The sequence below is a fragment of the Aquila chrysaetos genome, chromosome 1 (genome assembly GCF_900496995.4).
Source record: "Aquila chrysaetos chrysaetos chromosome 1, bAquChr1.4, whole genome shotgun sequence".
Taxonomy (NCBI): Eukaryota; Metazoa; Chordata; class Aves; order Accipitriformes; family Accipitridae; genus Aquila; species Aquila chrysaetos.
The window spans coordinates 42,765,438-43,179,827 of record NC_044004.1 but is presented as its reverse complement, the minus strand read 5'-3'; the positions used below and the strand labels follow the sequence as shown (position 1 = coordinate 43,179,827).

The 414,390-nt window shown below is 38.9% G+C and overlaps 6 protein-coding genes and 3 long non-coding RNA genes across 31 annotated transcripts; 4 read left to right on the top strand and 5 right to left on the bottom strand.

Annotated features, from left to right (window-relative positions):
- Positions 1-16,351: 16,351 nt before the first annotated feature.
- On the bottom strand, positions 16,352-107,394 carry SH3RF1 (SH3 domain containing ring finger 1). Of its 2 annotated transcripts, none has more exons than XM_030023163.2 (12): positions 107,266-107,394; positions 105,210-105,698; positions 53,337-53,612; positions 51,865-51,960; positions 44,248-44,550; positions 43,213-43,323; positions 34,915-35,069; positions 32,338-32,508; positions 31,916-32,175; positions 28,020-28,378; positions 25,601-25,935; positions 16,352-19,012 (listed from the first exon to the last, which is right to left on the bottom strand). In XM_030023163.2, exons 2-12 carry the CDS (start codon positions 105,594-105,596, stop codon positions 18,844-18,846), a joined length of 2,622 nt encoding a protein of 873 aa, XP_029879023.1. In that variant the 5' UTR covers positions 105,597-105,698; positions 107,266-107,394; the 3' UTR covers positions 16,352-18,843. The 2 variants fall into 2 exon arrangements, with proteins under 2 accessions (XP_029879023.1, XP_029879031.1); XM_030023171.2 differs by lacking the exon at positions 107,266-107,394 and adding an exon at positions 106,883-107,042.
- A 10,007-nt stretch (positions 107,395-117,401) lies between these two features.
- On the bottom strand, positions 117,402-174,195 carry NEK1 (NIMA related kinase 1). Of its 2 annotated transcripts, XM_030018094.2 has the most exons (36): positions 174,077-174,195; positions 171,739-171,887; positions 171,560-171,656; positions 169,428-169,525; positions 167,812-167,895; positions 167,292-167,359; positions 167,093-167,179; positions 165,939-165,993; positions 164,468-164,668; positions 161,208-161,268; positions 159,912-160,069; positions 157,791-157,850; positions 157,472-157,531; positions 157,283-157,330; positions 157,116-157,190; positions 153,883-154,061; positions 153,669-153,800; positions 150,229-150,331; positions 147,129-147,212; positions 146,488-146,571; positions 142,832-142,909; positions 140,518-140,613; positions 139,830-139,991; positions 138,313-138,378; positions 137,994-138,228; positions 136,749-136,901; positions 135,938-136,123; positions 135,237-135,348; positions 134,943-135,025; positions 133,762-133,979; positions 130,942-131,096; positions 129,826-130,037; positions 127,544-127,677; positions 127,130-127,262; positions 122,096-125,037; positions 117,402-118,984 (listed from the first exon to the last, which is right to left on the bottom strand). In XM_030018094.2, exons 2-35 carry the CDS (start codon positions 171,853-171,855, stop codon positions 125,024-125,026), a joined length of 3,888 nt encoding a protein of 1,295 aa, XP_029873954.1. In that variant the 5' UTR covers positions 171,856-171,887; positions 174,077-174,195; the 3' UTR covers positions 117,402-118,984; positions 122,096-125,023. The 2 variants fall into 2 exon arrangements, with proteins under 2 accessions (XP_029873954.1, XP_029873877.1); XM_030018017.2 differs by lacking the exon at positions 157,791-157,850.
- Positions 124,933-129,808, top strand: LOC115342926. The gene is made up of 2 exons (XR_003923954.1): positions 124,933-125,032; positions 127,125-129,808. It is a non-coding gene; the product is annotated as an uncharacterized LOC115342926 (long non-coding RNA).
- Positions 174,196-175,422: 1,227 nt separating the features above from the next.
- CLCN3 (chloride voltage-gated channel 3) lies at positions 175,423-260,453 on the top strand. Of its 8 annotated transcripts, none has more exons than XM_041125764.1 (16): positions 175,423-175,586; positions 200,767-200,942; positions 222,135-222,172; positions 225,074-225,173; positions 229,617-229,774; positions 231,992-232,091; positions 234,345-234,532; positions 235,975-236,097; positions 237,467-237,673; positions 242,675-242,755; positions 244,008-244,553; positions 249,281-249,467; positions 250,858-250,956; positions 252,975-253,191; positions 255,561-255,636; positions 257,333-260,453. In XM_041125764.1, the coding sequence occupies exons 2-16, from the start codon at positions 200,783-200,785 to the stop codon at positions 257,489-257,491; spliced, it is 2,439 nt and encodes an 812-aa protein (XP_040981698.1). In that variant the 5' UTR covers positions 175,423-175,586; positions 200,767-200,782; the 3' UTR covers positions 257,492-260,453. The 8 variants fall into 8 exon arrangements, with proteins under 8 accessions (XP_040981698.1, XP_029873968.1, XP_029873984.1 ...); XM_030018108.2 differs by having other exon boundaries at positions 175,424-175,586; positions 250,858-251,256; XM_030018124.2 differs by lacking the exon at positions 255,561-255,636 and having other exon boundaries at positions 175,425-175,586; positions 250,858-251,256.
- Positions 260,454-262,714: 2,261 nt separating this feature from the next.
- On the bottom strand, positions 262,715-271,880 carry LOC115342919 (histone PARylation factor 1). Of its 2 annotated transcripts, none has more exons than XM_030018171.2 (8): positions 271,466-271,880; positions 270,139-270,301; positions 268,343-268,529; positions 267,728-267,826; positions 266,524-266,674; positions 265,711-265,798; positions 264,926-265,098; positions 262,715-263,000 (listed from the first exon to the last, which is right to left on the bottom strand). In XM_030018171.2, exons 1-8 carry the CDS (start codon positions 271,520-271,522, stop codon positions 262,869-262,871), a joined length of 1,050 nt encoding a protein of 349 aa, XP_029874031.1. In that variant the 5' UTR covers positions 271,523-271,880; the 3' UTR covers positions 262,715-262,868. The 2 variants fall into 2 exon arrangements, with proteins under 2 accessions (XP_029874031.1, XP_029874023.1); XM_030018163.2 differs by having other exon boundaries at positions 270,139-270,298; positions 271,466-271,556.
- Positions 271,881-284,017: 12,137 nt separating this feature from the next.
- Positions 284,018-286,681, top strand: LOC115344043. Its single transcript, XR_003924393.1, has 3 exons — positions 284,018-284,107; positions 285,856-285,956; positions 286,057-286,681. It is a non-coding gene; the product is annotated as an uncharacterized LOC115344043 (long non-coding RNA).
- A 47,555-nt stretch (positions 286,682-334,236) lies between these two features.
- MFAP3L (microfibril associated protein 3 like) lies at positions 334,237-377,691 on the bottom strand. 13 transcript variants are annotated; one of them, XM_041118866.1, is made up of 4 exons: positions 377,608-377,691; positions 375,960-376,066; positions 347,112-347,519; positions 334,237-343,446 (listed from the first exon to the last, which is right to left on the bottom strand). In XM_041118866.1, exons 3-4 carry the CDS (start codon positions 347,392-347,394, stop codon positions 342,581-342,583), a joined length of 1,149 nt encoding a protein of 382 aa, XP_040974800.1. In that variant the 5' UTR covers positions 347,395-347,519; positions 375,960-376,066; positions 377,608-377,691; the 3' UTR covers positions 334,237-342,580. The 13 variants fall into 13 exon arrangements, with proteins under 13 accessions (XP_040974800.1, XP_029876120.1, XP_029876028.1 ...); XM_030020260.2 differs by lacking the exons at positions 375,960-376,066; positions 377,608-377,691 and adding exons at positions 358,526-358,859; positions 360,230-360,248; XM_030020168.2 differs by lacking the exons at positions 375,960-376,066; positions 377,608-377,691 and adding exons at positions 358,526-358,859; positions 359,593-359,614.
- On the top strand, positions 359,991-363,790 carry LOC121232499. Its single transcript, XR_005931057.1, has 2 exons — positions 359,991-360,387; positions 360,858-363,790. It is a non-coding gene; the product is annotated as an uncharacterized LOC121232499 (long non-coding RNA).
- Positions 377,692-395,969: 18,278 nt separating the features above from the next.
- On the bottom strand, positions 395,970-414,093 carry AADAT (aminoadipate aminotransferase). Its single transcript, XM_030019864.2, has 14 exons — positions 413,621-414,093; positions 412,201-412,269; positions 410,371-410,539; positions 409,177-409,309; positions 408,469-408,543; positions 406,956-407,165; positions 406,371-406,436; positions 405,072-405,154; positions 403,699-403,795; positions 402,791-402,852; positions 400,420-400,484; positions 398,832-398,938; positions 398,080-398,181; positions 395,970-396,920 (listed from the first exon to the last, which is right to left on the bottom strand). Exons 1-14 carry the CDS (start codon positions 413,967-413,969, stop codon positions 396,879-396,881), a joined length of 1,629 nt encoding a protein of 542 aa, XP_029875724.1. The 5' UTR covers positions 413,970-414,093; the 3' UTR covers positions 395,970-396,878.
- Positions 414,094-414,390: the final 297 nt, after the last annotated feature.

The window sequence follows — 414,390 nt, the reverse complement described above, 5'->3', positions numbered from 1 at the left end:
AACAAAAGCCTGCTGGCTGGAGCACTTGGCTAAAAGAAAACCTATTTTCAAATCTTCTATCTTACTGAAAACATGGCCACGAACTACAGTTTCTCACAATCGAACAAGACTGTCACAACCATCAATCTGAAGCAGTTTCAGTTTATAGGAACAACAACAAAAGATTGAAGTGAGCCACAGGTTTGACACTACAGACAGATTACTACTGTCTGGAGATGTAAGAGCTTGGGGATTAAGCATCTATTGAAATCAACAGTTCATTCAAGAAACTATTTTGCTTTTCAACTGGCATATTAAAAATGACCTCTCTAGGTTAAGCGTGATGATGAAGGCATGTATCTGAGATACAGGAGTCATGGTCTTAGAAGAGAATTAAGCCAGTCAGCTTAAGAGTTTAAGAGGTTTCCTTCTTTCCGTGCCAAATGATAACTGGGTGGCAGGTCACACAGTCAGTACACTGCTATGCATTTCTTCCTATAAAAAAAGGGTGTAACTGGACTAAGCGCCTCGTTCTAGGCGAGCTGTCCTCTAGACCATAGAGGAACACCATCGTCAGGGCTCCTCATAATTTTCTACTTTGCCTGGGCAGCTCAGCACTGAGGTTGCTGAATCTTTCTGTTCCTATCAAGCCTAAATCACCCCTTTCTTCAGATGCGCACTTGTGATTTGCACTGGGGAAAATCAGATCTAGTTACTAATTATACATACATACCTATTATATATACACACATATATATGGAATACTGTCCTGGTTTTGGCTGGGATAGAGTTAATTTTCTTCCTAGTAGCTGGTATAGTGTTATGTCTTGGATTTAGTATGAGAAGAGTGTTGATAACACACTGATGTTTTCAGTTGTTGCCAAGTAGTGTTTACACTAAGTCAAGGACTTTTCAGCTTCTCATGCCCAGCCAGCAACAAGGCTGGAGGGGCACAAGAAGTTGGGAGGGGACACAACCAGGACAGCTGACCCAAACTCACCAAAGGGGTATTCCATACCATGTGATGTCATGCCCAGTATATAAACTGGGGGGAGTTGGCCTGGGGGGATCACTGCTCGGGAACTGACTGGGCATCGGTCGGCAAGTGGTGAGCAATTACACTGTGCATCACTTGTTTTGTATATTCTAATCCTTTTATAATTATTATTGTCATTTTATTATTATCATTATTAGTTTCTTCCTTTCTGTTCTATTAAACTGTTCTTATCTCAACCCATGAGTTTTACCTTTTTCTTTCCAATTCTCTCCCTCGTCCCACTGGGTGGGGAGAGTGAAAGAGCAGCTGCGTGGTGGTTAGTTGCTGGCTGGGGTTAAACCACGACAAATACATAAATTATGTAACTAACAAGTTATACACTGCAATTCCCGAATCTGTTTGATATGGCCTCAGCCTTCTAGGCAAGTGGTACAAAGCCTGAGATGAACCGTTGGGGGAAAACCCAACCACCTAGTTGTATGACAGAAAAACACTCCCCTCTTCTCCCAGTATTTTGCAACTTGGCAAACTTTTCCCAACCATGCCAGTTCAGATGTTTAAGTGGCCGAATTACCATGCTTTTGCTCTTAAGTGATCTTTTTTTTATAATGCTGCAGACTGTTTTGTTTTTCTAGACTATCCAAAATCTCCCCAGTATTTGTTCTTGTGTTGTAAGAGTGAACTTTTATCATGCTAACAGGAAATGTTTTTGTACAATTTAGATGTACTTTTTCAACAAATATGCAGGCAAACTTTTTCCTCTTAAGGAACTTATTCCTGGTACCCCTGTGAAACGTCTTTCTTCTAAAAAAAACCCCCAAAACCCAGAACAAAACAAAGCCATGAGAGGCTTTGGCAAATTACCTCATGTTTTCATATCCTCCTGGCTAAACAGGTTTCCCCACTATGACTGGCATTATTTCACACTTCAGGGTGAGGCCCATGTTTAAGTTAGCACAGTCACTGAACTGCTGCTGCTTCTAGCGAGAAGCCAGGCGCACCATGGAGGCCACAGAGAGAAGCTTGTATTATTGCTGCTTAATCTGTTGCTAAAATTGAACACTTCACATCCAGTGCTGCCATGCAGCACCTTACACATTAAAAGAACACCACCATCACCCACCCCTGTAAAAGTATATTCCAGAAACATTTGTCGTACATTCAGCCTCTGTCCACGACTCTGGTGTGGCCACAGGCACTGGTCACTCCTAGTGTGTATCAGCGGACTTTGGATCTCAGCATCTCTCGAAATCTCTTGCTTCCCTCGGTACGTCCGACTCCTCATTTAAGGACTGCACTGCCACGGACTGTATCAGTGTTTAGCTCAGAAGCCCCAAGCCAGCGAGGACTGGGAACAAGGAGGAAATAAACAGCTCAGCCAGCCAGGGACTAGATTCACTGCATTCTGTACAGCACCTCTTAGACAGACACCTTTTCAAAACTGCAAAAAGCATCACACAGGACAGTCAGCATCTCCCAGCAAGGTAATTTGGAAAACAAACAAAACTGACACCACCACAGAAGGACATGTCTCACTCCCAGCAGTCTCCACTGACCATTTTGTATAGAAAGGATATTTTTTGTGTATTGCACATTTTGTGAGCGCTAAGAATATCCCCTAGAAGTCTGGTACAATAACATCCAAGCATTTTACAGAAGTGTTTGAATACTCATGATTGAATAACTCTCCTCCTGTTCTCTTAGAGGCAATTTATTTTTAATTGTATCTAATATACTCAATACAGAAAATAAGTAGTCTCAGGAACAGCACTTAAAAATAGCTAAATGCCATTTATAAAAGTCCGCCTTGCATAATTAGTTCTTATTTCATGTATCAATGTAATCTTAACTTCCCCATTCTGCCTTTCATAGTTTCATCCCTACTCCCATTCACTACATATTTATATAAGCTGCAAAGTAAGATCCATGGCCAATCATTTCAAGAATTAATTTATCCTGTAAAAATCTGTTTAGCTATTACTGCAATTGCTGGTGGAAAAAGAGTATTTTTGAGAAGTATTCATCAGCAAAGATAACAGTGTTTTAACTCCTAAACATACAGAAAACTGCTCTCAGCATTAAGACTAACAGAAGAAAGTTCTAAACAGCCAAAATTTCCTTCATGTTATGATGGAGCAAGGGTCAAGGTTTTCCTGCCCTAATACATCACTAATCAGAGTCACAGGGTTTTGAATCTCCACAAACATTATGGACAAGTCCAAATTGTTGCCCACTTTAGTCCTGTGATGCAGTCTTCTGAAAATTTACTGCATCCACTCATATTTACATTTAGTACCCTGTATGCACTATGTCTTAAAGTTTGCTTTGTTGGGGAAAGGGAAGAAAGCAGGATGTTGGGAGAAGATGACAAAGAGAAGGAGGCAAAGTCAGAAAGAAGAGCAGGGGAGAATAAAGATAGAAAGATTCTACCTAATGATTTGGACTGAACTCATTAGGGTAAGAAAATTCAGCTAAAGGTCTATACTGTAGGAACAGTAAAACAGTTAATAAGCAACAAGAGTTGGTCCTTCACCTCCCTTCTCCTGAGCAGCTCTAAGAACTTATACAAGCAAAGTCCTTGTTTTATAAACACAGTAATTAGCCCCCAGGAAGCAGCACACCTGAGACACATGGAAGTGCAATACTTTCATGATTCCTCCCAATATCTACTTTGAAATTCATAACATTTATGAAGAGACCAAAAGCTGTTTGAAGCAGGAAACTGAAGGCATATCCACAGGCACTACACCGTTTTTATAGCCTCACCTATTTTAGCATATGTTCATTATGTGAACGTGACTATGTTTTCAAGGTTAGCCCTAATAAGGCATAAATTTAATGAGTACAGGAATACCAACTTAATGTAGCACATCTACTTACTGACAGAGAGCAGCAAGTCAAAGGACCGTGTAGTCATCCCCCCATAACTGCAAATAGCTATGATCCTAAACATAAGGACTTACACTGGCAAAACTTCAGTTGATGATTTGCCAGCAGTGAGTGTTGAACACAGTCCACAATAAATGGCAACTGTGATAGTGATAGTGACAATCACTCATATCTCATAGACTGCTCACCTCCTTTATCTTCACCAGTATTACAGGAAATGTCAAAACCAATATTCTTTACAGCTGTTACTCATTTTGCAGCCTGAAACACATATAGTAATACTTGGAGAGCTTTCAAGGAACTCAATTCCTAACATTCAATTTTCTCTATCAGATTGTCCTAAATAGATCTAGTTTTTTATCGCATTTCCTTGCAGAAATACTTTGCTGTCATTTCATCCTGCTTGTGTACTTAACTGAGCAGCTGAAGACTTCATCTCCTTGTGACATACAGAAGCCCTTACTGTTGTATGTCCTTCCAACAAAGTAGTAAATCATAATAATACCCAATCATCTGGCTTAATGAGTTAGGAATTAGGTTATTAAAGATGACAAGAGGTATTTTTAGATGATTGCTTACACCATTTTTTAATTTATCTATCACAGTGAATAATTTCCTTCAAAAATTATCAGAAGCGATTAGCATCCTTGGAAAGAATTAACTATTGCTCATGCCAGACTATGTCAGATCAAGCAATGTTTGATTATATAAAATGCATACCTTATTTCAACGGTTTTATTTTTGAATCATTCCTCATGGGTTTTGATTTTCAAGAGCACAGTTTATGATGAGATTCTACTAGAAGTCAAACATTTTTCTAGCTCCTCGTAAGAGGTCTGGTAACTGCCCCTGCCTGACCACACACAGTTAATAGTGTGGCTTACAGAAACCCAGGATGGCACAAGCTACTGTCTCTAAACTCAAGAACGGAATTTTGTTATGGATCCTATATATTTACTTTACAGAAAACACAATTAAATATTTACTGCTAAGGGCGAAAAAAAGAGCAATTTAGAAGATCAGTCTAGAAGCTGTGAATTTTACCAAACTACGACTATATTGGCTATGAAAATGCAAAAGTGATGAACAAATCTCCTGATTCAAAGCCATGTGATGCAGGTTGATACAGCTGTAGGGTGCTACAGGAGCCTGTTTTGAGTTTTTTTTTCCCAGAACAGGAAAAATTCACATATATTTTTTAAGTGCACTTTTTTGGGTTTATCCTCACTTGCCTGAATCTTCTCTATAAGGTTATGTATCGTTTCTATACTGAACATAGAGAATATACTGTATTCAGCACATTGCAGTGGTAGATTAACCCCAGCCCACTGTGGACCAGCTCCCCTTTCTGTCAGAGTTCAGTCTCTCTTTACCCAGTTTCTACACATCACATTCTTTTTTCTTGACAAAAGAAACACTCTCTCCCTCTCCCCATCCAAGTTCTTTCAACAGACATAAAACTCATATACCATTGCTTGAACAGGGTCCTTTTTTTTTTTTTTTTTTTAGGGAACTATACATTTGCCAAAAATATCAGTTCTGAAGAGCACTGAAAACTACACATTAACAAAAAAGAATAAAATTTAGGAACGAAGTACATTTTGCCATGTTTGAAATTTTTTTAAAGAAAAGCTAGAAGTTAACTTTTCAGAGAGTTATTTAACTGAAACACTGAATATTCTGAGAAGATTCAAGCTAGTATTTCCCTCCCAATTTTCACAGTTTAGCTACTAAACCGGAGAAGATGTGTAAGTACAGACCAAGCATTTATCAAAGACCCTGCTATCTTCCCAAAACCAGATAGCCGGATTCTTCTCCCAGCTGAGTCCCTGCAGCAAGAGGTTCATTAGGCATGACTTTTTAAGCTGTACCCGCAGCTCCAACAAATCTTAACTAGAATAGTAGAGTCCATTGCTTTCCTATCTTTTCCTTCTTCCACAGGGTTATTTTCTTCATGTTTTTCTCTCTTCCTGGTAGACAAAAGGAGAAAGAATGCTTCTCTCTTCCCATCTTACAGGAAAAAGAGTCATCTTTATTGTCTCCAGCCATAGCCTTTTCCATAATACTGCCCACAGACTGAAGATTTTCAAGCAAAATTGCCTGAATCTGGACTTCAGTGACTATCATTGAGTAATACCACACTGCATCATGCATTTCCACTCAGATCATAATTATTTTAGGCAACCTATACAAGTCGGCAACATTTCTGCAGTGTGTGCAGTGTTTACATAGCAGAATTCATTTCTGTTTACTTCATCAAATCATTGTTGAATTTGAGGATGCCTTTCATAAACAATTATTCTGCTCTAATAGTAACAAGTAACACATTTGCTTTACAGACACCTCAGTGAAGCATTCCTGTCAACATGAATTGTCTGTCATGTGCTTTAAAATGTTTTGAAAAAAAATATGGTATGCCATCTGGCTCCCAAATGCTCATTAAATCCATTGGAATATGAGTGTTTAAGGAAGCTAACATCACATGATGCCCACCACTTTAAAAAAAGAAAGAAAGAATGTATTTATAGATGCTACAAACAAGAAAAAAAGGAAGTGGTTAAATTTTGTTTATAATTTAATTTCCTACAACTAAGAACATGCCAGCCATTTCAAAGAATAAAGACAGTTGACAGCTCCTGTTCCCAGGAGTTTATGGTCCAAGTTTATTTTCTGAGTGACATGAAGAAGTGAAAAAATCTAGCAGGGGAATGGGATGCTAAAGCCATAGACTATTTAGATTTCTCAGGGGAATGACGTCCCTATGAACTGAGATTCAGAGGGCATGCTCCAAGTTTCTTTTAAGACTTGCCAAGTCACTTAGTTTCTCCCCTCTGAATGTCAGTTCTCCCATCTTTAATTGAGCCTAATGGCTGTCAGCTTCCCGTACTGACACAGCCCCAGGGAAAGATCTACTCTGTAGTTAACTTTTTCTGTGGAAGCACTTTTAGGCCTTAATGTAGAAAGAGGACTGCACCTGCAAAAACTGAATTACCGGATAAAGGCCTTAAACCCCATTTGAAAATGCATCGTCTTTCATTACGGGAATTGCTCAATTCATTTTTCATGGGAAACTTAAAAATAAATAGATTAGGGAAGGTTGCGGGAGTTTCCAAAAAACCCCAAGTGTATAATTTAAAAAAAACAGGTTTGACATTAACTCTGTATTTCCTGTAATTTTTCAAATAAGATTTATCCTATTTACTAAAAACTGCCAGACTTTCATTTGCTGGAATAAGCAAGTGCTTTACAAAAACAGGTTTTTTGTGGCAATGTGCATTTATATTCAAAAGCTGTTAAGTTTATGTAAATAAACAACCTGATAAATACATGTTAAGCAATTCTACTTGTGACACATTGGTCCATTGCCTGATGACAATGACGCAAGAGAAAAGAACAAGCTGCAATCCTGCAAAAAATAGCCCAGAGAGTAAAGTGAAGGAGAACAACACATAACCTAATGGGATAAGAAGGTAAAAACCAGTAAGGCCTCATCCAGTAGACGGCAGGACACCATCTCCTGAATAACATGTGGACTAATGGTGGGTAAATTTTCTCCATTATAAGAACTGGGTAATGTGCTGACTGACCTCATCCAGCCTCTGCATTTTCTCAACTCAATGCATCGCTATTTTTAGCAGCAGAACTCTGCAAAGTGTTTTATAACCCATTTTGGCTGTAATGCTGCATCCAGCTGCAACATCCTCCATAGCTTTTACTAATCTAGGCTTGCTATTTTATTAAGCATTTGAGGAAAAAAAATACACTGGGAAATAAATAAGGCACTGAACTCCGCTATTTGGCTGTAAATGGAAGCCTTTTGCTCTAAGACTTCTGTACCTGCCACACTCAGAAATTATGATGGCAAAGACAAGTCAGTCAATGAAGGGTGGAGTGGGGAGGCTGTAAACAAATACACTTGCTGCCACGCTCTTGTGTTCTGCCATCTGGAACTTGACAACACAGCAGGAGGTTTCAAAACACGATTCTTGTAAGTTAATAAATCTGTTATGCTGACAAAAGGGTCATTCTGGTTTTGATAAGACAGACTGCTCCCTGAGGGATGAGAAAACTTATGTACATGGAATTAGTGTGCACTGTGTGCTGGCAAATTTACGTGAATGCGAGACAAGCCATGGCTGGGTAGCCATTCCTAATGAGCCTCCCTTGGCATGCGCAGAGCAGCCATGCAGAGATTCATTTGATGATAAAATGGATGTGCTATGAAGGGCAGGATGCAGTAGGTATTCCACTCATGGTAACTCAAAAAGCAGCACACATTCGAAGATCTTTATACCAGCTGAGAAATCACAGCTGCCACTAATACTAACAATTTCTGTGTATTTTATCAGTCTAGCAAGTAAATTAGTAGTTCATTTCTTCTGTCAAAAGTAAAAAACATACAGGACAGCATGCTACCTAACGGTACCAACATTCCAAGTATTTCCAAACTTGGGAGAGTTACACTTGTGTGTAAGTGAAAAATGCAAAACAAAGCCCAGTTCTACCATCTGACTAAAGCTCTCTCACAGTAACATTGGTGTTTGCATCTCTCATGCCTCTAAATATAATTGTTTCATAAGTAAGAATTTTCTGGGTTTATCTGTAACGTATATATACGCATTATGCACAAGTTGATAGAAGAATTTCTAGGTAAAACAAAGATATCCTTGGCCTGGACCACAGCTCCATCTATAGCTCTGTTTTCTATAATAAAATCCATTTATTCTGGTACAGAATGTTTCAGTTCTTTCAGAAGAACACCCACATTAACACATAAATGGCAACTACAGCCATACAAATACTAACGGCATAGTATTCATCCATGTATCTTCCTTTGGAGGACAAAGCGTTGTAATGCTACAGGTCCTAATTACTTTTTACAGCATCATTTGAAAGGCCCATCTTTTTTGCAGACATTAACAAACACAGATTACACGTTTGCCTTCATTTTCATACCTTTACCGCAGCCTGTCATGACAAATCTTTTACTTAATGGTCTGCAGCCATTCAATTCCTACGCACAGGAATGTTAGATTATTGCAGTCCTCCTGCAGCTGATTTCTAGCATTGCTACCAGTACCAATCCCAGAACTAGCGCTCCCCCTCACTGATACGCTTCCAGTTCTAGTTTGCTTGTAAGGTGAGGAATCAGAGTTATCTTACTCTTTCTTTTCCCCAAAGCAAATGCTTTCCTTTTTAAAAGGGAGCAAAGAAAGGAAGAAAGAAAAGCATATGCACTAGCGTCACACCCTCCAACCCTTTGGATATATTACCCTGAAGTAAAGAGCTTCCCACAGCGGTTTTAGAAAAAGACCTCCCTCTCCCACCTCCCGCCTCCCACTTTTGACCGTTCATTGTTCAAATTGTCAGCACAGATAACATTTAACTTACTTTTCCTTCACAGCCTGGGTAAGTAGTTCTCCCAGGTACCACAGATGTTGCCTTCCTGCCACCAAAACCAAACTTTTGCACCTATACCACAGATGTCTGATCCAATGCCTAGCTTACACCTAGCATTTTATTTCCTTTCCTCAAAGAGAAAGCATTTGCTCTCTTAATTTCTAAGTCTGCATCTGTAAATTTCTCATCCTAGACTTCAGCAGTTTTCCAGCAGTATTGAGAGGAGACTCCACATGACTAACGTTGGACATGCATACGCAGATCAAATTTTTTGTTAGCATTGCCAGGATTTCTTAGAACAAGTCTCGATCCATGTGCTGAGCTGCCCGATTACAGCAACTGAAGGTCTTTGCTTTGTACTTGCTTTCAATGGAGACATGCGCTGCTCTCAGTGTCTGTGTCAGCAGACTTGTTTAAAATACCCAGTTGGTGAAGTCTCTGGGATTATTTGCTTAAGCACGGTCCAAGGCATAATTTAAGTCCCTGATTCAGCAAAAGTCACAAGCACCTGAAACTCCCACTGAGGCAGTATAGCTGTAGTGCAGACACCAAAGGACTATACCAAATCACAGCCATGGTGACTAATGCACAATGCGGAAAGAAGGGAGAGAGTATTCTAGGCCAGTTCAGTGAACCATGACCATTACATCTCAAACTAGAAAACAGAAAACATTGCCAGAGCTCTCCAAAGTGCTGTACTTTCCCCTCATATCTAAGTGTTACAACACCCAATAAATCAATTTCAGGTTTGAAATGTCAATTTATTTAATTTTTGCTGGATTAGAAATGTATAAATAACTTCTATTTGTAAGTAAAATTGCTTTTTTTTTTTTATTCCCCTAGAACCACCCTACTTTATTTCCAGGATGGTCCAGAGGGGTCAAAAAAATTATGATTCAGCAAAACACCTCATCACACATTTAACTTTTATGATCATGTTTAAATCCATTCCTGTTCTGTAAAGTGCTTTTTTGTTTAGTAGGAGTCCAATGCACTTAATCCTTTAGGAAATGAAGGCCTAGGAAGTTAAGTGGAGCATGTGAGAAAGACAGAGAAGGAGGTTGGGCATACCATCAGGCTACATTATAATTAGCCACTAGACATGCTAGTTCTAGCTATAAAAAAGTAATTTAAAGTTATAAGCAAGACATTACATTCATGCCTTAGGGACCTCTTTTATATTTGGAATCACTATTTTAGCATTTAATATCTCTTCCAAAAGCATTCTATTGTGTTACTAAACATAGCAGGAGATAACATAAGCCAGCTATAAGCTATTGTAGATTTGTCAATAGTGCTTTTACTTATAAGAACATGGGCTTTCTACTTGTGTCTTTTCCAATGCCAGACAGAGATAAGCTTTTAATAAAAAACATTAACCAGAAGTTGACCAGAATCTAGTATTTGCCCTTTGCCCTTTTTATTTCCTTAAAAATGTTACTTTTGACAGGATTGTAACAGAGAAATCATGCAGATACATGCAGCCAGATCTTCAGACACACACAAATAACTAGAAAGAGTTCCAGCCTCTGCTGGCATTATCTGATGATAAAGTCCAAAGAGCTCAAAAGTACAGTTTTGCTAATTTTTCTCCAAACTAGCTCCTGTACTTGACAGAAGATACTTCTTGTACTGTGGATTTAGCCATGACTCAATGAGACCAGGGCTGTAGGCTAATTAAATCACAGCTGTGTGAGTACGCCCTATTACTGTCAGCTATGAGTGTGATACTTCACAGTCAAAACCGAACCTGTTGTACAGATTGGCGAAAGTACTAAGAGAGCAGATGGAAAAATTCCCATGTCATCTTGCTCATCAGTAACACACTTACGCGGAGTCCACACAACAAAGGTTTGCCAACGTAAATATATTACAGTGCAAAGACAGACGCATCCTACTGATTGATCGTTTTCCACCAGCCTGACCTCTGAAGAGATGCAACTGCTCTGGGAGCAGACAGCTTTCACAGCTTGGTTTAGCTGTCTGAGGCTGCTGAGCAGCTCCGAAAGCAGTTCCTGCCATCAGCCTACACTGCGCCTGCACTTGGGAACGGTGGCAACGTAGCCATCGCCGCAGAGGCCCCACAGCCATCTAACTAGCTAAGTTCTGTCGTGGTCCTCATCTCCCAGACATCCAAACACTTGGTCACATCCAGTAACAAACGTCACCAACCTTCCGTGGGAAAGGAGCATCAGCATCATTTACTAAGGGATAGCTTAGTGTCAAAAAAAGAAATAGCTGTGGTTGGACCAGACAATGTTTCACTGATCGCTTTAATTACAGGGCTGTTTCTCCTCCCACCCGTTCCCCACTGGCACATTCACTGCTGACATGTCAATCTTTACTAAGAGAACTGCAGCAACTTTCCCAGACTCAGAAACTGATGTTCAAGCATGGCTGATCCTGGGCTGTGGAGAACGTTTGAGAAATGTTACCCATAGAACTTTATATTTTAGTCTTCAATTTTTCTTGGATCATCTAAGTGTTCACTAACACTGCCAAATCAGAGAAACCAAATTACAAGGGCATTGTTGTGTTTTGCAGTTATGGCCAAATTTTATCTGCATTTGATGCCAGGTTAACGTGGATTTTCTTATCAAGGAGTATTCTAGGTAAGAAAAAGAACAAATGAGAAATATTCTCAACCATTTTCTTGAGCGCAGCTGTAGCAGACCTCCAAATAGCAATATGGTTGTGGCATGCACAACTGGGCCACTTAAAGTTGGTCCTGAACCAGTCTCTGGTTCTTCGGACAGAATTCAAAGGTCATCTCATTCTCGCTCTCTTTCTTTTATTTACTGGAGACATTCTGAACAGAAACACTCCAGCTTTCTGAGAATTATGACTAGCAGTCTGTGGCAGAAATCACAAATTCAGTATTAAGGAATATGCATTAGGTGCAAGTAATCAAGAATACTGAATGCCTAGGCAGGATGAGTACCCATCTTGATAAGAATTTTAAAACATTTATCCCTTTGCATGTGTTCTTATCCTTCATGAAAAGGTTGATCTTTACAAAGCCCAATATTATTTTATTTTCAAAAGCTATTATATTTCGTCCTTGTAAAAAAGCTATGTTGTGTATCAGAGATCTTAAATTACTGAATGCAAAGAATTTCAGTGATACGCAGAGGAAAAGAGTTACTTGTGTACTATAACCTGAGAAGTTGGACAGAGGCACACAGTAAACCTTTGATAAGGAGCAAAAAATAAGCAGATTTTCCTGATCTGTGTGTATTCAAAAGACACACTAAGATTGCCTACCAAAGGAGTGGAGAAAAATTCTTCGAACTGTAAACTTTTTAGAGCTAGCATTCTCCAGCTTACTGAGAAGTTCAACCAGCTGAAATAAGAAATTTGACCTAGGGCATGTCCCTTGTTGTGGAGAACAAAGTCAATGACCACTTTAAAGTCATTCTGCTGCTGACTCATCTTCTCTCCCAAGCATCCACAGATATACCATGAGAAAATACAGCATCAACTAACCACAAAAGATTTTGGGGCTAGCAGCCGTTAGCAAACCAAAGCCTACTCTGCAATTGTGGATCTGAAAATTTATAGTTTGATTGAAAAGTGAACAAGTCTTCCATGCTTTACAGTGCTGCTAAACGGCATCATCTTTGATCCACTGCCTTAGCTGTACCGGTGGGACAACCATTTTTTGAGAAAAGCAAACCCAGCCCAAATAGCTCTGTATTTTCCAAGTATGAAAATCCTCCAGCTACGTTTCTTTCAGACATATTCATTCCTCTAGGGCGGATGAGATATTTTCTTTCACTATTTAACAGTAGGGGGCATATTCAGTGTATGCCAGTAAAGTTTAATGAAATCAATGAAGTAGCACTGATTTGCAGTAATTGAGAGTCCAACCATGTGTTCCAATGCCAAAGAATGTGAGTATTTTAAAAGCTTATATTGCTTTCCTTTCTGGAAAGGGAGTTGGGGGGGAAGGAAATGACAGTCCATTTGCTTTGTGGAATGGGGTTCTATATCTAAGATAGCAGGGACAAGAAAACACCTGTACAGATATTTAAAAATCCTGACATTTTTCTTTCTGCCTTTGTAATTAAAGTGTATATTTTTCTTGCTGTGCTAGCCAAATTTCCACTCTCTACACTCTTGTACAGGCTGTTCCCACCACTCTGAAATTAGAATGTAGCTAGTGTTTGGACACATCTTGTGAATTGGTTTTGATCTAAATGACTACTAGATGGAAACATCAGAAGGCCTTTGGGTTCTGCATGCCATGTAAACTGAACCATAATATGGGCACTAGAGTTGGCTGCAGAGTGCTATTCATTTACACGTGCTAAGAGGAATTTTTACAAGCTAGTTATAACTGTGAATAATTGAAATCTGGGGCTAACATTACTGTGTTTAAATTGTCTTTATTCCACTGAGTAGGCACGGCAGAGAAGTTAAGAACTGATTTTGCCACTTCTCTTTTCAGCAAAATAATAGAGCTGACAGGAAAGAGTATAGTAGAAGGAATGGATAAATAGTAATTTCTGACATCTACTAATATCATATTCAGTGTAACTGCTATGATTTGATAGGCATGCATGAAATGCTCATTATGTTACATTTTGAATGGCTTTTGCACATTGCAGATTGGATATAGCAAATTCATTTTTGTTTTGTTCCTTGTATCAGGCTGATTCTGATCAAAGTGCTCTTCAGCTGTTAAAATGGATCAGCTAAGTGTCTCACCCACAGAAACCAGTCTCTAGGAGACTTCTCTAGTGGAAGGGTTTAGATGTTGCAGCTGTTGATTGTATTTGGAGGCAGGTCTAATCCATCAGAATCTATTTGCAAATTCACAAAAACCAGTCAGCCTTTACTTTCAAAACAAGTCTTAAATCACATACCTCACAAGAACAGGAATCGTCAGTTTGGCAAATGAGGAAACTGAGGCTCAAAAGGTGAAACCTCAGGTTTTCAAGAGCAGGTGCTAACTTCAAGGCTCTCAACAAGCTTGACTCCTAGAAAGTAAGAGCAATTTGGGTGACACTGTGGAAGGAGAATGCATTGCATGCATACCATTTCCCAAGAGAGCCCTCTAATATTAGTGTTACTACACAGACTACATAGAAAATGGACACTACCCCTGTTTATTAATGCAAACCTGCAACTCCTGTTGTGTTTTTTTTATTTAACTCAGTACTCGGTGTGATATATATATATTCTCAAAGCACACCCATCATATCAAGCCTTTCAGGTAATTCAGGAATACAGATGCCTAGTTTTGGATTTCAGATGTGTTTTGACACAAGAACAACGATGCAGCTCAGGCCTACCACAACAGCAGTTGTTCTAAACGCAAGCAGCAAACAAATACAAGCTTGAGAGACTAGGTAAAGACTGAGAGCTGCATTTTCAGCCTTAGATGTCCAAGTTCCTCTTAGGTCCTTTCACAGAGATGGATTCTGGTAACTGAGGTGAGATCACAAATAAGTTAGCTAAGATTCAGGTCCCATTTACAGGTCTTCCAAATCCTTTTCTCTTTCCCATTTTTTCCCCACATTTGATGTCCATGTCCTCACCATCCACCATCACCATTCTCAGCTCTTTTGTTTCTATATACAAATATTTCAAGTATGCCATCTTATGAATGATTAAATCATTCAAAAGAATTATGACACTGGTTTTGCTCAAGTCAAACTTCAAATCTGCTTAAGATTTACCATTAACCATTTATCAAAGTGCAGGGGAAGAGCGCTTGAGAGTGATTTGAGAAGTATACATATTGCAGATTCACGATAAGAATCCAAAGAAGATGGGTGCGTTGGCATGTCGTACAGAAACCAGTGGCATCGCTATTTATTGTGCACATATATGAAAGACTATACCATAGGAGTTTTAGTAATGCCAGACACAAATCTTTTTAACTAGACAAGTAGATTATTGTGTTTCATTAAAGTCAATATACACCTTTAAACACATTGTATTGGAAAGAACAAGCCAGTTAAAACATTCTGCCAGCCCTGTGAAAAAAGCCAGAATGCTCAGAAGCCATGGTTTTAAGCCTATGCAAAACTACCATAACTGTCATTACTGCTATAAGGCAGAGGTAATGAAGTGAGAGTGAACAGGATTGCAGGCACCTTTGGCAAGCCAAATGTTAAAACACATATTAGAATTACTCAAAAATTACAATACCATAAAAACCCCAACCCAAAGAAATAGTCTTACTTCTACTGCACAGCCATGATGTTTGCATGTACTTTTCTCCTGTGGACGCACTGATGTCAGATCACAATTCTGAAAAACAAATAAGGCTGCTTTTCTATATTCTCTATTCTGCATTTCTACAAATCATGTTGCCTCCCCCCCTTAATTAAGGAAAGTAAGACTAGATGCTCCTTCTTTACAGAGAGGACTTAATGCTGCATCACTCACTGCTAGCAAAATCTGGTCAGTCTTAACTAGCACAGAGTCTATCGCAGTAGCTGAAACATTTACAGAGTCTAAACATTTTTGCAAGCACTTTTAGGATTAACTTTCTACCATTTTCCCAGCAGCCACATGTATATAGTAGACATGCAACCGCATTCAAATCAAGAAGATCTCCTAGTTAGGCAGTTACCGTCTGACTGCTGTGCACAGCAAACTTCTTCAGGGCAAACGAGTGTCTTACCACCAAACGCTTTTGCCCTCAGTTAAAGTTTGGGTAGATGCTTCACCCTCAGGGCTAGGGACTATCCCTCAATATACACACAGCAGATCCACTACACTAGACACTTCTTCCTCTAGGGAAAGCACTTTATAACTATTATGCACCTGATATGCTGCTGACAAGACCAAAGTAGTCAGTCATGATCAGACCGAGATGGAAGTTACCTACCTCTTCTGAAGTTACTTGCAGAAATAAGGAGGCAGAAAAGATCAGCCAGATCCTCAGTTCTCTCTACAATTTTTGCATTATATTCACCATTCCAAACTTCCAACATTATGGAATCTGAAGACTTTTTCTCTATTAGCAGAAATATCCTCCTATGAATGCTGAAATTAAGTTCTGGTAATTTTATTGTCGAATTCTTTACAAGTAATTTATGTTTAATGTTTGCATACACATTTTGATTTAGCTGTTTGCTAAGAAAATATTTATTAGGATTGGAAGTTTAACATAGTAAATCAAACACTTAACATTCACTGGACTTCAAACATAGATATAAAATACCTTACAAAATTTTTTATGGAATTACACAAAGCAAATGCACAGGGTTTGTCTGTTTCTACACTGAATTAATCCCAAGCCAAAACCAAAAAATAACCCCTAAAACATCACAAAAAAGGCATGATAAACTGCATTTTTGTCATTGTTGCACTGCTATGTAATAAGCCCTTTTTACAAACATTTACTTAATGTTAAAAAAATCAATTAAAAATGTATTCCATCTAAAAGAACTATTGGATTAACAGCTGATTTTTTAACTGACCTTACACCATGAAATTCTATTAATAGAGGTACCTTAGTCACTTAGTTTAAAATAGGGAGAGTAGAGATAGAAAAAAATTAACCTTTAGTAGTCTTTAATATAAAATGCACTAAATTTTCCAAAATAAGAATATTATGACACACTAGTGCCAATTTATGCTGACAAAAGCTGATATCAGCTTCTTTCTAACTAAAATTCATTTCACAAAACCTTTATATATTACATGAATATTCAAGTAAACTATTTAAAAATATTTAAAAATGCAAAAACTGAATTATACAGTGTTTCAGAGAGATGGTTAATTTGGGAATGCTGTCATGTCCAACTAAATATATTTATAGATATACTTTTTCTTATTTTTAAGACCATCATGATACTACCTGATATTGCAAGAACTCCTTGTCATTAACATTTGATATTTTTCAATGTATAACTTCAAAAAAAATGATAAGGGTTTAACACATCACTCTGTACTTTTTCATCACTGTTTCTGTGTACTGTGCGACACTGAATCACACTACTGGCTTCCCTTTGTAAAGTGCTGAGTAACAGCCAAATTACATCAGATTTAACTGGAGATGACAGTGCTCAGTGTCTTGCAAAAAATCACCATTAAACTGCTACAATCAAACAATAAAATAAAAAGTTCAGCTGAGTAGCGTGTGTTCACCAGTGTCAAATCTCTAACAAAACCCTGAAAGACTAACAACACTTTTCTTGCTGGCTGCATTCTTTATGTCCATTAGCTGCAAGGACATTAAAATATTTTATTAATGATTCAAACACTGGACACCTTCTCTGGTTGAAGGCGAGTTGCTCACTAGTTTTGGTCAAGTGGCTTTTGGGAAACTTTCAGAGCAAAATAACCCAGCAACAGGAAACTGGAATGAAAAATGCCAACCATGCACAGTTATATTACTGCAGGAATTGAGTAACACATGCAAGACAAAGAAAAGGTCAGAACATACCAAAGTAGCAATGGTTAAGAAGTTAGTAAAGTTTTCACAGTGTTTCATACAGCCTTTTACTTTAACACAAGTGCATCACTTACCACCACTATTGCTCAGACATTTTAAAACATCTCTTGGCCATGCAGATCAGTTTGAGAAGAAAACAGCAAATTACACTTCTTAGGCATTTTTAGACATTAAGTACAACTTATAATTTTATTTTTATATTCAGTCTTATCAAACAGATGTTTTCAAGATATAAGCATTTTAAGTGTTGGGCTTTAACATTCCTTCCAATTTTGTTGGATCCTGAGCGCTAAATGCCCAAAGAACTGGCCAAATATACAAAGCTAAGCTTTGTTCAAATAGCCAAGTTATTACATAAACAGAAGGTATAGGGAATTTCTTATTGGCACTCCTAAATGTCTTCCTTCCTAACCTTGAGATGATCCTAACCTTGAGATGGTTGAATTTTATTCTGTTGTTCACATACATCTTTGCCTCCTGGAAACATTACTCTGCTTGGGTGATTTATGAAGAAGTAGAACTAGACTCAAGAACACCACTGACTTTTTTTTTTTTCTCTCTGTCCAAAGAACAAAATACATATTTTTCCCCCACTTGGCAAATTCTATTTGACGCCACATCACCACCACTCAACATTAACTCGTAAAACAGACTTACTCCACTGTCAGACACAGCAGGGGAAAAATGTCCAGAGGATAAACGGGAGGCTCTTTATCAGATATAATTGCTTGCTCCTAAGGAGAGAATCCAGCTTCCCCTTAGTTATTCTTTCATAAATTAATAATTTGTTAAAATCATAGTCACAAGAACTTTAGCTATTACACAAAATTCAAGTTTAAAAAAACCAAGAATAAATTAGTTACAGCCTTGTAAACAATTGTTCATTTATGTAACATACTTGGGGGAAAAAAAAGTTCCTCTACATAATAAATCAGACAGTACAAGGCACACATCACACTTAAGAATCCAAAGTGATAAAACCAGCAGATGCCTTCATCTTCTTTGTTCGCTGGTGTAATTGTGCTATAGACACTGTAAAAATATGTAGATTTTTGTTTACGTTACAGTCATTTGAAAATATTCCATGACTGTGCTTTTTCTGGTAAAATATTTGTGCTATTTTACAGTACAGTATGATTTGAAGCTCTTGGAATGAATCTTCTCAAATGTTCTCTACAAAGCTGCCGGGGAAAAGGCCAGTTTTTCCATTTCGTTGCAGAGTACCTTTGAACCAGCCATCCTCACGTTTTTTGTGTACAAAAACAATGTCACCTTCTTTAAGTTCAAGTTCTGCTTCACTCTGAGGAGGATAGGATACCACAACCCTGTACCTGTGTAATTAGAAAAAAAACCCTTCATTTAGGTTTTTTTTTCCTTAAACCAATGCTGTAAAAAATATTCCTGTCCATGTCAAAACTTATGAAAACAGGAAACTGCCTAGAAGTGTTTGCTGAGTACATAACAACTTATAAATTAAGTACAACTTGAACAGAAAATAACAATAGCAACGTAATGAATTTAAGTCAAATATATGCATCTCCTATCAAGTTTTTTTCACCAAGATTCCTGTAAAAATACATACAATGGTTAAATAGCAGGAGAAAATTGTGAACATATTTTTGGATATAAATTTGCAGACTCTTCCACTCAGCATGACTCAGCAATAATCGAAGCATTACAGCAGTAACTGGGCATAATTTTACAACTGTATGTTTAATATGATATTATCCCAAGGAAGGCTCTTACGGAAAGGCACAGAACAAAAAGCAGCAACCAACAAAACCTACTAATTTGCATTGCTGTTTTAAATTATTTTTGTTTATCTTAGAAACTTTTCAGGATATAATGCATACCATCTTATTTGGACACAGTTGCACAATTTGTGTACTACTATATTAAAAAGAAACATTTTTAGAAGTGTTCAACTCAACAATTTTCTTAAGCACCTGATACAAAGAAGTATATTTTTTCAGTTTTTCAAATATGAGCGCATTAAAAAGAGGCTACACTCTTCTATCTCTATTTTTAAACGTGCATAACACCACTCAATCTCTTCTACCATGGTTTGAGTTCACATCAACCTAAAATTTAAGTGTTACAGCTCTGTAGACAATTGCATCAACTTCTTGATCAAGTTTTCTGATAGACATTATAACTCAGTTTCTAGTTACACAACCAATAATGCCTGCATGTTGAAATCAAGTAGAATCCATGGCTGAATGTAGAATTCAAAAGTTTCTAAGGTTAAGAGCCTTAAATGCAGTGCTAGGAGATCTGTTAGACAAAATCTAATTTCCTGTTAAAATCAGAACACTTTGCACTCATGAAGATTACATATTACTTAATAGATTAAGATAATTATTATCTCAGTAATCTTAAGATAATTTATGATCCTAATAGATTAAGATAAATTAACAATCTGATGAAAACACAAAATAACAGGATACTTCTAGTAAAGGATGGAATACCAACTATAGCTCAATACACACGTAATAATACAAGTTAATTCTGTAGTACTGAAACGGAGAAAGATACTGTATTATAGTAGTACATTCTGCTTAAGAACATATAAACCAAAAATGAAGTATGTTTATATAGTTAAAAGTATTCAGAAAAGAGTAGCAGCACTGTGTAAATAATTAAAGTCTCTTGGGAAATCTATGTATAGCAAATCATATTAGGACTTAATCAGTTGTCAAGTTTTATTTATTAGTGATTTATAAACTATGACTTTGTTTCAGTTATGACAATCCCCAGATTTCAGAGCACTGGAATTATTAGATTCATGCTTCATGGAAGTTACCAAGCCAATTACAAGATTTATTAGTGTACAGCTTCAGAATGCTCCTCATTTAACCCAGGCAGCATGGCAGATGCCTGCACTAACTTCTGCTGTGGGAAATATGGGTTTTAATGCAGACTTAGAACATAAGAAGCAAACATTTTTAATAGACTAAGTTTAATTAAGACTGTAAACTACTTGAGATAGAACAATAGCCTCTACTCAGGCAGGACAAAATAGTAAAGGATAAAGAACTGCAATAAAGCTATGAAGGACTTCTACTATTGCAATAAACCGGTTGCTTTCAGGCTGAAAATTAACCAGCGCACTACATAAGACACCCATAGCACTAGTTTTATCCAAAAGAAAGCCATTAAAAAAATGGGTTTCAAGAAAGAATACCTTACTTACCTTGCATTCTGTCAAATCCTGCTCTGTAAACATTTGACTTGAAATATGCTTGGTTTCAGTTTCTAATGCTGTTCGTCAGTAACCTCTACGCTCTCCTGAATTGATAGACTAGTTCTGTTCTTTCCCTAGCTTCTGTTGCTGCCTCCCGAGTGTTAAAACCAACAGCTTTGGAAGAACCCATCTTCTCTTTGCCCTCCCTAGAGGATCACCAACTTGCGCAGAAGTACAGTTCTCCTGAGCTTTCCATACAGTTTTGAACTCCCTCAACCCTGCAGTAATTTAGTGCTTCTTGTTAACTTTTAGCTTCCCGAATACTTTGATATCCATCTTGTAATCTAATGTCTAAAAGCACAACAGCCCTCATGTTAAAATGCTGGTTTACTATATTTTTCAATGTTTAATGAGAAGAAACCCAAAGGCTTTACACCTTTAAATCACATCTCCTTCTTCTTTTGTTATGACAAGCCATCAATTTTTTTTTTTTGCCACATTTTACAAATTCTATTTGCCCAAATAGAGGTGATCAGATCCAGACTCATCACACATTCACACAGCTGTCTACTCAGATCACCTTTGATCAGCTATGGAACAAAACCTATTTTTCCATTACCTATTTCATCATCTACAACATACTGCCAAAAGTACCAATTTCATGCAGAGTAAAAAGCTTATGCTTCAGCTCAAAAGTTCATTGCCAGGTCCCAGGAGAAAAATAATCACATTTACTAAGCATGACCTATGTTTTGGAAAAACTCGTTCGTTCCCACATGTTTGAATCTTCTAAAACACTTCCTTGTTTATCTCCCTATTCAGAATTTGCAAATGTTTTTGAAGGTCAAATCTGCACATCTTTTGTGGTCACCTAATCTACAATATTTTATATGCACCTAAGCTGCACAGTATACATTTTCTTCCTTCTATTTCTTTGACTGTCTTACAGTATTTTTCATTAATTTTCAAAATATTATCCTAATTCTTTTTAATCAGCTAGTGATAAAATATTAATATTATAAGAATAAAAGTACTTTATCTTCCCAGAAGCAGCCCCTACATTTGCCATCAGTTCTTTTGTGATATTCCTAATGTGTCTGGCTGTATCCCACAGTGCTTTTGCACTTTGTATTTGCAATTTTTTTTTTTTTTTTTGAGGAGGGGGGTGGTGGCAGCGGTGGTCTGTCTTCACGTTTCTCCATTCTACTTTTCATTTTTAATATTGGCATTTCTCACACTTTTCAGTAACATGAAAAAGATAATATCTTTCATGTGTTTCACCCTCTCTTCATTGCTTCTGTTTCACTAGACACAAAATACCGCTTTTCTTCCCAGCTATTTGTAGTTGATTTTTGGACAATTATCTGTGATTTTCCTGATCACCAAGTGGATAAAAATATTTTCTCACATGCAGATAATTTTAGCTGAGGAAAACACAGAAAGTTGGAATTACTATTATTATACAAGTTAAATTCATACTTATTATTCAACTTCTTGCTTTAGTTTCTTTTTCTTGCACTGAATTTTCACTTTTCAGCTCACTTATGCCCTGCTGCTGTGCAGCTCTCTCCTGTCTGCTGAGTAGGTGCCTTGACTCCTACAGATGATCAATGCCCATCTAGGGCAGACTGATTCTCAGCATTTAATTAACAGCATTAAATGCTGCCAGATGTGATAAAACCTGCTGCCCTCTAAAGCCTCTGGCCTGCTGACTACAAGCAGATGTTACACCAGTCATTTTGTGGTGGATAAAATCACAGAACAAAATTACTGCTGTCTTTCACTGTAACTGGATGAAGGATTCATATTATAGTTCAGGATATGCAGTGATATGTATTTAGGTTTAACTTCAGGTTTTTAACACCCTTGTGGGGTGCTGGGAAATTTACTATTATAGTGCTGTATATTTACTGTAAAACTTAAGGCTATTTAATCAATGTTCCCCTCTAAAAGAGAAAGCTCATAAAAAGAGCTTGAAATATTCTTTTACCCCTTGTCATGGAAAAAACTATACCCCTCAGATAAACAAATTACTGTGTATTCATAGCATAATATGGCTCCCTCTGGGAATTGCAGAGTTGGGTCTATCTTTATAATGAAAAGACAGTGATCCTTGGCTTTGTCAGTGCTGCATCAACACAAAAAAATCACACAACTTGTGTCTTGGCTAGAGAATAAGAAGAAATGACCAAACACCACTGCAAAATCTCAGGTGACAAGAATTCTCCAAACCGCTACAAACTGGAAGCAAGGCTTGGCTGAAATTTACGTTTAACTTCTCTGCTCCTTCTACACAAGGAACATATGAAAGACCATGGACCACAGTGAGCAAACAACCCAGTTCACAGAAGAGTGAATATAGGAATGGGAACTACAGAGAAGACCTGCAACAGTAAGATGGAAGGGAGTGTCATCACCTTCCCTTCCTTTAGCGAAATCGCCACTGGTATTAAGTATCCATCTGTAAATCCGTGTCACAAAGAGCTTGTTTGCTATCCAACAAATCAAATGCCCATCCATTTATTCTGTATGATAGGAAACAAGTTCACAATTTTTATTTCCAATTTTCTGTAGAACATACAGGAAAAACATACTCTAGGACAACTTGCAATTCTAGTGAATGAAGAAACAGTGGGATTAGAGTAAAAATGTGATATTGCATATCTTAAGGGAAGCAAAGGGTTTGGGGAAAACTCCATATCCAAAACAGGAACATTTCAAAGCATTTTCAAGTGCTTTCCAGAGTTGAGCAAGCTACTTTTGCTCCTAATTCATGCAGAATAATCAGCAGAACCTGACTCCTAAATCCTCTAGTCACCTTTGAAAATAAAACTTGAACACTAACAATTACACTGCAAAGCCAGAGCCAGAATAGAAAGAGTACTGCTTCTTTTTCCAGTCGGATTATAGCCTGTGATTGGAATTGCGATATGTAAGAGCAGAATAATCTTAGCAGGAGATTTCTCTGTTATTCAGCTTTTTGTTGAGCTTATCCTCAAGAGTATTTTCCTCCTCAACCCCAAATTTTCACTGAAGATACTGTTGCATCATCAGTATGTTTCTTACCCACCCCTTCTTCCAGACTCATGAAGATTAATCAACGCTTATAAATTACTTTGAAAATACTGAGTACAATGTAAGTAGCAAGTATTATTAAGCAACATACTTTAAGCAATTTGGCCTAAGGAAATGGAAACGTGACAAGAGAACATCAGCAGGAAAAACATTAACCCTGCCCTGAAAAGGACTAAGGGAACCCAGATGAAATTCTGTCTAGCTACACTGACCAAAATGGAACAATTCTGCAGGACTACCAGGGAGAATGATCTTGTGGTAGCACTTCTTTGGTAGCAATTATCACTTAAATAATAGTAAGGATACAGAGATATAGTAAAAAGAATGTTTGAGTGTATGTTATTATAAGATCAATAAAAATATACAGCATCATTTTCTGTAAGTAGTTCTGAGAAAAAAATTTCCATCATGGAAGTGAAAAAACTACTTTTTGTGAGGATGCAAATAGCTTTACACAGATAGCCACTGGTCATGCCAGAATGAATTTGATATTATTTTCACATTCAAAGTATAAAAACATATTACAGTGCCAAACAGACTTACGATAATGTGAAAATAAATGATGTTATTCTTACAGAAAAGTCTTTCAGATTTTATTTTCCATCTGTAAGTGTAAAACTACTTCAGAAATCCAGTATGAAACAGAAATTTCCTGCAAGGAAACTGCATAGAAACAGTAATAACCTTTTAGAAAATATTAAAGGTATGACAGAAGTAAAATAAAAGACAAAGTAGAAACTTACATACTGTCTGGCTCTTACTACAGGAATATAGCTTAAGATCAATGGGCCTCTGGAAGTAACAACGGTATGCCCACACACCATGAGTTAATAGTATCAGAACAAAGTCTACAATAGTCGGCACGAATCAGTTCAGTCCTACAGCTGTTAACATTGCAACTCCACATTTTTTTTCTGTACACCACAATCCTGCAGCTACTGCAAAAGAAATCCTATGACACTCCTCATACTGCTTGTCTACTACCAGGAATAATGAAAAGAGACAGGAGTTAGAAACTGCCACTTTCTTCACAGTCCATGCAATCTACTGAGGACTTGGAAATTTGAAAATAGTAGGTGGACACAAAAGAAGTGATGGAACTTTAAAGCAACTGCCTGGCAGTTTCAGAGTCCAGACAACTATGTGTTTTTCAGGCTCACTTGCCAGGACACAGAGGCTGCCCTAGAGCTTGCTATGTACAGTGCACAGTAATGGGGCATTTGGGTAGTAAAAGTATCTTTACAGCAGCTCAAGAAATCACATATTAAGCTTACTCATCGATAAGGATCTCATTCACCATATATTTAGGTTGGCAGTTATGCACTTCTAATAATCTTAAAGGACTAACCTGATATTCATAAATCCAAGAATATAACGTGTTCAAGTTTTGCCAAATAGGAGGCCTATTTTATCTACCTCAGTTCTCATATCAAACCTGTGATCACCGTATTTGAGTGTCTATTCATTCCAAAACCTCAAAGTAACACAAAAAGTAAACAAACATGAGTGTTGGTTGATAAGCATATAAAGCATTTTTTAAAAGTTTCATCTTGCTACAAAATCTCAGCATTTTAAAGCAGTTCTAATATACACTGCAAGTGTCAGAAAGTAGATTTTTTTTTCTTGGTTTGCCTGAGTCTAGCTGTGTAGGATAATTTACCTTTCACAGACAAGAGGCCTGGATTCATTCAGGACCGGACCCAGGGATGAGCAAGGCTGCCGAGGCGGTGGTGCTATTGGAATAGAGGAATCCAGGGAACTTGTTTTCCGATGCAGTGTCTCCTGTGCCAGCCCAGAGACCTCACTGTCGGTGGGACAGGATCCAGCTTTGCTGTGACCACCTGTTGATGGAAGCTCTGGCCCGACTGCACCTTGCAGGGCTAACTCTGCAGCTGCCTGCTCAGCCTCCAGTGTTGGTGATGCTGGAGGTGACAATCGGGGCTTGCGTTTAGTTGATGCTCCAGAAAGCAGTTTCAGCAAACCTTTTTTTTCTTTCTGTAAACCAAAAGCAGTGCCTCATTTTAGAGCATTTTAGAACAAAAGCCTCCTGTGAAGACTTGAACACTGTCTTCTGACAGATGGCATCATGATCAGAGAGGACTTGGTAAATTATGAGGAGATATTTGAGATTGTACAAATTACAAAATATAATTATGAAAATTATAAAAGAGGAAGATAATTATTAGAATTCTAAAGAGAAAAACAGTAAGTAATTTAGACCATAAACCGGCTAAGTCCTTTCGCTTAGTTAAGGCTTACCTTAAAAGCCAATGGCACTGGCCCAAAAGGTTGTCTAGAAAAAGGAGTGAGGAGTTAAGATTCCCACAATGGGAATCTAAGTAGTAAAACATTTCGTTAATGTGGAAGTTTCTAGGAAGGCATAAAGAGTCATTTTAAACCAAGGAGGGAGAAAAGTCTGCCCTGGAGGCTGCTGTTTAGATAAGTGTCTTTTATTTATCCTCCCTCAGTAAAGGGAAGACCTTCATGATTTAACAGAAATTTGCCAAAAGGGGAATGTATTGTGTTTTGCTGCTCTGCTAGAGGGGAGAATTGTAAACATTCTTTTTGCTTGTCCAGACAGGAATCCCTGAAGACTATTACTTACCCTGAAGAGAATTATTTAAGTAGCTTTTGTATTTCTTGTCTGTTTTTTAAAGGGGTGTGGCAGTGATCTTCTTACCAACCCTTTGACTGAGTGAATTTAGTGCTTATGAGAGGTGCCAGATTGTAAGCCCTGGAGACAAAAATAAGCTATTTAACCACAGAAAGAGAAAAGCATGAGCAATCTGAGATTTTTAGTATAGTTTGGGATGCAGTGGAATTGGTGAACTGTGAATGAAAAATCCTCGGTCCTTCTTCCAAGTCTCCAATAACTTAAAGCTAGTTCAGCAAAGAACTGCTGTCTAGCAAGTGGGAAAGAAAAAGAGAAGCTCAAAAAAACTAACAGTCCAAATATGTTAGCATCTTTAACCTTAAACTATAAGTTTTCTAAAAGCCCTGCCTAAGGGCACCTCAGTCTGATTTCAGTGGCTATGGCTAAAGCAATTTTAAAACAAAGTTCTAAGTACCCCCATTCAACAATAATCAACAAAAGTAATTAAAAAGTGGGTGAGATTAGTGTACAGCCTATGATTAAAACTTTCATAAACTTCATTAAGGAGTGCATGTGGCTGAAGAGTGGTAAGGTAAAGTCTAAAACATTTGAGATGTAAAGAAAGTTGTCAAAAGGAGGAAAAAAAATTATAACTACACCCCAACTGTAAAACAAAACCAGTTAGAAAGTTGGAGGAATGTTTCTGCCTACAATATATATAACATAATCACATGGCTTGTTGGACAGTGAGAATGAGTTTAGACACAGAGGAAAACACTTCAAATAGAAGGAAGGAAAGCAGAATCACTACAGACTCTACTGGTCGACAGTTAGAAAAGACAGTTACGTGCTTTTTTATTTTTGTCCAATAAACACTGCTGGTAATATGTTTTTCTTAATCTCTCAGTGTGTCTGCTTAAAAGGAAGGCAACCTAAAAGAAAACTGATTTTCACTAAATATTAGGTTTATTTTATTAGACTGAACTTTTTATGTTCCCACAAGTTCATGGTGGTTTTTTTTCTTTTTTTTTTTTTTTTTTTTCCATTACAGGCTTTTTAGTTTACAGATACTTACTGATAACATTTGCTAAACATACAACTTTCTAAAGTATTCAGGAAACTGACTGCAGGTAAAGAAAACCAAAATACTTAAAATTCCAAAAATTCCAACAGTCAATCTAATAGTTCTTCTGAACTTCATCCATTCACCTTTTGTTTTTCCTGCTTAAGGCATGAACCTGCTACCCTGTATTAGCCCTTCTCCAAGGTCTGCTCTGTATTTTACCCATCCTAAATTACTCTTGTATGGCCCAGAATAAATTTGCCCATAGCTGTAGTCACAAAACAGCTGCCTGAGTTTCAGGCTCAGTCTTAAAAACCTTACAATGCTGCTACTCAGCAAATTTAAGAGATCCATATTTTTTTCTTACAAGTCTGCATGATGAAAATGGGAGAATTCAAGGGAATGATTTTATTCTCTACCCACCTTGCCATCCTTGTCTGCTTTACTGGCAGCAGCATTTCCACCAGCTGCTAAAGCACTCTCTGGAGATGCAGGAGCTCCAGGGTGAGTGTTTACAGTTCTTCCACTAACATCTCCCTCCAAAGATGAAGCAGCAATGTTGGGAGAATTCAAAGAAGCTGCTGCACATGCCAGTGGGATGGTTGAGCGGTTCACATTCACAGCCGTAACATATGCAGCAGTATTTGGAAGCTGGGGCTGGAGCTGCTGGGAGGCAACAGAGTGGTGGGGAATGATCACAGCTGCAGGAATAAGGCATGTTGGACTCTGTGCTTGTATGGGTGTGACTGCTGCCGTAGGTCTTTCTTGACTGTGTGCAGCAACTAGAACAAAAGCATAAAATGTAGGAGATTTCATGTTTTCACAAGACACACAAAGTGAGGTAGGTACAGTCACTGTGTTACAGCGGATCAGGCATAAGAAGCTTCCTTCCTACCTTTGTAACTTCCATTTATATTACTGTAAGGACATCTTACACAGCATCAAATTTATCTCACAAGAATAAAGAAGTAGCATATGCTACCATACTTGCACCAGTTTGCAACAGAAGAATAACAGCACTGCAACTATTGTGGAGAAATTCAAGCTGCTAAGCAAAATGCTTCACATACAGACAGAGATGCAAAGTGAAGATTACATTTTAGTTCATAAGAGCTAGCTAAATACTGCCTGGGACTTGTTCGTTCCTTTTAATATGCTGTGTAGTTGTCAGGGCACATAAAACAAAGTTGGAAGAAACACTCCTTATAGAAGCTGCTAAAAATATAATTGGAATGTTTTCCCTAAACTATTCACAAAATCCACAACAGATTTAGTGGGTCTTTTAAACAATAAGTACAGTGGCAATTACTGCTATGAGTGGTTTCTCTGAAAATGTAAGCTATTGTCTCTTGGGATGTTTAAATATGGAAGGGGATTTACTCATACCCCTGTGAAATAAAAGGAACATCTACACTGGAAGCTGGAGAATAGCACAGGGCTGAATACACTAACCTGGGCTCCAGCCTAGCTGCAAAGCACAGAGCTCTGCATAAACTAATTTACCCTTTCCAAGAAGCAAAATTGCTATGATAGTTATATGGTCAACCATACATGCTTTTGGATCATTTCAACAGCTTGGGTATCTCTGTACCACTGGGTGGTATGAAGTGCAGACATCTTAACTGAATAATGAGGCAAAATGCAGCATTCCAGTGCTGCCCAGCCTCTTTCCTTCAAATACTCTGAAACTTAGTATCTAAGGAGGGGTCATCCCTCTAGCTTGGTGCATGTAGGTCTCAAACATATCAATTCACTCTGATTTTTCAGATACTAATTAGAGTTTGGGGCTTGTTATAAGTGATATCCTGGAATCAAGCCTCCAGCACTTGCTCTCTTTATCCTGCTCTCCACAAATTCCCCTGGTAATTTGGTTAGATTGCATCAACAGTGTATTAGAGAAGACCGACAAAGTTCACAAATTTGACATAACAATCCAACAGTATTATAACCAATTACAATCTCTATGATAAGAAACACAAATTCTTTCTTAAAAAAAAGCACCACTAAATGCTATGTCTATTTTTTGGTACATAACCTCTTCCCCTGTAGCAGACCCTTCCTATGTCTGAGTACCATGAACACTTCAAAAATGAAGATAGAGAGAGTGCAGCAAGATTTTTTGTAACAAACAATTATTAACGCTGCCTTCTGTTCATGAGACAAAGTCAGTTTTCTTACAAGTAGCTGCTATTCTTCGAGATATGACTATACTTACATGCAATCAGTGGAGTACAAACATGGAATAGCTTTCTGGTTTTGTTTTCTTATCCCTGATGGAATCCATAGGAAAAATGCTTCAAGTCACCCTATTTTCACATAGTTCATCCTTTAATGAAATAGGCAGAATATACATTTTCTTCTCAGTTCCTTTCCGTCAAAGAATGCATACACCCTCAGGGAGGGTGATGTCAAGCAATGTCTCACTAAGATCATTTGAATAAGTGTCCTCGAAGTTCTGAGCTAAACTGAAACTGAAGTACAGCCCTGCAAAATGCAGCATCGATCTGTGAAGCCTCACCAAGAGAGTAAGACTCAGCAAAGGTGCTAGGGAAAGCTCAAGATGATCACATTTCAGATGCTGACTACAAAGTTCTCTGTACCATTTGAACATAAGCCATTATTGCTTTAGTTCTCAGGCCCTTAGATGGGACAGATCTGTACTTGTGACCAAACTGTACACCTTTACACCACAATCCAATGCTAAGTTCTCTGTGAAGAGAGTGCAGCCCCTTTGATTTTTCCATTTTGGACCTGAAAAGTTGGTGGGAAGTATGTTGTCATGTCTTCCAGCTGAATGAAACTGCAAGAGCTTATTCATCTTGACAGCGGTGCAGAGATGCGGGGACAGAAAGGCCTCCGGAGCCCACATGAGCCTTCTCCTCTGTGCTGTCACTTGCAAACTTCTAGGCAGCTCAAAAGAATGATTTAGAGTAGAAACCACCTATGTCTGAGAGGCAGGAAAGTACAGATGCTTTGCTTAGTTTCTCTTACCAGCTGCCAATAGCACCTGGTTATTTTTATTTAAAGGTAGAGAATAAAGTTGTTACAGAGGACTATCACATCTGTTCCAGCGTAAAATCAGACTGCAGGAATATGGGGCCAATTAAGAAAATAAAATATCTAAAGACATATGTACATATCCTACCTCCAAAAGCAAACCTGGTGCTGACATCTGAACATGCTCAGGGTCTTTTAGGAGATGCATGACTCTGAACAGGGAGTGCGCTAATTCATGGATCTTGAGATCATAAGAAACAGTCATCCTTAAGGGGATAACAGAGAATACCATTTGCATCTTTTGCTTTCTCTTCTACTCTGCCAGTAAGAATTTCGTGATTAAAAAAAGCCTTTGTCATGACTCTCTCAGCCAAGAGATCTTAGGCCCCAAATTCAAGGCTGAAAGAGGGAACACTGGGATAGTTTGAAATGGAGGGTTTGTTTTTTTTTTTCTTTTTTTTTTCTTTTCTTTTGATGCTCTAGGAGCAACTGGAACAGATTAGGCTCCAGTTGTGTGGTATTTTCCTAGCCTGGCAAATCCACAGAGGAGTGCATGGATTTGGTAAACAAAAACTCCTAAAAACACCACTATCAATCTTTTTGGATCTGGGTTTAAATAACAAGGAGGCATGTTTCACTATGATGTGGCCTGCCCCAGACAGTAAAGGCAGAGTTATACTTGTCAGAAATATAGAATTTTATGACATAGATTGTATGGATCTTGAAGCCAGTATAGCCTTAGTGTTTCAGAGTCAAAGCTGAAAGAAGTTGCAGTCAAGGTTAGAGAACAAACTGGAATGCCTAAAGGACCAACCCTGAGTCAGAGACCTGAAAAAGAAGAAGGAATGAATGCTAAAGGTCTTCAAAGATATTAGGAAATAATTTAAAAGTGAATGCTAAATCAGAGCAATCTGTAGCTGTTATGCAGTTAACACGAAAAAATAAGCTATGACTCAGATATTCTTATCACTTTTATTACTATAAGAATTGCATATGAGTGGGGAAGCTCAAAGAATGTCCCCATCCCAGATACTGCTGGAATAAAAAAAATTCCACCTAAAGTACTTGTATATAAATTCCTAACAGTAGGAGTACGTACATACACACAGTTGCTTGAGGAGAATAATAAAAGATTCAACTATTCAGAGAGATATATTGTCATTCCAGAAAGCGTTCAACTCTAAAAAATGACATAAAAAATACCTTAAAAAAACCCCAACACATATTTACACATACCTTGACTCCAGCCACTTGCCCAGACAGATCCTACAGTTTGTCTACCACACATAAAAAGCTTTATTTTATTTTATTTTATTTTTTACCTGTTCTAACTGCATTGCGAGCCTGGTTGACTGTCATTTGTCCTGTCACGTGCATAAGGACCTTGGTTTGCGGACTAGTTTGGATATGTGCTGCAGAAACCACAGCTGTGGGTACTGTGCTGGAGTTCACTGCCACACCATTCCCCTGGAGCTTCTGAGATGTTCCACTAGCAGTGGAAGGGCTGACCATAGTTACCACTCGTCCAGTTTGGCCAGCGGTAGACATGGGAACTTTTGTTTGTGATGCACTTGTCACTGTCCTGCCAAAATTAAAAGCAAAACACTAAAACACAACTGAAAAAAGAGCTAGTTACTAAAACCTGCAGGTCTTCTATTATCCAATTTTAGCATTACATACAAGAACAGAATCATTTTGGACTTGAAACTAGATAAACTATTTAGACACTTGTATAAAAATATACCTTGTAACTGGAGCCACATAATTTCCAGGAAAAACACCAATCTTGCTTGTATGCATGGAAGTTCCCTTGAACCAGCCATCTTGACAGCGTTCAAACACTAAGAACATTTCTCCCTTCCGCAGTTCCAGTTCATCTTCTTTTCGAGGAGTGTAAGGGTATATAGCAATATACCTAAAAAACAGGAAAGTAGATGCAATTGATAAACCTAAAACAATTGAAAACATCACTTGTGTTTTCTGGCAGAGAGAGTTCAGTCAGAGATGAGAAGGCATGGCAGAAAGCGTTATGCATTGGTCGATCCATCATACTGCTACAATATTAAAACAAGTTATGGCAATATTAAGGGAAACAATGACCTTTAAGACTATCCCCCTAACTGTACTTTAATGTAATGTACAATACTTCTAATAATACTATCCATTTTCTTAATTTAGTGAACTTAATTAAATAGGTGTTTATCAACTACAGATCCCAGCATATCCCACCTTTCTCTCCCTACACCTGCTTCTAGTATCACTTACACTTTGTAACATGCCAACTTCTTTTTTTTTTTTTTTTTTTTTTTTTTTTTTGGAAGGATGGGGAGCATGGAGAAGTTCTGTTAGTTGAGAGTGAAAGATCAGTATCAGAACTACTTTTCAAATTGCAAAATTGGAATCTCCCTGTGCAACTGCAGTGCCAAAAAAAGGTATGTTACTAGAACTTGAAGGCTATGGGTAAGGTAGGTAGCAGTTACTCACTTGTAAAGTTTATTTCCCCTTTTTCCTTCTAAGCAACATTAATGTATAATACAGCGCATCTGAAATGATAGCAAGAGTTCAGAAACATTTTGCGTTTTTCTTTTTAAAAACACAGTCTTAGAAAAAAAAAAAAGTAAAAATAAAACTGAAGCTCCTGCAGTTGCATGCTGGAATATTCCTAGGGAAGTCTTCAAATAAGATTGCACAGTTTCCTATTATCACATTAAAAAGCGATAGTGTTTTAACCATCACAGTGTTCTATTTTCTGCCACAGTTTGAATGTAAGAAAACTGTTTTAACAGTTTATATAAAAATGTTTATATAATTATGGACCCAGACCTATGGGAAATAGCATTCTAATAAATCACTTTTTCTCAAAAAGAATATAATTTTCACAAGAGGTAGCCAATTAGGGTAGATGGGTAGAATATCTCCTTTTTTGAAAAAGGATCCACAACTACTTGCAATGCTAGTCTTTCCCACTCCCCTTGTAACCCCAAGGATAAAAAAGCAGCTTTACAAAACATTCTTTCGCCAAAATTGTCTCTTGTGCATAGTAAGGATAGCATTATCTGTATGCTTCTCCTTTTTGCTTTCTATTTTTGTTCCTTGCTGTCCACCCAGGAAACTTTGCATTACCTGCAAAAATGCTTTAAAAGCAATATAGGTACCTGGTAAAGCAAGTCCAAAATATGCTTTAAAGGCAACATATGACACACTGGCAACAAAAGGCTTCACTGGCATGTGATTTAGGGGTGATCTACAAAGCCACATACTCTATGGGAAAGCAACTGATGTGCTTTAATTGGTGTTCATTAACTTCCCTTTTAGTTAAATCATTCCAAATTTCATTAGTATCCTCGTATAGAGCAACCCTTTGAAGATGGAGGATGGAAATAAACGAGATGGGAACTTGATTAACTGCACTAAGCCCAATAATCCATAAGAAGCAGTGTTAAAATGCTTGACACGAAAGAAACAGCCCAAATCCAGATGCACCTGCTATACAAGAAGGGTGCTCTTTTGGAGTGGGAGGAAACCTGGTGGGAAGATAAAAATAAAGACACAGAACAAAAGCGGTCCTTGCATTATTCAAATATGTCCTGTTAGATGGTTCAGCCACTCCTGATTTTTATTTTTTCTTTTATCGTTCTTATTCTCCAAGCTGCACACAAAGAAGTTTCCAAGAACAAAAATGTCGTCAGCAGCAAGTTAATATACAAAATATTTTCACCCAGAAGGATGACACACGTTTGCTTGCGTTACAAGTACGAAGACATAATGCTAACTAGCAGCTTTCTGCCTTCATTCCAAATTGCTATCCACTAATTAAGTGAACTGTAGAATCTTCAGTCAAATTTCAATTGCAACTTACACAAGCAGTCTGACAATGACATGCTAATATAACTGTCTAAATGAAATACAGCACTTTCTGTGTTTTGGCATAGGTTATTCCATATGAGAATAGCCTTTTCATACCTTACGTAACAGAAAACGTTGAATAAATTCACTCCAGTATTTGCCACTTGCAAGTTACGCAGTCTTCATCACTAACTCAAGGATTCATTCATTTTCTGCATGATAAATACTTCATATTTTGATGTGAGTCCTTTCTATACACAGCAACAGCTGATTATATTTATCTCAGACATAAATAACCCTCAGTATGAAGGCTATTTGGGGAGGTCACCTTTATGTATGTTTTGTTGCTTTTGTTCTTAGTCATATGCTTGACTTTCTGGGAATTGTAGCAGAACATAGCCAACTGGCATGATATAAGTATATGTGAAATTATTGATCTTGTTCCATATTTCTGACTGGTTTCAATTTTACTTACACACTTGGACGAGTTTGTGGTCGTAAATGTGCCATTTGGTCAGTTGATCCTGATGTAGGCCTTTGTATTACACCTGCAGACTGAGGTCCAGAAGAGGCCGATGCAATGATTGCGGCAGACAAGAGAGGTGGTGGCGGAAGTGGGGGATTCATATTCTGATTTTATGAGAACAAAAAAAAATAGCAACAGATGATCAATAGTGTTTGATTAATTGAATCAGCTGCAAAAAAAAGTACGATATTCTAAGGAAATGGGAAAAAACCAGCTGAGTTCAGTATTCCTTTACCTACTGGTACAATATAACTGGAGAGTTAGGTTTGTCTGTGTTTCTCTTTTTCCAGTTTAAAATCTCGAAGTCTTGGCAGCTAATTAAGCAAATGACAAGCAATTTCTCAGCACAGGAAAAATGGAAAGCATTGTTTGTAATTATAACATCTTTAGGATAGGATTCCACAAAAATTCAGAAGCCTTCCAGGAGGTAGATTTTGCATCCTACTGCTGACTGTACTTCAAAACATGATTGTTTTTGTAACCTGAAGCTGAGACATAATATACAATTCAGCAGCAGTACACCCAAACCTACCTCTTCTGGGGGAAATTTTCTTTTGATGTATGGGTTACAAAAATGAGCACAATATGAGACCATAGTCACTGAGCTATTGTTACCCCTTTCTCTTATGCTTCTAGTTTAAAGAGTTAGGTTTTGAAATTCAGTATTATCAGATTGGTAATCTTTAACAAACACCCCAGTAAAAAGGCACAGTTCCTTTACAGGGAGATCGTAACGGGGGTCCTGCCTACAGGCTTCTATGCCTTTTGAGAATCAATGGAGCAATTGTTACCTTATGCGCTGTAAAACCTCAGACAATTCTTTAGGACCTTGTGTACTGACACTCCTGGGAAAAGTCTCTCACAAAAGGAGAACTTTTCCTTCCCTGCTTCCAAAAGTAATTATTTGTGTTACAACGCACACAAAAAGATTAATAAAAAACCTCCAACATTTGAAAATGCAAAAATTAATTTCAAACATGATCTTCAACTTAACACAATCCTTTAATACTGAAACAAAACTCTAAACCACCGCATTTCAGGTTTAAAACCCACATAACAAAACCATAAATTAACAAAATGTCCTGAAGTACCGCCTGGCTGTTCCAGTACATCAGCATATGAACACACAGCATTACATTATCAGTTTGGAAAATATATAATTGAAAGTCATTTTAATTCCCCTCAAACAGCCTACTTCTAAAGGTTGTTTTTTTTTGTTTTTCTAAACAAAAACCTATAAGGAAAATAAGTTTTACTTCTACACTGTGTGATTATTACCTTGCTGCATTTGGTGAAAGTGTTAATAAAAAGACAGCTCTCTGAACTAGTCTTAAAGTCAAGACACAGTGAAGAACTGCATGATTAAAAGCTTTCAAATCTAGAGAAAACTGATTAACTCTTATAATTTTCAGTCAAAATTCTCATGCTTAGTTATGATATAAATTGCATGGTATATTGTGAAATATTGCTGGTTTATTTAAAGCTTTTTTCCTGATTGTACATTAAGAATTTCTTAAGACCAAATAGGTGTCCTGTATCCAACACAAAGCAGACATGACCTGCTGGAGAAACATCATTGTGTGCTTTGATACTAATAGTTGAGTTATTTACAAGAATGCCAATCACATTTGCTTTACATTCTAGATCCCCATCCATCCAACAATCTTTTAAAATAAGTTGCTAATTCATACTGAAATACCAACATTTCTCCTTCAGTTGCTTTACAGCAGAAGTTATCTCCCCCTTCCAGTCAGCTTCAACCAATGTCTTAGCTGAATCCAAGCTGAATGTGAGCATCTAACTTTTAGGCAACCTGTCTATAGAATATAAATTCAAATCTTTTTTTAGCCATCTAGATTCCTTTATACATGGTAGAACCTGTAAATCCACATGAGGAGATGATTAGCTGGAAATCTTTAAAATTAAACCTATTCATACACAACATCAAGGTTGTCATGATTGCACACTTCCTGCATCTCTAAAGATATAAATGCTGGGTGTTGTATTTTTTTCTTTTGAACATACAATATACATTTAATTTTTAGCTGCAATAAAGGCACCTTCCCAGCTCTATTTTATTCTTCTGTATTCAGGTTCTGCTCCCCTCCCCGTGTCTATTACTATGGTAATAGTAATAGAAACCTGCAGTAGAGCCACAGCCCAATTAAACTCCTAAAGACTTGGCAAGTACTTAGAAATCTAAATAGACTACCTGATAGTCTTTAGAGGACTAACGTTCCTCAGCTTGCACTGCTGCAACTTGATAAAATAGATCCAAATGCTCTAGCCAAGTTTTCAAGAAGTCTTCTGGCATGTAATCATTTTTCTAGCTCTTGAGAAACATACCTACCTCCAGAGCACAAGCTAGTTTTGATGGTTCCCATATTCAACATTCTGTGAAAGAATATATGCAAACCTCATGTGATTTAATACAATATGCTTATCAAATCAATTAAGAGTATTTTTATTTTAGGTAGTTGAGGGGGAAAAATTGAAAGTTTCTGCAACTACTTTTCAGGCAAGTGTACTTTCAAGCATATAAAACAGCAAATAAGTGATAATTTATTTTTTTTAATTGGAAGATGAAACATTACCTAATTTGATACTTAATTTATGTAAAAACTTCAAATAGTACCTATACTTATGCCCTAGAAACACATATGTATTACTAAGTTTAAATATCATTAGGCTGCATTCCTGTATCAGTCAACGGAAGATCAATAATCAGTTCATCCAAAGAATAACAAAAGGCACAGCAGTGAAAAAAACCCCATTCGTTAACTGTCTTCACTCCCACAAGGTCTAGGACAAAATATATGACTTGCAAAACCCCCTGAAGGCTAACAAATTAAGGGTCATATTTAACAAAATTCCTGAACTATAAATATATGTTATCAAAACAGGCCTCATACAAAACCTCATTTCTTTCATCTGCTTCCTCTTCCCAATAAAAGTTGAATTTTTGTTGGTTAAAACTCAGACAGTTCTCATTTAAACCTCCTCCTGACTTACTTATGCTATTGAATCAGCTGCAACTACATGAAAGAGAGCTAAATGTCATCAGTATACTATAACCCTCACAGCTTGTGCCTCATTAATAATAATTCAGACTACCTTGTATATTTTAACATAGGGGAGCAATTTTTTTTATGTGTGTGGGCAAGAGAACAGGACCAGAAAAAACAGGGATTTTTAAATTTTTGAAACCTTCAGCACGTAAGTGAATGTAAACCACCCAAATATAGACCACCTATCTCTGCTAGTTAAGTCCACATACCAAGACAACTTTTCAAAGTCAACATATTCAATCTGCAGAAGTAGCAATATGGATATCTAGGTCAACTGCAGTCCAATATACTTTTAACTTCTCAAGAGACTGTAAAGACAGAATGAAAGGAAGGTAAGTTATCTGTCGTTGCTACATTCCCTTTTTCTTCTGCTGCTTTTGAACGTAACTCTAACTTCGCTGTGGTGTATTTTGTCTCTGTTTTTCCCATATCATGGTTCAAATCACATACTTCCCTTAAGAGTTTTTTCAGCAAGATCTATGGCAACTAGATCTCCTCCATTAGATAACTACCTTATAAATTACACCCAAGAATTTCCTCCCAAGTAAATGAGCCTTACATAATTGTACGTGCATACTTTCACCCAACAACTACTGAACCTGACATCTGCTATTTATATTTTATAAAGAACTTCAAATATACTAAGCACCTATAAGGTTCAAAAATGCCAGTGGCCAAGAAGAGCAGACCGATTAATGCCCCCATTAAGGGCAAAGTTGTGGTTTGAAGTCCCAGAGAACAGTGCAAGTGATAATATCACAGTCAAAAGCCTCAGCTGTGAGAAGTTTGTCTCAGTTCATAGCTTCTTCAATTTCAAAGAATCGAACCTTAAAACACAAAACAAGAATTAATGCTGCCAGCTAAAGAACTAGGCTAAAGAACTGCTGCCGTAAAATAAAACTTTAAAATAAATTATCACAGCTTTTCTGAATGCAAATTAAAATTTGCTTAAGTGATACAAGCAGCAGATAGCATATATGGTTACTCGACAAAAGTACTCTCATTCCTAAGTCTTATTTGTGTCAATTTTGGCTGCAAATTTGGAAATTACTTACTTCATACAACATTTGGTGCCAAACAGCATCTACAAAAGATTATTATGGACAAAATAAAATTAATGCAATTGGCATTTTTTGAACCACCATAATATATCCCAAAATAACAATGTAACAAACTAAAATGTGATCCTATACATGTACACAGATAAAAGACTCACAGGCTCCTTTGGGCTAGGAATTAATTTCAACTGTCTTAGAGAAACTTGCTACCCAACAAGACAGCTCAAAATATCTCCTCTTAACAATAAAAAAAGCCATCTTTCTCACAGAAGATAAGACACTAGCTTTTCTTTGCTTCTAGAGTCAGGACAGATAAACGTAGCAAAGATGCATAAATTCAGGATTACTGTAAATGACTATGTCCTTCTCTTCTTCACTGATGGGGAATCATGCTCATCTTCTCTGATATCTTCCTTCTCCCTCAATCTGAGTTTGGCATGAAGTAAAACTAGTTGTATAAATGGCTTGCTCTCAAAGAACGATCAATTACTTTAAATAGTATTATAAACACCAAAACGACTGACAGGAAGAAGATCCAATTAAACCATCTTCATGCTAAAGAGAAACTCTCCCTGTTCAATCCAACTCCCTTGTCATTTGCTTAGTATTCAGAAATGAAGAAAAAGCTAAAGGGAGAAGCTGAGAGAAATGCAGGACTTTATACTTACAAAAGCAAAAAATACAAAAGCAAAAGACTTAAGCCAGCCACTTCTGATGTATTAAATAATACGATCACAATTGTTCCATAGCTTAAAATTAATGCTCAGAACGTTAGGGAGGGTATTTCCAGAAGGGAAACGTCTAGAGAAACAAGAACACCACTTTGTCTCTTGACCTGTCAGAACCATTTTGCACATTTCTAAAATTAAGACAAGAGTTTATGAAGCAAGAGGAAGAGTGGACGTAAAAGACACACTTCACAGTCTGTGACTATAAACTGCATCATCATCTAATATAATCTATAATAAAAGAGCACAGGAACGACCTGACTGTAGCCTGAGCTGCCAGCTTGTATTTTAGTCATGCTGAAAACAAGTCAAGAAGAAACAGAACATTATGTACAGAAGGTTATTGACTTTTAAAGAGGGTGGCAGAGAATAATTCAGATTCTCAATGGGAATTATATGCCTAATTGGAAACATAACCAGGAACATGGTTATCACAAAGAGAAAGTAGCACTCCAGGATACAGGACGATCATGTGGCAGGAGTTTCACTCCATGCTGCACTTAGCACTGTAATTTAATTCCTGTGGGTGCCAATGGTGAGATTGCTTTTGAACAAGCTTATGCAGCTAAAGCACCCGAGGTGGTTTAATGACTGCACCAGCACCAAAATAAAGTATTTTTCCGTGTTGGCATCAAAGAAAGAACTACTGATTCTTAATAACTAACAGAAGTGTTTGTTACTGAGAGGAAAAAAAAAAAAGAACTTCTGACAGACCTTTTGAAATTATGCTTTGAATCCTGCCTACCCCATCCTCTCCAAAACATATCTCAGCCACAAATCAAATCAATCACTCAATATTTGCAGCATATATGTTAGCTAGACTTGTATTCTGACCAACAGCACAAACGATACCAAAAGTGGTTTTGGTTGCTCAGTTCTCACAGGTATTTTCTGAAGGACAGGATGAAAGAAGTATAAATGATGACATGGATTAGTATATAAGCAGCTAATTGTTTCTAGTATTAGATGTATACCTCATATGCAAAAAAAGGACCTGGGGAGCCTTCCTGGTGGACACCAAGTTGAACATGAGCCAACAATGTGCCCTACCGGCAAAGAAGGGTAATGGTATCCTGGGCTCCATTAGGAGGAGTCTTGCTAGCAGGTCAAGCGACATGATAGTTCCCTTCTCTTCAGCACTGATGAGGCCAAACCTGGAGTGTCCAGTTCTGGGCTCCCCAGTACAAGAAAGACATGGGCATACTGGAGAGTCCAGCAAAGGGTCACAAAGATAGTTAAGGGACTGGAGCATCACTCCTATGAGGAAAGGCTTAGAGTGCTGGGACTGTTCAGCCTAGAGAAGGTTCAGGGGGATCTCATCAACGTATATAAGTACCTGAAGGGAAGGTACAAAGATGACGGAGCCATGCTCTTTTCAGTGGTGTCCAGTGAAACAAACTGAAACACAGGACATTTAGTCTGAATATCAGGAAACAGTTTTTCACCGTGAGGGTGACTCAACACTGGCACAGGTTGCCCAGAGAGGTTGTAGAGTCTCCATCCTTGGAGATATTAAAAAGCTGTCTGGACACCGTCCTGGGCAACTGGCTCTAGGTGGACCTGCTCGAGCAGGTGAGGTAGACTAGATGACCTCCAAAGGTCCCTTCCAACCTCAACTGCTCTGTGACATTAAAATATGAATCTAAATATAAGGAGATTATTAATTGGTTCCAGATGAGCATACATTTAACAGTAGGATTGCACAGATGACGCACAGATTTAATGAGTTGTTAACAACAAAAGGACACAGCATTGCTACAGCACAACCTGCATTACTTAGTAAGGCAGGGCAAAAGCATACCATCTGTATAATTGTCAATAATAAGGTCATCTGTCTGAAGAACAAAGAATACAAAATACATTTACTTGGATGAGAGCAACTACTACATCACTAATGATGATGAAAATTTGTGGGATCATGGTGGATATTTAGCTGAACAAAAACTTCGTGCTGCACTCAGGCCAAATGAATGGATGCAAATTCTCAAGATATAAACGTCAGACTAACAGGATAAAAGTAAAATGGTCATACAATCAATATTTTCATCACTGAAAAAGACCACGCAGTACTGTACCCAGTTCTGGAATGTGCTTACAATGTGCTTATCATGCCAGAAGAAACTACTGCAGATAATTCAGAAAATAACAGCATCATAATTTTAAGGACTGAAAAACATAATTTAGAGTCCCAAAGAAAGCTATCAAAATGCAAACTCTCAGCTGCAACCAAGCCACACCTAAGCATTTACTTAAAAAACAAAAAGTTGATAATAGAAGACAGACAATTCTGCCTTCGATTTTGCAGACAAATTTGTAAAATGATCCAAGTGCTGAAAGTTGAAAAAAAAACCCAGACACATTTAGCAGCAAGGCTATTCATCATGTTTTACTTGCTTTAAAGACTTCAAGGATAATTAGACACCTAAACAAGATCAAGCCTCGGGGTTTTTTGTTTGGGTTGTTTGGTTTTGGGTTTTTTTTGTTTGTTTGTTTGTTTTAAACTAAGTGGAGATTTATTATTTGACTGTGCCCCCCCCTGCCCCAAGGTTAGGGGCACAATTTTTGGACTCGAAACAAGAATTAAATTTTGAGAATTCCTATGATCAGAATAAAGGCTCATTAAGTTTGCTTGAAGATCTCTGAAAACTGGTATCCATAATCTTTACTGCAGTTAAGGTCAGGCTCTGATAAGTGAGGTATGATATAGGGCATTCCAGAGCTTCTCTACCACAAGCATAGCAAAATAAAGAGTTTCAGTTGGTTTTGGAATGAAATCCTACACTTTTTGAAGACAAATGTAATTTTCTTTGTCCAAAGGAAACAACATGGCAATGTATTCCTTCCTTTAAAAGATGGCCATTTGCAACAGTTTTTCATACCTATCTCCAAGATCTCATATGTTCTTCATCTGCCACAGGCGTACACACAACTAAAATCATCTTATCCAATTAGGAGAAAGCAGAGTTTTGAAACTTATTTCAGAGAATCTTGATAATATTGAGTTAAGTAAGACAGAAATATCTGGCAGGTGTGGTCTCAGGTGATGTTTTTTGCAAGATCTTGCTTGTTTCCCCTAACCTCCTTCCCAGCATAATCTCTTTCCTACTCATGCTGAAAAGAACCACTGTTCTGGAAGGAAGTGTGCTTCTTGTGTTTACTACAGAGAAATGACAGAGGAAAGCTGGAGAAACGGATACGCATTACAGGATGCAAATATTATTGTATCAATAATGCTTTTGCTATAGTTCAATTTATACCATCGTCTATCACATAGATAATAATCATAAAATCATAATTTCAAATCAGTGTATCAGAACTCGAGAAAAAAAAAAAAAAAGGACTGTACAGACCAAAGATAAATGGGAAGGCTGAGTTTTCTTAAATGGTACTTACACCAAGAGCAGCTTGGTAGGTAACTTCTGATGGGAAGGTAAATGAAGGCCCTGTTGTGACTGGGCTGCTAGGAGGTGGAGTCACAATTAACCCTGTAGTACCGATATGAACCTGTAAAAAAAAAACCCCAAAACCAGCAGGGTCAGTTCTGAGTAGTTTAATAACAGCTGGTTTTGACACAGCTGCAAGCTTCACAGTCAAAATCACCAGTACTCTACTATCTGTAACTTTAGACTAGAACTGATTTTTTGTTAGATACTTACACAAACAATATTGGATCACACTGCTCACTTTTTTTTTTTCCTGACGTTTCAGAAACTTTGGAGATGTATTGAACTAGCAATGTGAAACGCACTTTTACCCATGTCAGTTTTCTTTCTTTTCCAAAAAAAGCTGTCAGATCCCAAAGACATGCAAATAAAACATATTTACTAGCTCATGTAAAATGACACCAACGCTTCTTAGTCTCCATTAATATCTCTTCTCGCAAAGTGTAATCTCTATGTGAAACAGACAATTGTTCACTAACCAATGTAGCTTGTAACTAAAAGCTTTGAAGAAACAGGAGATTAAAAAATAAATAAAGCTAGATAAATATTTCTGCTTATCACAATCTGATTAATATGGTACATTTCTGGAATTCATGCAATTTTCAAGTTGAATTTACCTTCTACTTGCAGGCAATTTATTAATATCCAATATTATATTCAATTTAGAAAAAACCCAAGAAATTAAATCACTCCAGTTTCTAGTTTCCACAGTTTAATAAAATTTTTTGTGGCACTTAAGAAATTAACAACTGTGAAAAAAATTAGCTTACAAGACCAAAAATATTTGCTAGCATTGTATAAGAAGTGTTATAAAATGTTTGCCTTAAATGCTCTCATGTTGGAAGATAAACTTTTTGAAAGCGTACATTAATATTAATTACATATAATTAATAATTTGAAGTAAGTACTCTGACAAGATCAGAAGCCTTATAGTAATTTTAAAAAAAATACACACATGATTTATATTTTATTTCATGTAAATTACCTGAGAAGGGGCACTACAGGAAAGTCCCGTCAGCTCGCTTATGCGGGCTGCTGCAGTTGGGTTGCTGGAGCTGATGAGGACAGGAGGACTAATTTCCATTGAGTGGCGATTCTGAGAAGACTGTGAAGACTTGTTGGACATAGTGAGGGAGGTAAAAGAGTGCCGTTTTTTGGTGTTTTTCTTAGTATCGGTGTGCTTTTGGGTTGAATTGTTGTGGGCTGCCCCAGAGGTACCTTCTCCAGAGTCAATAGCAGAACCTGAGGGCTTATCCAATTCTATCAGCTGTTTGGCTGCTGTGTTAAACTACAAAAGATAGTCACACGTTAGTAATTTTTTATTTATAAAAATCACCTGAATATAAAAAAAAAAAATCTATTTTCCTTTTATTCATAATATAATAGAATTTAAACCATGCAACTTAAAACTGTGACATACTGACCTACTCTACAAATTAGTCATTACAGAGTGACAAGCCTTTCGCTACAAACTCAACACACCTACTGTTGGGCTGGTGTGGACTACCCATCAGAGGTAAAATTTCAATCAAGGAAAGACACTATGCTCTAGTCCAGACATGGCTTAATTCAGCAATTTCCGCTGCCTGTGTTATCTAGAAGTCAGACTAAATCACAGCGATCCCCTTTGACCTTATAATATAAAAATCTCTATTATAAAACTTCTTGAATGTTCATTTCATTTTAAGCCTTTTTTGTTTTGTTTGTATGACATAAGCCCACACCTTTGCATGTGGGCTCTTGAAGACATTCCTCCTACTATACCTTGGTATGTATGCACATATCTTTAACACTACCAGTAGTAAAAAACAGGCTTCCTAAATGCAGATTTAAGAACATAGTAGGATAGACTAAATATCCAGCTATACCAGTATACTGCCTGACAACACATAGCTACACAAGCATAGGACAGTAAAGGGAGAAAAGAAACATATATTGGCAATTCTGTGGAAATACCTTCTCAGCTTCTGAATTTTCTAATGCACAGGCAGCATCTCTATACCTAGGAACCCTCAAATGGATTTTTCTTTTTTTAAGCTTATCTAATGAATTTTTGTTCACAATGAAATTTTCTATTTGTTAATTTGTTACAACAATAAAATGCAAACAAATGTTTCCTTTCCAATGAAGAAATACAGACTCCCACACATTTTCTTCTTACAACAAAATGTAAGCTATGTAGGGGAGGGGGCGCAAAACAAAATACAAAACCCCCTACATTTTTCACAAACCCTTTATTTCCAGAAGATCTTATTTATATTTTAGAGCTATTGGAAATAATAATAATGTCAGAACTCTCATTTATTCATGAGCCGAAGTAACACCAGCACCAGTTTTCTGAACAAGTTAACTAATGTCAGTATGTACCACTAAATATGAATACTGTTACTTGGGTAAGTGTAGCAAATTATGAAGAAGGGAAAAATCTTTTCTGAAGAACATCAGGATGAAAGAATGAAATTAATTACTGTGGAAGTACGATTTCTATTTCTTCAGCATATTATTTCTTCTATTTATTTCACCCATTTTTCCACAAGTCTTGAGATACGTACTATGCTCATGAAGAGTTTTAAAGCAGTGTTTTACCCCATCAAAACTTTGCTAGACAAAAACCACGTCATTAATCATGACAGCATCAACACTGATTTAAACGCAGCTCCCACAAACAACAAGAGCTTATACCCTGAACACTTTCCTATATCTGAGGACAAGTGGATATATATAAAGTCATACAAAAGAATGAAGAATATTTTTTTTTTAATATAGAAAAGGTTTTCAAGTGGTATTTGAAAGATGAGATCTGGAAGGAAATTCCATGCACATACAGAAAAAATAAGACTGCAAAAGTTCAAAACTAGAACTACTGGAACAATGAGGAGTTGACATAAAAACCTACTAGGATGCAACAGCAGGAAAATTAAAATTACAAAATGCTCAAAGAGGAAGAACTACCTAGAACATACTGCAGTTGAAGAGGGGCATAATGGGGGATTTGAAAAAGGATATGATGATGAGAATGTAGAATTTTTTCCTAAATGTTGTTACTGTTGGTCCTTTAGAAGGCAGCTGAAGAGAACAGGAAGGATAGGGGAAGACAATGTCACAGTAGTAAACATTCCTAAGAAAAGGGTGGACACAAGATTTTCCTTCCTGCTAATACTGGAGATGGAGCATACGGACAAAATAATTTTGTACCACTTGTGTAGTACAGAAGACATAACCATACAGCCTTCTCCAATTAACTTGCAAGCCTGTTATCTAGATAATTTGGGGGTTTATTTATTAAATTTTAAAATTGGAGTGAACATACTTCTAAAAGACCAGTGAAAATGTTATTTTATCACAGAACACTGTTATGAGGCTGAAGGATAAAAAACAAGTAGAAAATAAGACCAAAAAAGCCTGCTCTGCTACTCATCCTGTCAGGGTCCTATCCTTCATCACAGAAGAACATGCAGGCTTTTCAAAGACTAATAATTTTATGTATTTTGCACATTTATTTTTTTCAACTCAGATTGAAATTCTTCATGTCCTTCCTGAGAATCTGTGTCTTCCATATCGTCTCATACAATGGCTGCAACCACTTCTATTCTTACTTAATCTACTCCCTTATTTAGCAAATAGCCTGTTCACAAATAACACAGATCAGAGAATGAAAAGCAGTACTCATTTCTAAAACAAGAACTACCTAATCGGAAAAGTTAAGGGATCACTCAGGAATAAAAAACAAAAACAAAAACAAAAGCCACTCTGCTAAAAAGCACCCTGAGGTACCTGTTACACCTAATTATGTTTGTTTACCTCCTGAAGCTATTAATGCCTGCAGAATCTGGTTATTCTATACAGTGAACAACCTATTAGAGAAAAGTTAAGGCTTGCCCATGGGACTGATTCAAGACTGATTCAAATATAAGCAACATACCGAGCTTTCTTATGTAGAGAAGCAAGCACAGGACAGTAGCATGAACCTAAACATGGAAGTGAACCGATTACTGGGCTTTTCTTAGAAGCAACCTGAGGACAGCAATAGTTGCAGGATATTTTGCAGAGCACAGTTTCCTTCTTCCTTGAGAAGAGAAACGAAGAACTTGCATGCATTCTCCAATGAAATGGCTAGCAACCATTCAAGGTCACCATGGGAATGCATCCCACTCATGGTATTAAGTGTTTCAATACAGCATTCCCTTCTGCAACAAATACCCCGGTATCTATTGCCACATGTTCTACGTCATTTTCCTGAACAGACGTGTCTGAACTGAAGCTTCTTTAACTTTTACATTTATTCGGTTTTTCCACTCAACAAAAGCTTTGCTGTAACAGGTAGCCTGAAATCCAATTCCCCTTCCTGTCAAAACCGAGAAAACAGAACAACTTCCCAAATGGGGGCAAGGCAGAGGGGCTGCCTGAGCCGCATCTCAGTGCTGCAGTAGGGGATGAGGCTAGCACATAGGTTTCCGCCTGCTTGCAGCCATCTAGAGAAATTACCAAGTAGACTACCATGCAAGACCTATTTCAAGTCTCTTATAACTGTGCTTTACTGTACTTATTTTACAAATGAATTCAGGTGTTCTTCACTCACATATAGATAGTTGGAATTCAAATATCATCACTTTCTGAAATTAAGTGAAAACACCATCTTCTCCCTCAAACGATCTTTCTATTCACTTTCATCCAAAGTTTTTATTTATGCAATTTTACTACATCACCATACGTCAAGGAGGTATTTTTCCACGTTACCAACACTATTGTTAGCCAAATTCCAATTTCTAGACATTTCACTTTCACATATATTTGGAAACAAAGGAGTAAAGTGTAAGTAGAACTAAAGCAAACGTTGTCCTTATCTGATATTATTATTTTTGCTAAATATCATCCTGGTGGATAGGTAATAGCTTAGAAACCTAAATGCAGCTTTGCAATTAAAGTTTTGGAACAAATATGTTTTGTCCAAACCAACGGAAGAATCATTTTGCAAATCTTAAACAGATCACAATCATGAGCAAAACTGCATTTATATTAATTTTTTAAACAAATGAAATAGTTCTATATTGCAGATTTTGTTAGGGAAATTAATCAAAACTATGATGCTCAGAAGTTGTCACTGGAATGATAGCATTGAGATTATCACATTCAAATATAGTGGGGATTAGACTATTATTTTCTACTCAGAATTAACAATTCTACTCAATGTGGCATAATATTCAACATTCACTTTTTGCATAAATTTTCTGTTTTAAGTTCTGGGCAGGCAAAACAGTCAAAAAGTAGAGGAAAGTTTCCATAAAAGGTTTTATCTTATTCGTCTTGAGTTAGTATTGTTACAAAAGTCTGATTTGTTTTTTTTTCCTAAGCAGGTTAAATCAGATCAAATCATCTACCAGTGACAGACAACATTTAGCCTAGTAAGTACAATGTTAAAAAGACCATGCTAGAAATCCAGCCAAAAATCCGATCTAAAATGTATAGACACAATAAAAAATAAGTATGTTTTGAAACACTCCTGTTTGGTACAGGAGGAGATGCTAATAAAAAAACCCAACCTGACACACTAGGTACATAAAATCTTATGTTCCCATTGATTAAAATTGTGTTAACTGATGGATGTAGTCATATAAAATGACAATGAACTTAAAATTCTACTACAGTGAACATTTTAGATAATTTGGGAGGTTTTTTCCCTACATTTCTGTGAGATTGTTTATAAATAAAGCTAGAGGAGCTAGATTAATACAAAGGTGTTTCCCAGTTGTTCATGTTAACTTGGGAAAACAAAAGCTGTCATTATTTTCTACTGACATTTTGATTGAAAAGTGATTCATTTTCCCTGATTTTTCTTTTTCTATTCTGGGCATTTATATTTTTCTAGTTGTTCTGTATGAGTGCTGAATAACCTGTAAAAATTTAAATACTTTTTAGATTTGGAGTGTGTTTACTAAGTGTTAAACCACATCAAAATGTCAAATTTGAGGTCTTTCTAAGAAATTTATACTGTAGCCAGAACTGTACTCTATGTAGAAAAATTCTAATAATATCTGTTTAGTTCTGATTAATCATTTTTTTTGGAACAGAGATAAACATAAGTGTAACAAACTTAATCATACAGTTTCTAGACTCACTGCATTTTATTTTGTCACTGTGCAAGAACCTGGTTGACCTGCTTTTAATGCAAGCACATTGAAATTCCATCAGTCAGAAGTCTAGTAATTTAGGTATGTTAATCAGGTCTTACTCTAGTAAAACTAAAGGGTTGGTTTGGTTTTAGCACTTCTTAGAAAATAGAATTTCATTTTTTGCAATGTTTGCATTACTGATTTTTCATTTGCAGATAGAAGTAATTATTTCATAGTGCTATGTGTCTACAGATAAAGATGTAATGTTTTGTGAGTCAGTTAACAAACTATATTTTTAATGGAATCACTATTAAAATTCTTCTCAAAATGTTTTCAGTCTTAGCTTTTATTACTACCACAAATTTAATAAGTGAAAGTTATATAAAATAATAGAGCAGACTAGCAAACATTGAATCATAAAATGTTCCTCCAGGTAAAAAGTTGTCCTCAAATATAATCAGTTTTTCATGGACTTCAACATATCTAAAATTTTATCCTGTGACCTCATCATACAAGAAATATCGCAAGTATCAGACTTACACTACATAATAAACATCACAGACTACACTCATTTTAAAGTTAACGACTTCAGAAAATCTCCAGTAAATGCAGCTACTAATTCACATTTTTGAAAAAAAGGGAAAAAAAGGATGTGGACTAATATACACAAGGCAAAGGTATGTCTGTCATTACAACAAAAATAGGCAATGATTACAGGATTGGGAAATATAACTAATAATACCATATAAAAATACCTCAAAAAATATGAATTACTTCTCATCTTTGGTGTCTTTAATAGTGACATAGGTAAGAACGGTTTGATATACTTGTTTGTATTAACTGTCTGTATATTTTCCAGAACAATAGTTATACAATCTCAGAAAACAGGTATTTAAAAATTCAAATTGGTAAGTTTTCTGCATATCTCACTGCTCTTCACCACAGCACATCTTTTGGTTTAGTATATACTGAAAAAAACCACCTATCTGATCTGAAGTATCTCTTTGGGTATTATTTATCATTCTAGATTTCCCATATCATTTTAGTGGGGATTTGCGACTGTGTACACAAGTGCTTGTGCCTGTTCCTAAAGGGTTAATTGAAGATACATTTTCTTAGTTGACGGAATTTGTCTGAAAACATCAACCGTGAAATATATTTTGTGACTGAGTATCATTTTTACATAATTTTTTTCAAGAGTATATCTCCATTTTGCCAACTTTGTAGAGGTGGAAAGGGAGTTGTTAGCTAAATAGTTAGCCCAAGTGGCAGCCCTAGGAAAGGGCTTTTTCTAACTTGGCTAAGTTCAGTGATTTAGTTTTAAAAAGCACCACAAAAAGCTTTACTGGCTGAACTGAAGGGGCAGTTAATTGCAAGGAGCTAGGAATGAATAGCCAGGGGCAAGAACTTCTTAAATTGGCTTTTAAAAACTTCTTAAACTGAAGCCAGATTTGCACTAAGCATGTTGAAACCCTTTTGGTTTTGTTGTTGTTTTTCAGTCATGTGAAATTTTCTATCCCCAGATATACAGATCCTTACATCAACATATAAAAAAGAATATACATATTTTCCCTTTTAAAAAGAATAAATTCTATGTTGGCTGAACACAGTAGTCTTTTAAAAAGTTCCCATCTCATCAGGGCATTGAGAAATTGAATTAATAAAACCTGACTTGATTATTAGTACGGTTACACGTTTCTTCTGTGACCTGAGGTACATATTTCTCATCCCACAGGTAATGTGAAAATACTTTTTTCTTTCATCATTCTGCCGCATTTATTTAAATAAAATCTTGTCAATGCAAGAAGCGTATCTTACCAAGTATCCATAGCATACCTATCAGAAAAAGACAAACACTGTTCCAAACCTCTATATATTTCTGTAATAAAAATTTTAATAATCATTGTTGCAGCTGTACACACTGTTCTTAATCACCGGTTGGGGAAACTTTCTCAACTGCTACCTCTCACTGTATATTGTTGCATCATATATGAGAAATGCAGGAAGATACAGAAGATTTTATATAAGGGTCTGTTGGATGTAAAAGTCAATGCTTTACCTGCTTAACAACAGCCTTTATTCTTTGACTTTCTAGTTATCCTAATTTGGTTTTGGGAAGCAGATATTAGGGACAGTGCAAAGCTTACTATTCCTCTGACTTGCTGATTGCTTACATTTTGCGGTTAAGTGTGGTTTGTGATTGACTGCATGACTCCAGTATTAACAAGAAAACACAGTGACTGCCTCCAAGTACTCTCATTCCAATTCCATTCAATGAAAATAGGTATCAAACAGCTAAGTAAAAATCACTGGTTCAACTGCTGAGGTCATTAACTTTCCCAAACTAAGCACGCAGATCTTAGATTATTTTAGGTCTAAGGCTATTTGTATCTCAGGCGATTTTAGAATCATCACCTGTACTGATTATTTTTCTGTTTAGAAAATGAAATTCACAGTGGACACAACCCTGCTGAGGGCCCAACTTTACTCACCTCAACATATGAAATTGGAAATATTCCTATCTTGTCAGCCAGCATTCCTTCTGCCCAGTTTTCATCCACACGGCGAATTACAGTCAGAACATCATCCTGTGTGAACATGCAGTGATTATGTCTCCCAGCTCTAATTAAACTAATTTAATTTCCCTCCATAATGCACGGGTAATCAGAGAAGGCGGTACATGGACAAGAACCACAGAGTAGGCACTCTGTAACAGGAACATGCTGCTTTGGGGGTTGAAGTCGGTTCCAGCCATTCCTCTTCCTATTTTGTCAGAGTTCAGCTAACTGTCCACAGCTAATCTCAGCTATCTGACTTTGTCCTTAGCGCCAGATTTCCTGCCATGTTCGGTCCATGGTATTCATCAGCCCCCCTTTAAGTCATTGGCATTAATCAACAGAACTGCAATCTTTTTCCTTCTCAACTGACTCATTACCTAATCTTCCCTAGATGTTGCTTTTCTGCTTAAGTACTTAAGAACACTGGTAAGTGATATGATTCTTTCACACCTACATGGAGCATTTGGATTAGATATGGTTTTGAGAAGGTCACATAAAACCAGGATTTACATGGACATTAAACATTGCTCTCACTTATACTGAGATATGTAATTGTTTCATATGCAAGTTAAAATATTTAGAAACATATATGCTTACTCAAGCGAGACCAGATTTAAAAAAAAAAAGAAGTCTGCCAACAAGTTAATCAAAATATGCAAGCTAGTGCCAATCATCCTCAACAGTATTGCTGTTCTGTGTTGTAATAACTGTTGTCTGTCCAGATGTTAATATCTTTCCTTTTTACAATTTTAGCCATCCTTTCCGTTTTTAATAGGCAAGGGTAGAAAAGTGATTAGCTCACATTTGATCTTGCAACATTTTTGTGCAATTTGATAAACTAAAGAATCAGAAACTGAAAAAAAGGAACAGCTGATTCCTGTTAAAACTCTGTATCATTATATGCCTTGCAAGGCAGAAAATTAATTACAATAGAAACAATATAAGAAGAAACGTCATATTTCCCAGAAGGCAAGTAGTAATATGAGAGAATGACACAGTTTAGTAGTACTTTGTGTCTAGTATCTAGATCCTAAAAATGTTGCTTACTGAATGCAAAGCTGAAAATAGTACCAACTTCAATAATTTAAAATGAGTGTTTCTTTAGAAGATGGAACACTTTTAATTCATAACATAGGTTATTTCTCATAAATTAAGAACATTACTGCTGCAATTATGAAAAACTGTGTTCTCAAAAATAAAACCTCAGAGAAATTATATGTAATTTAGGAAGAGGAGGAAGGCAAAACTAATCAACATAGGAGAAATACCTGCAGAATTACTTGCTCTTTTCATATTTGTGCAGCTCCATTAAAAAAATGCAGGAAAGACTACAGAACAGTCTTATTATTTCTTATTCAAGTGAATGAAATCATTAAAAGAAAATAATAATTATATTCTGTTTTTACCTTTGCAAATGGTAAACAGTCTTTATCTGCTTCCTTGTCTTTTACTTCAAAGTCATAAAGTGCTTTGCACTGAGGCGGAGGTTGAGGTAAAGGTTTAATAATCTGAACAAAATTGGTAGGAAAAAAGCCATGGATGCCATTGACTTCTCCATGATACCAATTTTCATCCACCTGTCGACGCAAAATGATGATGTCCCCTTTACTGAATTTAAGATCTCCAGGTTCTTTTCCCTCGTAGTTATACAATGCTTTGGCACATGGTAACTGAGGTACACCCTAAAAAAGAAGAAAAGAAAGCACTAGAATTAGATGAGTAGTAGTAAATACAATTTGTATTACATTCTTTGGGAGACTATGAATGAAAGTATATAAAACTGCAAAGCAAAATTATACACAATAGAATTATTTTATTGCAGTGATTCTACTGATTTTAGCCAAACACATAGGAAGAGCTTCAGTTCTATATAGTCTTAACATCCCCCTAAATTTCATGATGATTTTCAATAATGGTACAATGTGGATAGACACAAGACAGGCAAAAAACTGTAATACCTTAACCCTCATGTACTAATTCACTAAGTTTAAACATTAAAAAACCAAAACAAACCAAACTGGAAAGTATCCTGACCACCTGAGATTGAACAGAAAAAAGCTGCAAGAAAATATAGCACTAGAATAACAAATTTACTATAAGACCTTTAAGGCATGTTTTCTGCCTTTCTTATTATTTTCCTCAACTTATTTATTTCATGGGTGCAGAATGCTAAGGATGAGGATGTAAGGGAGGTGTTTTCCAGCTTTAAAAACAAGTGTCACTTCATTAAAGGTGAGATATTTCATCCTGGAACAACCCTTCTAATTTAATTATTTATTTTAAAACCCAGATAAAAAGAGTTCCTGGGAAAAAAAAAAAATCTGTTGAAGGTGTGTATCGTTGGGTTTCTACACTTGATTCCTCCATAATATCTGAAAACTACGGGTCATTGGTGCTGCTCTTGAACGTATGTCAGAAGGATTACAATATAATACTGTATCATCCTCCCTTATATAGACCGCAGGTATTATTTTTTAATTGCTCAGTCTGTGCCTCCACATTTTGCAAGAGTGAGCCATAAAACTCTACAACTTTAGTATTAGGGCTGCTGCCTTCAAAACTCTCTTTTCTCTCCAACTTTAGATTCCTAGAGGGGAGCTCACCCCCTTAATGATGCAAACAGCAGTAACCTGCATTAGTAAGACAGTCTTTCCATAGCAAAGACAGCATTTATAGTCAACTAGAGCACAGTATTTCACAACTTTAATGCTATCCCTTACAGAAAAGGCAAATTTTAATGAAATTCAATGCTGGCAATATTATTCGCCACATCTACCCCATGGTATGTCTCTCCTCTCAAGTATTCTATCAGTTCAGATTGTAAATCGGAGTGGACTTGCAATAACATCTTAAGAGGTACACACAAAATGAAAGGAAATTCTCAGAAGTCTTCAAGTCTGTCTCATTGGTCAGAAGACAGTGTGTTTGATAATTTATTTCACATTTAACACTTCAAATTCTGTCTTTCAATATAATCCAATTTGTTTGGACATCTTTAATTTTTGTGTATGATTTTATAAAGAGATTAATGATTTCATGATTAATTTATTCATGAATGGATAAATAATATCTTAAAGATTAGCTTATTTAATAATTTTCTTTCCATACCAAAGTAAAAGCATATGTATATACATAGGTACAGATGAGTATGATTTACATATGAATACAAGAAAATCACAGTTCATTCTATTGCATCTGGGATGGGTACTAAAACTATTATATTAGCAGGATCCATGCAACTGGTCACAAAACCCAGTGATCTTCAAACAGAAGCAAACAGTATTTTTCTTCATGATCTCACTTAACTGCATCAGTGCAGAATGTAAACACTACTGGCATACTCTGTATAAACCTGGATAGGGAAAAAGACTAAGACGACATCAGCTAGAGAATTTGTAGGCCCCAACTGATTGACGGGGAAATTCATGGCCACAATAGAAGAATTAAAAAATATTGTATGTATGTATTTTTAGTCCTGTGTGCTCTCTGCAGAGTAAACAGGCAGAATGAAGGAAGGAGTCAGTGTAGATGTAGCAAGGACAAGTGCAGAGAGAGAACTGGGGGGGGACAGGGCAGGTTGGAAGCAAAAAGAAACACACCTCTACACAAGAGAGGAAACACTGCTTGCTTATCCATTTCCATCCCACTAACAAACCAACCAACCAAAAAACTTACAGCCCTTCAGTGATTACGAGCCAAAGAATTACTTGGTAGAAAAAGGGCCCCAAGCAATTATGGCTACTACAAGACACACGCATCTCTCTTGCACTGGAGGGAATAGCTGGAGCTCGCCCAGGAATCACCCCGTTGTCCCGGGAGAAAGCTTTCTATGGCCCTGTACTGAGGAAGAACTTTAAGATTGCTGTGTGTATGAAATACAGTTGGAAAAAAAAAATCTTTTTAAAAACAAAAAAACCCAAAACAAACCAGGAGTGCCAGCACAGCAGATCATGTCAAAGCGATCAAATTCATCAATTAGTCATCATTTAATTGTTAGGAACTCGGTATCGCATTTATAGAGTTTATCACAAAGCCTCCCACGAACAAACCTTCTTCACTCAAACGTACAAACATCTGTTTATATTTTATAGGAAGTTCCTTTCCCAGTGTATAGGTTGAGTTTCTGCAAAGCTGGTTTCCCACGTTAAATAAAAACGGTTCCAGTCCATAATTTCAAACAGAACAAAGTACAACAAAACACACTTAGTTCTCAGTCAGACTGCCAGGGATTAAAGAGAAATGGTTAAACGACTGGGAAGAGAAGTGAAGCAAATGCCTTTTCCTTCTGTCCCAGGGGGAGGACGAAGCGAGAAGGAGCGGGTGCGATGGGGAGCGCCGTTCAGTTCTCAGGGGTCTGGTACCAAGGGCCCTAGAGCACCTTCTTCGCATTCCTCCTCCGAGAAACCTGGCAACCTGGGAGCCGCGGCTCACGGCCGGAGCCTTCCGGGCCACTGCGGTTAGCAGCCTTGGGCAGCTTCGGCCCCCCTTCCGCCTCTACCCGCTGTTCACCAGGAGAGAAGGCCATGAGGATACGCCGAGCCGGAGTTTACATTTCACTCCCTGTCTCTCACTTGGCTAAACATGAAAGGCAGGCTTTGGAAGAAAAACTTTGCAGCCTACCCTTAGGTTCACAGCTGCCATTTACCCTGCCAGCTCTTTGAGAAAGCAACAACAGCCAAAAAAAAAAACCCAAAACCAAACCCCCAGACAAAAACCATTTTAGGAAATTAAAATATGAAACTCAGAAAGACTCCACACAAAATAGGTTTCTCAGAATTATTTCCTCAGTCCTTATGCAAAATCCTTGCGCAAAAATATTTGAACATCTCATGCTACTGCTGACATACAAACTGTTTAAAATCACGTTTAGCTAAGGCATGGATATACACACATGTCACACGCCAGATTCCTTTAAAGAAAATAAAATTAATAATATATGATGACATCAAAACAAACGGCTTAACAAGAATATGAAAAAATGCGTATGCATTCATATATATTTGAGGCTCAGGTCCCTCAGATTTCTTCTCCCAACCCAGATATTTTGTCTTAGAAACCTACAGAATTCGCTTACAATTTTCCTCTTTGGATTTATACTTTGTCTTCAGTCACCTTATTTCAAACTTCACTCTTATTTTTTTAATGGACAATATGCAACTGTATGTATTTTTCATGAGCTTAAGCCAAGACAAACTTATGCCTGCACAGAAACATGAGATCTGATTTCCTTTTAAAAAGGAGTTTCTGTGGCAGAAGCCCAAATGTAAATATGCTTACACTGGCATAAAACAGCGTTCACTGTGTAACTTACTGCACTTGGAGAACCAGCATAAGCTAAAGTAGCAAAAATAGTAAATCCCCTCCCAAGGAAATGAATGGAACAAATAATGGGTCATCTGCACCTCTGTTTCCTTCCAAGCCTCCCCAGCTGCGGTGCTGCTCGTTATCACTTTTCCAAGCAAGCAAGGCATTCCCTGTTCTCCGGCTGTGAGACTGGGATGTGGCCTGGGCTTCCCTGTGAACCAGTTGAACTTAGCCCGAGTATCTATGCCGTTTTCACCTGTTTGAGGTTCTCAGACACTGAGTGTCTTCAAGAGGCCAGGAAGTCTTCTTTTTACAGAAGTACTGTTTATGTTAGTAGTGGGACAGACAAAAAAGATTCCTGAAACTGTCTACATGCACAACCAAAGCACTATCAGCCTCCTAAAAAGCTGGCCTGCTCAGACACCTCAGCAGCAGTTTTTATGCCTAGCTTTCCTAAATAACTTCTGCCTTTCTTTAAAGAAAATCTAAAAACTGGAAGTTACTATCATTTTGATCCATGTTATAAGAGGATCTTTAATAATCATCAATTATGTGCAATTTTCTTACAAGTGAAGACAGAAAAATTATTTTTCTTCATGTATCTTTTTATTTTCTTTCCATGCAGTTCCTAAATCAAACCAAGTCACATTAATAACCAGACAAGATGAGAAACTATTACAAAATATCTCCAACTACACAGCAATTTTAAGTACAGTAACTCTGGTGCTACAGAGGCGCTTTTACCAGTCTTTTTTTTCCCAAAGAACCAGTACTGTAAGACATACTTGGTTGCCAGTAAAAGTTGCCCTTACATAAGGAAAGGAGCTTGTTAATATGCTGCAGCCAACTTGTTTGCAAGGCAGATTTGGGTCAAGTGGGTTCTTCATGTGTACATTCTCCAGCAGATACACGTACACCCAAGATTTCCTCTTCAGACTCCTAGTCATTCAAACCTTTTGAATGACGATATTGCTTCTTTTAATCTTCTAGTCCATTCTCTTTCATATTGCTGCCTTCTTGACTCAAATCTTTCAAATGCATCCTTTTTATTACATTTATTAATGTGTATTTTAGCTTTCTTGCCTTCTTTGGCCTTTACCAAGCTGTCCAGTCCCACATGCAAGAACATCCCATTTTGCACCTATACTTTTTTCATGTCTGGCTCCAATGCTCATTTTCATCTTGCTGGCTCCAATGCTCATTTTCAAGTCTTAATTTAAAGCCATCTGATATGTCTAGTTCCATTTTCTTTGTTTCAGCCTCCTTTGTTCCTTCTGTACCTGCATTTAAATTTTCACGTATTTTGAGACACACAGTTTATAAGAATACTTCACTGAGGACCTTCTTAAACTGCTTATATTAAAAGATGTGTTTCCTTCAGTAGGATTGCCTTCTAAAGGAAGGAAACATGCTCCCTGTGTTAAGCTATAGATACACTGCTTTCACCTGAACAAATTAAATACTCAGTTTTGCAGAACACACCAACCTAGAGGCAATAACATTTGAAACTAAGTCTCCCCGTTTCTTTTTGAGTTCCAGAACACAAAATGTCTCCATAATCCAAGAAGAATGTTAAAAGCTGGCTCCCAGCGTTTATTTTTCTCATCTAAGGAACAATACAAACGTGGTCAGATTTGCTCAAAGAAAGGCTAACTCAAGTGTTATTAATCTGTATCTGACACCAAATTATTAGTGGAATCAATTTTACATACTTCTACCATAAGAACTATCTTGGAAGACTGCAGAGATCATCAGTGCAAATGAAATTATTTCTAGTTAAAGCACCTCTGAGGTTCCTGCTATCTGAATGATAAAAATGTGAGATATTTTAAGTCAGGAGACTGTTATCAAGTTGCCAGTATGCTGTAATAACCATAAAACCAAACCTTTGGTATCATCTGATATGAATTACTATTGCTCTACTGAATACAGTAAAACAGTATTTTTTATATGACAGTTCACTAGATTAAGGAAGTAAGCGTTGTTAATGTTGGCACGTACATTAATTTCTACCAGTTTCTAATGATATAGTTGTACTAAATCTCATTCTTCTCAGCACACAAAATAAATAACCAAATATTTGACTTAAAACAGTAAAAAAATTGCAGTTCTTTTGAAGTGCCATATTCAAATATGGTTAGTCACAGCTTGGTACAGTTTTTTATTTTAATAGAAGTTGTGCATTGAGAGGAAACTAGCTAGCCAGGTTACTCTGATTAAAGAGACCAGGCTTGAAAACCCATCTGTGTGTAACTTAACTGTGACCTGCATAACAATAATAATTTTGAACAAAGATTACTTTAGGAAAAAAATAGGATGCAGGATAAAAAACACAATCAAGCCAACATATTTGTTACACTTTTGGAAAAGCTGAACAACTGCAATCAGTAAAAATTTTAGGTTCTTGATAAATGAAGAAATGGGATGATATTTTTACAATTATTTAATTCAACCATCAAGTTAAAATTTATTTACTAGACATGCAAAGCTTCTCTGCTACTAGCTAACTACTACAGAATATGGTAAATTTTCTCCAATGCTTATACATAACACCAGTACTAGCTCTAGATGTAATAGTGTGTGACATATCAGAATACTCTTTATTAATTTCCAGGTTTCAGCCATCTAACGCAGGTTGAAATGCCAAGCACTCGTAGAGCCCTTTGCCCGATCTTTTGAGGACTTTATCAGTTAACTTTGCTCTTGGTAACTTGCAGAAGAACCTCATAGCACAGGCTCAGAGAAACCCTGTGTTTTGTAATAGAAGGGTAGCTCCTCTCCTCATGCAAACAATTTTTGTGCGTTCTTTTGAGGTAAACTATCAATGACCTACTTAAAGTGGCCAGTTCATGAAAGTCCTGTTTGCTTCCTCTGTCTTAACAGCTTTTAGAAGAAAACATTTTGGCATTTTTTCTTGTCTGATGTCAAGGAATACATTTAAGGTTGTTTAATATAAGTATGAGCAACTCTCACCCACAAAGTTGTTTTGAAATTAAAAGCTGGAATACAGGAGAATGAAAGGAATTTAAAAATGCTGCCTTAAGGCCTAAGCAATCAGACTAATAATATGGAAGGTTAGAAAGGGACATTTACAAAGCTTTCCAAAGGCACTTAGCCCAGTCTCTTTCTGTGCAATACCTGTGGTTTTGAAAACTTTTTCTCAAATCAAAAAATTAGTGTCTTCAGAATGCTGCCTTCTTTCCTTTGCCTATCTGAAATGCAAAGTTCCCAGCTACTTACTTTTCCGAGGTTTGTTAAAGAATATTTTGAACACTTTCCACTAAACTAAGCTCTCAAAATAACCAAACAAGTAAGTAAAAAATAGGAAAAAGTGGAAAGGAGAAAATAATTATATCCTGCATGTCCCCAAATATTTTAACTGTATGCACTTTGACAGGTTAAAGATTGCTTCTTTCCATGGGCAAAAAAACGAAGAAGTGTGAGAAAACTGCTCTGCACAGGAAAAACTGAGAAGGTAACTTTCAAGATGCAGAAGAGAATTTGGGTCTGTATTCCCATTGATTCTGAAAAGGAAAGCCAATCCACATCAAACAATTTCACTCCAAGTCTTTAAAAACCTTTTGATTAATTGTTTACTACAGAACCCTTTTGCTTTGAAAAGAATAGATCCTTGTAAGAATCTATACAAAACTTTAAAGTGTGCATTATGTAGAGCTAAGATGTTCACATAAAATAGTTCTTTCCAAAAGCAATGATTTGCTTTAAAGATCTGCCCTTATAAGCTGTTATACCAACCTCAATGGTCAGTCTGAAAATGCTACTTATCCCCCTAGGTTTTCTCTTGGTATGTTACGACTCACTGGCGTTTGATGTCTCCATCAAACTGTTAATTCTTCCTGTCCCAGTGCCGTTGTACAGCAATGTGGATCTCCTAATCTCTTTGAGCACGTCAAGTTGATATGCAGCACAAGTTCATTCCATTCCATTTAAACTCTTCTACCAGTGTATTCTATTTTCATGTAATATCACCTATGGCTTCTAAGACCAGAATACTGCATACTCCAAGAAGGAAAAAGAAAGACACCTACCCCTCTTGGCAAGCATATGTCTAGAGGAGCAGTACAATTGTGAGACTGAGTAGTGGGACTTACTAGTCCTACTCCAAACTGCCACTATATCCCTGAAGAAGTCTCAGTGTGGAGTAGGATGTTAAAATGTATCTAGTATTGCCCAATCACATCCACTTTGTCAACATTAAAAACCCTATGAACACCTAAACCTACAAAGGCAGGTCAACACTAAGTGCTTTGGAAAGTTTTGCTGTTTCCACTTTCTCTACATACACCTATAAAAGTACAAGAAACTTTACCTCACAGGTATTAACTTTATCTTTTCAAAGAACACTTTGGAAAATGGAAAATAGATGCAGTAGATTACTGATCCACTGCTACACTTTCATTTTTCCAGCCAGCTTGAGAAAAGTGACTTACCTTTATTGTCATAAGGCAGAGATTTTTTTGGGGGGGTTGGGGGAGAAGAAGAAAAGTGAATCGGAAAAGTGTAGCAAGAAAAGAAGCAAACAAATGAAACAAAAAACCACATAGGATGAAGTATATGAACGTCAAAAGCCTGTCAAAGACCTGGTAAAAGACTTAGAAATAATATGTCTCAAGTAGTTTTCTAAGATATATATCACTGAAGCTGAAAATACAGAACTATTTGACTGTTCAAAATACATAATTGCCAGACAGTACTTATGTGTTTAGCAAGAAGCCTCATTTTGCCTAGTCACCCAGTAAATGCCTTTCGTAACTATTCGCTCCCCATCCAAAATCTGTTATGGGAAGCGTGACAACTTTCCTGTGCCGATACAGATTCTGAAATATCACTTGCTTTTTTTGCTTATTTGTTATATGAACATAAAATCACAAAACAGTAACTACAGAAGAGGCAAAAAAACTCCCCCTGAAAACCACCAGAATACAGACCACATCTGAGTGTTAAACTCTTTCCCGAAATTCATTCTTACCTGGCTATTGTGAATCCTTCCCTTTTCACTCTTTGTTTTAGTTTCCTCATAAACTGGAAATTGGACATCTTTGGCATCTTTTTGCTGCTGCCTAAATTCATACTTACCCTTCTAATACAGTTATCTGGAATGTACTCTCCCTGTCAAAAGCCATATATGCAATTGCTTAAACAGCCAAATAATTAAATTCCCAAGCAAGATGTGTGCCAGTCTGAGCTCCAAGTCCAGACTAAATAGAAATTTTCATGTAAACTCAGAATACTCTTCTTTCCCATTGGCTTCATGGGAGACAGCTAGAGATGCCACAGACCTTCGTATACCCTTCCACAAACAAATAAAGCATCAATAACTGCAACTGTTACCATTTGAAATCTGCCCTACTAACTGAACCACCATCTAACCTTATAACAACTTTTATCAGTCACCAGAAAGAAAAAAAAAATGTTAATTCAACAAAACATTCCCAGAATAAAATCTTGCTGTAATCTATATAATCAGTATGGCAGACATACTGTACATGACAGCTGGTGAGAATTTCTGGAGCATATGTAGTAGTTAAAGATATAGGGATACAGTCAGCAGCAATCTCAGACAAAGGCACCATCTTGCAATGCTAAGAAACATCTCCCTTCTTTTGTTTAATACAGTCTCTTCTTTTTTTTTTTTTTTTTTTTTAATGCACTAACACAAAACCTCACTGCATTAGAAAGAAATAAAAGTGAGTCTACATAACCCCATAGGGTATCGCTAACACCTAGAGAAGATTCCATTATTAACATGATACCACTAGGTTGTGCTATGCTGGAGTAGTGGTAAGAAACAAATAGAAGTATCTATGTCGTCTACCAGTCTTAACATGGCTAATCAGAACACATATCTTCTCTTTCATTTTTGCATTAAACATAAGCCATCAATACTGGAAAAGCAGATCTATTTTAAAAATTCTCTCACAAATCTACACTTTGTAATGCCACTTTACAAATCACTTTACAAAACACATTCTGTTTGCTCACTTTAAAAAAAAGTTAATCTACGTAGTGCAGAAGACTGGAACATTTGGCTTATCAATGAAGCACTGGAACACAGGAGGCCCTGTGCCTACTTCAGGGAGCTGATATTTTAACACAAGTATCAAAAGCTCCAGAGGGTTTATCAACAATGTAAAAATTTAAGAGTAATGCTCTGTATTGTTCTAAAGGTTTTTATACTTTGAAAATGAACGTAAACAAGCTTCCCTCACTGTGATGTGAAAATGAGTATGTTTACTTGTTGCACCAAAAAAAGGAGAGGGAATTCCAGGTGAGAAGACAGATTGAAAAAAATTGAAAGGAATAAATGAGAAATGAGATTGCCAAGAGCAAACTCCTACTGCGCTTTGAAGGTGAGGAGTTTGAACATGATACAGAAGGAGCAAAGCCAGCAAATGACTCTGAACAAGGGAGTGACTTGGTAAGATTACTCTTGGTGAGATCAGCATGAAGAAACGTTCCTTTAATCTCTCAAATACTTTGCTGCCAAAAATTGGGCAATGGGAAAACACAGAGTTGCAAATGAAGAGGTTGCTACATTTTTTGATGAAACCTATCAAGGTTGACAGGCGCGACTTTTTATCTGAGCATGGTTTGCTTTCCATTATGATCAAGTGTTAATGTATTCCCCGCCAAAACAGTGTAAGGTCTAAAATTAAAACAACCCTGTCAATGATATTTAAAAAAGAGAGTAACCACACACAGCTCTCCTATTTAAATTTGATTTTAAAAATCTGAGATAGCATCTGACATTCCACTACCTGCTGAGAAAGTGCTTTTAGGTTTATTTTCTGTCACTTTCACTATTTTGTTAATGTTCAAGTGCTTGTCCAACCTTCTGGATGAACACATCACTGTCACACATCCTTCTCAGGTATTCTCTGCATACTCTTGTTGCCAGGATCTGGAGGGCCTTTCGCTAAGCTTGATTTGGGACCGGTACTGTGTCCTCCTTCTCCCGAAACCCCCTCACTCCCTTGAAATTCTTTCAGAACCAATTTAATTCCTTTAACATCTTGACGTCAAACAGCCCCTTGCCTATTGCGGAAAAGAAAAGGTGCTAATTTTAGCTGTCACTGTAGTATACACAAATATCCGTCCGCTGCACGCACAGAGTAAATGACAAACTCCATTTGCTATTTATTTTTACTTATTCTTTAAATTTTTCATGCCTCAAAGCTTCCTGGAATATATATTTTTCTTCCAAAACATTTTTATGGTACTCTACTTGAAGCAGCTGGTCGGCCTTTTGAAAAGGCAACTAATCCGAGCCGAAATTATGCATTTTTTTTCCAAGATAAATGTTCCTGTATGCTCTTTACTATAACAAAAGAGCTGAGTGAGCCAGAAGAATGCTACGTTAACATTTATCTCTTGTCCGGTGACAAGCTGGAGTTTGCAACTCCGGTTATTTCAGCCAGACTGTAAAAGTAGACAAACAGCCTGGCGCAAATCAGCTTTCTGCTCAGTGGAGTACTGCTAGAAGTGGCTGGAATCCATAATGCCTACAGAGAGTACTATGCTTCACATTTCATATTGCTCAAATGAATACATTTTAGCGTAAAAGTATTAGTGTAGAAAACAAAACCGATCCGCATGTCTTTATCGGGTCTGAATTGGTACGTAGCCATACCGTGCATCACCACGCTCCCCTCTGCTGTCACTGTACCTTTACGAGTCCTTCCCGCCGGCCTCCATAACCTCCCGGCCTCCGTTCTGCCTGAGCTTCGCCTTTCTTAATCCCATACCGACATGCTCAGTGTTTCTAAGTTCCTCCAGCGTCACCCATCCCCGCATCCACATTCCCTAAGCCTCCTTTCTGCAAGGGAGCTCAGTGGGGAGCTCCCCACTCGGCCGGCCCGGCCTTCCCACGCCAGCACCCCCCACCTCCAGCCGTCCCTGCCCCTGAAGATGAATTGGCTCTCCTGGGGCCTGACGTTACTCTGCCGCCGAACCGGCAAACAGATTTCCAGCAATATGTGACTACCTCTCTGTAAGTAGTGCAGAAATCCATATTCCACCCATTTATGTTAGTTAATTAGCCCCTCATTCCATTAAGAGTTACCACCGGTTTTAGGTGGGAGCTAATATTTAAGGTGTCAAAACTCAGTTACTCCAGCAGATCTTGGCCAAGTTTTCTCCCAAGTTGCCCAGCCCTAGACTGTCCTTCACTGTACAGGAGTGCTTTAATTTTTACAAAAAACTATCAGATCGAATACAGCAAAATCTATCATTACTGTAATTCCACCATCAGAGGCAGGGAGAGTTGCTTAAGGAGTACACAAAGTAGAACTAGGTATTTCAGGATAGACAGGAAATGGAAAGGATTTTCCATTTTGCTTTCAAATGCAGTTGTTTATCCAAGAGGTTTGTTTTGTTTCAAGCATGACAGGTGAACAAGGGTTAGAAATGCTAGGCAATATGAGGCTTACATTGAAAGGATAACCTGTTCACCTCTCAGTATTTTACTACAGAAAAACTACCAGAACTTAGGTCCAGGGAGGTCTCGTTGGTCTGCGTTTCCTCACAGCAGTTCTACTCCTCTAGTCCATTTGCACTGCTGACATTATATTACTAGTTGGTTACAACAAACCAAACAGATTTCACCGTCCCACAGAAACTAGAAGCATTTAAACTACCTAAATGAATGGTCTTTCAGCAACTGTGTTTGCATTCACCTTGGAAAGAACAGGAAATTTGAAAGTAACAAGTTGATCATTACTATGCTGTCGTAACTCAGATTAAATCTCTCTGTTTACAGATTATTTCATCAAGTAATCTTCCCCCATCTTTTTTGTATTTGGTAGACAGTGCCTCAAAATGGTAAGCTTTGAGTATTATATACCGACAACTGCTTCTTTAGAGTAGTCCTTCAAAATACACATCCTTTCTACTTCAAACAACAATTTAATAGCAATTCTATCCTGTTGTCATACGCGTTTTCCTAAAAGCCCTTTGCCTCTCCAAATGTTATGAGAATTTTGTAGTCATTTTGTAAAACAACATCTGAAGTATCTCTTGGACTTGTACCACAATTTACCAGTCTCCCTATTTATGAAAAACAAGTTTATACAAGGTTTGGGTTTTTTTTTTACTCTCAAGTATTTGGAAAAGTTAAGGAAGGTAATTTTTTCCATTTGTCTATGATATAAACACAAAAGAAACAATGCATTCTTTTATCCAGTTCAATGAAAATGACCATTTTCCTTCCCCAACAAAGGGAGGTTATTTATATTTTATACTATTAACTGTCTCAGATCTGCTCATAGTTTTCATTTATGTGTTCATGCCATAAATTAAAATACATACTTCTATATAATGATTATAATCAAGTAGCTATATGTATGACAAAGTTTAATAAGTAGTATATTCTCATACATATTTTTTTCATTTTGGAGCAGTCTTGAAGTATATGAACTGCACTACTCTTTCATGAAACTAAAATGGAAGATGTGCTCCAACAGTGATTTGCTGTTCCAACATTCCCTGGAATCAGAGTAGAGTCCACTCAAAGTATTACCTCTGAAAAAATACGGGCTGTGGGCACCAGGTCCTCAGCACCCACTGTTTTCCTTCTGTGGATCCATTCCCACTGCCAATTACTTGCTAATATAGATATAGCCAAAGTTTTCCCAACCTGAAGTAGTTTTTAGTCCTCTGGTTGTGAAATGTGATACATACCATGATCTCAATGTTTTCTTTGAAATAATTAAAACAGTTCTCATTCCAGCCAGGTTAATCCCACTAAAAGTTTATTCCATGAAAATTAATTTCATGATACCCAGAGAGATTTTTTCCAAAACCTGCCTCCTATGGATAGTAAAACTGCTCAGATAAAATCACTAACAAGAAGAAGGGACTAGATATCAGAAACTCTTTTGTAGGAGACAGTAAGCTCTTCCATGGGGCTGAGACCATGCACTTCTTAAGCAACTTTAACTTCTAAAACTTTAAGAAGCCTGTAACCTCCTACTGCATAAGGACCTCCTGACTTTGAGACTCCATAGTAAGCAAATTAATAATCACCTACTTACATTAACAGGGAATGCACAGAATAATTACGTTCCACAAATAAATTCTCAAGAACAACTTACAAGAAGTACAACTTTCTCATTTAGATAAAAAGTATTTTAATTATGCGGTTCAATCGTAATGCATTATTATGGGAAAGCACTGCTTTGGAGCCAAGAGTTAAGAATCAGATAGGATAATGAAAGGCTGACGGCTCTTTAATTCTCTCTCTTAACTATTCATGCTACTAAACTGGTTAGGATATATTTGGAAAGCAGAATTCAGTCATCCTGCTTCAGAACTCTCTGATTCAGACTGCTGCAAGGCCTGATGGAAGACAACTCCTTGAGCAGGTTATTCAAATAAACTGAAACTCCACCGCTTTTTGTCACCTTGGTAGCACAGCTTGTACCTTAAGGCCCACCACCAATGGAGCTGGTTTTTCTCAGCTCTTGTATGAGATTGTACCTCATTTATATAGAATCAAACTCATGCAGTTAAAAGAAACACAAAGTTATAGTAAAACCCCTGCGAACTGCAACTGCATTAACACAGCCCTCAGCTTTGTAATTGTTCCACTCAGCGCATTTGTGTGAATTGGTGCTGACACAGAAATACTGTCCTGAATAAAAAGCCCTGAATATATATTCATGTAGGTACAAAACTTGCACATGGTACGACAATGCTGATATTAGGCCAATGTACATGCCATTGTCACATGCATTCAACTTTCCTGCAGGGTAAACACTCTTCAACCCACTGACTTTAGCTCAAAGTGAAACAAATTATCTTGTAAGCAACAAACCCCACCATGTTTCTCCTAGCTGTCCTTCCCGTCAAGTTTTGCTGACATTCCAATTTTTCTCTTTATTCACTCAACTCTGTTCTCTCTTTGTAGGATGGCTGAAGTTTAGGATTTGATGCAACCCCAGACACAGTTTTGGAAAGTATAGAAACACTGATGTACACCATGACACATTCTGTCCAAAATTTGCTGCCTTCAACAAAGCTGGCTTGTAAGTCTGTCCCTGCGCTGCCCAAAAGCCTGCATTTAAGGTTGCTCCTAAAGAGCTCATTAAGCCTGCAATGCAGAAAATCACTTTTTCCAGAAAGGCACCAAGTCTTAAACTGAAACATTGACAGATGAACAATTTATCCCTTCCATTAGGAGGTTTCCAGTGGCTTACCATGCTACATAGATTTAGATACTTCTTAAAGTACTTGTGTAACTCACGGTAACTTTAGCCCATTATTTACCATCACTCTTCTGATTACGCAAAGCTGTAATTTGTATTAATTGATATTCCTTCTTTCTGCCACTTGTTACATGAGACTATTTTTGCCAAATTTGTTGTTTTTTTCATCTTTGGGAAAGTAACCCTTTTGAATCACCAAACATAAACATCAGGGGTTGCTTATACTGAACATAATTTTCTATGCAACCAATACTTTGTCTTGAACTTCATTATGACAGCTCAAAGTGACTGAATACCTGGACTAGGAAATCATACTTTAATCATATTTTATAAGTTTCAATACATTCTGTAAAGTAAAATAATTATCTATACATGTATGTTTTTAGAAACTAACATTATGTTAATACAAGATACATAAGATCTTCAGAATAAGACTACTGTACATTTCAGTTTGAGACACTTCTTCCTTTATATTACATTAAGTGCTTAAGGAGTAAATAATTCTCTTCTTTTTTAAGTTTTTAAAAAAAATTTATTTAGGGTTGACAGCTAATTACACATAATCTCTCTTTGCTCTCTTCTTCCTTCCAATACTATTTAAGGTCTTCTTACGTTTCCCAACAGATTAACTTTTCTCAAGTACAAAGTCACACTGATCCTATTTCATCATCTATATCAATTATGACTCCTGGAGGAGACAGAATCCAGACTGTAAGAACAAATACAGAGAGCCTATGAAGGTCTGCTCCTAAATGCATTAAAAATCCTTCCAATACAACAAGCTGTTGTTGACAGCTATCTGCAGGTAACTTCAGTTAAAGAAGTATATTTCCAGTATCCTCTATATTGGAAGCAAACTCTGAGAAGGTATTTTGAAATCTGGGATTTGCCAAATCAGAATGGTTACATTAATGTTACCGTTAACGTTGCTGCACTGCAGCAAAGTAAGATCTCCTCAATATCAAAGAAGGATCGAGTCACATGAGCACAAATTCCGCAGCTCTGTAATATTTACAGAGAACTGGCATATGAATACTTACACGTGTGCCAATTTTCATGTGCTTCCATAATTCAGTCACATTATTCCAGTTTCTGTGACTTTCAGTCTTCTGATTTTAGTATTTATTTCAAAACTCTAGGCTTTACAGTTACTTAAATATACACTCTGATGTATTCACAAATAAATTTAAAACTCTTCTAGCTACGAAAAAAGGCCAAAAAGGTAATGCTGCAGTTTCAAAATCTGAAAGTTAAATTAAAGTTACCTCCAAACCTGACTTTTTGCTTTTCTTTAAACATGAATTTGGAAGGCGCCCCCTCCTCCCTGCCCCCATCCTGAATGCTTTGAGTGGCTGGTAACAAAGACTAAGTAGGTTTAACATTATTTATGAGACCTGGAGTACAAGAAAGAAACAAGCAAACCACAAACTGCCATGTACCTTTCAAAGCATGCTTTGTCTCCTCTACAGGCAACTCAAATCTTCCCTATTAATAAACTTCACTGAAGTTTTCTCTGGATCCCTTAACAGTCTTTATATAATTTAGGAAGGAAAGGCCAAAGGAATAACCTTCTGTGATAATGATCGTAACAGGAATCCTTATTTACTAAAATTGTAAGACTTTCCACATGAAACTACTTTTTTCAGTTCTCTGGATTCAATTCACAAACTTTGCAGACTGAGGAGGAAATCTAAATGCAGAAAAAGAAGCCATGGATTTTCTATTTAAACACAGCTTAAGATGCAAAAGCAAGGTTACTACAGCTCTTTTTCCAAAGTATCAAATAAAATGGAAAGGAACAAAAGAATTTTTTTTAATAGTATGTTATCTATCATAAATTCTTGACAATGTTAAAAAAATTAAGAATATATAAGGTCTGCATAGAATAAAACTAAAATAATTTCTAAAACATGTCTTCATTTTATATTTACAGTTTTTTGGGAACCCCAAGAAAAGTCTCTCGTGGTACATATCAGAGCACTTTCCTTGTAACATGTCTCCATTTTGGGTAGGCATTAGTGTGATCATCTTGCAGTACAAACAAAATTCTGCCCTTCAGAAAAAATGCATATGACACCACACTGCTTCTAAGTATTCTGCTGTGTTGCACGCACACTTCTGCAAACCTCATTTATCATCCACGTACCAGACAAAATATGTTGCAGATTTATTACATTGCCTAAAGGAAATCAAACCTATTATCTCATTATTCAAGTGTTCAAATTTAATTTTCTTACAGTTTTAAGTCTACATTAGCAGCTTATATTTAGTTTAAACTTCCAGATGAACAGAAAATAATTAGTTCTACATAAAAATGGCCGACCTTGTCAAGATGGTGTCTCCAGTGCTCCTTGCATCATGCTATTTTTGTACTTCCCAAACTTTCAGTTAGGAGTGCTAAATACGTGTTCCTATTTGTTTTTGCAGAGCCATACTGCTCAATAGTTTAGTAGCATAAAGTTTGACAGCTGGCTTTTCCAATTAAATTATTTAGATGTTACGACAGGTCAGACATTGCCTCTCCTCTCCCCTGCTAAAAAAAAAAAAAAGGACATTTGTAGGAATGTACTTAAATTGTTTTGTGTGGGTAAACACAGCACTGGCTTAAATGGCCTCTGCAAATATACCACTAACTAGTTACAAGTAAAAGCTTCTCCAGATGTATAAAATGTAGTACAGTTCGGTTTCCTAAATTCTCTTTGCAGCTGATGAAAGCTTCTGTGTGAAATGCTATTTAAATACAAAAAGCAATTTAAAAAAATTCTTTAGCAATTCAATCTACAGCTGTAACATTGCCCCTAAAATTAACTATACACAAAAATCTTCTGTTTAAATTCAACATGAGTCTTTGAACATTGTACAGAGGAGCTTAACATAAAAACATATCAGAAGAAACTATTTTGCAAATCAGCATTGTGATCAGCATTGTCATCATTACAAATCAGCATGTATTTTAAAAGCATGTCATTCATTTTTTTTAAGATATTAGAGACAACAATAATAAAAGCCACACATACTTTGGAAGCTTGTTCTAAACAATAACTGTTATTGTTAACATCTGCTCTAAACACAAGCTAGAATGTAAACCTTAATAATGTAGATGAAAATTCCAAGATCCAATCACGACTTTACAAAAAAAATCCAATTTGTATGAAATGTTCCATGTCTGCTATGGAGCCAAAGGCAATTTTTAGCTTGGCTACATTTGAAAAGGAATCCCTACGGTCTTGGCCAGCTCCAGTCCCTTCTCTATCAAGCTGCATTAAAACAAGCAGGCACATAAAAAGGCACAGTGCCACATTAGTGCCATCCTCCACTTGGTTCTCTGTGGCTACTGGCTGCTCGCTGAGGATATGTATAATTTGACACCAGCTACAGGCATCCCTCTTCCAGCTGGCTCGTAGGGGACATGAGAGCAATAGGGGACACCAACAAACCCCCAATACTGTGGGACCAGTTAACATAGGGGACATGAAGAGGCATCACAGGTCACTGCAGTGTTGGTACAGGCCTAAATCTTAGTCTAATGAAAATAAGCAACTTTCTTAACCAGAGGAGACTTCAAGTTGAAATGCCTTTCAAGAAAGTTACGTGTGCACAAATTGGAGAAATAATGTAAATGGTCTTCTACTCTCCCCTAGCCAAAGGAGCAAAGGAACAAAACCAGTTCTTTCTTTCGCTTGGGTTCAGTGGTTTGACTGTTGCAGCTTATCATTAGCTAATATTCAACATAATCAACAAAGACCAATCAGCCAGTAAAGGGAAAATTGCTAGAAAGCAAACATTCAGGAAGGGTACCAAACCAGTAATTACAGCATAACCACAGCATGAGTAATGCACAAACTGAGGCAATGGGATTCACCTGGTCTCTCTAGGAAAAGAAGAGACCCATACTTCCAGATTACCCTAGCACAAACTGACCACTTCGCTTCATTCACTGATGAATGTCCATTACCTTATACCTGCTTTGTTAAATAAAATTATCTACCCTGATAGGGAGTTACAAATCCAGCCTCCCTAAAAAAAAGCTCCTAGCTGAGAGGGGAACAGGACAGTGACAGGCAAACCCAACCGCACAAGACAACCATCAAAATCTAGACTGAAGCAGCCCTCTGGCTACCCAAGCAATGACTGCTTCACCTCCCTACAAAGGGAATAAAACACACATCTCCTATCTTAACGCACAACTCACTTGTCACACAAAAATAAAGCAAGTCTCAATTTGTGAAATGTGCAACAGGGTGACCATTGACCATAAGGACTTCTGGCAGGCTGCTCAGATTAGGAGACCTGCCTAGCTTTCAAACCCCATGCTGCACAGTGCCAGGAAGCCTCAACACTCCTGCAGGTCAGAAAAATTAGGAGCAACTCATTATTTAGCTAGCTCTTAGTAAGGACCAGGACTACCCACATACTGCCATGTAAAAGCTCACCTTACAGTTTCTGGTACAAACCACATCGTATTGACTTTAGCTTGGTATGTGTTCTCAAGCTGTATCAAAAGACTTTAAATTTAGTCAGTCATCCACCTGAAATCATTTACTGCTTCTTCTGTTACCTTCCGTTACGCCAACATGGCTTCACAGCCAATGAAGCAGGCTTATGTCCTAAAAATACCAGACAGACTGTAATGGCCACGTCTAGAATCCTTCCAAACGGCCTAAATCCTTCCAATCCAAACTATTCTATGATTCCACGTCTTATCATGCCAATGAACTTCAACAACAAGCGCACAAAAGCCTATACTTAAAATCTTATATATAAGATATACTTACAGTCTTCTACAAGAATTAACTGTTTTCTCCCACTCAAAATCCCCCTTTAGAGAAAAATCTCACATCAAGGGGAGGAGGGCAAAGGATCCCAGTCTAGTTTGTCTTCGAAGAGGTCATCATCTATCAGGTCATCCACAACACAAAGTTTAGGTTTTCCAAAAATGCAGCTGATATTTTGGAACACATAATGTATTAAACTACTTGATTTACATAACCATAGACAGATTATTCTCCCATTACATCACCCCTGAAAGGTCATTTTAGTGATACTTCTTTATGCTTCATATTGCATTAACAAAGGTTCAACTAAAAAGCCTACTGAAAGTTAGCTTTTTTCTCCTTAGACGAGATTTTGACACCCAAGTTAGCCCAGTAAGAACTCAAAGTTGAATTATTGAGCCTTGTTTTACTGCATACACTAATTAAATTGTGCCAATATATATATATAATGCTAATATATTTTCTCAACTTTAATCCTCTGAGATTATATCAGTAAAATATAAAGTCAAAAGAAAAATGAGTCAGAAGAACTTTGAATATATTTGGACTGTATAAAATAAAACAGAACAAAGTTCTACCTCTCTCCAGCCAGTTTACCAACATGTTAATTTTTAAAATTTTTTTATATTTACACATAGACAGAGGTCATAATACAAAAAGATTTGCTTGTAAATCTGAACGTAGCAGTTGAGAAATGAAGTTTTGTCTTTTAACACTAGAAATTGAAGAAATCTGCACTTTTTCAATATTTTTAAAACTCTACAAATTATTTCAAGCAACAAGATCCTTGTCATATGGCTGTTTCATGCTTAGTAGATGAAAAATTATATCTATCTGTAACTCCATTTAAGTACCTGTACTATCACTGTGACTGCAAGTGCAAGCCAAACTCTCTCCCTGTCACGTCCTTGCTACAAGTGGTTAATCCTGGCATAGTTAATTACTTTGCAGGTTAAGAGTTTTCTACCTCTCCAGTCTCCAATTTTATCTTTTACTCTCCATAAAATTAATAGGTCTTTCCAAAGTCTTCCAGTAAGAATAACTTTTCTTTATACCCCATCCTGATGAAACTTCCAAAAAATGCAATGCAATAAAAAAGGAAACTATTAAACTTCTAAAACTGTTAGTCTAACCATCTACATTTTAAGGTGTGGATTAACCCCCCAATTTCTTTTTTTTTTCTTTTTTTTTTTTTTTTTTTTAACATTTCCCAAACAAATTCTTAAAGTGATGTTTTGGTGGTTTTTTTTTTTTTTACTATACCCAGCAATTAGTTTATTCCTGCAAAGACAATATATCTGCATCATTAACTCTCCAAACATTAGCTGATCCCTATTGCCTTGCATTTATTACTACCTACAAGTATTATTTATTTAAATCCCTTGAAACCTCATTTGTTTCCACATACGTAGGTAGATCAAACTAAGTGGAGCAGGGAAAGGCTTTGGACAAGTAGTCTACCTGAGACTAGAACGAGGCCTCTGAAGAGGCTTCCATAGCACAAGCACTCCATACCCAGACCGACACCTCCCACATCAACTGAGGATCTCCTCAGGGAGTTCAGCAATTCCTCTGATAAAGTAAGTGACAGATTCTAGTCTGTTCAACTGGTCCCTTCCAGAAGCATCAAAAGCTCGATTTTGCTGTGTTTTGTCCAAAGATGAAGGAGTAGTGATGCCACAGAGCCACATAAACCTGCACTATGAACAGAGAAAGCTTTATGCCAAACAGCATTTTAATTTATTTTATTACAATATTTACCAAATAAGGAACTTAATCCAGCACTTGAGTAAAGAAATGAAGGATGGGAAAGGAATTATGGAAAATGAGAAGGTGAAGACAGGAAAGGCACGTGCCATGCAAGTTAGGAGATCCCTCCACAAAGTTATTACACTGGTTTTATATTTAAGAGGAAGGGTATCGATAAGACACACTGCAACACAAATTAGGATTTGAATCTAAAGACAACTTTTCTCATTAGCTTCAGAAAGTGTTAGTATTTTGCCTTGGTTACAGACTGAAATACAAATCATGCAAAGGTTTAATAATTTTCATAAACTGGACTGATATGATCCCAGACTTCTGACAGCCAAGTAACTGGCTCAACAAGTGTCATCCCATGGAGGATCTCAGTAGCTCTCCTCCCCCCACCCCCTTGTTACCAAAGGGATAAAAAAACCCCAGCTGAAATCTGTAAGATATCATGCTTAACTTCATCGGTCCAGGCAAGAATGGAAAACTAATAATCAAAAAAAGCCCTCTGGAGACAGAGAAAAAGCAGGTAGTGCAGAGATTGTACATTAGCTACTGGTGTCATACTGGGATCTGAAGATGAAAGGCATTTTAGTCAAACAACAAAGCAACCCCTCCAACAATACAGAAAAGCTAGTCTCATTAGTTCATTACTGGAACCAACTTACCTTTAGACACAAGGTAGTTCTTCTACTGTCTCTCCCTTTCAAATACAACTTATGTTAAAAGCCAGTAACATTACACATTCAAGTCCTCCAAGTTAGTAAACGCTGAGCTGAAATTACCTGCAAAACTTTACATTATGCCTCTATATATGCACCATAATACAGCCTCTAATTACATGATCACTGTTTTAACTTTCTAGAGATGAGACTGTGTTATATTGTTTTCTTATCATTAATCAGTGATCATAAGTCTCTGTGTCTTACTCACTGGACCAACCCAGAATACTAAATTTTCAGTTTCCCTTACCAAGGTTTTAATTATGTTAAGCACGATAAAGTTATTAATAAATATTCAAAATTGCTTCAGTGAGATGAGGGAGTGGTGTAACTTTCATTTTACAGATAGAGGCAAAAAGTTAACAACAAAAAGTCCTCGTTCCCTTTAGCTGACTTGTTTTGCTCCCTTCTCTCTAGCCCTCCTCTCCAGAATACAGGACACTTAGCTTTGTACTTCAGAGATTCACACAATAGGTACCAGTGATGACAAACATCAACATGCCAAAACACACTCACTTTTCCATAGAGGGAACTACTGCATACTTATGAACGGATACTGTGTAACAGGTTAATATTGAAATTTGTTTAATTACGAAGTCTGCGGAAAAGAAAGACATCACGCAACACTACTTTAGATGGAATACCTGAAGTACTCAGCTAGCCACCAAGAGACCAAATGATGCTATATCCACAGGTGAACAGAAGGAATGCTTTTCCTTTCCAAATATTCAAGTGCAAAAAAGGTGAGGAGAGCAGTTTTTATCTAGAATGCTCGAGACAGTATTTTGATGGGACCCACCCTAAGTAGTATTGCCATATCAACCTTTGTGTTGTGGTTGTCCAAGGTGAACCAGCTATTAGATTCAATCTTTTTTGACAACAGAGAGAGGGGCAAGCATTGGCCTTTGCAGGAAAACAACATGGTCCCTTCCTTGCATTTCTGGTTTGCAGCATTTTCCTGGCCCTGCCTGTCTGAGTGGACCAGCTAAATAACCACTTAAATACCTTGGAGAAGAAGGAAAGAAGGCTTCCAAGCAATTGCATGATTGAAGTAACGCAAACACAAGTTTTTAGAAAAAAGCATCATTTATATCCCATAGGCACATACCATATTATAGAATTTGTCCCTTGCTTTAAGACCTACAACATCTATTCTCTCCTGACTTAGATTTTATTTTTAGTTAGCTATAGATGATCTCATATAAATACATCTGGCCCAGGAGAAACCAGCTGCAATATGCAACTTTTACTGACTTAAATTTTTTTTGTTCTTATTCTCTACCCTCCCCTTCCCCAGCAATCTCACTCTTTCCTACCTCAAAATGGACTGAGCTCCACTCCCTCATGTGGGCAACTGAGACTCGATTCAAATATCATGACTGGGCTTACATGCCATCATTACCTGTACTTTCATCAGTACAAACTCAGGTGTAACCTAAACTTTAAAGTCTGAGCACAAAAAGTTGAAAACTTTATAACTGTGGTACACTTCCTAGTTGTTAAAAATAATAACAGTAAAAAAAAGTGAATGTACACATTTCTCCCCTCATCCTCCACATCCTACCTGAAGGCAAATATCAGTGAAAAACTTTCCTCTGCAAATGTATTCTCCAGTGTTGAATAATCAACAAACTCCAGAAAACTACTGCAGTTAACATTATTAAAAAAAAAAAAAGTTCTATTAAACGAACCATTTAAATTCATTGTGTTAAATACTTTCCCATTCTGACAGAGTATTTTGAAGTCTGACTCATAGTTAGGATTGCAGTATTTGAGGCAGGCAACTGAAAATGGAAAAGCTAATGCCCATCAGCCTAGCTATTTTCTCTATATACCGTTTGTCTATTAGCATTTCAAAGGATCTATGAATTAGAAATCAGCCGTCTCCAGATGTACAGTGGGACTCCGGTTACTCCAAAAAAAAAGACAAATTATGTCAGGAAGTCCAAGAAAAACTCATCAGTATTTCAAAAGTTTATTTAATGCAATAGTTAATGACTATGTTATTATAGCTTGCAAAATACTTTTTAAAATCACAAGTGATTTAAAAATGCTCACACACATTTACACTTATGGCAACGCATACAGACTCATCTTAGAAACTGCTTGTTACTACATGGGTAGTCAGCATCCCTACTACAGCAGATTTTGTGTGTTTTACTATACCCGTTAAAAAAAAAAAAACAAAACCAAACCAAACTCTCATACTTCTGTTTCTCTAAAAAAATAAGCAATGTAAGGTTACAGTTTAGAAGTTAGACGGTGTTACCAGAAGCCAGACAGAACATTCATTTCTAGGTGAGCAAGTGCTAGTCCTCATTCATATTTTGGCACAAGCTGGTTCATTAGCAGCTTGACAGTAAAAGCAGAACAGCAGCTTTCTGCAATAAAGACCTACTATGCTATCTGAACACAAAGCATGTTTTGGACACAGCAGAAAAAGGGAATATTTTAACACATGAGTTAGAAAATACACAATTTTCCATTCTGATCCCTCAAAACTTGTAGTTGAATACATTAGAGAAACAAATTTACACAGTTAAAATATAACTAACTTCCTTGGGAATAGGCTTCCGTTCTGCAGATGCATTAGGGGCTTTGAGGCTTAGAAGGAAGCACTTGGAGAATGCTGAAGGTTAGAGTTTGTTTTGTTTTCCCTGAATATTTGTTGCAGGGAATATAGGCTCTTGAGAAGAAATATGCTTTTTTGTTGGCCCTCATTTTTCCCAGCAGACAATAGCTGCTACTGTCCAGCGTTTAAATGACCTTTGCCCTGCCCTCCTACTTTGTTTCCCTTAGGAATGTCATTCATCCTTTTGTAACACATTGCAACTCATTATTGCCTTATTTTTTCCTGCCACTTTTGTTCTGGTCTTTAAAAGAGAACATATACACTCTTTCAGTCTAAGGAAAAAAAAAAAAATGAAAAGGAAATCGTTAGGACTTGGGAGAATGCTCAGAGACGAACACTCATGTTGTACTCCAACATAATCTGAAGGAGTTTTTACCCATAAACTTACCAAAACTAGTTAGTGACTTAGTGAACTAACCATAGATACAATGAAATACCACATTAAAATAAAAAATTTAAGGATATTTCTATTTTCTCTCATTATTTTTTCTTTCTCGTTGCTCCCTTATCTTTATCAACATTTCATGATACGTTTGTAAGGCAAAAGGGGTTGCTCCCCCCCCATCTCAGACCAACCTATATGTGATCTTCATATACTCACACCTTTCCTTAGGAACTCTGAATTTATTTAGTAGAGACATAACCCTTATCTACACTAATAGAGTTTTCACAACATATTCGCATTGTTGCTATCGCTACTGATACACTGGTACTGAAGAACAAAGGCAGACCTCCCGCTCTCGTAACACACTGATGCAGCCGAGTCAGTATTAGCAGAGACTGAACTTTCTTTAATAACCACTCCTCATGTATACAGAGGTACAGTAAGTTTCTTTTGAAAATGTCTTTGAAAAGTACCTGAAAATAATAATTTTAACTTAATAGTCTAAAATACGAATGACTTTCAATTTCCTCAACTACTATACAAGAATGGTGTTTTCACAGCCAGTAATACAGACTAATAAAGTCTTCCTTGAGCACAGTTCTTTGCCCAAGAGTAGTAAAGAACCATCCAAAGTTTACAGGGGAATGGCACCTGCAAAAGCTCAAAATGTTAAATTACCCCAGAACTTCTACATATTAAAATATACTTTGGTAATCAAACCTAACTCAGAAATATATAGAGTGGGGATACAAAGATTAAAATAAGTGTTTTGAATAATCCTTTTTAAAAATAAACATTACATGCAAACACTTATGAAAAACTTACTGTTAACAAAAATGATACAAAACATTATTAACAACACTGTTCAAACACTGACAGTTTAGTCAACCCAGTGAGAAAGGCACAATTTAAATCACTGGGGAAAAAAAAAAAAAAAAAAGTTTCTAGAGGATGTGGATGAGGAGACACAGAAAAGATACAAGATTACAACCATCTACTGTGAACCAGCAGCCCTGGAGGGAAAAATGTTTCTTCTCTTTTTCTTTTAGTTCACCAGATACTTCTCCCTGTGCCTGTGCTACACGCTAGCAAGAAAAATGAAGTCTTTGTTTCCCCTCTTCCTTTTACTTATAGTTCTGTGGCTCCAAAAGCTTGCAACCTCATGCGATGAAAACTGCCACTGGAAACATTACAACATCATGTCAAATCACACAACGAGGTACTTCCATATCATGTCAAATTGCTCGCTGTGGAAAACCAGAGGCCTCTCTTTATAAAAGGATAGCTGATAAGTTGAACATGGTATTTTATTCTTTATCCTTTTTCTTTTCTGCTTTTTTCAATCCCACTTAATAACCCAGCTGCCAGTCACCGTACCAGCCACCAGTAAGAGGGTTTCACATAACTGTGTTAGCTGGTTCTTGCTGCTGAAGATAACATCGGGATTTAAAACGGGCCTTCCTGCAATCCATCCCTCAATTCAGAAATTCTCAACTTTTGCAAACAAATAGGTGCAAAGATCAGCCCAAATCATTTACAGCTTTGCCAACTGGCTCCTCATTCCTCAGGCTGAAACCCTGTCTAGCAGAGTTGCTCTTCTTGTCGGCCTTCCAGCTGCCTGCTGGGATGAGCAATATTTACCATCTTACTCTTCAATCAGAGGGCAACAAATAACAGCACGAGTTAAAAGGGGACTGATTCCCATTTCGACGGGAGTATTTGAACTACTGTCTTCAGGGGGAAAATTCAAATAGCCTCCTACATACTCACCAAAACTCGACATAAGAATAGCTTTCATCTTCTAGATGCAACAGTGAAAAGCTCCAGCCACTTCAGAGGAGAAGCAGTCAACAGCCTAACAGCGTGCGTCTTCTCTATAGCCCAGCTGCTAGTAGCACAGAAACCTGCTCTGCCATGAGTTTTCTTTCTGGAAAACTGTTCGGCATTTTAATGCTGTAACACAACAACGTGTGAGTCACTCTCTTTGAGGGTATCGTTTCATTTCAGATTAATAGGAACGAAGGAAAAATTACATTTTACAGTTACAGCCTTAAATTTCATGTTTATACGTGAACATTTGGGATTAGATGCACACAGGCCTAAGTGCTTGGAGAACAGTGTAAAGGATATGTAGGACGATGGTTCGGGGGTGATTATACCCAGTCCTACAACTAAAGACATCTCTGCCTAGCTGGTGAAAATTAACGTTGTAGTCCTTTTTCCAGCATGGAGATGAGGGAGGACTAAATTCCTTTTAAACAATACTGCTTTTACAAGTTGATATTGCTTGCACATTGTGATAGCCTTCAATCAAAAATGATTTTAAAAAAAAAAAAAAATTCTTTTCCGCACAACCCCATGTGTAAGGTCACATATGCACAATCTGTCAGACAAATAGTAATTCTAATCATATTTAGTGTGATTTGAACTGCACTCAATTTTTAGATTGCAAGAACTATAGACAATTAATACAGTTTTCTCATTAAAGTATCACATCTATTCTAACTACCTCTAACAAAAGGCTTTTGGCTACCACCAGATGACAAATAATGTAAACTAAAACCACAAGAATGTCTAATTAAGAAGAACTAGAAAACAATGGAACTTGCTTCAGTTTGCTTTATTCCTTTACTAAAATGGGTACTTTTTTGAAGCAAAATGCTGGGCAGAAGTAAAAATAAAGTGTATTGTGTCAGGCCATTTTACAATAATTAACAAACTGAAACTTAAAAAAAGAACCAAAAAAAGTCAACCTACTTTAGACTTGCCTGCTGGAAGTCCCCAGTACTTAGGAAACAAGTCTGCTTTTGAAGGACAAGATGACAGTATGAGGCACACAGCTGATAGACCGTACACTTTTCCCATGTTTCAATGAAGAATAAATTTGAAGAAAAAAATGTTAATTTTTAAATTTCTTAATTCAAAAGTGAAATGTACCTAAAAAAAAGTAGTCAAATGTGGGGGTCACTGAAAAGGTTTTCACAGAATACAGAAATTTCTGATTTTGGTGATTTAGGGGCTTTACTTCAAGCAGCAAATGAGCTTAAAAAATAAATGCACTCAGTTTAAACAAAAATATTGGATGCCACAGCTCATGTTTTACATTTTCTGTAACAAAATTTGCATACAGCAACCCAAAACATTTGGTCCTATTCCTATGTTAGATATTTGTAGTTACTCGTAATAGCATGAGATGCTAATAGTTCGACTTCAAATAAGTAGAGCAAAACCTCTGAATTTTATCAGTTGCGATTATTAGTAGTGACAGGTCATAATGCTTCTTGTGCTTTCTCTGATCGCTTAAGTGAAATTTGATAGCATCTTTAACACCATACTTTGAAACAATGCATACATACAGACTTTTAGGAAAGATTATACTATAGAATTTTTACAACTAATGTGGTAATGTACACAATTGGTTATTTCAACTCTTTCTGTTCCATAGGATAAAACTTTCTGTATTTAACCTCCAGACTGCATTAACTAGCCCACAATAAAGCATCAAGCTCTGTGGGTAAATCATGCTTATTACTGATTAATTTAAGAAAATCTGGCCTTCAAAAAAGCACCATGCCAAGGAAAAAAAATCCTATTTGTATGAATGGTAGTAAACCAGTTAGAAGAAACCTGTATATCTACAACATATCTCAGGAAACACCCATTATAAAGTTGAAGTCATACAGCCAAATTCTCAAAAAGATCAAGAAATTAACAGGCAGAGAATTTTGATTATCTTCTATTATGTATTATAACATGTAGAAAACTTAACATTGAAACTTGGGTAATCTGTTTTCAAATTTTTACTGCTACTGTAAGGTTCTATACTTAACGCACCGCATGCTCTGCAGTTACTATGTACTTCTCATGTGACTGATTAAAGTTTTATCAATCTAAGCACAGTAAATCAAAACACATGTGTATCCAAATTTTTAAAAACTGTATTATAAGATGACATAATGCAAGTAATTAAGGATTGCACATGAAACAGGCTAAAGACAAGACTGTATTCCAATTTAATTACAACTTTCTGAGGTGAATACTCAACCGCATATTAGTAAAGCTGTACACATACAGCTAGAATAAGAAAAAGACCATTTTTCTGTTTACTGAATATATAATAGAAATGCTTAAACATTAATAAAAAAAAAAACATTCACAAACACAGCACCCTACACAGTTAATCTAATTTATGCTAAAAAAATCTGATTTATATTGCTATAATCTACAGGGGTTTTGTAACTAATTTTGCCAAGACTTGCCTATGTTCTTTTAATATTCTGCTTGCCATTGGGAAATTTCTCTTCATTCCGTTTCATCAGTACAATGATTTCCATTTCAACAAGTGTGTAGATACAATCTTTAAAAACTCATTTATGAGTAAGCAACCTTAATTTCTTGTGTTACAGAGTTCAAGAGCAACATATATCATCTGAAAAATACCACACAATATTCTAGCATAAACACCATCAATATGCAGTACTTCCATGTTTGAGATTTCTTATCTATTACACCCACAAAGGAGATCTAAATGTGTTAGAAACTAAATGTTTTCTAAGCATACAAATTATATGTGCTCATTTCATTAAAAAACAGAAGGATATGCAGGGTTTTTTGAATGACAAATATCAAATAGAAAACACATCTGCTCCACTTACTACTTGAAAAAATATATTTTAAAAAGGCTAATTAGGCCTCAAAAAACAAGTAGAAAAATCATGTCAAAAAACCAGTTCTACTTCTGTTTGCTACTACTAGTTATCTCATTCACTGCTTTAGCATGCAAGCCCACTATTGCAATCAGTAATTTACAATTACAGTAACAAATACCTGCTTATGTAAAACTGTACTACTTTTAAGAATTGTTTTGGGTGTAATAATTTTTTGGTTAAAAGTTTATCATAAAAGAAAGCACTTTTCATGTATTTAATAAATGAAAAATAATTTACTTCAGCAAGCTTTCTGTAAATTACAACAATTGAGAGATTTAATTGCATAAGCTAGAGAAATGCCTTATTTCTCTTTTAGGGCAGCTGGATGTTCCCTCATTCCAATATCTAAATGCAGTACAACATGATTTCTGACGCCCCTCAATCTTAGGTACAAAGTAACTAAGCAGTGGATAAAGTTTTGAGAAAAAGAAAAAAGGAAAAAAAAAAAGAAAAAAGGTATTATATTTATTTCACAGATCAAGAACTAAAGACTAATTCATCCTCTCTGGAAGACATTACTACAGCATCTAAAATGTTATTGCCTCTATTTTCTACTCCACTTTCCTGCTGAAGATTATTGTCCATTTGGCAAGGACAACAGGAAAAAAAACCCATGTGCTAGCTCATCAGCAGGCATAGTTCATAACCTGCCGATTAGCCTAAACTGACTTTGTCAGTAACCTTCAGCAGAAGACAGGAGTGATAACAGTTTAAACTGCCACAGATAAAACTGTCAAAGATCATGATTCAGCTCACAGAGAGACTAGGTGATATGCCCAATGTCATATATTCAACTTAAGAGCTGGAACTTAACAGTTACTACAAGATAGCATTCATTAATGTATTATTGAGGGCAGAAAATGAAGTTTCTGAATTCATCCTGTAATTCTCAGATTTTTATAAGTGCTTCTGGTCTTTCATTCTTTTCCATAATGTACAACTCCACTAAAGCCTACAAAAAGCTATAAAAACTCCACAGCTTACCTAGAATACTCTCTCTTGCAAGATACAAATTTTACCAAATTCATGCACCACCATATTTTCATATGGCTGGGCTAGGGAGCAACCCTGACCACATGAACCTGAGCTGAAAGAATACTGGTAGATTAATTCTAGAGCTGTGATAAAGTCATGTCATTCAGCAAATTCAGCTGGAGTTGATTTCCCCCCCCCCATTGTACATTTATTTTGCCTTTCTTTTCAAAAGTACAAGTCCGTCAGCAAAGAAAAAACCAAACCTGATAAATAGTAACCAAAAAAGAAGCAAAACCTTAGCTGTGAATAAACAGAACTAAGTTATACAACCACCATGAAAGAGTTTGTTGGATACAGCACTAGACAAAGATTAACTTTGCTCAATATTTCTCTTTTCACCTGCCCATGAAATAAAAAATGTATTTTTTTCAATAAACAGATCAAACTACCTAATTTTGTGACATATTTCATCATTTGCTCCAAAAATAAACCACATTTATTCAATACATGTACTTGAGCTTACCACAGCAAAAAGTATACTGGAAATGGTGATTCATCTATATTTGTTTCTCAAACAGTAAAAGAACACAAGAAAAAAGCACCATATAACAATCCTGACCACAATGTGTAGCACTACAGAGGTCCCTAGATGTATGTAAAACCAAAGCATGGGGGGAAATTGCCGATATTGTAGGAAATAGAAGAGTATAGGACAGATAATGTATTAAGAGGTACCTTGAATATGTAACATTGACTGAACACATAAATACACCAGTATTTATGAATGTATGACTACATTGACTACTAAATATAGGAGTATACTGAAGTGTTGCTGTGCCTCCACCTTCACACACACACAGAAGTGAAAACAACTTCCTAGTACAACCTATTATTTGTTTGAAAGGAAATAATGGGCTTCGATCATACCTCTGAAAACAACATGTTATTTTCACAGCTTGCTATACTTACTGCAATGGACAGTAAGATAAACCACTCTGATAAGAAAGTTTAGCAGAGAAGGAAAGTTAAAAACCAAACAAGTGGTACGTAAAATGCATCTTGACTATGGAAGACAGTCTTCTGAATCAGATTCAATCTAAGTCTCTTTGTTCCATGCAAATGTACTTGTTGAGAATTACGGGCCTCATCTCCCCATCTGCTGGAAACAGGATCTAAATGGCAATTCAATTCATTAAAGATATTTTATAAAGTATTTTGGTATCATATAACCTTTCTACTAAGGGCTCAGACTTAAATAGAGAATCCAACAGCAAGAAAAAAAAAACAACAGGAAAAAATGGTGATTGTTAAAATGCAGATGCAGTCTTAGGTGAAACTAATAAAAGATTATTTCTTGTCCCTCTTCCCCACAAAAACCTAGGAATACTTGCATCACCTCTTTTATGAAGAAATATAACTTGCCATAAGTTTATCCACCAAGTGAATCGCTAATAAAAAAATAAAAATTCTTTTATTTGATAATACCCAACTGTGCCTTTTCAACAGTTCTGTACAGAACATGTACACTGAAACTAATTTTCAGTATCTTCATTTCACTTACACACTTACTGAAAACAAGAAATATTTATTTTGCCACTGCATAAATTAATACTTCCCTACTATTACTCAAGTCATGCATTTTTAAGAGCCATGTTTAGGTTATGTATTAAGATGTAACATAACCCTGAAATCTTGATGGCTCTTTCCTTATTTATGCCACTTAAGGCTACAATTTAACCTATTGTTCCAGGCTCCTTCATCTACGTATTAATTTATAAATGAGACCATTCCATTCAAGATGAAGACAGCAGTATAAAATGGTCAATCACTGCCACGCCCCAGAATAATTTAGGGGCAGGAACTACAGAATTGCTCATAGCTCGTGTCCCAGTAATTTCCAAAATAATTCCTGAGTCAGAAATATTACTAAAAGAAGCAATTTCTACAGTAGCTTGGAATCCTAAGCTCTATAGGCGTCTGACACATCAGGTTTTCTTTTACGAGGGATTTCTCCCCCACAAAATTTGTAAGGAAGCTGAACAGTAGCATAGAACATCTTCTTTGTCAATGAATATTTAATCTCACATTATTTTATATTATCCAGTATTGATTTTTAAAATGTTTATAGTAAAACAGGCTTTAAGTCAATTTTGCATATTGAAACTAAAAATTACTGTTGAATACAAACATAGTATCTGAAAGCAAATATAAGTTATCTTAAAAAACTGAGATGGTAAGGTGACTAGAGGTGACTCTTGTTCACCCAGTCAGCATGCTGACACCTCGTTCCCTTCCACCTTCTATTTGAGTTAATCAAATAGATTGATTTTCATTTGGGAAATCCAGATTAATCAAAGTACCATCAGGCATTCATTTAAAATTTGTTTCCCTAAAACTGTGCCCTCTAAAGTCACTGAGGTGTTTTTTAAGAAGCAAAAAAGATAAAACAACCAAAGTTTTAAAAAACCAACAAAAACACTTCTCTCACTGTGAGTGAGGACCTGCTTAACATACAAGTGATTTGATAACATTTGACCTACAATACAGTACTCAGTCTACAGACGATCCTTAGTTATGGCTGTTTCATGCTTTTGTTCCTGATTTAAAATTTTATTTTTTACTACCTTATATCTATTTCAACTGTATTATATCAGAATTTTAGCATATTGCCACCAGTGGCACTTACTAAGCTCACCACATTAAGCAGTAAAGCAAACTTCAATTTTACCGTCAAGAAACTAAGGAGAGAATACCATCCCTCATGCTGATTTGAAGGAATTTGTTATCAAGTAATACTGAATGTATAAGATCTTCTCGAATCAGAGATGCCTGTCAGCCCTGGTAGCTGCCTTACTCCCTGTTCATTTTCTGCTGACCTTTTGCAATTGAGTCAATCAATATTTTTTTTTCTGGCATGACCTGAACAAGAGGGTGGAGGTGCCTTACAGCAATTCAGCCTGTAGGTGGGTGGATAGTGCCCACCGTCTGGAAGCAGGAGCAGAAGAGTCTACAGCTCCAGCAACTGAGAATAAAAGATCAATGTATTTTGGGAAGTACTCAAGTCACTGAAATACTGGGTAGGTTTTTTGCTGTTGTTCTTTTAAGTGACTGCTGTATTTTGGGGGGAGTTTTCTGTTTTTAAAGAAAAAATGATTTTTGAAGGAATCATCAACATAACCATTTAACTCTAGGAGAGGATTTCAGACTGTGAATACCGGTGAAATAGTCCTCTACAATTCAGAATTAGCTCCCTCAGCTCTGGAGAGGCAGGATTTCAGACACATGCTGCTTTTCAGTGCTGCCTATGAGCTACCTGCAGTAGGTCCCTTTTGGAATACCGGTCATTGGGAAACCTAAATCAAAGCTCAGCTATGTGATCAAAGCTGCAGTATCTAGCATCTTAACTGCCAAGTTTTTGTCAGTCTAGCAAAAGACCGTAAGAATATAAACACAATTGGGTCAGACAGCCAAATTTGATGTCACCCACGTGACTGCAACAACAAGTTTCTGCAGAACAGTGTGTGGGATAAACATCTGCCTGCTGCAAAAAACATGCCTAAAATTAGTTTCAGAAAATAGCATTTAAATTAAGATCTCTCACCAATAATTGTCATGGAAAGCACACTGAATTTCAACAGGAGCAAGTGTGGGGGGCAAGGCTTTGATTAATAAACTTTATCATTAAATCTACTACTGTTAAGTCTATAGTCACAAAGATTCTACAGCTTATTAACAGTTCTTTCTCATGTCAGCAACATATTAGATTAAGAGACAGATGAACAGCTTACTTTTACTGTTAAAGTGCTAGAGGCTACATTTAGGATTTGACAGTCACAGCAGTTTCGATATGCCTTGGTGGCACATTTCATTGCAGTGTTATCGTTACAAACTGAAAAATCCAAACACTAAAAGCACACACAGGAAAACACTGGTGGATAGGCTTAGCATTTAATGGTCTTGTCCATTCGAGGATGATTCACTTCAGAGAAGCTTCCAGCACAACTTCACTTACAGTAAGAATTCATCCTAATTTTGCCACCCTTGGGCTAAGCAACATCTAAAGCAGAGTACTGATGCAAGTTTTGGGTTCCAACCCCAGTCAAGAACAGCCTGGGTCATACACTGGTAATAACCTTGGCAGCACACTCCTCTGCTTCTATCACTGCCAATACTAATGAAACAAAACTAGACGCAAGAGGTTTCTTAGAAACTTGGTGTTAATGCTGCCTGGCTGAACTATCTGTAATGCTTGTACTAATTATTCCTGAGTAGATTAGACCAGAGAGTGCCAAGCAAGCCCAGCAGCCTTTTCTGTGCACAGTCTGCTGGGTGACCAAATTCAAAATTATATTAAATGGTTGACACCAACATAAATTGCAACAAAGCTACAAGTTTAAGAATCATTATAGCTATGTTAAGACAATCATTGAAAAAAAAAAACCTCAAGTAATAGATAAAAGTAACTTACATAAATAAAAAAATAAGCAAGCGATACATAAAAAGTAGTTTTATTTAAAAAAGGCAAACAGTAAAATACACCCATAAAAATCCAAGTTTTGCTTTTTATTTGAAACATTGCACAGAGTAAATAAAGAACGTGGAAAGAGAACAAAGGGATGATTTCTACACACCAGCAGTTCAGCTTCCTAGTGCCAACATTTTATGTAGCACATTACAGTCACTTTTATACCTTCATCTGCATGCATCAAGTAGAACAGTTAGTCTTCATCTAGAGCCATAATATAAGTACGTACTTGTACTTCTCAATAATAATATATCTGTACAGCCTCAGTTGTTCTCTCTCCTTGGAGGTAGAAGATTGTGGTTCTATTTTGCTTTTTTAGAAAAGGAAACAAAGAAACATTACACTGCTTAGTGATTCTTTTTAAATACAGATTCACTACTGAGGCTTTCAAACACTTTGTGCTGTAACATAAAGCACACAAAATCTAATCATTTTTTCTACCACCTAGAAAGAACATACCTGACACTCATTTCTTATTAAGAGAAGAACATTGAATTGGTAAAAGTGAAAGTCTAGATACAACGTGCAAGGTCATCTGAAAAACTGAAGTCCACATATCTCTCAATGCAATTTGCTGTTATTATTTTTAAGGGAATAACATTACACTGAAATTACTATTTTTGTTATTTTTCCTTCAAATTCAATAGCAGACATATAAGATCATAAAGATATAGCTAACCTGAAATGTAATATTCAAAGTTATGTATGCTATTAAAGCTGTCTTTTTAAAAGTGATTTAACTTGTGAAAAAAACTTAATTTATGCTTTGATAAATATTAGTTTCTTTCACAACAATAATGCTCCAACATCTGAAAGTTTATCCCAAGAGATACTATTTTCTCATTAAAAACGGAAGTCAGAAATGAAGTATTTTCTCCTAAATTAATCTCATCTTTACATTACAGAGGAAAATGAGAAAAGAAATATCACAGCTAAGCCAACACAAACAACAAATGTTATGTTCCCCATCTGATAGTCAAAAAATAGAGGAAAACCACACTTCAAGCCATACTTAATTTTGTGCTTTCTAGACAAAATATACAGTTGGAATTATTTTATCTCATCAAATCATTCATTGGGGACACAAACAAGGAGATTAAGAAAAAAGAAAAAGGTGCTATTTCCATAAAAAGTGTCATTAGTACCTGCAATACATGATCCAATGTGACATGAGACCCAACCACCAAACCACATACGCCTTGGCAGGGATTCCCCTTAACCTCTATTACAGCACTGAAAGGGACAGCAAAACAATTCTCTGGCCCAATGACCCAAGGACTCACCTGGGATGTGGGCAGTTGGATTTTAATCCTTTTTCCAGTGGATATTTTATTTCCATAGAGCAGAACAACTTCGATTTTAGAAAGGGGGCCAAAAGTCTACATGATCAAGCCACTACGATCACCAGTACCAATCTTCACAGTATGTTAAATACTGAAGCAAAGGCTGAATTCCCTTAATTAAGGTGATTCACTTAAGGCAGATTTAATGCATACTGGCGAAATGACAAAACAGAAAAAACATGGGACTTCTCTATCCAATGCTATTTTTCCAGTGTCTTTTGAAAACGTTGTGTGCAAAGACAAACAAAAACCATAGAGATAAAATACAAAGTATTTGTTAGCCCTTGATCTCAACAGCTAGCCAACATTCATAGGGCCTTGCTGGCTTACCTCCATTAGAAAGACAAAATGATAATTCAAAATAGTATTTACCAAGAACATTCATAAAATCATGATTCTCTGAAAATAACATCACCAAGAAACAGCACCCACATACTTTGCAATTTTTAGTGCTACCAACAAGTCCTGTCCTCTCTAGAGTGCTGCCTGTTGCCTTGATGGTTCATGCACAGCTCTGGTTCCTTTTTTCCTTCTTTTTAACCCTCTCTCAGAAAATCCATTTTTCTTCAGGCACTAATGAATGACCCAGCTCTGGTATTTATGGTCAGTTTTATCAGTCCTCATACAGTAGTCTCCCCTGTTCCAGATTTATTATGCTGATGAGCGCCTTTAGCAGCAGCTTCTATCACTTCAGCTACCACAGGAACGGTAAGACCACTGTCCCTCTAATGAAGGATAACTACTGCACTTACTGATTTTTACCAGATCTGTTTTCATGGAAGCCATTAACACTCTTCTGTATTCCAACAGAATATTTTCCAATGTATATTTTAATAGCAAAGTTCAAAACTGCAATTTTATTTCTATAGCTACAAGACCTTGAAAAGTATAAACACAGTGAGTGTTTATGTAAGACCACTTTGGACAGATTTCTTCCATTAAACTTAATATGCTGAATAGAAGAAAGAAATCTGCAAAAAGTATTCTTTTTGCAGAACACAGCACAAATCAAATGCTATTTCATCCACTGAGTACCGCTACTAAGACATACAGATTTATTTATCCTAATAAAAATCAACTACCTTCTCTGAAAACAAAGCACAGTTTGGCATCTAACGGTATGTTCAGCCTAGACTTCAGTAATTGGAGTCCGCACCCAAAACCAGAACTCTGCGGTGCTGACAAAGCCCTGCCATTTGACTTCTGTTTGGTGCTGAGTTTGGTGTGTCTTTGCCAAAGCAAGGGGTTTTTCCCATAGGTCAGAAAGCCACACTCTACAAAAGTTTCATTGACTCTACCTCTTTCCCCAAAATGAAACACAGGGAAAGAGTGTGAATCCGAGTTTTTAAACACATTCATGCATTCAAACCTAGAAAATCAGTCCATAACTTCATTTCGGCTTATCTAGAATCTTAAAAATTCTTACTAATGTTCTAGGTTTGAGCACCAGAGGTATTTGACTTCCCAAGAATTAGATACTGTTCCTACGATGATGTGGGGTCCTAACCTTACATTGTAAATAGCAGTTAGAAGAGAGCGTGCCATGATTTCCTAAACGAGACTGCAGCCAACATCCAGATCTGAGAGTGCGGTTATCTGTTTAAGCATGAAAAGGATTTCTCCAATATCATAAGGTACCTTACACAAACAAAACTTATGAATTCCTGGAGGCAACTATTGAACATTTGCTTGAAACACATGATTTGGAACACTTTGCTTTCCATTTACTATAGGCGAGACTAACCAAGCCCAGCCATCAAATATGGTGTGGTTACTGCATACTGGGCTACAAGATTTTTCGAGCTATAAGACATGTCTAATTACAATGACCACGTCAGAGCTTCTGTTTGATTCAGATAAACTACCTTGAACTTCAATCTTGCTATGGGCGACTGGGCTTCAATCTGACTATATCTAAGTGAAGCTGCACTGAAATCCCCTTGTAAGCAGATAAAAAATTTCACACACATGGATTTCTTCTGAGAACTGTGCCTCTGAATATTATAAATCCATACCCTTCCATTACTGCAAGGACAAAACTGGATCTAAAATAATTTTATTCCTTCTTTTTTAACCATTTCTGATCTTAAATCTATTTGTGAACTGAGCAGTACACTCCAGACAAAAATATACACCCACTTATTTGACAACCACAGCCTGCAAAAAACAACAAACAAGGGCATGAACTTCATCAACCAATCTATCTCATTAACTCTCATAACTCCCATCAACATAAAAAAATAAGGAATCATGTGGTAAGGATGCCATGTTACATAAAATTTTACTCAGGAGAATATTTTGAAAATGGCATCCGAGTTTGCATGTAAAATTCTGTAATTGCTGCAGGAAAAAAGGGCACAAACACTTCCTGACAGTTGTGCTGTTTTAAATCATACCCCTTTTTTTCTTGGATTCCTTTAGTGCCAACTCAGAAAATTTGAAACAAGAGTATTACACTAAAAAAAAGTCTCCCTTTCAATCACTAGGTAGTCAATTATGAATATTTCCTATTTAACTGCATCGGAAGTAGTATTTAATATTTTATTATTTTTAAAGAAATAAAGCCACAGAACCTTTGTATGGAGTATGTAGAATAACCAGTTACCCTCTTCTATGCCATTTAGAATAAATTTTGACCTCTTTTACGCTGTTCCTTTTAAAGGTAGGGAGCTGGTAAAATAACAAATAGGAAAGTATAAATGACATCAGCTCCCTGTTGCAAGCAACAGAATTCTGAATTGAATATACGAAGAAGTATGATTTCCTGAGAAAAGAGCATATACCCACAACATGAGCTGAAGTTAGAAATAAGCTTTCATTGACCCTTATGTTTCTTTCTGGGTTTGGAGGTTTCAGTATGAGAAGATAAATATTTCTTGAAACTGTAAACTGCTTTGGGAATCTGTTTCCAGAAACAGCCCACTAGCTATTCTATTTCTCCACTGAAAAACCAATTCTACTTATTAGTGAAAGATAAACACAAATCTCCCTTACTGAACAAAAAACCTGTATTTTGAAAACATAATTCTAGAAAGATAGTTCTCCTTTTAACCATATTACAGAAAGGTGAGCTGCTCCATGGACTGAAAACATACTGAAAATATTCTGTTATTTTGCTTGGAGAACCTGCCTCACAAAATTCATTCTTCTTATCTGTCATGACTAAATTCAAAAGAATAGTATGTGAGATCGTAGCCATGCTCTGTAATGCCAGTAGGATGTTTACATCCTTATTTTCAGCTATTACTAACTGAAGGACTACACAAAAGACTGAGGAAACATGGAAGCAAGGTGAAATAAAATGCTACCAAATCAGAATAGTCACAAATACTCTTTTTTTTTTTTCTTCTTCCTTCTTTGAGAGTCTTTTCCAATTTCTAAGCAATTCCTAGGATACTAGCCCACCTCTTCCTATATTCTTTCTGAGTTCATTAAATGGAAGATTTAAATTTGTAGCTTTATTGGTTCTATAAGAACTATGAGAATAGTTTATTAGTAATAAAATTTACAGTTTTAGAATCCCGTGAAGAACCTCAAAGTGCTTGAGAGATATGCCAGAAATAATCCTCACAGTCCTGAACAGGAAGTTCTTCAACCATTTTGGAACTGAAATATTCTAAATGTCACATAGTACGTGACACACTATTTCAAAATAAACAATGAAAAATAAAATATACAGTATATTAAAATTAAAATACACACACACTGGAGGAGAATAGATGGCATGTGAGTCAACACACTTAATTCTTGTTCTCAACTCTTGTCCACCCAACTCCTCCAGATCAAATTTTCTATTTTGATGCTCTCCAAAGCCTTCCTCAAACAACACACTAACTCTTCAACTTGTTCCTCCACCACCTCCTCCTCCTCACCAGGTCTCTAATTCAATTCTAGTGAGCAGAGAGTCATTTGCTCGATCGGATTTCCTCCTCCATCATTTTTTATCCAATCTGTCTGTTGCTATGTTCCAAATCTACTACCACAGTTTGTTTTCTTTCAACATAACCCACTATCCCTCCACTACCCTTATTGCTTGACCTTTCGGGTCTTTATCATCCATGAGTATTGAAGTTTCTCTGCTTTTCAGTCATCTCCTCCCAGAAGCCTTCTCCCATCCTTTCAATGAGATGAGAGATTGTTTTCATGCCTCATACTCGCTGTGTGCTCAGCTCTTCTGCCACCCTCTCCAAACGCAAGGTCACCCTTAGCATCTCCTGGACGTGGCTTCCACCCCACATCCACTTCCCCCCTGCTTGTACTCTGGTGCTGCGTGAATATGTCTGGCAGGGATCCTCATGTTAGGCTCAATTCTTCCACTATAAACTTTTTTTTTTCCTTCCTCCAGCTCCACCACCCCAGGAGATGGACACAGCTTAAGTTCAATAGGGCTAAAAGAGCCAAGACTGAACAGAAGTAATATGCAGACTGCAGTGGTGACCAATACAACATTATCTGCATTAATGTTTTTTTAAATTCTGGTCCACAGACTACTGATCACCTGAAAGATTTTTAAAGATAGCTTGTGAAACAACCACAAACATGCTTTCAATCTGCATATGCATAATGGCAGGGAAACAGTTATTTTTATTTACCTCATTCTATATTTAAGATTTAACCTTATTTTCTTAGACTATAAACTAGGCATTAATGCATTAAAAAAAGAAAATATCCTTTATTCCTTCCCATCCCCACCACCAACAAAACAAAGTACCAGTCCTTTCAACTTTTTCCTCAAATTGTAGGTACTGTGGTAGTGTGTCTTATACTCAATGGAAGTTTAGATCAGCATTTCTCAACCTTTCAAAAGTCAGTGTAGATATCAACACTTATTTGTGGAAGACCTATATATCTTCTGAAAGATTATCCATTCATCTACTTATTGACTATCCCTGCCCTGCTTAGACCGAAGATCTAAGAGGATTACAGAACTTGGTGGCAAGGCTGAAGGCTTGTTAACTTAATAAGGCTGTGGATTTAAAACTGTGTTAAATTAAACAGGTTTTGAAAATGGCTTAACTCTGCTAGTGTGGATAAGATTTAAGAGTCTCCTCTCAGATCTGTATCTATCTCATGAAAAAGACGACCATGTGAGATAGTAGGACACTTACATACATGAACAAGTGAAGGTCCACAAGACGTTGATTTTTCTTTTAGCAAGCACTCAGCTTCAGAATAAAAGCTTCATCTTTACTCAGAGGCACATTACCACAGCACACTGAATTCACCTTTACTGGATTCATTTAAAATAAGCTTCTAGAACAGCTATGCCCTATATATGCCAACTCAGATCGTCATCTGATTATCTTTGAATACTTTTCATCTTAACACTTTTTAATCAGTCAGAAGTGCCTCATTCTTCCCCAATTTTTGTATATAAATAAAATGCAGACTATAACCTAAAGAATTAAGATAGCATGCTAATAAAGAATAATCGAAGAGACTTGCTTCAAATTATTCAGTATTGATCCTCTCACTCCTCTGTGCAAGTAAGACTACATTCCTTTTCTTGAGTTCAGCAGCTTGAACATCTGGTAGGAGTGACTACTTTTGTCTTTAACCAGAGCTTTTCAAAAGCTTGTCTTGTAAAATTGTGGTTCACACAAGATAAAACAGTGCTTCAGTTCTTTAAAAAGCTTTTAATGTACATGTATATTTTGAAAGTTTAGGTGCTGAGAAGAGGAAGTCAAGAGAAGTAATACACACATCCTTCCTTTATAAAAAGGAGAGCAGAGTTACCTCACGTTACTGCAACTCTGATGCCATGAAACAAAATCAGTTTTATTAACAAGGGAACACTAAAGACTGAGGAGTGCTTCAGGTTATGAAGTCCAACAGGACACTCTCTGATGCCTGGCTTATCTTCTGTGCAGCACTTCTTCACTTCAGAGAGGAAGAAAATGATATCTGTATTAATTTTTAAGCAACACTGAAATGCTTACCTTTGATCAAAATGCATTTATGATTAATATCATACTTCCCAGCTAGAAACCACAAAATTATACTTTGCACATTTACAGAAAATAGAAACAGTCTATATTCAACTCTGAAGAATCATGCCAACTTGAAAGATAGAAAGAACAGTTAGGCACTAGACCAGACCTTTTAATTCAATTTAAAAAAAACAAACAAAAAACCCCACAAATTTACACCATGTTTTAAAAATTATATGCAGAAGGCTGAGCATATCAGCACCATTTCAAACAAAATTACTGTGTGAGAAAGACAGCGCACATACATGCACACAAGAGACTCTTGTTCTCATTTTTAGATCAGACACGTTCTTGCAGGTTCTATTTTTTTTATACTTGAGAGTTTAAGTGCTTATACTATAGGTGATGGTGGTGGGGAATTAATCAAGGGCCAAATATGATAGGAGCAAAGACCTAGACAAGAAATTAAATTACTTAAAATTCTGAAGTGTTCATACTCCTACGCTACAAAAACTTAACTTTGGATAACAAATCACACGCTTGAGTGCCACAAGTGTCAAATGAGCATCACAGTCCTAAGCTTCTAAGGGTACAGGGATAAATGATTTCCGTGGTGGATTGCTCATAGGTGCCACAGTTAATTTTCATGTACCTAGGAGGCTCAGATTCTGAGACACTTTGGCAACAGTGTCTGTAAATGAAATGTGAAGAATTAAGTTTGACTTCTGTGTTTCATTTTCCCCTCAACTGGAGAATCCAAACCTGTATGTTTCCAGGAAACACTGAATGACACTTTAAAGATATGCATATAAGCATCACATGTCAAATAATTCCAAATAGTGGACTCGGTTTCTCTCTTTGGAGTGATTGTCCTTATCTCCAGAGGATCTTCCTGAGTCCCAACGATTTCCTGACTTTAAGAGCATGCAGAAGAGAAAACAGACTTAACTGTTTGCCTCTGTGCTGACCAAGACAAGCTAGGGGCTTTGTGCCCAAACTGCATGGCAGCCCTGGCAATATCTATGGGATGAGAAGATATGAAAGCAGTTATTCAGACGCTCTCAGTGCAGCAAGGCTCTAACTAGGACTAGCCCCGCTGTTTAGTCTGATGATCAGAGAACAGTGCTGCCATCTGCCCCTCTCTACTCAGGAAAGATAAGTGTAGAAAAGAGCACTTGGATGGGCAATTCTCCAACCTCCGGGCTGCTCACTTCCTAAAACTAATCCAGCTCACCTCAAAGCAGCCATCCTTCATCCAAAAAACCCTGCTCTCTGAAAAGATTCTGACTTGGTGATGTGAAAAGAAATGCGAAGAAACTGATCTAGTGCACCTGACCCAAGAATTCACTGCTTATTTTCTGAGATGAGCTTTTCTGTCTACTAGCAAAGAGGCACCTGACAGGAATTGAGACATAACAGATGCACACTTTTCCTTCATGCACTAAGTAACAAGGTGTATGTATGAACAGGGCTGACCAGGTGATATTTCATCTTTAATTACTGAGACACATTCTTGCCCACACTAGGATGTGCAGTGATTTAAAGGAGAAGGAAAAAAAAAAAAAAAAAGGAAACTCTTACACCAAAGGAGGCTAAGCAATACCGTAATATTAACCTAGACTTTATGCTCTTAATTCATTTAGCAGATTTAGTCATAAATACCACAAGAGTGTCTGTAATCCAGATACTTCAACAGAACATTTTATTTCTTATTGTTTACTTTATGTTCCCTATGTTTGACACAGTCAAGGACAAATTGGACACAAGAGGGAAGAAAAATATATGTTTTCTTTTTCTTGGAAGTACTACACTAAGATCAGAAGCGAGAGAACGTTTGAATAAAGGACAGTGATGGAGCCAAAGAAAAGACCAAGGAAGGTGCTAAGCATACCACAAGGAGAAGGCCAAATGCACTGCAAGGGGAAGTCCACCAAAAGAAAGACAAACAATTGAACATAACAAGTTTCCAGTTTTATTATCACAGCTGCAGTTTCAGGCTTGCTGTTTTCCACAGTTTCTATCTATGCACTAAACACAGGGGTAAGAAGAGGAAGTACCATGTGAAAAAACATTTCACTCAGGTAAAGGAGAGGAGAGGAGAAGGATTTTGAGCTGACCCCATCCCAATCAGCCCCTTCAGCTCTTCCTACCATACAGGATGTCTATTAAGCCACCAAACAAGAGGTACCCCTTGCAGAAAGCCAGACACTATGCATACAGAAACACAGCAATAGCACTACCAACTGACTTTTCTAACCAGACCCTGGACCACCTATGTAAAGCAATTTTACGGGTATCTGATTTCTGTGGTAATAAGACAAAAATTCAAAGATTTTAATTCTCTTAAAAAACAAACAAACAAACCCAACCTGCTCCCCTTCACAAGCCCATCAAAAGTAAGGGCTTTAGACTTCCTTTTTGTGCAGAAGTTTAAATTTTCTGAACGATCAAAGCTTTTTGAGTAGAGCAGTAACCTGTAACTCACTGGCCAAAATAAAGTGGAGAAAAAAAGACACCATTTTATTTCAGGTAGGTGGTTTTAAACAAATCTACAGAAACGGAGGAATATTACTTTGGAAAGTGAAGGGAAATAAAGACAGCCCTCTCTTTCACCTGAAAACAAAGCAATCATACAACAGTATCTTCCACTAATACACAAAAAAAATGTGTTTCAGAAACAAAATAAAAAGGCATTTAAGTATCACACTTAAATACTGTGGATTTGTTTTTTAGTTTATAAATCAACTTACTTCAAAACCCAATTATTTTCTAAATAAAGGGATTACACCAGTTTTACAGCTATTTTATCAAGCAGATCAATGTTAGCTGGCAGGTTAAAGATTGCTATCATGGTTCAAAGTATGGAATTAAATATTTCTGTACTACCAACAGCATTCATATTAGATATTCTCTTTTTATTCTTTTCAAAACACACTCAAATCTACACACCAATGTGCCAGTGAGATGCAGATTACTTACTCTAGCTGAAGAACGGAACATCAGCTTCCGCAGATTTTTTTCAGTGTCTGGCTTTTCCTCACTGAGGTACTTATGTGATTCCCTATTAAACATCCAAACAAAATGAAGTCCTTTTAACAATGTAACACCAGGCACTGGACCATCTTTGGTACAGGAAATGGATTATGAACAACTCTCCAGTAATGTGGAAGTCAATGATTTAAAGAGTGAACAGCAGTATCTACTGACCTCAACTGAGACTGTAGACCCATTGTAAAACACCCTATAGATACATCCAAAATAAAAAGCCAATCTCTACCCTAGAGAGTATACAGTTTAAATAGCAAGTCAAACAAAGGAAGTACTATCAGTCATATCTGCAGATGGGAAACAGAGGCACAAAGAGCTTTGAATGACTCTGTGCAAGGTTATAAAGGATGTCTGTGGCAGAGCCAGGAACTGAGCCCGGAAGCTCTCAATCCTAGCCCCTTTGGATACGGAGACAATTCTTCCTTTTGCTTATCCTCCATCTCTTTACTTAATTACTTATCTCTGAGAGGAAACATATTAACAACATGAGAGACAGTCTATTTTCCTTTTATATTTATAATCTCCATTACATTTTCTCTAGCTTAACATAGCATACAGAAGCGTTACAGAGAAGTAATTAAAATTGTACAACCAATTGTAAATGTAAAAGCACAATCTGGTATTTCAGAAAGCATTAGAGGAAACAAAAGCACACATACATGATTTAGAGAGGCTTCCCAAAATGTTTTCTAATGATCACAGTGGAATATGAATAGCCACCTATCTCCACATTCACAAATCAAGGTATTTCACATGTCAAAGTTGCACCTCTACACTCCTTACATTTTTATACGATGGAATACATGCAGGAATGCATAATTAAAACTACACAGACAACAATAAGATACGCTTTTGTTTGTTTGTTTTAATAGGAGGGAAAGCAGATTTTGTACAAATTTGTACACAAACATCAAAAATGAGGTATCATCACGTAATGATTCTCCAGCCTACCATCACAAATACCAATCATTCAACTAACTGCATTAGCCACTGTTTCTTGCATATCTCTACAACCGCTTTTTCCCCCACGGTGGCATACTTTACAATCTGATCTATTATCACAACGTGAGCCTCTTCTAAGGGTACCTGACCACCAGGTGTTTACTGACATGACATTTCTGTGTACTGTTTTATTCTGATAACTCTTGTTCAGAGACGATTTAAACATCTGTTCCAATCTACATCTGCTGCCATTCTTGGCAATCCCCAAATTTATTGCCAATCCTGTAATAAAGTTACTGATATATGAATGCAGATTTTCAGTACTGTTGTTGTTTTCTAATCTAGGAAGTTTCCCTTGACAACTAAGTTCTCCCAGGATCTCAGTAGGCCAACAAGTGCCGTGGCTACAACAGCAGCACTTGTTTCAGCTCCTGTCAGGTTTTTGAATCCTGCTAAGTAGTCAAACTGTGCGAACTGCCACCCTGAGCTCTCTTCTCCAGGGTGGTTAGGATAAAAGAAAACCGATTGCTAGCATCATGCATTGAGTCCAACAGAGAAGCCTGACCTGCTTAAGTCCTCACAGACGAGAAGGTGGCCCGTCATCCCTACTGCCCCAAGTTGTGTGCTGAGTTGAAAGACCACGGTGGGGGGGAAAGAACCTGGCTCCATTTATTTTCCTTTTTGGCATTAAAGCTGCTTCAGCAGTTCCCAGGCAAGCCTAGTGGAACACAAATGACCACTGCTGCAGCAGTATGGATGTGGGAATTTAAAATTTTACTGTTGCTTTCCTGTGATACGCAAGCATGAGAATGGATCTGTGGGTTTACACTACAATGCAACACAGCTGAGCATTAGCAGAAACTCACAGACCCACCTCCAGTTTAAAGGTTTTTCTGTCCTCTTCAGTTTAAAAGAATTTATGACAAACATCTCAGATGTTGGCGGTTCTCAATAAAAAACCCAAAGTTTTAGGAATGCACAGAGCAAGAATTTATTGATGCAGCTAGAAGGCCCCCTTTACACACCTAAACGAGCATCTTCTCATAGCCTGTAATGTTCCTTTACCCTCTCATTTCGAGAAGACTTCAGCACAAGTGATATCACTAGAGGCCTCTAACTGCTTTCCAGAAAAAAACCAAGAAAAAAGGGAAAAGCTTTAGGACTTACCCATTGTCTGCACTGTAACATTTCTTGATAAGATGTCCCACTGACATACAGCATAATACACTCAAATTACACCATCAATACTTAGCATAAGCATCAACTCTATTAGGCATGGCCAACTCTTGTGCTATTCATGCTTTTCTTTTGAAAAGGGAGATCATCTGAATCCTTTGTTTATCTCTTCCTGCCTACACGTGGTCCAGAGAACAGCTGAAAACATAATTAAAAAATATTTTCAACAGTGATGAGATTTCAGACTATCTAGACAACTCCACTCTAGGTTCTGCTGAGAAGACAGCCCTAACTTCAGAAACTTGGACTATAAAGAAACTAACAGGAGAATTGGTATGTCTTAGGCACATACAAATTCAAGGGAAAAGTTAAATGTGTATCACCTTAAGTCTATCCTCTAGTAGAGAAATCAGAACAGCTCTCCAACATCTATCAACTTAAGCACACAGCTACATTTAAGACTCCTGCAGTAAGCACATCCTTGTAAAACTACTATAAGAAACTTAAGATAATACCTGTTTGACATATTTTGTGAAAATGACAAGATGAATAACATGAGCATAAGTTTGAAAGTAAGTACCCTACAATTTTCATATGCTCTTTTGAAGCAAACAAGGCTCATGTGATCATGCAGTCCCTCAACAGCCCTCAGTAACTTGCTCCTGCTGACCAGTCCCAAGCAGATTTGACAGCAGGCTGCGGTTCGTAAAGCTCTTCCAAGCTGTCAACCTAGCTGAAGGTTTTCACTTAAAAACAAAACCAAAAACACAAAACCCAACAAAACAGCAAAAGCATTAAATTAGCATCCATACCAGAGAGGAAGCTGCAGCATGAACATAACTACTATTTGTTCTCCCAGGCGAGCTGGCTGCTTAGAACAGAAGAGCTGGGCAGCCAGCAAACAGTTTTCCATCAGGTACAGCAGTATGCTGCCTTTGTCCAACTGGTACCCGCAGAAAGGCGCAGAAGGCTTTATGCGTCAAATAGCAGGGAATAGAAAGAGGTTAAGAACTTGCAGGGAGAAATTGCAGCTGTTACAGCAGTGAAATATTACAGAGGTTACAGAAAGAAACAGGGTTATTGCAGTGGGGGAGATACAAGGCACAAGATTTGTTAATCCCCACCACCCACCCAGGTTCATTAGTTTTAAGACTCAAGGAACCATTTGTTTGTTTATTGCCATGTGTCACCACATACATACAGAGAATGCAATATACATAGTACTGTGCAATAACAGGGCTGGCAGCTCCTTAGTCATTGATACAGTTCAGGAAATCATGCTGCAGTACATGCTGTATTAACCTTTTCTGAAAATTATGGCATGCTCTGAAAGGGCATTTATGAGCTTAGTATTACTTCAGGGTATAAGCAGAATGTTTATGACTTGACAGCCTTCATCCACGTTCACTTCATTTAACATAACAGCAACTTTCATTTACTAGCTCCCCTTCAGCAAAATTAGTTCAGGAAATCTGACTCTGCCACTCATCTAGAAACAGATTTTCCTCTCTAATTCCCAGAGAGGAACTGTATTTGCTACCATCTTTATGTTACAGTTAGCAAAACTAAATCGGGCATTTGCTTCAACCCTGTCCATTAAATTGGCATTTTGCTTTCTGGATTTTTTAAAAAAACAAACAAACAAAAGAACCAAACCAAAAAAACCCCACTTTTCACACAGAAAAAGGAAAAAAACCCCACTTTTCACACAGAAAAAGGAAAAGTTCTTCTTATCTTCCCCTTCTTATCCCTCAGAGTCAGCTTGGGTTCTTAATAGTACTGCCTTCCTAGTAAAAAAGGCTCTGGACAAAGTGGACAAAAGATGAGAAGATGACCTCTCCCTGTCTCCCAAAGGAAAGAAGACACAAGAACGCCTGTGAAACCCCAGAAACAAAGATGTATTCAGACTCACTGTAAAATGTTGAAATATATCACTAATATACACTGAGTATCAGTTAATTGCATGAGGAATGCACATGGTCACAATTTTAATGGCACACAGTACAGCACAACTAATAAATTGAACCAACATTCCACATGTTATCACTTTCTACTCTGTGCAACATCTGGAAATGCAAATGTTGCACAACAGGGTATTATAGAACATTTTAAAAAGAGAGAATATTCCATATTCAAGTTTTTTTTTTCTAATAGGGCTTTAAGAAACTCTGAAGCACAGTCATTCACATATGCAGTACACTGCTGCACCAGAAGCCTTTTTGGACGAGTAGCAGTCTCTGAAAATACACAGTTATTTACAAAGGTTGACAAGAAAATATATAAACAAGTTATATGGGTATTTTGCTTTGTTTTAAGTTGAAAAGCTTTTGCAAATGCAAGGTATCATGGTAAACACCTTAAGGTTCTGGAGACCACCAGACTGGTTTTGATACTGCTGAAGCTTCTTTGCAGTATTTTTTTTTTTTTTTTTTTTAAGGTCTACCTTCTGAAAGAAAAAAAAAAAAACAAACCAAAACAAACCACAACACATCATCTTCTCTCCTCCCTTACCAATTAATCTATATACAGAACAAAACTAATTAACAGGAAGTGGCATGATAATTATTATTTTTATATTCTAAAGTAAAGAACCTAATGGGAGTCTCTGCCAAGCAGAGAAAAAAATACAATCTAATGGAAGAACACCTGTGTTTTAAATCTCCTTGCAATCTTAAAAGGTATATCTAAGATGTTTTAGATAGATTCCAGTTACGTAAGTACAGCTGAGGACAAATCAGTGTAAGGCTTCCTTCATCAGGTAAGGAAAATAAATCATTCAGCTATACTTTAAAATAAAGACTAGTCCTGCCAAATACACATTTAAGCCCTCTCCTTAGATCTCCTTGAGACATTTCTTAAAAATAAAATAGACTTCACAACAAGGAAACCATGTAAACCATTCAGAAACTCCACTTCAAACACAGGAACTCTGAATACGGAAGCATCACAAAGTGGGCAGCAAGACCTTTCAGAGAAGCTGTTCTGCCTTGTCATTAGAAAAAACAGAGCAAGGTCAGATATCTCATAAAACTATATTTCCCGATACAGGCTCTAGAATGGATAGTCATAAATAAGACTACTGAGTCTTGATTATAAAGGTATGACAGAGTCTACAAGTTGCATAGATCCTGGGAAGGAACAGGAGTACAGGCAATGTCTTCCCATCACAGTACACAGATTTTCCGCATCACTTGGAAAAAATACTTTGAGGAAAAACTAATTAAAGAAGGGGTGAGGACTGACAGTACAAATAACTTATCAGACCACAGTAATTCAAAGATTTCTTTTTAAAGGAAGAGAAGTAAAAATGTAGCTCCTTAGAAGCCAAAGGCAAAACCTTCATCGACTTCAACAAGAACATAACTTCCCTGCTCATGTTTAACGTTCATTGTATCTAACTCAAAGGAAATTTACTGATAGCCAGAATCATTACAGAAAGCGCAAGAACCAAAATAAAATCTCTAATCTTGCAGTTGACAAACCAAGAACAATTTCAAGTGCTCTTCACAAGATGTTTATCCTTAACAATTACTTAAGCTTTCCACATAAATTATCTTGTTCTTCCTTTTTAATACGACAGTTAAGGTATTGAGATGCTTTTCTGCTCCTTACCTCAACAACTGAGATTTTTAATAAGGAAGTATTAGTACTGGTATTTACATAACAGTAAACCAATACTGATAAGAACACCGATGTGTTTTGCTAGAAAACTACAACAATTCTCAAAAATGCTTTGTTTTGCCGTATTTACCATCTGACTGCCCTTATCCTGAAGCAGAGGCCATCAACCATTTTGAAATGGTGCAGGAAAAATACCGTCATCACATAGTACTTACCCTAACAGGAGGGCTTCGTGCTTGCACCCTTTGCTGCTGTCCAACTTGAGAGCTCTGCAGGTCCTTTGATCCGCAATTAGCTACAGTGTTGATCGGGACCCTTAAAGCATTTGTGCTACCAGTCCCACCACCAGCGCCCGGTTTTCGAGGCCTTTGTTTGATGCCATCCAGTAGTCTGACAAGCAGAATATTACTGGGAAGTTCATCAACACTGCAGTCCACTAAAGTCCTGCACTCTGGGCATCGAAGCTCGTTTCGAGAGCTCACAATGCCCAGCAGACAGCGTTTACAAAACGTGTGTTGGCAAGGCAAGACTTTCGCAGAAGCATCAAGGCGTTCTAAGCAAACAGGACACTCCAACAGATCCAGCAAAGCTGATTCATCCATTTTCTTTGTATTACTTAACCAAAAAACAAATCTTTGCAGAATTTGTGTGTTTTGAGCGCTCCAAGGATATCATGTTACATCCATTCCTCTTCTGACTGTGCTCTGAAATTTTTTGAGGGAAAAAGGCATTAATAAGCTGGAAAGAGAGTCAGTAAGACTATGTTATATGAAAATGCTCATACAAAGAGCAAAATAAAAGATCTCTAGATTAACTCAGTAGGTATTTTCAATAAATGAAGGAAACATCAAAATAGCAACAAATAATAATAGCAATCTACATTAATATATCTATTTACGTGAACTATTATAAACAAATGCTAACAGCAACGGTTTTTAAATTCAAGTCCCCATAAATTTTAATCTTGAGTGATTCTATCTTCTTAAATTTTTCCAGAATGATGAGCTATCCCCGGTACAGCTTTATAACAAAGCTCGCTTTTCATAGTTCTTGCTTAATACACCTGTATCTCTGAACATTTATTTGAAACCAGCTTTTTTTACAACAAGACGGCGGCGAAGGTAACTACAGCTGGGTCCAAAACAACAGAGCGTACACCAGTAGGGCGTAGCAAAGGGAATTACATTTATGCCGAGACCAAGCCAACAGTGGACTACATATCTACCGTTTCTATGAAAAGTAACGGCAGCACGTTACACACCCCAGTCTTGAAAACGGGCTCTAGCTCACCGGGTTTTAAGCTTACTGCAGGAACTGACAAGAGGGTTCATTGCAGTGCCACCTTTAAGAAGCGCTTCAAAAAACTATCGCGAAGTGATTTACAGCAGGAAGTGCTACTGCCATATCGTTAGGACAACACGAGCGCTGCGTATGCAGCCGCAGAGGCAAGCCTTCAGCCAGCTTGAGTGTAGGCAGCGAGGGGCTGGAAAAAGGGAAGGAGGGGGGGAAAAAAAAAAAAAAAAAATCCCACCACCGAAGAAGCCCCCTAAAAGATATCATTCTGCGGGAAGTCGCACCAGGCTGCTCCCCAGGAGAGAAAATGGCTTGTTGAGCTCGGCAGTCCCCACCGCTACGCGCCCGCGTACTTGGCGCGGCAAGGCAGCCCCAGCCCGGGGCCGGGCCGCTGCCCCTGCGCTTCCCGCGGCGGGGGGCCCGGCGGCGGGCCCGGCCGGCCGCGCAGCCCCGTCCCACCCGCCGGGGGGTGCCGGGGCCAGGCTCCGGGCGAAGTTGAGCGCCTCCACCCAGCCCCCGCCGCCGGCCTGCGGAAGCGGCTCCCGCGGCTCCCCGGGCGCCGCACGCGTGCCCAGGCGCTCGTCCCCGCACCTACCTGCTTTCGGGCTCCGCGTCCACCCCGCCTCCTTTATTTATTTATATTGCCCCACTCCTCCCTTTAAAAGCGATTCGCAGGCAGGCAGACCCCGCGGCGGGCGGTACGCGCCCCTCCGGGGAGAGGGGTGAGCGGCGACGGCAGCCCCAAGAGGCGCATCCCGCGGCCGGCGGGAGGAGGCGGGCCGGCGGGCGGGGGGCAGGCCCGGGGCGGAGGGCTGTCACCCCGCCCCGCGGCGGGGAGGGTGAAGGCGGGGGGGGGGGGGGGGAGGGTCGGGCCTGCGGCCCCTGCCGCGCCGAGCCGAGCCGCCCCTCAGGGGGCGCGGGAGGGTCCCCGGGGAGGCCGAGCACCGCCCCCCTCCCCGTCCCTCGCCCGACTCTCACCGTGTGGCGCCGCAGCGGGCCGGAGGGGCTGCGCCGCCCCCGCTTTGTTCCCGTGAGGAGGAGCCGCCGCCGGCCCCACCGGTGCCGCTCCCGCCGCGGCAGCGCCGAGGCTCCCGTCCCCTCCCCGCCCCGCCGCGCAGGGCTGACGCGAGGGGCGGCACCGCCCCGCCCGGCACCGCCCCGCCGAGGGGGCCGCCCTCCCCGCGGCCCCCGGCCCGGCCCGGCCCGGGCCGCCTCCCCTCGGCGGCAGCGCCTCCCCTCACGGGAGGGGGCGGGGCGGGGCCGGGCCGTGGCCGCCGCCCCCTCTTCCCCCCTTTCCCCCCCGCCAGGTGCCGCGGGGTGACGGGTGGGGCTTTCCCGGGACGGGGGATCCGCTGCCGCCCCGCGGGGTGGGCGCTCCCCGCCCGGTTTGTGAGCTGGGGGGGCCCGGCCCGGCCAGGCAGGCAGGCACCTGGGGCTGGCGCCGACAGGGTGGGAGCCGGCGGTGGGGAAAGCGGGCGGGTGGTCGGAGGGTTCCTCCCGCTCTCTGTGGTAAATCAGGCGCGGAGCTGCCGGCCCAGGGCTGCGAGGCCCTGCGGAAGAAGGAGCCGGGGTGCCCGGAGCCCGCGGCGGCCCGGCCGAGGAAACGTTCCTCAGGCGTATCGGGCTTGTGTGGGGCGGAGGGGCCCTCCCTCTCCCGGCGGGGGCTCCCGGGCCTCTTCCCCCGGCCGTACGGCCTCTGCTCCCGGCGCGAAGGGCGCAGCGTCTCGGTGGTGGGAAGGGGTGAGGAGGCCGGGGCGGGGGGCAGTCGCGGCGCTTCCCGCCTCTGGGCGGTGGTCGGACGCCGCGGTGGTGGGGGCGGGCGGGGCGGGGGTCAGGTGGGTGCCCTGTTGCATCAGGTGCTGCCCTCGGGGGCAGCGGTGCTCTCGCGCAGCCTCGCAGGTCGCTCTGTGGCGAGGTCGAGTGCGGCGTAACGCGTTAACCTCGGGTGTGCGTGGCCCTGTCAGGGCGGCACAGTTGCTTGTTGGCGTTGCTCGGTTAAATTACCAAGTGAGGAGGTCAGAAACTGCCCCCGAAGTGGTGCGGTGTCGCTCGTGACACGGGCACCTGCGTTCAGGAGACGAAGCGCTTGCGTTGTGAGAGACTTCTCTACGAGGCTGTGGGAATGAAGGAGGAAGCAAACCCTAAGGTAGAGGCAAATTACCATTAAAAAAAAAATTTAAAATGAATTTTAAAAAATTCCTTTTTTTTAAATCAGATGAGGCACCTTGTCTATGGATGGTGAAAAAAATCTAGAGAAACGTGTACCTTTCAGTTAAACACCTCATCAGCTGCAACTCAAAAAGGAAGCAATCCTGAAAGCTTCCTTCTTGTGTGTAGTTCTGAGCTATCCAAGTTTCTTGTCATTCTTAGACAATTTTGTGTGCATATAAAAGGGTTTTTGATTTTTGTTGGGGTTTTTTTTTGGTTTTTTCATGGGTTGTGTAGGTTTGTGTAAGTTGATACCATGACAGGCTTTTCTGTCTTGCTTTCTGGATTTGTTAGCTTGGTTGTTTCCTACGGTGTTCTCTGTTCTGTGGTTATTAGGATTTCCAAATAAGTGCTCACACTGAATGCATCTCTGTTGGTTTTATTTTTTTTTTAGTAGTAGTAGTAGTAGTAGTAGAAATATTGGAAGCCCTAAATATCTACAGTTCATTAAGAAACAAAGTTTCCTCCCCCATGAATTCTGGAGTTTAGGAAAACTGATACAGATGGGGTTCTGGTCTGTGTCTGCGCTTTCCAGGGAGTATCGTAATATAAATAGAAGAGAAGGGTATAAACATTTGATACTTGAGAATATTCCCATGTCTCATAGGATTCCTCTATCTTGCCATGTCAGCACTGCCGCTACAGAAAGAAGGGTAATGAGGACGTTTCAAATAGGGACTTGTTGAATCTAAACAAAAGTTCATCTCACAATTGAATTTCCCTTTTGGCCATAGCTTAGCTTTTCCAAAAGATCTCATCAAGGTTGCATGGTAATAATTTGCCAGCCTTTCCGGTATAGTTTTGTAAGCAACGCAGTTATTGTTGTCTAAACTTAGTTTGCTGTCTAAGGAATGTAAAATATCTATTAAAACAGTAGAGGAATCTACAATACAGGTGGTGCACCAGGGAAGCAAGATGAAAGTTCAGGGAAGCAGGATAAAAAGATTAGCCCTTTATCAGGGCTGGTCTTTGATAATGTTTTATGTAAAGTCTGCAAGATACTAAATATATTGTGGGATACTAGCCAAAGCAGTAAACATTCTGAAGAGTATCAGATAAATATGTTACTTCCTGAGCAGCAGCAGTAGTTAATTTTCAAACAAATATAATCTGTGTAAAAAAACTGTGGGTGTGCGTGCTGGTGTACACCACTGCCCTCTTACGGATGAAGTGTTTGTCTCGGAGCGGTTGCAATTGTCTGATGCCAGGACTGAAAGCAACAGAATTGCTGTTACACTGAAGCATTTATTCATTCTCATTTCCAGCCACAAGCAGGGAACTGTACACTTTGCACATTTTTACACGAGGAGACCTCCCTTCTTGAAACCATTCCGTTCTTATGTACAGTTCGTTAGTTCCTTGCACAACTTTTACTAAGTAATTGATGCAAAGGAGAGATTGCACAGGGCAGAGAACCATTAAAAACACAGACTTGAAGGAAGAGAGGCCCTCCAGTTACTCAAATCCCTGTATTTCTATGATTATAATGTCTATTAATATTTGTTTGTATTTGTGAAAACACATTTTACACGTTTTTGGTGTAATAAATCATACTTCTGAAGTTGGTTTTCAGGCACAAACTTTTTTTTTTCTCCAGCATTGTTTTTTTTTTTTTCCTTTCTTTCTTTCTATGTTGTTTCTCTTCATCTGGAAGCCATTGGGTAAAGGAAGAAGCAAAGGGCGATAGGCAGTACAGCAAAAGACACAATGTCAGTAGCAGAACTGGTAACGCCTGGTTTCTTTCTTTTTTCTGCGTTCTGTGCCCAGCATCCTTGGTGCAATAAACCCACTGTGTCCTCTGTGCTCCTCCTTCCCTTTTGCCGATGCCTTCTTTTTCTTCTGTGGGCCAACTGGCCTGCAAGCCTCCTCCCATGTCTTCAGCCCTCTCTGCCAAAACAATCATACTTTATATTCCTCCCTAAACCCTACTGCAGTAATTCCTGTTTCTATCACGTTTCCAAGTATCCTTAGTTTTTCCTCTGCCCTTAAAATGCAAGGCAGTGTATACTGTGCCTGGCTTTGGGCAACACCGGCTAATTGATAAGTTGGCAAGCTAACAAGAAGAGAGAACTTGACCTTTGCTGCACGCTTTTCTGTAGGCGGGACAGTAAATTTTAGATCTTTTCTGGATATGACCACTGTTTTCCATAAAACCTATAGAATCTTAATATCTTTACAAATATTCTGTCAGGTTTTGCCAACGAATTATAAATGATTGGGAAGAGGGGCTGACAGATGCACTCTATGCTCATTTACATCTAGTTCCTTAGGAAATTTAACTAAGAAGTAGTATGAGACATTTTAGAGTAGGATTCCACTTGTTAGCATGCAAATCCTTTGAAACACACAGACGTTTGTAAACTAATGCAGGAAGGCATTAAATGCACTAAAATACACTAATGCACTGAAAAACAAAACAAGGTCCAGTCTCCTTTCTAATGCTGCAAAATGTTCCTGAAGATTGTGACCCTGATGGCAGGATAACCTGTGTGCCTGAAAAAGTCAAGTTAGGAGTCTGTATATTTGGATTCAGAAAACAAAACTGAGTGCAATGTAGAGAAACCCTGGCCTGTGAGAATAAACGTATGAAGGTATATTTAATTTATTTGTGAATTCCATCCTTAAAATCTTGAGATGACTACAAAAGACTCAAAGGCAAAAGGAATCATGGAACAAGAGGTGTTATGTCCTATCAGAAAGAAAATACAGCAGAAGATAGTGTCTTGTGGCAGTCATAGACCAATTTTTTTTTTTTATTTGTAGGTTCAAGAACGAATTTTAACATTCAGATTATTTCTAATGAGAAGAATAAGCATGTTTTTGTTTTAAGATACATTCTTTGTACTAAACTATTTTTATATCTTTTTTTTTTTTTTTTGTCAGAAAGGATGCTCTTTCCCCATTGGTAATATCCACATTAGCCCATCTTTCCCATGCAATATAGATCTCAAGCACAGACCAAAAAGGTTGATCTTATTTCCTTGTAAAATGACCCCTGGAGCTGCAGTGGCACTTTTCTTTCAAAGGCCACACAAAATTCCCACTGACATCAATTTAGTAAGAGTTTACCACTGATGGCCATGCTGATATTGCTGGCTTTTTATTGGCAAGTACAGCACATAGCGAAGCGTGGCCAACTTTCTTCAGTCTCTGATGGAAATGAGCAAGGATGGTCTTCAATGACTTTGTTCCTTTTTCATGAAAGAGTTGGGGATTTTTTTGTGGTTTTGTTTTTTGGGGGGTTGAGGGGATTGTGGTTTGGTTTAGGTTTGGGGGTTTTTTGGTTTGGTTTGGTTTTTTACAACGAGATGTCTATGCTGCAGTTAGCTCTAGCTTTAAATTGTCTAGCACGGTTACTAGTAGCGGAATTCTAGCAGCATTGAGCTCAGCATGGTTGATATTGATCCAGTCAGTTTGCTGGCAAACCGAGTTTTGTGCTGCCCCTGCTGCACTTTTTGTGTTGTGAACTAGTCGTAACTAAATCAATGAGTGTAATACAAAGGTACTTCTAAGGCTTCTGCATCCTGCCAGAAGGATCTCTGCTGTTCTTTTATTTGTGAGGAGGCAGGAGAAATGGGTTGTGCTTTCAGTACATTTTGGCTTCTAGTTTTACATCTTTATTCTGTATTCTAGGCATTTAGCTTGGGCTATAGACAAAAGTTGCCTGGTTGCATCTCAAACCTGACAAGACAGAGATGACATTTGATTTTTGATTACTTCTTAGTTTCCTGTTTTCTTGAGGAGAGTATCATTTGTGTATTAATGTCATGAACTAGCTCGCTCTGACAACGTGAAGCTGGGATCGTACCTTTGCAAATATTGATGCTTTTGTAATAATTTACGTCACGATGAGGGAATATGCAACAGAAAAAGTGGCTGTGGCATTAAAGGGCAAACATGTTACAAATTCTCAGTGTTTAGGTGAGGTCTTTGTTGCCTTAAGACATTTCTACCAGGCTGGTCACTGGGCTTATGGGTGCTTATGATCCAGATAGCCTAGCTGCAGTGTCCACAGCTGTATCTTGTAGAAATGCAGTAAGGTGTTGGTGTGTTTAGGTGGTCAAGAACTTGATTTAAATGATCATTACACTGATGGGAACATAGTGCCTGCATCTCATTAACCAGCAAGCTTGAAATTTCCTGTACTACAAACAAGGTTAAAGAAAAACCGAAGGAGAATGTTTATTTAAAGAAATCAAGCTAGGTGGCACAGCTGTGAAGATTTTAGAAGAGGTACAGAAATGTTAGAATCCATTCTTAATAAGTTTATTCTAAAATCAAATTGTCTTTTTTCATCCTTGTATGCAGCTGATAAGCCGCAGACCTCATCTGTGCGGCTGAAGAGTACATCCCAATGCTCCTTTGCCTCTCTAGAGTTAGTGCTGTTCCCACAGGGGAGATTCCTGTGGGGATGGAGCATGCCAGATTCTCTGTTCAGTCCTTTCCTAGGTATCTCTCAGTCTGATCTAGATCTGCTCTCCCAAAGATTCCCAAGTGATTCAGGATGTAGTTTTAGAATTACTGACTGCCCTAGACTTTTTGGAATACTTCCATGCTGTTTTAATAGTTTGCTATATTGTTAGCAAATTTTAAGTTATTAAAAAGCTATTGATATTTTCCCCACTTGCAAAGGCTACATACAAGACACAGGGTAAAGCTGTTTCATACGAACAGTAAACCAATAATTATATAAATGTTTAAGTAGAATTATTGTGTTACTGACTCTAGACTGAGATCAGGCAGAACTGTAATCAACCACTTTGAGTGATAGTGGGCTGGAGTGACTAAACTCCAGTTTTATCTTTGGTGAACGTTGTGACAAATGTTTGGAGCTTTCAAAACCCAAACAGATGAGATGAGTCGTGGGGCCCAAACAATTTTTTTTCTTTTTAAATACGTGAAAACATCATAAAGGATGTTCAACATTCATAAAAGTTTACTTAAGTCTTCATTACCACACCTCATTACCAAAGTATCTGAAAGAAGCTGAACGTCTGGAGACTGGATACTTGGCATGTATACTATTTGAACAAAAAAATTCAGTATTAGATAGGAGGAGGTGGAACTGCTGAGGAGAGTCAGAGACGCTTTTGCATGTAGACTGTGCAGAGGGAGGGAGGTTGTGCACATTGGGAGAAGTCTGTATCCATCATGTCAGATGTACAATTCCTAGTTTCTGTCTTTTGTTGTATTTTGTATTTCTAGAAATGCACTACAGCTTCACTCTCTAAAATCTTGTGAGACAGACAAAGCTAGTCAATAAGTTTCATGAATAGGGAAGAATTCACAGCACTGTGCTATTTTATCTAGATGGGTCCTGCATTCACATTAACCCTCCTAGAGCAAACATCCTTGGCCAAAGCCTCGGGGTCCTATCTTCAGAAAAGCATCCTCCAAAAAGTAGCAGGCTGGAATCTCAGACCTCTTCACTTTTTCACACCAAATATCTTCAGAACATACTAAGCACCCCTCAGTCTTTCTAGATGAGAATTTTTCAAGTCCACTCTGAGCATAGGCTCTATGACAGGTGATGTAAGGGATGTTATTTCTCTTTTGGGCAACTGCACAACAACATAATGAAAACTCAGAAATTTCTGCATGTTTTAACAAACACCTTATGTGTGTCTTAGAATAAGAGCAGTTACTGGAAGTGCATTTACAGAGGAGCAACTCTTAGAAAATGCTTGTGCTTTTGTGGTCATTAAAGCATGAGAAATGTACAGTAACGGCAAAGATATGTCTGTACTGTGGTTTGTGTGTGTTTTATGGTGAGTCCTGCAGTTCCTCCTACTGTCCAAATTGGGAAGTCTGCTGAAAAGCATCATACTCCCCTCACTTACATCTCCTCTGCAGTGAGAGTTGGTTTGGATTTTGTCCCAGAACAGAGTCTGCATGTAGCTGTGCCACACTTCCAGGCTTAGGAGCAGGGATTGGTAAGATGCTCCAGGGTAAAGATGTGACATCTTTCCACATGAAACTCATGTTTTTAGAGCAAAATCTACATGAAGAATTTGCTAGCTTGTTTGAATTCTAAACCAAGCCATTTTAGAATTTTGAGTGCTGCAACAATTTGATAGTTTGCCAAAAACAACAACAAAAAAAGAGTTGTTATGTTAGTTCTTAAAACCATTCTCAGCTAGTTTTTTGAAAGAGATTTATTTCTTTAAAATAGCATTTTCCTACTAAAACTGTCTGCTGGACTGAGCTATCTGACAGGCAAGTAGAATTATCAGTATGTTTACTTTTCAAACATCTCTGCCACACTTAAACAGTTTTGCTGTGGTATCAAACATACATGAGTGATGAGGTAGGTTTTGTAAGAGTTTGTGTACTAGGATATAAAAAGATTAAAATGTGTTACAGCATTTAAAGTGCATTAACATTTCCATTCCAATCTAGTCAAAGCAGTGTCCTTATACCAAGGTAAAGCATTTTCTTTGACTGAAGCATCCCTTTGTGGAATGTAGCCTCAGCTACAAGGAAAGTTGCATTCCCATTAGCACAAATTATACTTTTTGTGTTGTCTCAAGGGTACAGAAGCTCCTTTAAAGCTTCAGTTATCTGCAATTTCTGGTACGCTTATGAAAGGAGGTAGGCAGAGGTTTGGATGTGATCGGTGTACAATCCATGTACCATTGTTTTTGTCTGTGATATCTTAGAAGCAAAAAACAAGGATTTCCAATGTAGCTTGACTCCGAAGGAAAGTTTTGAATTACATTGGGATGAAAAGTAAGGGAATAAAGGGACAAGTTCCCCAGTGATTTTTTGCAGAATCTCTCCTATCATTCTGCTACCACAGCTCTTTACAAACGAGGAACGTAGAAAAAAAAAAAAACCCAAACTTTCCTTGTTAAAAATAAGATTAAGGAAGTGAGATAAATTTATGGAGTATTCATGGCACAACTTTGGATTTCTTTTATAAAGCTTGGGACTTAGCTTTTAAGTTGACGAAGACATTGAGACGCAAAATGAATTCTCTGAGGCTGCTAGCGCTACAAGGCTATATAATCACTCTGGGATTGCCAAAGATTTTTTTTTTTCTTTTTGTACATTTGTGTCACTCTCACTCCCACACATCTGGCAAGGGAGCTCTCTGCACAGGCTTAGTTGAAAATCTTATCTCATAGATCATTACTAGCAATAAATTCCAGCCTTTGTGCTTACTTACATTGTCCCACAGCCTGGAGTCACTAATTTTGTGGAACTAGGAATTTGGGCTGTAAAATATTTACTCACTAACACACACCAAACAAAAAAAAAAAAAAAGCCTCAAAACCAACCCGCTAGCTGTTTCTTTGTGAAGCCAGCTCTGAAAGTTTAAATCATATCAAACTTGACTCTCAGGGCCAAAGAAAGCAGGCAGCTGGATTCCATCCCTTTAGCTAAGAATCAGCCCTTAAATACCTCTTAAATACACGCTTTATATGAGCTATAGTCAAACTCACTTTCAAGCAATGTTTTCCCACATGTCCCCAAAAATGCCAACAGCAGCTCTCTGCATGTGGATGTGACTAGGGCACTGACAATGGTTAAGTGTGCCAAAAACCTGTTTGCAAGCATCACTGTGAACTGCTAATGCAGTTCTACCACCATTCTTCTCTAAGGTCATACCTACACTAAAAAAAGGATGTATTTTTAATCCATGTCATAGTCCTTAAATATAGCTAAGGCAGCTATGCTCAAAACAGCTGTTGGCAAATGGTCTGTGCTAGGTATTTTCTTATGTGCTAGTTGCCATTAGTCAGTGAGGGTTTTTCTGGTACTGCATTCTGGAAGCATTCTTATTTATGGTATTTACTGTGCTGTTCCTTTTCTGTATGACAGGGATGGGGAGCGCAAAGGCAGGGTTACCTCATACATTGAAGACTTCGCAACTAATAAAGAAAAAGACTGGAAAGATAAGAGAAGGCAAGACAAATGAGGGGAGGTAATGACTGGCATAGATGCAGTTATCTCTGCAGGATAAATTAAATAATTTGCTGGGGAGGAAGCAAAGGGACAATTCCCAGAACTAAACCACAGATCTCCAGTCTAGTGACCGGGCTCCTGCAATACTGTTAACGAGCAGGATCAGAGTTAGTAATGACCAGGAAGTGTTGCTGGGTAGCTGATGCATTCTCTAGGTGTGGTGAGAAATGGTATGGAGATGCTTGAGATGCAGTGTACCCTAATATCCCTCCATTCCTGATCATCAGATAACAGAAGAAAAATTGGCAGCTGGCAGATAATAAAGCCAGAGTATTTACCAGGAGTCCCAACAATCATTCTTGAGTAACTTACCCCAGCGAAAACATGGCAGAGTAAACAATCAGGGTATAAAGAACTTGAAATGTCTTCCCCTTTTGTTTTCATAGGACAAATGAACAACATTTTGACTATAGGTAGTGTTCCATAACATGAAATGTAGTACTTTTAACCAAAATACCAGGATAATCCAGGAACAAGCTGTAACTTAATTTTTGGCATGTTTATTTTCAGTTTCCCAAGGGAATACTAGTCAGTTCCTGGAAGTGTTTTTTAATCAATCCTGATACATATCCACATATACTGCCATCTAGAATGGAGTTACTGCATTATAGCTGCTGCGGGAACCTTAACTCACTTTCATTGACTTTAGGAGGATTAAGTCAGAAACTATACCATTCTAATGCCATTTTTTGTATTTACTTGGCAAATACTCTTGTCAATTTAAAGTTTCCCATGGGAGGTGTCAAGAGGTCACCGAAATTTTCCTGGGCAAGGGAGGGAGAGTGGTTGAAACCTTGGCCTCCCTGCTGCTTCCTTCAGTGTTTTTCTTCATGTCATTAGTGCTGTACTTGGCACTTTTCCCCCAGCTTCCATTAGAAGAGGGAGGGAGGGAGTGAATGTAAAAATGTTAGTGAGAAATGGAGGCAAGAAACACAGACAAGGCTTCCCTGCTGTTTTATTTGGCTAATTCTAGGCCTCGGTAACAGTAAACTTAGTCACAGAAAGTGAGTATAGAATATATTGTCTAGTATGCACAAAAAACTCCCAGATGCATTCAGCACATTTTTTTTCCCCAGTTCATTCTATTATTCTACACAGTCTTCTGTCCAAGGATCGCAAAGCCTTCTGACCTCTCTGTTATCCTATGGCAAGGAAATACAGTTCCCTGAGGCTGAAAAAGCACCAGGGTTTGATTTCCAGAAATGAGGTACCTGCAATTTCCATGAACATCAGTGTAACTGTACATGAGCAGCATATTTTTCAGACCCCACTAAGACAGAAATGCAGAATGGAGGGGCAGGAAAGACACCCCACATCTTACAGGCTTTGTATGCAAGGCTTCTGCATTTAAGCTGAAAATACCTGAGCTGAGGTATCAAAGACAGCTTTGTTAAAGCTAGTGACTGTAGGAAGGGATCTGACCTGTTTCACACTATGGATTAGTGTGATCCCTCTGACAAGCCCCCATGGTTTATTATATGATAAACCAGGCAATTTCACAATTAATAGATCTTTTTTAAACAATTTTTATACATTTCTCACATTTTTAACTGCTGTAAGGCAGAATAAAACACCTGTGGGGAGTTTTGCCAGCAAGTGAAAACAAATACAGTGTTAAGTACATTATGACTTGATTAACGCAAGATAAACATTATACACTATGCAGCTTTTGCTCCTCAGCAGGCCTATTTCACATTGTATGTTCATACATAAATTTCTCTTACTAATACCGCACAAGCAGTCTTGCACCATCCTTGACCCATGAGCTTTAGGAACTGTTGCAAAGTGGTATAAGTTATAGCTCCATCTGTTATACCCCATCCTTCTGATAGAGATTGCTTTCACTGTGGCAGAATAAGCAGAATGGAAGATGTGTTCCTATCCTCACCAACTGCAGCTCAGAGTCTGGTGACTTGGCTCAAACCCGTCGTCCCAGCAGTTTAATCAAGCGACGCTATGCTTTGTGCCAAAGCATGAGGGTGGGCGCATGTTTCATTCTGCTGGTCCTGATAATCATCAGCAGAGGGAAAGAATAGACAGCTGAGAACAGGAGCATCTTAACAGATCACAGTGGGATTTGACTCAAGCTTTTTTCTAGTGGGAGGAGGGAGGCCTTATGACTGTGCTCATCCATGCTCCGCTGTTGTATGTATGGCTACAAACTGGTATTTATGGTGGAAAATCCGTCCATTACTGATCTGAGCAGACTAGTTACTGTAGTATCACTGCATGGTTAACAAAGGTGGCAGGTCGCAGGATTGAAACTGTGCTCCCTTTCCCAGCTGGCAGAGCTTAACCCCACTGTCTGTTAGAGTCAGAATTTCCTGGAGTCTCTTCCTGAACAAACAAGATTGCCCAATGTAGAGAAAGCAACAGTGGTCATCTGAGGAAAGGAGGCACTGCAGTGAATTAAGTGAATACAGTGAGTTAAGTTTTTCAGGACGCTGTGATCATTAACTGATGTGCTGAAGTCCATGGTGGAACCGGATATACAATTTAGTGCAATCAGGCTTTTCAACAGCTGAAAAAAAATGCTATATTATTTGTAGCTAAAAATCACATTAGAGATGTTTTACTGCTGTGGAAATAATTCTCCATATATGTTTACTAACAGTAAAATACAGATCTACTAAATAAGGCTTTAAAACTATTAAGCATGAAAAAATAAAATATACTAATATCTCTTAGAATTAAAAAGTCATGAAAGTATGTTCAGTGTTAAGTCCAAATTTACTCTATTGAGAAGCTCAACTGCCATAATCTTCACCTTTTGATTTCCTCTTACAAAGTTTGAAGAACAAGATTAAAACACTTCAAACTGCCATGTAACTTATCAAAACTAACGTCAGTGGCAAAGGATCAACTAAGTGTGCTACAATAATGGCAAATTAGATGCATTTTACTACTGTCTTTTAGACGTCTTTATCAAGAGTTGTTACAACTCAATACAGAGGAAGAAACGGAATTTAGAGGAAGTACAACAGCTACAGCAGTTTATAAAAAGGAGCCTGACGGACCCTGTAACCAGTGGTCACATTGGTATAGCTCCACAGTAGACAGACCTCTAGCTCATCATCAACGGCATCTCAGGTTTTCTGTCTTTTCTATATCCCCACCAAATCAATCACTTCTTCAGAAAAAGGCTGCATACCTCACTTTTGCAAAACTAGTCTGATAGCATTTAAAATAGTTCTAGCAGCAATAAAGCAAAACAGCAATGTGAACTCCTGACGGGGAAGGTGGTGGAAGGAAAAAATAGCATCCCTGAAGTATTGCTTGAGATTTAAGATTTTATTAAGAGAGCTGGAACTGCAGAGTTTTTGCCTAAAATTTGAATGTGGGGAAGTTTTATCCTACATTGAGCATACAGCAAAAATGCGTACTTCATCCCTTCCCCTTGAGAAGAGATTACTGTCAGGACTGTCTGCAGGATACAGCAAAAATTAGGGTATCTCAAGGACCTGATTATGGTTCCATTATCCGCAGAGCATGTCTGTATCAGCTGGAGCCACAGCGCTATTTAAAACTGAACTGTATTTTGTCCTGGCTGACTATAGTTCCTACAGCAACATCCATCAGCCAAGCAGAAGTGACTCATGCAACACCCCAGCCTCACACTTGATACAATCAACCTCGGGGATGACTTGTGAAAGAACTGTCACAGCCATCCTGAAACTAAGCAAATGCTACCTGGCTGGAGTTTTCCCTGCTGTGCAACCCACCTGGTTTTGGCTTTTGTTGTGCAGCTAATCTGAAAAAACTCTCCAAATCTCTGGCTCTGTGAGTTTTTTAAACTGTGTTGTAAAAAAGAGAGTTAATGGAATTAGCAAAATCCTATCTTGGTTTAAAAATGTCTTGGAAATAAAATCTGGAAGAACGCAGATCAGAGGTGCTCAAGGCAAGCAATTTAGTAGAAGCAGCTGAACTCCTATATATGTGGCTCACAAGTAACTACAAATTAATATATCTTTATGGAAGCAGTTCAATTAAGGTTTTAGTTGCTAAAGAAATGTTTTTAAGACTATTGCACAAGCCAACTGTTCAAAGTGCTACTACTTGAATTGATGAACTCGTCAGCTCAGCTGGAAAACATACCAACTTGGAAATGCATTCGAAGTCTGTGTTGCATTAACACACAGATTTAATTTAAAGGAAGAAGTTCTTTATGGATTTTAAAACTAGTACTTAAACTCTGCAAATTGCTCCATCTAAACTGCAATGATAAAAATGGCAAAAAGAAACGTTCTAGGAAAGGTAACCATTGGTTTCTATTTTATGGTAAATGTTAGTCTACATGGCTCATGAATGAACAAGTGTTAAAGTAAGGTTTAGAGAAAGCACACAATTATTTAGGAAGAAAAATGTTTAAAAGGATTGAAAAATCAAATTTCTGTATTTGTGTTTGGTTTATCACAGTTAATAAAATGAAGCTGAGCCTAACTTCATTTGAGCCTTGATGAGGCGCTTTTAGTGGAGAGATAAAAGTCAAATCAGTAATTTTAATTCAAATCAGGGGCACGCTTCTACCCCACCCTCTGGCCGAGGGGAAGGTCGATACAGAGTCCAACCATGCACAACACCGTAACTGTGCTACAAGTGTCATATTTTGTTTTATTTAAATTTGCACCTAGGCATTTGCGGAAACGGGACGTACCCTGCCATCCCCCCCATCCCCCAGGAAAAGGAGCGCAAGGATTGCACGACTGATACAAGCTGAGAAACTGTGCTCTGCCTAAAAGCTTGTTAACTAGCTGAGTAAGTTCTATGTATTTCTCTGTATCTTTGCTTTGTAAATTATTTGTGAATAACGTTTCGTAAACGTACGAAGATTTGTGTTTGCGTGTAGGGTTTCAGAACGTGGCCTTGTACAAGGAAATACTTGTAAATCATGGGAACTTAAGAATTTCTGCGCTGGTTCAGACTCACCGTCGACTAGCTTCGGGACCCTACCTAGAGCACCGGGTAGCCCCGCCCCTGCCCGGGGCGGGCCCCGCCCCCCGGCCGCGCCCGCCGTTATGCCGCCACCTGGCGGTCGCAGGGCGGCACCGCCGCCCCGTGACAAACGCCCGCGGGCGTGGGCCGTCTATTGTAACCGCCATCTTGGGAAGGCGCCGGTCAACTCCGAGTGGGGGACAGTCAGAGTTGTGAAAGGGCGTAGTTTCCCGTGCAAACAGACGTGAGAAAAACTATCTTACAAAAATATTTTTGTAAGTTTTCAACAGATTTAGGCAAGCTCGTAAAGCTTCAGAAGAAAAGGGTTAGTAGAGAACACACATTTGAATAAACATGCAGCGTTTATGCACAAATCAGAGCGCAAGGGAGACAGAAGCACTAAAAGCTGAAATAAGAATTATTGATAAATGATGTAGATGTCTCAAGAGCACAGAGAACCTTGTCAGCAATACGGTACGCTGGAATTTTGTTTCAATCAGCCATTCGCTTACAAGACCGCAGAAATGTTCGTGATCTGCTTTGGTTCACGTTGCCCAGCCAGGCAATACATTTTTCTGGCACACCTTCTAGTAGTAACCCCAAATACACTAAGTTCAGCAAACTGAAGAGAAAAGCCTCTTCAGGCTCTGTTCTTTGAAAAAGATTTAAGGCACCGATGCTCAGGGTAGGATGACTGTACCTGTTCGGCTCAAAACGAAGCCAGTTAGCAGTCGAGACTCCATCTTCCCGCCGCAGGCCCCGAGGACACATTCTCTGTAGTCCTGCCGCCTCACGGCTGGGGCTCTCCTCCGTTCTGCTGGAGGTCGGAAAACCCCAGGCGGACACACAGCTACAGATAGCAGTTAGCCAGGAGAGTCCAGTGTCGGGGACTACAATCACGTCTGCAGGGCAGCACAATAGAGGCATTACGGGTTTGGCTTTTGGGAGGGGTGGAGGCGTGGTTTTTTGTTTGTTTGCGTTTTGTTTTGGGTTTGTTTGTTTTTTTTAAAGATTCCTCATCTGAACTGCGGTAGGCTGCGGGGGTCAAGAAGAAGGACTGAGGACAGGGACATAAGGTGAAATAGTTTACAGAGTATGTTTTGTGCCAAAAATACCATTACATACTTCAATTTACTGCTAGAATGCAACAGAAGATTCTTTATAATAAATGTAATATAAAGACAGGTCAAATACTCAACTAATTTCAGTAAGTTATTACATACAGACGAATAAATCATCCTGAAGTCACACTGTCCTTGATGTCATTACAGTATACATTAAATAGAGATTTACAAGTTCAGATAAGAGTATTTCTTTAGCAAACTTATTTACTGTGTCATTTTTAAATTAGCTCTTGAGGGATTTCAAGGATATCCAGTATTGGTTGGCAGGTTTGAAGATTATTCTTGAAAAGCTGTGCACAATCTACGCATATTATTCAAATCATTAATTGATAAAAAGCTCTACGTCTGTAAAGCTTGAAGGCTGCAGATTATGTCCATTTTTCTTACCAGAAGCAAGCCAGCACACTGCATAAGAAATGAATGTCAATAATGGTATGATTTCAATTTAAAAAGAACTAAACACCCCCCAACCCGTAACTTCAGTAAGACTGTATCACCTTGAGAAAATTCAAAACCATAGAGTGCAGAATATACCACTTGGTATATTTTCTTCTTTCCATATGGCTAATCTATATTCTTCTAAATCTAAAGGTTTTGGGTCCTCCCTTCCCACACAAGGTGGGCAAGGTATGACTTGAAAAGCAAACCTGAAAAGGGAAAATAATGCAGACTCATTCTTTATTCAAGTCTTTGGAGTGTATTTGCTAAATGTCATCCATGATGTAACTCATGAGGATCATCTCTCTGAATAGATTAGTCAGCAGTGAAAAGCAGAATGGAAGAGAAGCCTAGTGAAAAGCCCCCAAATTTACTGTGGGAATTCTAAAACAAAACCAAAACAAAACAAAACAAAAGGATAAGAGAAGCAGCATAGGACAGAACCACCAGAACATTGTTTCCAACAATGACCATACTTTCTCATCAGATGAAGCAAGAGGTGTTTATCAAGTAAGGAAGGATATAAAAAATTAGTATCTTAAAGGCATTTATGATCATTAATTTTATTCTCATGGCAGGTTCCCAGGATACAGCTGAAATAGATTAAATTTGGTCTACCTTTAAGAATTGGATGTGTTTAAAAAAATTAACACTTTTCAGTGGGCAAAACTTTAATAACAACATCATAAAACAATTATACAAAAATCATGTACATATTTTGACAGTTCTAAATAAAATATATATATATATATACTTGATTTTACTTTGTGGAAAAGTAACTTTTGACAGCTTTAGACTGTGACTAGCTGTAGCTGGAAAAAAAAAAAAAAATCTATTTTTTTTCCTCCAATAGGGCAGTTGGAAGTTTGACAGTTCATCAGATTTGTAACAAGAGACTTATTGTATGGGTAAGCCAATAAAGCTGGTCCAGAGGCGATGACTGGAAAACAACAGCATCCCTGATGTCTGCCCTGTATAGTACTGCTTTTACAGGAGGAACAAGGAAATGTGGGTCAGAAGAAACCTGTTTTTTCTTTCGGGGTGGTGGAAATTAAGATACAAAACATGAGCCAAAAGATGAGAAGTATTACATAGCACTTGTGCCTGCAATATTTCATTTTCTCCCATTTCTGCTAGAGCCATGAGTGCAACAGTAAGAATTTAAAAACAAACTGGAAAAAACCCACTCCTTTCAATTCAACAGCAGACTATATTATCATTGACCAGATTACAAAATTCAAAAGAGCTAAATACTTGGGATTTTGGGAAGGGGGTGGGGATGGGGAAGGGGAAGAGGAAGAGGAAGAAAAATATTGGGAAAAAAGTATTCCAGGTCCAACTGAATTTTACCATCTCAAAAAACCCCAGACTTTTCAATGATGGCTGAAGTACCAGTTTGCCTTGATTTAGAAACACCATTAAGATGTTTCAGGTGACTGGTTAAAAAGTGACAGAACCTTTCAGCTTCAAAATACAGTAATTTTTTTATTAAGAAAAAAAGTGAAATACTCAAACTGGACCACTAGATTAAGATGCTCTTAAAATACAACCATGAGGGTCAATAAAAATGAAGTAATTTCTTTATATAGCTGTAAAGAGAGGCTATTTTAAGTATGTAAGTGACTAGCTAGGTGTGGGTACTTCCACAACACAGTAATGCTTCCAATTGCTTAACCGTACCAGCCAACTGTTGATATGGCAGAAATTCTGTTTTACATTATAGGTCTCAGTTTTGTATCAGAATATCTACAGGTATTCCTTTCTGTATTTCTTTTGGACTTTGAGAGATTATGGGTTTGGGGATTTTTTGTTTTGTTTTGTTGGTTTTTGTTTTGCTTTTTAAATTTTGAGCATCTAATATTTAATGAACACATTTAATGAACATTTAATATGGAAGTACACACAAGAGAAGTGTATCGGTATCCCAGTTTTAAAAGGCATGTTTTTCTGCTTTTTCGTACAATGAACATTCTTTTTTTGAAGTCTTGCTTCTCCTGCCCCACGTTACATTCTAATTTGTTATTCAGCTGTGCAGACTTCAAACACCGATATGTAGTGAGTCAGGTTTATTCATCGTTATCTGTAAAAAGCAGGAGAGGGAGAGAGACGGGGTGAAAAGGAGTGACAAACACACAATCAAGCTGGGCTTACAAAACGAACTAGAAACCACAATTTAGTAAGCAATGCTACAAGAATTCATTAAATCGGTCACCAATGAGATAATTGTTACCAAAACTGCCTTGAAAGCACTATGTGTACAAATACTGAAGCAACATGTCATCTTTCTTGGATTAGTGAATTTAAGATAGTTTCATCTCAAGTGGCCTGCTTCAGTTAGAACAATCCTCTTGGTAAAGAGCAATATAGATTTTTTTTTTTTCTAACTTTTCTTATTTCAAGGGTATAAAACTTTTGAGACAGAAGCTCATGAACATGCTTCTGACTGTCACTTGTCCTCTATTCACCTTTATTAGCATAGGATTTTTCCTTTAAATATCTGAAATTTAAAGAACTGCTTTAAATGTAGTTCTTCATGTACTTTAGTAGTAAAGTACTACGTATACTTTAAATGTCTGAAATATAAAGAACGTTTTCTTTACATTTTCGTATGCTACCACAGATTTGTAAAATACAGAATTAGAACTGAAGCTATTAAAAATAACCACTTGTTAATCAGCATTTTGCAAGATGAAAGTCAGCTTATTTTAATAGGATTCACTCAGACAACAGCTTACAATTTGTATGCCAACATTTCAGCAAATTGTCATTTAAGCCTTTCAGGACTAGTTTTAAAATATCCTTAAGGCAAAGTGGCAAGGAAAAGAAACTAGTAACACTATAGTTACCATTTTCTTCTCGTTCTATATTGCCAGTCCTTTGGACACTTGAAAAATGAACTACTAGAATATATCTTTCTAATTCTATCATTAAATCAATAAATTGTGGTTGAAAAAATATTTTTCAGACACTTTTCTGTCATAGTTCTGTAACACAGCATGAAAACAACATGGTACTGCTTATTCTTGCTGAGTGGTTCTACTGTATCGGTAGCAAAAAAAACCTGGGAAAATATGATTTGTATTAGAAGGTTTTTTAATTATTATGTTTTAAAAACTTTTTTTCAGACTTCCCCCCCCCCAAGCATTTACATGTAAAAAACATAGAAAGCCGTAATCTTATCTGACGCTTTATTCACTGCTGTTGCAACACATTTGTTTAATTTAAACAAATTTAATTTGTTTAATTTAAAAGATGCAGAAAGTAGATGTTGGTTAACATCCATTAGAATATTTTTTCAAAATTGAAATACATTAAATAGTGATCATTGCATGCATTTCTAAAACCAATATATAATGCTTCTGATTTCCGTAAAAATAATTGTAATTTTAAGATTTCTTTTTTTCTCTCTCTCCAGTAAAAACCTTCATCAGTAGAAATCTAAAATTACATAACTGCACTTAAATTTTTTACATGAGAGAAAAAAACCCAAACAAAACCATTTCTTATTAATTGTGGCCTGTGTGCTATTTCATAGAGTGACTCTGAAAGATCTAGGAACTATTAGTCTGCCCAGTAATCTGTGCTAAGCTAGGCAGGGCTCCCAAGCAAGATAAATTCTTTTCATGTATTACTGAGCCACCTGAAAACTAAGATGGATGGTACCTCCACATCAAGTTCTTCTGAAAAATGACAATTATAGGATAAAGAGCCACATGAAATTTTCTTTTCAGAAAAGTAGTGATACTGCAACCCATTAAAAGCAGAGTTTTGGAAAGAAAATATTATTTTAGCTAAAAATCCATTAACTCTTAAGATTGTTGATTAGATTGTTTTTAATTCTGAAAGCTTTATTCTAGACTTCCATCTTCCCAATCTGTATAACTGTTTTACAGAAATTAAATAATTATACTGCACCTTTCATAAGACAACTATTGTTACAATTGACTATATATACATACATACTGTTAATCAGAGTGGCCAGCATGCTTCATCAGTTTGCCACGTTTTGTTGCAGGAATAAAAATACCCTTTGTGAAAAAGATTAATTTTATCAATTTAGCTAATCAATATAACAAAGCACAGATATGTTTTAAAAGTATATTAGAACCTATTGTATATCACCAAGAAAGAACGTAAGACAAGCCATAGTTGCCAGGATACAGTAAGATTACCTTCTTGATAGGCTCCGTCTGCCATTACTAGGTGAAGTATTTTGGCATACAGGTGTTTGTGTTCATTTCCAAGAATAGTCTGAACAATGGTTGAACAAATATCAATATTTTCATCTTCATCTTCATGTATAGCCTGGGAGAAAGGACAATCCATGTTGCCAAAATTAAAATGGGTATAGAATTAAATAGTTCATATTTATTAAATGCAATTCATGGTTAAATCAAAAAAGTTTTCCTGTTTAATCCACTGGTATGGCATTTTCTCTGTTAATATTTTAGTGTGTTGAAACAGAGTAGAAGACTAAAGAAATAAGCATTGATTCTAGTCACACAATGCAATTAGTTACTGGCACAGTAAACAGCCCTAGGTACTTGTTTCTTAAAATAATTTCCACTTGAGGTTATTCCACAAACCTTTATTTTCTCATAAACCTCAATGAATTTATCAAAGCCTATTTCCCGCTCAAGGTTGTATCTCAACTCCTCCAAATGGCTGAAAATACTATCACATTCTTCACATTCACTGGCAATCTCTCCATCACTATTATCTGTAAAGAAAGAAAACAACAGTAAAAACCCCTCAGTTTTCCTACATTCTTAATGTTTCCATGTCCCTAAACTTGATATCCACACAGACCTCTAAATGTAATGAAAGCAAGTAAGCTCAGGAGCACTAGGCGGTTTTGGCAGATGTTCTGAACAACCTGCAAGGAAATAGGAACAGTCCCTTTCTTGACAGCAGAGAAATTCTGAATCCCAAATGGGAAGCATCTAGCGGTCTCCTCTAAAACTCCACTCTGTCAGTTAGCCATAAGGGTATTCATACTGAAGGAAAGCAAGGTATGGTCTTAAAGCAGACTTCTATTTAGCAAAGCAACGTTAGTAGGTCAAGTTCCATATAACCATTCCACATATGTTGGGGATGGAACTGATGCAGGGTTCAGTGGCTGTGCCACGTCAGGGAGAAGAGCTCCCTAATGAAGCAGCTGTCTTCTAGCAGAAGATACGGACATGTATATTAAGAATAAATTATTTAATTTCTGCACTGAGATGCATCTTGTTCCATGGAGCAAGTCTAAAAACCCAGTACGAATTTAGCTACAAAGTTCCTCATTCTTTTATGAGTGCACCTCCTTTGTGTAGCAAATTCAGTATGCCATCTGGTGCAATAAGATATGCGAGAGAAATCAAGATGATTTTGCTTATAGGCTACAGAAACCTTACAAATAGGTTTGTAATTGTCAAACGTTAGGTGAGTTTAACAAAAAAAGGATCTATTTAAAAATACACGATAGAATCCCTGTGTAAAATCCTATTATAAAATGCAAACTGCTTTTGCCCAAGAAAAATACTTCCTTAAATAAGTATTTGAATTATGAAAGGACTTATCTACCCAGGGAAAAATATACAACTTTTTAGATTTCAGATCTTATATTACCAAATCTTTAAAAAAATACATAGTATTTCCTGGTAGGTCACAGACTTTCTGAGTTAGTATTAAGCCTCTACTAGTTTCCATTCCTATATATGACTAGTGTAAGTTATAATCCTGACCAAATCATATCCCTGATTCAAGTATCAACACTCACATCAACAAGAAATTATCATTGAAATGAAAAGTTGTATATGGGTTAAAAACTCATTAGATATAACTTCTAATCTTGTATTTAACTTCTGGATCTTGAACAGATTTGGTTTCAAGTTCTGTCTGTTCCTCTGAGTTTTGAAAGTCTTCCTCCCACCCCCAACAATGAAACCTGCAATTCTTATGAAACATCATGAATCTAGAAGGTGGGACACTGACACCAAATACCATAACGCTTGCAACAACAGAATCACAGAAACAGATAGTATTGTATGTTATCGGTGTGTAACATCAGCACTGTCAAAAAATGATGATGGTATTACCCAAGTTTATTTTACCTTAAAATACTTATTGGAATGTATTATATCAATAATATCTAACAGGTATATTCACAGGTTTTAAATTTGTTTGAAATGGTCTTCAACAAAGCAAAGTTACACAAAAGCTACATTTTAGATTAGTTATTGATTTTGTACATCTTTATATATCTATACTTCTAAGTGTACTTTGTTCTACAGGAGTAGTAAAATACTTATATTTCAACCAGTATTTAAAAAACAGAACTGAGACTTCAGGACACCATGGTGTATAATAGCTAATTTAAAATGCTTAAAAGCAGTAATAAATTTTTCTGTCTCATTTTTAGTTTGACTGCATTAATAGCTATTTTGGGCTAAGGACAAGTTTAATAATTCCACGTTCCTTTTGACTGCCTGTTAAATTAATTGTAATGTAAGCTGGATCCCAGATACTCCAGTCATGTCAGTTGCTATTTCTTTTTCACTCTTATATTGCAGTCATGATTTATTCAAAACATACGATGTGCACAGTCTTTGATCTTCCTTGAAGACAAGTTTTAGACAAATAGAGAAAAAGTGATTTATAATCACTGCCTAACAAATAGCCAACATTTGTAACACTGAATGTTGCTTAGATGTTGACCATAACATTCAGAAAGTCTAAATATTATCTGATTTTTTTAAAACTTCTGTAAAAAACTATTAATTAGAACTTTATTTCATTGTAAGTATACAATGTAAAAACATTATTCTGTGTTTGAATTGTTAACAACAATAAATAACTTATAAAACAAATATAATAGAAATTATACCTGACTGCCATTCTTCATTAAGTGCACTTTCACTGCTGGGGTTATTTTCGTCTCCTTCATCCAGCTCTGTACCATTTGTTATGCATTCGATGACATTAGCCTTTAAAGTAGACTCCTCCTCTTCACTGAATTCCTCACTAGGCTGCTCACTAAGCAATTGTTCCATTGAGGCCCGGAGCTCCTGCAAATCTGTATCTGCCTCCCCAAACATACTAAAAGAAAGTGATATAAAGTTTATATAATTAATACTTTACAAGACAAACTCTGTAAGAAGAGCTCATTCCTTTTGTTAAGCCAACAAACTGGAAAGCCAATGTAGATGGAGGGAAAAGAGGGGAAAAAAAAACCCAAAAAACCAACAACAAAAAAAGAGGCAAATATTTGTGTCCTCCATCCAACATGATTACAGCACTGATACCATGATATCATGCAAGGCACAGGGAATAAAAATTAGCTGAACAGATAACAGACCATTTTGTAAAAAGATGATGCTAGGTCCTCAATTCAACTTTATTAGTAAGATAATTTCAAAATCTTTGTATTCATGCACTATTATAGACCCCTGGCAACTATAACATTCCCAATCCAGATAAAAATGTGTCTGGAGCAAAAGAGATCTAGATCTCATCAGATGATTTTATCCCTCAGACTACCCAAGCTGCAGGCAATAATCAAGAACCAGGGTCAGATTTTGAAGCCCCTGAAAGAATTTGGGGGACTTAAAGGACATCCCAATACAACAGTAGAGAATATAGATGAGTAAGATTCCCAGAACATATGAAGAAAGGAAATATTCAAGAAATCTTTATTTCTAGAAGAGCAATAGCCATCAACTTTGATCTGCTTCAGCAGAATGCAAGGTGCAGAAGCCAGACAGAATAGCATCTTGGATGGCATTTGGAAAGGAAATTCAGACAGCTATTGTAAGCAGTACATCCCATTATCTTCTCAATTCTCTGGAACAAGACTCAAAGTAAATGGTGATTCAATACAGGATTTTTAAAACTTGGGTAAAAAACCCATGCTGGTATACTGTGTATAATTGTTAGTGTCTAACCAAAAATATTCTTGATCTAAGATGCCTATTGAAATACTTGATAAACTTGATACACTCACATATCCTCAGAATCAGAGGGTCCTTCTTTGGCTTGCTCATCTTCTGTATCATCTATTTCAAGATTATGTTGATGCTGCACATCTGCTACACTGGGGACATCAACTAAAGTTCTGTACAGTTTGTAAAGATCTGGGAGCGAACAAGTTCTCAACATCTGCAAAGGTAATAGAAAGCCTGTTTGGTAACAATACTAAGGACAGTCTGAGGTTACAAAATACTTTAAAATGAGATTTTTTTTGTCCTTTTTCATTTGAAGGTCAATTTCAAAATAACTGTGTCCAGCACAGATACTCTAATTGTTGAAAATTTGACATCTTGAATTTTGCCTCTCAGCTAAAAGGAAAGCATTCCTTCTGCCTTTACAGCTTACAGTGATTGAAAAGCTTTAAGAACATCAACTGACATATAGATCCTGGTTTTGTGCAGATTTGTTCATTACCTTGATGGCTATCTAAAGAAAAGGAACATTGCAGTAGAGAAATAAAATATACCTATATATATGTAATTGTTTACAATGTATGTATGTCAATCACACCTTAGAACCATTTTAAGTAGCTGACAAAGGAATATTTTTTAAAATTACATTTTATTATTTCTCTAGGTTGGTCACTGAAAACAGTAACTTCTGTTTATGGTCTATTTCAAGGCAGTTCCATAGTATTAGAAAGAAGTTCATTACAAGAAGTATTAGAAAGAAGTTAAAATTACAACAGTAATTTGTTGCAATGGAAATAAAGCAACGTGGAAACAAAGTAACGGTTTGCTCAGCCATCTACCAGATCTCCCTTTAAGAAGTCTAAGAACCCCCCAAAATTACGAAATATTCACCATAGTATTAATAAAAAAAAGAAACAAGACCTAATCTGCACTAAGAAGTTTTACCAATAAACCTCACCTTCCTTCAGCGTAACTCTGAATACATGCATGTTCAGTGTTTGCTCCTAATGAAAACCTCTGAATTTTAATAAAAAAAAAAAAAGTTCCTCAGCTGCAATTTATACCAGCACAGTGTATTCATATGCATGCTCAAGTATCAAATCTCTGTCAGCACATGGCCAGAATATTATTGCCATCAAAGGAATAAACGCACCCTTTTTGACCACTACTACCAAAGTGAAGGAACAATTAGAAGACCGAGTACCCCATATTTTGAAAAATGCTTCTTTTCCTATTAGCCTACTTCTGTTAGCATACAGACCTGCATACAGATAGGTCACTAACTCTGGCTGCCCTGCTGCCTGCTAAAGGTTTCCTTAGTTTCTAGGTAAGACCTGCAGTAGAGGTATATGGGAAATTCCAGAAAGTTATATTTGGGAAATTCCAGAAAGTTACATTTGCAGATGCTGCAAAGAAGTACTGAACATCCTCTGATTGCAACCAAATGAGGAAAGGGAATTTGTTGTTACTGCTGCAGCAGACTTAATGAAAGAGAGCAACAACACATCTGTTGCTTTTCTGCAAGCTCTCTGCTATTATGCAGAGCTCATCCGATACTGCATTAACAATTCTGTGACAAACACTTATGGCCAAAATGCACGCCAAATATGCAGTAACATGTGACATACTGAAGCCGTTCATATTGATACACTGAAGAACTTCATTATAAAGCAAATCCATTTCTTTCTAAATCTGATAAGGGTACAAAGAATGTTCATCTTGCCCCTACTCACAAGTTAGCTTTTCTGTAATCATTGTCCAACTGCCAGATAAACAGCTTCATAAACTAGGGAAGTTAGTGATAGACTAACTCTTGAGGAATCAAAATTAGAGTCATAAATCCATTTATGTGAATATATGGATCTGTGAAAACAGATGCAAGCTTGTCAAGAAGCCTTATTTTCCCACAGATGCAAACAGCACTATCCCTGACACTATGCTTCCTAGCAATGCATCAACCAATAGATATTATTCAATATTCAATTATTCATCAATACTGCAACTTCTTTCATGAACTCACAAAAAAAGGCTGGGAGTCAAAAGAAGAAACATTCTTCTTTATCTGGCATTCCACTACCTAGGAAATCCTTTACTACACATTGACTGAATGCAGTGCAGCTGTGCAAGTTTCCAGGGAACCCTTGCCACCATTGTTTCTCCAAAAAGCAGCTACTCTTTTACACACTTTCCACTTTAGAACCCAGGCAAGTGTTGCACGTAATTTAAGAAGTCTGTTTCATCTACTAGTTCCATAACTATTATTAAAATATTTTAAATTCATATCAAAACAAAGTTCCACCATCCTATGCTCATTTCACAGACTGTAAGCTGCCACTCAACCCTATGCAGCTGGTCAGGAAATGCCTTCAAGCAAGCAGTTAGTTCCATTCACTCTTCTTTAGTCTTCCTGCTTCACAGCCAGAACCTGTGCTAGCTGGTTAAATCCTACAGGAAAAAAACCCGGTCACTTGGTTGCCAGAAATGGCAAGATACCTTTTGCTGATCTGTTCAGTATTTATGTTTATGATGGCAAGGTAGTGGTAAGTCTGAAAAACTGCAGAAAAGGGAGAAAGCAGATAGGGGAAGTTAGGAATTTCCTTATGAACTCCCTCAGTTATGTCTCAGAGAAGTGGTGGCATTCCTCCACAAACATCCAGACATAGAATGCTGAATGGTGAAACCAGAGACTCTCACTGCTGCGCAAGTCCTGCTGATACAGTGAACACAGTGCAGTCATACTGCAGGGCATACACGGCTAGACAAATACAAACACCTGCTGAAACAGTTGTGCCATCTGTTCTGGCCTCATTCAGCCTCAGTAAGAAAACAGAATAATATTACTATAGAAAAACAAGTATTCCTTTTTAGTTTTTTAAACTTGCCTTTGGGTCGTTTGCATCAAAAAGCCCTGTAGAAAGTCCAATCAACAATGAACTTTTGCCTTTATTTTTTGCTGGTGATATGGAACGTGAACGAGGTACAAAAGGCTCTTCCTGTGAAGACTGAGCTGACAGAGCTGGTGAGGCTGTTGGTACAGCTGTGGGCTGTATTACCCTCTGGAATAAGGGTTCAGGTTGCAGAGAGTCACTGGAACAAGTTTCTGATGTGGTAAAAGAAAGTCTGTTACAAATCTAAAGAGATTAAAAACCCCAAGCTCTTAAGCAAAAGGTAACTAAAGTGAATAACTAATTTCTGTTGTAAAATTAAAGGGGAAAATAGATAGCACTGTAAAAGTATTAAAATCTCTTTGGATTATTTTAGTAAATACATTATAATGAGAAATTCTCTCATTTTAACTTTTGAGAACATACAGCCCTCAGCTATTGCCTGTTCTCTTCTCATGCCTTCTAGTTCCTCATTATCTAGTCCATGCCTGAAATTATGGTGTCATCCATTTTCATCTGTTGCTTCTTCCCTTATACTAGCTTTCTTCAAAGCTACCTCAACATAATTCACCCAAACACTGGAAAACCCCCCCACTTTGCATAAGCCACCCATAAATAGATGCGATAGTATCACCAATGATACTTGACAGTATTGACAATGTATTTTATATTCCACTGTAAAACATGCAGACCTTCTGAAGTTACTTCAAAGACTTCCAAGAGCAAGAAACTCTTCTATGCAATAAAGATAAAAGATTATCATTAGCAGCTGCTTAAAACATTTTATTATCGAAGCTGCAGCTCAATATTAGAGATGTCTATAAACAAAGCAACACTTTATTAAGTAAATAATCAGATTTTATAACGTTTTAAATAGTTGTTTTAAAAGGTTGTAACATTCAGAAACTTGATATTCACTTTTAAGTATCAGTGTGGGCCACTGCCCTGTTCACCTCTACATAGCATAGCCTTGTTGTTAAATGTTTTCTTCCAAAGTGGCAAAAGTAACACCCACAATTTGTCTTCCTAATCCATCAGAAATTTGCTTTTTAGAAGTATGAACTAAAACATAAAATGAAAATAGAAAACCTGCTCTTTTGGGGTTAGTGAAGAAGTAAGAAGGGATGGTTCAAGTACTCCATACGGCCAGCTACAACAAACAAGAGACTTCGACTGACCTTCTGGAGCTTCCTTTTGTGGTGGCACCTTGTCAAGCACTAGTTTCTCAGAAGCTGCCTCGTTTCTCCTGTCATGTTGTGCCCTATTATAGAATACCACATCCAGGGGAAACACCATGCAAAAATAGTCATTAGTCTACTGAAAAAGTCACTAAGTGCAGTAAAACTAACATGGCAGACCAGGAATGAAGCTTTAGCTAAGCTTAACATTTTAACTGATGTATCTAAATCCTACTCAGTTAAAGCTAGTTGTTTGAACTGGAGAGAGAGGGATCAGAAGAAGAGAGTACTTACTTATCCTCCTTCTCTTTTACCCACACTTCATTAACAGTGATGGGAAATTCCTTACTCTGGTGCTTTTTATCTTCTGTTTCTTCCAACATCTCTGCTTCCAAATCATCAGGTTCTAAAATTAATAAAGTCATATACCTCATTAAAAATGAATCCCAACCAAACAAAAAGACAGGACAGTCTATACATCTTAAGATTACACTTAAATCCTTCAGCTTTAGTAATTTTCTGCATTTTGCAGAACCAACTGAAGTTTTGTAACCCCAGCACTAAAAGTTTTCTTCTGATACAAAAAAAGTATCTTAAAGTTCCAACAAACTGTGTGTTCTAAAAACCTCAGTAATATTCCCCCACATGTCAGCAGGGTGCTGGCATCATATAGGAGAAAAGATTCCAGCACAATTTATGGAGAGAAACAAATAAAAAAACCCCAACAACAGCAGCAAAAAGTCTGAAGCACTTTGGAATTCCATTTGTATTCTAGAGTTTTCCATAAGCAAACAAAAAAGGATTCTGGAGATTTACAAAATACATTAGTGATTCAAATTACAACACAGGCATAGAAAGCACTTGGTCCTACCTAAAAGGTGTTAATAAAAAACTGCACATTACTTATGGGAAGATATAAAAGTATACAGGATTGTTACTTCCCTCATTGAATTGGAAAACAGATTGTAATTGGAATTACTATTGAAATGACTTACCATTCAGCATAGTAGGCTTGCTCTGCACCTGGGTAGGTCCAGCTCTTTGAGATTCTTCTGGTACAGTCATGTCAGACTCTGTGACACCAACTGGTACTGAAGACTGAGCTCCAACAGTAGGAAAAGCTTTCTCTTCCTTCTCCTCTGATGAGGACCGATGATCTCCTTCAAGAAGTTCTGCAGTACCTAACACAAAATTATTCTATTATTTAAACAGTGCTTTAACACAGTTTGATAATAAACTACAATGTGACTATAAGGTAAGTCTAGAATTTTTGTTTCTTTAAAGGAAAACAGAATAGAAAAGTTTGCATGCTTTTATTGTAACTATTATGAAGAGGAAAGCTAGAAATATTAAAATTTGAATTTGACTTGCTACATTATTATTAGTACAAGTTTATACTTGGAATAAATGTAAGTTCTTTTGTCCTTGGAAAGGACAAAAAGCAGGAGTTGACCAGAAAAAAAAAATCCACTGCGAACAAGAAGATTATAGGACCTATCTAATACAATATTCAGTTGATGACATCCTTTTAAAAACCAGACTTGTTTCTATCAATAAGCTAAGTCCAGGACTTCTCAACAAAATGAAGATCCTTCCCTTTCAGCACATCCTTCTTACTTTCTTACCACTTCACTGCGTTTGAAAAATTTTGGTGTCTTCCAGTACCAGCTTGTGCTGACATTTAGAACTGAGGCAACACCCAGAAGTAGAAAATAAGAGTGAAGATAAAATATGCTTCTATAGCTTCAAACTTGTTCCAAATAGACAAACTGGTAATCTGGCACTTCCTACACCAGCTGTGCTTACCATTTATTACATCTAGTTCCTCAAGTAAGTCGGTTTGCAGCTGCAACTCTGCTTCTCCTAGGATCTTCAGGACTGAATCAGTAGGGCTTTTGCCCCAGACTTTCCTGTGGGGTTCACCAATATCTAACCTAATTACTTCCCCCAGAGTTTGACCTGTTGGGACACAAACATAAATATAGAAACTTTCAGAAATTAGAAACTTTTGTTCACTTTATCTATAATAAACAAACAACCTCCACAAAACTAAAAACTACAAAGTCAGAACTCATGTCACCTCACCCCAAGTCAGACAACCTAAAGACTGTGCTCAAAAGCCTAGCGTTTTTCTTCTGCCAGTTCCATTTGATGACAGGAGTTACTCAATGCCAGTTAGCATCTGCAACTTAATAGCAGCAGCAGATCTTTTCAGCAATTCAGGCACTCCAAAAGAAAACAATATGAGAAATGTTTAAAACTGGCATGAGACGGTCTTAGCTTTACCTGAAATGGGAAACTATAAAGTCTCTTGTCCTGCGATCCTTTGACATATGTTTCTGTTATTTCTCCCTCCAAGGAAAACAGAGGATAAAAGCAACAAGGAAGAATAGAGCAAAAGAAGTTTCTTGATCTTCTAACTTCCTAGCCATGTAAAACTACTAAGCTATGAAGTAAGTCTGTCACATTCTCAACGATTATTTACTTCTACAGTGTGAAACAGACCCTTAATAAGACACTGAAACCAGGAAAAAGGTCTTCCGCCCAGAAGACCAGAGAAGGCAGATAGAAAATTTGCAAAGACAGGCTTGATTTAAAAAAAGAAGAAAAGTTAAGAAGAGCACAATAAAAGTAACAGATCTGAGTTTTTATTGTTCAGTTTTTCTTGTTCTACTTATAACTTAAAAGGGTTTTGATGTTAAATAAGAAACTTTCATGTATCTTAAGTGCTTTTTATTCCTTCTGTCAAATTAGTGCCTTTTTAAAAGACACAAAGGAAGCTCAAAGAAAGTAACTATGCATTTAATTAGGTAACTATTTGTTGAAATTAGGAAATTATTTGTTGAATCTTCTGCAGGCCATTTAATTACTCAGCCTGTGCCTTAATCCTTATCCAAGGGAGTACATAACCACCTGTTTTTTTAGAAGCACATGACATGCAACTGATAACAAGACAGTAATAATAATAAAGAGTACTTGCTTTAAAAAAAACCAGACACTACACATGGTAAACTGATTTACTAATATCATGGTGACAAAAAAAGTACTTACGGTCTGTTCCAGAGAGAGAATCTTCCATTGATAACTGAGCTAGAGGAACTACCAACTCAGATGCCCCAGATTCCCATTTTTTGCGATCTCCTAGAAGTGGATGGTCACCTTCGTGCTGTTCCTTACCATCTTCAGAGCCAGCCAATTCAGAGATGTTTTTACACTCCTTTTTCCCTTTCTCATCTTCTTGAGCTTTAAGATTTTGATTTAATCTTCTCAGTATTTCTCGTTTGTTCTGAAATAAGGGCCAAGATATATCACTTAAAATAGTACCTTTCTTAAAAGAAAACTAAATGAAACTGAATACAATTTGACATACTTGCATTGCAAAATCTGGCTTTTTTATTTCCTCCTCAGCTTCCTGGATAGCAGTTACATTTTCATCCTTTAAGTCGGAGAAGTATGAAATACAATGTAGAAGAAAAAAAAACCTTGAGAATATTAACAGATGTAATAGCGAAAAGTCACCTCTAAAACCTTTTCATTGACAACTGCAGATAGACTGAAACAGAACATACGATGCTTCTGGTTTTATGGGGCTTCCCAAAGACAGAATTTCAAGGGCAGCTTCTGTCTTTGAACTGTTCACTATCTGAAAGTGGTGAGCAAATGAATCAGACTCAGTTTAAGCAGACAAGTGAAAATTCAGAGCATGAAACATGTAGAGATAAAGCTAGATATGACCTCTACAGCAAAACGCCACCAAATTCCAATGCTAGAAATGAGTAATTCTATAAAAGAACAAAAAAAGTGGCAAGGACAGAGTCAAGGAGAGCCCATAAAGAAGAGTAGAATAGAGAAGAGACAGCTTTAGTGATATGTAAAATAATCAAACTAAAAATTGAAGGCAAAAATGTAGAACTTATAACCTTTGTGTACAAGGCTTGTCTTCTCCGATTCCAATTGCTCTGTGTACTAATTTTTAGTCAGTTATAGTCACCATCCTGCATTACTATAAGACAAACTATCCACATGGAAAAAGTGTGCTAATGATTTAAGTATTTGTCAAAACACGATTTGTTTATTTTCCCAGCTATCAACTGACATCTTGCAATGTATTACATTTTATATACACTATTTAGCCCCAAGTTTCACTATATTCCCATAGTCATAGCCTTCAGGGCTGTATACAGTATGTAATCCCACACTAGACTGAAATCTAGAAATTGCTTAGGTAAAACCACAGAAGTTAGCATTCAAATTAACACAGATTGTGTTAAAAACTCAAATTGTACAACGATACACTTGTATGCTCAGTTTCACAGTTGTTACTTAAATCAAATGGTGGTAGTTGAGGTAAATGTGTAAGCATTTACAATATCAGGACCCAAGATCACAGAAAATAGAAATTAGGAAGCCTCTAATACTGTTTTAGACAAGAAGAGACAAAACTACCAGATTGAAGTCTCTTAAACTTTATACTCTTTTTTATATTCAGCACATACTTTCAAACTCACTAAAAACAAGAATTAATATAAAATAGTCCTATCATTCAAAATTTATATTCTCACTTCCACCAGGTTACAAGCTCCACCTTGATCAAAACTGAAATTGCAGCCTAGAGTTCATCATAAGCCATTTTGTTCAAAACTGACTGAATTTGAGTTTCAGTGTACAGATGTATTTCAACAGCTTCCAAGTTTTGGTTTCTTCTTACATTTTTATTTCTTTTTTATTTTCCCTTCCCTAATTAGAAGCAACAAGTATCCTTAATGATTTTTTTCTACCTAATCTACACATTCTTCTAAAAATTCTTTTTCAAATCAGTTTGGTTTTGGTTGGGGGGGGGGGGGGGGGGTGTCCCATTAATTTTACCTTTTTAGCAAAAGTACCTACCACACCCACTTCCTTCAAAGCAGAAGTCATGGAGATGACTGGTGTACCAGGTTTCACTGGAACTTGTGGCTTAGGAAGAGCTGCTCCAAGCTCTTCTAGCCCATGCACAGGACTCTGTTCTGTAGCTCCCACATTAGGATCCTTTACCCCTTTCGCTATCAGCTGTATAGATTGAATTAAAAAAATGAAAATCAACAAATTAACTTTGAGACTTTGCACACTAAACACAGTATTATCAAATAGGCTCATGTAAACCTTAGAAAAGGACAATAACACCACACATTTTCATACAAAAGACAACTACACCAACTGCACATGTGAACTATTTTCAGTTTACCGGCTTCACAACATCCTGATTTTTGTAGCAAACTATTACTAGTTGGACTTGTCACTCCACAGCACACAGAAGCAAAAGAAGATTAAGTACACTTTGGTAAGTTACAGATCTTTAATAAAATATTGAGGTGATCCTAATGATTCTTGGGTTTGATGTTCTTAAATTCTTGAACTAAATTCTTCATTCAAGTATACCTAAGATGAGGCTTCTAATGAGGGAATTCTGACTGACAGATGCCCTCCTCAGTTTCAGAAAACTAATTAAGCTTGAAAAATCACAGTATAGAATTTTAGTTATACAAAGATACGGCACTACATTCTTTGACTGTGTGTAACAGATTTATTTGCTTACATGTTCTTCCCAGGCTCTTTTCTCTCTTTCATATGCTTCCTTTCTCTTTCGCTCTAACTGTTCTTTCAGAACTGCAGCTCGAGCATTTGCTTGGGCCTATAGTAAACAAACAAAGCAAAAAAAGACCAACTTAAAAATCATAAAAAGCATTAGTACCCCATTCCATTGAACATTTTAAAAAGAAACACGCCTGAATTACTTCATTGTCCCTTCTCTCACTTATTACTGTATAGACTGTGAAGGGAGGACTCCACTGACAATCAAAATCACCACACAAGTATAATAACTTGTCTTCTATGTTGAAAATAATGGCAACTCCTCAAAATTTAATTACAGTTCTTGATTTGCATGGTTATATTTTTAGTGTACATAGTAACCTTAAACAGCGTAATGTAAAATTAGAATCTCTACTTAAAATTAGTTTTGAAGCCAAATGCATTAATCACAAAATATTAAATATTTGGTTTAAACTTTACAAACTTACTCAACATAAACACAAAAAGTTTCAGTTGCTGTTTTACCTCTAGTTTTAAGGCTAGGCATAAGGTTAGCTTGTTTTTACGTTGCTCTTTGCAGATGATGGGGAAAAAAAAAATCATAGAATAGATAGAGTAATACTTTCTATGTATCGTATGGTAGAGATAGTTATTGATACAAGAACACTGCATGGAATAAAGTTCCAATCAAACATTGGATTTCTGTGAAACACATTTGCTTTAAATGTACTTCATCACAGGGGTATATAGCTCACCTTCCAATCCACATGTAGCCCCTGTCAGCACGTGTAAGGAGTTTTGCCTTCCTTTGTTCTTTTAACTAAAATAAAGCTGCTGTTATTTAAGGTACATCTTCCTTTCCCTTCCAGTATCAAGATGCTATTTTAGTTATACCAAATTGCCTTTAGGACTAAAGCTAACGTAGAGATAAATCTGAAAGGCAGGGATAGGAAAAATGCTTGACTTGCCACGCTATGCCAGAGCATATTTTAAAATTACTTGTATAAAACAGTCGAACAGAGTTGTTACCTCAATACAGTTAAAATAAAAACCTCTGTATTGGGTTTGTGTGGCAAGGTTTTGGTAGCGGGGCAGGGTTACAGGCGTGGCTTCAGTGAGAAGCTGCTGGAAGCTTCCCCTGTGTCTGACAGAGCCAATACTGGCTGGTTGTAAGATGGACCCACCCCCAGCCAAGGCAGAGCCCATCAGTGATAGTGGTAGTGCCTCTGTGATAACATATTTAAGAAGGAAAAAAGTTGTGCGGCACACAGAAACGGCAGCCATAGAGAGGAGTGAGAACATGTAAGAGAAACAACCCTGCAGACAGGAAGGTCAGTGAAGAAGGAGGGGGAGGAGGTGCTCCAGGCGCCAGAGCAGAGATTCCCCTGCAGCCCGTGGTGAAGACCATGGTGAGGCAGGCTGTCCCCCTGCAGCCCATGGAGGTCCACGGTGGAGCAGATATCCACCTGCAGCCTGGGGAGGACCCCACGCCAGAGCAGATGGGTGCCTGAAGGAGGCTGTGACCCCGTGGGAAGCCCACGCTGGAGCAGGTTCCTGGCAGGACCTGTGGATCTGTGGAGAGAGGAGCCCATGGAGCAGGTTTTCTGGGAGGACTTGTGACCCCGTGGGGGACCCTCACTGGAGCAGTGTGCTCCTGAAGGACTGCACACCGTGGAAGGGACCCACGCTGGAGCAGTTCGTGAAGAACTGCAGCCCGTGGGAAAGACCCACATTGGAGAAGTTCATGGAGGACTATCTCCCGTGGGAGGGACCCCACGCTGGAGCAGGGGAAGAGTATGATGAGTCCTGCTCCTGAAGAGTATGAAGCAGCAGAGATAATGTGTGATTAACTGACTGTAAACCCCATTCCCCGTCCCCCTGTGCCGCTGGGGGGGATAGGTAGAGAATCCACAGTGAAGTTGTGCCTGGGAAGAAAGGAGGGGGAAGAAAAGAGGCGTGGAGGGAAGGTGTTTTGAGATTTGGTTTTATTTCTCATTACCCTGCTCTGGTTGATTGGTAATAAATTGAGTTAATTTTCCCCAAGTTGAGCCTGTTTTGCCTGTGACGGTAATTGGTGAATGATCTCTCCTGTCCTTATCTCGACCCGTGAGCCCTTTGTTGTATTTTCTCTCCCCTGTCCAGCTGAGGAGGGGGAGTGATAGAACAGCTTTGGTGGGCACCTGGCATCCACCCGCCACAACCTCTTGTAGTGGATGTATGAACAAACTACTGATAACAAAACAAAACATAAGAAACTTCATGAGATATGAAACAAATCTGAAAACAAGAAGTTACATCTCCTCCCTCCCCACAATTACCTTCTGTGCTTCTATCTTTTTGCGTTTCAGTTCTGCTTCCTCACTTGATTCTTGTCGATCAGAACTGGCAGCTTCATTCTGCAAAGTAAGAGTCCTTAGAGAATTATCACTAATTCACGTATGTAAAAGCAGAGTGATGTAGGTGACTACTTGGATCATTTAGACTGACTGTATGACTAACATGGGTCATAATTTCACTAGGTAGCTCCCCACTCAAATGTAATGTCTACTTGGATGGAACTTAATCTTTGAGATTTGTGGGGGTTTTTGTTTGATTTTGGGGAGATTTTTCAGTTTTAAAAGATATGAAGCTTTTACAAGCCAGGAACAAAGTAATGTGCTTACTGTTGCAAGGGAAGTGACCTAATGATGCTGAGCTCTCACCTGCCACCCCTTATCACTGTTGCATGCTCTGCAGGTAAAGTATACAAGAAAGGGTCGATGCTCTAGAATTCCAGTCTCTCCCACTGTATGTGCTCCAAAGAACGTGGAATGGGTGAGGGGGGAAACGATAACAAGAAAGAATATATAAGGTCTACCTCTGAAATCTCTGTTTTCAATCTCTCTTACTTCTTTCCATGGCCTCTGTATATTCCTGTTTAGGGAAGAGACTGAGAGCTATGCAAAAAGGTTCTGACAGGAACCTTTTACTGTTTATGACCAACTTGTGCACACCTTTTATTTAAAATAAATGATTTAGAAGGCTTGTTTAGTAGGCTTCTTACAGTATAAGAAAAAGACTATTATTACAAATAATTTGGCAAAACACAATCAAGAATTTTATGTAATCTTTTAAAGTGAAAATAAAAAAAATAAGGTCATGCCCACCTTGGCTTCAGTCAACTAACAGGAAAAAAAGATGACTGGAAAGAACACTGGAGATAGAAAAACTTCAGAAAAATAATTTGGCACTCTTCATAGGCAAAGGAATGAATACATATATTCATCTATTGTATATAAAATAGGATACTATGCAGTAGTGACAGATATAAAATTGTTAATCAACATAAGGAAATAAGACATATCTGTGAGAAGATTTGGTCTGAGATGGTGTTCCTCTCGAAGTGAACCTCCATATGAAAGTTTGCATCCGCAGGTCACCAAGAAAAAAAACCTCTTAAACGTGGTCTCTGAATTCTGAAAATTAGTTTAAGCCTACTTCCTGGAAAGATATTAATCTCTTCTCTGTTCCTTTGTAGGTGGCATACCTTCTGGGACATACAACACTACCCCAGGTAAAGCACAGCCACTGGGAAAGGAAGGTAGTTTCCTGATATGCCTAATAACCTATACAGAGAGTTAATGTCATGGTCACAGTAACAGTACTTTTGTTTGATTTTACTAGCACAAGCAGCCTTGGCCTCCAGAGAAAAGGTTTCTGGAGAGTAACTTTATTTCTGCAGTTAACCATACTGCAGGTAGAGTGTGGGTCATCCTAATTTTGAGAAGTGTTGCAGCTGCTCAGTGAAAAAACTGAAAGAAATGGCACAGTACAGCAATGGCTCTATACTGGTAACATTTTAGCACTGTCCTCAGTGTTCTAAGGGTACTCAGGAGACACAGTGAGATTTCATAGGGCTGTATATGGAGATGACTAGTCCCACTGTAGCAGTTTTGAAACTTGTCCAAAACAGCAGAGGAGACAGAGTTATGAGTGAAATTAGCACCAAATGCAATTAAGATAGAACGGGCTTATGGTGCATCAGTTTAGCATTTTATGTGTCAGTGCTAGTGATAAACTTCACTGACCAGCCTCTACAGTAACTTCATACAAGACCTTGATTTTCCTCATGCTCTTTAAGACAAACTTAAAAGGACAGCCCATGTTGGTCCTATGCCAGACTTAGCCACTAGCACATCTTATAAAGTTTGCATAGTCTTCTCAGGTAGAAACATACATAACTTTTGCCCTGGATCATTCATTTTAGATTTAAAGGGCATGGGTTCCTCTTCAATGCACTAAAGAAGTTTTGCACCTGAATCAAAGGATTGAATTTGGCTCTGCTGCGTCTCGCCAGTGAGATGCAATCAATGTTAAAGAAAATAAAAACAATTCAAAAGAAGTCACTAATACAGAGAAAAAAATAGAATATTTAGCATTAAAAAAACCAACAACCCAAACCTACAGCAATATGGAATACTTTACCTGGGACAGTGGTCCAAAGAAACTGAATGGTACTGGGCATACTCTTGCCTTTATGTCCACTCACTATACATAATATGCATGAAAGCACTTAATATGGGTGCTTAAAGGGAAGCGTGGGACAGGAACTTTTCTATAGTTTTAAATCACAAAGTACAATGTGAATACATAAGCAGGTAATCACTTGAGGAAACCCAAACACTCTATTAAGACAAGTGGACAGGAAGGGAAAGAACAAACAAGAGTACAAGATCACACAGGAGGTTAATGAAAAAATGGAAACAAACTCCAGACCATATTTACTACATAGATTGCCTCTCAAATGAAACTTTTTTTAAGCAAGTAAATGGATTGCTTCCAAGGGTGCCTTGGACTATTCATTTGACACCTTAAGATGTCTTCGTTCTGAATCTACTTTATGAACATATTATTTTGGTTGTGTTGTATTACGAACATATTTTGGTGTTCTGGTTTCAGCTGGGATAGAGTTAATTTTCTTTCTAGTAGCTGGTATAGTGTTATGTTTTGGATTTAGTATGAGAAGAATGTTGATACCACTGATGTTTTCAGTTGTTGCTGAGTAGTGTTTAGACTAAGTCAAGGACTTTTCAGCTTCTCATTCATGCCCAGCCAGCAAGAAGGCTGGAGGGGCACAAGAAGTTCGGAGTGGACACAGCCAGGGCAGCTGACCCATATCGTGGGACATCGTGCCCAATATATAAACTGGGGGGAGTTGGCCAGGGGGGTGGATCGCTGCTTGGGAACTAACTGGGCATCGGTCAGCAAGTGGTGAGCAATTGCACTGTGCATCACTTGTTTTTTATATTCCAACTCTTTCAGTATTATTATTGTAATATTATTATCATCATCATTATCATTATTATTTTCTTCCTTTCTGTCCTATTAAACGGTCTTTATCTCAACCCATGAGCTTTACATTTTTTTCCCTAATTCTCTCGCCCATCGCACTGGGTGGGGAGCAAGTGGCTGCATGGTGCTTAGTTGCTGGCTAGGCTTAAACCACAACATTTGGAAAAGTGATGTTTGAAAAAAGTGTATTGATTACATTGAGCTAATGCCAGGAATTTCTAACTTTCATACGCACCTACAGAATGTATGAAAATAATCGCTTCGCACGTATTGTATGTGAGTCATATTTGTTATTGTCAAAAAGTGACTTCTGGAGAAGTTTCTATTAACTAAAGCAAATAAACATGCTAGTGCTTGATGAGAAATTTACATGTCAAGTTCAGATGTGACTTTAAGTTGTCTTGTTTTTAAAAGATTGTTAGTTTACAGGCACTGAAGCTGCACCCCCAGCACTGAAACAACAAACAGATTTTGCATATTCTGGAAGAAGAGATGGAAGTACACTAACTGCGGAACAGAGTTAAATGTCAAAAATATATGTCTATATATAAAACTGCCTATGAGAAAAGTCTTCCTGCAGGGATAAAAGAATACATTCCACAGCCAACTTCCGTAAGTATTTAAGATTATTTTTCAAACCAACCTTCTCTCCACGAAGTTTTGCTCTAATCTGTTGACGTTCATTAAAGTTTTGTAGCCGGATCTGTCTTAATCTTGCCAAATATTCCTAAGGCAAAGAAAGGAAATACGTTTCAGTTATACTGAAACTGTCTCTAGTATGGTTAATTTAAAATACGTAAGATTCCACAAAAAAATAAGATGGGTGAAAAAAACCCTCCACACTATTACTATCACCATATTAGCATTTACTAATCTCCAGAAAAACTCTCATCTAATGAAAATAAAGACAACTGGAACGCATGTTTCCCAGTATTAACCTATCATTACATTTTATATCATTGAAGGCTAGGAGTGGTTATATTCATCACCACAGAATTAAGATATAGAGTCATATATATATGTATGCACATTCAAGAACCTCTCTGAGACAGACTGATGTAGACAACTATTATTTTGATTATTAAAAAAACCAAACCAAAACAAACAAATCACAACAAACACACCCAAACTCTAGAACTTTGTACAGTAAATTATTTCCTAGGAATTTATAAAGTCCTTTTATTTTGTTCCACAGATGAACCATGCAGGGAAACTAGGCACAATCAAGGTCAAAATAGTGCTATTTGTGTGATGAGCAAAGTGGCAAACATGCGGCAAGCATACCTCTTCCTCCTTGTTTCTGGATTTCCTTCCTCTTGCAGAAATGGGCCTGCTTCCATAGGTATCTGCCACGTTTTGCAGTGTACCCTGTTTGCCATTTAATGGTATCAAATTTAAGGTGGCTGGGGCAGTAAAATTATCTGCTTTATCCAATAAGTGTTCACTTATAAGAAACTAAATCCATCAATGATCTGCAGTTGTTCTGAAGTTAACTGATAACCCCTTTTCACTTATACAAAACATAACGACAGTAGTAACTAAAGATCCTGAGTAGCCAAAGAGCGACACTAGAATTTTAGGAATATAGTTGCATTCTCCCTGAAATTCTTATCTTCTCCTGCTATGTTAGAAAGCCTAAATTCTGATGCGCATGAGTTTTTTCTACATCTGGATTATATACAAATTGTGGCACAGAGTTGGCATTTCTGCCATTGTTGAGCCAAGACTAAAATAAAAGTGGAATCTTTATGTTCTTAGATTAAGCTTTTTCCACAATGACAACTTTTTAAAAAATAAACAAGTAGCAAACTCAAAAACCTAATAAAATACTTAAATATACATATTACATCTAACAAGCTGTGTTAAATGCCTAATGCATTTGCATTCACAGCATATACTCTTGGTTAGTGTGATGTACTCAGTGTCCTGTCACAAAAAGGATTCAACCTTTAAGGAAGTCCAATACAAAACAGTACAAGAATCATTTAACTCCAGGTTTCCTGCTTGGATCAAAATGCAAAATATTTAAATTATTTTGTTCATGATATACGATAAGCCTCTGCTGAACAGGTTAAAAATAAACAGGTTAAAAGTATCTTGATTTGTTAACTCAACATATAATAACATGGACCTTCTGCTGTATAAATACTAGGGCTTTAACTTTCTCAAGCTTAAGTGTAGAGAACCATCGGTAAAGTAAATACTCCAGTTAAAGTTCTTGATAGGGACGACTGAATCCAAATATTCTGGCTAAATCTCTCAGATTGAGCAAAAAATCAGTAACTCAAGGAAACAGCACATTTCTGCACTTCTGTGGTTTAGTGACTGAGGGATCAGAGAACAAATTAGAAGAACCATCCTGCAGATCAGTACACGTACATTCATGAGGACTGCATGAATGCTCAAGCCGAAGCCAGAATTAATTCATACAAAATGGAAAGGAGTATTTTCCATATTCACCTTTTCAGAAAATTGGTTTTATTTTCAACTTTTTTATGCATGTTCCAGAGCTTTACAAAAGCTAACTGGCACTATTCAAGTCATCTCACTGTTATTCATTCTAGCATTTAAGTTAGTTTACATATTTTCATCAAACTGATGGAGATTTATATCACTGCTCTTAAACAAGAAAGAAACTGGAAGCAAGATTTTTGAGAACTGATTTTCTTTCTGTAGATTGTTAACTTTTACTCATCTGGCTCCATTAAAATTTTCAAAGACCAGGACTCAATGTTTTGCAATGCCACACAGCTATAGTGAAGTAGCAAATAGGTCAGCAGCTGTCTTAAAGAAGAGATGACTGAAAGTATCATCAACTCAACTACCGAGTCAAACTTTAGACCATCACCTGAAAATTAAAATGACAGCAACTATATTTAACAGGAGCTGGGTAAATTAGTGTGAGTCATTTGACTTACAAGTCTTTACATGACAAAGAGCTGCAAATTAGATGATGATTCCTACTGATTTCTCCTCTCAGATCATCATGGTCTGGACAATAGTCCCATCCCTATATGAGCACTCCTGCCAGCTAGTCAAATTATTTTCCTGCACGAATAGAAGGAAGCTGCTGAGAACTGAGAAGGAGCTGCTATCAATGGCAAATGATAGTACATGAATTTGGAACCCTGGCTTCAAGTTATAAGTCTTAAACATCTGGAGGTTACTTTTACAACTGTTCAGTAACCTCCTTGTTTTATTAAGGCAGCCAGTTAAGAATAAAACATTTGGGCTCAGTTGAATACATTAGAGAAACACTAACCTGAATACTTGGGTATCTTGCATTACTTGATCTCATAACTTTATAGTAATACCAACAAAGTCAAAACCAAAATGGAAGCAGGTACTACTGAGGACTTGTCTAAGAAAAGGCAGTCTTAACAAGAATTGTTTTGAAAAACAGAACCGTAATTTTAAAGTGGAAGACTCATGCTTTAAAACATATACACTAATCTAAGGATACTTCACCATCAAAGCAGTGAATCAAAGTATCTAAGAATTGCTTACTGTAAGTGAAATAATCCCTGAAACAAAGACCTGGCTGCAAATCAGGATCTGATAATCAGATATAACTCAGGAGATGCTTCTGTAAATCTGCGGTTGGTCTCATCTCACTGCAATGCCAGCACGGTCAGTTTAATTTCAGCAGCTGACAGTGATATGGGGACTTGGTTGTGTATGAATAGTGTGGAGAAGCACTCAAAAAGCAAAACTCTCCACATTATGAAAACACATAGTTCAATCACACAAAGTCCTAGTGCAATTGAATAATTTCCAAGATATCTTTATTGTAAAACAAACTTCCTAAAGGAATACTGAATTTAGAACTGCAAGCATAAAAAACAAAGAACATTTTGTGAACTGTCCACTAGTTGATCTCTAGAGAGTAAAGGTTTTAGAAACATTAAACTTGACAGAGATAGACGACTTCATAATACCTTCTCAATAAGCAGAATGTGGTTTTGTAGAACACACTACTGTATCTGATCATTAGCTGTATCTGTTTAATCAAACTTCATTTCAGGTTCAAGCTACTGAATAATACATAAAGTTTAATTTTAACCAAAACTTTAAAGCTATGAACAGAAAAAAGTGTCAATGAATGTTCTAAAATTCATAATACCAAGTTAGACACATGCAAAAAAAGCTATTTTCCTTTGTTAATAAATTTACAGTAATGAGAAACGTATTGCACAATTCTGTTACATTTGAATATAAACAGTAACAAAATGCAAAAAACCTACCTCCCATTCTTTTTTTTTTTTTTTTTTTTTTAAATAGTTAAGGAAAATATTTAGCCAGCATTTCATGGTTATGATGCTACTTCAAAGATTCATAAAGCATGCTGAAACAGTAATATACATAGGAAGACCAGATTCCATACCATGTGTCCCTCAGCTCGGGCCTTGTTTTCCATGGCTTCTCTCTTTCGTTGCCAGAATTCTTCAACTTGCTTTGCTCTATCTGCAGCTATCCATCCTTTTTGCCTGAGTAATTGCAACACATAGCAAGATGAAAGTCTCTGAAATATGACACTCAGAACCCCCCCCGCATTTATTCTAACTAGGACACACACAAAAAAAGTAACTTTCTATGAGCAAGGCATCTTCAAAAAAATGCCTTCCATCAGCCAAAATACAAGTCAGACTTCCACAAAACGAAGGAAAACAGGCTTAACTAAGTTAAAAGAACAATTTAAAAAAAAAAACACCACCCAACAAAAACAAAACACCATGTTGTCCTTCCAGATCCTGGTCATCAAAACAAAAATGAATGTCAAAGCACAATCTTAATGTGATTATTTCTGAAAATGTCTCAACTTGTTTCATTATTGCCATCATTTGTGAAAAAGAAGACTCCTTCAAGGTTTCCCTTCAGAGGTGAGCAAGAAGTCATCACATGAGCCAGTCAGTAAAGTCAATACTGCAGCAGTCTTTCAAGACTATGTTTGGAGTAAGAGCTTCTACCACTTAGATAATTAGTACAGTGTTAGTATTCTCAGACTGTTCTGGCAACTCCTTTTGGGGGATCTTGGGGGATTTTTGTTTGTTTTTTAAAGGGACTGTGAAGGAATTTTCCTACCTTAGACTTAGCCAGAACAAGATGGTTTTTTCACATGTTCCACCCCAGGTCAGGGACCTGCTTGGGTAGACAAGAAGGCTATGTTCAAGTTACCATAACTCAGTATCTGGCAAGTCTCCTAGTACATACATATGATCACTTTGTAGAGGAACCAGTTTCTGACAAACTGGTTAGAAGTGGACTCAGAAGCAGCTCTCTATTAAAAAAAAAACAAACCAAAACGCTGAGAAATGGTGTAATATATTCTAACAAATGGCAGAATGATGAGGCAATCCCCTTTCCAGGGTTCCCCTAGCCTCATTTGACTGAGGACTGTTGGGGGTCCAGCAACAGGCAGGAAGAAATTGGAATAAGCTGACAGCAGTAACTCAACAGGCTGCGACAGTTAAAGAAAGAATCATTTCACAATACAAGAGCTATTGCTAGTAATTCATAAATGAATTAGCACACCAAACATCCTTGCATCTTGTTTTTTCTCTCCCCTCATCCCCCACCCCCAAGCAACAAGAAAATGAAATATTTCCATATGCTACAATTCATTAAGAGGAAGACTGAGATAAAACTACTGTGATACAATAAAACAAACGCTGTAGCTGCTCTGAAAAGGCAAGACGATCCATGTAGGTGTTACTGGTAAAGAAACAAACACTTGATAATCTTTGTATACACATATTTGACTCACTACAAGATTTTTACTGTAACTGTTCATTACAAATGAACTCAACTGGTAGATAATGAAATATGTCCAAACCTGTGTCATATAGCTGAAGTTTAGCTTACAGCGTTGGAGGAGAGGTGCTTCCCAAGAAAAAAAAGCCAAACCTGTTTGTCTCAAACCAAATTCACAGGAAAAACCTCTTTCAACTAAATTTTATGAAAATGGTTTTCCCTACTCTAAAGCCGAGTGACTCATTTTGCTAAAACATTTCAACTAGATTGCTTCTGAGCTGCATTTCTGTCCAAGAGACAATTTTTAAGGATTGTTGAAGTTGAATATACTTAGCTTTATGTTAGTTGTGGTAGTGTAATCAAAAAGATTGCAACTTGAGGATTTCTCAACTTCTTTAATATACATTCTAAATTACCTATCCTTAAGAAAGTTGCCATTATTTAAATTCTTTGTTTGAGCTAAACATCTGAACACTTATCTTTATATTTCACCTCCAGCTGAAAGAATAAAGTGCCCGAGAGAAATACTGCTAGGCTAGCTATGATAATAAAATTGCTTCTAGATAATGAAGTACAAATACTTACTACATTTTAAATGCTAAGAAACAGCACCTCAATTTAAGGCTAAAGGTAATCCAGTTTATAAATAGAAAAAAAAGTCTCTACCTATTTTGAAACTTCTGCACAGTATTTTCACTGAATGCTTCCAAGTTCAGGTATTTGAGAAATACTGAACCAGCTTCTCTTCATGATCTCCATGTTATTCATAATTTGCAGCCCTCTACTATAGTTCCTTTCAATTTTAACACATTTAAAACAGTTTATGCAGGTGTAGCCTAGTATCATTTAATATCGTCAAATGTGCAAGGCAGTGTTTCCTAATCTAGGCAAGATTTGGGGATTGTGGAACTTTGTACAATGCATTGAGAATAAATAGAGGAGGATGGAAGTACACACATACATCTGCTGGGAGAATACACTTTCCACTACTTGGTTGTACCAGGAGAAGTTTTAATTAGCTCACAACAGCCCAAATTACTATAAAGAAAATAAAATATACCTTGTAGCTTGCAAAATTGTAACATCAGTGTTAAAGGTGTTATGTTATTGCTGCAAATTTTAAAATAGAAAAAAATCTACAAAGGCAAAATATATCATATTAAAACATAAAACTGAAAAAAATTAGTTTAGACAATGTTTTCTTTGGCCACTTCCTTTTTCTCACATTAGCTCCATTTATTTCTTCCTCCATGGGACACATCATTGGATCTGCAGAAGTTTAAGTAATACATGAGAAAATTTGTCCCTCTATGAAAGTTAGTTAGCAACGCTCACATACTAAACTTCTAGGAAAAAAGCTATTTTCCCATTTACTGCTCACAAGTGTGGGCACAGTTCTTTGGGCAATACTAACAGATCTGAAGGACAGCAAAGTAGCTTTGAAGAAGCTACTTGAAAGAGTAAACCAAAACAAAACAGAAAAATCAGTACTTGTTTACAATCCTTTTACATATAAAATACTTTGTTTATATTAATTGAAAAGAATAAGCATCACTGAATTAGAAGTTGCACACCATTATAACACCTGACACTCACATCTCGACAAAGAAAGCTCCTACAAGTTTTCCACTGATCAATAAACAGGAGCTAACAATTCTGGGAGCATTCTAGACACTCTCCTGTGCTAGAGAGTCAAACACTTAGATGTAGAGAAGGCAGTCAGAATGACGACAGGAGAAGTAAGCATCTTCGGAGGTAACACAAAAAGTGGAACTATGAAAAAAGCAAAGGAGGAGGCTTATAGTGTTATCTGCAACTGCATTAAGCCAAGAATTTTGGGTGAAATCTAGTTTAGTTACAGTTGTTAGTAATCCATTTTTTCCACTATTGGGGAAGCCAAGGTTTCCATTGGTTCTAAAAGAATTGTGGTCTGCGAAGGACTAACGCACAAACAGATGGCACAGTACCAATGGATAAAAGTGGTTTTGAGACATATCCAACTACTAAATAAAACAAGACACAGAACAAGAATCTAACATGTAGGGACAGATTTACGGATTATCATAGTCCAACCTGTTTGCATTGGCTTGTTTAGACACCTCCTTCAATCTTTTCATTTTTTTCCTAACTGCACCAGCATCAGGTAAATGGTGATGACCTGCAGGCCCCTTAGGAACTCCTGGACGTATTCCAGGTGGAATTCCTCTGTAGATAAATATGTACAGCAACTTTCATTACTTTCATCTAAAGCAGACCACATGCAACTTCTAATGGAAGGTAGCCATACCTTTCAACAACTTCTCGGCCTTGTACTTTCGCCCTCAATTTGGCTTCCCTCTCTTCAGCTACTCTAATGTTTTCCTTTTGCTGTTGCATCTGGTCAAAAATAGCATGATAGTGTTCATATTGTCCTCTGGAAGACACAGGAAAAGGACCAACACCACCTCCACCGCCATAATATGGTGCCTGGAAATCAGAAGGGTAGGGTGGAAATCTCAAATACTGATTTTAACAAGCCCTTCCAATTTTCACCTCTTCAGTAGAATAAAAGCATTAATATCTCCTGCAACAATTCTGAATTGGTCCTAGTTTTATTCCTGGCACGCCCCTATTTTAATGAACTACAAGATAGATAAATTAAAAACTTATTTTTCTGTTAGCACTTCAGAATAACACACCATTTTACCTGCCTCTGACAATAATCTAGTTATACATGAGGCATCTGTCACACATTTTGGAAGTTATTGGTAACAAATCCATTGAAGCGTAATTGGAGATAGTTGTTCTACACAGCAAAAATCAAAGTTTTAGCACAAAAACTAGAAGTGATACACTACTAGCTGAAGTACTAATGAGTGTTTTGTAGCCAAACACCCATTTTTTCATGAAGCTGGAAACAGTTAAGCACACTGCTAAGGTTACTGAATGGTATTAAGTGCAGATTTATCTGAGATTCCCCATTGTTACCAATCTATAGTTTGGTTTCATCACAAGAATTGAGATGCTTCCCTACTAAAGCTCAGATCAGGGGAACATCTACCACAAGCTACTGCTTTATGCGAATTATCTCCGTCATTCTCAAAGAATTAGAATTCCAACACAACTTCCATGTGAAAATAATAAAAAAAAATGTTGCAAGCAGCTGTGTACAGTAGTAGCCAAGGATGGATGCAGAAAATGTGAAACTGGCAAAATAAGGTTAAGGTTGTCAGCACATGCATACACATTCCCGTTACACCTGGGGGAAGCAGTCAAATAGCCCGTGGTAGTGCATCTATGGAATTTGTTTTTACAATAGTGTCAATGGTCCTTTCAGAGTGGTCTTAAGTATTTTAAACAAATTCAAATAGGTGAGTGCAGATGTGGCAGGTTTAACATTGCCTCCCTAGAAGTTCTTGAACAGATTGTATTTGACAATGGAATTTATCTCACATTCTGAGTTTCAGTTGCTCAACACCCATCAATAGCTCCCCATAATCCATATGATAAAATACTGAAAGATTTCAAATAAATATGCAGGTATGCTGTTCATCCAAATAAAAATAATTTACTATACAAGACTATAGTTTCTACAAATAGAAGGAAAAGTCTTGCTTTAGACACTATTCAAGGTTTCACCTACAGAGCTCAGTTTTCATAAGGATTATCTAGAGAAATAGTATGAACAATCACTAGGCAAATACTACAAAGCAGGTGCTCATCAACAGTCTGCAGAACAGTTACAGCCCCTGCTGGAACCACAAACCCAAAGCCAAATCCTTGCCACCTCTTTCCCTACTTTCCCTCAGAAACAGGTGCCAGCAACCAACCCAAAAAGACAACAAGAGGACAAAATCATGCAGTGCATGACCCTGCCGTGCCTTCATAAGAGGCTATATGGCTTGCATTACTGGAAAGCTTGAACAATGCTATTCGACAGCATTGTCAGGGAGTTGCTGGATACACTGTTTTCATGTTGGAGAAAGCAAAAGGATAATTAAGTCAAGAATACTATAAAAGCATATGGAAACCTGGAGCGATGATAACCTAGCAGCCAGCAGTAAGATCTCTACTAAACTATCCAATTTGGAGAAGACATTTCAATGAATTTTAGAGCATGTCTGCCATTGACATTTTACACCAGTGACACTTAGTGAAAAGATACACAGCCACTGAACCTCAGTTTCCCTAGATGACTGAGAATACTGATAATGATGCAGCTGTAGCTACAACGGAACACTTTACACATTTGCAGTGTCTAAGGACCTTGCAATAAAACTCTTAAAGTTAATCAGAAACATGATAGTTTTCAGGAACATACATAGCTCTCATCTAAATGTGATGATACTGATATATTGTGTTGTATGGAAGCTTGTATTGGTGTCTGCCAGTTTCATCTTAGAGAGAGAAGAACAGCATAGGAACCAAATGATGTTTTTTGACCTTTCCATTAAATCAGCACCTAGTAGTTTTTAAAGTCTGGTATGCTTAAGTTTGCTTTTATATTTAAGCTTTACTTATATGATGTGTGGCACATATCCAAAGATGATGTCTAATTTTGAAATAATACATATTTAATAAGGAGCTACTGAAACCTGGTCAAGTGCTTGTGTATTCCTCATATTCTTGTACAAGGAACAGAAAATAAAACCTTTATTCATTTTGACTCTACTGCTCCGTCAGAGCTTGTTTACAAAAACCCTACTAAACATGTTTAGGCCAAGTATTTTTGTAAGACTCACTACCACCACAACGAATAGCTGTGTTTTAATCCATTTTCTACTATGAGACAGATTTACACCACAGCAATACTTAAATTCCTGCACTGGCTCTGTCTGATGAAAGTACCCAGACCTTTATATTCAACTAACTTTATGAGACTACTTCCCAGAACAGTTGTTTCCATGAAACTATGACACACACAAACAGGCGAAAAGAAACTGTCATAGGAATCAGATTAAATTATGTAATTAAATTATGTAAGACATGAATGGCTAAAGAGTTTACTGCTTTCAGGAAAAAAAAAAAAAAATTAGATTTACTCAAGATTTTTTACCCCCCTCCTGAACAACTTATCAGTATATATAAACATTTATGTTGCTGAGTAACAAAAAAAAACTTAGAAGCAGGTGTTTAATACTGGGGAAGAAGACCATTATGATGAGAACCTGGAAAAAGATTTCAACAAAAGAGTTCAAGAACAAACTTGAATGTAAAAGAAGCTGTCCATGCATAGATTCAGCACAGGAAAAGTAGCAAAAGCAGGAGTGGAAAAAAGAAAGTGGCACATGAAAACCATTACTGGCAGAAAGAGAAGAGATTCAGCAATTTAGGAAGTTTTAAAAATGAAAATTGCACATGATCGCCAAAAAGCCAGGGAAGAGTCTGTTATACAGTTTCTCTTAAATTATCCATAGATTAATAACGGGCAGCCCTAAGAGTTGACCTCCAAGAGCAGATCTTTCTGAAAAGAGAAGACCATGCCAGATAACCAAAGGTGGGGGGAACAGACTACACCACATTTCTGCATCTGCTGCCAACCTTAACATCACCACTTCCACCTGAACCAAGCACATTCCTCCATCCTTGTTCCCTGGCTCTGTTTATTCGTTCCATCTGAAGGAGAAAACAATACAGGAAAACATAATTCAAGGAATCACTAAGTAAAAATTGAACTTCACTATTAACACATTTTAAACATATTTTACCCTTTCTTTTTCCAATCTTCTCATTTCATCTGCCTTCAGTAAACTGATCTGCAATGTGTAAGGATTAAATATATTTAGTAACGGGGAAATCGAACTCCTCCATATTCTTATGCAACATGTAACACAGCACAAAATATTTCATTAAAATTACTAAAGGTGAAAAAAGAAAGTCTCAAGAATCTTGTCTACCTGATCTCTCTGGCGTTTTTCTTTTTCAGGCAATTCTAACCTTTTCTTTTTTGAAGGTTCCTGAAACATAAACATATAATTTGACATTTATTATTGAGCCATTATTCTGTCAAGTCTCTGTCAAGATAGGTTAGTGCTCCAATTGCTGGTGTCTGTCCACGAAGATTAAAAAAAAAAAAAAAAAATTTAAGAAAATCACTGTTACACAATGTCATGAAAAAAAACATAAGGAGGAAAGGTTTGAAGGTTTTACTTTGTCATTCTTGCTCTGGACTTAGTTTTTGCTTAGTTTGAAAATTAACAGATGATTTTATGATACCTCAAACATTTTCCTCCTTTCTTCTCCTGGATTCATTTTCTTCATTGGAGTTGGAAAGGCCTAGATAAAAGGTGACACTTCAAATTAGATAGCATGATGCCAGAATGAGAGAAAATTTCTAATCAGAGGGGGAAAAAAAAAAAATCTTAAACCCACAACTTAGTATGTGCAAAATGGGGTTTAAATTAATTAATTACTCAGGAGGTTTTAAATGAAAAGCACTGCTAGGATCTAGGATTAAATGCTACTGTACTTGCTCATCCTCTACTAAAAGCTCTGTCTTGAAAGCTGAAGGCAGTAATTTTTAAATCTCTTTTGTCTAATTTTTCTTCTCTGGCAATATCATTCTGCATAACAATCTTTTCCTATTATAAGTCTTTGAGGGTTCCTAGATATTAAGATTCTCTTTTATTTGGAGAACAGATTTATTAGGTTATCTTTAGGCTCTTTTGCTTGGGTAACTCTAACCAAGGTTCTTGTTTCCTATGGAAGAGGAGAATGCAGACATGATTGAATGCCTGGTAAAGAAGCAGCTATACATGATAAATGATGCTGCCTACTCTAATCTTCTCAAAAAAGTTATAGTTACTTTTAAAGCATTTTTTTTTCTGACCGTACTAGAACACAGAGCGCTTCATAATATTTTGACAACCTAAAATCCTATCAAATGAGTACTTTAAATTCAAGTATTTCAGAAGATGGAAGCCTTTAGAGACTTAAGTCAATGTAGTTCAACTACAGTGAGTTAACATAATATCACTAAACAAAGGAGATGATTGTTAAATGCTCCTCTGAAAAGCCAGTTGAGAGCTGCAAGCTCAAACTACCCTGAAAAAACAGCAAAGAGAAGAAAATGTCTATTACTGTAGCCATTTTCTATCCTACATCTTACCCCTTACCACTAGGTACAATCCACACAAAGAATGTCTTAAAATTGCAGCATTACTGACTCCTTACATGCAGCGAGAATATATTTCCTCAGTCTCTACCCTGCTGCTTTGAGTCTCTATGCAAGTTGGATCGGTGCTAGCTGGTGAAACTCAATCATAGAGAGCAGCAGATCAGCAGATGGTTGCACAATCAAGCCTTAAAACATAAAAACCTCACGGTCTCATAAGGACACACAAGAAGTCTGTGCATTCCCTTCTTGCTCTCTTTTTCAAACTGTATATCACAAGCCAACAAGGCTTGTGTGATCCATGAGCTTTTCCCTAAACCTCCGATAACTTTTGAACCGCAAGGATAATTTATATCTCAAGTATAATTTTCTAATCACGTATCAAATTTAACAGATGGATAGGGATCTCAGTATTATGTTCCCCAAAGTGCCACGGGGAGAAGTAAAGAAAGAAAACACAAACCCCACAAAAAACCCACAACAACAACAAAAATATTACTTATTCAGAAGAAAATTTGAATTAGTTCTCTTGATGAAGTGGGAGCTTCTTGGTTGCTAGCTGTCTGGCACATGCATACAGCTCAAAACTAGCTGTATCATAAACATCTCCTGGCCATGCAGTAATTAAAGGAATAAAGAGAGAGAAAAAAAGAATTTTATGTAATAAGGAGTACAGAGAAGATGACTGGAAGATCAAAAGTACTGTATGAAAGTATACAGAAGACTATTTCTCAATAGCTCGTGGAATTAAGTCTGGAAAACTCCTCTTCCAATTACACAATTTCTCTCGCTGACAACACATTAGAAAATGACTAAAAAACTTTTCTATGTTTTGAAAATTTGCGATTATTTTTGAACAAGGAAGAAAGATGCAAAGATTCTTATCCAGTGTCAATGATATTGGTATACCTGACAAGACTTCCAATATTTCTAAGAGTGGCAACACCAACAAAGGAACTGAAAACATGCTAAGCACATCTAATTCAGCAGTGGAATTAAAACCCAAACTTAAGGAGCAGCCTCCAAAAATCATTATATTAAAACAACCTAAAAAAAAAAAAAAATCAATAATGAAGCAAGCCAAGCATTTAAACTACTACTACTTTCTCTGCAGATGCATGTGTCCACATAAAAGACATTTTCAAAAGGAATGCATAGTATTTTCATAGGATTTAAATAAGGTATGAGCAAAACAGTTCAATTTGAGTAATTTAGCTTCTTACCTGTCTAGATTTAGCCAATGGTTTCTTCTCATTAGGCTTCTTAGGTGCATCACAAGACTTCCTGATTACTAAAGGCACTCCATATTTTGCAGCAGGTTTGGTAATTTTCTGAGCTGGTGCAACTGAAGTCATTATTTGTTCTTGAGCTGGTCTTTTAGCTAAAAAAGAAAAGACGTGTTTTACAGCTATCCAGTCTGGCCAGTGTACCATATTTCCCATTCCCAAGGTCTTGGAACAGCAAAGCTGGAGGAAAAATGAGTGACCTGCTAACATTTCATTCACATGAGCTGATGCCTAAGTGCAATATACCCAGTTGTCCAAAACTGTGTGTCTAAATTTCATGCTTGATAAGAAACAGCAAAACACAATCCCTGAGCTTTTCACTCTCAACACTTAAAACCGGAGAACTGAAGCTTATTTCAGCTGCCATGCTTTTATTATCCAGTTGTCATGGTCACAGGGAAGTTTTCCTAGTGGAACAGAGAGACAGGCCTCCCTCCACTAACGACATTGGATTACAACCTGCAACACTAATGTCAGCAGAAGATGAGTTCTGGAAGAACTTCAATGGCCTTCAGGGATATTGTTTTCACTGCAGAGTTCCTGAAAATATGCCAATATTGTGGATTTGATTCTGTGTTAGCAGGGCTCTCTTACTACAGCAGGACAGCTGTGAAACACTTACACAACACTATCAAAAGACGCAGAAGTACTTGCCACAGCTTCAAGTAATTTACAAGGAAATAAAATAAAGGGGAATAAAATCTAGGGAAAAAAGGGTAAACTAATGCAGGAAAATGAAGTAAGGTAAGACCATCTTGACAAAATGAACCATGATCTAATTTGCTACCAGTAGTAGAAATTCTGCTGCTTTGGGCTGAAGTCAGGGCTTAATCCTGGAATCTGTAATGACACCTCCCACATTTTTACAGAAAATGGTATTTCTCATTACCTGTTTGTCATTAGCAAGGGGAAAAAAAAAATATCGTACAATAACTACATATAAATTATTGCCAGTATTTGTAGTCTTCACTGTCTCCTTAAATTTTGGAAGCGTAGCATACTGCAAGACGAAAAAGTACACCTAAAATATTACAGGACCACAGTTTGTATTTGCATCACTTGTATCCTACATACATCCAGCTCCCCAGGGGAAGGGGGAAAATAGCTCCCCTCTCGTTTTTCCTAAAACTTCTAGAATCAGGTATAAGAACACACCAAAACCAATAAAAGAACAAAGTTACATACACTGTCTTGCCAGAGCTGAAAGCAAAAGCAATTTACATGCTTACTTACCCGGTGCAGCATGTGGTCCAAACTTATGGAAGATTTTGTGATTGAATTCTTCTGCAATAAGCTAAACAAAAAGTTGAACAGTTAGCCAACAGTATTTATGACTGAAGCTAGAAAAAACTTTTCAGAGAAGTGTGCCACTCCCAGTAAGCATCTAATTAAAAGTATTTACTGGAACTTAAATTTAAATGAATATTCAACTTCATGTATTCAATTTAGTATTACTAACATGAATATGAGGCTGGATTCAGTATTTTCAAACATTTTTTCCATAATTGCTCCAAGAATTTTAAAAAAGCAATTTAGTGTGGCTTCTGGGTGGCACATGTTACCTCATTTATGAGCTAACTAAGAATATAGTAGAAAGTTAATGTGAGCATCAGCATAGTTTATGCATAGTTTATTTCAGATTTCTGTATAGTTGCCAAATTTCACTTCAATTTCTCAGACAGCTTGTGTCAAAAAAACAGTCCTTTAAAAATGTTTGTAGTTTTTAAGTTTCTCTGTGCTTTTCAAGATGGGAAGATTACTACATATGTGGATATCTAGGAACAATGTATACAGTGTGCTGTCAGGCATATCAAATCAGCATAAAATGTGGAAAACAGCCTTACTGGAGTAAGAAAATTGGAGTCGAGACAAAGAACATTCAAACATCAATAGGCTATCATCTCGAATACTGTATGTAGTTCTGAACCCAACACCTCAAAAAACATGTAGTAGAAATGAAAAAGCTTCAAAGAAGAGCAGCAAGGATAATTAAAAGTGTTGAAAAGATTCAGTACAAAGAACAAATAAGCTTGCTCTTCAGCCTATAAAGAGACAACCGAGATGTAATATGACAGGTCTAGAACACCACATGTGATTTTGCAGAGAAACACACAAGGGCAGCAAATGATAACACCAATATAAGAAGCGGGGTACAACTGAATATAAGGAGGAAGGTTTAGAATAAACAAAGTTGATGCTTTCTGCAACAAGTAGCAGACCTGTGAAATTTCTTACTGATTATAAAATCTTACACAGGTTCAAGGAGAAATCAGATAAGCTCATGGACAAGAAATCTATTGAGGATGACTAAATACCAAAGAAGATGCTTCCTGAACTGATGCAATTGAGACAGAAAAAGATGAAGGCTGGGAGAGTATTATAGGGTAATGCCACATACGCTTGCCTTGTTCTTATACGTCTCACCAGGCACTGTTCATGGCCAGTGTTCACTGCCCACAGGATACGGAGTGAGACTAACTTTTAGCTGAGCCAGCACCATGTTGTTGTTTTCTAACATCCTGCTCTCAAACTTCTTGCTGAATCTGAGTGCCACAACTGGTGCTACCAATACAGAATATTAAAGGATGGGAACTAAAAAGGAGTTTTTTTACAACAGTAGAGCTACTTGCAGACAGATAATGGCCATACTACAGACCACCTTTCTAGAGATGGAGCATGCCAGGAAGGCATTACTTAACGTTCTGACAACAACAGACAGCAACGTTAACTGAATAGTTGCTAAACCCCAAGGTTTTAAAGAATAGTCTTTATAGAATCTTGAACTATCCAGATTATTTTGATTTGCTTAGAGGCTACCAGTCAGTTACAATGATGCTGAGGAGTTAAAAAAAAAAAAACCAAGAACCAAAGTGCAGAACTTATGACTCTGCACATGATGGCAGGGAAAGGTTTTAACCTGTACGGTCTGTCATCAAAAGATTCTGTAAGCAAGAAGTCACACATAAGAATGGTCTCCTACTAATGGTATTTCAGTGATCTTGAAGCTTTTATTTGGGTAGTAAGCAGTAACAACTGAAGTGTGATGTTTCCATGATAACAGAAAGGAAAAATAACTCTTCAGCATCTTTCAAAAAGCCCTTTTTTTGTTGTTTTTAAATTGATGATAATTTAGATCCACTCTTTACTGTAACTTCCACTCTTTACTGTAACTTAGTAACTATAAAAATTGAGACAGCATTTATATACAAATGGAAGACTGATTTCCTGTCATTTAAGAGCAGGATTTCAGCAATAGTTGCAACATGTTGAAGATGTCAACTATGGAAGATCTCTTAAACTTAGACTAAGTAAAGCAGAGGACAACAGCATCAGCCATGGATGAAACTGAAATAAAATAGGCGTTACAGCTATGTCACAGAATGACCACCTCTGGCACCATTTAGTAAAAGGTGCTTTCTGGCTGTGGGGGTTTTTTGTTGTTCTTAGGATTAGGTAGCATCTCTAAATCAAACGTGTTAGTGATTCAGTTGGAAAAATTGTGTGCAAGTATTCATACTTAATCTAGGAGCAATTAGTATTATCAACTGGTTGTAGTCTATTACTAATTATACTTTGCCTGACTAACTCCAAATAAAAATTCCATATCCATTCCAGCTACTGGAAATAAAAATCAGATCAAACTATTGCTGTTGTCAAAGTTAGAACAAACTTATCTTAAGACTTCTGAATCTTACCTTTCACTGTGACTTTAATCTGAACTATTATTAGTTGAAAATCTATTTCATATACAATTGAAATTCCAATTATATATGGCCTTCTCATGAAATTTCGTTAGTTGCGAGTTAGAATCCATTAGAATTCTTTATACTTAGTGAGGTCTCCTTTTGCATTCATTTCCTCCCTCTCCTTTCTCTGTCTACATTTATTTACCTCGTATCAGTACTATTATTCTCTTGTTAATCTTGATCTCTTTTGATTAGATTTACATTAAAAGGACCTGAATAGAGGTCAAATGATATCAACAGATTCTAAACAGAATAGCGAGAAACTTCTTCGAGGTTATATGTGCATGATACATTTAAACATCAAGAAATTTTAAGATTAGTTTACTTAGCAATATTTCATAGAACATGCTTTCAGGCCATTCCAAATTCCAAACAAAAAATGGACTGAAGAAATTTCAATAAAGCAGCGATGCTGAAGTCATTGACAGCACCATTTTATGAAAAAAAGCGTATCTAAATAAATCAACATCTCACTCATAATTCCTCACTACATAGAAAAACACACAAAACAATGCACTTAAGAAAATGCCAATTTAAATTGTTTGTGGAAACTAACAAATACTTAAGTAATTTGAGATTTTTCTTTACAGTTCATAATAAAACTCTTTTTTCCTCAACTGAAAGTGTCTCTATAAAAGCTCTAGGGAATACCATTACGCAAATTTCTCATGTTGTACATTAACATTAGAATAAAGAAAAAGTCCTGTGGTGTTTTTAGCAGAACTAGAATTAAAACTAACGCCATACCTGTGGTGTGAGAAATTTTTCAACCCGTTTGGCTATAAAGTTTTTCTCCAATATGGAGTTTACTGATGGTCTATTCCTAGGATTCCTTTTAAATAACTGTGACAGCAGATTACGTAGGTCATAGGAGTAATGCACAGAAACAGGAGGAAAAGGTCCAGAGATTATCTTCAGTACCAAGTTCTTCATGTTGCCAGCTTCAAACTACAACACACAAGAAAAAAACCAGTTACTACGTACTACTTACTGTCTGTCCACCTGCAAGGCTGCATATAAAGATGAAGAGGAAAACAAAAAAACAACACATCTTCCCTTGCCTCAACACACCAAAACAAATTTTCAAGGCCATCAATAGTTTACATCAGCAGTTTAAAAAAATCTGCTGCCAAGTGTTCTGATTATAAATACATCACAATACCAGTATTTCATACTACAGGTATAAATTTTGCTAACAAATAATTATTTCCCTCCAGATCTAGACTGACAATGAAATATAACTAAAGATAAAATAATTACATAATTATCTGCTTGATCTCTCTCCCAAACACTTTCAACCATCACATCTTCTGCCCTTTTTAGCAAAGCCACATTTCAAATGAAAGAATGTAAAGCATTCACACTCCTTCAGTGTTAAATCCAAAGGAATGCTTGAACTTCAGCTTAAGGTCAGAAAACCAAGTGCACCATTTCAACTCCTTTGCACAATAAAAAGAAAACAGTACATATCACCCAGCTCACAGAAAACAACCTATTGCCATCAACTCTCAGAAAGGCAACATTGTCAGCATTGATGCCACAGACAAGACTAAGCAATAAGAAATTACAAAAGCTTGAAATGAAATTAAATCTTTTTTTTTTTTATTTTCATGTTATAATCTTTTTCTTTTAATAAAAATAGCTATTAAAAACAAAAACAAGACAGAAAAAAATGGTTTTTCTTCCCTTCCTAACTGGAAAATCAGTGATAAAGATGTATTTTTCAAAACAACACACAAACATAGGGGGGAAAAAAAAGAGCGGGGGGGGGGACAAGACACAACTCTTTCACCTTGGAATTTTTTTTCTAAGAACTCTTCCTGTTCTAAACAGAAATGCATTAATCCACCTGCACAACAGCTGACAGTCCAAATTCAGGCTTTCAATGAAAATGTCAAGTTTTTTTGAAAGAAAGGAACACTATTCACAGTATCGTTTGTTACAACACCTAACAATTTTTTTTCAGCTAACACAGTTCATTAAAAACCTATACTGAAAATAAAATATACAGTGCTAAGATTTCTGGAGGGATTGGCATGAACCAAAATACAGATGGAAAATGTTGGTCAGTATAGGAAAAGGAGATGAAAATGCTGAAGGCAATTTTAAACAGTCACCATGAAAGCCTTTCATCAACTGAAATCCATTTGTGTAACATCAGGAAAAATTCCTGTTTGAAACCACTATTCTTTTAAAGAAAAAAGAATTTTCTACTCACCGCATGTTTAAGTGTGCACATTTCATAAAGAACACAACCAAGGGCCCAGATATCGCTAAATCAAAGAGAACATATCTTAAGAATTAGTTCTAGATGTAACATTGCCAAGTAACTTATATCTGTGAAGTCTATCTTTGAAAAGCAAAAGGTTGTATTCTGAGTATGTACAAGCTCCCTTGTATGTATATCTTCCACTCCCCAAACCACAAAATTCCAACAAAAAAAGAATTCAACAACCAAAAGTAGGACCAACCTGAAAACCAGATGAGGTTATTTTGGGTCCAGATTTTATTTAGACCTTTTCATCTGAACCACCTCAATCACAGAAACTAGACAAAATATGGACAAAGGCGCTTTTTTTTTTAAATACATATTTGCCTGAGGTCTTAGAATTAAACAAACAAAACCCCAAACAAAACTCACCACCTAATTCAGCAAATACAATTCTTAAAGTCAATGTACTCTCTTTAACATTGACTTACCTTCCCTCACTCATTACACAACTACAGAATTTGGTTAGAATACCATTGGATAATAAACTCCATGTAGAAGAAATTGAGAGACAAGGAACTGCAACAATTTTTATCTTTTAAGAAACCAACTGAAATTAGTATAAGGCACTCACAGCAATGGATGCAGCAGCTTAGTGCAGTATAAGACTAACTTGATAATGACCATTTTAATTACATTAGGGACGCTGTTACCAGATAACAGCCTACTGCCAGGACAGCAAACATATAAGCAAAGTATCTGTATGACTTTGTTATCTGAAGCAAGCTGAGCCACCTATCTAGGCATATACTTAAAGAATCCAATTACTGTGTTTGTGATTTCATCCTTAACACAGTTTCACATTCATACTGCATAAATTAAGGCAGTACAACGAGTGTGCAGCTAGACAAAGGCAGAGCCATAACTAAGAACACTGCTAGATCTAGAACTCAGAGCATTAAGCTAAGTCATCTCTGCATCACAGTGCTTTGTACTGCACAGACCTACTAAGGTCCCACCTGTACAGTGAGACTTAGTAGCTTCTTGGGTAAGATATGAACTAACAGCTGTTCACCATCATATGAATAGAATAGCTTTAGATTTCAAAAAGAACTCACTTTCTTCTCCTTACCAAAAACATTTCATAAAATGCTTATTACTACCTTTTATTGTTGTAAGGCTTGTTCTGACATATTTCAGGTGACAAGTAGTATGGCGTTCCTATGCAAGTGCGAGCCAACTCCGCAGTACTAAGAAAAACAGAACGAATGTTAACAACTCACATGAAGTGCGTAGATTGCATTTTCCTAGATCAAAGCAATTTAAATTAAGTCAGAGAAAACAGCATCAAAAAGGAGTTACCTGTTAAGAACTCTGGCGATCCCAAAATCTCCCAGCTGTATTGTTCCATCTTTGGTTAAAAATATGTTCTTGATATAGAAATTTTAAGAAGTCTGTTAATTAAAACATTCATACAATTGCACACTTTTTGTTCTCAACATGTTTTGGGAAGAATAAAGTTTTCTACCATTCAATCACTCTGAAGTCGCTAGCAACAGTGTTATTGACTACTATGAAACACCCAACTTATTCTAGTCCTACTTCATCAAAATTAAACACTATAATACATTCTAAAACATAACCTTTTCTGTCCCCACACATAAACGTATGAGTAACACTCAAGTAGCTTCATCAGATAGTCTCATCTCTTTGTACAAATATCATCTAAAACTCTTCCAGACAATTCTAAAGAAAAGTGTTTCCAGTATTAGAAGCGTTTATGTAAAAAGACCATTTTCTCTAATTTGCCAATTAACACTAGCAAGATATGAATTTAATCACTTTGGAAGTAAATTCAATTAAAAAATAGTTACCTACATACCTGTGACTTTATGTCCCGATGCAAGATTTTTCTATCGTGTATGTGTTTTAGTGCTAAACAGATTTGTACAAACCAATCCAGAATCTATGTGTAAAAGAAAATGCAACGTCAGCATCTTTATCTGAAAGCTTCCCCAGTTACATAACTGAAGATTATAAAATCAGTTTTAAAATTATAACTCAAGATTTTACCCTCTTCCCACAAACCTGTCTTCATTTATACCATAGAAGAATTAAAAATGTTAACAGTACTGTCACTATAATGCAGACTTTTCAATGAAATATGCTTATTACCCAAATTAGATATTAAGCCTGAGACTACTAGTTTCATTACATATTATAAACCTAACAAAAGTATGCAATATGAATTTGATTGGCTAAAATGTTTAAGATATGGAACTTGCATCTTAAAGATTGTACTTTTGCTGTAACCAATACGATAAGTCCTCTTGCAGTCAACCAAGAGTCCTAGAGCACGATACCGATGTTTACAGAAACACTTATTTATCATACCGTAATTTTATGTATTTTACACTAAAAAGAAAAATAGTACAAAGCAGATTTCAATGAGAAAAGCAACAAACAACATATAACTAGACCATAAACAAGCCAACAAACCCCATTTTTTTCTGTGAATTTGTAAAAATCACAATATAAAAAGTGACTAACAGCAAGAACTTTTCTGTGTGAAAAGTGGTTTCACATTCCCAACTTAGAAGTACACACACGTCAAAATTACAGTATAATGCAAGGTGTAATTTTAACTTTTCCACCTTAAGTTCTTCCTGTAAAAGTGAGCCCAAATTAGAAAAATGAAAAGTTTTACAGATTATATCCAAAATATTTAATGATTACCCTATTCTAAATACCATCAACAGACCCAATATACTAAGCCTTTCCAACCACAGGTAAATTGAGATCTTACTGGATGCAGACACAAAAGCATAGAAAAAATTTATAAACAAGGAAACATATGTCAGTTGTAACCAAAAAATTGAATCCTACATAATCTATTTTCACTTAATTTAATCAAATCTGTACATTAAATCCTCTCATTTATTCCAAATTCTCCCACAGTACAAATGACTTTATAACCAGTATCACAGAAAAAGAAAATCTGCTGGTATACTTCCAATACAATATTAATTTTTTTTCTAATTGAAAAATACACTTTTGAATTATGTCAACTTCATATTGCTGTATTTTGTATTATTATACTTACAAAGTATGTTATTTTATACTTCTGATAAATGAAAATCAGTATTACAAAACAAAAATCCTGCGCCATTATATCTTTTAAAAAAAATAAGGTCAAAGGCTTAAAAATATTCATGTTGTCCTTCAGTATTTTTCATTTCTCAGATTTGGTTTACTTTGCAAGAGATCCAACTTTTTTTTAAAGCATCTTACACAGACAGACAAAACCCCAATAAAACACCCAGGATTTCTAGCTACATTTTCTTTTAAGATACTACTGTGACTGATGGCAACGAGAATCACAATTTGAGAACCTCCCCTTACATTAAGCAACCACATCTACCAAACTGAACCAAAATAATTTAAAACTCATGAAGAAGTATCATGCAACAAAACACTATAGCAGCAGTTTGTTCTCACCTGATCTTCAGAGAACAAGATTCCTTTCTGGGCATTTATTTTTTTAAATAGGTCTCCTCCTTCACAGTAATCCATCACTATGTAAAGACAGCCATTTTCTGTAAAATAAAACATAAAGTTTTTCAAAAAGGAAAAAAACCACCCATCTTTAACATAACTTTCTGAATATCTTCACTGCAGTCACAGAAAAAGTAAAAAAAGTAACCTTTTCACATGCAGCTTCAGATATCATTTATTAGTCCTTTTTTCAAACTTCAAGAAAAATGCTTTTATTATTTTGAGTTCCACAACATAAGTTTCCCATTTCTGGTAACATTGGACTATTTTGATATGGAGAGAAAGAAATGACATCTGCTGAACCAATGCCCCAAAATGGGGTTCAAAACCACTATGAAACTAAAGGTGACACTTCATAAATGCAATATAAAACCACTCTTCAACCTGCTTTCAAACATCCTGTAGATCCCCTACCCTAAAAATAGAGATCTTAAGTTCTAATTTAGGTAGTTGCCTCTATTTGCCTAATTCTTTCTTGGAGGTTTACCTGGACAAGGTATTACTCACACGAAATGCAAGAATGTGACAATCATCAGCTCTCATACCAGACATACAGTTCATTTCAGTGACAAATGGAAACAATTATTTTCTCATTTTTTAATGAAATTTGAGGAGACTTCCAAAAATCCTATGTAAGTTTCCACTAGGAGGTATGAACATATATAATACATTTCATACAGAGATACAGTTTTGTTCCCCAATGCAACCTTTTCCAGTTACTGATGAAAAAAGAGATTAGGCAGAGGCAAACTGCAGGTTACCAAAACCACGGGAACTACACTACTCGCATATTAAGCATGATTTTGAGAAGAGCTGAATAAATGCATAAAATCAATCACATGCTGCTCAAAAGAAAAACTCTTATGAGTTAGTCATAGCACTTAAACTCTAAGTAGAGTCAAATTTAATTAAATCATCTAAGTCGTTTAAATTTCACTCCTGCAGAACGCTTCTGAAATCTGTCTTTCAAAATATCAAACCCAGGATTTTTCTTTTGTGCTTACAGCTGTTTGTATCTTGGTTAAGCTTTATAATCAGTATTATTTTAAAAGCTGATTCTGGGAGTCTGGACTTCTTGCAGACCTGCTGCTGAAATAATTCTCTTTTATAAACCAAATCAGTATGTTCAAAACTCCATGTGCTTTAGCAATAAAGATGCAACGTGAAGTCTTGTGAAGTACAGATTACAGAATTTACAGAAGAATTTGTAAGAAGAAAAAAAGAAAAAAGCAGTCTTACAGAACAGGTCTCTATTGCAGAGAAGACAGAAGAGTGGATTTACAAATCAGACAACCACGGCTGTGCAATATGACTATAGCACAAAATTCTAATTTAATGAACAGGAAAAAATAAAAGCCGCCAATCAAAAGTCAACAGAAAGGAAGGAAAGGAGAAAAGAGCAGTGTCCCTAAACAGTATCTCAAATATTAATTTAGGTTTTTTTTAATAGTATTTTAAGCTATATGATAGGCTCTTGGAATCTTTTATCTGTTCTGCTCGTTTCCCAAGACATGCACTGTGAAAACAAGGTGGAATTATATTCTCCTTCCTTCATACCTTGATGAAGTAAACAGTCCCATCTATTTTTCCAGCTCTGAAAGCAGTGATACAATTGCAATTACTGAAGACTGCATTCTAAGACAACAGACTTTGAGATAAAATTGCTCTTGCTAGGTTACCAATACCCAAATTTAGACCATACCCATATTTAACATACACAAGCATTCAAGTCGTTAGGGTATACACAAGTATTCAAGGAGACTTACACTCTGGAGAAACAAGAGAACATAACCCTTTCATTTAAGCATCAACCAAAATTGATGCATGTAAGGAAGACACAGGAACATTTCTGTTTAATTGTTGCACTTTTTAAAAAAATTACTATTATTTTTAAATGTGCAGGGGAATTGTGGAAAAAAAACACAACCAAAAAGAACTGAAATAAGTAACAAGAGTATGAAAAAGACTGATTAAAGAGACAAAACACACAGACTTTTAAACTAAATGCAGTAAGTAGCGCACAGACCGTCACTTACTATCATTACTTCAGGTCCTACTGTACTAATTAATCTTACCTTCAAATGACTCCCTATACAGGACAATATTTGGATGTTTCATGTTAGCCAATACAGCAACTTCTCTCCTTGATTCTTCTCTCTCCTTATTTGACATCTTCAGAAGGAAAATAATGATTGTTGAGAACAGAAATACAAAGATCCAAAGAATGGATCACTAATTATTAATAATCACTCACCTTAGAGATGTTTATTTCTTTAATAACATACTGTTGGCCATTTTCTTTAGCTTTGACAAGAATTGCTTTCCCAAAGGATCCTTCTCCAATCTTTCGCACTTTAATATATTTATCCATAGTTATCTTCTTAAGGCATCCTTACTCAAGTACTAGGCAAAAAAACACATAACAGATTTAGTTAGCTGTACTTAGTCATCTAGTCTGCCAGGTCACATTACATTATTTTTTACTCAAAACATCAATCCATTTGTCTCTTCAGTTGCATCACATGCTTTGTAGCTTTTCAGTAAATCATCTACTCTTAGTCTCAATTCTATATTGGTACAGTTGGCTCACTTGGTGCAGAAAAAGGGCTGCATCGCTAAAACTGGTTTAATCCTTCATCTTGACAGATAGTATAAAAAAAAAAGGATGTGTTTTATCTTTAAAAAAGATAAGCAGTCACAGTGCCATAACTTCTGATTCAGCTAGCACACAAACATCATATGGAGCTATAGCACCTGGTTAGCAATCTTTCATTCATCTTTACTTGGAAGAACTATAATAGTAGGGGGGAGAAAAATCCCTACATGTTGTTTCTTAAGCAGCACTAAATCCAGTATTTTGGAAGTTAGTCACTATAATGAAGCCAGAAATGGACTGAATTTTGGATCCCCATCAAGTTTAGAATCATTAGTCAATATAGTAAGGTGTGACATTAATTCTGACTGAAAACTTAGGTAATTTATTTTTCCATGTTGCATATAAAATAAATTCATTACAAATGACCACTTAGACTACCTTTTGAGATTAAACAGATTACTCAGCTGAATGTTGATTGTGTTGAAGGTTCTATATTAAAAAACTTTGAGGAAAAATAATGTGTGTGAAAGGTACGGCAATATAGAGAAGTGTCAGAACAGCAAAGAAAATTGGCAAAACAAAGACCAAAGTGACAAACGTCAAAACAAATTCATGGTGGACTAACAGGCCATCTTTTCTACAGTAGAAAGAACTTCCATACCCTGAAGAAGTTTCCATAAGCTGAAAAAGACAAAAGGTTCCTAAGCTTTTCTGCATCCAAGCCTCATTTGAGAGCACAGGCAGCATTTGTGCTTTCCTGTACCCAGCTTCCTTCCAACAGGAGACCCTAGTAGCTTAGATCCATACTTCACACACTTCTCAGGTGAGGCTCTTCTCCCTCATTTGGGGTCATATTTTTGTCACAGAATTATCATGCACCAGACACAGACGCTGCTAAAGAGTCTCAGGAAGATGAAGGACCCCTACCAAGAAAGCACACTAAAATGAATAAGCTTGATCAGTATAGCAAGTCAAAACACAAGAGAACCAAAGTAATCTTTTCTGCAAAATAGGAGATGGGAAAACAACCAGGACTAAGAATAACTACCAGGAAAGAAAAAAGTGAAAATGACAGGCCTGCAATGTCTTAGTGGTTTGGTTGGGTTTTTTGCCTTGAAGTACAGAAAAATAGTTTCGCATAAAGTTGCACTTCTAAAAGAAGAAAGACTCAGTATTAACTTCAATATTGTCTTTTGGGCAATAGCAAAACATAGCAGTTGGGACACAATTTCAACTTCATATGGCTTTAAGTTCTCTTCCTACTCCTGCTTTGTTTATGAAACAACCTATGCCGTACTACCACTAAACCAGCTGCATTAGGCATAGCTTAGGGCTCCTACTGCACACTGTTCTGTGCAAATATAAACGATCAATAAGCAGCCTGTGGGCGAGAAGGGACAGTTCGGTCAAAGAGGGGAGATAATTTTGTAGGAGTTAGATGGCTTATTTTTACCCGTGGCATAGGAAATACAAGTCTTGAGAAATTACATCAGCGCTGACAGGGCGTTGGCTTTTCAAGCCCTGGGCAAGAAGTCATTTTATCCATCACGGACAGGCACAAAAGCGGCTTGTGCGGCAGGGCAAAAGTCACACCCCAAGACAACCCAACCGACCGCTGGGCGCGGAGAAAGCGAGGCGACAAACCTGAACCGCACGGCCAGGCCACGACCAGGCGGACGGAAAGAGGCAGCAACGCAGTGCCCGCCAGCCCCAGCCCAACGGCAGTGGAGGCCCCCAGGCCAGGCGCCCGGCTAGGCGAAGCGCCGGGCCGGGCCGCACTCCTCAGCCAGGCCCCACCAAGCCACCGCCCCCACACAGCCGGGGCGAGACCGGCGCCAGGGCGAGAAGCGCGGCCGGGGACCCCCTCCCCCGCCCCAGGGCGACTGAGGCGGCCCGGCCCGGCCCCGCCAGCTGTTGCTGCTGCGGCTGCCGCCACCGCCAGCCCCGCAGAGGGGCGGCCCCGCGCCCCGCCCGCCTCATCCCCACCCCGGCATACCTCCCCGCTGCGCCTGCCACGGCCGCGGCCCCTCCACCGAGCCTCACGCCCGCCGCGGATCCGCCCCCTCAGCCCCTATTGGCAGGCCCGCCCCGCAGCTCGGCTCCCATTGGGCGGCCTGTGGCAAGGCGGGGCAGCAGACGCGCTTGACCGCCCTTTCCCGCGTTAGCGGTGCTTCACCGTGGTAACCGCACGGCCGGGAGTCACGTGACGGGCGGGCCGGGCAGGCGGGCGGGGCGCGTTTGCGTTTAAGGGAGGGGGAAATAAAAAAAAAAAACCGCGGCTATCAGTCTTCCACGAACCAACGACAACCCGCGAGAGCGCGCAGTCTGGCACCGGCACCTCCTCAGGGACTGCCCCGGGGCGGGGTTTGTCGGGTCCCAGCGGGGCAGTGCTCAAACCTTCGCGGGGAGAGCGGGGCTGCCCAGGGCGGCTGGCTCCCAGGTGGCTTCTGTGGTTCCTCTGCTCCCCAGCCGAAAGGGCGAGCCAACGGCACGTACGAGGGAAGGCTTGGGACTCGCAGCGCTCGCTCTCTCTCGGTCTTAAGTGTCTCGATCCGCCACCCCGCACGCCCGCTACAAAGCGCCGCTCAGACTTGTCAGCCTTTAACATAAACGAACCTGCGGGTATTTTATCGTTTTTTCCTTGGGGAAAAAAAAACCAAAACAAAACACCTAACCTGCCGCAGTATTTTGCGGGAACCTCCATCCTGTCGAGGAACGCTAAGCAAACTCTTTACCGGCCCCAGTACCTCGGCAGGCACCGAGATGCCTGGTGCCCGCCTCGGGCTGAGCGACCGCAGGAGCTACGCGCTCAGCCCGCGATCTGCGTTTCATCTGCGGACCAACAACGTTTTCAAGCTCTCGGGACTCTACGTAAGGTGGAGCGCGCCGTGCCCCTGACACTTCAGGCGCGCCGTCGTTTCGCCAGAAGCCAAACGATGCTGCGATGTACCGAGCCACCTCCCGTCCCTGGGAAACCGCCTTCCGCCCCTGCCGAAGCACGGCGGCTTCCCGCTGCCCCCTTGCCGCCCGCCCCGCGGCCAGCTGTAACCCGGGCCCGTAACCCGCCCCTCACAGAAAGGGCCGCCTCCGGCGTGGAAGGGAGCCCGGCGACCGAGCGCGGGCCGGGCCGGCGGCACCGCAGCGGAGCAGAGAAACGGCTGCAGCACTGACCCCACCGCCCCTCACCGGGCACGCGACTAACGGCCGCTCCCCTCAGCGGCCGCCGAGAGGCCACGCCCCTCCGCGCGTGCGGGCGGGAGAGGTGGAGGGACGGACCCGTGTCGGCGGCGGACGGCGGGAACCGGAAGTAGCGGCGGTGACGGCGGCGCGCGTGCGTGGCAGGAAGCCCCGCCCCCCCAGGCCGAGGGGGCGGGGCTGGCTGGCGGAGCGACCGTTGGGCCGGGGGCCGAGCCGGTGTCCGCGGCGTCTCGGCGACCCCGCCCCGCCGCCGCAGGAGGATGAGCCAGCGCCTCCCCGGGGAGCAGCAGGCGGCGCCACCCGGACAGGTAGGGGCGGGGTTCGGCTCCCCTCGGCTCGGCTCGGCTCGGCTCCCCTCCCCTCCCCTCGGCTGAGGGCCACGGCGCGGGACAGGCACCGCGGCACCGCGACGTGACAGGAGGGGCCGCGGGCGGGCCGCTCGGTCCTGCCCGCTGGCGTCGGAGCGAGCGAGCGAGCGGGGCCGAAGTGGCGGCTCCGGCCTGAGCGCGGCGCGGCGGGGGAGGAGAGAGAAGAAGAGAAGAGATGGCAGCCCCCGCTGCAGGGCCCGCCCGCGGAGCGGCTGCTGCGCTCTCGTCAGCGAGACCGCTTCGTCCTGCGGCCGGGAGGCGGGAAGGGGCAGAAATGGCGGTTCTTCGCCGACCCCTCAACTTACCTGTCCTCCTCCCCCGAAAGGGGAAAGGCCGGGGTGAGGGGGCGTGCCCTGCCCGCTTACACAGCCTGTGATCTCTTGTCACCCGATGTCGGTGTTCTTCTGTGGCAGCTCCCGTTCGCGTACGGAAAACCGAGGGACTCTGCGACTGGGAAGATCCAGAGTCTCCTCCCCACGTAAACGGCGTTAGAAGTGTTGTTCTGCCCGAGTTGCTCGCCTTATGTCGGCTCACAGGTTTGGTTAGTAAGGCTGCTGTTACACAAGAGAGGGAGATAATGGGCTTTTCTTGGAGCCTCCTAATTAAATGAGGAGGGTGCGGGTCAGCGAGGTTAAAACCGAACATTGACTGCATTCTTTCACACCGTCTTCCCTACTTGTTCAAAATCCTTCCCTTCCCTATCCAAAACCGTGGAGCTGACTGTAAAACAAGTATGTATCAATTCTCACGTAAAATGAACAGTGGCAAGCGTGACCAGTGGAAAACCGTGTGCTGATTGTGAAATATGTTCGTTGTTGAATAGTAAATTTGCTGTGTCACACTTTAAAGTACTGAACTAGGTAGAACAAGGCCTTAAAAGCAAATTAAAAATATTTCTGGTGCTAAACTGTGTTAGAATAGGCCCTGAAAAATATTTTTGGAAAGATGTCCCAAAATGGTAATCATTTGGGTTTCAGGAGTTGCACCTCCTTTTTGAGGTTGTTGGACCTCTGAAGTTTATGGTGCAGAGTTTGTGCAAGAAATTAAGTTCATTGATTATTTAAGGGTCGGATGTATTGGTACTTTTTGCTTTCAGGCGCCTTTCTTCTTGGTGTACCTGTGAAGGGTTTTATGTTCTGTATCTCCTGGCAACATAGGTGCTTCTTTGCAAAAACAGCTCTTTGAATGAAAGAGGTGTTGGCATGACAGATTTGAAAGCAGATAGTTATCAATACTGTTTCCCTAGTTAAGGAAACGTCAATATGCTGTAATGTAAAATTAAAAAAAAAATCATTCATGCATTATAGGAAACATACCTTTGTGAAGTAAAATAAGGCCCTAGATAATGCCCCAACTGTCACTATCATTTTTTCTAAGATAAAAGTTTAACTAACTGCTTTAAATTTGATGTCTTGTCTCTTTGGTTGGCAGGCAGATGTAAACTTGCTACTCTGAGTTGTCAAAATGGGGAGCAGTTCTACTGTGGGAAAAATGCAGCTAGCTTAAAACAAAATGTCTGCATCTGCCTGCAACACCTGTGAAAATAAAAGGTATATAGTGCCCAGAAAAATGGAGCTTGTTTCTTGTTTGCTTCTGTTAATATTGGTATTCCAGTCCTAAAAATTCTTTGCCTGACAATAGTAGATGTCATACACAATGTGTATTGCAAGATTTCTAGAAATGTGTTTTCCTTGTTCTATGATTCCCAAGGCTGTCCTTGCCCAAATCTTTATGGCATCCTCTCTGTGGGTGGTTTACAATACTGCTGTTTTCTCTGTGGTGCATACTTGCAAATTGAAGTAATCCTGGGGTAAATCTCTTCTCTCTCTCTCTCTCTCTCTCTCTCTCTCCCCCCCCCCCCCCCCCGTAATAAGAACAAGCCTATCCAAATCCTCAACTGGGAAAGACGTTTGAAGCTGTTGGTCTTTGCGCTTCGTGACTGCATTGCTCTGAGCCACTTTATTTTATGAGTTTGCCTGCATTTTTCTCTCGCAACTATGTTGGTACTTCCTCTTGTGCTCTCTTCCACACTTAATGTTTGTCACAAACTGATTTTTCAGTAACCTGCAAGTGAGAACCCACTGTGCGCTGGTTATTCTATGAACAGCTGGGTCTAGCTGTGTAATACATGTTCTCCCGTTCATTGAATATACACTTTAGCTTCCCCCCTCCCCCAGTTTGCTTTGGGCCTTTGGGGGCTCTGTGTGTGTGTGTCTTACCTTGGTATTTGAACAGCAGAGTTGCATTCTTTAAATGTAAGCACTAAAGCTGGGACAACTGTTCCAAGTTCACAACCGTTGCCAAAAGGCATTCTAAGAACATTCAGAATTTTTTTTCCCTCCCCTTATTTAAGTGACTTCGTATGGACGTGGATAGGTGTTACTGTGCAGATAAAGTTTTCAGGGTAAAGTCATATAATGAGTTGGTAGTGGGGATATTTTTAACAGTAACCCGGGGTAATCTCTGAAGGCGGTCAGCAGTGGCAGTGGTCAAGCGCATGAAACTGCTTATACACGCTCCCTCCTCATTTTCCCCAAACTAAGATTTCAACTTTATACCTGCGTGCTTCGAGAGCAAGTTCCCAATTCTGTGCTCCCCGCGTCAGTCTTTCCCTTATGTCATAACCTGAAAGTGCAGGTTTTCTGTTGGCTGGCTTCCTAAAGCTGTTCAGGCCATCTTTTTATCTCTGCTCCTGAATGAGGTATGCAGCTCCAGGCTCTGCTACATAGTACTTCATGCTTGTTTATATGCCAGGCTTTGCAAACTGAAGATGCTTGGAATATTAGAAAGTTGACAATTACAAATTTTTATAGCTGTTTAACTTGAAACTTGTTTTCTACGTTTGGAAGCCTTTATAAAATCATCTGTGAGAATAACATTTAGACAAAACAATGCTCATTTAAATTAATTCTGAGAGGTTTGTAAACGGACTGTAAAAATAGCATTTGCTGGGACCTGTTGTGCTTTAAAAAGACAGAAACTGAAAAATCAACATAAAACGTTGAGATGGTGGTTACACTTAATGAGCTGATAATACCTGTTATTATCAGAGAGTTGACAAAGTAGTTCTTGGGTTTCATGCATAATAGAAAGAATTCTAGACAAAGCCGTTAAAATAGTTGTAAATCTGTTTAAATCCGGAGTATCCTTGTTTGTTTGTGTTGCCTAGTAAGTAGTCTTGGATATGTACTCCTGCAAATGAATTGAAAGAAGAGAATTTATAACTTCATAGGGGGTACCAGTAGTTTTTTTAAATGACTTGCAGGGAGTGTTGAACTTTCCCCTTGAGCTTTCTAGACATTCAGCTTTTTTGTTTGTTAAGCATTTTGCTTAGGCTTTCTAGTTACAGGAGTAGACTCTGTGCTTACTTTGGGAGGATAAGAAGGAATAGTAAATGAAAAAGTGAATTAAGTTCAGTCCTCAAGCACTGACCCTTTGATAAAAATAACCTTTGCTGTTATTTTTTTTTTCTTATTTTTGGTATATTTTGATACATTTCTCTAAAAAGCACAAAAAAGAGGAAGTACTCAAATATGCATTTTGCATGTTCATACTGCAATACAGTATGATGAAGAAACGTTTCCTAATTGAAATAGTAAAAATGTAATTTCAATTCAGTAATATGTTGAACTTATAGATAGAGCTCCTGAGGTGACTTAATATTTTGACATCCTGCCAGTTAAAATTCAAGTACTTGTTTTCCTGAAAGATAAGATTGTGTTTGAGTTCCTTCTAATCTCCAAATTAGCGTTCTCTGCCAGATTTGTTGGTTTTGATGTGTTATCTGCAGTTCTTGATCTACTGCAGCTTTTCCCCTAAGGTCTCTGTTATTAATTTGTTTCTTGTGTATGTGTTGGGGGGAAAAAAATGCAGTTCTCCATATGTTTCCAAACACGCTCATTTTCTGATTCTGAAAAGTGAATCTACAAATTTCCAAAGGGGGTATCTCTAGGAAAGAAAACTAAAGATTTTTTTAATTATTTTTGCTGCTTGTCTTGCAGAAAACTTTTATTCTCATATGGAACACTACAAGAAAGAACAAGTAAAAACTCAAAATTATTATCAGTCTTGCAGACTTACCAGTTTTCTTCTGCTTTGTGCTGAGATGAATATTCTTTTAAATTACCCAACAAGGCTTATAAGAGTGCAGAACACTTGAGGACACCTAACAACCTGTGCACTGAGTATTCATGTTATTACCACAATTACAAAAATCTCAATGTTTATTCCTCTCTAACAAATTAAAAACCAAACCAAACCAAAAAAAACCAAAACAAAAAACCCATAAAAACAAACACAAACCCTTTTGGTTCTTTGGATAGGGGTGGGTTATTTTTAATAAATTTGATTTATGAAGCCCGTGAAATGACCTCATCTCTGTGGTTATGTAACACATTTAAGACCTTCTTGTGTACTCTATTAGCTAGAAGCCTTTTAGTAAAGTATTGCTGAATCTTTTTTCTGTGATTTTTCAAAATTAAAAATCTCCCATGAAGTCGCTTTCTTTTTTTCGTCATAAAATATCCACCTTGATTCTTGCTTTCAACTTGATACCACTATTTAACAGTAATAATTTCCCTCTAGACTTTCCTGCCAGAAAATTGTCTACCATCTGTAGATCCTGACAAAGTACGCATAGTTGGCTGGTTGGCAAGTACAACTTCTAAAATTAAGTTTTACAGCTGGAGAGAAGAATATTCAAGTGAGGGGAACTTGCTGTGCATTCAGAACTGCTAACCATTTGATTTAGTGAATACTTTTGGTGGTGTTTGTGCATATAGGGCTTCACTGCCTTTTGGGTTTTTTGTTTGGGGGTTTTTTTTTGTTTTGTTTTTTTTTACCTCCTTTGATTAGCATATATGGTTTTATTAAAAAGCAGAAACAAGGCACTAACAATCTTATTTATTAACATCAGAGATTCACAGATATTTCTTGACAGATTTATTTATTTGTTTCATCCTTTGAAGAAGACCAGAATGGCAATCAGTAATGGTTGGATATGCTGTATTTACAAAACCAAGGTGGCTTCTGTCTAGTTAGAGCCAAGAAGGTCAGCCATGAGCCAGATCCTGGCATTGATTGCAGATCGCTTCATTCTTTCCTCACCTTGTAACCCTAACACTGCTGCTTGAGAGGATCTAGAGCAAGAAAAAGAGCAAGCCTATTATCAGGGCTCGTAGCTTTGAAGTTTGAACAGCTCTACACAGTGCATCTGTCAGTTTATCTGTCTGTTAGACATACCAAGAAGAGTCCCTAGCTTTTCTGATCTCGTGACGACCAAAGACTTGTCATTTCTAACCAGAGTACAGTGAATGGGTTCCTCATTAGCTGCTATTTTCTTCACTTTGAAGTTTGAAAATCGGGAGTGGGGAGAGTAAGTGAAGAGGAACCACCAGGGGTCCCCACAAGATTTCATAAGCAGTGGTCGTGTGCCTGTGCTGTACTTTGGAGAACTCGGTAGGACTTTTTTTTCTTGACTTCATGGGCTTTTGTGTGTTTATGAAGAAGTTGGACTTCAGAACAAAGACCTTAAAAATCTATGGAAGCTGTTGTTATCAAGAAGATGTGTAGAGGTAAAATGGGGATAATGGTGCTTTTTCAGATTCCAGTTTGACAACCCTGAATTATAATTTTGCCTGTCAAGAATGAATACTTTTCATGTGCTTCTCTTTCTGCTGGAGTCAGTGCTGTCATATGCCCTTGGTCCTGGCTCACAGAGCCTCTTTTCTGTGATGGTCTCCTTACTTCCTTTATATTAAAGGGTTTTTTTTTTTTCCTTGAGTACTTTCAGATACAAATGCATGAAAACTTGAATGAAATTATCTGAAAGGCACGTAACTCAGGTGTGACCCTGAACTTACGGATCTGTGCACATAGCGAAGGACTGTTCAGTGCATTTCTCCAAAAAGATAAAGAACTGTAGTATAAATAACAAGACTTCTGGTCATTCTGGTGGTATGTAAAAGCTATACTCCATTGTTTGTGTATCCCTCAGATGACTGCAACACAAGTCCACGTTCAAAAGGAGCAAAATCCTTTAAAAACTGTAAAGATAAGGTTGCACGCTGTTGCTGTGTCTTTTCATCAAACAGAAAGTGAGCATGTTGTGGTTTAACCCCAGCCAGCAACTAAGCACCACGCAGCTGCTCACTCACTTCCCTGCCACCCAGTGGGATGGGGGAGAAAATCAGGAAAAAAAGAGTAAAACTCATGGGTTGAGATAAAGACAGTTTAATAGGGCAGAAAGAAAGAAAATAATAATAATAATAATTGGAATGTGCAAGACAAGTGATGCACAATGCAATTGCTTACCAATCACTGACTGATGCCCAGTTCGTTCCTGAGCAGCGATCCACTCCTCCCCAGCCAACTCCCCTCAGTTTGTATACTGGGCGTGATGTCACATGGTATGGAATATTTTTTTGGCCAGTTTGGGTCAGCTGTCCTGGCTGTGTTCCCTCCCAACTTCTTGTGCCCCTCCAACCTTCTTGCTGACTGGGCATGAATGAGAGGCTGAAAAGTCCTTGACTTAGTCTAAACGCTACTTAACACCAACTGAAAACATCAGTGTGTCATCAACATTCTTTTCATACTAAATCTAAAACATAACACTACCAGCTACTCTATCCCAGCTAAAACAAGGACAGAGCATCATGGCCAAAGACTCAACAGACAAAAGTTACGTTGTCTACACTGGAACCTACAGTCATATTTCCTGCCCTTCAAAAGAGGAGTATGGGTTTTACCTTTCAGTTGTCCTAACTAATTTCAGTGTTAGTCTCATCTGAATACGAACACAAAGGGAACACCAGAGGGTTTTTTTGCTAAGGGGACTCTCCATCTTTTCCTTCCTGGATGGGATATTTGCAGCTATAGGTACTGACCCATTAGTTTAGAAACTGTATCTTGCAGGTATTTTAGGCTTGCACTGAAGTAGCAGCCGTGGACACAGTTTTTTACCATGACTTGGCTAAGGATCAGTACTTGCCTGTGAAGCTTAGGCTTTTGAGTTATATTTGCTTTTTTTATATCTAGTTCAGGTTCATGCTAAGGGATTATGTTCTTAATAATTAGAAAAAAACAAACACCCAACCCCAAAAAAACCCTAACTAAAAAACCCCAAACCCGTTAAAGACCTTACCACTCATGTAGCTGCTTATTACTGGGCCTGTGTGGGAGACTACTCTTCAACTCTGATAGCAGAGTTGTTTCTAATGTATCAATAAATGAGGTTAGGTGAGTAAATTTAAATCTTTGTTTTTAGCTAATTCAGCCAGTTTGGGTTGAAAGAAATTAAAGAGTATTCACATTAGTAACTTGGTGAATGGGAAAGAAACAATCCCTTCAATCATGTAGGCTAATATCTTTGTGCCAGGTGGTACAAGTCTTCAGCTGTCACAACTATGGCTATAGCCTTAGTTGTTAAGAGATTTTAGAGAGTGGACATGAAGTAGTTTTTAATACTTTCTACAAACTAAAGTCAATGCCTTTAATGTTTGAAATCATATGACTAGAAGCATGAGTTCAGTATTCATCCTGTAATTAGGGTGACAGTTTTCCATTGGTTTTTTTGTTTTTTTTTTAAAGCTGAGAAGATTAAAAAGTGCTATAAAAAATCAGTATTTATTATTGATTTTGCTTTTGTGAACATCAGATATAGTGGTGATATTCTGTACTGGTATGTATCATAAAAGTGAAAAAACTTTTCAGGCTGTTATGTTATATTAAGCTTTTGTAACTAAGAGTGGTAAGATTCAGTAGAATCTAGAAAGTAGATTTGAGTCTTGTTGTAGTTTTAAAGCTAAGATTGTCTTCATGCTTTACAAGTATTATCTTTTCATGTAGTTTAGTCTATGTGTTTCTGTGCTTGTCCTTGTTTTCTTTCTTGTTTAAAGAATACTTGAGTATGTGTCTCCTCCTTGGACATTAATTTTATTTTGGAAGTAGCTGTGAATGGAACTAGACTAAATTTTATATATGTATATTTTTGGAAATTGACTTTTAATCTTATATTCCAAGAGTATCTACTGCATAAACTCAAATAGTGGTTTTTTTAGTTTTGTTTGGGGTTTTTTTGTTGTTTTTTTAAAACTCAAGTAGCTTCAGTTAACTGGCAGTGCTCCCTCGTTTTTCTAAATATGACCTAAAAATTGACCAAGAACCTTTCTCACTAAATGGCTGCAATAGGAGCAGTACTATTCTGGACATCAATTAAGTTAGTTTCAGATGGGGTTTTTTGAATGCTACAGAGAATGATCTTCTGTGTATTTGTCTTTATAAGGCATATATGCATTCGCTAATTTTTAACAATTTGGGTTCTTGAGTATCCTTAAGAATTTTTGTGGTCTAGGATGACTTGAGAAAGTTCACGAAAGCTGCTATTTCACTTATTTTCCCTTCTGTATTGTATTTGAAGTGTAAGGGGTTTTGAGCCTTTTTATGAAGAAATAAGTCTGCTAGTGATCTAAGCATTACATTGAGAAATTCCTCGCAATTCATTCACCCCTTTTCCAAACCTGAAGTTTGGAAGATGAGTGATGTTCTCATCTTGTTTAACAATCTTCACGTCACGGGCAAAATAAATAAATGGAGCCTAGATATGCTGGGGCTGCGATGAAAATGGGAATGTAATTTTGACACTGGTGAGGCTAAGGATGGAAGAATGGGCACAACATGGCTTTTGTTTTAAAACGCCTGTAAAAGGCTTATCATCTGTGAGCTCAAAATTTCTTTCTGAAGGGCAGGCTCATTTAAAAAAAAAACCTGGCAGTGTACTATTTTGAATTAGTGTACTATGGGAGGTTTGAAATTAAGTGTTCAAAGCTGGTCTTGGCTGCTTCCATTTTTTGGGCAGTTGTTCTGACATATATATTTGGGATATATGTTGAAATTTTAATTTAACTGTGGGTGTGGGGAATGTTTTTACCTGTTCTTGAAGTGTATGGTAGTTGCTTAAGAAGATGATATGTATAGAACTCCTGACTATAATAAATAATCATGTTTGAAGGTTACCAGTTAAAAACTTTAAAATCCTATAATTTTTTCAAAAATTTTCAGCAAATGACTACTCACTTATTGCTATCACTATATTTCCTCTACTGTAGAACACATTTTTATGTGTAAAGATTTTATTCTTAATTTTAATTTTATCTGCTTTTGTTTTATGTCTGCATAGCATTTCTCACTAGGTACTGTCCTTTCGTAGGTTTTGCAGGAAGGTATGTGTGAGTTAGGGGACAGATGACAGCCTTTTAGTTCTTAGTACTGAACAGAAAAATTGAACATTACACTTGTTATAGACGCTCGTGACAAATTGGAGGAGCCAATTTGTATTAAATAAAAGATCGAATTTATTAGCAAGCGATAAAAGAGCAAAACAGCGCTGGGCGGCCGGGGAGACAGTGCTCCGCCACAAGCTCGCACCCAAACAGGGGAAGAGCCTCTTTATTTATACAGTCTTTTTAGTCCCTGATACGTGACGGCTGGCTGGTATCTTCGGTATCTTGTGCCATCAGGTGTTAAGTGGTCGTAATTTGCCTTTAGGTGGTTGTTGGGATGAAGGCCGAAGTCTTCCTCAGCTGTTCTTTAGGTGACTCAAGTCCCATTCATGCTCTGTAAACGTCTCTCTACATATGCTAATCATCGGTACTCATGGTCTTAGATAAGTGAAGAATATTCCTTCCTCCATATGCGATTTCATGAACAAAGTTAACCCGTTCATTACAATCCCCCCTTTTCTATTTTATCCTGATTTTGTTCATTAAATCGATCTAATACTTCTTTTGCCCGCCCGAGGATAGGATTAATTCCTTCATCCTCTATTTGTTCATATTGTTTTCGCAACAGCATTAAGTGTGCAGCTTCTAAGCGCCCTTTAACAACAGCGATCAACTTATTAAAAATGCATGGCCCGAAAGTCAAAAATAAGATCAACAAGATAAGGGGTCCTGTAATAGTTGACAATAGGGTGGTTAACCAGGGTGAATAATTAAACATAGACTCATACCAGCTCTGTTGTGCTTCCCTGTCTTTCTTTCGTTTTTCTAACCCCTCCCGTAGCTTGGCCATTGTATCTCTAACTACTCCAGTATGGTCAACATATACACAACACTCCTCCCGTAGGGCTGCACATAACCCCCCCTGCTGCATGAACATTAGGTCTAAGCCCCGTCTGTTTTGTAATACTACTTCTGATAAAGACCTAACAGACTGTTCTAGGGCCGTCATGGCTTTTTCTATCCTAGCCAAATCCTCGTCGACTGCTATTCTTAAGGATTGAAATTTTTGATTTTGTTGTACGAGGGAGGTTATTCCTGTACCAGCTCCAGCAGCTCCGACTGCTATGAGGGTTGCTACCGTGAGGGCTGTCAAGGGCTCACGTTTTTGTATGTGATGGGCCTGAGTAGTTTGATAGTCATAAACAAAATCTTCGGGATGGTAAATAAGCCTAGGTATTACAGCTACTTGTATACAATATTCAGTTATCCAATTAAAAACCTTTAGGGATATACAAGGTGTAACCCCAGTTTGGGAACAGATCCACTTAGTATTATCTGCAGGAATTAACCACTCAGCTGTTATTTCTCTTGATTTGTGAATTGTGTTACACAGGTGTCGTTTGTCTTTTGGGACATTCCCTATACATCTTCCTTTTCCTGATACTTGGGACATTGTTATCCCTTGCTTACGTCCAGATTCTTTATTCCATAAGCACTGAGCTGGGTTTGTTCCGTTGGCCTTTTTAAATCTAATGTCCACCCCAATAGCTTCATAAAAGGGTGGACGAATGCTGTAACATAACCAACAATGCTCAGTTATATTAGGGTAGGTGGCATTCAGTACCTGATAACTGGCTTGGAGCATATCCCACAATGGGCTGACTTCGGGTGTAAGAGTCGAGGGTTTGATTTTTGTTGATACGCCTGGGGTGTTATTTTCAGTGATGTTTATATTAGGAGAGATTGTAACATTATGTACAATACTGTTACTATCATCTTCCTTTGCTATGACTGGATTTGGTCCTACACCAGAGGGTTCATTGGGCACCGGCTCCTTTTTTATTAAAATTATTCCCCCTGTATCAGTGCCTGGTTCCCAAAACCTGATTCCCCAAGTTCTCCCTATAGTCCATCCTAGATCTTCAGGTTTCGAAACGTTAAGATAAATATGCCAACATGTGCCTCCTCGAACCGTACCCTGAGGTCCATAGGTGGGTTTTTGACATCCTGGCGGTCCCCATCCTACAGTTAAAAATTGGTCTTTCCCTCCCCCTGGTGTCCATTCTGATGCTATTGTTTCACAGCCCCAATATGCACAGTAATATTCAGTTGGGTGATTGCAATATCCTTTTCCTGGATTGTTAGCTGGACACATATAAAAGGCTTTACGCTGAACTGTATACTTGCGAGTATTCTCATCAATGGGAGCCCATCCATGGTATGACCTTACTAGGGAACTTAAGTGGGCCGTGAAAGAGGGAGCGCCTGGGGTAATTCTGTTTTGTATGATAACTGAGTGTTCTAGTTGTATTAGTGACCACTTGAAGGGTTGATGGCTGACATTACCAGATACCATAGGCCCAACAAGTAAATACCACAGTAACATCATCCAAACACGGATTGCTGGTGGGGTTTCCCAAGGAACACCAATGGGTGTTGATGTCAATTCCCGATTATCTCTTTGCCAGGGCATACCTGGTCGGGCTCCCAGAGTCCATTCCTCCTCTCGAAGTGTCTGTTTTTCGCCATTACCCGCCGATGATCTCATGGTGTACTTACACTCCCTTTTCCGTACGCCTCTGCCTACTTCGCCTACTCCGGTGCCTGGAGCAGCGAGGTTTCTCATCTTCTCGGCAGCAGTCGTACTTCTTAAGGGCGTGTTTTCCACTTGCAAAGCCCTTACGGGACTTAGCTCCTCCCCGGGAACTGTGTAGAATATTTTATATTACCTGGGAAATGACAAGACACTCGCAGGATTCAGGGTTATAGGAGCTTCGGGTTGGTTAGGGATTTCCTGTAGCTACCCCGTCCCCCGTAAGGCGGATGCGTTTAGTCCCCTTCTCCTTTGGGTACACTGTGTACAGCCGTCCCTAAATGGGTGGCTGTTCCTGCAGTGTGTCCACCAGCATTCCTTATACAAATTTTATTTAAGAGTAGACGCTATTCTAGTGATAACGTCTAGCTCGCTTCCACGTGAATCTGATAGTACACCGCCTTATAGTTTCAGGTACTAATAATTCCTACCCACAAATTAGTCTATTAATTTCCACTCTATTCAATTGGTCTCCATGGGAATTGGTACTCTCGACACTTCATACAGTAATAATGTCCCCTTCTAGAACTACAATACCATTTCTGACCGTACAGTTACAAAACACTCAACTCCAATAGTTATGGTTACGATGCTTTAAACACGGAATCCCACTAAATATTCCGGTGGTCTAGGGACCTTAGTCCCCTCTTCACAATAAAAAAGTAAGTACATAAAAAGGTGAGTCCTGCTAATTTATGTATATATACCAGCTCCGCTGGTTTGATGAGGTATCTGTTCTGTAAGCCAAGGAGTAAAGTTTACCATCTGTAAATTCTCTCCAGGTGACACCTGGAACCACTGGTATTAACTAGGTTTTACCGTTCTTCCAAAAGGATTTATTCATTCATGCAGTTCCTTTTTCTTCCTTATCACTAGTTTTAAGTCCTCTGAAGTCTTTGTTACTTCCCACTGATCTCTGGGTAAAGGTCCTTTAATTCGCGAGGCGTGCGTCCATCCTCGTTCTGTAGTCCGGACAGCAGTTTCTGTGGTAAGTAAAACAAGAAAGGGCCCCTCCCACCTAGGAGTGAGAGAGGATTCTTTCCAGGCTCTGATTAATACCATATCACCTGGCTTTACTGAATGTATGGATATATCCAGGGGCGGCCTCTGTACTACTATTCCTTTCTTTCGCAATTTCTCTCTCCTTTTCATCAGCTGAACAATATAAGGGTTAATACTATCTTCATCTAAAGTAGGGTAATTGGCTGGGCATTCCATATCATAGGGCATGCCATATAACATTTCAAATGGGGAAATTCCAGTATCTGTTCGGGGCTGAGTCCGAATATTTAATAAAGCAATTGGCAAACATTTTACCCATGACATTTTGGTTTCTATCATTAACTTAGTTAATTGTTTCTTTATTTCTCCATTCATCCGTTCTACTTTCCCGGAGCTTTGGGGGTGCCAAGGTGTATGGAACTCCCATTTAGTTCCAAAGGGGGCTAGAGCTTCTTTTATTACTTTGGAAATGAAATGTGGGCCTCTATCTGAATCAATAGTTTCAATATTTCCATATCGCGGTATGATATGTTCCAAAAGTATTTTTACCACTGTATTGGCAGTTGTCCTAGCAGTAGGGAACGCTTCAATATAATGAGTGAGGTGGTCCACCAATACAAGTAAGTGTTTATATCGCCCTACTTTAGGGAGATCAGTAAAATCAATCTGTATTTTGGCGAATGGTCGGTGTGCCAATTCCCGTCCCCCTTGTACTTTTTCTCTAAGATGATGCTTATTGATCCTCTGACACGTTAGGCACCCCTGTACGATTCCCTTGGCTACATTATAAACCCCAATACACATGTATTTTATTGCGAATTGATCAACCAGCGCTTGGACACCCCAATGAGTCTTTGAGTGCATACCTCTCATTATTTTCCATGTTAGTGCTTTTGGTAATACTTGTCTCCCATCGGGTAGTTCCCAATTACCCTCTTTTTCCACTACTCCCATTTCCTTCAATTTATCCATTTCTGGTTTACTAAACTGTGGGCTAAGGATTTTTGCTGGCGTTTCACCTGCCAGCGGGGCGATGGTCACAGCAAGTAGTGCTGCCGCCTTGGCTTCCTGGTCAGCAAGATTATTCCCTCGAATTTCGGGGGTTGTTCCTCTTTGGTGTCCCTTAACATGTATTACAGCTATTCGCTTGGGCCCTCTTATTGCTTGTAGAATTTTGACAATGAGTTTCTCATGAACCAAACCCCTTCCTTGAGAATTAATAAGTCCCCGTTCCTCCCAAATTTTTCCAAAAGTGTGTACCACTCCATACGCATATTTGGAATCAGTGTACACGGTTCCCTCTTTGTCCTTCAAAAGTTCCAATGCCCTAAGTACTGCATATAACTCACATGCCTGCGCCGACCAACTAGGACTGAGGGGTCCAGATTCCTTTACTTTTAGGCTCCCCCCGTCCACAATTGCATATCCTGACTTCCTTTTCCCTGCTATTACTCGAGATGATCCATCAGCAAATAGCTTTTCTCCCTCCCCTAATTCTACCTCCTCTAGATCTGGCCTAATTTTTGTTTGTTGTTCTATGGTTTGGAGGCAATTATGTGTTAACTCTTCTTCAGGACCTCCATACAAAAATTGCGCCGGGTTCTGTAAGCTCGTTGTTCCGATCTCTAATTTAGGGGAATGGATCAGGATCTCCTCATATTTTAAAAGCCTAGCATCGGTGATCCATTTTTCAGCCTTTTGTTGGAGAACCCCTCGAATATTATGGGGGGAGAACACTTTTAATTCACTTCCAAATGTTATCTTATTTGCTTCTTCCACTATCAGGGCTACAGCAACAACTGCCTGTAAACAGGTGGGCCACCCTCTGCTGACGGGGTCTAATAATTTGGAAATATACCCTACAGGTTTCTTTTTCCCTGCCCACTCCTGGGTTAAAACTCCATATGCTGTCCCCTCTTCAGTGGCCACAAATAAATAAAAGGGTCTCCTCACATCAGGCAGACTCAAGACAGGAGCGTTAACTAGATCAGCCTTGAGACTCTCTAATCTCTCTTCATCCTCCGGGGTCCATTTAAGCAACCCATCCATAGTTAATTTTTGATACAAAAATCGTGCTTTCGCACTAAAGTTTTCAATCCACTGCCTACAATACCCAAATAGTCCCAACAATTGTCTAATCTGTCGTTTACTCCTCGGGGCTTTTAGTGATAAAATTCCATTTACTCGTTCGGGGTCCAACTTTTTAGTCCCCTTGCTTATCCAGTGTCCTAAATATTTCACCTCCTTTTCCACAAACTGTAGTTTTGGCCGTGATACCTTGAGGCCTTGAAGGCCCAAGAAATTTAACAACCGTATGCTTTCTTTTCTGACTGTTTCTTGATTTTCTCCTGCTAACAATAAGTCATCCACATACTGTATTAGTATGACCCCATCCTGCAGTTGGTATTCCCGTAGAACCCGTTCTAGGGCTTGTCCAAATAAGTTTGGGGATTCTGTAAACCCCTGGGGGAGTACAGTCCACCTTAACTGCTGTCTCCTATGAGTGTCTGGGTCTTCCCACTCGAAGGCAAAATAATCTCTACATTCCTCCTTTAGAGGGCATGACCAGAATGCATCCTTAAGATCTATTACGCTATACCATTGGTTCTCGGGTCCCAACTGACTCAGCAGGGTGTGTGGGTTTGCCACTACCGGGAACCGGCTGACAGTCCGTTTATTGATTTCCCTTAGGTCATGCACCAACCGATAGCTACCATCGGATTTTTTTACTGGTAGAATCGGGGTATTAAAAGGGGACATGCAGGGTTCGAGTACCCCCTTTTCTATTAGTCTCTCGATCTCAGGTTTTAGTCCCCCTTTCCCTTCATTAGATATGGGATATTGTTTAATTCTCACTGGAATCTCGGGGTTCTTAATAACCACCTCAAATGGTTCAATATCCAGTTTTCCAACCGTTTCGGGAGTATACCACACTTCGGGGTTAATTTGTTTCTCGTCTACCTCTGTAAGAGGACAAAGCCTAATTTTTAACTCTTCCTCTTCCACGTCTACTCGAATCCCCATTCCTATGATTAAATCCCTACCTAATAGGTTATATTCCGCTTCAGGTACTAACAAGAGCGTTCCGATTCCGCATCTGCAACTTGATTCCACCGCCACATCTTTTATCACGGGGACCCTGAAAGGTTCCCCTTTTGCTCCAATTACATTAACTTTATCCCCGGATATTTTACATCCCGGAGGTAATGATTGTACGGTAGACCTTTCGGCTCCGGTATCTACAAGAAAGGTCACCTCCTGGCGCTGAGGACCCACTTTTAAAGTTATCAAGGGCTCCTTTTTACCGGGGGTCCTCAGCACATAGAGCCCCTGACCCCGCTAATCCTCCTGGAACATTTTTTCATCCTGAATCCTTTTTCTACATTCTCTCTTCATGTGCCCTTTTTTCCCACAATAGAAACATTCCACGGCTTTATCTCCTCTCCTCTCCATTCTTCCCTTATCTCCCCCATCGGGCCTACAAGGTCTCTTTATCACACCCTTTTGTCCTTCCCTTACTGCTGCAACCAGCAGTCTAGTCTGCCGCTTTTCAGTTTCTTCTTCTCGCCTCACATACACTTTCTGAGCTTCTCTAAGTAATTCATCCAACCCCCGCTCCTGCCAGTCCTCAATTTTCTCCAACTTCTTCCTAATATCTTCCCATGATTTGGCCACGAACTGAGTTTTCAGCAACGCTTGTCCCACAGGAGTGGCAGGATCTACCCCAGAGTATAACTGGAAGCTTTTCCTTAACCTTTCAAGCCATTCTGTCGGGGTCTCATCTTTTTTCTGCCTTTCACTAAAGGCTTTATTAATATTCTGTCCTCGGGGAACAGATTCCCGTATCCCCTGTATTATAATTGTTCTCACGTCTGACATATTATTCCTGTGAGCCGGATCCTGATTATTCCAGTTTGGCCGATTTAAGGGCCATTTTTGATCCGCCGCCGGGCCAGCCTGATGTTGCTGGTCCCACAGCCTTATCCCAGCCCCTCTAATCATGTCCCTTTCTTCTACGGTAAATAATATGCCCAGGATAGACTGTAATTCATCCCACGTGTACAAATTTGGTCCCAAGAATTGATCTAACCTCTCGGCTACCCCCAGGGGATCATCTAACAAACTCCCCATTTCTTTCTTAAATTCCCTTACATCCCCTGTATTAAGGGGAACTGCCACATACCCCGTTCCCGGTCCCCCCTGTCCATCCCCGCCAGGTACTAACATTTCTCGAAGAGGAAACAATCTTTCCTCTTCTCTCCTTATTTTATTGCGTGCAGACCTTCTGGGAGGGGGTGTCGGGGTCGAGGAATTACGTTCCGAATCTGACCCTTCCTGGGCCTGGACTATTTCCTGGCCTTGGAGTGGGTCCTGAGGAGGAGGAGCATAGGGAGGGGGCCAAAGGGGGTCCTCAGCATCTTTTCGAGGTTTATCTGGTCTGTTTTCCCTTAAGGCAAAGAGGAATGACAGTTCCCGGGATTGGGAAATCCATAAGGCAGCATATTCACTTTCCTCTGGGCTGGCTGGTGGTCTCTTATTGTTTACCCATATATTTAATTGTTGACACACCCAATCCTCAGAGGACCCGAACACAGGCCAGAGTACATGAGGATTGCTGAGAGGTTTTCCACCCCAAACCTCAATACAATAACTAATCATCTTTTCCTTAGACCTATCCTTTCTCCTTGGTGAACTGTCCCAATATCTTAACATCAGGCCTAGGGGACTATCTGGGGGTATGTCTGGTAACTTATTTCCCTTCCCCATCCCCATGGGTCCAGAGGGCTTGCTTTTCCTCTGTCCCATCTTCCGAGGTGCCTTTATCCACACACACACTCACTTCCCCTCGGTCGTGACTCGCTCCCTCGCGGGCTACGAGAACTGCACTACTGGAGGGTCCGCACTCGTGCGATCTCAGAGAGACCTCACACACAATCACACCTCGGGATAACCACCCCAACCAAACGGCTCACGCTTTATATACTCACCCGCTCCCGGGGTCTTCGTTTGGTCTTCGTGCACAAAATTTAAGGGGTCCTGCAGGTTCTTTTGCTCAGTTATCGTAATTTTAGAGGGGTTCGTGGATCCAGGGTGTGGTGACGACACCTCCTCAAGACGGGGCTATCCGGGGATAGGGCGCCTCCCCGCTTGAAAGGGTCTGCACCAAAGAACCTGGATCCGAGTCACGGCACCAAGTTTGTTATAGACGCTCGTGACAAATTGGAGGAGCCAATTTGTATTAAATAAAAGATCGAATTTATTAGCAAGCGATAAAAGAGCAAAACAGCGCTGGGCGGCCGGGGAGACAGTGCTCCGCCACAAGCTCGCACCCAAACAGGGGAAGAGCCTCTTTATTTATACAGTCTTTTTAGTCCCTGATACGTGACGGCTGGCTGGTATCTTCGGTATCTTGTGCCATCAGGTGTTAAGTGGTCGTAATTTGCCTTTAGGTGGTTGTTGGGATGAAGGCCGAAGTCTTCCTCAGCTGTTCTTTAGGTGACTCAAGTCCCATTCATGCTCTGTAAACGTCTCTCTACATATGCTAATCATCGGTACTCATGGTCTTAGATAAGTGAAGAATATTCCTTCCTCCATATGCGATTTCATGAACAAAGTTAACCCGTTCATTACAACACTGATTTTGGGGGTTTATTAAGATTCTTCTGTTAACAACATCAATTTTCAACATTGTGCGCTGTCTTTTTTTTTTTTTTTTTTCCCTTTCAGCTATTTAACGCAGATTTGTAATCTGGAATCTGGAAGAGTACTTTTAAATTTTCGCTCCCCTCCCCTCCTGGGGAAATAACAAACTTACGATGCCTTTGTTTCCTTGCCACCCCTTTGAGATATGTAAGAATGTTTCTACTTGCTTTTACGGGACAAAAGAGCACATACCAGAGATTTACAGATTGCTCAGATTGCCTGACAACAAATGTCCTGTAAATCAGACTTCTTACTGTCCTATTCTGTCTTCTCCAGAGACACTTCACCTCATTGGAAGTGGTTTCCTCAGCTGACTCGCTTCTCTGCTTGACCTTTTATTTGTAGAGCTTGAAAGATAAAGCAGGATGTCACATCCCAGAGCAGAAAAGTGCCTGAGGTACTAGACTGTGCAGAAAACTGCAATAGCCTTATATGCTTTTTCCACTACAAATGTAGCTGTTTCTGTGCTGTTCTCCTTTACCAATGTAGTTCCCGCCTGCACTGTATTTAAATAGCTCTTTCACGGTTCAATATACCTGTATGCTTATTACTTTCTTCCCTCTCCCTAGTCATAACAAGTAGGACATCCTGCTTTAGCTGTGTCATCTTTGGTTTTGTTCGGGTTTTTTGGTTTTGGGTTTTTGTTGTTGTTTAATTTTTTTAGTGTCAGAGGCTTCTCTGTTAACCTGCTTTGTAGAAGAGTTTTGATGGGTCAGGGCATTCTGGAAATACCTTAGTAATGGAAGTGTGATGGTTTAGTTGCAACCTTTTTTGTGAGTTGCGTCAAATTTCTTTCCTGTTCCAAGAACTCCCTGAATGTTGCTTAGATTTTCTTTTCTTTATTCTTACAGTGCATTACTTCACTATTTTTGTTTTTTTCAAAGATGATCTGAAATGGTTTTGAGTCTGCTTTCTGCGGTATCTGGACTGGACTCTGGATCAAAACTATGATACTTAACAGAAATAAGTTACATGTAATATCTTTAGTGTTCTCATTAATCCTTTGTAATGTCTCTTGTATTTTTACAGTAGTCTAGGTTGAAAAAAAGGTTTATTACTTAAATGTTTTTACTGTAAATAGTGGTTGTTGGGAATCTGGTATAGGTTTTTTTGTTTGCTTTTTCAGGATATTGGGTTTCGCTAGCATTCAAGCAGTGCCTTTTTTCCCCGTTTGCAATTTCTTGAGTAACTTTCATCTTTTCCCACTTGCCTTTTAGTGCCTGTTTGGATAGGGCAGGGAATCTGTGGAATGAATCTGACATTATAAAATGGCAAGTTGGCTGGTTAGTTCTGTCTTCACAACTCTGTAAGCATTTGTGCAGGCTCTCTTCTATGAATGTGCTCTTCCAGTATCCGCAAAGGTTAATCTGCACCGGACTGGGTTAGGCACAATACTGGTTCTCTTCTGGCTGTTGTAGCCATAGAAAAAACATTTTCCTGGCTCTTCCTTTTCTTTATTATTACTGGGAACAGCAATCTCTTTCTGAGGAGGAGTCTACTCTCTGTGTCTATGTCACTCAGTTTCCTTCACTCAAGTGAGGCAGATCTCTTACCTGCTAACAGTGTTTTAAAGTCACATGAGCATACACTTTTAAGTTGTGTGGATCGTTTAACACAGCTCAAGATAGTGTGTCCCTAACTTTGTATCCTAGTTTGTTAAACAAACCATTTTGTTAAAGGCATACAAGGAAATCTGTTGTATGTTGACCTAAGCTGTCCTCCCCCCCATTAATTGCAGGTAGTGGTGGACAAATTAGCGACTGACATGCTCTCAAGAAGTAAAGTTTTAGTCCTATGTGAAGCTTTTTGAACAGTTACCTTTCTCATTATCTTAGTTTCCTGCATTCCTGCCATTACTGCATGCAGCTGTAAAGCAGTATCTGTAATAGTATCAGATACAAAGCAGTTGGGGTACTTGAGTCTCTGGGAATGTGGAGAATTAATGTACAGTTCTTAAGAATCTTGGTTCGGGTCCTCAAAATGAATGGTTTTGGTGTTACAGGTTTTGCTTGATTGTTGGAGAGGTCTGTCAGCAGCAACGCTTCTGCAGCAGGAGACACATAGTGTTTCAAAACAAGAAGAGAAGGCCTGTAGTTTCATGCCTATCGTGTAACTGTAGGCACATATGTGCCAGAGGAGTTGGCATGTGGAATCACGTTTGTGCAGCGATGATGCAGGGATTCTTCCCAGTATGCTTGGTCTGGCTCTGGAGAGTCTGTGGTTTTGTTTGTCAGTTACTGACTAATTGATGAAACTTTCCTTTCTATTGTAGCCCAGGCTGAAAGCATTTTTGCAGTTATTGGAAGATTTAATATCTGTAATCCACTGCCCTGACATTTATCTGAAGTGATTTAAAAGACATCCAAAGGGAGAGTTATTTCTCTTCACAGAAGTGGTAGTACTTTTGGGGTCTAGATTTGCTACCTCTTTGTTGTTTTGATACATTTACAAACAACTTTTTGTGATTGCTAACTCAACAGTGGTCTTTCTCTTGCTTGTTAATTGTTAATTACAATTACGTTATTGTACACAATACGTACGTTATTGTACGTTATTGTAACAATTATGTTATTGTAATAACGTTTACTACATAAATGAAAAAATTAACTATTAAAAATGTCACATATACAACAGGAAGAGGACACAATAGACTAAAACTTACAATGTGCTTGAGGGAGGGGTTTGTGTCTTGTGCTTTTCGTATTCTAGTGCTACTTTTATGGACAAGGCAGGAGAGTTTTCTGTCTCATTGCAAACCTCATCAGAATGTAGGAAAAATCAGATGAATGTAAAAGTAACAAAGATTTCACTCTGGCAGGAGGCCAATTGGCAGATGAGAGTCTAGAATATAATTTTTGGTGCATGGAGCAGGTGGAAGAAGGTGACGAATGATGCAGTGAGTGGAAACACTTCTAGGAAGTCCCAGAGTCATTTCAGCTGAGCTGTGTGGTTTCCATTTATGATAGTACCCAACTGGTACAGGCAGAGTGATGTTAACAGGACTTTCTGTGAGCATGATAATGAAATAGTCAGACTATTTGTGATCTGACTTTTTCTTGGGCATGTTCTTTGTAGGTACTGTTTTATTGGGAATGCCAAAAATTACCGTGTGTGAAAAGTTAGTATCTGTTGAACAGTTTCAAGTATAGCTTCTCAATAAATTATAAATTGTGTTCTGATCTATTTGGGGAAAAAAATGGACATGCATTGTTTCCAGGTGTAAGCAACTGTATTTTCAGATAGGATATGCTTCATTGTATGACTGAATTTTTTTTGGCTGTTCATTCAGAAGCTTTTCTCAGTGCCTGTAAAATGGTAGAATATTAAGACTTTTCACATAAAGATGAATGGAAGAAATTTATTTGAAGAAAGAGTATGTTTTAAATTGTAAGTATTCTAAATAATTTTTTTAAAGGAAATAAGAATGGGTAAAGCCAAAGGGATCTGTCTTGCCCAATAACAGATCTCTAGGGAAGACTATAAGAACAGAATAAGCATATGCACATCTGCAGAACGCTCTCCTAGCCTCCAGCATTTCCACCAGAGGTGTCATCTTTAATAGCTTTTGATGTTTTGTTTTTTTTTTCTTCTGTGAATTTGTCAGGCTGCTTTATGAACCATTGCATATTTCTGAAAAGTGGCAAAGAATTACACCCCTTCCCTACATGCTGTGTGAAGAATCAGCCCTTTTTTCTGTTTGTCACCTCATCACTTTCATTACAACGCATAGGGACTACGTAAAAGCAACTGAGGCTTTTCACTTTCTTCATGCCACTTGTGATTCTGCTGACATCTATTGTGTTGTCATCTACATTACATCTTTTTCAGACTGAAAAGTCCTGATCCATTTTGTTGCCCTGTAGAAGGAAAGCTAATTTGTACTCCGTCATCATTGTGCTCTTTTGTAAACCGTTTCAGCTCTTCTGTAATCTTTTTGGACTTTTGGCATTATGTAAAGTATTTCAGGTGTGGACAAGCTGTGGATTTATACAGAGTTTTAATGAAGTTCTCTCTCTTAACTGGTAATTCTTCTATCACGTTAATTTGGGGACTGCTAGTGCATGCTGAGCTCTTTCTTGTAACTTTATTACTACATTTGTGAATGGTAGTAGTCAGGTCAGAGCCCATTGCTTATAAGATAAGTTGGGACTGGTTGTGCTGCCCCCTCGCCAAGTGACATGATTTGTATTTATCTGTACAGAATTTTATCTTGTGTTATCACCCAGCTGCACAGCAAACCTTGTTGCTTCATTTTTCAATCCTTTTTCTAGGTAACTTACTTAGAAGGCTGATCCATTTGCCAATATGGGAAAGCTGTCTGTCTGACCTCCGCTAGTAACTCTTGATATTGGCCAACCAGTTTGGCTATACTTCACTGTGGTGGGTTGACCCTGGGTGGACCCCAGGTGCCCACCAAAGCCGCTCTATCATCCCCTTCCCAGCTGGATGGGGGAGAGAAAATATAACAAAAGGCTCGTGGGTTGAGATAAGAACAGGGAGAGATCACTCACCAATTAACATCAGGGGCAAAACAGACTTGACTTGGGGAAAATTAACTTAATTTATTGCCAATCAAACTGGAGTAGAGTAATGAGAAATAAAATAAAATCTTAAAACACCTTTCCCCCACTCCTCCCTTCTTCCCGGGCACAGCTTCACTGTGGATTCTCTACCGCCTCCCCTCCCCTCCCAGTGGTGCAGGGGGACAGGGATGGGGGTTGCGGTCAGTTCATGACATGGTGTCTCTGCCGCTCCTTCCTCCTCAGTGGAGGACTCCTCACACTCTTTCCCTGCTCCAGCGTGGGGTCCCTCCCATGGGAGACAGTCCTCCATGAACTGCTCCAACGTGAGTCCTTCCCATGGGCTGCAGTTCTTCACGAACTGCTCTAGCGTGGGTCCCTTCCACGGGCTGCAGTCCTTCAGGCACAGACTGCTCCAGCGTGGGTCCCCGTGGGGTCACAAGTCCTGCCAGAAAACCTGCTGTGTGGCCTCTTCTCTCCACAAATCCGCAGGTCCTGCCAGGAGCCTGCTCCAGCGCAGGCTTTCCACGGGGTCACAGCCTCCTTCGGGAACCCACCTGCTCTGGTGTGGGGTCCTCCACGGGCTGCAGGTGGATATCTGCTCCACCGTGGACCTCCATGGGCTGCAGGGGGACAGCCTGCCTCACCATGGTCTTCACCATGGGCTGCAGGGGAATCTCTGCTCCGGCGCCTGGAGCACCTCCTCCCCCTCCTTCTTCACTGACCTTGGTGTCTACAGGGTTGTTTCTCTCACATGTTCTCACTCCTCTCTCCAGCTGCAATTACTGTTGCACAGTTTTTTCCTTCCCCTTCTTAAATCTGTGATCCCAGAGGCACTACCACCATCGCTGACAGGCTTGGCTTTGGCCAGCAGCGGGGCCATCTTGGAGCTGGCTGGCATTGGCTGTATTGGATATGGGGGAAGCTTCTAGCAGCTTCTCACAGAAACCACCCCTGTAGCAGCCCCTGCTACCAAAAACTTCCTAGGCAAACCTGATATGTTCACAAGGCTCAACAGCTGGGTAGAGGAGAGGGATCTGAACTGGAAGTCCTGTTACCTGTTTTTATTGCTGCCAGCTGTCTGGATGTTTACAGTGCATATAGCTTTGCAGCAGTTACGGTGAATGGTTACAGAATTTGCAGATAAGTAGAGGAAAAAGGGTATAAGGAAAAGATTCAGACATGGGTTGGGGGGGGTCATCTACTTTGCTTGGAGGGAATGAGAGGTTTCTTATTACTGAAAAAACTTATGTTGGGTTGTATGTTAATAAGGAGTGATGATGTTTGAGAAATGACAAACACAAGACTTCCTTTGGATGAAGGAGAGCATGGAATCAAGGTGTGATCACACCTTGTCCTCCCTTCCACCTCAATCACGAAGTTATTTCTGTGGTTTTACCTCTACAAGGGAAAGGAGGACTTGGTCTGAGTCTGAAAACCTAATGTGTTAGTGTTATACTGAATGTGCAAAAGAATACGTTGCTGACACCTCATTGTGTTTAAAAATAAAACAACCACCAAACAAAAGGCGTATAGGTAAGGGATTTGGAAGTTTTATGTGGACATGAAGGTTTTGAGCTGTTTTCCACTTTTATATTTGCACTCTTCTGGGCAAAAGACTGTGAAGAGTTTTGTTCAGGGGGACTACAGCTTTAGCCTGCCATCTGTTTCACTCCGAGCAAACACAGTACAAAGATGCCACTGCTAAAGAAGCTCCTTTTTTAACCTTAACATTGGCTGAATTTTGTACCAGCTCCATGGTGCAATGCACATTCATGGGGCATGCACATTCCAACCACCTGTACTGAAAGTGAAATACTTTCATGGTGATAACATCAAACTAAGGAGAGCCAAAGAAAGGGGGTGAGGAAGCATCATCCAGTTAAAAATCACTACAAATTTGTGAAAAATGTTCTATATATATAATGTTCTGTATTACTGCTATGTTTTTTTTAACTTGTAGTATTGTGACCTTAATATTTTTTCCCCAAAGCATGAAATACACTAGTTTTGTTTTATTTGATATAAGCTTCTCAATCTTTTGTGCATATTCAAATAGAAAATAACTCATTTTCTTTATATAGGTTATAAAACAGCTAAATGGAGTCTGAGCAGCTGTTTCATAGAGGCTACTATCGAAACAGTTACAACAGTATAACTAGTGCAAGCAGCGATGAGGAGCTTTTAGATGGAGCAGGTGTAATTATGGACTTTCAGACCTCTGAAGATGACAATCTCTTGGATGGTGATGCATCAATTGGTAAGTTAATGTTAATTTCAGCTTAGAAATTTCTTTGGGTTTTATTTTTGTGGTTTTGTGTGGTTTGGTTTGTTTTGTTGGGTTTTTTTTGGTTGTTTTTTTAATAAACAAAATTGACCCTTTTTCATGACTCATTAATGCTTCTTTTTAGCTAATCTGTCCTTCAGAGACATGCTTTAAACCTAAAAGTGGCTGAACATTTTTCTCTGTGCATGTCTTAAGTTGCATTGTATGGGATGACTTCTGATACAAGGCAGATATTAACTTACTTCTGGCAAATGACAAACTTCTTGTCAAGTAGGGGAAGGATGACTATTCTGCAGCTACCTGGTCTTTCTTCATTGCAGCAGGATTTTGGAAGTCCCACTGTCTTCAGTATTTCTTTGGGGCAGAAAGTAACAGTCTCTTTTAATTGTTACTTGTGGAGATAAATCTGTTTTCTGCTTGATTCAGCTTCAGATCCGTAAAACAGGCAAAAACCTTAGAACTAGCTAAGGTTATTAGAAGCAACAGAAAACACCACACGAGTTGAACTTTTGACTAAGTGAAAAGTTACAAAAAAAACTTTCTACTGTGAGCACTGATAAAAGCACTGAAGTAATACAAAGAAGAAAGAACTGGGAGGCTCTTCCTTTTTTTTTTTTTTTTTCTCAATTAACAAAGCAGTTAATGGAGTTTCTCTTAGCAATGGTCAAAGAGGAGACAGGAGAGAAAGAAAGAAATTTCTGTTTAAGATGGTAAACTTAGTTAAATATATATTCTTATCACTTCCACTTGTTTTGTTTAAAATCAAACTCAGCCTCTTGAGTTTTCTTTTTTATCAGCCTTTCCTTCCCCATTAACATTCAGTTGTCTTCTTTCCCTGCAGAGTCTCTTCCTTCACGCATTTTCCCTTTGCCACACTTGGCAGTTGGGTGTTGGCATTGTACTAGATAGTTGTGTCCTATCGTTACAAGCATCCTTCTCATCTGTATTCCTTCTATCTAATTAGATACATCTGGAATGTGCAGTTATTTAACTTGTATACCAATACAGGTATCAAGAGCCAGGGCACCTTCAATCTACATAAAAATTCCTTTTGCCAAATTACTTATAGAACACCAGCATGATGAAGTCAAGCACTTAATAGTTAGGAAATTATTAACTGAACAACTGGCTTCCATGCGTAATGTTTTGTTCTGAATATTTGGCACTTAATTAAAAGTGAGTGCCTTGCTTGTCTAATGTATTTGCAGCCTGTAGTGAAAGTCTGAAGCCACTCTGGTTATTGTTTATATAAATCCTCTCCATCATTTCAAGCTTGAAGGATAAATAAGTTTGCAGTAAAATAAATAGTTTCAGAGCCAGTGTTCTGTCCCTTACTTGTTTTGAAATTACATCCGTAAACTGAGTCCAAACACATGAGGTGGTGGTTTTGTTTGCACTGTCAAAAGCAATTCTAATTGCTGCACATACCAGCAGCCCCTATCTCATTGTAATGCTGAAGTATTAGAATGTGCATTAGAACATAAATATTAATGTATTTTCTTTCCTGGAGTGGAATTTTTTTGCTAATGACATATCTGCTTGCCCCAGTTCTGGTCACTCAGTAAGAGGCAGCAATAGTAATAAGCCCTATTATTTTATTTAAGTGAATGGTGATCTATGTGTCTCTATGCATGGAAAATATTTTCTTGTACGGTAAATCATAGTAAATACCTTAGCAGTAGATCAGAATCTGGTATAAATTTTCTTTTCAAGGTGGTAAGAATATACTTCTAAAAAAGTTTTAAATAAACTTACATGCAGGAGGTGAACATCTGTGTTTCTCATAGCTTAGGTCTCAAAAAGTGTAAGGTGTTTTTTCTTGTGTGTTTTCAATTCAGCAAAACTCATTGACAAGACCAAATAAGCACTTCCTTGCTGGACTGCATGCGCCCTTTTTGTAGTCCTCTGTTATTCACTTAGCATCAACTGTTTTGTTTGTTTTAATTATTATTATTTAAATACTCTTAATCGTCTCTTTATTAATATATTTTTGTTCTGTTGAGTCTAAGTACAGATGAATTCATCATACAGAATCTGTCCCACCTACTGAGGAAAGGCAGGAGCATCCGAGTAACTGGAAGATCCCATGCTTCTCAATACTGGAGGCCATCCAGAGCATGATGTGAATGCAGAGGCATTATGGCTAGCTCTGTACGTGCTTTAGCTGGTGAACCCTGCCAAAACCAGGAGCCCTGTTTAAACATATAGGTTGTGTCTTAAGTCTGTAGGGCTGGAAGTACTTATAAGCCTCATTTCTTAGCAACATGAACAAAATGGCAATAACATATCTGTACTGAAAATGATTATGGAAATAATGTAGTTAAATTGAAAGCTGCATAGCTGCAGAATGTAAGCTCAGCGTACAAATGAGCACAGACATGAATTTATCCAATCTGGATAAGTTGCCATGAACAATAGAGTGTTCATCATAATTTTACAGTTTATGTAATAAAATACAGACTTACAGATTTTAAAAAATCAAGACCATGCAATGAGGAGAAACTGAAGGATTAAGAACTTATCTTTCTTTTTTTTTTTTTCTTCTTTTTTTGGCTAATGAAGATTGAACCATAAACTGCACATATATTATGCAGATAAAAAGCTAACAATATGGAATTTCTAAAGTCATTGTAGTCTTTCCCCCTCATTCAGAGGGCAGTAAAGTAACAGAATTCTGCTTATTTCAGTAGGCTTGTTAAGTCCTTTGGCTGTCAGGACAGCAGTTTTATAAAGCCTGCACAGTACTACCATTCACATTACCACTCATACTTAAGTACTTAACTGAGGCGTACAAAGTCATTGAGGCTGTTACTCAGTGGTGAATATGCCTTCTGTTGAAAACATGTGGAAGGTGGATGATATTGGGAAAGAATACTAACGATATGTACTACTTGTCTTATGTGGGAAATTCCTTTATACTATATGGGACTAAACAGGGGAACATTAACTGGAACCAGTCTTCAGAAAGTCTTATCACCTCGACTTTTAGGTTTCTTTAATATTTAGTTGATAGAGATTTGCGTTTTTAGTGTCACCTCTGATTTGCAATTTGAATGGTTTTGTGTAGTTCCACATGGGGGATTCACCATTATCTTAAAAACAATGCTGTACAACAGTCTTGTTTCTCTTAACACCATCTGAAAGCATGTATGTGACCTGTCCCTTACTGTGTCATCTGAGAAGAATACAGAAACTGTGAATATGTAGTATTATGTACTAAATACATATATTATATAAATACTTATGTATAGTGATTATGCCATAATTATATATATACTATATCATATTCCTGTTATGTTCTCCAGTAGCTGTTTTCTTTGCACAAATTTCAGACTTTTAGTGGCAGCATTATGGAGAACAAGTAGGTATCGTGAAATTATGAATTCTTTGAGGGTAGTGTGTTTTAACATGCTAAATAATTAAATTGCTATGCATGTGCAGGCTTGGATGGCTTGCACCAAAGCCAGAAGGGATACTGCCTGTCAGCTTTGATCAAAACTTGCTTTTGTTGCTTATCAAAACTAATCTCTTTGTAGTACTGAAGTTAGTGTTTTTCCTTGTTGAACTACTGTCTAATGAGAAGTACGGTGACATTATACTGATAGCAGAAGTATCTGCCTCTTTGTAGGGACAACGTCTTACCAATGCTTGTACACGCAATGTACTTCCATGTATGCAATCTGTGGAGATCATTTTCATCATGGCTTATCTATGTTTTATTTTTAGACTATTTGTCCTGCTTCTTGCTAGGTCAATTTAAGCATGTTATACTTACTATTGAGAAGCTGTCAGTTCTTTAATAGTTAAGCCATATAAGCTAATATTCACTGGTTTAAATTTTATAGGAGTAGATGTATACTATTTAGCTTTTAAAAAATTGTTACACTAGGATAGTTGTTTTCCATCACTTTAACAGAGGAAAAAATAATTCTTTCTAATCAGAAGTGAAATCTCCAGAAGTGAAATATATTATCAGATTAATTTTTTAACTGGGGAATATGAATGAGAAGATTAAATGTCTAATCCATTCTGTTTCTCTCAGCATTGGCTTGCCTTGTCTGTCTCTAAAGCTTGAGAGACATGCAGTTCTTGGCTACTGGCTGGGCTTGAAGGACATAACAAGTATCTTCAAAAGTTCAAACTTTTTTCTTTTATGACTCAGAGTTACCCAACTAGTGAGGTGAAACTGAGAGGTCTCCATAATTTTACTCAGAATTGAGGGCTGTTTATATGATAGAAGAGAGGACTGCATCAGTTTTCACTATTTTTTTTATTGAAGTGTAGAGCAAGCTCTGCAGGGGGTGGATTTTTGTGGTGTTGCCAGACTGCAAATTTTTCAAGGCACTGACTGAAATCAGATGATTAAACCTTATTCGCAGTAAAAATGGTTTGCAAACAAATGATCTCACTGGTGTTATCTCAAGGTACTTTGATCTGTCTGTGGGAGTCTGAGTCCTGAATGAGCTTGGCATTCTTTTCAATAGCTATAGTGATTCCTGCTTCAGTTGAAGGAGCTTAGTTGCTTATATTGTGACTTCAATGTGGAGACAGTTTACAGTCTGGCATATGGTGTTAACATAAAATTGGCAATAGTTAACCTTAATATGACAACCTGTAAACTGGTAATTCAAAAGCTGCTGCTACAGCCGCTACTATCTCCTTGCAGTAACAGCAGTGCCACTGAAAAAAAGAGTATGCCAACAGGTCATGTTGTAAAACACTGCAGCTCTCCTAAACTGTCCTTACCCATGAGTTGGAGTCCTTTGCTTAAAGTGAGAGACCAAAACAATCCGTTTTCGGTGCCCTAAATACCGACATTAAAAATATGGTATAGTGAACTAATATTATGGTGTTATTTGAGCAACAGAATGTGATTTTCAGCAAGTGTGAGGTGGCTCTGTATAATCAAGAAATTCATACCACATCAGAGGTTAATTGTTCAAGCAAGATCTAGACATAGTTATCTTCCAACAACACATGAATGTCCTTTCATGTGCATGCTTGTTTCTATTTAGCTATTGCAGTTTATAAAGAAAAGAAAGAATACAAAAAAAAGAATAAAATAACTTATTTCCTGCATAAAGAACTTAAGTTCCTGTTACATTCTTTATGCATGGAAATTGCGTGAACAGATTCTTCCTGTTGGGCAGAGCTGTATGAAGAAGGGTCTTCAAAGTCATTTTGCACCATTGGCATTTTTTGTATTTTCCATGCATGTGGTATAAAACTGACTTGACTGAACAGTCATTATGACAGCTTGACATATCTCTTTCCTAAGTTACATACAGCCTATTTTCCAAGTTAGCAATATTTCCATTTAAGGGCTCATTATTCTTACATAAGGAATATATTCAGTCTCAAATGAAGCCATACAAATTCAAGCATGAGATAACATGACTTGCTGTGATCACAGGGGCAAGCATGAGGCACAGCTAGTTTATTTTGAATAGTTAAATTGTCAGTAGCTGGTTATCTTTTACTTTTTTTCCTGTTGGATTGTAGTTAGAGCTGCAGACATTTTGCCTGTGTTCCATACTACTAATGCCGCTGAACACAGGATATCTGACAATACAGAACCATGTTTTCATTTACTTTTTTTATTAGTAATGCATTAAGTTAATTTTGTCCATCTTTTTGGAACACAAGTTGTTATATGTTATGTTTACATGGATAACTGGGCTAATTAACAAAGTTCTTCCTTCAAGGATTTCAAAATTCCTGGCAGAAAACAAAAAAATTGGCTGGAAGAGTCTTAGGTTAAGGGGAAAAAATGTTTTATGTTAATTGTTGGATGTCATGATTGAATGAGTGAGTTGCAGGTGTTTGAAATGTCTTTTGCATCTTACCTGTTTATCTTGATAGTGAACTCTGATGTATTTTTTTCTTTTTTAACATAATTATTGTGCAAATTGAAAATTCACTTGATGTCGTTTTAGTTGAACAGCCTGTAATGGTGTTACAGTGTTAGTTAGTATGGGCCTTCAGATTGTAATTGGATTGATGTGGCATTAGACTTTCTGAGGGATGGAAATTATGGCAGTGTGTATGTAGAGTTTTAGTAACTGATTAGTTTCTTGTTCTCTTAAATGTTTAAAAACAAATATTGACCGTTTCAATTTCTCACAAATGCCATGGTCAGTTCTTTGAGGACTTGTTTATGAGAACTGTTGTTTTTATAACTTCACTCTATCAGCAGTCCTTGAATGGTCTCACCATTCTTTCCCACCAAAGTTGTATTTACAAACTTAGGTTTCATCACCTTCCAAAACACACAAGCATACGCATTTCCACCCTGATACTCTGGAATAAGATGAATCATAATACTAGTAATTCAGTCCTTCCATCTTTCTAGTACTATATAGTCTTGTTGGTTTCCTTCTGCAGCTCTGCTGAAGTTCTTAAAGCGCACTGGCTTTGTTAACAGATGGCTGCTGATGCAGTTACTGCTGACTTGACAGCGTGGTGTAGTGTTATTGTAAGTAGGTCCTTCTTCCAGGCATACTGTATGAATAGTGTAAGATGAAGGAATGAAAGCAGAAGAAATGTGATGGCATATATGTAGTTTTGTAGAAAGAAGAGTCTGAAGCATACAATAAAATAGTCTAATATGACTGTAAAGTCTTTAGGTACTAAATAATTTTCACTACAGCTTTAATAATTTTTCATTCATTCATTTTACCTTTGATTTGTCTCTCAAGTCAGCCAAAGGAGGCGGATACTATTCTAACCAAATTGATGTCAGGCTGCACTCTTGTTCTCTACCTTTGAGAATATTCTTGCTTACCAGCATTTTAAAGTGAAAGCTTTTCATCTGCTTGGATTAAAGAGAAATGTTATTCTGGAAGAGGATATCATGATGTCCCTGAAACACGAGAACGGCTGTACTGGGTCAATCCTCAAATCCACCTAGCTCTGCATCCTGTCTCTGACAGGGGTCAAAAGTCAGTGCTTAAGGAAGAGTAAGAACAGAGTGAGTAAGTGGTAAGCATCTGAGTCCTTGTACAGCAGTCCTGTATGGCTGAGGGCCTCCCTCAACTGGGTGGGGATTTTTAGTTTTAGTCCTTCTCAGTGGATTTTTCTTCCACTGACTTTTTCTTGAAGCAATTCTTCAGTACCCACACCGTCCTTTGGCAAGCTCTAACAGCTTAGCTACATTTTTTGCGAAGAACTACCTTCTTTTCTTTATTTTGAACCTATGTCCAGGTATAAATATTGCTGAAAACAGTTATAACTGCCAGTCTTGCCTAGGCTAACACCAGCCTATGCGTTAGCATGGACTGACACATGGACTTCCTTGTCACTCATCCTTGTACAGCGTAAATGCTTAAGCTCTTTTTTTGTTGTTGTTGATAGTTGCAGCTGTGAAAAATCTTTCTGCTGATACATACTGGTTTTAGGTGGTATTATGAGCTTATTGAAATGAAACTGTGCTTGATACAGAAAGGTTTGGTGGGAAACTAGGACAGGGTGACTGTCAGGACCCAGACTGGACAGACCAGGGAGTTGTGTTTAATTCGAAATTCCCTCGGGCTAAATTAAGGTGAAACGACACCAAACGATCAGTTAAAGATTTTATTCATGACAGAAGCAAACTGAACTGGGGAGGTGTGGTAGTAGGTGGCAGGGTTTCTCACAACAGGAATTGGCATAAGACTACTTCTGTAAACTGTGTAACCATAAACATCAATTCAGGGAATAAGAAGATCCCTCCCGTTGAGTCACGAGGTTCAGAGCAGACCCCCTTGCTTTCCAGACTCCTCCTCAGAGAAGGGTCTAGGGGCGGCTGGATCCACTCTTAGTCTCAGACTTGGTCAACGGTTTATATCTTGAAACAGATGAGGTGTGGGGATTGTGGAAAAGGAAAAGAAAGGAAAGAGGGAAGAAAACAGAGAGAGAAAAAGGAAGAGAAAGATTTCACCGGTCCTGGGTCCAGCGTTGGTTCAGTCAGCTGAGGTGGCCAGTCAGCCGAGGGGTCCAGTCCCGGTGGGCTTGGGCACCCGGGGCTTCAGTTTGTGTCCTTTTATCATCCTTGCCCCTCCTTCGGGTGGGCACCCGAACTCATCAGGTTAATGAACAGTTGGTGAGCCTTTGGGCTTGGGGGTCGTTTGTGGAGTAACTTCTCCTTCCTTGCAGACACTGCCATTGTTTTATCTTTGTATCAGAACAGCTTATCAGAACAGGGAGCTGCTCACCCTCCAGCACGCCCTCCCCCTCCTGTTGCTGATGTCTGAGCTGATAGGCTTTTCACCTTGGCTCCTTGCTGTGCAGGGTTTATCTTTAAGCAGAACTTGCCCCACCACAATGTTTGAGACATTAACTCTTTCAGTCTGTCATGGTGACCTGAAACTAGGATGACTTGATTGTCTTGCCAAATACACATACTTTGATAAGGCCTATCATGCATTGGCCATATGCATGTAGAAACTGACAAGGATTAACATATGGATAGCATGGTGCTTCACTGTGAAAGGTGGTAGTCCTTCTCCCACTTCTAAGAGGAGAGAGGAAAGAATCATGGATTAAAATCTCAGGTGTCAGAGCCGTGATTTAATTACAGCAAATCAGTGAGCAGTTGTATTTATTAATCACCAGTGTGAGGTATCAAACTGTTTATAGCTTATGTTTTGCTATACCTGTATACAATGTATACTCATTAATTTCTTGTTGTCCTTGCCCTTGTCATTTGTAGTGGTCTCGATCCTCTAGAACAATAACTGTCTTAAGAGCTCTGTTATTAGAACAGGTGGTTCAAAAATTGAATTTCATTGCTACTTATTTCTTCCCCTCCTCAGTTATCTCTTTTCCAGGTTAAGGACTTCTGGTCGGTTCAGTTGGACCTTGCAACTATCCCATGCTTTGGATCCTTTTTGCTGCCCCTTTCTGAACCTTTTCTAGCATCTGTAACTTAAGGGAGGGATCAGAACTTCACACAGCATTTGGAAGATGGGCATATCATGGAAATAAAGTAGCAAGTCTTACTCTGACCACTACTAAGTACTGAGCTCGTAATTTCATGGAATTCAAAGATGCCTGGCATAGTATAGTATTATGTATTAACAACATACAAAATTGCTGTTGGCACTATGTTCACACAGCTTATGTATGTATGGAGAAGATGTAATATTCTTGAAGGTAGAAAGTAAGCTTAATATATATGGCATATCTAGGGAGGAATACATGTTGGTGCTGTAATTTTATCCCTGCACATACTTTGAACAGCAAGTTGGAAATAGTGGCCAAAAATAAACAACCCTAAAACAGAATAAGAGCAATCTAGCAGATAAAACCTATTTCCTTATATGCATTTAGGTAAGAGGAAAAATAGAATTATCTCAGTAGCAGAATTTTGACTAGTCCTAGAAAAGGGGGAAGTAAACTTTAGGAAAGCTGCTAAGTAAGCCAGGATTGCTTCCTAGTAAGGATGCCAAATCTTCTTGTTGATGAGTTATAACTACAGTTTTAGCAGATTGGAGTGTGAGGAAAGGACACGTATGCAAAGCTGAAAATGCAGCAAGACTTACTTTCTTAGTAAAACCGTACCCTGTAAGGAAAAAGAACAGAAAAAAATAAAGAAAGTAAAGAGGCTCTTAGAGAATCAGAGAAAGCAACTTGTTTACAGAAAATAGCCTGCTTTTCTTTCCAAGTCCTCCTTGCATGATTAGTACAGTAAAAGTAGATACTTTTAATGTCAGTGTGAAGCTGACCAACTTTAAAAAAAAAAAAAAAAGGAAAGAAAGAAAACACAGGAAAAAAAAAAAAGCCACCTCTCTCAGGTGATAGCTAGATGTAGTCTGTTGATGTCAAGGATTTTCTTCCAGCATCATTGGGTTATGGATCAAGGAGCGTGTGATGGACAACCCCAGAAAGAAGTGAAAAGAAAACTGAAGAGAGTAGTCTTGTGTTCAGTGTTTTTGGGCCAAGATGTCAAAGCAGTTTTTAGGGACCAAATGTTTGTGGTTTTTTCCAGTTTATTTTTGGTCTTAGGCATTAATGTTGCATCATGATTTCATTATTTCCCCTTTTTTCTGTCTATTTCTTTCTTCTGCCCTAAAGTTTTGCACTGCAGTGGGGAGCCTTCACTCCTGTTTCACTGATTTACGGTGAAGGTTCAGCTGCCCTGAGGGGGGAAGTCAGTCTCAGAACTGATTGCACAACATGCTTGTGGCTATATGACCTGTTCTACTGCATTCTGTTTGCTGGTTGGGTTTGACTTCAGTTACCACCTTCTGTGTCTGGACAGTGAGTAAAAGCACCACTGGAAGTTATACAATGCTCTAGAAGTGTAATTCAAGAACCTGTGGTTGGCCAGTGAAGAAGCAAGCTTACTAGGCTAGATCCTGAAATAAAGTGTTCTCTGCTGGGTGAAATGATTGTGAGCAAAATTAAGCGACTAATATGTGGGAAACAAACGATTATGAAAAAAGAAACTGTCATTAAGGAGCTGGGGTTTTTTCTGTATAATAAAATGTAAGTAGAAAAAAATTTTATCATGTATTACTGCTAAGCACATTCCTCTGGGATTTTTTGACTCCTGTTTTGTTTAAACCCCATCTGCCTTGAACTACTCAACAGCATATGCTATAAAATTGTTTTCTTCTGCTTTTACATTATACTTGGTCTAGAATTTTTCCTGTCATTGTCTGTCTGCCTCATTGAGGCTTTTGGTGAGGTGGCAATGGAAACAGCTGAATGGAGTCTTCTGTTTATAGCCTGATAGGGAGCTGGGAGACTTTTGCTAACACCACCCTGATCAAGCACAGAGTTCTATATAATGCTGATGAATGAATGAAGTTTGGGACTCTGTAATTTAAGATTTTAAAGTTTTTGGATTTGTTTTGGTTTTTTTTTACTGTGTCTTAATTTGAAGCTATGTATAATGGAACTTTTTTTTCTCTCTCTTTTTTTTTTTTTTTTTTTCCCTTTTCTGTGATTGCATCTTTGAGTTATTTCATCTTGGACCATGTCTGGGTACCAGAACTAGAAGAAGGGTGTTTGTTCTGCTTTTATTGTCTTTAGTGTTTCCCACTGCTGGCTCTGTGTGACCCAGATGAGAAAGTTGTGTGATTTTCATGCAGAACGAACAAAGTCAGACTGAAGGGGCTGCAAGATCAGTAAACTGAGACAAGTTAAGTAAGAGAAGTCAAGCTGGTAGAGGGATTAGACCTGGGCTTAATTTGACTGCATGGATTGAGAAAGGGTAAATGAAAGAAGAAATCAGAAAAAAAGGCAGGAGAATAAAGCTGGAAAGAAAAGGAATGGAAGGAAGAGGAATGGGACACAGTAGGTTTTGAGACATTGGCACCCTGTTGTAAGTGAATGCTTTCATGCCCAACCTTCAACTGAGGTTGCATATGAGTTAAATTCTTTTCAGAACAGTTGGAGATGGTAGCTGTTTTGAGGCGTGCTCTATTATGTAGCATTTTTCGAGAGAACATTATCTGCTAGCTCTGCTGAAGGAGAAGCTTTAGTTTTGAATAATAATAATAGGAAAAAAACTGACAGTTTAGAGTCACCAAAATCTTTTGCATCAGTCACACTAACATTTGTAATTATCAGACACATTTTTGGCATCTCTTGTTACTTTAATGACAGCATCCTCAATCTTACATTTGGAATTTCATAAAAAACCACTATTTTAATTTTCATTACCTGGTGCAATGAAATTATATATTCTGTCACCAAAATAAACCAAGTAATTGAGGGAATCGAGAGATTATGTTTGGTTTATATGTAACAAGGTGCTTGGCTGTTGTCTTTAAACCTAGCTTACTTTTTAACATGAAATGGTGGAATAGTGCTTCAGAATTAAGGTCTTCCCTCCAACCTTGGGTAAGCAGGCCATCATACCTCTGTGATACTCCCCTTCTTTTCACTGGCCTTGTTCTGTCACCTCAAAACACCTTTCCCTGGGTGTATCTGATGTGTCTAACCTCTGATTTATTCTTATATTTTCAGATACTTTATCTTGAATGTGTATCTTCTCTCTCCCTAAAAGGGAAAAGATAAGGTGTGGAGGCAGGATTAAGGTATCTTTCTTCATTCTTACTATGCCTTAAAGGTGTGTCATCTGTATACATTGTGATATTTCTAGAACAATGGATTTAAAACCCTTTTCTGCAAAGATGGATGCATCTAAGTAATGGTTAACAACAGTATGTGCCTGTTGAGAACAATGGGAGCACTCAGATGTGTGAAGTTACTTGGACATGGAGGATTTCTGGGATTGAGGCCTTGGTCTATAATTACTGTGATGAAATCTCCTTGAAAGCAAGCTGCTGTACAAACCTGCTGTTTACGTATGAGCTGTTCTATGTACTAAATTGGCCATTTTAAGGGGTTCTCAGTCATTGAAAATAAGGCTATTATAAAACTAACTTTAGGCCTTACAACAAGTGTTCGTAATGTTATGTACTCCATAATACCCAAAATACCTAGTTAACTAGAGACAGCATTTCACTAACTACAATTTTGGAATTTGCTGAGCTTCACAACAGAAATAACTGACATACTCTTTTGAATATAAAATTGTCAGACAGTTAAAGTCAGACACTATTTCAGACCAGGTAGAAAAAGAGTAATTTGGAAAGATTAAAGTGTATAGACTTCTAGATATTAAAAAAAAAAAAAAGACTGGCTTAACTAGGTCATGTTAGCATACATAGTATCTGTCTCTTTTGCTTACAAAAAAACCCCCCACCTTTCATGGTATTGTAGGAAAGGGAATACACACAGTGGTAGTGGGTATGAACAATGGAAACACAAGCTGCTGGTAACTGAGAAGGGAGAATGACTGTTCTGCTTTTTAAGGCAGACAAAGAACTGTATTTGGCAGCCTGTCTATAAGCAGTGACTTTGGAAGAACTGTTGCAACGTAATATTAGGGGGTCTCTTGAAATTTTATGTAGCAAATATGAAGTTGTATGTGTTTTACACTGCAGACTTCTTGTCATTATTTTCCCTCATATCTAAAGTTTATCAGATATGCCCTCCAACTAGTTATACCCTTTATCTTTTCCAGCTTGGACTGAATTTCAGACTTGTATAGAAATTTTGCACGTGTCTTAGTCCAGTGAACAAGTTTAGTCCAACAAGTTAGCCATTTCTGTGCTGTGACCAATTTTTATTATCAGTTCTAAGACATTCCAGGCCTTTGGTAACTACATCAAACTCTTAAACTAAGCGGTGATCTTCCAGACTGTGTTAATACAAGTCCTTTATATCCTTTATTTCATGTTCTCTCAAATACAGAGTTGAATTTATAGTGTTGTCTTCTATAATCGACATACAATAAATGCATTAACAGTTTATTCTGCTGTGAATGATTTTTTAGAGCCTTACAGTAAGATTACAGACTCTTTCCAGGTGCTGTTGAGATAAGGAGTTGAGAGTGCTCAGGGTTTTCTGTTGTATGTCTCCTTAAATCAAGGTAATGTAGATAATTTGAAGTTTAGAGGTGTTTAGGGTTTTTTTTTTTTTTTCCACAGGCAAAAAATAAATGGTGACAATGTATAATGGCTCTGAAAGTCACACCACTTTCAGGTATTCAAGATCTTAAAGATTGAGTTGCTCTTGTTGAAAAGATGATTGTAGGAGGCCACTCTTCAGAAAGCATTTCCTTGTATAGATGACAGCAAATGGAGATGTCTGTTTAACTCAGTAGAAGACACCAGTATTTTAGAACTGCGTATCTGTGGCTCAAGGTTTCCCTTTGTCTTGGAGCTAAGATAGTCTTTAAGGTTTTGAAATACATTTTGCTCTATGCTCATACTTTTTTTTTTTTCCTTTATTCTCACTTGTTTTTCCATCCATAGAGATACCAGCATTTTCTCAACGTTTGTATTGGAGCCATATTTTTAAGATTTAATATATTGACAGGTCTGTGAAGTAAATTTAATATTTCTTTAAGTCCTTCTCTGTGCTCAAAAATATCATTTACAGTACACAGCCTGTAACATTGGTATTGGCTTATAAAAGAAGTAACTTCCTTGAGAACAAACTTGGAAAATTATTTAAGAAACTAATGTGTTTGAAAACTGAAATAGTTGTCTGTCTGTCACACTTAGAGGTGAAAAAGCGTACATAATGAAATTAATTCCTTCCCTTGTGTCCTGTGTGAATGAAACTGAAGCTGGGCCCTTGGTGCTGCAGGCATGCGGTATTCTCAACTTGCTAAGCATGAATAGTCTCGGTAATTTCACTGGGACCCCTCAGTTATGGAAATCGTGTGTTTGTGTGTATACACACATATGTACAAGATTTATTAAAGTGTTACGCTGAGGCAGTGTGTCTAATGACTTGCATATCCATCTTCAGCTCTTGAGAGCATTTTTTTTTTACTTTTGTGCAGTTTGACAAAAATGAATCTCTGCAACTTAAGTGATAGCGTAGTTAATGTATGACCCATTTTACTGAAGCGGAACACTTAAAACAACTGAGAATAATAGATCAGGGAACAATAATTGTATATTACCTGCTGGAGGGGAACAAAATGAAAAACAATATGCACATCTTACACATTTTGTTACAACTGAACTAACTATGGAAATCTCATGTAAAATGGTTTTCTTATCAGTAATTGTAAGATAGGACCAGTACAAGATCATACAGTAAACAAATTAATGTACGGATACAATATATAATAACATCCGTTTCAGATGCAAGCAATTATGTAGTCAGTTTAAGATTTCCTGTCTCTAGATACTGGTTATTTGAAGTGCTTGGGTTTTGCCAAAGCTGTAACAGTCACTGTTTGATGATGTATCACATGAACGCTTTGGTTAGCATTCATGTGGGTTGTTGCCTATTTTGAGTCTGTGACTTTTAAGGGCCTCGGAGCATTTTGTCAAGCGTAGAGTAATGCAAGCTTAAGTATGGACTTGTGTTTATTATGTTTGCTCCCCCCCCGCCCTCAGTATTTTAATATGAGTATGGATGTTGTGCAGTTGTAATACCAGAATAATCATCACCAAAAAAAATGGAGGCACCTGACCATTTTAGCTAGGTATGTGATTAAATCCTTGCTTCAATGTTTTTGATTACATATGTTCAAATCTGACATTCACTGCTGTAGAATTGAAAGTTCTACAGCCTGCATGGGGTGGGTTGGGGGGGTGGCCGTGGAAGCGGGGTAAGCTAGCCCCGTGGAGCGGAGCGGTTGGCTTTTAGCAGGTTACATTGTTCTTCCTCGGTGGTAATACTTTTGCTGTTTGAAGAGAGTAAATACAATTACCGGGAGACAGGCTCCCCCCCCCCCCCCCCGCAGCGGTAAGACACCAATTGTCCCTTCCAAACAAAATGCGATTATAACTGTTTAAAAACTCTGGGCTGGCGTGGCTCCAGAAAGGCGAACAAAGCAAGTGCCGCTGTCTTTGCCTTTTTAACCGAGCCGCTCAACCCGCCGCTCACTTGTTGACAGGGCTGGCGGTTCCGGCAGCTTCGCGTGCGCGAGTGAGCTGCCGCCGCCGCCGGCTGTGCGTTCGCCGGTCCCCGCCACCCTTCCCGGGGCAGGGAAGCCCTAGGACGGGGCGGGGGGCAAAACCCTGGCCGCCCGGTCGTGTGTACTCCCCCCCGCCGGTTGCCGGCGGGCTCTTTTCTTCTTCTTTCTCCTTCCTGTCAGCAGTCAGCTACGTGGCTTCGTTTTCCTGTGTAGATGAAACGACGCGCAAGGGCGAGCGCTGCCGCCCGGGGCGGGGCGGGAAGCACAGGTAGCGGGGCCGGGGCCGCGGCCGCCCCGCGGGGCCGCGCCCGCCGCCCGCCCAGCCACTGGCGGCGGCTGCGGCCGCCCCGCGCTGACATCAGCGGCGGGGCAGAGCCCGGCTCCTGCGCCAAGGCGGCGGCGGCGGCGGCGCGCAGGCCAGATCCCGGTCAAACATGGCAGCGTCCCCCGCGGCCGCCCTTGCGTAAGAAATGCCGCGGCCCTCCTGAGCCGGCAGACGGGCTTCGGGTTCGTCACATCCATGGATGTCTCTTCGGATCCGTATCTGCCCTACGATGGCGGGGGAGGAGACGGCATTCCGCTCAGGGAGTTGCATAAACGAGGTATGCCGAATTCACGTTTGAGTTACTCGTTTGCATATCTGGATGTGTGAGACAGCCGTTCAGGTTCGAAGTAGAGGTGTAAAGGCCTGTGAAGTATCGCATTGCTTTGTTTTGCCAGCCTGACGCCTTTTGTAGGAGGAGAATTCAGTTCTGGCTGGTTCCTGTGCTGTCAGTGATTGTTTTCTCTGTGGGCAGATTAGTCCTGCTTCACATCTCATCGGCTTGTGACTCCATCTTCGATATGTGGCAGGCAGTCTTTCCTTTCTCGCTCTCTCTTTTTTTAAATCGATAAAACCATCTCGTGCACAAAAAAACCCCAAATTGCGGTTGTGACTGACCACGACCAAACTGGCAAGAGTTTATTAAATACGCTATTTTCATGCCTTTCGCTAACTTGAATAGGAACAGCGTTTGTCTAGCTTTGAAGTTTCCGTACTTGCTTTTAGACTTGACTCTTTGTTAACGTCTTTGATATGTGAAGGGAAAGCTCTACAATTGTAATGTCAGTTAAGCCAATATTGATGAGCTATTAAGAAATTGGAGCTTTGTGGTAGGTTCTTTACGCTGTTGCTTCCAAGGAAGCAGATTTAAAAATGTGTGTTATCCATGTTCAGGGAAAAAATCCTCTTTTGAGCTTGCCTTTTGTTTCTTACTGCAAACTTAAAGCAGAATACATTCTATAAAGATTTGGTTTTGTACTGAGAGAGGTTGTAGTAGGAATAAATTAAAGCTAGGCCTTCAAATTCTGAGGATATAAGTTTTTTTTTTCTTGGTTGGATTTGGTGGTTACACGTTGGTGTTTAAAAACAGTAAATTTGGTAAATTTTCACTTTAGTGTTGTTTAAATTGGCTAATCTAAAATCAGGAAGTTATCAACACTTATGGCTGGTGATGGCATTAGAGAGGTGGTAGGCTGAGAATAAAGGTATGATTTACATAAGATTAAATTTTTTTCTCTCCATGTTAATTTATTGTATCACCTTTCCTTGTAAAGTCTTATTTTGTTAAATAAACTAGGTCACTTTTTTATTTTCATTTAACATTTTAATATGTGTTTTAGTAGTTTACATAAAAGGTTATTTGTTGTCTTTTTATGATTCTTAGAGTGTTTTTCAGCATGTGTTAATATCAACAAGTTCCAATATGGCTTACTTTAAGACAAGCAAATTTTGCTCTGCCCAGATCATTGTTATATAGCAAGTGCTGGATAGTTCTCTAAGTCAGATTTTAGAATCGCTTCTGAGAAATCGAGGATGGTATTTTCTTAGAACATTTGCATTTGTGTGAATTGGAGGTCTTCTCAATGTATATGAATACCTGAAGGGAAGGTGCAAAGAAGGCAGAGCCAGGCTTTTTTCAGTGGTGCCCAGGGACAGGACCAGAGGCAGTGGGCACAAACCGGAACATAGGAGGTTTGCTCTGGATATCAGGAAGCAGTTTTTTACTGTGAGCGTGACTGAGCACTGAAACAGGTTGCCCAGAGAGGTTGTGAAATCTCCTTCCTTGGAGATACTCAAAAGCTGTCTGGACACGGTCCTGGGAAACCAGCTGTAGGTGGCCCTGCTTGAGCAGGGTTGTTGGACCAGAGGTCCCTTCCAACCTCAACCATTCTGTGAGTTTAGATTTGTAGATAGATTTAAAGATGAAAACTGCAAAACAGCCCTAATATTACACTTTCACAGCTGTGTTTTCCTGGAAATTACCAGATTTTAGTTGATTTTACAGTACAAAAGGTAGATATTTGCAGTGCAAAATGGTGTCTGGCACATTGGAGTGTTGCTATTAAACATACAGTTTACAAATACTGTAATGAAAACAGTCGAGGGTTCAACTAGGTGTTCCCATTATGGTGACACCACTAGGAGCCACCAAGAGAATTCCCAGTTGTGACTTGTCCCTTTTTGCAGTTTCATTGAATTCTGTTAGGGCTTCTACTTCCTATATTCTAATACTGTATTTCAGAACCAGTGTTACTGGTGCTTCTTGGGTTTGTGTAGTGGGTTTACTTTAAAAAAAAAACAAAACAACAACAAAACCCCAACAGTGTTACCATAATCTCTTGCAAATCTTAATTTGTCAAGTGCATATGACTCATAAGAAAATTGAGTCTCCGGACCAGTTTGTTCCATAGATTTCATCAAAATTTGTGGGTATTTCCAGCCGGTTTACAATACCACAGCAATTTGTTACTGTCATCTAGCTATCAAAACAGACAAACCCAGAAATTTAAAGTAAATTCCTGACATTTCTTAATTATCCGTGAGTCTAGAAAAGGATACTACCGAGACTTTTTTTGCCTCCCATGCAGATTTCAGAGCATTGTAATAACAAGCTAAGAGAAAATGGATAAAGATATTTTGAGAAAACAGGCTTAATTGTTAAAGCCTGTGGAATTTTTTCCCTTATTCACGTATTGACAGCTCCTCTGTCCTGCAGAGTAATGTTCACGTCATGCAAAACTGCTTTGTAACATCAAAGCATTTGTTGCACTAATTGACTGCAGTGGCTCACCCAAAGTGGCTGTACCTCAGCAATGATGAAATGACTGTTTAAATCATTAGGGGGCTTTGAGGTTTAATTAACGGCCTTCACTAATGTTCAATGAGATGAAATACAAAGTATTGTAATACATTATTACTAAAAGCCGGACCCGTTGGTCTTTATTAAGAAGATGTTTTTGTTTTTTTTTTTTTCAGTGCAAATATGCTGCAAAACATGGATTGGAAAGGTTTAAAATATGTATTTATTAATTGTGTTTATCTTTGAATGTTGATTACTCATCATTCTCTCTTCAAAAAAAATACAGATATTATTGAATACTTCTTATCAGGACTTCCTTTAACTTGCTCTGTTCTGAGACTTCTCTTTATGTGGTACTAAATTCATCATTCCAGACCTCCTTATCCTCCCTGATAGACTAAAACAAAACCGCAGGAACACAGTTCGCTTCCACTCTCTTCTCTGGTAACTAAAAGAGTTAAACGTACTGCTTCTCTCTTCAGAAAGGGTTTTAAAGTCCCGGCTTAGTATTGCATATATCATAAGTAACTGACATGTACACTTTTTCTTAAGAATTTTTTATGTAATAAACCATATGCTGGAATATATGTTGTGTAAATCAATTATTTGTGTTGCTCAGTTCTTTGCCCTTGGATTTATTTTTGCATCATTTTTGCTAGCTGGACCCTTTTGAAAGTTCCAAATTACTGGTATCTTGCTTGTCTTCCAGCCATTCACAGACACACTCACACTCTTTAATTCCCCTTCCCACCTTTTTTTACTAAATAAGCATCCATTTTACCATTCTTTAAAGATTTGACATCTGAGCAATAGTGGTACATGTATAGTGGCCAGGCTACCAGTAGCAAAAGTTGAGCTTCAGCGAACGTGAGGGTTGTTAACTCCTTTTTATTTGTTACATGTACATAAGCACATCTTAGATTTTAGATTTTGGGAGTCCTCAAGCAAAATTAGTGAAATGCTGTTGTTCCACTAATAATCTGCAATTGAGTCAGTAGGCAGGAGATGTGAAAATTATGTATATAAAGAGCATGCCAAATTTACCAATGACTTAGTTTTAGTGAACCTAATTTTTTTTGAGCGACAAAATAACTCACAATTTCATTTATTGTGCACCAGTCACCACTGCATGTAGGTGCAACTCCTATTGCTTAGACTCTACGATTAACAGTAACACTGGGGAGACCTCTCTGCCCCCTCCCCCAGCTTCACCTGTTATCATAAGCTGTGGGGCAGAGGATATTTAATAATATCCTAGGAAGAGTTTGAGTCAGATGCATACTGAGCCAGTTCAGATCCTCTAAGTGGTAAAAGCTATACTTTGTATTTTAGGCTGCATTTCTGCTTATGGGCCTCTTATGTTTAAGAATTAGTAATAAATCAAAAGCCATTAGAGACTGAAATTCTCAGTGTGGCTTTTGAAGTAAATGGGTGTGAAAGTTGTGTACACATGCTCAGAGTTAGAGTTTGACCCTGAAATTTTATTAGTAGCAGAGAAAGAGTAATAAAATTAATTTTTACACTAATTACAGGTTCATGACAGAAGATGTGATCACGATGATTATAGTTGTCTAACATTGAATGCTTTGAGAATAAGCATTACTTGGAGAAACTCAGCATGGTTACAGCACTGAGTTTCTGCTGCACTTGTTTTAAGGTTCCTAGTAGGGGATAAGGACTTTCAATTATGAGTTTAGCGTATTTGACTTTGGTGATTAACAGAAAGTACCATGAGATGTAACTACAGTTCTTTGTAGGTAGTTGCAGGTTATCTGTGTGCCTGTGCTGTATGACTGGTCAGTTTCTCTATTAGGCATGCATTTCTCAATTTTGGAAGTCATTTTGAGATGTACTGTTATCTGAAAGAAAGCTAATGAACAGACCGAGATTATGGCCTCCTTGGGCCTGGACATGGCCTCGTTGGGACAATCATATTAGCAGAATTAGTATTTTCGTTGCATCCTGCCTTTGCTTTCCAAAACAACATATAAGTAAGCTCTTACGTACATGCAGCAGCAGTGCTTAGAAATCTGATTATCTAAATTTCTGTTGTTCTGACTCATTGCCTTGGCCATTGTTACGTGATAGATTACTTCCCTTTTCTAACATTTGCTTTATCTAACTTTATATATCTTTATACCTTTTATTTTTCTGATCTCCTTCTTGCACTGTTCATCTTATATTTAAGTTATAAAGTTAATAGTGTGGGGATCACCATAAGTGTTCACTTGCATATCTGAAGTCCGTATTCATTATAGGCTTAAATAAATAAATATAGTCCATTCTGCCTTTAAGACTACAAGAAAAGAAATCTGTAATAATAAAGCCATTTTTTCTGCAGCATCATAGAAACAGAAGTGTTTCTTCCACCTAAAGTAAAAAGTCAAAGCTATTTATGTTCTTTTTTTAATTATGCTGTACACATTGAGCAATACTTGACCTCTGCTTTGCTGCCTTCTCAGATTCCTGTGAATTTGCAGTGGATGCAAGTCTTCAAAAGTCTTGGTTTAACTCTGAGGTGCTACTATTCAACTTTTGGTTTACTCCTACTTTTTAAAAGGTTATTTTTAAACACAGATTTTTTTTTTTTTTTTTTTTTTTTGGCAGAAGAAATGGAGAGGAGGGGATTACCACTCAGTACTTTGGTAAAGCATTTTATTTCTTTTCCCTGTTCTTCAAAGCTTGTTCTGAGTCTTCCTGTTTCCCACCTATCAGATTTTTTCCAGCTGATTTTTTTTTTTTGTTTGTGTATATATAGTTTTGTCATTTTTGCATGCATTTTGATTGCAATGCAGAGACCAATTTGTGCTTGTAAGCATTTGATGCAGTTTAGAAGAGCCAACTGAAGAGACAGGCTGAAAATTTATAGTAACACACAAAGGGTAACATGTTACTTGATTAGAAAGACTTTAAAATCATTAATCATCAACAGTAGCAAATGATAGCACTCTGGCATGGCATGCTGTTCTTCTGATTCTGAAATTTTAAAATTACTTCTAGCCAGGAAAAGACAATAGTGCTTAATGACTCTTCTTGAGTGGTTACAGACAAATTTAAATAAACTGACGATTGTTTCTTGTCTTTTTTTTTAATTGAAAGCCTCGTACTTTGAGGTCTGAATATGGAAACAGAAAGAAGCTGAGGCACTGACACATACCTTGTGTATACAAATCTTCTTTGTTACAAGTGTAAATGATCCTTCTGGTGTGCATTGCACTGGGGGTGCTTCCCTGCCTCCATTCCCCTTGCCGCCTAGTACTCAAGGACACACGGGTGAAGTGTGTATTAGTACACACTTGGATTAGTATCTGGCCTCTGGAAAGGTACAGCCCCTGCTGATTTTAACACTCAGCAGGTTTCGATGGTCACGTCAGAGAGCGCTTATTTCAGCCTTTGCTGTAAACTGATTAGCTTCATTTTCACTCTGAGGTGCGTTTATTCCCCCGCCCCTCCTTTCACTCTGCTTGGAGTAGCACAAATGGAACACGTTGCACTGCTGTTAGCCAGAAGGACAGCTGCTGAGGGGAATATTGTGTAGTTGTGCACAGCCTAGAAAAAGGGATGTGTGAGCAGCAGCAAACTAGTGTATTCTTGCTGTAAGAGTTAGCAGTTACATAGCTTGTAGAGAAATACCTTTGAGAAACTGAGTCCTATTATTGCTCTGCCATTGACTCCAATATTGACGTTGTTTATCTGTTGTTGTATTCACAACTCTGAGATGTTTCTAAACATAGCCACCTCTGGGAGTTTTGAGCTCTGTGAAATGGATATTACTGTATAGTGTCAGGATATTAATATTTATATAGAAGTTTTGAATTGTTTCCAGCAGAAGGATGTAATTAAAATCTAACAAGACCCAAGGGTGCATTTATATATTTTGGTATAACTAGTCTGACAGTTTGTTGCTGTGGAAGTGGGTGAACTTGCTTGCTGTTCCCCATCTCCTCTCTCAGTTCTTGCTCTTGCACTGGCTCTGTTTCTTGTCTGACAGCACAGAAGCTTGATTCCAGTTCTGTATAATGGCAGAATTATTTTTTTTTTTGTTAGTTTTGTCTGCTTAGTTGGATTAGCACGTTTGCTTGGTTTACTGTGCAGTCACATCCACAGGTGTCAGAGCTGATCTGAGGGTGAGAGTGGGAGCGTGTGACCAAGAATGGGAGGGAGAAATAGGGGGAGCAAGATCTCCTATTTGAGTGGCAGCAGTCTGTTAGATCAGCTTAGCCTTGTTGTGTAGTTATGTCCTGAGATATGTCTCATTTCATAAAATGGAGCTAGCTGATACATGCTCAGTTTGGGACAGAGCAGTGCATTCAAAAGACATATATCATATGCTGTAGAGCATATAGAAGGGGTCTTCAACTTCATCATAAAATTGTGGTCCCTTGTTAATTCTGCTAGCCACCCTCTTGAGCCTGTTCATGTCTCAGTTCTGTACGTTATCCTCTATGGAGGCTGTAGTTGTGTGGATTTATTCTCTAGGTAATACTGGGTAATTGTTCAGATAATCACATGGTGGAGAATCACATAAAAATCTATCGTGCACTGTTTGATTAGCCAGGTTGCAGCATTTGTCTTAAACCTTGATGTTCCTGTTATTTTTATGAGAAAAGAAGGAACACTGCACACAAGGAAAGAGTCGGGAAGGATTGTTGAACAGCTATGCAGGAATCGGGAGCATCAAGTATGTTGCAAAACCCCTTTCTTGTGTGAAACTGTATTTAGATAACTGTGAAGCACTAGTTCCCTTGTTTCTTTAACTCAAGGTGTTTTAAGTGTACTTTCGGTGGGATTTTTAAATCATAGAGTGTGGAAACTGGAACCCACTGCCTCCCTGGAAGAGGACCCAGGTCCACTGGCTCTTCATTTCTTTATACCAGAGACCAGGATAGCAGGACCCTGAAGATCTTTATGATCTGCTGGGTTTCTTCATTGGGGACTTGTTCCGAGAGGTCTGTGAAGCGAAAAATGCAACAGCATATGAGTGTTGGCAACTCATGTTTAGATTTGTTAGCGTTTTAAAATGTTTTATCGTGAAAATTTTTGAACTGTACGATAGAGAATAGTCAGTGATGGTCTGCTTGCATTTTAAAGGTATGAGTCCTTGCAGACGTGATCTTTTTCTTTTTAAATGAATTAGCTAAAAACTTACCAGGTATTTTTCTTTAAAAAACCACAACTTTTATCAGCTGTGTGTTGCCCAGGGTTGCTTTCAAATCTGAAAGAAATCTACTGAGTTGCAAAAGGACAAGGGAGTATGGGATCACTACTACAGGAGATGAGGCAGCCTTTGAAAATGCTGTGCATGGCACCTGAAAAATGCTGTGTGTAATTACATAAATCAGCTTTTTGCCATGGTTATCATAGTTCCAACATGAATCAAGATTGAAGACTGCTTGTATAAGGCATATATATAGAATATGAAAGAAGAGAGATTCCTTGCCTCAAGGGGGACGTAAAGCAAGGAGGAATCTGTAATGTTTAAAACAACTTGTGTGAGTATAGGAAAATATTAGTTCTGTAATTTCTTTGTTCATGCTTTATGTCAGGAGGGACTACCTAAGCAAAGCAGGAGGTTGGATCAGTGTTGGGGGCTACAGCCATTCAGTATAACTTCATGTGCAGAGCGAAATGAAGGAGAGCAATATGGTAAGGACTGCTTTTTCTATCAGGCATAGTGTCCTCTCAAGCAATTTTGGATTGTATTTTTTTCATTCTCATTTAAAAAAAAAAGGAACAAACAAAACCCCCACTTTTTCAGAGGTGAGAGCTTTTTTTGGTGTTGGAATTTACGTCTCTTATTCCAGTTTTGTCCATGTAGCATTTTTGTTTGTTTTTGCTGTACCTCATTCTTTGGTGTCCCAAAGTACAGTGTTTTACTGTTAACCTTAATGCTTATTACAGGTTTTTTCTTTCAACATGATGCAATATTCTTTATTAGATTTTTGTTGGGTTTTTTTTCTGAACAACTTCACTGGAAGCAGTTCTTCAGCACTACCAGAGCTGATTGCTGAGAAAGGGTCGTGCTGAAGGCTTGAAATTACATGCATGGAAGGATAACGAAAGTCAGCTGCCTTCCTAGAAGGTAGTTCAGGCAAGACCTACAGTGACTGAATCAACTAAAAGAGACAATCTCCTTTCTCTGAAGAAGCATGTTGCTTTTATTGTCTAGAAGCTTACTGTCTGCAAGCTTGCAGTCTGTGATTGCAGCAGCTTGCTAGTTTTATGTTGAGAATACAGGATTGTTAAAGATGCTGTTGGAGAAGAGTGTGCTAATAAAGGCATGCCGGCTACCTTAGTTTTGCAAAGTATGGAAGGATTGTGTTGAATTTGCTTTGTAAGGATTCCTGTGAGCTGTATTGAGCCTCTGAGAGGATAAGTATATTACTATTTGCCTTCCTGTAGTAACATAGGTTAGTTTGGAATAACAGTAATAATAAAAGTTCTGCCTGCTACTTTTACCATCTGCTTCCCAGTCTAATAAAGCCTTAAGCAAACTCATATGTAACAAAAAGAAGGCTTTACTTTCTTTACAGCTGCAGAATGGCTCGGGTGTGTGCATATGGAAAATGGAGGTGTTCTCTTATTGTATCTAGAGGCTGTGCCTATGTACCTTGTGTGTTAAGTGCTTGTTTTTAAGACGAAGGCTGCTTGAATTTTGGTGAAAAGCACTTGCATTGAGTTGTAGCCTGAGAAAGAGTCTTGAAACTTGAGGATGGTAGAGAAGGGGAAGGAAGGGAGGGGAAATACTTTCTGAATATTGGGAACATCAGAAGGCTACATTTGCTAAATGCTACGATTTATCAGGGCAATGATGATTTCCTGGTCGGAGGTTAGAATCTTGTGATGAAAAATCTATATTATGGTAAGGATTTTAACAAAAACTATTGAGTTGAAAATAAATTTAGTAACACTTTGATGAAACTGGCAGTAAATTATGAGAATTTCCATGTGTTTATGCTGATGAAAATCATTATCATCATAGCTGGAAGGAGCATCTTACTGTGTGAAATGCTAGAGAAGGAGAGGAAGAAAGGGAAGTGGAAGTTTGGGAAAGTGTTGAGTATTAGTAAAGGTATATTTCTCTAAATTCTCCTTTAGAACAGCTATATGCTATATAGATCATAATACTAGCTGGAGCATGTCCTCTCCCACTGCTGTCACACTTATGTATCTTAGATACAGAGCATCAGATTTTGTACAGTTGTCCTCTTCGTGGTCCTCTATAGGGCAGCCTTTCTACCACACACTAACGCAGGGTATCACTGCTGCCTGTTTCTCACTTGGTACAAGATTATAGCTATTCAGCTGTATCAGGCATTCACAGCAGCTCTGTATTCAACAAAACCACATCTTCAGCTTCAGGTCTTGTTCTGTGTCTCCTCCCCATCATACAATAATCATTTATATTCCAGTATTTGGTGTGCCAGCAAATGCTGGCAAAGCAGGAACCTGACATGGTTTCAGTGGGATTTTTACTGTATCCAGGCAATGACCATTCTTTGTAGTCTGCTCCAAGTTCTGCATAGGGTCTGGTGCAGTGAGTATGGTACCATTCCTGATGGTTTCCCTGGAGAGAATTCCAATTCAGCACCTTGTGATACACATAAAATCATCTGTTACTGTTTGTGATACATTTATAACTCTCAACTCTCCTTTGCCTTGTGTGGCATAGGATTGCATGCTCTTTATAGCTTGATACTGCTTCATATATAAGAGGGCATAAAACCAACTCCTCCGTGGCAAAGGCAAGCTTTTGTCCTACCATGATCACTCAGGTTCAGGAGACTGCTTGATAACATTGTAACTTTGTAAGAAATTAATAGTTAAACTGTGGCTGAATATAATTTATGTCCCCTTGCTTTGCAAAGGAGGTTAATTTCATGTAAAAAAAAAACCATTTTCATAATGTATTCTGTTACTCTCTTAATTTTGAGAGCTAAACTAATCATTACAGTGTGAATTTTGTTATTAGATCGGCTTGCCCTTTCAGCTAGCCAGAGATGTATCTTAGTCTTCCTTTCTAGTTAGGAGAATTGGAAACAGCAAGAGAATTGAATCCCTTATCCTAAAGCAAGGTTTTCACAATTACCTTTATTAGCAAATCTGATTTAATTTGTTGTTGTTAGCTTTTTATTAATGGAAGCATAGGTAATGCTTCTTTACATCTGCTTTAAGAGAGACTTAGCAGCAGCTTTGAGAAGAGATTTACAGGGCTTAGCTATGGTGAATAGATGAGGGAGAATTTAATATGGCATAGACTGGGGAAAAAAACAGTATTAGGAAAGATGGCAGCCAGGCTAGCATGAGAGAATGGTATTGGCATTGTTGGGTTGTTGTTTCCTGCATTTGCATTCTCTTCTTTTTCTTTAAGATTTAAAAAAAAAAAAAAAAATTTATAGACTTTTAAGCTTTTCTATATGTAATGTGTATATATAATGAATAGTAGTTTTTGTGTCTTGAAAATGTTAGATTGCATTTTGTCTTAATAGGATTTTTGTATTATTTTCTTGTGTGTTGTCTTTCACCACTAAGATGTCCAAATAAATGCTGCGTTATATAGCAGGCATAAACGAGACCTCTCAAGCAATAGATGGCTGAGGCACACCTTTGGGTCTGAGTATAATGCCAGGTGTTACACTGCTTCTGCTAGATCTCAGACTTCACATATTTAAGGGGAAAAGGCACATTTTACCTATGTATAAATCTAATTGTCAGTTATTGGGGAGTGCTGGGGCTGGTGAACTTGGCATTTGTGGCATTTGGAAGTTTACAGGTAGGCCCTTTGAAGACTTTTTTTTTTTTTTTTTTGTAAGTTGGAAACTTCTGCTGATAACACCAAGAAGCTGAGCTTACAATTAAAACCAAAAAAACCTCAAAAACCCAAACAAACAAGAAAACCCCATGCAGAAAACACACCACCTGCCTAACCATCCCAGTGTCAGTCTGGTGAAATGAGTTCTAGTGCCTGTCTGAACTGATGTAGGCCCAAGTTGGCCAAGACTTCTGTCTTTAATAATAGAGATTATTGTGCTATGCCATATACTGTTGGCCAGATTATTTTGTTCTTAGTCAAAAAAGTGAGAGTAATCACTCTTTAAATCATTGTCTATATTCACCTCATTATAAATGTTCCCTTTATAGCAATTACTGTTGCAGAAGCAGTTTGTGTTGGGTGGGCAAATGGTGGCCATGCTATATTTAGGCAACCATACAGCAGAAAATTATACTTGGGGTCTGTGAATATACCGCAGGAACTCAAAAAAGCCAAGATATTGCAAAATTGATGACATTTGAAAGCTCAAAACAATAAAACTTTTGTGATCACTTGTGAAGAGGGAAAAATTCTCAGGACTCCTCTTGCTCTTCTTATTCTTATCACTGAAAGAAATACTGGGATGTTGTGCAAGCTGCTTGTGAAGGAACCAGCTAGTGATGACAAATTAGTAGAAGACATTTTCTTTATACAGTATTTCCAACTTTTCATGACTGAGGTCTGTTTTGTGGGTTACCTGAAATAAATAAAATTAAAAAAAAAAAAAGTATTCGTGTGGCTTTCTGTTACTTTTTAGCTGCAATGATAATCTGTTGATAATGTCTTTTGAGTTTGGTTTAGACATGTAGGAGAGATTGGTAATCAATGGTAGATATATTTAAAAATAACTGGCAACCTATGGGAGTGCTGTGAACTTTATATCTAATAATCTGGTTTTATTTTCTTACAGTCAGATTTTCCTCTAGTAGCTCATAAACTGAAATAAACTTGAAGGTAAATGTGTGTCGAAGCTGCTCATTTTTTCTACTTTGTTCTACTGAAGTTTCTCTGGAGTCTGCACACAAAACAATGACAGTTTGACTAGTACATTCATATTTAACCAATGGAAATACAAAGTCACTAACGTGCAAATTTAACCTACAGATGAGTGACAGACAAAAATAGTGACGTGCAACATTGAGAGACCTAAATGAATGCGTATTATGGGAAGTCTCTTAATTACTTGTTCCAAAATTTTATATGCCATAGTGTTACGAACATTCTAATACTTTGTTTATTTGCAGAATTAATTCATTCCTGTCTTTCCTCTGCCATAGGAACTCATTATACAATGACAAATGGAGGAAGTATCAACAGTTCGACACATTTACTGGATCTTCTGGATGAACCAATTCCTGGAGTAGGAACGTATGATGACTTCCACACCATTGACTGGGTTCGAGAGAAGTGCAAAGACAGAGAAAGACATAGACGGGTACTTGAGATAAATAACAATACTTGGAAAATATTTTCTTGTTGGATGTTGGAATTAAGGTCTGATCTAGTAACACATACAAATATGTGCATACTTTAAATTTGTAAGTAGTTACATCAGCTAGAACTACTTGAGTGCTATTAAAAAAGCACCATTTCATGGATGCCTGCAGTCCTGCAACAGTATTACAACTTGGAAAGGCAACAGTAATTTAATGGGGTGGGAATAGTTCCCTGACACCCAAATGACATTTTTACAGTACTGCTTTTTTTGCATGCTAGTAGATTTAAGGCTATTTTCCAGTGTAGATATATTTGTAATAGTACAATAGTGCTTATGGTGGTACTTGTACAGAAAAGTGAGCACTGATGTATATTGCTTTTATACTGACACAAGTGTATCTGTGCTACTGCTATGTAGTGCTGCGGTTGTTTGGATTATGGAAAGTGAAAATTCTTGTATCTAAACCACTTACATCAGTGTATATATGCTTAACAAAAAAGTAGTCTCAGTATGTGTGGTAAATGTCCTTTCCACTCTCCCATCACAGAACTTGCTTTTTTCCTCTTCTCTGTTGATTTCTTCAGAAGATCTTCAAAGTTCAGGCTATTCATCTTTATCCCTGTGCTCTGCAACCAGTTCTTTCATGAAGCAGGCTCAAGTTGTATTAGTAACATGCTAGATACTGTCATTCATGCAGTAGACTTGTTTAATAGCATTTTGGGAGGAAATACGCTATTATAGAGCCTTATTGCCATACTTTTGGGTTGCTTACATTAATTAATTTTAAAAACGGAACAGATTTGGAGATGTGATTTCTCCTAAAGTATTTTTAACTGATCAAAATGAATAGTTAAAAGTTAATTATAATTGTATGGAGAGGTCAGGGGAGAGGTTCCTTCACGTACAACACTGTTATTCTGCTTTCTTTGGAAACACCGTTTTTAACTTTCTGGAAGCAAATGTAGGGTGCCTATGCTGATTTACTTTGACATGGTTAAAAAAAAATAATCTTACACTTAAAAAACAAAACATCCACAATTGCACTATTTAGTGCTTTTTTAAGGAAAAGAGATCCTTGGACAGTGGATCTGAGAACATGTACCTTGTTTGAATGCTTTTAATGAAAAGTAAGAAGGTGTTTTCCATGTAATACTTTATATCGTATTTTGATGTCAAAGCAGTAATTAATACAACGCCATCTTTACATTGCAGATACATAGGTTACTGTCTAGTGGATATGCCATTGGATAGAATGCTGGGCCTGACCAAATCCTGGCAAGGCAGATCACACCAGGAAATAGGTTACCTAGGGTGAAGTCTCACAGCTGTTACTCATTTTAATATCTGAGACCAGAAAAGTCAGACAAGACAGTTCACAGTTATAGTCACAGAACTACTGTGAAATTTATAAATATGCCCTGAATGATAGGAGACTGTCTGGCCATGTAATCAAAGATGTAGAAAGAAGGAGGAATGAGTACTAGTGGGTGGTTTGGGGTTTTTTTTTGCTGTTTGTTGCACATACTTTCTTGCTCCTTTTACAGTATGGAAAAATCATAAGAATAGGATCCAATTATATAATGAAGGTTTAATCATAAAACAAGTTATGCACAAATTTCAGCTAAGTGCACAAAGTAAAGTAAATAAGGCTAAAATAAGAATTACTATTTTTTCAGTACAATAACTTTAGATGTCATTAGTAATAGTTATCTAGAATGTTATAGGGTAGTTATCCAGTTTTTGGTTTTGTTTATTTTTGTGTGGTTTTTAGTCTAAAGATAAAAGAAAGATGTTTATATTTGAAATAGAAGTTTAGGAATTTGAATTGTATGGAATAGCTTATTAGTAGTACACTAACAGTTTCTTTGAGGTTCGACAAAAAATAATTTAAGATTTAGGAGAGAAATAATTTTACAATTACATGTTTTAGATGTGTATCATAGAAAGTATTCGTTTATCCTAATAATGCATTTCCTGGGTTTTAGTTCTTTAAATTAAGCAAACTTAGTTTCCTCTGTTGGTTGTTTGATGTCTGAATAACCAAGCTGATTTATCTATGTAAAGCACTAAATACAAGGAAAATGCTTGTAGTTTAAAGAGAGGGTATATTTGCCTGTAGCTTGCATCACGCAATCTGTATGTCATACTTACTTTTTTTCTCCTATTCATATTGCAGAAACACATACAAGTATATATGACAATTTCTCTTTGCAGATTAACAGCAAAAAGAAAGAATCAGCATGGGAGATGACAAAAAGTTTGTACGATGCATGGTCAGGATGGCTAGTAGTCACACTAACTGGTTTGGCATCAGGTAAATTAAAAAAACAGAGGATTTCTTTCTTATATTTATCAGCAAGTATAGTTACTGTGCTTTTCATTTGTGTGTTATCCACCAACCTGGATAAGAGCTGGTTCAGACTACTACCGCAGTTCCACGAGGGAAGGAAAAGGTTGACTATCTTCCTTTACAGGTTTTAGCGTTTTGAGGGGAGGGTTTACTAATCAAATGGAAAACAAAGTCCTCACTGAATTTAGTGAGAGTTTTTCAGAGTTCTTGAACTTCCACCTACTAAACTATCACTGTTCTTCAATCCTGTGAATGCAATAGGGAAAACACCAATCTGTTAAATTTTGCTTTTTTCCTGCAGAATTTCTTGTGAAAGTGTATTCATTGATTGTGCTAGATGGTTTTCCTGCTATGAATTTGTTTTGGTTTTACTGAAGCCGTAGCTTATTCCCTATGCACCAAAAAGTAGCTCTGGTATATGAGTTTTGGTAAACACACTTCCTGTAAAGCACGTGTTTATACCTGAGTAAAGTCTAGCTATATGTTTATGTCATACCTTTCTAGAGGTTGCTACAGAGAAAATATTAGCTTTAACAGGTAGAGTTTGTTGGCCTCTACTTCAACTCTATCTTTTCTTTTTAATGTACTTTAGGATGAGTTTTACAGCTCAAATCATCTGATTGTGGCCCCACTGTCATGCAGTGCTGCTTTCTATGAGCATAGTTTGGAGTGACCAAAATTTGCAGGAGTGAGAAGTCACAAACTTTGTGCTCAGTTTTTCTGAAAAAGTATTTCAAACAGAGATCTTAGATTAAATGCTAGGAAAACTGGATTAGTTGCAGAGTATGGCCATGCCTGTTAAAAAGGCATGGTAACTGTATAATTACTACTTAGATATATACATAATCAGTTTCACAAATCACATATAAGTTAATATATATGCAAAGTTTGTAGCATGTTTATACACCTCTGAATGTACAAACTGGGAGTGTATAATTGCTGGAAATTGCTTGTGATAATTTGGGTGGCAATGTGCAGTGTTGTGTTTCCACCTCCCAAGCTGCTATGTATGTTAAAATCGCTCTACTATGTTTCTGAGCATCAAAGCGAGCAAATTCTGGCCGTGAACATTCCTAGGTTTTTCAGTTTCAACTGCTTTCTGTTGTATGTGTCTAGTGAATCTTAAAAGATACAAACTTGATTTCAGTTATGGGGAGATGTTATGTTTATGTATTTTAATTAATTTGGTTGAAATTTTGTTCTACTGAAATGCTGCCTTTGACTTTGCCGTTGATTGGCTCAGGATCTCAAACTGAGAGTCTGTCAAGATTAGTAAATATAAATTAGTAAGACAGAGGTAATTCTTTACTACCAACTTACACAAGTAAATTGTGGCTGTCTCTAGACAGCTGTTTCTAGTAGCGATTTAATACCTTAAAAATAGTAAATTATAACTAATTAACAGTTGTACATGCTCACAAAAATGCTGACTTTAGAAGTAGTTTTTCAGTATACTGCTACCATGAAAAATTATTTTACTTTTGTAAAATAAAGGGTTTTTTTTAATTGTTTAAATCCTTTGAAGAAATTTCTTAAGTAATGCCTGTTTTTGAGGATTCTTCAAGTTTTCTGCATGTAGTTATAACACAGAATCCATCTTAAGCTTTGAGTTTGTGAACTGCTTAGTATCTATGCTGTTTGTTACCTGCGGTAGGAATTTTACACGCTCACCGTGTTACAGAATGAAGTCATTTTGTATATGGATCGCATGAGTGTCATCAGGTTTTATTTGGTGTTTTATTTATGTTGTTCTAAAACAGTTGTTGGCAAGGTAAGAATTATTTTCTCCAAATATGCTGTTCTGTACAAAACATAGTAGAATAGTTCATGAGTTCTCTGAGGCATGGCAAGGTAGTTTTGTCAGAAGGTCTGTTGTCTTTTTCATCACAAAAATGTATCAGTCTTCTTTTGATTCTTAACTCCTTAGTTTCAGTGGACTGTTGGAGAACTGTGGCATAGGAAAAAAAAAAAAAAAAAGAAAAAAAGATGCATTTAACTTCGGAAATATACAAGGTACTAGATTCTTCAACAAATACTAATCCTACCATATTGCAAGTAGGATATATTCCTGGAAATCAGTAATATTTTAAATGTCTATTTCTTTAGGTTTTCTGTGATTTCAATTTACATCAATTAATACCAGCACATTTCTTCATTTTAGCTATGTGTGTTATTCCTATTTACTAGAATATTAATACAAAATTGTTTCTACAACAGGGGCATTGGCAGGATTAATTGACATTGCTGCTGACTGGATGACTGACCTAAAGGAAGGCATTTGCCTTAGTGCTCTGTGGTTTAACCACGAACAGTGTTGTTGGGGATCAAATGAGACCACGTTTGAAGAGAGAGATAAATGTCCGCAGTGGAAAACATGGGCAGAACTAATAATTGGGCAAGCAGAAGTGAGTATATAGCCCTTCTTTGATGGTCTTGCTCAGTAGCTTGACTGAACATGGAAAGAAAATAATGGTCTTAAGATTAGGGTACTAAACACGGATTTGGGTTGTACTGTCTGCTCCATTTTTCAGCATTTGAATTAATTAATAGGTTATAGTGTAATAAATGTGCTTTTCATGCACTGCAAGGGGGCTTGGAGTTTTGCAGATGTAAGGAATTTATGAAAGTATAGAACTGTTAATAACACAAGAATTTCTATTCGTGATCATAACTATACATAAAAAAATCATAGAATCGTAGAATGGTTTGGGTTGCAAAGGACCTTAAAGATCATCTAGTTACAACCCCCCTGCCAGGGGCAGGGACACCTTCCACTAGACCAGGTTGCTCAAAGCCCCATCCAGCCTGGCCTTGAACACTTCCAGGGATGGGGCATCCACAGCTTCTCTGGGCAACCTGTTCCAGTGCCTCACCACTCTCACAGTAAAGAATTTCTTCCTAATATCTAATCTAAATCTACCCTCTTTCAGTTTAAAACTTTACCCCTCGTCCTATCACTATATTCCCTGATAAAGAGTCCTTCCCTATCTTTCCTGTAGGCCCTTTTTAGGTACTGGAAGGCTGCTATAGGGTCTCCCCAGAGCCTTCTCTTCTCCAGGCTGAACAACCCCAACTCTCTCAGCCTGTCCTCATGGGAGAGGTGCTCCAGCCCTCTGATCATCTTTGTGGCCCTCCTCTGGACTCGGTCCAACAGGTCCATGTCTTTCTTCTGTTGGGGGCCCCAGAGCTGAACACAGTACTCCAGGTGGGGTCTCACCAGAGCAGAGTAAAGGGGCAAAATCACCTCCCTCAACCTGCTGGTCACGCTTCTTTTGATGCACCCCAGGGTGCGATTTGCTTTCTGGGCTGCGAGTGCACATTGCTGGCTCATAGTCGGTTTTTCATCCACTAATACCCCCAAGTCCTTCTCTGCAGGGCTGCTCTGAATCCACTTGTCACCCAGTCTGTATTTGTGCTGGTTTAGTTGTCCATAAAAATGAAATTTGTGGTGGTCTCCGATAACCAAGAATAGGTTGGTTTTATTTTTTCTACCATAAATTTTTTTAAATAAGGAAGATTTACTCAGTATTCAGTAGATTTTAGCAGCTAATAGCTATTAAAAAAAACCCCACAACTGTGCTATGTTTATTTTTTCTTTTTAAGATGAAGCGTTAGAACACTTTCTACCTTGTATAACCCAGTCTTTGCTGATGTGCAGGTATCGTGACTTTATGCTTTTCAAGCAAAGCTCTTTCTTTCTTGGCTTGGTAATAATTACTGTCCCTCAAAATATGTGCGTAAGTGTACTTTGCAGCAAGAGTACTTCTGGGTTATTTTAAGTAGTGATTTTGCTCCTACATCAAATTTATATTCTAACATTTTTTTTGGTTTTTGTTTTTGCTTTTAGGGTCCAGGTTCATACATAATGAACTACATAATGTACATTTTCTGGGCTTTGAGCTTTGCCTTCTTAGCAGTTTCTCTGGTGAAGGTATTTGCTCCCTATGCCTGTGGCTCAGGGATACCTGAGGTGAGGTCTAACTAATACATACATTATAGATGTTTCATATTAATGTGAAAATTTCTGCTGCCTTACAGGGTTGGGGGAAGGCAAGAGGGGGCGCCCTGTGACTTTGAAATACATTAATACAAGTATTCAAATTGAAATAATGTAATTGTGCTAATTGTAGCTGAGAAGAATAACCCCAAATTTCAGAGACTCTCCTGAGTTTGTAGATTTTGCTGCATGCTTCTGGCTGGACTACTTTTTAAGGAAGCATTTAGCTTGAGAGAGTAGACTTCGAAGACTGATTTCCAAACCTCCCCCCAGTCCCCATCCTCTTTACACTGGTAAGAGAGCAGTGGTTCATTGACAGAATACACGTCCTTTGATACAGCAATTGATCTTTTGTTGCATTGGCTTTAATTCCATTAACTAGCACAAACCATCAAACAGTCACAAAGTAAAATGTGTAATATCCTCAAAAACTCTTTCTTTCTTTTTTTTTTTTTTTTCTTTTTTTTTTTTCTTCAATTGCTGTGTGCTACTATACACAGAATAGGAGGGGAAAGACCCAAAGTCAAAGTGTGGTCAGTCTCACTTCCCTGGTCATTCTGTAAATATTTCTTTATGTATGTGTATTGTAGAAGTTGATGGACAAATCTTCCGTCTGAATAAGCCTGGAGTAGTTCTGTGCCATTATTCCAGAAGAGATTTCATCCTGAACTGGTTTCCAAATTTAGCTAACCTTTTCTTTCTAGACAGCTGCCCAGTGTTTTGTGTACATCCTATTTATAGACATGTTGTCCTTTCCTATGATAACTATATTGTTTCCTATATATGGGCATATTTTCCAGTCTAATATGACACTGTTAGGCAAAGTAATACCTTAGGCAAGTGGCACATCTTTTCTAGTGGAAAAAAGGCTGATGGTTTCCATCTTTATGTCAAGAAATCTACTGTTAAATTTTTATGTAGAGAAGGTAAAACATAAGGACAAAACAGAGAGGGGTAGATTTGGTGCAGATGTGATACGGCTACAATAGATGACCCTGAGTATAGTTTTTGCAGGTCTGTTTTTCCTTCAGGAGTTTTCTGACTTTAACTTGATAATTTACATTTTAAACCTATGAATGCAGTCTTAGAAGCTACTGCAGATTAATTTTCTACTAAATGTAATTGATAATGTTGTTGTATGTTATTGTCCAGTGTTTTAGAGTAAGCTGCAAATGGAAAGCCTCTGGCAACCAAATGGCTTCAGTGTAGCAATCTGAACAGTACATGTTTTAAAGTGTGATAAAGTTAGTAATTTGAAAGTTAAGCAGCTAAAATGATAAAATTAATTATTTTCTGATGAAAGCAGAGTACAGTAACAGATATTATTTTCTTTTTCTTCCAGATAAAAACTATTTTGAGTGGCTTCATCATCAGAGGTTACTTAGGGAAGTGGACTTTGATGATAAAAACAATTACTTTAGTCTTGGCTGTCGCATCAGGTTTGAGTTTAGGAAAAGAGGGTCCCTTGGTACATGTTGCCTGCTGCTGTGGGAATATTTTTTCCTACCTCTTTCCAAAGTACAGCACAAATGAAGCTAAAAAAAGAGAGGTAAGTTCTTGTAAAAGCATTTCTAGGATGTATTGAATATCCATGCGTTTACAGTGATTTGTTTAAAAGACTGTATTTGTTCTCTCAGACAGTGTTTAGGCTTGGATTATCAGTAGTTATTTATTGTGTTAAGAACAATGGATTATCCCTAGCATTCTCCAAGGTAAATTGTTTCCATGTCAGAGTAAGTTTGAGTTTCTCCCACCTCAGAGACCATTTGATTTTACTTAAATTCTTTCTATTCTTGGTTCTGCATTTTGGTAATTGATGAATGTCTTCAGCTGTGAGGACAGCAGAGGACTTTTGAATGCGTGAACAAAGTATTCCTGGAAAAGGGTTGATGACAACTGTGTTTCTGCTCTTTCAGTTTCCTGTTGTTAGTGAGAGTGTGGTGGGTTAACCTTGGTGCCCACCAAGATGCTCTCTCACCCCTGCTCCTCAGCCAGCCAGCAGGAGAAAATAAAATGAAAAGGTCATACGTCAAGATATGGACAGGGAGATCACTCACCAATTACCATCGCAGGCAAAACAGACTATACTTGAGGAAGATTACTGCCAATCAGTAACAGAGTAGGATAGTGAGAAATAAAAAAAAAAAACCACTAAACCCACCTTGCCCCCGCTGTCCATTCTTCCCAGGCTCAATTTCTCTCCTGACTCTTCTATCCCAAAGCGGCACAAGGGGATGGGGAATGGGGGCTGCAGTCAGTTTATAATGCTTTGTGTCTGCTGCTCTTTCCTTCTCATGCTCTTCGCCTTCTCCAGCATGGGGTCCCACCCATGGGAGACAGTCCTTCATAAACTCCTTCAGCATGGGTCCTTTCCACAGGCTGCAGTCCTTCAGGAAGGGACTGCTCCAGCCTGGATCCCCCACAGGGTACCAGAAAATTCCTGCCAGAAAATCTGCTCCTGCATAGGCTCTTCTCCACAGTCCATGGCTCCTGCCAGGAGCCTGCTCTGGTGTGGGCTCTCCACAGGCTGCAGCTTCTTTCAGGGCACATCCACCTGCTTCAGCGTGGGGTCCTCCACGGGCTGCAGGTGGATATCTGCTCCACCGTGGACCTCCATGGACTGCAGGGGGACAGCCTGCCTCATCATGGTCTTCCCCATGGGCTGCAGGGGAATCTCTGCTCTGGTGCCTGGAGCACCTCCTCCCCCTCCTTCTTCACTGACCTCTGTGGCTGCAGGGCTGTTTCTCTCACATTTTTCTCACTCCTCTCTCTCACAGCTGCTGTGCAGTGTTTTTTACCCTTTCTTAAGTATCTTACCACAGAGATGCCACCAGCATCACTGACAGGGTTGGCTTTGGCCAGCAGCGGGTCCATTTTGGAGCCGGCTGGAACCAGCTTTGTTGGACATGGGGGCAGCCTCTGGTGTCTTCTAAACAGAAGCTACCCCTGCAGCTTCCCTGCTACCAAAACCTTGTCACGTAAACCCAATAGAGAGTGCCATGCTAATGAAAGCAAGTATAGTCATAAAGAGTAGCAAGTCTTAACATTCTTATTAATTCAATAAAATTTTCATACTGTAAAATAAAAAAGGGTATCATCCCAGCTGTGCTTCAGTTCTCAGGCTCAACTTCTATACTTGTAGAAGGAGACTGCAGAAATGGGAAATTTGGGTTCACTTGCTGTTTCAAAGCTGTGTATTCTTAAATCATTTAACTTACCTGTGGTTTAGCTGCTCGTCTCCGAATAATGTAATAATTCTTTGAGCTTCTCTGTGTATTCTTCCACAGGTGTGTAAGGGCTACTACCTGGGGGTCAGTGTTCTTGCAAGGAATTTGTCCAATATTGTTACAATTAGCATGCACTTTAACCGTCTGCATATATTGAATGTAATTCATCCATGATGCTGTAGGACTAGCTGCTGCTTCAGTTCCTCTTAATCTCTCCCTTAATCTCAGTTCACCTCAGAACTTTTTTGCAAGTTTTTGCTTGGAGACTACTGAGTGCAAATCTCCAGGACTGATACAAAAGCTATGTAGTCTGTCATTGTGTCGTGGTTTAACCCCAGCCAGCAACTAAGCACCATGCCACCGCCCACTCACTCCCCAACACCCAGTGGGATGGGGGAGAGAATTGGGGGGGGGGGGGGGGGGGGGAGTAAAACTTGTGGGTTGAGATAAGAACAGTTTAATAGAACAGAAAAGAAGAAACTAATAATGATAATGCTAATAATAATAAAATGACAATAATAATAATAATAAAAGGATTGGAATATGCAAGTGATGCACAATGCAATTGCTCACCACCCGCCAAACGATGCCCAGTTAGCCCCTGAGCAGCAATCCCCCCCAGCAAACTCCCCCCATTTTATATACTGGGCATGATGTCACATGGTATGGAGTACCCCTTTGGCCAGTTTGGGTCAGCTGCTCTGGCTGTGTCGCCTCCCAACTTCTTGTGCCCCTCCAGCCTTCTTGCTGGCTGGGCATCAGAAGCTGAAAAGCCCTTGACTTAGTCTAAACACTGAAAACATCAGTGTGTTATCAACATTCTTATACTGAATCCAAAACATAGCACTATACCAGCTACTAGGGAAACAATTAACTGTTATCACAGCCAAAACCAAGACACATTGATTTATGTCCCTTGAATAGTATTTGTGATTGATGGACCTCTGTGCCACACACATCTAGAATAGAGTAGAATAGAATAAAATAGAATAATTTCAGTTGGAAGGGACCTATGACAATCAGCTAGTCCAACTGTCTGACCAATTCGGGGCTGACCCAAAGTTAAAGCATGTTGTTAAGGGCATTGTCCAAACACTGACAGGCTTGGGGCACTGACCACCTTTCTAGGAAGCCTGTTCCGGTGTTTGACCACCCTCTCGGTAAAGAAATGCTTCTTAATGTCCAGTCTAAACCTCCCCTGATGCAGCTTTGAACCATTCCCTCATGTTCTATCACTGGATACCAGGGAGAAGAGATCAGCATCTCCCTTTCCACGTCCCCTCGTTAGGAAGCTGTAGAGAGCAATGAGGTCGCCCCTCAGCCTCCTTTTCTCCAAACTAGACAAGCCCAAAGTCTTCAGGTGCAACTCATAGGACATGCCCTCCACCCCTTTCACCATCTTTGTTGCCCTCCTCTGGATGCATTTAAGGACCTTCACATCCTTCTTAAATTGTGGGGCCCAGAACTGCACACAATACTCAAGGTGAAGCTGCACCAGCACTGAATACAGCAGGATAATCACCTCTTTTAACTGGCTGGTTACACTGTGTTTGATGCCCCCCAGGATGGGGTTTGTCCTCTTGGCTGCCAGGGCACACTGCTGACTCACAGTGAGCCTGCTGTTGACGGCACCCCCAGATCCCTTTCTGCAGGGCTGCTCTACAACCACTCCTCTCCCCTTTTTTACTTGTGCCCTGTGTTACTCCGTCCCAGGTGCAGAATCCACCATTTGGGCTTGTTAAATTTCATTCCATTAATCATTGCCCAATGCTCCAATCTATCTAGATCCTCTGCAAGGCATCTTGTCCCTCAAGAGATTCAATAGCACCTCCCGGTTTGGTATCATCAGCAAACTTGCTAATGGTGCGTTCAACTCCTGCATCCAGATCATTGATAAATATATTGAACAGAACTGGCCCTAGAATTGAACCCCCGAGGAGCACTGCTGGTGACCAGTGGTTGCCAGCCAGATGTAGCCCCATTCACTATAACCCTTTGAGCCATTCAGCCAGTTCTTCACCCAGCACACCGTGAAGCCGCTCATCCCACAGTTGGACAACTTGTCCAGAAGGATGCTGTGAGGGATGGTATCAAAAGCCTTACTAAAATCCAGAAAAACTACATCCACTGCCTTCCTTTCATCCACTAGGCAGGTGACTTTGTCATAGAAGGTTATCAGATTAGTTAAATGGGACTTTCCTTTTGTGAACCGATGTTGACTGTGCGTGATGATTGCATTATTCTTTAAATGCCTTTCAACAGCACCCGGTATAGTCTTCTCCATAATTTTTCCAGGAACTGAGGTTAGGCTAACAGGTCTATAGTTCCCTAGGTCTTGCCTCATGCTCTTTTTGTAGATGGGAAGAGCATTGGCTAGCTTCCAGTCAGCAGGGACCTTCCTAGACTCCCAAGACCTTTGTTAGATGATCAAGAGGGGTCCTGCCATAACATCTGCTAGCTCCTTCAGTACTCTTGGATGAATCCCATCAGACCTCATGGACTTGTGAACGTTCAACTGATACAGCTGGTCCCTTACAATTCTAGTGTCCACAGATGGAAAGTCACTGTTGCCACACTTGTGGTCCTCTACCTCAGGGGACCGGACAGCCCAAGGTCTATCAGTATTATTAAAGACTGAGGCAAAAAAACACATTGAATGCCTCTGCTTTTTCCTCATCCTTATTAGTCAGATGACCATCTTCCACAAGTATTGGTCCAATGTTTTCTTTAGACCTCCTCTTGCTATTAACATACTTAAAAAAAGCCCTTCTTGTTATCTGACACAACACTGGCCAGTTTCAACTCTAATTGAGCTTTGGCCTTTCATGTCTTCTTTCTGTATATATGAACCACAGCTCTGTAATCTTCCTACTAAGCCTGACCTTGCTTCCAGACATAACAATTTCTTTTTCCTCTTGAGCTCCATGAGGAGTTCCCTATTCAGCCAAGCTGGTCTTCTGCCCCGCTTGCTTGATTTATGACACAGTGGAATTGCCTGCTCTAGTGCAGGGAAAACTTAATACAATTTCTTGAAAATGAGCTATCAGCAGTTTCGTACTGCAGCATAGACCCCTTGGGGTGCTTCACTGGGGAGGCTTTGAGCAGCATCCTTGGCTTCATCATGGCTAGTACCTGGTCGGTGGCTGCTGTGGCCACATCCTATGAGCATTCTGATACGCTTCCTTGATGCTTATCTGTTAGCAAGTCTGTGTGTCCTTGATAGAAACACAGAAGAAACTGACAACTATAATGAGATTCTGTTCTTCATGTTTAAAGTGTATCACAGACTGCAAAAAAAACCTCTCACCATTGTTCTTTTCCAGGTGTTGTCAGCTGCCTCAGCAGCAGGAGTATCTGTAGCCTTTGGTGCCCCAATTGGTGGAGTCCTTTTCAGCCTGGAGGAGGTATGTCAAGAGATGGCACTGAAGGATAGATATTTTAAAAAAAACTCTTTTAGCATGAATAATCTTAGAGTCCTTTAAGCTGTGGAGTCTTTCCTAAGAAGGAAATTATTTTTGGACCCACATTTCAAAGTCAAGAGTCCTGTGACCAGCAAACTCCTAGAGATACTTTTTCTTTTCTTTGGATGAATGTCAGCTTTGCTTTATTCTTAGTTATATTTTTCTGGAGAAGGGCTGAGTCAGTGAATAACTGCAGTTTACATACAAATAGAGATATAGCAGTTTTTCACTCTAGGGGTGGATTCTAAAAAAAAAAAATTGAAAATTGGGCTCTTTTTTTTTTTCATTTTGAAAGAGGCTTTAGAAACCTGTTGGACAGTTTTGTGAAGCAAGTTTTTAAACATTAGTTTTCTTAAAGTTTCAGTCACTAAACACAATTGAATATGTTAATTATTAAAAAGGCAAATATGCTATGACTGACCTCCAAGGCAGCCAGACTCTGTTTTGTATTAGTTTTCATTAGTTGTTTTCAAAATACCTAAGAATGTTATTTAGATCATTAGCATTTTTAAAGAAAACTAAAAATATAAAAATCTCTGAATTGAAAAAAGGAAGCAAAATATTATTTTATGTGTAATTTTGCTATATCATTAGGGGATTTTGAGGAATTCCTTTGTTGCAAAAAAAAATATCCAAAAAAGCTCAGAAGAAAACTTGAAATTCACATCAGGCTACGTGGGGCTTAAGTATGAAACTGCATGTTCTGTTCTGAGGATTTTTTTTTTTTAATGTTTTAGTCATACTTCATAAAAATAACACATCTGCCAGAAACCTTTCAATGTAGATTGAATGGAGATGAAACAGTATTAGCAGGAAATTTGAGAGAGCAACTAGTATGCAGTCTGGTTCTTATGAATGCTAGAAAGAGATACTTATAAACAGAGAAGCTTTTAAACATAAAATACTATGCATTATTTCCTAACAGTCTTAAAACAACAGTGGTTTCAATACTGCTTTAGTATTGACTTTAAAACTGATATAAGTACGAATTGTTATAGAGCTTTTTAAAAATGTAGAATGTGCTGGAGCGCCAGTGCTCCAAGTGGTAGGAATAATACTGATAATAAGAGTAGTTTTCTGGGTGGTTTTTTTAGCATATACCATGTGAGCAGCAGTACTGTATCACGTGCATCAACCAGTCTTTCCAGTATTTTTAACTGAATCACTAATAATTCCTATGTATTGCCTTTTGCAGGTCAGTTACTATTTCCCACTGAAAACTTTATGGAGATCGTTTTTTGCTGCTTTAGTAGCTGCATTTGTTTTAAGATCCATCAATCCTTTTGGTAATAGCCGCCTAGTTCTTTTTTATGTGGAGTATCACACTCCTTGGTACCTTTTTGAACTGCTTCCTTTTATTCTTCTGGGAGTATTTGGTGGGCTCTGGGGAGCATTTTTCATCCGAGCAAACATTGCATGGTGTCGTCGACGCAAATCTACAAAATTTGGGAAGTATCCTGTCCTGGAGGTTATTATTGTTGCAGCAATAACAGCTGTCATTGCATTTCCTAATCCATATACAAGGCTAAACACCAGTGAGCTTATTAAGGAGCTCTTCACAGACTGTGGGCCATTAGAATCTTCTTCCCTCTGTGACTACAGAAATGATATGAATGCGAGCAAAATAGTAGATGATATTCCTGACCGTCCAGCAGGCACTGGAGTCTATTCAGCTATATGGCAGTTGTGTTTAGCACTCATATTTAAAATAATCATGACCGTCTTCACCTTTGGTATCAAGGTAAGTGTGAATGCAGTGGCTGTATCATCTGCTGTGATTACTTTAATTATTGCCTTTCTCATTTTCCATCTCTCAAAGCCAGCAGCTTTGTTTATAGAATTTTTTTTCATGTGTAGTTTTCTTAAAAAAAGTCTTTTTACTGTTGATTAATAAGCAAGTCTTGTAGAAAACAATATTAAGTTTAATTAAATTCAAACTAGCCCTTTGTTCAGCTGAACAGAAACGTGTTAAATTTAATAGGGAACAGTAACTGTGCGGGTGGATGGCTGTTTGTGTGGGCCTGATTCAGCAATAAGGATGATTCTAAAATTTCCAAGAGCTGAGTTCAGCAGAGTTCGAACATAACCACTCAGGTTCCTTAGTTCTGTTACATGGAAGAATAAAAAGACTGTACCTCTTGAACAACTTGTAGGTTTTTTTAAATCTCCTCTCCTCATTTATCACATAAATGTAATTACTGCAGACTGTCAAAGGGAGCCAATGATGATTTCTTTCCTGAAATTTCCAGTATTGCATGTCATGACTAGAAAGTGGGCTTTGCTTATGTGACTGTGATGGGAATTTCTTCTCCATTACAAAGCAGCATAATTTTTGTTTTTCCCAGTCACTTCGTAAATCTGGTTTGGAGCTCTCTTCAGCTTCTCTCCAAGCTGTGGCTGTTCTCTGAATGACCTATAACTGTCATGCCTTCATCATTTTCTGTCTTGTCAGGCTCCCTTCATAGTTTTTTGCAACTACATCATTAGCAAACATGCCTTAACACAAACGTATTGTAGAATGTTCACTAAGCAGGATTTGTGTTTAAACTGGCTTTAACTTTTCAGTCTACGTTGCTGTTCCATGTAACTGCATGCATAAGAAAACAACTTCTTTACTGTGAGAGTGGTTGAACACTGGAATAGGTTATCCAGAGAACTTGTGGAGTCTCCACCTTTGGAGATACCCAAAACCTGACTGGATGCAATCCTGGGCAGCCTGCTGTAGTACACCCTGCTTGAGCAGAGGTAGACAATCTGGAGCGGTCACATCCAAACCCAACCATTCTATCATTCTGCAACTGATAGAACAATATCGTGTTGTGTTTCTCACGTGTTGATATTTTAGAAGATGTTGCAGTCTGTTACTTGAGGTTGTTTCCCATATGTTGGTTGATGGGTAAAAGAAATCCATTGTGTGTATTTTAAATGCTAGTCTTCAAAGGTCAGAATTTCAGACATTATTCTTTAATGTGACCACTCCAGTCTGTTGTATTGTTTTGTAATCACTTGCTATATTTTACTTATATTTGGGGCTCTGTGCTTCTAAGCATTCTAACATTTTTTTTACCATTCATGTGTTTGTGTGCATCTGGCTCCTCCTCATGGGGTTGTCACCACAGGATCACATTTTGTGTATTATAATTCACTAGATTACAGAATGGTAGAACTTACACTTCATTTGGTTTTGGCTCATTTTCTCAGAACTTCAGCATCTGCAATTTGGTGGAAATATTTTTGTGAAGCTGTAAGAATATATTTATTACTTTGCCAATAGGCAAAGAGTCATGCTGCTGTCAATGACGGGACTGTGCTACATACATTTCTCTGAAGCTTTAAAGCATATGGCTGGTTAGAATGTCAGCCAGTATCTGCAGAAGGGGACATCACTTTAATGTTATATTTATTGAATTTTAAGCTTTATTTCTATGAAAGGAGAAGAAAATTCAAAATTCCAAGGAAAAAACAAAAAAAGAGAATTTTGTCATTTAAATCATTATTAAGGATCCTCTGGGCTCTCCAGGTCTGTTCCTGGAGCTGGAGCTGTATGCAAACACGTCTCCCCCACAGGAACTGTCTTCCTGTGAGGTAAGCAAAGCAACTTAGCTGCCACCTGTGGAGCTTGGTGATTCCTGCTGCTCTTACTGCCGTGAACAGGGATCACCAAGAAGCTGATATGGCAGCGGTTTGGGTTTTTTGTCTTGGGTTTTTGGTTTTTTTTTTCTTTCAGGCTTTTGTATGTATACTGTACTGCTTCTTATTAGTAGACTCATTACTGTGTTGTCGTGGTTTAACCCCAGCCAGCAACCAAGCACCATGCCGCTGCTCGCTCACACCCCCCCCCCCCCCCCCCACCTCAGTGGGATGGGGGAGAGAATCAGGGGGGAAAAAAGTAAAAAACTTGGGTTGACATAAAGGCAGTTTAATAGGACAGAAAGAAAGAAACTAATAATGATAATGCTAACAATAAAATGACAATAATAATAATAATAAAAGGATTGGAATATACAAAACAAGTGATGCATAATGCAGTTGCTCACCACCTGCTGACTGATGCCCTGTTAGTTCCCGAGCAGTGATCCACTGTCCCTGGCCAGCTCCTCCTAGTTTATATACTGGGCATGATGTCACATGGTATGGAATACCCCTTTGGCCACTTTGGGTCAGCTGCCCTGGCTGTGTCCCCTCCCAAATTCTTGTGCCCCTCCAGCCTTCTTGCTGGCTGGGCATGAGAAGCTAAAAAATCCTTGGCTTAGTATAAACACTAGTTAGCAACAGCTGAAAACATCAGTGTGTTATCAATATTATTCTCATACTGAATCCAAGACATAACACTATACCAGCTACTAGAAGGAAAATTAACTCTATCCCAGCCAAAACTGGGACGTGTCTAAATGCTGATGATCAACAATTGGGGTGGGATTACAGCTTTGCCTCAGAACCTGGCTGGTGTGCAACTGCACTACCAAAGAAGGGGAAAGTTGCACACATATCCTGATTCCTTGCTTGTCTCAAAGATGATGCATGTGCCACAGAACAAATCTTTTCCTCTGTAGTATAACTTGAGTTAGGTTGGCATGCACTGGAGAAGAAAGCTGAGACAAGGTAGAACCTAACTTTTTTTCCTTGCTCCTTCTCAGTGAAGGTTCCTCTCCACTTTGTGACTTGTGATTCAGAGGCTTATGCAAATGAATGCAGCTGTAAAATCATAATTACAGTTAGACTTGTAACCGTTATCCACATGTGATGGAAAGAAGAGAAGGAGCTAGATGCATAAAAAAGTTATGTTAACCAAGTACCAGAAACAATTTGGATGTCATTTCCATGTGGTGACTGAATTTCTGTGGCATACTGCTGTAGCAGACTAGAATCTGAGGCAATTTCAAAGATTTATATAATTACTTTTATATCTGAAATGTTATTTTTTCAGGGTGCTATTGAAGTGTTCACCAAGAAAGAATTTCACTCAGGAAAAAAATTGGATTTTAACAGTTAGAAGGGGGTTTAGATACATGATTAATTGTGGGAAATAATGGTAGTGGTATAAATGCACAATTTGGATATTACACTAAAATGATAGCATTGAATAGTTGCCTCTGTCAACACTGAAATATTAGGTAATTCAGGATGGGAATGAAGGATAATTAAACTTTTTCTCCAAAACCTTTGCTGCTAGCTTTCAAACACTAAGTTTGCTATGTTTGTTTGTCCTTGGTTTGTCTGTTAGAAATCATCTTTGCAACCGTAAATATTGGCAATATAATAACAATAATAACACCAGTAATTTCAGTAGATTCTGAAATACAATTCTGCACCTGCTATTGGATTCCATGGCAAGATCTATAGTTTGGAATTGCATAATAACTTAAATTTCACAGCTGTACAGTGGAAAAAAATTAAATTATGTGTCCTGTTACACCAGGAGTGCAATTTTTTTAATGAAGTTATTTTAACAAGATGGGCTTAGGTGCATTTAGACAAAAAGTAAAAATTCTACTACTTAGTTGTAGTCAGATCTGTACCTCAAGCACAGTAGAAAATATTTTGATACTAACAACTGCTATGAGGAGAAGCAGTGGGCATTTCTAGTTTAATGACACATGTAGACACCAGTATGTTTTTTGGAAAGAAGGTTAGCTTCCTAAGAAGGAGAAAAGATACACAACAGCAGTTTCTCAGATGAACCCTCACTCCTTATGAAGCTGCTGATAAAAGCAAGACTTGCAATAATATTTTACTAAGCCCTGTTGGTATAACAAGGCTGTGTGGCCTTTTCAGTTTTTAGTTAGTAACAGAAAAACAGTTTAAATAATTAAAATTACAGTAGGAACTTTTTTTTTCCAGTAATGTTATCTACTTTTTGCATTGGGAGTTGTCCTGCCTTTTTCTCTCTCAGTGTATTTAGCATTCTATATACACTCCTTTGTATGGGAAACTGCAATATAGTAAGCAAAGCCTCTTTTAAAAATCACCTGTTTAGTTGGCCTTCTAAGTTACAGCAGTTTTAGGAAGCAGTTTAGGAAGGCAGTCCTATGTGCAAAGTTTGTTTAGTAAGTGAATGTTGACTCAGAGAAGCATGAAGTAATAAGGGAGATGGGAAGTTGTAAGGAAGACTTTTCAGTACTAGTAGCACAGCTCAGATTGGACACACATATGGTAAGAATTGTGCTGTTGCCACTGAGAGTCTGGTTTGTGGTCCTGTATTGGCGATAGATTTGCTTTTAAATACAGTAAAATATAAACAAATGTGCTCATAAAACGGATTCAGCTAGCCAGGTTGATCAGAGGTATCAATAGCATTGTGTTAAGTTTTACTAACCTTGCAAGGTCAATTTACGTGGTTTTAACCTGACAATTTGAGTATCTGCATCTCTTTTGGCAAAAAAAAAAAAAAAAAAAAAAAAAGTTATAAAACGATGCATCAGGTATGTTTCCATCAGCATGACAGTAGTTCTTATGTTTTTGTCGCAGGTTCCATCTGGGTTGTTCATACCTAGTATGGCAATTGGAGCAATAGCAGGAAGGATTGTAGGAATTGCAGTGGAGCAGCTGGCTTATTACCATCATGACTGGTTCATTTTCAAGGAGTGGTGTGAAGTTGGAGCTGACTGTATTACACCTGGTCTTTATGCCATGGTTGGTGCTGCTGCGTGCTTAGGTAAATAAAATATAACAAAGTAAACAATTATCTGATTTCTTGTAAGTTGCCAAAATAATGACTAAAAAATGAATGGAAATATAGATGTATGCGTTTTGGAACACCTTTTTATGTGGACTTCTCTCTCTGCAGAATAATACATTCACATCTCTATAAGAGACCATCAGATCCTTGTGATCTGAGGACTAACGTGAAATTCAAACTGATGAGAAATAGAAGAATTTAAATAGTAGTGTTTGCTTTCTCTTTTTGGAATCAAGAGGTGTCATTACTGCATCAGTCAGAAAAATCAGTTCCTTGAAATTTATGAAGTAGAGGATCTGCAGAGTGAAGTACTGTTGAAATTACTACAAGGAGGTGATGTGATCAGCTGCCACATCTACATGAATTGCAAAAAATCTTCTTGAAATCCATAGTCCAAACAAAACTTTCAGAAGTGTTTAATGATTTGGGGAGTCCAGCTTGAGGTATTTTGAACAACTCTGATTTACAAACTGTTGAAAATCAGCTCCATGGAAAGAGACTTAAGTTGGGCACCTAAACTAGGAGAGGTTTTTTGAAGGCCTTGTCTCGTCCTATCTTATAACTTTGTTGCCTTAGAAATTAAACTTAAAAGCTATTAGTACAGATTCTGCGAAAAGTAGAGCTTTTCCTTAAGGAAGAGTGCATTTGAGTGATCAAATAAACTAGTGGTACAAATTTAGTTTTTGGAGAGGTTGTTTTGTTTTTTAATAGTTCAACTTGAATCACTTCTGAATGTATTGAAAGAAAGACCATATTCTTCTATTCAATGAAGATAATGGCATCAGAAACCTTGCCAGAAAAAACATCTTGAATACTAACAAAAGAGAAATACAATCCCTGTCTTTTCCCATTGTCCAAGAGAGAGATTTCTTTTCATCAGCTCAGAATTCTCTTTAGTTTTTATGATTTGGCAACAGCATTAAATTCCTAATCCTTTGGACAACATAGCTGTTGAACTGCTACCTGTGACTTCCCTGCATTAGTTCTGTTCTTTTTCCAAATTCTTATCTTACTGGATTTCCTTGCATTTCACAGTATTTTCAATCTAGATGTGGTGTGGAGAAATACATAGTTTTATTCTTAGTTTACATGAAATAACAGCACATATTTTTCAAATCCTTTTATTTTCTAACTTTCTAGGAATTTTCCCTAAAGCTCTTTTTTTTTTTTTTTTTTTTTTTTTTTTACTTCTAAAAGTTTTGTGTTAATTTTTCCTGTCTGCTCCTGTTTGTATTAGACAGAATAATGTTTGTCAGATGACCTTTAATGGCAAAGTTATGTTTGTAGTTCTCAACAGGAAGGCAGGGAATTCTAAATTCATTATTATCTGATACTAGAATGTTACTGGCTACCATTTTTCTTGCAGGTGGTGTCACAAGGATGACTGTGTCCCTGGTAGTTATTGTCTTTGAGCTAACAGGAGGGCTGGAATATATTGTGCCCCTAATGGCTGCAGTCATGACCAGTAAGTGGGTAGGAGATGCCTTTGGTAGGGAAGGCATCTATGAGGCACACATCCGACTGAATGGATATCCTTTCTTGGATGCAAAGGAAGAATTTACTCACACCACACTGGCTGCTGACGTTATGAGACCTCGAAGAAGCGATCCACCTTTAGCAGTTCTCACGCAGGATAATATGACAGTCGAAGACATAGAAAACTTGATCAACGAAACCAGCTATAATGGTTTTCCTGTTATTATGTCAAAAGAATCACAGAGACTAGTGGGTTTTGCTCTAAGAAGAGATTTAACTATTGCAATAGGTAATGATCTTCCAGTATTGCATGATAATATATGCCAATTTAAATTATTTTATAGCTTAAATAATGTGTGTTTCTAGACATATTTCAGGTTCAGATACCTCACACAGACTGTCTGTTCCTTTATTGAAGTATATGATTATCTTCAGTAGCAGGCTCTGAAATAGAGAAAATTATAATCTTTTTGTCAAAAACCCAAAAGTTGTCATACTGAAGTAGGCCAAAACCTCATCTACTCTGGTATTTTTGTTTGTTTTGAAGCTTTTCCTAGTATCTCTTTTCCTCAAGTGATGCTACACTAACATACTTCTTCAAAATTGAGTAATTCTCATTTTAAAACAGCAGGATTTTGTGAGAATTACTGTCCAAATAATTTTTTAATTTAAATGTATATTGTACTTGTCTCTGACAGTATGTTATTTAGTGTTGTTATAACAACTAAGATTGTATTATGGAGAGATAAGCAAAATGTTAATTATTTTAGGTTTCTGTTTTTCAATTTGTGTAATGGGAAATTTGGCCCTGGGCACATGAGCTCACAAGCCCTGTTTGGGCCCTCTTTCTCTGGGTGAGTATTAGAACTTGTGTGTTACTTGTAACAATGCTTTGTGCACTGGCAGGAAAAATTCTGTGGATTTTGTGGATACTATCCTAACAAAAGGAAAAAAATCATTGTTATGTAAGAAAATGTTACAAAACTGTAACATTTGGTGCATGAAATCAGTGGTGGAAGTTGCATCTTAAACTACTTCTTTTTTTTCGTAATTCCTAAGATGGTACATTGACAAGTATGTCTTTGTTAAAGACACTGAAGAAAGAGACACAAAAGTCTCCTGAAACTTCTTGAAAAAAAAAATGTTTTGTGAACACAACACTGTTTACTTCAGTAAAACTTTTGCCTGTGGTCTTAGTGCTGTGTATACTATGGTAATACACTATGTAGGACATATAGGAATATCCAAAACTTGGAAATTATTATAGACTTCATACGGGTTTAAGTTTACATTTACTTAAGAGTAAATGGGGGAATAGCAGAGCATTCTTCTAATAATACACTTTCACAGTAAAGACTCGTTTCAGCTGCTGAGATTGCACAGTGCAAGTTGCTTAGTCTTAGATTTTGGCTGGCTTATGAGAGTCATTGTGTGAAATAGTTCAGGGTATGGGGGGGATGCTGTTGTCAGCAAGGTGATGAAGACATGAAAAGGAAGAGGATCCAGTTCAAAAAAGCTAAATAAAGTCATTATAAACAAGAAAACAACTTTTTTAGAGTGATCAGAAATGAGTTCTTTGGTTTCAAACCAACAATAATTATAGCTATTGGTATCATGACAGGGGGCCTGTCAACTGAGATTGGCTTTCCCCTTGACAGTTTCTTCAGCAGCTGTCTATGCGCCTCCTGCATGTTATTTTTTTAAGTCTTTCCACCTCTTTATAGTAAACAAAAGTTATTTACTGGAGTGAGAAAAGTAGTAGCCGAAGAATGGCTAAAGCTGTATGGTAGATGGTTATTGTGATTTCTGCACAAACACTTCTTAGGCATAAAGCAGTGGCTATGGAAACACATCAAAATAGCATATATCAGAATATCAGCATCTAGAGAATAACATCACAGTCTGGTAGTGTTGATTGATCTGTCTGTTTGCACTAAATTATCTTACTCCAAGAATGTAAATTCTTCCTCCTCTGCTGTTTCCCCCCCTCCCCTCTTTTTCTTAAAGAAAGTGCCAGAAAGAAGCAAGAAGGGATTGTTGGCAGTTCCAGGGTCTGTTTTGCCCAGCATACCCCATCACTTCCAGCAGAAAGCCCTCGACCTTTGAAGCTTAGAAGCATACTTGATATGAGCCCTTTCACCGTGACAGACCACACACCAATGGAAATAGTGGTGGATATTTTCCGGAAGCTGGGTCTGAGGCAGTGCCTTGTAACACACAACGGGTGAGTCGAGTGGCAGCAATGCTGTTCATTTTGTTAGATACAGTGATTTTCATTTCCAGGATTAGGGTATTTGAACCAGGATATATTCCAGGATCATGGTATTTGAACCCGTAAGTTTGGTACTGCAACTAAGGACCCTAACTGTTCATTAAGAAGGTGCTGTGCTGTGGCACCTCTCTTAAATTCTTACTCCTCCCTTGTATTCCAAGTAAGGAGGCAGGTGATGACAGTCATTTTAAGATGTTCTGTTAAAAGTTAGCTCTCATTCAGCAAGTTTTCTGTGCGCGACTTGCATGTGGAGGAGACGCAACTTGGGTCACAGAAACTTAGTCTTGTGTGGTACACAGTCCAAGGCCTGTATTTCCTCGTTCATATATATGTTCTGGCAACGTGCAATGTATCAGCTATTGAACATCTAGAAATACCTGGGTTCATAAAAGTAAGGGAGACAGTGATCCAGTCAGTATCTCCTTTTCTGGTGTTCAGTGATGGAGATTACCACCAAGCTCTTGTTTTCAGAATACTAACAACTAAATAACTGCTACTAGTTCTGGAACTTCAATCTGCAACTTTTGTTTCTACACTTCAAAATATTTCAAGAAAGTAATTTTAAGATTTAGAATGTTTGTAAATGAGACTATAGGGACTTGTCATGTGATTACCCACTAAATATATCAGACCTAGGCATGGAAACATAAATGTTCATTATAATTGCCTCTTATCTAAACTACTTTTTTTTACATGATCTTTTTCTGTGTAGCTGTTCCTTTAACATTCTGCTTTCCTGTACCTCTTGCATTAAACACTTGACACACAACATCGCAGCTCCTACCATAGTATCTTGCTTTCTCTTTGGCACGTCTTTTAAGGCATCTGGGGAATGAAACATTGTCTGCTAATGCACCTTATTTAGGATCAAGGTACATGGGACAAAACCCAAGAAACCTGGAATATAGGTGGGGCTTTGTTTCGCTGTGGGCAAAAGGACTGCTGCTATAAGTGGCAAATATTTCTATATCGCATTGGTTTCCAAGTTGTATTTTTTGAGATGTATTTTAAAACAAATTTATTTAAAATGCTCTCCTGCTTTTTTTTTCTTCAATGCATCCCTGTATTGAACGGCGAGTAGATGTTTTCAGAAGCATAAATGATTTTAAGAACCTTTCTCTGATGGGGAAAGGACATCATGATCTGACACTTAGAAGTCAGTGCAGGCATGCTTTTATTCTTGTTTTGGGGAGGGAAATTCGAGTTGATAAAAATTCAATGAAGAATATTTCCTGTGATGATTTTTTTTTCTTAGTTTCTGTTGTGGTTGAGTGCTCAAACTTTGACATTGATTTTAAAATTGACTCTTAATGAAAGCTTAATCGTGCAAAGCTGTGTCACACTGTACTATAAATTTTTAACTATTTTATGGTAAAGTAGCAGCAAGTATGGATGGCTTTAATAATTAGCTGTTTTCAGATATTCATATTTGTTGTCATATTTCAATTTACAAACTTGTGATATTCCATGAGCACACTGTCGATTACAAGAAGATCATATAGTAAATACTAGTACTAGTGGTATTTAGCCATGGCATATAGCCATGTTGGACATCAAGGACTGATCTATATTTTGGCCAATTTTCTGTAAATTGAATGTACCCACATAAAGACACACATCAACTTACTGGTTCCGATCCAGATTGGAATAGGAACTGTGCAGAAATTGGTGCTTGTGACAAACATAGAGATATATAAAGACTGAGCCTCACCCTTCCTAATTTGTACCAGAATATACATTCCAGGGAGTTGCTCTTTATTTATACTGTTATGAATGAGAAATTTGTCTGAATTTGTCTCTTTCTAGGGAGACCAGATAACCCCGCTCTGTAGTGCAGCTTCAAACCTCAATTGTTATGACTTTACAGTTATTACTTTGTTCATCTATTGTGCCTTGTTAAAATGCAAATAATTATCTGTATGTGTGAGGAGAAATAACTGTTAAACAAAGGAAATAAAGTAGATTTTAGTTTCAGTGCCTCTAAAACCTGAAGAGGTGTGAATTTGGGGAGAAGATATGAAGTATGCTTCCCTGATGTGTATTTGATATGAGAAACGTACTGCTCTGGGGTGGGTGAAGACCCAGCTGTGTTCAGCATTTTGGGAGCAAAAGAAAAAAGGCAATGTCTGGGAAAGGGTACTGACTTTCAAATCATTTTTCATTTAATTAATCTCATTAGCTTTCCTGCAACCATTCTTTTTTTTTCTTTTTTTTTCTTTTTTTTTTTTTTTTTAGTTTTGCTCTAATCCTTTTTCATTATGATTAGAACTTTTTTTATTTGATTTCACACACAGTTATTAGCATAACATGATCTGTTTCAGGATTGTCTTGGGGATCATCACAAAGAAGAACATATTAGAGCATCTCGAGCAACTAAAGCAGCACGTCGAACCCTTGGTGATTAGATATATCAGATCTCATAATTAGACACATTAGAAGTCAGGAAGCATGAAACTTGTGAACTGCTCAGGGCTTTTATGACATCGGCTGAACAATGAAATCATCTTATGCTAAAAATTTGTATTAAAACATAAAAAAAAAATGTGCAAAATCCTTTGTAGAAATGAAGCTGTTAATATGGACATACTGTTAGTCACAACATTAAAGGAAAGTAAACAGTAGACTTTCTGATACTTTTGTTCTTGAGATTACATAGATCCATCTAGTTGAACTGCTGATTTCCCCAGGTGGGAAAGCATGCAGCTAGGAATACTTTTTCCCCGCCTAATGCAAATTAAGATTTTTGTATATGCCAATTCCTTTTTCTGATCTTGACAGCTTTAAATAGCTGTTAAATAGCAAAGTAAGTATCAATGTCTTTTGAGAAGCAAAGCCAAGCATGTTTTTAATGTATCACAGCATTAGATCTTCCCTGTAATCCCCCTCTATCAACAAGATTTTTTAAAAGTATTCTTATTTTTAGTAAAGTCCTGTGATTTTATGTAAAGTCCTGTGATTCTGCTGCTGTTACTGACAGCAATTAATGTACTCCTTTAAAAAATGTTCAGTGATATCCTAAGCCACTAAGTGGCATGCTACTATGTTGACTGTTGACTTCAGAATCTAGATGTTGTTTTAACCATGATGTTGTGAACTAACCTTAGATAGATGGTAGACTTTGTCTTAATTTGGACATGGGTTGCTAGTTACATCTCTACTAAACATACCCACCAAGTTTAGCTGCTTATATGCAAAACATGCTAATTATGTTCTCATTTTATGCTAATATTTCACAAGTATTTCATGCATCCTTTAATAAGACAAAACGAAATGTACTAACCAGAATAACAAGGGCAGCAGCTCATTCATTCTGCTCTTTGCTTCTCCAGTGATATTATCCTTTTGGACAGTCTCACCCTTTCTGATGCTTCACAGAGTTTTAATTTTAAAAGCCATGAAGACCCTGTCATAAGAGCACAGTATCTAAATTGGAAAATGAAAATTTTCTTTCATTATTCACAATTTATTTTCTAAAGCTGTGATCTCCAAAAACTAGTTAACTGTTGTTTATTTTACAAGAGTTTCATGGCCAATACAGTGTGCTCCTATGAATACATTCAGCCTGAGCCAGTGCGTCAGACTGGAAGGATCCTTATGATTTAAAAATGGAGGGAAGGGGAGTTTGATTTGCTATTAGCATTTTGGGCCATCAAGCGGTACGTCACTTCTGATGGCTAGGTTGGAACATGCCTCCCTTATGAAATGGGATTAATATCACTTCTTTTTCATACCTCTTTTTTCTTTGTCCCTCTTTGTTACTTTTTTGTTGGCATACGCTAATCAAAATTTCATTTTTGTAGAAACAAAAAGTTAAATAAAAATTGTCATAGGCTCTACTTGTATTACTTGTATTTCATTAAAATGGACTACAGCTGTCAGAGACCATCTGATATGGTGTCTCAGCATTGCTGTCTTTTAACAAACTGGTGGTTCCTCAATATTTTGATTAATAAAATGTTTTTGTTTAAATAAGAAAATCAGGCTGTTTACTTTTGCTCTATTCCTGTCAACAAAAAGGACTTGGCTACAGATTTGTTCTGCGTTATTATTTTCCTGCTTGGATTAATATCGATCTTCCATTTATCCTTTTCAGGCGCCTCCTTGGCATTATAACAAAAAAAGATATCCTCCGTCATATGGCCCAGACGGCAAACCAAGACCCCGCCTCAATAATGTTCAACTGAAACCCATAGCTGAGGAGAGAGAGGAAACGGAAGAGGAGGTTCATTTGTTGAATAGCACAACACTTTAGTCTGGGGGATACTTCTAAAATCAGAGACGAGAGCTGGGTTTTTGCGTAACAGTGCTGCTGGAAATCAGGAGTTGGTCTGGGGGAGTATGTGGCGAGGAGGAAGGCTGATGGGAGCGTGGGAAGGGAGAGCTGCTGCCCTGCACTGGATGCGTCCCGAGACGTCAGGTCTGCCATGATAGTGCAGTGGGCGAGCCGTGCGAGGTGGTGCAATTCTCCAGCCCCAGCCTGGTACTTCAGCATTGAAGAGATGTGTTATTAGTCCCTGTTTCTGGAGGGATCATTCTGAATTGAGCCATCTTACGGAGACTGAAAGGTCTTGCCCTTTTTACCATTGAAAACTGTTGTGTTAACTCATGAAACGTATTGATTATTACACGTCACCTTTCTACATTCCAGAGGAGCTTTATTTCTCTCTCTCCTGAGCCGTAACAAAGCCTCTTTAAAATTGGTGTGCCCTTTCGAAGCAGTTGTTTCTCATATTGAGATGTACTGTGAGTTACTGAGGTTCGATCACAAGAAGGGAGGTTTTTCTTGTGCCATTAAACGTGTCAGTTTGTACATCATGAAATGCTCGGGGCAGTACAGATCCACTGCGACAAAAACAGATTGAACAGGTAATACCTTGCAAGAACCATGCGAGACTTCTTTCAACCCATGTGCTGTCGTGATATGAGAAAAACTAAAACCAGATGAAACTAGCGTATCAAAGAAAGATACTGGTTTTGCTGCAGAAAATATCAATAATGTGACCTGGTCTTATGCAATTTTTGTATTATTGAAAACACTATGATATATACCAATGTTGTGCAGTATAAGGAAAAATACTGCTATTCTACTAGTTAAGAGCTGGAACAATTCTGTATACGTGTATCTGGTAAAAATTGCATGCTACAACACTGGAGATCTTTTTTCCCCCCCTGTAAAATTTGAGAACGGTCATTTTTGTTTCTTCTCCACAAAAGATGTTCCACTGCTGACATGGTAGGAAGAAATGTAACTCATAACTTGCACTAAATGTATATTATTTTTCTTGAAGTTTTACCATTCTTTATTTATATTTGTATGGATTTAAAAAATCTATTAAATATGAATCAGTTAATATCTCACATAACTAATTACCTTTTTAATGTGATTTTATAGAATAATTTGTAATCCTCTGCAAGTAATGGAGGATTAGCAAATGTTTACAACTAGATGAAGGGTTTAAACGAAATCGTTTCTTTATGATCCAACACGCATATAAGATCATTTTCAACTGTAACTTTCACTGCCGTTACCTTGAGATTTCCTTTTTCCTTTACTAGCAGATAACTGGAACAGTAGTATTAAAATTTTATTTTAAAAAACTGCAGGGTTGTAAAAATAATAGGAAGAAAGCAACTATGATTATTAGATTGCTTTTGACTTTTTTTTTTTTTTTTCCAAGTATATAGAGGTGTAAATGGTATGTAGCCACAGAAGGTGAGCAGCAGGGCAGAATCGAATCCAGTACTTGAAACTTTGGCAGGACTTTAAAATTCAGCAGCAACACACATGCTAGCAGGTGAACTGACAGATGCCTAACTTATTTACTTTTTTCTCACAAGTCACAAGATTAATTTGTTTCATATTCATTTTACCAAACCACCACAAACACATGCAGAGGAAAAAAGGCAATATGTTTTAAGCCTAAAGTAGGGAGGAAAAAATTTAAGAAATGTGGCTGACAAAAATCATGCTTTATAATATGGGGTTAGATAAAATTTCCTTCTTTAACAGTTTTGCCCACAAGACTGCAAAAATATAAATGGTAAAAGTCTAAAATAATAATCCTAGCTGTCTCTAAGGCATTCATCACAGTTACCTCAAATGTCTTTATTTGCAAAGCACTCAGTATGATTTTTATCTTAAGTACAGTAACATACTGAAATGAAATTCTGGTACTTTTGGCAAGCTCCAAAATAATGCCTGTGCTTAAGTGCGCTGCTGAATTGTTACTGATTTTTCTGAGTATAGAACTGCCATCTCATCATCTCATCTCTTGCAGCAGCTGGAACCAGTAGAAAGCGAAATGTGCCAGCAGGCTCATGGTGATCAGCCCCTGTATTAAAAACGGGTGTGGTACTGAAACAGGGAAACAGGCCATGGTAAAATGGGAGCGTTGCAGCAACTAGCTGTATTCTTCCACATGAAGTCAGTGCTAGTGGTTCAAAATTTGTTCTGTTACATTGCCTAAGCCTGAAGAAACTTTGTAAAGTTTCTTCTGTAAAGAGCAGGATTTGGCCCATTTACAGAAGGCAGCTCTGGAAGTTGTCTGTGATGCTGATTTCTGTTGTCTCTTTTTTTTCTACAGTGGAAGAATATAAGCGTACGTGTATAAAAATTGCTTTAAATCAGTTGGAAACCTCTGCCATGTCTGATGTTCTCATAAAACACTGCTGTGTGTACTGTGTTAACTTGCACCTAATTCTACAGACTGTACGGTCTGAATTAAAATACGGTTCACACCCCTGCTGTGTTTTATAATTTCAGTATGGATCCTGAGTGCTGCATATAAATTGTGCATCTCTGTTTACTCTTCTTACCTGCTAAGCTTTCCCTGTTGACATTTAAAATGTCTTCTGGTAAACATACGTTAGAGGTTCTGATAATGAAGAATGTGTGCCTGTGCTGTGCAACAAAGATTTTCTAACGTAAAACTTGCAGCGCCTTACTAATTTGAAAAAAGTTACTAATTTGAAAAAAAAAAATGTGGTGGATTGGAGGGGGAAAGTGTCAGCATTTTTTCTTTTTTAAAACCATTCAGTTACTGGTTCATGAAGAATGCATTCTTTGTTAATCTGTGATGTTGCCTAGAGCTGTATTTAATATTGATCTTAATGTTTTTATTTATAATAGTGTGGTAGAGCTGCATATCATTACAGTAAAAATTCTGAATACTGTGATGATTTAATCAAACATTAAAAACTTCTGTATGACCATTTATTGTTTTGTCATGTTTTCTCATTGTTTCACAGAAAATATTTGTGTTGATTTTCGTATTTATTTTCCCTGAGAGAAGATTAACAGCTAGGAGTTTTACATACAAAACTAGCAAGCAGATAACAAAGAAAAGAATGATTTTAGGAGGAGATGCATTCTTTGTATTGCCTAGTATTTCGCTACAAATCAGTAGCCAAATCAACCCAATCAAACAGATCATTATTAGGTATTTTTTTTCCAAAATAGACATTTTAAAAAATTGTTTTAATTATAGAATAGTTGGCTTCCTGGTTTATAAAAGTGAGTGATGCTTTTACTGTCTAAAAGCCAGGATTATGTAGTTTCTACATGGTACATTTTTAGTACCTCTGGTTTAAAAAAAAAAAAAAAAAAAAAAGGTAAGTTAGACATCTGTTGATGATCTATATTCATAGAATGGTTTGGGTTGGAAGGGACCTGTAAAGGTCATCTAGTTCCAACGCACCTGCCATGGGCAGGGACACCTTCCACTAGACCAGGTTGCTCAAAGTCCCATCCAGGCTGGCCTCGAACGCTTCTAGGGATGGCGCATGTACAACTCTCTGGGCAACCTGTTCCAGTGCCTCACCACCCTCATTGTAAAAAACTTCTTCCTTATATCTAGTCTAAATCCACACTTTTTTAGTTTAAAACCATTACCCCTTGTCCTGTTGCAGCAGGCCATGCTAAAAAGTCTGTCCCCAATTTAATCAATCACATACAGTACTTTGGTATTTTTTCAGTTGGTGTAAGTTTTCCTTCTCTATGAGAGGTTAATAGGTAAGACTGGAAAATCCATACTAAGGTCCCCATTTTTGCAATTTAAGTTCATATTTAAATAACAATGCAAAATGTGCATACTTTTTTGTTACTTGTATGATTTACAGGGCATTAATATGAAGGGCTCTTCTGCTTGGAACCTAAAAAGTAAGTGGGAATGAGAGGGAGTTTTCAAGAAACTACCTCTGTTTTATACACAAAAAAAAAAGTTCTGGGCCCAATCTATGCTTGTACTTATGTTTGAATAAATGGAACATTCATATGCTGATTGAAAGGGGTGGGGTTATCAAATTTACAAAAGTAGATGTGGCATGTGATTCTGAGGTCTGAAAATACCTTTTTGATTTAAAAACCTGAGATGATACACTTTTGAAGCATGCTGACATACACCATGAATTATTTATTAGTTTGCACTGGAAAGGACCTTTGGAAGTGTAATAATTTGCTAAAAACTACGGACAACTTTCAGATTTGAGCATGTTGCTCGTGGGCTGTGATCTTCCTTAGCAGTACTACTGTCATGAGCAATGACATACACTGCTACAATACAAGTCAAGTCACTGTACGATGGCAGCAGGCCTGTTGAGGAAGAGCAAATGTTATTTTCCATTGGTTTCTAGGCTGTTTATTATTTCAAGCAGTTGCCTGAGAATAAACTCTTGAAATGTACTAACAATAAAGGAGGTTAGTGGGCCAATGAACTTGAAAACAATTTGCATTGTGTACAAAATCAATTCTGTTTTCAGTCCAGATGAGTGAAAACGGGGTGACTTCATCTGACTAATAAGGTAGCAGCTGCAGTGGCATTTCTAATTTATCTTGTAATGTCAGTTAGCTGCATTTTAATCCTATTTGTTTCCTGTCGATTCGGCCAGATCGGGAAGACTGAGCCCAGATGCAGCGCTTTGTGACAACGCAAAAGAGAAAGCTGCTGTAACCGCACGTTTTACCGCTGTGGCGGGAGAGAACCGAGGAAACGCACACCGCCAGCAAGGATCGCCGAGAGCAAGGAAAGGGAGCGTGGCACGTGTAAGTCGCTCAGGCACTGGTAGCGACGTCCGTGTCCAAATCGCTTCCCCAGCGCCCGCCGATTCTCTTTACGGGACGGCTGACCGTAGCCTCCCTCGCTGCCTCCTTCCTTCTGGTCAGGGGCACGGTGTCCCTCACGGGCCCGGCTTTGGCCTCACGCTCCTCTGCGCGGCAGCCGCAGGCGCGGGCAGCCACTCCCGCCCCCGGCCGCGCTTCGCCGACCCTCGGAAGGCGAAAGGGGCGGGGCTGAGCGGGGGGGCGGGGCCGCCCGGCAGGCAGGCCCAGCCCTTCTCCCAGCCTCACGCGCGCCGGCTTCCGCCCGTCGGTTGCCGCAGTAGCGGCACGTGACACCCCCCCCCCCCCCCCCGCCCAGCTTTCCCGCCCGCCGCCGAGGGTTGTACGGGAGCAGTCAGCAGCGGGAGGCACCGACCGCCGTCCTGAGAAAAGCTTTACTGACCGCGGGGGGATCGCCGCGGAGTACAACAACAACAACAACAACAACAACAAAAAAAGGCGCACAAACACATACAAAAAGGAAAGGAAAGGAAAACGGAAAGGGAAAAGGGCGCCCGCCCTGCTGGGGGCCGGCTCAGGGGGCGAGCTGGTCCACCTTCTCCTCCCGCCGGCTGGCCAAGTGCGACTCGATGATCTCGGCGAAGAGGTTCCTCTTCAGCAGGGTGTAAGCCAGAGGCAGCAGCTGACCCACCGTCTTGTGGAAGTACTGCAGGCAACAGGGAAAACGAGAGGCGCCCTGGGGGGTCAGTGGCTTTGTTCAGAGAGGGAGGGCAGCCGCCCCGCTGGGCTCTGACCCCTTCCTTCCTTCCTTCAGGCTGACTGACCAACTGACCCCTTCAACCGCTCCCGCACCGACTGAGCACGTACTCCTGCTACACCTGCAACTGCCACAGCCACATCAGGCTGGGTTACCCAAACTGCCACAGTGAGAGATGGAAATGCTACTTTCAGCAGCGCAAGAGATGATAACTACTGTCAAGGGATGCAGTCGTCCAGCCTGCGGTTAAGGCCCGCATCCCGTCACACTCCACCGCTCAAGGGGGTTATGATGGTACTTACAGTAACCATATAAGTGCTTCAAATGCACAAGTCAGAGCATAGCTGTTAGCATTTGTGACAGTTATTGTACATGTAAGCCCATTGCACCTCCCCTTATGAAGGGGAAGAGGGTGAAGTCCTTTTCCATGCCTTGAGCTACAGATAAAGCATCAGTGGTTCTTCTGGCTCTGTAAGCAAGGGGACAGGCAGGCTCCTGTCAGAACCGGAAAGCAGCTCCAAGTACCTTCGGACAGGCAAAAACACTCGGACCAAGCCCTGGTGTTACTTATGGACAAAGCCACCCTTCTCCCTTTCTGTTTACTGAACTAGAAAATGAAGTAAGGTCTCTATTTTTAGAAACAGCTACAAAGTTACAGCTGTTCCAAATGGCTACATAGCATAGATATCAGGACACGTCACAGCATTGTAAAGACATAATTTGTCATCGCAGGAGTTTTTCAGCAGTTCATCTCCTGTGCTGAGAAGCATGAAAGATGGGGGTTTGCCTCCACCTACTCAGCCAATTGCACGTAACCATTTCCTTCACTGCCCTCCCAGATGCAGGAAGGAATGGAGCAGTTGAAGCAGCACAGTCACTGAAGGAAGGGTCTCATAAGCAGGGTGTCAGGGGAAAATACAACACATTCTCAGATGCTGCAGGGAACTTACTTAAAAGAGCAGGGCAGGAAGTCTAAGAAACACAGTAATTTAACAGTGTATGGAAAGAGCTGCGAGTTCTCCTTTGTTTCAGTGGCTACATATTTTAACTAGCATTTACACAGCTTTTCTGGGCCTACATTTAGTATTGCAAGATTTTCATCCTTCTACGTGATGCTTTGGAGTGCCCCATAGCCAACAGTGTTTTACTAAGAGAAGCTACTTGGCATTCTGTGACCATCCATTCATATTACATTGATGCTGAGGCTTCTTTATACGTTATTTCCTAGCCACAGATTTATTACAGAGGTAACCCTTTTCATCAACAGGGCAGTGGCTAGTACAGAACAAGAAGTGTTAAGTAGAATCTTTACATGTGATTAAGTGCTAGTAAGTCAGTCAGCTTACTTATGATACCCCCTGTTAACACAGAACCAGAGACACCTGGTGGGAGGTCTTTTATGCAGCCATACAGGCAGTGTAGCTAGGCAATGGACCTAGGTTCCAATTTTTTCAGCTGGGGTTACTAACATCAATCTGTTCCTTGATCCCATTGAATATGAGTGCTTGCACCCATAAAAGTAGTTGGGGTTAGCTATTCAGTGGATCTGGAGCAGACATTCTGCGTTTTTAGGAGTCTAATGACAACTCCTTGTCTTGCGCACATCAAATCACACCAGTTAAATGCTGCTTAAGTGCTTCTGGATTGCAGGACTGTGCTTTCATACAAGCAATTTTAAATTCAACAAGGAATGGTGTCGTAAGTGTGACTTTTTAACAGTCTTCACAAATTAAGAATATTCTTTCAGACTTTCATGATTCCTAGGGATAATTATGCAATAGAGTTAGGAATAAAGATCTACGACACAGAACAACTCCTGGCCCGTGCATAAAACAATGCATAATTTTGTGAAGTATGATTGTTGTAGTACTCACATGTGATCCATAGCAAAACAGGTCCATGCCCAGTTCATACCCCATTCCATAGTCACATTCATCGTTAGCAAACTGAACAAAGGTCAGCATTTCTTGAATGGGTGCAAAGGCCTTCAGTCTCTCATCATCAGTAGGAGCATCAACAATGGCCTTGCAAATTTTTTTAAGATTAGCTGCAAAAAAACAAAGGCAGAAATATTTAGATGTTTAAATTTAATATTGCGTAGAAGTAGTTTGTGGCAAAAACATATCTGTGTGTCACACTTAAATGAAGACTAGGTGGGCACACCCTGAGCTGCTAGTGAAAAAGCTTCCCCCTTCCCTTTGCTGCTCATTCTTGCCCCACCACACTCATCTATCTGTTGCCCATATAGAGACACAAGCATTTGTGTGGTGAACTTGCATCAAGGAACTGATTCTGGTTAGAAGAACACTGGGAGAAGAGGGGGGATAAGAAATAAACCCACAAATCCCTGATTGTAAATCAGTTTTTTCTGATCTACCTCCTGCACAGCTGTGCCAATACAAAAGACAAGGTCATCAGAACTACTACTTCAGGAATTATTATTTCAGATTTAGCACGTTTCATTGATTCTCATTTGGTTCATTTACAGAAAACACTTTGAGCTCAAGTGTGATGGTTAAGAATTCTGCCTTTTACTCCCACCACTCATGTTCTTCAAGTAGGAAATATGAATGCAGCTTGGTTTTTGCAGAGTAGCTGTGTGACTGAAGGTTGTTTATACTTAAATAAAGCAGAAGAATATAGTAAACAAGATATTTACCATTTGTTTCGGGAAGTTCTCTGTATCCAACATCGTTTTTGTCTACAGGAACAACTAGGCCTGCTCCATGAAATGCTTTGGTCACCACCTAAATAAAGAGACAGGATAATGAATATAGTGCTCTAAGTCAATACTGTGACATAAAACCACTCACCTCACTAAACAACATTAACACTTGACTGCTGGTGGTCAGACTTAAGGTAGTGTCCAGGCTCCAGCACATCAACTTAGTTTCAAATTATGTAGCAGTTACTTTTAAGTATTGAACTTTAAAATAACTGGAAACTCCATTTCAGTCAAGTTCTGAAATCTAGGAATCCTTGTAGTCACTTGTGTAGCACTGTACTACATTTGTTTAGTCACCTCCTACCATAATTATTTCTGATAGGTAAGTGAAAATCCTCTATTACTAATCCATATCATCCTTAGTAGTCCTGTTTCCAATAGATCCAACCCAACTGTTTACATGAATCTTCACTTTGAAGCACTTTTCTCCATGTTCCCCCTTAGTTTTAGTTTTTAGACTATTTATTTCCCTTATTGGCTTTTTTCTTTATTGAATGCCAAGCTATGGTTTACAAAAGTAAAGTGTTTTGATTTAAACCCATTATTTGGAACACATTTTTATTAATCTTCCCTCTCCTGAAGTTTTAGAGAGAGAGAGCTGATTAGCTCTGGAAACTCCTAAATGAAGCATCCTTTCTGACTAGGAGGCGGAAAAATTAAAAAAAAAAAAAAAAAAAAGAAACAGGCAAGTAAATGAAAAAAGTTTAACAGAACTTAGTTCTCTCCAGTGGATCAGGAAAGTCATACTTTCTTATCTCTCTGTTTCATCTTCATGGTTTTTTGTTCCAGAGAATAACCCAGTTCTTTTGCTGTTCTTGTTAGTTTTTCATCTATGTCTTTCAAAATAGCATTTCTCTTTTTATCGGTCACTTCCTTAAGTTTTTTTGACAAAAATAATCTGCAAACAGAAGAGAAATGTCTTAAAAAAGCTTAACAGAAAACAAACAAATGAATAGCCTTCTAATCACTAAACCTCCAAATCTCATAATGAAGATTAGCAGTCACGGGTTTATTTATACACATAGAAATGGGAGTGCAAGCCTCTTAACAACAAGAAAGAAAAAAAAGTTGGGCACAGACAGTACTTTGGCATTTCCTATCTGTATTTGCATTACAATATAGTTTATGCCATCTGCATGTGCTGAAAATTCTCCTGGACTCAGTAGCTGTCCATCTTTCTATCTTAGGAATTCAGTTTGCCACTTCAGTGCCATATACACTATTTGTCATCCAAGTCATGCACATAAATACATATTTATGAGTTTCATCATGGTGCTTGCAAAACAAATGTCCTCGTTTAACTCTGCACTACACAAGCATTCTTTTGCAGGAGCTATTCTTCAGTATGCTTTCACTTACTACACGCGTCTGTCCTTAGAGAGCTCTCCATCTTCAACTGACAGGTGATGAAATCTGTTTTTTATATTCATGATGCAGGACCATGTAAAGCTTCATGAATCATACTGAATTACATATCCGTATAAATGTTATCCTGCCCCACGTCAGAAATGGTACTTCTTGTAGTTCTTCATTATATACAAAAATAATGTATTTTTATGTAGGCAAGAACAAGAGCTAGATGCTACTTATTTAGTACAATACTCAGATTTCATTCACCACTGTTTGAGATGCTCTTTCTTTACTTATGAAGTATTTTAACACAACCAGTGGGCATTTTTTTTCGCCACAGAGCCTATCCCTGCCAATGTATTTAAAGAATGAGATAATTAACAATTATCTATTTTACTTGTAAAACGAAAACACTTTCAGGAAGTCTATTAAGGCTTATGAGAGTACCTTAAAACTTGCTAGCAAGAGCAGAAAGTAAGTGAGGGTTTCTTGAGAAACAAGATACACAGTAAGTTAGCTGCATTATTCCACATCACATCTCCCAATTAATAGCTTCCCTTCTACTCTACTTTTTATAAATAAAAGTAAATATGAACCTTACTTGACTGCGGCAAAGACATTATCACCAACTTGTGCAATCACACAGCCCTTCTTAGCTTCATTAGCACCAACCCACACTGGAAGCTCATCTGGCACATCCCTATTTATAGAAAAAGTACACACAAATAGTCAATCTGTGTCCATTTCTCCTATTTCAAAGTAAACTGCCCTATTGCAAAGTAATTTGCTTCCTCACCATGCTGCCACCTCCTTCAGAAACCTAACAAGAAACACCCTTAGATGTAAAGTTCCAAAATTTTACAGAATGGCTTTGAAAGGAGCTTCTATCAATACATGCAGAGAGAATACACATTCCCTTTATTTCATAAGGCTTGACTTTTTCTTCTAAGTATCATGGCAAAAGTTAAAAATTAGTAAGCAAAGGTGCTCTGGAGGTTTGGGGGAGGTAGTTTAATAAATATTTAAATCTAGTCTTCAACTCCAGTATCTGTGATCTTTTTTAATAAAAGAGATCAACCCATGTGTTAATATCTCATTACAGAAGAGAAAGATTGTTTGATGATAGTGCACAATTCTCAAATCCTGCCTCAGGGAAAAAAAGAGACAAAGCTACACATAATTATAGTCCAGCAAGAGCATATATTCAATAAAATACCTGAAATATCCCATGTGATACTGTGTTTTGCTATCCCCAACAAGTATTGTCTGGAATTCTGGGGGATCATAGAAGAACCTCCAATGAAGATTGAAGTCCAGATCTGTTGAGTTCGCTTTTTTGTGTTTTCCAGCAAGAATATCATATGGTCCAACCAGCGTAAGTCCAACACTTGACACAAGTGCATCTGAAAAGCAAAGCACGAACTGGTTTACTTTCTGGTGGGTGCATATCTAGACCAAGAAGTTCCCGTGTCACTCAGGTATCAAAAGCTTTCATAAATCCAAACAGTCAAACACTGTTTACCAGACAAGGAAAAAGCTGAGACATTCTTCTATTCGGATAGCTTTCATTCAAGAGTTAGGTTACTACACTTCCCATAAGTAGTAGTCAAAGGTCAGTGTCTGGATGGAGATTGGTGAAGAGTGGTATCCCTCAGGGGTCCATACTGGGACCAGTACTGTTTAATATCTTCATCAGTGACAGAGACAGTGGGATCGAGTGCACCCTCAACAAGTTTGCAGACAACGCCAAGCTGAGTGGTGCGGGTGGCACACCTGAGGGACAGGATGCCATCCAGAAGGACCTGGACAAGCTTAAGAAGTGGGCCCATGTGAACCTCATGAGGTTCAACAAGGCCAAGTGCAAGGTCCTGCACATGGGTCAGGGCAACCCCCAGTATCAATACAGGCTGGCGGATGGAGGGATTGAGAGCAGCCCTGCCGAGAAGGAACTGGGGGTACTGGTGGATGAAAAGCTGGACATGAGCCAACAATGTGCGCTCGCAGCCTAGAAGGCCAACCCTATCCTGGGCCGCATCAAAAGAAGCATGACCAGCAGGTCAAGGGAGGTGATTCGGCCCCTCTACTCTGCTCTGGTGAGACCCCACCTGGAGTACTGCATCCAGCTCTGGAGTCCTCAGCACAGGAAAGACATGGACCTGTTGGAGCAGGTTCAGAGGAGGGCCACAAAAACGATGAGAGGGATGGAACACCTCTCCTGTGAAGACAGGCTGAGAGAGTTGGAGTTGTTCAGCCTGGAGAAGAGAAGTCTCCAGGGAGACCTTATAGCAGCCTTCCAGTACCTAAAGGGGGCCTATAAGATGGGGAGGGACTTTTTGGTAGGGCTTGTTGCAATAGCCCAAGGGGTAATGGCTTTAAACTCAAAGAGGGTAGATTCAGACTAGATACAAGGAAGAAATTCTTCACTGTGAGGGTGGTGAAACACTGGAACAGGTTGTCCAGAGAGGTGGTAGATGCCCCATCCTTGGAAACAGTCAAGGTCAGGTTGGACTGGGCTCTGAGCAACCCAATCTAGTTGAAGATGTCCCTGCTCATTGCAGGGGGGTTGGATTAGATGACCTTTAAAGGTCGCTTCCAACCCAAACGGTTCTATGATTCTAAAAAAAAAAAAAAAAAGCCCTGTCATTTCTAGAGCATCCAGGCATGCCTTATTCTGTTGTACAGTAAATTTGGGGAGTTGAAACCCAGATTCATATGAGGAAACTTCAGTTCCATACTAAACATTTTAAATGTACTTGCAAGAAAGGCAGGTTTAGACAACATTTAGTCCCTTTGTATTACACAATTTAAGTAATTATATTTTAGAAAGCTCGAAGTGTACCGACATCTTTGTGATTATCTCCGGTATTCTTGTTTAGACTCACGTAAATATCCTGCATCTTAACTGGAAACTGAAGCAGCATTAGAATGCATCTGACCACCTCCAGTTTGCCTGCCTTCAGGCTGTCCTTGAGAGTGAAAGTTAGAAAAGGCAAAAAATATTTAAAAACCCACCACTTGGTTTCTCAGGATCTAGCTCCTCACAAAACTTCCAAAACTGATAGAAGTCTTCAGGCAGCCTAAGCCGATAGCATGTTTCTGCTTCTTGACGAAGACTGTCGGGGATATCTGCCTGATTAGACCTTCTCTTCTTGACATCTCCATTTTTTTCACACTGCAGATAAAAAAACCAAAACACCAAAGTTCATTTAGTTGCTTTCTGTCAGTTCTACTGAAGGATTTTACAAACTTTCTGTATTAACGGAGGAAAAATGATTAAGATAATTACATCACGCTTGTTACTTAAAACAGGATATATAGCAATTAGAACACTTATTTTGGACAGAATCCCTAAAAAGTGCATTATCTGAGACATGTGCTAAACACATATGAAATAGCAAAGTACTACTTTGATATTAATGGGTCAACATAACCAACAGAAGCACTTTCATTAGTCAATCAAGGAAAGGACTAAGCAATTGCCAAGTTTAATCTAAGTTCTACATTGTTTTAAAACGACCTTTTCCAATCACACAGCAGCTTGCATCCAAGAAACTCGTGTGCTTAACAGACAGTTGGAAGCAGGGATACTATTTTGTCATGTCTGGTTAAACAACACAAGAAAAATCCCCTAAGCCTCTACTATCTGAGCTACTCCGCTATTCAACACCTGAACTGGTGCAGTTTACAGCAGAGCATTTTAAAAACAGCTTAAAGTTTAAGTTGTTGCAAAAAATGATGTAACGTGAACCGCAACAGGCTAGGCGATGATCCGTTCAAGCACGCACACCACTAAATCCGTAAACTCAACTACCTCGTCCCCACATGAGGCTCCAAGAACGGGTCGGAATCGTTACCCGCGTTTTAAAAAACAGCAATAATGATAAAAACTAAAAACAAGAGCAAGGTTTCTCTTCCCCGGCTAGGGCAGCACAACGAGACAGACCTTCCGCCTCTTCAGCTGGGTACCCGATGGCGGCCCCCCCGCACCGCCAGCACCCGCTCCCAGCCGCAAAACGCCGCGGCTGCTGTTCACTGCACACCTGAAACGCGGCCGCCGCCCGGGAGAAGCCCGGCTCCAGAGGAGCGGCTCCCGCCTCAGAGGACCGGCGGCCCTGCGGCTTTCCTCAAACCCACGGAGCAAACCAGGACGAGGGGCAAGGAGGCCGAGGCCCGGCGCTGCCACAGCGCAAGCCCCGCCGATTCGGGCCTGCGGCCCCACCACCCCGCCCCGGCCCGGGGGTGCCTCAGGCCGCGGCTGCCGGCCCCTCTGCCCGGGGCCCGCCGCCAGGCTCGGCCACCCGCCGCCCCCCCCCCCCCCCCCCCCCCCGCTAACGGGCACCTGGTCGCCGGCCGGGCCCGCCGCCCCGCGCGGCCTCCGCTTCCCGCCACCTGTCATGCTCCCGCCGCCGGCCGCATCGCATCGCGCCCGCCCTCCCCCGCCCCTTCCGAGGTCCTGCTCGGCGCCCCCGCGCGTGCGCAGGCGGCGGCGGCCCGCGCGCCGGGCCGACCACGCCCCCCCCCCCCCTCGCGCGGCGGACAGGCGTTGAACGGTCGCGGCGGGGTCTCGGTGTGCCCGCCGGCAGGAGGTGGAAGGGGGGAAGGAAGGAAGGAAGGAAGGAATAGCCCTGGAGGGGCCGGGAGGAGCCGGCCCTGAGAAGGCCAGGAGGGAGCGGGTGTCTCCGGGAGAGAGGAGGGGCCTCGCAGGGGGCCGGCTCGGCCACCGCCGCCAGCCCCCGCCCGCTGAGGCGACTGAGCCTCAGCCCGAGGAGGCGGCGGCGGGGCAGAGCGCCTTTCCTTCCCACGTAGACGCCCTGCTGCCAGGTGAATAAGCGCTTTTACAAGGGCGATACGCACTTTTACATCTGCGCATCAGCTCCGGAGCCAGCCTGTTCCGGAGCTGGCTGGCAAGAGAAGGAGGATTAGAGCGGGCGGGAAGAGGGGGCACAGCGGTACCCGGGCTAGAGCGAGCATCCCTGCGCCTGAGGGGGGGAGCGAGGTGGGAGGAGAACGAACGCAGTTAACCCTTGACTGCGAACACATCTACGGCTGGAGCTGGGTGCTAGAGATCAAGGCGGGGGGAAGCTTACAGCTGTGTTTCCTCAGCGGTAGGCTAGGTCACCTCAGGACTGCCTATATACACACGATTTCGAGGCTGATTTTTTTTTTTTTTCCTTTTTCCCCTACTTACACATACGTGCAAATTCCTGTAATACAAATTAGGGTAGTATATTGGGATGAGACAGAGGAAAAAAAAAATTACCTGAATATTAAGTGTAATCTTTCTCTTCAGAGCTAAAGGCATAAGAGAGGGAGGAAGCAATACTAGTTTTCAGTACACAGAAAAAGGAAAAAAAAACAAAAACCACAACCAAAAACCCAAACAATCCCCTAAGCCTCTGCTTTAGCATTTCACAGCTGCCAGGAATATAAAAGTGTCATCACATTATCTCACTTCCAATGAAAGGGTCAAGGCAGCAGTGTGTAACATGTAGCAAGTGGGACACATCCCTCAGTTTAGGAAAGCACATAATCACATAATGCAGCATCCACTCATTTAAGTATATTGCTGAAATGCTTTGCATAGAAAAAGGCCTAGAAAACCAATAACACAGAAGGAGGCGGTGGGAAGCTGGTTATATATAAACCTTTGCTTTTTCTTTTCAGCAAGTCAGATTGCAGTGGATGTATTTAAAGGAGCATAATGTAGTGTAGCTACAGGAATTCTTTCTGTTATGCAGTGTGTGTTCAGCAAAGATGCATATATGGCATAAATCCAGTGGGGTTTTTTCATCTTGCAATCCATTAAAGTTGTAAATATTTGCTGTAGTATAGATAATTAGCTCAGGTCTAGGAATAAGCTGCAGTGCCTTTCAACTGCCTGTGACATTGACAGTTATGCAACTCACACAAAAGCTTGATAATTTTGTCTACAGCATTCACTATGAAGAGTTACACACAACATCACAGGAAACTTGATCCTGACTGATGATGTAACTTCCTGTATGTAGAAACAGCTAGGCACTTCATAGAAACCATGGGTTGATATGCAGGTAGATGCAGGACAATCGGTGACAAAGTCTCCTCCTTCAGCTGGAAAAATTGTTGTTTAAATCAACGTACATATTAAACTGTTTGCTTACTAAAATCCTGCACACATAAGGAATAATAAGTTTCAAATCCAAACCTCTTTTAAGGGATGGATTGTGTTTCATCACCTGAGGTTAAGCAGAAACGAGGTACAAAAGCACACCGAGAGACCACAAACCTAATTTTCTTCCTGAAGAACATGACGAGTACTGCCCTGAGGTTTCTTTGGGAAATGCTTTCTAATATTAGCCTCACTCCATAATTTCTAGTATACCAAACCTTAACCATAGTGGAGGCTAGACAAATTGGCACCCAAAGGAATGACATTTTCCTCAGTAGCTTGGTGGAAAGTGTTCTAGGTGACTTTAGAATAAAGGCATACCTCCCCAACACCCCATCAAGAGTATCCATTGTATACCCAAGCTTAGCTCACCCAAATTCCAACCTCATGCAGCAAATAGATTCAGTGACACCAAAGGCACCAATATTTCCCATTTCAGTATTAAAGCTAACAAATGCTACATTCTGTCACCCATTACTATTTCAGGATAAGCTTTTTTCCTATTGCAAGGTGAGCTTAATTAAGGAATTAAGCTCACCTCCAAACCTATAGCTTTGCAGATGCTTATCATGCCCTCCTTTTCTCCTCTCAGTGTTTACTTAAGGAAGTCCTTCGCATAACCATTTTCAGTTCCACAATTACAATTCTACTAAGGTGAATGCAAAAGCAGCATGGGAAGGGGGTAGATCAAGCATGCCTCATGACTTAACCTAAAGTCTCAAGTATGTATTTCTGCCACGTTAGTCTTCTGCTACAAGACAAGTAAATCATAGAATCATTTAGGTTGGAAAAGACCTTCAAGATCATAGAGTCCAACCATCATCCATGCCCACAAAACCATGTCCTGAAGTACCCCATCTACTCGCTTTTTGAATACTTCCAGGGATGGTGACTGAACCACTTCCCTGGGCAACCTATTCCAATGTCTGATAACCCTCTCAGTAAAAAAATTTTTCCTAATATCCAACATAAATCTCCCTTGCCTCAACTTGAGGCCATTTCCTCTTGTCCTATCTCCAGCCACCTGACAAAAGAGACCAGCACCCACCTCACTACAACCCCCCTTCAGGTAGTTGTAGAGAGCGATAAGGTCTCCCCTCAGCCTCCTCTTCTCTAGACTAAACAGCCCCAGCTCCCCCAGCCGCTCCTCGTAAGACTTATGCTCAGCATGAAAGCATCTACCTTTATTTTGGGTCAAGAAAAAACCCCAACCTTTTTACAGGTGGTAAACTTCAAAAACTTAAGAGATTGACTTTTGCCTCTTACAATATTTTGCATTATAGCATTGAGAGAGAAGTAATGGAAGCATGAAATAAAATTGTGGTGGCCCCATTTTAGGTATGCCAATATCTCACAAGGCAAAGCTATGCTGGAAAAAAAATGCAAGTTAACTAGAAGAATGCTCCTGCATCAGCTTACTGTTAATATTAGTGCTAGGTCTCAAAAGCCTAACTTGGAGGGCCTTTACCACTTCACTGAAGATACAGCTCTTGTATCTTTATTGATCAGCTGATTTTTTTTTTTATTCTTTTCTTCATACAAGCTATTAAAATCTCCGAGAACACTTCCCTTCTGCAATAGCCTGCAGTTTGGTGATACACTAGGAGAAAAAGACACAGAATCCAGGAGGGAAGATACTGAATCCTCTCCATCTGAGGAACTCAGTCTCTTACACTTTCCAGGCAGGTACCCCAGCCACTAGATTATTGGTTAAGAGTAGCAGTGTTTGGCTATATTTAAGATAAAATGGGGTTTTAAAAAGACTTTTATGTGTGTATATATATATGTATATATAGTGCAACTCATAATCCCTTTATAGATATCTTCCAAACAATTTTGGAATGAGTACCTCAATAGAAACAGGTAATGAAATGCCCAGTTGCCTCATCCTGTCCCATCAGGCTTGAAATATGAGGCAGCTAGCTTGGTTCCATTAAAATCATGATGGTGGTTATGTTCAGAAAACTAATGTCATGGTTTAACCCCAGCTAGCAACTAAGCACCAAGCAGCTGTTCACTTACTCCCCCCAACACCCAGGGGGATGGGGGAGAGAATCAGAAAAAAAAAGTAAAACTCATGGGTTGAGATAAGAACAGTGTAATAGAACAGAAAAGAAGAAACTAATAATGATAGCAATAATAATATAACAATAATAATAATTACAGGACTGGAATATACAAGTGATGCATAATGCAGTTGCTCACCACCTGCCAACTGACATCCAGTTAATTCCTGAGCAGCAATTCTCCCCAGCCCCACTCCCCCCAGTTTATATACTGGGCATGATGTCACCCGGTATTGAATACCCCATCAGCCAGTTTGGGCCAGCTGTCCTGGCTTTGTCCTCTGCCAGCTTCTTGTGTCCCTCCAACCTTCTTGCTGGCTGGGCATGAGAAGCTGAAAAGTCCTTGACTTAGTCTAAACACTACTCAGCAACAACTGAAAACATCAGTGTTATCAACATTCTTCTCATACTGAATCCAAAACACAGAACTACACCAGCTACTAGGAAGACAATTAACACTATCCCAGCCAAAACCAGGACAACTAACTTTGCATGACTGGATAGATAAAAGGTATTTTTTAGGTTAGATTTATCTAGTCCCAGGTGGCAGCTGATAAGATGTTTTCAGAACAGCAGTTTTGAGCTTAAGTACACAGTTTAAATTTGATAAACCCTTTCAGTTACTCTTCAGTTAAGTCTATCCTCATCAGTTCTCTGAAGTGTGGAAATCAGTTGTGGGGTGCCACTATACAAGCCCTTAAATAAGAAACTGTAAGATACTAAATGATTAGTCAGTGCACCATAGTAATTTTTTCCTCTCTGTGAAAGAGTGGTAACTCCATCTGTGTTTATCTATCAGATAATTTGTTCTCACTTCTGAAATCCTAGATTTGAAAAACAAATATAATTTGATATTGGCAGTCATAATGTCATTCATTCTATTAACAACCTATAAGGCTGTAACATGGAAGACTTTTTACAGAGAAGGGTAAGCAATGAAGGCAGAGTTTACAATATAGTGTTTTAAAGCCCCCTCCTTCAGACTAGTAAACATAGCCTCCTGTGTCTGTACCATCAGACTTCTGAATCAGCATAAACAGAGATTATCTCAAGAGATTAATCTGCAAAGTAGCTTTATCAAGCTCTAAAGCCATCTGTATGATTAGTCCTACTCTGCAGTGAGCCTAGCTTTTTTTTTTTTTTAAATTCATAACTATGCAGCAACAGATTTTGTGAGAAACCACAGAGCTGGAATCTGTTGTCTTGAAACAAAGCCTTTCAGACCTGCTTTCTAAAAAGCTATGGTAGATACTTCCTCTCTATACATTTAATTTGCCCCTTGAGGTCGCCAAGACCTTAGTGTGTCTTATAAGGATTTTTCCTCTCCTAGGTCTATTTCCAAGATTATTGCTTAATACCCAAAGTTACCAAAGTACACCCCATGCTATGACAAAGCCTCAGTTCTTAATTTCAGACTTTTGTAGCTATTAATTATTGTGAAGAAAGCCTTCATGAGTTAAAAGCCTAAGCAAAAACTTTATCAGCTAGCAGATAGTAGAAAGAAGGAAAGAAGACTTGCAGGGTCTTTATGCTTCCTCACTGCCATTCACCAACTCATTTATGCTCATAGCTTTCTTCCAGAGTTGATTGCTTTTCTCCCACCCCTCACAAGGCTCAGATTTGCTCTCCTGGGAAAAACATCAAATAAATTAAGCTATGCAATCCAGGTATTCTGTGCCAAGATGTTCCAGAGATTTATATTTAAGGACAGACACCTCTGTGTGACACAGTATAGTCTAGTCTGCATTAGCAAGTTAGACGGGGTGCAATACATATGGTCACAATCTATTTTTCCCTACCCTTCAGCATATGCAACTGCAAGGTAACAGTTTAAGTCATGCTTAGGTAATTTTCTAGGTAGTTTTGAGTACCTAAGCAGCAAGGGTGTCCTGGTTTAACCCTGGCCAGTAACTAAGCACCCTGCAGGTGCTCACTCACTTCCCCCCAAAACCCAGTGGGATGGGGGAGAGAATCAGAAGGAAAAAGGTAAAACTTATGGATTGAGATAAGAACAGTTTAATAGAACAGAAAGGAAGAAAATGATAATGCTGACAATAATAAAATGACAATAATAGCAAAAGGATTGGAATATACAAAACAAGTGATGCACAGTGCAGTTGCTCACCACTCACTGACTGATGCCCCATTAGTTCCCGAGCAGGGTATGGAGTACCCCGTTGGCCAGTTTGGGTCAGCTGCCCTGGCTGTGCCTCCTCCCAGCTTCTTGTGCCCCTCCAGCATTCTTGCTGGCTGGGCATGAGAAGCTGAAAAGTCCTTGACTTTAGACTAAACACTACTTAGCAACAACTGAAAACATCAGTGTGTTATCAACATTCTTCTCATACTGAATCCAAGACATAACACTATACCAGCTACTAGGAAGGCAATTAACTCTATCCAAGCCGAAACCAGGACAAAGGGATAGGTGTGTGCAGTCTTCTCACCAGTCACCACAACATACTGATGACTAGACTATGCAGTGTAAATATAAATAAATTCTAATTTCTGTTCAAGGACTGATTTTTAGCCAAAGAACATGATACTGCATTTTTCTTGCCACAAGAGGGAGCCATTTAGATTCTTATCATTAAAAAAGCAGTTTGAAGAACAAAGACAAAAAAAATAAGAATCCATGATTGGCCACGTTGATGTCCTTTTGTACCATTCAGTATAACTCCTTTAAAAGTAGGCATATTGTTTCTGAACACCAGATAATTTAATCTTATTCTAAATAATCCCAGCATATGTAGCAAATACGTTGGATTTTTGTGCATGTCAGCTGTCACGTTGGGGTTGTACAGAATGCAGTACATCACAAACGCAGTGAAATTATGCTACTTTAAAATGGTTTTAACAGTGCAGTTTAAGTGAAGGTCTGGTTCTTAATAAGTTGCTTTACAAAATTGCCAGCTGCCTTCTCAGTTTAAGCCTCAAATAATCCTCAGATCACATAGAGCCTCTGTTCCTTGGGTTATTAGCTTCTGTAGGGCAACTCCATGTTTTGAGGTTCAGAGAAGGACACATCCTCCCTTCCATCAAAATAAGGATGAGCTGGAACTGTGGACACATTCAATGTCAAAGACAAGATTTGCCTCCAGGAAGGTTGTGAGTGAGCAGTGCTGCAGCAGACTGCAAAGACACACAGTGCCTCTGCTGAGTCACCATCTCACTGCTGCCTGTGCTGACAGGTTGTCCTGGTTGCCTGCCAGCTCCCCTTGCAATTCTGCGAGGTAAGCTATATACATCACGATGAATGAAAGAAGAAAATGCAGTGGGAGGGGAAAAAAAAAAAAAAGTCATGTCACTGGAAGAAAACTCATCAGGATACTGCAGGACATATCTTTCCAGAGAAATCCTGGAGGCTTCAGGTGGTTTTGTATTGTGAATGTTTAAAACAGAATATGGGTGAAGACACATAGTAGTCTTGCTGTGAAGGACCTGAAGTTAGATATACATTTTAGTATAGCGATTAATATTATTTTGGCATCAATTCAGTGAGCCTTGCAATAACTGCTCTTGACAAGAATGTGAACTCACAGCTTGGTACTGCTGTAATCCAGCTTTCTGAACCACTATTAATGTAGATCTGGCAGCTAGCAGTAGACTATGATTTTAAGGTAGCAACAGTATTTTACTGCAAGCTAAAGTCTTTCTTTCTGCTCTATTTTGAATATAGGGAAACCATTCTGATCACATAAATGAGTGCTTGGAGCACTGACCCCTATATCTACACTATTCTGCATTTAAATTACTTGTTAGTCTTGTGATTGTACAGAACCGCAATTTATGTAGGACCATGTGCCATACTTACCTGTTAAATTTTACTGATATCTGTAGACATAATATTATAAGTTATCTAGTTTACTTGGAAGCACAGCTATGTATGTTCAAAGCAGCAGTGAGGCACAGTTCAGCTGAATGTATTATCCCAGGAAGTTACAAGTCTTCCTGTAAGAATCTACTCCTATAAGGGGCTGCTAATGTGAACACCTATCCAAAAAAAGGTGTTTCCCCCAACAAAACTAGAACCATTCTAAGTGTCTAATTCAATTTTATTTCTAGTAGGATAGTTTTCTGAGCCAGGCAATCTAGGTACAAGATTCACTTTTTCAGTTATGTTCTTTTGTCATTTATGGGTATCATGCTGCTCTTCATCTGTAACTTTTTGCCTTAAACCCTTCCCTGGATATGTACAAAATACAGCATACAGGTATGGAAGATAAAATGTATAAAGTCAAATGGGTGCAACTGGAGGCAATAAATGAAAAAAAAATCTTTGGTCCGATACATAAAAACAAAAGTTATCTAACAGTGAGATATTTTAGCCAATGACTTCTTAGTAGAAACCCCCTTGTGAGTCTTCACATTTTTAATATGAAAGAAGAATCACTCGATAAACATGCTTACCACCAAGACAAACCCTGCAAACATTGCTTTACCATTAGTAACTTCTAAGACTATGTCTTTCATATTTACTTATATTTCTACACACTACCTCCCAGTCTTCAGTTTCAGAACCCTGTATTCGTGCGACAGTTTCCTAACATATAAAGCAATTCACATTCTGCTGTCACCAGATATTAGGGTGACAATCAATACAAATAATGAAACAATGTGTATTCACTAAGTGTTGACTGATGACATTAACATTTCGTCTATGCCTTGGTTTCCAACATATGCCTTGGTTTCCTCCCCCAACAGATAATGGGGTGAGGGGGTGGAAAATAGTGGCTCAGTCATTTCGGCTTAGGCTAGAGTGAATCAGGAGGCAAGCAACTCAACATAATTCCTTCTCTCCTTTTTCTTCACAGTCTAAAGTTGAGTGAATTGATCATATTCCTATTAATTATCTGGTCTTTAGAAACAGGGAATTGCTGGCTATAACTGACTGACTGGCAAGACTCCTCTAGGAACAGGGTAAATCCGTTTTTGGATTTTAACATCCTGAGAGGCAGTAGTTTACATTTTCAGATAAACCACTCAAATAATAACTTCTGTAGTCATTACTGCTGTGAGAGTCCCTAAATCTGAGGATTTAGTGTATGGTTTAGGGTGAACAATCCAATTATATTTAGCAGCTTCTGTAAGAAACATTTCTTCTTGTGTTTTTTTTCTGGGCACCATGGCAACCACAAAACATTAAAAGGAATGAAAGCTGCACTTAGCATAAATCTTAGCGGCAGCGGTGAAGTATAACATTGACTTTGGACTTGTGTTCATATTTAAGGCTCTTCCTTCAGACCTGCTCAGATGTTTCCACTCCATATGGCTTCTAGTGCAACAGTACAGTAGATTTTTGCTGTAGACTTCTCCTAGCTAGTAATACAGAACCTAGCGTATTCTCACTGTGCCATTCCCAGATAACAGCTTCAGTGCCTAGAGCTGTGTAGCATTAGCACAGTCTGTTCCTAAATAAGTTAGCTTTCTGTCTGTAAACATGACTAATTAATTCAGGTGCAGCACTGTGCTGACACAGCTCTACTGTTTCCAGTTCTGGAACCAGTCAAGTATGATGCTCACCTGGGATTGCTACGCTGTGGTGTTGCACAACACAGGTAGCAGTGACAGCATATCCAACTCTGTTCTCAGTGATCCCATTTCCCATTAATCTGTCTTGATACTATAAGCTACCATAAACAAGTGCCACAGCAGGGAAATATGTCTAAAGCCCTCCCCCATGGTTATGGCATATTCAAAGACAATGGCACTATCTAAGGCAGGCTTATGCCCAGTTTCATGAAACAATGCTCTTCTCATCAGGGTGGTGGTGGGAGAAGGTAGACCCTGGCATCCCCCCTTGAGGCAGACCTGCTGAAGTCTTAGGCTTGCTGCCCCTTTCACATCAGGGCTGAATCTGCCCTTAGTGCAGTAACCACCCAATTACTACAGACTCCACTGGGAAGCTGTAAATATAATATGTCTAAAAGACCAGGCCTTCACACCACAAGAAGAGACTGACATGCTTCCTCAGCTTCAAGGAGCCAACATATTTCTTATGTAACTTCAATTCTCTAGGGCCCACAACTTTTTGTACAGATATATGAAATATATATAAGTAATTTAGACAGCTGTAATATCAACACTGAAATATAAAAATAGGTTAATAGCCCCAAGAGACAGCAAATGCTTTTTTCACAGTAGAATTCTGGTTTTAGCATCATCACTGTTTCCTGTTGAGATTATGTAAAGTTAAGCTTTGTCTTTGTTGGGGTGTACTACTTTTCATGAGCCACAAATGCCCACAGCTCTTGGGGATTAGGGATATTCACAAGTATACTGAAACTGCATTTCACCCCCTACCCATAGTAGTACGCCAGCTTTGTAAGCCACCAACATAATTACTAGCACAATACAAGCTTTAAGCATTTTTTTCATAATATATTGGCAAAGAATACACAGGCTTTGCCTCTGTCTTGAAAGCTGGGGACTCCCAAGTTAACTGTTATTAGCACCAGCTAGCCAAGATAGTTTTGAAGAAAATACCCACCCCTCTCAAAGAAAACCCCACAACATCTCACAACAACAAAAAAAAACCATAAAAAAAAGAGTACCCAACCAACTAAAAAAACCCCCACCAAACCCCAAACCCAAACTAACACTACCACAGAAAAAGCCAAGGTCATAAAGAGTCTTTTCTAAGTATTACATAGATACAAGTCTCCACATCCAGAGACATCAGTTTTCCAGTTTAGAGGCCAACAACTATCTTAAGTTTATCATCAATGCCACCCTTTGCAACAAACAGCAAAAGAAGAATCTCCAAATTGCATTGGTGAAGAAATACAGGGAAGCATCTCTTTTCACTCCCTTTGCTTCTTTTTCTGTATTTACACCAAGCAGGCTGTTTGATAATTAGCCTTTTCTATTTAATTATTTTCTAAGCTTAAGAACACTATATACAGAATAGTTTCAGCGCACAAGACATTTTTGTGTTTTATTTAGAGCCAAACTGCTACAGTTTAGCCAGGTAACCCAGTTCTTACCACTCAGCACCCTCACAGTTTTAAGTATTTTTTTTCCATAATTCATAAAGGAGTTGTTAGACCAGCACTTCATCTCAACACAACCTAGCTAGTACCGCTACCAATCAGCGGTTGTTGCTTTCCCAGCAGAAAGATAAATACACCAGCTATTGTTAGACAAGCTCTCCATTCTTCTAATGCTCTCAGAGCAAAGGGGTATAAAACCTCTTATTAATTACACATCCCAGCAGATTAAAAGAACAAACAACTCTAAATGAAAATTCTTACCATTGCACGGCAAAAAGAATCCAAAGTACTACCAAAATCCGTGACCTTATAGAAAAAGCTATATGACTTTTATTAACAGGGTTGTTCTCTTATGTAGAGATGCTCTCACCAAGGTATCAGCATTGGCTGATGGGTTGCAGCTGTACCTGCTGCCTGGCCATTTAACCCCTGCATTTCTGGTTCCAATTTTCAGTAGATGTAATTGGAAAAAGGATATTTAAGATTTTGGATTGTTTAGCAGGACATAGCTTAAAGAATTTGGAGTGTCCCCAAAGCCACAGTATAACTTACTGTAGCTGCTTTTTTTCCTGCATAATTTCTGTATTTTTCCCTTACTTGTGCCAGTTTTTCATTTAACCCCTCTCCTTCATGTTGCCTATCAGAAGAGATAACAGGTGTAAAATTTCCTCTGAAAAAGAAGAGGAGGAAGCTAGGCAGGGACCTCATCATAGAAAATGTACTCATTAATATGGCAGTTGCAAGTCTTTTCTTTGTTTTTGTTACAGTGTCAAGGCTGGCTTAAAAGTATAGCAATACTTCTTATATCAGTTCTATCATTCAAATAATCCTGTGTAACTAGAGGGATCTAATTAAGGAAAAGGCAAGTACTGAAAAGCAGCAAAGGGAATGGATATTGCAAGTAGGGCTTGTGTGAAACCCTTGTTGAACTACCACTAGTTGTGCTTTCACTGTAGTCGGACCATGGTGCATTAATAGTAAAGAACTAAATCTTGGATATTACAAATACATTCTAAAACTGACTTCTTTTTAATGCAAACTGTTTAAAGTCTCAGTGTCTTCAGAGTGTCTGCCCATTTAAGGACGTAAATATACCATTTAGGCATTACTGATTTTTTCAAATTGGTATCTGTTAGGTGCTCTGTTTCTATCATTGGTCATGTATAAAGCCCTCATGGTGCTGATGCAGCCTACAGAATGGAATTTAAGTTAAAACATCAAACATCCTAAAATCAAATTCCTTTTTGCTAGAAAAGTTTGGATGTCTGATACCTTCTGCAAGGTTCTGGGAACTCTGAACTGTAGGTTCAATACACCTTTCAGGATTGGACCTCTGTGAGCAAACTCGTCACATTATGGGTTTTGCAGCACAGTTCGTAGTTCCAGCAATATAATACGCATGAATTTTAAAATAAAACCAAACTGCAGTGTATAGCAAAACAAATTTAAAAATCCTTGCAAAGTCATTGACTCCATCTCTTGTCTTTATTTCATCATCAAATGTAATTCTCACAGAGGTCAGCATTTTACAAGGACAGTTTTTATAATTTTCAAAAAATTGAAACACAGTTATTTTTCATTACTTTTTGATCCCTTTGATAACTGAACAGAACAACTTATTTCTGAAGCATGGTGCCTCCTAACAGAATTCAAAATGCTAAGATAATTTTCTGCTGGCTTCCTGTAGGATTTTACTGAAAGACTTCCATGAACTTACTTCCCTGACCATCACCAAAACACTGTTGTGAGAAGAAAAGGAAGAGGTGTCCTCTGGAATGGTAAACTATATAGCGTAATTCATGCCTTAAATAGGTTCAGACTAGTGACTTCAAAAGTTCATGGCAAAATGTGCACTGCAAAAAGTGTGCATAAATGTGTTGTGGACATAGGATAGAAAGTTATTAAAGGCTTTGAGCAACTGAAGAAGTAGAGGGACTTAAGTACACATAAACAAGAAATGATTCCAAAGATATTACTGCCACATCCAGAAATATTCAGCCATGTGGATATGTCCATGCGGACATTCCAGATAATGTTCAAGTCCATGCAATGTCATAAGACATCCTAGAAAGATGAATTGAGTAGTGATAGTTATATCTAGCATATTTTAAAATGTCATACTATATACTTTACTGTATGTGAGTGTTATGTTACCATCAGTAATTATTTTAATTGTCTAAAAAAGAATGTAGGCATCTGTACTTTTAAAAGGTTCTAGCAAGACCTGTTGTTCTGTTGTGTAAAGACTCCTGTGACTTTCAGCTGCCCAGCTAGCATTAAGCCATTGAATGAAATAGGCTATGACTTTTGTCAAACACTATGGTTATGTATAACTGTGGAATAATATCTCAGAAACCCCATAGAAAAGCATTTGCTGTCTATGTCTTGTTAAAGAAAAGGTCAAGAGTACTTTTTTCTTTCAAAGAGAAGGACTGGTCCAATGAGGCTGGTTTCCTAAGGAAAATTTGCAGATTAGTCCTCTTAATACTATACAGACTTTTTACTAGGACCAGAATATTTACTGTTATGGGCCAAATTCTGATGAAAGTATCAATTGGGCTGATAACCAAGAATCCAAAGGAGAGTGATGGGGCTGAGAAGACTGCAGTGTATTATTTCTCTTAAGTAAGTCAAAACCAAGGAGAACATAGACATTTAGACTTGTGGTTCAGATGGGAGTTGAAGGTAGAGCAAAGCAGCCGCTTGAAACTCATCTTCCTCATTAAAGCTTTCAGAAGATTCCTATTCTGTAGTCCCCATCCTTGCTCTGAGGGTGTCCTGACTGCTAAGAGCTTTGTGGTAGCTGGTGCAACCAGGTTTGTGATATGACTAATATCTTTTTCCTCCTCTCAGCCTCCTCAAAATGTATATTTTCACAACATTTAAGTTGACAATCTGGGTAAAATAGTTTTTGAATTTACTTCCTTTTTGGGGGCAAGAAAAATTAAAAAAACAGGATGAGTCAACTAAGCTAGCAAAAACATAATTTGAAGTAGGCAGGATTATTACACAGTTATTATGGTGTGTACATACATTTGAAAACGGCTATAAAGCACAACAATGCACACTTGTTGTCTTGACCCTACAGTTGACTGCACACTCATCATATTAGCAACTATATGTATAGTATGATATTGATAATCAAGCAGTTTCTGTAGTACAAGACCAAATCCAAAATGTACACAAAATGGAGAGTTTTGTTGTGAGAGAAATTAAGAATTGAAATCATTAAAGAAATCACTTTTTTTTTCTTTAAAATAAAGCATGGTAATTTAACCACATGGCTGCTAGTGGTAATAGGAGAAAAACAGTTAAATTTCTATAAATCAGAGCATTAACCTCTTACAATTTCATCTTTTGTAAAGCAAATGAAATACTGTATGATATGGCAGCATTTCTGGCTAATAATAGTACTTATCAGAGGTTCTTAAATTAGTCTATTATCACAAGATTAATTAGTATAATCATTTTATTCTTAATTAATTAAGCAATTTGTAGCTAATTGCTAACTCCTTGTGTTTCTCAGAAACCCTTCCCCAGGATGGTTTTTTCTTTCTGCCTGTATGATGTTGCCTCTAATGGGATGCAGCACAGCTGTTGAATGAGTGCACGTGCTTTTTGGAAAAAGTAGGTAAATGACATAGTATCTGGCACTTCTTACATGCATGTAGTCAGTGCATGTAATCTTACTTCCATGTGATCCATTTATTTCCTCTCTCCTGTTCAGTCCTGACAGTAGCTTTGGATTTCACTGAACTGTTCCACAAGTGAAAAGTGGATTACACTTTGCAGGAGCCTTAATCCAGTGGAGAATACAACATGTGGCTAAAGAAGCTGGAAATCCCTTGTGAGTATCCTGTCAGAGTAGATATGGAATAAGATGGAAAGTGAAAGTTCACTGCATCTAGCTTTGAACCAAAATGTGTCGTATCACTTTAAATGAATGGCTTTACTTGGGGTCCATCATGAGCAAAGCAAGTTGTCATGGAAACCTTGATGGCATAATTACTATCGGGGCAGAGCAATAGGGCCCCAGAGACTGTGTAATCAGGTGGCCATTTATTCTGGAAGACTTGGTCCTCTGTCTAGTAAAGGAGTATGGAATTGGTTGATTAAAGGAAAGCTGCTCTAGTAGGATCCAATAATGAGATATAAACATTTTTTCTTGTCTATCAAAGACAATTACTGCATGGCACTTTGATTTATTCACTCGTAAAAATATTCTAAAGCTGTTTAGAGGAGCCCAAGTGTGGAAGCTAAAAAAGGTTTTGTTCCAGAAGATAGTTTTGCTCCAAGTTCTCCTCCCTTCCACATTGTCTACACTCTTGCTGTAATTATCACAATCATGTTCTTTCTTGTTAGCTTGGGTATCTCTGTATTACACTGCATTACACAGTGTACACATAACCAAAGTGCCAATTACACCACTTGAGATAAAGATCATCCTGTACAAAAAGAATATGCGTAATTAGGCTTGTTTAATTTGGGTATTTCACAGTGTAAGTGCAAAGGACTAAAATAATCATGTGATTGTGGTTGGAAATGTTTAAAAAGTACTGCAAGTACTTTTGTGAAATACATGATTGGAAAGCTTATTGAGTCCTCTGAGTCATACTATTCTGGTTATCCAGGAATCCAGAATTCAAGCTGCACATGTGTCCTTGATGTAGTTTTTGGAGCAGTTTCCTAAATTCATCACGTTTTAATGTAGTTACCACAACAGAAAGAAGATGGAAACTAAAAAGAAATGGCAAGATTGTTTGCTAACTCAGTACTAGGACTCTGAATCTATCCAGGGTCATGGCTTGCCCTTTAAAGGTGTATAAGATAACCATTCAGAACTGTCCACTTATTTACACTGGCACCATGTTGGAGACAGTACTGTCTTAGACTGTAGACATCACTTGTAGGATGGTTAAAAATAAAATTGCAATTCAAACGGGCTCCTTCTGAGTTTCAAAACTGTCATGAAAGCAATCTGTTCACACACTACTGCTATACATCAGGGCTGGATGCAGTTAGGATGTGAATAAGGGTGCTATTGAACCACACAACGCATCCTCTGTCATATGACATAGAGAGCACATCAATCTGTGCAAAGCAAATGGGGTTGAGCAGGAACTGTAGCTCCTTTATGTGCCTGCTGGTAAATCTGTCCTTCCTTCTGGAAGCAAAAATATTAAAACTATAGGTATATAGAGGCTTTCAAAAGGATGAACTCCCCTTTTTGGTCTGCAAAGCTAATGCTTATTACGCAATTTTGGTCAGATATCTGCATGCATGAGGCATGTCAGTGGATCCAGTCAGGTGGTTGGTACTCTGTGAGACTCAAGTATCGTTCCTTTAAGCAGATATTAACTTAGTGAAAAAAATGATGGGCAAACAGAAAATACTGGAGTGGAGGATCAGTTTTGCACAGGTGCTGGGGAAGAATGCAGAGAAGATCTGTGTTTAAATAAATAATTTTTCTGCAGAAGGAAACCAATCCATGAAACAACTGTGTGAAGGTTGGGTGTTAAGGTAATTCTACAACCACAAACTCAGCCAAGTTGTCTGTCTTTTGAGAACAGAGGTCTCTGTGTTTGTCTCTCTGAAGAGCACAGGTAGTCTAACTGGGTGTCTAAAGTATCTGTAAGACCCCGCTGTATTTACAGAATCAAATGGAAATTTAAGACTTCACCTACAAATGGATTGGAATCCTGCTGTTTGGCTCGTAACTCAGGATCAATTTAGAGTATGTTTTGTGCTATCTTTATTCACATACATGCCCCTTGGAGGACAAAACAGAGTTTGTGAGGTGATATCTTATTACTCTCATCAGAGCCTTAAAAATAGCAGTTCAACACAGTATTTAGTCCTGAATATGAAAGGGTTGGGTGTTAGAATGGATGATTGTGTCAAGTTAAAAACCTGTTTAAAGACTGATTTATTACCTGAATGAGCTAAAAGCAGGTATGTATGCTATATAAATTGTGCTAACAGCCCAGCAGTGAGGTAAATGTCCCCCAAGACAGATCCAGCTAGTGAATGTTTTTAACTGCAGCATAATTCACTAATGTGAGTGGGATAGCAGTTCACAGTAATACAATGACTGAAACATTACTGTGGAATCCCATACTGCTATTTCTACTACAAATTCTGCACTGCCTTGTGTGTCTAAAGAAGACTTTGTCCTTTTGGAATGTTGTTGTTCTATCTGTATTCACTTTTGTATTTTTCACCTTCAAAAATTGTTAAAAAAAAAAATTAGGGATATCCCTACTCTTTGTTTTCCAAAACCCCACCATGTACAAAGGTGACCTGAGACAATTTCATATCTATTTGCAAACTGAGCAAGAATTATTTTTTTCTAAGTGCTGGGACAGACTGAAGAAAACATGTAATTTGAGTGTACATCTTAAACATTTCAGTTGTGACATTTCTGGATAAACCAGGTCAAGACAGTTTGAGTGATAAGAAAGAACTGGTTAAAGTGTTTTTCATACTGTTAAGTCCTAGACTGTAGCCTGTGAGTTTATTGCAAGAAGTCAGTTGCTGTCTTAAAGAGATCAGGATTTTATTTTACTTATGTTATCTTTACAGTGTTTTCAGCAAAAAAATTATGACGGGCAGGGAATACAAAAAAAATTCTTATAAGTGATTGTCCATTTGTCCAAAAGGTTTATGTACTTGTGTTTTCTATCAGTATTTGTGTAGAGGGTATCCTTTTTGTTTATTTGTGTCTGGCAAAACTTGATCAGATTTGTAAAATTTCACATGGGTCTCTGCTGGCATATAATAACTAAATAGCATTTGGATAAATCCATATTTTATTTGGGGTTAGCCAACACTTTTTCACTCCTTGACTTAGTTTCTGGTGAACATTATTCTAGAAAGAGATGTCCTGTTGGCTCATGGACTTAGATACAGGAATGACAAAGCTCTGCATGAGTATTCTGCAGGAGTTCATGCTGGAGGAACATGTCTCAAGAGTGAAACAGTTTACTTCATAGTTGTTAAACTCCCTATCAATAGGGAAGGTAACTACGGAAAGCTGTGACTTTGTGCTGTTTTGAAATATGATATTGGAAATATGATATTCTTCTCACCTAGGCTAGCTCTTACTAAACTACATTCATACTGCATGTATAGATGAAAGACTCTGCCATTATCAATATCCAGAAAAAGCATTGCTAAAATTTTATTCTTTCTGCAGTAGTAACTTATTGTGGCCCCTGAATTCGATATTGACAATGGAGTTTGCTAGCAATGTAGCTATAGGCTTTGACATTTTGGTATCTGAGGCATGAATATTCTGAGATTTAGTCAAGGTCTAAGGCATTGATGAGTATTCATAAATTATTAACCTAAATACTTCCCCAAAAGTAGAATTGTGGAAAGAAATAGATGCTTCTGTTGCAGCTTGTACTATTCTATGCTAATTCTTACTGCTTCCAAATTGTAGAAATAAATGTTGACTCCAGTCCCAGTAAAAATCATCTTTTTTGGCTGTCTTGTATGCTAGCAGTCAAATCCTCTTGTGATGGATTGCAGTTGACAGACTGTTGCAACACACCTGGTGCATACCAGTTGAGAAATAAATGTTATGCAAGGTTAAAAGTATGATGAAAATATGTGTTGTTACAATAACAGTAGGTAAAATTGCACTTATTTTATTAACTTCATACGATCTAAAGCTTCTTAACTTCCTCTTTTCCTTTCAGTCCCTTTTGTACTAGATTACCTTCACAGTGTCAAGTTCTGTATGGCAGTCAATGTCCCTTTCTGTCTGCAAACCTGATTCTGTGGCTACCAGCATATGAAATAAATTATTTGATTAGTTCAAATGCCTTTGGATCCCTGATCTGAATGACCTTTACCCATTTATATTTGGTCATCTGAAAGCAGCCTATTGTCGTGGTTTAACCCCAGCCAGCAACTAAGCACCACGCAGCCGCTCACTCACTCCCCCCACCCAGTGGGATGGGGGAGAGAATTGGGGAAAAAAAAAGTGAAAAACTTGGGTTGACATAAAGACAGTTTAATAGGACAGAAAGAAAGAAACTAATAATGATAATGCTAACAATAATAAAATGACAATAATAATAATAAAAGGATTGGAATATACAAAACAAGTGATGCATAATGCAGTCGCTCAGCACCTGCTGACTGATGCCGAGTTAGTTCCCAAGCAGTGATCCACCGTCCCTGGCCAGCTCCTCCTAGTTTATGTACTGGGCATGATGTCACATGGTATGGAATACCCCTTTGGCCAGTTTGGGTCAGCTGCCCTGGCTGTGTCCCCTCCCAAATTCTTGTGCCCCTCCAGCCTTCTTGCTGGCTGGGCATGAGGAACTGAAAAGTCCTTGACTTAGTCTAAACACTACTTGGCAACAACTGAAAACATCAGTGTTATCAACATTCTTCACATACTGAATCCAAGACATAACACTATACCAACTACTAGAAAGAAAATTAGCTCTGTCCCAGCTGAAACCAGGACACCTATGAAATTGTGTCTTTCTGAATCTGTTGATGGCATACTGTTGCCACTCTATCACCATTCCCTTTTGCTACGATGGCTCATGCTATAACTGGCATTTCATAGATCCTTGGGATTCTCAACCTAAATCCCAGGTCTCAGCAACTCTGTCTACTGATCAATTGCTCTTTTTAGACTCTCATAGTATTAGTAGCTGTTATAAACCCACCACTTCTAGATATTTGGTTTGTTGGTATATTTTGGGAAGTCACACTTTTCAGTCTTCTGTGTTTATCATCTTTTTACTGTGACAAAAATGTTTGCGTTCCTTTTATATACCAATACTAAAACAGTCATGAGAAAGTGCTCTGGATTCACTTCTGCAACATAACAATAAATTTTATTTAGCATTACCTATCACTGTGCATTGGTCCAGCCAGAGAAAGAATATATATTTCATATAAATATATGCAATAACATATATGAAAGAAGTTTTATATTTCCGAGTAAGAAGTGCTAGTATAGTAATCCAAAATATTGCAATAGCACCTATCACAAACACTGATTCTCCTTACTTTCCCATGAGTAGGAAATGCTTCTGAAGTCAGAAGGCTGGGTTAAGCACATTTGGGTTTCTGGTGCTAACAGAAGGGAGTATGCTGTGACACCCTTCCAGACCATGTGCTTAAGTGTCTTCCTGCTTGAAAACAACACACACATAAGTAATAATGCATATGCTGATGTGCAAACAGGCACATGTGCCTGTACCCAGAAAGTAACAGATGCTCTCAGATCCCATGATATAGACAGAACCACAAAGGCCAGATCAGATTTAGATTCATAAAAAATGTATTCTGCATCTGTAACAGATTGTCTGTAAGAAAGCATTTTCCTCAAATGGCTGATTTTTAAATTTTATTTTCCTAAATAAAGTTTGAACAAATAATTTTATATGTAAAAGTATTCTGGCAATACATGGAAATTAGACTAATTCCATTTGCCTTTTCGTTCCTCCTTTCCTGATGTTGAAAAGGATGGATTATTTTCATCAGTAAAGATTGTAAAAGATGCTGGTGAAGCCTTGCAAATGATCTTTGAATTTACAAAGACAGTATTTTAATTCTGTTGTCATGCTGGACTGTTACTGTCAGGATAGCATTTTTTACATCACCTAACTCTCTGTGCAGTAAACCAAGTGGGTGCTGTTTTTCTCTAACTTTTTGCACTTTCATGCTACTAAGTCGCAAAGAGGAAAGCTAATACTGTGGACATTTACAAATGCCTGTTTTGGAGTGTTCAGTTCATGAAACCCGTCTTGTAATTCAGTTGAAATTGCAGGGCTAGAAAGATTCTGTGTTTGCACCAAACTTACTTATTCATTTCAAAGTAAGAGTTACTATTCTTTGTGTCTTCAGGGACTGGCAAGGGAGGAGGGAAGGAGAAAGAAAACTTTGTTAGGAAATCTGAGTTCTTGCTGTAAAAACAGAAGTGTCAACCCTGATGTTTTTGCTGTAATTGCAACACCACTTCTCCACTATGTAGAAGGATGTTATTCAAGCGGTTTCAGTGCATGACTCTCTCTCATGTCTTCAAAAGCCTCTGCTCATATGAGTCTGTAGGCCTTGATAACCCGTCCCCTTGAATAGTTACTTCACTGCATGAAATACTCTTTGGCTTACATATGCACTGCATTCTGTCCAGGAGGAACAAGGGGCAAATTATTCATTTCCATCAAAGAAGAACTGAAGTTGTCTTTCAATTTTTCTTGAATGGAAAATCTGAATTATTCAATTAATATTTCAAAGATATTTATTTTTTAGGGAAAGAGCCTTTTTAATAACGATGCTATGAAAAGCATTTTAAACCACTGTGTAAAAGACTGATCTGCTTAAGCAGTTGCAAAAGTCTTCCTTCAGTACTGCAAAGTTTTGTATCAAGGTTTTTCTTTTTTTTTTTCTTAAAATTTCTTTTCTTCAAAACTCTGCCACCGATTTTCCAATCCTTTTTTTGCCAGGATCCCTTAGGAAGCCACATTTTCTGACTTCCCCTACAATCCTAGACTGATATTTTTCTCTCTTTTAATAATGCTTCAGTATCTTTTCTTATCCATTAGCAAGATGACAATTTTTAAAGAAAGAAACCTTTTGCTGATGTTGAATTTACATCCTTCTAACTCTACCTAACTCTATCTGCCAGATTGTTACAATAGTCAGGATAGTAATTCTGATTTAATTTCACTTTAAATGAGACCAATGCTGAGATGGGCAATACTAACATAGACTCTCAAGGTATCATAAATAGTATTCCAGAGAATTTGAACACAAATACATTTGACCTAAAATATGAATTTCCCTCGTTGAATAATGTGCTGAATTTGAAAGTAGATGAATGCAATTTCATGTATGTGCTAATGTGCTAATAGAAGACCGTTTTGCTTTGTGATGGACATTTACATAGAATTTGTCTATTTTTCCTTCACATAACTATTCATTTGCAGCATTATAGGACTTCTTTGGGCCTTCGGAATGGCGTTTTCTTTTAGGCAATGATTGACACTGTAGCTTTCTAGATGAGCAAATGCCTTACATGTAAAGAATTTAAACTTTGTCAAGGGTATTTTGTTTGTTTTTCCTGAGTTACAATATGAAATGTTTTAATTTTTCTGTGTTGTTTTGTTAAGTTTATAAATGTTTAACCTTCTTCATAAAGTCACTTTGCGTTATATAAAAGTAGAAGACTCCTGCTTATTACAGTATTCTGAAGGCTTTCCAGTTAACATAGAAAAAGGCAAATATTAGGAAAGGAACAATAAAATAACAAACATTTTACAGAAAATAGTTTAAAAAATCCTTTATTAAATTTCTTCCAATTTGTTCAAACTTTTACAAGTTATATAATAAATAATTCTGATATAAATTAACTATTGTTTTGTACACATATGTATGTCTCATGCAGCAGCTTTCCTATATGGTAGGGTATATACACATTACCTGTGGACATAGATGTTTGTTACAGGTATATTCTTCATGGTTATCTTTCTGTGTTTATGCTTTGTGACATTTCTATTGCATATATGCATAGATATGCATATATGCATATATACTCTTTTCTAAATTACTGAAATGTTGCAAAACTTTTAAAGCTTCAAAGAGCTGATCTTTGCTTCCACAGAATCTTTGTTTCTCCCAGTTACTATTAGGGTAAATCAGTTATTTGTGTGAAGACGGGAAGGACTCTGGTGGAGTCTGAAGCAGTGCTGCAGGATTACTGCTCTATTATTTTGTTTTATATCAGCTATTTTGAAGCCTTTGATCTAGTTAGTCACAGTCTATGTTACAAAGGAGAGAACATACAAAGTGATTTAGATGATAGCAGATGCTAGATAGCAAGTATATATACCTAAGCAATGCCTGTATCTTCCACTCCTGCCACAAATGGGAACTGTTCCCGTATTTTTGTTTTGTGTGACCTAGCTATAGAAAACAGTAATTGATTAAATGTAAGTGTGTTTCTTCAATAAGGTGATTTGAAATAGGCTTAGACTTCTGGGTAGGGGAAAAAACAAGTGTTAAATATCGACTAGTGAGAAATTGAGCAAAGGGATTTTTACCCCTTCTCCTCACTTAGTTGCCCGGTCAAGTGAAGTTGTAGGAGTGGCACAGCTCTTTACTTCATGGCTACACCTACTATGATGCCAAGCATAGTCCATAATTTCTTCTGTAAGGTGTAAGCATATGCATATGTGGGTTTAAATGTTGGATAGTAATAGGTGAATATAGAAAAGAGGACTGAAATGATCTCTGGGTCACTAAGTGTAGCCTCCAGCTGTTTTCAGAGATCATATCGTAGAACATATTAGAGTCCCTTTCATGAACAGCTTAAGATGCATTTTGAAGTGAGTCATATTTCTAGCACCTACTACTCTTGTTGGAAGGCTCATCCAAAAACTCATTTTACTGATTAAACTAGAAGCCTCTTCCTACTTCTGGCCTAAGTTTATTTGTGGCCAGTATGAATCTGTTTGTTCTTGTGCCAGTATTGTTTAGCCTAGATTGATCTTTTCCTTGCTGGTGTTCCACTTTCTGATGGGCTGTCATAATTGACTTAATTTTCTTTTTCCCAGGGTAAGCAGGCCAGTCAGTCTCTTTAAGTCTTCCCTCAGAAGACAGGGAATCTCTCTGTTCCTTTGATTATCCTGGAAGACTGCTCTGCACCTGATCCAGTTTGAATGTATCTTTTTTGAACATAGATGATTGGAAGTGTAGACTGCATTCCTACTGCAACATCAAAAGTGCTTTTTACAATGGCATTTATACTTCCTTTGCTGGAAATAGTTTTCCTGATGCATCATAGGATTTCAGTTGCCTTTTCCACAGCTGTTATCAAATGGGTGTCTTGGGTATCCTGTGATGGCCATCCTTTTCCTATATTGCTTCCAGTTGTCTATATTTCATAGCAGCCCTCAAGTACATAACGCTGTAATTTGTAGTATTAAAATTTAATCCAGTTTCTGTTACTTCAGTCCTCAAGGTCATACAGCTCTCTGTGTATGATATTCTGGTCCTCACCCAGACTGGTGCTGCTTCCTAGTTTTTAACATCAGCAAACAGTAATTAATACATGTAATTTTGTGTCCAGGTCATCAATGAAAATATTAAGACAAGACTCATCCTAAAGTGGATCCTTGAAGGCCTCTTTTAAGAATTGCCCCCCATTCAAGTAGTTCCACTTTCGGTACAAATCACTGTGTTCCATTTAGCCTGTTTCTTACCTACCTCACATTTCTTGTGCTCATTTTCTCCATCATGTCTAACTAATATTCCATGCAGAGCAAGTCTGTGCCTGAAAGTAATTGTGTTCCTTTGGAGGTGTACGCTTATCTTTTCAATACCTTTCTGAGGTCTAGATGTAATCTTTTCCATTTCCCTTGGTTTTATTTAAAGTAATATAAAATTTTTATGGAAAAAACCTGTCAAAATCACCTTCAGTAGATACTAGGGAGGCAGCTAATAGATCCTTTTCTCTGTGTGTATTTATCAGAGTGAATGTATGGGTACAGAGAACAATGAGGGCAGACTTCCCTGTTAGAACTGTTGGTATGTTACCTGAGCTCCAAGCTTTTAGCAGCCCCAGTCACGTATCTGTGCAGCTGCCTTCATCACCATCAGATTCACATAGCATCTATGCCTTGTTTTCTCAACACCATTATTTAGGAAAATCATTCTCCTTGCATGGCTTTGAATTATTGAAAATAGGATATTTTGTCTCTTTGAATCTGCCCTCTTTCCAAATATTTATGTGGGATCACCTAGAGCCTTAAAAAGATTTTCTTTTAATAGGGCTCTAGTGTAAGAAATGTTTTAATGTTACTCCATTTCTCATATCTGTGATATGCTGCCATAACTCCATGATACTCAAGCTCAGTCTGTCCATGCACGAAGTTTTATTAGTTTCCCTCCACATAATACAGGACTGTCTACAAGCGAAGGTGCCAACAGTAGTTGGCCTGATCTTAGCAGAATGTTCATAATTAGGTAATAACATTGTTTTGTGGTTTTGTTCTCATTTGACAGGACATCTCTTCTAGTATAAGGTAGTACTCTGACATCATAGTAGGCAGCAGTTCAGTGGTGTCCCAGTTCTTACTGTATGCATCAGTCTTTCACTTGAATTACTTTCATATGACTTATATCAATTACTCTGTTCCCATTCTGTGTGGGCCAATTTATTCTTTAATCAGATGGTGCTTCCTAAGACTGATCACTATGTCTCTCCTTCAAAAGATAAATCACTTACATTTAACACAATACTGTACTGGAAAGATCTTTTCGGTCTCATCTCTATTCAATAGCAAATCTCTGCTTTTCAAATGGAGATTGAGAGAGGATCCTATGAACTACCGCAAACCTACAAATGCTCCTGGTAGCAGTAGGAGCTGGCACCATTCAGTAACTCACTTGGATTCTAAAAGCTAAGATTAATGGGAAGCTTATGCTTGTGAGAAATTTTATTGACCAGCTCTTGGAGCCAGCCAGACCACCAGCATGGATCCTGTAAGAACCTTTTCCCCCATAGGAGAAAACCCCCTATCCTAAAATGGAGCCACTGTGATGTCCATTCAGTTTCAGCATTTCTCTCTTTCTGTCTTGTGTAATCAATCTTACTCAGGAGCTTTTTTTTACATTCTAATTATGCAATGCCAAAGGAACCCTCATCTCAGATGAGGTCTTTAAGGGATACTGATAATGCATATAACCTTTTCCAGCACCAAGATTTGAACTAAAAATTAGCGGGAAAAGGCAGGAGCTGAAATTAGGCCAGAAACAAAGTTAATGTTTTTACCAGGGACTGTAATTAGCCAATAGAGCAGCTTCTGGTAGGAGTAGCTGATCCACGGTCATTAAAATGTCAAAGACTTACTGTGTTTTTGTTTGTTTCCTTGTATTTAATATGAGCCATATGGCAATGAACAATACTTCATTTTGAGTATCCAACAAGGGGAATTCTTATTAACAAAGGCTTTATAGTAGCATGTGTGAAAGAGGGCTTTCATTATATTTGTAGGGTTAATTTATATGTGGTAGTGTTTGCTCTCAGTTAATCCATCTGTCTAATATTTTAACAATATTTTAATGAAACCTTGAGCCAGATGTCAATGTAGTAAGAGTTGCCTATTTTATCTGTTGATTTTCAGTAAAATATTGAGCAATGAAAAACTTAAAACCTAACTCTAACAAAGGGGAATTACAGTGATCACCATTGATTTCAACAGGGTCAAAATTTTATGGAGCATTTATATGTTTAGCAACTGAAGTAGTGAAATATAAATATACAGATCTAAGATTACCTTTATGCACGTAATAGAGGCAGTTACTGTAAGACCTGCAATTCTGTCATATGTAGCGGGTCATAATGTTTTGTAATATATAGGCAAAAAAACCCACAAAAACCCAACCTTTGTAAAACATGAATTGCATGTCAGCTTCCTTCCTGGTTAATGATAGTCACAAAGCTGGTCCCAAATCTGTCACTGCTAAATGAACACTAAGTTGATAGTGGTCGTTCTGTTTATTGTTCCCTAGTGTGGTCATCACTATTCTTAGCCCTTTGACTAGAAGCGTCCAGCAGACATTAATACATGCTCATTACACACAAATTTTAACTGTCTTGAATCTTTTAATTGGTTGCTGCTGATGAAGGAACATAGACTTAACTTATCAGGACACTACTAGACCTTAATGGTCCTGACCAGCCTCACCTTAGGCCTCTGCCTGCACCCCTGGCTGTGGGCCTGGGAGCCTGATTTCAGCGCAGCCTGGGGTCTTCAGTCCCCACCTGAGCTATGTCGGAGGACTGCTGGTCTCCAGCTCAGCCACTGCCCTGTCCTGCCTGGCCATGGGCTGTGTTGATCAAGACCCTAACCTGAAGGCTGATTTCCTGGCTTGACCTGAGCCCTGCCTCATCACAATGAACTTGCCTGATGATCTGGACTCTTAGTTGAGCCTGGCTACCATCTCTGGGTCTGTCCTGCCCTGTTCACCTTGCCTGGGTACTGTGGGGCTGGGCCCTGGCTGGCAAGACGCTGGGCATCATGCTCGTCTCCCACCTTTTCATCCTTTAGGGAGCAGCCAGCCCTCACTCTCCGCTGCTATAACTGTCTACTGAAAGAGTTAGAAAAGCTTAGATTCAGCTCCTGTTCCAGTTGACAAAGGGATGTTGCTTATGGATGTTGGGATCATGGGTTGAGTCAGTCCTTGAAATATTAAAAAGAAATCTGAGGCAGAATGTGGTGGGTAGACCCTGGCTGGACCCCAGGTGCCCACCAAAACTACTCTGTTACTCCCCTCCTCAACTGGACAGGGGAGAGAAAATGTAACAAAAGGCTCATGGGTCAAGATAAGGGCAGGGAGAGATCACTCACCAATTACCATCACGGGCAAAACAGACTTGTCTTGGGGAAATTAGTTTCATTTATTGCCAATCAAATCAGAGTAGGGTAATGAGAAATAAAACCAAATCTTAAAAACACTTTTCCCCCACTCCTCCCTCTTCCTGGCCTTAACTTTACTCCCAGGTTTCTCTGCCTCCTCCCACCAGCAGCGCAGGGGGACAGAGAATGGGGGTTGTGGTCAGTTCATCACACGTTGTCTCTGCTGGTCCTTCCTCCTCAGGGGCAGGACTCTTCACGCTCTTCCCCTGCTCCAGCGTGGGGTCTCTCCCATGGGAGACAGTCCTCCACAAACTTCTCCAACATGAGTCCTTCCCACGGGCTGCAGTTCTTGACAAACTGCTCCAGCACAGGTCCCTTCCCACAGGCTGCAGGCCTTCAGGCACAGACTGCTCCAGCGTGGGTCTGCCATGGGATCACAAGTCCTGCCAGAAAACCTGCTCCAGCGTGGGCCTCCCACGGGGTCACAGCCTACTTCAGGCATCCGCCTGCTGCGGCATGGGGTCCTCCCCAGGCTGCAGGTGGATATCTGCTCCACCGTGGACCTCCATGGGCTGCAGGGGGACAGCCTGCCTCACCATGGTCTTCCCCACGGACTGCAGGGGAATCTCTGCTCCGGCGCCTGGAGCATCTCCTCCCCCTCCTTCTTCACTGACCTTGGTGTCTGCAGGGCTGTTTCTCTCACATGTTCTCACTCCTCTCTCTGGCTGCAGTTGCCCTTGTGCAGGTTTTTCCACCCCCTTCTTAAATATGTTAACCCAGAGGCACTACCACCATCGCTGACGGGCTTGGCCTTGGCTAGCAGCGGGTCTGTCTTGGAGCCAGCCAGCATTGGCTCTATTGGACATAGAGAAAGCTTCTAGCAGCTTCTGGCAGAAGCCAGCCCTGTAGCCCCCCCGCTACCAAAGCCTTGCCATGCAAACCCAATACACAGAGTCAGCCTTAGTTGGATTCTGGTCACTAAAATGATTATATTTAATGGTTACATGCATGAGTCTGTGGTTAAGGAGTTGTTACAGAGCTGTAATTGGTCATGTGCATTAGAATATTGAACCTGTTTGGGACTGTATTTAGTAAACCCATGGGTAATATTCCGACATATTGCAAAACAAGAGGCTTGTATCAGGCCGTCCTTTCTTCACTTCAGAATAGTTAGATATCACATGACATAACTACCCTGGGTGGCTGTGTGGGCAATTCCTGCATTCCTGATTTACTGAGTCTTTAAAATTTCACTGCTATCAGACCCTTGAATGCACTTGTGGCTGGATAACATTTTGGTTTCTGTGGCTTTCGGAGAAATCTTTTAGTTATTCTGCACAACATTCATATCCATCTTCCCCCTCCTTATTATGTATATAACATTTTTTGTCTTCAGACTATTATATCTAGCGGTACATGACTCATGACCAATTGCAGCTCAGTAAAATGTCACTGTTATGAATATATTGCACAATGAGCCTGCCTTGCACATCTTTGGTGCAATATTTATTATTCAGCTCTTGGTGGAATCAACAGAAAGATTCCCATTAGGCTGCAAAGACATTTGGAGCAGGTCTGATTTTGCCTTTAGTGTGCCAGACTACTGAATGAAAAAAAAGGCGTATTTGTAGACTGGGTAGCCATCTCTTTTATAACTTTAATGTAGTAACTACTGGTGACTAAAATGGAAGTTTCAGCATACTCTGGTTGCAAGACCACATACCCAGGGCCTTTGAAGAGCTCATAGGTTTTCACATGGGCTAACAACCAGTTGCATTAAGAACACCTCATCTACTTCTTGAATAGGAAGTCTTTAGCAGACGCCCACTGCGATGTTGCCCATGATGATCTGCCCAGTAATCCTAACTTGTGAATTCTCAGCTGGCTAATGTCTGTCCCTAGGCAGAGCTCTGTGCATTCCTGCTACTCTTTCACATAAAGGGTAAATCGCCGCTCCTTGCCTTCCCAGTCTCTCCTTCCTAAAGAGCCTCCTTTCTTTCTTAATTTTGCTTTAACCCTCATGAACTGCATTTCATTCCTGTTGTCTGTAATTTTTTATGCCTTGAGCTTTTTTGTCTGTTTACACATTCCTCCCTGGGCCCGCTATTACTTTTCCCCATATTCCCTTGTCCACATTCTTATGTGTCTCCCTGTCTATCATCCTCTGTCCTCTCTTCCTCTTTCACCACTTTGACTTTGGTTCTTCACATCGGTTGTTATCTGGGGCAGTGGAAGACCCACACCTCAACACATACGCTGTGATGCCATTCCCTCAGTCCCTCAGAAGTTGTACTTTTTCCTCCATTGTCTTCCATGGCCCTCAAGGCTTGCCTCCTTGCAAGGTAATCCTTTTGAAGCAAAACCTGTCTGTTTTCTTACAGTCTCAGAGCATTGTTATTACTTAAATTGCTAAGTAAAATTGTGAAGACACTGATGCTTTCTTAAGAAAAATCAGGATGTATTATACCAGCCAGGATAATCTGTGATGTGCTGGTGTGAATAGGATCTAAAATAAAGGTATGCTCTGGGCTTGGTTTTCATGGAGTTCTGTTTCTTCTTGACATATTTATCCACCCAGCCTGACCACCATATATACAGTCAAAGAAACCACATGTGCAGTTTGTCTTGTGCAATGTGATAAAAATTTTCTAAAGCCATCAAGATCATTTCATATGACAGCACTGACTTGTGCCATTCTGTGTAGGCTCACTCGTTTGGCAGAGCTCCACAATAGCTGTGATTGATAGCAGGTTTTTTGCTGGGTATCACAGCAAAACAGGAAATGACTGGCTCAGTTTCAAAGCAGGGGAAAGAAAACAACATGGAAAACTAGCTTAAAATTATTTACAAGACAAATATGCAAATGGTTGGAGTAGTCACTGTACACATTTAACCCATTCTTAAAAGCTTGCTTCTACTTCTAAAATAGTAAAACTGAGTAATATTGTGCTTTATGTTATCTCTTTGGTCTGAGATTTACTAATTTCTACTGCAGGAGGTGCAAACTCCCTTAAAATAGCATTTGATGACAATACATCATTACTACAGCACAAATAAGTAGTTTGAATCCATTGCTCCTAGCTAACTGGTGTTCTTTGCTAAGCCTTAAAATTATGGAATTGATTCTTCATTGAGGCTGATGTGAATTGAGACTACTGCTGCAGAAATAAATGGAATAATAGGAGGATAAGAGGGTGGAGAATAAGACTCAACATCTCTGAAGGGAGGTGACATTTTTGGCTTAAAAGATTGTCAGTTTTTATAGTAATTTGTGACTGATTCCCAGAAGACGAACATTGTCTAAAATTAAATGCTTCAGATTTGCAAGGAACAATGAGTCACGGGTAGATGTAGAGAAAAGTAGCAAAACCAGCAATGACAGAAAGTGGGTGTTAAGAATAATACAAAATAAATCTGAGATCTGATAGTTGAATATTCGTAATTAATCTCATTCTATTTCAGTTTTCTAGAAAGATTTTATTTGAATTTCATTAGCTAATTTTTCAACATCAGCAATCCCAAATAAGACGAATAATTTGTTATCCAAAATAGCAAAATAATCAAATTCAAATAAAGGAATCTATAGTACATGTGAAAATAATTTTTAAAAAGCATATTTCACTGTTTTTTGAATGAGTTCTTGTGTGCTTCTCAATTGTAATGGAGTCTGATTTTAAACGACTTTATAGCTATTTTTGCAAAAGTATTAAAAGTAATTTAATGTTGTACATCTGTTCTTCATTATTTCTCCCAAAGCTTTTAGTTTGATCTTCACAGTACTCTGAATAAGATCAACTAATCCGGATAGCTGGTTGCTTAGCCTGGTACTGGCACATCAGGTGAATGATAACGATCAAACTTACCACGTGGAACTGTGGGATCATATCCCAATGCATATTTTCTCTCCTGGAAAGGCTGTGAGTAGCTGGCAGTCATGTCTCTAGGGGATCAAAGGAAGATGCAGATGGGAGGTATGATGGCAGCCATTTTTGCAAAGATTTCCTTCCCTGAGGTGGGAGGATAAAACACATGAACAAAGCAATTTCTACATGAGTGCATCTTACTGCCCTGCAGTCAGGTTCCCTTTTCCTTTCATTCCTGAAAGATGTGCTTAATAAAATAACAGATAATAACATCTATGCATTTAGTGTCTGATATACTGAGAACATATTTCACAAAATCAGAATATATTTTAAAAGAAATTAAGTTTTAAAATTGGACTTCATACCAAAATGGGAAAACCCCACCTCAACTTTTGACAACAAAGGAGAAAATAGACTGCGTTGTTAAACTTCAGTTTTTGATTAGAGACAAAATATCAGTTTTCTGGTTTCATGGGTGGTTTGTTAATTATGCATCACTGAATATTCTGACCCTGTTTGTATACTGGAGTGTACAATTCCTAATCTTCATGTGTTAAACACTCTCCAGGAAAAAGTGTACCTTCTGTCCCAGGTAACAATAAGAAAACTTGATTTTCTAGATGTAACATGGAAAGGAAGGAAAAGACAATACCTCCAAAGAGGGCAACTTACTGTGTCTAGTAAATCTCTGCCTGGCCTTCTGTTGTGACTGCTCTATGCTTCACTGAGCAGTTCTAAAGCTAATACAGCAACCAACCTGGGTCAGAAGGATTCCTCTTGAATAGAGCCAACACCAAGCACTTTGCCCTCTGCTTTTCTCTTTCCTTCTGATCTTTTCCCGTATTGATTAGTGCTTGCAGCTCAGCTTTGTGGGGAAAAATGAGGGTAGCTTTCAAGCTCTCCTCCATATGCCTCCATTAAATTGAATTGCCATCATTTGAGTGGAGAATATGAGAAGATGCCTGACAGCACCTTCCTTTAATTAGCAGAGAAACTGCCTATCTCTCCCACTTAAATTAGGATAGGAACTAGGTTTAGAACTTGAATGTGGGTCTTCGCTCTTTTGTTGGTTTAATATATTTACACTGGAGCTAGAAATGACTTTTATATACTTAATATTTAAAACACAGCAATGAAATAATAATTGGTAAAATACTGCTCTATTTATTATTATATCCAAATGAAGTGACCCTTAGCAGTTCTCCAGAAGACTGAAAATCAAAAGTAAATAGTAATGCCTCCCACTGCCCTGGTGATAAGAACAGGTAATTATATTTTATCCAGAAGTAAATATCAGAAGCACAATGGAAAAGACATGTGAGGCACCTTACAGTGAAGGCTTCTTTTATCAAAACTCGAGTCTTTTGGCATTTAGGACACCTTTTGGGCCTCACACTGTGCAGTAGGTAGCTGGACTGCACATACCTAATAACCTGTACACACCTAGAGCAATGACTCCTAGCAGGGTATGTGAGGACACTCAAGAATCTTAGCCCTTACAAAAGGTGATTAAAAGGAAAGAGTAAAATGTGATGCATGAAATAAAGAATGAAATACCATCAGCTGATTAAGTAGAGAACTGTGGTTAATTTTCCAAGTCCAGTGTAACAGAGATACTTGAAGACCCACTCATGGTGTATCTCCCTCTTGCTTGCATCACTGAAATTCAAGACTGACTCTAATACAGACTAATAGCACCACTACAAAAAAGCTGCAGGACTTGGTGACTCAGTGACTTGCACTAATTATCTTTGTTTAACAGTGGTATGAGACCTCTGTATCAGTATGTGGGTCAGCTCCTTTTCTCCTTGCCTGCTTTTTCTGCTGCTTTCTTTTTTCTGCTGAAGTTTTTTTTCTTTGGGTTTTTTTCCCTTCTGAGGCTGCTGTAGAAGCTATGTTTCATGCTCTTTTCAGGCTGCACTGGGTAAAGGTGCTGTTGTTTCGAAAGATAGTATCAAGAAGTTAGTTTTTAATATTTAAAATAAGGTTTTACTTTGGAGCAATCCTTGGAGAGTTTGAAGCTGAAATAGGTTTCCTCACTCATACAGACTGCCTTTCTATTGTGTAAGCATAGGCTCACACATGCATGCTGACTTACTGTTCCAGCTTACAGCTGCCAGTTCTGGCCTGCTGGCAGGAAGATGGTATTTTATTCTTTTGGTTTTTTTCATTTGAGCACTGAAAGTCTTTGGTTTACTATCTCTACTTCCTTTTGAAAGAGAGGTGGCTCTGGCTGATAGAAGACCTAGGAGGAAACCAAATTAATTCACAGGCCATAGAACTTCACAGTGTTCTGTTAATTAACACTAAAACCACTGGGGAAACAAACAAAACGAGCAACCAGCTGGGAGGAGGTGCACAAGCTTATCACGATAGATGTGACTGTAAACTGATGGCTACAATCAGTTTCATCAGGGAATGGAAATAATGTGCTAAGTTTCAGTGCTTCTGAAGTCTTCTCCATGGGGCTTCTTTCTAATCCTTTAGGTAGTCCCAAGCCAAAACACAAATCTTCTGAAGAACAGAGGGTGATAATTCTTCAGACAATGTTGCTGGAGGAATGGACGTGTCCAGGAGGAAAGGACACACATCTTTTCAGTTTGACCCTGCTTCTCCTTTATAATCCTCCAATAGCCACGTGCCAGCTGCAATGTAAAAGAACCCCCTGCACTTCACAGCCCCTTCTGTTAATGTAGATGCTCTCACAATTGTATTTGTACTTAATTATTGAGGACTTGATCCTTCAGTCTTTGCAGGAATAAAATTGTGTTGGTTTTAGCAAGAATATTGAGACAAAAGGTATGATCAGCCTTGTCACAAGGCAACTGTCTGTGTTTGTAGTAAAGAATATCTAATGCTGATTAAGTTCATCCTGTAGATTTTAGGTTTGGTGGTACCCCTGAAACAGACCTTTCTTCAGACCAAAACTTCTAAACTCTGATATACTTTGCTTGGGGACTATTTCTTGCTCTGCCACTTTTTTTTATCCTGCACTTAGGTCAAACTGCAAGTCCATACGTGTACCTTATGGACAGAATTAGGAATTTCAGAGAGTTGCTCAAGTTTAGTTTTGCACTAATGAATATAAGAGTTGTCATTTAGATTTAGGCCCAGTGTTGGTTAGCTCTTTATCAAACAAGTGCACAGTGCCTGGTCCTTCAAGGAGAGATGCAAGAGCTTGGCAGACGACTGCTGTATTGAGGCTTCTGACGTCTATTTAGAGATTGGCCAAGTCTGTAAAGTAGCCAGTCTAATGTCCTTTCCAAGATCTTTATCAGTCTTATGCTACCACTTGATACCTTCAGTCAAATGCAAATTTTCAGTCTAACTTTTGCACATTGGTAGATATCTGACAGCCTCTGGCAATGAGTTCCTTAGTTTTATTTCTGTTTGTGTGAAAATGTACTTTATCAGTTGGGAATTTACTTTCTTTTTGTTTGATGGTATATGTCCTTATTCTCCTGTCACAAGTCAGAGATGATAGTTGCTCAGTATTCCACTCATGATATACGTTATATACTTGATGTCACTTCGTATTCCTCTTCCTGATGTAAAGTACAAATCCTTACAGCATCCCTTTGTCTTTGTTGATCACCGAACATTTCTGATTCTGATACATATTTTTACAGAGTAGGTGTCCAGTGCTGCACAGAATATACCAGACAAGACTGTACTGTTTATTCATATAAAGGTATTGTCTGTAGTACTGGTAGGATTTGGGGATTTTTTTTTTTTCCTATTTTTTAATGCAATTTATCTGGCTTTCTGTAATAACATGCAGATCTCTTTGGATATAGTTAAACTGTACAGGTGGTTTATATATTTCTCTTAAATGTGTATGCTCTTCAGTGTGCATATTAAATACTCAATTATGCTATCATAATGCTCTTGTTTAGGTCTTTCTGCACTTTCCTACAGTCTTCTCTGGACATTACAAACTTAAGTAACTTGGTATGACATGACATTTTGTCACCTTGCATTTTTTTTTTAATGAAGCATTGCATATTCCCTTTAGTAATTCGGTCATTATATGTATGAATTGCATCTGCACTGTCAGATACACTATTTAGGCTTGATGACTTACTGGTTTTGAACTACTTACTTGCTTTTTCTTCCATACAGCTTTTTCTGAGTCTACCTCTCTTTGTTCATTCTGTTTCAGTTCAGTGGGTTTTTAGAGCATGGCACCTGGATGTTTCTTACCATTTGGATACATTTGAATAATTTGATGAATGCCAGACTCATACTTGAGTGTGAAGAGACAAAATCCAAACTGTTAAGCTTCTAGCAATGTCCTAGACTGTGTTTACAGAGGTGTGTTTCCTTGATTTTTAATTTGTCAAAGGAAGCTCATAAAAGCTGTCAGACAGGTTTCTCACTGCAGGTTTTATATGAGAAAGCCTCTTAAAACTTAACTTAGCTGATCTGGATAGAAATTAATCCTCTGAAAAAAATAATGAACAGGTAACATAGTTTAAAAATGCCAATAAATGTACTCTGTTAGTGTGCCAAATATTTCTTCAGTCAGTTATCACAAAAAGCAAAGATGATTATCAATACATTGCCTTAAAATGTACCCACTCAGGGTAAGCTTCAGTGCCTAAAACTCTCATCTAATAGTCTAAAGGAATATTAAAGCTAACTCCAGGATTACCTTGAAAGATGGACAGTATGCACTGAAGGGAAAATATGATTTGACTTTGGGAATAATTCGATTTGGTCAATGAAACTGGAGGTAAAATTTTATGATAATCACAAATCTCTTCAGTAGACCTAGGGACACTCTCTTTCTTAATGTCTACTGTTTTCCAGTAGACTAGTGGGCCTAAAGGGAAAAAAAATAGCCACAATTTATAGCTTGGACAGTATATAAACAACAAAAAGTAATGAGCAACAGTGATGGTTTTATGCAAGCAAATGGAATGAGTCACAAACTAGTTGTATTTTGTATTGGATTTGGGTTTGTCTTTGGCTGTTGGGAAAGAAAATGGAATCTGACTGTAAAACTTGCTTTTTCAAGTAGCAGGATATGGAGTACATTACTATAAGCTGTCACTTTCTGGTTCTTTTAGGTCTTATGGGTGAATGTAACATAAGTGACTGATCCTTTTACTCTTCATAAAATAGAAAAAACAATTGTCTATACACTTATAAACAGGAATAATGCTGAAAATGGCACATAGACAGTATTTTCCATAAATACTCTTAGTATTAATGGATTGTTCTAAGGGCAGTTTCTGAACAAGAATTTTTTAACATGTAATCTAAGAAGTATCTAAACTGAACAAAAGAGCAGAGTAATGGCTTGCTGCTTCAGCTGTCTTATAAGAATATTTTATTATATATTTATTTCAGCTATAGATAAATTTTTTTTACTGAATACAGATTAAAGATGAGAAATATCCTTTTTTTTTCAAAGCCATTTGCTGCATTTCAAATATTATATATTGGGTTTTTCTTCCGAAGACAACCAAAGCCTTTGCTTGTAAAAAACTCAAACAACTTGGTAGCTTTTTATACTATATGAATAACTCTAGCACACAATTAATTTTCTTTTTCAAACTCTGCAGTTAAACATTGTGATACATATCTGTACTGTGTATATCCCATTGACATGTATATAATCTGAGTGATTTATTTTTGTGCATTTAAGTTCCACTTTTGTTAAGCTCATAACCTAGAAAGCTCTTGACAAGAAAATTTAATGATTACTGTAAGGCATAATGTATTTTTGGAGAACAATTTTATTCTGTACCAAAGCTCTTCCCAGAAATAACCTTTCCTTCTATTTACACGATGTTGCCATTGCTGTGCATGCATTCATTTGTGTTTGAAATAGCAAATACTGGTCAGAAATGAAAAGAAGCAGAAGTGGATAAGGAAAAGGTGACAAGAAGATGATGATAGAATATCATGAAAACAGAATGGATGTTGCTTAATAAATCAGTTCATCTTTAACATTTGATCTATCGCTGCCAAAATTCTGGCTATTCTATAAATGCCTTCCATTGTGTCTTATTACCTAAAAAGCCCAAAGGCTGTTTGGAGAGGGTTGTTATTTTAAATGCTTTGCAACTTAACATATGTAATAACCTGCTTGCAGTTCTTTGGTAGACAATGCTGTATGCAGATATTCTTCAGAGAAAGGATGAATATGAACTAAAACCCCACAATGTTCAACCTTGCCAAACTGTGAAGAAGTTTTACTCTCAATTTTAATCAAATTAAAAAACTTTCCTGCTGGCAGCTGACTCTGCACTGCCTTGGAGACAGAGCACTTGAAAGGCATCCTTTAAGACAAAACTGAAATATTTATTTAGGCTTTGTAAAGATGGCAGATTTTGAGCCTGGTTTTTGTTTCTTATGTGGCAGTGCTGAAATCAGGTACTCAAAAGCATTTAACTAAGCAAATTTTGAACACAATATAAGACCCGTAAGTGAAGCAATTCTTCATGTTTTGCATGTCTCTGACAGAATGGGAAGAGATGTTTGAATGCAGAGATACTTATCCAGTTTAGATTAGTTACACTTGCTATCCAGGCAGCCCATTTCTATCTGATTTCAAAAACAAGCAAAGGCCTAATTGCTCAAATGTCTGGCAAGAGCGTGCCGTAGCTACCAAAGTTTACATGGATTCCATCAGAAATTGTAACTTGGGCTAATTGATGAAAAGCAGTGAAAGAGGAAAGGGAAGTGCAATAACCAAGGTATAATAAAGCAGTTACAGAAACATAGCTAAAAGAAATATTCAGACAGTGTCACGTTTATTTAATGGGAAGAGAAAAAACCCCATTAACTAGGAAGTGGGAGGCTTCTTGGGCCCAGCTGAGGCCTTGAAGCTGTGAAATGACACTGTGGACTTAGCTGAATAAAAAAACGCAGGGAAGGTCAATAGGATACGAGAGGAAAGGAAATCATCCAAGTTGTCTGGAAATTTCAAATTGCCTGAAAATTTCAAATTGCATATTGGTTTAGAGGAGAACACAGGAGAATGGGGATACAGGGGAAATTATAGATGTTATATGAAAACTTTCATTGGTTATGACAAGTCCAAGTAATAGGAAAAAGAAAAAGAAAAAAAAAGAGGGTTTGGAGGATTTTGCTTGTGTGGGTGGATTTTTATTTCTCCCTGGGGTTAACTGAATTGTAAAATAGAAAGCAGGATGTAAATAATTCACTATAATCCCAGCTAACTGGAGTTTTCTGCAGGAGGATAGTGCTCAGTGCCTCTGTCTGTACGCAGTAATATCAGCACTCCTGATCAGCTATTCCTTGATGGACTTTAGAGACTTTTGGGACTTCTTTCCAAGGCAAGCACAAATAATGTATTGTGTATTATTGGATGCAGAAATAGAATAACCTGGGGAAAAAAATATCCCTAAACCAAATAAATAAATAAAATTCCCTGAACTATTTACACTGAGAAATCAGATTAAGTGATGAGTATACCTAGCAGTTTCTGGGCCAGAGATACAAGGCAACCTGTTTTAATTGTATCCAGCAATGGGCAGTAATACAGCCACACATTAGTCACATCCTCCCAGTGGGTCATGAGCCGTTTGTACTACCTGTTTTCAGTCACACAGTTTTGTTTGGAAGAGCTAGGATTCTCGATTCACTGTATAAACTGTGTAGATTGTGCTAGTGCTGCAGTTCTAATAGCAGAGTAGAAGAGGCTGGTAAATAAATAGTGCTACTGCGATGCTTGTGAATTCAGCCTTCAGGCAGATTTTCAATAAATGATGAGAATATGAGAGGCAACAGCATGGAGTCCTGAAGAACTGCCAGTTTTGCAGAAAAGAAAAGTAGAAAATAAAAAAGCAGTAAAGATAACCTGTTTAGAACAGATATTTTCTTGGCCACCAAAGCATTTTTATAGAAGGACTGTGCTGAAGTAAAGATGTTTAAGCAAGTATTTACATATCAGTCCTAACTACCACCATGGCTGATGAAATATGATGAAAGCAGTATCAGCTATTCGATGTGTATGGATACAACTTAATGTTGTCTGAACTGATTTCATACAGGATTTTTCATTTTCATATAGTGTTTTACTCTCTTTCAGTGAGGATCAAAGTCAGAAAGAGGGCTGTGCCTTAAAAGTGGCTTTACTGCGGTTGTGCCCTGTTTCATAACATTTAGTTACGAGAATTTTCCTGTTGACTTCAGAAAGAGTTGGGCTGGGCTCTTAATGCTTGGTACATGGAACATTTAATTCATATTGTTGTCTTCCTAAATATCTGGAGGTTTTTGGTTTTTGTTTTTTGTTTTTTTTTTTTCTCTGCTAATGTTCTGGCTTTGTAGAATTTGTTCCATAGCACAGCTGATGTGTTACTGGCACACCACCACAAAAGTGAAGCATATTGTTCCTATTTTGGTATGTATCTGTTGCTGTTTTATTAGCAGGAGGGTTAAAATATTATTCCCTTTATGTGTCTTTTTGCCTTTGGCAGGGTGGGGAAAGGATTAATACAATTTGGGTCTGAACAACTGTAGTAAAGAGAGATACTGTGATGCATAGCATAGCACTGTATACAGATGCACGTTCACCTGTGTTTACATATAAAGTAGAACTTTATTCTGATCTCATTTACATTAATGGGAACTATGAATAACTTATTTTAAGTAAGTGGATTTACATAAATGCAGGACTAGGAATAGAGACAAAGGTGTTAGACTAACAAACTGCATATAGTCTAGGATACTCAGTAAAGGAAAATAATTGGATTATAATTTTTGTACAACAGTTTTTGTGATCCTTCAACAAACTAGGAGTTTGTCCACTCCACTGAGTCTTTTCAGTGGGTAGTTAAAAGACTTTATCTCAATCTGGCATCAATTATTCACACCTTTCTCATTTCTCAGTTGTGTTACAACAGTGCCGTCTATCTGGAAATGAAGTCTGCCATACTTGGGCACCATCCAGTACAAAATGTAATCAGAAATGTCTTCTGCCTCACAGTTCATCAGTGCCACACTCAAGCTTCCCTTTCTTTGCTAAAATTCCCACTGAATTTTGAATTCTATCACTGCTTTGACCCTGATAGTCAACTTCTTCCATGGTATATCTAAAAAGCCAGCTAAAGCCCTCAAATAAAAGCCATCATCAGTTACTTTCTTTGCTTGTCACAGTGCAGCTCTCTATAGGTAAAACTCATATGTTCAGATGTCAGATGTTTTTCAGGCCAGTCAGACATTGAGCTAAATGACCACAGAAATTAGACTGACACAAACCTCCCTGCCCTGCACTTAAAACATAACATGCCATTCATATACTTACCTCCTCTAACTTTGATACTTGGTAGCATATATAGTTTAAAATACCTATATAAAAAGTATTCAGTCAATACATTTTTATTCTCTAGAGTAAGATGAGAGCAGAAATCTAAGCTCAAAGGAAGAGGCAGGTAGTCAAGTTGCCTTTATTCAGTATGATAAAAGCAAGTACTGTGGTGTTGAGCCACGATCATATGATATGTGGTGCTGTTGCTGATCCAAACTAGACCAGAGCTGCAATACACGGTGCAGTGATGTAGTTTCATGTAAAGGAAGTGTGGGAGATCAGCAGTAATTTTAGTAAGAATGCTTACAACAGAATGAAGAACAACATTTCTTTTCTTCCTTTAATTTTCTCTTCTTGTGTGTTTTTTTTTTTATTTATCTTGCATTTTTTATCATTGCAGTTGTGTTGAACTCAGATAAGGATTATTTGATGCAGCTCTTTTTGGACGTTTGCAAATTATTCTGATCAGTAACAGCGAATTGTGGCAGCCCTTTGCTAAATTTTAGTGATACTAGATACCTCATTCATACCCTCAGGACAAGAAGCTGGATTTCTAGAATATTTCAAGAGGAGCAGTAATAAATAGGCAGATTTTCTTTTTGTCGAAATAGTTTCCATATTTTCATTAGATTTTGATTTATCTTTGAAAGCAAAAAGAAATATCAGCATTGAGTATCAGCCTGTATTAGGAAGTGGGATTTTGCAGTGTTGGTGATTCAGGAGGCTGGTTAGTATTTGCAAATATAATTGTCAAGTCTGTTTCAAAGATGAAGTGAGCATAACCTGTAACATTTTAATTGGCCATTTTATTGAGGTGTTGCTGAAGCTGGGCACATTCAAGCAACGCTTCAGTTACCAGTAGCTGAAATTTTGATTGAATAAAATTTCCATGTCTTTCAAATAGCTCTCGTTCCCTACCAAAACAGAAAACTGTACAATACCATTTTCATAAACAGCTTTCTTGGTGATGCACAAAACTTAGCAATATCAGATATGGGTTACCAAATGAAGAATAAAAGCATATAACCGCACCCTAAGGAAAAAGAGTGAGAGGTGCTTTTTTTTTTTTTTTGACAGCTTGTTTTTCATTGCAATAGTACAATAACTGACAGTTAGAAAGATAATTTCAGTAAAAATTTTGACATAGTAGAACTGAGAGTTCTTCAGACATGTTCGGTGTATCTCCTAACATTTACAACATGGTCCAGCTCTTATATTCTTCACTGGAGTTGACTGGAGTTTTGCTTACGTATAGAACAGAATGTGGGACTTCAGTTGATACAGCCTAATGATCTATTAGTTCCTTTTTTGTTCACCCTTGTTTTGCAGTTTTGTCAGTGGTGTTGAGTCAACTGGTCAAATTCTGTTGTTTATAATAGGTGGTAGATTTGGAATTACTTGCCCAAATTTTGTGGAATGCTGTAACTTTTCCAGACAGTGGCTCCGTGTTACAGATACACAGCACAGTCAATACTTCATGAACATGTTGTACAAAAATAGTACTTTTGAGTGTTGCCAGTTCATATCTTAAATCACAGTCTTATCTCATTTGGTGTGTTTTCCTTAAATTATCAGCTTTGAGATTGAGATTAGAACTTATTTGTTATCAGAAGCAATAATTCTTCTATCAAGATCTATTGGGAGGAGAACCTCCTAATTCTGGGACCTGTGCAGGAACCCTGTGCCTGCCCTAGCTCCATGCTGGGATAAGACCTTATTGCACACTCTTTCTCTGCTCTGCTTCAGTTTTCAGTGGAAGTGAACCCAGCTGCGTGGATTAGGCAGGCACTCCCAGGGTCACTGTTGAGTCTCTATCTATAAAATCTGCTCGGTTTATATACAGCCTGGAAGTGTTAGTCTTTCATTAAAGAAAGCTCCTAGCCATAGTAGCTGTGAAGAAAAGCTTGAAAATGTGAACATAAATGCCCTGACATCAGAAGACAATTAAAACTATCAAAAATCTGCAAGGTTTGAGGTTTCATGATCTTTTTTTGAGGGACTGGTAATATTTTCCTTACTACAGTTCTGTTTGGAAATATATTTTTACTTTTGTTGAGGGTGTCTTTCTGTTTGCTATGTTAAACCTTGCAGAGATGATGCTTGTCAAACAGATGAATCCCTTGTGTAATTTCATTGGCTTCCCTGGAGCTTTTCCCAGTGCTATTTCAGGAGAATCTCGAATGGTGCATAAATGCTTTCTCTGGTTGGAGCTCTCTCTGGTTCTACATACATGGAAATGATGACTGTAACTTGGCCTTTAAGCTTGGGCTGTTTGAAGAGCTGTGTTTCCTACTAAGCTTCATGGTGTGCATTAATGGCGTTAAGTCTAATAGTGATGAAGACTGGTGTCACATTATGTGTCTCACAGCACTCAGATTGAAACAACAGGTCTAGGATCCACCCTTCGTCCTCTTCTGAGGCTAGTTAGGATGCTGAGTTAACAACTAGAAACACACACCTTTTTTAAAGCAGAATGCACTTGAATGTTAAACAATACTTGACTGTTTTAAATAATATATTTTTATAATTAGAAGGGTTAAGTTTATTCTTTTTTTTCATGAAGGGAACAAAGCATTTTTCCCTTTCCTCCTTTTCCCATAGGAATCTTTTACACACTTTCTTTTAAAACTAAACACGTCCCAACTTCAACATACTGTGCTCTCCTGGACTTCTCACCTCCACCCCTTGACTCTGAACTGGTATATCCATCAGAGAGAGATAAACCATTCCCCCTCCTGTTTTTTACCCCCACTTTAATAGCAGCAGTTTAAAGACCCGTTGACAAGCAGATCAACTACATAAACATGAGGGGGCAGTAGCTTCTGGCAGCTATGTGTGGCAATGGGCCAGTCTGGACAGGGCGTGGAAAACTTGATTTTTGGCTGCCAGCAAAGGAATAGTTAGCCTGGGAGGGAGGAAAGGAAACAGAGAGATTGACCAAATCTATGCCACAAGAAGAAATTCATGAACCCCTCCTTACTGCTCCCTAGTCATCTTCTGGGTTGGACTTAACAAGTACAAGAGATCTTGTTCCAGGAGAAAGAATGAGGGTGTGTAAACAAGGAAAGTTGGCGTTTGGGTAAACCATGTTTTCTGAAAGAAATGTGGTGGGCCAGACGGTTTTCAGCATGTTCAACTTAAATTGCTGGCTGATGGTAAAGTATGTCAGTTGAATATTTTATTCACTTGAAAATAATGTTGATTAGATGTGTGAATTCAACAATTTGGTCAAGAAACCTTATGAGAAGTTCAAATGTTTTCATCAAAAGTCAAAGTATTTTGAGTTGATTTCTTTTTTTTTTTAATTAATGCTTCAGATTTCCACTTCGGAACATTTTGTGTCTAAGCATATTTACATGTAGCGGTAAGGAAGAATAGCCTTTCCAAGGGGGCAGCACTGTTTATAGGCTTCCTTGTTTGTTTCTCCAGAGAAAAACTGAATAAACACTTCAGGCTGAGGTGTTTTGTTTTTCTTCTCAGCTTCCAAGTCAGTAGCTGATTTGGTACAGTTAGTTTCACAGATTTGGCTAAAAGCATCCCCTATGTCCGTTATTTAACTTGTAGAGAGATGGGGACAAAGCAGATCAAGAATGTCCCAGGTTTCAAGAGGTACAATCAATATTCATATACCACATCAAAGCTGAGGCTTTTGGCTTTTTTATCATTCCTTTGCATGGGATCATCTTGATGAATTCATTTGTTTGCTCATCCCCAGTTCAGTTAAGTATTATTTGAATGGTGATCTACTTAAAACTGATACTCAGATTCCTGGAAATATGTCCTTTCCTTGAATTTGTGTTTTTACTTTGGTTTTAGTTATTCTGTATCTCATGTTAATTGAAGTTAAAATTTGACCTTTGAAGGTGTTCAGAAAGATTTTGTGATTCAATACAGATTTCATCCTTCTGTGATAAGTTCCAGTTTCTGGTTGTTCAAAGAATGACAAATACAGAGTTTCTGGAAGAGCAGGACTGAAAATTAAGTGCCAATTTTCTGTCATTATGTTACATTATCAGAATGATAGAGTGTCTGCAGAGAAGATTGGCTTTAGAAAACAGTCCACTTCTGTAGTGATGAGAGGAAAAAAAGGCTGATAAAGAGCATGCAACTGCTTTCCAGAACTTCTAATATTAGTTGCAAGTGATTACTGGCAGTGGCTTTATCTCTAATTCACATCTTCCACTATTTAGAGAAAAATGCTACTATCAAAATGAAATTCATCAATGTGAGTATGTGGGCATTTTACAAGAAGTTGTCAAAATTTCAATACTTCTTCAGTTTTTTTCTTTGCAATAATCTCATTGATGAAAGTTGTTGATAGCAGTCAGTCAAAAAACCACAGTATCTTACTAAATCAAATCAAATCAAATCAAATCAAATCAAATAACTTGCATTCAGTTATAGGAAGGACCATTTCTTTTTTTCTCTTACACTGATGCAAATATAAGCAGTTCATTGCTCTAAATAGAGCAAATCCGTGCAAATGAGAACATAATGAGTCTTGAAAAATTTGAATTATTTGTATGGATGCCAAATAAAATCAAGACAATTTATGTGCTGCATAATAGCTTAGGAAAAATAATTATTATGCTGAAATTATCTTTGTCAAGTTTTTCTAAATTCATTCTTTTCTTTGTAATAATGACATCATCTTGTTATTAACAGCTAGTAGAATAGCAATTTTTTTCCACAGTAACAGAATTGAAACATAATCTTTAACCATTATCACCATACCCATATTCCCCATGCCTTATGTCTTTTTGTTTCCGGTAATGTAAAGTAAAAAAGTTGTACAATGGTTGGACTTGATGATCTTAAGGGTCTTTTCCAACCTAAATGATTCGATGATTCTATGATAATAAATTAAATATTTAATAACCAACCACCTATAAAAATGGAAGAGTAATATGGATTCATGTACTTTAATGCCCTTCATAATTCTTTTTTAATATTGGCAGTTAGAAGGGAAAAAGTTCACCAGAGATGTGCAATAGGTTAAATATTTCATATAAGTTATTAGGGAAACAGATTGGAGAACAATAAAAACATGGAACTTGCTATGATTTCTTGTATGGCAGCAATGGCTGTGGTTTACCCGTTAGTTTCAGAAGACTGAGAAAGTAAGAACATCATGAAGATACCAGTTCAAAGAGAGGTCCTTCTGTGAGTACCTGCCCAGTACCAAATCAGTTCAAGCTGCACTACATTTCCAAGTGCATCTGGTTTTCTGATAGCTGTATTTCCTATGTTTAAAGCATACTGCCCACGTGAATTGGTTTGTGTAACAGGCCTGATTTTGGCTCAGGTTATGGCTTGTTAATTGTTGTTTTGGTTGTTGATTCTTTGAGGACTTCTTATGCAATGTTTGCAGGGTTCTTTTCACAGGAGATGGGCTGATCCTTTTTAGGGTTCCCAGTTGTTATGGTGATACAAATAAGAAATAAATCTTAATCACAACAGTGTCCATTCTGGCTCATTGTTGAAAACTTCTTAGATATAACGCCAAAGTCATAACATTTCAAACCATCTCCTGAAAAATACTGCTTTCTGCCAAATCTCATTGGTAGTTATATGTAAAACAACTGTTAAGAGCTTGCACTAAGAATGAGTTGATGTAATGTGTAGCTTAATCCAGGTATCATATCTGCATTCTTTGATATATTTACCCACATTTTAGTGGTGATACATACATGTGGATTGTAAAGCCACATATATTTCTGGGGAATAAATAATAATAAAAAAAAATTTTATTGGATTTGTAGTTTTGTAGTTGGCTCACAGTTTCTACTCAAATGTTTGCTGAGACATAATTGTGACTTAAAAAGCATTACAAGTGACCTCTGAACAAAGTGATCTCCAAACAAGGGGAGAAATGCTGGATTAACTATCCTAAAAGCAGAGAAATATTTTTCATTTCAGATCTCTGCTCTCCTGAGGCACTGTCTGTGTGAACCTCTTCAGAGAAGTATTGAGATTCAGCAGATCTCTGTCATTAATTTCACACAGGGCAGGCAGTCTCCTGCAGGGGCACTCAGTGTTCTCTTTTCTCCTTTTTTAATCAGTTAGGATGCTGTTAAACAACAGGAAGTTCAAGTAGTATGGTTAATGCTGATAATGAAATAAACTGCCTATCAACCCTGCAAGCAATGTGTAAATTATTTTTAAGTGCTTCAGGAAAAAAAAAACAAAACCACAAAAACCCCAGACCACCCAAAATAAATATGTTTAGTACCTATAAAAACAAATGCATTGAAAGGCCAGTGATGGGTTTTAGCTAGGGCTGAGTGGCAGCTTGAAATGTGCAGTATTTCTCAAGATGGCAGGGATCATATTAGATTAAGTTGGATTTCATTGCAGAACATGATTTCAGGGGCCTGTGGAAGCCCCTCACTAATATTCTGCCACTAAACTGAATAACAAGGTTGCTTTGATTCCCTTTTATGCAATGGAAGAATTAATTCCACTTCTGGTTACTGTCAGATCATTCCTGTCAAGAAGAAGTACAGTCCCACACATAAAGTCCCTGGAAAGAAATATTTGGGGGAAGCATTTGGAATGAAGGAGATTGCACCAAGACTGAACTATTTGGAAAAAAAAAGATTGTGAGGAAAGCTTCATGTCCCATTGCAAGATACTCATTTACCCTGTGCTATTTCAACAGCTGGTTCTTTATTGTCAGAGAATAGGATGGAAACCTTATAAAAAGTGTGAAAAACAATTCTTGGCATAGGTAGTGAAGAGTACGCACTCTCTGTTCCTGGTGACTGGTTAAATCCACTTGGGATGGGGATGGTCATGTTTGTCCTGGGAGGTTATCCTGGGAAGGAGTGAACATTTTCCTTCTGCTGTTGTAGGCAGTCCCTCTGATGACTCACAGACAGCTGTGGCATGTCAGAGACAGCTTGGCTCTGTTCAATGCAATTCTTAGCCAAGGACCCACGTGGGCATCAGTCCCTCCAGCAAGCTCCTCACCCAACAGTGCCAGAGCTCCTTCTTGAGCAGATGTTTTGGGGTATTCCTTTTACAGAGATTAGGCTACATTGCTCCACAGAGTAGGGTATGATGATGGTCCTTTTCATATTATTCCATCACCAGTCCTACTCTGTGATTCTGCTAAGTCCACACTAAGGACTCCTTCCTTACATTTGAGTGCTTTGATAACTGCTTTGAAGGGTTCTTGTCCCTGACTGTGTTTCTGGAAAGAGACATTACAGTTCCAAGCTGAATTAGCTTTTGCATGTAATCTCTGCTGAGTTAAGGACAGAAACATAGCACCAAGCTTGGCCACCTGTGATTGCAGCACAGTGAGGGGGGTTCTGGCCTTTCTGAGAAAAGGGGGTCACATAAAGAATAAAACATTGATAATTACAAATAGCGGCCGCATACGAAACTCTGTTCTCTCTAAGCTAGGCCATCTCTAAGACAATCAAGTAACTGCTAATCTTGTCAGTGAACTTTGCCCTTCATTTTATCTGTATTTTCTTTCCTTGTATTTGAATCATTGCTATCCTCCCCCATAAGTACCTGCTCTTTCAGTGAGATCAGAATTCCTCATCTTACAGTTCCACATATGAAGAAGTTATCAACTAAGGCAGATGAGAAAGGGCTAGGAAAAAGTGGCCCCACTGGGGCAAATGTTCCTTCATCTGACCACCCCCATGTCTCCCAACATAGTGTTGTTTCTTATTATAAGGAAGTCAGGACCAGAGAGTTCACTCTAAGCAGATTCTGGTGAGTCATTTTTCTCTCTGAGGAGCCTGCCTTGCCCAGTTTTCATCTCTGACTCACTGCAGCTGTAAATGGTGGGGCATATAATTTTCAAAGGGCACATACTAACACCCTCTTCAGAACAAGTTCATCTGCTTTTACCACTAGTTTCTCTATAAAGTATATTTTGTTCTCTTCTAAATCCTGATTCCTGGCATTGGCAAGTCCTTCAGGACTGGACTGCAGTCACAGAAATATTAAAAGTGTACAAGTATTCCTTAAATAACACTTATTTATGTAATTCTTTCATGTATATAAAAATAGATTTTACTGACTCAGTTAAAACTATAAAACTTGGATATAGAGGAAAATTAAATTTTTTTCCTGTGGTTGAAACAGAGGTGTCCACTGTTAATGCCATTGTATCATCTGGATTTAATGAAAACTCTTGTATTTGATGGAGTGATCTTTTTTCAAACTTTGCCCATCCTATTTCCAGTTATATCAGCTTGTGAAATTGGGATAAACTTTTGCTGTCTTGTTGTCAGCAGAACCTGTATTAATATCTAAGGGGCTTTCTGTATGACAAGATGACACTTGTTTGTCCCTGGATACTATATGCCTCAGCTATAGGAGAAAATCTAGTAGACAAAGGCACTGACTTATATACATAATCTCAGGTCACAGAGTGGTGTATCTCCTGTGTTTTGCTATGGCTATTTGACTAGCAAAGGAAAAAACCCAGAGAGTCTTGTCTTTCCATGCTTCCATTGTAGGAACTCATAACTTCTCAGAAATTTTTCCTTTGGGCTGGAGCTCCCTACCCTTCTTCTGAACTCGTGGGTGATTTCCGAAGAGCAAATCCAACAAAAATGCTAAAAAAATAGCTAATGTTTTAATCCTAAAAGAAAATGTTACCAGCCTTGAAAGAAAAGGAATGGTGTGTTTGTTACCTTGCACACAGAAAGCCTGCACTCAAGATATTTTAAGCTGTGACATTAGGCAGGCAAAATTTGACCTGCAAATTGAGCATTAAGACCCGAACTTTGTTGCTTGGACCGAACTCCGGTTAGTAAAAGAACTGCAAAATCATGTCAGTAGTAGCTATGATAATAATACTATATCTGCTTTTAGATGACACTTTTCATTGATAGATCATCTTTTTCCTGTTTTATGGGTAACAGCCTCAAATGTGCAGAATTTCAGTCTATTTGCTGGACTAGTTGCAAAGCTCAGGTTTTCTGAATTCCAGTTCAGTGCTCTGTACTTCACTCTGATAGAGCTATGACATACAAGCTGAGTGCTTTTGTGTTCAGGTAGCATTGGAAATGTCTGAATTGGTCATGAAGATGTAGACATTTATACTGTATCAGCTGGTAAAGTATTGCCTTTCTTCCTGAGCAAGGTTAGCATATATCTGTAGTCACAGCTGCGGCAGGAGACGATAACAGTGAAGCATGAAGCACTATATGCCACAGAGCTTGAGCACATAGGCAAATCAGGCAAAGCCCTTTTCTGCAGGGCACAGAACAAGAAAACAGCTTGCTTTCTTAGATGTGGCACGGCCAGCAGCCTTAAACCCTACAGAGAATCTGCCAAAGCTAGTTGATAAAGTGTGCAGCAAAGAATTGCTAAGTGGCATCCTTCGTTTGCCCTCAGCAGAATTGCGCATGCTGCAGCAAAACTAAATTCAGACTCTGCCTAATACCACAAAGTTTGCAATAAGGAAGCAGCTCTTTTCATTTTAGGCACAGATTCCATCACAAGAGGTGAGTAAAAGACAGAATATTAATGAAGAAAAAGACAGTATGACCATTGAGACTGAGTTTCTGCATGCTACAGCTAAAGATCCTCTTTAAATAATTTCTGCACTGACTACAACATTTCCCTTTGATAATATATATACAACTTTTTAGAAATATATCCACTTTTGATCTGAGATTTCTAGGATGTATGCCTATGTAAGTTATTCCAAAATACTATTTGAAGCTTCAGTATATATCCCTTTAAATTATTGCTGCAATATATACATTGAAGCTAACAACAAGTGAATGTTTTCCACAGAAATAATCAGTAGGAATCACAGAGGAAACTCAAGACAATATGTCATGAAAGATCTTGATTCAGACTAGCAGGACTTAATGTAGTGTTTAGTGTAACCAGCTCATTCTGTCAATCACATCACATAAGAGAGGTCAGCCTAGTTTTGCTGGAGTTCTTGTTTTATAACTATGAATATATAGCTTAGCTCAAAAGTATAAAATATATTATCTGCAATAGTCATTATTATTCACTATGTGTATATATCACCTCCTATTTGTGATTCTCAAGGAATTACACAACAGTAGGTATTTTTATTAGAGCTGGTTGGCAAGACATCAAGGATGATACTGACTTTGAAGGGCTTTGAAAGATAAGTTTTTCCCATGTTAATTTTTTGGGGAAAAAAAGTGCAAACAAACAAAAAAAGCATTTGTCTAAGTTTTGGCATATTTAGAATAATGAATTCTGTTGTGGTTTTTTTTTTTGTTGTTGTTTGAAATGATGTATCTATTTCAATTGCTTTCTTAGCTTTTATTAAAAAAAACCCCCACAACTAAAATGAATCAAAAGATTCTGATGGAGCAGAAATGGATTTTGTTTTGGTTTTATTCCCTTTTAAAAAGTTGTCCTCATGTAGAATTTTGAAAATGTTGAAGGGCTTCTTCCCAACTTGAAATATCACTATCTTTTGCCAGGCAAAGTTCTGTTTTCCATCCAGGTATAGTCTCTATTATACACTTGCAATCGCTGTCTTTCTCCAATAGCTACCAAATGGGGAAACTTGTGAAAGGATCTGCCCAGTGTGACAATGGCTGCCGGTAAAGCAGGACACCCCTTGACTCCAAAGCCACTTCTCTAAGTACCAGATTTGAGGATGGAGGTCAGGTCAGGTTACCCCAGATTCTCTTTTAGTGCACACACTCCCTATTTCTCAAAAGGTGAAATCAGAGATCTGGAGGGGTGGCTGCCCACCCACCAGCCTACCAGCATCTGTCACAAATCAGCAACAGCAAATTGTCTCTTTCTCAAAAGTCAGCCAGCAGGTATTGACACTTACAAATTACTAGGCAGAGCCACATACTGTTTTTCTAATAAATACAAAGCAGGCATCAAAACCACTGGCTCTGAGCCTGTTGGGCTTTTTTGGAGGTAAGTATAATGTATATTGTACTGTATAAACAATATATACACTATCTTATAAATAGTATGTTATATTCCATATTATGTATAGAATGTATATGCAATGTGTATGTTTATGCTACACAAAAGAATTTCATGGTGGTAAACAGTCAAAGAAAGTGTCAGCACCTCTGAATGGTGTGCAGCAAACTGGGGCTCAGTCCTCCTTTCTGCCATGGATGTTCCATGTCCCTCCGGGTACACTATATAAAATGCAACCCTATCCCTATGTATCTCAGTGACAAAACATTACTGCCATTTACCAGTGTAAGATGTGCCTGAATGGCACAATGTGAAATGGGTGTTCTGAGTCTTCTTTTTCCCTGCCAATTTTCTTGCCTTGTCTGTTTAGCCCTCAAGTTCTTTGCTTTCTGAAACAGAGGTGATATTTTATTATGTACATGTTTGTACTGCACAACAGAGACATGCATCTGAGTTGGAGCTGCAGAAATAAATAGAGTAATATAAATAAAATTCAGCATCAGATGATGTATCAAAGGCAGATAAATAAAATGAGCAAAAGACAAACATGTATGCTTGGAAATAGTGCCTTAGAACAACTCTTGCTTTAGAAATAGGGTGGCTTTTTTATGATACAGCAGCATGTTCTTTATTACCTTTTGGAGCCAGCAATGAGGTTTTGCTTTTGTTTTTGCTCTGCTCAGAGATTAATGTGGGATTCCACCCTTGCATGAATATTTTTACTTTGTTGAGTTAAACTTTTGTTTGCCTGATCAGTTCAGCTGACCAAACTAAATTAGCTGCTCTGAGAATACACTCAAAGCAAAGCATTTTAGTATGGTTTCTCTCATAAAAGTTTAATGCACTGTATAATTAGAAAAGGTTGAGCGCTTCCATTAATTCTGCAAAATTTTCTCACCCATTTATTCTGATAAACCTAATATTTTGCTGACAGGAGGAATCTAGGCTCAATCAAAGGTATATGCAAAGACATGCATCATTGTACCCCAGAAACAACATCCCATAGGAAGGGAAACAAAGCAGGAGTTTTGGGGAGGCTCAGCTGACATTTGCTGTCCTCTCAGAGCTTTAAGGAAGATGGAGCACTCCGTGGGAATGTTAAAGTCTGGGAATCCCAGATATGTGGTTAATGGAGTTGAGCAGATCAGTAAGATGTCCCTGAGGAACTGGTGCCTCTCTGTTTCTCTTGCAGATCCTTCCCCCTAATAGCACAGGCTGGGCGGAAGCCGCGATGTTGCCACAGTCATGTAGCAGCAGCAGTAGAAAGAAATTTGCAAGAGTTAATACTGCTTGAGGCATCATTAATTCCTAATGGGGCTTGAGGAGAACAATATTGTGGAGATCCTCTCCTGCTTGAAATCCCATGCAGTCTAATCCCTCTGTGTACTTGTAATAGTAGTGATGTAAAACTATGCATGGGTCTGTTATTACATCTTCTACTTTGCTCTCTGTTTATCTCTTTTTATTGGAAAGTTGGCTAAAATTAGGCTTTCACAGGAATGTGCAGAAAGATTTATCCTTAGAATTATGACTTCAGGACTCTGAATATTATGTATATTTCTGCTGTACTTTGTGGTTATAGCAGCTTCCAATAAATCTTGGAGGGTACTATATAATTTCTTATTGAAATAATTTTAATACTGTTTCCAGACAGTATTGCTCACTTCAGAACAAAACTAATGTGGAGCAAATTAGTCCATAAACGTGTCTTACAAGACTCACCCCCCCTTTTTTATTGTCAAGTTTCAATGCAAGATTTCACTGGAATGCGTACATTTCCATATTTTAGTACACTAAGCTACCAGGTGTCTTTAATATAGACACCTGATCATCTCAGGGAGATGATTTCGTAGTCTCTGTTGGGTGGCCTCATAATATGCGTGTGTGAATTCTTGACTCTTCTGAATGCAGTAGAACAGCAGCATTTTACCTCTTCTTAAAACACTTCAGACTGCTTGGCAAAATAACAGTTCAGTGATTCCTGAGCTGGTAAGTTGTCTGCTGCATCAGTTCCTAGCCAGGTCAGCACTGCAGCCTGTTGTAGGTAATGGAAGGCAGCTCTTACAGCAGGTGTGTATAATCCTTCCTCTTCTGTGCTTGTAGATACTGGGGGGGACTGTGTTTGTATGTGTGTGTGCATGCACTTGCACATGTAGCTTTTCCTCCTTAGGTTTAGTTAGTTCATCACTGAAGTATAAATGTGTGGAAGTTAAAAGACTTTGTACCTTTAATAAAAATTTTGAATAAGCAGACACTAAAGGTATGTGCAAATTCTTTCAGTGCTCCTTACTGCTTTCTAAGATGCCTGTCCTGCTCTCTACCTAATCCTACTCTCTGCACACATACAGGGGTACAAAGGATCCACAATTTAAGTTATCTGTCTTTGAACATCTTTCCCATTTTTCCAGAAACAATAACTATATTGCAGTATTGCTGCAACAATATAGTTCTGTTCCTTAGACACGCACCCAGATTTTCTGAAGGGCCAAGGAAAGAGGGAGCAAGGCTCAGGAGCCAACTGTCTTCCTAAGAAAAAAGTTAGCATCATTTTCCTAGAAGAAGTGGAACATTAACCCACAGCCAGACATCCTAACTGCTAGCTGTTTCTGTGAATCAGGACTGCGAAGTTACTCCAATGCTTCTAATTTGTACCAGAGCGTCTAGCACGTAGGCTATGATAATCTTTGCCACAGTGCCACTGCAATTCATCAGGGATGTCAGGAATGGATTTGGCTCCACTGTTTGTTGGCCTTTTGTACTTTGTCAAAAAGGTTTTCCATTGTCTGTTTCCCAAAACAGTTGTGTCTTTCCATAGAGCGCTGTACTGAGTCCAAAGTAGAGGGAACACATTCCTAATCATCCATTCCAATTAAAGAATTTTTAGAGGGAAGGAAATCCTGCCATGGTGCCTGAGTCACCAAGCTAACATCAGGGACCAGTATCTTGTTCCCATTGAGTGCTGAATTGATTCTTCCTGATATAATTAAAATTATATCACTTTTTCTGCTCTTGGGAATGTGGAAAATTATTCTGGGTTCTTAGTTGCATCGTAATGTGTATCTTTTTAAGTGAAATTTAAGACAGAACTCGCAGATACAAATACTCATGCACTTTCTGAACAATTTATCTGAAGCAAGTTTTGTGCCACAGAGTTTTTGTTTAAATTTAAAAAAATTGGAAAGCAAAATGAAATAAAAAAAAAAATTTAAAATCCCAAAGCCCTACTTGTCATGATTGTAAAGAAAACCTTAAAAATATGTCCCAGGCTTGGTTATGTGATGTTATTCAAGAACAGCTATTCCTGAGTAACTCTGTATGTGTGTATTCTTATTCCATAATTAGCATGGCTCTCATTTTTAGCTCAGCTCCTGTTCAAAGTGCATTACATTGAGCAAGAGCATAGAAGTTTGGGAAAGGAAGCGAAATTTAAAACCAGCCTCCTCAAGAGTGCCTCACTGTCTTAGTAGTGTAGTCAGGTTATAGGATGCTTTGAAGAAGGAAAATGGGGGAAGATCATACCAAACCAACTGTCAGCCCAAAGTGTTGACATTATTATTGTGGTTGCAGTATGGAGATAGTAATAAGCCACATTTTTTTTTTTAATACAAAGTTACAAATACGCAATATGGACTGTAAAGTTCAGGCAGGAAATTGTTTGAACTGAAACGCGCAGTGAGTCATCAGCACGGACAAGGGAATAATTCTACCCCTTATTGACAGAAGGAGCTGTATGGTGGTGTCCGGGGTTCAGCTGGGATAGAGTTAATTTTTACAGGAACCTGGGAGGTGGGGGGGCATAGCCGGGGCAGCTGACCTGAACTAGCCAAGGAGCTATTCCATACCATGTGACATCATGCCCAGTATATAAATGGGGAGTGGGCCGGGGGGAGGGCTCTCCTGCTCTCTCTCTCGATTTTTGGTGGGGGAAGTGGCGGAGCGTCGGGTCCCGGGTGGTGAGCAGTTGCACTGTGCATCACTTTTTTTTTTGTATACACTTTCATTAGTACCGTTGTTGTTGTTGTAACTTTTTTTGCGTTGTCCCAGTGGACTGCCCTTATCTCAACCCTCGAGGTTCCAGTTTTTTTCTTTTCTCTCCTCCGTCTCCCCCCTGTCCCACTGGAGGGGGGCGGGAGGAGTGAGCGAGTGGCTTCGTGGTCCTTTGTTACCGTCTGGGCTGAAACCACGACAGGTGGGTTGACCCTGGCTGGATGCCAGGTGCCCACCAAAGCCACTCTATCACTCCCCTCCTCAACTGGACAGGGGAGAGAAAATATAATGAAAGGCTTGTGGGTCAAGAAAAGGACAGGGAGAGATCACTCACCAATTACCATCACGGGCAAAACAGACTCAGCTTGGGGAAATTAGTTTCATTTATTGCCAATCAAATCAGAGTAAGGTAATGAGAAATAAAACCAAAATCTTAAAACACCTTCCCCCCCACCCCTCCCTTCCTCCTGGTCTTAAATTTACTCCTGATTTTCTCTACCTCCTCCTGCTGTGTGGCACAGGGGGATGGAGAATGGGGGTTGCGGTCAGTTCATCACACGTTGTCTCTGCCGCTCCTTCCTCCTCACACTTTTCCCCTGCTCCAACGTGAGTCCTTCCCACAGGCTGCAGTTCTTCACGAACTGCTCCAGCGTGGGGGCCCTTCCATGGGCTGCAGTCCTTCAGGCACAGACTGCTCCAGCATGGGTTCCCCGCAGGGTCACAAGTCCTGCCAGAAAACCTGCTGCAGCCTGGGCTCCTCTCTCCATGGGTCCATAGGTCCTGCCACGAGCCTGCTCCAGCATGGGCTTCTCATGGGGTCACAGCCTCCTTCGGGCATCCACCTGCTCCAGCGTGGAGTCCTCCCCGGGCTGCAGGTGGATATCTGCTCCACCGTGGACCTCCATGGGCTGCAGGAGGACAGCCTGCCTCACCATGGTCTTCCCCATGGGCTGCAGGGGAATCTCTGCTCTGGTGCCTGGAGCACCTCCTCCCCCTTCTTCTTCACTGACCTTGGTGTCACTGACATGTGAGTGGTTTCTCTCACATGTTCTCACTTCTGTCTCCTGCTGCAATTACTGTTGCACAGCTTCCCCCCCCCCCCCCCCTTAAATCTCTTATCCCAGAGGCACTACCACCATCACTGATGGGCTTGGTCTTTGCTCGCAGCAGGTCTGACTTGGAGCCGGCTGGCATTGGCTTTATCGGATGTGGGGGAATCTTCTAGCAGCTTCCTACAGAAGCCACCCATGTAGCTCCCCCCACTACCAAAACCTTGCCATGCAAACCCAATACAAGCTGTTAATTAGCCAGTCAAGCACAGGACCTTATACCTCATCTAGCAAAGAGGTATTTTTCAACTCCAAGGGAGTGAAACAGTGCTTATTTTAATGAAGTGGAAATGGTCAGCTGACATAGTGGATAAGGAGGAAAAAAAATACGTTTTATGACCCCTGGCAGGATTTTAAATGGGAGGTGGCTTATAGAGGGTATCATTCTCCAGCATGATAAGACACTCTTTGATGATTGTTACCTGAGACGTGTGTGTCACTGAAAGAGGGAACCTTTTCTCAGGAAAATTTGCAACTATTCAACTGTACCATGAAAGAGATGTGTAGGTAAAAAGATGCTTTTATGTGCATCTAACTTGTTCTGTGGTAAGAGTGATTTTGAAGTGGCTGGGTAATAAGAAGACATTCCACACCCAGAACTCTGGTGCCTCTAAAGCCATCACACCTATAAACTGGGGCATCAGGGACACTGGAGCAAGTACCTGTGTGTTTTGCAGTGTATCCAAAGGACAGCAGTTGCCCCATCCGGGTGGAGAGCATGTATTACTGGGGTCTAGAGAGGAAGAAGGGTTTTCTAGTCATGGGTTAGCGCTGATGGCAGAGTTCACTGACAATCAGAAAAATACTGGAGAGCACTCTTGGACTCTGGCTGGCCCAAGAAGAGTTCACTACAGTCAGCAACTGCTCTTGGCTGGCACAAACTGCAATTTCAGCACCTCTAGTTTACAGGAGCAGCAAAAAATATAAGTATCACAGGGCACAAAATACAGACTCCATGCTCCACTATGCAGGCCCCACAAGAGTGGTTATAGGGAAACACTTAACCCCCAAGACACATAATAGAGGTATGTATAGCACAGGGAGACTTTCAGAGTCTGCCTCAGTGACTTTATGAAGTCTTTGGAGACTCTGTGGTGGTTTTCATGGGTTGACTGAAATTGGAAGCAATTGTCTGCTGAAGTGTTGAAAAGAAACAAAAGGATCCTTTGTGAAAATAACACAGCCAAAAACCTCTGAAAAACATTGCCCCTTGTTTTGTGAGACTGTGTATTTCCTCTTTATGCATGAAACATAAATGGAGTTAACATTGCTTAGAAGTGAGGAGCTCCACACAGGAGTAGGTTTTAATTTTGTACCAGTTTGTTCTTCTTTAGCATATTTGAATTGTTTACTTTTTGCTATTTTCTTTCTGTTGCCTGGAAACATTTAGTAAGTTGTCAGCACTATAACATCAGCTGATTTAAGATTCAACTAGAATGAGCCTTAACACAGAAGCTTATAGTCTGTTTTTTTAAAACACTGCAAGAATATTGAATTAAAGGGTGTTTTGCTTTGTCAGGTTTTGAGCAACTAGGAATTAATTTTACTGGGACAACAGCATGAATGTACTATTACAGTAAGATCAACTTCTTGTCCTTGACTCTGTATGCACTGCTGAGGCAAAATTTCTCACCAAAACCTTTAGCCCTTTCTCTGAGATCCAGACTGATGACATTGCCTGTGTTACATGTCATTAATTCAACACAGATTTTTTTAAAATTGCCCTTTCAACTTTCAACTTTCTTTTCTGATTTTAATCTCAGAAAGCTGAGGTATCTGCTCTGTGATAGGTCTATCAGGACTTTGACTCTGCAACATTTTGAACACCTCCCTGAGGCACGCTGTTAACTCCCGTTAGAGTTCATGGAAGTTAATGGTGAAGAGTGTTTGACCAGCATTGGTATTTCTGCAATACTGACCATAGGACTCAAGTCATTCAGGGTGAAGTTGCACTGTGTCGGACATATCTGCAAAGAATTCATGTCTGGTATTTTAGAGTAAATATCCCATCAGTACTTTTAAATGTCTGGTTCTATATGTGAGAATCTCCAACAGGAATTCCTAAGCCTAAAGTAGGATAATTGAAATGACTTGATTATATGAAATTGTTTCCAGGAGAATTCATGTTAATGATTGGCCTCAGTTAATACCTCTCTCTAAATGTTTATTTTGCTTATGCGACTGTTTGAAACATGTCGATATCTCTCCTCTAAATATACACCACTGCTCATAGGTGACAGAATATTGATAGGTTCACAATATCATAGAATCCACACTATTTATTTTAAAGTAGTTTAGTTTTAGAGTATTTAGAGTCCCAACTATATTGTGACTCATAAACCTTCACTACTTCTTCTGTAGTGATATTTCCCTAACTGAATGAGCTACCAGGATGATCTTCCTAAAAGTTCAAGCTGAACAAGAAAGCTAGCCAACAGTTGTTCTGATACATGTTAACTGGTTGAGATGAAAAGCAGTGCTGAGAACTTTTTGACATCTCATTTTAAACTCAGTTGTATGTGTGTTTTATGTCTCAGTTCTTCTGAGAGCCCTCTCCTCTCAGTCCCGGGGATGATCATATGTGTAGCCTGTGCCCCATTTTGAATTTACAGGAAAATCTTGGAATAAATAGAAAGGCAACATGCAGTAATGGAGAACAAAGAAGCAACAACAGAGAAAAGAGTGATGGCAAATATTGGGAAAGAGCCTGCACCCTTCACAATGATACTATTCATATATATAAATCATGTGCTTATGTGTTTTTCTGGATCTGGGCCTAACTGCACAACTGGATTTCTTTCAAGCGGCAAGTAAGCACAAGAAAAAGTAGAACACAAACTCAGAGACACAGATTCCTCTGGTGAAGGGTGTAGTTCAGGCCCACAAATCAGAAAGCCAAGGACTGTAAAGGAAAGCTGCAAAAGACCTAGAAAAGAGAAGAGAGTAGTATGTGACTTTGCACAGTGGTGATAAAGTGTTAGTATTTAAAATTGAAGATTCTTATTTGGTGAGCTTGAAGGTTCATTTTCCACCTTCTATTAATCTTTGGGTGTATTTTAAGAGAATGGGACTGGATGGGGACTAAAGCCCTTCTGAGGTAAAGAACAAGGCTGTTTTTTGGTCTCTGAGGAGGCTGACTTCTGTTTCAGTGCAGAATAAGGTTTTGAAAGCTTTGGTAAGAGTGCATTATGAAACCCTGAATTGGTAATGGATGGTGACTGTGAAAGATATCGAGGGTATGGGGTGTGGTAAGAGATTGGTGAATATCCTGAGTGCTGTGCAGTGTAGAACTAAAGTGCATGTGGGTCACAGCAGATTCCCTTCAGATCTGAATGGTGTTAATATGCAGAAGGCAGAATACAGTTTGTTCATCTGCTGGATCAGAGATCCTGCTACCTTGCTTAATCTGTTCTTTTGTCAGGCAGCCAGTTGGCAGCCTAAGCTCTGTGCCATATATTTTCTTGTTTTTAATGCTTGTGTGTTGCATAATAAAAATATGAGAGGTGTGGAAATAAAATTGCAGCTTGGTCAGTTTCATTTTGAAGCAGATCATTCATTTGAATGGAAAATTAATGGCTATTCTAAACTGTATTTTCCTCTACACAAATACATATGGATATAGAAAAAGCATTTATTAATTGATGATACATTAATGTCATCTAAGGACGTAGTGAAACAGGAAGATAATTGGATTAATGTGTAAAATACAGTATTTGAGCCCAACAGATCTAACAAATGTGACACTGTGCTTTATCTAATGAGTGTAAATGAAATCTCACACGAGATTAGAGAATGCAGTGCTTTGTACTGCAGAATCTTCCATTTCCATTCCAACCACATAACAATAATCATAAGTCATTCATGAGAAAAATCAATGATCTTAGTTTTCTGACAACTTTTGTTCACTGTTCCTAGGAACTGTTTTCTATCTTTTCTCAAGAGGGTATTTAGAATTTAAGCTCCCTCTCTCTGCTTGTTTATTATGTACAGTGCCATTCATTTGCCAAGTGACCACGGTGCCAAGTTCCAGCTTGGCATTTGTGGAACATTTTCCTTTCAGTCCCTTGAGAATACGTGCTTTGGCCTCTCTGAAGCCAGCAAATTCTCTGCACTCTAATGAAGTGGTGTGGTCTAGGCTGAAGTGGGCAGAAAAGTTACCAGCATCTGTCTCAGTGTTTGTGGTTACAACATGGCGCAAACAATAGAGTTATCAACGACAGCTTTTGAAAGAAAAAAATATGAAGGAAGACTTATTTTTTTCTGATTCTGTATTTGAATAAAATCTCTCTAATTGCATGGGTAGAGCATTAAAGTTTTCTAGTACATATTATATCCTATAGCAGACTCCTAAAGAGAAAAGAAAAAATGTGCAGCAGTAGGCCAGACTTGTGAAAGATTGTGTAATTCTGCTCCAGTAAAATTAGTCTTTTACAATCCATTATATGCTCAGTCAACATAAAGGCAACAGACCTCATTTACAAACTGGGAATTCCCAGTGTAGTTGCTTTCCAAACAGGGTACCTGATCAAAAGCATTTGCTATCAATTCTGCTAATTGACAGTACCTTAAAACCTTTTATTCTGTTACCTGGAGGCAAGCTGAGGACAACCACCATCATTGAGAAAATATTGATTTTTCTGGGACATCCTGTGTTTGTTCTGCAAATTGCAAATAGACACAGAATACAATTTATACCATTGTGAGAAGAAAGGGTTGTGATTAAGTCTGGAATCTGTGTTTTCCTAACCTTTCATTGCTCCATTTTCACAGGTTAAAAAAAAAAAAAAATCATATAAAACTCTCCTTTAAAACACAGCAATAGGTCAAGTTGTACTTTGTTAAATCTGGCCAGCATCCTGCCATTACAGAATAAGATGAATAAGCATACAGGACTTAACCAGGCAGAGGCTTTAAATCTGTTAATTCATCATGATGTGCCTAGCTTCTGCACATCCTCCTTTAGAACAGAATAGTTGGTCTGTTAGGTCTCTGAGGACTAGCTTTTTACTTGTGTGCTGGCAAGTGAACCCCATGCCTTCTTGTAAGTTAGTAATGGGGAGAGACAGAGGAAGAAGAGCCAGACATATCTCCATTAGCATTAGTCAACTTTGTAGCTGCTCATTAAGAAGCAAAAACTGACTGGTCAGAGCCTGAATAGGCAGAAGGACAAGGAGCTGTTGCTGAGCGGGTGATGGGTGACGTAGTTCTTTGGAGAAGAGGGGCTAGGGGCAGGGAGCTGATTTTGCTGGAGGTGTTTTTCATTAGTAAGTGTGGGAATGTCATCTTAATTCCATGTCTATTGGACTGGCCCAGTCTGCCTCCAGCTCACTCCTGCCTGCCTCTTCTCGCCTGCTCCCAGCTTGTCTGGATTCACAGCATCACAGCCCTTTTCCACTTGAATGCTGGCAGACCTCTGGGACAGTCTTCATCTGGTATGGTACAAAGGCAAGCTCACATCGCCAGTACAGCTGAGCTGCTCATTACTCTGTGCATTTGCTGCTCATTAGTCTGTGCATTTGTATGGTCTTCAGCAGTTACCTCACTGAAGAGCCCATGTTTAGTCTCCCTTGAAGAAGAACTATGAGGTAGTGCTAAAGCAAATAAAAAAGAGGGGTGCTTTGGTCACAGTATCAAGCCAACAGGATGGAACTGGGTTCTCGTGAAAGGGTCTGACTCCACCATCCCAGCACAGAGGCTTTGGTGATGCTCAGATGCAGTGCCATCACCCGAACAGTCTGGGGACTGCATCTTGCAACACTATCCATAGTCACCTGGACATTGCCGATTTACATGATAATGGAATAACGTTTGCCTCCTTATAGTATCGCAGGTTACCCTGAGAATTGTCTTTAGCTACTGGCAGCTGACAGCTACCTACCGGCTGTGATGAGCTTCCATGCTGCAGTGAGCTCCATCTTTGGTGATATTTTAGCTCCTGCATCAATTTTACAAGCAAGATCCCCAATAATTACGTAGGTGCTGTTTTTTTTTTTTTTTTTTCCTGAAAAACATGTGAAACATTAAGTACTTCAGAGGCTTTCAGTCCCTGCTTCCCTGCTGAGAAGGGATGCGTATTCTCTGCAGTTTTTTTCTGAAATTGGTGTAGAGTAGGAACATAGTTCTCGGTGCTGTATCATATAACATTTGGCTAATGCTCTGGGGCTATCTCTGGTAACTGCAACAGGAGTTACAGTGTCAGGGTAGGTCTATTATATTGTCTAATAAAATAACCAGTAGTCTGATGCAGACTACATGAATAACAGAGATTTGGAGCCTTTCACCTCATTTGTGGCATATATATTAAACACTGAGCTCTGTGCTTAACAGAGATTACACGGGGATTATGAAATGTAGAAACTGTAGTTGCAAAAAGCAGTTTTATTCAGCAGCAGATTACTGTCATTTTACTGCACACTTATGAAAAACGGGAGTTTCTGGTTAAAAGAATACAGAAAAACAGACGCCATTAACATGTAAATATCAGCCTATATAGAAATACAGCATTTCAGTTAAAAAATGTGAAAAAGCATTTATCAATGCATTTGAAATTAATATCATTTACATAGTATTACCAAGCTGTCTGCAGTGTCTTCAAAAATATCTAATTTAGAGAGGCCCCTGCACTTGGCAAGCTATCCAATGAAAAAGATAAATGAATCCAGATAATGGATAGCTGATGTACAAGTGTAGGAACAGTGCAAATGTGCTATTGCATCCATGATGGGAAGCTAAGCAAAAAGAAACAAGTTATTTAAGGCAGAGATGTATCATATATAACTTTTCTGAAGTGAACAAACAAAAGAACATAGCATATTCATAGACGCATATATGCCTGAGGACACTCATTTCACTTGTATCTTGGGAATTATGGCTTTACCTGTTCTGTTGATGCTGTTCTGCAAAATAAATCTGCTGCAGCCTATTGATTAGTTCATCCTGCACCAATCTGGGAGTAGTTAATTGTACATCTGCATAATTAAAATTTGATTATACAGATGGGTGTGAGCGATCCTGCCCCAAAACAGGCAACTGAAAAAACATTAGGATCCTCTGATTTATTTTAAAATGTGTGGAATTTTAGGGCAAACAAAACAAAATCCAAGCAGCAAAACAAAACACAAAAAAAAGGTATCAAAATGGAATGGGGAAAGGAAGCAAGAAGATAAATCTTCAGTGGAATATTGATTTTTATACACGAAGAAGAGATCACACAGGGTAGAGAATGTTTAACCAAGAAGAAGACAGCAGAAAAGAAACTCACTTCCACCAATCCCTTAAGGAAGCTGCGGTCACCTAAGCAGAACCATAAAAAGGACTAGAAATATCCTCCCTGATAAAAGGTATCCTGAGAGAAGGGCTGGGCAATATGTTTCATATTTTTGTGATAATTTACTTTGGGGTTGGGGGTGAAAATTTCATTGTTTTTAGGAATGTCCTTTTCCTCTGCTTGAGTATGTTTAAAAACAAATGAACACATGATTAAATGAGTTAGAATTTAATATACTCTGAAGATAAATCACCTCTGGACGTTTTTTGAGTGAGGAGAAAAAATTTCCATTTTAATCTTCTTAAATTTATTTCTATTTTTTACCGCCTTTTTCTGAGGCTGTTTACTCTGCACGTATTAGAGGGAAGGATAATGAAGCATTTTAAACAGGCAGGATCCATGCTTGTCTCCTTAGAAGGGAGCTTCTTTTTCTGGCTGATACTTTTTTTTGAATCCTGCTTTCCGACTAAGGTAGTGTTCACCAGCAGGAAGGAGTTACAGGATATCCAAATAACTCAGGAGCTATCTGTCAGGGCTGATCTTGAGGTAGAAACAGTAAGAGGCTTCAGAAAGAGGGAGGTGGTGGCAGCATTTATTTTTCTTCTCTGTAATTATCAATTCAGAATGACTGGGCCTGAGCCATTAATAAATATGAGTGGTTTATTGGGTGGTATAATCAAAAGCTATGCAAGAGAAGACAGAGGTATTTCAGAAGGACCAGCTTGTGCATCTCAAACAGGAGCTCCTAAACTCTGTGGCTCCACAACAGGACAGGGTGGCAGTCTGTGGTTGGCCTTTGATGCATAGCTAAATAGTCCTGAAAATAATTTAAAAAATGGTAGATGGGAGACAAGGCTCTTTCTGATACCTCTTGTACTCTTTCCACGCCTAAGGTGCCTGCCCACACAGGAAAGGTCTGGTTAGAGTAGGTATAACAGGAATCTGTTCTCAAAATATAAAGTGGCTATAGAATGGCAAACTGATTTGATACTGATGCTAAATTTCTAGTCAATCATAAGCAAGGTTTTACATGTATTCTCCACGCTATACAAGGCTGGCTGTTATTTTTTCTCTTTCTTGTCTCGTCTTGTTGTAGTATGAAATAGCTTCTCGTTACATAACTTGAGTGTCCTAACACTGCCACATTTATTGTTTGCTGCCATACATTCTGATTTTGACTAAGAAATTGGTAACTTAGCTTCAGTTTATATTACTGTCTTTGACCAATTTATAGACTTATACATGATACCATGGATTCACGAGTCAGCCTTTACTGTAAGAGTATAATGACTCAGTTTGGGCCTGGGAGTCAGAAAGCTAAATATAGGACATAGAATTAAAGCCTGGTACAGCTGGGGAAAAAAAAAGTCCATTTTGGGACTTATGAAATGTCAGTTTGGCGCAGAGGTGCCTGGAGTGCAGAAACACTTGTCCTGACCACTAATTTCACTCTCTTCTCATTTGAGAAGTAGCACTGTGGAGCTGGTGGGGACAGAAAAAAGCACAGGAAGGTAGGACAGAGAAAGGAAGAGATGGAAGAAATGGACACTGAAAAGGAACTGATTCTCAAGTCTCTTAGCAGGTTATTCCAGGCACTAGTGCAGGATGTGGGCTAGAAAATATCCAGTGCTGTGGGAAAGTGGTGCTGTAGTCCTGCAAATATCTGGGGTACTAGCCCTGAGCTATGCACCAGCTTTCCCTGGCTCATCTTAGTAGGAGAGCAGAGACCTCCCACTGTCCCCATATCTGTCTCTGTGGAGTTACTACCCACCAGCAGCTTTTAGTTTTGGAGTGCCTCTATAGTACTGATGTAAGGCAGCCTCCTCTGCATGATAAACATCTTCTCATCGTAAGAAGCACTGGGGCTGGGGGCAGCCTGTTTCACAGTGTTCAGGAGCATAGCTCACTGGGACCAACTGGTTGGTGGTACCTTGCCTTCCTCAAAAATGCTCCAACAAAGCTGTTGGAGGAGTTCAGCATGCTGGAGGGGAGCATCCTGAAGTGATGCTGTTCCATATAAAAAAAAGTCACAGCATGTCAAACTGCCCCCATTGCAAGACAGGGTCCCATGCTGAAACAATAAAATAGCATATGGTTCTAGCCATATGTATTCCATTTTTATGATCAGTTTGTGACCTCTTCACTATTTTTCATAGGTATTTGTAGATAAATTGTGGAAGTCTCAGCCCCATTAACTCAACTGAACTGTTGAATAAAAATGTTTCTGAAAATATTTTTCAAAATTGCAGCACTCTTTCAAACAGAAGAGTTAAAACATGAAATAGCTATTGTTTTCCTGCTATTGGCTATGTTTTTCAGCTTAGAACAGGCAGCTGGCAAGAGCAAGTCTTTCATGTGTGAAAGGGCAAGTCCCCCCCGCTCCATCTCTGTCAGTGACTGCCACTGGCTGCTAGTTGTGTAGCACCAACAGAGCCAGGACAAGGTATTACAGTGTCTGCTTCAACTAAGTCCTGCTGAAGACTGTTAGGGTGTGATATAGTCCAACTGCTGTGGGACAGGAAAGCCATTTCACTTCATCCTTTTAGGGTGGATGAAGGAATGGGGGCGGGTATGGCAACCCACACTTCTATTTTGTCTTGGTACTACGGTGCCTCTGGGAGAAAAGACATTTACTTCATTGGCCCCAACTCTGAAACAGCAGCAAGACTTTTTGCAAGGCCCCGTGACAGGGCTCAGAGGGGAAACAGCAGACAAAAAAGTCCTTTGGATTACATGTGGAAGTGCTGACACACTTCCAAAAAGATGCTACATACATGAGCAATCTAGGCTATTGATAACAACACTGACTAACAATTGGGTCTATATTCTGAATAATGACAACAGCTCCCTTTCAGAGTTTTATTTAAACTTCCTTTCTAGGTAAATAACTCCTTCTCCTGATCAAAGTTTCTGGAATATTAGCAGATGTACAATGAGAGACATAGTTCACTTACACTTGAACTGGAGACATGGCATACTCTTACTAGGAAATTATCATCTTGTTGAGTGTGTACAAACTCAGCATACTCTGTGCAAATTCTTTATTGAAACAATGATCAATTTACAAGCTGGATCACATTTCATTTTGCCACTTCAGCATGAACTGGTCTCTTTGTGGTTTACGGCTGTGAACTATAAAAGCATAACAGTTATTTAAATCAAAATACAGTAATTGCTTCTCAAAAGAACACATTCATATTTGTCTTACATTTCTTGTAAAATCAAAAAGGACTTCATAATAAAGGAAATATAAGTTAAGATACTTTAGTGCAAGCATTTCCTTTGCATCTAAGAAGCTTTCAGTTGTCCCACTAAGTATGGCATTCTTAAGAGGCCAACTCTTAAAATAGCATGCTGCCAAGATATTCCATGAGAACTTTTAAAATTTGACACTGTTAACACTTTCCAGAATTAGTTGATCTGAACCAAATTGAACATCAGAAAGCCCTGGTTATAAGTTACAGTACTTTTGTCAAAGGATAACTGCAAATCAAGGAACTGACATAGTATGTACATTAGAATAAAACAGGCACTGATTTTAAAAAAATCAACATCTGCCTGTATATGCCATTCTGCAAGTCTTATGATTATACAGTAATTTTTGAGCACAGGAGTGAACTGCTGTGCCTTTCCTAATACCAATAAACCTGAATCAAAATGCTGATCTATGGGTGCTTCTAAAGTTTTTTAAATGACAATCTCAAAATATGACTGAAGGGTAGGTTTCATCACAAGCATATTCAAATCAGAGAGCAAAAAAGGATCATCAGTAAACCAATGCTACTCAGAAAGAAAATGTTGAGTAAGTAGATAGTGAGTACTATGTTCAAGTGGTCTGATTAATATGCTCTTACATTTAGTGAAAAAAGAACAGTAAGTGTGAAATTCAAATCCAACAGTGATTTCTTGTGCTGCAGAAATCTAGTCATGTTTCATGAAGTTTTGGCAAAAATATTTTAAAATCATGTAAATATATCCTGCAAATCTCTCTTCCTTTCTAAGCCTGGCTTGGTGTTTCTTATGCTTTTAGATCACAAATACAGTTGGACTTGATTTTCTAGACTCTGAGTGTTTTAAGAACTATTAGTGTTTGGTGATATAATAAATAGAACAATGTAACAAAAGATGTGCATAGTCCAATGAAGGGAGCAAATCACTCTAATGTCCCTGAAGTGCTTAAGGTGCATGAAAATACACAACAGTGCAAATGTTAATGTTTTCTTAGAGCCATCATTAATTTTAAACTTGTTGATTATGTTCTCGCACCATAAAATAGCCATTCCCTAAGAAATACTTACAAACAGAATTGTTTACTTTATAACAGCACAGCCAGAAAGTTTGGAACAGGAAAGAAGGGTTTGGGTCTTGCTTCCCATCTATCTCCCACAAAGGAAGTGCCTCAAAGCACATAAAAAGCTTTAGGCTTACAGGTGTTATATAATGGATGCATAAAGATACTGAGCAGCATACATGAAAACAGAAAAAAAATCCATAAATCAGAACCATTACAATCTGTATTTTCTTCAGATACAGTGCTGTTTTGCTTTTATTCTGATAATACCACAAAGCTAAATGTCCAAAGAATGTATAGCAGACTGGCTGGACCAGTCCTACCTGTGAACTCTCAGCTCTGAGTCCAGCTCCAGCAAAGTCGAAGTTCCCTTTGACCTTGCAACAGCAGGAATTCAGCACTACACCTATTAACATGCATCTAATCCAAATAACTGTCGCTCATACGTGGTTTGCAATGTACGTTTGTGTGTACTTCAAATACATGCTCTTTGTGGGCAACCTTTGGAAAAAAAACATAATCTGTATCTTCAAGGAAGTTTACACAGAGATACTGAAGAAAACCATGGGGATTATTTGCTCTCAAATGTTTCTCAATAAATAAATAATAAACAGGCTGGAGGCCATTCTGAGGGCAGCAGTCAGGATCAGAACTGCCTGGTACCAATCACCACATGAATACATGAAGGGGTCTGGTCTCGTCTCTAAAAAGTTCGTAATTAAAAAACAATTAAAATTAAAATACTGTAGTTTAATAAATAAATTTGAAACTTTTTTTTTTTAAAGTGTAATTTAGAAGTTATTTTTATGCTTTCAAGGAGAACATCCTTGCTCATCTGTGTAATCTTAGCTGGGCACCAGGCAGGTAACTTTAGAATGCATGAGCATTGTTTGTAAATGCTGGACAGGCAGAAAAATCAAGATCCCCCTCTTTTCAGGAGGTTAAGGTGAATTAAAAGAATTTAGTGCAAGTTCCTGCTTTTGTTTCTGCCCTTGTCCTTTTTCACACCAGAAGCAAATTAAGTAACTTGAAAAACTGATGTGAAGACTAAACAGAAATGTACTTAGGACTCAGACAGGAAGTTAACAGTTTACATCAGTAGTATTTTCAATCGCACTGGTCAGAAGTGAGGTTCTTTATGGTATTCTCTTAATCTACCCTGTGTTCTAGATTTATATTGCTTTGCTGGAACTAAAATATTTCCAGCCACATTCCTAAAGGGACTTTGCCCTTGCATGTTTCCTTTTGAGCATGTGCAAATGCATTTTATATAGATGCCTGCCACTGTGGTGAACACAAACAAATATTAGGCAACTAAATGCTGTCATTTTCACAAGTTGGTCGTAAAATCTGAAGTCCATTATTAAACATGTATTTTTTTTAATAACCATAGAAAGGATATGGAGCCTTCTCTGCATCACCTACATAAGTCATGGGTTGTTCCTGTATTACACTGCTAGGGAAGCTCTCTGCACTTTAACATGAGGAAGTTGACATAAGATCTCAGTTCATTATCAAGGGTTTTTTTAGATAGCTGCAACATTGACTTTGTTTGGTCTCAATTACCTGTGCAGTTAATATACCTGATTGCCTCCAATGGGCACCTTATGTAGATGTGGCTACGTCAATAAAATGTCCAGAGAGCCATCCACACATCGTCTCCCCATAGACCTAAGTGACTTCTTTTTCTGCAATATACCTGATTCCAGATTTATTTTGAGTATCTATACTTACATTCCTTCTTAAAAACTGCAAGGTGATAGGTTGTTCATTAGTTCCAAATTAAATGTGTGTCAGGTAACTAAGTAATATGCTATTAATCCTACACAAATTCCTCCTTGTAAGTGCTTTCTTTCCAGACTCACTCCAGAGAAGGTCCTTTTTATTGTCTGTCTGCAATAGAAATTATCACTTCCCTTCCACCCCTGGCATTTCCTGGCATAAATGTTGATCCTTTTTAATGCCACAATCGCTGTGATCATTAAAGCTTTACTGGGGTAGAGTCACATGTACTCAAGCAGTGAACTTCCTACATAGGTAGGAGGTTCTTAAAATACCAAAGCAATTATAACACAGTAAATAGTTTGTGTGATCGTCATTGTAATTTCACAGGACACTTGATTATAATTTTTTTTTTTTTTTTTTTTTAGTTTGGATGAAACACTCTCAACCTTATGCTTATAGATGAATTTAGGATTAATCTTCAGAATATGAATCTGCACAAAATTGAGAATCCCAATAAAAGGCTCTTCTGCCGTTTCAGCCTTGTCATCAGCTGATTACAGGTGTTTGCAGGACTGTTAAGGAACCTGCATATCTTCTGGTAAGGTAGTGCATACTTACTCCTACCAAATTACTACAAAACAAGACATCTTGCATATTTGCTGCTGTTTTCCATATAAACTTCTGGCAAAGTAAAAAATGGTCAAATATATGCAAGAAAACCCTGCAGGGCTGTTGGACTGGAACCTTCTGTAAGAAGTTTATGGGCTTTCCCATCTGCAAAATACACCTCAAAGTTGTTTCTTGATGTGAAAAAAACAATTACTGGCATCTTCATTCCATGGAAAAGGGAAAGCTATTTCCCATGTGCCTAAGCAGTGTGGTCTCAAATGAAATGGAAACATTTTAACTTTCTTTAATAGCCCTCTAAATCACAATGCAGCTGAGCAAACAGGCTTTGTAAATGGGATCTATTAGGATTTTATTTGGCTACTGGAGTGCTGCCTCTTGGGCAATATTTCAAATTCACAAGATAATATTTGCAAAAATGCAATAGATGGAAATAACGAGGGTGAAGGAGGAAAATGAAAACCAGTTTTATGTTTAGTAAGTTCAAGTGTCCTACATCAAAGACTACCAATGACTTCCAGGAGGCCACTACAGGTGGCTCCAACCTAGAAATTGCTGAGGTAAATGTTTCTTGGAAATACTCCTAATCGAAAAGAGCAATTAATATTAATGTAATAGCAATTACTCTGCCATACATCATGGTAAACTAAAGTCAAACTGAGAAGAAAGTGCCAAATAATCCACATACATGCTTTTGCTATGATAGTCTCCAGGTAAGGCTTAGCGGCAAGTACAATATGTATATTTAAAAGAGCTCCACCTGATTTTCCTGCTATGCATAGATTCAGGAGTAACTATCATACATGGCTTTCATATATAATGCATGTATTTTTGTCATTTGCCAATGCTGTGTCATCAGAACTGAGTTCAGCAGAAGGCTCAGGAGGGGGCTCTGCAGGAAGTGCTGGTGTTTGAGGAGTGTCTTCTTCCTTGGTGTCCAACTGCATGCTTTCTTGTGACTGACCGTCCATGCAGTCCTTTTTGGACAATGGGTGAACTGACACTTTTATTGCAATCTGTTGAGGTGGCTCGTGCAGTGACGATGCGTCAGAGTCAGCTGTGGGAGAGTCACTACGCTTCAAAGCATTTGGAATCATATACAGCTCATCTGTATCAGTGGTTTCCTGGCCTTCTGCTGTCTGCCGTACGAAATTCTGTCCTTGCTCCTCCAGACCAACAACCTCCATAATTTCTTCCATTATAGTCCTGCAGTTCATGATGAGAGGTGGCAAAGGTACACTCCGAGCAAGCTCTTCAATATAGCGAGCAAATTCCATGGTCTTGAACTGGGTTACTTTGGCAAGCTCGAGCGTTTTGGCTGAAGTGATAATTGGGATACGCTTTGCAATCTCAAAGGCTTTCTGGAGTTTCTCTGCCCCTTCTGTTCTGAAGAATTCATTGATTGCTTTCTCTGTTTTCTTCAGATGACTGCTCATCATACATAACCGAGTAATGTTCAGTATCATAACAATGGTAAAAGCTACAAGGCAGACAATCATGTAATAGATTCCCATATCACCAGAGGTAAAAACAACCCTCAGCGTCACAGTATTGTTAACACTGCCATATGTATTAGATGCGACACATGTGTATTTACCTCTGTCTTCAAAAGACACGCTGGTAATGTTCAGTAGCCCATTGTCAAGAAACCACCATTTTCCTGCTGGAGAGGAGACAGAGTAACTTAGTTAGAAGTATTTTGTTCACATGATCAGCATAGTCTTAAAAATCAGCTTTGTCAAACTGGCTTCAGATTTTGGAAGAAGGAAATAATGTTCAGAAGAAGACAAAGAATTTACCATCACAAAGGCCCGTCTGTCCCCAAGATCCTAGCTGTGTTACTATCAAATCCCTGACATCAACTGTGAATAATCAGATCATGCCCTAAAAGAGTCTCATAAAAAAATGTTAATATGCATGACATCTATCACAATCTTATGGTCAGCTGAGTTACAAAGGTAGGACTACTTACTCCAGAAAGCCTCCCAAACACGTGCCACACTTTCTCAAAGAACAGTAACAATGGGATTGTGAGGCAGAAAAACCTACTAAGCCCTCCCTAGTTTTGTTCCCTGACAATGCATTTTCTTACAGTTGGGTTATTTTTGGTGTTTTGTTACAGTATCTCATATAATTCTGTTAATGTAAACTTTAAAACCCCCCAAATTTCGGACATCATATATTAAACTGCCTGGCCTCTGAGGTGTTCAGAATCTAATTTTGAAGTATGATTTTTAAAAAAGGGAGATAGGACAGGAGGAGTAAAATGGATGGGAAAGAGAAGAGCCATGACCAAGTAAGAGAACATCTTTTTTGCCAGTATGAACTCCTACGCACCATGATGGAACTTCTTTTACTTTTAAAAGTCATTTCTATCAGTCTAATATAATTAACATCTTTGGTCACTACATGTAATTGTACATGTACATTTCATACCCTTTGAACCTGGCACAGCAGAGCAATTTAGCTATTAAACTGAGTTTGAAACAACATGTTAAAATCCAGCGCTCCTATCACTGCTAAAGTGATTCAAGATTCAGCTGGTTACTGTGTTTGCCATTATACATTGGTAACGAATTAGATTTTTAGTTCCCCAAGTGAGCTTCGTTTTTATTCAAATATCGCTACTATTTAAGAACTGAGGATGTGTATTTTTTGCTTTATTCAGTGATATGACTTATTAAATTGCAACTTTGTTATAAAAACCATGATTCGACTCCAATAGGAAAGCCTGGTGTCAATCCTTTCCTTCATGTAAACCCACCCCTGGAAGTGTTGACATGGTGGAGGGAACAGACAGAAACTGTAGGAGTGCCTCTGTGCCTTCTGAACACTTCATACAGGGAGATGTCATACAGAAGATTTTCTTTTAAAACAATGACATAGGCTGATGTAAGCCAACAAGATCATCTAATACATACTGCTGCTCAGAGGCAGACTCAACTGTTTTCAATCAATGTAACACAATCCCAAGCCATTTCTGACAGGTATCTGCTGAAGGCAGTAATGGAATTTCAATAACCTTCCACAGGAAGGAATTTCAGGTGTTCACCTATCTTTACTATCAGAATATTGTTTTTCCTTAAACCTAACCTAACCAGCTGCAATTTAAGTCTATTAAGGTAGCTGAGCAAAGACACAGAATCTGTAATTAGAGGACTAACCCAGCGCAAAACCCCCATGCAATGCATGTAAATCACAAGGCAAGGATTGCAGTCCTGCCACAGGTTGATGTGTACCTTGCTTCTACATTTATTTTATCTTTTTCACGGAAGTTCTTTCATTGTTAAAAAGATTGTTCTATTTTTTTACTTTATTTCTTTCAAGGAAGGATCTGTGGACAATTCTGAAACTCATTAGGCAAAAAAAGCCTTTAATTCAGAGTAGTTATGGGCTTTTACCATTTTGAAAGTTTTTCTAATTAAACATGGCTTATCCAAATTGTTTTTTTACATTATCTCCAGTAGAAGCCTATGTAGAAAGTATTCCCACAAGACCCCTGCCTCAGTTCCTGTACGGACAGTTCTTAATTACATCTTTTTATCCTCTTACTTAGAATTTTTAACTTAGCTGAAACACTATTTTTTGCCCTAGCTTAATTCTTGAAAACAGCTGAATCGCTTTGCCTGAAATTAAAAAATACAGAATAAATAAAAAGCTCAGTCTAAAGCAGACCTTCCCGTTAAAAAAATCACCTCAATCTGCTAAAGTTAGGCAAATTCAGAGGAAAACTCTCTTACGGAGGAAATGTCAGCATCTGTAACAGATGACACTTCTTTCTCCACCTCTAGAATAAGAAAAAATACAGAGTATTGGCTGCTCCATATTTCTTTGAATTGCAATGTTGGCAAAGTAGGTCTTTATTAATTGTAACATGACAAGTCGCCTTGCTGATGTGTCCTGGCTCCAGCTATTATAAATGACATAATGGCATTGAACTGTGACTCAATGACGGGGGCTGTGCCAGTGGATTCTGGCAGATAGTATAAGCCTAATGAGAAAACAATGATAAGAAAAGGTATCATTGCTAGGTTTTGATTAACAATTCAATGCCATAATCAACATAACTGTATACATACTAAAGAAAGGTCTTGTGCTACGAAACATTTCTTACAGGAAGACAGTCAGTTTCTTAAAGGAGGAAGTGCACTGTGGAAAGTCTAAGTTAAAGTGATGTTGTCTTAATACTACATCTGCAGTTTTTACTGGTTTGGTCAAAGTTTTTGCTCATCTACCTAAATATTTATGTTAGTGGCTACCTCTCTCAGTTGACTATACAAAGACCTAAAGTTAGATGCCTAACTAAAGGGGAAAATTTCTGTTAGTGAGCCTTAGTAAAACACTCTAGCGCACTAATCACAGTATGTTGTCATGACCGCACAAATTATATCTGAAAGTCTGCTAACTAGCTCAAGTAGTTCCTTTCTCTAGCTTTACTCAGAAAATGATAAAATACTGTAATGTAAAATATAACCAGTTATGCAGTAAGCTTTTACAGATACACTATGCTGTTGCACATCCAGCTGGGTCAATCATTACTCCCATCATAGCAGAGTTCTCCCTCTGGTCAGCTATTAGTTAGCAAGCTATCTTGCATTTAGCATGAATAACTAAGACTTTATTTCATCATGCTGTGAACAAAGCAGTCAGTATGGAAGGATTACATGAGCAAACCACCCTTCATCCCCTCTGAAATGTTCCCTAGAAGTATAACTAGGATTATCACGCAACCCTTCCGTTTAAGGAAAACAAGCTCATGTGTAATTAAGGTCTCTGGCAAATGCAACTGAAGAGTCTTAACTAAAGCCAGGAAGGCTCAAACTTGGCTTGTCCTTCTGACTGCTGCCCTATATAGGTTTTTCTGTTGGTCATTCAGGGCATCTCCTGTTTCTCACACTCCCATGGCACTATGCATAAAGGCAGCAGATATATGAGGGAGTTAGTTGTGTTGAATTCATGCTAACAAACTATTCGCATATGTCAAGAGAATCCTTCCTTGAGTTGGAAAATAGCTTTTTAGTCTTTTTTGGTGCCAGAGGACAGAATGGGAAATAGGATCAAACCCAGTCTTCCAATGAAAAGAAGCCTGTCTACACCTTCTGTTAAGTGCTTCAGCTTGCTATGTGTTGCTATAAATAACACATTAAAAAAATGTTACTGTTTTCTTCCAAGGTGCATACAACGAATTTATGACTGCCACCGGGTTTTCATATATTTTCACACAGGAAAATACCACCGTCAGGCCATTAAATTCAGGTTATTAGTCAACCTGCTGAAATCAGAAGTGTCTCTGGACAGGTTACATCACTGAGAATACTAACATCTTACCTTTATTCTCCTCCTCTCGGAGAAGGTGGCCGTTGGAATTGTACCATCTGTAATATGGACTAGGACTACCTTGGACATTGCAGTCGATCAAGGCACTACTCCCCTCCTTGACTATAACATGGTCGATGCGGGAGATCACCACAGGCACAGATCCCATGTTCATGTCAGTGTGGTTGAAAGTGCTGTTAGTCACATCCTTAGCAGTTGTCAAAGCTGCTAATAAGATGACAAGGCGTGTGGTAGGCAGAAAATACAAAAAGTGGTGGCTGTTCAGTATGTTCATTTTCCTTCAGTAGTATACGCAACTGGTTGGGAACTGGGATCGGTTCTGTTGAACACAGGCCCTTGAGGTGAGGAAGTCACAGGAGAGTTCTACTTTGATCTGTGCAATTTTATGTTTAAAATATCCTATAAAATAAATAAATAAGTACAATGAGATGGCATGTATAAACAATCCATTAGATGTGCTCTTTTAAAATAGTGACACATCCATTAATGCATTTCACAATCATCAGCTCAGTGACTTGTCTAAATGCTAATGTTATCACAGTCCTTATTCTTACTGGAAAAAGATGCATACATTTTCCTGACAATAGTGTTGTTCGGAGTGGCAGGCGTGGGAGAAGGCTTTTATCACCTAGACACTTAGCAGCAATTTAGCTACAGCAGCAGCTACAGTTTTACGCCAAAAGTTCTACGGATTTTTCTTTTTTTTTCACATTTGCAAAATCAACAGGAAAAACAAAGGTACAGCATGTTAAAGCTGTCACTACCAGTTCAGTGCTGCAACTCTGTCACGTGCATGGTCTTAGGTGAATTGTGGAACATGGTGTAAGAAAGAACTGCTCCAGGAAAGGTTTTTGGAGCTGATGTTGAATCCTTAATATACACAATTTTGTCCAAATGCAATAGCACATACAGCAAAACATCTCAGACCATTCACTTTTCTTAAGCTACTGCATTTTTTAAGTTTTCTGAGGTAAAACATAGCATGGAAGAATATTCTTAAAAGTACTTGATAAAGTAATTTCAATGTCATTTTTAGAGCAGATTTAGAAAGAAAAATACTCGCTAGTGACATAATTATGGGCAAGGTTTCTCTGAGATACAATGGAGTTGGGACTTTTCCATTCCTTATGTGGCATTAAGCATTTTGCCTGTATACTTTTTGCACACTCTCACTACGTTTTCCCTCAACTAATCATCTACAATGAGCCTTTTCTTAAACAGTGATTTCAGTTTGTAGACAGAGGAGGGGGGGGTTTACAAATGTGCTCTCTATTGGCCTCATTATGCTCCCAGTGAACACAACTGGCATTCAGTACTGACTGAGGGCACAATGTTGGTCTCAAAATGAGCACCTTTGAAAATTTCACTCAGCGAGTAAGGGCCACAAATGATGTTAAAATCACATCAGAGTACCTAACTACAGTGGTTTTACTCATGTGTTTTTGAGGTAAATAATTGAAACTTAGTGAAACTTATTAGCTAGAAGAACCTGGAATTCAAATACAGGTAACAATCTAACAGACTTTCCCCAAATGAACATTTCACTTGCAAAACTGTTTACATTTTATTAAAGATCTGGTTGACACCACGGTAACTCATCTACCTTAGCATGGAAAATGACTGCTGACAAGGTTAGGTCAGTTCCATACATAAAGGAAACACTAAAACAAAACCAACCAACCAACCAATCCCCTTCCCTCTTTTCTTTATTGAAAAAGTCTTTCACTAGTAATATTTGACTTAGGTTGTTTTCTTCTCCATTCCCTGTTCTCTGTAAAGCAATGAACTTGATTTCATACAAATAGATACAACTGTTATTAAAAGAGCAAAATAGTTTCCTCCATTTTGCAGGATGAATCATTACTTGAAATGACAAACTATGGTACCTTAGATAAGTTGCATGTATGGTGTGGATGCCTGTCACAACTCCAAGCCTGCCCTCATTTTTTCTCTGTTTTTCTAATTATTGCATGTGGAAATATTTGTCTTGAAGAGCCAGGATAATTTTAAACTTTAAATTAATATGCAAATTTCATTTGTCATATAAAGCTATATAAACAATGACTTCAGAAATCCATTTCCAATTATGCAAAGTGTGTACAGCCTGCGCTTTTGAAGTTCTGTATAGGTACAGCCTGCCTGAATTTGCACTCTGGAAAAAATCCTTCAATTCTGCCTATTCACTTCAGTAACTATTTACATCTCATTTCTACTACTCCATTAACCTTGGAGACAGCCATTCTTTATGGTTACACATATTCATCCTATAAAATGTTTCTGTACAGTGTTATAGATCTGCACTGCACCATACAGAAAAGCCAAAAGACACGTCACACTTCCTGGCAAGGGAGCAGGAACAAAGACTGGCTGGATTAAGACAATGGGAAGGGCAAAAGAACAACATAAATTGATTAAGCTTTGTGTTGCTAATTACTGGCCGTGGCTTGTTATTATTGTATTTGAGCTTACCATATTTTTTGATGCAGAAAGATCAGTAGCAATCAGAAAAGGTGTTTAGCGTGGAAAGTAATTTGCATTCCAGAAGGAAATGAAATAGCATCACCCCAATGGGTGAACAGAAAACCTGTAAGGAAGGACCTGCAGTGTATTGGGAAGCTCAAGGCAGTTGGTGGCCACTGAATCCCTACAGCACAGGGATGTTGTGGATGGATGTTTGGAAAGCGTGTGATGGCAGTAACAATGTAAGGTGCGTCTATTCTGTATGTTTACCTGTGTTTAACGCAGAGCGTATGAAAGTAAAAAACGTACCTTTGTGTAGTGATAACAAATGTGACTGGTTCTTAACATGTCAAAGGGCCAATTACTTGTCTGAAAATAACAGCAACTCCCTCACTCTGGCACAGAATTAAATCATAAATAACTGCAGTAAATTTTAAGAAATAGAGCCAAATAATTTACGTCTACTGTGGGAGATTCATACCTATTCATGTCATTCCTGGGAATGTACTTTCCCATGTATGTTCCTGGAATGATGAATATTAAGAAAACACTACATACCTCTGCAGATGCATTTCTGTTTGAAATAAATACAGTTTGATGGCAAGTATGAGGAATAACCAGGCAGTAGGTTTAAAGCAGAATGTTTGGAAATGGTGGCTGCTGCTTTCACATGCCATCCAGGAAAATACTCTTGATGGACACTTGAGTATGTTCAAGGTGTCAGGGAGAGATGTCTCTGAAGAATGGTGTTTTAAGATGTAAGTTTAGACAAATGTTCCCAGGGCAACGAGGAAGTGATAGGGAATCTTTTCTTTGGTATGCACCTTCTGCGCTATTAGTGGGGAACAAAAAAATGGAAGAAACCAAAGGTTTTCTCAGCCTCACCTAACACAAGAAAGTTAAAAGGTGGCCATTCAGGGACCTACATGTCCAGGATCCTCTGCTAACCTGTTGGGCAGGACCAAAAATGCTAGAGTCAGGTTAGGAAAGCAGGAAGAAGCAGAGAGAGAGAACTGAAAGTGTAGAAAACGTGCTCACACCACTCTGGTGCAAAGGGAGATTTCCTGAGAGTTTCTGTCCTACTGCTTTGCCATAGGCACAATAGCAGCCTGAGAATATCAGGGAAAACAAACCTGGGATCCAGCTGCTTTGTTAAACACAAGTGATGTAATGTGTTATGATTCAATCACACAACTAATGGGGAGAAGGCTAAAGAGACTAAAAAAGGACTGCTAGTGATGTCTGTCCACTTCTGGCAAAGAAGCAAGAGAATCCAGAATATTGGAGAAGTGGGTACAGTGCTGTCACCCTGGATCTTGGCCATGAGAGGCGGTAATTAGCTGTGGCCCATGATAAACCTGATGAAGGCAGCCAAAACTGTAACCTTTTAATCTGACCCGAAGTCAGACAAAGCTGGATTGACTAGACTAAAACAAAGATTCCTGTAGTAACTCCTCACAACTGAGAGTAACACAGGACACTAATATAGGAGGACATCTGCAATTTTGAGTATCGCTCTGTAGGAACAGACTGAGTCTCTGGGAGCATTTTTTGCCACAAAAGGGTCCCTATAAACAAAAAGTTAAATTTCTGGTCATGGGAAGAATGTAAGCGTTCCTTTCTCCCATCCCCAAAGCACGAGCTACCTGTAAAAGACTTATAAAAAGTAAAAGTTTATAATATATTTAATGTGGTTACATACACTTTTTTCCTTTTTTTTTTTTTTTTTTTTAAATTTTAAAACTGTGGTGCATGAAAAGGAAAAAGAACACCCCCGGCTATTCTGAGCTAACTTTTCCACTCAAAGTTGTAGTCAGGGACAGGCTTACCTCCCAAGATGGAATCAGATGAACCCCCAAACTCTCCTCCAGCATCTAGAACATATATATAGATAACTTGCCCTGCTGTATTGTATCTGTAGCAACATTTACCACTGAAAGATGGTTGCCAGTGGTCCTTATATTAAATAGTTTTGGTTTTTTCTTCCCCAACCCAAATGGTATAAATTGAAAATCTGAAAGTAACAGATATACTGCTCACGGGATTAACTTTCAAGGAAAATTGCACGAGACTTGAGCCACATGAGGGAACTACGACAGGCTTTTCTTCTAAGTGACACGATAGTCAGATCTAGCATGCTCTCTATGCATTTCTGTACAGAGAAGTTCCCTGGAATGTGCTCCAGAACAAGCACAGCTGCAGGGTGGTGGTATTAATCCTAACTATGTGAAACAGGGACAAAAACTGAGGTTAAATCTTCCTTGTCCTAAATCAAGCATCAGTCTGAACAGAAGACACTTACAGCTCGGACTGGCTGGGAACATTAATCACTCAGAGACATGCTCTGATTGACCATTTATTTTTCATGTCATAGATGAGTTTGCTTCCCAGTATTACTGCCACCAAAGAAAATGACTGTGGGTGAGGGGCCATGTTTATAAGTACTGCATTTGTGCAGAACAGCATGATGACAGAGCACAAAAGAACAGAAAAGGAGGGCAGTGATGCATACCTTTTCCTGGCTCGCTCACTTCTGTAAGACTGGCCTGTTCTTGTTCTTGCAATAATGTGTAATCCTATTAACTGTGAGGTTATTCAATTCAGAAGTGAAGCACAAGAAACCAGCTTATTGTATAATGCATAAATTATGTTCCTATAGCTTTAACATCCCACTGCTATCTTGCTTAGCTTGTAAGTGATCAAGAAAATGAAATGATTTTAATTCTAGTTCTCATTTGTCTATAAATAAGGATGATGCTACAAAACAAAATTAAAGCTAATTCTTTATTATTTAAAAACTACTTACTACCTTTCCTAGTTTCCATGGGCAATGCCTTTACAGAGCGGGCAAAACTGAAAGTTAACAGGTTTTACTGGAACACGAATGCAAATGAAGGGACTTAGGCCACATGGAAGGCAAGAAGCTCACTGACAGTTCAGGGCTTAAGAGTGAGAACCACCTACTGAAAAGGTTAAGCTATGACGAGAAATGTCACTCATTCACAACTAGCAGAAACTTTCTGACTTATTTTTCTAGGCATTTGCGAGTGAACAAAATATTGAGGCTTGGTTCCAAAAGAGCTGCTCTGTTCATTCTCCTTGGGGGGACTTCAGTCCTTCATAACTTCATGGTTTTCTGCTTCCCTCGCTATGTTGAATAGGTTGCACACTGGTGATGTTTGTAAGATGAAGAGCTTCCTTCTGCACATCTAGACTGGGGCTTCCCGACTGGGCAGCAGCTCCCAACTATGTGCACTTCAGTCTCTTCAGCTGCTTTCAGCTGCCTGGGAATCCTTTAGAAACTCCTCATCAGGGCTGTGTGATACTGCCCCGGCCATGCCACGTGTGCTCAGCCACTTGGTGTCACACTTACTGCCTTCAGCCACCTGATGGGACAGCATAGAGAAGACAGACCCAGGCTCCTCTCAGAGGTGTGCAGTGAAAGGACAAGAGACAAGAAACACAACCTGCAACAACAGAAATTATGACTATTTATGAATAAATATTTAAGCAGGAGGTCAGTCAAGCCCTTTAACAGGTTGCCCAGAGGGGCTGTAGAATCTCCATCCTTTGAGATGTTCAAAACTTGACTAGACACAGTCTGAGCAAACTGGTCTACACTGGCCCTGCTTTGAGCAGGGTGTTGGATCAGATGGCCTCCAGAGCTCCCTCCCAACCTAAAGAAACGCTTATACTCAAGAAACACAAATACAATAATTGCCTTGGAGAAGTCAATGTGAAAAAAATATGGCTAATCTTAAAAATTTCTATATGGGATGCTGGGAAATTGCCTTCATGATCCCCTTCATAATCCTTTTATTTTTGAGTAGCAGTATTTTACAATGATGAGACAGGCTGAGAGTGTTGACTACAGTCCCCCCCAAAATTGTTTGGCCTTCTCCATTATACTTGTATGATAAGTAAGTACAATGATAAGTCCTCTTTATCATATATAGAGGACTTATTTTCAGCCTAGGTAACTAATGAAATATCACTTATGTGGGGTGTCTGCAATAGTGAATGTTGGGGTTTTTCCCACATGTAGATAGTCAGACTCTAAAATTCATGGGTTATTATCTGCTGATAGATCTCGCTTCTTGATGCTAGAGAATTGTCAGTTGTGGTGAATCAAATCTTGAAATAGAATAAAGCAGAAATAAGTCAGACTCAAAGACAGACTAAGATAACCTTTTCAGACTTACTTCAGAGGGTAGATGAGTAAGAAGAGATGTTATTAAAAATATACACAATATTGAATAGTGTAAAGAAGACAGCTGAGGCATATGTATTTACTGCTTCTCATAACACTAAAACAAGACAAATTTCAGTGAAACTGAGGTGGAATATGGGGCAGTAGGAGGAAAGAGAAGGAAGTTTTTTGATTAACAACGGCTAGACTGCAATTTCTTGACACAAGATAAAGTAAGGGCTGGGAATTTAGGAAGATTCAAGAGACAGTATATAATTTACCTGCACAGGATCATAGATTATGATGGTTTATGCAGAATTTGGGGACTTAACTGTCTTCTGTGTATTCATTGTCCTCTGAGTGTACGGCCCTGGGCAGTGAACAAGAACGGCTGTCAGTATGGCAACTTGGAGCCCTTTTCTAGGACTGCTGTCTAAAAGAAATGACAATAAAGAAGCCTATAAATTAATTTGTTTTGTAAGCACTGGTAAGCTAGTACAGGCAAACACTTCTCAATTTGTTTTGCAAGGTGACAAATGATAAATAACAAAAGAAAGAAAATGGAAAACTCAAGGGCCGTAGCTTATTCTACCATTAATGGCAGAAACAGAGTAAGATTTGTAATGAGTATCTTCTAAAGTTATTTTGTTCTGAACACATCCACCACTGTCAGGGATAACAGAGTAAAGTTAACAACTGTAAAGATTCAGTTGTCTTAGTTTCAGGGTTCCATAGTGTATCAATAAACTGCAGCAAGAAAGCACCAAGCAATAAGGTGATTTCACATTTTGTATGTGTGATTGAAAATGAATGCCATATCCAGACTTTTGGTGTAGGGAAAGAAGCACATGCCATTCTATTCAGCAATGGTACAATGAAGGAGTTCTTCATGTTGCCTTTATGAGTGTTTAAATGTTTTAGAATATTTCTGCTGTAAATTTCTCCTCAGTTTTGTTCCTCTTTATCCTACTTCATGTCTCAATATTGCAAAACTAGCAAGCATATGGCATCCTAGAGACTTTAAGACCCCCTTCACTTTGAATATTTGAATGGACCCATTCATTTAACCATGTCTTTGAATGGTCTGATGTGCACTCCCCTCATGTCAATGAATATTCAGAGACCCTAATCCATTAACCTAAAAATGAATAGATGAAGGCTGTTGGTAGATAATTATTGGAGCGATTATTTAAAAGCACCTCAAGAATGCCAAACCTCTGTAAAGTTCCCTTCTGATGTCGCAGCTCCTGTAATCCCAGCATCTCTGCTGTATTGAATCAACTTTTTGCGAAATACACTGAAGTAACAAAACCATTCAGGCAACTCGGATGCTTAACTTTTCATTAAATAAGTTGTAATTCATATGTGCATTTTCATAACGACTGAGTGATTTAAGTGTTCCTTCTTGGAGGTATTTTAATGACTGCAGTAAAAGCAAAGTTTTACATTTAGTGGAGAAGCTTGCTGTTTTTAATCAAGACAGATGCTGTGGTGGCAATGTCCTACTGAGTTGGGAGCTACCCAGATCATAAAGCAGATTCAACACTATCAGTAGTGGAGACTTTCTAAGGCCCAGCTTATGTCTGATTAGGTATGCACTCTTTACAGAATTTTTAATCTTACAAATAAATACTTCATTTATGTAGATTATCTAGATTTATTCAGCATTTGTATTTATTTGGAGGCTGCACAATTACCACTGAATACAGTTTTGTATACAAAGCTATTATTCCAGAAACATCTGTATGGCTTTAAGAGACACTTGCTTAACTCCTTGCAAGCTTTCTGCATAGCTGCTGTTTTGCTGTTGCAGTAAACGCAGATGGATCAATGCTTAAAAGTCCCCTTTGTTGAGAAAGGAAGAACAAAGAAGATGCACAGAGAATGTCTCCCACACTTCCACAAACACGCTGCCTGGCCTCACCAAGTTCTACATATCTTTCATTTTCTTTACTCACCTCTTATCTTTTATTTATACCGGCACTCTGTAAGCATTATTCTGCCAACAGTTTGAATACCAAAGTCAGCAAATACAACTGATCTCATATGTTCTTGGCATGGCTTATGTGACCCTGCTAAGAACATAGCGGGGCCTGATTCACTTCCCTCCACCACCTCTTTTGAGCTGTGTTTGCCAAAGCTAACCATCCTTTAAGCACATCTAATTGTTTTCTTTTTCCAAATGAAGAAGAAGAATTCCAGATGTAGGACGTTCAAACAAGACATAAAATTAAAAATTAAGTTTTGTTTAAACAAAGATATGAAGGGCTTTGCAGGGCTAAAGACTTCTACTGTTTAAACTCTAAATTCTGTATGTGCTTTGAATAAGAGAATGTTTTCAATGCACTGATACAGTTTTCATTATACTATTTTAAGAAAAGTCTCCCATTTCAGTTGGAATATAAAAGAGAAAAAAAACAGGAGAAAACAGATTTGAGTATGACTAATTCTTCTCTATCCCTATAGAACTGCAATATGGATATAATTTTTAATGACTGGCTTTCCCATTCATTGGTTTCTGGGATACAGGGCAAAGAGGTTACACGTGGATGCTGTGATTAGGACAGGATTAGCCTTGTCAGAGGGGGAATTTAAAGGAATCTAACCATTCATGACTGATTGCAATAGAAAAGGATAATTTCAGGTTAAAAGTGCCTGCGCCTACTTCCTCCACAAATAACAAAGGGGATAGCAGACAGGATTCAAAGGAGCTTGCCCTGCACCACAAAACAACTTAAGTCTTGCTTGTACACAAATGTGACCAATTTAGCCCTTTCCAAGCATGCCTACATAAGGCCATGTATATGCAATAATTTAGCTGGAAGCCCTCAAGAGTTTACTAAAGAACGTCTATAATTTCAGACTTTTGTGCCAGTCATTTCTATGTCGGATTGAAAAATGTAACGTAACTTTCTCAGCATCCAGTATTCTCGGTAGGACTCTGTACCACACAGTCACGCACATATGACTGTACACGCAGCAGCACAGTTGCAGTGCCATATATATGCCCCGGCCCTGCATGACTTAAAAACATTAGCAGAAATCTTTTCTTTGTATAAAACTCTTAGTGGCAGAACCATGTCAATTAAAAGTTAAGTCTGGGCTAGGTAGATTATTCTTAATGTAATTCCTCCACGTGTGGTGGCCCTCTTCCAAAATAAGATATTTACATGCATCTGTACAGAGTTCCTCATTTCTGATAAACAGGTGTTACTCATGGTAATTACTTTTACTGTGAAATAAAAGAGTCCACTACCAAAATTTCTTAGATAGCTAAATCAAAGTCGCTAAATCTGTTTGAATTCCTCTATCCTGACACAAATAGGTACAAGTTTTGTCTGCCCTTCGCGGCCTTCCTGGCAGATAGAACATATGCTACTCTAAAATGCTGCTACGAATTATTTCAATCATAGTAACTGTTGAAAAGTAATAGCATCTCCACTGTCTTGGAAATGACAGTTCTAAGATGGGTCTGTATGTGGATCAAAAATGCCACTGTTTTAGTTAACAGAACTAAATAACAAAATTAAGACTATGAAGAGAGGTTTGCAAAGGCACACATGTCTGCATGGATGGATGGCAGCTAAGAATTGCAGGAATGAAAAAATTCTGGGAAGCATCCAGGACCTTGGTCTTACACCACAGTCTTCTGGTGACATATTAATGTAGTCCAGGATATCTCAAAGTAGGATCATAGGCGTTTGTTCCTGCAAAAACTTCTAGTAAAGGTGCAACTTGCTGACAGTGAAAGAAGACCCTGCTAGCAAAGCTCAGTACAGGTTACTTTAGCTCCTGGCAAGCTCACTCTCCCTGTTACAAATTGCATCCATATCTCAGTTGTGCCTTACACTGGCAAGAAGCTTAAACCATAAAAGAAATGCCAGTTCCCAGATTCCAAACCTTCTAGGCAAGAACTGAAATGGAGATTGGTTTTGTTCCACTTAAATCATACCCCAGCACCCGTATCATTGTGTCACAAATGTGACCCTCTCCTAAACTGTATGGGGGTGGCTTTGCAAATTTCTGTTGGTTGGTTTGGGTTTTTTTTTCCCTGGTTAAAGTGACAAATACACTTTAACCAGGTTCCTGTGCCGACTCCATCCTCCTCCTCCGTATTAGAGCAGGACCTGTCTAATTGCAGGGAGGCAAGGGGGATGGGGCAGGGAGGCAAATGGAGTTGTACAATATAGATCACTTCAGAATTCAGTGCTACGCTCCCATCATGTGTTAAATGTTTTACGATGGACTGATTTTATCTGTAAGCTTTCAGGATGGGAAACATGCTTTGGACAAATACCACATATCATTGTATTAAAGTAGGAAGAAAGCCTTTTTTTTGGTGGATGTTCTGCTGTTTGTCTAGACCTCTGAAAACTTCAAATTCTTCAAAAAAAAGGATGTACAATGTGTACTCCAGCTGTCTAAGTTGCACTCAACATCAACTGATGTTGATATACTGCAGTCTAAATGAGAAGGCTTTCTAATAAAAAAGGATTCCTGCTACACCAACCACAAGTGTATCAATGGTGCTGTTGCTAACTGTACACACTAAGCCAGACAAAAGATTCCTGCCATGCAAACATCATCTCCACTGAAAAGAGATCTGCCGTATTTTGTCCTACTGCAGCGAAGAGAGAAACCTTCCACAACGTAATGGCTCTAAACAACTAAAAAGCTACATTTTTTTTCCCCCTTTTAACTCCTTTGTCTTTTTTCCCTTGAACTAACTTTACAGTCTTTCAGGCAAATACAGTACCAAATGAGGTCACATTTAGTATTTAGCATTGCTCACACAGTTGGTGCTTTTATTTCCGGAGCAGGGTTATCAGGGAAGCTCCATTTGAGATACTTCAATTTAACAACTGAAAGAGGACTGTGAGGAAGCAAGACTCTCCACATAAAGGCACTAGAAAACTACCCGCTCCTTAGTGCTCTCTGTTCTCTTAGGCTCCCTCGTCCTATGCTGTTCGAATCTGCCCCGTGAAGAAACAGTATTCGATAGTTATTGCAGGACCGCTCTGGCTCTGAAGTTTTAGACTGTAGTTCCCTCAGGGCACTTCTGAAATTGAGTTTTATCTCATGAGGCTATCCTGTGAAGTAAAAGGGTAATTAAAGCAAAATATCAAGAGGCAGCCTTTATTTTAAATTCAAAGCGGCACAACTTAAGCTCTCTTAAGAAGTCAGCTCCACCGAAGAGGTCTCTGCCCTGAATCAATACCCCCTTCCTCCTCGCCAGCGCGGGACAGCAGCGAGCGTCCCGGCCGCCGGCTCCAGCGGCAGCGCGGCAGTTGAAGGTCTCCGGTAAAAGCTTTGGGCACGTTAGCTCTTTCGCCTAAAGAAGCGCATTTCCCTGCAAGCCCCGGTGCTGATTTCAATTACTCTCTTAAACTTTCACGCCGAACACAGCGTTACTCCGCTCCCGTTGCGCGGGTAGCTACCGCTCTCCAAGGCGGGCTCCCCGGGAGCTGCCGGGCGACAGCCACCGCGGGAGAAGCATAGCGTCGGGCTTGCCAGGCTCGCCGTGCTCCCCCCGGGCACGGCCACCGTCCCCGTGCTCCGGACCTCTAGGATCCCCGGGGGCCGCCGGCGGCGGGGCAGCGCGCCCGCTCCGGGTCTCGCCGCGGCGGCTCCCCGCCGGGGACCGCGGAGCTCCGCAGCCGCCGCCGCACAGGGGCCGGCGCGCAGGTCGCCGGCAGCCGCGCAGGTGCCGGCGGCGCGGCGAGGCCGGTCGAGGCGGCGGCAGCGGGCAGCTCCTCCCCGGGACCGCCGCCTGCCCGCCCGCCGGGGGAACCGCGGCCCGCGCCCCCCGCTGCGCCCGCTCACCTGTCCGCCGGCTGCTCCCGCTCGCACGCTGCTGCTGCTGCTGCCGCCGCCGCCCCGCGGCAGCGCCCGCCGCCGTGCCCCTCAGCGCGCCCCGCGCAGCACCATGCCGGGGCCGGGGCGGGCGGAGCGCGGCGCTGCCGCAGTGCCGTGCCGTGCCGCGCCGCGCCGCGCCGTGCCGTGCCGCAGCGCTGCCCGCCGCTCCGCCGCTGCCGGCTCCGGCAGGGGAAAAGTAGGTCAGGGCGGCACTGAGCATGCTCGGGGCCGGGCCGGGGGGCGGCCCCGGGGCCCGCGGGGGGCGCGGGAGGCGGCAGTGCCCGGGGCCGGCGGGGCGAGGCCGTCGCTGCCGCGGCAAGGCCGGCGGGGGTCGTGCGGCGGCCGGAGGCGAGGCGGCGGGGGGCGAAACGAGCGGGCGGCTGCGAGGCCGCTCGGGGAGGGGGAGGCGGGAGTGACGGGGGGGGTGTCACTCCGCCGCCCCCGCGAGTCCCCTCGGCCGGTGCGGAGGCTGTGGTCCGGCGGGAGCGCTCCCCCGTGCCGGCCGGCGCAGCCCCGGCCGGCGGGATGCGCACGCCTGTCATCGCATCCCTTCTCAGAGATGTCTGCGGGAGCAAGGGCTGCAGGAAAGGGGGAAAAACCCGACCTGTCTGGATAATCTTGGAAATCAAAATGCTGTGCTTCAGAGGAGTGGCACGCGTGGTTTCCCCGCAGGGCTATATTCGTAACGGGATTACAGCACCCAACTCCAGTTTAAGCCCAGCCTGAGGAGGTCCCAGCCTGCGGGGAGCTGACGCTGACTCTGTAGGTATCCAAGTGCTCTGTCACAAGAGGGTAAAGCTGTCTTTTAGCTCGGGCAAAACTGCTTGAATGTGGTTGGTGCTAACTGTACGTGCTGTGCAGCCGCTAAAAATGGATTAGGATGTATGCGGGCAGCCTCCGGCAGGAGTCTGGCAGGGACCTGGTGTGTGCCGGTGCTGTCCTGTGCCATTCTCCTGTACTTCCTCCCTCACCTTGTGGCATCAGAAGAGGAGGATGAAGGGCCACCTTCAGCTGAGCATCAAGGCCAGTGGGTTAAACCATGGGGGTCTATGTTTCCAGGTGTTTGTAATCCTCCTATAGCCAGGCTTGGACCCTGCTCTTGATAGCCTCTTCTGATTGCTTCCAGGGCAGTAGTAACCGAAGCTCCTCTGCTCCTCCTCGGAGTAATCAGATGAGAGAGCATTTGCTGAAACTGCCAGAAGAATATGGGTTAGGACTGCATCTCATTGCAGGGGGAGGCATACATGAGGTGCACTGTGGTGCACATCAAAGCAGGACTCCAGCCTGCACAGGGAAAACTGAAGAGGAACAGCAACAGAGGGCTCAGAAATGGAGAGGAAGACCCACTCCAGGGAGCTGGACTAGTCATGCCGAGGGCCTGGGCACCTGGACCCACCACCTTGCATACAAGAAGAGCAGGGGTGGCTGCAGCGGTTGAACATGGATGCAGCCAGTGCTCAGGAGCGGTGCAGGCACTGGTGAGATGGTGTCTGGCGAGATGGGCTGCTGACAGCCAGGGCTTCTTGTGGTCAGGGTCTCCAGTATGGAAGAATTGGAAGACAGTGGGGAAGATGCATCTGATGTTGTCAGGCTTGGCCAGAGCCAGGTGCCAACTGAGGGAGTAGGTCAAGGAGTGTGCTTCTTACTCATCCCCTCACGCAGCAAAACATTTTCTTGATGGGAGGAGCTGGTTTGGTCATAGGATCTTGTTTGCCACTGACTTGTGACTTGCACTAGCTTGGCCCCACTTGCTATGCATTTGTTTTTCCTTCCTCCCACGTTTAAGTACTGGTTTTGAACACAATCAAATGGCTTTTATTTATCGGTTAATGATGGAGCAGTTAGATAACTGAGTCCCCAATCTCACAACCTCCTTTAAGTCAGGTAGCACTGCTGCTCTCTGAGTGCATGTCAGCTCTGTGTGAGATGAGGCTGAATTTTTGTGTTTGGAAAAGTCACACATTTTTCCTTAGTCCCCCTGAAAGTGGCTACCCTTTCAGTCTCCCCGGGTTTCAGTGAACATAAGCCTATGTTGCTGGAGGCAGCCGTAGGAATTTGGATGCCCACACACCTGCTGAAGAGCCAGTTTTGCTGGGATTTTTGTCTCCTTCCAGCACTTCCACATCTTGATATCACCCCACTGCTGACACTAAAGCCACCACATTATTTGCTCTATGCCCGTTCCTGGGAGATCACTATCTCCTATGCTTAGGGTGGCCTGTGCTTGTCCTCCCATTCACTATAGCTGTTCTGGGGGTAACTCAGCAGGGAGATGTAGCCATATAGACTACCGCGGGAAGTCTCCTGTTGCTCTTCATGATCTGCAGGAGGTAGGAAGCAAGGACTTGTACCACCCCAGCAGTTAAAAGCAGTGGCTATGCTGCACTGCTTCCTTCAGTTCAATGCTTCCTTGATGTCCCTTTATTCCTTCCCCATCTCCCACTCTTGCAACCAATGTGTAGTAGAGTAGCCTTGAGGAAGACAGCTGAGCTGCGAGGGCACACTGCCTTTTCCAGCACCCGTGGCACGCAGCCGCTATCTGACCATAAGCTCCTGAAGACCAGCGAGGAACTGCCTGCCAGCGGGTCAGGCTGCCTTGCTCGGGGCTTGAAATGGCTGATCCTGGCCCTTTCTTCCAGCATTAGGTATATCCACCTGGTATATCATTTGTGCCTTGAACGCTGCAAGTTGGGCAAGCTTTCTGAACTGACTCTGCACCCTGGTGGCTAAGCTTGATGTCATTGGTGCATAGGAAAAAACAGCTAAGGTCTCTGGGAGAGGGAGGGAGAGCTGGCTTCAAATTCATGCTTTATCCAGTCTGGAGCAAGGTCTGAAATCCCAGACTGTCAAGTGAGTGTGTGGACTTCTGGAGGCGGTTTTCCATCCCACTTTTCCAACAGTGCTTGCACCAGCTGCATGCAGAGGATTGGTGCACTGAGTGGAGCGAGGACTGTAACACGGGTCTTCCAGATGTGTACTCTAGCACTAGATTAGCTATAAAAATCTCCCTAATTTACCCGAGATTAAATTATTATATACAGATGAAAGAACATAAAGAATAAAACTGAGAATATTGTTATTTTCTTTGATAATGCCTGCCATAGATAAACACTGGCATTTTATACTTAGTAATATAGTGGGCACATTTTGCTCCTATAAAACCAAAGCATTATTTAATAAGAGGCAGCCTTTTACCTTAGAGCAAACAGAACTTTAATATTGCTGATAGTTGTATCTGAACAGCGTAATCAGGGAAGCCTTGTAATCATGCTGTTAGAAAACTAAAATAAGCTTAAATTGTACATTTTGTGGGATTACAATCCCTCCATCCACTAGGTGGAGTGGGATCCGGGAATGGCTGAGACAAGCTTGTGTGCCACACAACGTCAGGTAACAGCAGAGAAACAAAATCAAAAAGGGAAGTTTTCAAATAGTATTGAGCAAAATAGCTGTATTAACGTGCCAGTCAACATAGATACAGGAGGGGATATTCCATTTAGAAATTAGATTGGCATATTTCACGTAAAGTAGAAAGGAAAATTTTGATTACGAGAAATGCCTTTTTTCAGTATGGTGATGTTACTCTTTTCTTTCTTTTTTAAAATTTCTAGACCCAAGTACAATTAGATCTTGCATGAATACTAAGGAGAAAATACTAACTTACTTTATTAAGATATATATCTTCGGCATGCTATATTAACTCAATTTAATTGTTTTCTGAAATATGAGCTGCATTTTAGTTTTATTTGTATCTGTTACCCGAGATTGTTACACTAGTGACTGTCATCACATTATTCCCATCTAAAAGACTGCAATTCCAAGCTAGACCAGCACTGCTTTCTTGGTTGGGTAGCATGCCGTTTTTTGGGAAAGATGCAGACACCTGAAAGGCGTGGATCTTCATTGGGAGGGAGATGCAGAAATCGCATGGTCCTGGGAACTCCTGGCCTGCACCAAATGTGCCAGACTGGTGCAGAAGGAGGTGTCACGGGAGGGGATGGGTGTTCCTACCTTAAGCCAGACAACTGGGGTCTAGTTCAAAATACTTTATTTATTAATTTATTTAAACCAGCATACATTCATATGATGGCATGTGTTTTGTTCTTGTTCCTCCTCCCTACCCTTTGAAATAACTCAAAATAAATTTAAAAAGAGTAGGCATGAAGCTCATGATCTTATGGTGTTTTTTATTAGTACCTCATTGTATCATGTAGTGATAACTACTTTTCTTCTGCACTTCTGGATTTCTTACTTTCCAGTTTTGTTGGTGGTTCCTTTTTGTCCTCTACAAGTGTATGAATGGGAATGACCAATTAAATTTTATTCCTCCCTATGCCTTATCTTTTAGGGCGCGGGGTTACAAAAGTAACTTGTTTTTATACCTTTACTGTGACCCCTCTCTTTGCTCCTCCCAGAGGAGGAGAAATTCTTGTCGTGTTGAGGAAGATGTTCTCTGCAGTGATCCACTTGCATTACTCACTTTGGAGGGAAATTCCTTCCTGAACTATGTCAAAGACACAGTCCATAAATGAAACAAAACTACTGATTATGTGGTCGCTATAATATCATCTTACACAAACGCAAATTTGAAATGAACAGCATATCTTTTGTGGTTTCATTTCCTCTTTGAGGTTCTCTTGGCTTTGCAGTATATTCTCTTGATGTAAAGGTCTCTCCCTGTCCTACAGCATATATGTGGACAGTTTCTACATGTGCTTGTAGTTGCGTTGAAAGTGTGGTCGCTCAGGCTCTTCAGTGATGTGTGCTACAGAAAGCCTAGCCATGTGGATATGCTAAGCCAAGGGCAGATATGTCTGCATAAATTATTGGCAGCTGAGGAGAGGGTGAAATCCACACCTCTTGTGATCTGAAGGGAAAATTCCACAATGAAGTCACAGAAAACTGGGTTCAGAGGGTTTGGCACCATTGTTTAAAAGCTGCCAAGCTCTTTAGGACATGAAGAAATAAAAGAAGGGCTGGTGAAAGCCCCTCTGTCCCCATCCCTCCCCCCAGCAACTTGCAGAAAAAACTTTCCATGTGTAAGTTGAGGCCAACTGAGAGCACTTCTTACAAATAGAAGAGTTTTGATTCCTTTCTTTTTCTGTACCCCCCACCACTTCCCCGCCCCATGATTTCCTATACATTTCCTTCTAGCTAGTGGAAACTGGAGAGAGGGTATTGCTTCAGAGGACACCGATGAGATGAAACACGAGGCTGGAAATGAAAGTCACTGAGCCAGGAACAGAAGGATCTTGGTTCTCTGTCGAAGCCTAAGAGGGCTTTTGTCTTCAGACAGAAATATTGGATGACAAGTGGATTAGTGGGGACCCTGGGTGAGCCAAAGGCCTAAGGGTCAAAACAATTGGTTTACAGTTACCTTAATAATGTCAGATGCCTCAGATTCTAATTCTTTCCCTTTCTACACCAAAGAATCTTATTTATTTCAACTTTCTATTGTATGAAACAATGATCATTTCTCTAATCGCCTTTACTGACCTCGCCTGGCCCATAGCTCTCCAGCTAAATAAACTGAGATAGGGCAATAAAAAACAAATCTACACCACTAATTAGCTCTTGAAACATCAGTGTTTACCATTCACCGCATGAACTGACTATCAGGCATTATACCACCATGGAAACAATCTACAACTGCATGTCATGAATGTAAAATAATATGAGACACAGAATACAGTGCTGAATTGCACATGAATGAGAAGATACTGGGAATGCTGCGTGACCTTCAGCAAGATTCAGTGTTTATGTCAGTGAGAAAGATGAGACAAATTATTCATGCGGCTGAAAGGGGGAGAAAAGGCGTGATCTTGGAGCAGTTGGAATTATCTTGTTCTTGCGGGAAAAAATCAAGATGATCATGTTAATATTACCATTTCTGTTACACTCTCACCAGAGTCAGAATTTTAGGAATGTGTAAAGCTTTGTGTGTATTATCCAACTGCAAAAAGATGATAGGATTTTAAAGCATCAATCAATGCAGTTTTTATTCCTTTTTGGTTTTGTATTTTTAAAGCAAATGCTCTCAGAAACAAGGTGAATCAATAGGTGTGAATCATCAATAAAGTGGCTATAGGATGGGGGAAACTTTTAAAGAATATAATGTAATAATGCATTAGTATGTAAAAACCAAAAAATATGACAAATAACTATTAAGGATTTTATAAAATAAAAACAAAACCCCAAACTATTTTCAGTAACATAATCTGAAGCTATGTTCTTTAGTGACACTCTACACTTATCAGGGGAAGTTGAGTGGTTTATTGCAGGAGATAATACGAAATCTGACTTTGAAGATACTGTTTATTACTAGGAATAAGAATTCTGTTTTTCTGCATGGTCTGCAGTTGGGTAGTGCTGCTGAGTGGCACTGGTGCAATAAAGGCAGAATTTGTCCTGACACAGAAGGTGTGCCTGGCTGGGCTTTTTTACTTTTCAGAAGCCCTGTGTATTGTCAGCCCATGCATTTTCTTATTAGCTCTTCACAAGACAAAGCAGGTAACCTCTTTTTACGAATAAATATAGTATTTCCACTAATCCTCTAATTCCACAGTATAGTAGTGAAATTAAATATGTGAGTAATTCAGTGAGGCAAGCCAAATCTGGCACAGACCAAATGAGAAGCAAAAGTATTGGGTGTCTGATGTCTGAATCTTTTCAGCTAAAGAAAACCATATAAAATGTGGACTGGTATTTTGTCCTGCAGCCATTTCAGTTTATCTGCAGCGTACAAAGGTTTGACATTAGTAGTCATCTACAAATGATCTCAGAAAGTGTTGACACAACCAGAATGACCACATCTATATCCACCTGATGTAAATCCAGCTATCCTTCAAGGAGATGCGTATACAACCTTGGGACACTTACAAGGGAATTCACTTACTGGAGTCATTATAAGTGTTTGAAATACAGTGGGGTGCTTCTTACTGCTTTGGCTGAAAAGCAGTTTCAGAGAATTGTAGTTTTAAGAAGGCGAAGCCTTGTCCATTTGCAGCCAGTTATTATTAAGTCATACTGGGCTGAGCGGTTCAGTTCCCGGCACATAAAAAAACGTTTCTGAGATCCTCAGGGTGCATCGGGCATTTGTCCCAGCTGTCTCTGAGGGGGGTCCCAACCTTTGAAGATGTTCTCCACCTGCTGAGGTCATGATTTCTCATATTGGCAAAAGCAGTACAGAATTCCCTTTTGGGGGTGCTCTTTTTTTGCTCAGTCCCTAGAAAGAGGCAAACACTACACTGTCCGGCTGAGCTGATTTTGGTCCTGAAAGCCACTTTTGCTGATCACTTTCAGTAATATTTGTGAGGGCTTTTTGCTTTTCCGTGACTTTATTCTACAGCTGGCAACTCCAGTGGATTCTCACATTAAATACTGTGTTTTCTGTCTTGTCGGTTTTGTGGTATAAACAGTTGTCTAAATGAAGCTCATTTTTAACAAAGCTAATTTTTAATATTGTGTTGAGGTTCAAGATTTTTCACTACCTTAAAATATAGCTTCTTCATTCCCAGCTCACATTAGATCAGTTAATCCAACGTGTGTTTATGCCTTTTCAGATATTAGTTCGTTCTGCTCATTAAATATACTTAACCAGTACTTGAACCTTTACCCAGGAGCCCTTTCAACTTAAGAGTTTCAGCTTTGTCACAAGGTAACCCTGCCATCTACTGGCAAGTCTTTAGTAATGGTTTTTGTCTGTAAAATTGGAGTGGGGATGTCTACAATTTTTACCTACAAAAAAGGCCACTGCTATTCTGAAATGCACAGGCTTATTTCCTGTTGTTCGGGGAAACATGCATCTGAAATGCACAGATATTGAGTTACCTGGGAAGGGATCAAATATGTAGTAAACAAGGGCTTTTCCTTTCCCTCTCGGACAGTCAACATTTTCTCCATCAAAGGTTTTCAAATCTCTCCTCTTCCCCTGGAGCTACTTTTTGGGTGGTGCCCCAGGACTAGGGAGGATGGCTGGGGAGTCCCCTGGCCTCCCAGTTCTCTGTGTGGTCGGAAAGGTTGGGAGCTCAGTGGGCAGTCAGGGGTGCACAGCTCCTTTGACGGCTCAGAGATTTCACATGTGTGCATCTGATTACCAGTCAAGCGTGCATCTGGACCCTGGTCATCACAAGGTATTCATCTGGACAGAAGGAAGGAGCAAGCATCTGGATAGACCAACCACGACAGACCAGCTGTGCTGGAGGAGCTGTGCATGTTTCTGTGTTGCCAGTCTCTGCTTGCAGGTGATGCTGTGAGAGAGGCTCTGGGGTTACCTGGTCCAATTTTGTCCTCTTCTCTGTAAGTTACTTTGCAGCTGGTAGACTGCTGGCATCTGGAAATACTGGGTCTAGTAAAAGACAAAGTCTCTTCTTGGCTTTCTGAGCTCATGTTTTTCCTTCCCTGTGTATTTGTGTGGCTAAGAGATGCAAACAAGTTCTTGTGACATGGTCAGACATATACTGTTATGCCTGTGCTTCTGGGAGCATCTTGCCTTGAAGGCATAGCCGACATCTCTACTGACCACAGACCCACTCCATGTCATGCTCTTCCTATACTCACTCTTTGTGGGTGAGCTTTGCTTTAGTTATTCCACAAGACTGTTTTTCTTGCTCAGAATTAAGCCTATGGCTCTGTATAAAAGTTAATCTAAACAGCAAGAGGAATTTCCTCCTCTGAAAGAGAGGGAAAGAAAACCCAACCCAAAACAGTTTGTCCCATAAAAGAGTTGAAGGGATTCATAAATCACCTGGCATTGGTTTGCAAGGACTGGAAGCTATGTCCCTGTTTAATCAACTGCCGTGCAGAGATTCACAGCTAAAACTGTCCGTACAGGGGTCTGTACCCCTTAGCACAATACAGGCAACTTCACCGGTTCAGATATAGCCATATGTGTTGCATAATGTTCAGTCCCAACAAATAAACTCAGCAGTGACTTTAGCTGTGCTGAGCAGGACATAGTGCTTGGTCAGACTCACATCCAGACATCTGGGGTTGTGTCACTGTGTGGGACTCCCTGCAGAAGGAGCTAGGCAAGATGTGCCAGCACCTGGCAATGCAGCTATGCCTAACTACAGTTGGCTTAGCAGCCGTGACAGCTTCCTATTAGCAAGCAGAAGTTTCTCCAGAATGATTTTTAAGTGTAAACAGCTTTGCAAATGAAGTATATTAAGCATCTGCTTCAGTTTTGATTTTAAGACTAGATTAAAAAGCAGGATACAACAGCCAAGTGATTTTAAGGATTATCATGTAATGGCAGAGATGTAATCAAAGTCTCATTAGTGCTTTCTTTCCTCCACATACTATTTTTCAAAAGAGATGATATTTCTTGGTAGGAGACCCTTCTATTTTGGGGAAATGATGTAACTTTCTCTACTCTCCATTAAAATAGTCATTTTACAGCTCGCCTCCTCATGGAAAGAGCTTGAACAGGGTTGATATTACTTCCAGATACCAAAAGAAAAAAGTAATTGGTACCAGGACATTGTCTGGATGTTAATAATATTTCAGTTTTACCTTTGTTGAAAAAATAATTTATTCCCACTGTATATTAGAAAGGAGGAGGCTTGGCACAATCATAGGCTTACCTAAATTTAAGCTCAAAACCATTTTAGCTTATTTAGTCTTACAGACAATTGTCTCCTACACAGCAGCTTTAAATGGCAATGTTTTAAAGCCCCAGACATGGAATATAATTTATCTAGGACTGAAATGGGATGAACTGCAGAAGGTATGGCGTCAGGGATGGGACTGGTGGGGTCAGCCTCTCGGCTTTGCAGAAGAATCTTTGCATTAGGCATAAACAGGGGTAGTTTTGCAGGGAGAGGACACAGGAACTGCTCAAGCTGCTTACGATCAGAAGAAAAAACAGAGGGATATTTTGGTGATTGCCAGTGAAAACAGTTCTAATTTTCTGCTTCAGCACTGAACTAGCACTGCTGGTACTTAGGCTGAAAGAAGGGTGGGATGGGGTGGGACAAGGTACTGTGACATTGCTCTACCCCCCTGTGAACACCACGTCTCTTTCATGCAGTCAGCCAACTGATGTGGGTTGGGTTATTTTTCTTCCTCCAGCTGCAATGCATCTCTGCATGTTACATTGAAGTATGTCTTGAACAAAAGCGGGACAATTTCTGTCATGGCTAGATCCTAAAGGGAACCAAAAATATTCTGGTTTAGCTTCTTCTGTCACATCATGATACAGTGTGTGGGGCAGTAGTAGCAAAAATCTCTTCCACCTCCCCTGCATTTCACCTCCTGAAAGACCAGCTACTGTCTACTCTATGCAGAACATGTATTTTTTGCACACATATCTCCTTTTTTTCTTCTCATAGTTTTTAAAAGCTCATTAAAACTGCTTCTTCCTTTTCACAATCCATTTCACAGGGCTGTGATATTTATGCATTATAAAACTTTCCTTTTGTCTACAACATGGGTTGATTGTACTGCCTACTCTCGTTGTTCCCAAGCCTGCATTAATGAGACACTGTAGGAGAAATCCTAACAGATGCTGGCAGATTGCCTTAGAGGGAGAAAGTGGTACCATTTAGAATAAATAAAATTGCAAGAAATTCCAAGACTCATAGACTGCAAAAATATTCATTATTGCAGAGTTAAATAGGGTAATTCTTGTTTGCAGAAAGCTACCTATGTACTTTTCAGAATAGATAGATGTACTAAAATTCTTTGAAAAACAGGAAGAACAGAGCAGAGTATCTATCTGCCCAGCCTCCCACCAGCAACCCTTCCACTTCTGAAGGTTGTGAATACATTGAGCATGGTCAGGAAAGGGTAACCACAATAACTCCAACTGGCAGAACAAACGGGGTATATTTGGTGTTTCTTCTGTGTTCTGTAGAATTTTATTCTGTCTTTTATTTTCATTAGTGCCAAATACCCATCACCTTTAGCACTTGCACTGAGTAGCAGTGAGTTGTCCCTCCACTCTGAAGAGGAGGATGGTGTCTGTTCTTGCTTACAGCGGAGATGCTCTGGAGGGAAGCAATGCAGTGGCAGGAGTAGCACACCCCCAGATGTCCTTTCCCCCATTCTTCATGCACTTACAAGCCAGGAGTCACCTTAGATAAACCCAGCTGGTGTGAGCCATGTCCAGCCACCTCACAGGTGTGGTGGGGTGAGCATATTCAAGCTATCCACATCAGGTATTCGGTGGCAGATGTAGCTGTGTATTTCAAGCAAATAGGTAATTCAAGATAACTGATTCCTCACAGCAACAGGAGCACACTGCTTTCTCTTCACCGCACATGAACTTATATGTGGGTAATTGGTTTCTCTTTGCATGATATATATAGCCCATGTACTGATGACAAGCAGTTGTTGAAAGTATTTGCAGCTCTGGAAAAATAAAGCACTTCCACTCTTGGTGTTTATTGTTCGATGAAAGATACATAATTTTGCTTGAGGAGTTTATTTCTGGCGTCCAGAGAACAGCTTAATCACTTTAGAAGGCTAATTTATGAAACTGCTGGAAAATATCACAGTCTATAGAGTAACTTAACATGTGTACAGGATGGCTCATAAAATCAAACAGTGTTTTAGCATAAAAAGTGAGAAAACTGTTTGATAGTATATCTGTTATTTAAAAAAATTAGATAGGAAATCAAGATGTATTAGAAAAAACAGTACTCTATCCTTTCTTATGTTATTTGGAAAATATAAATTGGTGGTAAAATGAATTAGCTGTAATATCTATGGATTTTAAAGTCAACCGAGACTTTTAAAATGTAAAAATTCAATGGTTATTCACTCAAATGTCATTCATTCTTATAAAGATAAAGTGAACTGTCAGTTCATCTGAGTGGGCATTTCCTATTATTTGTTTGTTTGGAAATAGTTTATGAAGACATTTTCAAAACTAAACTTTTTCTTTTGAAACAACAGTATTATTACCAAGATGTTAAGGAAAAGGGACTCTGTGCTGCAAAAGAGACTTAACTTTGGTGACATTTCTCTATGGAATGTGAGTTCAAGCACATCAGATTTGCTTAGGTCCTGTGTGGAGGTACCTACGCAGAGGTGCTGCTGGGTGGTTGCAGGCTGCTCTCATGGTTCTCTTCTCCCTCACGTGCCATGCAAGGAGGATTGCAAATGCTCGGATTTACGTGGGGAATATAGAATTCATCCTTTTGGGTCTGCTCTTTCATATTTCAGAGCACTAGAAAAAGTATATGAAGCCACTGGATGTATGCAGCCACTTTCTTTAGTATTACAAACCTTATGACTGACATGGTAGTGACACTGCTGAGCAGCCAGTATTTCATTCTCATTGGGGTTCTTGGGCTGCTTGTTGATGAGCATAAACACACTTATTAAAAAGGAAACAAAATCATTGTGCGCTTTGGTCACACTGAGAGGCAACAATAGTCTTAAGTCACACGTCCAGGAGGCTGGATGCTCTGAACTCCTGGGCTCTCAGTAAGGTGGGGTGTATCCTTGAGCAAATTGCTTAAACTCTTTGCCCTGAGCTGCAGTTTATACACCAGTAAAATGGGGATAGTAGATTCATAATTAGGTTACAGAGATACTTTCAGGATGCTATTGCTGGATATTCTTTTGTTTCCATATACTGTGTAAAGTGTTATTCTTTGGAGTTATTATGCAATTCTTGATAGTTACTGAAGGTAAGATTGTTACTTTTTTTCGATGTCTCAGTGAAATTAGAGCCACAATTTCTATACATTAATAAATGCAGGTTTCAAAAAGTGCCAGTTCACAAGAGAATTTTGTTTTGATCTCTTCATACGATTTATCTTACAGTTTCTGATAGTGTCCTAAAACCCTGCTGTTGAAAATAGAGGAAAAAGCAGATAAAACAAGTGTTGTAAAACAAGAGAAGCTGGAGTTGACTTAATCCAAATACCAGCAACTAACATACTGACTGCTAATATCAAACTGTAATACTGTGCTTGTAGGGAACTTTAAGCAGTGGTGTCATTTCACACATTGAAAACCCCAGGCAAACTTTCCATCTTGCTCCCCTCCATGCCATTCTACTTGATGGCACTTTGAGGCTTTGTTCTCTCGAGTCACGACTGACTTGACTTGCTTGTTTAGGATGGCATATAGGCTGATGTCTTACACTTCAGAATTTGTATTTTAATACAGCAATTTGTCAGTGTCTGAAATGACCCTGCTCTGAAATGAACTGAATAATCAGTCTGAGGGAGCGAGGGAGAAATGGGAAGCACTTCTTGCCTGGGACAGCCTCCAACATCTGGAATCAGCAAACACAATGGTGTCTGAAAGCTATCTGGTGAGATGCATAAATCGTATATGAGCTAGAGATAGATGGTTCAGCTCTGGAGAAAAGCACATGGAAGCAGTAAAGTATATCAGGAAAACTGCACTGATTTGTCATGTTGCATTTGCTCCCTTCCCTTGGGCAGACGGGTGATCTTGCTCTGCACCTTCTGAGCAATGGAGCTGGGCACTGCAGACACCCAGTGCTGACTCTGTCCTGCTCATCTCACTGCACCGTACGCTTTGCATCAAAACAGCTCGGAGAACTTTGCAATAATAATCTGTAGAGCTCAAAATCACCAGGCATTAACAATTATGAATTTGCCAGTATTGTAAAAATTAATTCGACTGCTTACAAATAATGAAAATAACCACACATTAGTGAGTGGTTAAAGATGGGTGGCATTTTGGATGGGTCCACTAGGTAGAGAGAAAGCTAACCATGTGCCATTATCTGGCTTTTTGGGATGCAAGCTGGTGTTGGTCAGTGTAGAAAAATCTGTTGTCTGCCTGGGCTGGCTGACTGTGTGAATGGCTACCAGTCCATTGCTACCACATCTGGAACTGTTGAGATCTCCAATGCCTTGGCTCAGCTTCTACCGACCACTTTGATTCTCACACCCAAACATCCCCTGGACTTTCTGACCCACAGGGTGAGAGCCAGTAAGTATTTTCAGAGCATTCCTGCGGCAGAGGAAAGGAGGGTATGTGTTCATGTGTGCTGTGTCAGCTGCCTGAGCAGTCTTGAGAGTTCAAACCTACCAAGCAGAGCTTCTAGCTTAGTCCTTGGAGATAGCCAGCCTTGCTAGAATGGTACCACCCCTGAGCTAACAAGCCTTCTCTTTCAGTTTATGCATGTCACCACTCTAATGTAGCTTCACGGCTACCAGTGTCAAGGCAAACCACCTCTGCTAATTGGGGGATGTGCTCCATCCCGTGTAGCCATCATCTGCTCAATCAGGTTGTAGGGTTCCCAGCACAAGGCTGCAGATCCCTTTGTGCAGCAAAGAGGTATTGCTCCTAGGAGTGAATAATAATTATGATCCACTCTGGATTTTACTACCTAAGCTCCCAGCTGTAAAATGAAGATTTTATCTATGTAGTAGGCATGTTGCGAAAATGCCTACATTGTGTATTATCCAACATTCCAATACTATGGTAGTCTCCAACAAGCATAAGCAATGCAGCTTCTGATTTTGATCAGGATACCACTTCTTAGGTCTTTGTGACTTCGGTCAAAGTGAACAGAATTGGCTATAATGTCGTGACAATGTCAGATGTGATTAGAGGCTCTAACTAACTAAAGGGTTATCACAGACCCTCTAGGCTGATGGACAGAAGAAATCACGGCTAACGGGAGCTGGGAAAGAATATAATTGCTTCATTTAAATGAGTAAAACCCAAAGAGCATGTTTAGAGTAAATGAATGCATTTGTGATGGATATGCAAGCCAACTCCAGTGAGGACATAAAAAAAAAGTTATTAATTGCATTTCAGTTGGCAGATGATTGGAAAATGCATGTAAATATTTGACAGTGGTGCAGTGCAACTGGGACTAAGTGTCAGTTTATATGACTTGGTCACTCATCAGTTGTTTAAAACAAATAATTTGTATATGAAGGCATACAAAAGTGAGGAGGATTTAACAGGATTCAGTAGGATGAAAATTAAGCATGTCAGTCATCAGCTTTAGTTTTCCTCACAACACTCTCATAATTTTTTCCGACAAGCTTAGGTATAAGAACTATCCCTTCTCTGCCATCTGTGGAGATTATGCCTCCTTGTGTCAGAAGCTTAATCTGAGCCTTACAGAACTTCAAATAATTAATTGCAAGAGTTTTGGGCTAGATTCTGACAAATAACCCATACAACTATTTACAGAAATAACTGAGGGGTTTTCTGTTTTGTGGAAGTATCATTCCTGTTCAGAAGTGGAGGAAGAGTTAGGTGCCACTTTGGTTGTTGTGGCACTATTGTGTGGTTATTCACAACAGTGAAGAAGGATGTATTGCAGACCTAGAAAACTCCTGTAAAGTCCCTTCTGGTAATTGAAAAATGATTCACAGTCACGGTAGGATTAGGAATGTGTATCTGGTTTTGTCCTGGAAAAAATTAAGTCAATGGCTTGGTTACAAGTGTAATTGACATTAGAATAAAAATTGAAGGTGGAAAGAAAGCTAAGACTATTGGCAGGATATTTCGTAGACTTTAGAACAGCTGGGGTTTTTTTCTCCACTCTAAAGGTTGGGTTTTTTTCCCTAGTTTCCTTTTGGTTTTCACATAATGTTTGTAAATTGCATAATGTTCCCAAGTATTTATAAAGAAAAAGTAATCAATAAGTTAATTTCGGGGCTTCCAAGAACCAACAAGCCCACACCATTTAAAATTCTCTATAGTCTGTGTAAATACATTTTTCATACTTATATCTAAGGTGCAGGCCAGGTTTCACTGGGGCTGAAAGAAGCCAGTGGAAATGCTGTTATTGGAGACAGCATTTTTGAATATGTGTGTGGTCGCTCAGAAGATCTTCCAGGCTGATGGTGTCCTTATAATACCATATTCATACTTTTTCTAGTGTTTTACATTTTGTAGGGTAAAAACTGTAAAACTGCTAAATGTTGACACCCTAGTCTTGCTAATCTTGTTATCTCTGCGGTGATACTTCTTGCAACTTGCTAATCACGTTACCTCTGCAAAGACTCAGGTAAAATAGTTGGTAGAATCTTTTTTGTCAGTGGGTGAGAGAGATTGGTATAAAGATTCACCCATCCTGGCTTTTATACATGCCTGGGGAGACGAGCATTTTTATTTGTGGGCATTTTCTGTGTCCATCTCATTTAATGGAATTTTATGATATTACATTCCCAGAGGAAACAATGTGCAAATAATGGATCAGATCCAAATCATTATAATAACCATGTGATTCCCCCTTCCCACCCCTTGAAATTTGATTGTCTTCTGAAAGAAAACATCACTTGACTCACAGCATATTCAGAACAACAAAAATTCACAATACAGGCAAAACTACTTGTGGAATAATTTTTTTTTTTTTCCCTGAGTGGATAGTTCTTACTTACCCCTCTCTCTGTGGCTTCTTCCATGATCAGCTGTTGTGTTTTGGAGGATTCCTTAATTGTAATCCACAAAACCATTCCAGTGGAAGGACAGTTCTACTCTGCCAAGCCTGGCAAAAGAAAAGATATAAAATGAATGTTTTATTGATCCTGCAACTCTCCAACACTGTCATACTGAAAGTAGCTTCAAGATGGGCAAGATACTGTGGGTAATTACTACACAATTTTTTTACAGCCATGTTTTATGTGATGACCAAGCAATTCTTTTTTTTTCTGGAGCCTGGGCTAAGTTTCCCTTTGTCAATCAACGTTCATTCCAAATCAGTGATGTACACAGTTCAGCATAACTTAATCAATGCTTTTTAAAAATTAAATATTTTTTAAAAATAGCTTAAAAAGCATAATTATCCTCCATTACTACCAAATGTATACTGGCACAAAAGGTAAAGAAAAGCAGGAATGCTGCCTTCATTTGCTCTGGTAATGGTTATGCTAATTTGATCCTTTTCTGTGCAGCATATATGTGTGTATGCAAGGGTGCATGTGTAGACCCTCTGGACGCATATTCAGAGCCTGGCAGCTTGGTACATTGCCTTTTTCCATCATTTCATTATGTGATCTGTGCCTGCTGCTAAATCATTATGTTTGCAGCAAATCATGGTACCAGTTTGCCTTGTATTTCACTGTGAAAGCCATAACTTTAAAATTATGCATCCTCTTGAAATAATACTCCTTCCAGACAGCCTGTTTGCAGCTAGCACCTTTCAATGAGAGGCCTGCTAACTTAATTTGCTACTATCTGCTTTCACACAAGTGGTGGGCTGTAGGCTCATTGACAGAGCCCATGTTAGGGAGAACTTTAGGCCCCTCGGTTTTTTTCCTAGCAAGTTTGTATAGGTAATGCCTTCTGATTATCAGCATATGCAGCTGTTTGAATAGTAATTATTCCCTCAGAGGATTTATTTCATTCTTGTCCATTTTCTGTTCATTGTCAAAGAAGATAAACAGTGTTTTGTGGAAAGCCCAGCTTACCAGGTCAATTTTGCATGGCAATTATTTTTTAAATAAAACAGACAGCATCACAAAACAACTTCTTGGGAACATACATGTCTCATATAATTACCTCCGAGTAAACTTATGCTGTGAACATAAATCTGAACTGCAGGGTTGTTTGATGCAGTTAGAAATCCTTCTAAATAGTTTTAATATTTATAGCAGTTCTTAAAAAGGAAAGTCCATGCCAGAAAGTTTAGCGAGACATGCCTTGCAAGGCTTATTTGCCCCACAGAGAGCGACTACCCCTACAGTTTATCAGGTGAAAAAATATTTCCCTGAAGGAAATGAACCTGCTGTACTTTGTACTACACAGCTTGTAGACAAGCTCAGAGTCTGCAAACCAGCATTCAATTGCCTTAGCAGTGCATTTCAGACACTGCTCATCATATAGACCAATGCCGAGGCAAGCAGCTTTGTGGTCGGTCCCAAGGCAGTAGGACAGGCATAAACCTTTCCTTTCCTGTTCTGAGCACAAGCTGCAGGGGTTTATGGGTTACTGACCATTTCCTCTGCCAAAAGCAGAAATTTGGATTTAAAAAAAAAAAAAAAATTAATTAACTTATCTTTTATGCTTTGTCTGGAAGTCACGACTTACCTCAGGAGAGATGAATGTAGAGGAGTGCAGTCACCTCCCATCACCAGAGTGACTCTAAAGTTAGGTCCCTCCAGGTGCTTCTTTCTTTCTCTGCGAGGCTCCTGCTCTTGGCAGTGCTCAGAATATCTTTTATATCCTCGCTAGGCAAAAGATTTCCCTGGAACTGCCTCCAGTCGCTGGCCTTTGACAGACAGCAGGACAACCCTTGGCAGAGCCGAGGGTGATTTGCCTTTGGAACCCCGTGACGTTCCTGCAGCAGATGAGTCTCCTGCTTTGCCAGCGCTGCAGTCTGATGGGCTTACATGCCTAGCTCCTGCCTGCACATTGCTCTCTGATAGCTTCTGGGAAAACTGCAGGTATCACTTATAGTCTCTGATGGCCTGGATGATTTAGGCTCTCTGCTCTTTGTCTCTGTCTATTCCACTTTTTTGTACGAGGAGCTCAGTGAAGATGCGTGGGAGGGTGTCCCTTTCAGGATGGGCTCCCAGCTGAAATCTCCCTAACTCTCATGTTCAGAAAGCTGTGAAGATGGTCCTGGAGTTCATCTGTGTGTAGTCCTTAGTGTCTGCCTGCACTTCTGTACAGAAATGACTTTGTGCTCCAGGTGAAGAGGGGTTTCTCTGCCAGGCTAATTTCTGGTAGCCTGGTGAGGTGTTACAGCGAGTCTGATCTGTAAGTTTAAAGCCAGAGATGATTGTGCTAATTTAAACCCGTTCTACGCAGTTTGGCTGTATATGTGCGTAAGTGTACATATGCAGACTCTCACTTCCAAAGGCAGGCAGAGGCTGCATCACCTTTCCCTCATTTGATTATGTGGCTCACCGCTGCTGCTAACAGATTACATTTGCAGCTATTGCCAGCTGCTCTTAGTTATAATTGTCTTGTTAGATGCTTGCTGTGATGTAGGCAGAAAACAAAACAAAAAAAGGCAATTTGTTATCAGATCATATTGCCTTATAAAACCTTTCCAGTTATTACCTTTAAGTTAGTTAATAATGTGTTCTGATACTATAATGTAAGGGGAAATGTGGCATCCAGAGTAATACGAGACAGTACACATGCACAGCAGACATTGTCTCATCTCTAAAACATCACTGTATCCCTACTGCAAGAAAAATAAGTTAATTTTCATACAAACTTAAAGAACCTCTCTGATTCTTGTCAAGCCTTGAGCATTTTAATGTGTTTGAAGTTCTCTTGGCACTGCTTCTGCCTTAATAAAAGACACAGTTTTCTGCAAGGCAGGCAGATCTGAAATGCTGGTACTCCTGGCTGTGTATTTCTTTCCCAATTAAGATTACATGTCCTGGTGAGAGTAAACAGATTTTGCATAGAATTAGAGGTTGTTCATGTAAATTTATAAAGTCGTGTAATAATTAACAGTAATTAACAGGGCCCGCTAAACTAAACTGAGAGGTGGTGCTATCCAGTGTCATTGTGAAATGAGGTCTGAGATGGGAGGTTGGGCCCCTGGGTAACATGGTGGGGTAAAGTAGGGTTTGACCTCCAGAAATAAAAGAGGCAAGGCAAAGCTCGAGCTCATAGCAGGTTACCAGGGAAGCTTTTTCGGAGTTCGGGTGTGAAGCACTGAGCTGCGTTTATGCTGGGATCCTAAAGCGGTTTTTAGGCTATGATTAGCTTTGGCTGGGAGAAAGGTGAGGAGTCAGACTGAGTAAAACCATGATTTATGCAAACCTAAAAAGTAATCCTAAACTCCACCATAATCCTAGTTGTAGCTTCTAGCTGGCCTAGAAGAGGTATGGGGCAAAACCATGTCTGGGAAAAGAAGTGGGGTGCAATAGCTGGAGCTAGAGTTGGGGCTCGAGTTCACAAAGCTCCAGGATAAAGGAGAGTGTCTGCACAGGGAAATGGAGCTGCTGTTCTGTGTTTTGGCTGGCAGGGCAGTGGCAGGCTCGGAAATTCTACTGAAAAAGGGTGGAGGTGAGATTGGGATATATGTTGAGTCAAGGCTAGAGCTGATCATTTGTATCAGACTGACTTAAGAAATGATGCCAAATTTGGTTTCTGAGCCACTTTTTGCTCTGGGGCTTAAATGCAAGGTTTGGGAAAAGAATAGTATTAGGGTTGGGGTACAAGCTGGGATTTGCTTCTGCTAGTGCCAGTAAGCGTTGCTGACAAGTTGGTTACGCAGAGGTGACCAGGCTACGTTGGGTGTCAGTGCCAGTTTGTGTCACCGTGATGTTCGTACATGTGGGACTGGACAGTGTCACCAGGTTAGGGGAAATGCTAGGTTTGTACTTAGAATTAGAGTGAGTCTGAAAAAGAAAGGGTGGAAAAACTCAGATGCGAGCCTGTTTAAACTGATGTGGATTGTTCTGCACAAATGTATCAACAAAGGTTAGCAGTGATGGGTATTTTTCAGGAGGCTGAGCTAGAACTGCAGGTAAACACTCTTGAAATATAATTTTCTTCTTTGAATTTGCTTGGATCTTGGCAAATATAGCAGCAGCACAGATGCTATCGATGTGCACTGAGCACACTGACCTTTCAGCAATTTGCCTGTGTGTCAAGCATTGTATCCTTCTGGGCCTTGGGGAATCCCAGGATGCTGGAAGCAAACCCAAGTAAAAGTATAAAAAAATCAATGTTCTTGATTTCAAAGAACAGCAAAGACATGAGTCAGTCACAGACACGTCATTCCTTACTACCCTCCCTGTCATGTTCAGCCATAATTTCATTGGAAATCAATTTTAAGTGCTATCCTAGATGAAGCTTCTTCTTACTATATTTTTCCCAAGTCCTTTGATTTTTTTTTTTTCATGCAAGCTTTAAAAAAAAAGAACAAAGTTCGTAGCTGACCAGTGACAACTGATGAGTTAATTGAATGCCTGGCTTTGGGAGGAAGCAACCAGGCAAAAAAATGCAGCTGGCTATTGCCTGATCACTGGAGAAACTGTCCAGCCTCCTGGCATCTGGCAATGGAGCTGCACAACCCTTGGGGAATAGCTGTTTCTCACAGTATTATCTAAAACTAAGATAAAAGACAATGTCAAATTCTGTTGTACATTACATGTGTTCTATAAGTGTAGATTATGGCAGACTTCGGTCTATAATGCACCCCTCTGATTACATGGAGAAGGGAGGTCTTGTGGTTGAATCAGAGGACTGAAGGTCAAAAGGTCTAGGTTTTCATCTTTACCACAGGCTTCCTCAGGAACTTTGGACAAGTCGTTATTTTTGTGTCTCAATGTTCCAAACTACAGAATAAAGATATTTAAACTATGAGGTAAATGTACCATTTTTTGTAAAGAGCATCTTAGAAATAAAAGGCTTTTTCTGCATCTGCCAACAGTTTGCATGCCTACATCTATTTAGGCTTGTGAGCCCTGGCATGAGATAGTTCACCTTCTTACCTGAAAACAGGTACTTTTCCCTACTTTTGCTCTGATGTTGTGCATAGAGAAAAAGAAAAAGCATCAAATCAAATGTGTATGATCTGCAGCAGTTTATATTAGACCGTGGTTTTGCTTTCTTAGAATCTGTTAAGTAGATTTCATCATGTTTTGGGAAGCTGATGAGTCACGGCACTTGAAATAAGTGGATCTTTGTGGGTTAAATTATTGTCTCCTATTATGTCATATGCGCATTGCACATTATGTGAAGTAGCTCTGCCTTAATTTACTTATCATCAATCATTACAAGTAAAAATTAAATATAGAAGGAGTTATCATGCACATGGAGTGTAAGATTTTACTGATAGACTGAGGGGTGATGCCTATTTGGTGTTTGCCTGTGCTAAGTAAATATAAAGCCTGCTTGCCAAGGATGAGCCCCAAAGGAATCACAAATCTACCGTTTTGGTTTTTTAAAGTATAGTCAGTAAGAGGCCACTCTGTGTTCACTCATAGGTGAATCAAGAAAGAACAGTACTTGATTCCTCAGGGACTTGTCCGGGAGAAGGACTCAAAGTCAGCCACACTACTTTGAAGCACAGCAAAGGGCGTACTGCTGAGGAGTGTGGTGTCAGGGAGAGAAGGAAGATTTCTTAGATCTGTGTAATGAAGCACTGCTTCTCCACTGATCTCAGGTATGTAATTGGAGGTTTGCTATACACAACACATGACATTCCAGCTTTAAAACATTTTTTCAGTAAAGGCTATTGAAGGTTTGAAGCTCTTCGTTCATTTGAATAGTACAGAAATCATGAACATGTTCTGGAAGTTGGTAATATGAGAAAACATTTTGAAGTTGTGCTTGTCCAGCAGAGATGATTTTGGGAAAAAAATTAAACCTGACCACTTTACCATCAATGTTCATTGAAAGAAAAGATAGTGTCTTAGGCTTTTAATATTCATTTAAAAATAGCCTAGATGGTACAAAAATGGCCTGGATGGCTTTTCTGGGGTAGTGTAAAGAGGCAACCTCTTTGACTTTGTATCTCTGTGGAGGGTCAGGTGAAGCTTAGAAGAATCTCACTGTGCTGAGCTAATGTCTGTGGGAGCAGAGCTCCAGGGAAGCTGAATTTTAAGGCAAGTTCAGTGATGAGTCTATGGAGACTCTCCTTCTCCAGCTAGCTTGGCCAACTTCTCCTGCTGGGATCTTTGAGGAAGGGAGTGGTGCATTCAGCATCCCTTACCGTGCCTGTTACTGACCCCCCACTGTCAAGTGCACTGCTGGGGCTACAGGTGAGTATTGTGTTAACCAGCAGAATTGTCAAGGCAGCTTGATAGGAGCAGCACCCACCACCTACTTTTCTCTGCACAGGTCCCTGCAGCAGTTGTACTTTCCAAACATAAGCACCAGTGAGTTTAAGCGGTTCTTGAGTTTGCATATATACAATTGTGTATGTTTCACTCTTGCAATAGTATAAGTGGGTTTTGTGGGCTCAAATTTGACCACTGGTTAATGACAGCTTAGGTGGCCTCTAACTGCCAAAATATATTTAAAGCAAAGGATTCTTTCAATATGTTTTACTATTTGCATGTTTTAACTGGGGCAGATGAAAATACCTTGCTCCATGGGAAAGAAAAATTGTTCATGACAGGAATACTAAAAACTACAAGCAAGTACTTACCTATTCCTACTGAAGAATGTAATATGGGTCACCCTCTGTCATCAGGAAATCAAAGTCTTGCAAGCAAAAAGGAAACTATATTTAAAAAGGAGCTATATTCTACATTTTCTTCATATCACCGAAGAATACTGACAGAGAAGAGGTAGTGTGGTCTATGACAGTGCAACAAGAACCAGTGGAATTAAATTATATTGCTCCTGGAGCTGTGTTATTCCTCTCACCATACAGTTACTAGGGAAATTGGGGAATGGTTATGGGCCAGGCAAACTGAAGGGTTTTCTAACACCTGCATGTGCAGAACCAATATTTATCTCTCGGAGTTACATTCTGGTTATATTCCCCCATAGGAGGGACAGAAAAGAAACTGAAGTCTGGTCAAAGTTACATTACAAATTTGTCATTGACAAAAGGTGCCTTTCATTTACACAGACGTATCACTGCAAGTTTTCTGTGACTCAGCAAACTGAGGGGTTTGGCTGTCAGAATAAATTAGTCTCTCGTGGCACAACGCCAGAGTTCGGTGTGCTTTCACTTAGTGTTATCAGAAACTGAAAGTCAATAAAATTTATAGCAGCAAAATTTTCCAGCACATCCTCGACCTTGCTGGAGAAAGTTGTGCATTCAGCAGTGCCAGCAACCGTCTCTCATTGTTCAGAGGTTGAGTCCTCACTGTGGTTTGCATCAGACTACCTTTTGTATGGGAGAAAAAGGATGGAGTTTCATGACATTTTAAATCCTAGTCTTATGACGTGCTGCAGTTTAAACTAAATTATACATTATAAAACCACTATGTACTGAACTGGTCTCTCCATCTTGCTTTATCCAGAAGTGCCAGGCAACAGCTTTCCATAAGAACTTTGAAAAGGGATAATTTTCCTTTCTGCTGGGGGAAGTAAGAAAAAGCTTCAGGGGGCAGAAATCTGGCTTATTTTTCTGGACATCCTGTGTATTGCTTTCTAGCTGGATAAGTTCCGTTGCTTTATTATGAGCCCAGTCCTTAGGTTCATGAAGGCATTTGCTAAATTTTCTGAAAATATTCTGGAGAATTAAAACTAGAATGTAAATTCAAGAAACCCTATTCACAGGTTGCACATCCTAGAGAACGCATACCTTTTCACTTCGGCAGTCCGATGAAACAGACCCTGCATGGCCTCGCTTCAGGCTTCACGACATTGGCTATGGCTCCCTGATGGGGTTTCTAAAGCTTCCCATCATCTGGATACTCTGTGCTCTCAGTATTCTGTTCTTTTTCTTCCTCTTCTCAGTAGGATGATTCCTCTCTCTTGTTAATAGGATAATGACTCCTTTGTTTTCAATATATGTAATACATTGCTCACAAATCAATTGGTGAAAAACGTCATACCCCTTTCTGCTATAGAAATACTGCAATGGATGCTAGTGTTCTGCTCTATGTTTTTGGAACTTTTCCCATAAATCATTTAATTATGTTTTCTCTTTCCCTGATTATATTCACCCTTATCTCGATCATTTTTTTCAGCTGCTTCATCTCTGTATGAACCAGAGAGCAAAGCAGCACAATACTTGGGCTGGCAACAGCGTTATATGTTGTTAAGGAACCACTTGTTTTGTAAATGTTGAACCTGGGTCCTGAAATGCATCCTGATTAAAAACCATGCTGTTAGATATTAACAGATGATACTTGCCAGAGCTCAGTATCAAAAAGCAGACAAAGACAAGAATTGAAAAAGTACCACCTGCTTGTAAATTCACTTGAAAAGCCCTTGAAATAAGGTGGTCCCTCAAGTAGGTGAGCACATCATTTCAGTGAATAATAAAGGTAGTTAATAGACAAGTGCAAACCCACCTTCCTTAAGCTATAGCTGTTGTAGCAATTGACTTATTTATCACCTCAAACCAAAGCAAACCAGATCTGGTTTGATACTGTGTGGTTGAGAAAATAAAATCTTACTTTGCAGATAAGACTGAGTGAAAAAATAGGGCCCCAGAACACAGTATAAACACCTTCTCCTGAACGACATTATCAGATGCATCTGTTCACCCAGGGCTCTTCATATTCAGCAGCACTATGCCCACTTGGTTCATCTAGTCTAGAGATGCACTCTGAAGGAAGATTATAAAGAATAAATGGGGTCTGTGCTACTACTAAATACATGACCAGAGAACATCAGTACTTCAGAATTAAAGGTACTGCAATAGTTTTCTTAAGATGTCCTTAATTTGAGATAACTTGCTCTATAAAATGAGTTATAAAAATAACTTGGGAGCTATAAAAGTAAATTTAAAGGAATTAAAGTATGTTGTTCTTTGACAGCATAAACGCATGGAATTATTTTTTCTTATCTGCTGTTCTTTCCAATACCTCTTCAGATCAGACACTTTCTGAAAACTTGACTTTTCTTCTTACGCAGCCAGGGACAAACTATGTGAGAACTGAATTCTGTATCTGTGATTGTGGTGGGATTGGGCAGATTCAAGACAAGGGAAATTTTGAGCCTGTAATTAAAACATGCAAGATGAAAGATAAAACAGTTTCTTAAAATACTGTCAAGCAATTCCTGATGTAATTTTCATTTTTAAATGACAGATAATGTTCCAAGCAGCTGATGTTTGGAGACCTCCCCATTGGGAAGTTTACATCTAAATCCGTGTTTACTGTTACTTTGTCTTTTATGTAACGAATGCCTATTTCAGCAATGGAAGTGGAAAATGCTATATAGTAATACAAAACCATCACTTACCTGCATGCTTCAGGAAGCCTCATTTTCATGTCTGAAGGATTTGGGATAATGTTACCCAAGAAAGAAGTATCATTATTACTGCTTAATAATTTGAGGGCTGCTTTGTCAGTTAGTGATCTTGTCTATATTTTGAGAGCTAGGACAGCAGTTCTGTGGGCTAAGCTCTGTCTAAATATTATCACCTGGACACTTGCTAATATGTTTTATCTTTCTGCTTCTTCACTGGTGTGGTGACTGACACTTCAGTTTGAAACCACTGATTGCTTTCCAGCCCATTTTATCATTTAATGTGAACACCCCAAGGCTCTACATATTCCTGCTCTTCTAACACAGGTGGTGTGGACCATATTCTTAATGCTGTAAGGCTTAACAGAAAAAGCTTTGCTCCTTTAAAATTTTCTTCAACGGGCACAATATTGTTTCCACGTGTCATGCCCTTTCGGCAGCTCTGTCACCCTGCTTCTGTTTAACCTCATGCAAGAAAGCGGAGCTGGCATGCATAAAAGGGAAAGGCATTTGTTATATGCACATCAGCACTCATCTTTATGAAAAATCTCAGATCTCTGAGATCTGCATTCATAGAACTGTGTTGATAATAAGAGTGTTGAGATCAGTTAAAAGGCCCAATTTTATTTTTAATAAATCTCAGCTAAGTAGAAAAGTGAACTCTTTAGGCCTGCTATTAAAAGCTACCTTTAATTGCAAAGATGACTGGTTGAGTGTATGGACTTAACAATGTGACTGGAATAGTGTTGTACCTGTGAGAAGTATAATACAGAGTGCTGGGAACCACAGCTGTGTGCACATTGTAGAGTTATTTCATGGTCACTATTCTGGAGCAGCGCTTATCCAGGAGGAAAAATAGCAGATTCCACTAACAGAAATATTGGTGCCTAAGACATGAAGGGAAAAATGAAGTTATAAATGAGCTAGTTGTATTAACACCAAACCCACCATTTTAATCTGCTTTTGTTAACCAAGAAAACAAAAAATACTGCAATAATTTCTAAAAACTTCCACTAGGCTGGCACTAGTACACATCTCTAAGAGGACATCCAGTGTGACACGAAACAGCAAAAATATAATGTCATGAAAAGAACTATGGAAGATGAGATTCTTCTCACAGAGCTTTTGATAGCTAAAATATAGTCCTCTATAATGAAGCGACTCACTGTCTGCATAAGGAAAAAGGAACCTTAGAAATACCATTCATCTGACCAATTTTAAACCTCAGCTATAGAGATTAATTGCATTGACAGATGTGAGTAATTCAGATGCAGATATGTACATTGTAGTCTTCATAAACTGACATTTGTGCAGATGGGTTCCCACAGCAGCATCTAGTAAATAAGCCAGTTTAAAAAGCTTTGTAAATATTAATAACTTAATTTTCCCTCATAATTACTGTTAATGTATTCATGATTTTTTCCCCATTTCCTGCCCTATGCTTCAAATAGAATTGAAATGAAAACGCTGTAGGACCAGTTCTTGCAATGGCTTTAATCAGGGGGATGTTTTTAGGAGGAGCTTATGAGGGGATCTACAAATGACAGGCACTGTGATTCAGCGACACCGCTGATGCTCTGCCACGGTGAGACTTCTAGAGCAAATGCTGCTTTAAAATCAGTCTGCTTAAGAATGTGAGAACCACTATGGCAAGTTAAAAGACATGTATACAACCCTGTAGTATCCAACTGCCTCATTTAACACAGGATTACCTCAAATGCATCTCCCTTCCTGCATTCAGCACTCTGCGTTATGGGAGGCTGAGTTAGGAGACTGTCTTCCTGGGCCCCTGTGCACTTGGTGGAGAGAGATGGGGTGATTGCCTTCGGTGCAGCTAGAGTGACTCGGAGCAATGAAGCCTCCTGATCCGGACATGCCTCTCTTTCTCCATTGCCTTCAGAGTGACTGGAGAGATGACCCTCCTAGCATGGAAGTGATACAGGAGCTACTAGTTTAGATTCTTAAAGACAGGGTGTATACTCTTATCTTTCTGCTCTCTTCTTCCCCTCCTCTGAACACTAGTAAATTCAGAAAAGAATTTTTACCGCTTTGAAACACAAAAGATGAAATGGATCATCCTCTTCTAGAAGAAAATAATAATAGTTTGCAGCTATGCAAAAAAAAAATCTCAAATAAACTTGCATTCTTTGTCAGGATCTACTAAGTAATTAGATGATGTAAGTACCTGGGAACGTCAATAGCAGCATTGGATATCAAAGTTCTTTACAAAGGATGGTAGCTATTGCTGTCCCCATGGGGATACAGAGAATGAAGGGACTTGTTTGAAGTTACTCAGAAAGGAGCAGGAAATCCAGGTCAAACCCTTTTACAATACTCTGCCCACTTGGCAACACCATTAGGATTTTTTTTCCCTCTGGTACGTAACCAAAGTGTTGTTCCAATGCAGCTATTCATTCCATCCTTATTCAAGTGCAGTTAGAAAGGGGAAATGAGATATTTCATATAGGCTCTGCATGATAATGTAGCCACTGGCTTAAGCTGAGCACACAAAAGCCAAGCCAAGACTGGAAATAAAGTGTGACCTAAAGAAAAGCTTGAACTTACTGAGCAGTAAACTGACTTGGTGCCTGTGCATGAATTGAGGATTACTTCTAAATCTTGTCCCTAGATTTTAATTCTCACTGTCACTAACTTCCTACACAATAATCTGTCTTGCCTAAATTGTCCTTGCCAAAAACAGAGAGACAAGCTAACATAAACACCTGTATTGCCATACTAGTTCAGACCAACGGTTTTTAGTCCAGTATAGCGTCTCTGACAATGGCCAAAGCAAGAGCATAAGAAATGGGGAAATATTTGGTGATCCTTTGAGCTCCTCCCTCATTTAGGCAATCATTGGATTAGCAACTCCTGATCTGGACCATGCAGATCATTGTGTTTAATAGCCTTTTACGGACCTGTTCCCAATCATTGTGTTTAATCCCTTTTTCAGACCCATTTGTATATTTGGCCTCCACAAAGTCCTGTGTAATGTTATGGTGCATGTAACACTTCTGTTTAATCAGCATCCGCTGAGTAACTCCCCCCTACTTCTTCTGCTATGAGAACAGTGCACAACCACTCCCTATGTGTTTTGCCTGTGCTGTTGCTGGTTTTATAAATCTGTCTTGCATACTTTCAATCTCTTTCCAAACTGCAGTGCCTGGCCCATTTTATACATCCTTTAGGGAAGCTGTTTCATACCCCTGTATGCTTTCTAATGCTGTGATGCTGGCTGCATGTATAAAATAGCTCTGATTTTCTGAATGAAGAGTGCTGCATAAGAGCAAAAGAACAGGTTTTGTTGCAGGTTTCGGTTTTTGGCAGGGGCAAAACATTTGTGTAGCTCATTCATCACAGTATACTGTGTCTTCCGTGCTCTGTGAGTCTGTTACTGGTAGCAAGCTGTGGCAGCTATTAAATTTCTAGTTTGGAGGTAAAGATGTTAGCAAAGCTATTAGCAGAATTCTATTATACCCTGGAGAAAAAACAGACTAAGCAGTATTTTCGATGAGATTCTTTGAAGTGTCAGTAGTTACACAGTCATATATGATTGTTTTGGCCTGATGTTTATCATCCTTAATATATAAATAAACTTTAGAGAAATAAAAAATTTTTGTCCCTTGAGAAAGAAGGCCATTTCACAATCAGAAAGTGTGGTTAGCACTGTGAATGAGTATTAGAAACGTCTCTAACAGAGTCAGTCTCTCTCAACAATATGTATGTGGCTTTGGGGAACATTTCTTCTTGTCTGTTATCACTGGACTTTTCTCACTTCATTTGTCCTGAGCATCACCAATACTTTATTTTGACCAGTGAAAGGTAGGAGCATGCTACTAAGCTGTTTGCGAAGATCTTTTCCACTGTTATTAGACCTCCGAGGCAATGTGTGGGTGTGCATGTGGTCATGGTGTTGCAACATTTCATCCAGGAAGCTCACAAGAACGTGGCTAAGATTTCCTCTTGCCCTTACAATTCTGAGTCATGAAACTTTTATATGGGATTTCATTAAAGAGGACATCAAAACCATGTAATTGTCTTAGGAATTTTAGTACCATTTTAAAAACTAACTTGGTCATTTGGGAGTCTGATTTACAAACATCAACTCCCTACTTTACTTACTCTGAAAATCAGTTTTACTTTTAAAAACAGTTAGAGGATCGTAGGAACTTTTTACCCCATCCCACCTTCATGGCTTTGGTACCACAGCTACGGAATTCCAAATCATTTTTCTGAACGCCACTTTTACAAAATAGCCCAAGGCCTAACCTGCCAAGATGCAAACCAGGCATATCCAATGGCCTTTTAAAATAAAATGCTACTGACATCAGCTGTCTATGTGGTTTATGATAATGCAATAATCATAAAAGGCTCGAATGTGATTTCCTTATTTCTGACACCAGAAAGCAAGTGGTGATTTGCCAGTACAGAAGCTATTTCCACTGGTGTATTTCCCACCTGCTCTCTTATCTACTTCATAAAACCTTCCTGTCTAAAAGGGAAATTTCATGTTTCCATGGTTAGGATAGGTTTTTGAGGAGACTATGGAGAGTCTTTTGAAAACTCATTAATTAGGAAAGCAGCTCCAGACTTCTGAAATACATCCTTTTTATCCCTTTTGGCTTTAGGGAATTAGCTGAATTCATACAAGTGACATGACTGGAGAGAATGCCCTGTAATGGAGGGCTCTTTCATCCCATAGATTATTCTGGTGGGTTTTCCATCATGGTAAGCCTTAAAACCAAGATAGGATATCTTTCTCAGAGATAATGAAAATGCATAGCCTTCATTATAAAGCTGATGATGATTTCCTCTGGCTTTGAAACTCATGAGTCACTGGGATTCTTGTTCGCAGCAAACACCACTTGCAAACATGACTGATATCCACAGAGTTCAATCCCTGAATTATCAGTGCATGTTGCTTTCTAAAAGTCCTCTCTGGTCACTTATTATGTGGAAACTAATTTAACATCTAAGGGTTATCGCAGAATTGCTAGGGAGCGAATTAAATGTGGCCATAGAAGATTGCCATTGTAATAGGCTTCATAAAAACACTATTGCTGAGTAACCTAATTCATCTTGAGAGTAAAAATAAGGAGTTCCTGAAGGTATCCAATAGAAAAGTTTAAACTGAGTAACACAAAGTAGTCAGTTTTCCTGATAAATATCACTAGTTCCTAATTTGTATGTCTGGCTGGTAATAAGTAACAATAACTAAATAAAAAGGAATAAAAAACATTAAAAAAGGGAAACATTTTATTAGGCCAGTTAGGAAGCAGAAACAAATAACACTTTTATTCATTTGGCATAACTGCTGTTACTTGAAGATATAGGCAGTATTATATTCCTGATAGTGACCCTTCTGAGGTCCATCTCTCTAAAGTCAGTGCTGGTCTCCTATAGTGATGCTGGCTGCTTTAAATGAGAAAGTGTTTGGGTCAGACTTGCCACCAGCCAGAGATTAATTATGCATGGCATTATGTCTGATGTGACCTACAACAAATGCAGACAATAAGGTAATAGCATACTCGGTCATCAAATTAATAAAAGATAAACAAAATGGTGACAACTATAGGAAAATAATTGGCCTTGATTATTGAAAAAAATATGTTACCTGCGGGGCCCGTGGAGGGAATGATTAGAGACCTCCATGAAAAGAGCTGAACAAAGAAGTCCAGATGAAAAAAAAGTGCACTGAGATGCAAAAGTGTGGGTTAAATACTTGAAGTGGAAAAGGTATGAAAAAATTGAATACTGAATAATGTATCTGTAAGAATCAAGGCTGTTCTTTTTTGGTTTCAGTATGTGATTAAGTATTTCCTTTCTTAGGTATTTCTAAAGGGCTTTTTGCTGTTTCCTTTCATGTTTGTGGGATGCCTAAAACATTTACAGTTTAACTGGCTATGCCCATCTAAGACAGTAACTCTTCTCAGTCTTCCTCAGAGATGCAGGAACTAGCTTATGTGCTTATTAAGTAATGTCTTCCAAGTTCTTGGAACTGTGTTGAAAACAGTATTTTACATAGTCCACCAAGAAAACTGAACTGGTGTTTCCATCCCTCCTCTTCATTGTTTTGGGGGAGAGGCAGACAGGGAGACAGTGTATTAAATTATACATTGTCTAATTGAAAGAGGATTCCATATAAGGCAATAAAATAAATTGATCTTGTCAGAAAAACTTCTTTATCCCAGAAAAACAGAAACAGAAGTCATCAATACAGATGTAACTCCAAAACCTCCTGCAATAACTAGGCTAGCACTAGTGCAACTTTATACACATAACTAGCAGTAGTATAGGGATTAGTTTGCCCAGTTAAATTTTGTTTAATATCGGCTTTCACTAGATGCAATTTAAATTTTAATTTAAAGACATTTAAAAAAAGAGAAATGTAAAAAAAAAAAGTAAAGAAACTCAGTGTTTCAAATTGTTCCTGCATTCTGGTGGCTACAAAATGGAGGCAAACAAGCTATGTTCACGATTGCTAAAATCAAACTTTGCTATCAGTTTCATAGCAAGAGGTGTTCTACCTTCTGCTAAATTTTCATGGCTAAATAACAATAGAAAAGCTGATGTTCTATCAGTTAAAGTGGGTATTCTCTTAGGAGCCAAACGGGATAGGTTTTTCCCAAAGTGTTTTTATATGCAGATAAACTGGTGATAATTCAGGCTGATGACACAAATAAGCAGATTTCTGATTCAGATGATGTAACAAGCTGAAAAAAGAAAAGACTTCTGCAATAACAATAGTTTGTTTTTATATTCTCAGATTCTGGGTTTACACAGATGGTTACATTCTCCTTCCTAAAAGAGACACTGCAGTGGTTGCTCCTCCAGGGTTCTGCTGATCTGGCGTGCATTCACATGCTGAAATGTGCAGCGTACAAAAGCTGCGACCTTGTCCTTTCTTTAGTGCTGTTGCCCACCACTAACTCAGGATGTGCCCACATCATCTTCTGGTGCTTATTCCAGTATGATGGAGCCACACAGGTGCTCCACCATGTCCTTGGTGGCTACAGGCTGGCAGTGAGGTGCACTGAAAAGATCGAGTTTCCAGTCTGCTAGTGCACCTGGATACCAGGAGGGTTTTAGCACTGGCGTGGCGTCTCAAGCTGGATCTGGTTAGAAATTCCAGCATATAATAAGCAGGAGCCAAAATCCTGGGCCAGGCCAATGGTATTCTACCTCTGTTAATGCCTGATTTTTTTGAGGAAAGTGCAGAAAAATATTTTTAATCTTTTGAACCTTTTAGGTTCAAAGTTCATTAGTAGCCAAACTTAGAGAAAGTTCAAAGTTCTATGTAAATCAAGGAACAGAAATACCTTCGTGTTAATTTTTTCCAGGTCACGTCACAGCATATTCACTTGCTATATCCATCCAGATCTGATTTAATCTAAGTTGAAAATAAAAAGAAAATATAATTTTGAAGGTATTCTCCAAATTCTGTAGAGCTAGCAGGGAATCTTCTAGCAGCAGTCAGATTTGTTAACACATTTCTGGATATTCATTCTTGTAAAGAATCAGCAAGACCCTTATCCTTCTCCCATGGTGATATCTGAGCTTTGCAGGGTTACACAATAGCTTCCACAGCCATTATGAGAGAAGTGAGGTACTGGCATTCCTGGTAGCAACGTTAGAAGAAAGAAAATGTATGTTTCTTTGTATTCGCAGAGTGCTTTTTATTCAGAATGATTACAGTTCAAACACTGCAATTGTTCTGTTCCCATCTAAGACACAGCCTACAGTGGGCTGCTCAAAAACTGTTATTAAATAATAAAGAAAACAAGACAGATTAGGGCATGCACCAGTACAGCTCAATGGAGTTCTTTTAAATATTTGCCCCAGCGTATCACAATCCAGATTGCAAAGGCAGAACTGAAAGTACTGCAGATCTGTAGGCCACAAGGTTTTAAAATACAAGGTTCCACACAGAGCAAACAATTTTTAAAGGATGAAGTTTAAAATGAAACTTGCATTCAGAATTTAGGGGACAATCCCCCCAAACTAAACTGTTTTCCACAAAAACTCTATAAATTCTTGGACACCACCACTGATGCTCAGGGACTGACATTCAATTAGATGAAATAATTCTCTGCATGCTCACAGTTTAACTTAAGAACTGTCATATTGTATACACACATACATTCTCTCTTCTAATGAATTCCCCATAAAAATATTTTTTTCTCAATTACTCATTAATCACAGCTGTGCTGAAGGGCTCTCATTTGAAAGTAAAGGGGGATATTTCCCTTCAGATCAATGACCTGTGTGAACCTAAAATTTGTAAATGTATTTTATGCAGAAGTTCAGGAATTATGTTGAAGTTGTTACAGTTAATACTTCCATTCTCCCAGGGAAGAACCACTCCCCCTTGCTACATCTATAAAACTCGCAAAGCAGAGGTGGGATGCATCACACGAGTCTAAATGTGTGGAATAACACATGCACACATGATGTGCATTGGGTGGGTTGAGATTTATGTCCCTTGTACAGCAGAATTGTTTGGGTCGTACAGTGGCCATTTGTCCAGAATTTCTCCATGTTTTTCATCTGACAAAAGCCTGAAAATCCAGTGGAACCAAAGTGTAGGTACAAGAGAATGGGCAGGTAATTGCCCACTCAGAAAAAAGTCTGGAGAGCCAGCCTGCCTGGACCTGCCCACAGGTCAGGCAGCTCTCTACAGCACTGCTGTAAGCTCTTTCACAACTGCCCATACCTAGGTAGCATCAGAGGATGCACTTCCCACACCGAGCTCTCTCCTTCCTCTGTATCCTCTCTTCCCCAGTGGTAGAGTGCGTCACTTACATCAGATGGCTTAAACCCAGCTGTGAATGAGAGACATTATTTGCTCTTGGATGGACGAAACAAAGAGAAAACGAAAACTTTCATTTGCCACATAATTTCTTTCTATGTGAACCTGTTGCCCACCCTTTTCCTTTTGTCTCTAAGTGGCTTCCTCCAGCAACACTTAATCACAGCGAATGCTCTCTCCTGGGAGACCAGAAACTGTGCTTTAAGAGGTTCAGGGAAACACTATGTGCATATAAGATTTCACTGCCATTGTTCAATCTGCATTGCTCAGGATGTTAATTTAATTTTAGATGCTTCACCACAGTCAGGGAAAAAAACCAAACTCTCTCAAATTAGCTGATAGCAAAAGCATCTAATGTGTAGCAAATTGAATTGCATTTTGCTTACATTCAACTAAATTAACATTCAGATCTCTGAAAATTAAGAGGTGTATTATTCAACACATCAACAATATAAAGCTTGCTTAATAATGATATTTTGATTACATTTTTCTAATTCAGGTCTGGCTGAATGACAATATGACAAAAGTATCTGACAATGACAATAGCATTTGCCTGAGAACTAACACCAGTCCTAAATAACGTTTAAATTTATTCCTCTGTTTTAATTAAACACACATCAGTTCGTTCTGTTGTATAAAATGATTTTCTAAATGGAACCCAAGATAAAAATTGGCTTACTGATAGCAAAGTCAGAGCTTTCAAAATTTCTACACGTGGTTAACAAACGGACTTGAAACGTGAAAACCTGCCGTTAGGCAGCACTGCACAGAAGGCACTGCTAGTCTGGACCCCCCATTAGCACCATCAGTGTAAAAAGGGACACGTTTGTCTTCAAAGCCAGCGCTGGCGCCCCGAGAGCAGCTTTGGGACTGCAGGCTCTCCCCGCGCTATGTCACTGTGTGCGTCCTGGCTGCCCAAGCCCAGCCCGACGCCGTGGCGGGGCTGACCTCATCCACTGCCCCAGCTTGCCCGCCTGCCCACCAGCGGCAGCCCCGCTCCTGCTGCTGACGGGGAGGATCAGAGGGGAACCTGGAGATGGGGGTTGGGTTGCAGATGAGGTGTGGTGGGTCAACAGACCCAGCGCCATGTTTGCAGAAGGAGGGCAGGAGCGACAGACAAGTTGGGACCATACCAAGTACTTTGAATGGGTCTGAGAGGAAAGGCGTCATGTGCCGATATCAAATTGGAGAAAATTAGTCTGCAACTGGACTAAAAGTCGCAGTAATCTGGGAAGAGGGTTTGATATCTGGATTGACTTTAGATATGCTGCTCAAGAAGCTGCAAAGTGCAGAGATGGCTTGGATGTGTGACTAAATTAACAGGCTTGAGATAAAAAGTGATGCTGGGCTGAAGGCACTGGAATGATCCTGATGATAGGAGAGATGCTGGGAAAGGCACACGTCTGTGCTAGTTTGTTATGACACATGCTACTTATGACTAAAGGGAAAAGAGGGGTTGAAAATTATTGTTAGTACTAAAACCAGGACTCTAGTGAAACTTCCAATAAAGCAAGGCTGTGCCTGACCCTTACTTGGTTGGGTTACCTCAGCTGCTGAAGGATTGGCTGGATCCTTGAACACGTATTTTTACTTTGAATTTCTGAACACTTGCACATAAAGAAACAACCATCTGCTATTGGTGGAAAACCACAGCACTTTCATCCAAACAGTAAATAAAACTTAAGTTACTAAGCAAAATGGGAAGCCTTGGAGAATCTGTACAGTTAAAACTTTCTGAAGGTTTTGTATATGTTGCCAAGTATCAAATGTTTGGATGATAATGACCAAGGGATTAGAGATCAAAACATTTCTTTATTTTTTCATTTTGCTTGCTTTGTACATCTGGCAGTGTCAGGGTATTGTCCATTCCACGATGTCCCCTGTTCAGTTACTTATGCTCTCCGTTCCAAAACATGTCTGACTGATTAACTAAGGGCAGAGGGCAGCCCTATTAGCACATTCACATGCCTTTGCAAACCAGAGATGTTCTAACACAGGTACAGAGTAATTATTCACAGACTGAAGTGGAAGCCAGCAATCAAAAAACCTTTTACAAATTAGAGAATGAGCTGCAAAACCCATGCAAATTGCAAGGGACCTTAGGCCAAATAGTTTCATTTGTAATCACAGCCTAATTTTGCCGGATCAGTTTCAATTTTTTAGCATCCTTACATCAGTTTTATCTGACAAAACTGTAGTAGAATTAAATACTGGTCTTCACATCTTCAAAACCAGATGCCATACAGCAGGACAAGAAGGAAAGCAACACACAAAACCAATTCCAACATAAGGTGTTGGAGGAATGTATCAGTTGGGATTAAGTAACAGTGGCTAAGACCACCTCAGGTGCAACTTCCCAAGTAACAGATTTCCCTGTTTCCCAACCCAAATGGAAAACAAAAGCCAGAACAAAAATCAATTCAAATCTAATAAAACCATGGATTTGACAGGAAACAGAACATTTTGGTTTTGAGTATTTTAAATGTTTCTGAAATGGAATAAATTTAGCAATGCAATGTCCTGTCAAAAAAATTAAGCAAATCATTTTTCACTCTTTCATTTTTTGCTTTTTTAGCTGAAACGATCTAAGGAAACATCCACTGTATTGTGCTTGCTTTTAAAGTGTTCTGATGAAATCCAAATGTTAACAAATATTTTCTGGAGATGACTTTGATTGCTGCAAGAGCTCTATTTAGCTTTTTCACAAAGCTTCTTTTATAAGGTCAGCCAGTCTCTTGAAGGCCTGAAATGACACAAACATGGTTCACGTTTATATTCCAGCATTACTTAAATAGGCAGCATACCAAACCTGTAAGGCTACTAAAACTACCCTAACCATATACAAACTCAGTATTTTATACTGCAAAATTCTGCTGATATTCTCTGTTTTCCTTTTATAACAACATGTATGGGCTTTGACTGGACAAAGCTTCCACTCCTCTGACAGAAAATACAAGGCAGAGTTTTCTGAAACAGAAAAATATATATATTGATTTTCAAAGGTTATTCGGAGTTCAGATGCAACTAAACAGTTGTACTTTTAATACGACTAGTGATCTTCTGGAATAATATCTCTTTTAACTTAATATAAGAGCCTAGAGGCTCCAAGGGTGAAAGAAAAGGAAGAACAGTTGAGTGGGGAAGCATATAAAAGATACAGTTTGACTGTCAATAGTATGGTTATGAATTACTTTTACAAAGGAGAAGGAAGAAATAGAAGAAATACAGAAGAAGAAATAGAAAAGCAATAGAAGCACTTATCTCTTACACACCTTCACAACTGAATGAAAGTACAACTACAAATACCGAACTGTTTCAAGGACCTGAATCAAACAAGTATTAAATCTGCACAAATAAATGTCTCTTATCTTTCTTCCCACTGATTTTACAGATACAGCCAAATAGCATCCAAAATGTTCCTAAAATACATAGAAGATTAGTTCCTGAGAAATTAAATACAACATATATGTCAATTGCATGAAAGAAAACCACTATTCTTTCTTATAAGGGATGGACAACACACACACACACACACACACACACACACACACACACACAGAAGAAAACAGGTAATTCAATCTCAGGAATGGAAAGTCTGAAAAACAAAAGATATGTGATGCCTGCTAATACTAAAACAAATATCAAAACTTCCTCTGACTTCAGTAAAGCCTTTATGAATGATGTCTGGGAGGATTAAGTGTGAGACTCTACATGTATGAGATACACAGAAAAATTTTAAGTAGTCCTAAAAATTTGGTACCTTTCAGGTCATTTGGATATGAGTACCTTGCCTAATAAACAGCTAATACTGCTTCAAAAGTACTGCTTAATCACTGAAGTAAGTAAAAATAAGGGAGCATTATTATCTTGATAAGAATGTAGAAAAAAAAAATCTCACTTACCAGATCCATCTGGCCTGGAGAAGACAGAGAGAAGGAGGCTCTGACATAAGAACTAGGCTCTGAACTATCGATATTGAATGCTCCTCCAGGAACCAGTAACACCTAAGAAAAATTGATTAGCACCCAGTTATCACCACTTCTACATGATGTTAAATTACATTTGAGAAGGCTCACTGCTGAAACACTAGTATCAGAACATGGTGTAATATATTTCTTCTCTTCAAAATGAGAAGCCAAAAATATGCAACCTGGAATCAGACTTTTCATAACAAAATAAGGGGCGCTCAGGTTTTGGTCACTTAGGCTGGTGGGTTACCAGGTCTGGCTTATCATCACAATGTTTAGAAGCACCAGTGAGGTGGGATGTAGTTTACTCAGTACACAGTGCTGGCTCTTATAAATTGTAGAAATAAAACCACACTTAATTTCTGTTATTAAAAAGCTATAGTGGACAGCCATCATTCATATGGATACATATATATATATATGTTGTATACATGACATTGTACTATACATTATAATGGTTTAAATTTAAGCAAGCTGATTAATATCAACAACTGAGTACAGACATGAAAATATTTTATTAATGAGTCACTGTGCAACAGTGCCCGACTTGCAGACTCAATGATGATGCACAGCAAGTTCACCTGCTTTTTAATGTGTGTTCATATGTGCGGATAGATACGGTAAATTTATTTTATCCTTCCCTCATTTCATTTTAACATCATAAGCTGTTAAACCATAGGTCATACTTCTTTCTGCAAAGCTTTTTCCATGATCAGCTGCTGTGTATCGGAAACACCCTTAATTTTGATCCATAAGAACATGCCAGCAGCAGGAGGGTACCATTCTGCCAGGTCTGGAGAGAGAAAAAAGAAAGGAATCAAGAAAGAAACTTCTGCTTTACCTTTAACCAATACATCATAGATTTAGTGATGGTGTAGATTTGTTGCTCCAATGAACTCAAAGGGAATGTAGGCCACAGAGCCAGGATGCCACTTCCCAAATTTAAAGTACTCCTAACCAAATCTGTGTGGGCTTACTGCACTTGTGCTAGTATCCTCAATGCTTTTTTGTGAATGTGATTGCTCTGAATTACAGAAATCCCAAACTTTAACAAACTATACTTGTTGATTACTTTCAGATCAAGTAAACAACCTAAAATAATTTTTCTGATGCAATTTCTCTTAACATCACATTGACTATCAATACGATTTAAAGTGTAGCAAAGTGCAAAACGGTTTCCTTTAAGTTACAATGATTACGGATTCTTTCCCAAAGAAAAGGAGAGCCTAGGAGTTATGAGGCAGATGGGAAGGCTTAGAGAGGATTTATGTCTTAAATTACACTTGCAAACTTACTGTATACCTTTTGTTTACCTAGAATTCTTTATCTGGTTTTGGACATATTTTTGAAGAAACTATTTATTTGACTTGACATCTTCTCCAGCTCTTCCTTGGTGTATTTAACCATTACATAGCGACAAAATAAAGGTCTGTCTTCCATAATATTACGGCTCCTATTACTAGAAAACATGAAGACCCTGTAGTCTTTTACATAAGTATATTCTCACAATACACTTTAAGGTAGCCCACTGCTATTACACTGGTTTGATACTTGGGGAATTGAGACAAAGAGGACCTACCTAGGTCAACAACCCAAGGTTGTTCAGAGCTATGTAGAAAAAGAAATACTTCATATCTAAAAACCTGGAATTAGCAAGAATAAGTACATTAATGATTGTGTGGTGCCCAAGTACCCATGTCCCATGGAAGTATCCTCTAAGGTAGGTGGGCAGTTCTTAAGCAGTTACTGCTGATTCCACTTAGACTAACTAAAAGGAGTGAGTCACTAACTGTAATTGCATTATCGTTGATCAAATTCTTTCTATGCTCTGTGACTAACCACAAAAGGGAACATTTGAAATTGATTTCAGACAAAGAAATGATTATCAGTACTGCTTTATCAATTGTTTATATCTTCTTTTAAATTAAGGCAACTGAATCTGGCTATTTCAGACAGAGATTTTAAAGACAGAGATTTTAAACATAAAAAATCTAAGGACATAGTGGAGTGAAATATATGCTCTTTATAAAACTGCTTTATAAGGTAATGTGGTGAGCTTTTTTCTCATCACCATCTCCTTGTCCCACCAGAAAAGTATGAAAAAAGCAGCACTAGATAATTTGTCCCAAGCTTAATACTTAATGTCATTAATTTGTTTATAGTGTTTATCTGTCACTTCAGTCAAGAGATGAACTTCAGTGATTTTTCTTGAACACAAAGATGATAAATAGCTAGAAAAAAATTTAAGTAATTAGCTGTGTTGTACTCACTGACCTTTCAACCACTTGTCAGCAGCAATGAGCATTGCATCCCGTTGGGTCCTGTAGAACTCCACCACTCTGAAAGTAAATTACCAATTCAAAGTCATGATCCCATAGCACTTCAGAGTCCATTTGTTTCCAAAGGCAGAAACAAAGCTTTTCTACTTCAACAACCTAAGTGCACATTTAATGGAAACATAAGCATATCCTAAATGGGCACAATACAGTATACTGTGTGTATAAAATTTTGTGTATGTATCAGAGAAGTCTTGAATGCTTCAGTGTGTCTGCAACAAAGCACTGATCAACCAGACAGAGGAAGTGCCTGTGTGGCTGCTTCTTAAGCTTTACATATGTCAAGGAAACTCTTTACATATTATATCCATTCTGTCTATTATATCAGTGGATACAAGTCCTGTTAGCAATATTTACTGCACAAAACAGGCATACTGAAGAAAATTAAGGACTTATACGTATGCAAAAGCACAGCCTCAGTATTTGTGCATTTGGGTTGAATTTGTGTAATATGCACACATGGAAATAGTATTTCACAAGGTAAAAAGCAAATCATAGGATGAACCTGTCATGACTATTCGACAGCTTCCCCTTTTCTATCCCCTATCACCTTCACACTTTAAGTAAAACTACCAAATGATTCAATCTCTTACTAGGGAAAATTACCCTAACCCAAGTTTCAACATGGACAAGTCTTGTGCAGCGGCTTTTGTTGACATAAAATGAGACAGCTGTGCAATGGGAGGCACAAGAGAAATGCCTGATAAAGAGTTCATAAATCAGATGTAAACGTGTTCCCTTTTCTGCAGCGAAAACATACTTAGTACTTTGCATGATTTTACATTTAGATTTTTTTTTATAGTCTCTGACCCAATAGCTTTGATTTCTGGATGTATTTTATTACACCCGATAGAAAAACAGCGACACTACCAAAGGCTTATATAGTTTTGGGACTCAGCCTATACCAATTGCTACATTCTGCATGAAATGGTAAATCTCAGTTATGCAGTTTTTACCATATCACAAATTCTGTTACAAGTTTTTTGCCTTTCTGTTATCATTTTACTTTCATGTTGGAATGAAATTATAAGTAAGACAAGACTTCCACAAAAACGTAGCTGCTCCAAACAACAGGCTAGCTCCTACTCAAAAGCATGATCTAACAAGTCAGCCTTGTCCAAATGATATCACCTGGAACAGACTGCAGTCAGCTGTTGGGCCTCATCAGTAAGTCACCTGACAACTGAGTCTAGAAGGTTATAAAGCATTGCAGTTACCCTACTGCAGCACTATTTGCATTAGTTTGAGAGGAAGAACAGCTTTCTGGCTTGAGCAAGGATGCCTTTTAGCCTACAAGAAGAAGGTAAGTGAAGAGATGCATTTAGAGTATATTTTTTGAACTGCTGAAAGTTGAGCTAAAGTGTGGTCCAAGTTTCCCTGCAAAACCTATCTTTATGCTCCTAATTCTTAAAAGAAGGCAAAGCTAAGGCTGGTGCGTCTGCTTTGTTTTTTTTTTTTTTTTAATGCTGGTGTTTACAGTATGGACAACAGACAGGTCCTCAGGGGACAGAAGTGGCTGTTACAGTGAATATAAGAACCTTCTCCATGCTTTGCCCACACTCCTGTTACATGCCTCTGCAGAGTGTGGCACACTCCCCTGAGGTAGGAAGCTTGGGGTTCTAATTGCATCTGAAATGAAGCATGGATACTCAGAGAAACTATGCTCCTCCAGCATAATAAATGAAAAACAAATGTGTGTCAGTCAGTATGTAAGAAATGCCTTGCTGAGTTAGACCTTAGTCCAGTGCTCTGTCTCTAAGAATGGTGATAATGGCAATGTTTAGTGAGCGTAGGTGAATCTCACTGCTCTCTGTAGGTCTTTCTATCAGCATCCACAATCATTAGATTAAGGATGTTAGAGGGTGAATCCCCACTGAGTTAGTGAGACAAGAACTCCCTTTACAGAAGCTATGCTGACTCCTTCTCAATAGATTATGTGCTCAGTGATCTTAGCCTTTGCTAGAGACCCTACCACTTTCACAGGGTTGAAAACTTTATTCACTGACATGGAGGTCCCAGGATCTTCCTGAATTCCCTTCAGATGGGAGCTGCGTAATGACTGTGCCAGTGAACTGGCAGATTGTTGGTCTGTAGTGGTAGGTTACATGCCCTGACCGGCATGTCTGTAACTTCACACTGAGCTCCTTCAGGACTCTTGTGTGAATACTGTTAGTCTTGGTGACCTGGCTTACCCATTTGGCCTAATACTGGTGCACCTCCTCTGACCCGGTTACTGCAAAGAATGTTTTATGTAGGTAACAAGAAGCAGAATGACAGATGATGGGATTTGGCATATGACATGACCCTACCTGTCTATATGCTCCAAGAAACCCTTTTCTCCCCATTGCTGAAGCAGCTGTGATATCATAATCTAAAGAAATAAAACACATCATCAATACCATATTTTAAACAGCACTCTTCCGCAGACATCAAAAGATATATAGCCTGATGCATTATCCAAAATTCCACACAGGCAAGAAATTGCATGTGGGGTCTCTTGGAGCCCTTTATAAACAGAGGTGGCAACAGCAACAGGCCATTGTAGTCCATGTTACTGATGTCTCCAAGGATCATGGCCATGTTTGGAAGTTGGGGTCGGGGGAGGGAAAAATGGATGCAGAGCTAAATATAGTAATCAGGGAGACAGAGGAAGGCAATGTATATTGCTTTACCTTCCTGCCCATATCAGCCTCTCTGCTTTAATACTGCCTCTATGACAAATTAATGGAGCTGGAAGATGGAAGCCATATTTAGATGTGCTCAATGTCTTCTTTCCTTATTACTAACCATAAAGGGGCTGTAGTTGGCAGCCTGCTTTGTAATGTCTTTGTGGGCTGCCAGTATTGTTCTAATTGCAAAGTAGAATGAGAAACAGAAAAAACCTAAGTGCTTCTTCCAATGTATGCTTTACATTGAGGTTTTTCAAGTGAATCTACTGGCAAGAGATATAAAGTATTTTAAATCTTGATTTGTGAAATCTGAGGGTTAAGGGCATATTAGCTGTGCTTTCCATGTACTAAGACATCCTCTAGCTCTGGTTGTAATTTCTATGGTGGTCTCTCCTTTGGCAGAATTGACTGTGTATGTGCTTATTATAAACAAAACTACAAAAGTGCAGAGCAACTGCAAAAGTGCAAAGCTGTTCGTTTGTGGTTTCTTATGACTTGGAATATGTTATCTTTTCTAAATACAATTCAGTTGGCGGTTTGGTACTTGCCTGTGTGAAAGTGCTGGTGTGCATTGTTGAAACCTGAATGTGTAGAATAACTCTGTCAATAAGAGGCTTGGGACCTGTCAGAAAACCTATTCTTAACCTAAGAAAAAAAAAAAAAGAAAAAAGTTACTACAGAAATGCAATGTGCTAATACTTTGTGTAAGTTGTAGTTTAACTTATAACTGGGAAAACGTGTAACCATTTCATTGACATTGTAAGGATCTTCTATGCATTTAAGTTTATTTATATCTTAATACTGCCCTAAGCCCCAGGCTTATGCAATTTATTTCATGACTTTGATACTCGGCTCATAAAAACATTTAAGGGTTTTTAATGCTTAGAGTAGCAGCTTAGTTCTGAGACTTCAGGACATATCCCACATTTGTAAGCCTTCCTCTGCAACCATAAAGATTACATAAATCAAAGGGAAGAAAAAGATAGGTTTTCACATAATGAAAAATCATGAATGCTCAGGCTTTATGAAAAACAGATGGGAAGTGGCAAACAGCTTTACTCTTTCACTCCCTTTCAGTATAGCAGAATAAATGGAATTTAGACTGATAAACTAGATTCTTATTCATGCTTCAATTCTTATAACCCATCTTTATAGATTGGCTGAAGTTTTTCTTTGAAGAAAAATAGAACCAGTAAGCTCATATGCATCTTTGACAAAGATGAAATTGCATCATGCCTTTTTGCTGTGTCACTTCTGAAAGTGCAATCAAACTTAGCATCGTCTCCTCACTTTCTCAGGAATGGGGTTATAATCCACTAGCTGCCAGTGCAGAATTCACATTACTTTCATATATCTATTAGGATAATAAACAAAAGCAAGTTAAAAATCAAGTATGTTGACTTGTGTGAAATGGAAAACAGCCAGTTTAGCTTTTCAGGCAGGTGGAAACAACCTGAAAGAACTGTAGGGCTAGAAGACGAGAGATAAGTATAACCCTATGAATAGTTTTTGGAGAATGATGCCATCATTCCTCTTCTGTATTAAAGTCCAGGGAGTCTGCAGGAATGGTAAGACATAGAAGGAGAAATGGAAAAAAAGAGAAAAGTTCCTAGGAGTTCCAGGAACAGAGCTGGAATCCAGCACCTGTCTGCCTAGATGGTGTCTGCAAGAATGGGCTGCCTGGGGAGAGTGGCTTAACTATCAGTATCAGAAGAGAAACGGAATCTGGAGTTAAATGACTGCCAAGAGATGACATGAGAAGTGAGCGGACTGAGAAAAGCTGTGGATCCAAAAGTACATTCCAGAAATGGATAGGTATTAGATGAAAAAACACTATGACATGTCTGATCATTTTGTATGAAGTATTAGTCTTGTGCCATAACTGAACAGGCAATGCTGAGCAGTCTGAAGCTGGCCTTACCCAGATGAGAGAATTTTAGAGAAAGAGTCAGTCCTGATAACTCGGCCATCCACATCCATTGAGAGGAAAGTTGGAGCCCATGGCTTGGAAGAAAAATAAAAAATAACATTCAAGGTGCTAGTAAGGATTACGATGGAATTATTTTCTTTACTATGAAGACATAATTAATTTCCTAAAGAAATATTTTGATAGTAAATATTTTACAGATGTGCATTCCAAGGAAAAAATGCAGTAACTTGCTGACAAGTGATTGTTCAGGCTAGCTGTCTGAGATGTGATCACAATGTTCTATGAAAGTCATCAAGAAATCAGCCTTGTTATTTTTTGATGCTTAGCCCACTGTTCACCATACAAGTGTTCAGTTCAAGTTGTGGTATGATGCCATAAGTAGGAGAGAGAAATAATGATTTCTCTGCTATGATTTTTTTAATGGAGTAAACAGAAACTGTAATTTCTAAGATGGGGACCTGTAACTTTTGGCTTTATCTTAAAAAAAGGAAATCGGAAGATATAACCAAATTTTGATGATGAGTTCAGTGCACTTTTTCGTTATCAAGAATTCTGCTTTTACACCTTCTCCCCTTACACTCTCTAACAAAGCTACACAATGCTATTCAATAAGTGAAGCAGTTTTATTGCTTCCTCCCATAAAAACATGTTTCAAAGTAGAAAATATTGAACTTTAGCTTCTACCAATGTTCTATTGCTTTATAAGACCAGCTTTTATTCCTGAAGTTAGGTACTTTTGCAGACTGTGCAACTGTAGATCCATGTGTGAAGATGGGTCAACACTTGATTGTTACCCATTTGGGGAAAATTTATATGAAGGAGGGAAGCTGCCTATCCAATACTACTTCCTGTGGTATATCTGGGAGAACTCCCTCAGGTTGTCTAAAAGGCAAAGGGGTAAAAATTGGGATATAGTAGATTGGGAGTAGGCAGTCTTCCACTGAATGAAGAGCCTGGGCTGAAAGAAACATCGAAGTTGCTATTTTCATGTGCTGCTTCAGTGGCATACTTGTTTTGCTCTGGAGGCAAAGCCTTTGCCATTTTTTGACTACTGAAGGAAATTCTCTCCTGTATAAGGCTTGAGGCATTTGAACTACTGATTCAGGACAGGACTGATGCAATAAAATGCCACAAAGGGGACAACAACTGAAAGTAGTATAGACTGTGAGACCTACAGCTACCTTGGCAGGACATGAAGAAGGAGCATGCAGGAAGATCCATGGCTCAAACCTTAGTTCTCTCCTGGACCAGAAAAGAAGGTGTTACTAAGGAGTATGGAAGACAAATTACCTTTTCAAACTGAAGAAAGTAGTAAGGATCATCTTCTATTATGAGGAAATCATATTTTCTTGCAAGCTAAAGAAATGAATAAAAAGTAAAGATTTGTTAAAATGTAAAGACACTGTAAATTCAGTTCTTCCTATACCTTGGGCCTATTACCAGGACCATGTTATGATCTTATGGATTGCTCATTTGCTATATACAAGGCCCTGTCAAGAGAAGCTTTCAAATGCCCTATTTAGACATTAAGCAATTATAAGAGTAAACATGGTAGCTGCAGTACAAGGACACATGTATATAACTGAAGGTCTGTTCCATGTAGTGTTCAAACTGTGCAGAAAACTTGCACTAAGTCTAGTTTGAAGCCCATGGCAAAGATATCAGCCAGCAATAGGCTACTATTGCAAAAACAATTTATCTAATGCATAGTCCACCTCTGAAGAGTTGTCATGAAAGAGGTTCTGCTAGAAACAAGTTCTAGGAGGAATGTCTACTGGACCAATAATGGGCCCAAATACCACACATGGGGTATCCTCAACTGAAACAAGACTGACATTTATCCATTTCCACCTACAAGATTCACCAGCTACGTACCTGGTAAATCTCCTTCTTGCGCTCTGTGGTCAAAGAGTTTCCAGTTGGGTTGCAGCCATTCGGGATAGTGTACAGGAATTTGGGGAGGTGGTGGCTATGATTTTTTACATCTTCTGAGCTCCAGGTAGAAAGAATTTCTTTTAGAGCTTTTGGAATAATGCCATGTTGGTCACTAGGAACATTAATTATGTTACAACCCAAAGGTCTCAGCTGTTGATAGGAGGAACAAAACTGTCATAATCCCATAATTCAAAGGTCTTCCTTTTGTCACTGGCATTGTAAAATTTCATTGACACAAAGTCTTTCTGACTTTATAGCTATCTCAAACTCCATTTGCTCATTATTCAAAAGAAAGTTTGCCTGAATTTGCTGTGAAGCTTGTCAAACTTAACACATTACACTTTATTTGCCCCATTAAGCCAGCTGAGAAGAAATGGGTATCTCACATGTCCAATTGCTGCTCTTCTCTAGGAAATCACATAGTTTTGCAAGCAGAAGGGGGTTTTGTGAATTTGAACTGTGTTCTCTGAGGATTTCTTATGCTCTCACCACAGATAGTAAGTTCATGGCACTTTCATTTCCTCCTGACAATTTACATTCTACTTCAGTGGAAGTGCCAGAACTATAAGCTACTCTTCACTGACAAAGGGCAAAGAATCTGTTCTCAATAGATATATTCAGCAATACAAAGGGGAATGAAATGGTGCTACTGCAATGACATGTTGACAGCAGTATGAAAAAATATAGGTAAAATACCAACAAAAAAGCATGCTGTCTCCCCTCTGAGGAATTCCAATTTGTACCATGTAGTGCTCTGCATTTTTAAGTAAAAATGCAAGTTGCTGCAATGTCAAATATATTCCTAAAAGTATATTTGATTAGACAAGATATATTCAAACTTAGCACAGCAAACAGTAACAAAATTCCTTTTGACGCAAGGGGAGACTAGACTGAAATTGTGATGTATTACCTATTTTAACCCTTCTTAACAGTTCTTATGCGTTTTGAGCTGACATTTATTTACATAGTGATTAAGCTATTTTTCAGAAGTAAACTTTGCTATTTTTGTGTAGTTCTTACTAACTCACGTCTTCATACTCGTACATGAATGTTTCAGGCCTATTCCAATTTTATAGTATTTATAGCTACAGTGTAATCAGACCATAAAATACTTCAGGTGAATGTGCTGACATGTTAAAATACCCACTTGTTATAAATTTGCTTCAACCTGACTAGGTTGTGATGGCTTTCTTTCCAATTCCAAATGTGACGTTAGCCCTTGAATGAACTAGGATTTGGAAGAGGAACTTCTGTCCTGGGAATAGCTTTTATAGAACTTTTAGTAGAAAAGCTTCTATGATTTCATATTTATGAACTGGACTAAACACTAAACTTGATTCTTAGATAGGTTTTTACAGTAAATACAGTGTATATAAGCCTGCAGATCAGCTACTAAATTGCTGTTTACTTCAAATACAGCCTTCACAATATTTTGTAGCTAAAGAATACTTACAGCTGCTAGTGTCCCAGAGTATGTAGGTGCATCCAGAAGGATGTTGTCACCAGGATTAATGAGCATTTCAAACACCTGTAAAAGAAAAGAGTCTATTTTAGAAAGATTGTGCCATTCTTGTGCACATGCTTCATACTTCTGACAGTGGAATTAAAAATCTTGATTAGATATTAGTAATTCCCTAACCACTTAATTATGCTGTCTGAGAAAAGCAATGCACAGATGAAAAATCTGTTTGAGAGCCAAATGAAGCTAGGCAATCAGCTAGAGAATATCAATTTGAAATGGAAAGACAGTGCTCTTGTACAATAGAAACAGTGCTTCAGTTACAGAAAGGATCAACTAAGCAGTGAGAGTGGACTGGAAAGGGTAATTATTTAAGGAAGCCTAACATAATTAGAATTGAGTTATGGTAAAGCAAATAATGCATCTATGTACTTATTACTACACTACTTCTGTAACATGAAATGTTACCTTATAGAGTATTTTCTGACAGGCTCTTTGGTTTATTTGAACATTCATGCAGTCCTAACAGATCAGACTGCCACACCAGTTTCATTTCAGTTCTGTTATCTTGTATTGATAATACCGTGAGATGTACCCTGCATATAGTTATACACTAGCACTTAATGCTGAGTATAACTGAATTTATGGAATAAACATCTCTCTGAAAGAAATGCTTTTAACATATGAAGCTTTTGGTCTTACTTTACACAAGCCTTCCTGGCTGCCGGTTGTGACACACACTTCCATTTGTCCTTGCTCAGGACTATAATTGGCTGTGGGGGGATTATGTAGATTCCGCTGGAAATCCTTTAGCCAAGACAACAGCTCTGGAATCCTGAAATATGAATAAAATAAGGTGTATCTAACATCTTATAAAGGCTGAAGCTAGGCTGTTCCTCTAAATCACTGCCAAATCTAGCACACAGTCCTGAGTAGGATTTCAACTGTCACAGATACACTTAGATGCTGATTTTATGACTGCTTTATCAAATGATGAAAATGAGATAAATGTTTCTTATGGAAAGGCAGAAGAGATGGGCATCTGTGGTCCATACACCAAATTATCATGCTGAAATCTGGGTGGTAATGATTTGCCAAGGATGGAATAGGGGTGGAGGCTGAACAATATCCACTCCTAGGAGTGATCTTTCCATACTCAAATGTGGCAATGTGACAAAGCTTGCAGTACTGCTAGTAACAGGCTGCAGATAATAAGGATTTCTGAAACAGATTTTTAAAAAAATGTCTTAAGATCTTGTAGGATGTTCACAAATGGCTGGGTTCATTTAAATATTAAGAAAAGTCTTAACTTCACTGATTAATGGCCTGTGCGCCTCTAGGTACCTAAATATTTTTGCATACCTGTCACGAGCCTGACTCAGTGCTGTCTGCTGGGGAGTTCACATGAGTGCTGAAGTAACTTAATGATATGCAATTTTTGTACTAAAGATGACAATACTATAAATACCTCCAACTACCACTAGTAGTACATATTGACTTTAATATATAGTACCAAATGAAAGCAAAACAAATACTCCAGAATGTGGAAACTATGTATTGCAATGCAGTATCTTTTAATGAGTATCTTACTGCAAAACACAAAATGATTCTTCCTAGTGATTTGGGAGTCTGGATTCTCAAATACTAATAGCCAGGAAATGCTCTGGCTTGAGAATTACTAGTATTAGGTTTTTTTTTTTAATTACTCATCTGCTCAAAACTTTCCACTTAAACTGAAATGTAAATAGTGAGGCAAATTGAAAGAATTTAAACCTGGTTTTTGTAAAACAGGTTTTACAAACAGGTTTTTAAAAGCACAGGTGAATTAATGCAATAATAAAGGATTTTATGATCCTTTGATTCTGGTATCTTGAAGTGCAAGCAGCTGTGACATACCCTGCTGAGGCTGAGTACTGGAGAGCTCTCTTCATCAGATCTTCCCCAATCTCGACAGCAGTTCCATGTCCAATGGCAACAGTAGCCCTCTTAAATGGGAAAACGTTAGGGTTTGGTGCCCCTCCAGCCAGAGAGATGAGAGATGGAGGAGACTTCTGCATCAGTTCAGCTAGAGTAAAAGGAAAAAACCTTGGTTACAATTCAGTTATTGTAACACTGATCATATTCTTCAGTCAGGATATAATAATGGTCCAGAGAAGTTTGTCCCATTTTTCACTTTATTTTTTTAACTGTCATGAATTCAAAAGTATGATAATTCTTTTTAAACTCACCCTTCTACTTGGATTAAATAGATGTTGGGGGGGGGGGCGGGGAGGGAACAAGGGTGGGACAGACCAAACCAAAAAATCATCTTTGTTAAAATAAATTATAAATAGCTGGATTTATCTTATCTGGACTGTTCTACTATTATAAAAACTTTTTGTGTGACTGATGTCTTTTAAGCTTCACTTTAATGATCTTCTGTTTAGACTGACTTGGAATGATTTGCTTTGGTTTTTGTTCAGTCTCACTTTAGCTGATGTGGCAGTACTGCAGCTACACTAGTAGTTACATATATGATTATAGCTTTTCCATAAGAGAATGGGAATGGTTCTGGCAGCCCAGCTTTGGTGGCAGAGGCACTGTGTAAATAATTCAGTATGAAGAAAATGTTAACAACTTGTGCTTTAAAATCACAGTTTCACAATCATTCAGATCCAATCTATACAGTGCAGACTGGACCTTAATCCAGCAAGGGCACTTGATTGCATTAAATCTAAGAGCTTACAATATGGCACTTATGCTGGCTTGACAGTTTTATATCAGATATGAGAGGACAGATGACACCAGATCTGGCATAAAGCCCCCGGTTATCGAGTTTATTCTCCACTATTTATTAGCAAACTTGAGTATGGGGAGTTAATTCTTATCAGTTCAGCAACATGGGTCATGTCTGTGACTTTTGGTTTGGTAAAGAGATATTTACTTTGTCATCAAAACTGCAGCCTTAGTGTGTCTTTCTGCACAAGCTGTGCTACTTAATTATTTGTGTTATGATGCATATCAGTGTATCACTTGAAAAAGTATAGAGATTGACTAGAGTGAATTAGTTGACTTAGCTGTACCTGCATGAAGCATTTTAAGCTGAAAAGCAAATGCTAACCTGTTACCAAGAGATGAAATTGACCCCTGAAGGCTTAACTAGTGATGTATGTCTCATGCTCTCATTCTGTCAGGTCCCTGTAGGTTTCAATTGAGTAAACAAGTAGGCAGTTAACCTTTTCTATCTGTCACACAGAAGACTGTAACATGGTAGCCTAAAGATAGTGTAATATAGAAAAGGAAAGTGTAGCAACACTGAGGGGGTGGGGGTGGTGAGGAATTTAAGGACATTAACAGGATACAGGAGAGCTAGGTGAAAAGAAACATTGTGCTGGAACTGAATTTCAAGTCATTAGCAGTAGCTTGTTCCTGGACAACCAGCATAAATTCAGTAGCAAACTGTGCCAAAAGCCCTGCTTCAGAAGCAGTAGCAGAGACTTTTCAGACACCTGTTGAAGTGACAATACTATTTCTTCTGTCTGGATGGGTTTCTGAAATGGCTATTCACTTCATTCTTCTTTATACCTGCTTGGCATCTCAACTTGACAAAAGTCAAAGCAGTTAACTGGCCTTGCTTCTCAGCCTACAGCAGTTTTCTTTCAAGACCTTTCAAGTCTTTAGCCATGATACCCCAACAAAGTCCAGAACTTAGAATGATACCCTTCCAGAGAACGAGCATATACTCACTCAGAAGTCTTATTGGAGACGCTTTTCTTGCTGCACTCACAGTGGTGATGAACCGAGAGTAATTCATATCTGTAGGGAAAGAGCAATTAATTGAACATGAAACTAGAAAAGTGAATAGGAACCCCAGTGCTTTTGGTATGTGCATCTCCCACAATAGATGCTTCCAATTTGTCATCTCCATAGATGTGCTCTACCATAAATTAAATGTCAAGTTATTCATGTTAAAATCAGTGCTGGCATTTATTTTCCTTTTTGAACTAAAGGAAAAGGTTTCTGCTTCATACTCACAGGTTCTGTCACAGCCTCCCAATGAAACTGGCACAGCAAGACTAGGCCAGATGCTGCTGTTCTGGTAAACACAAATAGCAGTACAGCTTTGGTCTGGAGAATTTGTTGGTGTGCCAGTGAACAGGAAAAAGCCCTTTCCCCCTCCCTTTACTGCCAGCTGTGGAGCTTTAAAGGCAGATTACAAATTTGGAGATCTGACATACCTTAAACAACCATCAGCTCTTTTTTAATGAGAATCCAGCTTTATTTAGCTGTATTAAGTATTGCATTTAAAGTGCTTTAATGATTGCAAGCCATCATTATGAGTCACAACACTTGTCAAGTTAGATGTGTGGTGGTTTTTTGTTTGTGGTTTTGTTTTCTTTTGTTTGTTGTTTTTTTTTTTTTTTTTTTTTTAGGAAGGATAACTAAGAATGTCTTTCAAAATGCTTCAGATGAGAGTTTTGCCCCTTTTTTCCTTGGTGCTGATAGAGATTCAGTGGATAATGAACTGCAATCCCGTGGGAGGCCTCAAGGCCTGCCCTCACAGGAAAGCTATCTCCTTCAAAAGGAAGGAAAGCACAGGAATGAAATGAAGGGCACGGAGACCCTGTCATTTTGACTACCACTTCCGAGTGTGCTTCTACTGAATTCACAGAAAATAATCCTCTAGCAACCACAGCGACATGCATGTGCTGGCAGCTATTAAAAATGATCTGTCGAGCAAGGCTGCTTTCAAAAGCCACCAACCTCATGCTTTCTAAAAATAACTTTCCTCGCCCTCCAGCGCGTCTCTCCCAGCAGAAGCACACCGAGGCCCTGCCGTAGCGCTGTTGCCTATGTACAAAGCCTGGCTCCGGCTGTGTTTTTGGGAGTACCTGAGGCAGCGCTTCACACACACCACCACCCCCCCCCCCCCCCCCCGCTCGCCGAGGCGACTCCCGAGACGCCCCGCCGCTGCCCCCCCCCCTTCCCGGAAGGGACACGCCGGGGGGGGGGGGACGGAGCCCCCAAGGCCGCCCCGAGCGATCCGACCCGACCCGACCGCCTTCCTCCGCATCGCAGCGGGTGCCCGCCCGGCCGAGGGCCGCGGCCCCTCACGGCGGAGGGGACGGTGGCGGCCGTTGGCCGGGCCGCGCGCGCGCGCACCTACCGGCAGGACGGCGCGGAGCCGGCAGCGGCGGCGGCCGGAGAGGGCAGCGGCGGCTGCCCGCGCTGCTGGGCATGTGCGGGCCCGCCCGCTCGGTGCCCGCGCCGACGGGCGCTGGGGCGGCCCCTGGGCGCCGGGCGGGGCGGTGAGCGTCCCCCGGGGCGGCTCCCTCAGCGCTTCGGGGCCGCCGAGGCCCCGGGCCTGGCCGGCGTAGCTGGCTGCGGGGCGGGGGGGCGGCAGCTGGTGCGGTAGCCGCAGGCAGCGCGGCCGTGAAGGCAGGGCGGTTGCGTTCCGCTGAGCGGGTTTGGACGCCGATCCTGTGTAAAAGTCGTGGAACGCACGGCTCCCCCATCGGTTCCTTCGGTGTAACGTCCTGAAAACGAGGGCTGGCGCTCGATCGGTGCGGGGAGAGGGGAGGTGGCCGGGCCGCGGGCAGGGCAGCGGGCTGGGCGGCGCCGGGGGGCAGCGCGGGCCTGCCGCCTCAAGCGGAGGTTGGCGGTGGGGGAAACCGGGGGGGGATGGGAAACCTCGCGCCGTTTTCCTTTCGCCCGGAAGGACGGATTAGCGGGCCTGGCGCGTTCGGTCAATACGTCAGTTTTGTAATAAAGTTATTAGTTTATAAATCGCCAAAAAGAGGCAGCAGCATGGAGCAGGAGGGCTAAACCTGGCGTTGTCTCGCAGACCTCACCAGGGCGGCGATAACGGAGCAACGGGGGGTATCGTTTTCCTTGTGCTCCAAGGTTCGTGAAGCAGCAGCAGCAGCACGGCCAGTC

Bases quoted from the DNA above. Each gene is read 5' to 3' on its own strand.
- SH3RF1 (XM_030023163.2), bottom strand. From the start codon at position 105,596: ATGGATGAATCAGCTTTGCTGGATCTGTTGGAGTGTCCTGTTTGCTTA. The intron at 53,613-105,209 runs GTAAGTACTATG...CTTCTTTTTTAG, and splicing joins CACGAAGCCCTCCTGTTAGG to GGTGTACCTCAGTTACCATG. The intron at 44,551-51,864 runs GTGAGTAAAGTT...TATCTTTTGTAG, and splicing joins TTCCAATTTCATATGTTGAG to TTTAACACAGCAGCCAAACA.
- NEK1 (XM_030018094.2), bottom strand. From the start codon at position 171,855: ATGGATAAATATATTAAAGTGCGAAAGATTGGAGAAGGATCCTTTGGG. The intron at 160,070-161,207 runs GTAAGTAAGCAT...TTTCTTTTTTAG, and splicing joins TGGACCACATGCTGCACCGG to CTAAAAGACCAGCTCAAGAA. The intron at 133,980-134,942 runs GTCAGTCGAAGT...TTACCACATCAG, and splicing joins ACAAAAGGAAGCTCCAGAAG to AAACTTGTTCCAGTGACTCT.
- CLCN3 (XM_030018108.2), top strand. From the start codon at position 200,783: ATGGAGTCTGAGCAGCTGTTTCATAGAGGCTACTATCGAAACAGTTAC. The intron at 225,174-229,616 runs GTAAGGACTGCT...CCTCTGCCATAG, and splicing joins AAATGAAGGAGAGCAATATG to GAACTCATTATACAATGACA. The intron at 242,756-244,007 runs GTATGTCAAGAG...TGCCTTTTGCAG, and splicing joins TCCTTTTCAGCCTGGAGGAG to GTCAGTTACTATTTCCCACT.
- LOC115342919 (XM_030018171.2), bottom strand. From the start codon at position 271,522: ATGACAGGTGGCGGGAAGCGGAGGCCGCGCGGGGCGGCGGGCCCGGCC. The intron at 268,530-270,138 runs GTGGGTTTTTAA...TTTGCTTTTCAG, and splicing joins AGATCCTGAGAAACCAAGTG to ATGCACTTGTGTCAAGTGTT. The intron at 265,799-266,523 runs GTATGACTTTCC...CTCTTTATTTAG, and splicing joins TGAAACAGAGAGATAAGAAA to GTGGTGACCAAAGCATTTCA.
- MFAP3L (XM_041118866.1), bottom strand. From the start codon at position 347,394: ATGAACATACTGAACAGCCACCACTTTTTGTATTTTCTGCCTACCACA. The intron at 343,447-347,111 runs GTAAGATGTTAG...TCTCCTCTCCAG, and splicing joins CCGAGAGGAGGAGAATAAAG to CAGGAAAATGGTGGTTTCTT.
- AADAT (XM_030019864.2), bottom strand. From the start codon at position 413,969: ATGGGGGAGCCGTGCGTTCCACGACTTTTACACAGGATCGGCGTCCAA. The intron at 406,437-406,955 runs GTACGTAGCTGG...TCATTTCTTTAG, and splicing joins GCAAGAAGGAGATTTACCAG to CTTGCAAGAAAATATGATTT. The intron at 400,485-402,790 runs GTAGGGTCATGT...ATTTACTTTCAG, and splicing joins TTCTTGGAGCATATAGACAG to AGTGGTGGAGTTCTACAGGA.